The following is a 576,716-nucleotide window of genomic DNA, read 5'->3' on the forward strand; positions in this document are numbered from 1 at the left end:
TGGCTTATGGTGTGCACCTTTTGAAGTGGCTGCCTAAGCTGTACCTGGGCTTTTTTGAGCTAAGGGTGGAGCCAGAACAACCTGCATGTGAGGAGCAGCCTCTTGGGGCGGTGCAGGGCAGTGGCACCCTGGGCTTTGCACTGGAAACCATTCAATCCTCCTGGGCCTCTGAGTCTTTGATAAGAGGAACTTCCTGGAAACACTCTGAAATGCCTTTGAGGACTTTTTCTCATAGTTATGGCTATCAGCACTTGGGTCTTTTAGTTATGCAAATTTCTCTAGCAAGTAGTTGCACCAAAGCCTACTTGGATTCTTTCCCTGAAAATAGGAGTTTTTCTTTTCTGCCACATGGCCATGCTGCAAATTTTCCAGAGTTGAAAATCTGATTCTTCTTTAAACATAACTTCCAACTTTAAGTCATTACTTTGCTCCTACAAGTGAGGGAAGATTGCCAGAAGCAGCCACACCACTTATTGAATGCTTTGCTGCTTAGACATTTTTTCCACTAGACACCATAAATCATCTGAAGTTCAAACTTCCACACATCCCTAAGGCATGAACAGAATGCAGCCAAGCTCTTTGCTAAGGCATAACATGCGTGATAATATGTGTGACCTTTGCTCCAGTTCCCAATAATTTCCACATTTGCATCTAACACCTCATCACCCTGAACTTCACTGTCCATATTACTATTAGCATTTTGATCACAACAATTTAACCAGTCTCTAAGAAGTTCCAAACTTTCTCTCATCTTCCTGTCTTCTTCTGAGCCCTCCAAACTCTTCCAACTTCTACCTGTTACCCAGTTCCAAAGTTGCTTTCATATTTTCAGGTATCTTTATAGCAATGCCCCACTCCTGGTACCAATTTTCTGTATTAGGTCATTCTTGCATTGCTATAAATGAATACCTGAGACTGGGTAATTTATTTTAGAAAAAGACGTTTAATTGGCTCATAGTTCTGCAGGTTATATAGGAAACATAGCACCAGCATCTTCTCAGCTCCTAGGGAGGCATCAGGAAGCCTGCAATCACAGTGGAAGGCAAAGGGAGAGCAGGTGTCTCACATGATGGGAGTGGGAGCAGGAGAGAGAGTGTAGGGGGAGATGCCACACACTCTAAACAACCAGATCTCACAAGGACACAGTCACTATCACAAAGACAGCACCCAGCCATGAGGGATCCACCCTCATGATCCTACCAGGCCCCACCTCCAACATTGGGGATTTCATTTCAACATGAGATTTAGGAAAGACACATACCCAAACTATATCAGATCCCAAAGGCAATCTCTCTTTCTACTTTCAATCAGCTCCTACAGGACCCAGAAAAATAAAAAAGTGTTCCTTGCCCCCTGCAAATATGGTAAATAGCAAACAGAGTTCAGATTTTCAAAATCTGTGTACTCAATGTCACACACACATACACACATACATAAACATTTGCTAACAAACCTATTGCCAAGATTACTTAAAACTGAAAATTGTTTAAGACATTGTTTGAGTTCTATGCTAACAAACCCTGGACATCTTTCAAGTGTCTTTGGTGATTTCACTGCTAATTCTCTGCTACATGTGCTATAAGATGGTAAATCTAGGAGCCAACATTAAACTTGTCTATAATGCACTGTCTTCCCACAGTGCATTACAGAGTGCCTACGAACTAATAGCTTCCATCTCAGCACTGTGAGAGAACATTGTAAGGAAAAGGTTAGAGACAGGAAATTTGAAGGACTATTCTGTTTCTTCACCAGTCCACAACCACCTATAATTCACCTTTAGTTTTGCTACCAAATTTAGCTGCCTAAAACGTAGATATAATCAATCATATTTTATGCTCAAAAACTTTCAATTATTCCCCATTATTTGAAAGATAATGTTCCATCTCCTTACACATCATTTTAGATACCCCAGGCCTACCATGGTCCTTATAGTCTGATATGGTTTGGGTCTATATCCCCACCCAAATCTCATCTAGAATTGTAATCCCCAGGTCTTGAGGGAGGGACCTGGTGGGGGGTGATTGGATCATGGGGGCAATTCTCCACTCCATGCTGTTCTCTTGATAGTGATGAGTTTTCACAAGATCTAATGGTTTCTCTCTTTCTCTCTCTCCTGCGCCCTGTGAAGAAGGTGCTTACTTCCCCTTCTGCCATGATTGTAAGTTTCCTGAGGCCTCCCCAGCCATGCAGAACTATGAGTCAAACCTCTTTTCTTTATAAATTACCCAGTCTCAGTTCTTTAGAACAGTGTGAAAATGGACTAATACATGATCCTTGTCTCACAAAATTCCTACCAGCTTTCTGATTCCACTCACAATTCTCTCATTCATACCAGAACTCATTTGTTTCTTTGCTTCTGCCCACACCTCACACAAACTTTCTCCCTTCTTCCCCATTTTCACCTGTGGGAGTCATTACTTAAATGCCCTTCTTTCATGAAACTATCCCACTAGTTGGAAATAGTTTTATCCTGGTATGAACCCCCAGACCATGTCTCCCAGTATCCTTTCTAATACACCTGGGTATCCAGGCCTGCGGTCCCCAACAGAGGAATATAAAGCCCAGACTTACGGGCCAAGACAGCCACATACATATGTGCAAGGTACTTTGTAGTATGGGATGGAGCCAAGAGTTGAAAGAAAACATAACCTTTTTTTAGCTTGAAGAATGTATTGTAAATATTTAGGCACATAGTATGTGAATACGTGGGCCTCTTGCCCTGGGCCCTGCAAATGTTAAGGACAGACACAAACAGAATGGAAAATTTTGGAAAAATTGTGAACTTGCTATTGCAAGTGTTCAAGCACAGATTAGGCAACCTCTAGACTAGTATTGTTTTTTTTTTTTTTTTTTTCTCCTCCTCTTCCTTCTTATTCTTCTTTTTAACCTTTTAAAATATAACCTTGTGGGGATATAAAAGGCCAAGTTGTAATTTCAAATTCACATTCCCCTCTGTGGTCTGTGCTGGAACACAGCCGCATGAAATCTGACACCAAGCTCCCACACTCAGATCTGCAGCTCAGGGCTTGCCCTCACTGTCTTTTCACCCTTGACTCCATCCCACACTATGTGGGACTTTGTATATGTGGGTTCAATATTGAAAATTTTACCTAAGCATAAAAAATTCCATCACCAAAAAAGATGTGTGTGTATAGATATATGTATGTGTAAAATTCCATCATCCAAAAAGGTGTGTGTGTGTGTATATATATATATGAGTGTGTTTCACAGTGCAAAACTGAAAACAGCTAAATATTCATTAATGAAGAATTAGTAAATGTAATATGTTACACAGTATGGCCATTTAGTGGAATATGATGTTAAAATCTTAAATATAAATTTGACATGAAAAAAATATTCACCATTATATTATTAAATTTAAAAGGTTAAATATAATATACATAATATGTTCCAAAGTTTGTTAAATGCATATTTAGCATGAAAAATAGACACATTATCTTGTTAAATTTAAAAGCTGGTTAACTATAGTATGTGCAATATAATCCCATGGTTGTGCTATGTGGATTATGTTTTTTTTTTTTGTTTGTTTGTTTGTTTTTTTTTTTTTTATTATACTTTAAGTTCTAGGGTACATGTGTATAACGTGCAGGTTTGTTACATATGTATACTTATGCCATGTTGGTGTGCTGCACCCATCAACTCGTCAGCACCCATCAATTCATCATTTATATCTTGTATAACTCCCCAATGCAAGCCCTCCCTCCTCCCCCCTGCCCCCTCCCCATGATAGGCCCCAGTGCGTGATGTTCCCCTTCCCGAGTCCAAGTGATCTCATTGTTCAGTTCCCACCTATGAGTGAGAACATGCGGTGTTTGGTTTTCTCTTCTTGTGATAGTTTGCTAAGAATGATGGTTTCCAGCTGCATCCATGTCCCTACAAAGGACGCAAACTCATCCTTTTTTATGGCTGCATAGTATTCCATGGTGTATATGTGCCACATTTTCTTAATCCAGTCTGTCACAGATGGACCTTTGGGTTGATTCCAAGTCTTTGCTATTGTGAATAGTGCCGCAATAAACATACGTGTACATGTGTCTTTGTAGTAGAATAATTTATAATCCTTTGGGTATATACCCAGTAGTGGGATGGCTGGGTCATATGGTACATCTAGTTCTAGATCCTTGAGGAATTGCCATACTGTTTTCCATAATGGTTGAACTAGTTTACAATCCCACCAACAGTGTAAAAGTGTTCCTATTTCTCCACATCCTCTCCAACACCTGTTGTTTCCTGACTTCTTTTTTTTTTTTTTTTTTTTTTTTTTTTTTTTGAGACGGAGTCTTGCTCTGTCTCCCGGGCTGGAGTGCAGTGGCCGGATCTCAGCTCACTGCAAGCTCCGCCTCCCGGGTTCACGCCATTCTCCTGCCTCAGCCTCCCGAGTAGCTGGGACTACAGGCGCCCGCCACCTCGCCCGGCTAGTTTTTTGTATTTTTTAGTAGAGACGGGGTTTCACCGTGTTAGCCAGGATGGTCTCGATCTCCTGACCTCGTGATCCGCCCGTCTCGGCCTCCCAAAGTGCTGGGATTACAGGCTTGAGCCATCCTGACTTCTTAATGATTGCCATTCTAACTGGTGTGAGATGGTATCTCATTGTGGTTTTGATTTGCATTTCTCTGATGGCGAGTGATGATGAGCATTTTTTCATGTGTCTGTTGGCTGTATGAATATCTTCTTTTGAGAAATGTCTGTTCATATCCTTTCCCCACTTTTTGATGGGGTTGTTTGTTTTTTTCTCGTATATTTGTTTGAGTTCTTTGTAGATTCTGGATATTAGCCCTTTGTCAGATGAGTAGGTTGCAAAAATTTTCTCCCATTCTGTAGGTTGCCTGTTCACTCTGATGGTAGTTTCTTTTGCTGTGCAAAAGCTCTTTAGTTTAATTAGATCCCATTTGTCAATTTTGGCTTTTGCTGCCGTTGCTTTTGGTGTTTTAGACATGAAGTCCTTGCCCATGCCTATGTCCTGAATGGTACTACCTAGATTTTCTTCTAGGGTTTTTATGGTATTAGGTCTAACATTTAAGTCTCTAATCCATCTTGAATTAATCTTCGTATAAGGGGTAAGGAAAGGATCCAGTTTCAGCTTTCTACTTATGGCTAGCCAATTTTCCCAGCACCATTTATTAAATAGGGAATCCTTTCCCCATTTCTTGTTTCTCTCAGGTTTGTCAAAGATCAGATGGCTGTAGATGTGTGGTATTATTTCTGAGGACTCTGTTCTGTTCCATTGATCTATATCTCTGTTTTGGTACCAGTACCATGCTGTTTTGGTTACTGTAGCCTTGTAGTATAGTTTGAAGTCAGGTAGCGTGACGCCTCCAGCTTTGTCCTTTTGACTTAGGATTGTCTTGGCAATGCGGGCCCTTTTTTGGTTCCATATGAACTTTAAAGCAGTTTTTTCCAATTCTGTGAAGAAACTCATTGGTAGCTTGATGGGGATGGCATTGAATCTATAAATAACCTTGGGCAGTATGGCCATTTTCACGATATTGATTCTTCCTATCCATGAGCATGGTATGTTCTTCCATTTGTTTGTGTCCTCTTTGATTTCACTGAGCAGTGGTTTGTAGTTCTCCTTGAAGAGGTCCTTTACATCCCTTGTAAGCTGGATTCCTAGGTATTTTATTCTCTTTGAAGCAATTGTGAATGGAAGTTCATTCCTGATTTGGCTCTCTGCTTGTCTGTCACTGGTGTATAAGAATGCTTGTGATTTTTGCACATTAATTTTGTATCCTGAGACTTTGCTGAAGTTGCTTATCAGCTTAAGGAGATTTTGGGCTGAGACAATGGGGTTTTCTAAATATACAATCATGTCATCTGCAAACAGGGACAATTTGACTTCTTCTTTTCCTAACTGGATACCCTTGATTTCTTTCTCTTGCCTGATTGCCCTAGCCAGAACTTCCAAGACTATGTTGAATAGGAGTGGTGAGAGAGGGCATCCCTGTCTTGTGCCAGTTTTCAAAGGGAATTTTTCCAGTTTTTGCCCATTCAGTATGATATTAGCTGTGGGTTTGTCATAAATAGCTCTTATTATTTTGAGGTACGTTCCATCAATACCAAATTTATTGAGCGTTTTTAGCATGAAGGGCTGTTGAAATTTGTCAAAAGCCTTTTCTGCATCTATTGAGACAATCATGTGGTTCTTGTCTTTGGTTCTGTTTATATGCTGGATTACGTTTATTGATTTGCGTGGATTATGTTTTATAAGTGATTAATATGTACTCATACATACTTTCTCCTCTCTCTCCTTCCTTCTCTCTCTCTCTGTCTCTCTCTCTCTCTCTCTCTCTCTCACACACACACACACACACACACACACACACACACACACACAGAATACCTGGACTAAGACTAAGAGGTTAACAGCAGTGTTATGTGTGGGCAGTGGGATTTCTATTTATTTTTGGCTTTTTTGTTTGGGTGGTTTTGGTTTTGTCCTAACTCTGTTTTCTATTTTTTGTAATAAACTATTTTTATTACTTACAAAAGATAGATATCCTTTTATTTTTATTTATTTATTTTTGAGACAGAGTCTTGTTCTGTCACCCAGGCTGGAGTGCAGTGGTGCGATCTTAGCTCACTGCAACCTCCGCCTCCCCAGTTCGAGCAACTCTCCTGCCTCAGCCTCCCGAGTAGCTGGGATTACAGGCATGTGCCACCATGCCCAGCTAATTTTGTATTTTTAGTAGAGATGGGGGTCTCTTGACGTTGATCAGGCTGGTCTCGAACTCCCGACCTCAGGTAACCCGCCTGCCTTGGCCTCCCAAAGTGCTGGGATTACAGGCGTGAGCCACTGCGCCTGGCAGACATCCTTTTAAATAGAATAAAAATTATTATACACATAGTCTAATATGATTATTTAGACATGGGGTCATGAATGTTTAAACTACGGCTGAGGCAATGAGAATGGAAAATAAGGGTAAAATGTGAGAGACACATTGCTTAGAAGTGAGTGTGAAAAGAGGGAACAAGGATGATTCCAAGAATAGTGAAAAGGTTAAGTTAGGAAAGTGGAGACTGATTTGAGAGTGGTAACTAGATTTGATTCTGAACATATTGGTTTAATTAGATGACAAAGAATTGTATAAGAAATGTATAAGACAGAGAATTCAGAGAATTGTACAGAAATATTTAAGAGAGAATTTGAGCATTAAAGGTGATGTCAGACTGGAGATACAGGCTCACAAATTTATAAAAAATAAAACATATAGTTGAAGACCAATAAGGAAAACAGAAAAAAGAAAGAAAATCTGAGCCCTGAGGAGTTCCCAAATTTGTAAGTAGAAGAGAAATCAATGAAGGATAAAGAGTTATTAAAGTCATAATTCATAAATTGATAACCCAGAGGGGAAAACAGTTCTGTGCTTAAATAATAGAGTGGGTTAAAAAAATTTACACGCAGGTAATGCAAAGTCAATGTAGACTTGTTTTTCCAATATAACTTTTTTATAAGCTTCCATTCAACTAAGAACATTGAGAGGAGTAGGGACGGAAAGAGTAACATTAACCAGCGTGTATATGAGTCTTTTGGACTTTTTTTCCTCCCTCATCCCTTCTTAATTTGACATCCAGGTATAAGTTTCGTGAAAAACGGGTTTACATGAAGTCTGAGACATATACGCACGTCTCTTTCCAACTCTGTGTTCACTAACATGCTGATAACCAGAAAATAAGCACGATGTCAGTACTGACTCCACAGCAATTATCATATGCTCTAAGTCAGAACTTTGTTTTGAGAAGAAAGAGAGAAAGAGAGCTGGTTACACATTTAGCAGTACACCACTCTTTATATGCCTAATGGTGGTGAGAAACATGAGATGCTCTTACTGTCCTTTAGGTTCTCTGATCTCAGAGCTGTCCCTCATCTGCCTGGGCACTGGTCAGCTTGCTAACAGCCACTGAGGATGTCTGCAGCCGGTCAATGCAAGACCCAGTCTCTTGGCTTAGGCAGAGCCCAGGGTCCTTTCTTGCTGACTCAGCCTCGTCTTACTCTCATCAGTGTTAAAGATAACTCTGAGACCACCCTCACCCACCTCATTAGGACCTCTTGATGGAGAGTCTCCGGCCTCTGCCTTCTGCAGTTACCCACTTCATTCATCTTCAGCAGGAGGCCTGCTGGCTCTCTACTCTTCTATTTCCCTCCTCTCCCATAGGTCTTTTAAAAATTCCTAGGACTTGTCTATGCCATTTGGAAACTAAAAGAGGTTCACAATTGCTAACTTAGTCTCTGTCTGCCCAAACACTCCATGCTTCCATTTTTATTCTAATGCCACCCCTTCTCTAGTTGGTACAGTAGCATATTGATGGTCTCCCAGAGTTCTGACCAGAAAATGGGGCAAAAGACCCTCTCCTTTGGCTTTTCCTCATCTCCTATCTATCTAGTAATCCTTTGCCACAAGCTCTGAGGCTAAAAGTGAAACCATTCCACATATGTCTGGCCATCTGTCCTCTTCCCTTTAACGATCTTCTTCCCACTCTTCGATCCAGAAGGGTCAGGCTTTCCTTCCTAAGGCCAAGACCACCTTCCACCATCTCTTTAGATGTCTCTACTATGGCGTATACTAATCTCAACTTTCAACAAAGCCTGCTGCTCAAGACTATTGCCTTCCTAGGGGCCAAAAGAAAATATTATTTAGCAGCCAAAACTGAGTAATGTCTTTGTCATTCTAGTTTGCACCACCCTTCCCTTAATGCACCAAAACTCATTGCTTCGAAAGAGTTTTGAAACCTGGTATGGTAGCTCATGCTTGTAATCCCAGCACTTTGGGAGGTTGAGGCAGGCAGATCATGAGGTCAGGAGTTCGAGACCAGCCTGGCCAATATGGTGAAACACCATCTCTACTAAAAATACAAAAATTAGCTGGTCATGGTGGTGGGTGACTGTAATCCCAGCTACTTGGGAGGCTGAGGCAGGAGAATTGCTTGAACCTGGGAGGCAGAGGTTGCAGTGAGCCAAGATTGTGCCACTGCATTCCAGCCTGGGTGACAGAGAGATCCATCTCAAAAAAAAAAAAGAAGAAGAAAAGAAAAGAAAGAAAGAAAAAGGTAGGAACCCTGGGGCAACCATATTTACAGGTGTAGGAAAATCTGTAAAATATTTTTGATATGATCTCATTATGTAAGTTTTGGAAATGAGCTAGTAAACAAAGTTGAACAGATTTCTTTAACTTAGAAAGAATTTAAGATTCATATACATTGTAAATTTCTAAGACAGGAATATAGTATGCAGCATTTACCAAATTCATTTGATAAAGAAAATATTTTTCAAGGATCACCTTATGGAATTAATTTTCTATGGAATAAACTTCTTTTGAAGACATTGAGTTACTCAAGAGAACCAAAATAATACTGTGCCCAGAGAGAGAAGAGAGAAGAATTTTTCCAATGAAAAGAAGAGTTTTATTCTTGGTGGTCTCCATGTGTCTCAAAAACCCAAAATTATTTCTGTTAGAGAAGGTAAACTGGCATTAATTAAACAGATCCTCTGAACATAATCATGTGTTATTTATGACAATGTTAAGGGCTTTTGGTAACTTCATTATTGATTTTTCTGCCGTTAGAACTTAACAATTGAGTAGGCTATTCCTTAGGGCTTCAATAGCAACTTCACAGATTGAATATGTTAATAGAACTGTAAAAGTGATTAGTTTAATCCTGTTGAGCGATTCGTGCAATGGGAAAACCTGAAAGAAGGCAGCTCTGTAAGGGATTAGACTAAACTCTATTTAATCTGCTTCATGGATTACCTTCCCAGAGCTAAGAGCACTGTTTAACATTCATCTTCTCTTACTTTCTCGCTTGCTTTTTCTTACTGTTATCCACAACCCAACAGGCAATAGGTGGAGAGACATTAGGTTGCTATTATAACAGACTTTTATTTTCATATCTGTAACTATTCTATTATCCTACTGACATTCAAATTAATCTACACAACTCCAAAAAGTAGCCAAACATGAAGAACCTGAGGCAGCACAGATTGACCTTTGGTAGTGTGGTCATGATGTCCCCAAAGTCAAAGTTTGGGTTGAATTTTCACTGGAGCCGCATCTTTGCTGTTCCACTGGCTCTCCCATTCACTCCAAGAAAAGCGTCAGCGCCATAGGCCTGTCTTCCTTGCCTTTCAGCTCCCTTGGATGACTCAGATGGACATGACGCCTGGGTGCCTGCCTCTGACCCAGCCTGTCCCCAGTGGGTTGCTATGGAGAGATTAAGCTGACTATAGGCCCAACTTCACCAAAAAAGAGCATTTTGAACAGTGCTTCACAGCCTGCCAGAGACAAGGGAAAACAGAATAAACACATTTTAGTATGCAAGACATTCCTTGCAAAAAAATACTAAATTTTTTTTAACCATCTTCTGCTACTCTATTGCTGGGCATGCAAAAATGTTAATCAGATTGTCTCATGGTTTGTACACAGATTACATAAATATGGCATATATAATATACATTATATGCCATTAAAATTTTATAAATATAAGCATGGCTACGCAAATGTTATGCAGATGTGTATACTTAAATATCTAATTTTTTTTTTGAATTTACAGATTTCTAGTTCAATGACAGTGTTCAATTAAAAAAGAAGGAAGCTTGTCTACTCAGAACACAAAGAGAGCCCCGGGAACGGGTGTTACCAAACTCAAATGCAATCCAGAAAACCTACCTTGTCATATATGAATTCCCATACTATTTTTCAAAAGTAGGGTGATATTATCATGACAATAAAGTATAAATTCATTTAAAAGCATTACTGATACCACAGTAGCTTTGTGTTTATTATGCAATTTTTAAATCAAAATGCTAAAAGTGCAACTATTTTCTGGGGAACCCATGAAACATTCTTACATGAGAAGAAAGGTTATAAAATAATGGAATTAAAGGTGTTACAATTTTCTTCTTTTCACTTGACTTCATTTTCTAATTTTTCTAAAATAAGCATATGATACTATTATAATAAGGAAAAAATGTTTTACTCAAAAAATTTGAAAGCCATTACCATAGGTACCAGGACTTAGGTAATTAAATAGGGTAGGTGCAAGAATATTTGGTTTGAAGGTGTTCCAAACAGATGGCCCAGCCCGGAAAACAAATCACCAAGATTTGGGGAGTAGGCAAATTTTAGAAAAAGTTTTAAGGGAAGGGAAAATTTCCCAAGTGGAAAACTGAGAAGAGAAAGTGTTCAGTCTATTAAACAGCAGGAACCACGGCACAGAGGCAAGGTTCTGCCTGGCAGGCCAAAGGATGGCTGTGTTAACTGGCAACACCCACATGTTCTGTAGGTAGATAAAGACACACTGACTAGGAACGACCAGGTTCACCAGAGCTATGAATGCGCAACACCCATAGCATTTAGGGAATGGAGGGCTATTACTGATGTTTTGATCCAGACAGTGACATGTACAAATGAGAAGGTCAGTGGGATAACAAACAACAAGAGAAAAAGAGAGAGCAGCTGTAAGCCAGGCTCCTGTTTCTCATGTGAGAGATAAAGCAGACAGTAACCCACACAACGGGACTGTTTCCATGAAGAATGTACAGGAAATTCCCAGTCACCTGTGGATTAAATGATAAAGCCTCTTGTTCTGCATAAGGAACTTCAGTAACTTGCCCGCCACACTCTCCATTCCCCTCAAATCCCCAGCGCCCCTCTCTCTACTCCCCTTAGGTGTGAAAATAAGGTCTCCTCGCTGTCTCCTAGGACCCTAGGACCCTCCCCTTTCTGGAATGCCACTGCAGGCATTTTCACCCCTCTAGTGCAGTGCAATTCCAAGAACTTGCTGAGGAATAGGGCAGGCTGTCTGTGGAGCAGAAGACGGGAAGGTGTTCCAGGCAGGTGGTCCAGGCTAGAAAACAGATCAGAAGAGGGAGAAAATAGTGCTATGTCTCAGACAATGAACTCAGCAGATACTCTGAAGAGAGCCAACTTTTCACGAGGGGTGGGGAAGAAGACAGCAGGCATAAGATGAATCATTTAAAACTGGCACTTGCCGTCAAACTAGCAAATAGCCAAGTTAACTGATAACGAATTTCACCTCACCTCCTTTTTATCTTTTTCTTTTATTCATTAATGCATTCAATATACATGTATTGAATATTTAATGTCATCCCAGAACACAAACCCCTCACTAGCCATAGGAAACTGCTAAAATTCGAGAACTGCCTGGAAATTGTGCTTCTGTATGACTTTATTTGTTAATGTATATTCCTTTGTTTATAATGGCAGCCTTTACAAATCACAAATATATACTCTGAAGAGAGCCAACTTTTCATGGGGGTGAGGAGGAAGATGGCAGGCATAAGATGAATCATTTAAAACTGGCGCTTGCCATCAAAGTAGCAAATAGCCAAGTTAGCTGATATGAATTTCACCTCAGCTCCTTTTCTTCTTTTATTCATTCATGCATTCAATGTACATTTATTGAATATTTAATGTCACCCCAGTACACAAGCCCCTTGCTAGCCAATAGGAAACTGCTAAAATTCGAGAACTGCCTGGAAATCGTGCTTCTCTATGACTTTATTTGTTAATGTGTATCTTTATAACGGCAGCCTTAACAAATCACAAATATATTTGTGAAATTCTCCCATATATACCAAAACATCACACCTCTGTTGAGATGCATAAGGGACATAATGATCATTAAAAAATAAAATGGGTCTCAGATTGACCACATATGAGTGATGAAAGTAGAAAGTGAACAAGTCTGAATTCCCATTCACATCCCACTGTGTGTATGAAGTGCATACTTATGAAGTGCACAGGCTGCAAGATAAAACATGGGAAATTTTCTACAAGAGGAAATTGGATGTCTTGATGAGGCTTAAAGGATTTAAGGTACAGTCAAAAAGAAGAGCAAAGCCCTGGATTCCATACTTCCTTGTGAAAAAGAGCAAATCTTTTGTTTAAGTGCCTTGCACATAATAGGTCTTCGGATATTTGTTAAGTGAACCAAACAAGCTAGATACCGAACGTATTTCATTACATAAATTCCAAAGAACGCAGGTGCAACCAAAGGAAAGAAGGAAGAGAATGGAGCTTGCAATGAATAAATGAAGTTGTATTTCTTTGCTCCCTGACATTTGGGACTGAGATTCAAACCTGCTACTATACTTTCACATATATTATTTAACTTGCTCTTTACAGTAACCCTGTAAGAAAAGTATAGGAGATATTATTATTATCACTATTTTACAGAGGAAAAAAAGCTGAAGTCCAAAGAGTTTAGGACAAGGATTCAAATCCAGAATTTTTGCCCATTTTTTTCTTCTAGCTAGCACCTGCTTTTGTCCTGTTCTGGTCAACTACTTCCTCCAAGTGCCTAACCTTCAGGGCACGGTGTTTTCTTAAGAATGTATGATTTTCTCTCCCAAGCCTCATCCAAGTTCTCAGTTTTGCCCTTCGGATCTCTGGAAAAAGACTTTGTTTTGTTTTGCTTTATTTTGGCTTTGTTCCAAAGGTTTCTCTGTCATAAACATTGGAAGGCTTGACTATGAGCTATTTTGGAACTTCAGTGTCATTAGTCCAAAGGGAAGGCAGAAAGCACTAGGGAAGTGAAGGCTGGAAAAGCAATAAACCTAATTATGGAATACAAAGAGACACGGTGAACTTGTCCTTGATTCTATCTACTGTTCATATCCGTGAGGACTCATTCCGGGGAGGAGACCGCAGCAGCAGGCAAGGTAGTGAGACCAAATGAAGTCACATGGCTGCAGCATGAGAGTTTCAGAGATCAGTCTGTTGGAAGCAGGACTCCAGCCAGAACCAGCAGTTGGAAATACACACATTAAAGTCTAGCTATGAAAGACGGGGAATTTCTCTGAGATTGGCATTCTGCCAGGGCCCCAGATAAGTGTGTTGATATTTAGGACAGTGTTGCATTCCAACCAGGGACAAATGTACTCAGTAGAAAACAAAGTCGCCTGGGCCACATTCACTTAGTGGGCACGTGGGGCTAACTGGCACCTCAAGAACACGTGACACTGGTTCTTGAACAAAAAAATTTAAGTTCCAACATGAGAAGAATGACCAAATCACACCGGAAAAAAGAAACACAGAGAAACAATACTGAGAGGACAGGGCTCAGAGATGGGGAGAGGAGGAGCCAAGGGCTTGTTTTTAGTAACAGAAAATAATTAGACATTGTCAAAGAGTGATAGACCAAGAATTCGAAATAAAAATATTTATAGATACATAGATGAATACCAGAAGGAAACACAACAAAAATTAGTTACCTCTAGAGAGTGAAATTAGAAGCGGGAAACGTGTTTGCAGGGAGGCTGCTAGTTTTATTATATTCCATATAGTACTATATTTCAATTGTGGCAAAATACACACAACATAGAATTTACCATTTTAAGTGTACGATTCAGTGGTGTGAAGTACATTCATATTCCTATGCAAGCATCACCACTATCCGTTTCCAGAACTTTTTCATCAAACTAAACAGACGCTCTATACTCCACCCATTAAATAACTCTCCGCGCCTGCCTTTCCCCAGTTCTTGGTAACCTCTATTTACTTCTGTCTCTGTGAATTTGCCTATCCTGGACACCTCATATAAGTGGAATCATACAGTATTTGTCTCTTTGTGTTTAGCTTATTTCTCTTAGCATAATGTTTTCAGGGTTCATCCATATTGTAGTATACATCAGAATTTCATGTCTTTTATGGCTGAATAACATTCCATTGAACGTACACATTTTGCTTCTTCATCCGTTGATGAGCATTTGGGTTATTTCCAGCTTTTGGCTACTGTGAATAATGCTATGAACACTGGTGCCTAAGTATTTGTTTGAATTCCTACATTCACCTTTTTCTTTAACATATCTGCAAGCACTATTTTGTGTAAATTTGTTTCAAACGAAAGTTAAGAAATGAAAAAATAAAAGTCAGGAGAGATGAAGGAATGAAAGAACAATGGACAAAGGATGAAATGAGTGGGCTGAACTTGTAAGTGAAGGATCCAGATTGTTTAGTCAGAATGCCACCGTGTGTTGGGGACAGGAGACAGTGGTAACCCATACTCCTCCCAGTCACATTCCCTTAACTCCACCCAATGCAAGAGTGGATGGAGACTCCAAGACTCCAAGAGTGAGATAAGCACTCTGGGTTCTGAATCCACATACTACCTGTGGGAATATAGGCAACTTACTTAACCTGTGTCATACTCAGTTTCCTTAGCTGGTAAAAAGTTTAAATATTCTCCTGTATTTTTATTTCTGCCAAGCCTGCTTACATTTCTTTTTTTTTTTTTTTTTTTTGAGACGGAGTCTCGCTCTGTCACCCAAGCTGGAGTGCACTGGCCAGATCTCAGCTCACTGCAAGCTCCGCCTCCCGGGTTCACGCCATTCTCCTGCCTCAGCCTCCCCTAGTAGCTGGGACTACAGGCGCCTGCCACCTCGCCCAGATAGTTTTTTGTATTTTTTAGTAGAGACGGGGTTTCACCGTGTTAGCCAGGATGGTCTCGATCTCCTGACCTTGTGATCCGCCCACCTCGGCCTCCCAAAGTGCTGGGATTACAGGCTTGAGCCACCGCGCCCGGCCTACATTTCTTAAATGTAAGAAAATCTGAGATTTCTTTCATTTAATATTAATAAGTGTTAAGAAACTGTGTGCCTATATTATATCTACATTCTAGAGATAAAGAGATGAATAAATATGGTCCATGCTCTCATGAGGCTTACACTCTCAGAGAAAGATGGCCTTGGTGTACAGGCAAGTGCAAGAATATGTGTGCTGGCACCAGTGGCTACATCACTCAAGGATGGTCAAATCTACTCAGAACTAACATGTGTTACATTGAACATCAGGTTGCTTCATCCTGGTGTGTGTTCTGACTGGCTAATGCCTATGCTGTACTAGTTGTTGTATTTACTATTTTGAGCATCAACCTGATTTCACTTGCATGCTGTCAGGAAAGGTGTCAGACAAGGAACACCCAAGCAGAGTGCTGACTGCCCAGTGTCATCAGCCAGGCAGCAGGAAGGTCTAAAACGGCACTTTCCAAGCAGAGGGTCTGGAGGTGTTCTTTGCAGCTGGAACACAGTGTCAAGGAACAGAGCTCAGCAACTGAGGAAACTGGAGAGACAAGTAAGGGCCAAGGGTCACCAAGCAACAACTACAGCAGAAATTCAGGTGAGAGCGGAGGGTCTCCTAAGACTGACAGAGCAACGACAATAAGGGTAGCAATCAGAGGACCCCTGAAAAGAGCCCATTGGGTGTGAAAATTGCCGAGTCATTGTTGACCTTTGCCAGTGGCAAAATGAAAGACTTAATTGCTGAAGGCTGAAGATTAAATGACTTAAATCCCATACTATATGCTCAACCCTATGTTTCTTCCAGTCGTTCCAGAGTTCTGAGGGTGGCTTATGTGTTTCCTAGTAACTTCTAGCCCTGAGGTCCCACTTAGGATAAATTAGCTCAATTTATAGATATTTTCATTGTCTTGTGCATACCTCACACTGAACCAGACTTTCAACTCTCAATTAATTCTGACCTTGCTTTCCCTACTCCAAGATAGCACCAAAGTTCTATTGAGATGGTGGGCTCCCTCACCATGGTAAGTGATACACCATGTCTCATTAAGAGATTGTGTTAGTGATATTTGGGGGCCCAGCATTCAACAGCACCAATCCAGCCATAGAACTGAGACCTCTTCCTTCATTCACAAGCACACATCATGAATACATGCTGTTTATATCTATAACTGACATCGCTAGGTTTGTGTTTTATGTCATAATACTGCTCAGATCCCACTCATCTTAAAAGTTGTTGATTTTTCCCTTATCCTGGACTCTTGTAGACAGGCTCCTCCCCTCATACCCAATTTGGCCACCAAAAGCAAAGCAATGTGACTCTCTAACACCTCCCTGCCATCACAACCACAATCTCCTGTCTCAGGTTCTACCTTTGCAAATCCAGGGACCCTGTAATTAAAAGCCCTGCCCAACTATGGACCTCCGCCCTTTAACAGTCCAGAAAATCTGTTGAAGGTCTTGACGTTTTTGTCCTGAGCTTCTTTACAAGAGAAAAATAGCATGGATGTTTACTTATTCATTTGATCTACTAAACTCGGTAAAAGTCCTTAAGCAGGCTGGGAACAGTAGCTCATGCCTGTAATCCCAGCACTTTGGGAGGCTGAGGTGGGCAGATCACCTGAGGTTGGGAGTTCAAGACCAGCCTGACCAACATGGAGAAACCCTGTCTCTAATACAAAATTAGCCAGGCATGATGACACATGCCTGTAATCCCAGCTACTCGGGAGGCTGAGGCAGGAGAATCACTTGAACCCAAGAGGTGGATATTGTGGTGAGCCAAGATCACACCATTGTGCTCCAGTCTGGCAACAAGAGCAAAACTCTGTCAAAACAAAACAAAACAAAAAGTCATTAAGCAGAAGTGGCTCTAGAACGTTTTAGGTTTTAAATAATAAGTTTATTGTATTTTCTCTATTATACTACTATATATAACAGCTTATGGACAAAAGTGTATGTTCAAGGGAGCATAAAGAAGCTATTCAAGTCATCCTTTGGAGGTCTGGAGAAACTTCCAGAGGAGCTAGGATATGAATGATGAATTGGCCTTTTGTGGCAGAGGCAAGAGTATTTCAAGGGGTTGGTTGAAATAAGAATAACAACCATGGCTACATTTTGAGCATTCCAAATATCAGCCCTGCTCTAAGCACTTTCCTTGAGTTAAAACCTTTTAATCCTCTCAGCCACCATGAGAAATGCGATGTACTGAATGTTTATGTCCCTCTGAAATTTGTACATTGAAATGCTAACCCCCCAGTATAATTGTATTAGGAGATGGGGCCTTTGGGAAGTAATTAAATCATAAGGGTGGTGCTCTCATGAATGGGATTAGTGCCCTTATAAGAGAGACCCCAGAGTGCTCTTTTGTTCTTTATGTAAATGGCAGTCTGCAAACCAGAAAAGGGCCTCCACACTGGCACCCTGATCTCAGACGTCCAGCCTTCCGAACTGTAAGGAATAAACTTCTGATGCTTATAAGCCACCCTGTCTGTGGTATTCTTATAGAAACTGATTGACTACAACAGGAGGTCAGTACTATTTTAGTTTTGCAGATGGAGCAATTGAGACACAAAGGTATTAAGTAACATACTCAAGGTCACATATGTAATTTCTAGGGTCCAGGATTCAAACCCAGGTAATCAAAGTCCACACACTGAATCACAGTGCAATACTTCCTTCTAATGAAGAAACAAAATGAGATAAACAATGAGCTAAGGGGCTGAAGCATCAGGCACAAGAGAAATAGATAAGGGAGATGAAGCTCTATAGGACACCCATCTTCCATATTTGGGATTTCATCGTTTATAGGTTTTCTAAACGGTGTTTCTTCTCAATTGTTTCAGAGAAAGAAAAGAGTACAGTTCAGGATTGTTATTTAATGCTAGAAAAGGGAAGGGGTCCTGTTACAAGTTTAGATCAGCAGAGACCCACATGATGCATGAGAACAATTGCTAGACTGGGAATTAGAAGACTCAACGCTGAAACACAAAACAAGCTCTGTGATTCAGTCAGATCTCTTAACTCTCTGGCCGGCAGTTTCCTCACAAAAAAAGGTCAGGATTTGAATGGAATTGTCTTTGAAATTCCATCAGATTCCATGTCCTCATTGCCTCCTGCGGGCATGCACTTGGACCTCTCTGCTCACTGGCTACCAGCTGAGTCTCCTATGTTTGTGCTTTCCTACTCCTCTTCTCCCTCTGCTTTATCCCATCTGTTCGCTCCCACTGTTCTGGCACCATCTGTTGTTTTCAGATGTCCTGATAGCTCAAGAATGCGTTTTAACATGGGAAGCTTCTCCTATACGAGATGAAGCTCTTCATAGGAAGGATATTTTGTTAATAAAAAAAGTTACAAATGGCCAGGCACAGTGGCTCACGCCTGTAATCCCAACCCTTTGGGAGGCCGAGACGAGCAGATTATGAGGTCAGGAGATCGAGACCATCATGGCCAACATGATGAAACCCCATCCCTACTAAAAATACAAAAATTAGCTGGGCATGGTGGTGGGCGCCTGTAGTCCCAGTTCCTCGGGAGGCTGAGGCAGGAGAAGCACTTGAACCCCAGAGGTGGAGGTTGCAGTGAGCTGAGATCACAACACTGTACTCCAGCCTGGCGACAGAGAGAGACTCCATCTAAAAAAAGAAAAAAAAAAAGTTACAAATGTATTCTTCCATCACGATAGTATTCTGACAATCTCAATACTTCCTCTTTATGATGTTTATGATATTAGAAGTAAACAGTCACAGTTAAGAGTTGTACACAAGCAGGAAAAGAAAAAAACTTTGTGAATATTTTCCCAGACTCGTATGCATTGTTAACTATTTATTGTTTATTTTCACATCCCAATTGCTAAGAAATCTGCTAAAACTCCTATATTAATTGTAAGATTTGTTTCTGAGAAGTAACAAGAAGAGAGAAAAATAAAAAGCAAACCAACAGGTAGAGGAAATGTGAGAAATCTAGGATAAATTGTGTCCAGAAAGAGTGGACCAAATTTTGATCTTAGAAACGCATGCCTCATTTTATTTCATATTTATTTTAGTTCTGTAAGAAACTAAAACTATGCAGTAATTATACAAGAATACTCTAAACCACATTTGAGAAATACAAAGTGCAGTGTAGGGTACAATGTCACTAACCTTCAGCATAACCTCACGGAGTCCCCATACACAGGGTTGTTCTCTCCGTCTTAGGTGTGCCACTAGCTGAAAGTCATCCAACCTGGTCATGGCCTAATATCTTTTGCAATTGGGGATTACAAAGAATCTAAAATTCCATTCTCTCTATTGTTAACATAGCCCTTGAGTCTAGATTACCTCTGTCTTCAGGGAAATAAATTCATAGGAATTACAGGACAAGGAACAGATCACAAACACATTTCAATGTTATTCCTGTCTCATGGAAAACCAGCAAGCTAGAAATGTAAACATCTGTAAAACATCCCTCGGACCTTAGATGAGAGGTGTTACAGAAACACGTTTTCAGCTGAGCCTGAAAAATTTGTTCACTTACACACTTTCTATACAATCCTGCCTGCTTTCCAGGAAGCAGCCTCTCTCTTCATTAGAAAATTCTTCACAGGACTTTCTTCAGAGCCTGCCCGCTCTTGTTTTTCAGCTCTCTTGACATGTGACCCATTCTTTGAGAAGCTTGTTTGTTTATGCTGTGGTGCATCATCCATTTTCCCACTGCCAAGGCGGCTCTGCTCTCATGTGAATCAGAGATCACTGGACTGCTCTGACCTAGAGGTCCACAAACGGCCCCCTCCCCAGCTTCTCCTAACTGCAACATTTGCTCTTCTGTTTTCTTTGACTTCCTGTCTTGCCTCCTTCCTCCCCTGTACTGTTTCTTTATTCCCAAACCTCTCTAGTGATTGTCTCTCTGTTTAATTCACCTTTATTTTTTATTGTATGTATTTAAGGTATACAGCGTGATTTTTTTATATACATAGTGAAATGGTTACTACAGTGAAGCAAATTCATTTGACCATCATCTCGCATAGTCACTCTTTTGGTGAGTGTGGAAAGAGCACCCAAAATCTACTCTCTTAGAAGGTTTCCAGTGTACAATATAATGTTACAATTAGCATTGTCATGTTGTACGTTAAATCTCTAATTTTAATTATGCTATCAAGAGATTGCCTCTCTTCTCACCTGTCAAAATGAGTGGAAATTAAGTCCCCCTAGGCTCTCCCATTCTTCTCTAATCTCCCCAGCCTGCCCCAGCCTCCCAAACTAAAATTAAAAAACAATTTCATCAAGCTCCTCTAGGGCAGAAACAATGAATAAGATCTTGTTCAGCTTTACATCTCAAAAATTCTTTCCCCAGTGATTTGCAGGTAGTAGCTTATGTTTAATCAGCTCTTGGATTGAATGTGGAGGCATTGGTTTGGCCAGATAATGAAGTTCCCAATAAATGTCACAATATAGATTATAATCTGGTCCTTATGGTTCCACTCTTTCCTTAGTTATAACCAATATTTTCATGTGATGAACCATTTTCTGGGTTCCACTACTAAAAGTAAACTTTTATACACTAAGAGTTGAAAGAATCTAAAGTTGGTTTAGGGAACCAAAGTCTCCTAGTAGCTGGATACTCACAGTTCCCTTGAAATTAAACGGTATTGAATTACCACATAACCACAATACTAAGGCATACTCTTCACTGTTTAGCATTGTAAAATTGTGATAAATTTCACAATTGATGCATACATTTAATGGGGAAGTGCTGATTTTTTTCCTCAAGCATTAGTGGTGTTTCCTGCAATCAATGGAGTTGTAGCATCAACAAATTGATATAAAATTTGGATTTCTGCATGTCAAAATAGTATTTTGAAAGAATGCTACTTTTTTTTTCACTCTACCCAGTGAATATTTTACTCAGCAATAGAAAAAATCATGAATCTTAGTCCTTGATTGATTTAACCTAAACTCTTGAATTAAATGTCAATGCATCGTAAAATAACCAATGACACACCATTTGTTCAGTGTCACCAATTGTCTTCTGCATTTTCTAATTTTCCAAAGTGTGTTATGAACTAACATATATTGTTAGGGCACTTGCCAGGTTGGATTCCTTTCAGAGCTACATTTAACATGTTGTTTAATTCAGGGGTTGAACAAATGCCAGCAGCTGCAGGCTACGACTGCCTATAACATTGAAACTAATTTAGCTAGAGTCAATATCCTCTGCTTCTCATTCTCCAGAGAATTATCAAAATTATTGGTATTCTTAAATTAAATTAATTTATTAAGATTCCATTCTAGCTTCTTATTGATATAAAAAGGTATTATATTGCCTAGAATACTGAATTAAAATATTATAAGTACTTTATAAAGTTTTTTTTGCCTTTGTATATATAAAGACACATATTAAGAGGTATGTATTATTATCTTATTTGATAAGGAAATATACAAATCATTAAGAAAAGGATGAATACACTTCAAAAGAGTGAGAGAAATGACAAGTATACCTCACTAAGGAAATAGAAATGACCAATACATATGGAACAAGAAAAGTTCAGTATCACTATTAATTAAAGGTAAATTACTATAGCTACTAATTTTCCTTTCAGTGGTCAAGTTTTCCAATAAAGTGCTTTTGTAACGGCTTTGTTGATATAAAAGCGGTTTACTATATTAAAGATATATTAATTATCTGTTATTGTGCAACCCTCACCACTATCTAATTTTAGAATATGTTTGTTTCCCCCAAAAGAAACCCCATTTCCATTAGCAGTCACTTTCCATTCCCCCATCCCCTGACTGCCCCGGTAACCACTAATCTACTATCTCTATAAATTTAACTATTTTGGACATTTCATATAAATGAAATCATACAACAGATGGTCTTTTGTGACTAACTTCTTTCGCCAAGCCTGGTGTTTTCCATGTTTGTCCGTGTTGTACCATGTATCAGCACCTCATTCCTTTTCGTAGCTCTAGTGAAGTTTTGACAATGTTCTGGCAAAACTGAGCTCTCCAACATTATGCTTGGGACAGTATATTGATTTTTTAGTAAGTCCTTTCTAGGGGACAATTTGGCAATTCATATTTAAAACTTTTAAAAAATATGTAACATTTCACCCAAGAATTCACTTTCAGGAAATTACCCCAAAGAAGCAATCATAGATGTGCTCATAAATCGGCCTGCAAAGGTATTATTTGCAGTGCTGTACGTGATAAGAAAATATTTCCACAACATGATTCTCAACAATAGTGGATGTGTTAGGCAATTTTTTTATTTTTTTTCCAGAGACGGTGGTCTCACTATGTTGCTCAGGATGGAGTGCAGTGGCTATTCACAGGCGCATTCCCAATACCGACCAGCACAAGAGTTTCAACATGCTCCATTGTTGACCTGGGCTGATTCACCCCTCTTTAGGCAACCCTGTGGTCCCCTGCTCCTGGAAGATCGCCATGTGGATGCCAATTTTAGTGCAGACACCTGCTTGGCATAGTGCACCACAGCCTAGAACTTCTGGACTCAGGTGATCCTCCTGCTTCAGCCTCCTGAGTACCTGGGATTACAGGTGGGCACTACCACACTAGCTGCTAGATAAATTAGAATGTAAGAATTTTGTGTAAGAATCTGCAGCCATTTGAAATGATGTGGGGAATGTGCTGTAGGAACTTGCATGAATGCCCTGGAGCTATAGTGCTGCCATAATAGAATCAGAACACTTATGCATTTTTCAAAATATGATGCAAAACCTGACTACATAATGGGTAAGACATTTATGCTGCTTTTAAAAATTAGTTTTAAGACAAATCTCATAGCTGAATACTTAAATTGTGGAAACTGATTCGTGACATAATGTTAAATGACTAAAGCAATTTCAAACATGCCGTTGGATCTCACTTTGTTTATTAAAAGAAGAGGTATGAGTGTATGGTACGTAAAAGAACTGGAAAAATATATGACATACATGTAGGTGGATTTTTTCTTCTCTGTCTTTTCTGTAACATATTTATGACTCTACATTTATGACGAGAAAAAAAAAACAAGGTTTCAACTTTTTCTTCACTCCGTAATTCAAACATGTAGCATACTGTGCATCTTTAAAATTTTAAAGTTATCTTTTGTATACTATAGAGAATCTTCTTAGATAGTTTACTACTCTCAGGAACTGAGCTACAGCACTACTTCTATTTTGAACCAAATAACTGCACTTCAGCACTCTCCTTCATGGTCTGGCTAATTATAAAACTTTATTCAGTGGGGTTTATAAATAAAAGAATACTTTCCCCTTCATGTCATAAGCTAGTTTACACACACATCCTACAGGAAAGTTTGGTTCCCAGAGCTTGGGGCTCTGTGCCTGATATTTCCAAGGTCTTCTCATCTGCCTTTTTAAGAAGGATGAGGAGGTTAAACCAAATTCCAAAATAATGTCTTATTTTGACACTATCCAAATTCAGGCAGTTCTTAGTTTATGTAGATGACCAAACTATCCTCTGTGTCTCTAAAATGTGGATTGCCTTCTTTTTGTCTGGTAATGAAAAAATTCGATCAATGGGATCTTACAAATACCCTGATGTTTAGACATTTGAACTTTACAAAACCTCTTGATTGATTGACTGATTCATTGATGTATGTTATGATACATAATTTATAGGTACTTGAGCAAATTTTAACTCTTCCTCCTCATATCACAACTTATATTAAAAAATTAACTCCTTACTCCCTCAATCCAGGCAACACACACCATTAACTAAATTGCAATTTAATGACAACTACTGCAAACAAATTCTAAAGTAGGAAAATGACATGCCCTTCTTCTGGGAGCCCCTGTGGATGTTCTTGAAGATCTCAAACTTATATGTATACAATTTGTAATTAAAAGGCAGATGAAGCAAATCTAGTCTGTTGATCTTTTTAAAGCTTGTCCAAAGCAAAAATTCTCCTATTGACCTTTAGAAGACAAAACCATAGTCAAAACAGTTAAAACCAGAGTATGTCTGCTACCGGTGATGGGAGTCAAAGACTTCAAAAGGGGGTTTGGCCAATAACTCCTAGTAGGTCATTTTTGGAAGAAAAAAAATGACATTTGAACCATGGTGTCAAATGGAAATGGTTTTTTTCTTTCTCCAACTTCATTCATTTAAAGCTATGGAGCCTGGTGTGCTTTAATTGTGAATTTATAAATTTCTGTTTGTGGACTTTGTTTCTAACAGTGCCAGATCACTCTGTAAAAAGAGTTATTCAAGCAATTGAGTTTAGTAAGCTTACAAATGCAGAAAGAATGTGTCTTGACACAAAGATTATTTAAAAGAGTCATTGGCTACTACTTATAAGGTCTTCTTTGTAAAGATATATCTATTTTTTATTGTAGATTCCTTATTGCAGTTAAAACACATTTTAGGCAATAAGTTACCAAAAGCAAATATGCAATTAAATAATTTACATAAGATTGTACGACTGGAAAATTCAGTGACACACAAAAATTTTTTTTCATAAACTATGTTTCATTCATACTTGCTTTTCTGAGGTAATACAAAGATATTAAGAACTTAGGAGAGTTACCAGCAAATAGTAAGCACTCAGAATTGATGCTGTTATTATTATTACTATTTTTAGACAATTATTTACGAATGCTTTGAGCTGAAAACTTTGGGTTAGTGCAAATGGAAACAGTAATTTTTGCTGCCATAGAGTTTGCCCTTTACTGAGGTGGTAGGTGTAGATCCAAAAATCACACAAACAAATCCAAATTTACCACAGTCATAAGTCCCAGAAATGAAAGACACGCAGTGCTGTGAGAATGTGAAACAAGGGACTTGGGTTTTTCTAAAAGGTCAGGGGAGGCCTCCTGGAGGAGGTGATGTTTGAGCTGAGAATGGAAAAAAAGAGTAAGAATCAGAAAACCAAGAGGGTGAGGAAGTGTTCCCAACAAGAGAACAGCATGTTTGGGGCAGTGAAAGGTCATCAAGACTAGATCAAAGACACAGAAGGAAAGCAGATAGATTTGAGAAATATTTAGCTAGTCAAATCCACAAGAAGTCATGACTGGATAAGGATGGGAAAAAAAACATAAATTGGGAAATGATGACTCCTAAAACCTGGCAGACACTACCTTACTCAAATGATCAAACTTAACACCATCAGAAATGAACCAATTGACAGCATGTGATGCACTGAGAAGAAGCCAACATCACTTCTCTGTCATTTCTCTGGAAAGTGCATAACTAGAATCTAATCATGAGACAATATCAAACAATCCTTAACAGAAGGAGAGTCTACAAAATCCGCATCTACTGAAGAGTCAAAACAATCTTGAAAAGGAGTAAAATGAGAAACCACACACTTACTGATTTCAAAGCATACTGCAAAGCAACAGTAATTAAAATGGTGTGGTTCTAGCAAAATGATCCATGTATAGAACAATGGAACAGAATACAGAGGCCAGAAGTAAATCCTATGTTTTCAGTAAAATAATCTTTGACAAAGATGCCAAGACTACACAATGAAGAAAGAGCAGTCTTTTCAACAAATTACGTTGAGGAAACTTGATATTCATATGCAAAATAATGGATTTGGATCATTATCTTAGACCATATGCAAAAAATCAACTCCAAATGGATTAAAGACAGACTATAAAACTTCTAGAAGAAAACAGAGACAAAAACTTCAGGACATTGGATTTGGCAATGATTTCTTGGATATGATATCAAAAGCCCAAGCAAAAAGTCAAAAATAGAAATATGAGACTACATCAAACTTGAAAACTTTTGTACATCAAAAGAAACAATCAAAAGAGTGAAAAATCAACGTGCAGAATGGCAGAAGAGATCTGCAAATTTTATTGCTCATAAAAGGTTAATATCCACAATATATATGGAATTTCTACAACTTGACAACAGAAAACAACCCAATTTAAAAAATGGGCATATGGCTTTATTTTGAATAGGCAATTCTGCAAAGATATACAAATTGCCAACAAGCATATGAAAATATGCTCAATATCATATAAATCATAAGAGAAATGCAAGTCAATGCCACAATAAGATATCCCCTCACCTTCATTAGGATGCCCACTATCAAAAGAACAAAAAACAACAAGTGCTAAGGAGGATATGGAGAAAGGGGAACTCTTGTGCACTGTTGGTGTGAATGTTGATTAGTGTGGCCATTCTGGAAAACAGTATGGAGGTTCTTGAAACAATTAAGAATAGAACTACTATATAATCTAGTAACCCCATTTCTAGATATATAGCCAAAAGAATTAAAAGCAGGATCTCAAAGAAATATTTGCACACCCCATGTTCATTGCAGCATTGTTCACAATAGTCAAGAGATGGAAGCATTCAAATGTACATTGATAATAAATGTATGGATAAAGAAAATGTGGTATGGGTGGGCATGGTGGCTACATCTGTAATTCCACGCTTTAGTAGGCTGAGGCAAGAAGGTCACTTGAGTCCAAGGGTCTGAGACCAGCCTGGGCAACATAGTGAGACCTTGTCTCTACAAAAAAATAGTACAAATTAGCTGGGCTTAGTGGCACATGCCTGTGGTCCCAGCTACTCAGGACACTGAAGCCTTGTAGGCACTCCCAGACCCCAGGGAAGCTATTTCTAACTTTATTTTACAGGGATCCTTGGGGAGGGCTGCCAATAAAATTGGGGAAAGACTACAGGGAGAAGGAAACTTCCAGTCAAACTTTGTAATAATTTTGACCAAGCACAAATTATCCAGGGCAGAATCTGGGGGTAGGGGCAAATAGGAATTGCAGATACGGGCACAGAAGCTGCAACAGGTGGGGAGGGACAAAGCTTGAAAGCCCTGTTTACTTTCACAATCACAAGGCTTGTTGCCTGGGGCAAGATCTCCTCCCGGCTCACTGGCTGCCTTGATATAAATTTGGTGGTGTTGGTGGGGCATGGTGGGAGTGAGACTGCCTTTGCTAACTGTGTGGGAGCTGAGTGAGGCCTGTCACTGCTGGCTTTCCCCCACTTCCCTGGAGACCTGTATAACACAGCAGAGGCAGCCATAATCCTCCTGAGAACGTAAGTCCATTGCCCTGAGAACCACACCCCCATCCCCCACAGGGGCTGCAGCAAGTCACCACCAAGGAGAGTCTGAGCTCAGAAACGCCCAACCCTGTCCCCACCGCATGGTCTTTCTCTAACTGCCCGAAGGATACAATTCCCTGGGAGCTCTGTGGCCCCACTCATTGCCTCAGAAACCCAAATACTTATCCAAATGACCTTAGGGCAAGCTTGTAGCTCCCTGTATACTACTGCAGCTGATGCTTTCTTGAAAGAGCCGCCTTCACTAGTGGCCAAACAACTAAAGTCATTACAGCAACTCATAAAATAAAAACCCTGCTCTAAAAAAGGAGAAAACAACAGCTAATTTCACCACCTGCAACATCCTGGATAACCATAGGTCCTGAGTCAGTCCATGTGACAACTTCACTGCTAGCACAACAAATATTTGAGAAAGCCAGCACACTAAACAAAACTACAACCAAGGATGATCACAGAGTTTACTCCTCTGCTAACTCCACTGGAGCAGGTGCTGGTATCCACAGTTGAGAGACCTGAAGATAGATCACATCACAGGACTCCTTGCAGGTACTCTCTAGTACCAGCCAGGAGCCCAGTATATCTGCTGGATGGCTAGACCCAGAAGAACAATAACAATCACTGCAGTCCAGCTCTCAAGAAGCTCTATCTTTAGGGGAAGGGGGAGCCCACCACATCAAGGGAGCACCTCATGGGACAAAAGAATCTGAACAGCAAGCCCCAGATCTTTCCTCTGACACAGCCTACCCAAATAAGAAATTACCAGAAAAACAATTCTGATAATATGACAAAGAAAGGTTCTCCATCACCCGCAAAAGATCACACTAGCTCATTAGCAATGAATCCAAACCAAGAAGAAATCTCTGAATTGCCAGAAAAAGAATTCAGAAGGTTGATTAGTAAGCTACTCAAGGATTATTAAGTACCAAAGAAAGGTGAAAACCAACATAAAGAAACTCAAAAAATAATACAGGATATGGATGAAAAGATCTCCCGAGAAATAAATATCACAAATAAAAAATAATCACAGCTTCTGGAGATGAAAGACACACTTAGAGACATGCAAAATATACTGGAAAGTTTCCACAATAGAATTGAGCAAGTAGAAGAAAGAATTTCAGAGCTTGAAGACAAGGCTTCTGGCTTAACTCAATTAGACAAAGCAAAGAAAAAAGAATTTTAAAAAATGAATAAATCCTCTAAGAAGCTTGGGATTATGTTAATCAACCAAACCTAAGAATAATTGGTGTTCCAGAGGAAGAAGAGAAATCTTAAAAAGTTTGGAAAACTTATTTGAGAGAATAATTGATGAAAATTTTCCTGGTTTTGCTAGAGATCTAGACATCCAAATATAAGAAGCTCAAAGATCACCTGGTGATATGCTTTGACTGTCTCCCTACCAAAATCTCATCTTGAACTGTAGCTTCCATAATCCCCACGTGTCATAGGAGGGACCCAGTGAGGGGTAATTGAATCATGGGGGTGGGTTTTTCCTGTGTTTTTCTCATGATAGAGAATAAGTCTCAAGAGGTCTGGTGGTTTTACAAAGTTCCCCTACACACGCTCCCTTGCCTTCTGCCATGTAAGAGGTGCCTTTGCTCCTCCTTCGTCTTCTGCCATGATTGTTAGACCTCCCAGCCATGTGAAACTGAGTCCATTAAACCTCTTTTTATAAATTTATAAATTACCCAGTCTCAGGTATGTCTTTATTAGCAGGATGAGAACAGACTAACACACCCTGGAAATTCATCACAAAAGATAATCATCTAGGCACATAGTCATTAGGTTACCTAAAGTCAAGATGAAGGAAAGAATCTTAAGAGCTGTGAAGCAAAAGCATCATGTAACCTAAAAAGGAAAATCTATCAGATTAACAGCAGATTTCTCAGCAGAAATCCTACAAGCTAGAAGAGACTGGGGTTCTACCGTTAGACTCCTTAAACAAAACAATTATCAGTCAAGAACTTTGTATCCAGTGAAGCTAAGCCTCATAAATGAAGGAAAGATAGTCTTTTACAGACAAACGAAGGCTGAGAGAATTCACCACTGCCAAGCCATCACTATAGTATATGCTAAAAGGAATCCTAAACCTTTAAAGAAAACCTCAAAATACACCAAAATAGAACTGTCTTTTTTTTTTTTTTTTTTTTTTTTTTGAGACGGAGTCTCGCTCTGTCTCCTGGGCTGGAGTGCAGTGGCCGGACCTCAGCTCACTGCAAGCTCCGCCTCCCAGGTTTACGCCATTCTCCTGCCACAGCCTCCCAAGTAGCTGGGACTACAGGCGCCCGCCACCTCACCCAGCTAGTTTTTTGTATTTTTTAGTAGAGACGGGGTTTCACCATGTTAGCCAGGATGGTCTCGATCTCCTGACCTCGTGATCCGCCTGTCTCGGCCTCCCAAAGTGCTGGGATTACAGGCTTGAGCCACCGCGCCCGGCCGAACCTTCTTAAATCATAAATCTCACATGGCTTATGAAACAATAACACAATGAAAAAAAAAAAACACAAGGTATTCAGGTAATAACTAGCACAATGAATAGAATAGTACCTCACATTTCAACACTAACATTGAATGTAAACAGCCTGAATGTTCCACTTAAAATATACAGAATGGCAGGACGGATAAGAATTCACCAATCGAGTATCTGCTGTCTTCAAGAGACTCACCCAACATATAAGGACTCACATAAACTTAAGGTAAAGGAGTGGGAAAAGATATTCCATGCAAATGGACACGAAAAGCAAGCAGGATGGCTGAGCACAGTGGTTCATCCTGTAATCATAGCACTTTGGGAGGCTGAGGAGGGCAGATCACCTGAGGTCAGGAGTTCAAGGCCAGCCTGGCCAATATGGTGAAATCCCATCTCTACTAATAATACAAAAATTAGCTGGGTGTGGTGGCATGTGTCTATAATCCCAGCTACTTGGGAGGCTAAGACACGAGAATTGCTTGAACCCTGGAGGCAGAGGTTGCAGTGAACTGAGATCATGCCATTGCACTCTAGCCTGGGTGACAGAGTGAGACTCTGTCTCTAAATAAATAAAAGCAGGAATAACTATCCTTATATGACACAAAACAAACTTTAAAGCAACAACAGTTAAAAAAGACAAAGAGGGACATTATATAATGAAAAAGGACTAGTTCAACAGGAAATTATCACAGTCCTACATATATGTGCACCTAACACTGGAGCTCCCAAATGTATAAAGCAACTACTAGGCCTAAGAAATGAGATAAATGGCAACACAATAATAATAGGGGAATCAATACCCCACTGACAACACTAGACAGGTCATCAAGACAGATAGTCAACAAAGAAACAATAGACTTAAACTATAACCTAGAATAAATTAACTTGAAAGTTATTTATGGAACATTCTACCCAGCAACTGCAGAGTATATATTCTATTCATCAGCACATGGAACATTCTCCAAGATAGACTATATGACAGACAACAAAACAAGTCTCAATAAATTTAAGAAAATCAAAATTATTATATCAAATACTCCCTCAGACCACAGTGAAAGAAAATTGGAAATCAGCTCAAAATGATGCAAATATATGGAAATTAAACAATCTGCTCCTGAATGATTGTGGGGTCAACAGTGAAATCAAGATGGAAATTAAAAAATTATTTGAACTGAGCAATAATAGTGACACAACCTATCAAAACTTCTGGAATACAGCAAAAGCAGTGCTAAGAGGAAAGTCCATAGCATTAAATGCCTACATCAAAAAGTCTGAAAGATCACAAACAGACAATCTAAGGTCACATCTCAAGGAATTAGAGAAACAGGAAAGAATCAAACCCAAATTCAGCAGAAGAAAAGAAATAACAAAAATCAGAGCAGAACTTAATAAAATTGAAACAGCAACAATAGCAAAAAAATAGAAAAGATAAATGAAACAAAAAGTTGTTTCTTTGAAAAGCTAAGCAAAATCGATAGACCATTTAGCAAGATTAATCAAGAAAAGAAGAGAGAAGATCCAAATAAGCTCAATTAGAAATGAAATGGGAGGTTTTACAACCAATTCTACAGAAATACAAAAGAACACTCAAGGCTACTATGAACACCTTTACACATGCAAACTAGAAAACCTAGAGGAGATGGATAAATTCCTGGAAATATACAACTCTCATGGATTAAAACAGGAAGAAACAGAAACCCTGAATAGACCAATAACAAGCAGCGAGATTGAAATGGCAATAAGAAGATTGCAAACAACAACAACGAAAGTCCAGGACCAGCTAGATTCACAGCTGAATTCTATCAGACATTTGAAGAAGAATTTGTACCAATATTCTTGACACTATTCCAAAAGAGAGAGAAAGAGAGAAGCCTCCCTAAATTATTCTGTGAAGCCAGTATCACCCTAATACCAGAACAAGGAAAGGACATAACCAAAAAATAAAACCATAGACCCATATCCCTGCTGAACGTAGATGCAAAAATTCTTAACAAAATACTAACTAACAGAATCCAACAGCATATCAAAAAGATAATCCACTATAATCAAGTGGGTTTCATATCACAGATTCAGGGATGGTTTAACATATGCAAGTCAATACATGTGATGTGCTACCTAAACAGAATTAAAAACACAGTTCACATAATCCTATCAATAGATGCAGAAAAATCATTTGACAAAATCTAGCTTGTCTGTATGATTAAAACGCTCAGCAAAATTGACATCGAAGTGACATATCTTGTGGTCATAAAAGTCATCTAGGACATACCCACCGCCAACATTATGCAGGACAGGAAAAAGTTGAAGGCATTTCCCCTGAGAACTGGAACAAAACAAGGATGCCCACTTTCACCACTTCTATTAAACATAGTACTGAAGTCCTAGCCAGAACGATCAGACAAGAAAAAGAAAACAAGTGCATCCAAATAGGTAAAGAGGAAGTCAAATTGTCACTATTCACTGATGAGATGATCATATACCTGGAAAACACAAAAGATGCATCTCGAAGGCTCCTAGATGTGATAAATAAATTCAATAAACTTTCAGGATACAAAAATCAATGTACACAAATCAGTAGCACTGCCATACACCAACAGTGACCAAGCTGAGAACCAAATTAAGAATGCATCTCATTTTACAATAGCTTCCAAAAAACAAACAAGCAAACAAAAACTTAGAAATATACCTAACCAAGGAGGTCAAGGACCTTTGCAAGGAAAACTACAAAATACTGCTGAAATAAATCACAGAAGATACAAACAAATGAAAGCATATCTCTTGCTCATGGATGGGTAGAATCAATATTGTGAAAATGATTGTACTGCCAAGAGCAATCTACTAATTCGACGCAATTCCCATCAAAATACCACCATCATTCTTCACAGAACTAGAAAAAAAAATCCTAAAATTCACATGGAAACCAAAAAGCCATAGCAAGATTAAGCAAAAAGTACAAACCTGGAGTCATCACATTACCCAACTTCAAACTAGACTATTAATTTAAGGCTATAGTCACTAGTCACCAAAACAGCATGGTACTGGTATAAAAATAGACAAAGAAACTACTGGAACAGAATAGAGAACCCAGAAATGAAGCCAAATGCTGACAGTCAACTGGTCTTCAACAAAGTACACAAAAACATATAGTGAAGAAAGGACACCCTATTCAACAAATGGTGGTGGGATAAATGGCAAGCCACATGTAGAAGAATGAAACTAGATCCTCATCTCTCACCTTATACAAAAATCAACTCAAGATGGATCAAAGACTTAATCTAAGACCTGAAACTATAAAAATTCTAGAAGGTAACATCAGAAAAACCCTTCTAGAAATTGGCTTAGGTAAAGACTTCATGACCAAGAGCCCCAAAGAAAATGCAACAAGAATAAAGATGAGTAGATGAGACTTAACTAAACTAAAAAGCTTCTGCAGAGCAAAAGAAATAATCAGCAGAGTAAACAGACAACCTACAGAGGGGGAGAAAATCTTTGCAAACTATACATCCAACAAAGGACTAATAACCAGAATCTACAAGGAACTCAAACAAACCAGCAAGAAAAAAAACCAAATAAGCTCACCAAAAAGCAGGCAAAGGACATGAATAGCAAATTCTCAAAAGAAGATATACAAATGGCCAACACACATATGAAAAAATGCTCCACATCACTAATGATCAGGGAAATGCAAACCAAAACCACAATGCAATAACACCTTACTCCTGTAAGAATGACCATAATTTAAAAGTCAAAAACCAGTAGATGTTGTTATGGATATGGTGAAAAGAGAACACTATTACACTGCTGGTGAGAATGTAAACTAGTACAACCACTATGGAAAACAGTGTAGAGATTTCTTAAAGAACAAAAAGTTGAACTATCATTTGATCCAGCAATCCCACAACGGAATATCTACCAGAGGACAAGAAATTATTACATGAAAAGGACACTTGCACATGCATGTTTATAGCAGCACAATTCTCAATTGCAAAAATATGGAACCAGCCCAAATGCCCATCAATCAACAAATAGATAAAGAAAATGTATATATATATATATATATATATACACATATATATATGTATATACATATATACATATATATGTATATACATATATATATGTGTATGTATATATATATATATATATATGTATATACATATATATGTGTGTGTATATATATATATATATACACACCATGGAATACTACTCAGCCATAAAAAGGAACAAAATAATAGCATTCACAGGAACCTGGTTAGAGCTGGAGATCATTATTCTAAGTGAAGTAATTCAGGAATGGAAAACCAAACATCATATTTTCTCACTTATAAGTGGGACCTAAACTATGAGGATGCAAAGGCATAAGAATGATACAATGCACTTTGGGGCCTTGAGGGGAAGGTTGGGAAGGGTGTGAAAGATGAAAGACTACACACTGGGTACAGTGTACACTGCTCAGGTGACGGGTGCACCAAAATCTCAGAAATCGCACCTAAAGTACTTATCTAAGTAACAAAACGCCACTTGTTCCCCAAGGACCTACTGAAATTCAAAACATTAAAAATGTAAATAAATAAATAAAAATTCAGTGTGATGAGAAATAAATAAATACATAAATAAATAATTCAATGTCATGAAATCCTAAGACTCAGGAAGTATTCCAGAATAAAGGAGACTAAAGAGAAATGACAACTGAATACAATGCGTGATACTGGATTTTCTTTTTACAAAGGACTTTGTTAAGGCCTTAGAGGAAATCTGAATAAGGCCTATGGATTAGATAAGGATATTGTATCAATGGTAATTTCCTGATTTTGATAATATACTACTTTTATATGAAAGAATTTCTGTGATTTTAGGAAAAAATGACTGAAGTATTTAGGAGTAAACAGGCATCCAATTTACAACTTACCCTTAAAGAATATACATGCACACACAAAACTCCTGTGTTTGCATGTGTGTGTACAGAGAAGAGATAGAGCAAATAAATTGTTAACATTTGGGGAATATGAGTAATGGATATCCGGAAAGTTTTTTGTAGTATTCTTTTATTTTCTTTCTTTTTTCTTTTTTTCTTTGAGGTGGAGTGTCACTCTTGTTGCCCAGGCTGGAGTGCAATGGCACTATCTCTGCTCACCACAACCTCCAGCTCCCGGGTTCAAGTGATTCTCCTGCCTCAGCCTCCTGAGAAGCTGCGATTACAGGCATGTGCCACCATGCCCAGCTAATTTTGTATTTTTTTTTTTTTTTTTTTTTTTTTAGTAAAGTTGGGTTTTCTCCATGTTGGTCAGGCTGGTCTCGAACTCCCGACCTCAGGTGATACACCCACCCTGGCCTCCCAAAGTGCTGGGATTACAGGCGTGAGCCACCATGCCCAACTTTTTTTTTTTTTTTTTTTGAGATGGAGTCTCACTCTGTAGCCCAGGCTGGAGTGCAGTGGTGTATCGGCTCATGGCAACCTCCATCTCCCAGGTTCAAGCAATTCTCCTGCCTCAGCCTCCTGAGTAACTGGGGCTACAGGCACCAGCCACCACAGCTGGCTAATTTTTGTATTTTTAGTAGAGACAGGGTTTCACCATATTGGCCAGGCTGGTCTCGAACTCCTGACCTTGTGATCCACCCACCTCTGCCTCCCAAAGTACTGGGATTACAGGCGTGTGTCACCGCGCCTGGCTCTTTTTTTTTTTTTTTTTTTTTGAGTCAGAGTTTCACTCTTGTTGCCTAGGCTGGAGTGCAATGGCGCCATCTGGGTTCACTGCAACCTCCACCTCCTGTCTTTAAGTGGTTCTCCTGCCTCAGCCTCCCAAGTAGTTGAGATTACAGGCATGCACCACCACACCCTACTGTTTTGTATTTTTAGTAGAGACAGGATTTCACCATGATGGTCAGTCTGTTCTCAAACTCCTGACCTAAGGTGATCTGTACACCTCGGCCTCCCAAAGTTCTGGGATTACAGACATGAGCCACTGCACCAAGCCTGTAGTATTCTTACAAGTTTTCTGTTAGCCTGAAATTATTTCTTTCTTTTTTTTTTTTTTTTTTTTTTTTTTTTTGAGGCGGAGTCTCGCTCTGTCGCCCGGACTGGAGTGCAGTGGCCGGATCTCAGCTCACTGCAAGCTCTGCCTCCTGGGTTTACGCCATTCTCCTGCCTCAGCCTCCCGAGTAGCTGGGACTACAGGCGCCCGCCACCTCGCCCGGCTAGTTTTTTTTTTTTGTATTTTTAGTAGAGACAGGGTTTCACCGTGTTAGCCAGGATGGTCTCGATCTCCTGACCTCGTGATCCGCCTGTCTCGGCCTCCCAAAGTGCTGGGATTACAGGCTTGAGCCACCGCGCCCAGCCCGAAATTATTTCAAAAGTTAAAAATTTTAAAGGTGATTATTAATTTTTTGGCTTGTCCAACCAGATGTTAAGTACTGAAGTGAGGAATATTCTGAGAAGGGTTTCCCACTCTATCCCTGCTCCTCAAGTTCTGGTGCTGGGGCTTTCCATTTCAATACTCACTGCTGGTTTGATGTGTTTGAGGACCCTGGACTTTTTATAAAGTGGGAAGAAGAAACAGCCAATGTGATTCCTCCTGACAAATACACAGGACTTACTTAAATGTAGATGCTGGTCCACAGGCATTGACTGGCTTCTGTGCTTTGATTTGGCTTCCCAGTGGCTTACTGTTGCTGTTCACCAATGTGTTAGTCAATGTGCTTATCTAGAGCACTCCACCTGATGCTCCACCACACACCCAATCATTACGTATATTAAATTAGATCTATTGCCCTGACCACGTCTGAAATCACATTCTATTCCCTACCTCTGCTCTACTCTCAACCTAGGTATCCTCTTCTACTTCCGCATGGGCTTGAACTTCAAGTGGGATTTTTGGTCTCTAATCTTTGTCCAGTTCTATTACATAAAACCTGTGCCCTGCTCTCTCTAATTCATACCTTTACTCTTGATTTTTCAAACACCTATCTGGGGATCAGAGAATGATGGCCTGCAGATAAAATTTTGAGTAATGCCGGCTTTATAGTTGATAATTCAAGCTTTTGTTTTGGATGAATTTTTCTAGGAAAAATTTTAGTGAGAAGACTAGAGAGCCATGAGGATCTCCCAGTATTTAACAGGTAAAATATTCATTTATTAAATTATAGGCATCATATGTATTTTTATATTATAATTGCGATGAAAAATTAGAAACAGAGATACCGTAGTCACTCCTTATCCAAGATCTCCAGTGGATGCCTGAAACCACAAATAGAACCAAATTTTATCTACACTAAGCTTTTACTTATACTTACATTCCTCTGATAAAGTTTAATTTCTAAGTTAGGCACAGTATGAGATTAACAAAAATAACTAATAATAAAATAGAACAATATACTGTAATTAAAGTGGTGAATGTGGTCTCTCTGTCTTTCTCTCTCTCAAAATATCTTAATGTTTTCAGACTATAGATGACCATGGGTAACTGAAACTGTGGAAAGTGAAACCATGGATAAGAGGGTCTACTATAATAACAGTGCCATGTGTAACTTTCAAAGTATGGTACAAAAGCAAACAATATGGACAAGGGTATGGAGCTTATAGTTAAATGGACAGAATGTTAAGCCAGGAGTCAGGATTTGGTACTTCAGTTCTAGTCTCGTCTCAGCCATCCTGGTTACCAAAGATCAGTCAGCCTCTCGGGTTCTCAGATGAAGAGGTCATAAGCAACCTGGCTCCTGAAGTTTCTTCCAGCCATCTCTAAATCTCTATGTCTATCTCTTAAACGTTTATTTAGTGAGACAATTTTTCTTGGTCTTCTTTAGGACATTTGTAGTGCCTTTCAACCTAGAGATTCTATGATTTCATGAATTATTTTCAGGTTAACTGAAAAGTATTTTCACCCTGAGGAAAAGAATTGATCAACATGAACCATAGCAATCAGTTAAACTGACTTAGTGACTTACCCTCATTATTGCAGAGTTCACAGTTGCTGGAAATCTCATTAAATCACAGAAAAGTACACTTATGTTGACATAGTGGTAAAATTAATAGTCATTAATTGGAGGGAAAGAGATAACTTCATTTTTTTCTTATCATAAAAGTAAAAAATTCTCATTGGAAAAGAAATTAGAAATGCAGAATATTATAAAGAAGAAACTAAAGATCACCCACAATTCCATTGCCGGATATAACCTCTCACAACATTATTAAATGTTACTTTTTAAATACTATCCTAAAGCAATAGTTATACTTATATATATTATATATGTTTACAATGGCATTATCCTAATGAAAGATTGAGAACTACTCCATCTACAGAGGACTAATTAAATAAACCATTAGCCATCTATGCAAAGGACTATTACATTGGAAAGTGTGAGGTGTTTGCTTGAGTTAGCAACTGATCACAATCAACTACAGGGCTTAACTTAATTGTGATGTGTCTTGACACTGCACGCTGTGGATTACTAGTACTCCCCTTCTGATCAGCATACATTTAGTGCTTCATTCAAGGCCAAGGACATGACTAAGCCAATCCCAATAGTTCATCACTGTGGTGTATTTTTAGCGAGGGATCACTTTTAGTACTAAGTACAGAATCATTTTGGGTCGAAGTAGGAAAACAAAAATCCCAGTAGGCATTTCAACAGACAAATTTCATTAAAAGGAGCTGATCGAATAGTATTGGCAAATTGAAAAATGAGGACACTGAAGTAACACATAGCTTTGTCGAAGCCGTTTGAACAAAATATCTTGAAAAATGGGAAGAGGATACTAAAACAACACATAGCTTGCAACTGCATGAAGCCCTATCACCTCAACGATGAGAAGCACAAAGAGAAGAGGTTAGAGAAATTAGCACCTGAAACTTGGAGAGGCCCTCCAGAGCTGGGATGATCTCTGAAGAAGGATGGTGATGGTGCCTCGGAGGTCAAAGGAGGAGCCTATGAAGTGGGGACATTAAGATTTCCTATTTTATAAGGTTCTTATGTAGATTAAATGAGATTATGCATGTGAAGCTCTAACTGTAATTATTGGTGGGAAGTAATGTAGGCCAGTAGTTAAGTGCAGAAACCATAAATCAGGCTGCCTGGGTTGAAATCTTATTTCTGAGAAGACCAGCATGTCATAGAAAGTCCCTTTACTTTCTTGTTATCATAGTGACTATAAATAGATTGCGATTCACTAAATCTTACTAGAATAGCAAACTGGACTATTTGTGATTAGATAGATACAAATTCTCAAAACAACTCTGACATGTTAGTAGTATAATTTTTCCCATATCTCAGCTTAGAAAACTGAGGTATAGGTAATTTTCTCAAGGCTACACAGGTCGTAAGTGGTAGAACCTCTATTGAATCAGAATTTTCCATAATATTTATCATCTTATTTCTTAGTTCATTTGTGCTACTATAACAAAATGCCACGGAGTGGGTAATTTATAATGAACATAAATTTATTGGCTCACAGTTCTGGAGGCTGGGAACTCTTAATATCAAGGTGCCAGCAGGTTTGGAAATTCTGATTCCAAGATGGTGCCTTGAATGATGCATGCATCCTCTGGAGGGGAGGAACACTTTGTCCTCACATGGCAGAAGGCAGAACAAAGAGACAAAAGGGGCCCCCAATTTACCCTTTTATAAAGTCATAAATCCCACCCATGAGGGCAGAGTCCTCATGGCCTAATCAACCTCTTAAAGGGGTCACCTCTTAATACTGTTACAATGGAAATTAAATTTCAACATGAGTTTTGGAAGGGACAGACATTCAAACCACAGCACTGTCTAATACATTATATATTTTTTACTTATTTATCTCCCTCTACCTACTGGATTACAAGCTTCATGAGAACAAGTTCTTCATTCATTCCTTCTTTCATTTATTTATTTATTTATTTACTGCTGTATTCCAAGTCCTTTGAACAGAGACTGGCACATAATAGGCATTAAATAAATATTTATTGATTGAATATGAGCCTAGTAGGGACCCAGAGAAAGAACTGTACATATTATCTCACTTTATGATGGCTACAATGTTGAGATAGTAGAGTATGTATTATTTTGTCTCAATTTTATAGAAAAAAAACTTGATATTAACAAAGCAAAATAAATGGTTTAAATCACAGATATAGAAGAGCCCAGACCTCAGGATTACCAGCCCATAGCTCTCTCCCATTATAGAACAGTCTATTCTTAAAATTTGAGATAAAAGTCAAAAGAGACAATCAGAGAAAGTGTGAAAAATAGGTATTAGGCTCATAATAAAATCTTTATGAAGTCAGCACGTCCCCAACCACTGCGGAGAAAGCTGTAGTGGAATAACGAGCTATTTCACTATTACCGTCTTCAGTAGACTGTCAGCATAGTTTTCTCTCTCATCTGAATATTTCTAAGAATGTAGTTTCAACCCTAAGTCAAAATTACTTAGTAAAATTTCTGGGTTTTTTTTGTATCCGGAAATCATTACTAACTTGACTTGAAAACCACACACACACACACACACACAAAGATTAAAAATGGGTCTACTTAAGGTTTCCCAGATAGCAGCTTGATTTATAATCACTAATTAAATATTTAAAGACTTCAAAGCAGCATTTAGAGAAATAAGTGGGTAAATGCAACATGGCCATTTTACTTGAACTTCACAGGGTTTTGTAAATCTCAATTAATTAGTGTTTATAAGCTACCATGAGATCATTGGATAAATAATAGATAATAATAATTAAGTATTATTATTACATGCAATGCATTATTACATTTAAGTGCTCGTGAAAATTGCTAAAATTAAAGAGCGCCGAATGACAAAGCCCATACAAATAAATTAAAGTGTGTATCATTCCTTTAGTCTGAGCCCTGAGAGATGTTTGAAATAGGTTAACTGCCATGAAAAGTTGAAATGTTTTTATGGATGGGGAAACCGAAATACAAAGAAATACAGAGCACACGCTGCTAGAAACAAAGCATGGTTTTCCTTGATCCCAACCTGGCACAAAGATACAGAATCATAATTGAGGCAAGACCCACTTACCAAACAAAACAATAAAGAAACAAGTTGTAAGCTCTAGTTGATAGCAATCAGCATAAATTTGCTTTGCAAAAACTAGCAGGTCTTTGTTCTTAAAATAACTGCTTCGGCTTTGCAGACGCCGCCGCCGGGAGCCCTGTACTATCAGCCGTGGTCTACCCCACCGCGTTCTCCCACATCGCCTTTGACGGTGAGCCCTTGGGCTGCATCGCATTGGAGCTGTTTGCAGACAAGCTTCCAAAGACAGAAGAAAACTTTCATGCTCTGAGCAGTGGAGAGAAAGTATTTGGTTATAAGGGTTCCCGCTTTCACAGAAATGTTCCAGGCTTTATGTGTCAGCGTGGTGACTTCACATGCCAAAATGGCAATGGTGGCAAGTTTATCTACGGGAAGAAATTTGAAGATGAGAAATTCATCCTAAAGCATACAGGTCCTGGCATCTTGTCCATGGCAAATGCTGGACCCAACACAAACGATTCCCAGTTTTTCATCTGCACTACCAACGCCAAGTGGTTGGGATGGCAAACCTGTGGTCTTTGGCAAGGTGAAAGAAGGCATGAATATTGTAGAGGCCATGGAGTGCTTTGGAATGGCAAGACGAGCAAGAAGATCAGCACTGCTGACTATGGACAACTCTAATACGTTTGATTTGTGTTTTATCTTAACCCCCAGACCATTCATTTCGTAGCTCAGGAGAGCACCTTTCCACCCCATTTGCTCACAGTATCCTATCATTTTTGTGCTCTCGCTGCAGTTCCCTTTGAGTTCCATGTTTTACTTGTTCCCTTCCATGCCTAGCTGGATTGCAATGTTAAGTTTATTATTGTGAAGTAAAAACTAAATAAAAATTTAAAAAATAAAATAAAATAACTGCTTCTACTGATCAAGGAGTCAGAGTCACCACGAGTTTTCACCTAAGTTTCCATCTGTGCTGGAAATCAGTGCCAACATCAATAGGTTCAATTACAAGCTACAAGTTTGAAAGATGTTTCAATTTTATAAAATTAAATATAATCTTCTTAATGTAGCTTTAAGTTAGTTTATAGAGTGAATAGGGATGGTATGGCTGCCACACAACTTCCCAGTTCTTCAACTTTCTTATTCAGTAAGTTCTTCTCCCTGTGTCCCTGGGAAAATAGAGAAGCTCCTTTATTTTCAGACGGGTGAAATACCGAGAAGCTGTGAGAGTGTTTTTGCTAGTCATTTGGACAAGTGAGTATAAATGAGCAGGGGTCAGAGTTCTTCCTTGCATAACTATGAAAATCAGTGTGTCGAAAGTTTATAAATAGAGGGGAGGCACTGAGCAACAGGTGAGAGTATTTGTTAGGATCTTTCTGCCAATGCTTTTCCCTTTGGCCTTTTCCAGGAGCATGGCTCTTTTGTATTTGTCACCCAGGACCTTGGTATCTGAGTAAATAGCATGGTTTTAGACAGCAAATAACTCTCTAGCCATAGCAGAATGCAAACATGAGTTGATAAACTTTTTTTTTCTTTCAACTCTGCCACTGTTCGTTTTTCTCCCTTCTGACCTTGAAAACAAAAATTGATCTGACTTCTACAAGAAGAATTTGGTTTAGAGTACCATAAGCTACTAAACAGTAAGATATTTCAGATATATTTTAGAAAGACTGATGACCAAAGGATAAATTAATCAAGATTAGTATAAAATGTCCATGCCTTATTTAAAGTAAAGTTGTATTTGGCCAGGCACGGTGGCTCGCCCCTGTAATCCCAGCACTTTGGGAGGCCAAGGTGGGTGGATCACTTGAGGTCAGGAGCTCGAAAGCAGCCTGGCCAACATGGGGAAACTCTGTCTCTACTAAAAATACAAAAATTAGCCAGGAGTGATGGTGCATGCCTGTAATCCCAGATACTCAGGAGGCTGAGGCAGGAGAATTGTTTGAACCCGGGAGGCAGAGTTTGCAGTGAGCTAAGATCGCAGCATTGCACTCCAGCCTGGGCAACAGAGTGAGACTCCATCTCAAAATAAATAAATTAATTAATTAATAATAATAATAATAAAGTTAAGTTATATTCATGGAAATTTGAAAAGCATTTGAAAGTATTTAAATCAACACATGTACTATTTATTGTCAAACATGAAGTTATAGACATAGTCAAATCTCTATAGACAACATAGGGTCAGTGTACATTTTCCAATAAATTTTGAAAATAGTGTTTATTTGCTTTAAACATCTATGGCATTTTCAATTGTCACATCCCCATTTTCCTTAACACCAAAAATATTGTCCCATCTTCACACTAAAAAGTCACAAGACTATTTTAAGTACTAGGCTATCTTTCTGAAAAGCCTCTAAATTATGTGGTTAAAATGCTTTTATTGCTTACAGAGTAGTTCTAAGTTATGGTCCTTCCCCACTACCCACCCAATCAGACCTCAAGATACATGATACATAAATTTGTTTCCCTAAAACTATATGCTTACATTTTCTCTTGGTTTGTTTATTTAATGAAGTTTTCCGTAAAATCTAACTAATTTTTCTTTAACTCCAGGGATTGCATTTTTTTCAGTCCATTCTAAAACTGGTGTTCTTGTCTGCTATTTTCTTCACAAAACTTCTGTCAATGACTTCTGTTTTTAATTTTAACTTTCTACTAAATTTCTTGAGATGATATCCTGATGCATCTGAAGTTTATTAGGAAGTATAGGAAGAAAAGTTAATGATAAAATTATGCAATAGTGAGTTAAATTTGAATAGCTAAATATTTGCTGATAAAGAGGGTTTGGGGATTCCAGGAGTTGGGGCAGAACTATCCATTGGATTCCTTCTTGTCTCTAGGAGCAGACAATACAAATTAGGTATGTACATGTAGCCTTTTGCCCAGACACTCTTTGACCTCTATTACTGCCTCAGTTCTCTTAGACCAGCTGCCTCTGACAGCAGCCTGCATGAAACCACTTTTAAACAAAAAAGCTTCTTAATTTACTTGATTCTACCCCTGTGTCATTTTAACCAAATTTTCTCTGCCACCTCACTGCAGCATCTCAGAAGAATACTTAGGGGAAAGTTAGATCTATACAGTTTGGTATTTTATTTTCCTAAGTCAGAGTCTCACTATTTTGCCCAGGTTGCTCTTCAACTATTGGGCTCAATTGATCCTCCTGCCTCAACCTCCCAAGTACCTGGAAATATGGGCATGAGCCACTGTGCCAAGTTCGGTAGCAATACTGGTGTTTCTTTCTTGCAGTGCTGTACTATATTTAAAAAAACTTCTTGTTGTTTGTAACCACTTGCAAAATATCCCTGATTTCTTCCCAGGTCATCAAGTGCACCACATTACTATTACTTTGAAATGGTAACTTTGTGGGCCTATCTGCATGCCCCTTCCATAGAGAAGGAAGAATTCATTATTTGATTTTATTTTTATGTTTTTAGATGGAGTCTTGCTCTGTCACCCGGGCTGGAGTGCAGTAGTACAATCTGGGCTCACTGCAGCTTCCTTCTCCTGGGTTCAAGCTTTCCTGCTTCAACCTCCCTAGTAGCTGGGATTACAGGCATGTGCCACCATGCCTGGCTAATTTTTGTATTTTTAGTAGAGACGGGGTTTCACTATGTTGTCTAGGCTGGTATCAAACTCCTGATCTCAGGTGATCCACCCACCTCAGCCTCCCAAAGTGTTGGGATTACAGGCGTGAGCCTCCACACCCAACCAAGAAAGAAGAATTTTTGTAAGTGGTTAATGTGTTCTATCTGAAGATCAGCAAAAGGAATAAACTACATTAGCAGATTTAGTTTAGCTACTTGCTAGCAATGTGAATTTTTGCAAATCAATCTCTCTAAGTCTCTAAAATAGGAAAAGGAACACCCCTCCTAGTGTTTTGAAACACAGTGACGATCTATTGCTGTCAAATTCCCGGCATTCTTTTTCCCTCTAGGAACAGCGCCTTCCTACCTCGTGTAGTTCTGATACAATGGTTAATTCTGAGAGCCCCATCAGTCTCCTGACCACAAGGTTTAGCAAGTGACACAGACCTAGCCAAGCAGAATACTGCAACCCTCTCTTTGTACTATAATTGCTCCCAGATATGGGCACATGACCCACAAAGGGCCAATTGAAGTCTCTTTTTGAGTTTTGCTATATGAACACACAGAATCTCTCCTCTAGGACAGCAAACACTGAGAAATATGTGAAGTCAAAGCCAGGTGGAGAGAAAATCTGACGAGAGAGTTGGGGACAGAGTTCGAGATGCCCCTGAAATTTTAAATTAAGACTTTACCACCGCCCCATCCCCCGAAGGATTCCCTCCCCTTCAATGCTTACACTAGTTCAAGTTGGTTTGTGCCACTTGCAACTTAAAGGGCTCTGAGTAATAGAGTGGGTTAAATGAGACAAAGTATGTGAAGTATAAAGACATGTACAAACATAAGGTGCAACTCTCACTCCCAGGGAATGCCATGCCACACCCCTAAATTTGTTATGAATAAAAATTGGTATCAGAGAAATAGAGTCAGGACTATATGATGTAGAATCACTTGATAAATATGACTGTGGTGTACTAATGACATGACCTCCAATTATGTCCCATACAATCCATAACCAAAATTTAGGGGCCACTTTCCTCCTGAAATATACCCTGAATTTCTCTTTTTTTTTTTTTTTTTTTTTTTGAGATGGCATCTCACCTGTCGCCCAGACTGGAGTACAGTGACGTGACCTCGACTTATTGCAACTTCTCTCTCCTGGGTTCAGGTGATTCTCCTGCCTCAGCCTCTCGAGCAGCCGGGATTACAGGCATGTACCACCACACCTGGCAGTACGTATAAAAATTTAAAAATAATTTTTATATTTTTAGTAGAGATGGGGTTTCACCATGTTGGTCAGGCTGGTCTTGAACTCCTGACCTCAGGTGATCCACCCATCTCAGCCTCCCAAAGTGCTGGGATTACAAGAGTGAGTCACTACTCCCAGCATACCCTGAATTTCTACAGAACAAGATACGTATAAGACAGTATAAACTGAGTTCTTATGAGCCACACTACATGATGAAGTTTCAAAAATTGCCTAAAAGCACAAATCATTTAGATATACTGTCAAAATACCACAGAATTGAACCTATTCTGTTAAATTACATTGTACACGCTTTGTTTATGTCTTCTATGTGAATGTTCAAAGAACAGAGACTGTAGTGATATTTTGTATTTTTGTGTCTTCTGTGACTATGATGATTTCTCCTCTGTCTTATACCTCCCCCCACCTTCAGTACTAAATTGGATTGTTACCTTAAAAGGCAAAAATTAGTGACTATATTTGTCCCTGTTGAAACAGGGAATAAACAAATAGCTGCGGTTAGTGCGTAGGCATTTAAAATGTTCAGAAAGCAGATTGTGGTTTAGATATCTGTCTCAAAAATGGGATTCCTAGGATAGGAGTCCATTTAGAAATTAACACAATGTACAGGTAGAGCAAAGACATCAAGGAGAAGTAAAATCTGGAGGACTAGCTCAATTCCTTTACAAGCACAGTGTTAGACAGTAAAATACGCAATAATGTTAATCTAACTCTGTGACTTGTGGGCAGACAATTTTCTGACACATCAGAAAATAAATAGGGCAAATATGTTTTTAGTCTGTGTGTTTTTCTCTATAGCAAATGGGGAAAAAAAGCCTGCAATTTTGCACCAAGATCCTGTTTGTGAAACACAGAAGGCCATATTAGTGAAAACCAAGATTGCCACATTTAATTTAGCTCAATATAATGACTATTTGAGCACACATTGTGTGACTGAGACTGAGCAAAAGAGTGGGCATATGAACTGATTAATACTCAATCTCAAGTAGAAAAGTAAAATGTAAAAGCCCAATCTACAAAATGTACAAGAGAGAAATTTCTCTATTTGGCCATATGGATAAAGAGGGTTTGAAAACACACATTTTGACTCCTGATCAGGTGTTCTATCCACTGTATCACAGGTTCAAGATTCCACATGTCTATGTTTATCTGTTCCCACCCTGTTTACATCAGGTCAACAAATAGAATGTGTATTACGTACTCCATGAATCCTGTAAGAGAAATAAACCTAGCTCAAAGGAAATAGTGGGTAACTGTCACTGAGCATGGCTGGGAAGCTTCCTGATGGAAGTAATCTGTGTAAGATACTGAAAAAATGATTTTTCCTTGGATGAGGATGAGAAATAGTGGTCCAGAGGTAAGAAAATCATGATGAACTTGGAGTACAGTTTAACACACCTAGAGAGTAAAATAAGTAACCCTGAGGAGTAGGAAGAGAAATCCCCTTCCTAAATTATTTATTCTATTTTAAGCAGGGAAATGCTTGGTTAAAGCCATAAATGAATTAATTAATCTTCAAAACCACTGAACTGTGCAAGTTTCTATGGCTTCTAGGGCTAAGGGGATCTTGTTATAATGAAGTGGAAGCAACTATTAACATAAAATAAAAATCTAGGTCTGTACTTTGCCAACTTCTTTGTTCCATCAAAGCCATTCTCTCAAACAGTATTTGCACAGCACTACAGTCATATTTACACATCAAAGTCAGAATTAGATGGAACCCATTTCTGGTCTCCAGTTCTTTATCCCAATCCCAACCTCATACTGTCCAACATCCTGGGTAACTAAGAGAGAGTCTTCCTCATTAGAAAGTAGACTACTTTCTGCACATAGGCCAAAAAATCAGTCTCCACAAATAAAGCCAAATATTCTATTACAGGTTTGTCTTGTCCTTCAAGGTAAACTGAGTTTCACTCTCTCTTCTAGCACCAGTGAATGTGTAACCATAATTGAATGGCAAAGCCAAAATGCTGGGAAGTTGAGCCAGGACAATCTACAGGCTGTGGAATTTATCCTGTGTAATTGAAAGTTAAAAGCCACAATTCCTGCTCATCCATAATGTTTAACCATATTTTGGCTGAAGATTCAAGTAAAGGTTTTCAGTCTTTCCATTCTATTTTTAGTTCTCATGATGCATCAACCAAAATATAATCATAATGTTCTTGTTGCATTATTTGAAAGCACTCTAAGCTTAACCTAAACAATCAGACCTCCAGAAAATTAGGGAAAATATGAACTTTTCAGCAGATTCTCTAGGAGAAAATAGGATTTTGATTTACCTTATTAGAATCAAATTACATATAGAAGAACATTACAATTATTTTATTTTATAGTTTTAATTTTTTTCACTCATAAATGTGAACACATGCTAGGTCAGTACACTCTTTTTTGTCTCTGTCAGAAAGGAGCAAACCATGTTTTGCCTTCATTTAGCTTTCCAGAAAATATTTATTGAGCAGCTGTGGTGTGTCAAATAATTACAAATAAGCAGGAAAAGGCCTTTGTCCTTGGACAGAAGAGGTAGTGAATAAAGTAAGCAAACATGTGCATTTAAGTGTGCAGCAAAGCATTGCAGACATTATGAAAGAAATTAGGACAGGACACAGTTGTTGTATGAAGTTGACTATGGGTCTCAGAAAAGGAGCCATCATCACAGGGAACAGTACATGTTTGCCAAGTACTGTTGAGACATGGCAGAATGGTGAGGTTGACAAGGGATTAGGGAAGGGTACTCCAGCAGTCACAACAGGAGCAAAGGCAAAGACACATGAGTAGGCTTAGTCCAGTATTTCTTAGACTTGTGTAGTATTTAGATCTCTTATAAAGGAATATATTTCTCATGTATTCTGGAGTTAATTTAGATTATATGCGAAGAAACATAACACTAAGTATAAACCCTAATGCTTATAGCTGTCACATAATTATAAAACCAAACAGATGAACAAATTAATCATAAAGAAAAACATAAAACTAGTATCATTTAAATAATATCAGTTTAATGGTATGACTGATAATTTTTGCTAAAACAATATTGTCTTGGTTGCTATGAATCTTTTGAAATTGACACGCCTGTACTACTTTGTCCTAAGTGATGATTCAATTATTTCATCTTTTTTTAAAACTAGAACCATTGCCAAATCTTTATGCAGCAAGCTGTGACATCACTTGGTCTTCATTTGCAAAATAATCTGTCATTTGAAATATTGAAATACTGTCTTCTCCATCTTCATTAGTCCATGATGATAAGGCAAGTTTGTGGTATTAGTGAGAAAGTGGTCATTGCTGCAGGCGGCCGTGGCTTGTACCTGTAATCTCGACACTTTGAGAGGCTGAGGCAGGTGGATCGCTTGAGCTCAGGAGTTCCGGACCAGCCTGGGCAAAGGGCGGAATCCTGTCTCTACAAAAAAAAAAAAAAAAAAAAAAAATTATATATATATATACATATATATACACACACACACATACACACACATATATAATATTAAAATATATATTATCTACCTATCTGTCTATCTATAAATTAGCTAGGCATGGTGGCATGTGCCTATGGTCCTAGCTACTCAGGAGGCTGAGGTGGTAGGATTTCTTGAGCCTGGGAGGCAGAAGTTGCAGTGAGCCAAGATCACACCACTGCATTCCAGCCTGGGCAACAGAGGAATACCCCATCTCAAAAATAAAATAGGAAGTGGTCATCATCCTAGACTCTTATTACTCAAAAAGTGTTCCAGGGAGTAGCAGCACTGGCATCATCTGGAGCTTGTGATGGAATAGAAATATATTGGGCCATACAGGACTTACTGATTCGTACTCAGTGCCTTAACAAAATATCCAGGTGATTCCTATGCACACGGAAGTTTGAAAAGCACTGATGTAGATGATTCAAAGTAGGCTTATATTATTTTTAAATTTTTCAATCAAAATGAAAACATAAAAATTCTCATAGATGCTTCTTGAACTTCTGATGATCCCTCTCGCTAACTCATTAGGGGAATTTAAAGAAATTCAGCTGGACTGAAGCACAATTTCAGATGCAGAAGATAAGGCAATCAATAATGTTGGAGAGATAACAGAGACTGGTTTGGCACACGAAAGAGTATGGACTCTATCCCTTAATCAATGAGGAGCCACTGAAGGATTTTAAGCCCTAGAGAGAATAATGAGATTTGCTTTTTTTAGAAAGATTATTCTGGCTGTAATCATGGATTAGAGAACTGCTGACTGGAGCCAGGGAGACAAGCTAAGGACTTACTTTAATTGCCTAGGCAGTGAGGACTGACCTAGTGCTGAAGCTGAGGTTAGAGAGGAGACAGCAAAGAGGTAGTTTGGTGACTGATTGCATGTCAAGTTTCCTAGATATCCAACTTAGGTAGGAAACGCAATTTGAAGGGCAGGTTTAGGAAAAAGGATAAGTGTACCAAAGTGTACATGCGGAGCTTGTGGTACCTTTGACATATCCATTGTGGAGATGTCCAGTGGGCAGCTGCTACAAGGGTCTGCCTGGAGATACAGATTTTGGAACAGTGAAAGAGATTGCAACAAGAATCATCAGAGAGGCCGGGTGCAATGGCTCATGCCTGTAATCCCAGCACTTTGGGAGGCCGAGGTGAGTGGATCACCTGAGGTAAGGAGTTCGAGACCAGCCTGGCGAACATGGTGAAACCCTGTCCCTACTAAAAATACAAAAATTAGCCGGGCATGGTGGCAGGTGCCTGTAATCCCAGCTACTCGGGAGGCTGAGCCAGGAGAATCGCTTGAACCTGGGAGGCAGAGGTTGCAGTGAGCTGAGAACGCATCATTGCACTCCAGCCTGGGGTATGAGAGAGATTTCGTCTCAAAAAAAAAAAAAAAAAAAAAAAAAAAAAAAAAAAAAAAAAAAAAAAATCATCAGAGAATAACCCATGGAGAAAATGTGAAATTAATCACCTTACCTTGCTAAATAATCTACACAGTTAAATGGGGTTCCTGGTGTTTATGAAATGTCTGCTTTTGACCAAAATTTTATACTTATATATTGTCATAGTTAAGAATCCTACTATGTTAACAGGAGTAATCACATTGTTTTATTTATTTATTTATTTATTTTGAGATGGAGTCTCACTCTGTTGCCCAGGTTGGAGTGCAGTGGCGTAATCTCGGCTCACTGCAACCTCCACTGCCCAGGTTCAAGCGAGTCTCCTGCCTCAGCCTCCCCAGTAGCTGGGACTACAGGTGTCTGCCACTGCGCCTGGGTAATTTTTGTAGTTTTAGTAGAGATGGGGTTTAACCATGTTGGCCAGGCTGGTCTTGAACTCCTGACCTCGTGATCCACCTGCCTTGGCCTCCCAAAGTGCTGGAATTGCAAGTGTGAGTCACTGCACCCGGCCTAATCATGTTGTTGTAGAAATAATTTAGCTAGTAATTATTTTTCTAATTTTTGAAGATGCCCTGAAAAAGCTTAGAAGAGAACTATGGGTATTTTTTCTTATTTGAGAAGAAAGTATTTCATGGTTAGGTAACCCTTTTTTTCTGTCTAGAGAAGGCTAGACAGTAGCAGTCTCCTTTTTACACATAACTCTATAGTTATTTCTTATTGTCTGGAATGGCAGAAATCAATCATTATCAGACAGAAAATCTCACTAATAGATCATTAGGCATGTGAATGGTTTTCAAAACTGGAAAAAGACAGTTTTTCATGTTTCCCGTTGAGTCATCTGTCACATGGAGTTCACTAGAGATGGAGGGATAACCTGGAAATCCCTACTCTTTCTGCTCCTCCCTGTCAAACAAACTCATTCAATATTTTTATTATTGTTTGCTTCCCTCTTCAACTGTCTCTATCTCCAGCATGAAAGGAAAAGTCAAATCATTTCTGGTCCTGAGTCATCCTTAAGCCTTCTGACTGAGGCAACCTATTAGACAAGATCCCAGCATACCTATTTCATTGTGAAACTGACCTTGGAAGCTAACACCAGGGAGTCATTGTGGTAACAAAAGTTCCCTCCCAAGGGAAGAGACTGGGTCAGGTGACAACCCACCTATACCTATCACTCCTGCCCAGTCCCAGTCCCAGTCCCAGTCCCGTCTTCTCTGTGTGAGTTGAACCCAGAGGCCTAGGATAAAACTAAAAAAAAATTATTGCTCAGTAGTGTCAGTTATTAAATTTAAATAAGACCTAGTTTTTTCTTTTTTTTTTTTTTTTTTTTTTTTTTAAGACAGACGCCCGGGCTGGAGTGCAGTGGTGCAATATTGGCTCACTGCAACCTCCGCCTCCCGGGTTCAAGCAATTCTCCTGCCTCAGCCTCCCAAGTAGCTGGGATTATAGGCACCCACCACCCATGCCTGGCTAATTTTTGTATTTTTTTTTTTTTTAGTAGAGATGGGGTTTCACCATGTTGGTCAGTCTGGTCTTGAACTCCTGACCTTGTGATCCACCCACCTCGGCCTCCCAAAGTGCTGGGATTACAGATGTGAGCCACCGCGCCTGTCCAAGTAAGATATTCTGATAGTCTTTTCTGAAGATAAAGGCTGTCCTCAAGTGCACCTAAACAGTGAGAGTAAGAACATTAGATATGTGATGATGTAACTGAAGGGTGGTGTTCCTATTGTCATTTCCCTAGCAGAGGCTCTGCCTGCAGGCTGGCTCCCCCGACATTGGCATCTAGCTAAGCTTCTGTTGGCCATTCTACCTACCATTTTTCCTCTTGCCTAATCTCAAAGCTGTATTCTCAATTTCCTTTTCTAAGACTGCTCTTCAATCTTGGTGTCTACTAAGAAATGTTCTAGGTCAGCTGTTCTCAAACTTTATTCAGCATGAGGATTACCTAGAGGATTTGTTAACACACAGATGCTGGGCCCCTCCTGCGAGTTTCTAATTCTGTAGGTGGAAGGTGGAGCCCAAGATTTTGCAATTTTAACCACTTTCCAGATGATGCTGATGTTGTTTATCTTTAGGTCCTCAGTATTTTATTCATTAATTTTGTCAAAAAATATTTACTGACCACACACTATATGCCAGATGTCCATTTTGCACAGCATTCTCTTTCTCTAGAGCAGTCTTTTCCTAGAAGCTACCAATGACAAATTCAAGTGCTTAAGGATTTGGGAATAGTTCTACTTAAAACAGTTCTTCTTCCACTAGTTTGATTAACAAACGTTTATTCAGGACAGTAGTAAAGGAAGCCTCATACTAATCTAGGCTCAATTATTCCAAAAATCTTAATTAGTGAATGGAATGATGATTAATGGCCTTTTTTTTCTTGCCCTCCAAAATAGAAATTTGGAGTTATATAGGCCATTGATTAAGACTCAGTAAAGATCTTGGTTAGATCTTGTTTTTTTTTTTTTTTTTTTTTTAGCTATAAAAGTCATTTTTGTAACAATTTGCTATTTGATGATATTTTTATCATATGTTAATTTTCTTTAAGTTTTAGTTATGTTGGAGAATTTCCTTATTCTTTGGTGATACATGTTAAAATATTCAGAGATTATGTGTCAAAAATATCTAAAATTTACTTTATTTATTTATTTATTTTTGAGACAGAATTTCGCTCTTCCACCCAGGCTGGAGTGCAGTGGTATCATCTCGGCTCACTGCAACCTCCACCTTCCGGTTTCAAGTGATTCTCTTGCCTCAGCCTCCCGAGGAGCTGGGATTACAGGCGCCTGCCACCACGCCCGCCTAATTTTTGTATTTTTGGTAGAGACCGGATTTCACCATGTTAGCCAGGCAGGTCTCAAACTCCTGACTTTGCGATCCGCCGGCTCGGCCTCCTGACGTGCTGGGATTACCGAACCCGACGAAAATTTACTTTAAATGTTTAATGTAGGCCAGGCGCGGTGGCTTATGCCTGTAATCCCAGCACCTGGGGAGGCCAAGGCAGGAGGATTGCCTGAGCTCAGAAGTTCGAGACAAGCCTGGGCAACGTGGCAAAACCCTGTCTCTATTACAAATACAAAAAATTAGCCGAGCATGGTGACCCGCGCCTATAGTTCCAGCTACTTGGGAGGCTGAGGCTGGAGAGTCACTTCAACCGGGAAGGCGGAGCATTGCAGTGAGCTGAGATTGCACCACTGCATCACTTCAGCCTGGGCGACAGAGTGAGTCTTTGTCTTAGAAACAACAACAAACCGGCCGGGCGCGGTGGCTCAAGCCTGTAATCCCAGCACTTTGGGAGGCCGAGACGGGCGGATCACGAGGTCAGGAGATCGAGACCATCCTGGCTAACACGGTGAAACCCCGTCTCTACTAAAGAAATACAAAAACTTAGCCGGGCGATGTGGCGGGCGCCTGTAGTCCCAGCTACTTGGGAGGCTGAGGCGAGAGAATGGCGTAAACCCAGGAGGAGGAACTTGCAGTGAGCTGAGATCCGGCCACTGCACTCCAGCCTGGGAGACAGAGCAAGACTCCGTCTCAAAAAAAAAAAAAAAAAAAAAAAAAAAAAAATTTTATATATACATATGCATGTGTGTATATACATAAATAAAATGAGGAGTGACAAAAAGTTGACATTTGTTGAATCCAAGTAGAAAGCATGTAGCTATCCATTGCCTTATTTTTTCCAGCTTTTCTGTATGTTTGAAAATTTTAATGATACAAAATCGAGGGAAAAGCAGGTTTAGAAGATTTGTAATGATTCGTTAAATATTCATTTTCAGTACCAACAAGATTTTCACCATATGGTAAAATGTTGTTCTACTTGACCACATAATGTAATAGAGTTCAGAGAGCTCCACAAATCTTTGAAGCAATCTTTGAAAGATCACAAAAAAATCATAAGGGTGAAATACACTGCAACGTTAAATGGAACTGGGACTACTTCTACTTTTATTTATCTAGTAAACTAAAGTTTAATCTCAGTAATCCACTTTTGTCTCACAGTAAAATTTCAACAAACTGGCAGCTGGGGAAAAAATTACCAACAAGTGTAAAAATAAGAATTTTTCTTTTTTTTTTTTTTTTTTTTTTTTTTTTTTTTTTTTTTTTTTTTTTTTTTTGAGACGGAGTCTCGCTCTGTCGCCCAGGCTGGAGTGCAGTGGCCGGATCTTGGCTCACTGCAAGCTCCGTCTCCCGGGTTAACGCCATTCTCCTGCCTCAGCCTCCCCAGTAGCTGGGACTACAGGCGCCCGCCACCTCGCCCGGCTAGTTTTTTTGTATTTTTTAGTAGAGACGGGGTTTCACCATGTTAGCCAGGATGGTCTCGATCTCCTGACCTCGTGATCCGCCCGTCTCGGCCTCCCAAAGTGCTGGGATTACAGGCTTGAGCCACCGCGCCCGGCCTATAAGAATTTTTCTGAAAAAAAAAAAAAATTGTTCTTATACCTAGTTTTGTAAAACCTGAGAAATTTTGTAAAATTTTCTAATTCCATTAGCAGATAAAATTCACAGTGACAGAATGTAAGATAATATACCTTTTAAAGGATAATACTATGTATCTTTATTCCTTGTAAAGGAAGTTGCCGCTGTGACTATGGGTTACAGATTCTTTCAGATTTGTTCTTTTTTCTTTTTTTCCATTTGAAATGTTCAAACAGTAGAGACTGTGGGTCTGTTCTTTTTCAACGATCCTTCTTATCACATTCATTAGTGTGCTTCACTGTGATTGAGTTATGACTTCTCTTTGCCGGCTGTGGAGCCATTTATTTTAGTTAGTTTCCTTAAGTTCCTTCTGGGCTAGTTATTTTCCTCATCACGTCTTTCACTGCCTTTGCCAGGGCCTGTTACAGTGTGCTGGATGGCAGCAGTTCTAGCGCAGATGTACTCATCGCCTGGAAGCACGGATAATGAGCTCCGCTCCTTTCATGCTCAGTAGAGCTCGAGAAACACGTGGAGACCTCCGTGCCAAATGGGAGAAGGCTTTCTCTACAAATCTGTGCAGACACCTCTACCACAGAAGCTGAAGAATGATTGTTAGAAGATTGTAAGGCACTCAAGTATTCAAAACAACATTTGTTAGGTATCATCTATGGGCTGATAGCGTGCAAAGTGCACGAGATACAAAGAAATAAGATTTAATATAAAAGCTTAGAGTCTAGACGCAAAAAATGTAAATGTGGAAAAAGCTATATAAAAATAGGCCGGGTATGGTGGCTCACGCCTGTAATCCCAGCACTTTGGGAGGCTGAGGTGGGTGGATCACGAGGTCAGGAGTTGCAGACCAGCCCGGCCAACATAGTGAAACCCCATCTCTACTAAAAATACAGAAAATTAGCCAGGCGTATTGGCGGGTGCCTGTAATCTTAGCTACCCGGGAGGTTGAGGCAGGAGAATCGCTTGAACCCGGGAGGCAGAGGCTGTAGTGAGCAGAGATTGCGCCATTGCACTCCAGCCATGGCAACAACAACAACAACAACAACAAAAAAGATATATATATATATGTATGTATGTGTGTGTGTATATATGTGTGTGTATGTATATATATACACATTCATACATTATATTGTGTATCATGTGTCCCAATGTATTCACTGTGGTATGGTCTTGGAGTCGCAGACTGTTTATCCTGGGGCAAGCTATCTGGGTATTTTTGTTGGCTTGGGTTTCTTGGTTTTTGTTTTTGCATTTTGGGGCTTCAACAATCTCATCCTCATTATAAAATTCCTACCTCCAGGGTTAGTGTGAGGATTTGTAGGCCTCGTGGGACCACGGACAGCGTGGTTGCTCAGTAAACATTTGCTTCCTTTCTGTGTGGTCAGTGGCTGCTTTGAAATCCAGAGGAGGCCACACCCATCAGGGTTTCAGTGAGAGGTAAGAGAGGAACAGCACTTCCTCTTCTAATGCAGCTACAAGCCTCTAAGCACAAGGGGGTAGGGTGTCAACAACACTCTAGCTGTAACTGATTGTCATTATCGGTTGGAGGAGATTTCTTGTTCTAATTTTGAGCCATAGAGGTATAGAAATGTCTCACGTCTAGAGCTAAAAATAATCAAGTGAAACAATGGATGTTATTTCATTATTAGCATAGGACAGTGTCTGGCACCCGGTAAGGATTTAATAAATGATAGTCATTATCATTATCACTATCATCCTTAATTTTATACTTGGGAAAGGTGTAAAACCTAAAAGTAAATTATCCTAAGTCACACAGTTCATAAATGGCCTTTGGGTGACCATTTGATTAATATTGCTGCTATAATTTATTAGATTGAACATTTGATTAGGGCAGGATTGAGGTAAATTTACTCAAAACTACTCTTCTTGTATTTCCAGCATCTCCAGCAGCACAGAAATATAACAGATACTTATGAATATTTTTTGAGTGTGTGTGTGTGTGTGTGTGTGTGTGTGTGTGTGTGTGTTTAGCATGGCCTTTTTACCAAGGTAGACCTGAATGGAAATCCCAACTCCAGTACCTTCTAGCTATTATACATAAATTTAGGCAAGTTAATCACTTTCAGTTATAACTTTCCCATCTATTAAAAATGGGGCTAATCAGGTCGGGCATGATGGCACACGCCTGTAATCCCAGCACTTTGGGAGGCCGAGGCGGGTGGATCACCTGAGATCAGGAGTTCGAGACCAGCCTGGCCAACATTGCAAAACCCCTGTCTCTACTAAAAATACAAAAATTAGCCGGGCATGGTGGCACGTGCGTGTAATCCCAGCTACTGGGGAGGCTGAAGCAGAAGAATCACTTGAACCTGGGAGGCGGAGGTTGCAGTGAGCCGAGATGTTCGAGTTCCAGCCTAGGGAACAAGAGCGAAACTCCATCTCAAAATAAATAAAAAATTAAAAGTGGGGCTAATCAGACTTAATACCTATTTCACATGCTTGTGGATAAGCTTAAATGGGGCAATACATGCAAAAACGATCATGCCCAGTGTTGGTGGAGGGTGCTCCTTTTCATTTTGTCTCCTTTTCCTGTGCTCTTTATGAAGTTTTCTGTCAGTTAGCAAACATCATGGTTTGCCACAAGAGGGCAATACTAAATTGAAATCAAAATCTGTGCTAAAAAAATGTCTTTTCCTAAATTAAGTCATTACCTCTCTCCCCGTCTCCCCCTCTCCTTTTTCTTTCTCCCCACTCCTCATAAACGTAGTTAGTTGTTGAGTGTTTCTTGCTTAGATTTCTGTTCTTTTCCTTCATCCTGTTCATCTGAAATCTGTCATCATAATAAAATCTAGATTTGACAGGGACTTTAGAAGTTATACTGTGCGGTGGCTCACACCTGTAATCCTAGCACTCTGGGAGGCTGAGGCAGGATGACTGCTTGAGCTTAGGACTTCAAGAACAGCCTGGGCAACATAGTCAGACACCATCTCTTAAAAAAAAAAAAAGTCATATTGTCACATAGAACAAATTCCACTCTCTGCAGCTAATTCTTCCCCTCTAGTTGACCTTGACTTCTGCTTCTGTGTCTCTTCTGTTAAGCTAACCCCACAGCCCTGAGTGTTTGTGCTGCACTTTTCTTTCTAAGAAAATGCCTCTTAATTATTCTAACTTTACCTCAAACTCAGCATAGGAGACTAAACCTAAACCTATGTATATTTCTTCTAAAAAATAAATAAATAAATAACACTTCTGAGTTGTATAGGCTTAAATCTCAGAGTCATGTTGGATTCTTACCTCATCCACCAAAATCACACTATATTTCCTTCCTTTATTTAATCTGCTTACTGCCCATCTGTTGCCCAATCTCATGTGTACTTACCCTGTCTAAACTCTCTTTTGTCATCTCTCAATCATTTGACTTTTTGGTCTTCCAATCATTGCTCTTTAGTCCGTCTATTGGATAATGAACTCTTGAAATCCATAGACTCATACAATGTGGGCTATGTTCTGTACTCTTCCTGTGAGACTCCCATTTCCTACCCCTGGACAAAGCAAAGTTTCTTTTTCAACCCGGACTACATTTAGCATTTGTCTATGCTTTATGACAACCATGGAGAGGAAGCAGGGAGAGCTGTATGGATTTGAGAGGGGCTCTACAATTTGTGAGAGCATTTTTTTTAACTGGAAAAGACAGTATTAGTAAGTCACATAGGCTACTGTCACTAATGATGTGTACATTTGCCCATCGGAAATACAATGTCATACACCAACTAATTTTATGAGAAATAGCGATGTTAAGAGCATTGTGTGTGACAATAATAATACTTTTAATAAGGCAGAATAAAAAGATCTTGCTATCTAAGGGCTTAATCTGAACTTCCTTTTTTGGCTGGCAGAAGAGTATTTTAGAAATTGTTAAGTCAAAAATTAAGTAGGATCAAATGCTTGTTTCTTTTTGTTTATTTGTTTTGGGTTTTTTAAAATTTTTATTTGTTTGAGATGACAGATACTTGTTCCGTTGCCCAGGCTGGAGTGCAGTGGCACAATTTTGGCTCACTGCAACCTCCGCCTCCTGGCTTCAAACGATTCTCATGCCTCAGCCTCCCTAGTAGCTGCTGGGATTACAGGTGCACGCCACCACACCCAGCTACTTTTTCTATTTTTAGTAGAGATGGGGTTTTACCATGTTGGCCAGGCTGATCTCGGACTCTAGGTGATACGCCCACCTGGGCCTCCCAAAGTACTGAGATTACAGGCTGAGCCACTGGGTCTGGCCCCTCTTATGGGTTTTAAATGTATATCTAATTCTTATTTCTTCTTTGCTTCTCTTTTTGATGACTGAATCATCTAAGTGAAATAAGACAGACACATAGTGCAAATATTGTATAATTTCACTTATATGAGATACCCACATTGTCAAATTCATAGAGACAGAAAGTAGAATGGTTACCAGGAGCTGGGAGGAGGGGAAACCAAGAAGAAACACTTGGTTTCTGTTTAGTCATCTCTTACCAGGCTTGAGCTTAACCTCAGATTATCTGAGTCTGGGTGGTCTGAATCTACATAATTAATTGAAAAGTAATAATAGCTTGACAGTAACACTTACTGAGTACATAGGAAGTGCCAGGCTTAAATGTCAGACATGAGTTACGTCAAGAAAAAGTTTTAGGCAGATTTACAAATGCCATATTAATTTACTATCCTCTACTATCTATTTACTCTCAAAAACAAGTAAACAAAGCCCACACATCCTATTCCAGAATCAGGAAAACAAACAGAGACATTTCTCTGTGCCAAAAAGCTTGTCAGCCAATAATATTTGCAAAGCTTACCATGCAGCTTACAGTGTCATGTGTTATGAAGTGGAGAATTCTGGACAGGCTATATTTCAATCCATTACATTTGTTTATGAAAACAAGCTTGCAGGTATTGCTGATCTTTTATATAGAAAGTCTATTCTCTTGGAAAGAATCTGGTTGAGTTAATTATGATGGAGAGAATAATACATGGAAACAACAGTTTAAAACTGACAGTAAATCCACCTTAAAGCAAAAGCATTTGTGGTTTTTCTCAAGTACTTGTGTTAATGTGGCATAAGAGAAAGCCTGACTAGCAGGTATAATTAAAGTATGAATCACAGGAATAAGGCATGAGTAACTATGAAAACACCTACAAGAAATAAGCCCATTATAACATGATAAACTTTAGGGACTCATGAGTGAAGGGTAGGGGAAAAAATCCTAATTCCATGTAAATGCAATGATGGGCCTGAGTGGAAACATATCGATAAACAATAGCATCAATGTATTATTAGCACAGTATCTGTGTGCGGCTGTGGAACATAGCATCTTCCGCCTTATGTTATATGGGTACTTATTCTCTACGTTTCCTTTTTCTGAGAACTGCTTGAGGTCATGGATAATGCTTCTTCTATCTTTTTATGGAAATCACTTCCCTACCCAGACCTTAATCATGTAGACAGTAGACATAAAACATATAATTACATACATGAATGGGCAAATGATAACCCATATCGTAGAATCTACAACACATCTGCCCTGGCATGTAAGACTTTTAAAGAAAACTAAATATTGACATCCAATATATTAAATACAACTTATGAAACACCATTGATGCATTTTTAAAGACTTAATCACAGTACGATGATTTAATGAAAAACAGGAAGAGAATGTTATATTTTATCATTTCATATCTCAGCAGTTTGGCACTGGATTCAGTTGTTAGGAACAGCAACATGGCAAAAGTTGAAAGGAATCTATTTGGCATGGGTGGTTTTTTGTCTTTCAGGCAGAGTAATAAGTAAATATAAAATCACCTCAGGTGAAACACAGTCCACTGCTGTTTATGTCATGTCATTTCATTAACTGACAAACAGAATTACTGCCTCTCCCTTCCCCAACCCTGCAAAAGAAAAAAAAAAATTGAAGAGTATTTAGTTGACAAAAATTCAACACTTGGAGTTAAAATGGCTCTAATGGTGACTGGCCATTTTGCCAATATGTTGAGGGCCAAAGATGTACATATGATTGGAAGGTGTTTTGAGATGGAGTCGTTCTGTCTCCCAGGCTAGAGTGCAGCGGAGCAATCTGGGCTCACGGCAATCTCCGCCTCCCAGATTCAAGTCACTCTACCGCCTCCAAGTGACTCTCCTGCTTCAGCCTCCCGAGTAGCTGGGACTACAGGTGTGCGCGCCACCAGCCCCAGCTAATTTTTGTATTTTTGGTAGAAACTGGGTTTCATCGTGTTGGCCAGGATGGTGTCCCACTCCTGACTTCAAGTGATTCCCTGCCTCAGCCTCCCAGAATGCTGGTATTACAGGCATAAGTCACTGCGCCTGGCCCATACTGTTTACACGATCTTATCCTGTTTCAGGTTTACATGTTATTTTTAATGTTCATGTACATTTAAAAAATTGAAACCAAAAATCTTGACTGGCTCTGAAAAATGTAAAGCACTTTAGTGGAATTTTTCCCATGATCTGTAGAATAGTTTTTAAACAGATGGTTCACATGGATAAAGCAATGAAAATGTAGAAATTAAAAGCAGATCCTTAAGAACAATATCTGAGTTCTCAGAAATCCTATAGATGATGTCAGGACGAGATGTAAAGCAGTCGTTTCTTTTGCTGTCAAGGTTTTAAGGGAACAGAAATTTATTAGGTGAACCTCTACCGGGGGAAGGATAATGCCTGTGGGTAGGAGTTAACTATTTATTTCAAACTTCAGTCCACTTCAACAATTTGAAAATCTCCCCGCTCCTAGGACAATTCCATCTAGGTGCCAATAGGAGATACTGCTATTGTGATGCAAATAGGTATTCTTCTAGAAGTAGGAGCACGTAAGTAGAGTGAGGATGACTTGAAAAATCATCCCACCGGCCGGGCGAGGTGGCTCAAGCCTGTAATCCCAGCACTTTGGGAGGCCGAGACCGGCGGATCACGAGGTCAGATCGAGACCATCCTGGCTAACACGGTGAAACCCCGTCTCTACTAAAAAATACAAAAAACTAGCCGGGCGAGGCGGCGGGCGCCTGTAGTCCCAGCTACTCGGGAGGCTGAGGCAGGAGAATGGCGTAAACCCAGGAGGCAGAGCTTGCAGTGAGCTGAGATCCGGCCACTGTACTCTAGCCTGGGCGCCAGAGCGAGACTCCGTCTCAAAAAAAAAAAAAAAAAAAAAAAAAAAAAAAGAAAAATCATCCCACCTTCCCAGCTATGGAGTGGGGGCGGGGGGAAGAAACACTACCAGGCTGGATCAAGGAAACTGAGGGGTGGGAGAGCGACGGGACAACTTCTCAACGTGGAATTCAAATGCATTCAGTCTGACAGTGTGAAGTAAAATCTAAATGAACTTTAGACAGTAGTATGTTCCATCTACGCTTCAAAATACTCAAACTTTAGGGAAACTTAACGTTGGTTTTTCTCCCAGAGAATTTTAGGGAGTAGGTGGAGGGGACGACTGTTAGGGGAGCTATATTGGGAGTCAGATCCTTTTGCGGAGCGGGGGACCCCGAAGTGTCACCAAGGGCTAGCCGAAACCAGGGGCCCAAGAGGGGACAGGGTTAACACCCCCGCCAAGGCCGGAGCGTAAGCGCGCGGCCGTAGCGCAGGGAGCCCTGGAGCCAAGTGAGGGAGGGCGGGTGGGGCAGGAGGGTAAAGGGGCGAAGGGGCGGGGTGGCGCGGGGTGGGAGCGCGGCGGCGGGGAGGAGGGTCTGGGAGCCCGGGTCCGATTTGCAAGCGCTCTGAGCCTGCGTCCGCCGAGGGGGAGGGTTTCCCCAGCAGGGCCAGAGTTGCGGCTGTGCGCTGATTCTGGCTCACAACGCCGAGGACTGTCAAGAGAGCTTGCGAGTGGAACTGCCGGAAGTGTCTGCGCGCAGTGAGAGAAACTTTCCTGCTCCGGCCGCGGCCCGGAGCCTCGCCGCCCCAGCGCTCCGAACGACGATGCGTCCAGTTGACAACAACCTGAGCGGACCCGCGCCTCGGCCCGCCGCCCGCGCCTGCGCTCGCCTTGCCTCGGGAGAGGAAGACTGAGCCCGGCGCAGGCGGTTCGGGGCTCGGGGCCCGTTTCCTTCGTGCAATCAGTCCCCTCACGTCCCAGCGCCTTCCTCGCGATCGCGCGTCCCCAGCGCCCGCCGCGGCCGCCGGCTGCCCCCGCCCTGACCGCCGGACCGGACGTGCCCGCGGCCGCCGCTGGCAGCGCCTGTGCAATGGGGCTGCCCACTCTGGAGTTCAGCGATTCCTACTTGGACAGCCCGGATTTCAGGGAGCGCTTGCAGTGTCACGAGATTGAGCTGGAGCGAACCAACAAGTTCATCAAGGAGCTCATTAAGGACGGCTCTCTGCTCATCGGGGCATTGAGGAGTAAGCAGGGCTGGCGGGGGAGTGGGCACCCGGATCCAGAGAGTCCCCGCGGGGTGCGGGTCCGAAGGGTGGGTTGGAAGAATCGGAGCTTCTTTTGTTTGAATGGATTTGGGGACAAAAGCTGAAGAGCTCCCCTGCTGGTGGCCAACAAAGTTTGTTCTTAGGTGTTCTTGACTTATTTACTTACATATCTACAGGGAAGGGAAAGTTCTCTACAGGGCACTGGAATATAGCCTGAGGAAAGTCGTTCAAAGCCATCTTGTTGTGTAATGCTCCTAGAAAGATGTTGGGGACTTTAAATTTTTTAAAAAACATTGTTGTGTCTATTAATAGTTTGAACTAAAAAAGCCCTTAAGGGAGTAATCAAGAGTTTGTCTTAAGGATAAAATTAGACTAGTTTAGTGATATTAAAAGAAAATTATTAATTTCTCCCGTACATCAGTAGCTCTTCATTGGACACAGTCATTGAGTTGGCTTTTTAAAAAGCGTACATTTGCAGTTTTGCCATTTTGTAAGATAATCGAAGACAGCATGGCACCAGTGCATTTTAACTCTGCAAGTTTTCTGTGCGTCTTAGTTTTGGTTTGCATTGTGTGGGTGTTGGGTGTGTCATTGGATGAAAGTTCAGGGGTTAAAGGCCAATCAGAACTTCTGAAGATCTATAGAATATAAAGACTGTTACAGTCTATAATATAGGGCTTCTTCCACCTCCTTTCCCATACGCCTCCTGACCAAATTTTCCTGCCTCCTCCTTTTATCCTCTGGATCTTTGCTTTCAATTACTAAGACCTAAGAGTATCTGAAACTCAGGAGTTTCTCTTACAGAGAATTGAGCACAGCTACATGATATGGCTTGTTACCTTTCCCAGGAGGTATCTGCATCTTTAAAAAATTTTTTTTATTTATTTGTTTTTCTTTTTTTTCCATCTTCAAAGGAGCCTGTGAAAAGTATTTGCATCTTAATAGAGGCTTCTGGATGTTTTAACTACTGAAATGAAGCCCTGGAATCTCTGGTCACTTAAAGCTGGGTGAATGAGATACTTTAAAAAGGTAGAGAGACCTTTGGGTGATCTAGTAATCCCCAGGACATATATGGGGGCATCATCTTTGTATAACAACATGGTAGGGATGTGTGTGCCTAAAACTGAGACCATGCTAGCATCAGATCTATATTTTGAAACATGTATTAGCAGTAAGGAGGGAGCTTAGCAAGATGTCTTGAAATTAGTGTGCTCCAAAATATCTTTTATTTTAACCATCCCAAATGTTAAAACATTTACTTAACCACTTGTGTTACTTAACCAAGGTAAAGATAATATATTTTATGCCCATATTCACTTAATTTCTGAATTCGAGGCTACTACTGATAATGGCATTTACTGTGATTTGTGAAAAATATAGTTTCTCTGCAATTCTTGTCACCCTGCATAAACACTAATGTGAACTGTCCTTCCTCTGGCTTGTAAATCCTGGTTAAAGTCTCACGGGACTAACCTCTTTGCATCTAAGACAGCATAATGCCTCTTCAAAAAGAGCTGCATCTCAGAGTGCCAAATGCCAAGCCAATTCTTGGTGGAGGTGCCAGATGTTCTACATTTTTCTCCCCGCTCTGCTTGAGATAAACTTTAGTGTTTTAGAAGTTGAAAATACTTACATACCTTTGATAAATGCTCTGACAGGTACATTATATTATGAGTGACATTACATACTTTATTATGATGGTTTAATCTAGCTTTGTAAAAGTCAGGTGATTCCCATCATTGTAGGTTTGTTCTTCCATTCATAAGTGAAGAAATCTTGGGAATGTAGGTTCTTTGAAGATATAGGCCCTGCATCTTAATTTGGCTTATGTACTTAAATATACAACCTGTTGTCTTTCTAGGATTCTTAAGTTTGTGGTGAGAGTGTATTGCTGTAACTAACATTTGATTATTACTTCTTTCATTGTGAAAAGGAAAATATTTTATTCCTTGGTAAAATAATTCCTAACAGCAGCTGCCAAATAGGAGGGATTTTGGAGCAAAGGAACCCTTGAAGTCACACTACAGCACTGATTTTTTTCCTACCAAGCCACCTTTTGTCTGTTGGGGAGGATGCTCTGACGCCGGGCTGCAGCTGCTTGGATAGGAGGAGTGTCAAAAGGATTCGAGGCCTGCTTGGTTCTATCACTGGCTGCCCCTGCCCTGACCACTAGCCCAGACGTGTCCCCTGGCAGAGGACCATGGGGCTGCCCATTCCACTGTGGGAGCCTCCCTGTACCATGAGTCTGCCCACTCCACTGAGGGAGCTCTTCTTCCCCCAGTCTGTCCTTTCTGTTTTTCTTGCCTGCCTGGTGAGGACGTCACCTTCCCTAACTTTATACAGACTATTTCAATAAATGTATCCATTATCCATTTCATTTTTTTTTTAAGCGCTGCACTGTTATTTTTGTTAATAATTAATGCATTCTTAATGTAACCTTGTTTAGCAGACAATCATCAATGTACCTCTAAGCATATTATATTATTTTTATACCTGTTGTTAACTTTTCCTGTGAGAGTTTTGGCTTGCACTCTGTTAGTTAACACACACCTGACCATTCCAGTAAGTGACACATTCTCCTTGCTCTGTGGTTCAAGTTGTAATTTCTTCAGTAGACTATTTGGAAGACTCCTTTAAATTGAACTAGAAGATTTCAATTGAACTGGATGATTTCAATTTTAAATAATACATATAAGATACTTAGCGTGTGTTTAAACATCCATTATTACATTTCAGATTCATGTCCACTTGGAGAAAAAGGATAATAGTTAATTAAGTGTATTGACCTAGACTTGGATTTGAATTTTGGTATCATCAAGTACAGTGTGATAGTTGGCAAGTAAGTTAACCTCTCTTAGTCCTAACTTTCCTGTGAAGTGAGGAAAATCTATAACAATCTTACCATTAGGATTGTTTGCTCATTTTGTTATATGCCACATAGGTATTTTGTGAGTGATGTTTGAAAATATTCTTACTGGTGAATAGTTTTAGTTAATGGTGTATGATTGAACATCTCTACCCTTTTCATCAAATGTAATTCTTTGAACTGTATCCTTTTAACAGGTGTCAGTCTTAAAATTTGAGCTGTGAAAGAGTCAGTTACTTTTGCTTATTAACTTTTTTCCTTTTAGTAATTACATTCAAAGAAACATTTCAAAATTGATTTTTTATATAATTTACCCTTTACTTTTTCTTGTCTTTATACTTTTGAATTCAAAGAGTCATCTTTAAGTAAAATGAGCTTTCTCCTTGTAAGAATACACAGACCCCCAAAAAGAGACAAAAAGAGAATAGACAGAAATAGAATGGAAACTTGATTAGCAAGGAGATTTTAATTTATTTATGTTTTTGAGACAGGGTCACTCCGTCATCCAGGCCGGAGTGCAGTGGTGCAAACATGGCTCACTGCAGCCTCTCCCTCCCAGGCTTAGGTGATCCTCCCACCTCAGCCTCCCCAGTAGCTGGGACCATAGGAATGCACCACCAGGCCAGGCTCATTTTTGATATTTTTTGTAGAGTCAAGGTTTATACCGTGTTGTCCGAGCTGGTCTCATCAAACCCCTGGGTTCAAGCGATCTGCCTGCCTCCACCTCCCAAAGTGCTGAAATTACAGGCATGAGCCATCACACCCAGTGCCACAAGATTTTAAGTGTTCTAACCACAGACACAAAAGTGATAAGTTTATGGGGTAATGATCATATTAGCATGATTTAGCCATTCTACAATGTGCGAAATATATATAACATCATGTTACGTCTATCAAAACATTATATTGTACACCATAAATACATACCACTTTTATTTGTCAATAAAAAATTAAAAAAGAAATAAATAACAAGAGTTATACTCATTGAGTTGAATTGGTTGGGTGGGGAGAGCATTATCATCTTTCCTTCTCCACCCTAGCCTGCAGCATCTTGACTGTCCTTTCTGTCTTACTTCAGTCTTCTTCTAGTTCCCTTAAGCTGGAACTGGCCTGCTGTTTGGTCTGGTTTTTGGAAAATGTTTCTAAACTTGTATGTTTAGTATTGATCAAAGGAAAAAAAAGATAAAGGACTCTTGTATACATTTAATTATTTCTTGTGATAATTAAATATACACAAGCATGGAACTATAATTCTATGCTTATAACATTCATGCAATCTTAAAAGAAAATCAGTTTACAAAGTAAATAAAAACAATATTGTGAAACCAATACAAAACTTGTCAGCAACATTTAGTTAATCTAATGGATGATGTTATTGTGCTGAAGCTAATTTTCTTCTCAGAGTTTGCTGATAATATCTGGTGTGTTGTTGGTGATTCATTTTCTCACTACTTTTCCCAGTTACAACCTGCAGTTCTTGAGAATCTTCTTGCCCTGATGATGGCCTTCCTTCCATCAGAAGCTTTATTTGTTTATTACTCGGTCATATTGCCTTTGTTCTGGTAGCAGTTGTTCCTGGCACTAGTGATCCATGACCCAAATGAACATGGCACCGATTATGTTGATGATGTGGACAGTGCAGTCAATTAAGGCATTAGCCAGAGGAGAGCGCAGTTTCTTAAAGGTGTCTACCCTGAGTGTCCACAGACCTTAGTTTGAGATACACTGCTATGATATATTTTTGATTTGGGAATTAAGTAGGTGTTTTTAGTAAAGGAAAACCCTAAGTGCAAACAGCAGGTGGAAATGTCTTAGATAAGACGAGGTACGTCTGCCTTTCATTTTCTGTGTTTCACTAACTCAGCTTAGACTTTTTTCACTCAGTGCTTTACTTTTTAAGCCAGCTTTGATTTTGTGTGTGTGTTCTGGGCCCACTTTGCTACTAGAATTTTTGGTGGCACAAGGAAAGATTAAAAGGGGGAAAAAGGCAAGTTTACAAAATCTGAGACTTCCCATAGTTACTGCCCTGTTTACTTGGTCATCCTTTAGCTTTTCGTAAGAACTGCCATTATTTTAGGCTCTTTTTAGTTATTTAAATTTGCATGTAGGTGTTTTTTTTTTTTTTTTTTTTTTTTTTTTTTTTTAAAGTGGAACTCATGGTAGATTCCTGTTTATTTGGCAAGAATTCCTTATTCCACTAAGGTTGTTTGCTTGTGTAGTTGGGCAGCCTAATCAGAGGTGTGGAGGTGTAATTACTTCAGCCATTCATTTACTTCTTATAATCATTAGAATTTAAGTTAAATGAGCAGAAGTAATTGCATCTTTCAGATGAGCTGTAATTAATTTTAGGAACTAGTAGATTAGGAATGTGGTGCTTTAAGGTTCTGTTTCCAGAGACCTGTTGCAAGTAAAAGCAGTTATACTTGTGTTAATTTAAATGTGAGCCTTGGCGCTCATTAGAGTGAAATTAAATTGGGCTGGCTATTTACTTCCATCTTACCTCTCTTCTCATGATCTCCATGAGCTTAATAGGTGCCCTTTAACAGTATCTTCATTTCTCCTAGATTTCTTTTTTCAGCCCGTTGTAATTAAAGGCTTCTTCTGGGTTAGGTCAGAGAATGGGTTACTGTTGGAATAAAAAACAGTTCCTGTCTAGTGGAGACTGGCTTAGCAATAACTGCCTTTTGCACTGCCTATTACAGTTATGATCAAGGTACTTTCATAGTGCAGGAAACTCAGGTAACCACTATACTTTAAGTCATTGAAGAGCTGATTTAGCAAGTCTCCATTCATTTATTAACATTTCTTAGAGTACAGTGCTGATTGTGTTAATGATGGTGTTTAAGAATTATTCAGATTATGTAAGATGAAAACGATAAAGCTTACATTAAGATTGGTTTCTTTCTTTTTTTTTTTTTTTGATGGAGTCTCGCTCTGTCACCAGGCTAGAGTGCAGTGGCATGATCTTGGCTTGCTGCAACCTCTGCCTCCCCGGTTCAAGCAGGTCTTGTCTCAGCCTCCCAAGTAACTGGGATTACAGGCATGTGCCACCACTCCTGGCTAATTTTTTGTATTTTTAGTAGAGATGCGGTTTCACCATGTTGGCCAGGCGGGTCTCAAACTCCTGACCTCAAGTGATCCACCCACCTTGGATTCCCAGAATGCTGGGATTACAGGCGTGATCCACCTGGCCGGGATTGCTTTGGTGTCAAGTGCGGTTTTTATTAATGTGTATTGGGAGAGTGGCAAATCTTTTCTGTAGATTCATAAACAGAAATAATATCCTAATATTTTAAAATGAGGAGATTAAGCTGCATTAAGTAAATGATATGCAACACTGAAATGTTTATTTTAGATAGATAAGAAAGGTTGAAGGAAAGGGGGGTTATTTAGTCTTAAGTCACTTTCATGAATATTGATTTCTTGCCAGAGCTGTGATTGCCACCTTTTCTGGCCCAGCCATCTCTGCGGTATAAATGGTAATTTCTGCTCATTTCAGCCTTCTAGGCAGGTGCCAGCCTCCCTGCAGCTCTACCTGCCACCCACCAATTTCACCTTGGAGCTCTTCCAGTCTTCCTTTTCCTCTAGCCTGCTGAATCTCTGCCCAGCATCTGATAATCCTTATAGTATATCTCCAGTGGTTCAGGCCTCATCAACCATGGGCTGCTTCTTGCTGACTTTCATCCTGAGAATTAGAATCACGTGCTGAGGTCAGGCGCGGTGGCTCACAGCTGTAATCCCAGCACTTTGGGACGCTGAGGTGGGTGGATCACTTGAGGTCAGGAATTTGAGACCCGCCTGGACAACATGGTGAAACTCTGTCCCTACTAAAAATACAAAAAAATTAGCTGGGCATGGTGGTGCATACTTGTAATCACAGCTACTCAGGAGGCTGAGGCAGTAGAATAACTTGAACCCAGGAGGCAGAGGTTGCAGTGAGCAGAGATCGCGCCATTGCACTCCAGCCTGGGTGACAGAGTGAGACTCTGTCTCAAAAAGAAATAGTAAATAATAAAAACACTTGCTGAGTACCTGGATCTGTAAGGCACAGGGCCTGTGCTCCATGTTTTACAGCTGCCATATTCTGAGTTATAATGGCTGGTTTTTGTATAAGCATAGCAACTTATATAACATTTGTTCACCTTAATGGCCCTTGAAGCAAAGGAAAAGAGGCAGGATGATACCAGGACAGTCAATGGAAATGTAATTATTTTAATTATTTTGTCTTTGGCATTTAAACATCAGTGGATATTTCTGGTAAGGTAGATTCTTCTCTCTGTGATTCATTTGCTCTTGATGCTCAGGCTGGAATGCAATAGTGAGATCTTGACTGACCACAACCTCCACCTCCTGGTTTCAAGCGATTCTCCTGCCTCAGCCTCCCAAGGAGCTGGGATGATAGGCGGCCGTTATCACGCACAGCTAATTTTTTGTATTTTTAGTAGAGATAGGGTTTCACCATGTTGGCCAGGCTGGTCTCAAACTCCTGACCTCAGGCAGTCCACCCTCCTTGGCCTCCCAAAGTGCTGGGATTACAGGGGTGAGCCACCGCACCTGGCCTCTAGGATTCATTTAACCAGAATATTTGGTTAATCAGAATACTCCATTCTTTATATCTGCAGTATTCTGATTCTGTTATCAAGAATCCAGTTATAATACTAAAGAAAATGTTTTGGTGGAACACGGATAGAACACTGTGTGTAAGGAATGTGAAGTGTGGAATAGTAAGGTACCTTATAGTAGTTAATAATCTGTCAGTTGTCCCAACCTTTTTCCTTTTTGCAGACATGGGAACACATAAAAGAGGAAAAATAAGCCTGAATTTTCTAGGATTTTGAAAATAATTCTTCTAATTTAATTTTTACGTGGAATATAGTGGGGAAAAGCTAGGATAAAGCTGATAGTGGCTGGGCGTGATGGCTTACAGCTGTAATCCCAGTGCTTTGGGAGGCTGAGGCAGATGGATTATTTGAGTTCGAGTTGGAGACCAGCCTGGGCAACGTGATGAAAACCCATCTCGACAAAGTATATAGAAAATTAACTGGTATGGTGATGTGTGCCTGTAGTCCCAGCTCCTCGGGAGGCTGAGGTTGAAAGATCGATTGAAGATCGGGAGGTTGAGGATGCAGTGAACCATGATCGTGCCACTCCACTTTAGCCTGGACAACAGAGCAAGACCCTGTGTCAAGAAAACCCCCCAAAAAAAAACCAAAAAAAAAAACTAATAACACTTTGTAGATTATTTTATGTAAAATGAATTATGACAGATTTTCAGTTCCAATTTTTAGATTCTATGGTAAAAGTCTATTTTTTAAATTTTTTAAATTTTATTTATTTATTTATTTTTGAAGCAGAGTTTCTCTCTTGTCACCCAGGCTGGAGTGCAGTGGCGTGATCTTGGCTGACTGCAACCTCCACCTACCAGGTTCAAGCAATCCTCCTGCCTTAGCCTCCTGAATAGCTGGGATTACAGGTGTGCACCACCACACCCAGCTAATTTTTTGTCTTTTTAGTAGAGATGGGGTTTCACCATGTTGGTCAAGCTGGTCTGGAACTCCTGACCTCGTGTGATCCACCCACCTCAGCCTCCCAAAGTGCTGAGATTACGGGTGTGTGCCTGGTCCCCTAATTTTTAATTTAATTTAAATTTTTAGAGACAGGGTCTTGCTGTGTTTCCCAGGCTGGAGTGCAGTGGCTATTCAGAGGCAAGATCGTAGTGCACTACCGCCTCAAACTCCTGGCCTCAATCAGTTCTCCCACCTCAGCCTCCTGTGGAGCTGGAACTAATAGGAACATGCCACTGCACTCATCTCAAAAAGTCTTAATTTTTAAAGGTGTTTTTAAAATGCCAAACATGACATTCTAAAATGTTGGTTCATCTGACTTGGTGATCATCTCTGGGTATACTGGAGAGGATCTTCTATTTTGTTAAGAATGGAGAACCATCCTAGGAGGTTGTCAGTGTCAGGTAATATGTAAAAAAAAATTGGAAAACTGCTGCCTGTATATAAACTTGTTAGATTAATAATAGTACTATCCCTGAATCTTGGCTTTACTCTGGAAAAAGTAGGTAGACATGGAATGACATCCCTTTATTTGGAAGTTAGGCGCATTCATCAGCAGTGGAATTTCTGTGATATTTCCTCATGCAAATCTAAAAAGCCGGTATCGCCTGCTGCTCTGCGAAAGACATGCCAAATAGTGTTCCCTCGTGTGTAAATATATACTGGAGCTTATCCAAATGAAAGACCCAGGTTCAGTTTTCTCTTTTATATACAGGAAAAGTGATGATTTAATTTGGAAGACTGGTCTGTGTCTGTGTGTGGACGGGAGTGATAAGGCACTAATAGAAATAAGTATTCTGTGTAGTGTATTATGCCTTTCAAATGAGAGCTATGTAAATTGGTTTAGTTCGCTGTTGTGAGAATTTTGTCTTCTTCATTTATTTAATTTCCTTATTCCTTAAAATGTCTGAATGAAAGATAGGGCCCAAAAGGGGTGAAGGTGGGAGTGGATAGCAAGGGGAAGCAAATTAAAGTCAGTTGTGAAAACAATTGACACATTATGGTTTTGGAACTTGTATTAGACTTTCTCTTCCTTCTGTGAAAAAGTTACTCTGTAATACTAGAGAAGCAAAAGACTCTAAGACTAGCCTTCCAACTGTTTTGTTAATTTATTTTAAAACATTTTTTAATTCAAAATTAATTATTTGTAGAGATAGGGTCTTGCTATGCTGCCTTGGCTTGTCTCCAACTCCTAGCCTCAAGCCATCCTCCTACCTCAGCCTCCCAAAATGTTGGGATTACAGGCACGAGCCACCACACCCAAACTTCCAACTGTTTTAAAAGTTGGTTGTAATCCCGTTACTTTGGGCAGCTGAGGTGGGAGGATCATTTGAGGCCAGGAGTTCAAGACTGCTCTGGGCAGCACAGTGAGACCTACCTGTCCCTACAGAAAAAAAAGAAAATTATCTGGGTGTGGTGGTGTGCACCTCTAGTCCCAGCTACTTGGGAGGCTGAGGCAAGAGGATCACTTGAGCCCAGGAGGTCAGTGTTGCAGTGAGCCATGATCACGTCACTGTACTCCAGCCTGGGCCACACAGCGAGACGCTGTCTTAAAAAAAAGGTCATTTTCCAAAATGGAGAAACTCCATCTCTACTAAAAATACAAAATTAGCCCGGCGTGTTGGCGCATGCCTGTAATTCCAGCTACTGGGGAAGGGAAGGCTGAGGCAGGAGACTCGCTTGAACCCGGGAGGAGGAAGTTGCAGTGAGCTGAAATCGCGCCATTGTACTCTATCCTGGGCAACAAGAGTGAAATTCTGTCTGAAAAAAAAAAAGGCCTTTTTTTTTTTTAGTTGGTTGTGGAAAACTTAAGGAAGAACATTCTCTTTAAAAATCGTCGACTTTAGAGATAATCGAGGTGACTTTTTTAGAGGCACACTGTTTGCGGGAGATTTGGGAAAGCTGTGTACCATGAAATAATGATGTTGACATATGAGCTAAGGAGGGAGTTTTTAAAAGCAATTCTGGTTTTCCTTAGGGGTGACTTTTGCTAAAGTTATTACTTCTTGTAGTTCCAGCTCCATCACTGAACTTGTTTCTCAGTCTGTGATGTTGCAGAGCTCCTCTTCCATTTTCATTTTATTTCTTCTTTCTTTCTCTTAAATGTTGGTGGTGCCTTCTCAGCTCTTTGACTGTTTGCTTTCCTTGTGTGATAACATCTGCTCCCAGGGTTCCAGCCTTGACCTAATTTTCCTAAACTTTGGGCCTGATTTTTACCAGCCTAGGAGATATAACTACCCTGATGCCGACGTGCTTTAGGCAAATCAGACTCAATCTGTCAAAAAATAAGTTTTTCTTTTCCTCCAGCTTGCTCTCTTTGTATTCCTTTTTGTTCAGTTATAACATCATGGGCCGGGCGCGGTGGCTCAAGCCTGTAATCCCAGCACTTTGGGAGGCCGAGACGGGAGGACCACGAGGTCAGGAGATCGAGACCATCCTGGCTAATACGGTGAAACACTGTCTCTACTTAAAAATACAAAAAACTAGCCGGGCGACGAGGCGGGCGCCTGTAGTCCCAGCTACTCGGGAGGCTGAGGCAGGAGAATGGCGTAAACCCGGGAGGCGGAGCTTGCAGTGAGCTGAGATCCGGCCACTGCACTCCAGCCTGGGTGGCAGAGCAAGACTCCGTCTCAAAAACAAAAAACAAAAAAAAAAAACCAACCATCATGTATCTGGTAATCTTCTCAGGAAACACTGAGTCCTTCTAACTCTTCCCATTTTTCACCCCATCCATTTTGTTAGCCCTATAATTGTATATCGAAAATATTTCAAATTTGATTTTCTCTGTCTGCGTTAATATATTTAGTTTATATATAGAGAGATTAATGATTTTTTTCTTAGCTTAAAACAGAAGTTTATTCATATATATATAGCGTGATCCCGGCTCACTGCAACCTTTGCCTCCTGGGTTCAAGCGATTCTCCTGCCTCAGCCTCCCGAGCAGCTGGGATTACAGGGGTGCGCCACCATGCCCAGCTAATTTTTATATTTTTAGTACATATAGGGTTTCACCATGTTGGCCAGGCTGGTCTCTAACTCCTGACCTCAGGTGATCCACCTGCCTTGGACTCACAAAGTGCTGGGATTACAGGTGTGAGCCACCATGCTTGGTGATTCTCTTATAATTCTTGAGGTTAGAAATTTGAAATAAAAGTGCCGGCAGTGCCTTGCTCTGTCTGAGGTCTCTCTGGGAGGACCCTTCCTTGCCCTTTCTGGCTTCTGGTGGTTGCCAGCCATCCAGGGTATTCTTGGCTTGTAGATGCATTACTCCAGTCTCTGCCTCTGCTGTCACATGTCATTCTCCCTATGTGTCTCTGTTTATTATACAGGCAGATGTCAGAGATATTGCAGGTTTCGTTGCAGACTGCTGCAATAAAGTGAATATCACAATATAGTGAGTTATGTACATTTTTTGATTTCCCAGTGTATGTAAAGCTTATGTTTACACTATACATCGTCTATTAAATGTGCAATAACATTGTGTCTAAAAAATGTACAAACCTTAATTACAAGATACTTTATTGTTGAAAAATGCTAACAATCATCAGAGCCTTCAGCAAGTCATAATCTTTTTTGTTGGTGAAAGGTCTTTCCTGGATGTTCACAGCTGCTGACTGATCAGGGTGGTGGTTGGTGAAGGCTGGAGTTCCTGTAGCAATTTCTTAAAATAAGACAACAGCGGGGTTTGTCCCATAGATTGACTCTTCCTTGTGCAAAAGATTTCTCTATACCATGAAATGCTGTTTGATAACATTTCACCCACAGTAGAACTTCTTTCAAAATTGGAATCTATCCTCTCAAACTCTGATTCTGCTTTTTTTAAGTTTATATAATATTCTAAATCCTTTGCTGTCATTTTAACAATGTTCACAGCATCTTCACCAGCAGTTGATTCCACATGGAGAAACCAATTTCTTTGCTCATCTGTAAGAAGCAGCTCTTCATTTGTTCAAGTTTGATCATGAGATTGTAGAAATTCGGTCACATCTTTAGGCTCTACTGCTAATGCCACTTCTCTTGCTATTGCCATTACATCTGCACTTGCTTCCTCCACTGAAGTCTTAAACCCCTTCAAGTCATACATAAGCGTTAAAATCAACTTTTTCCAGACTTCTATTAATGATATTTTGACCTCTTCTCATGAATTACAAATGTTCTCAATGATATTTAGAATGGTGAATCCTTTCCAGAAGGTTTTCAATGTACTTTGCTGAGATCCATCAGAGGAATTGCTATCTATGGTGGCTATAGCCTTACAAAATATATCTCTTAAATCATAGGATTAGAAAGTTGAAATTACTTCTTGATCCATGGGCTACAGAATGGATATTGTGTCTGTTGGCATGAAAGCAATATTAATCTTTTTGTACATCCCCATCATAGCTCTTGGGTGACCAGGTACATTGTCAGTGAGCAGTAATATTTTAAAATTAACTTTTTTTTTTTTTCTTGAGCAATAGGCCTCTCACCACACAGTGGATTAAAATATTCAGTAAACAGAGGTACTGTCATGGCTTTGTTCCATTTCTAGTGCATGGGAAGAGTGGATCTAGCATGCTTCTTAAGGACTCTAGGATTTTCAGAATGGTAAATGAGCATTGGCTTCAACTCAGTGTCACCAGCTGCTTGGGCACCTGACAGGAGAGTTAGCCCCAAGCTTTGAAGCCAAGTGTTGACTTCTCCTCTGTAGCTAGGAAAGTCCTACAGACATCTTCTTCCAATAGAAGGTGGCTTCATGACCACATTGAAAGTCTCTTGTTTATTGTAGCCACCTTCATCCATGCTCTAGCTATATCTTCTGGAGAGCTTGCTGCAGCTTCTACATCAACACTTGCTCTTTCACCTTGCTCATTTATCATATGGGGATGGCTTCTTTTCTTGTACCTCTTGAACCAACCTCTGCTTGCTTCAAACTTTTCTTCTGCAGCTTCCTCACCTCTCTTATAGAAATCATAGTATTGAAGAGAGTTAGGACCTTGGTCTGGATGAGGCTAGCTTAATGCAATATTGTGGCTGGTTTGATCTTCTCTACAGATCACTCAGACTTTCTCCATATCAACAATAAGGGTGTTTTGCTTTCTTATCATTTGTGTGTTCACTGAAGTGGCATCTTTTTTTTTTCCTATCTCATGGAACTAGGAGAAATGGAGTAGCACTTTTAATTTCCTTCAAGAACTTTTCCTTTGCATTAATAACTTGACTGACAACAGAGACCTAGCTTTCAGACTGTCTTGGCTTTTGTTGTGCCTCCCTCATGAAGTTTGATCATTTTATCTTTAAAGTGAGGGATGACCGGGCACGGTGGCTTGCACCTGTAATCCCAGCACTTTGGGAGGCCAAGGTGGGCAGATTGCTTGAGCTCAGGAGATTGAGACCTGCCTGGTCAACATGTCAAGACCCTGTCTCAAAATAATAATAATAATAATAATATAGTACATAAAAATTAAACAATAATAAAGTAAGAGACATGCAACTCTTCCTTTCGTTGGAATACTTGGAGGCCACTGTAGGGTTATTAGTTGGCCTAATTTTAATATTGTTGTGTCTCAGAGAATAGGGAGGTACAAAAAGAAAAACAGAGATGGAGAATAGGGAGGTACAAAAAGAAAAACAGAGATGGAGAATAGGGAGGTACAAAAAGAAAAACAGAGATGGAGGACTGCCTGATTGGTGGAACAGTTAAAACACACACAACATTTATTGAGTAGGTTCACTGGCTTATACAAACACTGTTCATGGCATCCCAAAATAGTTGCAATGGTACCATCAAAGAGCACTGGTCACAGGTCATCATAAAGATGTAGCAGTAATGAAGAAATTGTAATATTGTGAGAATCGCCAAAATGTGATGGAGACAGGAAACAAGCACATGGTTTTGGCAAAGTGGTATCAATAGGCTTGCTCAATGCAGTGTTGTAAACAACCTTCAGTTTGTAAAAAATATCTGCAAAGTGCAATAAAATGAGGTTTGCCTGTATTTTAGTTAGTCTTTCAATTTGAATAGAAACATCTAGGTGCCTAGGATATTTTGTGTTCTGTCTTTTTTTTTTTTCTTTGACATGGAGTTTTGCTCTTGTTGCCCAGACTGGAGTGCAATGGCACGATCTTGGCTCACTGCAACCTCCACCTCCCGGCTTCAAGCGATTCTTCTGCCTCAGCCTCCCGAGTAGCTGGGATTACAGGCACGTGTCATCATGCATGGCTAATTTTTATATTTTTAGTAGAGATGGGGTTTCGCCATGTTGGCCAGGCTGGTCTCGAACTCCAGACCTCAGGTGATCTGCCCACCTCGGCCTCCCAAAATGCTGGAATTACAGGCATGAGCCACTGCGCCCAGCCTGGATATTTGTGTTCTAATTAACTGTTACCATATTGTGGATGCTCAGTAACTAGTGAACATCAACCAGTTTGCATTTTACTAAGGGCATGAGATGGAGGAGGATTTTGAATATCTGTGTAGTAAATGAGCCAGAGAATGGGGGCTATGAATATACTGTTTCGTAGTACTTTCAGCAGGTTTTATGTGCAACAGCGCTGGCTTCTCTGTGCTAACTTTTCAGACTAGATAATCTGGGGGAACATCATCATCAGAGCTTTGTTCCAGTGTTGGCATTGCCACTAACCAGTATTATGGGTCCAAGCCATTGGCCCCATATTCTGTTTTCATCAAAAATGACAATAACATTTACCTTATATTCCTTGTAGGATTTTTGTGTGGGCCAATGGAAAGAATGCATAATAACATAATATGAAGATGTAGCTTTTTTTTTTTTTTCACTTGCTTTTGGCAGGATCATTGTAACTCGAATTATTTCAGCTTTTTACAAGATTTAACTTTAACAGATTCTTGTCAATGTTATTATCATATTCCCTAAAAATGAGAAATTATTGAAATGGTAATGCTTCTCTTAGGTGTTAAAGCATGGCCTTGTCCCACTCAAATTAGATCTGCTTAATAGGAAATGATTATAAGATATGATATCGTTTTGATTTACCTTTTAAAAAATAATTATCTATCTTGATTTGAGAACTAAGAAAGAATTAGGTTGGCATTTAGGGCTTAATGAACAGGCAGTATAGGTTTTGAGACAAAGACGTTATCTGCTGATGCTTTAGTTCTTCTGGCTCAGGTCAGTGGTGTACACAAATTATTTAAAATGATGATCACAATTTGCACTTCTCAGAAGTGAAATCAATAATTGGGCCATTTTACAAAATTAACTGGCCAAACTGCGGATGAGAGAACTCTTTCCCATGTCAGTTTCTGCACTGAAGACAGACAAAGGCTTAGAAAAGTGCTTTCCTAGGTGTCTCTTGTGATACACAGATGTTTTGTAAATGTAATTATGCTGAAGGTGAGCTCATCCAGGCAGTTACTGGTGAGAAACGAACATGATGAAATTGATAGGGCATCGCTGGAGGGGCTGAGTGTGTTAATTAGAGACAAAAGGGACATTCAGTTAAGAATTGAAGAGGAAGATTCAGTTGGCTCAGTGAGAACATTGAATTGAGCTTTTTAGCTAGTTGATCCAGGAAAGGTGGTGCAGTTAATTTTGTGTCAGCATCACCAGGAGAGGATATGTGGTTGGTGCCCTAAAAACAAAACAGTATTTAAAAGAAAAAAGAAGGAAAGATATTTCTTATTGGATCTGTGAGTTAGAAAGGCGCTCAGGCCTGAGATTGAGGGAATTAGGGAACAAGGGACAGGAAGTCTTAGCTTTTGGGACAGCTTAGAAAGTGAAGCACAGGCTGGAAAAGGCCAGCCTCGGAGGTTAAAGAGAATACAGATCCTGAATAATCCTGAACAGGGAAAGTCAGTGCGTGACAGTGATGGTGTCCAGGTTTGTCAAGTTTAAACTCTCTTGGGTGCACAACCTTTTCTTTCCAGTATTGCCTTCATTCCTCAGACTGCTCTAATGGAAATTAGAAATTTGGGCTGGGCGTGGTGGCTCACGCCTGTAATCCCAGCACTTTGGGAGGCCGAGGCAGGCGGATCACCTGAGGTCAGGAGTTCGACACCAGCCTCACCAACATGGAGAAACCCTGTCTTTACTAAAAATACAAAATTGGCCGGGCGTGGTGGCACATGCCTATAATCCCAGATACTAGAGAGACTGAGGCAGGAGAATCGCTTGAACCTGGGAGGCGGAGGTTGTGGTGAACCGAGATCGTGCCATTGCACTCCAGCCTGGGCAACAAGAGTGAAACTCTGTCTCGGAAAAAAAAAAAAAAAAAAAGAAATTAGAAATTTGTGAGTACATGGCTGGCTGAGTATGATGTTTTGTGATACCCACTGGTAAGAGGGGATGAGAGGATGAAATAAGGGTGCAGAAGCAAGATGTCAATTGAAAGATACTCTCAGATCAGGTATGGTGGCTCATGCCTGTAATCCCAGCACTTTGGGAGGCCAAGGAGGGAGGATCTCTTTTTTTTTTTTTTTTTTTTTTTTTTTTGAGACGGAGTCTCGCTCTGTCGCCCAGGCTGGAGTGCAGTGGCGGGATCTCAGCTCACTGCAAGCTCCGCCTCCCGGGTTTACGCCATTCTCCTGCCTCAGCCTCCCGAGTAGCTGGGACTACAGGCGCCCGCCACCTCGCCCGGCTAGTTTTTTGTATTTTTTAGTACAAATGGGGTTTCACCGTGTTAGCCAGGATGGTCTCGATCTCCTGACCTTGTGATCCGCCCGTCTCGGCCTCCCAAAGTGCTAGGATTACAGGCTTGAGCCACGGCGCCCGGCCTGGAGGGAGGATCTCTTGAAACTAGGAGATGGAGACCAGTCTGGGCAAAGCAAGACCCGTTTCTCTCCCGCACCTGCCCACTCCTTGTCTCTACAAAAATAAAAAATTAAGCCAGGTGTGGTGGCATGCACCTGTAGTCCCAGCTACCCAGGAGGCTGAGGCAGGAGGATCGCTTGAGTCCAGGAGGTTGAGGTTGGAGTGAGCTATGATCAAGCCACTGCACTGCAGCCTGGATGAGCCTGGGTGAGCAAAACAGCAACAAAAACAACAACAACAAGCCACTGCACTGCAGCCTGGGTGAGCCTGGGTGAGCAAAACAACCACAACAACAACAACAACAACAACAACCACCACCACCACCACACTACCACCAAAAAAAAAAAAAAAAAAAAAAAAAAAAAAAAAAAAAAAAGAGAAGAGAAGAAAAGAAAAAGAAAGACACTGTCCCCGCTTTAAGTCCTTAGGTTATGGCTTGGATTTGTATCTTTGAGATTGTGCTTTGTACTTCTGTCAGGATATGTATTGACTCAGACTAATCCAAATTTAACCAAATAATCTGAATATGAAATCTGACTAAAAGAAACAGGGGTGGCGCTTTAGCTAAGCTTAGTGTTATCACTCACACATGTGCAGTGCTAATAACATTTCATCTTTAATCATTAGAACATTTTAATGTTAAATAGGATCATTGAAGATTTAGCATTAACAGTCGTCAGCCTAGAATAGTAGCAAGAGACTGAGCTTTGGAGTCAGAGAAATGATTTTCAGTTCTAGGTCTGCTGCTTGTTAGCGGCTTGATTATGAACACATCACCTGGCTTCTTTTGTGAGTTTTTTCTTTGTCCATAATATGAGAGTGATACTTCCTTTATCTGCATATTTTTGGGATTCATTGAGATAAGACATGTAAAGTATCTAGTACAATTTATGGTACTTGGTATTAAATGTTAGTTTTCTCACTTTGTTCATCTGCAGCTAATGTTAAGACTAGATAGAAATTAGACGAGAGTTATAAATAACCATCACCATATTTCCTTCAAAAGAGGATGTGAGGTGATTTTTCTGAGCAATATCTTTACCTTACCTGGACACATGCATTATATTTAATTATTATTATTATTATTATTTTGAGATGGAGTTTCACTCTGTTGCCCAGGCTGTAGTGCAGTGGCATGACCTCATCTCACTGCAAACTCTGCCTCCCAGGTTCACGCCATTTTCCTACCTCAGCCTCCCAAGTAGCTGGGACTACAGGCACCCGCCACCACGCCCAACTAATTTTTAAAATTTTTTTTAGTAGAGACAGGGTTTCACCATGTTAGCCAGGATGGTCTTGATCTGACCTCATCATCTGCCTGTCTTGGCCTCCCAAAGTGTTGGGATTACAGGCATGAGCCGCCGCGCCCGGCCTATTTAATTATTTTTTATTTTATTTTTTAGAGTCAGGGTCTCCGTGTGTTGCTCAGGCTGGTCTCAAACCCCTGGTCTCAAGTGGTCCTCCCACCTTGGCCTCCCAGAGTACTGGGATTATAGGAGTCACCTTGCCTGGCATTATGTTTAATGTTGATGTAAGAACATGAATGTGCCTTGCAGTGGGAGTGCACCTGTACTGTGGAAGAGTTAACTTTTTTTTTTTTTGGAGACAGAGTCTCGCTCTGTCACCAGGCTGGAGTGCAATGGAGCCATCTTGGCTCACTGCAACCTCTGCCTCCCAGGTTCAAGCGATTCTCCTGCCTCAGCCTCCTGAGTAGCTGGGACTACAGGCGCATGCCACCATGCCCAGAGTTAGCTCACTTTTTAAGGACCTTTCCTCATCTGAGATTTTATGATTTTGTATGTAAAATGGTTTTCATTGTATCTTGCCTGGATGATTTGATTACTTCCCTGTTTCTTTCCCTAGAAAGTTAGCTCCATAAGAGTAGGCACCAAATCTTTGGGACTCAGAAGATGGACACATGATGTATTTTTAGTAAGTGCTCATTACATGACTGAACTTACAGGAAGTTGTGTCAAACTAGTGTTTGGAGAGGCTGAAGTCTACAGATGGTCATTAACCACTTCATACTGGAACCACTTCTGAAACTTTGTATGTGAAGACAAATGTCATTGTGACAACTGTTTTAGCATGTTGTGTAGACTTACTAGAATGAAGTTGATTACAGTCGGCTTATTCAGGGAATTGATGTTTGTATTAAATAATTAATTTTCTCTTCAGCAATGACAATTATATATAGTAACTCAGATTCAAGGGATATTGCTAAAATGTACAGGTGATTTATATTTCCTATTTGTAACAAAGCTTTGCATTTTCAAGATGCCATTTCAAAGGGTTGATTTTAATTTTATGGGAATGCCTTCTTTAAAGATGCCCTTTATATATTTTTAACAGCTTTCTTAAGATATAATTCACTGCCATAAAATTTACCCTTTTAAGAAGCCACTGGTTTTTAATATATGAAGAGTTGTACCACTATTACCACTATCTAATCTTAGACTATTTCTATCACCCCCAAAGAAACTCTGTCCCCATTAGCTGTCACTCCTTATTCCCCATCTTCTCTAGCCCCTGGAAACTGTTACCAGTATACTTTCTGTTTCTACATAATTGCTTGTTCTGGATTTTTCATACAAATGGAATCATATAATACGTAGCTTCTTGTGAAGTGCTGTGCTTACTTAGCAGATTTCAAGGTTCATCCATATTTAAATGTAGATTAGTACGTCACTCCTTTTTATTGACAAATGTTTTTCAGATATATGAATGCACCAAATTTTGTTATCTGTTTGTCAGTTGAACATTTTAGTTGTTTCTTCTAATTCTTTGGCTGTTAAGAATAATGCTGCTGTGAACATTGATGTACCTTTTTTTGTGTGGACATATATTTTCATTCTTTTGGGTATATACCTAGGAATGCAATCGCTGGGTCATATAGTAACTTTACAACTCATTTTTATAATGAGAAACTTAAGTTTATAAGCATTTAAATTGCATTCTTTTTTTTTTTTTTTTTTAGGTAGCTTGTATTTCTTTTTTTTTCATTATACTTTAAGTTCTAGGTTACATGTGCATAACGTGCAGGTTTGTTACATATGTATACTTATGTCATGTTGGTGTGCTGCACCCATCAACTCATCAGCACCCATCAATTCATCATTTATATCATGTATAACTCCCCAATGCAATCCCTCCCTCCTCCCCCCTCCCCATGATAGGCCCCAGTGTGTGATGTTCCCCTTCCCGAGTCCAAGTGATGTCATTGTTCAGTTCCCACCTATGAGTGAGAACATGCGGTGTTTGGTTTTCTCTTCTTGTGATAGTTTGCTAAGAATGATGGTTTCCAGCTGCATCCATGTCCCTACAAAGGACGCAAACTCATCCTTTTTTATGGCTGCATAGTATTCCATGGTGCATATGTGCCACATTTTCTTAATCCAGTCTGTCACAGATGGACATTTGGGTTGATTCCAAGTCTTTGCTATTGTGAATAGTGCCGCAATAAACATACGTGTGCATGTGTCTTTGTAGTAGAATAATTTATAATCCTTTGGGTATATACCCAGTAGTGGGATGGCTGGGTCATATGGTACATCTAGTTCTAGATCCTTGAGGAATTGCCATACTGTTTTCCATAATGGTTGAACTAGTTTACAATCCCACCAACAGTGTAAAAGTGTTCCTATTTCTCCACATCCTCTCCAACACCTGTTGTTTCCTGACTTCTTAATGATTGCCATTCTAACTGGTGTGAGATGGTATCTCATTGTGGTTTTGATTTGCATTTCTCTGATGGCGAGTGATGATGAGCATTTTTTCATGTGTCTGTTGGCTGTATGAATATCTTCTTTTGAGAAATGTCTGTTCATATCCTTTCCCCACTTTTTGATGGGGTTGTTTTTTTTTTTGTATATTTGTTTGAGTTCTTTGTAGATTCTGGATATTAGCCCTTTGTCAGATGAGTAGGTTGCAAAAATTTTCTCCCATTCTGTAGGTTGCCTGTTCACTCTGATGGTAGTTTCTTTTGCTGTGCAAAAGCTCTTTAGTTTAATTAGATCCCATTTGTCAATTTTGGCTTTTGCTGCCGTTGCTTTTGGTGTTTTAGACATGAAGTCCTTGCCCATGCCTATGTCCTGAATGGTACTACCTAGATTTTCTCCTAGGGTTTTTATGGTATTAGGTCTAACATTTAAGTCTCTAATCCATCTTGAATTAATCTTTGTATAAGGGGTAAGGAAAGGATCCAGTTTCAGCTTTCTACTTATGGCTAGCCAATTTTCCCAGCACCATTTATTAAATAGGGAATCCTTTCCCCATTTCTTGTTTCTCTCAGGTTTGTCAAAGATCAGATGGCTGTAGATGTGCGGTATTATTTCTGAGGACTCTGTTCTGTTCCATTGGTCTATATCTCTGTTTTGGTACCAGTACCATGCTGTTTTGGTTACTGTAGCCTTGTAGTATAGTTTGAAGTCAGGTAGCGTGACGCCTCCAGCTTTGTCCTTTTGACTTAGGATTGTCTTGGCAATGCGGGCTCTTTTTTGGTTCCATATGAACTTTAAAGCAGTTTTTTCCAATTCTGTGAAGAAACTCATTGGTAGCTTGATGGGGATGGCATTGAATCTATAAATAACCTTGGGCAGTATGGCCATTTTCCCGATATTGATTCTTCCTATCCATGAGCATGGTATGTTCTTCCATTTGTTTGTGTCCTCTTGGATTTCACTGAGCAGTGGTTTGTAGTTCTCCTTGAAGAGGTCCTTTACATCCCTTGTAAGCTGGATTCCTAGGTATTTTATTCTCTTTGAAGCAATTGTGAATGGAAGTTCATTCCTGATTTGGCTCTCTGCTTGTCTGTTACTGGTGTATAAGAATGCTTGTGATTTTTGCACATTACTTTTGTATCCTGAGACTTTGCTGAAGTTGCTTATCAGCTTAAGGAGATTTTGGGCTGAGACGATGGGGTTTTCTAAATATACAATCATGTCATCTGCAAACAGGGACAATTTGACTTCTTCTTTTCCTAACTGGATACCCTTGATTTCTTTCTCTTGCCTGATTGCCCTAGCCAGAACTTCCAACACTATGTTGAATAGGAGTGGTGAGAGAGGGCATCCCTGTCTTGTGCCAGTTTTCAAAGGGAATTTTTCCAGTTTTTGCCCATTCAGTATGATATTAGCTGTGGGTTTGTCATAAATACCTCTTATTATTTTGAGGTACGTTCCATCAATACCGAATTTATTGAGCGTTTTTAGCAGGAAGGGCTGTTGAATTTTGTCAAAAGCCTTTTCTGCATCTATTGAGATAATCATGTGGTTCTTGTCTTTGGTTCTGTTTATATGCTGGATTACGTTTATTGATTTGCGAATGTTGAACCAGCCTTGCATCCCAGGGATGAAGCCCACTTGATCATGGTGGATAAGCTTTTTGATGTGCTGCTGAATCCGGTTTGCCAGTATTTTATTGAGAATTTTTGCATCGATGTTCATCAGGGATATTGGTCTAAAATTCTCTTTTTTTGTTGTGTCTCTGCCAGGCTTTGGTATCAGGATGATGTTGGCCTCATAAAATGAGTTAGGGAGGATTCCCTCTTTTTCTATTGATTGGAATAGTTTCAGAAGGAATGGTACCAGCTCCTCCTTGTACCTCTGGTAGAATTCAGCTGTGAATCCATCTGGTCCTGGACTTTTTTTGGTGGGTAGGCTATTCATTGTTGCCTCAATTTCAGAGCCTGCTATTGGTTTATTCAGGGATTCAACTTCTTCCTGGTTTAGCCTTGGGAGAGTGTAAGTGTCCAGGAAATTATCCATTTCTTCTAGATTTTCTAGTTGATTTGCGTAGAGGGGTTTATAGTATTCTCTGATGGTTGTTTGTATTTCTGTGGGGTCAGTGGTGATATCCCCTTTATCATTTTTTATTGCATCTATTTGATTCCTCTCTCTTTTCTTCTTTATTAGCCTTGCTAGCTGTCTGTCAATTTTGTTGATCTTTTCAAAAAACCAACTCCTGGATTCATTGATTTTTTGGAGGGTTTTTTTGTGTCTCTATCTCCTTCAGTTGGGCTCCGATCTTAGTTATTTCTTTCCTTCTGCTAGCTTTTGAATGTGTTTGCTCTTGCCTCTCTAGTTCTTTTAATTGTGATGTTAGAGTATCAATTTTAGATCTTTCCTGCTTTCTCTTGTGGGCATTTAGTGCTATAAATTTCCCTCTACACACTGCTTTAAATGTGTCCAAGAGATTCTGGTATGTTGTATCTTTGTTCTCATTGGTTTCAAAGAACATCTTTATTTCCGCTTTGATTTCGTTATGTACTCAGTAGTCATTCAGGAGCAGGTTGTTCAGTTTCCATGTAGTTGAGTGGTTTTGATTGAGTTTCTTGGTCCTGAGTTCTAGTTTGATTGCACTGTGGTCTGAGAGACAGTTTGTTATAATTTCTGTTCTTGTACATTTGCTGAGGAGTGCTTTACTTCCAATTATGTGGTCAATTTTGGTTAAATTGCATTCTTTATGATAGAAAGCACTTCGAGAGCCAAGTATATATTTAAATTAATTATTTTCTGTAACAAATTCAGATAGGGCCTTTATATGCTGGTGACAACAGAATGACTTGGAAGGTATTTAAAGAAGTATCATTTCTGCATTCTGTTAATTTTGATTATAGATGATAACTATTTTAAACTCTCATATCAGTAAATGCAAGACAAAAGCAATGTTTACATAAATGTGAAAGGTGGTAAGAGGAGTGAGAGGAGAAGACAAGAAGATGCAAAGAACAGTGTTGAACAAGGAGGAAATAAGTGAAGGAGAAAGAAAACGAGACATTTACTCACATATTCATTCAATAGTTGTATTTAGCACTTGCTATGTTCAGGTACTGCTCTAGGCCTTGGGAATATAGGCCAGACAGGCGTCCTGCTTTCCTGGGTTTACATGACTGTGGGCCTGCTGCAAATATGGTATGCATGTTGTTATTTCTTGGTGTTGAGAGTTAATAGGTGCCATGTATAGCCTTTATTTCCTCCAGATAGCTGCCTTCTTTTCTCTGTTCCATAGAGTGATTTGTACATACTTTCTTGATAGTAGGCATACAGAGTAGGAATCTTATATGAGAATATGATATCTGATCTTCATCCAATCAGAGCTATTCAGGAGATACTTATTGATCACCTACTGCACTTCAGGCACTGTTGTAGATATGGAGATAGTGTGTCTGTGTATGTACACTGAGTAGCCCTAGTAAGTCACTCTCCTTCTTGAACCCTGCCTTCCTCATTTTTGCATTGCCCATAATAATAATCGTAATGCCTCCTTTTTAAAATGAAGATTAAATCCCTTTTGTGAGATGTATCTAGCATAGCACCTGGTACATAGTAATCAATAATTAGTGTGGGCATGGTGGCCCACACTTTCAACACCAGCACTTTGAGAGGTCTAGGTAGGAGGATTGCTTGAGCCCAGGGGTTGGAGACCAACCTAGGCAACATAGCGAGACCCCCATCTCTACGAAAAATAAAAAAAAAATAGTTGTGCATGGTGGCACACACCGTTAGTCCCAGCTACTTGCCCAGGAGGTCAAGGCTGCAGTGAGCCATGATGAAGCCCTGCGCACTCTAGCTTAAGTGACAGAGTGAGACCTGTCTCAAAAATAAAACAAAACAGAAAGCAAACAAAATCCCCAAGAAATCAGCAAATTGTAGACATTATACTAACACTAGTTTTTAAATAGAAAAGGTAAAGTAACATCACTTTTAAAAATATTCCAGAAGAGAAACGTTTTCTCTGGCTTTCTATGCTGATAAACTTCATTATATTTTTAATTTAACCTTCCATGTTCACATGAACACACTTAAAAAATATAAATATTGTAATTGTATCACAGTAGTCCTTCCTTATCCACAGAGATAAGTTTGAAGACCCTCAGTCAGAAACTGAGGACAGTAACAAATCCTATGTGTACTGTTTTTCATGTCCATATATTCCTATGATAAAGTTTAATTTATAAATTAGGCATAGTGAGAGATTAACAACAATAATCATAAAATAGAACAGTTATAACAATGTACTGTAATTAAAGTTACATGGATATGGTTTGTCTGTCTCTCTCTGAAATACCTTGTACTATACTCACCTTTCTTTTTGTGATCTGTCAATCTGATATCTGAGACAGTTTTTTTTTTTTTTTTTTTTTTTTTTTTTTGAGACGGAGTCTCACACTGTCACCCAGGATGGAGTGCAGTGGCACAATCTTGGCTCACTGCAACCTCTGCCTCCTGGTTTCCAGTGATTATCCTGCCTCAGCCTCCTGAGTAGCTGGGACTACAGGCACGTGTCACTATGACCAGCTAATTTTTTGTATTTTTAGTAAAGATGGGGTTTCACCATGTTGGCCAGGTTGGTCTTGAACTCCTGACCTCAAATAATCTGCCCACCTTGGCCTCCCAATGTACTGTGGTTTGTCTGTCTCTCTTTCAAATACCTTGTACTATACTCACCTTTCTTCTTGTGATCTGCCAATCTGATATCTGAGACAGCTCTTAAGTGACAAATGGGTAGGTAGGATATACAGCATGGAGGAGCTGGACACTGGGGTGATTCTTGACTCACGACTGCATGACAGTCAGTATTTCATCATGATACTCAGAATGGCATGTAATTTAAAACTGGTTGTTTATTTCTGGAATTTTGTATTCCATATTTCAGACCTCAGTTGACTGTGAGTAACTGAAATGGTGGAAAGCAAAACTGGATGAGGCAGGCCTACTGTATATACCATTTATACCATTATATGAAATATTTTTCTTGCTTCTGCATATTTTTTATGACTAGCATATTTATGGCTGAAAGTCTTCAGATTGAAGGTGATACTTATGTGTAAGTAATTTAAAGCAGTTGACATACAAAATGTAAGTGAAACCAGAATGGGTTACATTTTGAGTAAAGAAACATCTGCAGTTTGCTGCAGTCCACCAGAAGGAAATTGGATCATGTATCAGCTATGCGATTGAATAAGACTTTCATCTTTTAAAGAATTTTTCCTGCCTAAAATCTGCATCCATCTGTTATCCTGAAATGAAGCTTGTGATATACACACTGTGACATGGAGTTTGGGAAGGCCCAGAATATTCTTCTGTTGCACTTGGGAATGCAATGGGGTCGGAGGGGCATCTGCTGAACTTAACTGGATATCAGGAACAACTATTTTCAAAGTACATTCAGTCTCACACTTTGAGGTTGCTTCTTTTTCTTAATGTGGACAGCTTAAGTCAGCTCTTGCGTATTTCTTTTGGGGTTCTAAACTATTCATTTACTTCTGTGTTACAAATCATATTATCTTTTATATATTATAACATTGTACTTTTTCAAGGAATTTCTTTTTTATTTTTTTAGACAGAGTCTCACTCCGTCTCCCAGACTGGAATGCAGTGGTGTGATCTTGGCTCACTGTAACCTCCGCCTCCGAGGTTCAAACGATTCTCCTGCCTCAGCCTCCTGAGTAGCTGGGATTAGAGGTGTGTGCCACCACACCTGGCTAATTTTTTTTTTTTTTTTTTTTTTTTTTTTTGTATTTCTAGTGGAGACGGGGGTTTCACCATGTTGGTCAGGCTAGTCTGGAACTCCTGACCTCATGATCTGCCCACCTCGGCCTCCCAAAGTGCTGGGATTACAGGCGTGAGCCACTGTGCCTGGCCAGGAGTTTCTTTCTTTTCTTTTCTTTTTTTTTTTTTGAGATGGAGTCTTGCTCTGTCCCCAGGCTGGAGTGCAGTGGCACAATCTCAGCTCACTGCAACATCTGCCTCCCACGTTCAAGCGATTCTCCTGCCTCAGCCTCCCGAAGTAGCTGGGACTACAGGTGCATGCCACCATGCCCAGCTAATTTTTATATTTTTAGTAGAGACAGGGTTTCACCATGTTGGCCAGGATGGTCTTGATCTCCTGATCTTGTGATCCACCTGTCTTGGCCTCCCAAAGTGCTGGGATTACAGGCGTGAGCCATCGTGAGCGACCAGGAGTTTCTTATTAGAAGAAAATAATCTCTTAGGGTGCCTTTTGGCTTCAGGCTGTTTATGGCCACTTGTTCTGTTCAACCCTGTGGTGTCACACCGCCTCAGATCATACCTGTGTGCACATGCATGTGTGCATTAACATCCTAGAGTTTTCAAAACTATAGTCTCTGTCCCTTTATATTTAGTACTTTGCCATGTACACATTTGTTTCAGGTAACTATTGAATAAATGGTTTTGTTGAGTTTGTAAAGATTTAACACTGAGATATTCCAGAGCTTAGGACTGGTGATCAGTTGCCAAATTGAAACAACACTCTGGTCATTATTTTATGGGACTGTTGTGTATTTGACTCTGTTGGCTACTCCTTGTTAACTGAAGCTTCTTTTCCCTTGGCTTCTTGGGAGCCATATTCTCTTACCAGTCTTTTCATCAGCATTTCCAACTTCTTCTTCTTAGTCTCTTATAGGTCCTTTACCTCTTACTTCTACTTGAATTTGTTTATATTGTCCAATGAGAATCTTCTCTGTTTGTTTTTTGAGACAAAGTCTCTGTCGCCCATGCTGGAGTGCAGTGAGAGGATCTTGGCTCACTGCAGCCTTGCCCTCCCAGGCTGAAGTGGTCCTCTTGCCTCACCCTCCCAAGTAGCTGGGACTACAGGTGCACACTACCATGCCCAGATAATTTTTTGTCTACTTTCTATAGACATGATGTCTCACTATGTTGCCCAGGCAGGTCTTGAACTCCTGAGGTCAAGCAATCCTCCTGCCTCAGCCTCCCAAATTGTTGAGATTATAGGCGTGAGTCACTGTGCCCAGCCCCTTTTCTCAGTAAACTTAAATTGGTGATGAATATTTATCCACAACAAAATGGTTATTATCTATGAAATAAACAGGGGGAAAGAAAGGTAAGGAAACCAATAGGTAACTGGGCACTACACACAGGACAGTTGATTAGCTAAAGGATGAAAACAGCTGTTAACCTATGAGAAGATAAACACCTTTACCAGGAGTCAAAGAAATGCAAATGAATATGAGAGTAAGATATCTATTTTTTATCTAATTAATTAGCTAAAAGATGTTAAAATTATATCTTTGGCTAATTAAAGGTGTACTGAGACTCTAACTTTCATCAGGCTCCCCCTATGGCATTGTAAATTAGTAATATGTTTCAAGAACATTAAAGGGTTTGTACCCACTGGTTTAGTGATTTCAATTATGATACTCTTTCTACAGCAGGTAATACTGATTGCCTACCCAGCTCCCTTGCCCTTTCATCCTTTCTCAAGGAACCCTGAGTTTTTTCGGGAACACACCTCTACCCAGGTTGGGGGTAAGAACTAATTAGTTGAGTCACACAGCACCCCTTTGAGTTTGCTGCAGTATTGCATGCAGTTTGGGAACTGTGGTTTTAGCCTGTGCAAATAATTAGAATTTACTTATAATAGAAAATAATTAGAAATGACTTAAGTAATTGCTAATAAAGTTTACCAAATTAGTTATCTAGATAATTAAATATAGCTCCTCTGATATAAATCTAAGAGAAAAGCAAAGTACAGAATTGTTACCTGCTATTGTAATTATATGAAAAAAATTGCCTGTAAAAGAAATTCGTAAAATATAGCAGAAAGAAATGTTGTGTGCAAAATGTATCAGGGTAGTGATATTAAAGAGATTTTTCTTCCTCTCCCCTTCTCCACCCAGAAGTGGGGTAAGGGAAGTTAATGAGAACTGAGTGGCAAGTGTTGGGAGGGAGACCTCCTGGTTGTCCTTCTCTCTGAGCTTTGCAGGTGTAATTCTCTAGAGTGCACACGGCCTTTCAATGTGCATGTGTGTGTGTTTGTGTGGGGGTGAGGGAAGGAGTTCATGAGTTCTGAAGCTCAGGCCAGTTACTGAGGGTTGATCAGGTAGAAGCTGGAATAGATTTTAAGTCTTTACTCTTTAACTATATATTTTTTCAATCCATGAACAATTCTCTGTAAATAATTTACTAGCAACTTTCTTAGTTTTTAGTGTTCACAACCTTTCTCTTCCTGCCTTCCTACCTCCAATTTCTGGCTATTTAATTTGCTTTCTCTCCTTTTATCCAATTATCTTTGAGCAGCGCCTCTTTTCATTCCTTTAGAAATGACATATCGAAACTATCATAAAATATACATATCCAAGTCTGGGTTGTCTTACCTGGTTGTGGTAGGCACACAGTTTTTGTGGACAAATTAATTATACCAGGTGTTCCCATTAAAACATAGCTAGTATTAATAACCATAAGGGTTCTCCTGGAAAACAGATTTAGGTTTTAAGATTATTGAGAAGACATTTCTGGCACAGGTTTATGTAGAGAACCTATAGTGAGTTTAATATCTTTTGTAATGTTTTATTTACTATTAGAAACAAATCTCATTCCTGTGACAGTCCCTCATAGGAAAATATGTCCTTATTGTCTTTGAAGTCACAGATATTGAGGCAGATGAGTCAAAGTTGAAAGGAGAAAATTGGAGACTTGGAAATCATGAAGCCAACTGCTACAGTCTTGTAAGATCTGCCACTGATTAGACCAGCCTGGGAATGGGTCCTCTGCTCCTCTATACAACCTTGGGCAAGTTCTTAGCTCTCTCTGAGGCTGCTTCCTCTATTTTAAATATGGAATAACTATCTTTGTCACACAGGTTTATTGTGATAATTAAATTAATTCATTTTTCAGCTAATTATTAGTCACCTAATGTGGATTAAGCATTATGCTAGGGAGGGACATATTTAATCTAAAATAAATAACCCAGTAAAAAAAAAAATTTGGTTTCTCTTTAATTTCTGCTAAAAAATACATGGAAATTTTAAGGTATTTAGTCAAAAGGAATTTGGTGTAATAAAACATTATTATTGGCTATCCTTTAGGGATTTTTGCAGAAATTTGTTTTTGGAAGTATTAATCTTATGTGGCCTGCTGTATTCATTGCTTTCCTGGATCAAGTTTATATTTGAGCAAATTTGTTGCATTTTGTTTACTTTGGTGATCCATGTTTGTATTTCTAATGTGGATTGAATTTTACTGTATTTATCAGTCATCCTTTCCTACAAAATTGTTATGCCACAATCATCTCTTATGTTCTTTTGCTGAAGTAAAAAGAAAAAAAATAATTTAAGGCAAGAATTTTGCCCACTGGGCCCTGGCCACTCTGAACAGGTATGGTTTTGTAATACGGTATCAGTATCCTACAGTTTCTGTTATTTAAATCATGAGTAACCGTAATGGGCAGAATGATGCAAAAATTTCTGAAATCCTGTTTTTGGGAAAATCTTTTTAGCAGAGCTTTTATATGATCTAGAGACTATGAAATGATTTGTTTAAAGAGGACTAAAATGTATTTACCTGTAAAGTCAATTCTTAAATGTTGCAATGTGAAAAGGTTATTGTTAATGACATTTCATATTCCTAATTCTACTAAACTTTATAAAAACATTTCAAAGGGCTAAAAGGGAATTGAATTTTTTGGTTCACTTATATGTAAAACATAAAAATTCATGTGTATGTGTGTGTGTGTATGTGTGTGTATTTGAGATACTTCAGTGCTGTTGGAAGCAGCCATACCCGCTAACCCAACTTCCGGAGCTGATAGGATGCCTCATCTTTCTTCTACAATCAATGGGAAAGGACTATTCCAGTGTGAAAGGAATTTTGTTGAGCACATGTGACAGCCAGCCCTCTAACATCTGGGGATAGTTTTTAGTTCTTGGACCTGATGAAAGGTAGTAGACATCACTTAGCGAAGAGATATCTGGCTAGGCTTTTCAGATTCTTTTTGGTCAGGCTTTTCAGATCCTCTTCCATCAGGTTAAACTACAACAGATAGACCTAAAGAATTCTTATTTAGCCAGGCACAGTGGTAACGCCTATAATCTTAGCACTTTTGGAGGCTGAAATGAGTGGATCATTTGAGCCCAGGAGTTCAAGAGCCCAGGTGTTCGAGACCAGGCTGGGCAACATGGCAAAACCCTGTCTCTACAAAAACTATACAAAAATTAGCTGGGCATAGTGGTGCACACCTGTAGACACAGCTACTCAGGAGGCTGAGGTGGGAGGATCACCTGAGCCTGGGAAAGTCAAGGCTGCGGTGGGCTGTGATTGCACCATTCCACTGCGGTCTGGGTGATGCAGTGAAACCTTATCTCAAAAAAAAAAAAAAAAAAAAAACACACACACACACACAAAAACCAAAAAAACCAAAACGGAATTCTGATTTAAACCAGGTTGACTTTGGATCTCAAATAAATTATACCCTTGTGTAGTTTTTAAGCTTTTGTCTGCAGTTGGGGAATAAGGGTAACTTTCCTCTTTCTGTCCTTAAATAAGTAGGGCTGGGAGAAAACTTAAAACTTGGTGGAAGAAGTATTCTGCCTTTGAGGGAGATCTCCCTCCACATTCATTTCCTGTTCTAGTTAACTTGTTAAGAACTATCCAGAACAGCCCAGACTTTGTCCTTGTCCTATGTAGAACAGGATGTCCTGGAATGGTTTAACCCAGTGAACCTAGTATCCCCTGGGGTGTAAAACCTAGACTGGAGTGCTTTCAGCTGCAGTTTGATGTGGGGCATGCACAAAAAAGACTTCATTTCTCCCAGGCAGCTTTCCTGATACTTGGGGACTGGCTTGCCATGGATCCTAGGCTTCTCTTGCTTCTTGTTGCCTGTCTGTGAATAATAAAGTTGCTTTGCTTAACTTGATGTGAGAGTGTTCTGTCTCACAAGACTCATCCTCGGCGTATGTGCAAAAGTGAGTCTGTGTAAAAACCTCCTGTCAGTGATAGACTTTAGTAGAAATTCATGAGGGCTTTAGGGTCCTCCTCTGAGAGTGATACTGGTGCATAGTATTGGCAAGGTATTTAGAATCCTCCTCTGAGATTGATATTGGTGTGTGGTAATCCCCTCTTAGGGATTGATACTGGTGCACTGTATTCTACTTCACATTAGGGGCCTTATAAAAGAGTGAGGAAGCAATGATTTATATTCGTAGGAAGCTTACAAACTAAACATAATACAGATATGTGAAGGAACTAACGTGGATGGTTTTAGATGGTTGAGAAGTCATTGGAGGAACTGCAGTGAGCATATTTTCCAGGGAGATATCTACTGATGCGACTGGTGTAGGAAGACAGTCTGGCAGTACAGGGCAGCAGCGACAGAGCGCTGAAGCAGAAATGAATAATCTTCATAATAGGGCTGACAAATTGGTATATTTTCAAACGAAAGCAGTTAACAAATGAGAAATGAGGGGAGACCTGGGAAACACATACTGTTAGTTTTGAAAGGTAGCCTAAACTGTCCCGTAAGCTTCGTGGGGACTTTTGCCTGTCCTATATTCGATTCACTGTGGTTTCTGCCCCTTGAGTTGTGCTGGGTCCTTGGGGGTGCAGATCATCATGTGTTGGTTACAGGCCATGACAGCAATGCAGCACATACCACTGCACATTTTAAGACCTGCTTGTGGTTCATTGTGAAGGACGTTTTTAAGCTTAGATAATTGAAACACCAGAATTTAATTATAAGTAAAAAAAAAACCCCCAAAACCAACAAAACAAAACAAAACAACCAGTGGATTCCATGTCAAACAAAGGCTGTTGGCAGTTAATGAAGATAATGAAATTGAGTACCTCAGAAAACGCACCGATAGTTTTCTAGTTAGTAAATTTACTGATTGTCAATTTCTGAAGCATCAGTTCTTTCTCTGGACTCACTTATATGTTTATTATGTGAAATAGAATTGTATTTTCATGGTTTTATATCCCACGGGGTAAAAGCATGTTTCTTAGGAGGAGGACAGTATTATTAGAAAATAACTTGAATTTCACCATAAAAACGTACTAAAAGATATAAATTTCAGTAGTTTTATTTTGTTGGTAGTCAAGTCTGCAAAAAATAAAAGAATTAATTAAATTTTTTTTTCTGCTAGGATAAGTCTTGTGAGATATTTTAGGAAAGATAGGAACCCCTGACCCCCTTAAAAAAAAAAAAAAAAAAAAAAAAAAAAAAAAAAAAACACTATCTTTAGTAGAGACGGGGTTTCACCATGTTAGTCAGGATGGTCTCGATTTCCTGACCTTGTGATCTGCCCGCCTTGGCCTCCCAAAGTGCTGGCATTACAGGCGTGAGCCAACGCTGTGGTCCCAGCTACTCGGGAGGCTGAGGCAGAATGGCGTGGGCCTGGGAGGTGGAGCTTGCAGTGAGCCGAGATCGTGCCACTGGCACTCCAGCCTGGGTGACAGAGTGAGACTCCCTCTCAAAAAAAAAAAAAAAAAACTATCTTTAGGTTATTTGGAGAATGAATGCATTGGGTGGAGCAAAAATAAATAATAAATAAACAAAGACCTTGGGTATCAATTCAGAGCCCCTTAACTAAAGGAGGGCCAGAAAGGAAAATTCCAGGATGAGCTCTTGAGATACTTAAAGCTACAGAATTAAGTATTCATAGGGGATTTCAACAGCTTAGACATCTGTTGAATAACACATATCACTAAACATTTATCATCTGAGGATGGTTCTGGGTTATGTAGAGGATAAATTCAAAAAAGGAAACCACGGAGAAGCAGTCTTGGTTTTATTTCATGCAAGTGGGGAAGGAGTGATAATTCAAACTTGATGTGGATTTAGTGTTTACTCTGCATGAACTGGCCTGAGTATTCTGTGCTGGCACTCAAGTTCTGTCACATAGGATATTATTCAAATGTTCCAATGGTTTTCAAACTGTGGTTTGTGACCATAGAGGGTTGGTGAAATCAATGTCATAAGTTGAACTAGTATTAGAAAAAAAATTGAGTAAAAAAGGCACCATATATAATTCCAGCACTTTGGGAGGCTGAGATGGGCAGATCACTAGAGGTCAGGAGTTCGAGACCAGCCTGGCCAACATGGTGAAACCTCGTCTCGACTGAAAATACAAAAATTAGCAGGATGTGGTGGCGCACACCTGTAATCCCAGCTAGTTGGGAGATTGAGGCAGAGAGAATCGCTTGAACTTAGGAGGCAGAGGTTGCAGTGAACTGAGATCATGCCATTGCCTCCAGCCTGGGCAACAGAGTGAGACTCCACCTTGAAAAAAAAGACACTGTGGTGTATTCAGCGTATTAAAGGTAAATGTTGTTTAATGAAACTTGTTTTTGTTTTATAAGTACACATGCATGAGGATACAGTATCAGATTTTAAAATGTAGTTATTACTGTGAGTCATGGTCAAAATAAAAAAAAAATTGAGGTACACCATCTTATGAGTTTAGATGTGTGTCTCTAGCATGTACATAGTGAAGCCTGATTCACTTTTTATTGCAAAGGTATGTGGGACAGATCACTTGGAGAAGAGAGATGGTTTGGAGGTCACAGTGTTGGTGGCATGAGACACATTTTATAGGTCTTGTGAGGCCCTTCAAGGTAGAACTTGGCCAGCTCCACTGTGAATAGCTCCTGAAGGTGGTCATAGCCACTGGATCTAGCATCTGATATTAAGGTCAAGAAAGAGAATTTATTTAGTTCATGAAAGCAGATATTTTCTGTGCAAATGCATGCCTTTGACATAAACCATGTCTTTTTATTTTGTTCTATTAAGAATATTCCAGACTTTTGGAGGAGTATAGCTTGGTTGTTAGAAAAAAGGAAGATTTACTCAGATTAGCAAGTTTGAAACAGCAAAATGCCAACCTGCAAAGTTTGAAGATAAATAAATTGGACAAGGACTCAGACACACCAGGAATAGAAAAATTAAGGTTACATATAGGTAGGGAAATGGATTTCAAATGCTAAAATAAAAATATTTCTAAACAAGAATTTAATTAAACTGGAATCATCTACCATGTGGTGCATAGTAATTTTTTACTAATTCTCACATAGTAAATTCTCACTTAGAATAATTTCTCACATAGTAATTTCCCACTTCATGTATATTAAATGCACAGATTACTAAAAAAGTGAATCCTATATTGAGTAAATTATCAGTGTAAATTAGTTTCTTGTTTATGTAATGGTTCAGTACTTTATTTAACGTGACTTATTTAAATGTGTATTACATTTGATAGATTTGATATTATTTTATTCAAGCTTTAAAGTATTCTCTAATGAATGGTGTTTGTGATGGAGAAAGGAAGAGAAGGTTGTGATGCGTCACTATACCTCATGATTTATGTACCTTATTGAATACGATTCCTTAATAGATTGGAATTCCTTAATAGATTGGAAGAACCAATCATCCTTCAAAGAAAATAGATTACTGGGAAAACATTGGAAAGAACATTGGACTAATTGAAAAACTTAGAATAAGAGCATTTAGTGCTAGATAAATTTAAAAATGTCAGGCACAGGCCTGGCGCAGTGGCTTACGCCTGTAATCGCGGCACTTTGGGAGGCCGAGACGGGTGGATCACGAGGTCAGGAGATCGAGACCATCCAGGCCAACACGGTGAAACCCCGTCTCTACTAAAAATACACAAAAAAAATTAGCCGGGCGTAGTGGCGGGTGCCTGTAGTTTCAACTACTCCGGAGGCTGAGGTAGGAGAATGGCGTGAACCCGGGAGGCGGAGCTTGCAGTGAGCCGTGATTGCGCCACTGCACTCCAGCCTGGGCGACTGAGCGAGACTCTGTCTCAAAAAAAAAAAAAAAAAAAAAAAAAAAAAAAAAGTCACGCACAGCTAAACAAATTCAAATTTCTTGCTTCCTACTTCTTCATTCACCACTAGATACTGTCTTTTTCTTTTTGCTGAAATCCTGGCCAGTCGAATACTAGGAGAAAACAATTGAGTATTAATTGATAACTTTTAAGTTAGGTGAAGATTTTACTGCAGATTAAGGCTGTGACAAGAGGATGTATCTACTCTGAGCTCTGTTGGAAGTTTTGGCCATGATAATTATTTAACATCAGTCTCCATGGCAGCAAGGAGAAAAGCTCTAGGCAAACAAACAGATGGATTCAGAGGACCTTAAGAGATCAAGTCCAGTAGGAGCCAGCAGCTGGCCTTCTGTGGGCTGCGTATTAGCATTTTCCTTAGCTTGTTGTCTGCCTGCACTCGGCAGCAGGCTGGAGGTCAGATATATGACACAAACACATTTGCATCCAGGTTCTGGTATCTACTCACTCACTCACAGGTGACCTCACCCATATCTCTGCTTCTCTCTTCTTTCCTTTTATTCTTTTATTGTGTGTGTGTGTGTTGTGTGTGTAGGTTCAAAATGACAGGTGGTAAAATGAGCAGCAAAAGGATACTCTTGGCTATGGCTCTTCCTGTCTTTCAGATGTTGCACATCCTGAGCCTGTTGTTTTACATGGAAGAAAAATGAAGCCACTTCACACATTTATAGAGAAGCTGCTTGAAAAGAGAAAAGAAGAAGCAGAGAGTGCTTAGCAGCAAGGCTATTTATTACTTCTGTATCCCAGGCAGTTTTCCAGGCTGTAGTTTCACCCCCAACCTTGCCTCCCCTGCTGAATGTGGCTGGTGCCAAATTCCTGCCATTGACTGAGTCATCATGTGCCAGTTGGTCTGGCACTGTAGTCAACATTTGTAGCCTTTACCATTGTTGCTTTGGAGCTAGATCACTAGGTTAAATTATAGGCTAGATAATTAGGTTTTACTAAATAGAGAATCTGCTGGTGCCGAGAACTTGCCCCAGAAGGCACACCGTGGTGGTTATTCACGTAGATGGTCTGGTGTATGTGAGATGGGAAAACCAGTAAGTCACTCCTTAACTCAATTCAGCAGCCTTTTACTGATTGCCCAGAAACTGGATGATCTGGCAGAATTAAATGGATTATTTTGTTCAAAACCAAAGCAAAAAGTTTAAGGTGGGCCTCAAGGGATTCCATATGTAAATTGTTCCTATGAATGATTATTGATAATGTTGGAAAAAAATGGGAAAAGAATTCATACAAATGACTATCCTGATGGTGAGAATGTAATTATTTCTGTTCTCTTTTCCAAGCTTTCTCTAATGTTTCAGTACTGTTTATACAATAATAATATTTAATAATAACAACTGGTTTTGTTCTCATGGGGAAAAAAGGCCCAAGATAAAAATTCCAGTCATATTAAAGTGAAAATATGGCTAGATTCAGTGTCTTCAAGAGTGTTTTGAAAAGCAAAATACCACAACAAAAAAACCCCAAGAACTTAAAATGATGATATTTAATGTTAATTGTATTTGACTATATTGGTTGAGATAACCTTTTTGTTTTGAGAGTCTAATATTGACATGTAATGTTCATTGAACACCTATTGCTTTTAAAAGTTTAAGATATACATATATACATGATCCTTATTAGGCTTTTATTTTCTTAAAAAATTTTACTATTTTTACTATGAACATTTTCAAATGTACTCAAAAATGAATATTAAAAAGAACTACCATATGCTTCTCATTCAGGTTTTAAAAAAAGAATAATATGGTGAACTTCCATATACTTATTTAGCTTCTATAGTTATACAGAATTTTTTTAAGTTTTTTTTTTTTTAACTGAGCAAATAATAAAGAGTTACAGTATTACCCACCTCTTCCCTGCCCCCATACACATAGGAAGTCAAATTTCCCGTATTAACATCTCGCATTAGCGTGGTACATTTGTTAAAATAAATGAACCAATATTGAGACTTTATTCTTAACTAAAGTCAAGAGATTACATTGAGTTTCGTTCACTCTGTGTTGTACAGTTGGATGGGTTTTAGCAAACGCACAATGTCATGTATCTACCTTTGCAGTACCATGTAGAATAGTTTTATAACCCTTCAATTCTCTTGTTCTTCACCTAACAACTCTCCCACACCTTTCTCACCTAACCCAGGGCAACCACTGATATTTTGTTTTGTTTTAAACTGCTTCTATAGTTCTGTGTTTCCCAGAATGTCATACAGTTGGAATCATGCAATACATAGCCCTTTCAGACTGGCTTCTTTCACTTAGCAATATACATTTAAGATTCTTCCATCTTAAATGCATATTCCATGACTTGATAGCTTATTCTTTTTTTTTTTTTAATACGGAGTCTTGTTCTGTCACCCAGGCTGGAGTGCAGTGGCATGACCTTGGCTTACTGCAACCTCTGCCTCCCGGGTTCAAGCAATTCTCCTGCCTCAGCATCTCAAGTAGCTGGGATTACAGGCACCTGCCACAATGCCCAGCTAATTTTTTGTATTTTTAGTAGAGACAAGGTTTCGCCATGTTGGTCAGGCTGGTCTCAAGCTCCTGACCTCAGGTGATCTGCCAGCATTGGCCTCCCAAAGTACTGGGATTACAGGCATGAGCCACCATGCCTGGCCAACTTATTCCTTTCTATTGCTGAATGATACGATGTTATGTGGATGTACACCAGTTTGCTTATCCATTCACTTACTGGAGGTCATTTTAGTTGCTTCCAAGTTTTGGCAGTATTGAATAAAGCTGTTATAAAAATTTGTGAGCAGATTTAGTTTGGACATAGTGTTTTCAACTCTTTTTGGTTAGTACTGAGAACTGTAGTTGCTGGATCATATTGTAAGAGTATGTTTAGCTTTGCAAGAAACTGCCAAACTTCTCCAAAGTGGTTGTACCGTTTTGCATTCCCAAAGCAATGAGTGAGAGCTCCTGTTGCTGTATATCCTTGACAGCATATGGTGCTGTCAGTGTTTTGGATTTTAGTGCTTCTAATAGGTAAGTAGTAGTATTTCATTGTTGTTTATTTGCACCTTCCTAATGACATAAAACATTGAGCATCTTTTCATATGCTCTTTTGCCATCTGTATATATTCTTTGGTGAGTTATCTGTTCAGATCTTTTGACTTTTTTAATATCTGGGTTGCTGTTTTTATTATTCTTGAATATTCTTGAATATATCCTTTGTATATTTTGGATATAAGTCCTTCATCAGATACGTGTTTTGCAAAGTTTTAAAAAGTTTTTTTACTTCTTTTTTTTTTTGCCACAGTCTCGCTCTGTCACCCATGGAGTGCAGTGGCATGATTGGCTCACTATAACCTCCACCTCCCGGTTCAAGTGATTCTCCTGCCTCAGCCTCTCGACTAGCTGGGATTACAGGCATGAACCACCATGCCTGGCTAATTTTGTATTTTTGATAGAGATTAGTTTCACCATGTTGGCCAGGCTGGTCTCAGACTCCTGAACTCAGGTGATCCACCCGCCTTGGCCTCCTAAAATGCTGGGATTACAGGCGCGAGCCACCATGCAAATTTTATTGTGTATATTTGACGTTTACATCATATGTTTTGCAAAGATTTACTTCCAGTCTAGAGCTTTTTATTCTCCCAACAGTTTCTTTCACAGAACAGGCATTTTCAATGTTAATGAAGTCCAACTTACCAGTTTTTTTCTTTGGATCAAACTTTTGGTGTTACATCTAACTTTGGCTTTGCCAAACCAGAATTTTCTAGATTTTATAATAATACTAAGTTATCTTCTAGTAGTATTATGGTTTTGTGTTTACATTTAGATTTGTGATCCATTTCAAGTACATTTTTGGGAAGGGTATGCAGTCTATATCTAGATTTATTATTTTGCTTGTGGATGTCCTGTTGTCCCAGCATCATTTGTTTAAAAGACTGTCTTTGCATTATTATATTTCATTTGCTCCTTTGTCAAAGATCAGTTATGGGTCTATTTCTGAGCTATTTTATTCTGTTGGTCTATTTTTCTGTTCTTTCACCAATACCGAACAATCTTGATTATTTTAGATTTATGATGAGTCTTGAAGTCAGGTAATGCCAGTCCTCTGACTTTATTCTTCTTCTTCAGTGTTGTTGCTTACTCTGAGTCCTTTGCCTTTCAGTAAACTCTAGGATCAGCTTTGTTGATATTTATACAATTGCTTACTGGGATTTTGATTGGGATTGCATTCAATCTATAGATCAAGTTGGGAAGAACTGACATCTTGACAACTTTGGGTCTTCCTGTCTAGAAACATAGAATATCTCTCCATTTATTTAAATCTTTAAAAATTTTCTTTCATGAGAAGTTTGTAGTTTTCCTCATATAGATCTTAGATATATTTTGTTAGATTTAAACCTAAGTATTTTTTTTGGTGAAATGTAAATGACGTTGAGTTTTAAATTTCAAATTCCACCGTTTCATTTCCGATATAGGAAAGACATTGACTTTTATATATTAACCTTGTATCCTGAAACCTTGCTATTCGTTACAGGAGTATTTTTGTTGATTCTTTAGGATCTTCAACATGGACAGTTTTGTCATCTGTAAACAAAAACAGTTCTTTTTCTTTCTTCACAATTTGTATTTCTTTTATATCCTTTTCTTGTTTATATTAGCTAGGATTTTTGGTGTGATGCTGGATTTGAGTGGGGAGAAGGATATCCTGTCTTGTTCCCAATCTTACGGAGAAAGCATCTAGTTTCTCACTATTCAATGTGACATAAGCGTAGGTTTTTGGTAGATCATCTATATCAAATTGAGGAACTTACCCTCAATCTTCCTAATTTGCTAAGAGTTTTTATCATGAATTGGTGTTGAATTTTGTTAAATGTTTTTCAAACTCTTTTAACTTTTTAATTAATTTTAATTGACAAATGAACTTGTATACATTTATCTCAAATGCTCTTTCTGCATTTATTGATATGATCTTAAGATTTTTCTTTTTTAGCTTGTTGATATGATGGGCTACATTAATTGATTTTAGAATGTTCTGTCAGCCTTGCATAACTAGAATAAATGTCACTTCGTGGGGGTAATTTTTTTTAACAGTTCTTAGATTCTATTTGCTAGTATTTTGTTGAGGAGTTTTATATCTGTGTTCATGGGAGATATTGGTCTGTAGTTTTCCCTTCTTGTCATGTCTTTATCTGGTTTTGTTGTTAGGGTAGTACTGTCCTCATAGAATGAGTTAGCAAGCATTCTTTTTGTTTCTATTTCTGTAAGAACTCGTGGAGAATTGGTTTAATTTTTTCTTTAAATGTTTGGTAGAATTCCCAGTGAGACTGTATGGACCCAGTGCTTTCTTTTTTTGGGAGGTTTTTAGTTATTATTATTATTTTTAAAGATAAAGATGTATTCAGATTATCTACTTGGGTGAATTTTGAAAGTTTGTATCTTTCAAGGTATTGGTTCAGTTTCATCTAAGTTTTCATATTGTGGGCATAGAGTTACTTATAGTATTTCTTTATTATCATTTCAATTCCTAGGGGGATTAGTAGTGATAACCCCGATTTCTGATATTTGGGTCTTCGTTATTTTTTTTTTTTTCTTGGTTAGCCTAGCTAGAGGTTTACTAATCTTTCCAAGGAACCAGCTTTTGGTTTCATTGATTTTTTTTTCCCCTGTTAATTTTCCATTTTCAATTTTATTGATTTGTGCTCTACTTTTTATTCTTTCTTTCTTTTTTTTTTTTTTTTTGCTGCTTGCTTTAGCATTATATTGCTCTTCTTTCTCTAATTTCTTAAAGCAGAAGCTTAATTATTGCTTTTAGATCTTTCTGCATTTCTACTATATGCATTTATTGCTAAATAATTCCCTTTACACTATTTTGTTACACCCCAAAATGCTTCTGTTACACCCAAAATTTTTATAAGGTTTATTTTTATTTTTATTTGACTCAAAATATTTTAAAATTTCTTTGGAGATTTCTACGACCTATATGTCATTTTGAAGTAATTTAATCTGCTGGTATTTTTGGATTTTATGTAATTCTATTTGCTCCCTTATGTGCCCATTTTATTGCTTTTACATATTTTTCCTCTTCCTTTTTTTTTTTCTTGGAGACAGAGTCCTGCTCTGTCGCCAGGCTGGAGTGCAGTGGTGCAATCTCAGCTTACTGCAACTTCCACCTCCCAGGTTCAAGCAGTTCTCCTGCCTCAGCCTCCCGAGTAGCTGAGATTACAGGCTCATGCCACCAGGCCCAGCTAATTTTTGTATTTTTAGTGGAGACGGGATTTCACCATGTTGGCCAGGATGGTCTCAATCTCCTGACCTTGTAATCTGCTCACCTTGGCCTCTTAAAGTTCTGGGATTACAGGCATGAGCCACCGCGCCCGGCCACTTGTAAATATTTTTAAGTGCTTACTGTAGAGCTTGCAATATACATGTTTAAAGTCCACTTTCAAATAACAGTATACTTCAGTAGTGCAGTTACTTTAGTAACAGTATTTTCAGTTTCTCCTTCCATCTGTTATAATGCTGTAATTAATTTCATGTATCCATATGCTATAATCACCCAATACATTGTTCTTATTATTACTCTGAACAAATGATTACCTATTAGATGAATTCAGAATAAAAAGGATAAAAATTTTATTTTACATTATTTTGTTTCTTTCTGCTTCTCTTCCTTTCTTCATGTAGGGCTGAAGAAGTGTTAACATTTCTTGCAAGGCAGGTCTCCTGGCGACACATTCCCTCAGTTTTTGTTTGTTCGAGGAAATCATTTATCTTTCCCTTTTGAAGGATAATTTCCCTGGATACAGGATTCTTTCGGCAGTTTAAATATTTCATTCAATTTTCTTCTTGCCTTCTGAAGAGAAATCTGATAAAATTCTTATCCTTGTTCTTCTATAGGTAAAGTTATTTTCCTCTGGCTTTCTTCCTTGTTTTCTCTTTGCTTTTCTTGAGTTTGAATATGGAATGCCTAGGTATAGATTTTTTGTAATTTATCCCGCTTAGCGTTTGGTATCTGCCGTTAAATTTGGAAAATGCTTAGCCATTATTACTTCATATGTCTCTTTGCTCCCTTCTCTCTTTCTTCTTCTTCTGGTATTCCTATTATGTGTATGTTATATTATTTGTTGTCTCACACTTCTTGGATATTATTCCCTGTTTTCACTCTTCAGTTTGAGAAACTTCTGTTGACATTTGTCAAGCTCACTGAATTTGTCTCGAGTCTGCTGATGAGCCCATGAAAGGCGTTCTTCCTTCGTTCTGTTTTAGTGTTTTTCACTTCTAGTATTTCCTTTTGGCTCTTTGAGTTTTCATCTTTCAGGTTTCACTACCAATTTGTTGTTGCATGTTGTCTGCCTTCTCCATTAGAGTACTTAACATATTAATTTTAGTTACTTTAAGTTCCTTAGGTGATAATTTAAACATCTGTGTCAGATCTGAGTCTGAGTGTGATTCTTGCATTGTCACTTACGACTATGTTTTTTTTTTTTGCTTCTTACCATGGCTTGTAATTTTTTGTTGAAAGCTGGACATGATGTGTAGAGTAATAGGAACTGAGGTAATTAGGCATTTCAAATGAGGTTTGATGCCATTTGGGCCAGGAGCTAGCCTGTGGTTAATGTGTGCTGTAGCTGCAGGAGCCAGTAACTACAGATTCCTTTCCTTTCCTTATTTTTGTCTCCCCTGTCGTCTTTGGGATTCATAGTATGAACATTTTTAGGTCTTAAGGAACAATAAATGCCCTTTTTAATTCAGTTTATTTGGTAGATAACCAACATCAAAAGTATACAGGCAATATAAGAATTCATGAAGTTTTAAATAAATAAAAGTTAACTGGGTAGAAAATGATATGTTTTTATTAGCATGAAATGCATGAGTGCCTGATTTGCTGTTTCCTTTTTTAAATTTTATAGGTGAAATCTTGTCTGTATTTATTTACACTGCCATTTTTCTATACAACAATATAGTATCCAAATATAAATAGTACAAATGTAGTAAAGGTGGGACTTCTTCCTGTCCTTTACTCCATTATTTCTCTTACCTTGAGTGTTACTGAGAGAAACAAAAAGATGAACTGCAGCTTTCCAGAATGCCCAAGTTTTTGCTACTTAATTTTTTTTTTCTTTTTGCCAGTTTTTACTTCTGAATGTGCTATAAGTGCATATGTACTTTTTTTGGTGTATATTCTGATGGACTTATGCAGATTTAAATTATTAAAAAAACTATCATATGCATATTTTGTTTTCAAAACAAAGTAAAAGTATACCATTAAGTCCTCCTTTCGAAAGTGTTGGAGAATCATAATATATAAATGAGTAGGAATGCCAGCCGCTACTTGCCATGTGAAGCTAACTGAAGTAAAAATGAAAAGTTAGGCACAGTAGACAAATTGAGTACCCATAAACAGAAAAATAAGAGCTGTCTGTATATAGGATTAATTGCCAGATTAGAGAAGTAGCAGGTGTTATGAATTCGGGAGGTGGATAGATCACTTTGGGATGGAGTGGACAGAGAAGGAAGGCAGCAGAGCTAGTCATTAAAGATGACTGAGAGGCCCGAAGTCTAGGAAACTTACCACAGTGGCAAAGTGCTACAATCAGAACCTAGAGTGCTAACAACTGACTGAGTTTCTTTACCAAGTTTTCTAAACAATTCATTAAAGTTGTTGACCAAAATCTTGATGAATTATTCATGACTTCAGAATTACAGCTAGGCATGGAGAACCACGCCTGTAATTCCAGCACTTTTCGGGACTGAGGCGGGAGGATCATTTGAGGCCAAGAGTTTGAGTGGGCAACTGTCTCTACCAAAACAAAAACAAATAAATAAACAAACAAAATAGCCAGGCATGGTACTGTGCACCTGTAGTCCCAGCTACTTGGAAGGCTGAGCTGGGAGGAGAACTTGAGCCCAGAAGCTTGAGGCTGCAGTGAGCTGTGATCACACCTGGGAGCAAGACCTTGTCTCAAAAAAAAAAAAAAAATAGTTACTAGAACAGAGAATTAACTGCCGGCCGAGTTAAGAAATGAAAATAAAAGGTTGTAATGTTATTATATTAAAGTGATGTTCTCTGGACAGAAGAAGAGATGTAATGAGCACGCTTTCGGATTCTGCCCTTTTGAGAAAGTAACCCCCAATTCTAAAGCAAGGGAATTGGAATACAGCCGATCTAAATTTGAATCCTGGCTGTATTTTTTATTAAATGTGGAGATACTGGTGGTGTTGATGGGTTAGGATGATTGAGATAATGGAAGTAAAGTAATTAACTCAGCGTTTGTCGCATAGTAAGTACCCATTAAATGGTTGCCATTGTTCAATAATGGTAATAAAACCCTAATTCAGCTATGTGGCATATAATTGCTTTGAATTAAAGGTATATTTCTGGGTACATTTTTATGTGTAAGCCAATAAATGCAATGACAGTTAGCATTTTGTTTACAACTATGTAATGCAAATTTTAAAGCACCAAAACTTATTCTTAAGAAAAATCTACTCTGTTTACAAAAGGAAGTCATGTTATTTGGGGAGCTATATTTTCATATCTGTAATTTACATGGCACACTACCAAAAAGTCATTATAAAACTCCACTAGGGAAGCCTCGTTTAATTTCAGCTCCTTGAGTGGATGACTGAGCTGCTGCCATCTGAGTTGTCATGGAGATGATTGGAATTACTTTCTCTTAAGTGGCTGCACTCAGTTGGGTGAACTTCTCTGTGGTGCTTTCTTTTTGCAATTACATCTGTAGCAGTGGGGCTTCATTTGGCATTCATCTAACCTTGCTCAGTTTGAAGTCATGATTCCAACAGGGAAGTGAGGTGATCCTAGGGGAAGTCCTGAAAGTTGAGGAATGCTGCAGAATTTTTTTTGATTGAGGGGAATGATTTAAGTGCTTGTTGGTTATAGTTCCTCTGTTCCTCCTAGGGATCCATGAAAATCACCTGCTGTCATGTGTTTGAAGAGCCATAGATGAAAGAAATGAAGGCTATGAAGAAATTATTATTGTTTATTCTTAAGTTTTTCTTTTTCTAATAGTTTGATTTGAAGTGGTTTTGTGCAGCAAACTTGGGAAATCATGATTTAATGCACTTGCATTTTTATATGTGCAAATAAATGCTAAAATATAAAATTTGCATATGTGATATAATTTAAAAATATATATGACCTCTGCCTCCAGTTCCTGGCAGAGCTCCTAAGACCCTTGTAATTTCTTGGGCAGTAAGGGTGATGGGTACATCTTCTGTTCTTATATTTGGTTTTGACTCTTGTTTCAGACATGGTGGCTAATTCCTTGGAATTTTCTGGGTGATAGGAGCATCTTTTGTTCTTCTGTGATAACTCTTGGTGCCCTCCTGGATAAGGGCTGGTCACCAGAAAGAGTCCGCCACAATTAGAAGCCTTGAACTTTCAGCTCCACCCCCACCCTCTGGGAAGGGGAGAGGGCTGGAGATCGAGTTAATAATAGAACATGGCTACGTGATGAAGCCTCTATAAAATTCCATGAACTCTGAGGTTCTGGGAGCTTCCGGGTTGTTGAGCACATCCACGTGCTGGGAAGGTGGAGCACTGCAACTCCACAGGGACAGAAGCTTGGGACTCTTCTGGAGCTCACCCTATGTACCTCTCCATCTGGTTATTTGTATCCTTTAAAATATCTTTTGTAATAAATCGACAGTAGTACATACATTGTTTTCCTGTTTTCAGTGATACACTCTGGCAAATAACTGAACCTGAGGAGGGTTCCTGGGAACCTCTGATTTGTAGCCAAGTGGGACAGAAGTGTGGATAACCTAGGGCCCTACTACTTGTGATTGGCATCTGAAGTGCAGGGCAGCCTTTTGGGACTGAGCCCTTAAACTGTGGGGTCTGTGCTAAACCTGGTTGGTGTGGGAATTAAATTGAATTGTAGGACACCCAGCTGGTGTTGGAGAATTGGTTGGTGAGAGGAGAAAACCTGACACCTCTGCTCAGTGAAGTGCTGAGTGTGGGAGTATAGAAGAGAAACACAATTGGTTTTTCCTATAGTCAGTTTGGTTGGTGAATTTTGTTCCCTCCTAAGAAGAAAGATGTAGAGTTTACTGAAACCTCTCAACAGCAAGCCTGCTAGGATGGAATCTCCTTAATCAAGCAGTTGGCTGTTGAAAAGGCCACACCTGTGCTCCCACCTGCAAAAAGGGTGGGATTGAAGCAGCCCCCATTGTGTGATGATTGGCACGTATAAGCTGAGTCTCAGGAATAAAAATTCCAGTTCTTTCCAGTTTAGCCAGGGGCTTACTGACTAGAAAGTCTTCCACTGAGAGAGAGAAAGATGCCTTAGGCAAGAGATGGTAACAAGGAAGAATTTAGAGTTGCTATTTCAAATTGGGGACTTCTGGAGCCTTCTGGTTCATCCTCTCAGATATGGTTGCTGGCTCTTTCTTTGCCCTCTATTTGAGGAATTATTGCAGCACTTACACCATGCAATTGCAATTGTTTACTTTCCTCTTTTCCTCATTATAAGCTCCTTAGGAGTAGAAAACTATCTTTAACATGAAGCAGTGTGTTTGGTTCATGATGGAGCTAAATAAGTGTTGAGTAAGTGAAATTATATGAATGACTTTGCTTTGCGCGCGTGCGCGCGTGTGTGTGTGTGTGTGTGTATATATTTTTTGAGATGGAGTCTCACTCTGTCTCCCATGCTGGAGTGCAGTGGCGTGGTCTCGGCTCACTGCAACCTCCACCTCCCAGGTTCAAGCGATTCTCCTGTCTCAGCCTCCCGAGTAGCTGGGGTCACAGGCATGGGCCACCATGCCTGGCCCATTTTTGTATTTTCAGTAGAGATGGGGTTTCGCCATGTTGGCCAGGCTGGTCTCGAAATCCTGGCCTCAGGTTATCTGCCCACCACGGCCTCCCAAAGTGCTGAGATCACGGGTGTGCGCCACTGCACCCATCCTCTCTCTCTCTCTGTCTCTTTAACTTTCAGTAACAAAGTCAGAAAATAAAGTGATGGGCTTTCTCTTGATTAGCCAAACCACTGAATTTTAGGCTACCCTTAACAAAATATACAGATAGGTGTTTGTTTATTTAATTAGCATGATGGCCAAAGGATGTCGCTGTTTTTTTTTTTTTTAAAGTGGTGTGATAAACGTACTGAGTAGATATAAACCCTGAATCCTGATGTTAAGGAAGTGTTTAGTAATTATTAATGTATATTAATTGATATATCTAAATTTTGTATGGCAAAAGCAAACCCGTGGATCACAAAGCTGAAAATTCAAGCATAAGAAAACTGTGAATGCTACCAGCTGAGGAGATTGTGTTTCTGTTGTGAATTTGGCCCAGTTTTAGAGCATACGTCAATTGCTTATGTAGTTAGACTTGGGATTAGATTGAAAATTTATATTTCTAGACTAAGAAGATATTCTGCAATGCTTTGTCATAACCATCTAGACTTCCTAGTCAGTTTATTAATCACTGATAGGAAGCAAAGTGTCCATGTACCTAATTTGCATAGATAAAGCTAACTTTTAACAAATAGCAATTTTTAAAACATTTCTAAAATGTATTATTTGCATCCATGTTATACTACAGCAGAGTGTACTGAATATAATAGAATCTCTTTTCCGGATGACTAGTATGAATACCATGTAACACTGTTTCCCCTGCTTTGTAAATTTGTAATCTAAATTTCTTCCTTCCTTCCTTCCTTCCTTCCTTCCTTCCTTCCTTCCTTCCTTCCTTCCTTCCTTCCTTCCTTCCTTCCTTCCTTCCTTCCTTCCTTCCTTTTTCTTTCTTTCTTTTTTTTTTTTTTTGAGACAGATTTTTGCTCTTGTTGCCCAGGCTGGAGTGCAATGGTGCGATCTTGGCTCACTGCAAATTCTGCCTGCCGGGTTCAAACGATTCTCCTGCCTCAGCCTCCTGAGTAGCTGGGATTACAAGCACCCACCACCACACCCGGCTAAGTTTTGTATTTTTAGTAGAGATGAGGTTTCACCATGTTGGCCAGGCTGGACTCGAACTCCTGACTTCGTGATCTACTCTCCTCAGCCTCCCAAAGTGCTGGGATTTACAGGCATGAGCCACCATTCCTGGCCTAAGTTTCAAATAAGACTAATTTGACGAAATACACAAGGTGGTAGTTTTCTATTTAAGGAAAGTTTGATGTACTGTGGATTATGTAGCTTCATTTTCCACAAGGACATCATGATTTTTTTTTTTTTTTTAATCAAGTACAAAGCAGGAAGAAAAGTTCAAACTGCATCATGGTTTTTTATCTTTCTACTCTCTGCTAAGCATCAGCATCTGAATTCTTTTTAGGAGAAAATCAGCAGTTTTGTATTTGACTGCAGAGGTACACATGGCTATTAAACCTTATGTATTAATGCTCTGGGTGTGTGGGTAAATATGGAGAAATCCTCTGTCAAAATGACCTCTTTAGGGTGGAATTCAATTACAGTTGAAAAGCCAATGTTGTTTTCTCACAATCAGATTTTAAGAAACACTGAATATGCACGTCAGAGCTTAAATTTCTTCTCTCTCAAGGACTATCAGAATTGGCATACGTCTTTGATTAAGCCTCATGCAAATGCTGATATAAGCCATGTCTAAGAAATTGCAAAACTTTAATTACATTTTTTCCTTAAAGTGGTTGCTTAAATAGTAAGTCATATGTCGCTTAATGACAAGATTATATTCTGAGAAATGTGTTCTTAGGCGATTTTGTCATTGTGTGAACATTGTAAAGTGTATTTACACAAACCTAGTTGGTATAATTTACTGCACACCTAGGCTATATGGTAAAGCCTATTGTTCCTAGGCTACAAACCTGTACAGCATGTGATTGTACTGAATATGGTAGATGGCTGTAACACAATGATAAAAATTTGTGTATCTAAATATAGAAACAGTATAGTAAAAATACAGTATTATAATCTTAATGGGACCACTATCCTATATGCAGCTTTTGCTATATGATGGCAGTTATTCAAGTTTTTTTTTTTTGGTCTTGTTTTGTGTTTACCTTTCAATGAAATGACTTTAGAAAAATAATCCTTAAAATAAGGAATGATGCTTTGGTGCCTCACAGTATAACTTAGATTTATATCATTATATTCTTTTTTTTTTTTTTTGAGACACTCTGTTGCCAGGCTGGAGTGCAGTGATGCGATCTCAGCTCACTGCAACTTCCGCCTCCCAGGTTCAAGTAATTCTCCTGCCTCAGCCTCCTGGGTATCTGGGACTACAGGCGCCCCACGCCCGGCTAATTTTTTTATTTTTAGTAGAGACAGGGCTTCACCATGTTGGCCAAGATGGTCTCGATCTCTTGATCTACCAGCCTCAGCTTCCCAAAGCGCAGGGATTACAGGCATGAGTCACTGTGCCTGGCCATCATTATATTCTTTTAAAGGTTTGAAGTCAACACAGTAAATAACTTCATCCTAGTGTTCTAAAGAACTGTGGGCAGACCTTTTCATTTTGCTGCTTACTCAGATATTGTCAATGGAAAGGGCTGTATCTGAGAACTGGGTTCTTTAAGTAAATGAGACTAGCTTTAGTGGGGCACTCTGGGGCCCTGGGAGCAGGGAAGGTTGAATGTTATCTGAGCTGCTGAGTGCCCTGAGTAAGCTATTGTTTAGTCCCTAAATATATGACTGAGAAGAAGAGAATCTTAGTGTGACCAACTGCTCAACCCAATTAGCAGCTCTGCAAATCCCTGCTTCCAGTTAATGACTATTGTATTTCCATCAGATCTTTGCTCAAAAGTATTTTTCATAGAGAACTTTTCCCTTGCCATCTCAAAGAAAGGTGAAGTTTCTTTGTTGTCTTTTCTGTTTTTCTACATAGTACTTATCACTCTCTAATACATTCTGTATTTAACTGTCTTTTTTCTTTTTTTTTTGAGATGGAGTTTTGCTCTTGTTGCCTAGGCTGGAGTGCAATGGCATGATCTCAGCTCACTGCAACCTCTGCCTCCCGGGTTCAAGCAATTCTCCCGCCTCAGCTTCCCGAGTAGCTGGGATTACAGGCTTGCACCACCACACCGAGCTAATTTTGTATTTTTAGTAGAGATGGGGTTTCTCCATGCTGGTCAGGCTAGTCTCCAACTCTCGAACTCCCTACCTCAGGTAATCCTCCCACATCAGCCTCCCAAAGTGCTAGGATTACAGACGTGAGTCACCGTGCCTGGCCTTAACTGTCTTTTTCAACCAGAATCTAAGCTCCATGAAGGCAGGGATTTTATCTCTTTTGTTTGGTGCTGAATTCTCAGTAACTAGGACTGTGCTCAATAAGTTTTGAATGGATGATGATTGCATAGTTTTTGATAGTTAGATGCTGTGGAAACAGTCTATATGTCTCTACCCCTGCAAACTTAAAATAAGAATGTACATCGTCTCGGACCAAAATTAGCCATATATATATGTGGGTCTTTGATTGCAAGTAGGTACAAACAGCCATGCATGTCTGGCTTGGAAGATTATCTTCTTTAGATCTTCAGACGTTATCAACTGACTTCTTGGGTGGAGCCTTATTCTAAAACACAACCCAGGAAAGTCCTGGACAAGATTGGTAGGTCCTGGGCTCAGCCCAGGCAGCTAGACCCTCTGAGGTGGACACAGGTCAAGAGGCTGTAGATGTAGAGGCCAAGAGGCTATAGATGTAGAGAGCTGTGTCATAGTGAGTGACTGGCTTATGTCTTATTCATTTAAGGGCTAGTAGCTGTTATTCCTCTTCCATCAAATACTTACCTAAGCAGCAATTTTACCAACAGAAAAATTATCTCTAATTCTTTCTATGCTACTTAGCCTGCCTTAAAATCTTGAGACTTTTTATACTAATTATTTAACATCAATATATTGATTTAGTGAGAACACATGTTAATTAGCCAGCTCCAAAATATTGAGTCAGATTAACTTGTTAACACACTTCGTATTACTCATAATGAATATTTCAAAGTAAATCACCACAAATCCAGTGTAACGCTTGGGCATGTAAAGCCTGGGATTTAGCATACACTTTTACTTTATGCAAAGCAAATATAAAAACAGTGGTTAAGAACTTTGATTCTGTAGTTCAGCTGCTAGATTCAAATCTAGGTGCAGATTCCAACTAGTTGGTTGACTCATGACAAGTTATTCAATATAGGCAAGCCTTAGTTTCCTTATCTATGAAATAGGGATAAAAAGACCTAACTCATGGAATCGTCATGAGGATTATGTAAGATTACTTGAAGACCCTTGGCAAAATGCTTATTAGCACATAGTAAATGCTTAATAAATGTTAGCTTAAAAGAATTATTCACATGGTAAAGATTTTTTGAGCGTCTATAGTAGGGCTAAGAAATGAGAAAGGTTTGCAAACACTGATTCTAAGTATACACTTGAATTATAAATGGATTGCTAGTGAGATCCCATAAATTAGATGTAGAACAAAGTTCCTTAAGAGATGTAGCTCTCTTTGTGTATTTAAAAGGCACTCCAGAGAGCTGGCTGCATGCTGTGGCTCACGCCTATAATCCCACACTCTGGGAGGCCGAGGCGGGCAGATCACCTGAGGTCTGGAGTTTGAGACCAGTCTGGCCAACATGGTGAAACCGCCATCTCTACTAAAAATAGAAAAATTAGTTGAGTGTGGTGGCACATGCCTGTAATCCCAGTCTGTTGGGAGGCTGAAGCATGAGAATTGCCTAAACTCGGGAAGCAGAGGTTGCTTTTTTTTTTTTTTTTTTTTTTGAGATGGAGTTGAGCTCTGTCGCTCAGGCTGGAGTGCAGTGGCACAATCTTGGCTCACTGCAACCCTCCACCTCCCAGGTTCAAGCGATTCTCCTGCCTCAGCCTCCCAAGTAGCTGGGATTACAGGCGCCCACCACCACGCTAATTTTTGTATTTTTAGTAGAGATGGAGTTTCACTGTGTTGGCCAGGCTGGTCTCGAATCCTGACCTCATGATCTGCCCACCTTGGCCTCCCAAAGTGCTGGGATTACAAGCATGAGCCACCACTCCCGGCCCAAAGCAAAGCTTTTATGATTGTTATCTATGAAATCCACCCCTTTTAAAAAAAATTTTTATTTTTTTAGACAAGAGTTTTGCTCTTGTTTTCCAGGCTCGAGTGCAATGGCACGATCTTGGCTTACCACAACCTCTGCCTCCCGAGTTCAAGCGATTCTCCTATCTCAGCCTCCTGAGTAGCTGGGATTACATATGTGTGCCACCATGCCCACCTAATTTTTTGTATTTTTAGTAGAGACGGGATTTCTCCATGTTGGTCAGGCAGGTCTTGAACTCCAGACCTCAGGTGATCCACTCTACTCGGCCTCCCAAAGTGCTGGGATTACAGGCGTGAGCCACCGCGCCCAACGAGAATCCACTTCTTATGCTAAAGGAGAGCTCTTCTGTAGGATTTTTGGCATTTTTCTTAAAGTTTTCATATATAGCTAAGACAAGTTTTTAATTGTAAAAAGATTTGTCCCTAGTGGCTTCAAAATGTCAACCTATTGGAAGAGCGATGACACTTGAACCAATGTGACTTTCTTCTCATGCTCTACTTAACTCACAGAAACAGACTTGGTGTCAGAACAAGCTGAAGCTGCCAGTTTTCTAATCTTTCCAGGTTTCTAGGAGTGGGACAAACGTGTGCTATGATTCCAAAGATGGAACACCTTTCATTTAATGTATTAAGTATGCCAGTATACAGATGTAGTCGGTTTACACTGGTAACAGATACAGGAGTGAAATTGAAATGCACAGTAAGGACAATCTGAAAACAACAACAACAAAAACTCTGTGTCTGGGGTTTGCAGGAGCCTGGGTCTACTCAGCTTAGTTACCAACTGGATGTGAAAGTTCCCACCAGACCCCTTCAGGATCCATATCCTCACTGTGTGGTCAAGAGTTGGAACTGACAAAACCATTTCTCATTTCCCATCTTGCTCTGATTTTCTCCAATTTTCTCTGGCACATACTCTTTTATGATTGCTTTTATTTTAAGCATGTGGAGTTTAATAGTGAGCCAATGTCATCAAATAAATTCTGCCCCCTTTCCTAGTTTAGTTTCTCTTTGTGAGTGGAATCCCCCTTATGTTTCTGAACTATTTCTTAAGAGGCTTGCTTTATGATGAAAGAGGAAATGCCAAAAGTGACTCCAATAATGTCACTTTAAGTCATTTTCTGTTTCTTTACATGATTTCTAGTTTTACAGGAGCTTTAAAAGAGAATAGGAAATAGGAATAGGAAATCACTTTAAATCATTTTCTTTCTTTGCGTGATTTCTAGTTTTACAGGGCTTTTTAAAAAGGAATAGAAAATATGAAAAAACTGGGGAAAGGTTGGTGATTTGACAATATTTTACTTGTACTTTTTTTTTTTTGGACATGGAGGTTTGCTCTTGTTGCCCAGGCTGGAGTGCAATGGCACAATCTCGGCTCACTGCAACCCCCGCCTCCCGGGTTCAAGTGATTCTCCTGCCTCAGCCTCCCTAGTAGCTGGGATTACAGGTGCCCGCCACCACGCTCAGCTAATTTTTTGCATTATTAGTAGAGATGGGATTTCACTGTTGAAACTATGGCCAGGCTGGTCTCGAACTCCAGATCTCAGGCGATCCACCCTCCTCAGCCTCCCAAAGTGTTGTGATTACAGGCGTGAGCCACCGGGCTGACAGACTTGTTCTTTTTCAGTGTTTGATATCCTATTTGAGCGACTGTCTTTGTTTACCTATGTAATGTGGTCGTATGTACTGTGTTCAGAAATCAAGAGAGTAAAGGGAAGCAATAGAAAGGAAAGGATAGTTTTCAGAGCTGAGATAGATTTTTCAAAAAAAATCATGGCCCAGCTGTTTCTACTGGGGACACCTAGAGTAGGACAATAGGAGATGATAATGTGGTTAGCCCAAAGTTGTTTAGGTGGTTTTAGTTTGTTTGTTTTGAAACCTGAAGCCTCAATGGGCTTGAGCAAGAAGGAATAGAGATAGAGAATTCTCATCATTTTGTGGAGCTTTGTGAGCTTTTTCGTACTTTTATATCTCCGTTTTCCACAGTAGCCTCAGAATTTTCTTTATATGGATGCATGCCGGGGCTTCCCGATGATCGCTTGAGGATGGCTCTGGTGAGACAGAGAACTTGGTGGAAATCCCCCTGAGCTGCCTTCCTGGAATAAACCTGGGTTGAGTAATCTTGGGGCTCTGGGCACACAGAAAATGCCTGGTGGACAAATCATGGGACTGCCACCATCTTATCAAACATGATTAATGGGAACTGGAATGTAATAGAGACAGTGTCACATCCCTGCAGGATGTCTCTGTGTTTTTTTCCTTCCCAAACACTGTCTTTTCTTTCTTTTAATGAATTTCCAAACAGTACTCTGGTAGCACCTTTTGTGCTACAAGACTTAGACCTGGAGGGTAAAGAGTAATTTCTCCAAAAGGATCTTGACATTTGACTGTTATGCTAAGCTAAGCATTTTGTCTTTTTTTTTTTTTAAATTAAAAATATGTTTGTTTGGCTTATATAAACGATAGTGTCTTCTGTTAAGAAAGAAAACAGAGGACAGGAGAAGCTCATTATTCTGGATTTTTCCCTACCTCTGATCAAGGCTTTACATATAACTTCCTGACTCCAGGAAACACCAGGGATAGAAGAACAAGGTCAGCAACACTTTGAGCAAGCAATAAGCTAAATCTAGAATTTGGGGCATCCTATAGGACAATGGAACCAGTTTAATGAGTCAGTGGCTTGTGAAAAGAAGGAAAAAAGGAATAGATAACTATTCTATGTTAAAAGGGATTAAGGGATCTCAGAGACATAAGGAAACACAATGAGTAGACATTGTTAGGATTCTTATTTGTAAACAAGTGGAAAACAGATTTAAAAATAATTGGGGAAATGTGAATGTGAACTAGCTTTTGATAGTATTAAGGAATTAGTATTAATTTTGTTTTAAATGATAATAGCCTTATGGTTATATAAGCATCTCTGCTTCCATTCCCCCATGAATACAAATGAAGCAAGTCCCTTAATCTCACTTAGGATTACTGTTTGCAGCTACAAAGAAGATGCTTATTTTGGAAGGTTTTGTAGGGTTGATGTGTAGGTACAATGAGACAATGCTAGCATAGAATCCTGTGATTTTTATGTTTCGTGGTGGTTGTTTTTGGCTATCATTATCACTATATGAGGTTCATGCATCATATTAATTCTAACTCTAGCTGTCCGTTAAAACTTTCATGTGTTTCCATTTCTTTTCTTATTGGTGGTCATACTGGTGTCCCGCCATTCAACGTTCACAGGTATTCCAGATGGCGTGCTCCATGAGATGGAGGTGTCTTGGTTCATCTTGGCCTTGCTCATCATTTTCTCTTACCACAAGGTCCTGTGTCAGGCCCAGCAATTGCCCTTGAATAGATGCTTACTTATTTGTTGAATGAATGAACTCTCCCTGTTAAACTTAAAGCAGAAAAAAGGAACTTTATTGGAACTTCTTATTGGCAGGAAATGCTAACAGATTTATATTGATAAGCTGCTGGGAGAGGACTTAAAAGGGGCCTACACCTCACATTAGTGTTTTAGTTGCTTGCCTGTTGCTCATGATCAATCCCCTCCCATTGCTCTTCCTCAGAAAGTAGGCACATGGTCATTTCTTTTTTCATCAGATTGCAAAGTCTTTATACAGTGAGAAATTGTATTAGTTTTGCACATAGTAGGCAGTTGCTAAATGTCAAAAGAAGACTTTATTTCTGTATCCAAAATATTTTCAGGTATTTTGATGGGAACTGGGAGAGCTGGGAGAATATTCAGTGTAAGAAATGATTTTTTTCTGTGAGTCAAGAAAATATTGTAGAAATACTGTAATAGCCTTTAATTTATAGCTGTCAAATACTGACTTGGTTAAAATTATTACAATGCTTCAGTGGCAATTATTTGCATATGCTCTCTGTCTTCGTCTTTAATACTAGTAACGTGGAAGGGGGGACATGGGAGAAAGTCATTTTTTAAATGTGGATTGGGTGTTCAAATGTGGGAAGGGCTGCAATTCATTGAAATAACCGGGAGAAATTGGATGCTGATATTTCACAGCTGCAGTCTGTTTGGAGCCTCACAGTACTGCAGTCTAACAAGGAAGTGCCAGCTTTGTTTTAGAATTAAAAGAGTATCATCTTAAGGATCTGACATTAACTTAAAGACAAAAGAGAGGTAACTCAGTAATTCCATCAGATATATATTTTTTCTCATTTTGCAATTCCATCAAAGTAGTATTGCTCTTGGCCTTTTACCTATTTTTGTATAAGGTGAGGTATCATGATTTTTATCAGTGAGGGTAATATGTGTAAAACTTGCAAACAATTTATTCCTCTAAATAAAGTAAAAAAGTATGTTGCTAGAGAAGTACTATTGCTACTAACTACTAAAGGTAGTTAAAAAGTAGAAGTGTTTTAGTACAATACAAATAAAGTGAACATGTGGAAATCTGTTTATTATTACATTTCAAGTTTGAATATTTTGTTTTCTTTTTAAGAAGAAGCAGGCAAAACAAACTGTGCCCGTTGCATTCCTTACCAAGGTCAATGCTCCATATTTTGTCTGTTTAATTTAATAGCATTCAAGCACAGAAGCAATCAGGAGGCCACTCCTATTGGTAAATCCATACTTATAAAGAAAGCATGTATTTCAGAACTTAGGAAAAAAGCTGTTAAGCCCAGACCCAGTTTGAGATCTTTTTGAAAAGTAATTATAATTTTCCAGAATTCTAGGATTAATTCAAGGAAATGCACAATAGAAATATGTAGATTTGACAGTGGCTTTTTTCTTTTGTTCGAGTTATCTCAGAGTCTTTTTTTTTTTTTTTTTTTTTTTTATGAAGCAGCTTTGGGATTTGTTAACTGGGTTTCTTTTGTGTGAGTTTTACCAAAGTGATTAAAAAATAAAGAACTATTGACTTTTGGTAATTAAAATACTCTTGGATTTTTTTTTTTTTTTTTTTAGTTCAAGTTCAGGACCATTCATCTAGTTCTTAAACAATCTTGTTTTAACCTGAAGAACTCTTGATTTGAAACTTTGAGATCCTAAGAAACATTTTTTCTATGACTCTCAAAAATAACTTCAGATTGCGATTTGTTCTAAAGAGGATAAAGTAGATATACCATGCTTGTTTTCTTTTCCTTAATTGAGTTTCATTTTGTGATTAACTTAGATAAAAATACTCTAATTCGATTTACTGAAACAGGATGAAATATTTTGCTTAGTGAAGTGTGCTAAATCTTTAAAACTATTTCTAGAGTTTTTAAAGAATTTTAAAATGTAGTGTACAAAGGTATAATTTCTGTGTATCTATACTTAGTTTCTCCCTCCCTGCTACATCTAACAAGCCCCTCTTTTCTTGTTTCTTTTGTAAACATGAGTTGCTTATGGCTTGTGTACTGAAAATGCTGCCAGGAAGTAGGGTGAGCAAAACTTCTTTTCCCATGACCCTCACTCTAATGTTGTTCCAAGGGTTCCCTACTTAGAAATGCCTTGATAACCGCATTCATTCCTGACATACCCCACCCCCAACACACACAACTGCTGAGTGCCATCTGACCCACAGTCCAGCTGCAGCTTTAAAAAATGCTAGTGGCAAAGGCTTTTACCTAGAACGGTGACTGTCTGTTAAAATTTTTTGTGTGTGATTTGTTGTATGTGTGTTGAAATATTATTTTTTAAAGAAACAGTTACTTGGTGTCAGCCTGCAAGCTAAAATGTTATTAGTATGATTTTTTTTTTTTAAATTTTCAACTCACTAAAGCTTGCCTGTGTATGTTCATCCTTTTTGTATGCTTTCTGGAAGTTTTCCTGTCGACAGTGAAGTCTAAAATGCTAAGACCTTTAGATTCTGTTGTTCCATGACTTTTATTATGAATATAAAAGTTTTTAAAAAGAACTGGTCATGCTATGGCCTCTCCCTTCTCTCAAATCTTATATGATGCACTCAGTTTTTTCCTTTGGTGCACAAGGGGAGAAAAACTTATTTGCTGAGTAAACACTTGGCACTGAATTTCTTTCTCTAATCTTCTAAAAACTGTGAAGTGAGCAGTAGCGTTCTTTTATATGTAGAAAATTGAGAGCGCAAAAGAGGTTAATTTGCTCCAGGTAACAAAAGCTAGTCAGTCGTGGAACTAAGATTTGAACCTGTCTTTCTGATACCAAAGTATTATTCTTTGCCATTTGAAGGCAGTATCATTCATGCCGTGAACATTAGCCAAAAGCTTTATGGTATAGGGGGAGCAGAATGGAATGTGTAAAGGAAAAGTTCTTGGAAAGCAGAGTTTGATGTAGAATGGTTCCTGAAAGTGAAGGGGATGGTGCCAGCAGTTGCAAGATAAAGGGATGGGGTAGGTACATTTCTCCTGGCAGCTGCTGCTTCTGCCTCTCCTGTTGTTGAGTGGCAGATTTTGCTGCTCCAGGGAAGATTCAACCACTGTTAAAATTTGGCACAGGGTTGATGAAGTTCTGGAACTTTACTTACTGGATTATTTTTTAAAAAATTATATCTATCAAGAGAAGAACAAACAGGGTATTTGTGGTTATACTTTATTTAGTTATTCCTGGAGCGGGGACATGTGGCCTTATTCTAGTCCCATGGGCTTGAGGGGGAAAGCAGACAGATTTATTTGACTGACTGTAAGGTTCCTTTGCAGAGTATATAAAGAGAGAAAAGAAGAAATTTTATTATTATTATTATTATTATTATTTTTGAGATGCAGTCTCACTCTGTCTCCCAGGCTAGAGTGCAGTGGCACGATCTTGGCTCACTGCAGCCTCCATCTTCTGGGTTCAAGCGATTCTCCTGCCTCAGCCTCCTGAGTAGTGGGGATTATAGGTGTCTGCCACCACACCACACCTGGCTAATTTTTGTGTTTTTAGTAGAGATGGGGTTTCACCGTATCAGCGAGGCTGGTCTCAAACTCCTGACCTCAAGTGATCCACCCACCTCGGCTTCCCAAAGTGCTGGGATTACAGGCGTGAACCACCATGCCTCACCAAAGAAATCTTACTCTTGGCCGGGCGCGGTGGCTCAAGCCTGTAATCCCAGCACTTTGGGAGGCCGAGATGGGTGGATCACGAGGTCAGGAGATCGAGACCATCCTGGCTAACATGGTGAAACCCCGTCTCTACTAAAAATACAAAAAAAAAAAAAAAACTAGCCGGGCGAGGTGGCGGGCGCCTGTAATCCCAGCTACTCAGGAGGCTGAGGCAGGAGAATGGCGTAAACCCAGGAGGCGGAGCTTGCAGTGAGCTGAGGTCCGGCCACTGCACTCCAGCCTGGGTGACAGAGCGAGACTCCGTCTCAAAAAAAAAAAAAAAAAAAAAAAAAAAAAAAAAAAAAGAAATCTTACTCTTATAGTTAGTGAAATGTGATGCCTCTTGAAGCCACAAGGCACATCTCAGTCTGTAAAAGCATGAAAGTTAAGTGTGTGTGAATAGAGAGAGGGTGAGATAAAGGAAACTCATTTGTGACCTGTTTCCTGTTAGTGCATGTCTGCTGTGTTACCGACCCTTGCACATTCCCTGCCTTCCCTTTGCAGCCTCTAGTCCAGATTCAAAAACCCTGAAGACTTAGCTTCCTCACCCTGTATAGTTACTATAGTTACTAAGGATCTAAATTATTGGCATACCAGCTGACTGCTTTAAGCCTAAAGCAAAGTGCTAGGTAGAGAACATGTGTTACTTAGATACTGCCTATAAAGCAGATTTCTCTGTGTGGGAGACTTCTGCCCCACAGTGTCCCATTGTGAAAGCAGAAATGAATTTTGGTGAAATCAAATAACTTAGTTTGAGAAGTATTTATTTTAATCTGAAAATTGTTATTTTGTCCTTAACTAATGTTGAAAGCAAGCAGTACTTTGCACTGTACTAGGGACTGCAATGTGCAGTTCTGGCATGCCCAGGTTAGAGGGAAATCCATAAGGTTGTCTGCTTTAACCTGAGACTCCAAATTTAGTTTTGTGGGTTTTTCAATCAAAAAACTTTACAGGAAACCTTAGTGATCTCTTTGGGAAATAAAAAGCCAGGGGCAGCTGATCTGAATAGTTTCCCCCCCTTTCCTTTCCCCAAACTAGTTTCTACTCATGTTTCAAAACATCTCCTTCTGCTTTTTGCTCACTGTGGATCAAATACTGTCATTGCTCTGATCCTATTGATGAAAGTAATCTGTTAAATTCCTCACCAGGCTAACTCCTGGATGAGAGAGGAAGTCTTATTTTTGTGTGTAATTAATACATACCCTTGTGTTGTAATGTTAACTGATTGTCAAACTGGCATCAGTGTCTTCCTTTGTAGCAGGACAAGCTGCAGGCAAAACTCCTCAGACACTGAGTTAAAGAAGGAAGAGGTTTATTCGGCCGGGAGCATCGACAGGACTCCTGTCTCAAAAGCCGAACTCCTCGAATGAGCAATTCCTGTCCCTTTTAAGGGCTCACAACTCTAAGGGAGGTCCGCGTGAGAGGGTCGTGATCAATTGAGCAAGCAGGGAGTAAGTAACAGGGGCTGCACGCACTGGTGGTTAGAGTGAAACAGAACAGACCAGGAAGTTTTACAATGTCTTTCTATAATCTATAGATAACATCAGTTGCTAGGTCAGGGGTCGAATTTTAACTACCAGGCTTAGGTCAGGCACACCTAGGCCTGGTTTCGGGTCTGGTTCCTTGGTTTCGGGTCTGGTTCCTTGGTTTCGGGTCTGGTTCCTTGGTTTCGGGTCTGGTTCCTTGGTTTCGGGTCTGGTTCCTTGGTTTCGGGTCTGGTTCCTAGGCACTGGGCTACCTGCCTTTAGTTTTGCTTCTCTTCCCTTTTCTGAGTGTAAAACAATATAAACAGTATGAGAGGGTCTGTCTCTCTTCTCTCACCTTCATTTCCTTGGAAACTTTGAAATAGGGAGATGATCCTGGGGTTGAAATGGTCTTAACATCTGTCTTATTCAGTGACTGCAATTGATTTTCCTTGAGGAACACAGTGCAGGAGTAGTGAGTGTGAAGTTCTGAGGTTTCTACTTTTCAAGGTTCGGATATGTGACCTCTGGGTGGTGGTGGTCATATATTTTGAAGTGCTTTGAGGTTCCTGTGGAATTAAAGTGTTTTATAATTTGAAGTAACAGATCCTATTAATTATAAAGCATTCTCAGTTAAATTACTGAACTCTTGCTATGTGCCAGGCATTCTGCTGATAGCAGCCCTTTTCAAAGTTTCATAGATATAATGTGTGTTCTGATCTCCTTAGGTCCAGGAAGTCATCATCTGGTAAGTTGTCATATAAGGTCACATAGTACATTAATGCCAGCAGAACTGGGACTAGTAGTAAATATTTTATGACTCTGGGAGGTCCAGTGTTAGGTGCATATAAATTGGATTGTAATATCTCTGTGTTGCATTGATCCTTTTATCATTATGACTACCTTTGTCTTTTTCTACTGTTGTTGCTTTAAAGTCTATTTTATTTGATATAAGAATAGCTACTCCTGCTCACTTTCTGTTTCCATTTGTGTGGAATGTCTTTTCCATCCCTTTACCTTGAATTTATATGAATCCTTACATGTTAGTGAGTCTCTTGACGACAGCAGATATTTTTGGTTTGTGATTTATATTCATTCTGCTAATCTGTATCTTTTAAGTGGAACATTTAGGCCATTTATATTCATTGTAAATATTGGGACTTGAGGTGCTTTCCAATGATCATGTTAAGTGTTACTTACTTTGTTTTCTTCATTGTGTTATTGTTTTATAGGCCCTGTGAGTCTTTTGCTTTCAAGAGGTTCTATTCTGGTGCATATTGACCTTTTGTTTCAGAATTTAGAACTCCTTTTAGCATTTCTTGTAGGACTGGTCTGGTAGTGACAAATTTTCCCCACATTTGTTTGTCTGAAAATTACTTTATTTCTCCTTCATTTATGAAAATTAGTTTTTCTGGATACAAAATTCTTGCTAACAGTTATTCTGTTTAAGGAGGCTAAAGATAGGACCCCAATCTTCTGCTTTTTAAGATTTCTAGTGAGAAGCCTACTTTTAGTCTGATAGATTTTCCTTTATAGGTTACTGGGTGCTTTTATCTCACTACTCTCAGAATGCTTTCCTTCACATTGACTTCATATATAGCCCAATGACTATATGCTTTGGTGAAGTCCCTTCTGTGATGAATCACCCATGAGTTCTATGAGTTTCTTAGATTTGGATGGCTAGATCTCAGACAAGGCTAGGGAAGTTTTCCTCAATTATTCCCTCAAATAAATTTTCCAAACATTTTGCTTTCTCTTCTCCCTCAGGAACACCAGTTTTTCTTAGGTTTGGCCATTTTTCATGATCTCATATTTCTTGAATGCTTTGTTCATTTCTTTTGATTCTTTTTAATTTTTGTTTGATTGGGTTAATTTGAAAGTCTTCAAGCTCTTTCAAGAGAAGATGAAATTCTTTCATCTACTTATTCTAGTCTGTTGTTAAAACTTCTTATTGCATTTTGTAATTTCCTAAATGCGCCTTTCATTTCCAGAAGTTCCGATTGGTTTTTCTTTAAAATATCTGAAATACCTACCTCTTGAGAAAATTATTTACTGAGTCGGAGTCTTGCTCTGTTGCCCAGGTTGGAGTGCAATGGCATGATCTCAGCTCACTGCAACCTCTGCTTCCCAAGCGATTCTCCTGCCTCAGTCTCCTGAGTAGCTGAGACTACAGGTGCTCGCCACCACGCCCGGGTAATTTTTGTATTTTTAGTAGAGACGGGGTTTTACCATGTTGGCCAGTCCGGTCTCGAACTCCTGACCTCGTGATCCACCCGCCTCGGCCTCCCAAAGGGCTGGGATTATAGGCGTGAACCACCACGCCCAGTGAAAATTTTTTATTTATATCCTGAATTTCTGATTTCTTCATGTTGGTTCTTACCTTTCTCTGGTATCTCCTTGAGTAGCTTAGTAATCAACCTTTTGAATTCTTTATCTGGTATTTTAAAAATTTTGTCTTGTTTTAGATCCATTGCTGGAAATCTAGTATGATCTTTGGGGTTATTATAGAACCCTGTTTTATCATATTACCAGTTATTTTTCTGGTTCCTTCTCATTTGGGTAGAGTATTTCTCCTAATTATTCTTGAATTTATTTTATATTTTACTCTGTGTGTGTGTGTGTGTGTGTGTGTGTGTGTGTGTGTTTAGTTTCTTTTTTGCTCCTTAAGGGTGTTACTTTAATGTTTATAGTTTATTGTAGCCTCATTTGGCTCTTGCTTTTGGTGCTTTCAGCAGTGAAGACTCTGTATGAGTTTCTTGGTTATAGAGTCTTTGTATGATGGCTTTCTCAGATACTGGTTGTAGCAGTGTGCTCTGTGTGAGAGCAAGTTCACCATTGTTACAAATAAAGTTTCAGTGCTGCAACAGAGATAGTATTTTAATATAAAATTTTCTTTTTAATTCTCAGCAAGGCAGTGTACTTGGTGTGTGCCCTTACAGATGGAGCAATGGTGAGCGCACATCTGGACAAGGGACGGGGGAGTTCTTATTCCTGATGCATGTGGCCCCTGCTGCTGTGTCGTTCCCCTATTGGCTAAGGTTAGACCACACAGGCTAAACTAATTATGATTGGCTAATTTAAAGAGAGTGATGAGTAGTTTGGTGGAATGAATGGTTATGGCAGAGCAGGAAATCGGAATGAATCAGTACAGAATGAGTCAGGGTGGAGCAGGTAATTGGAAAAGGTTGCTTTACGAGGAAGTTAAGTTTAAAAGTAGAAGGCAAAGAATTGAACATACTGACATATTGATTCTTTGAAGAGAAAGTTAGAACTCATATCTAACAATCCCTCCTCTTGCATTTCCTTACAGCTCTTTCTCTTCAAACTTCTTTAACATGTCTTGGCTTAGTTGTTCTGCTTGATTTCCCAAAAGAAGAAGCTTCTCTGGATAAGTTGGAGGATAGTTAAAGGAGGTTTTAGTAAGTGCCGTTTTTATGAGTCTCTGCACCAACCCGCAGATGTATGGTGTGACACAGCACCCAACAAGAATAAGTATACCCATTACAGCTGTGAGGGAAGAAAGAACCGAGGCTGTTATTCTTTTTCATTTACCGAACCACTTTTCTAGCCATCCCTTAAAGGGGTCATTTAGCCAAGTTGTTGGCTAACTCACTGGATAGAGTAGTCACACCTTGCAATGCCTTTGTTATACTTCCATCAGGGGCAGTGTTGTTTGGGATGAAGGTACAACATTGAGTTTTAATTATGACATGAACTCCTCCTTTTTCTGCTAATATCATATCCAAAGCTCTCCTATTTTCCCCAAGCCATCTGGCTAGTAGCCCGTAATTGCTCAGCTATTCCTTTAACAGCATCTCTAGTGTAGTTAATAGATTGCTGTTGATTATAATAGATATAGTTTATCCAATTTACATTTTATTAATTTTCACCCACCAAAATATTGACTCAAATCCTTCAGGTATTTGATTTCAGGCTTTAAATTGTTCTGGTATTGCCTGTGGGACTCTAATTGTGTCTAAATAGATGTGAGAGTCAAAAGACCCATAAGGGGCTTCTTTTGCTTTATGAAGTCTTATTTTTCCTTTCTCTGGTTGATGAAATGCCAGGGTGAAAGGGATAGCCAATTAGACTAAAGCATAAGTGCCACTTCAGTTACTTGGCAGAGTGTCCAGTAAAGGTCCACCATATTACCACTACACATCCACTCAGGGATGAATAAGGGCTGACTGATTGATAAACTCTTGAAAATTCTTAAGCTCACTGCATCCCTTCAGGTCTCCAAGGAACGCGCTAAGTTTCCTCCTTGTCGTGGGAGACACGAAGTGAACTTAGTGTTGGGAGATGGAAGCTGAATGGCCCTTGGGGGCTGCCCTGCAGGGTGTCGAACTTTGGGATATAGCAAAGAGAGAGAGCTTGGCACAACTTATTGCTCCAGGTTGTAGAATCCTAGAAAAGAGCTACCATGCAGCCCATGCCCTGTCGACTGGAGGATAACCCTAGTGGAAAGGGGACAATCTGGGCCTCTGGCCTGCCATGCGCACAAGCATAACAACTGCCTTTAACATGTGGACAGAATATTTAATCCATTTTAACCAGGCATTTACATTTTTATACCCTGTTTCAATGGCTGTGGTTTGCCTTAGGTCTCCTATTTCTACTACTGCGAACTTGCTTTTGTCATTTGGCATGAGGCGAGTCATAATTTGATTTTGTACATTTGGGAAAGGGGCAGCCATAGGAGGTGGAAGAGAGAGAACAAAGCACACCTTAAAGAACCCTCTAGGATCCTTTCCAGTGACCTCTGCTCCTAAAACACAGAAGCACTCTAAAGTGGGGTTAGAGATGCTAGTGGTAGGAATAGTACTGGATGTAAGCACTGGGTAAGGAAAGGAAAGGAAAAGATAGACTAAGCTTTCCTTAACTTTAATTTGGTAGGGCTTGATCCAGGAAAAAATGGCCCATGATTCTGAGGATAATGGTGCTTGCTTGACTTGGGTGTGATGTGTCCATCCTGTTCTGCCATATGAACAGCAGTCTCGGTGGTTTAGCAGCACAAGGTAGGGTCCTTCCCAGGCTGGCTTGAGATTCCCTTCTTTCCACCCTTTGGTGAGACTGTGATCCCCAGGCCAGTGTTGATGCACTGGAAACTCCAAAGGTGGTGCCTGTGCTAAAAGACCTCTTGTTTTAAGGGAACAGAAGGTAGAAGATAAACCAAGTATGTAATTTCTAAGCAATTGATCTTTTGTTTTAAATGTGGGGCCATCAACAGTGGACTTTATAGTCCTTGGTGCCTTCTTGTTGAGAAATTTTCTTTAGCACCTATTTTTATTAGTTTTTAGACCAAAGAAAGTCAAACACCATTTCATATTTAACAATGCTTCCTGTATGATTTTTATACCAGATAAGCTAAATTTCACCTTTATATTAGTGTGTTAATTTTAATAAAACCTTGTAGACGTATTTATCCAATTTTTAATGTCTGACCATAAAGTAAGATTTTTATAGACTCTTTTTAACCTTTTATAATTTTTGTTAAAGAGCAGGTTCTTGCTTTAAGAAAAACCTGTTGTGCTTTCATTTTAATGTCCAGTTCACAGAAAACCTGGATGATACCCCTTTAACTTTACCCAATGTGTTTACACATATAATTTCCTTTACAATTAACATTTCAAAACTTGCTTAAACCTTTAAAGCAATTTTCCTTAACCTTTTAATGTAGGTAAAAATCCACATTCTTATTCCTCCTTATAATCTGTTTACCAAAAGTACATTTTACTTTCCTTACACATCTTGCACATAAACTGTTTCTTCAATAGTTTTACATTCAGGAGGCCTAAGTACTTTTAAATTATACAACATTTCTTGCATAAAGTCCCTTTTATAACATTTTTTCATGACTTTCACAGACAATTCTTCAACATCCCTCAGCTTTCTGACTTGTTGCAAACATCCGCTTCTTTAAACAACCAGTTAATTTATTTTAGGACAAGAATTTACCATGTAACATTCCATTTTACATAAATTCCACCCCTCCCCCCCTTTTTTTTCTCAAAGATGATAACCATTCTTTTCCTTCCATCATGTCTGTGGACTAGACTAAGGCCACAAGATTAGAAGTTAGGACAATACATGTTACACTGTTAACTTTTAGCAAACTTTACTTTTATTGAAAACCTTGTAAGTTTGGGATTTCAATGATTCTTCGCTATTAATAAGACCTCGTTCAGTCCATATTAACTTAGAATTGGTACAGATGGCTCCTTCCTGATTCTGTAAGTACTTTAAGGCTTAGCTGAGTGCAAAGAGCTAGCACATTTGAGCAGGCCAATTGTTAGGCAATTTTCCTAACAGAGCTTCTACAAGAGTTTCCTTATCACTTTCTGAATACCCATTGTGTCTTTTTCCCTCAATCACCTGGGAGGAACCATCTATCTGACTGTTCTGAAGGGAGTTCCTCCTAGGTCTGGTTGGACCTTTGTATGGTAATGAAGATTTAGATCCCCTGTTAGGAAACCTGCTGGGTAAGGGAATTTTCAGTGGTTAATGTTAAATCATCTCAGACAGGCACTTTTTTTGGGGGGCGGGGGGATGGAATCTCCTTCTGTCACCCAGGCTGAAGTGCAATGGTGAGATCTTGGCTCACTGCAACCTCCGCCTCCCAGGTTCAAGTGATTCTCCTGCCTCAGCCTCCCGAGTAGCTGGGATTATAGGTACCTGCCACCATGCCCAGCTAATTTTGGTATTTTTAGTAGAGATGGGATTTCGCCAGGTTGGCCAGGCTGGTCTCGAACTCCTGACCTCAGGTGATCCACCCGCCTTGGCCTCCCAAAGTGCTGGGATTACAGGCGTAAGAACTGCGCCCAGCCCGACAGGTACCTTTTGTTCATCTGCAGAAATGTTGATGTTCGAAGCAGAGAGGAAGCGTGACTCTGCCTCTCAGGCAAGCCTGAACCTGGAAGGTGCTCCCTCTGTGGGGATGCAGTCGCCCTGCAGTGATCCAGAAGGGCTATCTATAGGCCCACCCACACCAAGCTCCAGTAGGAGAAGCCCCAGTTATTTTACAGTAGTGGATGAGGGGTAAAAGAAATTCCCTTTTCCAAGACCCTTCTTGAGCACCAGGGCTGCCTGTCTGTTGGGGTTGAGTTGCAGACTATCCCAGCTGAGCCCAGCACTGCAACTGTGCCACTGCTGAAAGAAACTTCTCACCAGTGGCAAGATCTGGGACTCAAGGCCTGCCATCTGGATTTTTTTTTTGCCCTACTGGGTGTTCCCTTAATTTGGGGCACTCCCTCTTCCCTGGGGGTAGGAGTCCCTGAGAGCCAGACTACTGTGACTACTCTTGTTCCTCTTAGTCTAGACAGCCAGTGAGGCTGCCGTAATTCAGGCTGGTTCTGGGGAATGTCTGCGAGGAATCCAGTGATGTGACTTGTCCTCAACCCTCTCAGCAGTGGGTACCAGCACCCATTCTGATGGGGGCGGCAGGGGAATGACATATACTCTGAGATTTCTTGGTTATAAATAGTCGTAGTTTCTTGGCTTTCTCAAATTCTGGTTGTAATAGTAATGAACTGGTCCTGTGGACAGACTTAGAACCTTCTGGTTAGGCAGGGTGGTGCAGGCTATAGTGATAGCTCATGCACTAGTTTTCTCCTTCCTGGGCGCAGTGTTATTATACCTGTGGATGCTGTAATGGTCTGTGTTGGTTGGCTTCCAGCCAGAAGGTGATGCTCGCAAGACAGTGCCAGCTGCCATAATAGTGGTGGGATTTGTGCTTGCTTTATGTTACCCGGGGGATGTACCCTGGTTTCCAGATGATGGTTGGGGCCATAGGGCTCCCAGAAGTTCTATCCTTTGTGTTAAGTTACCAGGGCAGGTTAAGGGGCAAAGCCAGGTGGGGGCTGGGTCAGGCAGGCCCTTGCTCTGGTTCTCTGTGTATAGGGCAAGCAGAGGCCCCTGTGGGGGTGAGGGGACTGGTTCTCGGGCCACTGGGGTGATACTCCAGGAAGAGTGTAGCTTCTGCTGCACAGAAGAAGTTCGCCCAGGGATTGGGGAGTAACAGGCAGCAGGAAGCCTCACCCAGCTTCCATGCACTTGATAAGGCTGGTCTCTCACCTGCAGTGTTCACTAGCAGCAGCTAGCTAAATTCCGGGCAGTCTATGCTCAATACTGCTCCAGGCCATAATTCTTTTCCTTGGAGACAGGAACTGGCTTTCAGGCCATGCCACTCCTCATCTGCCCACAAAGCTGGGGTGCCCAGCTCCTGTGCCTGTGGCTAGAGCAATTCCAAGGAAAGTGCTTCCCACTCACCCCCTGGTTCTGGCCAAGGGAGTTTATCCCCACTTGAGATTATATTATGAATTTCATTTGAGAGCTTCTTTCAACCTGCTGCCACTGTCTGAGTCAGTTCCTGTCAGGTAGAATCAGGAATGGTTTCCCTCTGTGTGTGCTGGAGACTGGAAGGCTCTTCCTGCTGCTGTTCCTACTTTTACATGCCACACCGCTTACTATATCAGTTCCCACACCGGGTGGGATTAAAGCCTTCCTCTTCAGGCTGGATTGCCAGGTTTCCCAGTGGGAACGTGTACCCTGGAGGCGGTCTCTTCCTCTCTCACACTCTGGAGACTTACAGTTTTTCCTCCTGGCTCTCAGTGTAGGCTGCAGCCTGCAGTTTCTTTCAAAGAGTCTTTGGTTTCTTCCCATTTTCCTGTTAAATTCCTGCATTGCTGCCTGGAAAAAAGTGAACAGTGCAAATTTCAACTCACTATTTTGTCTTTCCAAGTGGGAGAGGCTGCCTCTAATCTGCCATTTTGGCCACATTGCCCCAGATGAATATTTAAATTGTGAATCTTTAACTTTAATTCCCAATAGTGCTACTTATAACCACATGATAAAATGGGTTTAAATTAAATTTAGACTGGTTAGTATGGGAGATGTTAAAAAAAATCTTCCTCACCAAATTGGTAAGATTCCACTTAACTATAATGGTTTTATCTGTATGTATGAATACAGATTTTTACCATTCATTGTAAACATGAACACTACTAGATTGTGGAGAAACATTAAAGAAATGTTTCTCAATTTGGAATTAAGGCCCTGACCTGTGACCTAGAAATCAGACATGCTTGAAATGTTTAGTAGGGAAATGAAGATCTTGCATGTCAGGTTCTTACTTTATGATTCTCGGAAACTAACTGGTACTTTAAGGAACCTTGGGTTCAGGCCACTCCTAATTATCTTCTTTCCCCTTGTTGAGTTCTATTCCATACTTGTAGAAAATAAACTTCTGGGAAAACTTAATTTTAGTCTTTGATTACATGATTCAGGTTAGCTTTAAGGAAAATTGTTTAATATTGAAATGCGTAAGTAGAAAACATTAATTTCTGTATAGATTTTTTTTTTTTTTTGAGATGGAGTCTTGCTCTGTCGCCCAGGCTGGAGTACAGTGGTGCAATCTCGGCTCACTGCAAGCTCCGCCTCCCGGGTTCATGCCATTCTCCTGCCTCAGCCTCCTGAGTAGCTGGGACTACAGGCGCCTGCCACCACGCCTGGCTAATTTTTTTGTGTTTTTAGTAGAGACGGGGTTTCACCGTGTTAGCCAGGATGGTCTCTATCTCCTGACCTCGTGATCCGCCCACCTTGGCCTCCCAAAGTGCTGGGATTACAGGTGTGAACCACCACGCCCGGCTAGATGTTTTTTTTAAAAAGAATGCTGTTTCTGTTTGTGATGCTTTAGTTCCGGTATAATGGTTTCTACACATTCCTATAAAATCACACCTCAAGGGAGAACAGAGGGAACCCATACCCCATTCTAAACACCAACCCCTCTTCCCCAATAAGAGTAGTAATAACTACGTAGCTTTATTCTGTTAATGATGAGCCAAAATTTCATTAAAGTGTATTTTGTACTTCATTCTAATTTGTATTGGTTTTCACATGGAAGTAATAAAAAAAAAAAAAAAAAGGACTGTGCTTATTCAGTTTTATTCCACTAGGGGATATACATATCTTAAGAAGACCAGTATTGGAAGATTTTACTCTGGATACTTTTGGTCTCATTCATCTGTTTATGGAAAACTAGCTAAGTGCCTTTTATATACTAGGCCCGAATCTGTTTGTTGAACAGTGAACAAAATAGGCTGACATTTATGCTTTCATAGAATTTAGGTTCTAACGGACGGGGGTACTGGTGGCAGATTAGTGAGTCAAATATGCTGCGGGTTAAATAGTGATAAATGGTAGGGTGTAAGAGAGTGTGCACACATGCGCATGCATGCACATATGTGGAGGCTGAAGACAATGCTTGCTCCTGCCTCATCCCCACCACAGACCTTGTAGCAACTAGTGCACAAACTTTACTTCATTTATCATAAAAGTCATTGAGTTTGAATCACAATGGGCTGGGTCCCTACACTGCACAGCATCTGAATGTGAATGTGAGTCTTAGATTATAGAGAATTTTCCATGTTTAAAAAGTTATGAGCATATGGAAACACAGTAACAGTATACATAATTTCATTTCTCAGTTGTACTTCTCTTCTCATGAGTTTTCATCCTGAAAAGACAGAGAGAGATTAGTACTATCTTGTTCGTTATCTGGAGAGCCCTTGCCAAAATATTGCACACAGTTCCACTGTTGGAGCATTTCTAGGGTTCTCGGATAACCTATATAAATAAGCAGCTGCTGGTAGCCATTGTCAGCTCATTGTCCCCTTTGAGGCTCCTCGTCTTCTTTTAGGCTTAGAGCTTCTGCCAAAAGCAAACCCAAGGGACTGGTAGTAGGTTGAAGGCTTCAGGCCCCAGATATGCATGAATGAAAAACTAAGAAAGAACTTATTCCCACTGTCATAACAGGGACAACAGAAATCTATTTATAAAGTAGGTTTTTCATGGTGTTAAGGTTTTGTGGTTGTCAAAGTTGGGAAAAGGAAGTTGAGGCAGTGCAGTATATACTGTTTGTCTCGTTAGGTTATTAACTTTTTGAGGTTAGGGGTAATGCTTTTCCTTAATTGACAGTGTCATGCTCTATATAATATCATTATTTAATATGACTGTTGGAAATATAAAATATAAAGATACACTATGACTCACTGAATCTAAGTTTCACAATTTTAATATTTTAACATTTCTAAAATTGGATAGAGGTCTTACAATGTATCATCTTTGGCCAGGTGTGGTAGGTCATGCCTGTAATCCCAGCACTTTAGGAGGCTAAGACAGGAGGACGGCTTGAGGCCAGGAGCTCCAGACTAGCTTGGTCAACACAGTGAGACCTTGCCTCTACAAAAAATTAAAAAAAAAATTAGCTGGGCATAGTGTCACATGTCTGTACTCCTAGCTACTCAGTAGGCTGAGGCAGGTGGATAGCTTGAGCCCAGGCAGTTGAAGCTGCAGTGAGCAATGATCATACCGCTGCACTCTAGCCTGGGCAACAGAGCAAGACCCTGTCTCAAAAAAATATATATGTTTTTGATACAATTTATCGTCTTAAAATGTGTGAACTGTGGTAAATAAAAATGACAGCACCTAAAATTTGTAGTGTTTGTAGAACTGATGATAAGAAGTTTTGGAGTAAACCAAAAATGCTTAGAGAGGTGAAAATGGCATATATATTTGTTAACTTTTTTAATTGAATGGTGACTTAATCATAGGCTGATTACATGCTGATTGATTAAAGCCTGGTATAAATTATGTGTATCATTTGTATGAAAGTCTTTATTATTTGCAGTAAGACGATAATTAGAGAAAGCGTGTCTTCCAAAGTTTGGAACGCTCTACAGCCAGACATAGTTGCACAAATTGACACAGTTGGAATTCCTCAGTTCTGGATGCTAGATAAAAATCTTCACTGTTCAGAATCACAGCAGGCAGTTGCTGTCTATGTCCAGATCATTGAAGTGCATACATGTTAGTGGCTCAAACAGCACAGCATTTTAGGTGAATGAATTTTACTTTGTGCTTAGTTTTTAGAATAAAAAATTGAGATTGATTGATTGATTGATTGATTTTCGAGACGGAGTCTTGCTCAGTTGCCCAGGCTGGAGTGCAGTGGTGCGATCTTGGCTCACTGCAAGCTCTGCCTCCCGGGAGATTTATTTTTATGCTTTCTGATCAGTATCATGAATCACCCCATAAAATAAAAATAGTGCTTTAAATATAAGATGCATATCTTCAAAGACATTTATGGATTTTTATGATAATCATACCATGTAAATATTTAATACATTGGCAGTTAAAATAGTTACATGGTGAGAATATAGGAAGATCAATAAGAATGAGAGTTTTTAAAGTGAGAAAATGGTAAATAAGACATGAACATTATAAATGGTATTGTAAAAATGAGATTTTTATTTATTACTGAGCTAAATCCAGTATGGTAGAATTGCAGGCTTAAAAGGAACATCCACAGTTATTTAAGGTGGTATACAAAGAGGGTTGATTTGGACATGGCAGATTGAGATTCCTGTCCTGATTCTGTTGTTTGGGTAAGTCACTTAACCTTGAGCCTTAGTTTCTTCATCTGTAAAATGGAGATAATCACCTACACAGCTTATTTCCTCAGTAGGGTTCCAATGAGATAGGGGCTATAAATATTAATATGATTTGAAAAATCCCATCATGTGCATTTAAGGTGGTGAGATGGCTGTAGTAAGTCAGTCTCTTAAAAGTGGAACACTTGGAAGTTAAATTAGAACAGAAAAAGTCGTAAAATAGTATAGTTCACCAAAAATCATCATCTCTATTGTGATACCTTAAAAATGGCATGGCTCTAAGGGTACATAATGAAATCTGCAATTTAAAAATGCTGTTTTTCCAAAATAGCTTCAAAAATTGCTTTAGTGTGTCAAAATGGGGTAGGATAGCAGAAAAATGAAGTCTGCAAACATGTAGGATAATGAGTTTCTTGAAATCGACTCACAGAAAAACACTGTGTAAATGGAGAATAACGATCTTTGTGCCTTTACTTCCCTGGCAGCCCAGGCTCAACCCTGTTTGACAGTGTGCTTTCTTGTTTCTTTTTGGAAGGATGAGGCATGGTGCCAGCATTCATCCACATCTTGTCCAAGAGAGTGGTTTATGTATTCTTTCAGTTACCATTCATTATAAAATATTTCCAGTCTTTAAGAGAACATTAGTCATATTGCTATGTGAAAAGATTGTTTTTGCCATAACCATACTGTTCATATATAGCCATGACATTGTCTGATATTATACACTTCCATTTTTTTTTTTTTTTTTGAGACGGAGTCTCGCTCTGTCACCCAGGCTGGAGTGCAGTGGCCGGATCTCAGCTCACTGCAAGCTCCGCCTCCCGGATTTACGCCATTCTCCTGCCTCAGCCTCCCGAGTAGCTGGGACTACAGGCGCCCGCCACCTCGCCCGGCTAGCTTTTTGTATTTTTTAGTAGAGACGGGGTTTCACCGCGTTAGCCAGGGTGATCTCGAACTCCTGACCTCGTGATCCGCCCGTCTTGGCCTCCCAAAGTGCTGGGATTACAGGCTTGAGCCACCGCGCCCGGCTTTATACACTTCCATTTGATCAAAGAAAAATCAATAAAAATGTAATAGTGAAAACCCAAATATGCTGTAACAATAAATGTAGCAACTTAAACTAGCCACTTAAGCTATAATCACATTCTAAGCTTGTTGCTCCATTTAAATTGTACTTGGGAAAGTTTTTAGAGGTTTGTGTGAATGTGTTAACTTGTTTCTTTGCTTGGGTAAACAGATTTTATTATTGGGTCTGGGAAAGTTTTTGTTAAGGTGTGCTGGAGCAGATATCTATTAACTACTGAGATGATACTTTTTTGAAGTTGTAGTAATAAACGCAGTCTTTGGAGGCAATATATGTATTGTATAACTTTTATTAATGATGCATGATGCTAAACAGCTGAAATGAAAATGCACTTAAGTAAATGATCAGTTTACCTTTTGGAATAGGGACAATTTGACTGTGATGATTTTTGTTGTCACTATAGTTTTTTTCCTTGATTGGCAGGCACTGTGGCTGCATCATAAAATGATGAGTTATCATTTTAGGTCCAGAGAAATAGGCTGATATGTAGGTTTAGTAACTGAGAGGAAATAACTAACATGTCTTTCCAGTCATTGGTCACCTCTTTAAAAATTAATAGTAATTATAATTATGATAGTTTATCAAGCTCTTACTATATGCTATGATGAACTCTAAATGCATGATTTTGTTTGCTCATCACAATGATCCTATGAAATAAGTATATTAATATTATTCCCATTTTATAGGTAGGTAAATTGAAACTTGCAGTGCTTAAGTAACCTAACTTGGCCACCTAGCAAAACAGAATTTAACTAGTAGTGAGTCTGACACCAATATCCTCACTCTTAATATATTTTTAAATTAGAGCTATTTGTATTAGAAGGCTTTGCAAAGACATAGAGGCCCATGCCAGCCTTTTCTTTAATGATTTACATTTGTGAAAAGTTTTAGTGTTTTTGTTTGTTTGTCTTTTTCACTGAATGCTCACTCCATCAAGCTTGGATAGACCACCAGAATCATTTTTATAGTGGATGTTTTACAAGGCAATGTTGAGATTGTAGGTTTAGCAGGTAAAATGTCTGGGCTGCTTTTGTCGGCAGCCAGGTGTCCCCCACTCACCCCCACCACCCTGCAGCTTGCCAACAGATCTTTAACGAAAGAACCTTCTGGCCATTCTCTCTGGTTCCTCACATCTCATCTGCTTGATTTGATGTCCATATCTTAAGTCTGTGTTTGCTGGGGCTCTGGTTTTCCTCTCTTCTTCTTGGCACCTTTTTATAGCTAGGGGCAAGCCTGTGTCTAGGCACCTGGCTTCTTATCTCTAATTGCTCTCTGCCAGTCTTAAGAAGGCCTTAATTTACGTCTCCTAAATACCCTGAATTCCCACATTCAGTTCTGTTTATTGACAGCTTCCTATTTTCAAGGTCCTGTGTTGGTGAAGTAAAGGCTGGAGGGGTTCTCTGTCCTCCACATCTTGCTGTTCAGGGAGAGTTATATGATTTGGACACAAAGAAGTATAATAATAAAGAGGGAACATTGTCTCGAGTATTTCAGTAGACATACAAAAGAGGAGGTAGAGTACAATAATGCAATATTTCTCAAAGATTTCTCCTGAAGTACATCTAATACGAGAGGAGGGGAAAAATACCCTCTCGGTAGTCTGGGGACATAGCCCAAACTGGCTGCCTCAGAGGAAATATCAGGTACAAGCTAATTCATATGAAATAGGCTTTGCCTGCAATATATGCATTTTAAAAATGGAAAACTGTGTAAAATTACTTGGCTTCCTTCTCCCCAGTTTTCAAATAAAAGTTGTAGCCCCAGGAAGATGCAAATAAGAGTGTCTATAGCTTTCTGAACCTCTGACTGCATACCATAAGGCACCCAACGTTTGGTATCTGTAAATCAGCAGATACATTGCGCTGATTGGATTACCTAGGGTAACTTTAGGGTTACTTAATCTAGAAAGCGGCAAGTTTTAAAGGTACTTTAATAGGACTGAAATTAACCACATGCACCATCCTTAAGTATAGCCAGGAGGCTCTTGCAGACCAGATCTTGGTATCTTAATGTTATTGTAGCCCCTGGATGCTATGATGCAGATTTGCAGTCCTGCAGCTGTGCATACCTCTCTATTTGAAGATCACAGCAGATACAAAGGGCTGTTTCTGATGTGGAGAATGACTTTGTGGATGTTGAGAGAGTTAAGTTTAGATTGGTTTGTTTGGCTGGGATTTTGAGTTTGCAAAGAATAGTTTGAGAGAAACGATGAGTCAAAAAACATGAAGATGACATCCTTCACTAACCTAGTAGGTAACAGCTTAGTATGTCCTTTAAAATGAAATTAAAGGCTAGGTGCAGTGGCTTACCCCTATGATCCCAGCACTTTGGGAGGCCAAGGTGGGAGGATCACTTGAGGTCAGGAGTTCGAGACTAGCGTAGCCAACATGGTAAAACCCCATCTCTACTAAAAATACAAAAAAATTAGCCAGGTGTGGTGGCAGGCGCCTGTAATCCCAGGTACTCACAAGACAATCGTGTGAATCCAGGAGGCAGAGGTTGCAGTGAGCCGAGATTGCACCACTGCACTCCAGCCCAGGTGACAGAGCAAGACTCTGTCTCAAAAAAAAAAAAAAAAAAAAAGAAAAAAGAAAAAAGAAAAAGAAATTAAACTACTCATGATTTAACCACAAATGTATATGACACCAAGAAGGGCAGGGTGGAGAAAGGAAGCTGTAAGAGCTGGCAATAGGGTGACATGTGACATGAAACGTAAGGTAACACCAAATGTCCTTCCAAAGTCATTATCTTGGGTGGATGGATATGTTAGGTAATAAAAAGAAAAATGGGCTGCAACCGAGGCTAACATACTGAGGCTTTCCCTTACTGAATCTGTTGATAAGAGAGTGAGTTGTAAATGCTCAGCCAACAGTGGGAAGTGAGTGCTTGTACTGGGGCAGTAGTCGGGGGTGGGTAGGCAGACCAGGAAGTCCCGGCAAAGCAGGCCAGGCCACCCCTGAGTTAGGGAAGCTTAGGAAAACAAAACTCCTCTATATTGGGTAACTTAGTATTTGTAGTTAAAGAAAAAGAAAAGGGTAAGGGAGATATTTCAGAAAATGTTCCTTGGGGTGCCAGCATCTAAACTCAAATGACCACTTAGGAGTGGTTTGCGAAGAGATAACATAGATAGTACTTTACAAAGAGAAACAGTATTGAGGTAAAACATGGTGGCTAAAGACAAAGTTGTCTAAAGTCAAGAGTCTGAGGAAGAGAAATCTCAAGAGAGGGGGCAGAGGAATTGTTATTGAGGCAGAAAGAGACTCTGGAGAATGACATTGTGCCACTGTTCTTTACCCACCCATTTCAAGTTTTTTCCCCAGGGTAGGAAGATGGGTGGTTCATTTTATCCTTTGAACTTTCTATTTTTAACTTGGGTTGTAGCAAAGTGAAGTCTTTGTGGTTTCTCATTTTTAATTTTTATGGAATTTGTAGGTTTATAGAACCTGGATAAAATCTGGCCAAGTGTTGGTTCCTATTTGTTATTTTTAGGCTGAAATCTTCTGGAACTGCTTGCCAGACACATATCATTTATGGGATTACAAACCGTTTGGTCTTCATTAGAGGCCAGCGCCACTATTTATTTTCACTGAAGCTCTCTTGAAGATAGTAATTTAATACCCAGATTAAATATGTTATGCTTACAATGAAAATATTTCATACTCTGTATTTGCCATCATAATAAATAATGGTTTAATAGTTAACATTTGTTGAGAATCAGTATTTCAAGTTTCTATTCTATACCAGACACTGTGCTGAGCCAGTTTTATGTAATATTCATGACAGTCTTGCAAAGGATTAACATCTTCCTTTTGCACTTGAGGAGCCTACGATTCAGAGGGGCTAAGTACTTGCTCTGAAACACATTGCAGTAAGTGGTGATCCCTGGATTGGCATCCATGTCTCTTTGACCCTTGTGCACGCGTAGTCTGTGACATAAAAGAATGATTGTTTCTAATCAAAGGACTTCTTTCCAGATCTGAGCACCTTCGTCACATAAGACATCGAAAACAGATGCTTAACTTAATATGCCTGCCGGAAGAGTGGATGTATCCACTGCAAAATGGGATGCAGACTCTGAATACACTTCTGCTGTAAAAATGAATGAGACTGCCTAAAGCTGGGCTAATTTGATTTACCAATTTGAAGGTGCCCAAACAACCATGTTGTTCTAGCCTGGAATACAGCACATTAATGTAGTGACCTAGGGCGTAGCCTGTGCTTTTTCTGCATTTTCAGGGGAATGAAGAACAGCATCAGGTCTCCATGGTTCTCTGGTAATTCTGTCTCCAGTGACCTCCTGTAGACCTGCCCCTTGCTTCATGGCAGTGTTTCTCAAGGCCTTCAAGGAAAGAGAATTCCTTGATTTCCATTTCTGTTAGTTACTCAAATTTCCTTCAGCTCAACTCTCGTTTATTGAGTGACTGCTACATACCAAACTTTGTTCTGGGCCCTCTTAATGAGGGCTGATTTTTAACATCAGATAACCACTATTTTCTAGGCATGTATATAAAACAGAAGATAGCAAAGATTGTGTTTTAAAACTTTGTTCAGGTAAGTGATAGGAATGTTTTTTACTGACAAATTTCCATTGTGTTTTTCTTATACTTTGCCACACCCAGTATTCTTCTCTTCTGACTTTTCTCAGTTTAACAATCTGAACCTTACAATTCCTGAGAGCACACTAAAAACATAACTGCAGTTATTAAAAAAGCAAGGCTTACTTGATGTTTCCTTGACATATTCTGTTATGTACTTTACTCAGTACATTACTCTGCTGTGTAATGTACTGTGCTTTTTATTAAGGCTTTCTGTTATATTCGTGTGTATTTTTAGTACAACAAGCTTTTCAGTAGTTTATAGTGATTTTTTTTTTTTTTTTTAAAGACAGAGTTTTGCTCTTGTTGCCCAGGCGAGAGTGCAATGGCACCATCTTGGCTCACTGCAACCTCTGCCTCCCAGGTTCAAGCAATTCTCATGCTTCAGCCTCACGAGTAGCTGGGATTACAGGCATGTGCTACCACGCCCAGCTAATTTTTTTGTATTTTTAGTAGAGGTGGAGTTTCACCATGTTGGTCAAGCTGGTCTTGAACTCCCAACCTCAGGTGATCCACACACCTTAGCCTCCCAAAGTGCTGAGATTACAGCGTGAGCCACTGTGCCCGGCTGTTTATAGTGAATTCTTAATGTTAAGAATGTTTTGCCAGTTAGTTTACATTTCTTTCTTTCACTCTTTTTCAGGTAGCTGCTTTCTATTAGGCACTAAGGGCAGAAAGAGATGAAGAATATATACCTACCTTCAAAAAGCCTAAAACCTAAGATGTTATTCAGTGTGGCATTAGAAAATAGAGGAATGAGCATACATTTCCTTTGTCTTTTTAAAATTTTATTTATTTATTTATTTGAGACAGAGTCTTGCTATATCACCCAGGCTGCAGTGCAGTGACATGATCTTGACTCGCTGCAACCTCCGCCCCCGGGTTCAAGTTAATTCTCCTGCCTCAGCCTCGCGAGTAGCTGGGATTACAGGTGTGTGTACTACTGTGCCCAGCTAATTTTTGTGTTTTTAGTAGAGATGGGGTTTCCCGATGTTTGCCAGGCCGGTCTCGAACTTCTGATTTCAAGTGATCCACGTGCCTCAGCCTCCCAACTTACTGGGATTACAGGCATGAGCCACTGTGCCCAGCTCCATTGTCTTTTAACATGGTGTTTTATAATGACCATTTTATGTACATTTGCTACTAGATTATTCTATGCTCAGCATAGCTAGCTATCTCTCATAGAGTCCAACACATGGAGTCTTGCTGTTTTAAAATTTATATAGCAGGTAAAGGATTCATTAAATATTATAAGGTTCACAGCCTTCCCAGTTCCTCTTCCTCTTCCTCCTCCTCCTCCTCTTCTTCTTCTTTCTTTCTTTTTTTGAGACAAGTCTCACTGTGTTACCCAGGCTGCAATATAATGGTATTATCACAGCTCACTGCAACCTTGAACTCCTTTACTCAGTGATCCTCACACCTTAGCCTCCTAAGTAGCTAAGACCACTGGCACAAGCCACTACACCCAGCTGATTTTTAATCATTTTTTGTAGAGTTAAGGTTTTGCTATGTTGCACAGGTTCAGTTTCAACTCTTGGCCTACAGTGGTCCTCCTGCCTCAGCCTCCCAAAGCATTGAGATTACAGGCATGAGCCACGGTGCCTAGCCCCTCCCAGTTTTAATGCCCATCATTCTTTGGCGATTAACTATGATATGCCATGAAAGAGCATTCAGTTTGGGAAGCAGAAAAGCTATTCAGGTTGGAGTCCAGCTCTTAGACTCCAGGCAAGTTATTACTTAACTTTTCAGAGCACTGGCCCTCATGGCTTTGTGTAAGATTTAAGCATGTAAGAACTTTGAAAAAGTAAGACATCTTGCCAACACTATTGCTGTTGTTATTGAAAGCATACATTAAAGCTGCATGTAAGTACTAAAACATTGTGGTCATCATCATTATTTCTGAAAGCGAATAACTCATGTTTTACAAGTGACTGTAAAAGCCACATTAGGGGCTTGTAAGAGTGTGAAAGGAAAGAAGGGAGGGTAAAAGACATCCAGGGGCTTGGAGTATTTACCCAATTTGCAGAAATTGATGGTTTCAACAAAGGAGCTGTTGTTTACAAGGTAGGGTCTTGGATGCTTGGGTAGTATTCATAGATGGTAAAGTTTCCTACCATTAATATACTACTTAAAATAAGGTGGGTAGGTTAAGTTTACAAATCACTGAGATAAAGATGAAAGCATCACCAGAGAGTCCCAACATAATGGAGAGTTAAAGGCAGAGATAGTGTCACGTTGAAAGGGGTCAGAAAGAGCTTTTTGGAAAAAATGAGGACTTGAGGAGGACTTGAGAGAAATCTTGAAAAAAGGACTTTTTTGAAAACAAGAATGGGAAAAAAGTATGTTCTAAGTAGGTGAAGTAACAGTAAAAACATACATCCAAAGAATAGCAGGCTTGTTTCAGACAATAACCAGTACCTTAGCTTGGTGTGAGTCTTTAGAGATATGGTTGAGTATGTAGGTGGAAGCTACCCTTTGGAAGATTCTAGACATACTGTTTTAGTCTTCCTGGTACATTGTTGCATCTTTCAAGTCCCTGTTCTTAGTGAGTTTTCTAACAACTCTACCCCTGCACACTCAATCCAAACTGATTGTGCTTTTTTATTTGCCACCTTTATTTAAGGTCTGTGTGCAAAACTGTGTGGCAATGTGGTGAAGTGGGTATTCTGGAGCTGGCGCCCTGGGTTGAAATTTTGGTTCTGCTGTTTCCTAGCTTGTGTGACCTTGGGGAAGTCACTTAACTTATCTGTGCCTCAGTTTCTTAATCTGTAAAATGGGAGTGATGGCATCTAGTTCTTGTGGCTATTGTGAAGACTAATGGGTTAATTTATATTAAATGCTTACAAAAGTATCAGGTACTAGGTACTGTTATTAATCTCTGTCAAACAATTTATCGATCGCTCTCTGTTATGATTAATTACATGCCTCACCCCGCTATGGGACTGCGCCCTTTAGGAGGGAAGGACACATTCTATTTTAACCTTTGTATTCTCATTGCTTTATAATGTCTGCCTTCTGCATGGTTGTGAAAAGACGAGAATTCTACAACACATATATCTAGACAAATTGCTCCTGTGAGCCTTCCTTAGATCCAATCCCAGAGAAGCTGGATTTTAGGAAGAACTACCTTATACCACTGGTTGTACTTGTTCTGACATAAATATATATAGCCCACTTCCGTAACTAACACTGTAAAAGCAATTCCATTAACATCTCCAAAATAACAATAAGACCTCGGTTCCTAAGTCTTTGTGCAAGAAAAGTTTAACTAAATATTTATTTAATCATAGGTGTTTTGTATTCCTCTAATGAAATGAAGTTTTAATGTTTCATTATATAATCATGGAAGCTGTTGGTTAACTCTTTGATATGAAAACATTGTGGACTAATTAAAGCCCAGTATAACTTCTTTCAGGTTATAATGTGAATGCATGTGCCAACACTTGATGCTTAACTTTCAGTCAGGCAAATGGGACGGATGTGGTGTGTGTGGGGGGGGGGGGGCGGGGGGGGGGCATGTAAAGCATCTTTACTGTATACAACTTGCTCACCAATAAATGAATGTTGGGTAATAATAGGGAGAGACACCTCTGTCTAAACTAGATTATTTGATGGCATGGGATCTTTTGTCCTATACTTAAGAGAAAAATTTGACTCTTTAGTATGATACTTTAAAATTCAACAACAAATTTAAAAAATTATTAGGTTTTGAAATAGAGGTTTTTCTATTATGATATGGATGAACTTTATTTAAAAGATTTTAGAAACAGCTCTTCTGTTTTTTGTGCCTGGTCATGGTTTAGAAATTTTAGTTAGACAATTAGGAAAATATTGTGTCTCGTGTGATTTTAAATCAATGGGAAGATGTTGGGCTTTCTAATTCAGAATTGCACACTCAGTAGGGGATGGAGCCAAGATTAAAAGCATGAGCTGGATTCCTCATTTTAGAGATTGATCATTATTACTGCCAGAACATATCATACGTTCTTTACCGTGATGGTTTTTTTGACCTCATCATTACTTTGGCATTAGGAAAATGAGAAGAAATAGGAAGAAGATCAAGAACCGGAACACACTTGAAGTTGAAAATGTGTCATATTTGAGACTTCCCCTTCATTCGTAGAATTATCATTTGAACTAGTTGAGAGCCATATTTTCTTGTATAAACTTGTCTCTCATTATGCTTCTGGAAGGACTGTGAAAGGATCGTTCATGCATTCTTGATTCCATCAGGAGTTGAAATAGACACCCATCTCTTACACAGAAATGCTGAACAATAATACTGTCATGGCTTGATGGCTTTGCAGTGTAGCAAGAAAGTTTGAAATTGTTACCAACAGATTGTCTTGAGCACTTTCCAAGGTTATCTAAGGTCCAAGAGTTGCCATCTTCATAACTGAAATTTTTATTTTTCCTTTCTTAGATATTGAACATGGACACAATCAACATGTTCTGAGTGTTTTCTATGTGTTTGATGCTCTTCTAAGTTCTTTATCTATATTAACTCATTTTCTCCTCACCATAACCCTGAGGAGTGGTTCCACTTAACAGATGGAATACTGAGGTACAGAGAGGCTATGAAACTTACCCACAGTCATGACACTTAATTATTGCTAGAAACAGGATTCTAACCCAGTTAATCTGCCTTCAGTGCTCATACTCAGTAACTTGGCAGAGTAGCCTGTGAGTGGGCCACTGTGTTCTTGTTTGGAGATGGGAATTACTGTAGTGCATTCACAGTGATCTCTGTGAAGGGACAAAACAGATTACCTTTTTCGGTCAAGGTGCAAGGCCATGGAAAGTCAAGAACAGTCTGAGAAGAAATGGGAGATTGTGTCATGAGTTCCCTAGGACAGAGCTTCCAAATAGGCTCATCTGGGTTTGAGAGAAGTTCAGAAGAACTCTTGGTGGTAGCGAGGGGAGAGAAGGAATGATATCCATTGCAGGGTTCCCAAGCATCTTGATCTGCCCATGTATCCTCAGTCTCAACAATGCTGTAGGAATTACATTTGGGGCTTCAAATCCAGCAGAACATAAGGCCTTTATTTGTATACTACATATTTATTTGTATATTTGTATACTTGTATATTTGTATACTACATATTTGTATACTACACATACAAATAAAGGGGTATTAAATGGAATGGTTTTCCTAAGTCTCAGGGAGAGCACCCAGAATTAAACATGAAACTGTCTAATGTGTGTTTAAAAAGAAAAGCCTGTCTGAAATTTGAAGTCGGTGGTCTACAGAATCGTCCTTGCTGAGTGTGTTGGTAGGTCCTTGGCTGAAAATGGTACAAAATGTGACCTTCGTATTTGGAGACGTTTTCACCCTTGAGTGCCCACATTGATAGGTACTTGGACTTGGGGTTTCATGAATGTAGGGGCTGCCACAGTAAGTTCTGGGGTTATGTCTAGGCATAGGACCACAGTTATTCTGTTAAATAAAAATTATTTTGACATTTGTAAAAATGGTAAGGAAGACTTTATTCAGGACTATCACAACAGGTGTAAAGACTATGTCAGTAGATGAGAGAGATCTGGGTCAACTAAATACAACAAGAACAAGTGGGAATTTATGGCTAAGGAGCAGGATGTGGGGCATTGGGTGGATGGAAAATGACTAAGAAGAGACATTGATGGGAGTAGGATTCTTGCTGAAGAAAGGTGGGGGATGAGGAATTTGAACAGATATTGAGGGTAGGGGATTCTTTCTAGACTGACTTAGTAGAATCCTTGCTAAAACTAGGCTCTGCAGGCCCAGCAAGGGTCAGGGACAAGGTGGACGCCTAGTCAAGAAGAGGGCTTGAAGGAGCCTGACTCAAATTTGGTCAAGGAGGGAGAATTTATCAGTTCCTATTGCTTGATTAAATGTAAGGACTCAGGTATTAGACTTGATCTCACGCAAGAGACACTGTTAAGTGAAGTATAGAGTGAATTCCAGAAAAGTCTGTTTTCTTATTGGTGTAGACATCTGTGAATGGGTTGACATAAATGATCAGAGTAGCTCTGAGAGATGGGATCTTTACGATTTTCCTGATGCTACACTGTGAAGTTGATTTATTTTTATTTATTGGACTTAAGTAGGGTTTATTAAGTGCCAGGCATGGTTCTAAATGCTTTGCAAATATTAACTCATATAATCCTCAAAACAATTCTATAAGATGGTTATGCCGTCTTCCCGTTTTATATATAATTATGTATTGCTTAACAACAAGAACACATTTTGAGAAAAACATCCTTAGGCTGTTTTGTCATTGTACAAACATCATAGAGTATACTTACACAAGCCCAGATGGTATAGCCTACTACTTATCTTTCCGTACGGTGAAGTAGGTTATCCCACCTAGGCTACAAACCTTTACAGCATGTTACTGTACTGAATACTGTAGGCAGTTGTAACACAATGGTAAGTATGTATATCTAAACATATCCACACATAGAAGAGGTACAGTAAAAATACGGCATAAAAGATTTAAAAAGAGATGCACCTATGTAGGGCAGCTACAGTATAGTCTAGTGGAACTACTGTGGTGTGTGTTATGCAGTGCTTGACTGTGTGAGGAAACAGAGGCCCAGAGGAGTTAAATAATTTGTCCAAGGTCACATAGCAAGTAAGTGGTGGGGCTTGGATTTCCACCCAGGCAGCCTGGCTCGAGTCTGCATTCTTAATCACTCGGTTAGGTTGCATCCTGGGCTGTTGACTCCCAGGGATTTACTTATTATTATTCTGGGCTTTTCTTTCTCTGCCCATAAATAAAGAATTCTTTTGCTAGGTTTAGTCAGACTCTGGGCCTTGTTCAGACTGAAGTCAGGATTGGAGAGTATGTTTAACTTGAGTCTCAAAGTTATTTGTAAACAGCCTTTCAGGTCATCTTTTACCTTCTTGACCAAAATCGTTAGTTTATTGATAAAAACACATTTTCTACTTTTCCACAGTTTGTGCAGAATATTATTGGTGACTCTTTCTAATCAACCGTTGGCTTTTTCCCCTTCACCAGCAAGCTCAGTAGTATTCCTTCTTTTTTCCCTTTCTTTCTTTCTTTCTTTCTTTCTTTCTTTCTTTCTTTCTTTCTTTCTTTCTTTCTTTCTTTCTTTCTTTCTTTCTTTCTTTCTTTCTTTTCTTTCTTTCTTTCTTTTCTTTCTTTTTCTTTCTTTTCTTTCTTTCTTTCTTCTTTCTTTTCTTTTTTTTTACGAAAAAATGCTCCATTAGCTGAACAATGAGAACACATGGCCACAGTGGGGGAACAACATACACTGGGGCCTGTTTGGCCAGCGGGAGGTGTAGGGGGATGGAGAACATCAGGATAAACAGCTAATGCATGCTGGGCTTAATACCTAGGTGATGGGTGATAGGTGCAGCAAACCACTATAACACACGTTTACCTATGTAACAAACCTGCACATCCTGGCCATGTATCCCGGAACTTGAAATAAAATAAAATAAAAATGCTCCATTTATGGTCAGCGAGTGGTAGTTCCTTCATAAAGGCTTTGTTAAACTGGCTTTCAGATAATACACATCTGCCACCAAAACTCTCTTAAAGCAGTAAATCTCCACTGTATAGAACTGACCAGATCCATTTTCAGTATTTATAGTGTCTTTAAATTTGGTTAAATTAGTCAAACTGGTATTTCAAAGGATTCTGGTTAATATAATACAAAATCAAAGTTATATAATGTTATATTTGGAAACTCATCAGGATTCAATGGAACCTCACCTTATGGATTTTTTGCTTAACTTTTAATTGCAGATCTGTCTATGGCAGTGCAGAAATTTTCCCAGTCATTACAAGATTTCCAGTTTGAATGTATTGGTGATGCTGAAACAGATGATGAAATTAGTATTGGTAAGTACTACTGTTTTAGAAAGTTCTACTTCTAATATTTATTTTACGGAAATCAAATAGACGCACACCTAAATAATAAACATCTAAAATATTTTCTGACTTTGACAATACTATAAGGGTGATTTTGGGGTTTCTATGGAAGAATTTTTTTTTTTTTTTTGGAGACAGAGCCTCGCTCCGTTGCCCAGGCTGGAGTGCAGTGGTACAATCTTGACTCACTGCAACCTCCGCCTCCTGGGTTCAAGTGGTTCTCCTGCCTCAGCCTCCTGAGTAGCTGGGATTACAGGCACCTGCCACCATGCCAAACTAATTTTTGTATTTTTAGTAGAGACAGGATTTCACCATTTTGGTCAGCCTGGTCTCAAACTCCTGACCTCAGGTGATCCACCTGCCTCGACCTCCCAAAGTGTTGGGATTACTGGCGTGAGTCACCGTGCCTGGCCTAAAGAAAATATTATAAATTGCTTAAAATCGAAGCTCTGTTTTCCCCCCCCCCCCCCCCCCCCATAAGGAAATGACTGAATCATGCTATAACTCAGGTCATCCCTGCTTTTAATTATTCATTCAAACAAATATATATTAGGTATCTACTATTAAATTTACCAGGCAAAATGGTTTAAAAAATTACCTTACTATTTTTTTCTTCATACTGGTTTCTTTTTTAACTTGAATATTTGTTTTTAAAGAAAACAAATCAATCACGATTCCCTAAACCCGTGTTCTTGCAGGATGCAGAACATTACCAGGAATCAGGAGACTTGAACCCTAATCTGACGTTGCCTCAGTAATTTGGCAATCTGTCTCTGGGGAAAGCATGCTCCTTTCTGAATCAGAAGGATTCATCTCCCCTAAAATGAAGAGGTCATGTTATATGATCTCTGAAGTTTTATCTGTCTCTGACTTTCTATTGTTTGAATGTCTGATTCTTGTAACTCCCTCCACCGCCACCTTTTAAAGACCCCTCCATTTTCCAGTTTGTAGATGTGTGCTCCCTTCATAGGCTGGATTCCAGATATGTCATTTAATGAAAAGAGTATATAAAATATGTATGTATATTTTAGAGGATATTAGTAAGTGTACCCTACTTCCAGGTATAAAAATACGATATTACAAATGCTGAGAACAGTGACTCCCAAACTTTAATGTCTATAGGAAACACCTGGAAATTTCTTTTTTTTTTTCTTTTTTTTTTGGGGAGACAGAGTCTTGCTCTGTCACCCAGGCTGGAGTGCAGTGGTGCGATCTCAGTTCACTGCAACCTCTGCCTCCCACATTCAAGCAATTTTCCTGCCTCAGCCTCCCAAGTAGCTGGGATTACAGGTGCCCACCACCACGCCCAGCTAATTTTATTTTTGTATTTTTAGTAGAGATGGCGTTTCACTACGTTGGTCAGGGTGGTCTTGAAATCCTGACCTCATGATCCACCCACCACAGCCTCCCAAAGTGCTGGGATTACAGGTGTGAGCCACTGTACCCAGCTGGAAATCTTATTAATTGCGGGTCTTGGGTTGCATGTAAGATTCTCATTTCTAATAGATTTGAAAGTGATGTCCATGCTCCTAGTCCATGGACCACGCTCTGAGAAGCTGGGATTTATAATCCCCTTCATACCTTTCCACAATCACATTCCTCTTCTTCCTCTGCCCTTTCTTTTTCTTCTATAGTTCTACCAGTTATGTCTGTATTTCTAGACAGTATATTGTATTAGCTTTGACTATCTAAGTAGCAAGTCCGAGCACAGACCTCACTGTGAAACAAAAGGGCGATGTTACCCCCACAAAAAAGGCTCTCAGGAGAAGTTAAGCTGAATGAGTTTCGGCTTCAATGTGTGGCTTTAGCTTGCCTGCATTCGCAAGAGTCCTTTTGGAGAAATCTCTGGGCAGGGTACAGAGTCCTTAGACAAGCTCTCTGCATATGAAATTTACACGATACATACATCATTGTGATCATATTGGCAGTCTTTCTGAGCAGATACATGCCAGGTGGTCACTCTCTTTGCTTGCTTTTTTAGGAGTGTTAGTTAATTTGAGGGGAGGGTGGAGTGGCTGGTCTCCTTTGGCCCTCAGTTTTGTGATGAAAGATGGTCCCAGCCATGCCTGTCACTTGCCTGAGGTATAGTTAAAGTGCCTCCAGGAATAAGGGAGAGCCCTCCCACATGCATGACATCTTCCTCCTCACAGGAGAGCTGGGGAAGGGCAGCATTAGGGATCATGCACTGCCAACATTTGGAACAATAGTGGTCATTTTGCTTGTCATTTCTTGACATTTGTGTTATAAATGTCTGGTCCTCAACATAGGCTTTGTAGTACACACTTAGTCAGGTAAAAGCCTAGATTATATTACTAAAATACAAATATATTAGCATTATTATTTAGAAAAGCTACACCCACATATTTACATAACAGTTATTTTCACTTAGTTGTTTATTTATTTTGAGACAGAGTCTTGCTCTGTCACCTAGGCTGGAGTGCAGTGGCATGATCTCGGCTCACTGCAACCTCCGCCTCCTGTGTTCGAGTGATTCTCGTGCCTTAGCCTCCTGAGTAACTGGGATTATAGGCGTATGCCACCATGCCTAGCTAATTTTTGTATTCTTATTAGAGATGGGGTTTCCCCATGTTGGCCAAGCTGGTCTGGATCTCCTGACCTCAGGTGATCCACCTGCCTTGGCCTCCCAAAGTGCTGGGATTACAGGTGTGAACCACCGTGTCCAGCCTTCACTTAGTTATATTACGCTATAAATTCCATGGAGGCAGAAGTCAGATTTTGTTCTTTTTTAACCCTTTTGGCCTTAGCACTTGACCCAGATCCTCACAGTAGACCCTCAGATAAATTGTTGAATAAATGACATAATTTTCCTTATAAACTTTAATTTTTTTCACTTATATACATATTTTTCGAATACAATGATATATATAATTTGGTATTTTTTTCTTTGGAAAGAGGATTATAGCAAATACTCCTGGGTTTCCACAGATGATATAATTTTAATGACTTCATGAATTTATTTCATCAGGTTCATATACACGAATTTATGAAATAACCCTATAGTATGTTCAGGTTACTTCTGGTTGACCCTTTGCCTGTTATTGTTAAGAGTACAGTAAACATCTTTCTGTATGTTTCCATTTCCATTAAGCTTCTTACTTAAAAGTCATCTTGAAGTCACATATGCATGTAGTAATTGCAGATGTAGGGTTTTTAATCACTGTGCTGTGCAACCTTCTAGGCAGATGTTAGATTGTTTCCCCAAGTTGTAGTGAACTTGATAGCTCAACAGTGGCTTGTTTGACTCTTTCCACTTTGGCTAATTGAACATTGTTGTGCAGCTGTTGCAGATTAGATTTGAGAGGTGTGAATTGATCAGCAGGTGAAGGCTTACAAGCAATGAATATTACATTACATTCTAATGCTTATATGGGCTTTGAGAAGTTAAATCTCAGGTTGGAGATCAGGAGATGAAGAATCTACACAAGTAGATGTAATGTTGCTTGCTAATTTTAAATCAGGAGACTTATTATGCAAAGATCCCCTTTGCACTGGGAATCTGATTTAAATAGCAATGCTATTAGGAAAACTTAGAGCAAAATCACTTATAAGTATAAAATATTTCTGGAACAACACCTGTAAAAATATAGATATGTTTCAATATCCTATTCAACACTTTTTACCCTTTACCTGAGCTCCTACATACACTCTAAATAGGTAAAAATAAATTGTGTAGATAATAAATAAGTAGTAGTAAGAGGCTCTGAAGAATCATTGCTGACATGGAAGATTATGAGATTATCCCAAGCTGTTCTACCAAGGACAAGGAACTGGAAAATGTATCCCTGGGACTAACGTGTGTGTCTGGAGTGGGTGGAGCACAAGGATCACGCTTACCCTCCTTCAGTGGCTTCAATTCTACATGGGAAGGTACAGCGTTTCCGCTGTCTTTGCCTTGTTGAAGCCTGAGTTCCAACGACTTCGTTGTTGCTCTGATTTAATGAAAGGGGAATGAGGTAGGGACAACTGTGACTCTGAGCAGCGAGCAGTAGCCCCACCACACTCAGCTGGAGTAGGCTTGAGACCTACCGATGACATAGCCACAAAATCCTGTGACTTACAAAGAAGCTCATCTTCTGTATGTGGGTCATGTCAGTGCAAAAGGACTTGAAAAGTAAGACACTGGCAGGCTTTCTGTGTGTAAGGTGTGGTGGGAATGGGTAGGAAGGCAATAGGAAGATGAATAAAGATGTCTGCTTTCATTGTGCTTACAGTGGAAGAGGATGAAAAAAAGGTTGGGGGCAAAGTAAGGAAGAGAAGGTGGTGTTACTATATCAGTGTAATTGCCTAATTATGCAAGTAGTTCTGGGAGTGTGTTTGATGTGTAGGCCCATGTCTGGCCTGTACATCTGCCCCAACCCTTTACCAGTTCCCTCTGGCCCTACCCTTTTGGCCTGTGCTTGCTGGGTTTTTTGTTTTGTTTTGTGCCAGTGACACACTGCTGCTGGCTTGGAAGGAGGCAAAATGGAATTCGTTGTTCAAGATCCAGTGGGGAATTCCTGTGGCTCAGAGAGTAGGTCAGGACTGAAGTCCCAAGCAGGGTAGTGTCCTGTACTTTTTTTTTTTTAGCACCTCCCTTTTCATTGAAGAGCATCAAGAGGCCATTGCCCTCCCTTCTCTAAGGATAAATGAGCTGCAGGTGAGCTTTAGCCTTTTCCCTTTCATCTGCTCACTGCAGTGCTCGGTGAGTGGGAAGTGGCCCATTGAGCCCATCCACTTAACTTCCCACAGCTGCACTAACTGCCCACTTTTTATTTGGCTTTGGTTTTTTGAACTAAGGAAGACATTGAGTTAGGAGTACAGTGCTAGACACGTGGGGCTCGGCAATCGGTGATGGAGGGGAGGAAAGTGACTATAATCCGGTATAAGATAGATTCAAGCCACCTCTCATATCATACATTTATAGGGGTAGATCAAATACAAATGGTACCATTATGTAACTATAATTACACAAAGTAATATGTATGTAAATACAAAAACAATACTCATTGCATCAGTCCCTGGAGCACACTCTTGCATGGGAATTGATAATGTTCCAACATGAGTTATTTATCCAGCCTGAAAACTTTACTGATAGGAAATAAAAGGTTATTTGTGTAGAAACTAAAATCGTATTCTTTTGAAAACACTGTTTATGGTGGGTTAGTTTAAACGGCTGGATGTCCAAGATCTACTGAAAGTCCAAAGATACTATGAACCTGCCTATGAGATGGGTTGTTTAGCTACATTGATTTAGCACATTAGTATATAGGATAATAAAAGACTGTAAGTCTTAGCACATCCCTTGAGAATTTTCATCCACACCAAAGCTGTAGTATGCAAGTTACTCTATTTTGTTTTGTGTTTAGTACTTATAATTTGAAATCATTTTAAATCAAAGATTAAAAATGAGAAGACCTCTAGGTTTTTTAAAAATTTAGATATTGTGGCCGGGTTCGGTGGCTCACTCTTGTAATCCTAGCACTTTGGGAGGCCGAGGCAGGTGGATCACCTGAGTTTGGGAGTTCGAGACCAGCCTGACCAATACGGTGAAATCCCATCTCTACGAAAAATACAAAATTAGCCGGGCGTGGTGGCAAATGCCTGTAATCACCCAGCTACTTGGGAGGCTGAAGCAGGAGAATAGCTTGAACCCCGGGGGGTGGGGGGTGTTTTGCGGTGAGTTGAGATCGCGCCATTGCACTCCAGCCTGGCCAACAAGAGCAAAACTCCATTTCAAAAAAAAAAAAAAAAAAAAAAAATTAGATATTGTTAGTCAAACTGAATTAGTGCCAATAAAAATGTTAGTCATTAATATGAGGCAAAGTTTATTCATTCTATGTAATCTTGGAAACCATTGGAAAGTCCAGTTGCAATTGTGCATAAACAGCTTGGTTAGTGATGTTGTATGATGACCTAGACTCTGAGGAAAGTCTTGAACAGTATGAGCTTTGGACTCAAGAGATTAAACATTTACCAAGAAGGAGAGTCACTTTGCTAGTAAATATTTTTGGTGGAGACTTCATTCCTTTAGACACACCTAAACAGAAAATTCCTGTGGTAGTGACAGGCAATACACTACCATTTGTCAACTAAGGTAATAGCTACAAATTCTGAGTGGAGAAATGAGTCAGTCAATTAGGTAGTTCGAATCAAACTGTATTTTTTAACAGTCCCCCAGCTATTTCTGACATAACTAGTGTATTGCTGGTCCCTTGTTTATTCCATTTTGAATGCAGATATGCAGACATAGCAACAAGGATAGTGCTTAATAGTTAGCATCAGCCAGGCATGGTGGCTCACCCCTGTAATCCCAGCACTAGCACTTTCGGAGGCCTAGACAGGCAGATCACCTGAGGTCAGGAGTTCAAGACCAGCTTGGTCAACATGGCGAAAACCCATCTCTTCTAAAAATACAAAGATGAGCTGGGCATGATGGCACATGCCTGTAATCCCAGCTACTCGGGAAGCTGAGGCAGGAGAACTGCTTGAACCCGGGAGGTGGAAGTTGCAGTGAGCTAAGAATTCACCATTGCACTCCAACCTGGCCAACAAAGCGAAACTCTGTCTCAAAAAAAAAAAAAAAAAAAAAAAAAGAGCACGAAGAGATGTTGCATTTTTAAAAAGAAACTTTTGTATGAAAATATTTGTACAAATTGTATATGTACTGATTGATGGATGAGAGCTCAAACCTGAACCAAGTTTTGTGTACAGCATTGGCTGAGGTGCACCTGACATTTTCTTGTTCTGTCTTTAGGAGAATGTGTTGAAAGGTGAAGGTATAGGAGGTTAAAATAGTGACAATTCAAGTCACAGGAGCTTTACTATGTCTTCCTGTGCTGGCAGTGCTTTGCCGAGGTGCAAATATTTATTGTTAGTTACCTCTCTGAGTCTGGGTGTGCATCAGTGAGTTACTGTGGTGAGGTGACTCACCTTGATTTGTAGATAGAAACCTGAGAGTGATCTTGGATACCTGATTTGAGGGTGTCAAGAAGAAGTTTTTCAAGGGAGTGGCTGGAAAATCTCCTTCAGTTTCTTTGTCGGAAGAGTGACTGTGTAGAAAAGGCATAAAATTTTCACTTACTTTGAAGATACATCTGTTAGGTCAAATGGAAAGGTAATATTTGATTCTGTTTCCCAAATGAGAAGTAAGAATGTAGTCTAGGGTGGGAAGTATGGGAAACAATTTACTTTATGTATTTTGAAAGGATTCCTCTATAGTATAGAAACCCTTTGAGAGACAATTGCCTTTGTTTCAGGTTAAAAATCGTAACTGCCATAATAAATGCAGAAAATACATTCAAAAGATCATTAATAATTTTTGTTGCAAAAGGGCCTATTTTCTTTTTTGACTTAAACTAATTCAATGATTAAATTATTGAAAATGCTTCTGTGAAAATTTTCTTCAGAATTTGGTCGTGAGCTACAAATATGCATTTTTACAGTTTACTCTTAATATTTGTCTAGTGATACTGTCCTACAAAAGGTAGAACTGGGCGGATGTGTTAGCTCACATCTATAATCCTAGTGCTTGCAGAGGTCATGGCGGGAGGAATGCTTGAGACCAGGAGTCCCAGGCCAGCCTGGATGAGGCCCCAGTTCTATAAAAAGTAAAAATTTAGCCAGCCGTGGTGGCACGCACCTAAAGACCTAGCTACGCAGGGGGCTGAGGCTGGAGGATCCCTTGAGCCCAGAAGTTGAGGTTACATTAAGCTATGATCACACCACTGTACTGCAGCCCAGGTAACATGTTGAGACCCTGTCTCTTAAGGAAAAAAAAAAAAAAAAAAAAAAAAAAGAAAGAAAAGGTAAAGTTGTTTGTAGCCATGAGATTCTTCTTGGGCTTTTTTCTTTTTTTTTTTTTTTGAGGCGGAGTGTCGCTCTGTCACCCAGGCTGGAGTGCAGTGGCCGGATCTCAGCTCACTGCAAGCTCCGCCTCCCGGGTTCACACCATTCTCCTGCCTCAGCCTCCCGAGTAGCTGGGACTACAGGCGCCCACCACCTCGCCCGGCTAGATTTTTGTATTTTTAGTAGAGACGGGGTTTCACCGTGTTAGCCAGGATGGTCTCGATCTCCTGACCTCGTGATCCGCCCGTCTCGGCCTCCCAAAGTGCTGGGATTACAGGCTTGAGCCACCGCGCCCGGCCTTCTTGGGCATTTTTAGGAAAAATTTCGAAACCAAAGGCAATGCCATTATCAACCACAACTGAACTCTTCTAAAAGAGACCTGTGATACTTTATTAAATTCAAGGAAGTAAACTACCTTCTCATTTGCTAAATCAAAAACAATATCCATCAGTTTTTACAGATCCTCATTACAACCACTTAAATGTGGTTATATAAATCAGGAAGTTGTGTATTAAAATGGAACATTTCTAAATGCCTAAATTGTTTATACAAATAACATTTTCTTTTTAACTCTGCAGAGGAAGCATATTTTACTTTTTAATAGCTCTCAGTTGGACAATTGTATTATTGTTTTCCTTTTTTTTTTTTTTTTAAGCCACCCTTATTTTTGTACCCACACAGAAACCACCCACAATTAATGATTGAAGCAGCTGGGAAAGTTGCACATTTCAGGTGGTGTTCCTCTCTTAAAGAAAACATGCTACTCGAGAGAGATACTTTTATCATATTAGCTGTGTATTTTGAAGTGCTTTATTTGACTTAATTTGAAATTCCAAAAAGCTTACGTGCTTCATGTTTCAGGCTTTGAGTAAAAAACAACCTGAAATCTTATCATGTCACAAGCCTAGAAAGACATTTACCTTTTAACTTATTGATAGACATTAATCCCCTAAAACCTCATTTCTTTTTTTGTGACTTTGTTCTGCCCAACAAAAAATAGCCCAGTCTTTTGTACAGAAGGCTCACTTGCTTATTACCTGTAGCAAATTATATGCTCTTTGAGGTCTGACAGTTTTACTTGTATTCCTGTTCCTTCATAGTACTTTAGGGCTTTATTTGTAGCAAAGATTTAATAAATATTTGATGAGTGAATAACGCCCCCTGCAAAACCTATTAAACTTTTACAGAAATGAATCACTTTAGGGTAAATAGAATTTTAGAGCCTTACATGAAAAATAATATATGCATTGGCTGGGCGTGGTGGCTCATGCCTGTAATCCCAGCACTTTGGGAAGCAGAGGCAGGTGGATCACCTGAGGTCAGGAGTTCAAGAGCAGCCTGACCAACATGGAGAAACTAAAAATACAAAGCTGTCTCTACCAAAAATACAAAATTAGCTGGGCTTGTGGCACATGCCCATAATCCCAGCTACTCGGGAAGCTGAGGCAGGAGAATTGCTTGAACCTGGGAGGCGGAGGTTGCAGTGAGCCGAGATTGCTCCGTGGCACTCTGGCCTGGGCAACAAGAGTGAAACTGCATCTCAAACAAACAAACAAAAAACCCATATATATATAACTATATATATATGTACTTACTTGAATATATCTACTATGGTCTTTTCAGTATGCTAATCTAAATTTTCAGAGGGTAATAGGTCATATATTTACACACATGCGTATACATATGTAATTTTTACATGTACTTTAGAATCATTTAGAACAAGTTTTTGGCTGGGCGTGGTGGCTCACACCTGTAATCCCAGCACTTTGGGAGTCCGAGGCAGGTGTATTACCTGAAGTCAGGAGTTCGAGACCTGCCTGGTCAACATGGTGAAACCCTGTCTCTACTAAAAATAGAAAATTTAGCCAGGCGTGGTGGTGTGTGCCTGTAGTCTCAGCTACTTGGGAGTTTGAGGCAGGAAAATTACTTGAACTTGGGAGTCAGAGGTTGCAGTGAGCCGAGATTGCACCACTGCACTCTAGCCTGGGGGACAGAGTGAGACTCCATCTCAAAAACTTAAAAAAAAAAAAAACAATTTTAAAAAATATTTATAAATATTAAAATAAATTTTAAACCAGAGCTAAAAATTTATTATCTTTTTACATTTGTTCAATATTTATTGACTACATGTTATGTGACAAGAACTGTGCTTATGAAAAAGGTGGTCCAAATTTTGCCTCATGGAGTATACAAACTAAAGGATAAGGTGGTAACAATACCCCTCTTTTAAAATAACATGACTTTAAAAAAGTCTTATTTCAGGGAGGTGGATAGAGAGTCAAGGAGGACTTTTATCTATGGTTAGTGAAAAATAATCTCAACAAAATAATTAGATAGTGGAATAAATGTTATGACGCATGCTAATTTGGGATGCAGAAATATATACTTGATCCTAATTATTTGCAAGTTTTATAGTTTTGAATTAACATATTCTAAAACGTATTGGTAACCCCAAAAGCAATATTGCTGGCGCATTTGTGGACATGGGCAGAACAGTGATGAAGCTGGTGCACCTGACCCACCCAGGATCCACTCTATGAAGCATGGTGGAGTGTTATTGAAGACTAATAATACGATAGGTTTTTTGCTTTTCTGTAAGAGCGACATTGTTAAAGCCAAAGGCCGATAGGGATTAGAGTCAGAAACCGGCTTTGTAGCTTTCTCTTGCCTCCCTGTTAAACTTGTCTGTGCCTGCATTTCCTGGTTGTACAACTCATTTATTCAGTAAATACTCAAGTATCAACCAGATCTAAGCCACAATGAGTGGCACAGGTAGTTTAAATTTTTTTTGGAAGACACCAACATTAAACAGCCAATGACAGTGAAGTCACAATTGTTTTGAATGGTGTAAAAACAAAGCTTATTATGCTAAGAGAACATAGTCAAGATAGACTAGGCATTGTTGGGTGCCTATTGGTTAACATCAGACTCTAGAAAAATAAGTGATGGCCCTTGTGGGTGTTATGTGCACAGCTTGCACTTTCGTTAATTGGAAAGAGGTCACTAGTAATAGATCATTTCTCAAAGTTCAGCCCACTGGCCCTGTTTTTTTGGTATTTTCCTAGTTTTCTTTGTGGAGTTTCTCTACCTTATGTTGAATATACTGTAATATAAATTCTTCATCAGCTTTTAAAATAGCCTTTGAGGATGGTATTGTACCATAGGTGTTTTCTTGTTGTGAAGTAGTTTACCTCTTTCTCTCTGGGAGTTGCATTTCTATAGTTCTAGGATCTTTCTCTGACTTTCTTTATGTACATGTGAGGGTGAGGAGGAACAACATGAGCTAATTTTTTTTTTTTTTTTTTTTTTTCTGAATGATCAGAAAATGCTACTTCTGACTTAGAAATGTTGGCTTGGTTTTGCAAATCACAAATTTAGTATACTGGAGTAGAAAGAGACTTTGGTGAGCATGGGAGATAATGCTGATGTTTTCCTTTAGACCCAGGGGTGAAATGATTTTCTGAAGTCACATGGGTACCAGAACCTTGATAACTGGCTCTTAGGTTGTGTACTTTGACTTTGAGGTTACTTGTTCATTCACTCAGTAAGTATTTACCAAGCACCGAGAATTTATCAGGTACCATGTTGGGTGCTGAAGATACATCATTGTGCAAAACAGAAATAAATCCTCACCCCAAGGGGGTTTGTATTCTTTTTTTTGAGACGGAGTCTCGCTCTGTCGCCCAGGCTGGAGTGCAGTGGCCGGATCTCAGCTCACTGCAAGCTCCTCCCCCCGGGTTTATGCCATTCTCCTGCCTCAGCTTCCTGAGTAGCTGGGACTACAGGCGCCCGCGACCTTGGCTGGCTAGTTTTTTTTCTTTTTGTACTTTTTAGTAGAGACGAGGTTTCACCGTGTTAGCCAGGATGGTCTCGATCTCCTGACCTCGTGATCCGCCCGTCTTGGCCTCCCAAAGTGCTGGGATTACAGGCTTGAGTCACCGCGCCCGGCCAGGGTTTTGTATTCTTGTCAGAGAAGTTAGATGATAAAACACGTAAGTTCACTATATATTAAACTACGACAGGTGCTACGGAGATACAAGGAGTCACGATTACTCAGATATTTTTCTGTAATACTTTTAATATATAGATACCTGTAATTTAAAGATGTTGGTGTTACAACAAACTGCATGTGAAGTGAAGCTTGGTTTATTCTCCATTAATCAAATTTATATGATCCCACAGATACTGACCTAATTCTGGATTTGAAACCATTTGGTGCAAAAGGAGTAAGTGATCTCTGAGGCACACTGGCTGCACCAGCAGTAGATTTTTTTTTTTTTTAATGCATTTAGGGCATTGGATAATTTTCCAAATTCTCTATTTGTCCTCCTGCTCTGGATCATTGGATTTCTCTTCCTGCTTGGGCATACTTACTCTGATTGTACACTTAGGTTTTCATTACCTTGATATATGTGATATTGAAGAAAACCAGGATGTGATATCCTCTTAGCTGGAGTGTAAGTAAGGATTGAGAACCAGAGAATATTATTGAACACTTTGCTATATAGTCTAGAGTTTAATTTTCAGGTTCTCAAAAAGCACTCAAGGCTTTTGATTGCAGTTGCGCTTTAGGAGGTTTCCTAGCATCCATGTATGTGATGAATTATAATATGGAAGTCTTTGCTAGTTCACAGTGAGTCAGAGATTACATGCATCACAAAATCCTTATGCATCAAGAGAACACCTTTAAAAATGTGAATGAAATAATAAAAATATAGTTTCAATTTTGACATAAAATGTTTGGACCAGAAAGGCAATAGCCCTGGAGATTGCATCTGTTAGAAGTAAGTTAGGAGGCAGGATATAGACACTCAGAAATTAATGGAACTCATTGACAAAAAAGTAAGGACAAACATATGAGCAAGGAGGAAGACATTTGGGGATGAAAAGGAAGCAGAGTAGAGAGGGAGAAATTTGAAAACAAGAATAGAGTTGAATCACAGGCCTAAGAAGTAAAAGAAACGTTTACCTTGGGTAGTTATCTAGGAATAGGAGGCTTAAAAAAAGGGGGTGAATTTGGAGTAATTTCTTTGTCAAGGAGAGAATTCAGGATAGTTGGTGAGTTGTGATTCAGGGGGCAGTGGAGAGAAGAACTTTGGTGTCCTGCTTGAGTTTTGGGACTCAGAGATAACATCTCAGTGCTGACAGTACTATTTCTGCCATTGAAATACACATAAACTTCAAGGAAGGAAGGAAAGATGATACTTACAAATCTTATTGAAATATACACTTTCCTACTTAAATATAGTTTAAATCTTTAATTCCTCACACAAAGCATGCATTTTATTTCCTAAAGTCAGGAGTTGCCAGACTGCCTAGCATCAGAATCAGCTGTGGGGAGCCTTAGAAATTTGATTTCTGGGCTCCACCCCAGGCCTGAACTAAGGCAAACTCCCCTGGGTGGTGGCCCTAGGATCCTTTAATTTTGCGGAGATCCTTGGTGTCTCATGCAGCCTGTGGAAAATCACTGCTTTAAACACTAGTCCTGGCTGGTCGTGGTGGCTCACGCCTGTAATCCCAGCCTTTTGGTAGGTTGAGGCGGATGGATTGCTTGAGCCCAGGAGTTCGAGACCAGCCTGAGGAATATGGGGAAACCCCATCTCTACTAAAAATACAAAAATTATTCGGGCATGTTGATGTGCACCTGTAGTCCCAGCTACTTGAGAGGCTGAGGCAGGAGGATCACCTTAGCCCAGGAGGTGGAGGCTGCAGTGACCCGAGATCGTACCACTGCACTCCAGCCTGGGCAACAGAGTGAGACTCTGTCTCAAAACAAAACAAAACAAAACAAAAAATCAACAGTAGACTTGTGATCTATGCAGAAGAAGGCACAGTTGGAGGGTTGTACCGTTTTAGTCTATTCCTACAGTTGCCTTTTGAATGACCAGATCCCTGATTCCCAGTGTTATGCCAGTGCAGCCACCAAGGCTGTAAGTGCCACTTGTTTGTAGGGAAACCTAGTCATTTCTTGCCACCTTGTCCTTCACAGGCTGAGAATAGGTTTTGTTTTAAGTGTACATCTTAGAATAAGAGATGATTTTCACGAGCCAGTGCCAATGCTGTGCAAATTTCCCAGGGATGAAAAGGAAAACAGCTTTTCAAATTATAATGATATACAAGGTATGACTCACTTAGTTCATACTGATGTGGACTTTGGATTCCCTAAACTTCTCTACCAATCATGAGTGTCTTCTGAGTGCAAAGAACCTCCTGGTTCATGCAAACATGAATCAAATCATCTTGTATTCTTGTTACACTTACAAAATAGAAGAGGGGTCAAAAAATAACTTATGATCTAATCAGTATAATGCTAAGGAGAATGTGCCCAGTGCTTTAGGTATAGTAAGGACAAAATGCTGTGAGAGTATCAGAGCCAGGGAAGAGACTTCCAACTGGGGACCTCAGAAGATACCTAAATAGAGGAGGTTATTTGAACTGAGTCCTAATGGTTAGGTATGATGCAGACAGAAAATATAGGTAAAAGAAATACATGGAAATGAGAAAATTACAGGAATGTGTAGTAGTTTCGAGGTGCAAAGCTTGAGATTAGAAATAGTAGCATCTTGGACTAAGTTACTTAGGCACGTACCTTCTGACCACATCATGAGGGCCTCAAATTATTTGCAGTATGAAGTTTGGACCCTTTTAAAAAATCCATTTAAGGATTTTGAGCTGGATAATGACATGATCAGAGGTGCCCTCTAGGAATTTTATTCTGGCGTCCCTACATACAATGAGTTAGAGTCACAGAAGCTGGGGAACTAATGTAATATGACAGCAGAGATGAAGTAAGATCCTTATATGGGTATAAAAGAAGGGTAGAGGAGAGAAATCAGCAGCATTTAGTGAGTGGGTATATGGAAGGAAGGACTGAAGATTATTCCTCGGTCATGTTACTCGGAGAATGGTGTTACCAGCACATTTATGTATTCTTATGTGCCAGGGCATCTAGGGGTGGAACAGAATTGTGAATTTAGTTTTGACATGTGTTAAACTTTAGATTAAAAAAAAAAAAAAATCCTTAGTATTAAATGTCCTGGAGGTAATTTAATGTGTTAAATTTAGGATGAGGGGATGGTACTGTGGGGCTATACCTACAGTAGTGGAAAAGTGTATAAATTTCAGATGAGCTAATTTGGATTCAAAATTTAGTGCTGCAAGTCATTAGTTCTATGACCATGCATGCTATTTAATCTGTATAGTTCAGTTTTCCTATCTGAAAAATGCGGCGAATGGCAATAGATTTGAGGATTTTACATGTGACTTTCTCATGGGATGTTGTGAGCATTAAAGAGCTTTGCATAGTGCTAGCAGCGTATCAGGTAAATCTCCTCCTCCTTTCCATAGCCCCATGTTTTTCTCTTCCTTGGACCTCATTAGGATCGTAGGGCCCTTGTTTGGAGCTAGTTTGCAGACCAAGAAGAAAGAGAAATAGCATTGTGAGGAGGGAGGAGTGATGATAAAAATAACAGAGAGGGAAAGAGAGAGGGAGAAGAGAGAGAAATGAGATTAGAGGCTTACTGTGGAGTTGTTAGCTTTTGAGAGGACGAAGGCCCCTTTTCTGAGACAGGAGACAAGTTGAAGAGAATGAATAAAGACAGTGTTGATCAGAGAGTCTTGAACTTCTCTCCCAGAGTCAGGAGGCCAGGCCATCTGGTAAGAGTGAGGGGAAGCTTGGGGCTGGGTTCTTGAGAGAAAGACGGTAATTCTTTTTAGATAACCACTGTGGGAAATAAGATTAGGAGTGAACTAGAGTTGAAAAAAAGGATTGCCAAAAAGCAAAAGCAAAAGGGTTAGATAGCTTGAACTTTTAGTGTCCTTGTGGGTGTGTGAATTACAGAGAAGAGGTCACTGGAGGTTAAGAGGTTGTGGAAAAGAGCACTGGACAAGGAAGCGGATGTTGAGGCTTCACTGGGGTGGGTGGTGGCAGGAGCTTGGGTGCAGAAGAGCCTGAATGGGGTGCTTCAGCCTGCGGAATGTGAAGGAGTGCTGGGAGGTCAGTTCCTGATGGCAGGAAACATGGGGGCAGTGCGAGGTGTAAGTGGTTGCTTGTCAGCAGCAAATTACTGATTATCCCCCTTCAATCAGGATACTTGACACCCGATTACTTTTGAGCACAAACAGCTCTGGAACTGTTTGCCTTTAAAGATGATAAGCCTGTTCTTTTCCTCCTGTAATGTAGTAGGATACAGGCTGGCACTACTTTTTAATTTTTTCCCTTTGACAATAATGGTTTGTTGGAAGAGAATAGACTTTGGAATCAAACAATCAAAATCAAATACCTGCTTCTCCACCTACTGACTCTGGGATTGTAGGGCAAGTTCTGAAGCTGATGGATCGTCCTTGTTTCCCTCTGTGAAATCAAGATAATACCTACTTCACCTCATATTATGATGTGGACATTAAATGAGATAGTATATGTAATGTCACTGCCTCTTGGTAGAGGAAATTCAGAAAATGGTTTCTGAATTGGGGGTGGTTTTGACTTTGGGAAACAGAATCAACATCATTAAAACAAAACAAGGCAACATCAGAATTGCACAGGTCCTCATTTTCCTGAGCATACTAAGTGTGCTTGCAAAGAAAACAAAATTTGTGACTTGAGGACTTCATTAGGCACAGCAACACTTACTGCATTGACAAAAATCTCAGTAAAGTTTTCTGAAGAATTCAAATACAATTCATTTGAAGTAATAAGATAGTGGGAAGAAGTCCAGGGAAAAGACAGCAGGAATTAAGTTTTGAAATTGTGTGAAAATGAAGGTTGTCCTTTTTGTGTTTGCATGTATCTGTTTGCCAAAATTTGGCCTTTTGTGAAATATACACACCTACCATATATATAAACCTAGTATATATATGAGTATATATACCTGAACTCTCAAATTACCTTATAGTTTGGCAGTTGCGGAGTAAGTATTACTAAGTTGTCTTAAGCTAGTTCTGGGAGAGTATCCTAAGGAAAAACTATTAGATATATAGCTTAGAATTATTCCCATAATCTACTGTGACTTTCACCCTGGAGTCATCATAATTATTATTAATTTTCATAGGTAATCCTAACAATCTGGAGCAGTAGTAGCAGCCACTTTCTCTTATGGGGCAAGTCCCTGGCTTATAGAAGGTTTCTTTCTTTTGAGTCTAGCTGTGATATGGTTTGGTTCTGTGTCTTCACCCAAATCTCATCTGGAATTATAATCCCTCTGTGTCAAGAAAGGTGATTGGATCATGGGAGCAGTTTTCCTCATGTTGTTCTTGTGATAGTGAGGAAGTTCTCATGAAGTCTGTTGGTTTAAAAGTGGCAGTTTCCCCTATGTGCACTCTCTCTCCTGCCACCATGTAAGACGTGCCTGCTTCCCATTTATATTCTGCCATGATTGTAAGTTTCCTGAGTCCTCCCCAGCCATGTAGGAGTGTGAATCAATTAAAACTCTTTTGTTTATAAATTACCCAGTCTCACATAGTTCTTTGTAGCAGTGTGAAAACAGACTAAGGTAAGTTGTTATACTGGTGAGGCTAAGAGAAATGAGAGTATTCACTTAGACCAGAAGAGAAGGAAAGATTAAGGACTTGGTCACAAGTTCTGAATCTCAGCCCGAATGTGGTTTGGCAGGCAATGTTAGGATCCACATTGATAGACAAGATTAAAGTATAGCACAGATTGGTGCCTGGGTACCTGTGCAATGTCAGAACCCAGGCATGGAGGGAGGCACTGGGAACAGGGGCTGAGTGAGAATTTAAAAGGAGACTAGATTATGGGTCATAACTCCTACCAAGAGTCTGGGTAGTCTGGTTAAAGGATAAACAGGAACAAGAGAAAGCATAAAGAAATCCCTCAATGGTAAGCCAATGGATTCCAAAGTAGGAATTATTTACATGTGCCTTGTGAAGAGTCTGGATTAGTGTTTGATTGCTGGAGGGACCAAATTCAGCACAGGTGCTTATAATATAGACAAGATAGATAAGTGCTGAAGCAGAGATGCCCCTAACCCTACGCAGAGTATCTTCTCAACTAGATAAAAGTTTAATTTTATTATCATTTTCTTTTGTGGACTGTGTATTTCTTAATACCTAATAATTAGGAACTATGCTATGGTATTAAACAACTTTATAATTACTCAAATAATGTCTAGTAAGCTCTTCCAACTTGGTATGTCTCATATTTGACTAAACTTAAGTCATCTGATTGCATGGCTTCATTGGGATGCCTTGTTGATAAGATATAATTAAATAATGTAAATGCAAGATTTCAGAGTGTGTTCTCAAGATGACTCTGTCTTTGATTTGTGTTTGGCAATTAACAAACAAAATCTGACCACAAGGAGGACATTGTGGAGAACCAGACTTAGATACCTCAATGATAACTAAATTTCCATGTATTTTTCATGTGAGGCTTTAGATTACAAGGGACTGTAAAGTATCAGAAGAAGGGTGTAGGCCTCCAAGTACTAAGTTGTATTTACAGTGACATGCCAGTATTCGTCAGTAGGACTGTGACTTTTTTTCTGTTGATTTATTTAATAGGAAGCCATTTATTGACTTTCCAAGTGAGCATCCGTGGAGCCTGAAGCCAGAAATGGAGTGGAAAAATCTTATTTGATGTTGTGGCTCCTAGAAAATAATAACTAGAATTTGTGGTTGCAAATAAAACCAGTATTGCAGACAGAGTGGGTGGCCTATCAGTTAGGGTATTAATTGCCACCAAAGACACCAAGTGTCTGGTGGGAGAGTTGGTGTCACTTTTAATAAAACTCAGCCTGTTTTGCTGATATGGTATTTATTGTTTAGGCATACCACAAGCTGATTGTGCTTCTTATTTTGGTTATTTATTAAAGTGTTCTTAAAATTTACCATTGGATGCAGCAGTCAGTATGCTACCTTTGATTTTTTTAGTGTTCAAAAAATTAAGATTCTCTCAGTGTAAGTTCCAAGCATAAACAACTGATGTGATGGTCCTTAGATTATTGCATGCTTTTGTAGTATAATGCTGGGTATCACTTGGCTATGTATGTTTATCCTACTCTTATTTTTCTTGGTGTGGCCAGATCTAGAAGCATATGACCAAGCCATCTGCTGTGGCTCATATCCAAGTTAAGTGGTAATGTTTTACTACTTGTTTCCTACTCTGTATGAAATGTCAGTTCAGAAGGTTACTAAGAAAGGGCTTTACAGAGCCTACATCTGTCATCCAAATGTAAAAGTAAGGTTATTGTTGGGTCATCATCTGGACTTATAAAATATAATTGCATTAGTTCAATCTGGCTTTTATAGACTTTTATAGATTTTTATGTTTTCTTAGAGATATAACAATGTCTAAACTATTACTGCTGACCCAGTTCTCCATTATAGCATATCTGAGGGTGTTATAACAAGTGTCAGGTTCCAGCCCAAGCTGAGGACCGAGGGGAGTGGGTGGATGAGTGGCAGGTAGCTGGAAAAAATGCTCGAGGGATCATAGACAGTTTTGGTATGGCTTTACTCTCTCTCTGGGCATGAGTGAGCTGTGGGCGCAAGCAAGCCATGGGCTCAGTCAAGCCATGGGCGCGGGCATGGGTGTGAGCATTAGCAGGGTAGTTATACCTTTTACAGACAGTAGTGGCTCCAAGCCAAGCACGCACTCCCGTGAGTGATCACCTAATGCATTTTGCATGGTTATATAACATGAAGAGCTTTGCACCTGCACTCCAAACCCGCTGAGTCATGCTGGGCTGGAAGGCCACCTTGGCCTATTCCTGACTAAAGTGCAGCCATCTTCCTTACAGAAGGTCATAAGTGATTTGTGCAGTCCAATAAAGTGATACAGTGTGCTGTTGACATAACTGTATATGTCACTGAATTTATAATCTGTACTGTTTTTTGGGTATGTATTTTATGCTATTTAAGTTTAAGAAAAGACTTCTGGAAGAAATTTTTAACACAGCATTGTCTGATTATGATATAAATGTTAATTGGATGCAAGAGAGACATGCTTTCCCAATTTTCATTGTAGTTTTAAAATATATAAAGCCCAAACTGATCAATTATTGAAATATTTGATGGTATATTATCTAGTGTTTAAGATAGTGGAGTTATGTCAACAATGAACAGAGCAATTTTTAAAATTTTCTCTCATTCTACTTTTAGACATTAAACAGATCTTCCAGGCAAAAATAGTAGGGTGTATTTAAGCCTGCTAAAAAGATTAATCTACAAAATAGGTATTTTATACAGTTTAGGAATGTTTCAGGATTTATGATATTGGCAAATATAGAAGCTGTCATCATACTTCCTCACTGTCTAGGTATGATTCAACTATTGTGTTTGTGAACATTTATACTCTCAGCATGTGTCATAAATAGACTTGAGTAATATATATTTTTTTTGTTCTGAAAGTGTTTTTCCAATATTATGTTGTAGCGATAAAAAGGAAACCAATGATAATATTCTTAAACTCAATAATTTGTTAGAAAGTTAAAATTTATATATGAAACTATATTTTGATTGTTCTTTAGTAATCTCATGCTCCAGATGGACAGGAAGGGAGAGAGATTATTATTGAATATGGTCAGCAAAGTTTCATGCAGGTGGCAGGAATTTAGATAGCTAACATAATTCCCCAAAGTGTCTTGCGTTTCTTTTTATAATATTTCATGAATCCTAGAATAAGAGTCGCTATGTTACTCCTTGTAGAGCAAATAGATTGTGGAAATGTATTTTTAAACTCCCAAATTCATTTAATGATCATCTATTTTCAGTCTACTCTGTATTAAGTATTGGTTTTGGAATGTATCTCTGACTAAATCAAGCTCTTGTCATAAAAAATGTTGTTATGGTTAAAATCTGTAATTTTAGCACCAGCTGTTGTATTACATGTTAGTCTGGATCCCAAATCAGATAATAAAGTAATTGTTATGTAAATAATATTGATAATTAAAATATGAGATATTACAAATTATTACTGATACTTGAGTATTAGAAATGTGCATGCAACTTTCAGATTTTGCTTAAGGAAAGTCAGTATAAATGGCTCAAGCGTTCACACAAACTCAATAACTATTCTGTATAAAGCACAGTGATGGGTGCCGGGGGGAGTTATTTTGTATATGCTTTTTGCCCAATGTGTGGTGTAGAATAGACTCCATAGTTTTCATGGTCTCTTAGGGCATTTTTGGGTCTTGTGTACCAGAAATTCTAACCCTGGCCTTTCATGTCTAGGGAGCTGCTGGGGCGCACTAGGAAATTTGGATTTGCCTGGCTTGTGTCAGAGGTTTCTGTTAGACTTTGTGGGTAGGTCAGGCAGGGAAGTGACTGGAGATTCCCATCAGCCTGTTCTCTTAAAATGCAATTTACATGATAATACCTTACATTCTTCTACCTTATTTATGGTATTGTAAATTCCTGTTTAAGGAAGCACAGAAAGATCTGCATTATGTTAAGCCTAGAAAACAATGAACACAATGCTTTGATATTATTATAAATGAAAGGATTTAGAGGAAAATTTCAGATGTGGGCTTAACAAGTTAGGCCACTGTTACTAATTCATAAAATGAATGTTTAATGTCCTCAACATTTTTTTTTTAACAGAACAAATGACAAACATGAGTGTCTTCATTGTACCAAGAAATATGTACTTTTCTGGAACTGAGACTACAAAATTTAGAGACCAGTTAGTTTTTTGAAGTCCTTTCCCTGAAAAATCAACAAAAAAAAAAAAAAGAGGAAAGAAAATTTATTGTCAAATTGGGGCCAGTCTCAGAAAACTCCTGGAGGGAGACGAGTTTTTGTTGTGGGGAACCAGACATGCAATTGCTTTTGCATGTTAAAGTTTTTCTTCTCAGACATTGCCATTATAATCAACTATTATCTTACTAAATCTATAAATAGTGTTCATGTGGGAAACAGACCAGAAAACAATTAAAGTAAAATAGAAAACAGCATCATAAATTTTTAAACAAAAAGGTATAATAGCAAAATGAGAGCTTGTTTTCTTACTTGTAACCAAAATCTGATTTAAGGCAACTTCATCATTTGCTCTTGAGGTAGGAGGTACCTTAGGGGAAGCCTGTGGACTTCAGCTGTTCAATACCCCCTCCTGGGTATTGCCTCTGAGCATGGGGCTATCTGAGCCAGTGATCATTTCCTGGGTTGACCAAATGGGAAGTCCTAGTGTGCTCCTGCCAATCTAATATTGTTATATTTTCATTTATTCCAAAATAGCTGTTGACAGGCTTCTATGTACTAGGTATTTATTTAGCCCTTTGGGAAATTTAATAACAAAGGATCTATGTCCTCCTGGCATTTAGACTAGTATGAAAATAAAGCATTTGTAGCATGTTTTATTTTTCATTATGTGTTGAAAAAGTTATAGATTTTGTTAGGATTAATGAAAACTAGCAATCTCCTATCTTGCCGGTCCCCGCTACTTAACTTTAATTTCTCAGAAAGACCATGTTGAACTTTTAGTCATTTCTTGTAATTTTTTCAAGACCCTGATTGTCCTGCTATTTTTAAAATTTGTTTTTCAGTTTTAGATATTTATCATTTGCTTCATGCTGTTTTCATACATGTGTTTACTTCACACTATTTTATACACGCCTTTCTCCTATTCTCTCGATAACTGAAACAACTTCAGCAAAATCAGTTTTTCATGTCATATTGTTGTGATTTTGTACATATTAGTTACAAGTCAGTTACTCAGTTTATTGTGATTGTGTTATTTGTATAACGTGTTTTCCCAGGAATTAACAATTGACTTGGAATTTTCTTTTTTTTTTTTTCTTTTTCTTTTTCTTTTTATTTCTTTTTATTTTTTATTATACTTTAAGTTCTAGGGTACATGTGCATAACGTGCAGGTTTGTTACATATGTATATTTGTGCCATGTTGGTGTGCTGCACCCATCAACTCGTCAGCACCCATCAATTCATCATTTATATCATGTATAACTCCCCAATGCAATCCCTCCCCCCTCCCCCCTCCCCATGATAGGCCCCGGTGTGTGATGTTCCCCTTCCCAACTCCAAGTGATCTCATTGTTCAGTTCCCACCTAAGGATTATAAATTATTCTACTACAAAGACACATGCACATGTATGTTTATTGCAGCACTATTGCACTATTCACAATAGCAAAGACTTGGAATCAACCCAAATGTCCATCTGTGACAGACTGGATTAAGAAAATGTGGCACATATACACCATGGAATACTATGCAGCCATAAAAAAGGATGAGTTTGCGTCCTTTGTAGGGACATGGATGCAGCTGGAAACCATCATTCTTAGCAAACTATCACAAGAAGAGAAAACCAAACACCGCATGTTCTCACTCATAGGTGGGAATTTTCTTTTTTTAAAGAAACATACTTATTATTACACTCAGGTAGCCCAAACTGACCTATCTCTTGACTTCTTTCTCATAGACCTGTTATCAATTGCCTTCTAGCACCCAGAGTTTTGTTGACTTCTTCAAGCTCACCAGCCAAGTGCTTCAGTGGCAGTAGATATCTACCAGAATGATGGAATACTTTCTTTACCAAAAGAAAGCACAAAAATATAATATACTGTTGTACACTCCAGTTAACATATTCTTTATGTAATAATTTTTGTTCAACTTACTGTTTTCAAAACTGGAAATGTATTATAACATTAATACCAGTATTTCTGAAGAGATTTCTTTTATCCAAACTTCAAAGAAAAGACCATTAATATATTTATCAGATTATCCTGAGTCTCCCAGGTAATCCATTGATTTCTGTTAGGGTAGCTGTGAATAAAATCCAATATGAAATAATCATAGGGTTTACCATTTCACACCAGTTTGGCTAGTGTAAGCCTAGTAATTCTGAAAAGAGAAAACAACATTTTAAGTTGGAATATTTACTTGTTAAATGGGAAATATTTTTTGTCTTCCTTAATGAGTTCTTTTGATGAGACTCTTGATTTGTTTTTCTCACTTACTTGTCTTTGTTGTTGGCTTTATTCCAGAATTACTAAACTTCTGGTCTCACAGGTTGTTTCCAGTGCTAAAATGGGGAAAGGAAGTGACTAGGAATCTAACAAATAAGGTTGTATGGCCCGGTGCAGTGCCTTACGCCTGTAATCCCAGCACTTTGGGAGGCTGAGGCAGGAGGATCACTTGAGTCCAAGAGTTTGAGACCAGCTGGGCAACATAGTGAGACCCTGTCTCTACAAAATAAATAAGTAAATAAATAAACAAAATTAGCCAGGTGTGGTACATGCCTGTAGTCTTACGTACTTGGGAGGCTGAGGTGGGAAGAGTGCTTGAGCCTGGGAGGTTGAGGCTGCAGTGAGCCAAGATCTCACCACTGCCCTCCAACCTGAGCAACAGAGCTAGACCCTGTCTCAAAAAAAAAAAAAAAAAAAAAAAAAAAAAGAACATAGAAGAGAAGGTTTACTTGTGTTATCATTTTTGTGACCCAAACATTCTGACTTTGGTTAATTATTCATTTTAAGCATTAGGTATGAAAAATTGATATAGGTGAATTACTCTTCCATAATTGCCATTTGGACCTATGCATTTTTAAAGAATATGCTACTATAACCTCCCTTTAATTTATTTGCTTAGTTTTTATTTGTTCCCACAATGTTTCTGAATACTTGATCTTTCCCATTTCAATTTAAATTGCTGTCCTTGTTCAGTTCCTACCAAAAGTCTCTCAACTTCGATACCGAAACAGATCACTAGGGGATCTTGTTAAAATGCAGATTCTGGGGTGGGGCCTGACAGTCTGCATTTCTAACAAACTCCCAAGATGCTGATGTTACTGGTTCTTCTGACCACACTGAATTGAACAGCAAAGATCTAACATACCTTGCATGTAGAAGTAAGGTTGATCCCTTCAGTATATGGAATCTGTTTTCAATTATCTGTGACCCTTTAGCTTCTAGAAGTCAGTGGAAAATTTTGCATTACTGGCTGCTACCAAATACACGAAATAGTAGATTTATTGCTCCTTACAGACTTAAAAATGTTTGATTATTTGTAGGTCACTGCTTAAAAATGATTTCAATGCTATATTTATCAATGTGTGTGTACATTTTACATATTAAATATATAAGCTATATCTCTTCCAATGTCTTTGAAGAAAAAATATTGTTGGTACTTGCTAAGCTTTAATTTGTAGCATGCAGACAAACATACATCTCTGATCCACAGCTGTTAGTCATTAGGATCCTATTGTATATTCTTTTATGGTTATACAAACATAAAATCACAGATATACTATATACAAATTAATAACTAGCTTCCTTTTAATGTTTCTTCCTGTGTAATGAGATATTAGCAATGAAAATATTAATGCTTTTCATTTTTTTTTTCCAAACAGCTCAGTCACTAAAAGAATTTGCAAGACTACTCATTGCAGTAGAAGAAGAAAGGCGAAGACTGGTAAGTCTGTTCTGTATTTCTTAAGAATATTGCTTTGTTTCAACATATTAAAGCATAGACCTCCTGAACTAGAGAACTTTATACAAGGCTTTATGATTTGACACATCTACTAATTGTGACATGTATTTTTGAAATGATTTGTGACTATAATTATCATATATTGCTAATAAGATATACCTTTTTTCTAATTATTTTGTTTGCTTGGCATATGTAAACTACCTTTAATTGGTTTCAATTTACTGTTCTAGAGATTAAAAATATTGAACAGACTGCTATTAAGAAACCTATTCTACTTCAGCAAACATTTAGAGGTTATAACAACCTCAGTGTTGTAATACAGACATGTTTCAAATGTTTGAGACAATTAATGGAAGGAGGAACTTACTTGCCAAAGTAATGTTAAAAGGTAACATTTGAGTTGAACCCTGAATTTGGGAGAATTTTGCTAGGCTGGGAAGGATAGGGAAAGCATTCTATATTGATGGATGAATATATGCAAAGGTATTAGAGCATAGTTACTGGTGAAACACCCATTCAAAAATATAATTTTATGCCCAGTGTTTTCAAATATCTGTGATGTTCTCTGTCTATGATGCAATGTCCTCATCTGTAATATGGGAAAAATAGTAGTATATATCCCACAGGATTGTTGGAAAGCATCTGTAGCAGCACCTGCCACGTAGTAAATACATGTTGATGGTGATAACGATGCTGATAGTTACAGTGAGGGTTACGGACTTATCTAAAACATTATCTCTGATTTAACTGACCTCACTGTCCATTTGGGGGATCATATACACACATACAGCCATACTTCATTTCTTTATGCTTTACTGTAGTGCATTTTGCAGATAATGTGTGGTTTTTGTTTTTCATTTGTTTTGTTTTTGTTTTCAAATTAAGGGTTTTGGTAACCCGCATTGAGCAAATCTATTGGCACCATTTTTCTAACAGCATGTGTGTACTTTTTGTCTCTGTGTCACATTTTGGTAATTCTCTCAATGTTTAAATTTTTTCTTTAGTATTATATCTGTTGTGGTGACCTGTGATGAGTGAATGTTGGGGTTACTGTTAGGACTTTTTTGGGACTCCACAAACCCTACCCAAATAAGACTGTGAACATAATCAATAAATGGTAAGTGTGTTCTGACTGCTCTACCAGCCAGCCATTCACCCATCTCTCTTCCTGTCCTCAGATCTCCCTATTGCCTGAAGCATAAATATATTGAAATTAGGCCAATTAAAATCTTTACAATGGCCTCTAAGTGTTCAAGTGAAAGGAAGTGTCATGTGTCTCTCACTTTTTTAAGCCAAAAGGTAGAAATGATTTAAATTTAGTGAAGAAGACATGTCAAAAGCCGATACAGGCTTAAAGCTAGGCCTCTTGAACCAAATAGTTAGGAAAGTTGTGAGTGCAAAGGAAAGTTCTTGGAGGAAATTAAAAGTACTAGTCTATTAAACCCACAAATGATGAGAAAACGAAACAGCATTGTCACTGATATGGAGAAAGTTTTAGTGTTCTGGATAGAAGATCAAACTAGCCACATTTCCTTAAGCCAAACCCATTGAGAACAAGTCCCTAACTTTTTTTAATTCTTTTTTTTTTTTTTTTTTTTTTGAGGTGGAGTCTCACTCTTGTCATCCAGGCTGAAGTGCAGTGGCATGATCTCTGCTCACTGCAACCTCTGCCTCCCAGGTTCAAGTGATTCTCCTGCCTCAGCCTCCTGAGTAGCTGGGATTATAGGTGCACCCCACCACACCTGGCTAATTTTTGTATTTTTAGTAGAGATGAGGTTTCACCATGTTGGTCAGGCTGGTCTCGAACTCCTGACCTTGTGATCAGCCTGCCTTTGCCTCCCAAAGTGCTGGGATTACAGGCGTGAGCCACTGCATCTGGCCCAACTCTTCAATTCTATGAATGCTGAAAGAGGTAAGGAAGCTGCAGAAGAAGAGTTTGAAGCTAGTAGTGGTTGGTTCATAAGGTTTAAGGAAAGAAGCCATCACCATAACATAAAAATGCAAGGTGAAGCAGCCAAGTGCTGATATAGAAGCTGCAGCAAGTTATCCAGAAGATCTGGCTGAGATCATGGATGAAGGTGGCTATACTAAACAATGGAATTTCAATGTAGACAAAACAGCCTTCCCTTGGAAGAAGATGCCATCTAGGACTTTCATAGCAGTAAAAGAAAAGTAGTCAGTGTCTGGCTTCAAAGGATGGGCTGATTCTCATGTTAGGGGTTAATGTGGCTGGTGACTTTAAGTTGAAGCCAGTGCTCATTTACCATTCCAGAAATCCTAGGGCCCTTAAGAATTATGCTAAATCTACCCTGTCTGGGCTCTAGGTGTAGAACATGGAGCCTGGATGGGAGCACATCAGTTTGCAGCATGGTTTGCTGAATATTTTAAGCCCACTGTTGAGACCTATTGTTCAGGGGGAAAAAAAAAAAAAAGATATCATTAAAAATATTACTGCTCATTGACAATGTACCTGGTCACCCAAGAGCTATGATGGAGATGTGCAAGGAGATTAGTGTTGTTTTCATGTCTGTTAACACAGCATTCATTCTGCAGCCCATGAATCAAGGAGTAATTTTGACTTTCAAGTCTTATGATTTAAGAAATAGATTTTTGCAAGGCTATGGCTGCCATAGATTTTGATTTTTCTGATGGAGCTCATCAAAGTAAATTGAAAACTTTCTGGAAAGGATTCATCAGTAGAAGTTGATTCTAGTAATGCATGCTCACAAAGAGGTCAAAATATCAACTGAAGTTTGGAAGAAGTTGATTGCAACCCTCATGGATGACTTGGAGAGGTTCAAAACTCAGTGAAGTAAGTAACTATAGATATGATGGAAGATTTAAGAGAACTAGAACTTAAAGTGGAGCCTGAAGATGTGACTGAATTGCTGCAATTTCATGATGAGACTTAAATGGATAAGGAATTGCTTCTTATGGATAAGCAAAATACGTGGTTTCTTGAGATCAGATCTACTCCTTGTGAAGATACTCGTTGTGAATATTGTTGAAATAACAACAAAGGTTTTAGAATACTGCATAAACTTAGTTGAGAGTGCAGTAGCAGGGTTGACAAGATAGACTTCAACTTTGAAAGAAGTTCTACCATGGGTAAAATGCTATCAAACTGTAATTCATGCTACAGAGAAATTTTCTGTGAAAGGAAGATTCAGTCAATGCTACAGACTTCATTGTTGTCTTAAGAAATTACCACAGCCACTCCAGCCTTCAGCAAACACCACCCTGATCAGTTCACAATCATCAACATCAAGACAGGAGTCTCCACCATCAAAAAGATTATGACTTGCTGAAGCCTCAGGTGATTGTTAGCATTTTTCAGGCATGAAATACTTTTAAATTAAGGTATGCACACCTTTTTTTTTAGACAAAACACTATTGCACACTTAGTAGACTACAATTTTACATAAATATAATTTATTTGCACTGGCATCAAAAATTCATGTGACTTTTTAAATTTATTTAGTGTACCAGGAAATTGTAAAGGGACTATATAATTAATTATAAAACCACTAATTCAGATTAAGTTTTTTTATTGATAAATCATGAGTATTTTATATATATATATATATATGTGTTAGGTTTGACCAAAGTCTTCAGTATGTTGAAACAATGAGTAAACAAAAATATTGGCTGGACACAGTTGCTCATACCTGTAATCTCAGCTTGAGGAAGATTTACCATATTTAGGAAGATGAATATGTCATCTTGGGAGATTAATGACTATTTGCAGAAAAGAGCCCAAAGAAACATGGATTTTTGAAATGGAACTTCCTCTTGTCTCCTTCTAACTTTAAATATTGAGTTTTTTTTTTTTCTTTTTTTATGTTTCTGCTAAAGCCAACTAAAACGCAGTTTTAATGCAACAGAAAAGCACCTGAGAAAATAATGGAAAGTATGTTTCAGAACCTTTTGAGGAGAGTATAGTTTATTCTGTCTCATGCATCTCACACACCTTCCATAATGCAGGATTTTCCATAGTGTTGATTGACACCTGCCATCATGTGGCTAGGAAGAGAACGGCATTTTAATGGCACAAATATAAGAAATAATCTAAAGGCTCTTTGCACTGACCTTAATAAAATGCTTATTACTTAAAAGGTGAGGATCTGGTATCAATTATTGATATATGCTTTTTAAAAAGTGCATCTTTATTGGAAATGCTAGAATTTTTCCACATAAAATGCAGCAAGTGCTTCAATGATTTTGGTTAGAAGGTGTCATTGTAAAGGTGTCTTTGTGGTCAGACTCAGACTACCCCTAATACAGAGAGGGGCTTCTAAACCATGTAAACTTTGTGGTAACGTCTTCTCAGTTTCTGTACCACTACAGAAACCAGTCTTTTTCTTTAGATCACAGCTGACTTGGCTATGCAAATGCCACCATTTCGTCTTAGGCTGTTCAAAATTAATTTGAACCAATGTTAACATAACAAGAGAACTCCCTGGAAAAGGATGAAATGCTAGGTTGTGGCCTTCTGGAAGAGATATAGGTAACCTCTTCTTTGTTGTTTGTATTGAAATAGTGAAGTTGACTCTTTTGCCTCCATGCCACTGGAGGTGATAGTGCCACCCCCTAAATCCCTGGAACCTCACCCACCCCCATTTCTCCCTTCTTTATTTTTTTTGAGGCAGAGTCTCACTCTGTCTCCCAGGCTGGAGTGCAGTGGTGTGATCTTGACTAACTGCAACCTCCACCTCCCAGGTTAAAGTGATTTTCATGCTTCAGCCTCCTGAGTAGCTAGGACTACAGGCGCACACCACTTCACCTGGCTAAATTTTGTCTTTTTGTTTTTTTAGTAGAGATGGGGTTTCACCACGTTGGCCAGGCTGGTCTCAAACTCTTGGCCACAAGTGATCCATCTGCCTCGGCCTCCCAAAGTGCTGGGATTACATTGAGCCTGACCTCTCCCTTCTTAAGACACTCCCTCTTGCCTGTTCTCCAGCCCTATGGGTTTCTTTCTGTTCCTCTTTGTGTGTCACTACAGGCTTCTTTTGAACTTACACCTTTGCCCTTTCCTCTGCCTTGGACATCCTCATCCATATCCCATCATGATTGGCTCCCTCTTGTCACTCAGGCTTCATCCCACATATCTCCCCTGGCCCCCTGTCCTTTCCATATAGCCTTAGTTTAGTCCCCTTGAGTTCTAACATTATAACAGAAATACCTGCTCTCATGAAGCTTGCATTCTTTTTTTTGAGACAGTCTCGCTCTGTCGCCCAGGCTGGAGTGCAGCGGTGCGATATCAGCTCAATGCAAGCTCCGCCTCCCGGGTTCATGCCCTTCTCCTGCCTCAGCCTCCCAAGTAGCTGAGACTACAGGTGCCCGCCACCACGCCCAGCTAATTTTTTTTTTTTTTTTTTTTTTTGTATTTTTAGTAGAGACGGGGTTTCACCATGTTAGCCAGGATGGTCTCGGTCTCCTGACCTCATGATCTGCCCACCTCTGCCTTCCAAAGTGCTGGGGTTACAAGCGTGAGCCACCATGCCCGGATGAAACTTGCAATCTAAGGGGAAGAAGCAAACATTAAACAAATTATGTCTGGTGGTGATAAATGCTAAAAAGAAAAATAATGGAGCTGGTGGGGGATGTTGCTGTTTATGAAGGTGCCTGTAATCTCAGCACTTTGAGAGGCCAAGGCAGGAGAATGGCTTTGAGGCCAGGAGTTAGAGACCAGCATGGGCAACATAGAGAGACCCCATCTCTACTAAAAAAAAATTAGATAGATTTAGATGCCTATTGTATATCTAAGTAGCCTTGTTTGGGGAGCAGCTAGATGTATGGTTCTGGAATTCAGGGGAGGAGCTGGGGCTGGAGATACACATTTAGGAGCTGTCAACATATGTGAGGCATTTAAAGCTATAGGAATGGGTGAGATCACCTGGGCTAAGAGTGTGAGACAGAAGAGAAAGGGTGGGAGGATAGAGCTCTGAGGTTCATCGAGTCCACAGTTTGATCAGATGTGGTAGAATCAAGGTAGAGTCTAATGTCCTCCTAGGGGACATCAGATCAGTAGGAGAACTGAGAGAAAGCTTTTTGGATGACTTGATCAAAACCCGTTTCTTCACTTGCATGTAGTAGAGATGTTTGACCATAACAGACATACGTTGTGGACCCAGTGGCTGCAGCATTCCTTTGGACAGAAGGTCCAAATTATCTGGTCCACTTTATGTTCTTCCTTTACCCTCCAATCATTGTCTGACCCTGGGGCCCCTCACTTTCTAGTACAGTCCCTGACCTTGACAAATGATTTCTTGTGTGTTTAGCAATGTAGATTTTTTTTCTTGGCTATATCTTTGTCACCACTGGGGGAAGCTTCAACTTAAAATATTTTACCTAGGGTTTATCTTAGAGAATTTATACCAGTGAACTGATTTCTTTTATTTTTCGTTTTGATGAACATGAGAACTACCATTGCCCACAACATTTCACGTTTGCCTTTGACCTGTGTAAGTTACAAATTTTGCTTTAGATTTCCCAGTATTTGTATATTCTTTTAGAGACAGAGTCTCACTTTGTCTCCCAGGCTGGTCACTGTGGCCTTGGATTCTTAGGCTCAAGTGATCCTCCTGCCTCAGCCTCCTGAGTAGCTAGGATTATAGGCATGTGTCACCATGGCCAACCAATTCTTCAGTTTTTATCTTTTTATTTTTATTTTTCAGAGATTGCGGGCCTCAACATATTGCATAGGCTGGTCTCAAACACCTGGCACCAAGTAATGATTTCACCTCGGCCTCCCAAAGTGCTAGGATTGCAGGCATGAGCCACTGTGCCCAGCCTGTCTTTTTATCCTTGAGTAATAAAAGTACTTCCCTGAAATGAACTAGTTGCCTAGGTATTATTTTGGGACAAAAAAAAAATTATAGGGGGACTTAAAAGAAAAATTTATAACCTTCATTAAAATTTCAATAATATTCTCTTTGTAAGACTGTTAAGGCCTCTATTTTTCTTTCACTTTTGTTTTAAAACATAAAGTTAATAAAGTTAATGGGAGTAAAATCAGAATAGATTTAGATGTTTATTTTCTAACTTCTTAATTTTTTTTTTGAGTCAGAGTCTCTCACTGTCACCTTGGCTGGAGTGCAATGGTGCAATCTCGGCTCACTGCAACCTCTGCCTCCCAGGTTCAGGCGATTCTCCTGCCTCAGCCTCCTGAGTAGCGGGGATTACAGGTGCCTGCCACCACGCCAGGCTAATTTTTTGTATTTTTATTAGAGACGGAGTTTCACTATGTTGGCCAGGCTGGTCTCAAACTCCTTACCTCTTGATTCACCCGTCTCGGCCTTCTAAAGTGCTGGCATTACAGGCGTGAGCCACCACGCCTGCCCTAGATATTTAAGAAACAAAAAAGTGTGTCGGTAACATCAGTTGATTTTGAGCTTTTGTGTGAGCTTCAAGAGATATGAAGAATCTATTAGTGGTGCTCAGTGCATTAGACATCGGGAATATGTGTCTGTTGAACACCTAAAATGTGTTTGTTGTTATGTGCCTTGCATTATATTTCTATAGGGCAGCACTGCTTTAGATGATGTACTCAGCCTCCTGAGTAGCTTCAGATGATAGCAACTGACACCGAACATTCCAAGGTGCAAGGCACTGCTGCAGTTGCTTCATTTGTTTCAACTGATTTAATATGCACAGCAGGCTTCAGAAGTGTATGCTATTAATGTACCCATTTAAAACGAGAGGAAACTCAAAGGCACATAACTAATACATGGTATTGCAAGGGTTTGAACCCATGCTGTGGGGATCTGGAGCCTTCATATAAATCACAGTGTCACAAACTAAGACTCTATTTCAATTACAGAGTCCATTAATAACAATAACATATATTGTTGATATCATATGTAAGATGTGCTAATAAGTACTTTAGATGTATTACTTCAATATCTTACAAAAATTAGAAGGGGAGAACATAGTCATAAGTTTTGAAATTATCTTAATTTTCAACAAGTTCATCATATTGTTACTGAAAAGGGATCCCGATCCAAATCCCAAGAGAGGGTTCTTATCCCTCATGCAAGACAGAATTTGGGGCGAGTCTGTAAAGTGAAAGTTATTAGAGATGTCAAGAAACAAAAGAATGGCTACTTCATAGGCAGAGCAGTGGCATGGGCTGTTCAACTGAGTATACTTATAGTTATTTCTTGATTATATGGTAAACAAGGGGTGGAATATTCAGGAGTTTTCTGGGAAAGGGGTGGACAGTTCCTGGAACTGAGGATCCCTTCCCTTTTTAGACCATGTAGGGTAACTTCCTGACGTTGCCATGATATTTATAAACCATCATGGTGCTGGTGGAAATGTCTTTTAGCATGCTAATGCATTATAATTAATGTCTAATGAACAATGATGACCAGAGGTCGCTTTTGATGCCATCTTGGCATTGGTGGGTTTTGGCTGGTTTCTTTATTGCTTCCTGTTTTATCAGCAAGGTCTTTATGATCAGTATCTTGTGCCAACCTTCAGTCTCATCCCGTGACTAAGAATCCCCAGCCTCCTGGGAATGTAGCCCAGTTAAGTCTCAGCCTTATTTTACTCCACCCCTGTTCACGATAGAATTGCTCTGGTTCAAATGCCTCTGATAATACTTAGGCATATATTTCTGTGAAAACTTTATCCATCAATCCTTTGACAGTTCCCACATTAAATTTTTGACATGTAAGATCTAAAAATGTTCAGTGAATCTGATAAATCTATTTGTCTTTCCCCCATACTTGAACCCAGAATTTATGTAGTAGTAGAATATTTTAAATGTTGAAAAAATTGTGTATCCCCGTTTCTCTTGATGAAAGTTTTCCCTGTATTTATTATTTTTGCTATACATCTTTGTTTTGCAGCTATGCCCTCGGTAGGTGATACTAATTAATCTTAAGTTTCTGGCTTTGCTGCTGTTATATGCTTAAGTGCAATTATCTGTGAAGTAATCCAGTTTCTTTTATTGTCTCATGTAAATGAGGCACAGTATGCCAAAATTCCACATGTATGAAAATGGATTATGTTTCTGGTATGTCTTAGGTTAACTTTTATTAGAAACAAATTTTAGGTATGTTGGCCTCCATAGCAACATTTTTCTACAGTGATTTTGCCTGAAATTAAAACAAACAAAAAAAAAGAATAATACATCATCTCAATGTCCTGCATGTATAAAGTTCTGATTTTCACGTTTACTGAATTGTGGATGCTTTCCATCTCCTGATTTCCAGTTTTCCGGTGAAATATTAAGATAGGATTGAGAGGTGGTAGATCATATACAATTTATTGCAACTGTAATAATAGTGGCTTTTATATTTTAGTGCTAACAATAATAAAATTCATTTTTAAATTTCTTATTTGTTTATTTATTTATTTATTTTGGGGACAAGTCTCACTTTGTTGCCCAGGCTAGAGTGCATTGGCACGGTCTTGACTCACTGCAACCTCTGCCTTCCGAACTCAAATGATTCTCATACCTTGACCTCCCGAGTAGCTGCCATTATAGCTGCCCGTCACCACGCCTGGCTAATTTTTGTATTTTTAGTTGAGACGGAGTTTCACCATGTTAGCCAGGCTGGTCTCCAACTCCTGACCTCAGGTGATTCACCTACCTTGGCCTCTCAAAGTCTGGGGATTATTGGTCCCTCATTTGTGTTTTTTAATTGTGCAAAGAGCTTTATATACATTTTTTTTTTCTTTTGAGACACACTTTTGCTCTTGTTGCCCAGGCTGGAATGCAATGGCATGATCTCGGCTCACTACAACTTCCGCCCCCCAGGTTCAGGAGATTCTCCTGCCTCAGTCTCCTGAGCAGCTGAGATTATAGGCGTGCACCAACATGTCTGGCTAATTTTTGTATTTTTAGTAGAGATAAGGTTTCTCCACATTGAGCACGCTGGTCTCGAACTCCTGACCTCAGGCAATCCCCTCGCCTCGGCCTCCCAAAGTGCTAGGATTACTGGCGTGAGCTACTGGGCCTGGCCTTTTTATGTATATGTTATTTGATCCTTACAACAATCTGAAACAGCACAGCCTCTAAATGGGTTACTCAGTATGATGTAGACCACCAGAAAGTGACCACACTTTATGTATAGGACCCAATTCCAGGAGTTGGGGCTTGCAGCTCATTGTTCTGTTCTATCCCATGTCTTCTCTCTTTTAGTTTTGATTTTAATCACCTTGTGGTCAGAGATCTGATCTTTTCTTTTTATATTCTTATATTCCTTGTATATGTTAAGTGTTCCGAAAACCATCTTGGTTATTCAAAATTTAGCATAGTGTTTAGTAGTACAAACTCCTTGATAGAAAAAGAAAAGGTAATTGTTGAGAATTATCAGTTTTCTTTTCACCATTTCTCAGATTGTTTGAATTAATTCATTATGTTTAAGTCTGACAGATAAATAAACTCTCTTTGGAAAAAAAATCATTAGTGAGAAGTAATTGAATAGGATAATGCTAGGATTTCAGAAAACTGAAAGTGTTCATATTTATAGATTATATCTTTTGAATCTGTAACTGAAAATGACTTAAGACTCTTAATGAAAACTACAAATGTCTGTCAAAATTCAAAACATGCCTCAGAATAGAAATAATACAGTGTTTAGAAAATGAAGCCTACCCTGGCATGTGTCCTTTTAGCCATTTCACTGCTCGTTAACAGAGTATATTAAAGAGCAATTAAAGATGTAGAACTGTGGCCAGGCATGGTGGCTCACGCCTGTAATCCCAGCACTTTGAGGGGCCCAGGCGGGTGGATCACGAGGTCAGGAGATCGAGACCATCCTGGCCAACATGGTGAAACCTCGTCTCTACTAAATATATATATATATATATATATATATATATATATATATATATATATATATATATACATACACACACACACACACACACACATACACACACACACACACACACACACACACACACACAAATTAGTCAGGCGTGGTGGCGTGCACCTGTAGTCCCAGCTACTCGGGAGGCTGAGCCAGGAGAATTGCTTGAACCTGGGAGGTGAAGGTTGCAGTGAGCTGAGATTGCACCACTGCACTCCAGCCTGGTGACAGAGCGATACTGTCTCAAAAAAAAAAAAAAAAAAAAAAAAAGAAAAAGAAAAAAAAAAGAAAGAGAAGTGTAGAACTGAGACTTTTTGTAGTGCTTTTTACTAGCTCTTGCAATAATACTTGGAAAGAAAAGAAGGTGGTATTTTTCCTTAGTAAAATTCAGGTTGTATGCTATTAGGAGTTCTGCTGTCGTAGCATGCAGTCAACATAGAGAACTGCGCTGACACTAATTTTAACATATGTTTGTATTTTGCTATCCAGCTTTATAATCATCTGGGCATGAATTTTTTTTCTTATGATTAATGCTAGTCTGATAGCTTGTATTTCATGGTTATATATTCAATGGCTAAATTTAAAGATTTGTAGATGCATACGTGCAAATAGTCATCCAGTCTTTCTACTTTCCTGTTTCCCAAGACCCTCCCCTCCTTTTTTTTTTTTTTTTTTTTTTTTTTTTTTTTTTTTTAATATATATATTTGACATTGACTGCAGGGAAGAATTTAAAGGGAACTTTTTTTTTAACCAGATAGTGCTATTGAAAAAGCAATTAGTTTAAAATAGGATACTCTGAATAAAGTATTTTCTTATTCTTCTGACTCTTTTTCTGTCAAGATGTAAAGTGTATTGAATTTTTTTTTTTAAGTTTCGCTGTTTTCCTATGAATCTTTGGGTGTCAAGGTTTCTTGTTGCTTTTGGCTATGAATATGAACTACCACACAACACCTGCACTTCTGGTCTCTTTCATCGCATCTCTAGTTCTTTCGTTTTCCTGCCTTTGGCATTTATCCTAGTTTAGTAAGTTTTACTTTGGAGTCTTGTAATTGCACATCATATTGAAATCTTTGCATTTTTATCTTTGCACTTTTGAAAATATGTTTACTCTCTATGTGGCCATCACTTTCCATCGGTATAGTTGGGGAAGTGCTAGTCTTTATTCCATTCATAAACCATGTTTTCATGTTCTTCTTTGATACTTGGGAAGTCCAAAGATACTTTGATATTGTAAAAGGTAAATGTATATAAAGTTATTGTGTCACTGTCCCTTAAAAGTTTAACATCTGGGTGATGCGCTTAATTTTAAAGGACGGAAAAAGTAAACCAAAATAGGCGTGAGGTAGATGAGCAAAATACCTGTAAAAGATATCCTGAAGGGAAATTTTAAATAATGGTAACAAAGCTATGGATGAATGGGAAATATCAGGTGACAGGCCAACCAGATATTCAGAAATAAGGGAGCAGTTTCTGGTTAACACAATCCTTTTTGTCTTTGCTTCTGATTAAACCATAGAGTGTATTTATGCACTACGGAAGAAAATGCAAATTTAACTTGATAATTTGATACATTTAATTTCCAAAGAAAGGGCAACAAAAGCTTTTTAAAATTAAACTTTTTTGAGATAATTATACATTCACTCTTAACTATGAAAAGTAACTAGAAATCAGGTGTATTTCTCCCAATGGTAATACCTCATAAAGTTATAGTAAATAGTTCATTACATTTTACTTGTTATAATAGTAATTAAAAATAACAAATTATTCATAAATATTCCCTTTTTCCTGGAATCAGGATTCATAATTTGAAAAGCCTAACTCTTAGGGGTTCTTATCAAGATGCTATGTTACTTCATCCTGTGATTTATCTCTGTGTCACCCAGGATACTCATTTGCAAGTCAAACAGGAAATTGATTGGGAAGACATTGGGGCAGCTTTGTGGGATTAAGAAACAGCCAGAATCACAAACTCTAAGGCCTCTAAGAGGTTTTTTATCTCTTCCTCTCATTTGCTTATCAGCCTCATTCTGTTAGCTGGCTTCTTCCACATGGTGAGTCATAAACATTGTACTAAACCTCACAGAAATTGTTTCTAGAGAGGATTGTCTAGTTTCTCGTTTTAAGACAAGATGAAGAAGAAAGAAAAAGAAAAGAAGAAATGTAGGAGAGACTCTGATTGGCCCAGCCAAGGTCACTTAAAGACGCTTGACCAATTACCCAAAGTTAAAGGGACAGAATATGTTGCATAGACTTTAATTTGAATATAGAGCTATTTTCAGAAAACAAAGGAATTATTGTGAACGGCGCAATCACTCCAACTCTTGTCTATTATAATATGGCAATGACCTTAAGAAATTTCCGGTTAACATTGGCATTTGAACAGAATACTATGATAGTTGTGTATGAAATTTTACAAGACTTAGAAACATGTTAATTCACTCAAACATTAGAAACATTCACTTAAAAATTTGGAGTCACACAAAGATGTATACTATTACTGCTTAAATTCAAAATTGTTTTGGAGGGCCCCTAGTCTGTTCAGTAATATGAAACCAGAGGCAGGCTAGGCGTGCCTGTGTGGCTCCTGTGATCCCAGCATTTTGGGAGGCCAAGGTGGGTGGATCGCATGAGCCCAGGAGTTTGAGACCAGCCTGAGCAACACAGCAAAACCCCGTTTCTACAAAAAATACAAAAATTAGCTGGGCATGGTATCCCAGCTACTTGGGGGTCTGAGGTGGGAAGATCACTTGAGCCCAGGAGGCGGAGGTTGCAGTGAGCCAAAATTGTGCCACTGCACTTGAGCCTGGGTGACAGAACAAGACTACGTCTCCAGAAAAAAAAAAAAAAAAAAAAAAAAAAAAAAAAAAAAAAGCCAAAGGCATAAAAATCTAAGACTTAAAATGAAAGAAACAAAATTGTCATATTATGATATGATTTTCCACGTAGGAAATTGCAGAGTATCTATGTATTATTAGAGATAAATAAGAGAGGTTAGCCAGGTTAATATATGTAAATTAATTATATTTCTGAACAGAACCTTTAAAAAGTGGCAAAAAAATTATGAGACTCAAGGATAACTAAACAAAGGTTGTGCAGGACTTTCATGTATAAAATTAAAAAAAATAATAAGATAGTAAAGGGGGAACTAAATAAATAGAAAACCAATCAATGAGTCCGTTCAAAAGAATGGTTTTAACCAACATTCTTTTTCCCCCCTGACTGTACTAGACAAGATAATTTACTGTAATAATTCAACTGATAGCAATTTGGTTAACTTTTTTTACTAGTGGAGTGGTTTACCACAGGCTGGTCCTGAAGCTAGTGTATTTCCTTTTTTCATTTGGAAAATGTGGCCACCCTGTGAAAACCTTACCATTTTTACATTCCAGACTTCTACCAAACCTTTGTATCTTTCACATATTTTCAACAGCAGATATGCTGCTGTTTGAAAAACTGATGTACTCTTTATTTGCGTAACCATGTCTAACTGCCTTGGTGGAAAAAAAACTGCGCTCCATAGTAGTTGCTTAATTTCTTTTGAGGGAAAATAAAATATCCCCTCCCATCTGAGACTTTTAATTCTATTCACTTTACGTTTTACCCACAGAATTATTTCTATTACTTCAGGTAACAGAATACTATGTAAGTGATACAAGTAAAATAACACATGTTTTCAGGATCAGCAGGAAACCAGAACACAAACTGGGAAAGTCTAGGTCTCAATTAATTATTGACATCTAGTAAAGCTTTAAGCTCCTTGGGACTTTGTTTTCTTTTTTATAAATGAGGAGTGTTCAGCATTTCCCAAAGTATAAAATGGAAACCACCTGCAATAAAATGAACATTTTATTTATTTTGATGGCGGGGGACAGAGTCTCGCTGTGTCACCCCAGCTGAAGTGCAGTGGTGCAACCTTGGCTCACTGCACCTTCCACCTCCTGGGTTCAAGTGATTCTCCTGCCTCAGCCTCCTCAGTAGCTGGGATTACAGGCATGCGCCACAATGTCCAGCTAATTTTTGTATTGTAAGTTGAGATGGGGTTTCACCATATTGGCCAGGCTGGTCTTGAAGTCCTGACCTCAGGTGATCCGCCCCCTCAGCCTCCCAAAGTGCTAGGATTATAGGCATGAGCCACTGTGCCCGGCCAGAATGAACGTTTTGAATGTTAGTAGTTCCATATTTATTTCAATGTGTGTTGGATACAAAACAACTCTGGATTTAACGAAAATTACTGCTTTGTAGGATGCTTAGTAAAAGAAGTAAATCCATTTATAAGGAAAAATGTAGGACATGGCCATGGCCGAAATCATGGAAGTAGAATGTGAATGACTAGAATTTGAGAATTCATGGAGTAGGTGATCCATGCTGCTTCTGCCTCGAATGTCTTAAGTATTTTTTTTTTTCTTTGGAGACGGAGTCTTGCTTTTTTGCCCAGACTGGAGTGCAGTGGTGTTATCTCGGCTCATTAAATCCCGCACCCCCCGGGCTCAAGTGATTCTCCTGCCTTAGCCTCCTGAGTAGCTAGGATTATAGGCGTGCACCACCACGCCTGGTTAAGTTTCGTATTTTTAGTAGAGATGGGGTTTTACCATGTTAGCCAGGCTTATTTCAAACTCCTGACCTCAAGTGATCCGCCTGCCTCGGCCTCCCAAAGTGCTAAGATTATAGGCATGAGCCACTGCGCCCAGTCCGCATGTCTTGATTTGATTGTCTTCTGTGACTGTGTACTCTGCTGGACAGTGTCATTGATTAGTCCCAAGTTCGCTACCTCATTTATGGAGCTTACACTTAAAAACTGCTACCAAAAACTGATTTCTTTTCAATTTCTTTTTAAAAAAATTTTTAATGTTATATTTATATTGCTTTTCATACAGATGGGGTCTCTCCCTATGTTGCCCAGGCTGGTGTTAAACTCCTGGGCTAAAATGATCCACCCACCTAGGCCTCCCAAAGTGCTAGGATTACAGATATGAGCCACTGTGCCTGGCCCTCTCTTCAGTTTCTTATGAATGAATGAGCCCTCATGTAGTGAACACATTAATAATAGGTTCAGCCAGGTTCTGCTTATATCTTTTGCTTAAAGATACAAGCTGTAAACTGTAGGATTTGGGAAACTTGATAGCAAAGCGGATGGTGGACCATAGCATAGTTTCATTTTTATTTACAAAATGGATGAAATTTGTGGGATTTTCTACACTGAAGTAGTTGGAAAGGATAGCAATAATTTATTTTCAAAAAATATTTATTAATCTCTTTCTCTGGGCTGGATATTGCTCCAGGAGCTGAGAATACAACTCTGGTCAAAAAGAGCTTCTGCCTTCTAGTTAGCAGAAACAGATATAACAAAGAAGAAAGTCAAAATGTATTATCAGATGGTGATATATGCTCTGGAAAAAGGGAGATAAACTAGGATAGGTAGCAGAGGGGGCTGTAGGTGAGTTTTTAATGTCAGGAAATCAAGGAAGGCCTAAGCGAGTAAATGTCATTTAAGCAGAGACCTAACAAAGAAAGAAGTCAGTCTTATTTATTTATTTATTTTTTATTATTATAATTTAAGTTCTAGGATACATGTGCACAACGTGCAGGTTTGTTACATATGTATAACTTGTGTCATGTTGGTGTGCGGCACCCATTAACTCATCCTTTATATTAGGTATATCTCCTAATGCTATCCCTCCCCTCTCCTCCCACCCGACGACAGGCCCTGGTATGTAATATGCCCCTTCCTGTGTCCAAGTGTTCTCATTGTTCAGTTCCCACCTATGACTGAGAACATGCGGTGTTTGGTTTCTGTTCTTGTAATAGTTTGCTGAGAATGATGGTTTCCAGCTTTATCCATGTCCCTACAAAGGACATTAACTCATCCTTTTTTATGGCTGCATAGTATTCCAGGGTATATATGTGCCACATTTTCTTAATCTAGTCTATCATTGATGGACATTTGGGTTGCTTGCAAGTCTTTGCTATTGTGAATAGTGCCACAGTAAACATACATGTGCATGTGTCTTTATAGCATCATGATTTATAATCCTTTGGGTATATACCCAGTAACGGGATGGGTGGGTCAAATGGTATTTCTAGTTGTAGATCCTTGAGGAATCGCCACACTGTCTTCCACAATGGTTGAACTAGTTTACAGTCCCACCAACAGTATAAAAAGTGTTCATTTCTCCACATCCTCTCCAGCACCTGTTGTTTCCTGACTTTTTAATGATCGCCATTCTAACTGGTGTGAGATGGTATCTCATTGTGGTTTTGATTTGCATTTCTCGGATGGCCAGTGATGATGAGCATTTTTTCATGTGTCTGTTGGCCGCATAAATGTCTTCTTTTGAGAAGTGTCTGTTCATATCCTTTGCCCACTTTTTGATGGGGTTGTGTTTTTCTTGTAAATTTGTTTGAGTTCTTTGTAGGTTCTGGATATTAGCCCTTTGTCAGATGAGTAGATAGCAAAAATTTTCTCCCATTCTGTAGGTTGCCTGTTCACTCTGATGGTAGTTTCTTTTGCTGTGCAGAAGGTCTTTAGTTTAATTGGATCCCATTTGTCAATTTTGGCTTTTGTTGCCATTGCTTTTGGTGTTTTAGACATGAAGTCCTTGCCCATGCCAATGTCCTGAATGTTATTGCCTAGGTTTTCTTCTAGGGTTTTTATAGTTTTAGGTCTAAATTTTAAGTCTTTAATCCATCTTGAATTAATTTTTGTATAAGGTGTAAGGAAGGGATCCAGTTTCAGCTTTCTACATATGGCTAGCCAATTTTCCCAGCACCATTTATTAAATAGGGAATCCTTTCCCCATTTCTTGTTTTTGTCAGATTTGTCAAAGATCAGATAGCTGTAGATGTGTGTTATTATTTCTGAGGCCTCTGTTCTGTTCCATTGGTCTATATCTCTGTTTTAGTACCAGTACCATGCTGTTTTGGTTACAGTAGCCTTGTAGTATAGTTTGAAGTCAGGTAGTGTGATGCCTCCAGCTTTGTTCTTTTGGCTTAGGATTGTCTTGGCAATGTGGGCTCTTTTTTGGTTCCATATGAACCAAGTAGTTTTTTCCAATTCTGTGAAGTAAGTCATTGGTAGCTTAATGGGGATGACACTGAATCTATAAATAACCTTGGGCAGTATGGCCATTTTCATGATATTAATTCTTCCTATCCATGAGCATGGAATGTTCTTCCATTTGTTTGTGTCCTCTTTTATTTCACTGAGCAGTGATTTGTAGTTCTCCTTGAAGAAGTCCTTCACATCCCTTGTAAATTGGATCTAGGTATTTTATTCTCTTGAAGTAATTGTGAATGGGAGTTCACTCATGATTTGACTCTCTGTTTGTCTGTTATTGGTGTATAAGAATGCTTGTGATTTTTGCACATTAATTTTGTATCCTGAGACTCTGCTGAAGTTGCTTATCAGCTTAAGGAGATTTTGTGCTGAGATGATGGGGTTTTCTAAATATACAATCATGTCATCTGCAAACAGGGACAATTTGACTTCCTCTTTTCTTAATTGAATACCCTTTATTTCTTTCTCCTTGCACGGTTATACGTCTACTCTTTCATTGTATGGGTGTATCATAATTTACCCAATCATTTCCTTGTTGATAGTCATATATGTAGACTGGATTGCCTTCCAAAATCACCCTTTTTAAGGCAAATTGTGTGAAAGAGAAATAGAGTCTACATGCATGGAATTTTGGCCGTGTTAATCACTAATGATCTATTCTGTATAACTTACAACATTTATTTTCCCTTTTAAAATGAACTAAATCTAAGCTATGTTTGTTGCTCTGAGCCTAGTTCCCAGATAGATGTGTAGATATGTTTCTTCTTAGATGTGCAAAGAATTTTCAGTTAATGAGTACAATTAGAGAATATATAGAAGTGACATTAAATATTAACAACTTTGTTTTTCTGTAGTTGTAGTAAAACACGCATGCCATATAATATACCATCTTAACCATTTTTAAGTGAACAGTGCAGTCGTGTTAAGTATATTCACATTATTATGCTACCAATCTCTAGAACTTGTCATCTTGCAAAATTGAAACTCTATACCATTAAACAACAGTTCCCTATCTCCCCCTCCCCACAGCCCTTGGCAATCACCCTTCTACTTTCTGTTCCTAGGAGTTTGACTATTCTAGATACTATGTGCAGTGGAATTACAAAGTATTTGTTTTTTTGTAACTAGTTTTCTTCACATAATGTCCTCAAGATTTATTCATGTTGTAGCATGCATGAGAATTTCCTTCCTTTTCAAGGCTGAATAATATGCCATTGTATGTATACTTTATATTTGGTTTATCTATTTATCCATGGAGGGACACTTGAATTGCTTCCACCTTTTAACTGTTATGAATAATGCTGCTTTGAATATGGGCATACAAATATGACTTTGAGACCCTGATTTCAGTTCTTTTGGATACAATCCAGAAGTAGTATTGTTGAATCCTATGGTAAACTATTTTTAATTTTTTGAGGGCTGCCATCCTGTTTTCTATAATGGCTGCACTGTTTTACAATCTCACTAACAGAGCACAAGTGTTTCAGTTTCTCTGCATCCTCACTAACAGTTTTTTGTGTGTTTTTTTGTTTTTTGCTTTTTTTTTTTTTTTTTTTTTGATAGTAGCCATCCTAATGGGTATGACAACTTTGGGGGTTTAATTTTGCTCTTAGACATGGTTGGGGTAGGTGGAGATATGTGCTGTGTATCTATGAATTCACAGGGTTAACAGATCGTGAATATTTTAAAGTAACAGGAAGCATCAACTATTTCAAGACACTGATGCAAGAGCAAGCTTTGTAGTAGGGCAGATATTGTCAAAACATCAAACATTTTTTACTGTGCATTTTAAGATCCTAAATGATTAAGAAGGATGATTGTTGTGTAAACAGACTAATATAAAGTATGTTTATACATTGGATAATTTAGTCATTCAAAGTTTCATTATTTTAATTGACAACAGTTAGTTAACAATAATTTCCTTTGCCTTTTATTCTTTCCAGGCTATGTTTTAAGAGGTTTTGCTGCCAGCCCCCAAAAAGCAGGCGATAAAAATGAGAATAGCTTGATATTTCCATGGCAAACTTCTCGGTGTTGTTGTAACTGGATCTTGGATGAGGGTGAGACAAGCCACATTGGAGAATGGTAAAACTAGGAATCTAGGCAACTTTGTGGGGTCTGCTCTTGGCCTGATTAGCCATGTGGTGACAAGTGGAAAGATAGACCTGGATCAAAAGGAGGATAAGCCTATAAGAGAAATAATCATTAGAAGCCACTGGCAGAGTTCTAGGCAGCTAAAGTCTCAGGAAGCCTGTCTCATCAGAAGTGAATCAGGCTGTGGGTGGGGACGTGAAGACTGACACTCCGGAATGCAGTTCATTTCCAGTCAGAGAACAGGAGATTCTCCACTCAGCACTGTTGACATTTTGAGCAGGGTGCTTTCCTATTCCAGAGGACTATTTCATGTGTTGTAGGATATTTAGCAGCATCCCTGTACTCTGCCCACTAAATGCCAGTAGCAGACCAATAATCTTTCCCTCTCCCTAGTTGTGACAACCCAACATGTCTCCAGACATTGCCAGGTATCTCCATTTGAGAACCACTGGAATGGTATATTTATTGGGGTGCCATTTCTAGTGTATCTAATAGGTATTCCTTATTATCTGACTTACAATTAGTTGGGGGTACTTATTAGTCTTTTCTACTAGACTGAAGATCTCTAAAGATAGGGGAGCTTCTTATTTTTTTTCTTTTTCGTGCCTTGCCTTGTCTCTTTATGTATAAGTTGAAGCTAAGGAAATGGTTGTTGAATTGAATTTAGACAAAGTATTTGTGCAAGTATATATAATCTTCTCCAATTTGAGTATGAGTTGCATAAACTCAAATACATTTTACAAGTGTGTATAATAATTAATGTTGCTTGACCCCTCCATATATGCCAGACATTACACTAAGCTTCTTACATGAATGCTCTCATTTAATCCTCAGAGCCACTGCACGAGATGACTTTTATTATTCTGATTTTATAGATGAAAGAATTGAGGCCTACCCATTAATGCCTATAGGTAGCAGAACTGAAAGTCTAACAGGCATTCAGAAGTGCAGCTTGTAACCTCACAGAAGATTACTTACTCAACTATCTCCATACCCAACAATCCACAGGGCATTGCGTGAAGTGTTGGTGATGACACTGATAGTTCATCAAACCAAGATGATAACAGTCTGTCAGAATGTTATCAGAGTTTTAGCTTGGCAAGTCAAGGACTTTTATTTCTACTGATTGCTTTTGTGAAACAGTAATTTTGTAAATTGCAAGCCATTCATGTTGACTCCAGTAGTCTGAGGCCAGATCTAGCATGGTAAAGCAAGGGAAGGGAATTATGTTGCCTGAAAGAGGCTAGCAATGCTTGCTGATCTACCCATTAATGTGTGTCTCCCTGGTCCTTCCATCCTGCTTCCTCCAAAGTTATCTTGTTCACCTTCTTTAATTTTGTTAGCTTCTTTGCCTGGACCAGCAGGTATAAATGCAATCACCCACTGACCCATTATTCACCCATTATCCTTACCATCTGGTAGCCTCTGTGCCATGATAAATATCATTGACAAATGTGTAAGACAAGGGTCCATTCTTCAGGTGCTGAGTTAATGATGGAGATGAACGTAAATAGCATCAGTGATGTAGGATGTGATGGGTGCTAGAAGAGGCACACAGGCAGAGTGTTACCCAAGTTCAGAGGAGGGAAGAGTTACTTCTAGCTGAAGGAATTTGGAAAGACTTAGTGGAGGATATAGCCTCTGCTGTCAGCTCTGAAATGATGTATGCCAACGGCAGCAGATAGAGCGGAAAGGGAGAAGAGGGAAGGAAATGCCAGGGAGAAAGGACTCTTCAACTGAGCTGGCTATTCCTGGAGTGAGTATTGGAGAATGTATTCATCCAAAAGGACAACTTACATGTTTTTATTTCAATCAGAGCTTTTTTGTAAACAGGGCAATGTGAGGCGTACTGATACCTTCTATCTGATTTGAAGTGCTGTGGGTTTTTTTTTGGTCTATAGAAAGCTGTTGTCTGGTGATATCTAAGAAAGCTTAGCCTTGACAGTTGGGTAAGATTTCAGCCAGATTATGTAGAGGCAGAGATGGCATTCTCATAGGAAAGAAGATATGAACAAATGTGGGGAGATGCAGGAACATGGATGGCTTTAGTAGGGAAAAAATTGGTTATGTAGAGCAGCAGAAGAAAAAAATTCATATAATAAAAACCTTAGAAACCAGGCTAAGGAAATGGACAGAATTCAGCAAGTATCAGAACTTTAATGAGTATTTTGGGGGTTACATGATCAGAGCTGGGGAGACTGGATTGTCACACCCTAAACAGCAGGACTTTGATTCATTTTTACATTCACAAAACGTAGCAGTGGACCTGGATGAATAAAGGTATACTGAGTGAATCAGTTTTATTGTTAGTATTTTTAGAACAGCTCATAGGAGGAATCCACAGGCAAGTGAGGTTAGTTAGAAGGCTACTGTATTAATACTGAGAAGACATCATGCATCCTAAATGATGACTCCGCTAGTGGAGATGGAGAGAAGGAGATGTAAACAAGTGGTGAGAGTGGTGAGTGAAAATAGAAATGGCAGGGACAATAACTGATGGTATGGGGTACAGGGCTGAGGAGATGGAAGAGAAGGATGAGGTTTGTAGGTTACCAAGTGAATGTCAGTGCATGTGAAGGGAATGATGGATTGCAGATGGTAGGGAATTTGCTGAATTTAGCTTGCAATGTTTTAGGAGAGGTAACACAGTGATTAAGAGCACAGAATATGAAATTTGTGCATCTTGAATCTGCCTCTCATTAGCTGTTTGATCACTTAACATTTCGTTTGTTTTCCCCATTAGTGATAGGAGGGTAATAATAGCACCAGTGTAAGGTTATTATGATGCTTAACTAAGCTAATATTTGTAAAACTCTTAGAATAGTGCCTGCCAGATAACAGCCACATAATTATATGTTAAATAAAATCAGATTATTAGGGAGCTTTCCAAATCTGTATCCAAATATAGAATAATGAAAGGGCTCAAGATTAGAACATGAATGGCTTGTGAGGCACTTGTTTTTCCTTCTTGATATTTAGGAATTCTTGATTTAAGAATACTCATTTTGAGTTTAGTGGCACAGTATTTCTTTTTCATCATTGGCATTTCCCATTTCATTTTGGATATCAATTTTTGGAAATGTCCGTACGACTTCTCACATTTTCATTTGATAATTTTTGGTGCAGGTCTCAGCCTGTTAGTATGCCATAGTGCTCGGAGGCCGTCAAAAAAGTAAAGCACAATGAAGGCTTGGGTTTCATATTGTATCAGTGGTTCCCAGGCAACTCCTGCTAATTACTAATGGAGTGTGATTGTATCTCCGTTTCTCTAGTTTCACAGCTATCTCTTTTTCTTTGTTTAATGACACCACTTGTACTTCTACTTTAAGACTACCATTGAGATTATTGGGTACTTCTGAATTCGGGGTAGTTACCAGTAAGTCAAAAACCAATGAAGACTGAAGTCACCATATAATGTTCTTAGGGTTTTTGGAGGCTACCATGGCCATATTTGCCTATTTGCTAAATGTTGTCAGTTGGAGAACATTGTTCTCATCAGTAGAGGGACTCCTGAATGTTCTTTGCTGCCATTTGGAAAGTTACTGAGAGAAAAAGAAGGCATCTCTTCAGATTTCCCTGGACGGTCTTAAAGAGGCTTTAAAAAGAGTAAAGAAACTTTAAGTCGTCATTCTTTAAAAAGATAGAGAATATGGTTAAGTGAGGTTTATTATAGCTAATAGATAGTTTATGCTAAGTCAAATTTATGATATTGCAGAGTAGTAATTTCATATTATTTTAATCCCTCCATGCTCTATAATAGTACACTGGGACCCTGTTTGTCTGTGTATTTATACTGCTCTATATAAACAGATACTTGGGATTTGGACCACAGTTTGACTTTTTTCAGTAACTATACAGGCTTACAGAAGTTCGTTTGTTTTGTCTAATGTATTGTTAGTTACATTTTCAGTCTTTCAGTCTTTAAATATGAATGCAACTGTGCAAAACAATGGAAAAATAAGGTTCATTTTATGATTTCCAGTAATAACATTGAAACAAATGCAAGGACCGGAAATGTTTTAAGATAAAACTTTTTTTTTTTTTAAATTAACTGTGGGTCATCTTTTTTTGTTTGTTCGTTTGTTTGTTTGTTTGTCTTTGTTTTCTTTTTTAGTGCTTCCCATTCCAGCTGTCTGACTGTCTAGGGAGATGTGAGAAAAGGTATCTGACTTAGCCTTTGAGTAAGGCTTACAATCTAGTTAGATAGAAAAGCCTATTATAAACCTGAAGCTTTTCAAACACATGGACTTGTTGAATTGTGATGAGCTCCCTGTAAGTATAAAAGGAAATGGAGAGAGATGAGTAGGGACTGAAGTAACAAGCCTTTGTTACCAGGAGTGGATAGAATCCTGGTTTGAAAAAGGCAAGTAAATTCTAGGGCTCTTTTAGGTGGGAGGAGCACTCTGAGCCAAAGACCTGAGGTGAGCCAGAGCTGAGGAAATAGGACAGTGTTGCTAGAGCGAGGCTTCTTTGTTACATAGCTTGGAAATGCCCTCTGCCTTCTTTAAAACGAAGCAAGTTGAGTTTCCAGATCATCAAGTTTTAAGTATGCTGTTGGGGGCAGCCTGAGCAGCCTGATGTTGGCAGCCTATTCAAAATGACGAAAGAATCATCCCATTGTTCTATCAGTAGGAGTAAAATGTGGCTGTGAAACATCCCTTGTAAGCCTGGGCAAGCTGTCTTCCTCTTTCCTCCCCTTAGCTTACCCCACTCCCACTACAAAAAAAAAAAAAAAAAAAAAAAAAAAAAAGTTAAAGGAGAAAGTAAAAAAAAAAAAGAAAACCAATAAAGCAGGAGACATCTTTCCTTCCTCTTATTGTCACCTTTTAACTTGATTTAGTTATTCTCTTCACTATCTTCCTTTTCTTCTTTGTCCTGTACTGTGTTTATATTTCTTTCCCTTCCAATGCAGATTGAAGCTGTACTTTATTATGACAACTAAAACACCTTAAGCAGTGTGTTTGTGTATTCTTATTTTACATTAATCTGAACCACATTTCTTCAGTGGTAAATGATGGGCTTGTTGCTAATGACTTGAGATTTAAATAATTTCCAGAGCAAGAATTGTATGTTTCTTTTGATTTTTTCATCTAGATAGAATACTGCCACTGATGGTGAATATCTGATGACTGTCCTGTGGTCCAGATAAATGTATGGGTAAAATAATGTGACGTTTCACCGTGTGACTCTAAGGGAATCCTTCCATAGGACCTAGGTAGGGTCAAGATCTCTATAGGGTAGCATTTGACACCTTTTGAATTAAGGGTACGCATTTCAGGACTTGTCTAAAACACAAATATTTTTAATACTATCATTCCAGAAAAAAATTTGGAATTTTCTCAATGCATAACCTTAATTTGTTGTAAATTCATTTATAAATTTTAGACTGTATCTTTAGACTAACTTAATAATTTCTCATGGTTGACTATTTTTCAACATTAAAAAAAATATATTTTTCTATCATTAGTGCCCAAATGAGTTTGTGTTGAATCAGTGGTGGATTATAGGGGTGGGTAGTGGGTGGTAGGTGGGTATATCAAGTTCTGGTCTCTTTCTATAATAATAATAATAATACATAAAATGGATTACTGTTTGTTTCACTGTTATTTTCTATAACTCTATTGCTTTTCTTGTAGAAAACACTGGTAAATTGCATCTTGCTTTCAAATTTCCTTCTGAAAACCATTCATCCTTCAATTTCCTCAGCCACAGTGGGGATGATTGAATTATTTCTACACTGTTTGTGGAGTGCAGTGATTTAATCTGAAAGACTTCCAGATGCTTTGAGAGCAAAACTATTCTATCGTTATAGAATGCTTTGCTCCATGCCTGTGTGGACTGTGTGGTCCTGTTCTATAGTGTATGCAGTTTGATTGTTACCCTTTTTTCCCACAGAGTGGAAAGTTTTGCAGTTCACAAAGGTAATTACTTATGACCAAAAGGTGGGAGACATCTTTAGATAATTTAGTGGCAACAGAAACTAACCCCCAAGAATGAACACATTTATCCATATATAACAGCCCATAATGCAAATACTGGGAATTTGCTTTGTTAGCCAAAAGTGAGAAGGTTAAGGATGATTTCAGAAGTGGAGTGCTTGCTGGTACTCTCACTGTGACAGAGGAGCCTGCCACCCAGACAGGTGACAGGCCCACACCTGGTGGAAGTAACAGCCATGATTAGAATCTCCAAATTTCCCACTCTTTCAGTCTGGCTGATCTCCACCCTGTATTCTACTGTCTCAAAGGTCTATTTTTCTTCCCAGCAAACATTACTAGGTCAAATTAAATTTAGAAATGAAACTTGAGAAGCCCAGACAATTGGTAGGTTCGCACTGACATCTTTTTGATGAAGAAAGAACTGAAAATCAACATATTCATTTTAGGTCTAGGAGCACCATTTGCTTCATTTAATTTGGTCTGCTTTGCAAAAGATCATGCCCTGGAAGACAACTTGAGGAATTGCCTATTTTAATCCACCTTCTTTTCCTCAGGATGGTAGTTCACCTCTTGCTCCAGCACTGCCTCTGGAAAGGGGTATTTCAGAGCATTTTTAGTAACCAGAGTTAGTGTAGAAATCATGTGACATAGATTTTCTTCTTTGGTTGGCTTCCCTCCATCAAATTTATGTGATTGAGAAACTAAGACCACATATGGTTCAGTTTTATATTACAGAGGCTGTGTCTGGTTGAGGCCGGTAATTCCCTAGTGTCTTAATTGGCCAAAACATCCAAATCACCAATTTAATCCAAGTATTACTAGAGGGAATATTTTCTTTGGAGTTCCCTGCAGGCCCTTGAACTAAGCAATAACCAGGAAAATCTGAGATAGTTTTCTAACTGGAAAAAACCTTTGTTTCATTAACTCTTAACTCATAGAATTATTAAGACTGTCAATATAAAAAAATAAAGATTATTAGGTTATCAAATATAAACAATTATTTATTTGTCCTCATAAATAATGACCTCCTCTGAGAAGCTCTTATGATGATATCATCAGTGAAAACAAGGCATTGCCTCTAATAAAAATCATTTTTACCCCCAAAACCACACCTATATTTAAAGGTTATGTCACTATTGAGGATATTTGGAAAGAATGTGCTATTCTGACAGATTTCAAAAGTAGAATTCTAAAACAAAGAATTTCAATCAAGTAGAGCATTGCTGAAAAAAAATAAGGGCATTATTTGGCCATGAATTTAAACATGAGTTTATTAGAATTATTAGGTTATAATTAAGACAGTGTTTGTACTTTTACAAATTAAGTATATCGGAATGTACATGCATATCCCCCACCCACTGGCAGCATGTGGGGAATAGCCTTTGGAAGTGAAACTGTAGGAATGTTTGTGAGAAGTTTCTCAGGGTAGCATAGAGTTAGTATTCAATAGCCTGGTGGTCACATCTTTTCTGCACACACTTACATAGATTGTGTGGTCTGCTCTTGGCCTTGTTTTTAAGTTAAAGTTTAATGATGCTTGCTTTAAGATTGCCCTCACTGGTTTTCAGTCATAGACTACTAATGACTGAAGTCCTTTCCACTAGAAAGGGATGACAGGAAAGGTCAAGAGAGAGAGTTGAGAAATGAGAAAGAAAAAACAGAAAGTCATTAAAATTTCACAAGATCAGTACATAGAGATTATTGTACTAGCTTCTACACTGGAGTCCCGAATATAGATCTAGGAAGCACATGAATTCGATAACTAGTTGTATATATGATATATGATGATGAGTTTTTGTCAAAATCTTCGTGAACTGGGAAATTCAGCATAGTGTAGTGAAAAATGTAGGGCTTACATTACTCTAGCAGAGACTCTTCTCCTCATCAACTATATATCATCATAGATGACAGATTTAATCTTGGGGTCCATGCTCTGAATATTGGGGTTATAATCATTTCCCTCCCTACTCCATGATTACTGTATAAACTTATGTCTGTGAAAGTAGTTTGACATCCAAGTTTTGAATAACCTTACCTCTCCTACTACACATTTTGCCTGATTTTGTAATCATTGCTTACCGGTTTCTTTCCCATTCTAAGCTGTAGACTCCTTGAAGCTGTGTTACTTGTCTCAGAAGCCTTAGCACATAGCACAGCTGGGCTGAATGATTGTTATGAGTGAATGTTTGTATAAACAAATTAATAGACAAAGGAGGATGGTTAATAACATTGGGAGTATGGTACATTCATCACAAGGAATAGCGTTGTAACTCTGAAATAGTAATGGCAATGGAGGTGCTTGTTATAAAAATTTTACAGCATCATTTTCATTGATAAAATTAGGAATGAGTAGCTCCTAGAAATTTGAAATACCTTTACTAAATCAACTGGCATAGACTACCCATTCTTGTTTAACAATTAAGTAATGTAAATGCTTTCAGGTTTCAAATTATTATATTGTCCTTATATTATGTTCTATGTGTACTTCTCATACAATGCCTTGTTTCTGATTCAGTTGGGTGTTACTTCTGTACATTTTTTTATGAGAAGACGGCATACCAATTTAATAATATAAACAGTTAAACATAACTTCATAGGGCAATTGAAAATACTGCATTTAGTATTAGGAAAATGTTAACTCTGAAACTTTTAATGGCATTAAATAAAGTATTTGTTTATATCAGCCATTCAAATAAAAACACGATTTTTATTGTTACCAGAATAAGCACTTTTACCATTCATTTAATGCTTAATTTGTACGTGAAGAATATTTGGATATTGGCATCTGGCTTGTGTTATCTTGGAGTAGAGAAAACATGAATAGGAGCTTTTCCTCCTCCAGTACTGTGTTGGCTGTATATGCAGTTTTCTCCATGGATGAGATGACTCTGTAGTATGTGTTTTACACAGCATGCTCCTTAAATCTGCTTCAAAGTGCCACTCCCAGATTTCTTCTGTTTTTCATTCTTTCACTCCAGTCTTTACAAGTCCAGCTTGTGTGGGCATGTACCCACATTCAGTGTGCATGTGTTTTGTGACTCCAATTTAGGCAGCTATTTTTGAAATGTAGTCTTTTGTGTTTATTTATTTGTTTGGAAATGCTCAGCATTGCTGGAAAGCTCTGGACATAATGGGATGAGGAAAACCATGCAGTGGCTGAGTTCCCGTGGCTGTGATGTGTACTTCAGTAGAGTTTTTGATCGGTTCCTCAGAAGCTTACGTCCAGGATTCATGAGTCCAGGTGGGCAGACAAGTTATTATTTATTCTAGCTGGTAAAATGCTGGGGTTTTTTCCTGTCTCTTTTCTTTTTCCTTTCTTTCCCTTCCCCACACCTCCCCTCACTTCTCCTTTAAAGTGTAATATTGAAGGATTCCACCTAACCCTTATTCCAGGGTTTTAATAATTTCCGGGCAAAGAATTTGAAGAACATATTTCTGTGGCTTGGTGTGGAATACATCCTATACGTTCCTGTTGGGGAAACACATGAATGAGATGGCTGTTGAACGTATATGTTATCCATTTTGTGGACTTTCTGTAGTTTGATTTTTAAATCCTAGACTGACTATCCCTGCAACTCAGGATGCTTCTAAAATTTTTTAGATGTTCATACTATGGATATCCAAAGTAGCCTTAATATTATCCTAGGGACAATATCATTATAAAGTTACTTGATAATTATACTAAATCACTTAATACATTTCAAGACTAAATAGATGTAACTTTGGGTAATTTGTGTTCTTCTCTCATGTACCATAATTTAGAATTTATTATCATTACATTTAGGTAAAGTGAATTTATCTAGACCGTACCAGCTCCTGAGTATCAATGTAATTATATTAACAGTAATAGTTCATGTTTTACTTGCTTACTACACTAATTTCAAGATTGCAAGATCTCTAAACCCCCAAATGTCCTGTTCCTACCTTGTAAATTTGGAGACTCCTCAGGGACTGTCTCACCCTCCCTAAGAAATCCTTCTTATGTCACCCCTGTCTCTCTGGGGTATGTAATTCTTTCTGCTGCTCAACTGGGAAAAATATTTTGCCATTGGTGTTCTATACGGAAGGGAGTTACCAGATTAAGCTAGAGATTTTCAAAGGACATTTGCAAAAGTTAATTACACAATTCTTTAACATGGATTTAAAAAAAGAAGAGGAAGGCAATGGGGAAAGAATTTTGTGAGAAGGATTGTTTTGGGTGAGTTTTGTTGTGAGCCTTACATTTTCTTTTTTTTTTTTTTTGGAGACTAAGTCTCACTCTATTGCCCAGGCTAGAGTGTAGTGGCATGATCTCAGCTCACTGCAACTTCCGCCTCCCAGAATCAAGTGATTCTCCTGCCTCAGCCTCCCGAGTAGCTGGGATTACATGCACCTGCCACCACGGCTGACTAAATTTTTGTATTTTTAGTAGAGATGGGGTTTCACCATGTTGGCCAGGCTGGTCTCAAGCTGCTGATCTCAAATGATTCACCCACCTTAGCTTCCCAAAGTGCTGGAATTACAGGCATGAGCCACCACGCCCAGCCCAGCCTTACACCTTTACATAGAGTGATGGGACCTTCAGTGGAATGACTTGGAAAATACCATATGATTTTCCCGTAGTTACGGGGGCATAGTGATCTGGTATGCAACTCATGCTTTGTGAAGCCAATGTGGCCTGTGGCATGTGGAAAAGACAGCAGAACCTGTAGCAAATGGCTACATTCCTAATCCAAAGGTGCATGGATCCCAAGGGCCTGTTGGGGAACCCATAGTGGAAATGTTTACCTGGGGTCATTTTCTACAGGGGTAATGCTAGTAGGATAGGGAACCTCATCAGTATGAGGCTATGGGGAATACCATGGGGTATAGAAGCTGAGGGGTAAGGTGTGACTGGCCACAGGAGAGGCACTGCCCACATTGGCAAAGTCATAGTTGGGGGGGCGCACTAAGGAAGTAAGTCTCAAATAACCTGTGAAAATAATATTCACAACAGAGAGCTGGCCCTAGCCCATCTCCTTGGCCAGAGAAAACGAATCTTGATCAAGCAAGAACTTTCCTTCACTATGCGCCACAGTGATCCTGGAAATGGTTAGTAACAGAAAAGGAGATGTGTGGAAAAGAAAAAGTCAACTAGAATCTACCCTTTATGAAACATAGGTTCTCTCCTTCACCACATGGGGGTGGGTGGATAAGAGATTTAGAGACTTTTTATTTCCTAAGTGTTCAGAAAAACCACGGGGACTGCCCACAGTCTCATCCCTGAGAGCAGGTGAAGGATTGCTGCCTGTCACTGAGCAGATGAACAATGGCAAGTAAAAGTCATGGCTCTTCACATTCCGGGGGTCCTGCTGTTGAGAATGCCTTGCTTTGTTTGACACTATCAGTCCCCTAAGTGGTCTCACTTGCTAAGTGCTGATTTGTAGTCAGTGGCAAAGCATGAGGGTAATACTTTTCTCCTTTTGTGTTAACATCCTTTAGAAGGATTTTTCCCGGTTAAAAAAAAAAAAAATTCCTTAGTGTTTTGCAAAGTTCAGGGGAAGAACTCTTGTGGTTTTACTTAGAGCTTTCTTTATTTCAAGCCCTCAGAGCTGATCCAGGGACATATTTGACAAATTGCTGCTATACATGCTGTGCTCCCCCCTGTTCTCTGATGACTGAGGCTTGTTTGTTCAAGGAGACTACCTCATTGTCTCTGACTACGCTTCTGTGAAATAGTAATGCAGTTCACCAGATATGCTCAAATATGTGTGGAACCCTGGTGGTGGTTTCAACCTGAGCAAGGTACCAGGAACCGTTATAAATAGGCACGCATTAGGGTGTCAGAGCTACCTAGATACACCTACAGAACTCTCAGATTCGACATACATGACTTAAAGGGGGAAAGGGCCTACCTACTGTTAATTATTCAAAGATATGGCTTTTCTGTTTGTCTCTTTTTTTTTGGAGACAGGGTCTTGCTCTCTCACCCAGGCTGGAGTGCAGTGGCATGGTCCTAGCTCACTGCAGCCTCAAACACCTGTGCTCAAGTGATCCTCCTACCTTGGCCTCCCCAACTGCTGTGATTGCAGGTGGAAGCCACCTTGCTCAGCCTTCCTTACCATTTTGTAGATGTGTAAACTGAGGCCTAACAGTTGCCACATGCCCAGGATGCACAACTAGTGAATATTCCCCCAAATGAAGTAATTTTGCACATGTTGGGCTGCAAGTAATACAAAACACAGTAGTGGCTTGAATTATTAATGAGTTTATGGGCCTTCTGCAAGGATGAATCTGGAAATAGGCAGCCAAGGGTGATGCCTCCAGGAGTGCAGGCTCCTTTGCTCTCCTTTCCTGCCATCCTTAGTCTGTGGCCCTTAACCTCATGCTTGTCACACCACAAGCATAGCTTTGTGGCAGCTGGCACTTTCTGGCATCAGGTTCATGTTGCAGGCAGGAAGAACAGCGGCTTGGTGGAAAAAAGTCAGTTTATTTCTCTTAAAAGAGACTTCCAAGAAACTTCACCAGGTTAATTCTGCTATCCCTGGACCAGTCAAAGTTACAAACTGGGTTGGAGATGTATTTTAACTGGACACACTGGCAGCTCTAGTGGTGCTGACCAGGGTATGCGAAGAATCTTCTTAGCTTCAAAGGCACTATCCATTTTGCTATGATACAGACAGTTCCTCCTCAGTGGCGCCTCCTCTGCCCCTAGTGTGGGGCCAGTGACTGCCAGATCGTTCAGTGATAGAAATTACACTTTTTCATATTGTGCATGCATATAATAAACTTCAATTTTGGCATTTTCCAGTGGTTAATGATTCCTTTATCTGTTTGCAGTTGTATGTTATTTTCCCCCTTGTTGTCTGATTGGTGATTATTATAAGTTGTTTCTAAAATCTTCTAATCACCCAGATATTCCCTGATTATAAATCACATGAACAAAATCGGCTTGTTCCTTACTGTGAAGTTTATTTTTCACAAAATTCATCCATTTATTGAAGATGTTTACAACTACTTTGTGATCATAAGACTAAGTCCTAGAGTTCCTGCTTTGGCAGCATTAGCAAGGAGAAAATTCTGATCGAAGCTACATACTTTGGATTCTCCAAAGGTGTGTTTTTATCTTCCAAATATGTGTTCTGTAGGACAGTAGAATACCAATAAAAGCAATATTTATAGGATGTTAATAAAGGCTCAGAAGTCATGGTCAGATTACTTTGAAAACCTCTTCGTTTAGTAACTTTTATTTTTCTACTAGAATATATCTCAATTTTCAATATTGCACATGCGTGTGTCTCACTAGGAGGAATGTATTTCCCAAGCTTGACGAGCCTTATACTGAATGCTCTTTGGAAGACACTATCCCTGAGGCAGCAACAAATTGCCTCAGTAAGTAAAAATACCGATTTGACAGTAGCAGTTTGGAAAAGGATACCATGCCACTTAAGATTCATATTGGCAACCTGTGACTGTAATTTGAGTGTTTTGTTGGCTGCTGTAATATGGACAGCACACGCTTTCCTTCTTGTTCTTACTGAGTTCTGTTGAGAACAGAATGATTGCTTCTGAGTATAGACTGCGGAGCAGCAGCAGCAGCCTCACCTGAGCGCTTTTTAGATATGCATAATGTCAGGCTTGCTGCAGACTTACTGTACAAGAAGCTGCAGGGTCACAAGATCCTCAGGTGTTTCTTGTGTGCATTAAAGTCTGAGAAGCCCTGATCTAGAAAATAACATCTCAACTCATCTGTGATGCCAACATTCTTGTCAGATTGTTGCTGGGGTAGGATTTCAGCTTTTGATGAATGAACAGAGAATGAATCAATTATCTAGTTGGTTTAATGCCAGCTATAATAATAATATCATAGAGTGAGCTGTCACCGGGCATTGTTGGGAGATGGAGTACAGGCGAACAATTTGTCAGCTCAGGCAAGGTCAATAGCCTGCTTTGAGAAGCCTTGGTGGTCACCACAGATTACTGTTTCAGAACCAAAGGGAAGAAGGCAGAAGGCAACATTTTTATTGGGATATAAGTTTTCTTCCCTTCTCAAAATACCATGAGTAATGATGTATGGGGCGAGGGAAAGATAGGAAGGGATCAAAGCTGAAAAAAAAGTAAGATAATTTGACTCGATTTAATAAAGTATTTGCAAGTTATATTGAAATTTTCTGTACTTGCATTTTTGGATTCATATCTGCTGTGGTGGAATCTTTTTTCCTCTATGTTCTAATCATGTGAGCTTGGGCACATTACCAAAGCGTCTGAAGCCTGAATTTCCATGTGTGTGAACTGAGGCCAGTAACACCTACTTCAGCCAGCTGTTGTGATGATTATACAGAGGAGTGGACCCTGTAAAGGGTAGCTCAGTTTACTGTCATCAGTATCCTCATAAACATCATCATTAGGTTATTAAACAAGGTTTTCATTATACCGGGTATTTCTGAGTCCTGAAGGGAACAAAACTGTTCAAGAAGAATGCATAAAAGTGAAATTTTATTAAGAAAAACACAGAACTGACTTAAAAGGAATCATCCACATCATTAGGATATTATAACAGTGTACTAAAAAAATTAGTTAATAGGGTGGTTTTTTTTGAGGGGAGTCAAGAAAATATCTGGTGAAACACGTGTATGTTAGTGACTCACTAGCGTTCTGTAAGCACAGATGGCCTTTGTGTAGGGAAGTCCACATTGCTGCCATCCAAGCTACTGCTACTGTGGAGGATTTTATTCTTAGTGTTTTTGCTGCTCTTGCTGGGGATTGGTTGTGGGGAATTCCTTGCCTCTGCCAGGGCACGATGGCCTGTAGATAGGTTTCTACTTTTTCTGGTTTACTGGGAAAGGAGGGAAAAATGCATTCCCAGCTTAAATACTTCCACTATAAATGGTTTAAATATACCAAGAGTTAATTTGGGCACATGGCAAATATATTACTTCAGTGGGAAAGTGCATTCTATGTCTCCTATACCGTAATCATACATCAAGATAAAAGCTAATGGGGCAAGGTGAGGGACAGGAACTTCAGAACAAAATCCAGTTGGAAATGGAGGAATTCATTTTTCTAATTGGTCAAATAGGACTTTAGGAAATAATGAATTTTTGTGGACTGGCAGGTTGGTCTCTTGAATCCATTGGGTCCTTTTTCCCTTTGTGCAGCACGAGTGTGTCCTGGATGATTGGCTCAGTGGCTCAGTGGCTCTATGGCCATCAGGTAATCTGGCTCCTCTTGCCACAGATGGCTTTGTGAGCCCACGCCCAGGCTGTTCAGCAATGGCATCCCTGTTAGGCACATGAGTTTAGCTGGCATACTGGGCAGATGGCAAGGATTCAGGCTTATTGTGTGGGGATAGGCTTTTTCTTTACTCTGCAGGCCTGAACGAGGATGGACATAGTTTCTTGACTGCTCTCCTGCAGCAAGCCAAGGGATGTAGCTGATATTCTAGACAGCAGAGCAGAAAAATGCAAAGAATCCGGATCTCTGATGATATTTTTGAGTTTCTGGATTAGCCAAACCTGAAGCTGCGCTGACCCGTTTCTCCAGTTATATAAACTCATGTATTTGTTTTATTTAAAACACTTCAAATTGGATTTTCTGCTCCTTGTGATTAAAAGCTTCCTAACTCATACACAAATCTAAAAGTCTTCCTAACATGATGTATGAACAAAATATTTCAGGATTTTGTCATATATGAAGATCAGGAATTCTTTCTTGACTGGAAAGTTCAGTTAAGAGTGTGTTTACCAAAATGTCAGACAAACTTAACAGAATATTGCAGCTAAACTCTTCAGTTTATTATTTTTCACAAGATATCAATTACATTCGCTTGTTAGTTAAGTTCCCTCTCCCTCCTAAGTTACTGCTACCTTGAAACAGTTTGCTTGACCAGATGTGGCACCCTCTTGGGCACTGCATTGTTCAGGATATGAATTGGAAGGAAACCAATTTATTGGAAAATAAATTCCTTTTACTACAAAAAGGCTGAACGTGAATCCAAGTAACTGGCTCTGAAATGTGACATGGAAGGATTTTGAATGGGTGCTGAACAGCAAGCTGGATTCCTTTTTCGGTGGCAAAGAGACCAGAAGGGAAGTGTGCTGCTTGGCATCACAGCCGACTAGAATGTGGGTTTTGTATCCTGTAAATACAGGCTGCTGACAAAAGTCTAACTCTGCATTTTTGCGTATTGCCCTATCCCAGGTTATCTGAATATCTGCCATTTTTACCAAAGGTCATTTTGACTCCTGATGTTTTGGCTCTTCTCTGAAATTCAGCATTGAAAATAAAGTTCTTCTCCAGAATGGAAATTGAGGTTTGTACATTTTGGTTGAAACAAATAGGACCAATTTGTTGCCTAAAAGTTTCTCAACTTTAGGGAGTTTTGATACTTTATTAGAGAATGCTACTTTGTTCATTCTACTAAGTATCTTTTAAACGTTCTATCCAGTATTTTAAGAAGAAATAGATAAGATAGTATTCTGGTTTTCCAATACTGTATAACAAACCAATTCAAATATTAGTGGTTTGAAATGGCACCTTGTATTTACTCATGAATCCACAGTTTGGGCAGGGCTCAGATGGGACAGCTTGTCATTGTTTCACTTGGTGTCAGCCGGAGTGGCTTGAAGGCTGGGGTTGCAGTCATCTCAAGGCTCATCCACACATCTCCCGATTGATGCTGGAAAGACTCAAAAAGTAGGAGGATGATATATGGTTCTTTGAGCATTTCTTACTGCATGTGATCTCTCCAGCATGGTCCTTCAGGGTAGCCAGATTTCTTACATGTAGTATGACTTCCAAAACTTCTGTCCCAAGTGAAAGAGAATTACGAAGAGCCTTACTTATCCCCTCAGGTTGCCTTTTTTGACCTAGCCCCTGAACCCACATAGTACACTACCATTGTTTCATATATGTTAGAAGTGACTCACTCTGGCTGGCCCATCAACAGGAGGGAAATTGGGCTGTACCTCTTGATGAGAGAAGTGTTAATGAGTTTGCAGACATGTTTTAAAACTAGGTAGGTAGATACTTTTAAAAAAAATACAACATTTTAAATATCATTAGGAAGTTGTGACAGTTTCTTGCATATGACTGTTTCAAGGGCTTGTACAAAAATCTTAGGTTTGGAAAATAAAATGTCATCCGATTTCTAATAGTTGACCAGGTTAGTGACCATATTGATTTCTATGTGGTAGGCACTGTTGTTAGCACTTGACATATGTAATCCTATTTACAATCTCTCCAGTCATTACAGTTATATGAAACACATTCTTAAGATGATTAGTATCCCCTTTCTGTGGTTGACAAGATTTACACTTAGAGGGGTTAAATTACAAGCTCAGTCAGATATATGATAGTGGATTTGTGTTTGAACCCAGGGCTATCTATTCCAGAATCAGTTCATATAGCTACTGTATTATACTTCTACACTCAAAGCATGTCTTTTATGGGTCATCTCTGATTAGTAGAATATTTTCTTTTATATGGATCAAAACTTAGTCTACCTGTGTCCTTTTGATCCATACAGTGTAAATTAGACTTTCAAAGGTCAAGTGCAGGGCACGTTCCTAGTGTTTGGGCTAGGGCGCAGCTTTAGTTTGTACAGTGAGACAGCTACAGACATCATATCTGGGAGGACACAAGTTGTCACTGAGTACTCAAGTCAAGCCAAATAATGCAGACAGCAGAATTGGAGAGACATAGTAGGACTTAAATCCTAAAGGCAAAGGTAATAGTGGGCATCAGAAGTTTAAACTCATAGCATGAATAGACACCCATTAGTACTGGGGGCACTAGTGGTAGCTTAAGGAAGTGGGCAGGAATCCAGACAAACTGTAGCCAGACAAAGAATAGAGGCTATAAATGCTATGACCAAGGTATGAACAAAGTGATGGAGGAGGATGACTTGAGGAAGGAGGCCATAACCCATTATGGGGTCCCCTTCTGCTTTGGACAGAGAGTTCTGAGTCCTTTTTTTCTTTTCTTTGTTTTTTTAATGTTGGATCCAGTATATAGAAGTGCTTATTTTTGATTCTGGGGTGGGTCTTCCTATCTAAAAACGTTGATTTTTTAACTTTCCAAAGATATATAAATGTATGTTGATGATTTTATTCACCCAGTTTCATAAGTAAAACACTTTATCTGAGTGAAATAATATTTTATATTAGATTGCACATTTTCATATAAACTCTGAAATGTGTCAAATAGTGCCGAGGTTCATCTTTCTATCTACATATTTTATACTGTTTTACTGGAAAGTCCCATCCCCAAGGCCTTTGGATATAAAAGGGGTGGAATTTAACTTATGAGGTTCCTCCTCTTCCATGGTATGTTACTCAAGGTTGCTGTCTCTCAAGAGACCTCCAGCATTACGTTATCTTTACAGTTATACATGCACATCATGATCTTCTAATTTAGCCCTAAAGATTTAATTAATTTAATTTAACCCTGAAGGTTTCTGACTATAAAGGTTTCTGACTGTAACACTTTAAGTCCTAAGGTGTCCTTGACTTTGTATCTTATTTGTATATGAGTTTTGTTGTGTTGTTTGCTAGTACTCATTCTTAAATACTACTTTGCATTGTAACTTTTCTAAACACCACTTTTTCTTTGTGGGCAAGCTCATTTCATAGAAGATTTGAACTAATTAACATAGATTCTCAGACACACCGAAGGTGTTTGTTGGGAAACTTAGGGTAGCAGTGCTTATCACAAGCATAACTATATTATTTGTATCTTAGGGGCAATATTCCAGAAGAGATACACTTTAGATCATTTTCATCTCAATTATGTTCCTATTGCCATACACTTTTTTTCATCCTAATTATTTAGTCTTCATTTGGTTATAAGTAACATGGTATATATTTTTATATATTCTGTTGGATCCCCAGTTTATACAATTGGTAATTGTTCTTTCCGACAATTATCTTCTTCCCTGATTTAAGCTAGTCTTTGCCAGGAATAAATCTGACTTTGAATTTCACCAATGTGTTTGAATATTTCTTACCACATGATTAACCATGGAATCCCAACTCACTCTACTCCTACGATTATCTAGTTAATGTGATAATGAAGCCAGCCAAACAAGGAAATCTCTTTTGAGATTTTTGGGTAATTTATCAAAATCAAGACAAAAATAGCAGATAAGAGCATACTTAATAAAGAGTTACAAGTCATTAGAGCTTTGAAAATGACTCATAAGAAGTCAGTCAAATCTTATCCTCTTACAGATGAAGAAACTCAGACTGGTTTATTGACTTGCCCAAGATTACGCAGTTATTAGTAGAATTTAATCTTCTGATTTCATAATCCAAATCCTTTCCCCTAATTGTTCACAGATCAATTCTTAGTCTTCTATGTGAATGGAATTTTCTGTTAACTAAGGTAATATAAAGTGGTGGTTTAAACTATTACTGCTACCTGAAGGAAGATTAGAATTTTACATTATGCAGAGCTTTTTAAAGGTAGAACACAAAATTTTCCATCATGAACAATCAGCCCTTTTACTAGATGAAATGTCAATTTCTATGTCTGGAATTGACCAGGCAACATTTATGACATACAAAGAGCTCTGAGTTATAGGAGAAATATGAAGTGTAGTTGGAAAATATCAAGTTTGAATCAGTAGGAATCTATGTTTCATTGTTCCCTCTGTTTTTCCTAATAATTTAAAATTAGATAAATTCTGTTATAAAATGATGATGCTGTAAAATTTTTCATGTATCCAAGCTTTTGCTGTTTGCTGAAGAGTGGTTAGGTTTCTCTTTTAAATATAAAACCTAATTTGAGATGTGTACGGTTTTTATTTTTTTTTTAGGTTAACTAAATGAAAGATGTCAAAATATACATGCATTAAAGAAAACACTAAGCATATATAATGTCTGGAACTTAAACACCTCACTATTATTTTCAGCCTGTCCTTTTTGTTTTTTACAATCAGTTTTGAAAGTTATTGATTACTTTCTGCTTTCTAGTCTCTGGAGGTAAATCCTATCATAAATAAACGACTAGTTCCAGCAAAATATTTTTGGTTTTGGAAACAGAAATAATTCTTATGTCATGAAGACAGGTGTGTTCAAGATTGTAAATTTCTCATATTTTCATTGGCAGTTACTAAAATATTTATGTTTTCTTTTGAAGTAATTTTAATTTATAGAAAAATTTCAAGAATAGAAGGAACTTTCCTATATCCTTCACCATTTTGCCAAATTTGCTTTACCACTCTTTGTCTTGACACTGTTTCAACCACCATGCTTTTTTTCAACCCTAAATATTTAAGTGTGTATTTGGTAAGACACAGATATTCACTTATGTTCCTGCAGTGCAGTTATCCAAATTAGGAAGTTTAGCACAGATAGACTATTATTACCACTGAATTTTTTCTTCAAGTTTTGCTAATTGTCACAATTTTGTCCTTTATATATACATATTTTTTTCTCTGCTTTGGATATGAAAATCTGGAATGGTTCTGTTCTCCATAAGGCTAGTTTAGGTTTTGTCTTTGTCACAAAAAAGAATTTGGAAATGAGATCACAATGAAAGTATAGAAGTTTTATTGTGGAGTGAAAGCCAAGTACACAAGAAACGAGTGCAGGCATGCTCAAAAGAATGGGCTGGCTGCAAGGTGGTCAGGGCTTACATACCATATGGATAAGCATAATGAAGGCATGGGATATTTTATAACAAGGGGAGAGGTTTTGCAGGAAATGCACAGGCAGTTCCCAGAATCTGAGTGTCATCCCTTTTTTTTTTTTTTTTTTTAACTAAATATGCTTAATTTGGAACTGTCGTCATATCAGGTGCATGAGGAGAATGGGAGGTTTTTTCCATGGAAATTTTATGGTAATAGGGGCATAATGCAGCCAAGGGTCAGCAGTCAGTTAAGTTTTTGGCCATCTTGGATTTAATTAGTTGTGGCTGTTTCTGTTGTTGTTGTTATATTTTTATTTTCGCCTAGCAGGATGTCTGCAATTTGTTTTCACTGGTGCAGTCTGTTGTAACAGGTTTTTTTGTTTTTTGTTTTTTAAACTAGGAGACAGGTCCTGTGCTAATCTGTTCGGCTCTGTTTGTGTTGTTTTTAGCCGCCTGAAAAAGATTATGTCCCATTCCCTTGCTAACTGCCTGCCTCAGTCCTGGGTCTGTCTGTCTGTCTGTCTGTCTGTCTGTCTTTGTTTATTTGTGTGTTTCCCATTGCATTGACATCTTTGAAAAGTTTGGGCTAGTTATTTTGTAGAAATTTCCTCAGTTTGAGTTTGTGTGATGCTTCCTTCTGAATAAATTCCTGCATTTTGGGCAAGAATTAAGGCACCTGGCGTTGCTTTCTCATTACTGTTGACATAAACTTTGATCACTTGATTAAAGTGGTGTCTGCCAGGTTTTTCCACTGTGGCTTTACCTTTTCTGTCCTTGAAATTAGTAAGTCCTTTGTGAGGAAAGACAATGTGTATAGACATTATTTTTTTCAAACTTCTGCTCATCAAGCTAAAGATACCTTAATTATAACATGATAGTGTAGGCTGGGCTTGGTGACTCACGCTTGTAATACCAGCACTTTGGGAGGCTGAGGCAGGAGAATCGGAGGAGCTCAGGAATTTGAAACTAGCTTGGGTAATGGTGAGACCTTGCTTCTACAAAAAATCAAAACAATTAGCCAGGCGTGGTGGTGTGTGCCTGTGGTCCCAGCCACATGGGAAGATCACTTGAGCATAGGAGGTCAAGGCTACAGTGAGCCATGATTGTGCTAAGACCATGTCTCAAAAACAAAACAAAACAAAACAAAAACACCAAGGAAAACAAACAAAAAGAACCATGATAGTGTTAAATAAAAAAACTACATTTAACCCGTTTATAGGGCATATAGTGCTCCATTGAGGATCAGTTGTTGAGTCATCAGTCACTGACAGGGACAAAAATATAGTTGTGTTAGTTGATAGCCCAGCTTAATTCTTAGGAAGGCATTTCAGTTCCCAACCTTTTTCAGTTATTTAGCCTTGCACTAACTTCCATTGTTGAAATTGTTTCTCTTAGTTTTCCTAGTGCCCCAATGAAATTATAACTTTTTTTTTAATAGGACAAGGGCCATCCGTGTATTATATGCTACTTCTATGTATTATGTGCTCTAGTATATATACTGCATATCATCTACAGAACACAGCTATAATATGGCAGCCTCACATCCCTTAATATCTAGAAAGGTGGTAAGCAGGTAGTGAAGGCTAATTCAGTTCTTATGAATTAAATGGAGAATGACTTGACAACTCTTGGCCAGCCATTCTTAGTGATATTTGTGTTCCTAAGATATAGCAGTATCTGCAAATCCTAAATCTGTCTTATCAAGATTTTATGATCTTTTAGATCAGTGATTAATGGAAGACAGTATCCTTTTTTAAAATAAAAAATAATGGCCTGAACTTTCTCTGTAGCCAATAAAGTGAGTGTGAATTACTATCACCATGGTAGTGTTGGAGTTATCATTCTCTAGTTAAAACATAATATAACGTCCACACACCAGCTAAATGGAGATGCTCTTGACAGGATCTGCTATGAAGAAAATGGAAAGGAGTAACTTGAGGATATGTGGAATAAGTCCTGAGATGGATTCGAGTAAAAGCACCATTGCCCAAGGGCAGAATTAGATACCACTACAGTAAAGAGTGGCTGATTAGGCAATGTGTTCAGTTTTATGTCAAATAATTGGTGGTTGTTAGATGTGAGGATGATCTTGCTGTGACATCTGTAACCCCATTGATTGCCAGGGTTGATTTGGCTGATCTGGCTGGCTAGGCTGGTGTCCCCTTCCACCCTCACCACTCCATGCGCGTCCCTTCCAATGCTGCGTTCTCAGTCGAAGAGGATGACCATCCCCAATAAAGGAGGACCAGTCTTCTGTCACGGGTATACGAGTAGCTGCACTCCTCTCCTAGAACCTTCAAGCTTTCAAATAACTGGTGATTCTTAAGATACAAGGAGCTAACTAGGGGTTAGAATGATTTCCCAAACTTCTCCTAAAAGGAGACTATAGTTCCAGACCATACTGTCAACTTTTAGATGCGTGGTGTGACTCAGAGAGAGAGGCCTGAATTTTTATTTTGTGAGACTAGACTTTGAACGAAAAGTAAAAATTTGAACTAGTCTTCAAATTAAATGATACCTAGGGCTTATAAAGACAGTAGTGTAATGCTTGAAAAAGGAAAGAACACTTGAAAGAATGTATTGAATATCTGTATCAAACATGTCCTCCATATTCTTTTAAAACAGCTAAATGTTTCTACATTTCCTACAAATGATGCGTTCCCTACAAAGTAATGTCACAAAGCAGCTCTTCCTTAGTTCTTTGCCTTGGGACACCCGAGGTCCCTGCAACACTTTTGTCAGTAATGGTGATTTTCTATTACTGGAATTTTCAAAGAGGGGGTTAAATTTGAAAATGTTCCTCTGTCCCTTCAGCATTGCCTCCCAGACGTGACTCAAGAGATTGTTCAAGACCTATCACTTTTGAGTGCTAAGGATATAAGGGGCTTGATGTTCAATGAGTAAAATATATAAATCTGAATTATCTAAATTTAGAAAGTGATTAATATGAACACTTAGTATTTAGTGTTAATTTCCTTTAAGTTTTTTGACCATGTAATTTGATCTTGGAGCATATCAAAAAGGGTACGTACGACCAAGATCCCTCACCACCCCAAAATCACAGATGCTGCCACTTGGAAGGGTTAAAAGGAAAAAGGAGAGGGATTTATTTTAAAGCAAAGTAATTGAAGCCTTCTCCTTTTAGCATTCCAGTATTTTTATGGTATAATTCATGTAATGCTATCCATTTCTGATGAAGCACGTAATTGTTTCTTAATAATATACAGGAGTGTTTAAAGTTGTACCCAAATTTGTATTACATTGTTGATAGGTTGTCACCGAGTGAAGAAGAACATCATTTCACTTCAGTTCAGCTAGATGAAAGGCATTACATTAGTGCTGGGTCTGCTATTAAACAATTGTAAATTTTATCTTCTTTGGACTTCCGTCTCCTTTCTCCTAGAAAGGATAATATTAGCTATGATTGTTCTCAATGCTCCTCCTTAGTTCTAGATTATATTCAATGTAGTATAACTTTGACATGTGAAGAATAGATTCACTTTATAGGTATACCATGAAATACAGTCTCCTGATATGTACACTTTTGTGTAATGAGGCATTTACTTTATAATTAGATGACATCAATTGTGATAAATGTGAGGCACAACTCAGGTTAATTGAAGTACAAAAATCCTTTCTTTCACCCTGGAAAGAAGTTGCTTTAACTTTGTTAGCTCTGGTCAGTGTAGAATCATAGATAAAAACTGCACATATTTGGATTTACTTGGTGAGTTATTGACAGTTAATGTTTTTTTTTTTTTTTTTTTGCTGTTAGTTTTTGGTTTGTTCAGGAGTTGAGTTCAATTTAGTGACAGAACTTCCCCTCATCTCTCAGTGGATTTCTCTCTTCTTTGCAGTGACAGTGGCTTTAAAAACCTTGGAAGTATAACACGTTTATGAATAACAATGGCATGTGGTACAAAATCTGGAGTCAGTTGAGTTATAATATAATTTTCATCCTTTATTGTTATAATCACATTCTGCATTTCTCTGGTAGTCAACAGAGAATTAAATCTGAATTTCATACCATGGTTCTCAAGACCTTTGGTGCTGTGTACCCAGTCTTCATCTCTGACCATTTTCCATTGCCTTCACTAGACTTTCATCATGCTAGCCTTCTTTTCATTTCATCAGCTTGTCTTAGGGCATTGGCACTTGCTCTTCTCTCTGCCCGAAAGTCTTCTCCCAGATCTATGAGTAGGGGTTGGAGTGGGGTGAGGAGTTCTTATAAGTCATGCCAGAGTTCCAAGGTATCTCCTCACTGAGGCTTTGCATATCCAGTTTAATTCAGTGCCCACTACTGCCGTCATTTTTTGCCACATCAACTTGTTTTGTTTTCTTTGTGACTCCTGTCATTATCTGATATTATCTTGTTTATTTTTGGCTTATTTGTCTGTCTTCCTGGACTATGTAAACAAGCTCCAGGAGAGATTTGTATTACACTGTAAGTATTTGCTTGAAAATGATTGAGTTGGAGGCATTAATTAATGAATTATGGCCTAGTGGCTAAAGATCGAAGTATTGCAAACTAAGCCAAAAACATCTAGCTTCAGTTTACCAGAACTTCATTTGTGAACAATTTTAGGTTCTCACCTGAAAAGTTATGACAAATAATAGTGTGTGTGTTGCTTCTGGTTGGACAGCAACCTTCATTGAGCATACACTTACATATAGCTCCTACATTCACCATCGTCTAATGCATAAACTGAGAAAGGAAGCATTATTACCATGTTATCTAGATATGAACTTGATCTACCATAAAGTCATCATTAGTTCAAATGAGAACCTATTGAAGTTTTGTCATGCAGGTAGATATAGCAACAACTATTTTTTCACCAGCCCAATTACTTCTCTCATTAAACCATCCATGGCACTGAAATTCCCAATATTGGATTATTATTCTGTCTTACATTTTCCTGGACAATTAGCTTCCAGGACTCAAGAAGCATATTAGCACCTGTCAGTAAATCAGTGTGAATTATCAGAATTACTAGTTGTTAGGAAGCATGGAGCAAGGTTTTCATGAAAGAAGCCATAGAAATCATAAGGTTTTATTGGTAGGCCAGAGAGTGTGATAACGATTGGAAATATTTAAAACTTAGGTTCCTTGACAGCCCTTTAAAACCATGCAAGTAAACAGAAATTAAATAACCTGCTCCTGAATAACCATTGGGTCAACAATGAAATCAAAATAGAAATTAATTCTTTGAACTGAACAACAATAGTGACACAATCTATTAAAACTTCTTGGATATAGCAAAGGTGGTGCTAAGAAGAAAGTTTATAGCCCTAAATGCCTACATCAAAATGTCTGAAAGAACATAAACAGACAATCTAAGGTCACACCTCAAGGAACTAGAGAAACAAGAACAACCAAACCCAAACTCAGCAGAAGAAAATAACCAAGATCAGAGCAGCACTAAATGAAATTGAAACAACAACAACAAAAAAAATTACAAAAGATAAATGAAACAAAAAGCTGGTTCTTCAAAAAGTTAAATAAAATGGATGGACCATTAGCAAGATTAACCAAGAAAAGAGAGAGAAAATCCAAATAAGCTCAATTAGAAATGAAAGGGGAGATATTACAACTGACACCACAGAAATACAAAAGGATTATTCAGGGCCACTATGAACACTTTACATGCATAAAGTAGAAAACCTAGAGGAGATGGATAAATACCTGGAAAGATACAACACTCCTAGCTTAAATCAGGAAAAGTTAGATACCCTGAACAGACCAGTAACAAGCAGTGAGGTTGAAATGGTAATACAAAAATTACCAACAAAAAAAAGTCCAGGAACAGGTGAATTCTTGCTTATTTCTACCAGTCATTCAAAGAAGAATTGGTACCAATCCTGTTGACACTGTATTTCACCAGATAGAGAAATAGGGAAGCCTCCCTAAATCATTCTATGAAGCCAGTATCACCCTATACCAAAACCAGGAAAGGACATAACCAAAAAAGTAAACTACAGACCAATATCCCTGATGAACATAAATGCTAAAATCCTTATCAAAATGCTAGTGAACCAAACCCAACAACATATCAAAAAGATAATCCACCATGATCAAGTGGGTTTCATACCTGGGATCAGGGACAGTTTAAAATATGCAAGTCAATAAATGTGATACACCACATAAACAGAATTAAAAACAAAATAAATCACATGATCATCTCAATAGATGCAGAAAAAGCATTCAACAAAATCCAGCATCCCTTTATGATTAAACCTCTCAGCAAGATTGCCATACAAGGGATACACCTCAATGTAATAAAAGCCATCTGTGACAAACCCACAGCCACCATAATACTGAATGGGGAGAAATTGAAAGCGTTCCCTATGAGAACTGGAACAAGACAAGGATTCTCACTCTCACCACTTCTCTTCAGTATGGTACTGGAAGTCCTAGCCAGAGCCATCATTCAAGAGAAGGAAATGAAGGGCATCCAAATAAGTAAAGAGGAAGTCAAACTGCCACTGTTTGCTGATGATATGATTGTGTACCTAGAAAACCTAAAGACTCCACCAAAAAACTCCTAGAACTGATAAAAGAATTCAGCAAAGTTTCCAAATACAAGATTAATGTACACAAATCAGTAGCTCTCCTGTATACCAACAGTGACCAAGCTGAGAATCAAATCAAGAACTCAATCCCTTTTACAGTAGCGGGGGAAAAAAAAAAAATGCTTAGAAATATATTTAACCAAGGAGGTGAAATACCTTTACAAGGAAAACTACAAAAACTGCTGAAAGAAGTCATAGACAGCACAAACAAATGGAAACACGTCCCACGATCATGGGTGGATAGAATCAATGTTGTGAAAAGAACCATACTGCCAAAAGCAATCTACAAATTCGGTGCAATTCCCATCAAAATACCACCATCATTCTTCACAGAACTATAAAAAAAAATACTCAGATGACATGATTGTATATTTAGAAAACCCCATTCTCTCAGCCCAAAATCTCCTTAAGCTGATAAGCAACTTCAGCAAAGTCTCAGGATACAAAATTAATGTGCAAAAATCACAAGCATTCTTATACACCAGTAACAGACAAACAGAGAGCCAAATCATGAGTGAACTCCCATTCACAATAGCGTCAAGGAGAATAAAATACCTAGGAATCCAACTTACAAGGGATATAAAGGACCTCTTCAAGGAGAACTACAAACCACTGCTCAGTGAAATAAAAGAGGACGCAAATGGAAGAACATACCATGCTCATGGATAGGAAGAATCAATATCGTGAAAATGGCCATACTGCCCAAGGTAATTTATAGATTCAATGCCATCCCCATTAAGCTACCAATGACTTTCTTCACAGAATTGGAAAAAAACTACTTTAAAGTTCATATGGAACCAAAAAAGACCCCGCATTGTCAAGACAATCCTAAGCCAAAAGAACAAAGCTGGAGGCATCATGCTACCTGACTTCAAACTATACTACAAGGCTACAGTAACCAAAGCAGCATGATACTGGTACCTAAACAGAGATATAGACCAATGGAACAGAACAGAGTCCTCAGAAATAATACCACACATCTACAGCCATCTGATCTTTGACAAAAACAAGAAATGGGGAAAGGATTCCCTGTTTAATAAATGGTGCTGCGAAAATTGGCTCACCATAAGTAGAAAGCTGAAACTGGATCCTTTCCTTACTCCTTATACGAAAATTAATTCAAGATGGATTAGAGACTTAAACGTTAGACCTAATACCATAAAAACCCTAGAAGAAAACCTAGGCAATACCATTCAGGACATAAGCATAGGCATGTCTAAAACACCAAAAGCAATGGCAACAAAAGCCAAAATTGATACATGGGATCTAATTAAACTAAAGAGCTTCTGCACAGCAAAAGAAACTACCATCAGAGTGAACAGGCAACCTACAGAATGGGAGAAAATTTTTGCAACCTACTCATCTGACAAAGGGCTAATATCCAGAATCTACAAAGAACTCAAACAAATATACGAGAAAAAAACAAACAACCCCATCAAAAAGTGGGGAAAGGATATGAACAGACATTTCTCAAAAGAAGACATTTATGCGGCCAACAGACACTGAAAAAATGTTCATCATCACTCGCCATCAGAGAAATGCAAATCAAAACCACAATGAGATACCATCTCACACCAGTTAGAATGGCAATCATTAAAAAATCAGGGAACAACAGGTGCTGGAGAGGATGTGGAGAAATAGGAACACTTTTACACTGTTGGTGGAACTGTAAACTAGTTCAACCATTGTGGAAGACAGTGTGGCGATTCCTCAAGGATCTAGAACTAGAAATACCATTTGACCCAGCCATCTCATTACTGGGGATATACCCAACGGATTATAAATCATGCTGCTATAAAGACACATGCGCACGTATGTTTATTGCAGCACTATTCACAATAGCAAAGACTTGGAATCAACCCAAATGTCCATCAGTGACATACTGGATTAAGAAAATGTGGCACATATGCACCATGGAATACTATGCAGCCATAAAAAAGGATGAGTTCATGTCCTTTGTAGGGACATGGATACAGCTGGAAACCATCATTCTCAGCAAACTATGGCAAGAACAGAAAACCAAATACCGCATGTTCTCACTCATAGGTGGGAATTGAACAATGAGATCACTTGGACACAAGAAGTGGAGCACCACATACCGGGTCCTATTGTGGGGAGAGGGTGGGGGGGAGGGATAGCATTAGGAGATATACCTAATGTAAATGATGAGTTAATGGGTGCAGCACACCAACAAGGCACATGTATACATATGTAACAAACCTGCACGTTGTGCACATGTACCCTAGAACTTAAAGTATAAAAAAAATTTAAAAAAATAGGAAAGGAAAATAAAAGATGCTCTGAACACTAAAAAAAAAATCCTAAAATTCATATGGAACCAAAAAAATAGCCTGCATAGCCAAAGCAAGACTAAGCAAAAAGAACAAATCTGGAGGCATCTCATTGCCTGATTTCAAACTTTACAATAAGACCATAGTCACCAAAATAGCATGGTACTGGTATAAAAATTGGCACATAGACCAATGGAACAGAAAAGAGAACCCGGAAATAAAGCCAAATACTTACAGCCAACTGATCTTTGACAAAGCAAACAAAAACAAAAAGTGGGGAAAGGATACCCCATTGAATAAATGGTGCTGGGATAATTGGCAAACCACATGTAGGAGAATGTAACTGGATCTTCATCTCTCAACTTATGCCAAAATCAACTCAAGGTGGATCTAGGACTTAAATCTAAGACCTGAATCTATAATAAAAATTCTAGAAGATAATATTGTAAAAACCCTTCTAGAGATTGGCGTAGGCAAGGATTTCATGACCAAGAACCCAAAAGCAAATACAATAGAAACAAAGATAAATAGCTGGGACTTAATTAAACTAAAGAGCTTTTGCATGGCGAAAGGAACAGTCAACAGAGTGAATAGACAACCCACAGGATGGAAGAAAATCTTTACAATCTATACACCTGACAAAGGACAGAATGTACAATGAACTCAAACAAATCAACGAGAAAAAAAAATCCCATCAAAAAGTGGAATAAGGACACGAATAGACAATTCTAAAAGGAGATATACAAATGGCCAAGAAACATATGAAAAAATCTGAACATCACTAATGATCAGGGAAATGCAAATCAAAACCACAGTATGATACCACCTTCTGCAAGAATGGCCATAATCAAAAAATCAGAAAATAGTAGATGTTGATGTGGATGCAGTGAACAGGCAACACTTCTACACTGCTGCTGGGGATGTAAACTAGTACAGCCACTATGGAAAACAGAGTGGAGATTCCTTAAAGAACTAAAGTAGAACTACCATTTGATCCAGCGATCCCACTACTGGGTATCTTCCCAGAGGAAATGAAGTCATTATATGAAAAAGATACTTGCACACGCGTGTTTATAGCAGCAAAATTAGCAATTGCAAAAAAGTGGATCCAACCCAAATGCCCATCAATCAACGAGTGAATAAAGAAACTGTGGTACACACACACACACACACACACACACACACACACACACACACACAGTGGAATACTACTCAGCCGTAAAAATAAGTGAATGGCATTGGCAGCAATCTGGATGAGACTGAAGACTATTATTCTAAGTGAAGTAACTCAGGAATGGAAAATCAAGCATTGTATATTCTCATAATTGGGAGCTAAGCTATGAGAATGCAAAGTATAAGAATGACACAGTGGACTTTGAGGACTCGGAGGGAAAGGATGGGAAGGCAGTGAGGGGTAAAAGACTACAAATTGGATACACTGTATACTGCTTGGGTGATGGATGCACCAAAATCTCATCAATCACCACTAAAGAATTTACTAATGTAACCAAATGCCACCTGTTTTCCAATAACCTGTGAAAATAAAAAAATTAAAAAAATAAAACTTAGGTTTCCTGGCTGCATAGTTTTTAGTGAGAGGAGGTGGTAATCGTAAACACACTAGAATAAAGGCCAGACAAAGCCTACTCAGAGATAAAATAAACACACTCGAATAAAGGCTAAACAAAACCTACCTGGGGTGGCTGAAGAGATAGAAGCTTTTGAAAACAGATTTTATCCACTTCACAGCATTACGTAGGCTTGCCCTTGTTTTCACCTTTTTGCCCAGTTGTCCTAATTGTAATTCAGTAATGTAATTTTGTACCTTAGTAATGTAGATAATATGTTCCCTGATTAGTAAACTCAAAGATGACAAGAAGCTGTGTTTTTGACCCTTCATTCTTCCGAGATTGTTTATCAGCCTAATTGAATTTTTGGCAGAGGCTAGCAAGGCCTCATAAGACAGCAGGCCATTGCTTATTTATTTCTAATAAATGGCTAAAGATAGGTTATTTTGCCAAATAGCATTTAGCATGCCTATTCTCCCTACTCTATCCACAGTGCTTCTTCAAGATTCATTTCCAAATGGTAACTAGAACTAGAATTTACAAAGAAACAAAGTTCCAGAAGTTAATCTCATCTATTCACCTTTTAGAAGTAGAAGTAAAAATTTAATGAGATAAGTAACCTTTTGTTTTTGTATGTAATAAAAACCTGTAACGTGGAATGCTTAAGTAGAAGGTGGTCTTCATTTGTTATCTATTAAAATCTTCTCTTTCTCCCAAAGAGACAGGGTATCTTCATACTGAATCCATGCATTTCTGATTTTTCTTTCTCAATGGTTCATCAGAACACCTCACACTCAACTAGGGTATGCATGGATAGACCATTGTTTGAGACTGAAACTGATATGTGAATAGGAAAATGATGTTTAGTTTGTAGGAATGTGAAGTCTGACATTGTCCATCTTTATCATTTAAGTTTGATTTTGGCATTTTCCACTCTCTAACTTCCTGTCTTCCAAATTCTTTCTCCACCTCCTACCCTACCCCCACTTCCAACCAATAAGCTTATATCAATAAATAATTGTTGGCTAATAACTGTATGCCTCAGATACTGCTCTCATCTTTGGGGGATACAAAAATAAAAGCTGGAGACATAAACATTTTCTCAAAAATACTCATAATCTGGATGGGAAGACACACTGTGCACACTGTGGACTGCAGAGTACCGGCATCTGCTGTGATAGTCATATGATCAGTATCCTGTGGGAGTTTGAAGAAGGGCCTTGAGAACTTAACCTAGGAATATGAGGGAAGGCTCAGCAAGGAGGTAAAGCTTGAGCTGAGGTTTAAAGAATGAGTAAGATATGTTCAGATAGGGAACAAGTGGAACAGAGAGAAGGATTGAAGAGGTCAAGGGAGCTAGGATTTATAAGTCATGTTACATGGTGGCATGCCAGACCCCTGTTAACTTCAATAGGATGACACTAGGTTCAAGCACCTGAAGAAGAGACCCAGAGCCAACACACAAAACATAGGGCTTTATTACTGGGAAACTTACATAGAGAGTGGTCCAATGACAGTGGGACGGACCAGAAGAACCACCAACCCACTTGTAAAAAGCATGCAGGTTACATAGTATTTTTAGTTAACACCCTCCCACTAACAACCTCCACCTGACAATGTTGATTGAACCCAAGGCAAAGGCCTCGATCCCCTGAATGGCTTGTGTTCCACTGGACAGGCTGAGGGTTCAGATATTCCACATAGATAAGTAATGAATCTCCGGTTGGCCACTCTCAATTCCTTAGTTTGGAACTCTGAACACACATTTGGGGCATCTGCCATACAGTCTCATTCTCAAGGTATGCTTAAGTTAGGGCTGTCAAGTGCGTCTGCCATGCACGTGGTAGAAATCAAGGCTTTCTCACATGGGAATGGCAGCAAAAAAGGTTTTTAGGAGGTAAGGAGATGGCTTTTCTTTAAGGGCCCTTGGATACTGGGCTAAAGGAAGTCCTTTTCTATTGAAGGTTGTGGAGAGACGATGAACGCTGGGGAGTGAAATACTGTCCATTTAAAGAGAACATTCTGGCGTCTGTGTGGAAAGTTAAATATAGGTGGGTCGTGAAACGGAGTGCTGAGAGTTGTGTAATTGCTAATTTAACCTGAAGAGATGTGATTGGAGGCAAGCCAAGGCGGTGGGGAGATCCTGCATGGGGCGCAGAAGATGAAGGAGAGGCCTTGGTCTAGGATGACTGGAGAGTTGGCTGAATATAGTGCCATTCACCGAGAGGAGAAAAATCAGTGGAGTGGAGAAGGCTGGGACCTGCTTTGAGGGTGTGTTTTTGAGGTGTCCGTGGGAGTAAGACAAACCGTTTACAGATAAGGAGCTTGGCAGAAGTATCTGGGTTGGAGAAAGCATTATTAAGCTTTCACTTCACCTGATATCTGAAGCATGAAAATGCATTAGTTGACCCATGGATGGAGTGTAGAGTGTTTTCTTATCTTGAAGTGTAAGATTAAGTTGGTTGAGTCTGTCTTTGCTCCTTTTACTCTGCAAAAGAATTCTTGAAAGGTCACCTGAGTCAAAAGGCTGTTAAGATACACCTAGGTGCTCTCATGATGACATATGAAGCAGGGATTGGGAAGCTTTGGGGTAAGGTACACTAATATCATTAGCTTTGTATCTTTGTGTTACTAGGCAAAGCTATTTTCATTTTGATGGTGGTAATATACGTTTCAATTTTACTGTATTCCTGAATTATCTGAGAACATGCATTTTTCCCTCCAATATTTTCAGGTTAGTAATTTAGATTAATTAAAATATTCCTTAACTAGTAATATACTTGAATGTGTTAGAACACTACTAAAAGCAGAAAGTTACAAACAGGATGTGATTATTGACAATATATTTTGTTGTTAGGATTCCGTGTTTGGGGACCTGGTTAACATGGAGATAAGAAGGAGAGTTTTACAACCAGCAACTGTCATCCTGCTCATGTAAACTGGGCATCTAAGGAGCTAACTTTTCTTTTTCTTTCTTTCTTTCTTTCTTTCTTTTCTTTCTTTCTTTCTTTCTTTCTTTCTTTCTTTCTTTCTTTCTTTCTTTCTTTCTTTCTTTCTTTCTTTCTTTCTTTCTTTCTTTCTTTTCTTTCTTTTCTCTTCTCTTGTCTTCTCTTCTCTTCTCTTCTCTTCTCTTCTCTTCTCTTCTCTTCTCTTCTCTTCTTTTCTTTTCTTTTCTTTTTTCTTTTCTTTCTTTCTTTTTTCCCCTGAGGTGAAGTCTTGTTCTGTCACCCAGGCTGGAGTGCAGTGGTGCAATCTCTGTTCACTGCAACCTCCATCTCGCAGGTTCAAGCGATCCTCCTGCCTCAGGCTCCTGAGTAGCTGGGATTACAGGTGTGCACCACCGCACTTGGCTATTTTATTTTTATTTTTAGTAGAGACAGGGTTTTACCATGATGGCCAGGTTGATCTTGAACTCCTGGCCTCAAAATGTAACTTTTCTTTCCCACTAGATATAGTAGGTATCTCTTAATTTTTTAGGAGGAAAAAGAAAGAGAAGCAAGCAGTTTTTCATAATTATATAGGATGATTCAGGTGGCACGTGGCATAGCGTTACTGCTTTGCCTTATTATCTGATTGTACGCATCATGATAAGTGCAGGAGAGTCTGAATGTCTCAAATGTCTCAAGCTGTCTGAAAGAAAAGTAGTTTTCAAGCTTCATTTTCTGGAGAAGAATCTTAACCTCATAGGCAGTTCTATGAACTGAAAGTAATTCAAGCCATGGCCTCAGGGTAAGACCAAAAGAGGTCAGATGTTAATGATTTATTAAATGATTCTATTTTCTGTTGGAACATACTTTTCACAGGTAAGGAAAAGTGTAATTTTTTTAATGTTGTTTGTCATATGTTTTAAAGAGAATTTCTCTAGTATTGACATATCGCTCGTTCTTCACATGATCTAAGACCTCACATTAAGGGCTGAAAGGGGTTCTTTACTTCCTTGGATAAGAAAGGCTTTTGACAGCTGTACAGTGTGGAAAACTGGCCCATAGTTTATGACCAGATCTGGATTTGGAAAAGACCAGGGCCGAGAGTTATAACATATGGAACTTATTTGGGAAGTAATTCTTAGCTATGACTAAGAGCCTGTGCTCAAATGCCTGGGAAAGTTTAAAAGAAAATCTTTGCAAAATAAATCATATCTCTTGTTTGCTAAATTGTAGGACATAGATAACTTATGGGTATTCATGGACTTTGTATTCCGTGTTAAAGCTCTAAAGTTTTCTCTTTTAATTAAATTTTTTTGTTTTTATTTTTAACAACACTGTGATTAAATTTGCTGGCTTATTCAATCAAGGAATTATTTATTTAAAAAGATTATTTTTTCTTCCCCCTGACTCTCGGAGGTCCTTAAAATGTTCACATCCAAACAGACACAAAGGGGGTAGTTTATAGTAAAGATATACTATGTGTGTGTATTAGCTTCTGGTGCTGTTTTTTCTTAGCTGTACAAGTTCCAATTACAATGTTTCCTGTGTTTATTTATATCGAGATAACATGTGACATAAACATCCCAAGTAAGTGTTGTTCCAGGGAAAGTGAACTAGGAAAAGGTAATGTTATGATGCTTACGTTTCTGAAGGAATATCCCTTTTTTCTCATTTCTCAAACTTTAATTGGGTAGAATTATGTGTGAGAAGTGCTCCTCCTTTAATAATCTCTTCTTAACCTTCCTGTAGCCGTGCTGATCCTTACCTCATCATTATATTATTTCAAGTAAGCATTTCATAAGCCAAGAACAATCATCATCATTCTACTCAAGTTGACTTTTTATCACATGCGTAAACATGGCATCAGCACAATTCTGAAACTGTGTTTGGGGATGCAATAGAGAGTGTGTATCACTGTTCAAAAAAGATTTTAATAGGGAAAATACCCACTTTTGAAGGTTTAGAAATTAGAAAATATGAAAATAATACATAGGCTACATGGTTCCACTGTCACTTAAGGCTCCTAGGCTACAGATCTATACAGGATATTACTGTACTGAATACTGCAGGCAGTTGTAACACAATGATAAGCATTTGTGTATCTAAACATACTAAACACAGAAAAGGTAATGTGTTGTACTACAATGTCACAACAGCTGTGACATCACTAGGTAACAGGAATTCTTCAGCTCCATTGTAATCTTATGGGTCCTCTAGTATATGCAGTCTTCTTGACCATATATGTTGTGTTGTGGTCATAATGTGGCTGTTATGTTTTATGTATTTATTCAAAAAACACCTATATTAAGCAACAAATAGTGGTAAAGAGTGCTAACTACACAAGATCTCTTTTATCTAGTTATTAAAGCATCTCTTTTAAACATGTACCTATTAACCTATAACATTTCCAATTAAATATATCTTTTCCAATATTGAAAAGATTAAATTCATTTGTACTTCTTTACACTTAAACTTAATTTTTTACATGTAAAACTTTCTGGTTTCTGAGCTTCCCTAGCAATGCTGGCAGAAACTTCTACTCTAGCACTGGTGACAGTTCTAGCTTCACAAGTCTATCCGGTAGATAGTAGCTTGCTTTCTTTCTGTTTTTTTTTTTTTTTTTTTTTTTTTTTTTTTTGAGATGGTGTCTTGCTCTGTCACCCAGACTTGAGTGCAGTGGCAGGATCTCAGCTCACTGCAACCTCCGCCACCCAGGTTCAAATGATTCTCGTGCCTCAGTCTCCCAAGTAGCTTGGATCACAGATGTGTGCCACCATGCCTGGCTAATTTTTGTATTGTTAGTAGAGACAGGATTTTACCATGTTGGCCAGGCTGGTCTCGAACTCCTGACCTCAGGTGATCCTCCCACCTCGGTTTCCAAAAGTGCTGGGATTACAGGGTGAACCACTGCGCCCGGTCAGGAGATAGTAGCTTTCTATGGTGCTAGGCTGTGAAAGATTCTAAAGATGAACCTAAACACCGAATGAATGATCACAAAATGTTAACTATAAACATTATTTGCTAACAAGAGCAACAGCATTCATGGTACATGCCATTTATATTTAGTCATGTGTTCATAACATTTCAGTCAGCAATAAATCACATACATGATATTGATCCCATAAGATTATAATGGAGCTAAACAATTCCTATCGCCTAATGACATCGTAGGTGTCTTAACATCATAGTGCAATACATTATGTGCTTCTGGTGATGCCAGTGCAGACAAATCTGTACTGCCCATCTATAGAAGTAAAGCACCTAGAATTGTGTATAACACAGAGCACTTGATCATGATAATGAACACCTTTGTTATTGGTTTATGTATTACTATACTTTTGATCATTATTTTAGAGTGTATACTTCTACTTATAATAGAACATATAAAGCAGTCTCAGGCATGTTCTTCAGAAGGTATTCCAGAAGAGGGCATTGTCATTGTAAGAGATGACAGCTCCATGTGTGTTATTGCCCCGAAAACATTCTATTAGGGCAAGATGTGGAAGTAGAAGATGGTGATATTGATGATTTAAACTTTTGCAGGCCTAAGCTAATGTGTGTCTTTGTATCATCAAGTAAAACATAAATTTTAAATAGAAGAAAGTGTATAGAATAAGGATATAAAGAAATAAAATATTCTTATAACGGTATAATGTGTTTTAAGCTTTGACAAGAGTCAAAAAGTTAAAAAATTAAAAAGTTTAAAAGTAAAAAATTTGCCATAAGCTAAGGTTAATTTATTATTGAAGAAAAGTATTTTTTTATTAATTTAATGTAGTCAAAGCATACAGTGTTTGTAAAATCTATAATCATGTGCAGTAATGTCCTAGGTTTTCACATTCACTCACCACCCAGTCACTGACTCACCTAGAGCAATTTCCAGGCATGCAAGCTCCATTCATGGTAAGTGCCCTGTACAGTGTGCCGTTACAAAAAATCTTTTACACCATATTTTTACTATATTTTTCTAGGTTTAGATATATTTAGATAACACAAATACTTACCTGACCACTGTTAAAGTTGCCTACAGTATTCAGTACAGTAAGGTGCTGTCCAGGTTTGAAGCCTAAGAGCAATAAGCTGTACCATATAGCCTAGGTGTATAGTAGGCTGTACCATCTAGCTTTGTGCAATGCATTCTACAATGTTTGCATGATGACAAAATAGCCTAACGATCCATTTCTCAGAACACATGCCCATTGTTAAGCAATGCGTAGTTACATATTTGGCTCCAGGCAGTGGTAGATTGGGAAAAACTGGCGCTCAGGTGCATGTTATATGCACATGCATGCATACATGTGGCTATGTATGTGTGAGAAATCTGACTTGTAGAGCTTGCTGATTTTCACGGAGTAAATCCTCCCACCTTGGCTGATTTCAACACAAGGTCGCTCACCCAGTGCGAGCTGGGAAGAGATGAGCACAAAGGTTCTGTGAGCCACTGTGAGCCTGCTTTAACACACCACTGGCCCCAGACCTAATTTTTCCTCATTTCTCCCTGTATTAGTTAGATCATTCTCTCCTTTGTTTATGTACATCTGTATCCTGCATAATTCCTTCCTTCTTTCCCTCTTCTCTCCTGTCCTCCTCTTTATTCCCATTCTCCCCCACTAATGCACAACTACAATAAGAAATTTAAGAAACTGCATATACACTGGGATATCTTCCATTTTTCTTAAACATTTGGCAATCTGTTATTATCAAAATACTGGACAATTATGATTATATTAACATTCAGCTACTAAAATGCAATTACTATAAAATATGACTTTGCGAATTTAATGAATTTTATTTGCTTTTAAACTGGCAAAGGCTATCAGAGATTTGCTTAAATTCACAAATGAAGAATTTATAAAAGATGAATGATTTTATTTTTTTTCAATCCAAAGATACTCTTAGTAGGGAATACCAAGAAGGATAGAGCACAATTAGCAAGAAGAAATAGCATTAAGTGGGAGGGAGGGAGTGATATAAATTATCACTTTGCTGAAACTCCCTCCCCTTGCTCCCATACACGAAGCCACTTTCCCCCACTCTAAGTTAGGGGTTAGAACATGTAAATAGAAATATTCTTGAGGCCCTAACTAGCTCAGCTTGGGATGTACAGTGTCTCTGATATTTGAGGTGGGAGAATGGGAGGAGGTATATTTTCATGAACATGAGGATATTGACATAAATAAGGCAACTGTGTTATAGGAATATTTTTGCCCATATTAACAAACATAGGAGCATCACTGGAGTGGTCTAGTTGTGCCACCAGAGGTACAAAGTTCAGCAGACCCTGATGTTTCCTTAGAATGTGCGAAGGTAGAGAACCGGCTGAAGTAACTTCACCAGTATCCCTGAAGAACATTTTTACCTAGTCAAATGCAGGAGTGAGTATTTAACCTGTTGGAATGAAACAACTTCAGGGTACTACATTTCTTAAATCTCCCTTTGAGAATACAGGTTCTGAATGACATAACTTTAATATCTTCCTTGTGTGACCTTTGAGTTAATATGGTCTTTTAAAAAATTCTATAAAATTGCTCTCTTAAATGCATACCTTTTGGTCAAAATAAAAAAAAAAAAAGTATGTTTTTAAAAGTGAATGTATATACAGGTCATTTGGAGTATTATTTTAAGCAGCTTTTAAGATGCCAATTCTAATTTGACCTTTCACATATCTTGATATTTATAGTTGAAAAGAAGTTTGACTTTGTTTTCTGTTTTTAGCCTCCAATATTAAAGGGTTATAAATGAAAAAGCAGTAATTAGGCTGGTAATAAGTAGATAAGTGGGGAGGCAATGTTATGGTTATGTCTAATATTTGAAAATGTTTCTACAATGCTTAAATGTTTAAAAAGTATTCTTACTTTAATCCCCCATTAGAGATTGCTGAGTAGAAAGGAATAAAGCAAAAGTAGTTTAAGAACAAGAAAGATACAATAAATAACCTACCTTTGTGGTTCAAATAACTTAGTATACAAATAGTTTAATTTTTTACCACCTAGAGGTGTGATGTTAATTACATCACAGTGGATTATATGAAATTTTACAATCTACTCTCCTCTCCCACTTTCTCTGCTAGATTCTGTGAAAATGGTCAATTCCTTCTTGGTGGAATGGTTTTCCATTCCTCCACCTTATGAGTATAGATGGTTTTATTAAAAAAATAGCAAACTTTAATTTGATTTATATATTTGTCACTAGTTATAAACTCTAGAAGTAGACAGATTGCTTGCCATTTTACCCCTATTAACTACTCTTCTGCAGTTAATAAGCTTTGACATCAAGTATGTGCTAGTGAGATATCACTCTTATACTAAAACTCCAATAGCAGCTTCCTAATTCATTGAAAAAAAAAAATCTAGAGCACTGCAGTTGGCCTACTCAAAAGAAAGAATTTAATAGGAGGCAATTAATGCTTTATTAATAAATTCTTATGATCATTAGACATAAAGTAAAAAATTTAACCTTTATAAGCAGGCCATGAGATAAGGACATATTATCGTCTTTATTATATAGAAAAGGAAACTTAGTTTGAGTAACTTGATCAAGATTGCATAGTTGTCATGGTTAGGCCAATTAATTAAAAATAAATGGTAGTATTCTCCTGAGAGTGTATTGCTCCTACTTATCTTCTGAAAAACAAGAGGGTATTCTCCAGAAACAATTCTCCAGAAACTTAAGTTAATTTTCCCAATATATTTCCATAAGAAAAGTATTATTGCTGATAAAAATTGAGAAAGATGAAAGTTATATTAAATTCAAGTAAGAGTTAGATCTAACTGATGAGGTCCAATGGAGTGGGATTCATAGTAGAACTCTTTCACTAAGTAGATCCAAAACATTCAAATGCTGAAGTAGCAAGTGACATTCAAGTCAGAATTAAATGAATGACAAGTATCCAGATAGCCTTACACAGCATTTGTTTTTAGATGGTAGTATGTTTTTTTTCAGTCATTTGCTCACATTAAAGGGTATGAAGTAATATGTATTTAGTCTTTGACTTCTGATCATTTATTAATGCAAGATGTGCTCATGTGTCCATCCTGTATACCTCATGTGAGTTTTGGCCATTGAGATCTAGTTTAGTAGTGCTATGGATTTACTGACCTAGAGAAGAATGTCTATATTATATAGCTATGGAGAGTTAAATTGGCCAGTACCTGGGAGTGAATGCCAGGCTAGCACCCCAGTTCCCCACCCCTTGCCAGAGCTTCTTCCTAAGAAGCTGTTGAGGAAGGAGGAACTAGATACAGTTTGGGACAAGGCAGAGAAGAGATGCTTGCTTGTAATCAATCAGAAATTAGAACTGTGATGTGATTTTCAGCTGTGATGTGATTCAGTTGTAAATATGAATGGGAAAATAATCCATTCTTTTACATCGAAGACTGTGTAGATATCTTCTGCGTTGATTATGATCGTTTCACTTATTATTACATACCTTTATGGTCTTTCCACTTTGTATTGATTGTTTATATTGACATCTCAACAGGAAATTATTTTTGCAATGAACTCTACCATTTATGTTTTTTGTTGTAAATGGTGTAGCCTATTATAGCCTTAAGCAATTGCTTTAAATAGTACTTTAGAATATCAGAAGTATTGCTTTAAATAGTACTTGAGAATATAATTAAATCTTTGCATCAAAAATGAGTGTTTTATTGCTTTGAAAGTGAGAGGTAAGGAACTGTAATTTTTCGGACATTCTGATGTGTTAACTAATGAGTTGCAAGATATAGGGACATATAGTCATTAATTAGTGATGAGCTTTGACTGGCACCAACATCACTGGATTTTAATCAAAACCTGGAAAGGGAAGAAGTGTAAGAATAAAATTGTTAAGAGTCGTACCTTTCAGATTTATTTCATTCCATTGCTACTTTTTTTTAGTGAATAAGTGTGGCAAGATTATCAGCAATGAAAAGCAAGCCCTGCAAGTTCCTATAAGATAGCATTTGAAAATGCATGATCCATAGAAAATTATAATTCGTGATTATGTGGGGAGTAAAAAAGGAAATCCAAACATATTTGGAGAATCATTCTTCAAACCACATGAAAACGTTTCTAGCCATTACTTTTGAATGATTTATGTGCACCCCCTTGTGGCTGTTTATTAGAACCACTTGAAATAGCAAAAGAAAGTGACAGGAAACTTAATTGCCTGGCTTAAATAACCTACCCACAGTTAAAATGCATGGTAAATGCTATATTGCGAAGTATTACCCAATATCAGATTTGCTTTTCTTCTACTGAAAATAAGTGAAATTACCAGTAATTGTTTTTTACTTTAAATGTGAACCAACATCTATAAAAATAAGTTGCTTAAAGCCAAGGTTTAGGTAATGGCTAGTAATTATAAGTTAATTGTTTCTTAATTACCATAATAAGGCATCTTTAATAATTTATCTTATCAATATCTAGGGAGAGTATTAAAATTTATTTTGTATTTTTTCTAAAGCATCTTAGTAAGGTCATGCAAAGTTGCACATTCCACAGATATTATGGGATCCTGAATCTCCTGAACTTTGACTTGATTTTTCCCCCAAGTATTACCCTTCTGGAAGGAATTTCATCAAGCTTGTTTTGTGAATCCGGATGAGAGTTCCATGTGAGTGAAAATTGCATTTCTCTAGATTTATTTTTTAACTTTGCAAGGTTTGTCACCATAGTTGTACTCTAATTCACATTTTAAATAAGCGTTTTCTACCCTCTATATGACATTTTCCTTTCTTATGCAGCAGCAACAGTAACTCTTTTAATCCTGCCAAAATTTTAACACCTTCTTGACTTCAGGATTACTTCAGAATTGGAGGGATTAATCCATATGAGTGACCACTGTGTAGGGATAAAAGTCATGTATTCCCAGGGGGAATGTATAAAGATGAGGCTCACAAGGAGCCAAATTGGTTTGTAAATCCACTTAGTGCCCTTTGAGTGCTGGCATTTTCCATTTTGATCTCTTGAATTTAAATTTACATATTGTGAACAGTAGTCACTGACTGCATACAAAAGTGGCATCATATTTCAGAGGTAGAGCCAGGCATTTGTTATAATGGTTTATGGAAAAACGTGGGGTTATCTACTACTGCTAGGCCTCTGGATAAGTTCTGTTATTAATCTGGATTTCAATTTCTAGCTTTGAATAACTACATTTTAAATCATTTAGGGGAAACTGTAAAGACTGCTTAGGACAGTTAGGAATACAGAGTAGATATTCAATTCTTTGAAGAAGTTAACATTTATTGAGAGCCTTCCATATGCAAATCTGTGTTAGTGATTTTTTTCAAAATAATTTATTTTGCTTTTAATTTTTATAAACACTTTAAGAAGTACAGAGATGAAACACTGTGTGTTATCAGTTTTGGCACTGAGATTCAAATGAAGCTGCGTCGAACTTTAACATTCATGTTTTTAATACATTCCAGATCATTTTTTAGATGTTTGATTTCTTTACCCATAAAATATTAACTTTAATCTCTATATTGTGAAGACCTTAGTGTAGTATTTGACACATTAGAAACACTCAAGAAATCATTTCTGTTGTTCTTTATCACCCTGTTGGATGTTTTCCCCCCTTCATTTTTTTTTTTTTTTTTTCTGTTTAATACCTTTGCCACTTATTTATTTCTTCCTTTAGTTTCATGGTAAGAGAATGGGAGAAGAAGGAAAAAAAAAAAGCAAATCCAAATAACCCAAGAAATGTGAAAAAAATAGAGATAGGAAATTATACTTAGCTCACGGGGTGGCTGTTAATTTTTCTGTTTTGTTATATCATCTGGCTTTTGCTTTATTTTGAGGTCCTATGTATGTAACAGCGAGAGAAGGGGTTTAGCAGAGATGTAAACCATTGGATGTGAATGTGAGTGCCAAGGTCTTAGTATATGACATCAGCCCATCTACCCCCTTTCACAATCCTTTCCTTCCCAATAAAAATCATCCATTCATATTTATTAGTTCTGCCAATGTGAGATGGGATTTTCTGACATAATATTTCTTTGAGTCTTTCCATGACATCAGTTGTAATTGGAATAAAGTGAAATTAATCGTTGTCTTGATTCTTTCTCTACCAAGCATACTCCCTACCTCATTTGCCCCAATTCTGATGTGTTACCAAAGTTCCAGTGGCTGAGGCCAAAACCTTAGTTTCTCCATGGATTCCCCTCTCTTTCTCCTTCTATGCAATTTGTCATTGAGTCGTTTTGTGTCTTCCATAGAACTGTCTCTGGAATTCCTGCTATGCATCTGTCAATACTACAGGAACCCAGCCTCCTTCCTTATCACTTCCAGATTTGAATTTCTCTCCCAGCCATTTAGCTGGCTTTAAATACATTAGCTCATGCTTGTGAAGGACTTATTGCAATTTCCAGCATAAAGTAAACATTCAATAAATAGTAGCCTTTATTGTTGCTATTACTCCAAATTACACAAAAGTACTGATTGATACTGTTTTTCCCCTTATGCAAACTTAACTTTAAAGGTGGAGTCAGCTATGTATTGCCTCTGTACAATCTGGATGTGTGTGTGTGTGTGTGTGTGTGTGTGTGTGTGTGTGTCTATGTGTGTGTATGTATGTAATTGGGGGTTTTAATGAGGGCAAAGAGGTTTTAGAGAGATAATTAAAAGTGAGCTATTTTACTGCTATTTCTAATAATCTCTTCCCAGTAGGACACCTGCACAGTCTATCTGGAGGTATGTCTGTCTGAGCTCAGAAATGGGGATTAGGTGATGGATGTCAGTGGTATCTCCAGTTGGCTCTCATTGTCTGGGACAAGATTTTTTGCCTATTCATCTAATTTCTATGCTTTCACAGCATAGGATTTTGGTCTTCTTTTCAAGATCTGTCATTCTCATTTTTCTGCAAATTGAAGATTAACAGGATCATGGATAGTGTTGTCAACACGCTAGTTTTTATTTTTTATTTTTGTATATTATCTGTGTGCATTTTTAGATGATGGACTTTAAGAAATTAAACTTGACTAGAGATAAACCAGTTTGATGAAAATAAGGAAAGTGACACTTTTATTGAAATGCATTTATTTTGATATAATTTCAAACTTACAAAACAGTTAGAAAAATAGTACATGGAGCACCTGTATACCCTTTAACCTATTTTAAAGTAGAATAATATATTTTAAAAATAAGAGTTTTTCTCTCTTTATCCTGGTATTTGCTAATTATGTAATAGATTTTGTTCAGTTGTCATAATTGTAGAATAAATTATAAATTTTGTGACTGGGCCTCCTCTTTATTTTAATGCTTTCTAAAGGCTGTTTTTTAAAAGAACACCCCCTTCCAGAATAATGGTATCCTTAGGAATTTTGGTCTGCTTGCATTCAGTTGCTGGTCTTCATATCTTGCACTCCCATTGCAGTAGTCTTACAGATTAATATAAAAAGATGTATTTGTTTTAAAGTTTAAGTAAATCTCAATGTGGAATTTGGGGCTAAAATATGTTTTCATTGAAATGAAATCAAATGCTATTTTAGTCAGGTTGGAAACATTATGAGAATGTTCAGGCAAACCTCAATTCCTCATTATGAGGAAGCTAATTAAATAGGGGAAAAATAAGCCTTATTTTGCAGCTGTAGAATTGTGCCATTCTAATGGCAAAATGGAAGAGCTTTTATATGGTTTAATTTTAAAATGATGCTTGAACTGGCTACATTAAACCAGTGTAATTATAGATATTTGTAAATTTAATACCCAATGTGCTGTTTCTTAGTTAAGTCTTAGAAGAAGAAATTTAAGTATTCAAACCAAGATTTCACCACGACAAGTACTTATTTTCGTATGTTTCACATTGTTATTAGGATCAAGGGAAATAATATGTGAAAACAGCTTAATTATAAAGTAGAAAAACTGTATATAACATGTAAGTTGTTTTTATAGATGCAAACAAAAACAAAAACAGTCTATTTGATACGAAGGATAAAGCAGCCATTTTTTCAATGTTGTTGGCATGAAACTCTGCGAGATTTAATATATGTGCATTTTTTATTTCAGATCCAAAATGCTAATGATGTATTAATTGCACCACTTGAGAAATTTCGAAAAGAACAGATAGGTGCAGCAAAAGTAAGTGTTACATTTTATTATTCTTTAGATATTCTCCTGATAATTAAAGATGACATAATTTCAGATGTTAACATTTTTGAAATTAGAATGACCTTTTAAAAAATTTTGCACATCATTTTAAACTTTTTGCATAGAGCCTATTACAAAAGACTGGACTTCTTTTAGACATAAAAGATATTATTCTACTGAGTAGATAAAAAACATGTTATAAATGAGTTCTTCCTATCCCAACAATTGTAGGAATTAACTATTTTGAAGACAGGGTGAAATTATGAGGAACTCTCTTCCTAAATAAATTAAAAATTAGGGACTGGGCACATTGACAATTCAAGCAATGATTATATGATAACTTTTAATATTCTTTGTATTTCTTATTAATAAAAATATGTGCTTGTGAAAAAATTTAGAAATGTTTGTCACAAAGCCTTTTTGTTAATGTTTAATTGACTATGGACCAATTAAATTTTTTCTGATTCTAATAATCTGAAATTTGCCTGCATCCTCATTCTTAGAGCCATATTTTAACCACTTGTGCAACATCATGGGAGCATATAAAACTTAAGGTTTCTAAAATAGAACTAATCATCTCCTCTCCCATCCTTCCCTCATTCTTACCCTGTTTGAGTTTTCCTTTTAGTCAATGTCGCATCCCTTCCCCATTCAAGCAGTGCTGTCCATTCTAATGCAGAATTATTTCTACTCCTTTCCTCCTTACCTCTGTCTGAAATATTTGAAATAGCCTACTAATTGATCTCCATACCCTCCTTCTAATATATTAACAAATTTTCACCATCTTCAATTATGTCATTCTTCCAATGATGAATCCTTCTGTGATTCTGCTTGACAGTTTAATTTTGATTTTGAAAGCTTTGCACAACTTGGAATTTTGAACTTTGCTACCTTTCAGTGTACTCCACCAGCAGGCATAATTTTCTGTTCGCCGGTCTCTGTATATACCTGACACTAATCATGTCTTTGCCAAACTTTTCCCTCTCTCTGGAATACTTCTTACACTTCACTTTTTGAAGTCTTGCCAGATTTCATATCCCAGCACCAGAAACAAGCCTTCCTTATATAGGCCTTTCTCATGCAGATGTTCCCCTTCCAGAATCTATTTGGTTTCCTTTTCATAGGATTGAATAGCCTTTACACATATTTCTCGTAAGAAGTTAACACAGTTTGCCTTGATAAGAATTTTATGTACATTTCTCCACCAATTGTGAGCAATTTTCAAGTGAAGGACTAAAATCAGAACCATTTTTATGTTAATTAATTCAGCAAATATTTATCAGTCTCATGGTTGGCTCACACGTGCCATGCATGGTGTTTGATAAGATGAACGGATGTAGCTGTAAACAAATCAGAGATGTTTCTTGCACGTATGTCCCTATTAACTTTCGTGAAAAACAGACATAGACGTAATTACAAATATATTGGGGATTGTGATGCAAAAGTACAGAGTGCTTTACAAGGGCATAATTAATGGATCTGAACTTGTCCAGGAAATCAAGAAATGTCTTCTGCAAGAAGTATTAGGTAGAGACCTAAGTCATGAGGAAGAAAAAGGGGACACAATGGTGGGAAGGGAAAAAAACTTACAAATATTCCAAAAAAGGGAATGGAATATGGGACTGAATAAAGGTTTTCTTGGTGGAGGAGGGAAGAGCCTCGTGTTTTAGTACAAGAAAGTCTAGTGTGTTTGGAGCACAGTGGACCCTGGAGGCAGAGGCCACATGTGCAGCTTTATAAATGACTCACAGTATTTTACTCCCTAGCCTAAGGCCAGTGATAAGCAATAGAAATGTTAGCGGGAGAGTGATATCATATTTGTATTTTAAATGTCATTCTAGCTGCGTATCATGCATGGATAGGAGTAGGACAGACTACCTGGGCAAACCAGTTTTGGGGCTGGCGGTTAGTGGCTTTAGATAAGGAGGGTGAAAGTAACTGTGGGGACAAGGAGAAGTAAGAAAGCTATTTTAGAGGTGAAATGACAATAGTAGGAAGTGGGTTACCCCCTGGAAATTTAGGAGGAGGAGGTTTCAGGAAAACGTCTCTCTGGATTTCAGGTTGCATAATTGGGTGGTTCTTGAACCACTTACTGATATAGGCAACATTTATGTTGGATGGCAATGATGGTAAGCTGAGTTTTTAGTCATGATGAGTGAAATTTAGGCTCCTCTGAGACATCCATGTGATGTTGAATTAGCAGGTGTGTGTTCAGATCTGAACTAGAAACAAACACTTGGGAATTCTGTCTTCTAGGTGTTTATTGAAGTCATGGGAGTAGATTAGATCCCGTTAAGAAAGAATAGAGCGAGAAGTGAAGAGGACCTAGGACGCTTATAACCTAAGAACTGTCTCAACACTTGATGTTTAGGGGAAAAAAGACAGGAAAGGAGGCTGAGAAGGAAGGAACAAAAGAAAGAGGAAATGACAAGAATATGGTGTCCTAGCACAAGGAGAGTCTTTTCAAAATTAATAATAGCTAATTTTTATTGGCAGGGACTTTCAGTGAAAATCTGTGACCTAATTAAATAGTCACGAGCAAACTATGAGGTGGGTACTAGTGTTATACCTGCTTACAAATGAGGAAAATGATGGGGTGACCTGCAGCAAATCACAGAGCTGATCTGAAATCACAGAGCTGATCTGAAATCACAGAGCTGATCTGAAATCACAGAGCTGATCTGAAACAGTCAGCGTGGTCCCCAAATGAAGCCATTTTACTTCAGAGCCTTGACTTAAACAATATTTCACTTCATCAATGTTGTTTTTATAAAATTGAATTAGAACTTTGTGAAAAATTATTTCCCTAGTACACATATTCCAAATTTTCTAGCCCCAAAAAGAGTAAGTTTCATCTGTTTGGGAATTATCTTTTTCTTACGTGGAGGTTTAAGTTATCTTACAGTTGCAGTGGCAGGAGTCTTAATAACATTTTATTTTGTTTTGTAAACATCTTAATTGCAGGACAGATCAACTGAGAACACCCATCAGTATATACTATGCCTTTACCTATTCACTGGAAGGTTAAATTTGTGATTAAATGAAGCTGGTCTTGAGTATTAACATTATTAATTTAGTGTTTTGGTGGTGGTGATTCTGTGTATTTTATCTGCCTGATGCATTTAGTACTAAATTATTTCTAAGCTGCCAAGTAGTTCTTGCTTAGTAAAGTGAATAGTGAATTAAAAACAGGCATGTTTGTCCGGGTGTGGTGGCTCATACCTATAATCCTAACACTTTGGGAGGCTGAGGCGGGTGGATCATCTGAGTCTGGGAGTTTGAAACCAGTCTCCTGACCAACATGGAGAAACACCATCTCTACTAAGAAAATACAAAATTAGCTGGGTGGGGTGGTGCATGCCTGTAATCCCAGCTACTTGGGAGACTGAGGCAGGAGAATTACTTGAACCCAGGAGGTAGAGGTTGCAGTGAGCCGAGATCATGCCATTTCACTACAGCCTGGGCAACAAGAGCAGAAGTCTATCTCAAAAAACAGAACAAAAAACAAACAAACAAAAAAATAAAACAACAACCAAAAAAACAGGCATGTTCTTCCCAAATATATGTATAGATCAATTTTCTTTTGGCATTGTGGAATAAACATACATGAAAGTACTTACTTTTTTCTATTACTTCACTCTCGTTTACTTAGGTATTTTCTTATTTGGTGCATAAAGTTAATTCTAAAAGTGACACTCCGCAGCTTTTCAGCCTTTGCCTTGAAGTTTTCCCACAAGCGTGTTTGGGCTGATTAGCCAGCTGGAAGGCAGGGCCGTTGATTAAGCATAGAATCTTCCACTGCAGTCAGCGACCTCTTCAGCTTGGTCCACATAGGCAAAACAGAGTGGAAAATGCTGTGTCAAAGTGGCCCTTGCCTTACAACCAGATGATCCTATTTAACTGCAGTGGATAAGATCCGTGGACCACAAACATTTCCTTTGTCGTGTATTCTATGGCACTTTGAGACACCTGGTACTTCACTGTGAAAGTAAGGCTCTTGGTAAGTTACAGTTGTGGGCAAGAAGCATCGTGCATCCGTGAGAGGCGTTAGAAAAGATTAGTAATGGGGTTGTTGAACTGAAGGACAGAAAGAAATGGGTTCTGCTGTTTCAGATACTTGGAGATTAGGAGATTTATCTATAAACAGTTGTCAAGGATGTATTTATTTAAAGTTTCTTAGTAAGTTGGTATATTCAGAATGAAATTGTGTTACAGGCCAGACATATTACATGTGTCAGAGGCTTAGATTGAATGTTTGGTTTCTCCTGACCCACTGCTGCTTTAAGTTCTAGAATACTAGTGGAAAGTAGGTATTCAGAATGCTTGATGTCAACTCTATGAATTTCCACCATAGGAATATATCCATAGTAGTCATATTAGGTTGATGCAAAAGTAATGGCAAAAACGACAATTACTTTTGCATCAACCAAATAGTATAGAGTGGGATGAATCATAACTGTTTTTTGGATGCTTTATGAATAAATTGACAATTCTATTTCCATTACCATGACTGTATTGGAAACTTCGTTGTTCTCAGAGTTAATTGATTGTAAGGTCCTCTCTGTACTTTATATGCCTGTTGCTACGTAGACCAGCTGACTCCAAAGTATAGATAGAGCTGTATGTCTGAGGTTGTTTGTTTGTTTGTTTGTTTTTTGGGATGGAGTCTCACTCTGTCACCCAGGCTGGAGTGCAGTAGTGCAATCTTGGCTCACTGCAACCTCTGCCTGCCGGCTTCACGTGATTCTCCTGCTTCAGCCTCCTGAATAGCTGGGACTACGGGTGCCCACCACCATGCCAGGCTAATTTTTGTGTTTTTAGTAGAGACAAGATTTCACCATGTTGGCAAGGCTGGTCTCGAACTCCTGACCTCAAGTGATCCACCCGCCTTGGCCTCCCAAAGTGCTGGGATTACAGTCGTGAGCCACTGTCCCCGGCCTTTGTGTGTTTCTAATCAAAGATAATACACTGTGGAAAAACAAATGTATGTTTATAAACATACATACATACCAGAGTATTACATATGTTTAGTGATGGAACTTGCGCTAAGGAGGCCAAAGGCTCATCTTCCACATACAGATGTATATTATACAGAAACAAACTGGGAAGAGACGTGGTGGCCCAGTGAAGATCAGAACTCAGTTCCTCAAACCAGAAGCCCTTCTACTCCCTAGAGCAACTCTGTTGTGAAATACTTCATTTTCTTTACCTTTAACAAGTAAATGGTTTAGTGTGAAATATCTTAGTTATCAAAAGGTTTTCAAATATGCCCAAACCTACCCATTTAACCAAGCATAGTTAATATGTTTCCCTTACTTTTGAAATTCCCCTTGATGCCCAGGGTCCCCAGTACACAATAGGCAATTAATGCTGACTTGTTTCATTAGAGATAAGAAACTTGGGAAATACTGCCCATGAAAGTTAAAGGATACATTTTTATTTCTATGAGAAATGTTCTGTGAGACATTGGTTTTTATTTTTAATAAGACTTTAATAAAAATCATATGAACATTCTTTATGGTTTTTATATAGAAATCAACAATATATTGCTAATCATTTTATAATAGAACTTGATTTCTTATATTGTTTTCATGTTGAAGACTGGAATGGAAACCGATAATTCTGGTCCCTTTGTTCTGTCCATCGCAGAGTTTGTTTCTGTCTCTGAACATTTGTTTATTATTTTAAACATGCCTTATACATGCAGTTATTTTAGCATGTAGTATCCAAAAAACTATACATAGTTGTCACAATTCCTGTTTCAGTCTTAGATTTCTGTCATGTGAAAAGTGACTGCAGTCTAACTTGTCTCAAAATAAAAATAGCTTAGAGAACTAAGAAGTATTACAAATGCCTCACTCAACTCGAGCAGAGTTGCAGGATACAAAATCAATGAAAACAGGCAGCTTTCCAATGTAATACTATTAATTAACTATCCAAAAGGAAAATTGAGAAAACAATCCCCTTTATAATAGCAATAATAAAATTAGGTGCAAAGTTAACAAAGGAAGCAAAAGATCTGTATATAGGCAGGTTCCTTGGAAATAGATTTTGTAGATTCAGTTCCAGACCACTGGCCTAAAACAAATATCCCAGTGAGTCACACATATTTTTTATTTCTTAGAGCATATAAAAGTTATATTCACACTATACAGTAGTCTCTTAAGTGTGCATAGTGTTATATCTAAAAATCAACATACATACCTTATTTAAAAAATACTTCATTGCTAAAATATGCTAACAATTATCTGAGCCTTTGGTGAGTTGCATTCATTTTTCTGGTGGATGATCTTGCCTCGATGTTGGTAGCAGCTGGCTGTAAGGGTGGTGGTTGCTGAAGGCTGGGGTGGCTTTGGCAGTTTCTTAAAAGAAGACTACAGTGAAGTTTGCTTCATAGGTTGACTCTTTCATGAAAGTATTTTCTGGAGTGTGCGATATTGCTTTTTGATAGCATTTTACCCAATAGTAAAACATCTTTTAAAATTGTAGTCCGTTCCCTCAAACACTGCCTCTGCCTCATCAATTAAGTACATGGAATATTCCAAATCCTTTGTTGTCATTTCAACAATATTCACAAGGAATAGATTCTATCTCAAGGAACTAGTTTCTTTGCTCATCCGTAAGAAGCAATTCCTCATCCTTTAAGTTTGATCATGAGATTGCAGCAATTCAGTCTTGTCTGCAGGCTCCTCTTCTAATTCTAGCTCTCTTGCTGTTTCCACCACATTTGCAGGAAGTTCCTCCACTGAAGTCTTCAAACCTCTCCAAGTCATCCATAAGGATTAGAATCAACTTCTTCCATGAATCATAAATGTTGTCAATGGCTTCTAGAGTGGTGAATCCTTCCAGAAGGTTTTCAATTTACCTTGCCTAGATCTATCAGAGAAATCACTGTCTTTGACAATGATAGCCTTATTGTGTTAGTCTGTTCTCGCACTGCTATGAGTAACTACCTGAGACCAGGTAATTTATGAGGAAAAGAGGTTTAATTGACTCACAACCAGGTACAGGAAACATGGTTGTGGAGGCCTCAGGAAACTTACAATCATGGGGGAAGGGCAAAGGGGAAGCTAGCACCTTCTTCACATTGCAGAGCAGGAGGAAGAAAGAGAACAAAAGGGGAAGTGCTACACACTTTCAAACAACCAGGTCCCATGAGAGCTCACTCTCATGAGACTAGCAAGGGGGAAATCTGCCCCTATGATCCAGTCATCTACCAGCAGGCCCCTTCTCCAACACTGGGAATTACAGTTTGACATGAGATTTGGGTGGGAACACAGAGCCAAACCACATCAGTTATGAAATGTATTTCTTTAATCATAAGACTTGAATGTCAAAATTACTTCTTGATCCATGGGCTGCAGAATAGATTTTATGTTAGCAGTCATGAAAGAACATTAGTCTACTTGTATATCCATCAGGGTGATCAGGTAAATTGGCGATGAGTAGTTCTATATTTAAAGGAATCGAATCTTTTTTTCTTAGCAAAAGTCTCAAGAGTGCACTTAAAATATTAAGTAAACTACACTATAAAAAGATGTGCTATCATTCAGGCTTTGTTTAACCTTTCTAGAGCACAGGCAGAGTAGATTTAGCATACATCTTAAGGGCCCTAGGATTTCTGAATGGTAAGTGAGCATTGGCTTCAACTTAAAGTCACCAGCTTCATTAGCCCCTAACAAGAGAGTCAGCCAGTCCTTTGTTGCTTTGAAGCCAAACATTGACTTCTCTTCTCTAGCTATGGAAGTCCTGGATGGCATCTTCTTCTAAGAAAAGGCTGTTTTGTCCACTTTGAAAATCTGTTGTTTGGTGTAGCCACCTTCACCTATGATTTTAGCTAGATCTTCTGGATAACTTGCTGCAGCTTCTACATCAGCATTTGCTGCTTCACCTGAGACGTTTATGTTAGGATATGGCTGCTTTTCTTCCCCATGAACCAACCTCTGCTAGCTTCAAACTTTTCTTCTGCAATTTCCTTATTTCTCTCAGCCTTCATGGAATTGAAGCGAGTTAGGACCGTGCTCTGGATGAGGCTTTGGCTTAAGGGAATGTTGTGGTTGATCTTCTGTCTAGACCCCTAAAACTTTTTCTTCATATTTGCAATAAGTCTGTTTTGATTTCTTAACCATTTGTGTGTTCACTGGAGTAGCACTTTTGATTTCCCTCAACAACTTTTGTATTCACAGCTTGGCTGACTGGCACAAGAGGATTAGCTCTTAGCTTCTGTCAGCTTTCAACATACCTTCCTCACTAAGCTTAATCATTTCTAGCTTTTGATTTGAAATGGTAGACATATGACTTTTCCTTTCAGTTGAACACTTGGAAGCCATTGTACGGTTACTAATTGGCCTAATTGTGTGTCAGGGAAGAGGGAAGCTGGAAGAGAGAGAGAGAGACAGAGAGTGTCCAATTGGCAAAGCAGGCAGAACCCATGCAGTATTTATCAGTTAAATTCACTGTTTTATATAGGTGTGAGACCATGGAGTCCCAAAACAATCACAATAGTAGTATCAAAGATCCCTGATCACAGATCACCATGACAAATATAATAATCATAAGAAAGTTTGAAATATTATGAGAGTTAGAAAGTTGTGACACAGAGACATAAAGTGAGCATCGTTTAAAAAATGGCACTAATAACCTTTTCAGACACATGGTTGCCTCAAACCTTCAATTTGTAAAAAATGCAATATCTAATGTACAATAAAACAGAGTAATAAATGAGTCATGACTGTCCTTATAGTTCCCTTTATTACAACTTCTGTCAGTGGCACTTATGTATATGCGGTTGCAGAATTATTCACTTTATTTGATCATCTTTTTTAACAATAGTAGTACTTGACCCTTTATTTTAGTTAACTAAATGTTGCCTTAAGCACTTTAATTGTAAACTTACTTAATCCTCACAACCAACCTATTATTTTTTTTTATTTTTTTTTTTTTAAAGCTATAATCCCAATTTTATTACAGAGGAGATTTTATGCAATTTGCAAACGTGACACAGCAGTGGAGCCAGGATTTGAACACAAAGATTTTTTTTTTTTTTTATAGTATATAATTCCATTTTAATAAAATGTCATAAACTAAAAACTGACTTATAATGGCAAAAACAAAACAAAACATCGGTGGTTGCCTAGGGCTTATGGGAAGGAAGGACAAATTACAAGGCAATATGAGCAAACTTTCAGCAAGGATGGAGACATTCAAAATCCTGATTGCAGTGAAAGTTTCACCAGTGTCTACCTATGTTAAGTCTCATCAAATTTACACTTTAAATATGGGCAATTTATCATGCCTCCATTCTTTTTTTTTTTTTTTTTTTTTTTTATTATTATACTTTAAGTTCTAGGGTACATGTGCATAACGTGCAGGTTTGTTACATATGTATACTTATGCCATGTTGGTGTGCTGCACCCATCAACTCGTCAGCACCCATCAATTCATCATTTATATCTTGTATAACTCCCCAATGCAAGCCCTCCCTCCTCCCCCCTCCCCCCTCCCCATGATAGGCCCCAGTGCGTGATGTTCCCCTTCCCGAGTCCAAGTGATCTCATTGTTCAGTTCCCACCTATGAGTGAGAACATGCGGTGTTTGGTTTTCTGTTCTTGTGATAGTTTGCTAAGAATGATGGTTTCCAGCTGCATCCATGTCCCTACAAAGGACGCAAACTCATCCTTTTTTATGGCTGCATAGTATTCCATGGTGTATATGTGCCACATTTTCTTAATCCAGTCTGTCACAGATGGACATTTGGGTTGATTCCAAGTCTTTGCTATTGTGAATAGTGCCGCAATAAACATACGTGTGCATGTGTCTTTGTAGTAGAATAATTTATAATCCTTTGGGTATATACCCAGTAGTGGGATGGCTGGGTCATATGGTACATCTAGTTCTAGATCCTTGAGGAATTGCCATACTGTTTTCCATAATGGTTGAACTAGTTTACAATCCCACCAACAGTGTAAAAGTGTTCCTGTTTCTCCACATCCTCTCCAACACCTGTTGTTTCCTGACTTCTTAATGATTGCCATTCTAACTGGTGTGAGATGGTATCTCATTGTGGTTTTGATTTGCATTTCTCTGATGGCCAGTGATGATGAGCATTTTTTCATGTGTCTGTTGGCTGTATGAATATCTTCTTTTGAGAAATGTCTGTTCATATCCTTTCCCCACTTTTTGATGGGGTTGTTTGTTTTTTTCTCGTATATTTGTTTGAGTTCTTTGTAGATTCTGGATATTAGCCCTTTGTCAGATGAGTAGGTTGCAAAAATTTTCTCCCATTCTGTAGGTTGCCTGTTCACTCTGATGGTAGTTTCTTTTGCTGTGCAAAAGCTCTTTAGTTTAATTAGATCCCATTTGTCAATTTTTGCTTTTGCTGCCATTGCTTTTGGTGTTTTAGACATGAAGTCCTTGCCCATGCCTATGTCCTGAATGGTACTACCTAGATTTTCTTCTAGGGTTTTTATGGTATTAGGTCTAACATTTAAGTCTCTAATCCATCTTGAATTAATCTTCGTATAAGGGGTAAGGAAAGGATCCAGTTTCAGCTTTCTACTTATGGCTAGCCAATTTTCCCAGCACCATTTATTAAATAGGGAATCCTTTCCCCATTTCTTGTTTCTCTCAGGTTTGTCAAAGATCAGATGGCTGTAGATGTGTGGTATTATTTCTGAGGACTCTGTTCTGTTCCATTGATCTATATCTCTGTTTTGGTACCAGTACCATGCTGTTTTGGTTACTGTAGCCTTGTAGTATAGTTTGAAGTCAGGTAGCGTGACGCCTCCAGCTTTGTCCTTTTGACTTAGGATTGTCTTGGCAATGCGGGCCCTTTTTTGGTTCCATATGAACTTTAAAGCAGTTTTTTCCAATTCTGTGAAGAAACTCATTGGTAGCTTGATGGGGATGGCATTGAATCTATAAATAACCTTGGGGAGTATGGCCATTTTCACGATATTGATTCTTCCTATCCATGAGCATGGTATGTTCTTCCATTTGTTTGTGTCCTCTTTTATTTCGCTGAGCAGTGGTTTGTAGTTCTCCTTGAAGAGGTCCTTTACATCCCTTGTAAGCTGGATTCCTAGGTATTTTATTCTCTGAAGCAATTGTGAATGGAAGTTCATTCCTGATTTGGCTCTCTGCTTGTCTGTTACTGGTGTATAAGAATGCTTGTGATTTTTGCACATTAATTTTGTATCCTGAGACTTTGCTGAAGTTGCTTATCAGCTTAAGGAGATTTTGGGCTGAGACAATGGGGTTTTCTAAATATACAATCATGTCATCTGCAAACAGGGACAATTTGACTTCTTCTTTTCCTAACTGGATACCCTTGATTTCTTTCTCTTGCCTGATTGCCCTAGCCAGAACTTCCAACACTATGTTGAATAGGAGTGGTGAGAGAGGGCATCCCTGTCTTGTGCCAGTTTTCAAAGGGAATTTTTCCAGTTTTTGCCCATTCAGTATGATATTAGCTGTGGGTTTGTCATAAATAGCTCTTATTATTTTGAGGTACGTTCCATCAATACCAAATTTATTGAGCGTTTTTAGCATGAAGGGCTGTTGAATTTTGTCAAAAGCCTTTTCTGCATCTATTGAGACAATCATGTGGTTCTTGTCTTTGGTTCTGTTTATATGCTGGATTACGTTTATTGATTTGCAAATGTTGAACCAGCCTTGCATCCCAGGGATGAAGCCCACTTGATCATGGTGGATAAGCTTTTTGATGTGCTGCTGAATCCGGTTTGCCAGTATTTTATTGAGAATTTTTGCATCAATGTTCATCAGGGATATTGGTCTAAAATTCTCTTTTTTTGATGTGTCTCTGCCAGGCTTTGGTATCAGGATGATGTTGGCCTCATAAAATGAGTTAGGGAGGATTCCCTCTTTTTCTATTGATTGGAATAGTTTCAGAAGGAATGGTACCAGCTCCTCCTTGTACCTCTGGTAGAATTCAGCTGTGAATCCATCTGGTCCTGGACTTTTTTTGGTGGGTAGGCTATTAATTGTTGCCTCAATTTCAGAGCCTACTATTGGTCTATTCAGGGATTCAACTTCTTCCTGGTTTAGCCTTGGGAGAGTGTAAGTGTCCAGGAATTTATCCATTTCTTCTAGATTTTCTAGTTGATTTGCGTAGAGGCGTTTATAGTATTCTCTGATGGTAGTTTGTATTTCTGTGGGGTCAGTGGTGATATCCCCTTTATCATTTTTTATTGCATCTATTTGATTCCTCTCTCTTTTCTTCTTTATTAGCCTTGCTAGCGGTCTGTCAATTTTGTTGATCTTTTCAAAAAACCAACTCCTGGATTCATTGATTTTTTGGAGGGTTTTTTCTGTCTCTATCTCCTTCAGTTCGGCTCTGATCTTAGTTATTTCTTGCCTTCTGCTAGCTTTTGAATGTGTTTGCTCTTGCCTCTCTAGTTCTTTTAATTGTGATGTTAGAGTGTCAATTTTAGATCTTTCCTGCTTTCTCTTGTGGGCATTTAGTGCTATAAATTTCCCTCTACACACTGCTTTAAATGTGTCCCAGAGATTCTGGTATGTTGTATCTTTGTTCTCATTGGTTTCAAAGAACATCTTTATTTCCGCTTTCATTTCGTTATGTACCCAGTAGTCATTCAGGAGCAGGTTGTTCAGTTTCCATGTAGTTGAGCGGTTTTGATTGAGTTTCTTAGTCCTGAGTTCTAGTTTGATTGCACTGTGGTCTGAGAGACAGTTTGTTATAATTTCTGTTCTTTTACATTTGCTGAGGAGTGCTTTACTTCCAATTATGTGGTCAATTTTGGAATAAGTGCGATGTGGTGCTGAGAAGAATGTATATTCTGTTGATTTGGGGTGGAGAGTTCTATAGATGTCTATTAGGTCCGCTTGGTGCAGAGATGAGTTCAATTCCTGGATATCCTTGTTAACTTTCTGTCTCGTTGATCTGTCTAATGTTGACAGCGGAGTGTTGAAGTCTCCCATTATTATTGTATGGGAGTCTAAGTCTCTTTGTAAGTCTCTAAGGACTTGCTTTATGAATCTGGGTGCTCCTGTATTGGGTGCATATATATTTAGGAGAATTAGCTCTTCCTGTTGAATTGATCCCTTTACCATTATGTAATGGCCTTCTTTGTCTCTTTTGATCTTTGATGGTTTAAAGTCTGTTTTATCAGAGACAAGGATTGCAACCCCTGCTTTTTTTTGTTCTCCATTTGCTTGGTAGATCTTCCTCCATCCCTTTATTTTGAGCCTATGTATGTCTCTGCATGTGAGATGGGTCTCCTGAATACAGCAGACTGATGGGTCTTGACTCTTTATCCAGTTTGCCAGTCTGTGTCTTTTAATTGGAGTATTTAGTCCATTAACATTTAAGGTTAATATTGTTATGTGTGAACTTGATCCTGCCATTATGATATTAACTGGTTATTTTGCTCGTTAGTCGATGCAGTTTCTTCCTAGCCTCGATGGTCTTTACATTTTGGCATGTTTTTGTGATGGCTGGTACCGGTTGTTCCTTTCCATGTTTAGGGCTTCCTTCAGGGTCTCTTGTAAGGCAGGCCTGGTGGTGACAAAATCTCTAAGCATTTGCTTATCTGTAAAGGATTTTATTTCTCCTTCACTTATGAAACTTAGTTTGGCTGGATATGAAATTCTGGGTTTAAAATTCTTTTCTTTAAGAACGTTGAATATTGGCCCCCACTCTCTTCTGGCTTGTAGAGTTTCTGCCGAGAGATCTGCTGTTAGTCTGATGGGCTTCCCTTTGTGGGTAACCCGACCTTTCTCTCTGGCTGCCCTTAAGATTTTTTCCTTCATTTCAACTTTGGTGAATCTGGCAATGATGTGTCTTGGAGTTGCTCTTCTGGAGGAGTATCTTTGTGGCGTTCTCTGTATTTCCTGAATTTGAATGTTGGCCTGCCCTACTAGGTTGGGGAAGTTCTCCTGGATGATATCCTGAAGAGTGTTTTCCAACTTGGTTCCATTTTCCCCCTCACTTTCAGGCACCCCAATCAGACGTAGATTTGGTCTTTTTACGTAATCCCATACTTCTTGCAGGCTTTGCTCATTTCTTTTTCTTCTTTTTTCTTTTGGTTTCTCTTCTTGCTTCATTTCATTCATTTGATCTTCAATCGCTGATACTCTTTCTTCCAGTTGATCGAGTCGGTTACTGAAGCTTGTGCATTTGTCACGTATTTCTCGTGTCATGGTTTTCATCTCTGTCATTTCGTTTATGATCTTCTCTGCATTAATTAGTCTAGCTGTCAATTCTTCCACTCTTTTTTCAAGATTTTTAGTTTCTTTGCGCTGGGTACGTAATTCCTCCTTTAGCTCTGATAAGTTTGATGGACTGAAGCCTTCTTCTCTCCTCTCGTCCAAGTCATTCTCTGACCAGCTTTGATCCGTTGCTGGCGATGGGCTGCGCTCCTTCGCAGGGGGAGATGCGCTCTTATTTTTTGAATTTCCAGCTTTTCTGCCCTGCTTCTTCCCCATCTTTGTGGTTTTATCTGTCTCTGGTCTTTGATGGTGGTGACGTACTGATGGGGTTTTGGTATAGGTGTCCTTCCTGTTTGATAGTTTTCCTTCTGACAGTCAGAAGGACTGTCTGTTGGTCTGTTGGAGATTGCTTGAGGTCCACTTCAGACCGTGTTTGCCTGGGTATCAGCAGCAGAGGTTGCCGAAGATAGAATATTGCTGAACAGCGAGTGTACCTGTCTGATTCTTCCTTTGGAAGTTTCCTCTCAGGGGTGTACTCCACCCTGTGAGGTGTGGGGTGTCAGACTGCCCCTAGTGGGGGATTTCTCCCAGCTAGGCTACTCAGGGGTCAGAGACACACCTGAGCAGGCAGTCTGTCCGTTCTCAGATCTCAACCTCCGCGTTGGGAGATCCACGGCTCTCCCCAAAGCTGTCAGACAGAGTCGTTCGCGTCTGCACCGGCTCCCGCTACTTCCCCTGTTGGTCTTCAGCTGTGTGCTGTCCCCAGAGGTGGAGACTACAGAGACAGGCAGGCTTCCTTGAGCTGCTGTGAGCTCCACCCAGTTCGAGCTTCCCAGCGGCTTTGTTTACCTAGTTAAGCCTCAGCAATGGCGGGCGCCCCTCCCCCAGCCTCGCTGCTGCCTTGCGGATAGATCGCGGCAGACTGCTGTGTTAGCAGTGAGGGAGGCTTCGTGGGCGTGGGACCCTCCCGGCCAGGATTGGGATATATTCTCCTGGTGTGCCTGTATGCTTACAGCGCAGTATTGGGGTGGGAGTTACCCGATTTTCCAGGTGTTGTGTGTCTCAGTTCCCCTGGCTAGGAAAACGGATCCCCTTCCCCCTTGCGCTTCCAGGTGAGGCGATGCCTCGCCCTGCTTCAGCTCTCGCTGGTCAGGCTGCAGCAGCTGACCAGCACCGATTGTCCGGCACTCCCTAGTGAGATGACCCCAGTACCTCAGTTGAAAATGCAGAAATCACCGGTCTTCTGTGTCGCTCGCGCTGGGAGTTGGAGACTGGATCTGTTCCTATTCGGCCATCTTGCTCCGCCCTGAACCACAACCAACCTATTAAATAAGATACCTGTTAAACTCATTTTATAGGTAAAGAAACTGAAGTGAAAGGAAGTTAAGCAAATGGACCAAGGTAATCTAACTAGTAAGGAGTAGAGTCAGATTTTAAACAGAAATGAGATAAAACATATAGTTCTTTAATAGCACATTTGGTGCACAGAAGACATTCCTCTTCTCCTTAAATAAGGAATACTGATGAGCTCATTTGGATAGTGAGATAGTGTCTTATAATATCAGCAGCAAGTTCTATATTGTTATCTTAACTTGAAATCAAACCCCGGCACTTACTGGAAGTATAAACTAAGACATTCTAGTTGCCTTTTCTAAGCTTTAATTTCCCCATATGAAAAATGGAGAAAATAATACAACTACCTTCATGGGATTGAAATAGCTTAGACATTTCATATAATTTGTTTAGCATAGTTTCTTCCACATAGTAAGCACTAAAATGTTAATTGTTTTTATTTTATAATCATTCATAATTATTGCTATTATAGATGTTCTGTCAGTGTAACCAAAGTATCATTGTAAAAATGATGAAGTCATCGTGCATGTAGATTAGTTCACCTTATTTTGTTTCATGGTCACACTTTATCAATATTAAAAAATCAACGTGGAGACGACAACAACAAATCTGGGTTAATTTTTGAATATTGATAAAGTGTGGTTCACAGGGGTGCCTAGCAAGAAGGCATCTAGATGGACATTACTTATAACTAATGACACTATACAACTTATTGAACATTATTAGATATAGTGTTCCATATATAGCCCTCCTTAGAGTACTCTTATAAAGTAGAAGGTATCATCATTTTTCAGGTAGAATGATGAAGGAGCATTGCCAGCCACCAAGAGATGAATATATACTGTAGGTGAAATTTGAATCCAAGTTCTTTTATACTTAATTCAATAACCTTGACACTATACCATACCTGCATCCTTTAAAGGAATGTACATCTTTCCTCTTTTTTTTTTTTTTTTTTTCCTTTGTAGTTCATAGTGTGTTTTCTCCAACTTTACAACATCCTTGTGAGGTATCAGCCCTGACCCCATTAACATCAATGGAAGAACAAACCAAATGACATCTCCTGGACACTGTTAGTCAGTAGTTCTTTCTGCATTTAATGTTTCTATGCCAGTCATTGCAGATGCTGAGCGTTACTCAGGACACTGAGGCAGGAGAATCACATAGAGTTACAATTTTAGATAGGAACACAACCAAGAAGCCATTCTATTGGAAAGTTTTTAAATTCAAATCAATATATATATATATATCATTATATATTAAATACATGCATACATACATCCTTATATGGATTATTATAGCTTTAAGTGGTTCCTCTATGCTTAGATAGGAAAATAAGCTCTTATAATTTAATTGTACTCACATTGTAGATAAGATTTCACTATTTTACTCTCCTAATGATGCCTTATTTTGATGCCTAAAGACCAATACTTACGAAATGTTTTAAGCTTCCCTCAAAATTTTATTTTTCCAGAAGATCTTTATGCTATGTTTTTAGGTCAAGTATGCATTTTTTAAAAATTAATACTATTTGCAAGTGCCATACATAAGTAGTTATTGGCTGTGCAATACAGTGGAGCCTCATTTATGTCATTGTTGATGTCTGTGTGAGAGATCTTGAGATTGAAATCTTGCTATACAATAAGATTATTTTCATTTTTCAGTGATCAACCCTCTTGAGTGAGAGTCCAGCCTGTTTTCTTGCAATGAAGTCTTCTCTGTAGTAGATCCAGTTACTTATAGTAAATCTGGAGGAGGGAGAAATCTCAGTTGACTGAAGAAAATTTTCTAGGTCTCTTGCTTTTAGTAGGGCCAATAGTGAGGAGTTAAGCTCTGCTTGAAACATCTCCATAGCACACAATTTCCCTGTGAACTTTGTATCTTCTCTACATAACAAGGGGATGTTCTTGGTTTAAGAGCTGGTGCTTTTATCTGTAGGTACATTCTTTCCTCTACCTCATTTCCCTGGCTGCCCTGCTGCGGAAGAATTTGCTATAGAGAATTTATTCTAAATGTATTTCATGATACTCAGTTTGGCCCTGACATTGCTATACGCATTACTATTTTTACTTATAGCTTCTTTGTTCAGGGTCATTGTGGTTCCAGTAGTCTTTGAAGTGGTCTGGAAGCTATATGTTATTTCTGCTTTTCAAACTTAAATGGTGAGAAATATTCTAAAGTACTTAGGAAACCTCATATTGACTTCCTTGGAAAACATAAACAAGTACTCAATAAAATTGGAAACATTGTATTTCACACTTATGTTTTAGAGTTCAAAGTTACAGATACAAACAGGAGTATGTTTCAAGTGTTTGCAATCAATAGATTTGTAGGGCTCATCATTTGATGTTAACCACAGAGCTTTGATAAAGTGACAACCGTCAGTGAGTTAAGCCATTCTGTGTTTAATTTTATTCTGTAATTGTTGATTGGCTGTTGAGAAAACACAGATATCAGAGTTTATTATCAGAGTGATCTAAGAAAGAAGGTTAAAAAAAAGGATCTTCCAAATAATTGTAATAAAATACTTTTGTATACCTTATAATCTATTCTTTGGTACTGTTGTAAATAAATTGTACCAGCATTTGAATTTTAAGTGTTTTATTGGGTTGTTCCTACTACCGTCACCAACATTCTATGTGTATTAAATTAGTATTAAAACTTTATAATATACATGGAAGTAATTGGAAACCATCTAAGGACTATGAATCAGTGAGGCAAACATTTAGAATCTGTCTATAGATTTAAAAATTAAATTATGAACCTCAGCCTGTTTCCAGTATAAAAATTAACTAAAACCGGCTGGGCACGGTGGCTCATGCCTGCAATACTAGCACTTTGGGAGGCAGAGGTGGGTGGATCACTTGAGGTCAGGAGTTTGAGACCAGCCTGGCCAACTGGTGAAACCCCATCTCTACTAAAAATACAAAAATTAGTCAGTCATCGTGGTACATGCCTGTAATCCCAGCAGGAGATTGAAGCAGGAGAATCACTGGAACCTAGGAGGTGGAGGTTGCAGTGAGCCGAGATTGTGCCACTGTACCCTAGCCTGGGTGACAGAGGGAGACTCTTTCTTTAAAAAAACAAAACAAAACAAACAACAACAACAACAACGAACCTCAGCCTATTTCCAGTATAAAAATTATCTAAAACCTTTTTTTACATCAGAAATACATAAAATTTTCATGTCTGTTCTACCAACAAAATGTATTGACCGCCTGTTTGTCAAAGCTGCCAGGATTAGAATCAACAAGGAAGTGTCAGCATTTGCTGAACATCCCTGTTAGATTAATTTGTTCTGTTTTTTAGATGGAGTTTCACTCTCATTGACCAGGCTGGAGTGCAAAGGTGCCATCTTGGCTCACTGCAACCACTGCCTACTGGGTTCAAGAGATTCTCCTGCCTTAGCCTCCTGAGTAGCTGGGATTACAGGCATGCGCCATCACACGCAGCTAATTTTGTATTTTTAGTAGAGACAGGATTTCTCCATGTTGGTCAGGCTGGTCTCAAATTCCCGACCTCAGGTGATCCACCCACCTTGGCCTCCCAAAGTGGTGGGATAACAGGCGTGAGCCACCGCGCCCAGCCTTGTTCCTTTATTCTTAACATGACATTGTTCCTATTTACCTAACTCTTTTTCTGTATAAACGGCTCCTATTTTTCAGTGTTCTTGTTGAAATTTAGCAATGAAAATGGAAGCCCCCAAAGAGTATCTGGATACTATAGTATTTTTTAAAATAGTACATTTATATTGATCAGCAAAATTATTTATCTTATTGCTCATGTCATATTATTTATTCAGACGAAAATAAAATTGCAGCAGCCCTTAAGGTGCAGCTTTTTGATCCTTTCCTTGCCTAGTAGACGTTTTGGTGAGACTTTTACTATGTTTTAGTTTTTATCTTCCATATTAATGAGTTTTTTTTTTTTTTTTTTTTTTGAGATGGAATCTCACTCTGTCACCTAGCTGGAGTGCAGTGGTGTGATCTCAGTTCACTGGAACCTCCGCCTCCCAGGTTCAAACAGTCCTCCTGCCTCATTCTCCCAAGTAGCTGGTATTATAGGTGTGCACCATGCCTGGCTAATTTTTGTATTTTTAGTAGAGATGGGGTTTCACCATGTTGGCCAGGCTGATCTGGAACTCCTGACCTCGGGTGATTTGTCTACCTCAGCCTCCCAAAGTGCTAGGATGAATGAGATTTTTTTAGAATGTAAATTTGATCATTTAATATACTGACAGGATCTGCTCTTCTACCTCATTCTCCTTTCCCAGTCTTGAGTCAGGAGAAATTTGATTACCATGCCATCATCTCTCTCATGTTGTCACTGATACAAAAACATTCAATTGGATGGTGTTGATCTACTTTGTAACAAGCACATTCCTCAGCATTGGGGGATGCAAAAATACTATATGACGCTTGGCCTCACGGACCACACACTGTAGCAGAAGAAATTTCAGAGAAATAAATAATTATGATTTAAAGGCATCACTGATATACCTGAAGTTTGCCCATTGTATCTTTCAAGCACAGTGGGAGGAGCAACTCACTCTGGCTAACCAGGGGAGGCTGGCAAAGATCCCTGTAAAGTTATACCATCCAGCAGGTGCAATATAAAGACTAGTGGAAATTCTCCAGCCAGTACAGGGGAAAATGGCATCCCTGGCAAAAGAGAAGACAGGGAAAGGAAGCGACATAGTGGTATAAAAATTTGAAATGTGTTACGTGGCTTAGAAGCTTGATATATACTGGTGTGATTGCAGCTGCTACATTTAGCCTTTTTTTCTCTCTTTTTGGAACATGAACCACATTAAGAAATATATTTTACATCACAATTTAGCAAGTCTATGTGCTAACATACTTCTGTTTCTACAAGGGATGTATTGTGGTATTTTCTATTGCATTCTACTTTAGTTTAGTTCATTTTTTTAAAAAAAATGCTGATTCTAACCCATGAAACTCAATGTATAACCTACCGGCGTGTTATATAACCCATAGTATGAGTAAATACCAGGCCAGAGTTTAGAATGTATATGTAAATGGAGAACGAAGGCAGAATTAGTGGGAAATGAGACATGAAATAGCCAGCTAGGGTAGAAAAATGGAGAGTTTTGTGTCACATCCAGTTTTTTGTTTAATGATAATGATGATCAGGATATAATTGGTATTAATAACATATGTCAGGCAGTCTTCTAGGTGGCTCACATATATTTATTTATTTAATCTTTACAATAAATCTGTGAGGTAGGGCCTATTATTTTCAGCTTCTTTTTACTAATGACTAAACTGAGCCACAGAAAGGACAATGTAATTTGCCTAAGATTAGGCAGATATTAAGTACCAGAGCAGGGATTGAACCCAGGCATTTTAACTCTAAGGCACATGCCTGTCACCCACATACTGTATTCATGAGGGCTGTCCAGTCTTTACTCTGCATTTCAAGAAGACAATTTATGAACAATGTGAAAGGCTGGTGTTGAGAAACCACCCACCGGCCAATAATTAATAATTATTTACATTAGAATGTTCACAGCTGTCTTTGTTTTGTATTGCAGAACACCTGAGTTGGAGTAATTTATAAAGAAAAGAGGTTCATGGTCCTGCAGGTTTGGACTTTCAGGTGCATGGCACTGGCTTCTGCCAAGGGCTTTTGTGCTGTACCATACATACGGATGTTCAGAGCTGGATGTCTGTGCAAAAAAGGGACTAAACCGGAGGAGTCTTACCTTATAACAACCCTCTCTTATGGGAAGTAATCTATTCCCATGAGAGTGAGAGCTCACGTAGTCCCAATAGACAGCATTAATCTATTTTTGAGGCACCCAAACACCTCCCACTAGGCCCCGATTCCCAGGACTGCTACCCTGGTAATTAAACCTCAGCATGAGTTTTGGTGGTAACAAACTACATCCAGACCATAGCAATGATAAATTTTGTTTACCGTCAATATCTGTTACCTGCCAGACATTCAAGGCTTGGAAACTCGAACACAGTATCAGCAGGAGAGCAGGTGTGGACACCTCGGGCCTGTGTCAGATCACAAAGGTCTTTGACTGTAAGCTCCCGCTGAATACCATCAAGCAAAGGGCAGACCTCTGGAGCCCCCATCTTTTCCGTGGAGTTCATAGATGAGCCTCTTTGTTGGCCCTCCCGTTTCCTTGGGGCACCATCTTTTGCCTTTTTCATTCTCTACCTTGATTCTGCAACTTCTGGAATTGTAATGTGTTTATTTTTGTGCCAGATTAGTTCTCCCGTCTGCCATATCTTTCCTTTTTAAAATGTATTCCTTCCCTTCCCTTTGGGTAGGATAGGCTTACTGCCCCATCCGTAAATTCCACTGTTATCCAGTCCCCAAAAGAAGTGTGGCACAGGATAGAGTGAATCCAGTACTATCTTTAACACTTCTTACTTGCCAGCTCAAAGCATGGATCTCAGGACTCAGATGACTCTGTTCTCTTTTACCTCGGGATGAGTTTTCCACCCTGCAGTTAAAGGTAACTTTTGTTTCCATCCTGATTCGCGAATGTTAATTTCTATGTTTTAAGACAGGGGTTGGCAAACTGCTGACTAAAGCTAATCCTCTCTCTCTCTCTCTCTCTGTCTGTCTCTCTCTGTCTCTGTCTCTGTGTGCGTGTGTGTGTGTGTGTGTGTGGCTCATGAACTGTGAATGGTTGTTACATTTTTATTTTTTATTTTTTGTTTCATTTTGATTTTTTATTTATTTTATTTTTGTTTTCTTTGCTTTTAAAGTTTTCAGACTTTATTTCACGGCCATCGACACAGGAATGTACTGGAGTTAGTAACCTGGTGCCCAGCCTCCCCACCATCTGCTTTATCAGGTCCTGCTCCTAGGAGGACTGGGCTAGGGCTGGGCTAGGGGTGGGGATGGAAAAGGATATTGCAGTTTAAGACAATTCTGGCTTCGGAGCCATCCCTGCCACCCCTGCACCTGCCCCTTGACCTTGGTCAGACACTGGCTGGCCCCTGGTCATTCTGAGGCAAGGATGACCATCACTGACACTGGGGGGAGGGTTTGCAGTGAGGCAGCCCTCAGTCAGTCTTGGCCGAGACGGGAAGGATGAGACCCACCACTTCAGCGGTCAAATGAAATCAACACATGAAGAACACGGCTGCTGGCCAGGCCCAGATACCCAGGCAGGCCGCAGAAGTCAACCCCATCCCACAGTGGGCTCCTCTCAGTGGCCCATCACAGGGCCTGGGGTGTGGCAGAGGGATATGGCCATGTCCAGTGTGGCGGGGTGGCTGGACAGGGCCAACTGAGGGTAATTAAAGAGTAACATAAAGAGGGTAAATGAAGAGTAACGTTTTTTGACAAGCGGAAACTGTAGAATTCAGATTTCAGTGTCCATAGATAAAGCTTTATTGGAACATAGTGTCTCTTGTTTATGTGTTCTCTATGGTTGTTTTCTTGTTGAAAGAGCACAGTTGGGTGGTTGTGTAGGGCAGCATGTGACCCACAAAAGATAAAATACTTAAGTCTTTGATTCTTTATAGGAAAAATTTACTCACCGCTGGACTAAGACCTGAAACAAATTTCAGTCCTTACCTTTGCAAAATACCTTTCTGATAGCATAAACTTAATAACGTGTTTGATAATTTGGCTTCCTATGTTGGAAAACCACAGAATTTACAGCAAGATGTAACTTGAATTTGACCTTGAACAAATTCATGGCTGAAAATAATATTCTTAACACAGACACCACAAATTTTTATTTCAAGTATTTTTATTTTCACGGAAACCTTTTACATTTGAAGAAAATTTGTACATTCTTGGTTTAGGGCTATAGCTTAGCACACAAGCAATATAGAAGAGAAAAATGAAGAATCGTTTTTGCTTCTGTAGTTGAACGTATTTAAATATTTAAGAGAAGGTCAGGTAAAAACACTTTACAATCACATGCTTTTATTTAGTTTTCAGAACTGCTAAACATGGTGGACAACCCTCCTCCTAACAACGTTTGTTATTTTAAGTAAGAATGTGATGAATCTCATCATAGATTTGTCTGTATGCATTGTTTTTACACTACACAAAATCAGCCAATTAAAAAGAGAAAAAAATATTTTGTTTCCTTGGGATTGTGCAGATAGGTGAACTCATTTGTTAGCCAGCATTATTTGAAATTTGTGGGTATGTTTGTGTAGACTCAGCCCTAGAGCAAGCAATGTATTTACAACTGGACAAATACATTGAGAGAAATCTGGTAAGCTCTGCCATTTATATTCATCATAGTAAACAGCTCACTGACTTTATTAATAGATTTTGCTTAATACAGCTTCTTACTGTTCTGTATTTAGAGTTGATTTTACGTCTTTCTCTTCTATATACAGCCAGTAATAATCTGAAGCCAAATTTAATGCTCTCCAGAGACCATGCAACCCACGTTTGCATCAAGAGCCTGGTGATTTACGGACTCTGAGTTGGAGAGATGACCTCTACAATTACTGTAGAAACCCAGTGAGAAGTGAAGTGAGCTCACTATAGAAAGATTTCAGGCATTGAAAAAACTTGCCTTATTTGGTAAATGTGGTTCACTGGTCCCAGCTGGTAATACTGGTGAGCTCATTGTGAGATGTATTGTTTCTTAAAGCCAAATTCTTGTATTTTTAAAAATCCGTTAGAATTGGAGTATTAAATAGTATTTGTTCAGTTTTTCTTGATGTTCTAGGAAGTAAATCAAATCAGAAACAATAGAGTTCCATTTTGAAAACTAAAGCTCAGATGCAGTGACACTTAAAATATTCCCTGTATATCTTTTCCTGTCTCTTATGTTGGTTACCTTACTTAGCCTCTGAGGAATTTGGGGTTTAGTTCATGCCTTGAAATACAGGACTCCTATGGGAATCAGATTTATGTGGTCATGTGCGCTTTACTATACTTCTTTGCTCATGTAAGTTTACTCTGTGTATTACACTTCTAGGATAGAATCTGTTAATTACATTTTCTTTAATGATCAGTAGCATTTCATGCTTGTAAACGAAAGACTATGGTTTCTCATGTCTTCTGTAAAATTCCTACTTCAGATTTGTCTGTGTCTTGAGTCTGGGTTTCCAGAGACTCAGTTGTTTCAGAGGAAAAAACACAGAGTTTAAGTCAAGGAGACCTTGGTATGAATCCTGGCTCTGCTGTGTGTGAACTTGATGACTTCAGGACAACTCCTTAACTGTTGTGACAGTTAAGAGGTGTTACCAGGTTGGGCGTGGTGGCTCGCGCCTGTAATCCCAGCACTTTGGGAGGCCGAGGCAGGCAGATCATGAGGTCAGGAGTTCGAGACCAATATGGCCAACATAGTGAAACCCCGTCTCTACTAAAAATACAAAAATTAGCCTGGCGTGGTGGCACATGCCTGTAATCCCAGCAACTCGAAAGGCTGAAGCAGGAGAATCACTTGAACCCGGGAGGTGGAGATTGCAGTGAGCCGAGATCGTACCACTGCACTCCAGCCTGGGTGACACAGCGAGACTCTGTCTCAAAAAAAAGAAACAACAAAAGAGGTGTTACCTGTCCATCTCAAGTGTTGTGAGATTTAACATATGAATATGGGAATGCCTGGCACAAAAATGGTAATACATGCCAATTTTCTATTTCTTCTATTTCTTTTTCTCTTTTTTTGAGACTGAGTTTTGCTCTTGTTGCCCAGGCTGGAGTGCAATGGCGCAATCTCAGCTCACTGCCTCCGCCTCCCTGGTTCAAGCGATTCTCCTGCCTCAGCCTCCCAAGTAGCTGGGATTATAGGCGTGAGCCACCACGCCTGGCCTATTCCTTCTATTGCTATTTCCAGCTTTTCTTAGGCCTCACTTTCAACTGTTTCCTTTTGGGTTATATTGATATGATTTGGCTGGTCCTCTCTTCCCAGTCACCCATTCTGCATGCGGTAGTAGGAGGGAAAAGGGCCTCTATACCCTTACCATTCAAACTGTGGTCCAATTACTAATGCTTAGAAAGATTCCCCAGCAATTTTTTTCTCCCAGGGACCTGCTTTAAAAATGTAATTTCATTTGTTTGTGGGTGAGGGAAAGGAAAGTGGTTTCCTAAAGTAAGTGCTTTATTTCTAACTTAAACTGAAATACCCACATTCTCTCATTTGAAATCATAAAAGTAGCTCTGATCCCAGGGGACATGTGGAGATTAGAAAATGAGCAAAGGGAAGAAGAGGAGAAATGAGTAAGTCAGTGGCAAGACCATCCTTTCCCTGCCGAATTATATTATGTTTTCATTTTATCTTGCACATGTTCTACTTAAAATCCTATCTGCACCCATTATAACACTGCTTCCTGACATCAAACGAAAGATGCCTCCATGGACTTGCTTAAAGCACAAGGGAACAAGCTTATTCTTTGGGGGGTTACATATATATATAAAGTATATAAAAATTCTAGAAGATAACATCGGAAAAACCCTTCTAGAGATTAGCTTAGTCAAGGAAAGGAGACGTGAACAAATATTTTTTTTTTTTTCAAGGAAAGAAGACATGAACAAATATTTAGTGTGGTTTAGTTTGAGGTAGATAATATTTTAATAAAAAATTAACAATGCCTCAAAAGAATACGGGGCCAGCAGCATCAATTAGGATCTGATTAGAAATGCAGAATCTTTGGTCCCACTCCAAGCTTGTCAAATCAGTATCTGCGTTTTAACAAGACCCCTAGTTGATTCAAATGCATAATACAAAGTTTTAGAAGCAGTGCTCTGTATCACTTTTTTGGTATCCACATCTGTGATGAGAGTAATGCGGTCCTTTCTATTTGGGGATTATCCCTGGGTTTTGAAGTACTGAGTGACTAGAGAGATAACAGAATGGTTAAATAATCTGTCTCACTGTCTGTGCTTAACTGTCAGTCAGTTCCCTGCACATGTGAACTTCTCCACTGTACCACCCATCTTCTCTGGCTAGATTCTAATTGTAAAACCCTTCAGGGAAGGACGTTCATTCTTTATTTGGTGGGTTTTGTTTGTTTATCTGTTGGCAAAAGATAGTACTCATCAGTATCACTGTGGGTTTCTCTTGGGACAGAAGGTGGCAAAATTGGATGTTGTCATTTCTTTTTTTCTGGTTCCTCTTCCCACACCCACATCTGTTATTTATAACATCTACTTTGCCTGCCATGCCTATACCCTATGAGCTGCCACAGGCCTGCCTCATCTCTGTTCTTACCTTTCTTCACTGTCCATAATCACCATTTCCTCTCCTCTTCCAGTTTCTCCACTGTATGTTTCCCTTGGGTCTCTTGTAGTTTTCCTCTTTTATCATTTCTTCTCTGTCCTCATTATGGTTTTCAGGTGAGAGTGTTGTTTGGCAAAAGGAATAAAGTTAAAAACAAAAGTCTTTTGGGTTCAGATCACCAGACTGCTGCTTCTCCTGGATTCTTCATGGGTTTTTATAGTCATTGAACCCTCATCCCTTTCAACACACAGCCTCAAGCTGGGTTATAATTTTTCTATTCATATGCCAGTGTTCATCTTTCAGCTGAGCTACTGAAGGACAGATTATTCATTTTTGATATCCCTAGTGCCTGGCACAGAGCAACACAGTATAAATGTTTTCCTTTTAATTTTTTTTTTTTTTTATCTCCATCAGTTATTGGTGATCAGGTGGTGTTTGGTCACATGAGTAAGTTCTTTAGTGGTGAATGGTGAGATTTTGGTGCATCCATCACCCAGGCAGTATACACTGCAATCAATTTGTAGTCTTTTATCCCTCACTGCCTTCCCACCCTTTCCCCCTAAGTTTCCAAAGCCCACTGGGTCATTCTTATGCCTTTGCATCCTCATAGCTTAGCTCCCAATTATGAGTGAGAATATATGATGTTTGATTTTCCATTCCTGAATTACTTCACTTAGAATAATAGTCTCCAATCTCATTCAGGTTGCTGCAAATGCTATTAATTCATTCCTTTTTATGGCTGAGTAGTATTCCATTGTATATATATATATATATATATATATATATATATATATATATATACCCCAGTTTCTTTATCTACTCGCTGATTGATGGGCATTTGGGTGGCTTCCACCATTTTGCAATTGTAATTTGTGCTACTACAAACATGTGTGTAAGTATCTTTTTCACGTAGTGACTTATTTTCCTCTGGCTAGATACCCAGCAGTGGGATCGCTGGATCAAATGGTAGTTCTTCTTTTAGTTGTTTAAGGAATCTCCACACTGTTTTCCATAGTGGTTGCACTAGTTTGCATCCCCACCAGCAGTGTAGAAGTGATCCCTTTTCACCTCATCTACGCCAGCATCTATTATTTTTTGATTTTTTGATTGTGTCCATTCTTGCAGGAGCAAAGTGATATCACACTGTGGTTTTGATTTGCATTTCCCGAATCATTAGTGATGTTGACTATTTTTTCATATGTTTGTTGGTCATTTGTATACCTTCTTTTGAGAATTTTTTATGCATGTCCTTAGCCCACTTTTTGATGGGATTGTTTTTTTCTTACTGATTTGTTTGAGTTCATTGTAGATTCTGGATATTAGTCCTTTGTCAGATGTATAGATTGTGAAGATTTTCTCCCACCCTGTGGGTTGTCTTGTTTACTCTGCTAACTGTTCTTTTTGCCATGCAAAAGCTCTTTAGTTTAATTAAGTCCCAGCTATTTATCTTTGTTTCTACTGTATTTGCTTTTGTGTTCTTGGTCATGAAATCCTTGCCTAAGCCAATCTCTAGAAGAGTTTTTCCAATGTTATCTTCTAGAATTTTTACAGATTCAGGTTTTAGATTTAAGTCCTTCTTCCATCTTGAGTTGATTTTTGCATAAGGTGAGATCCAGTTTCATTCTCCTACATGTGGCTTGCAATTACCCCAATACCAGTTGTTGAATAGGGCATCCTTTCCCCGCTTTATGTTTTTGTTTGCTTTGTCAAAGATGAGTTGGCTGCAAGTATTTGCGTTTATTTTTGGGTTCCCTATTCTGTTCCGTTGGTCTGTGTGCCTATTTTTATACCAGTACCATGCTGTTTTGGTGACTATGGCCTTACAGTATAGTTTGAAATCAGATAATTGATGCCTCCAGATTTGTTCTTTTTGCTTAGTCTTGGTTTGGCTGTGTGGGCTCTTTTTTGGTTCCATGTGAATTTTCGGATTGTTTTTTCTAGTTCTGTGAAGAATGACGGTGGTATTTTGATGGGAATTGCATTGAATTTGTAGATTGCTTTTGGCAGTATGGTCACTTTCACAATATTGATTCTACCCATCCATGAGCATGGAATGTGTTTCTATTTGTTTGTGTTATCTGATTTCTTTCACCAGTGTTGTAGTTTTCCTTGTAAAGATGTTTTACGGTCTTGGTTAGGTGTATTCCTAAGTTGCTTTGTTGGTTTTTGTTTGTTTTTCCTTCCAGCTGTTGTAAAAGGAGTTGAGTTCTTGATTTGATTTTCAGCTTGGTCACTGTTGGTGTGTAGGAGAGCAACTGATTTGTGTACATTAATTTTGTATCCAGAAACTTTGCTGAATTCTTTTATCAGCTCCAGGAGTTTTTTTGGAGGAGGCTTTATGGTTTTCTAGGGATCCAGTCATATCATCAGCAAGCAGTGACTGTTTGACTACCTCTTTATAATTTGGATGCCCTTTACTTCTTTCTCCCGCCGGATTGCTCTGGCTAGGACTTCCGGCACTATGTTGAAGAGGAGTGGTGACAGTGGGCATCCTTGTCTTGCTCCAGTTCTCAGAGGGAATGCTTTCAACTTTTCTCCTATTCAGTATTATGGTGGTTACGGGTTTGTCATAGATGGCTTTTATTTCATTGAGCTCTGTTCCTTGTATGCCAATTTTGCTGAGAGTTTTAATCATAAAGGGGTGCTGGATTTTGTTGAATGCTTTTTCTGTGTCTATTTAGATAATCATGTAATTTTTGTTTTTAATTATTTGTATGTGGTGCATCACGTTTATCGACTTGTGAATGTTAAACCATCCCTGTATCACTGGTATGAAACCTATGTCATCATGGTGGGTTAGCTTTTTGATATGTTGTTGGATTCGGTTAGCCAGTATTTATTTATTTATTTATTTTTAACAATTTTCGTATCTGTGTTCTTCAGGGATATTGGTCTGTAGTTTTCTTTTCTGGTTTTGTCCTTTCCTGGTTTTGGTGTTAGGGTGGTACTGGCCTCATACAATGATTTAAGGATTCCTTCTTTCTCTCTCTTGTGGAAGTGTCTGTAGGATTGGTACCAATCCTTCTTTTAATGCCTGGTCGAATTCAACTGTGAATGTGTGTGGTCCTGGACTTTTTTTTGTTGGTAATAATTACTATTTCAATCTTGCTGCTTGTTCTGTTCAGGGTATCTGTCTGTTCAGGGTATCTAATTCTTCCTGATTTAAGCCAGGAGGGTTGTATCTTTCCAGGAATTTATCCATCTCCTCTAGGTTTTCTAGTTTATGCATATAAAGGTGTTCATAGTAGCCTTGAATGATCTTTTGTATTTTTGTCGTGTCAGTTAAAATGCCTCCCATTTCATTTCTAATTGACCTTATTTGGATTTTCTCTCTTCTTTTCTTAATCTTGCTAATGTTCTATCAATTTTATTTATCTTTTCAAAGAATCAGCTTTTGATTGTATTTATCTTTTGTATTGTTCTTTGTTTCAATTTCAAAATGATCTTTTGGGTTGGAATCACCAGACTGCTGCTTATCCTGGATTTTCTGTGGACTTTTACAGTCATTGAACCCCATCTCTTTCAACACACAGCCTCAAGCTGGGTTGTAATTTATCTTTGTACATGCCAGTATTCATCTTTCAACTGAGCTATTGAAGGACAGATTATTCATTTTTTATATTCCTTGTGCCTAGCACAGAACAACACAGTATAAATGTGGTTTTTTGTTTGTTTGTTTTTTATTTTTATTTTTTGAGACAGAGTATTGCTCTTGTTGCCCAGGCTGGAGTGCAGTGGTGTGATCTTGGCTCACTGCATTCTCTGCCTCCTGAGTTCAAGCAGTTCTCCCGCCTCAGCCTCGTAAGTAGCTGGGATTACAGGTGCCCGCCACCAAGCCTGGCTAATTTTTGTATTTTTAGTAGAGATGGGGCTTCACCATGTTGGCCAGGCTAATTGTGATCTCTTGACCTCCAGTGATCCACCTGCCTTGGCCTCCCAAATTGCTGGGATTACAGATGTGAGCCACCATGCCTGACCTTAACACAGTATAAATGTTAATATTGTTATATGTAATATCTGTTGTGTTATTAATTGTAAAATTCTGAAAACTAAAGGGTTTAGAAGCCTTTTTGGAGAACTTTATAGACAAGACTATAAATGAAATATACTAGAAATAGGGACAGATTTAGTGCTTTGGGTCTACAAGAAGGAAAGTAGGGGGTTTCCCTGGATCTTTATTGGGTGCTAGAATAGCTCCAGAGGTGAATGTGGTTCTCATATTGCAGTGTATTTTTAGAAGATGGTATCCAGGACAGTTTATCATGTCTAGACAATATTGAAAAATTCGATGCTAGAATTTAACAGTTAGGACAACAGTTTGTGCATGGTGTTCATCCTCAAAATTCATTTTATGAATCATGCTACCTTAGGCATAATTAGAATAAGACCTCACACACTGGATTATCCCCCACTCATTCTTTTAATTTGTACTGTGTGATTGTGGCAATGTATGTGGTCTTCCCATTGGATTCTCATTATTTCTCTGTGTAATTTCGTAACAAAAAAGTTATCAGTCTGGGATTGCTGTCAGCTGATTTTTTTTTTCTAGTCACTGAGTTGCTCAAGTTACTGTTTCAGCAAAATCAGTAGCAACTACAGTAATTTAAAAATAAAACTATTTTAAAAGCAGTGAAGTATTTTTGTGTTGTTCTTCTTGCTGTTGGTTTAGAACAAGCCACATCAGTCCTTCAATTCTTAACTGTTCCAAAATTCAATGTAAGGTCTCGGTGTAGCATTCTTTCTTTTACTCTGTTTTATTTACTATCTAGGGGCGAACACTTAGTAGCTAGGAATTTATTTTAATAAACAATACTGTAAATCTAATAAACTCAAAAGACATCAAAAGGACTCAATGACTAGCTAGCAAATTGGTAGAAAATGATAAATAAGAGTCAAAATCAAATCATGTAATGATGATGTCACAAACATGAAAATATCATTGGTGAAGCAAAGCAGAGCTTTGTAGCACATTTCCTGATATTTAGTTCAGGTACTTTCTCCTGCCTCCGTGCCCCCACAATCCCATCCCCCACTGCCCTGCCGTCTACTCCCCTGTCAATTATTTTATTCCTTTATGATTTTACTATAATGAAATTTATCATTCATATTTCAGAATACTTTCAAATTATTCTTGGGTACTCTCTTCCAGAGTATCTGCAAAAGTAGATAGAGAGCCTGGGTGGTCACATGGCAGTGAAAATAGGAAACCTTTGAATTGAGTATCATTTTGGGGAGGGTCCTTGCAGATTTGAATCCAGTGCGTTCTCCCTGCCTGCTCCTTCCTGACCGTATGCCTGAGATGTGGCTGCAGGGAGAGACTAACCTCAGAACACCTTTTCTTCCCCACTGAGTATGTGGCATATACCCAGTTGCCAGGTTAGAACTGGCAACATCCAGAAATGGCCTGATTTGGTCACAGGTTGGGGAGATAGTATTTAGTGGACTTGGCATGTATATGCTGATCTCACCCCAAAGCCTTACTCCCTGTGGCACTAGTTTGAGGGAAGGAAACAGTTTAGCAGCCACTTACTTTCCCTTTATGGCTGACAGGGTATGGGACAAATTAAGTTAAACAGTTAAAATACTGGGCTGCTTCTATTGGATATCTCAGTTAGAGCCAGAAAGTTAGGGAACTAAGTGTATTGGTTTATTAACTGAGTTGATTTTCTGTTGTATCTTAAAGAATCTTCCTTGTCAACAATTTCTTTAGGTTATTTATATAGCACTTCCCTTGCTGCCTTAAAAATTGTGCAAAGCAAAGAGTCAAATTCCATTTATCATGGAATCAGTTTAAATCCCATTTTTTTCACTGGAGTATCAGATGCTTTTTGTAATTTCTTTCAGTTTAAAAACCAATTATTTGCTTTTGACTATGTGTCTGTATAAATTTGGAATGGATTCTAAAGTCTAATTCATAAAGAGATTTTGCAAAGTTATGTTTTTGAACATTTATTTAACATGTTCTGTCACTGATTTATCAAATGCTATATATATGTTGGCTAATTTTAAGAAACGAAAGAAACGGATCTTTGTCTGGAAGCTATAATTCCCAAGTTAACTTCAGATCAAATTTTTATAATTTTATTGCACATACATGAATGCAGCTGCAAGAATTAATAATAAAATATTTCAAAATAAGATGACTGGTACCAAAATGAAATTATAAGTTAAGGTAGACAGAGATTGAATTACCTAATGTAAATCCTCTTCGGATTTTCACAGAAAGAACTAAGTGCTGTGGGAAAAGAGGTGTACTGTTTCCCTGTAATTGCATTGTGTCTTAAGCAATACTTGATGAGCTACGTTTGCAGCCGAGAGAACAAGTTGAGCTTTATTTACCTCTTTCAGTGGGTGCTATCTCTTGGATGTGCTCAGACTTTTAGAAGCCAAGGTCTACATTTTTTATTTGAAGTCTTTATGACTTTATGATTGGATAACCTTGGGCAAGTCAACATCAGAGTTCATAGCTGTCTCTTTAGATTTTGAAGGATTCAAATGAAATTTCTACTGCAAAATGTTTTGCGAAATCTAAAGTATTATCCAATTGTTAGTTATTATCTTACAGCTTGCATTGTTAAAAACAAGAATTCCATCGATTTGTTTCCATCTAAAAGTGTAGCTGTCATACAGGGAACAGACTTCCTTGAATAAGTGTATGAAAAAAAAATTCCTGAAGGGGCTAACTAACCATCTGTGGGAAACAATAAATTTCTTTATAGAGTTGGACTAAATGACCTCCTCTTCATTTTCTTCAAACTCCAGGGTTCTCCGATTGCTTAGTTTTGTACATTATTAGTTATTTAGAAAGATCTTCCCTTTGCTATCTCTTTGTTTAGAAATTATCACAAGATTTAGAAATAGCTCTTTATTCCTTCTAATTTTTATAATCATCACAAATCATTAGCTTTTGTATCTGGACTAATTTTACTTAGAACAGTGATGCCCCTGTTCCTGTTTGGAGGTTACTTATTATTGCAATAATTGATGTATTGCATGTGCAAGTTAATTGTAAGAAATGACTCTTCATCGGTGCATCTCTTTACTAGCTGACCTAATTAAGACCAAATTATCAATAAGACTGTAAAGGTTTGCAAGATTCCAGTAGTCATTTAACTTCTTTGAGAAGAAATCAAATATAGTGGGAGAAACACTGAATGAGGTTTAGACTTTATGTTGACCCTCCCTGATTTAAAATGAAGGAGGTCTCTTTCTGTGCTTTGTTAAATTGGATAGTTTAAAAGAAGAGCACTAGAAATTATGAAGAACTAACACAAAGTTGTGTTTGTGAGCATTTTGTCATCCCTACCATGGACCTGATACTGTGCTGAGTACTGACATGCAATGATCTCACTTATCAATGCATATCAGTACTCAGGATGGTACTGTAAATATTGGTAGGATTCCAATAGTCCTTTAACTTCTTTGAGAAGAAATCAAATGTAATAGGAGGAACATTGAATTAGGTTTAAACTTTATGTTCAATGCATTTCCGGTACACAGACTATGCATTAAGTTATTTACTGAGCATTCTGTCATCTCTATTGTGGACCCAGTACCATGCTGAGTACTGGAGATGGCATTAATGAGTGAGATCATCCTTGCTCTTGAACTGTTCGGTCCAGGATCAGTGGAAGTTCAGCCCTGGTTCTCCATAGCTGTCCCTCCTGTGGCTGGTTCATGTACAACTAACCAGTGAGGTCTAATGCCATTCTCCATGATATCTCCTCTGAGATTTGCAGATCCCTCTCATAATCTTTATCTAAACTACTTGAATCAAATACTTTCATCTTTATTTTCTACTTTTTGAAGTGACGTTAAGTAATTTCTCTGGGTCTTTCTAGCTTAAAAATCCTTGAAGTACCTACATGGTAATTGTAACTATTTCATTTGAAGCATTCGTCTGACCAAGATGTGAGCTATCGTGCAGTATTACTGTGTGACATTTAAGTGATGGACACAGAGATTCCAACCCGAGTTTCCCTTTAGGATGGCCTTTTAACTCCTGCCACTCACAAGGATGACTGCAGACAGTCTGCAGCTGTCAGCTCCTCCTGGGCTCTTCAGTTGCAGAAAGCTGCCTCCCCAAGGGCACATCTTTCCTGAGACAGGCCATAATTCAGGCAGCCCAAATCTAGTGGTTGATAGGGGCAGGAGCACAAAGGCCCAGCCATTTAAGTTCACTAGGAGGCAACTGTCACAGGCAGTGCTAGCTCCAGAGATCCCCACTGAGTGAGCCTGGGCTTTTCCTCCCTGCGTCACAGTTCATCTCTACCTCTATCCATTCCTGCTTCTGGAGAACCCATCTGGCACCAAGGAGGTTTCTAAGAATGCTCTTTGTTACCTGCTCAAGCCCTGTATTTTATTTAAAATTTGTTTCATTTATTTAAAAGGCTGTTTTCAGAGTAGCAGAACCTTCTTCACGGTGGAAGGCTAAATACAGACAGATAGGTACCTATTTCACATAAGAAGGTACAGTTGACTGTGGAGCAGAACACCCCAAACATCAATTAGAGCTTAATATCTTTGACTGTCATGAAAAACAGCCTTTCCTTTAAACAAAAAAATGCTTTTCCATAATTTAGCTTGACGTGTATCCCCAGGCCTTGAAAAAAATCTTCCACTACTTGTCAATGACTGATAGTTTTGTTTCTTGTAAAGTGCCAAAATGAGAATTCAGACTTTCATTTTGGAGAAAAGAGGGATTTGCAAAGTGTTGCATGGGGAAGAATGGACTAGTTAACCTAAAACAAAGTGGGGGATATGGGGGTGTGTATGTGGGCTGGGGGTTATATGTACTTATGTGTATAGTCCTAAAATTCTTTGGCCAGTTAACTAAAATTTTCCAAGTGCATATGGAAAAAAGTAAATTGCCATTCACTTTATGACATGTCAAAAGATGTTGTTGTTCAAAGGAAACCAATTTCCCATTTTTATTATTAAAAAAGGCTTAAAATAATAACTTGTTCCAGATAATTTACCTTTTAAGATAATAAAATAATTGATTCTAATACTCTTTTTAGAGGAAGAGGGATTTAATATGGTTCTTGAAGAACATGTAATGCTGTAGAAGGAACAAGAGCACCTTCTCCAGGATAGGTGGAAGGGCACTAGTAAAGTAATGGTGGCGATGGTCACGGTGGCACTGACGTGGTTCCATTGTCACCTTGTTGTCATTGTGTGTTAAAATCTATTGGGTGTGATGCTTTTTTGTGCATTTTCTCATTTGTTTCCTAGTGCAGTTTCAGTATCACTACAGCAGAAGCTAATCTCTCCTCTGAGTTCCAAAGCAGCTTGTTGAAATTCTTGTGGCATTAACTTTTGTATTCTGTACTTCACATTGTAGATATTTATGTGTTCTGTCCTCTCCTCTACTTAAGCTTAGCTTCTTTAGAACATAAGTCATGTTTTAAGTAGCACACTCAGAGGACAAAATAAGTGTTCAGTGAATATTTAGTGAATCACTAAAGTGATTGTGCTGGACAAGATGATTATAATCTTGTTTTTACAATAGAATTAAGTGAAGATTAAAGAGTGCTATGATCTGAATGTGTCTCCCCAAATTCTCAATCTCCAATGCAATAATGTTGACAGGTGGGGCCTTTTGAGAGGCGTTTGGGTTATGAGGGTACCATCTTCATGAATGGATTGATGCCATAATACAAGGGCTTGATTGAGAGAGTCCTTTCTTTTTTCCCTTTTGTACCTTTCGTCATATGAGGACACAGAGTTCCTCCGCATGGAGGAGGCAGCATCAAGGTGCCACCTTGAAGCAGTCCTCCCAGGACACCAAACCTCCTACTGCCTTCATCTTGGACTTCTCACCTTCCAGAACTGTAAGAAATAAACTTCTGTTCTTTCTAAATTACCTAGTCTGTAGTATTCTATTATAGCCATACAAACAGACTAAGACAACGAGGTTACATGAGTTTTCCCATCTTAGCACATTTAATAAGTGATCTGTTCGACACCCTGGTTTTCTAATTTAACCTAGTCCTTTCTTTCTATTAACCTATAGGTATTTAAAGATGGGAAACTCTTTCTCTGGAAGATGAGAGGCAGACTAGTAACTGACAGAGTTTCTGTGTTCTCTTCTGTCTCTTTCTACTTTTGGCAGTGCTCCTTGTTCACTCACAGGCTTGTGCTAGTTTTCTTATATCCTTAACTCTTGACCCACCTTGTTCACCTTCCCAAGTCCTAACCATTCTTTAGAGACCAGCTTCTTGGATCTGGGTCACGGTATCAGGTAACCCAGGGCACGTCTTTTGGACTTTGCCACAGTAGGCAGTAGGCAGGGTTGGTGTTCTCTATCAGAAGTGAAGTCAGGAAAGGAATGGAATGTTAAAGAACAAATACACAAAAATAAAGCACAAAATCTAACGGAAGATCACTAGCTGAGGCTTAGAGGAACTAATGAACAGGGCAGGCATCTGGATGACAGCTATTTTGAGGAATCTGTGGGCAGGTTTTCCTTAGGCAGCCACATCTTTTGAAGGTCCACGTTTCTGCCTCTCAAGATGTCCCTTCATGGTCTAAAACGTATTCAGCTCTCTCAGCTGGCTCCTGATGCTTAAAGTTTGACTTCCTCAAACTGTTCCAGGCTGCAGTGATCTTTCAGAAGTTCTGTTGCATTTGTTTCCTTTCATGGTTTCATTGTTTTTTTTTGATGGCTTTCTATATTATCCTACAAGTTCCATGAGGATTGAGTATTTATGTGCTGAGAAATGTACTAAGTAATTTACAAGCAGTTATCTCATTCCATCCTTTTAAGGGCTTCATTAAGCACTATTGATATTCACATTGTACAGATGAGGAAATAACCTCTTAAGGACTCCGTAGATATTAAGTGATGAAATCAGGATTTGGAATGAGAGTGCTTGTCTGTCATTAAAGGCTGTACTCATAATCTGTTATGTTATATCAAATAGATATAACTTACTATTCCCAACAATATTTATTTTCTTAAATTATAAGGCAGATTAATGTTTTTAAAATAAAAATTTGGTTAATGTGCTGCTTCAAGTAACCTGTAGTCTATGCCTGTGGCAGAGACTAATAATTAATTTTAGGTAGGTTTTATTCTCACATAGTCCTTATGACTGAAGAATGGACTATTCTGTTATTATCAAGGATACTAGCTAAAATAGTGTCATGTTTAGAGCGCCATGGGGGAGGGTTCTGTGTGTTTTGAGAGAGAACTCCAAGTCTTGGGGAGCTGCACCTGTTTCACAGGCATTTCACGCCATTACTGAGGTTCTCTCCAAGGGGGCTGTTGTTTTTGATAATGAGTTACACTCAGCATCTTGAGGCAGATGAGTCAGGGATGCCTTTCCTTGTCCACATGTAATTCCTGGCGTTTTGGTTATTTCTGGACCAACTGAGTAGATGATTTTTCTGAGGCATGTGAGATAGACGCAACCTTGAAAAAGGGAAGCATTGCCAAAAACATGGCTTTGTCTGGGTTTCGAGCACATGTTTCATAGGATTTTTATTCACAGAAGAGTCAGAAGACTCTTGTTTTGTTCACAGGAACAAAAGTTTGTGTGGCCCATAGCAAGCTCCTTATGTCTTTCTGTCCTTGTCCCTCCTCCCCCTTCAGTTGCTTCTGTTTTTTATAGTCTTCAAAGTGTTCAGTCTAAAAACATTATTTTAACCATCCATATGTCAGGTAGACCTTTTTAAAAAGATATATCCTTACAGGTTCAGAGATGAATAAGTCATAGGAAATAACTTAAAAGCATCACCTTTTTTTTTGTTTTTGAGATGGAGTCTTGCTCTTGCCATCCAGGCTGGAGTGCAGTGGCGCAATCTTGGCTCACTTAAACCTCTGCCTCCCAGGTTCAAGCGATTCTCCTGCTTCAGCCTCCCAAGTAGCTGGGATTACAGGTGCCACCACCATGCCCAGCTAATTTTTGCATTTTTAGTAGAGACAGAGTTTCACCATGTTAGTCAAACTGTTCTCAAACTGCTGACCTCAGGTGATCCACCCACCTTGGCCTCCTAAAGTGCTGGTATTACAGCTGTGAGCCACCATGCCCAGCCAAAAGCATCAACTATTGAAGGGTGCAATAGAGACAGATAGTTTATATCTATACCATAGTAAATGCTGAGTTAGAGGTACACGTAGGTATGAAGTGCCTCGTGGACATAAAGTGCACTTGATCTAATGTGGAAATCCAGTCTCCGGAAAGATGATACTTGAGGCAGGTCTTGCTGGATGAGTGAGAGCTAGCAGGGGAAAGGAGGGCTGTCTAAACAAAGAGCATAGGCATAGTAGGCAAAAGATTGTAATGGTATGTGAGAAGAACTTCAAGCACATTGGTGTTAGTAGAGCATAAAATATGAAGTTCCAAGTGTTGGAGAAGAGACGAGAAAAACATGGAAGTGCTACATTTATGGAAAATCTTGCTTGCCTTGCCAAGAGGTTTGAGTTTCATTCTGTGGCTTTGGAAACTGTTTATACAAAGAAATGTAATAGTAAAAACTGTATTTTAAATTAATTATTCTAACTAAAATATGGATGACGAACAGGCAGAAGGAACAAGACCTTAAGGAAGATCATGTGGGTGTTAATTAAAATAGTTTAGCTATTTTAAAGCCCTAAATTATTGCAATCATTTTGAAATACAGAGAAGTCTGTTGTTCTGAAGACCAGATGTTTTGGTAGCTCTTGATGGGATCAAATTATAATCAATAGCAGTCTGCTTCTTGAATATTGTATTTACTAAAAAATCCATTGTGTTATACTAAGTCAGTTTCTAAAAAGTGACACTCTGGTCTTATTTTTTTTTGAGACGGAGTCTCGCTCTGTCGCCCAGGCTGGAGTGCAGTGGCCGGATCTCAGCTCACTGCAAGCTCCGCCTCCCGGGTTTTTACGCCATTCTCCTGCCTCAGCCTCCCGAGTAGCTGGGACTACAGGCGCCCACCACCTCACCCGGCTAGTTTTTTGTATTTTTTTTTAGTACAGACGGGGTTTCATCATGTTAGCCAGGATGGTCTCGATCTCCTGACCTCGTGATCCGCCCGTCTCGGCCTCCCAAAGTGCTGGGATTACAGGCTTGAGCCACCGCGCCCGGCCTTATCTTTAATTCAGGCTGTATCTGGTGGGTTAGGCCTCTGTTTAGAGAGTTTGATATAAAGAAACCATTCTTATAAATACAAATGCAACTGATTACATATGATGTCTGTCTAGAACCAAATAAAGAAGAGAGTGACATCCGTGAAGATGACATTATAGATGCTTCTAGAAAAGTCTTAAAGAAAATATCAGGTTTCTAGTCAGTAACCAAAATTTCTAAATACATTAGCTATTGAGTGCTGCCTGCCCTTAAAATAAAAGCACATTTTCTTTCTGGTTTTCCATGTACAGCATGATTGAGCTCTCAGGAAGAAGACCCTTGGCTCGCTTGGTCACATTCATTAATTGTTATTACCTTATGTCTGCAAGTAGAATTCGATACACTAAATAATTGAAAATTTCTTCTCTCTGACTAACCTAAGTATCTTGGATTCAGTCCATTTCCTTCTGTTGCTTCCTCACTGGAGATGGAGAATAGGTGGTCACCATGTGACACACTTCGATTTTACAAGCAACTAAAAGAACTTGTAAGTTATTTCCTTCACGTTGGATTTCCCTTTCGGTGCTCATCATATATTCATCAGAATATCAGAAGTCTTTGAATAGTGTCATTTCCATGGAGAGTTGAGGGATCATTTTATGAGAAATGACAGCATCCTTACTCAGAAAAACATTTAGGGATGTGAGTGTGTGTGTGTGTGTGTGTGTGTGTGTGTGTGTGTGTGTCTGTTTCTTTTGAGAAAGAATTAGGGCTTTTGAGTCTCAGTGTTTTAAATTTCAGCTTTATGTTATTGTAAGTCAGTTTCATTAAATGTTTCCAGTTTGTTGTAGGTTGATGCTAGACCTCATGTTATGGAGAGAAAATATTTGAAGTATAGGAAAGAACAAATAGATAATGCTTCTTCTTACCCTTTGCATTAAAATGAACTTTCAAATTATTTTTCAAGTATTGTTAGTAATAAAATTAAGTTAAGGTAAAATTTTTCTTTGTATTTATTTTTACAACAATGAATGGCTGAAAAGCCATAAATAAGACTGAAGGTGAGGAGAAACTTAAAATCACAAATAATTGACAAACGGGACAGATTGTCATCTTATTCAGTTTAATTAACTGAAAGGAAAATTTCAAGTTCAATTTTTTCAATGTAAAACTGAATTGCATTGAAGATTTCTTTAAATCTATAGAAATTATAATACCTAAAACTTAATTTGTATCAATTGATGTATTAAGAGTTGGAAGAAAGAATGATAAATTATTAGTAATAATTAATTTTGAGTTTTTGGTGACCACAGAACTAATCTTTTAGGAATTTTCGTAATTCTAATTGATAAATTCCTTCATAAAGAAGAACCCTATTTCTCAAGTCAAGCAGTAAACAGAATTGATAGAAATATTTATTTTAGGTTTTCTCTAGTTCATAAGTTATTTTCACGACTTAGTTTTTAAGTCTCAAAACTGCAATAAATTCATTATTAAAAACTTGAGTTAAGTAATTCTTGAGAAATAATGAATCACCCCATGCCTGAGAATTAATCTCACATTTTACCCACCAATGGCTATTTTATTTTTTCTTTGCAATCCTTTGCAAATGTAAGAAAAGATTAAGCATTGTTTAAGAGTGAGGATTTTGAATTTTAGACAGGTTGTATTCCAGTGAAAATAAAGTAATAGAAAATTTTCAGTCAGCTATACTTCTACATTTTGAAGAAATATCAGAATGTATTCTGCCAAATAGTTCTTCAGGATATTTGAGTTTAATGGTATAACGTATGACCAGCCCTTACTCACGGACTTGGCATAGTTATAAACATAGTCTTGACTTCCGTGAGCTGTACAAGTGATGACATGGGTAATATCACAGGAGACAAGATAGTGACTTGACTTACAGACTGCATTTTTGCAAGTGTTCTGATCATGTTTATGTGATGTGACAGAGGGACTTATTGATTATAAAGCAATAGTGAAGGATAACAAAACATCAGCCTTCACTGCGTGCTGAAACTGCACAGTAAAGTAAAATGAAAAGAAAAGGTATATTTTTGTGACTGAAAATTGAGATTCATTAAGTTTGTAGACTAAACCATGTGACTTGAAAGTAACTAAGTGGCATCTCTACCACCCAGCCTTCTCTTTCAACTACCAAGCTGACAATTTTTATAATGATTTCCATAATGCACTGGTTATCATGTTTGCCTTACAAGCTGACCATTTTCAATGCCAGCACCTTTTGCTTCTTCTTTCCTTCCTTTAAGCCTTTCATTGCCCTCATCACTTAATGTGAAATTTTGATAATGAAAGTTTATCATTGGAATCTACAACCCCGAACTAAAAAGGACAAAGCAGTGCTAAGATAGCTGTTGAAAAGGCAGTAGTAGATATTTTCTACATTTCCCACCTTTCTTACTGTTAATATTGCTACCAATCGATGACCTTATTGCATCTGGGGTCATTTGCCAGCGTACAGGGCCGCAGCACCCATGGCCATCCCTGTGAAGTGTTCCTCATGGGAGATGTGCCTAGGAACAGCTTATATACAGGACCACCAGAGAAATAACTGTTTGTGCTTTAGGTAATCAAATTCTTACCTATACTCTACTCAGTTCTAGAATGTTTCTAAATATACAATCATGTCATCTGCAAACAGGGACAATTTGACTTCCTCTTTTCCTAACTGAATATCCTTTATTTCTTTCTCTTGCCTGATTGCCCTGGCCAGAACTTCCAATACTATGTTGAATAGGAGTGGTGAGAGAGGGCATCCTTGTCTTGTGCCCGTTTTCAAAGGGAATGCTTCCAGTTTTTGCCCATTCGGTATGATATTGGCTGTGGGTTTGTCATAAACAGTGCTTATTATTTTGAGATACGTTCCATCAATACCTAGTTTATTGAGAGTTTTTGGTATGAAGGGCTGCTGAATTTTGTCAAAGGCCTTTTCTGCATCTATTGAGATAATCGTGTGGGTTTTGTCGTTGGTTCTGTTTATGTGATGGATTACGTTTATTGATTTGCATGTGTTGCACCAGCCTTGCATCCCAGGGATTAAGCCCACTTGATCGTGGTGGGTAAGCTTTTTGATGTGCTGCTAGATTTGGTTTGCCAGTATTTTATTGAGGATTTTCACGTCAATGTTCTTCGGGGATATTGGTCTAAAATTCTCTTTTTTTGTTGTGTCTCTGCCAGGCTTTGGTATTAGGATGATGCTGGCCTCATAAAATGAGTTAGGTAGGATTCCCTCTTTTTCTATTGATTGGAATAGTTTCAGAAGGAATGGTACCCCCTCCTCTTTGTACCTCTGGTAGAATTCGGCTGTGAATCCGTCTGGTCCTAGATTGTTTTTGGTTGGTAGGCTATAAATTACTGCCTCAATTTCAGAGCCTGTTATTGATCTATTCAGAGATTCAACTTCTTCCTGGTTTAGTCTTGGGAAGGTGTATATGTCCAGGAATTTATCCATTTCTTCTGGATTTTCTAGTTTATTTGCCTAGAGGTATTTATAGCATTCTCTGATGGTAGTTTGTATTTCTGTGGGATCAGTGGTGATATCTCCTTTATCATTTTTTATTGTGTCTATTTGATTCTTCTCTCTTTTCTTCTGTATTAGTCTTGCTAGCAGTCTATCAGTTTTGTTGATGTTTTCAAAAAACCAGCTCCTGGATTCACTGATTTTTTTGAAGAGTTTTTAGTGTCTCCATCTCCGTGATTTTTGCTCTGATCTTAGTTATTTCTTGCCTTTTGCTAGCTTTTGAATTTGTTTGCTCTTGCTTCTCTAGTTCTTTTAATTGTGATATTAGGGTGTCGATTTTAGATCTTTCCTGCTTTCTCTTGTGGGCATTTAGTGCTATAAATTTCCCTCTACACACTGCTTTATCTTTGTTCTCATTGGTTTCGAAGAACATCTTTATTTCTGCCTTCATTTCGTTATTTACTCAGTAGTCATTCAGGAGCAGGTTGTCCAGTTTCCATGTTGTTTTGAGTGAGCTTCTTAATCCAGAGTTCTAATTTGATTGCACTGTGGTCTGAGAAACAGTTTGTTGTGATTTCTGTTCTTTTACATTTGCTGAGGTGTGCTTTACTTCCAATTTTGTGGTCAATTTTAGAATAAGTGCAATTTGGTACTGAGAAGATTGTATATTCTGTTGATTTGGGTGGAGAGTTCTGTAGATGTCTATTAGGTCTGCTTGGTGAAGAGCTGAGTTCAAGTCCTGGATATCCTTTTTACCCTTCTGTCTCCTTCATCTGTCTAATATTGACAGTGGGGTGTTAAATTCTCCCATTATTATTGTGTGAGAGTCTAAGTCTCTTTGTAGGTCTCTAAGGACTTGCTTTATGAATCTGGGTGCTCCTGTATTGGGTACATATATATTTAGGATAGTCACTCTTCTTGTTGAATTGATCCCTTTACCATTATGTAATGGCCTTCTTTGTCTGTTTTGATCTTTGGTGGTTTAAAGTCTGTTTTATCAGAGACTAGGATTGCAGCCCTGCCTTTTTTTTTTTTTTTTTTTTTTTTTTTTTTTTGCTTCTATTTGCTTGGTAGATCTTCCTCCATCCCTTAATTTTGAGCCTATGTGTGTCTTTACACATGAGATGGAGCTCCTGAATACAGCACACTGATAGGTCTTGACTCTGTATCCAATTTGCAGCCTGTGTCTTTTAATTAGGGCATTTAGCCCATTTACATTTAAGGTTGATATTGTTATGTGTTAATTTGATCCTGTCATTATGATGTTAGCTCGTTATTTTGCCCATTAATTGATGCAGTTTCTCCATATCATTGATGGTCTTTACAATTTGGCATGTTTTTAGAGTGACTGGTACCGGTTGTTTCTTTCCATGTTTAGTGCTTCCTTCAGGAGCTCTTGTAAGGCAGGCCTGGTGGTGACAAAATCTCTCAGCGTTTGCCTGTCTGTAAAGGATTTTTATTTCTCCTCCACTTATGAAGCTTAGTTTGGCTGGATATGAAATACTGGGTTGAAAATTCTTTTCTTTAAGAATGTTGAGTATTGGCCCCCACTCTCTTCTGGCTTGTAGAGTTTCTGCCGAGAAATCCACTGTTAGTCTGATGGGCTTTCCTTTGCTGGTAACTCGGCCTTTCTCTCTGGCTGCCCTTAACATTTTTTCCTTCATTTCAACCTTGTTGAATCTGACAATTATGTGTCTTGGGGTTGCTCTTCTTGAGGAGTATCTTTGTAGTGTTCTCTGTATTTCCTGAATTTGAATGTTGGCCTGCCTCTCTAGGTTGTGGAAGTTTTCCTGGATAATATCCTGAAGAGCGTTTTCCAACTTGGTTCCATTCTCCCCATCACTTTCAGTATGCCAATCAAACATAGGTTTGGTCTTTTCACATAGTACCATATTTCTTGGAGACTTTGTTCGTTTCTTTTCACTCTTTTTTCCCTAAACTTGTCTTCTCTCTTTGTTTCATTAATTTGATCTTCAATCACTGATACGCTTTCTTCCACTTGATGGAATTGGCTATTGAAGCTTGTGTATGCGTCACAAAGTTCTTGTGCCATGGTTTTCAGCTCCATCAGGTCATTTAAGGTCTTCTCTATGCTGTTCATTCTAGTTAGCCATTTGTCTAACCCTTTTTCAAAGTTTTTAGCTTCCTTGTGATGGGTTAGAACATCCTCCTTTAGCTCGGAGAAGTTTGTTATTACCGATCTTCTGAAGTCTACTTCTGTCTACTCGTCAAAGTCATTCTCCTTCCAGCTTTGTTCCATTACTCTTGAGGAACTACGATCCTTTGGAGGAGAAGAGGCAGTCTGGTGTTTAGTATTTTCAGCTTTTCTGCTCTGGTTTTTCCCATCTTTGTGGTTTTATCTACCTTTGGTCTTTGATGTTGGTGACCTACACATGGGGTTTTGGTGTAGATGTACTTTTTGTTGATGTTGATGCTATTCCTTTCCGTTCATTAGTTTTCCTTCTAACAGCCAGGTCCCTCAGCTGCAGGTCTGTTGGAGTTTGCTGGAGGTCCACTCCAGACCCTGTTTTTGTCTAGGTATCACCAGCGGAGGGAGCAGAATAGCAAATATTCCAGAACAGCAAATATTGCTGCCTGATCCTTCCTCTGGAAGCTTTATCCCAGAGGGGCACCTGCCTATATGAGGTGTCTGTCGGCCCCTACTGGGCCTAATTGTCTCCCAATTAGGCTACACAGGAGTCAGAGACCCACTTGAGGGAGGCAGCCTGCCTGTTCTAAGAGCTCAAACGCCACTCTGGGAGAACCACAGCTTTCTTCACCATTGTGAGACAGGGACATTGAAGTCTGCAGAAGTTGTCTCCTGCCTTTTGTTCAGCTATGCCCTGCCCATAGATGTGGAATCTGTAGAGGCAGTAGGTCTTGCTGATCTGCGGTTCGAGCTTCGCGGCCACTTTGTTTACCTACGCAAGTCTCAGCAATGGTGGATGCCCCTTCCCCAGCCAGGCTGCCACCCCACGGTTCGATCTCAGAGGGCTATGCTAGCAGTGCGCAAGGCTCCATGGGTGTGGGACCTTCCGAGCCAGGCACGGTAGAGAATCTCTTTTTCTGCTGGTTGCTAAAACCTTGGGAAAAGCACAGTATTTGGGCAGAAGTGTCCCATTTTTCCAGATGCAATCTGTCATGACTTCCCTTGGCTAGGAAAGGGAAATCCCCCGACCCCTTGCACTTACCGGGTGAGGCGATGCCCCACCCTGCTTTGACTCACTTTCCGTGGGCTGCACCCACTGTCCGACCAGTCCCAATGAGATGAACCAGGTACCTCTGTTGGAAATGCAGAAATCACCTGTCTTCTGCATCGATCCCACTGGGAGCTGCAGACCAGAGCTCTTCCTATTTGGCCATCTTGGAACAGACCCTCTTTTTTCTTTTTTAATAAAACTAGCAGAAAAGGGGATTCCATAAGCAGATATTCAGTCAAAGGCAGTTCCTGGAATTGGCTCATGTGGCTAATTCTGTAACGTTGACCAAAACACTTTAACCCTTTGAAGAATGGGGCAGTCATTTTTCCTTTAAATGTTAAAACTAAGCAGTTGTGCTGTTTAATGCTGATTTTGAGAAAGGTGTTGTGTTTTAGTCTAGATTTCATCCTCTTGCTGACTGAGTGGCCTATAATTAATTTCCATGAACCTCATTTTTCCACTCTTTAAGATGGGAGTCAGTTTAAGCATAATCTTCCAGAAATCCTTATTGATAGGAAAATATATAAAATTGGATCAAGAGAATAAGATTGTGAATGAGCCTGCAAACTCTTGAAAATGTTTTGTTTTTCTTACCATAAAATCATAGCGATAACACACTCAATAAAGATGTTAACTTTCATATACATCTTAGGACTATTTATATTGGTATTGAGCCCAGTTTATATCCTTCAGGGCTCTTTGGTCTTGCTCAGTAGAACACCCTGAACTAGGAGTATCACATCTTATCCCTTTCACATGCTCAAGGTCTGGCTCCAGTGCAGACTCCTGCTGCAGTGGGAACCGCAGCATGTATGGTGCAGAGGCTTCAGGGCACATTGGCTCCTCCCATCACGTCTAGACCATGGATGGAGTACTGTACTGTCACCTCTGGGCTCTGGCGTCTCCCATGACTGCTAGTGGAGCCAGGTGACACTGAAAGGCAGGAGAGTTCTTGTTCCATGCGGTGAATTTTGATCAATTATGAGAAGGAACTGGCAGATAAACTTGCTTCTTGCTTGCTTACCCAGTGAACAGCCCCAAGGTGTGTTGGTTTTGGACAGTATGGATGGAGATGTGCCACAGAGGTAGAATAGCTAGCTGGCTGACTCCTCATGCTGCTGTGGCCAGCTCAGCTGAGACCACTTATATTTACCTTCCCTCCTTGTCTCACATCTCTATTCCTCAGTCTTGCTGTCCAAGATGCGTGCGTGCACGCACGCGCACACACACACACACCCCAAGCTTTAGCAGGCAAGCTTTGCCTCAGGCAATGTTTTCTTGGAAATTTGAACTAAAGCAGTATTATACATAATATAATATAAAAGTTTAATTTCTATTGCTATTGTTTTTACCTTAGGAATAAGAAAAAAAAAATACATCTGTTAGTTTTAGTCAGATCCAGTACTTGTTATAAGTGGTCTAAGTAGTCTTTGTTTTGCCTAGTATTTTATCAGTTCATATTTGTTCATCCAAGTTCTTTGTCATACTAGAAGAGCAGAGAAATCCAAATGCTTGGCATAGAAAAAAGCTTCAGTAACTTTAATTAGGAAATCTTCAAATTCACCCAGGGTGATTTTCCGAATATCTTGTCTGGTATGCAGAGTTATGTAACCCTAGTTTTATTCTTAATTTGATGTCAGAGCCATCAGCTTGTAGCCACTCCACACACTGTCTGCCTACTAATTCTAGTCTTCCTTGTCTTCCCATAGCTACAAGAGAAGCTTGACAATTGGATGCTGTATTAGTCAGGGTTCTCTTAGAGGTACAGAATATATGTATATGTAAAGGGAAGTTTATTAAGTATTAACTTACATGATCACAAGATCCCACAATAGGCTCTCTGCAAGCTAAGGAGCAAGGATAGTCAGCCTGAGTCTCAAAACTGAAGAACTTGGAGTCCGATGTTTGAGGGCTGGAGGCATCCAGCATGGGAGAAAGATGTAGGCTGGGAGGCTAGGCTTGTCTCTCCTTTTCACATTTTTCTGCCTGCTTTATATTCACTGGAAGCTGATTAGACTGTGCCCACCAGTTTAAGGGTGGATCTGCCCTCTGACTCAAATGTTCATCTCTTTTGGCAACACCTACACAGACAGACCCAGGATTAATACTTTGTATCCTTCAATCTAATCAAGTTGACACTTAGTATTAACCATCGCAGATGCTGTCATATGCTCTCAACATCATTCTCTTTCTCTCACAAGGTTTAAAGCACCATTACAAATACCCAACACCCCCTCTACTTCCTACTTTTCCTCTCTCATCTCCTTTTTTTTTTTTTTTCTTTGAGACGGAGTCTCGCTCTGTCGCCCAGAATGGAGTGCAGTGGCCGGATCTCAGCTCACTGCAAGCTCCGCCTCCTGGGTTCACGGTATGTTTGTTTGTTTGTTTTTTGAGATGGAGTCTTGCTTTCTCACCCAGGCTGAAGGACGGTGATGTGATCTCTACTCACTGCAACCTCTGCCTCCCAGATTCAAGCGATTTTCCTGTCTCAGCCTCCCAAGTAGCTGGAATTACAGGTGCCTGCCACCATACCCAGCTAATTTTTGTATTTTTAGTAGAGACGGGGTTTCACCATGTTGACCAAGCTAGTCTCGAACTCCTGACCTCAGATGATCCACTCGCCTCAGCCTCCCAAAATGCTGGGGTTACAGGCATGAGCCACCGTGCCCGGCCTCTCATCCCCTCTTTCCTTAATCTCTTTCTTTGTTCAGTTTTCTTTCTTTCTTCTCTCTCTTCTTTCCTTTGTCCTTTTTCTCCTTCATCTCCCACCTCACCTCTCCACTTTTTTTTTTTTTTTTTTGAGGAAATGAAGTGCTGTAGTTTTAATCTGTTGCTTCCTCAGATTGCATTTTACTTTGCAAGGAACATGGAACTGGGAACTAGACGAATTTAATTTTGATTATCTGCCGCGCCTGTCATAAGCTCTATGACCTTGGTCAGATTACTTCTCTCTTCCTTGATAATGTTTTCATGCTCATAAAATGAGGATTTATTATTCTTACCTTGTAGAATTTGTATGTGGAGTTCTGGTATGCAAAGTACTTTACAACTACTGTTAATTGTTCTCCTGGTCTTGGTCAGCACTGAGCATCAGTACCAATCACAAAATGGGTATTTACTAAAAGGTCAAGTTAATGAATGAATTAATAAAAATCTACTTGTGAGCCAGGTGTCAGCATACCCTTAGGAAACTTTCTCTTCTCTCCATTCTAAGTTTTGTTCATTCTCACCAATTTTTCACCTTTTGTGTTTCTCCTCCTCTCTTGCTATCCCATCTCCATTTTTTATCCTTTTCTTCTCATTTTTAAAACAGAATTCAATTATTGAAGAATTTAACAATGCCTAAAATTGAAAAAGGAAAGTGAATATATTATTTAGAAAAGTGAAGATAAATGTGAATCAGTAGCTTAAAAATTCACAAGTATTTGCCTTCAGGTATCGGAACTTTGGAATAGAGATAGAACAGAGAGCTGGCTTAATTTATAATTTATATGCCTTCACATATGATTAGGTTGTTGAAAACTGTGTATGTCTTTAATAATTAACTTCCACCTATGGAAGATGAATATTTAGCATCCTTACAGTACCACAACCACTACTACTTCAAACATATTTCCCTTCCTGCTACCTTCCAAATATATATCATTTGATCACATTTTTAAAAAGATCAATGCTCGTTGTTCACATAACAGTAAATTATGGTTCATAGGTGAACCATATCAGATTCTATGATTACTTTTTTTGCACAGGTTTTTTTTCTTGGTGTCAATAATTGCCTTACTTTCAAATTTTGCTTAATTTTCTGTTTCCAAGTACAAGGATGTAATTACAAAACAAATCTTGGGCCAGATGCAGTGGCACACACCTGTAATCCTACCACTTAGGGAGTTCGAGGTGGGTGGTTCACTTGATGTCACGAATTTGAGATCAGCCTGGCCAACGTAGCAAAACCCTGTCTCTACTAAAGATACCAAAATTAGCTGGGCATGGTGGTGCATGCCTGTGGTCCCAGCTACTCAGGAGGCTGAAGCACAGGAATTGTTTGACTTCCGAAGCGGAAGCTGCAGTTAGCCAAGATGTTGCCACTACACTCTAACCAGGGTGATAGCTTTAATATGTTTAAACATATCACATAATACCTTCTCCATTCTGTTTGTTTAGAGACATTTCTCCTGTAACTCTCATCTTAGCTGGTTGCTTTAAAGTTCAAAGCCTTACTTGTCCATCTAATTTTCTGGAAGATCATATTACCATTATTTTGGGAGTTCCCTGTGACTCTAAACTGAAAAAACTCTTGTTTTTTCAGATCTTGTGCCCAACTTCCTTGATTTAGTCCCTCATGTGAGCAAAGCACACCCCTCAGTTTTCTTCTGAGAAATGGTACAGAAGCAGTAGAATTTTTGAGGCCTTACACATTTGTAAATATTTTTATTCTACCCTCAACCTGGAATGATAATTTAACTAGAAATAGAAAGCTAGGTTTGAATGAATTAGTCCTCAGAAATTTGAAGGCTATGGATTTTGATTTAATGCTTCTTTTATGCTGTTGAAGATCCATTATTGTTCTGATTTCAGATGATTTTTATGTAAGCTCCATTTTCGTATGGGTTGCTTTTAGGTTTTCATTTTATTGATGTTTTTTAAATCTTTTATGGTGATACGCCTTTTGTTTATTTTCTCATTCATTGCACAGTGTACATATTGGGTCATTTTAATATGGAAACTTTAAAAAAAATTCATTCTGGAAATTTTCCTGAAAATTTTTTTTTGGCAATTCTCATCTCTCATTCAGCAGTTCTATTAATCAGATGGGTTTCTGATATTCTTCATGTTTTAAACTCTATTTTCTGATTTTAATAGCCCTCTTCCCTATTTACATTTAATTTTTAGAAATTATGTTGTTTGATATATCTATTTGTTTTAAATTTTTCTACCCAGAACTGTGTTTTGAGATCCATCAATATTTAATATTTCTCTCTAACTTCCATGTAGCACTCCATGGTACACATCTAACACATTTTATGTACCCTCTAACAAATACCCCAGCTCCTTTTCTGTTCCCACAGATAACACCTTAATGAACATCCTCATTCATGTTTGCTATGGACATTTCTGTTAGCATCTCATTGAGAGATACACCCAGAAGTTGGTTCTTAGGACACACATACATGTCCCTTAGTAGTGCAATGTTTCCCTGTAAAAGGGCTTCACCCCTCTACAATCCCATCAGTAGTACTTAAGGGTTCCTGTGTCTCCACATGCTCTCAGCACATGGCATCATTCAACTTTCTAACTCATATAGCATCCAATTGATAAAATGTAATATCTCATGGATTTAATTTGCTTGTCTCCAATAATGAATGAGTTTGAACAACTCTTCATATGTGTGTTACACTTTGGGTTTCCTCTTTTGTGTATTATCCCTTCATATCCTTGACATGCATTATCTGCTTGCTTCTTTCTGTCCAGTTTGTAGGAGTTCCTTGTAAACGCAAATGTGAATCCTTTGGTTCCTAAGAGTTTGATCACCTGGTGGTGGTGGCAATGATGTAACTGGGAAAGCAAGAGATATGGTGAATTATAATGGTACAACCCTCTGGAAAGAAGCCATATGGGGATGTCTGGATTTCAGCAGATTGTGGGTGGGGGAGTTGGTGGAAAATGGGTTGGAGAGATTAAGAGTTGTTGGGTGGAATCACCCAGAGGAGAGACATTGCTGTGCAAGCCACACCAATATTCTCACCAAATTGAGCTTCTGGATGCCAAGATCCCTCGGGCCCCGGGTAATGCCTAGATAACATGGGGTGGATTGTGCTAGCAACTGGCCCTTTTGGGAGTCAGAGGTGGTGATGCTGCTGTGGGCTGCCACTCTAGGCAAGGAGTACATCCCACCATCAGAGGAAGAAGAAGTCTAATTAGGGGTGGTAGTTGGAGCTACCTCTAATCCTCTTATGTATTTTCAGGGCCTAGCACCATGATAATTTATCAGAATTCCTCATGTTTTTGGAATACAAACAGCTATTGGTTTTTATTATTACTTAAGTTGAAGGATTTCTCAAAATAGTGCTTATTGAGATAATGGCTGTACTAACATGATAACAAATAGTTGCTTGGGAAATTTCACAATATCCTATGTGGCAATTAATAATATTGAGACTTGAAAATATCATGAATCAATATTAATGATATTTTCTTTTACTGCAAAGAAATGTAGAAATATTCACTTATTTTTTAAAACTTATAGTAACATTAAAATGAAGGTTGCTAATTAAAGTATTTAAAAAAAGCTTTCTAGTAGTCTTTTATAGAAAAATGTGGTTAGATAACATTTTCATAATTTATGTCTACTTATGATTAAGTATGGTAAAGTCTGTTCTTCATCTTTGGTACTTGCTTGTGGTCAGTGGAAGACATTGGATCGGCATCTTTTAAAACAATAGTGTGTATTCCGGGCTTTTAGTGTACCCATCGCCTGAATAGTGTTCACTGTACCCAACAGGTAATATTTCATCCTTCACCCACCTCCCACTGTTTGGAGTCTCCAGTGTCTATTATCCCACTCTGTATATTCATGTGTACCCATTTTTAAAATTTCATTTATAAGTTAGAACATACAGTTTTTGGCTGTTGCTGAGTCATTTTTCTTAGGATAATGGCCCCCATTTCCATCCATGTTGCTGCAAGAGACATGTTTCATTCTTCTTTATGTCTGAGTAGTTTCAGTATTCCATGGTGTATATATATCACATGTTAAAAAGCCAATTATCCATCGATGGGCATTTAGGTTGATTCCATGAGTTTGCTATTGTGAATGCTGCTGTAATATGAGTGTAGGTAACTGTTTGATCTAATGATTTCTTTCCCTTTGGGCAGCCCCACCCAATACTGAGATTGCTAGGTAAAATGGTAGCTCTATTCTTAGTTCTTTGCAAAACCTCCATACTGTTTTCCATAGAAATAATTTATATTTCCACCAACAGTGTATAATCATTCCCTTTTCTCTGCGGCCTCGCCAGCATCTGTGGTTTTCTGACCAACCATTCAGACTGATGTGAGATGGTATCTCATTGTGGTTTTAATTTGCATCTCTCTGACGATTAGTGACATTGAGCATTTTTTCATATGTTAGCTGCTTGTGTGTCTTCTTTTGAGAAATGTCTATTCATGTCCTCTGCCTAGTTTTTAATAGGGTTATTTGTCTTTTTCTTGTGGAGTTGATTGAATTTCTTGTAGGTTATGGATATTAGCCCTTTGTTGGATGGATTGTTTGCAAATTCTTTCTCGCGTTCTGTAGGTCGTCTCTTTACTTGTTGATTATTTCTTTTGCTGTTCAGAACTTTTTAGTTTAATTAAGTTCTATTTGTCTTGTTTTGTTTTTGTTGCATTTGCTTTTGAGGTTTTAGTCATAAGTTCTTTCCATAAGCTAGAGTTTTTCCTAGTTTTTTTTTCTAGGATTTTTTTTTTTTTTTTTTTGACGGAATTTCAGAGTTTCACTCTTACTGCCCAGGCTGGAGTGCAGTGGTGTGATCTTGGCTCACTGCAACCTCCGCCTCCAGGGTTCAAGCCATTCTCCTGCCTCATCCTCCCAAATAGCTGGGATTACAAGTACCCGTCACCATGCCCAGTTAATGTTTGTATTTTTAGTAGAGATGGGGTTTCATCATGTTGGCCAGGCTGATCTTGAAGTCCTGACCTCAGGTGATTCACCAGCCTTGGCCTCCCAAAGTGCTGGGATTACAGGCGTAAGCCACCGGCACCCAGCCTTCTAGGATTTTTATAGTTTCAGATCTTACCTTGAAGTATTTAAACCATCTTGAGTTAATTTTTGTATATGGTGAGAGAAGAGATTGGGGTCCAGTTTCACCCTTCTGCATATGGCTGTCCAATTTTCCAGCATCATTTATTGAATAGGGTGTCCTTTCCCCATTATGTATTTTTGTCAGCTTTTTCAAAGATCAGTTGGTTATAAGAGGGTGTATTAATATATTTTTATCTTTGTGATATGCCTAAAGTCTTATAAATATTTGACATTTTTAAAATTAATACAAACCACAATTTTAAGAGTAAAGTTGACTCTTGGAGTTTGTGCTACAGTAGTTTCCTTCCATTCCTCATTTGAGTGTATAAAATGTACATGTGGCCTGACCATGGTTAGTAAGTAATAATGTGAGCACTATGCCCAAAATAAATGCAGTGTAGATTAGAAAGCCAGCTGATTGCAGCCCCAAATGTAGCTTACTTTTCACCAGCTAGAATTGGGTCTGAGAACTAATTCACCATTTTTGAGGATATATTTTATTTAGTCAGTAGTTGCCCTCTGTCTCTGTGTCTCCTTTCTCTGTCTCGCCATCTTTATCTGCATAGACATATAGTAAGTAATGGCAGCAACCAGTAGATACTAAAACAGTACTACGCTTTATCTTTTATCTTTTATCTTTTTTCTTTTATCTTTTATCATTTATCATTTATCTTCTAGAACACCCAGTTCTACCTCACTCTTCATCTTTTTTTCCATCAAGATTATTATTTTATTGTGGCTTTATTTTAAATGATTACTTAATTTAAATGCACTTACTGTGGATTGACAGAAAACGTCCCATTACAGTATGAAGTCTCTATTTTTTTAATAATGCCATATCAATAAGAAAACAGTGATCATGAACAGCATTTAGGAACAATTCATGAGTTTTTTTCCCCTTCCTTTAGCAGCACTGATCTCAGAGAAAATTCTTAGTGTGGGCCAGGCGCGGTGGCTCAAGCCTGTAATCCCAGCACTTTGGGAGGCCGAGACGGGCGGATCACGAGGTCAGGAGATCGAGACCATCCTGGCTAACACAGTGAAACCCCGTCTCTACTAAAAAAAAATACAAAAAACTAGCCGGGCGAGGTGGCGGGCGCCTGTAGTCCCAGCTACTCGGGAGGCTGAGGCGGGAGAATGGCGTAAACCCGGGAGGCAGAGCTTGCAGTGAGCTGAGATCCGGCCACTGCACTCCAGCCTGGGTGACAAAGCGAGACTCCGTCTCAAAAAAAAAAAAAAAAAAAAAAAAAATTCTTAGTTTGATGTCCACAACAAGTAACACAAGAGACAAGAGGTAGCTATATGGGGTTACATTACTAAGTCCAAATAAGACTTGGCTTACATGAGCAGTAAATCATGGCTTTTGGAGGAGACGTGAGTTGCAAGGTAAAGTGCTTTTTGTTTTCTAGAGCATGCTTCCCTAGATTATAGCTGTCCTTCATGTGGCCTAGTCTTTTATCACAGCTCTTTAATTTTATGCTTAAACTGAATGTGCTTTTGGAACCTTAGAGATCTTTTTTTTCTGGCCTCGTGGTGTGAAGGGGCAGGGTTTGAATAAGAGTCCAGGAAGTGGTTCTCAGAATGATTTTTGTATTGCCAGAAATGCTGATGTATTGGCCCCAAATTAACATTTCCAAAAATGTCACCCTACACAAACTGAAAACAAAGATACAAGTGTCGTCACCACAGCTGTGCACTCTCTTCCTGAAACCAGTTTCTTCCTCTTCTGTGAAAAGTGAGAAATTTTAAGCATCTATTTAAAGATGAAAGGGAGTCAGTTTTCTGTACTATACTGTAACCCAGCTGGTTGCTCACTTAGTGGATTTGAGTTAGGACTGTTTGTACAGATTTGTCCCTTGTACCATGGATAACACTTTGTTGAACTAATAGAATGTCTGTGAGGATCTGTGGTGGCCACTGTTATAAGAAGAAGAATTTCACTTATTAAATATTTATCGAGTATTCATTAGGTATTCCATTTTAAGGTAGATGGGGGTGTATACATAAAATCTCTGCTGTAAGTAGAACATGAACCATATTAGAGACCCATATATATATAACTACATGAACATTCAAAAGGGAGAGAGTTGAAAGAAGGGAATTATGAATGGCATTTATTTGAGCTGAATGCTAAAAGTAGATATAATTTGAATGTGTGGAAATTGGAAGAAATGAGCATTTATGTCAGAGGGAATGACCTAGAGAGAGAAAAGAAAAAAAGGATCATGGATAGGGAGCTAGTGAGAAAGAACTTTAGAAAGGTATGTTGCAGGGTAGTTGTGGGCATGAAGTGCCAGATTAAAAAGTAACATCCACCAAGCACAAGATGGGAAATTCGCCGGGGTATCTGCTCCAACAGTGAGTGGAGAGGACTAGCCTCTCTATCCTGAACCTTGGGCCTCTCGTTTCCTTTGGGTCAGCTATTTCATATTTTGTAATGTGAGTTTCTTAACACACCTTTTGTGATGGAATCCTACTCATTTTCTACTTGTGTTTATCTTAGTAGGACCACATTTTCTCCTTAGGTAGTAAGAATTATTTGAATAGTTGGATTTATTCCCTTCCCCCATTTATAGATGGTAATACTTTAATGTACAAACATCTCAGTACTTCTTACATGGTCTAAAAGTGATGTGAACTCTTAAAGCAGAACCTTACTTACTCTTCCTTTTCAGCTCAATTTTACCAGCTCACTTTCTAAAATTCCACACATGGAAAGGATTATGATGGGTGCTTGGAAGTATAACCGAGAAGAAAGTTAAGAGTGCCAGTGGATCAAAATAGCATTTTCTAGATAGATAAACCTGAATCTGACAACCTCAGAATAGCAGGAAAATCCCTTAAGCTGGAAGATTTTCCTTCTCTTTAATTAGGTTCAGTTAGGTTCAAAAACCTTAATTACTTCTACACTTGACAAAAACTGCAATTACTTCTGCACCAATCTAATACTTCCCTCTCTCCTCTTTTCCCTTCCTCTATCCACCCAATCTATTCATTGATTGTTTTTAAGTAACCTCTTCTAGGTATTTATGCAAGTAATGAAGCAAAGCATTATGTGTTACAAACACATAATGAACTTGTTTTAAAACAAAATCAGTTCCAGAATCTCTGGAAGGAGAAAAATAGGAATCTGCATTCTGAACATGCTTATAAACACCTAATTTAGGTGATCCAGAGGTCGCAGTTTCAGAGACACTGAAATAAAAGAAAGGAATAGTACATCTTTGGCCAATGAAATTTATGATTGTAGTTACTTAGTATTCGTTTCATATGGACTTATAAATGGAAAAGACATATCCGGTGGATACAGTATTTATAGTTGTAGAAGATTATATGCCTAGGTATGTCCTCTTCCCTTCAATGTTTCATTCAATTTGCATTTCTGTGGAAGCATGCCATAGGATAAAAGGTAAAGTTACTCCCTTCTCGCTATTCCCCCTCCCAGTTGCTCCCCAAAACTCCAACATATCAGGAACAAAGGTCACCTATTAGAGTTATGTTCAGAGTTTATGGTACAGAGGTTGTTAACCCTTTCAATTTATTTGACTTTGAATTTTCTTATTTAATTATTTGAAACTACCAGCATTTAAAAATCTTTTTCTCCATGTCAAGAATGAGTCATTTGATATTTCAGGTGTCTTCTGTGGCTGAGAAATAATATGATTCTGTGAAAAGATTCCATGTGACTGGTTCTCCAGACATTATATATTGACTCATCTGAATCAACAAAAAGCCTAAGAAAGACATTTTTCTCTTGGTCACATCTCAGACCTACTGGATCAGAATATATTGTTAAGAGTCAATTATAGCGCTCTTGGTGGGACTCGCTGTAGCCAGCCTGGCCCCTACCCATACTACAGTTCCATTTGCTCCAAAGGAGATGTGACTTGCCTTTTTTGTTTATACATGTATTTCTCACTGCAAGATGGAAAGCTTTGTTGAGAGCAGAGTACATACTGAAATGGCTTGTTTCACTTCCATCTTCCTATTTTTACTAAATTAAGATTTTACACATAGTTGGGACTATTTTTATGAAATCATTACGTGGGACTTTGATGGGAATGGTGAAAATCAGTGTTTTCTGGATGCTCTGAATTAAATGTTTTTTGTTGTTATTGCTCTCTTTTAGGATGGAAAGAAGAAGTTTGACAAAGAAAGTGAAAAATATTATTCTATCCTTGAAAAGCATTTAAATTTGTCTGCAAAGAAAAAGGAGTCTCATTTACAAGAGGTAAGCTTTTCCAACTGAAATAATGGAAAAGGCATTAAGTCATATAAAGTCAAAATTTCCGAAGGTAAAATTATCTCAAAGTCTGCTACTATTTAATAAAATAATTATGATAGCAATAGCTAAATTAATTGAGAACTTACTATGGACGATACTTTAAACACATTGTAACTGTTCCAAGTGAAGGATTAATATCTCTTTCAACAATGAGAAAGGTTGAAACAAGATCTTTTCCTTTTCCTTCTTTTTGAGCATTTTTAAAGGGACAGGGCCTATTAAATTCATGTTATGGCCTTCATATTAAATTTAAAATACCTGTGACATTGATTTTAAAGCTTTGCTTCAGCATTGGGAGAAAGATAGATACACAGCTACATGTTTCGTTTTATTTTATTTTATTTTATTCTATGTTATGTTATGTTATGTTATGTTATGTTATGTTATTTATTTTATTTTTGAGATGGAGTTTGGCTGTGTCGCCCAGGCTGAAGTGCAGTGGCGTGCTGTCAACTCACTGCAACCTCTGCCACCCGGGTTCAAGCAGTTCTTGTGCTGCAGCCTCCTGAGTAGCTGAGATTACAGGCACATGCCATAATGCCCAGCTAATTTTTGTGTTTTTAATAGAGACAGGGTTTCACCATGTTGGTCAGGCTGGTCTTGAACTCCTGACCTCAAGTGATCTGCCTGCCTCGGCCTCCCAAAATGCTGGGATCATAGGCATGAACCACTGTGCCCAGCTGCTACATGTTTTTAAATCTCAATGATTTTATATCAATTTTCCTTAAGAACAAATGAATAAATATTTTGCTCACATCTACACATCTAAGCAGTTTGTTTCTTCCCTCTGTCCGAAATATATTTCATTCTTCCCATTGGTAGTGTTTTAACTATAATTCATAAAATAAAGGCTAGTTCTTTTACTAAGGAATAATGTAGTTCCAATTTCAGTGTCAAAGTATGTCCAATAAATAAATAAATAAATAAATAAATAAATAACCAGACTCCCTTGCCATTGTTACCTTGAGAACAAAAACAAAAGAATGTGAAGCAGCCATCATCTCTCCTCTGTCTCCTGGTGTACACTGAAGTGAACACCATGAGTAGGGTGTTGTTGGCTAGCTCACCCGCAGCTCACCACTGTTGCCTAAAAAGTGATCAGGAACCACATGCAGTGTTCTTTAGTCTCTTCCTCCTCTCTCTTCACTTACAGATGTTGTAGTCCAGAGCCTCTTTCCTGATCCTTCTGCTAGGAAAACCTCCTCCCTTCCCGAACTGCTTTTCAAGTTCAACCTGTTCTTCAGCTCTCTTTATTCCTTTTCTTATTTCTCCTACCTCTGAGTTCAACCAGAAGGCATGCTTGACAACTCAGAGTACCACAAAGTTGCTACAGCCTCAAAAAGAAATAGGAGTGTGATTTTGGCATCTGATTCCCTTTTTTTCAACAGGCATATGTTCTCATCGACAGTATCAAATTTCTTTATTTAAAGATATTCAACATTCGGAAGTTTTGTTTTGCTTAATATTAATATATGACTTCATCAGTATGCTTTCTGTTATTAACACATACTATTAAAAATAGTATAATTTAATATATAATTGTGTGCTTGTAGAAAGATTTTGATACTAAACTGATGGAAGACAATCTGCCATTAAGAAAAACTAGATTTCTATTTTAAATTTCTTGGACATATTTAATCTTACTGTATTTGGTACTGCTTGCTGTAATTTAATACTGTGTTTACATGTACCAAATGTCTTAAATGATCATGTTAAGACCAAATGTCTTAATACCTTGCACTAGAATAAACCTAAGAGAGAAGGGGGTTATGGTATGAATGTGGATGTAGTCATGTAGAGAGACACTCATCTAATTATCATCAGTACATCATCATCTACCATGCCCAGGGCTATGGCCAGGCACCTTTTTACAAATTGACTAAGGGAAAATTAAGCGTGGTCTTTAGAGACTCTAAAGAACTTTAGGTTCCTGATAAATATGAGAAATCATTATTTGAAGATACTGCTTAAACCATCTTAAGGAAATGATAACATTATCCTGATTTTAAAGTGCTCTAGAGAATATATCCCAATTTTCCCTGACAACTTAGCTCAATATTTATTACTTGCCTTGCTCTAACAGCTTAGGCTATGGTAAAACAGAAAATACATTCTGGTTTCATATTTAAGTGGAGGCTGAAAAAGATAATAGCATAGTAACATCCTCCTCCCCACCTCACTCCACAAGTACACAGACAGTTCTTTTCCAGGAGATACATCCTAGAATACAACACAACTAACACATTGTGTTAAGGTAGCTTCTCAGGGGTATATAATGTAGACAAGGCAAAATGTAGCTTGGGTCCCCCCCACCCCCGCCCCTCTAGGAATCAAACCTGTTGTAGGGAGATGCTGCCATAAACATATTTAATTCTGTGACATGGTATTAAAAGTCATCTGCTCCTTTCTAGAACAGCTCTGATCCTTCTGTCAGCCCCAAGCTTATTAACTTGTTCTCATAAAGGCCCTCTGTGCCTTCCTACCTGCACAGCTGACTCCTTAATCATTTTGTTGATGAAAAGTAAGTGGCTGCCCGTTTCCAGGACTGAATTGAAGGGTCATCTTTTATTAACAAAATCCCAAGACCATCAATTAGGCCATTGGATTAAATAATTGGAGAATCAGAAGCAAACTTTTCAAGATTATAGGCTTTATAGTGAATGAAAAGAAGTAATATTTGTTATGTAAATAAATAATTCTTTTCTAAGCATAAAAGGAAGGTATCATAAAGGAAATGTAGAAAGACCTGAATGCATAAAAATAAGTACTCTGTTTCAAAAGACATTAAACCAAATTAAATGTCAAACCATTAGGGAATGTAAACAACATATGATATGGGGTTATCATCTCTTATATACAAGAAGAGTTTGCCAATCAGTGTCAGAAAGGTAAACACTTCAATGGAAAAAATGGGCTAAGGACGCAAACAGGCTTTGACTAAGGAGGAAATATAAGTTATAATAAATATGGTTAGCTTGAGTGCCACATGTATTTGAAAATGCAAATAACAACATGTCATTTTCAATTTGATAAGGATAATATCTATTGTTAGTGAAGGTGTAGGAAACTGGGCACACTTTTGGTCTCATTCTTACGGTAAATTTGACATTGTGTTTCAACAAACCTGAAACATGCTAGGTAGTTGAGACGATTTTTCTTGGTAAGAATTTACCCCAAAGAAATTATCAGAGCTAAGCATAAAAATTGTGTAGATATTGTTTAAATATTGATACAAGAATTATTCGTAAGTCCAGAAATTTAGAAATATTTGAAATGGCACAAAGAATGATTGGGGTAAATATACAAATGTAGTTTGACCAAAAATGGAGTGTGATATGTTGAAAATTTTATTTGGAGAATCATTTAAAGACATTGAGAAATAGTCATACAAACAGGAAAAAAGCAGATTGTAAACCAGAATATACAGTATTATACCAGGCTTGTTTTAAAGGAAGTTTGTGTGTGTGTGTGTGCATGTGTGTGTGTGAGTGTGTGTGTGTCACATCAAAATATTAACAGTGGGATTGCAATTCTTATTATCTTCACATTTCTCTGTCATAGTAACAAATAATGAATCAGCTTACAATAACAAATATTTTTATATTTATAATTAGGAAAAAAGTAAAGAGGAAATAGATTCCCTTTAGACATTCAGATTTTGGTTTTTCCACCTATCACTAACTACTCTTTCAGTAGGTTCCTCTTGAGGCACCTCCTAAATGAAGCGAAGTCCTTAGGCATAGTTCTTATATCTCTATTCTTATCCTTCAGTTTCTGTCCCTGAATCCTCTTCTACTTTCACATTGTTTATAACATCTAGATGAACATCTCTCATGGCATGATTTTGTCATGCCTGACTGTCTTTGCACTGTCCTCTGGCTGGTTACCAATACTTTAGATTGACCAATTCCTAGTGAAGTGCGAAATCTTGCACCTCACCATCTTTTACCAGATTTGCTCCCACCTGTCATTTTCTCAATTATCTGTTAATGCTAGTGTTATGCCCAGTCCATTTGTTCCCCGAAGAAGACCACCAGAATCCAGAGTCAAAGCCAAGCGGCAAGGATCTTTAATGCAAGTTCGAACTTGGTCCCTCCGTTCTATAACATACAAGAGGGCCCTGAATGATGCATGTGGCCGCTTTTTATAGCCCGATGCATACAAGATATGTAAGGTTACAGAGGTACAAAGGAATTCTTTTGGTTGCAGCATTACAACTGGTAATTGGTTAATACAATTAACAGTTTTCCATTTGTTCCCGCGCTTTTAGTAAAACTACAAACGGTCATGATCTTATCAGGGGCTCTCTAGGTGGTGTTTCTGAGATGTGTGGGGGGGGGATGTGTTTGTGTTGGGCTCAGGAAGTTGGGACAAAATAGAGGATTGTGTTTGTACTGGGCCCAGGACTAAGATATGTGGCAGATACCAGTAATTAGAGCAGGACAGAGACTTTCACAATGTTTGTCCTTACAATGTCCGGAGTCTATAGATAACCTAATTAACCTAATCGGTTGGGTCCGGGGTCGATCTTTAACTAGGCTGAGGGCGCCGCCCAGGCTGTCAGGGTGCCGCCCGGGCTGCTTGCCTGTGGACTTCATTTCTGCCTTTTAGTTTTTTTCATTTGATCTCTTTCACTAGCATTATTTATTTATTTATTTATTTATTTTTGAGAACAAGTTCCACTCTGTTGCCCAGGCTGGAGTGCAGAGGTGTGATCTTGGCTCATTGCAACCTCTACCTCTCGGGTCCAAGCAATTCTCATGCCTCAGCCTCTCGAGTAGCTGGGACTACAGGTGTGTACCACCATGCCCAGCTAAGTTTTGTAGTTTTAGTGCAGGATTTCACTATGTTGGCCAGTCTGGTCTCAAACTCCTGACCTCAAGTGATCCTCCCACCTCGGCCTCCCAAATCGCTGGGATTATAGACATGAACCACCATGCCCAACCTAGTAGTAGTTTTTTTTGTATCAAATTTATTTGTGTTTTTTTCCTTGCTTCTCACACTCACATCATTCAGCTTCTCTTTCTTGCTGGGGTGCACCAGCTCCTTCACCATTATCAGATAAGAGATCTTTTTATATTCACACGTACCCAGGCCACCACTTAATGTATTCTGCACTGTCCTCATGTTAATCTTGAATGTTGCTTGTTTCTTGTCAGCCTCCTTCTCAAATTTTTGTATTGCCTATACGATGAAATCTACATTCATTCTATTTTTTTCTGCCTTAACTCTCATTTCTGTCTCCTCCAAACAAAACCTTTAGTCACAAACCTTTTGTCCTACCTAATCATAACGTCTCTTTTCCTGACTGTATCACGTCACTCAAACTCTTCCTTTTATCTCTTCCTCGTTCTTCAAAGTCAAACTTAAATCTTTTCTCCTTGGGAAATTGCCGAGACCAACTCTGCTGGGGAGACCCTAACCCAGCAGCGCTAGAGGAATTATAGACACACACACACAGAAATATAGAGGTGTGAAGTGGGAAATCAGGGGTCTCACAGCCTTCACGGCGGAGAACCCCAAACGGAGATTTACCCACATATTTATTAACAGCAAACCAGTCATTAGCATTGTTTCTGTAAATATTAAATTAACTAAAAGTATCCCTTATGGGAAACGAAGGGATGGGCCGATTAAAAGAATAGGTTGGGCTAGTTAACTGTAGCGGGAACATTTATGCCCTTAAGGCATAAATCGCTCATGCTGTAGTTTGTAATTTAAGAATGCCTTTAAGCGGTTTTCTGCCCTGGGCGGGCCAGGTGTTCCTTGCCCTCATTCCCTTAAACCCACAACCTTCCAGCTTGGGCATTAGGGCTATTATGGACATTTCACAGTGCTGCTGAGATTTTCTTTATGGCCAGTTTTGGGGCCAGTTTATGGCCAGATTTTGGGGGGCTTGCTCCCATCAAGAAATGATTCAATAAATATCACCTGACGCATTTCCCTCTCTTTTGAATTGAGATAGCTTTACAATAAGCTATCTACAGAGCCATATGTTTTTCTTACGCAATTAATCTGGTTTCTTTAGGTCCCTTTTTGCCAGGTAAACAACAGTTTACACCTGTTGTTCTGGTCTAAGTATCACTAGTGCCCCCTTTCAGTTTTAAAATTATCTCAGTTCAATTGATGAATCCTAGGCTTACTCTACTTATCCAGTACAAAATACGTAGCACCAGTTGCTAGTGGATTTATAAGTAAGTGTTTGCTAGTAAACCATATGATGAGCTTACATACTAAAGAGATCTATTCTAAGTAAAAGAATGTCTTCCTATATCTTATCAGTATAAGATATTGAAATGTCTTATTCCTTAAATACTGTACGCTCTGGATGAGGTTTCTTAGCAGCTTTGGTCTATCAAATTTCAGTAGTCCACATTGGAGGCTATGAAAACACCCTATAAGTAGCAAACAACAAGAGTCATTTCTCCTTTCTTTGCTTCCCATTCCCCTTTTTGGAGGGGGGGTGAGTGGGATGAGACTGTGCATGGCAAATAAGTTTCTGAAGCAATGACTTAATACTTTTGTGTTGGGGTCCCTAAGACCACCCCCAGCTTTGGTAATTTGCTTGGAGAACTCACAGGACTCAGCATATAGTCATACTCATGGCTAAGATCTATTGCAGTGAAAGGAAATAAAGAAAGGGTAAAGGGGACAAATTCTGGGGGAAACCAGGTGCAACCTTAACCTTCTAAGAGTGCTCTCCCAATGGAGACACACAGAGCATGCTCAATTCCCCCTGCAAGAAGCTGTGGCCTGTGAAATGTTATCCACCAAGGAAGTTCATTAGAGACTTGTTGCCTAGAGGTTTATTGGAGGCTGGTCACATGGCACCTGCTCCCGGGCATGTACCCAAATTCCAAGCTCCCAGAGGGAAAGAAGGTGTTTGCATAAACCATATTGTTCGTACAAACAGTTTAGGTGCAGTAAGCCATCTCTTAGCAGTTAGAGTGATGTGAACCCTCCCTAAATTAACATTCCCAGACACCAGCCAAGGGCCAGCTTTGTAAGCAAATCTTTCAAGAAACAGCAGTCAGGCCTGCTGTGCTAAATCTTTTCTGCATAGTTCTGTTGACTAGAAAAAAAAAAAAAAACATTTTAGACTCTGAAGGTCTCAACATTCTAGTTTGTTCCCATGTGCTCACAACACAATCAACGATGTTATATATATTTTTTTTAATTTTTAAAATTTTTTTATTTTTTATTATACTTTAAGTTCTAGGGTGCATGTGCACAACATGCAGATTTGTTACATATGTATACTTGTGCCATGTTGGTGTGCTGCACCCATCAACTCGTCAGCATCCATCAACTCGTCATTTACATCAACTATAACTCCCACTGCCTTCCCTCCTCCTTCCCCCCTCCCCATGATAGGCCCCGGTGTGTGATGTTCCCCTTCCAGAGTCCAAGTGATCTCATTGTTCAATTCCCACCAAAGAGTGAGAACATGGGGTGTTTGGTTTTCTGTTTTTGCCATAGTTTGCTGAGAATGATGGTTTCCAGCTGCATCCATGTCCCTACAAAGGACACGAACTCATCCTTTTTTATGACTACATAGTATTCCACGGTGTATATGTGCCATATTTTCTTAATCCAGTCTGTCACTGATGGACATTTGGGTTGATTCCCAGTCTTTGCTGTTGTGAATAGTGCTACAATACACATACGTGTACATATGTCTTTAATAGCAGCATGATTTATAATCCTTTGGGTGTTTTTTCTTTTTTTTAAAAAAGTAGAGACAGCATCTCACTATATTGCCCAGGCTGGTCTTGAACTCCTGGGCTCAAGCAGTCCTCCCACCTTGGCCTCTCAAAGTTTTGGGACTACAGATGTGAGCCACCATATCCAGCCTGACATGATCTTTTAAAGTAAATAAAATTTCCAAAATAACTTGTGGAATAGAATAGTGCCCCTATTCTTGCATCCCTTTCACCCAGTAGTGTGCTAAGACACGCTCCAGAGAGTCCTTTTCCTGCACCTCTTTCCAGCTCCCACATGCTGTGATGTTGAGTTTGTGTTTTGAAACTGGCCATTTTGGCATTATTTGTACCACAGAAACCACAAATATTGCAAATCAGGCTTTTCTCCTCAGAGAGCCAGTTGTTAAACATTTATTGACACCTATCCCTCATTGCTAAATTAATTAATTCTTATGTATATAGTGTGTTCCAATAAGCGATGGTAAGAAGAAAAGAAGTATGATTTGTGTGGAATGCTGATGTTCTTTTTGTTTGCACCCTGTCTTTCATAAATGATGTCTGGGAGCTGAAAAGTTTTGAGTTCAAATCTCCTACCTGATTTATACATTCTTCACATTTATTAGCTTAAAAATTTAGAATACTCAACTTTAAACGTCTCTAGTGAGTTGCTAGTAATATTGGATTCTTTGTAATCACCTAATTAAATGCATAATAAGTATATATAATTACAGCTGATTCTTGAACAACGTGGGGGTTAGGGGCATCTACTCCCTGCACAGTTAAAAGTACATGTATAATTTTTTACTCCTCCAAATCTTAATTATTAATAGGTTCTGTTAACTGGAAGTCTTACCAATAAAATCTTTTTTTTTTTTTTAATTTTGTTTGTCAAACTACCATTATAAATGGCTTCAAGTTTTCTATCCCCAAATTGGTGTCAATGGATACTTAGTACTCCAGAGAGCCCCTTCTTTCCATTGGCTTTTGTAACATCCAGCTGGCAACAAGGAAGGTAGAGGTGGGCAAGAAAAGTAAGTCATGTCTCTCTGCTAAGCCAAAGTCACTTTTAAAGAGTGCATCTGAGGGTGATAGTAGGCAGAGAAGAGGGAAGAGAGAGGCATTGTCTAAAAGAAAATGAAATCACCTCAGTAATACTCTCTTATACTTTGTCAATAGAACCTTATTGCAGTCAGATATAATGAATGTGCATGACATTGACATAGCATGATTCATCAGGTTAGAGCCATTGAATTTTTATTTGTCTGTTTATTTGTTTGACTCTGCTACCAGCATTATCTAAGATCTTACCTAATGAAGTGGCTCTCCTGCTTAATATTCTTAGATGCTTCTCCCTCCATTAAAATCCTAATTTGTTATACAGCATCCAAGATATTTTACGGTATGATGCTATCTTCACTTCTCCCTCTTCTTCTCCATGTGTTCACACTGCAGTCAAATCCATCTCTTCATGCCTATTTACTTTTTCAGGAAAATGGCCCCTGCTTTTTTTATATTGTTGACAATTCAGTCAATTGTTCATCTTAAGATTCAACTCCAAATACCACCATTTTCTCCCATAATTTTGAATTTTATCCATCCTTCTATGATCCCATAATTTTTCATTTACATTTCTTGTATTTTTTTTAACTGCAATGGGTATTGTGTACTTATTCTGTGTGTGTATGTGTCTGTGTGTGTATCTCCTGCCCCACACACTATATGCTCTTGTAGGCAAGGACTATAATAAGTGCTGTGTTAAACTTTTTGTTGGAGTTACTTTGTAATAAAGATAGCAGAGCAGGAATTGAGTCTCTCTCTATGTAGAACCATCAGTAATCACCCTCTGGTTTTTCTCTTTAGGCAGATACACAAATTGACCGAGAACATCAGAACTTCTATGAAGCGTCATTAGAATATGTCTTTAAAATTCAAGAGGTCCAAGAAAAAAAGAAGTTTGAATTTGTTGAACCGGTAAGTTTCAGATTTTTTGTAAAAACAGTAGGCTGAAAACAATCTATAGAAAAAAAGTACACTTTTTTTTATAATATATAATTTTTCTTGAAAATTATGATTGATAAAAATAAAAGGGGAGTAGGGAAGGGATGAACAGGTGGAGTACAGGCGACTTTTTAGGACAGTGAAACTCTTCTGTACAATAGTGTAGTGGTGGATGAGTACATTTGTCAAAACCCTAGAATGTGTAGCACAAAAACTGAGCTCTAATGTATACTGTGGATTCAGTTAATATTAATGTATTAGCATTGTCGCATCGGCTATAACAAAAGTACCACAGAAATGCAAGATGCTAATAAGAGAGGAAGCTGTTAGCGGGAGGGAAGTACAGAGGTGGCAGGGGACAGGTGAGCTGAGGGGGCATAAGGGAACTTCATTCTTTCCACTCATTTTTTGGCAAACCTAAAACTGCTCTAAAAATGAAGTGTATTAATTAAATAAATTTAAAAAAAGAGGCTGTGCATTATCTATACATGAATGAGTACACTTTACCAGTAAAATGACCCATTTAGCAAAATTTTAGACAGAGAGGGAAAACTGAAGGCTCTGTTTTCCCCTTTGTTCTGTGCTCGCCTTTCTCACAGGGCTCGGATCTGCTTGACTTTCCTATGAAGTCATTTATTTTTCTAAGTTGGTGTAAAATGTAATGGATTTCCTAATGTAAACTGCATTACAGAAAAGAACAGGTGGCTGGTCTTTATAAGCTTATTTCATTTTTTAGCATTTTTTTCAAGTGATATCCTAATGTGTTCCAATATTGCCTAAAAAGGCATCTTGACAAAGTGGCATGTATGATGAATAAAGGTTTGCTCTAGAGTCAGGTGATCGGTTGTCTGCATTCTTCAATTCCCATGAGATCAGAGGATAGGGTTAATAAATGTGTAAGTAATCAGACATCTAATTTAAGCCATTCTTTTCTTCCTATGTCAGTCCTTTAAAAAATCCATTCATAATAAAAATAAAATACTCTATTTCTATGTTAGTGGATATGATAAGGAGAAGGCAAAGGAAGACAACATTGTAAAATGTATTTCACATGAATCATTTTCTAATGGAAATCCACCAGCTGTCCCTTAAAGATAATGGAAAACTGAGACAGAGCAGAGGTTGGGGACAGTTATCAGGCCCAACCTGGCTTCCAGGACCTCTTCCTTTAATTGGAGCCTGCTGACTCTCTCCTGTAAACTAGGCAGCAGGCACATTTGCCAGATCAGCTTTCAGCTAGAAAGATTAGGGAGCTGAAGACCACCACTCAGGCTCAGGGGTTTAACGTTTACCTTTTATTTAGAATAACAAACTGAAGTTCAAGTTCTGTTTACCAAAACTTAATCCTTCAATCCCCTAGGATTATCCTCTTATATAGCAGACACTTTAAGATCTGATTAAACTTTATATGACCTAGAGAATGTTCTGAAGCTTATCTGGGGCTCATGGACAACTAGCCAGCCTAACGTTTCCTGTTCTAGGAAGATGACCACTACTTATGAATCCTGTTCCCCTTCCCATTGACTAAGTCCCATCCTAGAATCCCACCATGGTTTCTGAAGCCTCGCTTCTTGCTAGCAAACTACTTCCCTAGAGCCTGTCCCTTGGGATTTTTGAATTGCAGCTCTTCTTGACACCAAACCATCTGAGACCCCATTAATTCTGACCGTTTTTCTGTATATTCCTTGTGGCTTCCCATTTCCTTCAGACACTGTGCTGATCTGCTGTGCTGTTGTTTCTTCTCACACCTGGAACAATCCTTTCACATCTGTATGCCTTTATTCCTCTTGGAAGATGGTATGGGGGTCACTTGTTTCCCTAGGTCTCTTTTATAGCCCATCCTGTCTGGGAACAGTGAACTAGAACATTCTGTAAGATGACATCAGATGTATAAAGAGGAGATTGTATAAAAATGTTTGCTCACAGGTGGCAAAAGGAATGATAAGAATTTATGAATTCGTGTAAAAATACAGTAGAGAAGTAGAAGCCATATTTCAATTGAAATGTGTTTTCTTCCCTCTACCTTATCCGAAGCTATGATGTCCTGATAAGTCTTCTGTCATGCATACCTTTCTTATGACACCACAGTCAGAATTTATGTTAAAATTGTCCTTCTTCCAAAATGTTTTCCTGGCTGCTCTGTTTTTCCTATTAGAGTGTCTGGCCAAACCAAATAGTACTGTCAGTTTGGTCTCGTCCTCATTTCTAGCCTCAGAGTCTCATCCATGGAGTTGTACTTAATATCCATTTGAACAATGAGAATAGACATGGGATCAATGAAGCATGAGTACGTATGTCGATCTTTAGGTTATGCGTTGACAAATTAATTTGGAGGAGAAAAGTTGTAAACTAAAGCTCCCAGGAGCTATAAACATAAAAAGACATGAAAACACTTTAATGTCTTTGCTGTTTTTGTTCTTTAAAAATCCAATTCTTGTTTGTATTGCTATTGCATGTTGCAGAAATCTAGTAGTCTATTCTAGCTTTAGCCCAGATTAGTTTAACAAATAAGCATTAGAGTAAAGCAAATGCCCTGGGGATGGGTCTATCTCCTATAGATTGTAAGAAATCCAATAGAAAATATGAACAGGGGATAGTGACTCACGAAATAATATTCTTACCTTATGATGATATATTTGAGATTAGTTTACATTGTTTTAATTAATATCAAGATCATACTGCTTGTCATAAAACTTCTATGCAATATTCATGTGCTGTTAAGAATAAATATTCTGGCTGGCATGGTGGCTCATGCCTGTAATCCCAGCACTTTCAGAGGCCAAGGCGGGTGGATTGCTGAGGTCAGGAGTTTTAGACCAGCCTGACCAATATGGTGAAACCTTGTCTCTACTAAAAATGCAAAAATTAGCTGGGCGTGGTGGCATGTGCCTGTAGTCTAAGCTACTCAAGAGGCTAAGGCACGAGAATTGCTTGAACCTGGGAGGTGGAGGTTGCAGTGATCTAAGATCGCACTACTGCACTGCAGCCTGGGCAACAGAGTAACACTCTGTCTCAATAATAAATAAATAAACAAATAAATAAATAAATAAATATTCCTACATTGTCATTATTCTAAAGAAAAACTAGGTCTGACACATGGACTGAAAGAGGACTTTCAAGTGTTTTTTATAAATAAGCTACGTGTTATTGTTTTAAAAACGTACCTGAAATCAATTTTTTTGTTAGTGTTTGGTGTTTTTGAGATGGAGTTTGCCCTATTGCCCAGGCAGGAGTGCAGTGGCATAATCTCAGCTCACTGCAACCTCCACCTGACAGGTTTAAGCGATTCTCCTACCGCAGCCTCCTGAGCGAGCAGCTGAAATTACAGGCGTGCACCACCACACCCGGATAATTTTTTCAGTTTTAGTAGAGACAGAGTTTCACGACGTTGGCCAGGCTGGTCTCGAACTCCTGACCTCAGGTGATCCACCTGTTTCGGCCTCCCAAAGTGCTGGGATTACAGGGTGAGCCACCATGCCTGGCCTGAAATCAGCTTTTTAAACTCAGTTCTCTATAAGCTATACAAGTTTAATAGCCATCTTTTTTCCAATTTATTATATTTTATATAGAAAGGGATTATAGCTCACTGGTGATTTCTAGACCCACCATTCTGTATGGTAGTAATTACCCATAGCTAGTCTAAGTTAGGATGTGCTATAAATATGAAATCAACATCAGCGTGCAGAATCTTAGTATGAAAAAATGGACAATAGCTCATTAATACCTCTTTTATACTAATTACAGGTTGAAATGCTATTTTGGATATATTGTATTAAAATAAACTATTCAAATTTATTTCACTGGTTTTCTTTTCTAAGTATTTAAAATATGTTTACTAGCTGGGCACGGTGGCTCACGCCTGTAGTTCCCAGCACATTAGGAGGCTGAGGTGGGCAGATCGCTTGAAACCAGTAGTTCAAGACCAGCGTGGCCAACATGGTGAAACCTCGTCTCTACTAAAAATACAAAAACTAGCCAGGCGTGGTGATGGGTGCCTGTAATCCCAGCTACTCGGGAGACTGAGGCATGAGATTCACTTGAACCCTGGAAGTGGACATTGCAGTGAGCCAAAATCACGCCACTGCACACCAGCCTGGGTGACAGAGTGAGACTGTCTCAAAAAATAAATAAATAAATAAAAAAGAAAGATTAAATATGTTTACTAGTTAATTACACATTGGCTTCATTTGTGGTTCATATTATGTTTCTGTTGAACAGCAGCTTCATCCTTTCAGATGTGTCAACAAGATACGCAAGTTTAGTTTTATGATGGGGGAAAGAGATCAGGGAGGGAGAAACATCTCCTGATTCTTGGTTATAATATTCACCTACTGCTCAGAGCTGCCTGAGGTTTATGAGAACTTTTATGGATTAGAAGAAGCAGTTCTATACCATGCTCATGGATAGGAAGAATCAATATCGTGAAAATGGCCATACTGCCCAAGGTTATTTATAGATTCAATGCCATCCCCATCAAGCTACCAATGAGTTTCTTCACAGAATTGGAAAAAACTGCTTTAAAGTTCATATGGAACCAAAAAAGAGCCCGCATTGCCAAGACAATCCTAAGTCAAAAGGACAAAGCTGGAGGCATCACGCTACCTGACTTCAAACTATACTGCAAGGCTACAGGAACCAAAACAGCATGGTACTGGTACCAAAACAGAGATATAGACCAATGGAACAGAACAGAGTCCTCGGAAATAATACCACACATCTACAGCCATCTGATCTTTGACAAACCTGAGAGAAACAAGAAATGGGGAAAGGATTCCCTATTTAATAAATGGTGCTGGGAAAATTGGCTAGCCATAAGTAGAAAGCTGAAACTGGATCCTTTCCTTACTCCTTATACGAAGATTAATTCAAGATGGATTAGAGACTTAAATGTTAGACCTAATACCATAAAAACCCTAGAAGAAAACCTAGGTAGTACCATTCAGGACATAGGCATGGGCAAGGACTTCATGTCTAAAACACCAAAAGCAACGGCAGCAAAAGCCAAAATTGACAAATGGGATCTGATTAGACTAAAGAGCTTCTGCACAGCAAAAGAAACTAGCATCAGAGTGAACAGGCAACCTACAGAATGGGAGAAAATTTTTGCAGTCTACTCATCTGACAAAGGGCTAATATCCAGAATCTACAAAGAACTCAAACAAATATACAAGAAAAAAACAAACAACCCCATCCAAAAGTGGGCAAAGGATATGAACAGACATTTCTCAAAAGAAGACATTCATACAGCCAACAGACACATGAAAAAATGCTCATCATCACTCGCCATCAGAGAAATGCAAATCAAAACCACAATGAGATACCATCTCACACCAGTTAGAACGGCAATCATTAAGAAGTCAGGAAACCACAGGTGTTGGAGAGGATGTGGAGAAATAGGAACACTTTTACACTGTTGGTGGGATTGTGAACTAGTTTAACTATTGTGGAAAACAGTATGACAATTCCTCAAGGATCTAGAACTAGATGTACCGTATGACCCAGCCATCCCACTACTGGGTATATACCCAAAGGATTATAAATTATTCTACTACAAAGACACATGCACACGTATGTTTATTGCGGCACTATTCACAATAGCAAAGACTTGGAATCAACCCAAATGCCCATCTGTGACAGACTGGATTAAGAAAATGTGGCACATATACACCATGGAATACTATGCAGCCATAAAAAAGGATGAGTTTGCATCCTTTGTAGGGACATGGATGCAGCTGGAAACCATCATTCTTAGCAAACTATCACAAGAAGAGAAAACCAAACACCGCATGTTCTCACTCACAGGTGGGAACTGAACAATGAGATCACTTGGACTCGGGAAGGGGAACATCACACACTGGGGCCTATCATGGGGAGGGGGAAGGGGGGAAGGGGGAGGGATTGCACTGGAGAATTATACATGATATAAATGATGAATTGATGGGTGCTGACGAGTTGATGGGTGCAGCACACCAACATGGCACAAGTATACATATGTAACAAACCTGCACGTTATGCACATGTACCCTAGAACTTAAAGTATAAAAAAAAAAAAAAAAGAAATAATAAAAAAAATTCTTCAATAAACAAAGATTTTAGAAGTTATTAAAAGAATTGGCTTTATAGTCAGATACACCTAAGACTGATGCTAGCTTGAACCCCTAATAGTACTGAACAAGTGGTTTAATCTCTAAACCATGGATTCCTCTTGTGTCAGTGAAATCAGTTATCAGCACCTCCATCATGGGCTGTGTTGAGAATTACACAAGGCATGAAAAGATAACAGTATAGTTTCCTGGAATCTAAAAAGGTTTCATAAATATTTGTTGGCTAAATGACTAAATCTCAGCTTGTATTCTTAGAAAGGACCAAAAGCAGGGTAGAATCCTGTGAGGAAATATCATCTGGAGATGAGACCTTGAAATAAATATGAAATGTGGGAGTTGGAGGGAGACGTTTACAGGGACACTAACAGACAGTCAGGTATTAACTGGGTTCAAATATAAGCACTGTCATTTAGTAGCAGTGTGACTTGAGCAAGTCACCTAATTCTAAACCTTGGGGACAGAAAAAATAAAAGCAAAAATGGCAAATACTTTACATAAATAAAATACAAGAGATGGGTCCCTGAGTGTCAGTTATATTGTTCATGGGTTTTTAAAAATATATTTGTAACATTTCATAATTAAAAAGTTTTGATCAGTTGGAGCAATAATATCTATGTAACATGAGGATCATATGAGGATTAAATAAAGTAATATTAAAAACCAAAAAAAAAAAAAAAAAAAAGAAGCAGTTCTAGAAGTACTCTGAACACAAACAGCTTAAGTAAGAGTTGTGGAGGAGCCCAGAGGTCTCAGAAGTATTTCACGGTACATAAAGGTTTGTGGCTTAGAAAACGGAATCTTGTTATGACTCATCTGCCTTACGATTCATTCAGCTGTAAACTTGTGTATGTGTTGATTATGTCCTTTAAGCCTACTTAGTTGGACGTATGTTTTGTGAGCAACTACTACGTGCTATGTGTTTTCTCTGTGTTAGCTCACATAAATCCGTAACAGCATTATTATGAAGTAGTTGTTAGATGAAGAAGCTAAGTTACAGAAAGATTGTTGGTTGCCTAAGGCCACAAACCTAAAGTGGCAGATAGGAACCCAGAACCCAAATCTGAAGTCATGGTTTAGTACCACTTCCTCAGTGGCCGCATAACTCAGAAATTAATCCTTCCTGATAAGATTTGCTCTGGCCAAATAAAATGGATGATTAGAAAATTATATTGTGTAGTTATGTTAGTTCTTTAAAATGAGAAGAAAATAAGAGATTTACCTTTGGTAAGCAGCTACAGAAAGTATAATAGCTAAATGAGTTGGAATAAGATGTAATTTGGCTCCACATCTTACAGCTGTGCAAATATGGCAGATTTTACAAATTCTCTGCCTCAGGTTTTTATCTGTATATTGAGGACAAAAATAATGTGTAGTTCCCAGGATCGTGGTGAGGATCAGCTAGCACAGGTAATGTGTAGAGCTCTTGTATTGTACCTGGTACATCATTAGCATCAATAAGGCACCAGCCAGTGTGTACCTCACTTATACTGTGATGGGCAGATAGGAAAACAACACTTATGAATCCCTTTGTTAGTTGTGGCTTTAAAGCCCCATGTAGCTTTTTTAAAAACACATTTTAATTTTAGCCTTCTAAATATACGCGTAGAGTAAGTTTTGTAATAGCATTTTCATGTTACAGTACTCCTTTTAGATTCCATTATAGTCTTTTTGTATTAATGTTTAAAGTTAATGCAGAAAATGAAAATAAATCATCATATGAAAATTAAAATATAGTGCTTTTGGTGCTCTTCCCTTGGACTGCTAAATCTAATTTAAATTTTTTGCTGAAGAAAATTTTGCCTAATTTGCTAACATGTTTTAGCTTGTTATTATCAAGAAGTATACTATAAAATACTTTTTAGAGTCTCTGAATTTAAAAAGCTTACATAATTTTGAGAATGAAATGCTACTGGCTAAGTCTTTTTAAAAAATCCATCCGCTAGTATATAGATGAGCAGATTTTGAAAGGTTAACCTTTTGATGTTTTTTTCTTTTTCAATATAATCAATTAGCTTTAATTTAGTAAATCAAAGTAAAAAAAATAAGGTAGCATCATTGTTTTTTGAAACTCTGTAGGACTAAAGGTTAAATTTCTATCCTGTTTAAAATCTGTGGGTAATCATTCTTTGAAAATGAAACAGCAAAGCTTTTAAATAGAAATAAAATCTGCAATGGTTCATGGATAAATCTAAAGTTCAGGGTACTGTTATTGAAAATTGGAAATTTGTGATATAATTTAATGAATAGAATTTTATAAAAGTAAGAAAAATGCATCCTATGTGTTTGGTAGAAATCAATCATGTAGCTTCTGCTGGACTTTATCACCTTGCTGGTGACAGTAACTTCTCTATTACAACTGAGCTGTAAAGATAAGCTGGCTATTCACCAATGCCTCTGTTCCTTTACCACCAAAGTGTACGTCAGGCCTCTTCATCTGAATTCCCTCCTCTTGAATGCTCAGAAATCCATCTTTTCAGGAATTCCAATGATGTTTTTCAGTGCTAAGGCGATGGATGACCACGGCTTTGTTTTATTAATCAGTGCACATGTTTGGCCATTCATTCATTCGTGCTTCTGTCCTCCGATTTTAAAAGTAGTCTTTTCCAGGCCAGCATTGACTGGCCACTTTCCATTCTTGGCTCTCTTTTTATCTTCAAGTTTCTCATTATTTATTTGATTAGATTTGTATATGCTTTTGTTTTCTTGCCATGAACTCCCTTGCATATCTATGCATTAGACTTAAAGCAATCTGTAGTCATTTTGAAGATATCCTTTAAGATGTTTATCTCGAAGTCTCCTCCAGGCAGGGAATTGCAAAGACTACAGATTTAACTCACAGGCCTGACACTTTTACAGTGTGAAAATTGATGCCTTGACTTTGCCCTACTTTTCTAATCTTCTTAGAAGCTTAGATGGCCAAATGTGAAGAATGGAACTATATAACATTTTGATTTCTTATAGTGCATTATGGTGCTTTGTGTAGGGGAAGTATTTATTTTTATTTTTTAAAAACAACTTCAGGGCAGGCATGGTAGCTCACACCTGTGATCCCAGCAAGTTGGGAGGCTGAGGCGGAAGGATTGTTTGAGCCCAGGAGTTCAAAACCAGTCTTGACAACATGGCAAAACCCCACCTCTACAAAAATTAATTGGGCATGGTGGCATGCACCTGTAGTCTTAGCTACTTGGGGACTGAGGTGGGAGGATCACTTGAGCCTGGGAAGTCAAAACTGCAGTGAACCCTAATCATGCCACTACACTCCAGCCTGTGTGAAAGGGTGAGACCTTGTCTCAAAAAAGAAAAAAAAAAAAACTTCATAAAGATATAATTCACATACCACACAGACAACTCATTGAAATTATAAAATCCAAAGGGACTTTAGTATATTCACAGATATGTATAACAATCACCACAAAAAAATTTAAAGTATTTTCATCACCTTAAAAATAAACATCACATCTGTTAACTGTCTTTCCCAGTATACCCCATAACCCCTAATCCTGAAAACCACTAATTATTTTCTGTCTCTATTAATTTGCTCTGGGCATTTCATACAAATGAAATTATATAATAGATGACCTTTTGTGATTGGCTTCTTTTACTCAGATGCAGTTTTCAAGGTTCATCCATCTGAAAGCATGCATCAGTACTTCATTTCCCTTTAGGGCCAAATAATATTTTATTGTATGGATAGACCACATTTTGCTTATCCAAATATTAGTTAATGGATACCTTTTCACTATTATGAATAATGTTATAAACCAGCTGTCCCCAATCTTTTGTGGCACCAGGGACCAGTTTTGTGGAAGACAGTTTCTCCATGAAAAAAATTGGTGGGGAGGGAAGGGTTTTGGGATGAAACTGTTCCACCTCAGATCATCAGGCATTAGATTCTCATAAGGAGCACGCAACATAGATCCCTCACATGCACAGTTCACAATAGGCCTCCAGCTCCTATGAGAGTCTAATGCCAGCACTGACCTGATAGGAGGCAGAGCTCACCCACAGCTCACCCCCTGCCATGCAGTTGGGTTCCTAACCGGCCGCAAATGACCTTTACTGGTCTGCAGCCCAGGGATTGGGGACGCCTGTTACAAACATTCATGTACAAATTTTCGTGTAGATACAAGTTTTTCCCTCTCTTGAAGTAGAATTACTGAGTCATATGGTAACTGTGTGTTTCACCATCTGAGGGACTACCAAAATAACGGCACCCTTTGACATTCCCACCAGCGGTGTATGAGGGATACAGTTTCTCCATGTCCCTCACACACACTTGCTATTATCTCACTTTTTGTGTCTAGCCATCCTAGAGAGGTGAACTTAGATTTCACTGTGGTTTTGATTTCTATTTATCTGATGACTAATAAGTCAAGAATCTTTCAAATGCTTTTTGACCATTCATATATTTTCTTTCGAGAAATGTCTATTCAGTTTCTTTGCCTATTTTTAAACTAGGTTATTTGTCTTTTTCTTATTTAATTGTAAGAGCTGTTTATGTATTCCGCATACAAGCTCCTTATCAGATAAATGATTTTTGTAAATGTATTCTTCCATTCTGTTAGTTTTCTGTCAAGTTTCATGACAGTGTACATCAAAGCATGAGTTTTTAATTTTGATGAAGTTTGTGTATTTTGTTGTTGTTTGTGCTTTTGGTGTCATATCTAAGAATCCATTGCCAAACACATCATAGAGATGTCTTCCTATCTTTTTTCTAAGTGTTTCATAGTTTACATCTTAAATTTAGGTCCTTGATCCATTTTCAGGTAATTTTTTGTCTACGCCATAAAGTAGGGGCTTCAACTTCATTCCTTTGCATTTGGCTATGCAGTTATCCTAGAATAATTTGTTCAAAAGGCTATTCATTCTCCCTTGTGTGGTTGTACCATTCTTGTCGACAATCAGATGATGATAGAATATATGTGTATAATAGACTCTCAATTCCATTACACTGATTTATATGTCTGCTTTAGTGGCTGGGATGTGAGAAAAGACGATGGTTTCAGTTTACCCTTATGCCAGTATCACACTGTGCTGATTACTGTTGTCTTGTGTTAAGTTTTGAAGTGTTTTTTGTTGTTGTTGTTTTGTTTTTAAGATTTTTTTTTTTTGACTGGTTGGGGTTCCTTGCAGTGCCCTATAAATTTTAGAATCAACTTGTCAATTACCACAAAAAAGTCAGCTGAAATTCTGACAGATTGTGTAGAATATGTATGTCAGTTTGGGGAATATTGCCATCTTAACAATATTAAGTTATCCAGTCTATGACATGAGATGCTCTCCATTTATTTTGACCTTCCTTAATTTCTTTATACAGTGTTTTACAGTTTTCAGAGCATAACTTTTATACATCTTTTATTAAATCAGTTTTCCTAAGTAGTTTATTTTTTTAAAGCTATTGTAAATGGCATTGTTTTCTTAACTTTATTTTCAGATTGTTCATTGCAAGTGTATAGAAATACAACTGATTTTTGTATATTGGTCTTTGTATCCTGCAACCTTATTAAACTTGTTTATTAGTTATAATAGCTTTGCCCTGGATTTTGTAGGATTTTATATATATGAGATCATGGCATTTGCAAACAGAGATGCTTTTTTCTTTTTTCTTTCTCATCTGGATGCCTTTTATTTCTTTTTCTTGCTTAGTGTTTTTGACTAGAAGCTGGAACACAATATTAGAAGTGTCAAGAATGGGCATCATTATCTTGTTCCTGATCTTGGGTGGAGAAGGAACACATTCACTCTTTTATCATTAAATATGACATTAACTGTGGGAGTGGAGTGTTCAGTATTTTAACCAGTGATTGATTTCTTAGGAGAGAAGGGTTTATGCTTACAGTTCTTAGTGGTCAAAGATGGTTACTGAATTATATTTGACAACTAACCTTACTTTGTTGGTAAAGCTGGTGGACGGGCTCTGTAGAAATTGATTCTGTGGGTTCCATTAAACTCAAGAACAAATTCAGAGCATGACTGGCAGTGCTGCTCTAGGAAGATGGGATGTCTCTAGCACTTTGGGAATTTTAATAAGCTAAAAAAAAGAGGTCACTGTAATAATTGATTATTGTCAGTCAGAAAAGAGGGCAAGCATGTAGGAATGAATCACATCCTTGTAAAAGCATTCACACATCAATGGTTCTCAGTTTGAGCAACAGTTGTCTGAAATTACTGTATCTACCACTTAGAGGCTCTTCATCTCAGCAACCCCTTTTCTTAGCTCTTACTATTATCTGCCATTTACATCATCAGTGGTAACTTAAGTCTTGACACTTTTGGAAGTGCCACATCCATACTGCATTTAGTTAATTGGTTACTAATGGGCTGGGAAATTATGAATATTTGTTTTTTTAAAAGACTATTTATCTGTAAGTATGGCATCAGTTTTTCCAATTGGTTGGGCTATTGGAGTGACAAGTAATTTGGTTCTATACCCTTGGGAATAATAAAGTGCTATATGAGATTTCGCCAATGATAAAAGGAACTTTCTTAGTATTCAAACTATTCTGTCTATCTAGGAGTTTGTAGTTGTTATTATGGTTACTGTTATTATTTTAAATGTCAAATTTACTTTAGGGTAAACTGAAACCATAGTTTTTCCCTCACATCCCAGCCATTCGGACAGATTCACCAAAGAAAATGATCTGTGGGAAGTGCAATTCTTAAAGCCTTTCAGGCTGTCCTGTTCAGTTCCTTTCACTTCACATCTTGGAATTTTGTAGAGGATGAAATGAACTAGTATTCAAACCTATAAAACGTTTAACTTTGCTGCCATCTAGAGGCAGGTTTTTTATAATGCGCTCTTCGATAAACCCAAATGCTGCTTCCAAAGACGTGGAATAAAAAGGAAAAGGTGGATGGTTTTTTGTATATAATTCTTATGTGCCTTCTATAGGATTGTACATTTCCTAGTGAGCGCTCAGCGTGCTTTATGAGATTAAAAGATATTTGTCTGCTGCTAAGTGAATGTGAATTCTGCTAGAAGCTGCCAATGGGTTTATTTTCCTCTTGACTGAAGTTGGCTGCATATAAAATGCTAAGGATATGGAATAGTCTGAATAAGATGAGGGTAGCAGGCTCTTACTTTTTAGAACATGACTAAGAATTTAAAAGCAGAGTTTAGTGGGAAATATTGGTTTATCAAAATCTGTGTGAAAATACATCCATAAGAGTTTTGGTTAGGGCGACCCACATGTGGTTCAGTGAATCTGCAATCACGCAGCAGCCCTTCGCATGAGGGAGCGTCTCACAGGTAGTTCCCTGGAGTGCACCCAGCATCTTCTCCAGATGTCTAGTCTTTTGAAATAGAATACGCATTGACATTCCTTATCCAAAATGCTTAGGACTAGAAGTGTTTCCGATTTTTTTCATATTTTCGGATATTTGCATATACATAATGAGCTATCTTGGGAATTGGACCCAAGTCCGAACATGAAAGTCATTATGTTTCCTATACACCTCAAACACATAGCCTGAGGATAATTTTATTTTATACAATATTCTTAATAATTTTGTGCATGAAGCACAATTTCTATATATTGAACCACCAGAAAGCAAAAGTATAAGGTGTGGAATTTTTCACTTCTGGTATCATGACAGTGCTCTAAACATTTTGGATTTTGGAGTGTTTTGGATTTCATGTTTTCAGATTAGTATTAATACTTTAGGGCTGGAGCATCAAGCCATGGCATAGCAATTTGAATGTATTGGAAACTTCTGTGGCCAAAGAATCATAATTGACCATTTGTTAGAATTTTTAGCAGTGTTCTGGGTGTGGTTCTGAATGGTTTACTTCATGCTTCTGAAAACATCAGTGTGCTTTGTCTTTTTTCCATGTTCTAGAAACCAAGAATATTAGAAAAGATGGATCTCAGGGCATTCATTGTTTTATAGAAGATTTATCACAGATACTCTTAAAATCTTCTTTACAAGTTTAATTAACTTTTATACTGATGATGCTTTTAAAGCAGCACCTGCTTTGTATAGCATCCAGTTTGTAACAAGACAGTTTAATTGTGGATTAATTATAAATGGTAAAACATGAAACAATACTTCCCTAGCAACTTCATAAACTGTTAGTTGGATGTTTAGAAGACTACTGTTTTATATATATATATATATTTCAAAAGTATTTTCTTTTCTCTCTGAAAAACTCTAAATCTATATATGCAAACCTTGATTAAAGGTTTTTTAAATCCAATTTAAAAATTTAGCTGCAGTTTTGTTTATGCCATATTATATGCATTCAGGTAGACTATGTATTTTATTGGATAATTTGATATAGCATCATTGTAATCTATTGAACATTTAGGTTTGATAATAAGTGTTAGATGACGTAAAACTGACAGTGTAAAATATTTATAAAAGGGCAAATGCTACATTTTGGTGTAGTATCAGGACTGTTTGAACAAGAGAAGAAAAGTCCTTAACATGTAACAACAAAAATGGCTTGAAAATGTTTTCTGAAATGAACATGACTTTGTTTGTAGGAAGAAAAGGATGAGGTCATTGTTTTCAGATAGAACCAGTGTTTATCTGTTGGAAATCTTAGCACAGGGGCCTGATGCTCAGCTGAATCTTCCCTGCCTACCCAGACAGAGGAGGTGGCTGCATGTTATTTACATGAGAAAACGGTTTCAAATTGTGTTTCTTCCTTAATTTAAAATAATAAGTTACAGATAAGTTATGAGTGACTTTTCAAAAATGTTTTCTAACTTTATCGCAGGAAGAGGTTGTGGGAAAGATTAGGTTAGTATACAAGTCTGTGAAATAAAATCCCTGTAAATGAAATGAAAATGCTTAATTTTTTTTTTCCAATATAACGTTCCATATAACCTGTGTCCTATAATTCCATGGAGAGCCTATCTTAATTTATGGATAAAAACATAAATACACATATGAATTCGAGATTAGAAGGTTAGGATCATAGAAATTATAACTTTGTAAAGATTTTACTTTCTCGGAAATGAAAGACCCGTGTTATCTAGTTCAGTGATTTTGCTCACCAATTCCCTCTGAGTTCTTCCCATTCCTTTGCTAAAATGTTGTCTATTCAATACTCACATCAGTGCTGCCACCTTGTGATGCTTTTTCTTAATTTCATCTGGCCAAATTCTCATTCCTTCCCTTGGGTACTTCTTATCTGTGATTTACTGGTTTGCTCTTCCTTACATCGCATATCTTTTATCCCCTTGTTTAGATTAGAAGTTCTACCAGGGTGGGATCTATGCTATTATACTTTAGTCATTATCTTAGTGGTCTCTTCTGGATATTTCTTCAATGCATTTGAGTACCAGAATAGTTAACATGACAAATGTCCTTGATCAGCCTCAAAAGTTAAATTACTGTCTACCAAAAGGGAAATAAAAATCCTTTTGTGGTTTCTGTTTTATAATTGTAAATCTATTGCCTGCCTTGCCAAAGCCATTGAAAATGTATTAGTTTGAGGAATTATAATGAAATACAATTTTCTCCCTATTTTATATCATTAAATGATCATTGCAACACATTTTCATGGTTCTTTATCTCTTTATCTTTGCAGCTTTTGTCGTTTCTTCAGGGCTTATTTACTTTTTACCACGAGGGATATGAACTTGCCCAGGAATTTGCACCGTATAAGCAACAGCTGCAGTTCAACTTGCAGAATGTAAGAGTATACCTGTTCTTACTGTCTCTCAGCAAATCTGCAAATCTGATTTCACAGGGCAGCTAAGTTATAACCAAGTTAAACCTTGGGATCTTTCAAATACTTGCCTAAGTACAGTACAATTCAAGAATTAAGAAAAACCACTTTGGCCGGGCGCGGTGGCTCAAGCCTGTAATCCCAGCACTTTGGGAGGCCGAGACGGGCGGATCACGAGGTCAGGAGATCGAGACCATCCTGGCTAACACGGTGAAACCCCGTCTCTACTAAAAATACAAAAACTAGCCGGGCGAGGTGGCGAGCGCCTGTAGTCCCAGCTACTTGGGAGGCTGAGGCAGGAGAATGGCGTGAACCCGGGAGGCGGAGCTTGCAGTGAGCTGAGATCCGGCCACTGCACTCCAGCCTGGGTGACAGAGCGAGACTCCGCCTCAAAAAAAAAAAAAAAAAAAAAAAAAAAAAAAAAAAAAAAAAAAAAAAAAAAGAAAAACCACTTTATAAATGTATTAATTTTTTTTCTAGCTGCTAGTGGGAAATACACCCCACAAAACCCTAATCTTAGTTAGAAAAATTTATACTAGCAAATTTTATAAAAATATTACCCAGTTGGAGACACCTGAAAGTTTATTAACTTTTGCCTTCATCCAGTGTTCTTACTAATTTACTGGGTGATGCAGGATGAATAACTTTGGAGAGCTAATTTGCAGTATGGTGGCTATAGTTAATAATACTGTATTGAATACTTGAAATTTATTAGGAGTTTAGGTCTTAAATGTTCTCAGCATACACAGATGGTAACTGTGTGGTGATTGATATATTAATTAACTTGATTGTGGTAATTTCATAATGTATACATATATTAAAACATCACATTGTACATGTTAACTATATAATTTTTATTTGTCAATTATACCTCAAGAAAACGAGAAAAGAAAATACTGGAAATAAGAAAACAAGACCTTAGAGAAGTCTTTTTTTTTTTTTTTTTTAAGATGGAGTTTTGCTCGTCACCCAGGGTGGCGTGCAATGGCACGATCTTGGCTCACTGCAACCTCCGCCTCCCGGGTTCAAGCGATTCTCCTGCCTCAGCTTCCCAAATAGCTGGGATTACAGGCATGCACCACTACACCTGGCTAATTTTGTATTTTTAGTAGAGACAGGGTTTCACCATGTTGGTCAGGCTGGTCTCGAACTCCCGACCTCAGGTGACCCACCCGCCGCGGCCTTCCAAGTGCTGGGATTACAGGTGTGGCCCACCGTGCCTAGCCTGAGAAGTCTCATTTTTAAGAGAGCAAAACTTCTTTATTTGTGAGATGAAGGATTGTACTTTAATAACAAAGATCTCATCTTTCTCTGAAATTGAATATAAAATATGTGCTGTTTATTATTTGCAAATAACAGGTTTGAATGTGGTTTTGAGGCATACAAAATAACTGCTTTAAGACATAAGCGAGAGATCCTTTTGTGGTTCATGGGCATGGTGTCCGGGTGTTCACGCACATGTGTGAGACATGCCACCCTCTGAACCTTGTTACAATCTCAGCGCATTACCAGTCTAATCTGAAAAAAAAAAAAAAATAAGAAAAAATAAATACAAAATAAAAAGTTTTTTAAAAGTGAGAATTATTTCCATACAGGTCATCAATTTCTATCAGAATTTATTTTGTAAAGTAGTGTAATGGATCCTTTTAGTCTCTGATTGCATCATTATATAAATTCTGATGTTCAAATGCTGAGCAACACTTGCATTGACATAAAAACACACCCAAAAGGTGGGCCAACCCATTTCATATTATCAAACCTGACAAATAATGATGTCCTAATTGTTGAGGTTTTACTATAACTGAAACCCTGACTGCCAAGTACTATATAGCCCAAATCATTTGGAAAACCTTTGCTTAATTTTCTACAAAGTGTATGTTTTTCTGCTTATCTGGTTCTTGCCATTGTGGAAATGTCCAGTAAATAAAACTACAGAGTTAGAATGTCCCATAAGAAATGTGTAAGGGGATTTATTCCCTTGTGTTTTGAGTTTTGGCTTTTATTTAACTTAGATTTTCTAGCAGAATCAATTTCACCTTTAATTCTTTCTATTATTTTTCCATATGGAATGTATTTAGGCTTTTACAGTTACTATTAAAAGGGAAAATTATAAAAGCTGAAGTATCTTTATGATTTACTTTCACATTAAATAAAATTACATTAAGATTCCTAGGATTCAGGAATAGGAGAGAGGTAAGGAATTGGCGGAAAAATATTAGACCCTTATGTTTGAAAGACAAAAATAATGAAAGTGACAAGAAAATTTTGCTCATTTTGATATTTTTTTTTTCGATGGGGCATAAACTCCTTAGAGTTAGGTGATGGTGATTATTATATCTTCAGAAGCATATTTATGAGGTAATGCAAAAGAGGTATTCATAGAGAAAAGCCTGATTCTTCCTATAGCTTAAATAAACTTGATATAAAGTGAATAATCAATTTGTTGCCACAGAAGAAGTTAGAACTTGGAAACCTGTTGATTTTTATAAGTTAATTTATATACTCACCTCTTAACAATACCTGTGCTAGTAAATAAAGGTACATGATATTTCTTCAAAAATAGCCTTTGGAACTGTGGTGACAAACTTTTTTTCTTGACTTGTTCAATGCCAGATGTATCAAAAGTATATGAACTTATTTTGTTTTTTCCCTCAAAAGAAACTAAGTCCCTATATATCTGTTTTTTACCTTAGGTATTTAGGGAATTCAAATTTTATGTAGTGCATCCTATATTTTTAAAATTACCATAGTTTACCTTCTAAGTAATAATGTTAGAGTGTGAAAATAGGAAGAAAGTCTCTCACACACACACAAACAGAGAGATTCAAAGAGAAACATGCAGAAGGTCATTCAGAGAAGTTTTCACTAAATCGGTTCAAAATCAGACCTTGGGACCCAACGTCACAAAGATATAGATGTGGTGAAGAGTGCCAAAAGAATCAAGGTCATCTTTGTATGATTTGCAGTTTTGAAACATTTTTCTGGGCTAGTCAGGTGGCTCACACCTATAATCCCAGTGCTTTGGGAGGCAAACACATCGCTTGAGCCCAGGAATTTGAGACCAGCCTGGGAAACATAGTGACACCCCGTCTCTACAAAACATTAGCCAGGTGTGATGGTGTGTGCCTGTAGTCCCAGCTGCTTGTGGGGACTGAGGCAGGAGGCTCACTTGAGCCCAGGAGGTCAAGGTTGCAGTGAGCCATGATCGCACCTGGGTGGCAGAGTGATACTCTGTCTCAAAAATAAATAAAAACTAAACAAAATATTAGTCTGGGTGTTTCTGAAACTTGGTAGAAAACAATGACTGAAATTATTGTTTCTATTTACTTAAGACAAGGAATAATTTTGAAAGTACTCGACAAGAGGTAGAGCGGTTGATGCAAAGGATGAAATCTGCCAACCAGGACTACAGACCACCCAGCCAGTGGACGATGGAAGGCTATCTGTATGTCCAGGAGAAACGTGAGTCACAAAGACATAACTTCACGCCTCTTAAGACTTAGCCATCTATTAATATTTCCATGAGATGTGACTTGGTTAGTAGTATTTCCTTCAAGTAGGAGGACTCAAATTTCTTACAGCTTTATATCTACTTTCCCCCCAACCACAACCAAAGTGAGGGAGTTTTTCCCACATTTTGCCATCAGGATGTCTAAGTTGGCATATTGTTGAACTTGGAACTTACAGTCTTCACTCATACCATAACATGAGTTCAGTTTTATCATTTAATTGTGATGCTTAATCTCAACTTAAAGTTTCATGGAAAATTGCAAACCAAAGCCTTTATTGGGATGAATCGTCCTGCTGACTATAATAATAGTTTTACCCTCTGTTGGCATTATTTTATTTAATTTTGTGCCCTGTCAGTTTTCAGGTGTAACATTGGTAATCATGGTAATGCCAAATTGGCACTCCTTACTTCTTGAGGTTTGGAAATAAGTGCCAAAGCCAATAGAGCACGATTATGATTGCCTCACACTGAGGACATTTTTCTCTCAAAAATATTAAAAAGCCATTCAGACTTGTATAACTAGTTTTTTGTGCCTGTTACTTGTCATTAAGTGGAACTAGTTGGACTATTTTGACTACATTAACACTTTCAAACTGGATATGCCCTAAGCCATCATTCTTGTGCTGTTTTTGGTGAAGAAACAGTTGTGTGTGTTTCCAGCCCATCGTGGACCAATGTGAAAGGCTTTTGATACACTGTATGTGCAACATGATTAAGTGATGCTCATTTGTTGGACAGCAGGACACACACAAATTTGATTTGATCCAGCAGACTCTGCAAACATTTATTACTGCATGGACTTGATGATAGAGGAACGCCGGCTCAGGAGATCTGGGTTTTAGGATTTTTCTCTCTCCTAACTATCTACCTTGGCCAGTCTACTGTTTTCATATCTAAACATGATAAAACTAGTGATCTGCCTAGGTACTCTATAATTAGTGCATAATAAGTAGCTTTTACCCTCCCCCCAGTTCATGAACAATTACCAGTCCCTTGGCTTGTTAATAGGGTATATAGATTTCATTTAGGACTGTAAGGAAATTTTTATTCTTTTTTTTAAATTGTTATGTTTTTTTACTCAAGCTTGGAAAGGACTCTAAGGAAATTTTTGAATATTTATTTTAAATGATTTTGTCCAGGTTTGAAAGCATTCATGTGACAGTACATTGAAAGGAGCTCACATTTTCTACCAATAAAATATTTGGCCACTGGAAGAATTTGTTGCCAGTGAGGACAGTAAACATGCAAGTGGTAGAGGAGGTGCCATTCTTGGATTTTTTATTCATTGTAATCTGATTATATTTTGTTTCTTGAATATTTTTCTAGGTGTTACACACTTGCTGAAATCTTTGTGGGCACACAATATTTTATCCTAAACAAAAAACCTTTAGATTAGCTTGCAATATTATTTTGTACATAATATTCAAATATATCATATTCAGTCCTACTTGGTAGTGAGTGCACCCACTGGGTGGAACCATGGTTTGCCTATCTATTGTCAAGGTCTTGGACATTTGGGTCAGTCTATAAGCGTAGGCCCTTCAATAATTTGGTTGTTACATGGATGGACTAAGCACAGTGTTTTATGCACTTACCTGACGTTGGTATCTTTTGTTCTAAGATGCTTAACTTCTCTGGGTCATTCTAGACTGATGATAAAGCTCTTTGTGATACTGACCTCTCCTCTGAGTTTTTTTTTTTTTTTTTAATTTCTTGTAATGGCACCACCCACTCTCGTAGACTGCAGAAGTCAAGGCAATCCATCCTTAGCACCCAGTGTCTCCCTGGGACAAATCTGTCTATTCTGTATTCTTGATATCCTTTGATTCCATACCTTCTCTCCATCTCCACTGCCTTTGCCCAGATGAGACCATTGCAGTGACCTCCTAACTGTTCTCCCTTTGCCTCCAGGCTTGCACATCATCTAATGCATCTTCTACAGTGCTTCCAGCAGATCCTTCTAAAAGGCTTCTTCGGTTATGCCCCTGTTGTGATGGACCTTTAGCAGTGTCTGAATTGGAGGGTCTCACAGTTCAGTTCTCCTTATTAATACGCTCTTTGTTGATATTTTTCCTCCCCCAAGACAATTTCCATCTTGATTTGATCTGTATCTACCTGTATTATTTTATAGCTTTATTGGGTCTAATTGACATAAATTAATTGTGCCTGTTTAAAACATTTTTTGATAAATTTTGCCATATGCATGCACCTGTGAAGCCATCACTACACTACAACATAATGAACATATTCATCACCTTCAGAAGTTCTCTCTTGCCTCATTATAATCTCTTCCTCCTGTCTTTTCCCACCTATCATCTTCCCCTATTCACTTTGCCAAGGGATCTAAAGAAAAAGGAATATATGTATATGCTTTTGGAATTATTTTTATATGAGGAGCAAATACCCAAAGCCCCTTCTCACTTGGGATCTTTGAAAGTGTTTACAATAAAAACAATCTAACCAGTTTACTAAGATGTATCGATTGTGCACTTGCTATCACTGGGTAGATAAGTTCTTGTGGGGGACAAAAATGAGATAAATACTTGACTTCAAGTTTTTATTCTGTAGTTGAAAGCATAAGACACACTTACACAATTAGCAGCCAGTGATCAATGTCAAATAAATATCAAAGCCATAAATTGAGTGATAAATGGAGATGGATGTGATGGGGTAGGCTTAACTCACTGTTTGGACAGAGTTCCACTCTACCTGAATATGGGGTGTTTATGTTATCCACCTCAAGGCATGCATTAAATCACATTCTGCTAGACTTCAGTGTAACTGAAAGAGCCAGGGGTTCCAGAGTAAGTGCCCATATTGAGATTCCGTGCCTGTGCTGACCTGTGACTTGTGCCAATAGTTTTCTGAGCTCAGTCTCTCTTCATTTATAAAAGAGAGGGATTTAAACCCCTATCATACGTAAAATGTCTCTATTCTTTTTTTTTTTTTTTTTATACTTCAAGTTCTAGGGTACATGTGCATAACGTGCAGGTTTTTTACATATGTATACTTGTGCCATGATGGTGTGCTGCACCAATCAACTCGTCAGCACCCATCAAGTCATCATTTATATCATGTATAACTCCCCAATGCAATTCCTCCCTCCTCCCCCCTCCCCATAATAGGCCCCAGTGTGTGATGTTCCCCTTCCCGAGTCCAAGTGATCTCATTGTTCAGTTCCCACCTATGAGTGAGAACATGCGGTGTTTGGTTTTCTGTTCTTGTGATAGTTTGCTAAGAATGATGGTTTCCAGCTGCATCCATGTCCCTACAAAGGACGCAAACTCATCCTTTTTTATGGCTGCATAGTATTCCATGGTGTATATGTGCCACATTTTCTTAATCTAGTCTGTCACAGATGGACATTTGGGTTGATTCCAAGTCTTTGCTATTGTGAAGAGTGCCGCTATAAACATACGTGTGCATGTGTCTTTGTAGTAGAATAATTTATAATCCTTTGTGTATATACCCAGTAGTGGGATGGCTGGGTCATATGGTACATCTAGTTCTAGATCCTGAGGAATTGCCATACTGTTTTCCATAATGGTTGAACTAGTTTACAATCCCACCAACAGTGTAAAAGTGTTCCTATTTCTCCACATCCTCTCCAACACCTGTTGTTTCCTGACTTCTTAATGATTGCCGTTCTAACTGGTGTGAGATGGTATCTCATTGTGGTTTTGATTTGCATTTCTCTGATGGCGAGTGATGATGAGCATTTTTTCATGTGTCTGTTGGCTGTATGAATGTCTTCTTTTGAGAAATGTCTGTTCATATCCTTTGCCCACTTTTGGATGGGGTTGTTTGTTTTTTTCTTGTAAATTTGTTTGAGTTCTTTGTAGATTCTGGATATTAGCCCTTTGTCAGATGAGTAGGTTGCAAAAATTTTCTCCCATTCTGTAGGTTGCCTGTTCACTCTGATGCTAGTTTCTTTTGCTGTGCATAAGCTCTTTAGTTTAATTAGATCCCATTTGTCAATTTTGGCTTTTGCTGCCGTTGCTTTTGGTGTTTTAGACATGAAGTCCTTGCCCATGCCTATGTCCTGAATGGTACTACCTAGGTTTTCTTCTAGGGTTTTTATGGTATTAGGTCTAACATTTAAGTCTCTAATCCATCTTGAATTAATCTTCGTATAAGGAGTAAGGAAAGGATCCAGTTTCAGCTTTCTAATTATGGCTAGCCAATTTTCCCAGCACCATTTATTAAATAGGGAATCCTTTCCCCATTTCTTGTTTCTCTCAGGTTTGTCAAAGATCAGATGGCTGTAGATGTGTGGTATTATTTCCGAGGACTCTGTTCTGTTCCATTGGTCTATATCTCTGTTTTGGTACCAGTACCATGCTGTTTTGGTTACTGTAGCCTTGTAGTATAGTTTGAAGTCAGGTAGCGTGATGCCTCCAGCTTTGTCCTTTTGACTTAGGATTGTCTTGGCAATGTGGGCTCTTTTTTGGTTCCATATGAACTTTAAAGCAGTTTTTTCCAATTCTGTGAAGAAACTCATTGGTAGCTTGATGGGGATGGCATTGAATCTATAAATAACCTTGGGCAGTATGGCCATTTTCACGATATTGATTCTTCCTATCCATGAGCATGGTATGTTCTTCCATTTGTTTGTGTCCTCTTGGATTTCACTGAGCAGTGGTTTATAGTTCTCCTTGAAGAGGTCCTTTACATCCCTTGTAAGTTGGATTCCTAGGTATTTTATTCTCTTTGAAGCAATTGTGAATGGAAGTTCATTCCTGATTTGGCTCTCTGCTTGTCTGTTACTGGTGTATAAGAAGGCTTGTGATTTTTGCACATTAATTTTGTATCCTGAGACTTTGCTGAAGTTGCTTATCAGCTTAAGGAGATTTTGGGCTGAGACAATGGGTTTTCTAAATATACAATCATGTCCTCTGCAAACAGGGACAATTTGACTTCTTCTTTTCCTAACTGGATACCCTTGATTTCTTTCTCTTGTCTGATTGCCCTAGCCAGAACTTCCAAGACTATGTTGAATAGGAGTGGTGAGAGAGGGCATCCCTGTCTTGTGCCAGTTTTCAAAGGGAATTTTTCCAGTTTTTGCCCATTCAGAATGATATTAGCTGTGGGTTTGTCATAAATAGCTCTTATTATTTTGAGGTATGTTCCATCAATACCAAATTTATTGAGCGTTTTTAGCATGAAGGGCTGTTGAATTTTGTCAAAAGCCTTTTCTGCATCTGTTGAGATAATCATGTGGTTCTTGTCTTTGGTTCTGTTTATATGCTGGATTACATTTATTGATTTGCGAATGTTGAACCAGCCTTGCATCCCAGGGATGAAGCCCACTTGATCATGGTGGATAAGCTTTTTGATGTGCTGCTGAATCCGGTTTGCCAGTATTTTATTGAGAATTTTTGCATCGATGTTAATCAGGGATATTGGTCTAAAATTCTCTTTTTTTGTTGTGTCTCTGCCAGGCTTTGGTATCAGGATGATGTTGGCCTCATAAAATGAGTTAGGGAGGATTCCCTCTTTTTCTATTGATTGGAATAGTTTCAGAAGGAATGGTACCAGCTCCTCCTTGTACCTCTGGTAGAATTCAGCTGTGAATCCATCTGGTCCTGGACTTTTTTTGGTGGGTAGGCTATTCATTGTTGCCTCAATTTCAGAGCCTGCTATTGGTCTATTCAGGGATTCAACTTCTTCCTGGTTTAGTCTTGGGAGAGTGTAAGTGTCCAGGAAATTATCCATTTCTTCTAGATTTTCTAGTTGATTTGCATAGAGGCGTTTATAGTATTCTCTGATGGTTGTTTGTATTTCTGTGGGGCCCGTGGTGATATCCCCTTTATCATTTTTTATTGCGTCTATTTGATTCCTCTCTCTTTTCTTCTTTATTAGTCTTGCTAGCGGTCTGTCAATTTTGTTGATCTTTTCAAAAAAACAACTCCTGGATTCATTATTTTTTGGAGGGTTTTTTGTGTCTCTATCTCCTTCAGTTCTGCTCTGATCTTAGTTATTTCTTGCCTTCTGCTAGCTTTTGAATGTGTTTGCTCTTGCCTCTCTAGTTCTTTTAATTGTGATGTTAGAGTGTCCATTTTAGATCTTTCCTGCTTTCTCTTGTGGGCATTTAGTGCTATAAATTTCCCTCTCCACACTGCTTTAAATGTGTCCCAGAGATTCTGGTATGTTGTATCTTTGTTCTCATTGGTTTCAAAGAACATCTTTATTTCTGCCTTCATTTCGTTATGTACCCAGTAGTCATTCAGGAGCAGGTTGTTCAGTTTCCATGTAGTTGAGCGGTTTTGATTGAGTTTCTTAGTCCTGAGTTCTAGTTTGATTGCACTGTGGTCTGAGAGACAGTCTGTTATAATTTCTGTTCTTGTACATTTGCTGAGGAGTGCTTTACTTCCAATTATGTGGTCAATTTTGGAATAAGTGCAATGTGGTGCTGAGAAGAATGTATATTCTGTTGATTTGGGGTGGAGAGTTCTATAGATGTCTATTAGGTCCGCTTGGTGCAGAGATGAGTTCAATTCCTGGATATCCTTGTTAACTTTCTGTCTCGTTGATCTGCCTAATGTTGACAGTGGAGTGTTGAAGTCTCCCATTATTATTGTATGGGAGTCTAAGTCCCTTTGTAAGTCTCTAAGGACTTGCTTTATGAATCTGGGTGCTCCTGTATTGGGTGCATATATATTTAGGATAGTTAGGTCTTCCTGTTGAATTGATCCCTTTACCATTATGTAATGGCCTTCTTTGTCTCTTTTGATCTTTGATGGTTTAAGTCTGTTTTATCAGAGACTAGGATTGCAACCCCTGCTTTTTTTTGTTCTCCATTTGCTTGGTAGATTTTCCTCCATCCCTTTATTTTGAGCCTATGTAGGTCTCTGCATGTGAGATGGGTCTCCTGAATACAGCAGACTGATGGGTCTTGACTCTTTCTCCAGTTTGCCAGTCTGTGTCTTTTAATTGGAGCATTTAGTCCATTAACATTTAAGGTTAATATTGTTATGTGTGAACTTGATCCTGCCATTATGATATTAACTGGTTATTTTGCTCGTTAGTTGATGCAGTTTCTTCCTAGCCTCGATGGTCTTTACATTTTGGCATGTTTTTGCAATGGCTGGTACCGGTTGTTCCTTTCCATGTTTAGGGCTTCCTTCAGGGTCTCTTGTAAGGTGGGCCTGGTGGTGACAAAATCTCTAAGCATTTGCTTATCTGTAAAGGATTTTATTTCTCCTTCACTGATGAAACTTAGTTTGGCTGGATATGAAATTCTGGGCTTCAAATTCTTTTCTTTAAGAACGTTGAATATTGGCCCCCACTCTCTTCTGGCTTGTAGTTTCTGCTGAGAGATCTGCTGTTAGTCTGATGGGCTTCCCTTTGTGGGTAACCCGACCTTTCTCTCTGGCTGCCCTTAAGATTTTTTCCTTCATTTCAGCTTTGGTGAATCTGGCAATTATGTGTCTTGGAGTTGCTCTTCTGGAGGAGTATCTTTGTGGCATTCTCTGTATTTCCTGAATTTGAATGTTGGCCTGCCCTACTAGGTTGGGGAAGTTCTCCTGGATGATATCCTGAAGAGTGTTTTCCAACTTGGTTCCATTTTCCCCCTCACTTTCAGGCACCCCAATCAGACGTAGATTTGGTCTTTTTACATAATCCCATACTTCTTGCAGGCTTTGTTCATTTCTTTTTCTTCTTTTTTCTTTTGGTTTCTCTCTCGCTTCATTTCATTCATTTGATCCTCAATCGCTGATACTCTTTCTTCCAGTTGATCGAGTCAGTTACTGAAGCTTGTGCATTTGTCACGTATTTCTCGTGTCATGGTTTTCATCTCTGTCATTTCGTTTATGACCTTCTCTGCATTAATTAGTCTAGCTGTCAATTCTTCCACTCTTTTTTCAAGATTTTTAGTTTCTTTGCGCTGGGTACGTAACTCCTCCTTTAGCTCTGAGAAGTTTGATGGACTGAAGCCTTCTTCTCTCATCTCGTCAAAGTCATTCTCTGACCAGCTTCGATCCGTTGCTGGCGATGGGCTGCGCTCCTTTGCAGGGGGAGATGCGCTCTTATTTTTTGAATTTCCAGCTTTTCTGCCCTGCTTTTTCCCCATCTTTGTGGTTTTATCTGTCTCTGGTCTTTGATGATGGTGACGTACTGATGGGGTTTTGGTATAGATGTCCTTCCTGTTTGATAGTTTTCCTTCTGACAGTCAGGACCCTCAGCTATAGGTCTGTTGGAGATTGCTTGAGGTCCATTGCCGACCCTGTTTGCCTGGGTATCAGCAGCAGAGGTTGCAGAAGATAGAATATTGCTGAACAGCAAGTGTACCTGTCTGATTCCTCCTTTGGAAGCTTCCTCTCAGGGGTGTACTCCACCCTGTGAGGTGTGGGGTGTCAGACTGCCCCTAGTGGGGGATGTCTCCCAGCTAGGCTACTCAGGGGTGAGGGACCCACTTGAGCAGGCAGTCTGTCCGTTCTTAGATCTCAACCTCCGTGTTGGGAGATCCACTGCTCTCTTCAAAGCTGTCAGACAGAGTCGTTCGCGTCTGCACAGGCCTCTGCTGCTTGCCCTGTTGTGCCCTGTCCCCAGAGGTGGAGTCTACAGAGACAGGCAGGTTTCCTTGAGCTGCTGTGAGCTCCACCCAGTTCGAGCTTCCCAGCGGCTTTGTTTACCTACTTAAGCCTCAGCAATGGTGGGCGCCCCTCCCCCAGCCTCCCTGCTGCCTTGCAGATAGATCACTGCAGACTGCTGTGTTAGCAATGAGGGAGGCTCCGTGGGCATGGGACCCTCCCGGCCACGTGTGGGATATATTCTCCTGGTGTGCCAATTGGCTTAAAGCGCATTATTGGGGTGGGAGTTACCCGATTTTCCAGGTGTTGTGTGTCTCAGTTCCCCTGGCTAGGAAAAGGGATTCCCTTCCCCCTTGCGCTTCTCAGGTGAGGCGATGCCTCGCCCTGCTTCAGCTCTCGCTGGTCAGGCTGCAGCAGCTGACCAGCACCGATTATCCGGCACTCCCTAGTGAGATGACCCCAGTACCTCAGTTGAAAATGCAGTAATCACCGGTCTTCTGTGTCGCTTGCGCTGGGAGTTGGAGACTGGAGCTGTTCCTATTCGGCCATCTTGCTCCGCCCCCTCCTTTCTTGATATTGTCAATAATAATAATACCATGCTTACTATGGGCTCTTCCTATTCTTTGCAATTTATATTTGTCTCATTTAATTCTTTTTTTTTTTTGAGACGGAATCTCACTCTGTCGCCCAGACTAGAGTGCAGTGGTGTAATCTCGGCTCACTGCAAGCTCCGCCTCCCAGGTTCACGCCATTCTCCTGCCTCAGCCTCCTGAGTAGCTGGGACTACAGGCACTCGCCACCTCACCCAGCTAATTTTTTGTATTTTTAGTAGAGACATGGTTTCACCGTGGTCTCGATCTCCTGACCTTGTGATCCGCCCGCCTTGGCCTCCCAATGTGCTGGGATTATAGGCGTAAGCCACCATGCCTGGCCTGTCTCATTTAATTCTTAAAACAGCTTGAAAATATCATTTCTCTAAAAAGAACAACTTCAGTCACATGCCCTATTGATGAAAGTATTGCCAGCTCTCGGTCGCAGGCTGTTTTCTTAAAATGTTCTTTATAATGTCTGTTATAAAGGTTCTTAGATAAAATATGGGCACTAAGAAGGTATTCGATGAATGTTCATTCCCCTTCCACACTGCAAATATTCATCTTAGCAACTTAAATGATTACTGGGTAAGATAATTAAACAGCTTTTATTTTGCAACTTTAGAGCTGTAATCAATTTTTATTTTCCCAGACACTTTTGGGGACTTTAGAATTGCTTGTCTAAGAGCATCTGCCCTGGCCTAGTGCCAATCAGCTTTAAAGAAAGCAGCATGTGTTTGCAGCAAACTCGAGGATTAAATGCAGGAGGTTCTGAACTTAAGATGGAGGCAGGAAAAAGGGTCTTTGGTTTAAAATGTCATCAAAGCATTGCAGCAGCTCTATTTTAAAATTATAGCTAATATTGCTTCATATATTGCTACCTACGTAATGAAGTCACTACATATGAGAATATCTGTCCAGTCACTTTCCACTAATTAGCTCTTAAGTCTTTAGGTATTTTACATCACATGTAACAGAATTATCAACAAGTATTATTAAGTATTATAGTGTGAAATGGTCCCCAAATGGAATTGAAGTTAATTGTAATAGTCTTTTGTGATGATAAAGTGTATGACTGCACCCTGCAGTTTTAAAATCTGGAGTGGCTTAAGTATTAAACTTGATACCAAGGGCATTATTATTAAAGAAAAAAATTAAATGGCTCATGAAACACTTTTCTCAAGAGGTAGTTTTTAATATTTCAATTTCTTTCTTTTAAACATGGTTCTGAAATGAAGCCAGCAAAAATATGTGCATAGTAGCTGCTAGAAAAATTCAGGTGTTAAGCAAGATGGGTCCCTGGATGGAGATGCTATTAATACATAGAAAACAAGCACCATTTTCTTTTTCTTTCTTTAATTTATTATTATTATTATACTTTAAGTTCTAGGGTACATGTGCATAACGTGCAGGTTTGTTACATATGTATACTTGTGCCATTTTGGTGTGCTGCACCCATCAACTCGTCAGCACCCATCAACTCATCATTTACATCAGGTATAACTCCCAATGCAATCCCTCCCCCCTCCCCCCTCCCCATGATAGGCCCCAGACAAACACCATTTTCAATCCACTCAGCCCACTATGGTGCTTGGGTGCAGGATACCTGGCTTCCCTATGGGAAAACTGAAGGTCTTCCACCATGGTCATGGAAACATTGAACTAACAATGCATTCTACTCTCTGGTAAATTTCCTAAGGAGAATACTGGACAATAACATGGGTGCTATGGGAAAAGGTTACATGGTATTTTGGGGGGAAAAGAAAGTGAATATTACACATACAAGTTCCTTCTCATGTAGATAGTGGAAATTATTTTCATTTTAAAGAGTAAATTGAATTTGTTTTTTCCAGATTAGGAGTAAGAGGAAATAACTCTAAGGTCAGTAAAGTCTTAGAACTTAGTAAAGTCTTAGATGCGTGACTCATTCCTTTATTCATTATTCATTTGTCAATATTGACTGACAACTGTATGTCTGGCTCTGTTGTAAGGATTAGCAATTCATATTCTAGTCAGCTGAACATCATATGTTCCTGCTCACATAGATTCTTAAAATCTTGTGACAGAGACACACAATAAATGGCTTAAATTAGTGAAACAAATCATATTTCAGACAATGATAATTGCTAAGAAATGAAAGCAAGAAAGAGAGATAAGTATCAAGGTGAGGGTGTTTAGATCTTAGATATCTCCCCAGGAAAGGCCATATTATGAAAGTTACATTTAGGAAAAGGCCTGAAGGGAGGTAACAGTGCAAGTCATGCAGGTATCTAAAGGAAAAGTAGTCCAGGCCTGGGAAACAGCAACTGCAAATGCCCTTGGGTAGGAATGCCTCCATTGTGTTCAAAGACCAGCAAGCGGGGCAGTGTAGCTGGAACTGAGTGAGCGGGGCAGTGTAGCTGGAACTGAGTGCACAAGGCACAAAGCAGTGGGATGTGAGATGGGGAAAAGAATGGGAGGCCACTCACTTGGAACCTTGTGGATAATAGGCTCTTTGATTTTTATCGGGAGTAAGATGGGAAGGCACTAGAGGGTTCTGAATACAGGAATGAAGTGACCTGACTACATTTTAAACAATATATATCTGACAGTTACGAGAGTAAAGAATACAGGTAGAAGTAAGGAGACCATTTTTAACAATTCAGACTCTTATTCCTCATTCTTCCTTCCTCTGTGGGGTACAAGTATACCACTTTTACAGATGGAATAACTGAAGTTCAGATCCAAAGTAACTTACAAGTTTTAAAAAGTCGGTGTCAGAGCTACAAGTAAAAGCCATATTGTCTGATTGTAAGACTCTCTATCCTATACTGCTGTTTCTCTGTTCTTTCTCATGCATGGTAAATGTTACAAACTAGCATGGTATATGGAGATACTCAGTTGTGTATCATAGCACTGAAGAATGTGCAAACTTTGATACAAATCATTTATTAACAAAATCTGAAAATATTTTTTGTTTCCTTACATTAGGTCCGCTTGGTTTTACATGGATTAAACATTATTGTACATATGATAAGGGAAGTAAAACATTCACAATGAGTGTTTCAGAAATGAAATCCAGTGGGAAAATGGTGAGTTAGTTTTGTTTTTTGTTTGTTTTTTAAACTGTTTGTTATTTAAGTAATGGAATTAAAAGAAAAAAAAAATCACATTTGTTTCTCTAGTTAACATGTACACATTTACAAAAAAAAATAGAAAGTCAAATGTTTTCTCTCATTTTTATGAGCTGAATGACTTGAAAAGAGTAGCCAGGGTCTTCCTTTAACTTGGCCATGACATATTTATAAGCAGTCGAGTTAAATGTAGGGATCCTTCAGTAGATTACAGAGGTGTCATCTCACATTTCCGGCAGCAGAGTTATTTGTCTATGCTGTTGGTTGGCTAGCAGCCCAGGGAGGGAGTGTCAGTGGCTGGAGCAGGCTCAGGGATTCTGTGTCTTTCCCCTGGGTGGCCTCTGTGGGAGGCTGCATTTGCTCCTGCATGCCTTGTCCCCTTCCACACTGCATACTGTTTACCAAAATGCTGGCTAACAAGGTTTCTCAGAAGAAACCAATAGATGCTCATTTACCCCAAAAGTAAATTGGTCACTGAATGTCTCACATGGCTAGTGAACAATGTAGAATACAGTGTACTTTGTTTGAGGAAATGCTGCAGAGAGCTTTATTGTCTGTGGCATATAATCTTCTTGTGATTTAAAGGATGGATATGGCAAATGATTGAACTTGTGAATTAATTAGGTCACAATCTAAGTACCCTAAAGCTGGGAGTTACACTGAAGATAATTAGTCCAGCCTTATTTTAATAGATTAGGAAATAAAGTTAGTAGAAAGTAAGTGCCTCGCCCAGATAATTAGTGGTATAGATCATGGCAGAGGTAAATGTTGATCTAACTTAGACACATACTCAAATACGTCACTTGAAACTTATTGTACTTGGGCATTCATCAGAGTCTAATAATTCAAACTGAAAGGCATAAAATAAAGGAGAACATACCAGAGAAAAAGAAACCTTAGTTGCTACCATCCTGGGAAGTTGTTAAGTGCCACAACACACCTAGTTTCTACTCTAATAGTTACTACTGTAAATCCAACTTATGTGATAGTGAGTTAATAATGTAAGTAGACCAAGCCAAAATTCCATTAATAAATTGATGACATGCACAACCAAATATAGAATTAACCACACATTAGATAAATGTTCCCCTTCAAATAGACTGGCATCTCAGTTACAGAAGAGAATTCCTGTGAATGTGGCCTAGGTTGGATCTTGTCCAGAGAGTCAGTTTTAGCAGCAGTGGGTTACCAGCAAAACAATCACATGGTATTAGGTTGATGCAAAAGTAATTGCATTTTTTCCCATTACTTTTAATGGAAAAACTGTAATTACTTTTCCACCACCCTGATATATATGATAGCAATAGCATTATGTCATGTATATACTGGAACTATATTATTTCGGTAGCTCTCTTGTAAACCTGAGCTAGTTATCGTTTAAGGCTCTAATACAAAGACACACACATGATACTAATCTCTTTGCAATCCAGGGAGTTTTGATTAAGAGCAACAAATATTGTATCCTAACAAGCACTCTATATATCCAATTATGGTGTTAAGTGACTGTGAAACTTCATACCTTTTCTAAATCTAAGTATTGAGGGAATGTACATTATAGTATAATTTAGCATTGTAAGTAAATATGTTGAAGGGTACTGGACAGGCATGTTACATCATTCTTTTAAATAAAACATACATATGCCATTAATTAACAAATAGTTTTATGTATTATGATCGGACAGCTAACATTAGGCATCAAAAAAAGACAGGGCATGATTGTGACCTATATACGTAACCTATACTGTTAAACATTTTAATGTGGCAACTTGAGCTCATGTATTTAATATATTTCAATTCACCTTGTCAGCGTGTTAACACTATGGTACTCTTCTTGTTTCAGAATGGCCTTGTTACTAGCTCACCGGAAATGTTTAAATTAAAATCTTGCATCCGACGAAAGACAGATTCAATTGATAAACGATTCTGCTTTGACATAGAAGTAGTTGAAAGGTTTGAGCTTTTCTTTTCACTTTATTTTTTTCATAAGCTAAACTGTGTCTCTTTCTGTATTTAAATGTAAACATGAAAAAGCATTCAAGTGTTTTTTAGTCTTTTAAAAAATAGTATACATGTTTATTTCATTCTTTCATGTTGTTATTGCATAATGCTTTTGAAAAAGCAAATCCAATCTAGGATGCTAGAAAACAGTAGCATCACTCAAAGCAGAATCAGAAAAATCAATATAAATGACTGTATTAGGAGAAAGTGTATGTAGTGGCCTCGTGGTCCTCATCACCATGAAGGAATCCAATGGCATATTTCATGGCTCCAGGATCAGCCTTTTGGTGGGCTTTTTGGAGCTTGGTGGCCTTGCTTCCAAGGAATAGGATGCAGGTGGGAATACCATAAGCTTCTTTCAGCCAACTAAGTTTACTGCCTCCAGGATGCCTACTGTGTGCAAAGCACTGTTCTGGGTATTCTTCTCCCAAAGTAATGGAAGAGAGATAAATGTCATGAATCTAAGTTTATAATTTAAGTTTATAATAAGAAGGGGTATGCTTCTTGCTCTCTGCTCTGTAATCCATGATCTATCTTTCTTCTCCTGCATTACTAACACAATATTCTGAATCCACTAGCTTATCGTGTGTATCCGTGTATACACCTCGTATACGATGACTTGCTATATATGCTCATAAACCATAGCCTATAACTATAGGCATAACTCAGAGATATTGCAGGTTAGATTCCAAACCACTGTAATAAAACAAATATCATAATAAACTGAGTCACAAAAATTTCTGAGTTTCTCAGTGCTTATAAAAGTTATGTTTATGCTACAGTGTAGTCCATTAAGTGTGCAATAGCATTATGTGTAAAAAATATATATCCCTTAATTTTAAAATATTTTAAGTAATGTGAATGGTCATCTGAGTCTTTAGTGAGTAGTAATCTTTTTGCTGGCAAAGGATCTTGCCTCAATGTTGGTAGCTGCTAACTGATCAGCATGGAGGTTACTGAAGGATGGGATGGCTATGGCCGTTTTCTTAAAATGAGACAGCAATAAAGTTTACCACATCAATTGACTCTTCATTTCAACAAAGATTTCTCTGCACCATGCAATGCTGTTTGATAACATTTTACTCAGTAGAGCATCTTTCAAAATTGGAGTCAGTCCTCTCAAACCCTGCCCTACTGCATTGTCAGTTAAGTTTATGTGATATGCTAAATCGTTTGTTGTCATTTCAACAATGTTTATAGCAGCTTCACCAGGAGAAGATTCCATCTCAAGAAACCACTTTCTTTGCCCATCCATAAGAAGCAAATAGTCCTTTCAAGTTTTGTTATGAGATTGCAGCAATAAGTCACATCTTCTAGAAGGCTCCACTTCTAATTCTAGCGTTTTTGCTATTTTCACTACATTTGCAGTAACTTCCTCCACTGAAGTCTTGAACCCCTCCAACTCATCCCTCAGAGTCGGAATCAATTTTTTTTCAAACTGCTGTTAATATGGATATTTTGGCTTCCTCCCATGAGGGACGAATGTTCTTAATGGCATCTAGAATGATGAATCCTTTCAAGAAAGTTTTCAGTGTACTTTACCCAGATCCATCAGAGGAATCACTACTTATGGCCGTGAAAGCCTAATGAAATTTATTTCTTGAATAATAATACTCAGAAGTCTAACTTATTCCTTGATCCATAAGAATAGATGTTGTGTCAGCAGGCATGAATATATTATTCTCCATGTAAATCTCTATCAGAACTCTTGGGTGACTAGTTGTATTGTCAATGGGCAGTAATATTTAAATATTTAAATATGCCTCTTTAAGCAGTAGGTCTCAACAGTGGCTTAAAATATTCAGTTAACCTTGCTGTAAACAGATGTGCTGTCATTCAGCCTTTATTGTTCCATTTGTAGAGCACAGGTAGAGCAGATTTAGCATAATTTTTAAGAACCCTAGGATTTGCAGAATGATATATGAGCATTGGCTCTGACTTAAGTCACCAGTTACATTAACTCTAACAAGAGTCAACCTATTCTTTGAAGCCTTGAGGTCAGATAGTGACTTCTTTCTATCTGTGAAAGTCCTAAATGAGGGCATCTTCCAAGAGAAGGCTATTTCGTCTACATTGAAAATCTGTTGTTTACTGTAGCCACCTTCATCCATGATTGTAGCTAGATCTTCTGTATAACTGCTGCAGCTTCTACGTCAGCACTTGCTGCTTCATTTTATACTTTTATATTATGCAAATGGCTTCCTTCCTCAAACATCATGAAGTATGCTAGCTTCATAATTTTTTTCTGCAGCTTATTCATCTCTCTCAGCCTTCATAAAATTGAAGACAGTTAGGGCCTTGCTGTGGATAAGGCACTGACTTAAGAGAATGTTATGAGATTATTGATTGGACTAATTTTAATATTGTTGTATCTCAGGGAATAGGAAGACTAAGGAGAGGGAGAGAGATGGGGAAATGGCCAGTCAGTGGAGCAGTGGTACACACAACTTGTATTGACTGTTTGCCGTCTTATGCCATGGTTAATGGCACCCCAAAACAATGGCAATAGTAATACCAAAGATCACGGTTCATATATCACATGATAGATATAATAACAATGAAAAATTCCAAATATTGCGAGAATCACCAAAATGTGATACAGAGACATGATGTGAGCAAATGTTGTTGGAAAAGTGGTGCCGATAGACATGCAAAACACAGAGTTGACCCAAACAAACCATCAATTTGTTAAAAAGCAGTACCTGCAAAGCTCAATCAAGCAAAGAGAAATACATCAAGGAATGCCATATCTAGTATGGCAATGACCCTATTCCTAGGCTGCTTTAAACTATGTTGACTCTTTTGCCTTGTGTTCTTATGAGTTTTAAGATCCACTTATTAAGTTTCCCCTTGTTTCTCAAAATATCTTTTGGGATTTTGACTGGAGTTGCAGTAAAGTTTTCAATGGGTGTGGAATAAACCTCTTTTTGAATATTTTACATATCTTTTTTTAAATTTACTTTTGGGTACCTTCTTTTTATTGTTATTTTGAATAGGATTCTTTTTTATGAGTTGAATTTTGTTTTCGTAAATGGTTAAGATTACTGCATAGAGAGGCTGTTAGTTTATTTATATATCAATCTCTTATCTGACCTACCTGCTGAACTCTTTTTTAGTTTTAATAGTTTTGTGTAGAGACTTCTGGATTTTCTTTGTAGACAAATACCAACATGTTAGTGCTTTCTCTTAACATATTCCAGTTATATAACCTTGGAGCACTTTATTAAACTTTGTAATTAGGTTTTTTCATCTGTAAATTAAGGATAATAAGTATCCACCTCAAAGGATTGTTTTCAGGATTAAATGAGAGAATTAAGGAAACATAACACAGTGCCTGTCACATCGTAAATATCCAACAAATACTGATTTTCAGTATTTTATTGTTGGTATTACTACACTGGCTTAAATTCTCCAACATCAGATTATCTTGATATATATTCAGGATTCTCATGATCTGTGTTCTCATTTGCAGAAGAGATGTAGGCTATTATTTGTCATTCCAGGTTTTTAATTATAAAATATTTATAATAAAATTTTCATCTCAGTGTTCCTCTTCACAGATCCCTCAATTTTCTGTTTAAGTAAATTCCTTTTTTATATTTTATATCTTTTCCTCCATATGCCAGTTTACTCCCTTCCTCCCCCTACTTTTTGTTTCTTTCTTTAAGTATATCCTCAAGTAACTATTTCAGAATGACTGTATGGGAGAGAATTATTTTTAAATGAATTCATTTCAATATTGTCATCATGGAATAGAGAAATGCTTTGGTTTTAGTGGCTTTTTAAATATTACCTAGTTATGGTATGAGGCTTTCCACATTGTTGCATATTAATTGTAATTGTTTTTAGTGACTAGACTGTACCACATCAGGGTCGAGTTCTCATATTGTGGAATTCATAGATGGCTTTGAAGAATGTGACTTTCTCAACCTTTTTGATCATTTCAAGGGAAATCGTTTCAAACTAGTCTCCTTCAGACTGTCCTATACTGAAAACACTTAATGGTTTTACCACCTGTGATCGTTAGAATTAAAAACATTTTTTGCATGCCCAGTGATTTTTCTGAAAGTATTATACTTCAATCTTTTTCTTTTTAAAAAAAGTTCCTATGTTTTTCTCCTCTCTCTTCATTTCTCTTTTTTTCTTCAAATTTTATCTTTTTAGCTAACGGAGGATTTAAAAAGTAATAAATGTGTAAATATATACAATATTTGTTTTTAATAGGCATGGGATCATCACGTTACAGGCCTTCTCAGAAGCTAATAGGAAACTCTGGCTTGAAGCCATGGATGGGAAGGAACCGGTAAGACTATGATACATTCTATAATTTAGGTTTTATTGTCCTAATAACTATAATGTATGGAAATGCTTTTCATAATATACAATGTTTTGCCTGTAGTATAATTGAAAACATTAAAAAAGGAAATCAGGAGAGTAGAGACTTTTACTGCTTTCCTAGTCTCACTCATGGCACATAACTCTACCTTTCTGACTTATTTTATAAGGGGGCTTTTGGGACTAATTTAAAACCCTAAAATTACTTCTTAAACAATTACTTACACTCATCACCTTGGCTGCACCCATTAGATTATCTTATTCCGTTAATAATTATCTCATGCCCCCTCTTTGCAAGGCCTGTACTAGGCATGTGATTAGAGTGATGAACAAGGTTCAGGGTAAGAACTAATTCTGTAATCAAAACCATTTTAAAAGAGTATAGCTTAATAAAACTGCCTGTGGCTTGACATTTTCACTTGCATGCATATCCCCATTTTTAATAGTTATTTTGAAATTGGTATGATAGTCTACTTACAAAAAATAGGAAGGCTTACATAAAAAGGAGGCTGAATCATTCATCACTGTCTGTTTTCGTAAAGAACACTGTTACTAGATCAGTAGAGGGTGAACACAGAGGAAATAAGAGTCCCCATCCTGTCACCTGTTACTAGATCAATAGAGGGTGAGCACACAGAGGAAGTAAGAGTCCCTATCCTGTCACTTGAGAAGCATTCTTTAGATGGCAAAGAACCTGTACAGCAATAGTGCCATACAAAGTGTGGTCCTCAGATTTTGAGACCCTCCCTCAAACTGTGTTGCCAGTCCACAGTAAGATCAGTACAGAAATGGCGATTCAGTCTTTAGAAAATCATGTAGCCACTTAAGTTTTTTTAAGCCTGTTAAATTTAATTTAAAAATTGGAACTCTGCATTGATTTTTTTATTATTTTCTATTTCAATTTTATTATATTTTACACAAATGTTAACAATAGATTTAAAAGAAAATGCACTCTTTACCAGAAATAGTTGAGAAGCCCTGACTTAGAGCAAATTTAGGGAATAGTTTGTTAACCCAACAGTGTACAAGTTAGGATTGTGTACATTTGAGAACATGCTAAGCAGGAAATTGGAAGAAGGAGCAATCAGGCGAAGTCCGTTATGAGCTACTTCCCGAGAACGGCACTTTATGCATCCTACTAGGGCAGATAATAAGATGCATAAATCAGATGGAGGTAGAACCTTGTCCAGGGCAGCACAGTCACGGATGGAAGGGAGAGGGAAGTGAGGGTGGCTGAACCACAGGAAGGAAGTTGCTTGATGGTACACAGATGGTGCTATGGACCCAGCAGTTGTAGGACCTTGAAATCAAGACACTCTCTTTGTGTATTAATGTACAGATATCACCTTGCTAATCTTTTGTGCTGGATCATTAACTGGAAGTAACTGATGGACATCCTTTGTTTTTTAGATTTATACTCTGCCTGCCATTATAAGCAAGAAAGAAGAAAGTAAGTCATGTTAATAGTTATTTAAAATTTTATCATATCATTTTTAACACAAAAGCATTATGTGATTGTAAGTATTCTGGGAAAATAGTATAACACCATTGATCTTATGGTACAGCAAATTTGAAATTTTTATTTAAAATGTTTCTCAATGTACCACAAACTACTGGTATTATAGTAACAAAAGTTAATTTTTATTTCTTTGGTGTTTATTTACTTATTTACATGCCTTGCTTTATCTCTGATAGAGATTTGAGAAAGTTGATATTTAGCTCAATTATTTGTATATTATATATAATATATAATTATATAATGTAATTATATTTTATTATGTATAATTATGTTAATAAATATATGATATATAATATATAATTATATATAAATAATCAAGCTAAATTATATAATTATATATAAATACTATATTTATATATCTATATCAATATAAATACATAAGACAGTAGAGAGCTTCTTTGTCTTATTTTCTCTGCTCCAGTTTTCTTACAGGTATAAGACTGAAGACATAAACACTTCTTGCTGGTTTTAGTGGATAATAACTAAGAATGTAAAATATAAGGACCTCGTCATTACACATGGTATATGTAGGAAAAGATGTTTTTACTATATTATTACTAAATCATTAGTTTGTAACCGTTCTTTATAAACACAGTTTATGTGTTTTTCATCATGTTCTAATCCTCTTTAATTACCTGCCAACTTCTTGCTACCTTTTTTCTGTGGTTAGTTTAGGGTATTTCCATAAGTACTTTACATAGTCATTTTATTTGATGTTTAAAATTAATTTGTGTATTTGTTTCTAGGGTTATTTTGTATAACTTTCACAGCAATTCCAAGTTTCATATAATGCAATGGATTTTGTCTTATGATTTCTAAATTTATTTTTCAAACAAACTCAATAACCCTGACATTTACTTTTCTTATTTATTTTATTTTTATTTTTTAGTAGAGATGAGGTCTCATTTTGTTGTTCAGGCTGGTCTCTAACTATTGGCCTCAAGTAACCCTCCCACCTTGTTCTCCCAAAGTGCTGGGATTACAGGCATGAGCCACTGCTCCTGACCAACCCTGACATTTAGATTGCTATGGAAATACAAGTTAGAATGAAATAAATAAAAACTAGGAAAGCACTCATTTGAAAGTTATAAATATTGAATGTATAAAAAGCCTATTATTTTATCTGAATTAAATGCTTTCTAGTGATTAACTTCAGAAATTATCAAAAGAAAATGCATGATGTAAAAGATCTTTCAATAATAACTTAAATAACCTATAATTTTAAAATTATTTTTAAATAATACTTTAAAAAATTATTTCCAGTTTTTATTCTCACATTTACTTCCTTACTGGAATCAAGGAAAGTGATTAGTATAAAATCCTTTATTGCCAACATTTATCTAATCACAGATACATTAACCAAATGGTAAGAGTTGTGTATGTACTAAATGTTCATACTTAATAATTACCTAAAAAGTAATCTGTTGTATACATTGCATTTGAGAAGAATGTGAAATGTGTTTTCTAACATTAGTTTGATTGTTTATATCCACTATAAGGTTAATCCTTTCCCATTAAAATTACCCAAGGACAAATCCTTAATGGAAATCAATTGCACCTATGTACAGTATTGCGTAGGGCTTCTGAATGGTGGCATAGTCAAGTTAATCAGAATATACTGATGCTTAATTAAATGCACCACCAAAACTAATGTACTTGTGACGGAGAGGGAGTCTGCATCTTCATGCAATACAGAATCATTCTTCTGGAAACAGGTATCCTGCAGTATCAGCCACCGGAAACATCACTGTGCCTTCAATTATAATTATAAAATGGTGCATGTTTCAGAAAAGTAGCAGTCCTAGAGTGCATGTGTTTATATCATTTCTCACACTCTGGCTTTTTGTATGGTGTATTAGTTTCCTACACAGTACTCTGAGCTCCTTGTGACAGAACCCGTCTCTTCTCCATAGTCGTCAATACAGGCCTTTCCTGAGACATGTGCTGAGTACAGATTTGCTCTTATTCTTCTCATTAGTACCAGTAGGCTTTTATTACCCATGGGAAGATTTTTGGTCATAGAAGAAATATTACAAGCTTCTACTTTAGTGCTTAAATTTATGAATCTTAAGCTTTAAGTTTTATTTTTAATATTTGATTTATTTTAAGCCATATGTTTACTTGAAGCCTGTTTTTAATCAATATACAGATCTTATTTGTAATTGCACTAACTTTTAAAACTAAATCATTTTCACTTTATTTTGTTTTCATAATTCTAACAGAATTCTCCCATTTGTACATTTAATCAGTCAAATTTCTTTAGACATATCAACTGATGACAAAATCGTAAATTTTATTTTCTCAAAGTCACCCTAACTAGACAGATTTGTGATCCTGACAAATATAATCTTTTAAACACCTATCAACTTTTTAAATCTAAATCACTTTATAAATGCAGGGATTAAGTACTATGTTAAAATTAAGTGTTGTAAACATGCTAAATAAATACACACAAAAATACATAGTGATTTCCAAAGGTCTTACTACTTTTGCATAAGCTACACTTATTGAAAATTACATTATTTTTAGCTGTCACACACATGGGGATTCAAATTTCCTCACCCAAACAGAATCACTACCCTATTGAAAAGTCAAGACTGTGGCAGGTGCTACCAATAAAAGAAACCCTGGCTCAAAGGCACAGGATTGGACTCACTTTCCAGAACTTAGCTGCCAGCAGCTCTGGGGTGGACATTGTGGTATTACTAATTCATTTGAGTGAGGCTTTTTTTTTTTTTTTTTTTTTTTTTTGAGATGGAGTCTCACTCTGTTGCCCAGACTTGAGTGTAGTGGCAAGATCTCAGCTCACTGCAACCTCCGCCTCCTGGGTTCAAGCGATTCTCCTACCTCAGCCTCCCAAGTAGCTGGAATTACAGGCTCATGCCACCTCGTCCAGCACCCAGCCGATTTTTTGTGTTTTTAGTAGAGGTGGGGCCTTACCATGTTGGCCAGGTTGGTCTCGAACTCCTGTCTCGGGTAAATTTGTGTTTCAGTGATTGTGCAATTCTCATACCTGTTAGGTCTCGAATAAGTCATGTGAGCTCATTGTGTTAAGTATTTAAATCAGTTTATATCTTTCTTTTTGTCAGCCCCTCTAATTATTTTTTTGTACATCATCCTGTTCTTGAGATCTTGTATTTCTTTTTAGTTGATATTTGACTCCTCTAAAAGTAGCATTGCTCAATTTTAATATGTAACTTTTCTTGTAATTGGTATTGGAAACCAGTACCAGCCCTAATTCACCGGCCACTTTGAAGAGTGCTCGTTTATATCCTCCATAATTCAGATGGCTTCCACTTACTCTAAAATACTCTTGTTCTCCTTTGGAAACTCAGTTTTGCATAATATGTGTTAGTGTTTTTGAACTGCTGAAGACAATGAAGTTTAGGATGGTAATATATAAAACTTAGGTAAAAGTTTGTTTTGAATGCCAGCCATTTAGAAGCAATCATAACATCTGTGCCTTTGCTGAAAATCCTACAAGCAACAGTGTAAGAAATACCTAATGTTCTAAAATAGGGCCATAGTATGAATTTACAGAGACAAATGCCATGGAATGAAGAATAAAATTATGCTGTGAATGTAGTTTCATGCTACTCTTTATAAGACTAACATGCAAAAGTCTTCCTACCTTGTATTAATAGTTACTCTTAATTTACCATTTTCAAAATATGGATGCCGTAAATGAAACTTGTGTAATTCAACTGAAAGGAAAGCTTGAATCACCTTTATGAAAAAAACATCAAATAAAAAACCAAAATATTGACTAATTACAGGGTATTGAATTTACAAATACTTTTCTGGTTGTAAAATACGCTGCTATATCCTGAAATTGTAAGACTTTGGGAATGAATTTATTTTTGTAGTAGTAATATGTATCATCAATATTAAACAAGTGCCTTTCAATTAAGATTAGCACTAAACGAATCCTCAATCATATGCCATTCAATTAAGATTAGCACTAAACTAGTCCTCAAGTCATGCCACGGGGGACATTTTGTAAAAAGTAGCTCATCCGTATGTTTTCCATAGTTCTGCCATTTGAATACATCTTTCAAAGGAACAAATTACATTTTATGACATACCTTTCCTGCCCCAAGACCTCCATCTTGGGACCAGTCATTAACAGAGGCAAAAGCAGTTAACATTTCTTCTAGGCTTTCTTTCTCTGACATTCTCTGTTGGTGCCCTGAGCCTTGTCCCCATTCAAATATGAGTTTTGTGTGGTGGCTTCTGAGCTGGTCCTTCAACCCTGAGTCTGGAGAAAGTGAGCATTGTGAAAGAAAAGGCACTTAGGTCTCATTCCCTCATACAGTCAGTTCAACAATATTCCATTGTGCACCTACTCTACTCCAGGTACTGTGAATAAGAAAAAGGAAGTTCTTTTCCATTGATGTTTCCACTAATAAAAGTCAGTATTTGCATGTGTAATGACAAAGTCACCTAACATTCAGTCCTTATATACAAAATTGCAGGGATTGGAACAGAAGATAATCTTGAAATTTCCCAACAGCTCTAAACTTCTGCTTGTATGTTTCAGTGACTTTCCTCAAGTGTACCTGTCTGTCTATTCTCCACAGCAATAAGCTTTTTTTGCTCCTTATCATTCTATGCAATTACCATCTGTTATAAATGTTCTTGGGCTTCATTTTGTGGTTTAGAGAGTTCTGGAAGTTCTCAGATGTGGCTAGGTTATCATCCTCCTTCTTTACCATATAATCCCCCAATCTTTGATCATTGACAGTTTTCTTTTTATTACAGAGACCCAGGAAGATTGTCGTAGCTCAAGTGCTCTTCATGGGCAGAGCAGAATGAAAGAACAATTTGGGCCAGGGCTGTGGAGTTAACTGCCCATCCTTAAGGAGAAAAGAAAAGGTCCAGCAGGTGTCATGAACATTGATAAATGCACTCATTTATTTTTTATTTATTTCAGTTAACATATAGCATGATATTATTTATCTGTGATAAGGGACCTTTTAATCTGAAACAGGAGATCAGCAAAGTGAACTGAAAAGTAAAGACAAGTGTTGCTTTGTTTTGTCAACCCTGAGAATGTACTGTAAGGTCAAGTAGATTACATCTGTAAGGACATACTAGGTTTTGAATTGCTAGTAAATTGAAGGTACAAGGACTTTTGCTTTGTTAGCTCTGTGGAAGACTATTCTTTTTCCTTTCCTCATGGCTGTTTGAATTCTGTTGAGATTAATAGCTTTTGTGCTGCTAAACTGCCTTATGGAAACTTTTTGTAGGTTTCAATAAAAGCTTTATCCCTGAGCAATTTACACAGGGGAAAAAAATAAGGTTTAGACTGAACTTTTGATTGAATATATTAAGTTAACTAAGTTAGTCGGTCTTCTGCTTCTACCCTCGCCCATGAAGGCCAAGTATCATTAATGTTATAGAATTCTAATTCTCATATTATAGAATTTGATAGTAGTTGTATTCTGAGTATCCCTCTGATTCTCTCTAAAATGGAGGAGATACAGGGCTGGGGTAGGGCTTGGAACTGGGAAAGTGTTCACAAATATAGCTCATATAAGCTGATAAACTCTAACCCTTATAGAACCCATCGGAGAAGGTACTTGAGCAATCCTGGTACAAACCAGTAACTAGCAAGCCATCAGTCAATTAAGCATGTATTGGCTGCCTGCTCTGGGCCAAGCATTGAACCCGAACCAGCAATCCATATTTCTCCTGTGTAGGATACTTATCCTCCTCTCTGTGCTGTTGCCACAGGAGTACCTTGTCCTCCACGAAGGAGAATTATCATTAATTATCAGCCTTTTCAATGGTGCAATTTGATTTAATAATAACCCTTTCCATCGACATTTGAACACTGAAGAGTTCTCAGGTGTTTGTGATTTTTTGTTTTTTGGTTTGTTTTTTGGAGGTTAAGAGGACCCGTTGTAGTTGAAATCTCATGAGCACTGATGCATTAAGTATAGTAACCCCTTCGTGGCTTTGGAAAATTGCTCATTTTCCATTACAGAATGTGTTTGCCCCTGACTTCCCTCAGAAATGACAATCCTTGTGACTACCTCATCCATAGTCATTGGAAGACAAACTATTTGAGCCATCTTGTCCTCTTCTCAGACCTCAGCAGAAATCGCTGGGTACTAAAGTGAAGGCACTGTCTATAGTTGATGGTTGTTTGCAAAGCAACCATCAACAGGCCCTGCCACTGCTGCACTTTGCTGCCTTTGTTATGTGAATTGACAAGTCAGTAGTCAAAAGGGATACATTCTAGTTAAGGGAGGAAAAAAGTTCATTATGTGGGGTTGCCTTTATTTCCGTGAGTTTTGCCACAGTGAATTAAGTTATATACAATTAAATCAGAACTGGCCAGGTTATGCTTGGTAATAGATGATCCTCAAGTCTCAGAGGCTGATGACAATAAAGGTTCGTTTCTTCTTTATAGTACATGTCCATATAGGTCAGTGGTGGCTCTCAACGTTGTTTTCACTCTGGAACTTGAGTTGGTAGAGAAGCCTCCCTTTGTATCGTTGCTGATCCTGTGACAAGGGAAAAAGAAAAGTGCAAGCCACATACTGGCTCTTAGTGGCTACTGGGTAAAGACATGTGTCACTTATGTTCATATTTCATTGTTAGTGGGTATCACATGACCAAGCCTGGCTTCAAGGATGCTGAGAAATCTAATCTTCTTGTAGGGAGGGACAACAGATATGGGTAAACAGTAATTTCAGTCTGCTATAGTCTGTTTAGCTCTAGTGAGAGGATATGTTTTTTCATTGTATTTATTGAAGTATAATGATCACATGGGGACATTTCTTAATATACAACTTATTAAATAAGTGACAAAGTGATATATGCCTTTTTGAAAATCAACACTTGTGGCTGACTGTCCCTCAAGCCCCAGTGATTTTAGCCATGTGGGAAGAATGCCTTATTCACGAAGTTTACATATGTAGAGATTTGCATTCTTCTCTAGTCAATAATAATGATAATGATAAGAGCCAATACTTTAAAGCACTTACTATATTCTAAGCATACGCTATTCTAGGAGCTTTGCAAATGTTAACTTACTTCATCTTTAAATAGTGCTATGAAGAAGAAACTATTACCTTTATTTTGTAGGAGAGGAAACTGAGGCACAGAGAGATCAAAACCATGCCTAGTAACAGAGCTAACAAGTGAAAGAGTAACTACTGCCCCTCTCATCTAGTTAAAACTAATGACTGAGTTCTTTTATAATTTCTTATGTTTTCCTTCATATAGCAGTGATGTGTAGACAGGAGCAGACAGGAAAAAAAACCCAGCATTGAATTCCTCTTGTTCCATTGTTAGGCACTCTTCAGTGTTTCATTCCATTTGTCTTCATCTTACTACAACTGTTTAACTTAGGTATTGTTACTTCGCTCATTTTATAAATGAAGGAACTTGAGTTTATAAAATAATAGATACATTTCCCCCACCTCAGACATATAGCAGTGATACTAGAGCTGAGAACTGGCCTTAGGTTTTCCTGGCTTTAAACAAAGCTGAACACTATCTCTGCACCATGAAACTACTCTTTCAGTCAAAGCAAAGGATGGGCAAAGGAAACAAAAATTCATGGTTATTTTTGCCAACTCAGTATATTCTTCCACATCTCTGAATTGATTGATAATGGTGTATTTACTCACATGACGGGAGCTAAGTACAGGATCCATGGAATATGTCAGAACAGAAGCATCCGTAGAAAAACCCTGCAGTTAGACTGACTCTCAGTAAGATTTTATTCTACATGATGAGCTTTTGATATCAGTTTATTAGAAAAGACTGGAATATTGCTGCCAAATATCCCAGTATACTTTGGGGTACAGCCTGGTTATTACTTATTTTTCTCAAAATGAATACTTAAGAGAGAAATTCTGTTTTATATGTCACAACTATCTTCATTATATTTTTGTTGAAAGGAAGTTCTGTTGAAATTTTTTAAAAATGATTGTCTTTTTCTCTTAATACATCTTTTTATTGAAAAGCGGAATAATGTGACCTCTAGTACCAAACATTTTAGATGTCAGGAACTTGCAGTTTTAATTGATATAAAAATGCTAGTGTCTTGTTTTTACCTAGGGTTACATTTTTTGTCTCAGTTTTTGTTGTTGTCCTTAAAACTGAAAATTAAATGATTCCTCACTTTTCCATCTTACCTGTGTCCTATATTCAATAAATATTTTAAAATATCTGAATGCTTAGTGTTACGCTGGGCATTTTGGGGTTATTGGAAGCAACCAGTCTCTCTTTGGTGTCCAAGAAAAGCTTCACTCTCATGTGGGTAGGTCATCAGCTGTACTCTCATAAGATACCATGGCCATTCGTTTTTGTGTGTTGAGTTCACTGAAAGTATTCACTGAGTTCTGTTCTCTTGTCCTAGGACAGTGGGGACAAAGAAATAAATGAGCTACTTCCCATTGATGGCAATACATATTTTAGTTTTGACATTTTTATTTCTAGAGTTTTGAAGTTGTTTTTTAGAGTGCTAAACACACACACACACACACACACACACACACACACACACACATATATATATATATTTTAAAATATCAAATAATCCCAAAATGCCTAGTGAATTAAAAATGACAGTTTCTAACTTCTGCCCTCTTTCTCCTTACCAATAGTTTGCATATATATTTGTGGAGGTTTTTCTTAGGAAAATAGAAACAGTCATATATACCCTCAAATTTTTAGATTTTGAGAAAATAGGCCTTATTGTCCTGTCGATTACTTTTTTCACCTAACAACACATAATAAATACCCCTTCGTGGTAGTACCTCTTGTTCCATTGTTAGGCACAGATTATTCAGAGCTTTCTGTCAATCAGTTCAGCTCCACTGCCTTGCTGTGCCTAGAATTTTTTTCAGTTTTTAGTTTGTTGCTGTTACCCTTTCTTGATTTTTATCTTTTTTTTTTTTGATATATATTTTTTGTCTGGGGGTCTATTTTGAGTTACAAGAATGTTTAATCTACTATCTTTAAATGGAAGCTAGTTTTAAATTTTTATTGGTTTGAATTCTCATTTATTATTTGAGAATATTTTAAAAATCATGTCTCTACCACATGTGATGAAAATTTGTATCATAGTTCAAAAGTTTTTCAGTTTTCTCTCTGGGTGTTAGTGGGTATTTTTAAAATAAATGCGTTCTCTTTAAACAAGTAATCTCATTTGATCTGGCCCCAAAACCCTTTAAAAAATTAGAATTGATCCAAAGAAAATCTAGCCAAAAAAACAATGAAAATAAATTGCAATTTCAGAATCCTAGGACGTTTTGGGGATGTTTAGTGACTGACAATGCATGTTTCGAATTATTTTAAATATGGTAGCAAAATGAAAAATAGAGCATGGAGCTTAGAATCAGACCCAAGTTAGAATCCTGACTCTAGAGCTTAAAACTGAGAACAGTGGAGGTTTTCAGCAACCCAGGGAATCATCTTGAGACTACAGAGCCTTTTCTCTACCTGATAATATTTTGAGAATCATGGGAAAGGATATGTGAAAGGCTTTATATTACAAGTTTCAATACATAATAAGGGTTTATTCTTATTGCATTTGCTCCTATCATTTGAAAAAAAAAAAAAACACATAGTTAAAGGAGTAATGCTATTTTTAGGAAAAGTGGATAAGATCATTGTAATACACTTTCTCTGAAGGATCTTGGCAGGTGGATACAATAACTGTGAGGGTGAAGTTCCCTCCTCTACTTCTACCCCAAAATAAAAAGTCGGCCTCTAACCAAAATATTTGAAAAACTCAGTAAAAACCTCTCTACTGTTGAGTCGTAAAGGGCCAATGAACAGAGCCAAGTGAAGTGGGGCTGTGAGTTCAGCATAAACACCTAATGCGATTTCTCTCTTATTTTCAGTGTATTTGAATGAAGCAGGGTTCAACTTTGTGAGAAAATGCATTCAAGCTGTGGAAACAAGAGGTCAGTGTTGCCTGATCGGTATAGCATTCCTGTCATGTGTCTCATTCTTACATAGAAAACTCTCAGAGTAGATGAATCAATGAAGATGTATTTGGTCATTAACATGGATTAATTTTAAGAGTGATATAAATGTATGTATCAGTATACAAATAGTTATATCTTGAGCTTTAGTTTACTAAAAATCATGCTTTAGGCATACTTCTTTTTTAGATTTTTTTCTAATATAGCCTCACTGTACTTCTTATTGTTAAACTGTGCCTTATTTATTACTTCAAGCACCCCTTTGATTTTTTTTTTTTTTTTTTTTTTTTTTTTTGAGATGGAGTCTCTCTCTGTCGCCCAGGCTGGAGTGCAGTGGCCGGATCTCAGCTCACTGCAAGCTCCGCCTTCCGGGTTCACGCCGTTCTCCTGCCCCAGCCTCCCGAGTAGCTGGGACTACAGGCGCCAGCCACCTCGCCCGGCTAGTTTTTTGTATTTTTTAGTAGAGACGGGGTTTCACCGTGTTAGCCAGGATGGTCTCGATCTCCTGACCTCGTGATCCGCCCGTCTCGGCCTCCCAAAGTGCTGGGATTACAGGCTTGAGCCACCGCGCCCGGCCTCTTTGTTTTTTTTTTTTTTTTTTTTTCCCCAATCATTGAGGAGGTAAGATTCCTAAGGAGCTTGTCTTCGCTCCCTTCCTTCCTTATATACTTTCTTTTGCTGATTTGTCACTGCCAGAGCTTTGGCACCTTTCTTCACTCCAATCATGACCTCTGTCTTGAAGTCCACTCCAGTTAAATGTTGGACTCACTTCCAGGAAAATTTGGCTAAAGCAACATTCATATTGGGCTTTGGAGTTCCATAAACTTATATTTAAATTTTAAGTGTTACCACTTCAACGTTTTGAAAAGTAGTTTCCTTGAATTCTCTGAATCCGTTTCCTCATCTCTAAACTGAAGATATAAATGCCATAGGACTTTTCAACATGCAGGAGGACTCCATGACTCTAAAGAAATAGAACATGAGTAATACCGATCATCCCTTCCCATCTCCATTGCTTTTTTATATTCAAATGATGGTGAATAGGCAGCTACACTTTGCTACTTTGAAGATCTTCAAAGACTTTCAAATCACTATTCAGTGTCTGCTCTGAGAAATATAAGTTTGATGGGTGTTTCCAGGATAGCTTTGCTAAAGTTATACTGTGAAATTGGATAAGTAGCTTTCAAATTTTGTTAGGCATATGTCTGAGTTTTTAACATTCTGTACTTGCCGAGCTGTATCTCAAGCCATTTTCTTGTGATTTTCCTTCCTATTAGGTATCACCATTTTAGGACTCTACCGAATAGGAGGAGTGAACTCCAAAGTTCAAAAACTCATGAATACCATATTTTGTAAGTTTCGGATGAAGCAACTTACATAAGTTTTGTGTTCTTATAGGTAATCTAAAGTACAGGCTTCTTTGACTAGTGCAACTTTGAATATTTTCAAATAATATTTAAAGTTCATATTTATATTCAGTTTTTAATGTTTATTTATAATAGATGAACAATGAGAATTTGAGGGGGCATATTTATAATACTGTATTTTTTTCTCCCAAGTGTCCTTTGATAAGCTAGAGATACAATAAGAGGCATGGATGCTAGCTACAGTCATTTGGAATCCTAGCTCAGCAACTTACAGGTTTTGTGACCTTGAGTAATTTGCTTAATGTCTTTGTGTCTCAGCCTCCTCGTTTATAAAAATAGGGATAATAATGGTACCTGCCTCTTAAGAGTTGTGAGAATTGGATATGTTAATCTCTGTAAAGCACTTAGACGCATGCTGGGCACATGGTAACTGCTCTGTCATGTTAGCAATTAGCAATAATTTCATTTGGGAGACTTATTTCATAGGATATATCTTCGAGTTTTAGTGTCAGCTTTTTATCAATTCACACAAACAACAGTCCTAACATTAACTCTTTGCATTCTAAGAAATGAAGGCCTCTCTCTTTTGACCTACTTATGTTTGTGCCCATTTTTCGTAATTGCATAAGGAATATTTTCAACTACACAATTTAAATACCTTGTTTTATTATTTCCAGCTCCTAAATCCCCTCCTGATATTGATATTGATATTGAACTGTGGGACAATAAGACGATAACGAGTGGGCTGAAAAACTACCTCAGGTGAGGAGGGTTTAACTCCTAGTGCTCTGGATGCAGTATCTGACTCACCCCTTGGGTAGTAACCGTGGGACTTCATGGAGCCTGTGTCCAGAAGCTTCACTCAGTAGCTCAGTTCCCTCACAAAAGGTGAAATAGCATGACATGGTAAGATTTACATTTAGTGTTCTGGAACTTGTACTTGATTTTTCCAATAATAATTTAAAAGACTATATAATATTGAATACTGAATTAGTATTTGTTGTTTCAGATGAAGTTTGTAGATAGGATTTCTATGTACTTTTTAAAATAACAAATTGGAATGGAAAGTTGTGTTGTTTTGTTTTTTAACTATTGTTCCCATATTTGTTCCTCTGGTAAGGTAATTCTGACACTGAAAAAATTGTCTCCCAGTCTCCCCTCTTAATACAGTCATGGAAAGAAGTACATTGGTGTCTTCGAAGTCTGCATTTGAGGTCTCTCTGTGGCCCCACTACTGGAACTTTATCAAACTGCCAAATCACCCATTTCTTTTATTTATTTATTTATTTATATATTATTTTATTTTTAATTGATGAATGACAGTCACCTAATTCTTAAAGAAACACTTAAAGTTTAGGGGAGAATAAAAGATACTACCATTCTAACATGTGCTTTACTTCTCTGTTGTAGGTGCCTTGCAGAACCACTGATGACTTACAAGTTGCACAAAGATTTTATCATTGCTGTTAGTAAGTATACTTGAATCACATACACTTTATAATTGATGTAGTTTTATGCTGCCATTCTTAGGCATATATTACTAGTATCAGCTAGTGAAGATTTTTTTCAAGTATTGCTTAAAAAGTTGTTAATCTGGGCTGGGCACGGTGGCTCACACCTATAATTCCAGCACTTTGGGAGGCCGAGGTGGGCAGATCACCTGAGGTCAGGAGTTCGAGACCAACCTCACCAACATGGAGAAACCCTGTCTCTACTAAAAATACAAAATTAGCTGGGCGTGGTGGCGCATACCTGTAATCCCAGCTACTCGGGAGGCTGAGGCAGGAGGATCGCTTGAACCCAGGAGGCGGAGGTTGCGGTGAGCCGAGATTGCGCCATTGCACTCCAGCCCAGGCAACAAGAGTGAAACTCCATCTCAAATTAAAAAAACAAACAAAAAAAAAGTTGTTAATCTGATATTTAGTAATTTATAATGTGGTTTAGAAGCCAATAAGAAATTGCAGAATTAACTGAAATATGTTGACACTTAGCAAGACCTCATTGGGTAACAGTCTGGTGATTAGAAAGAACCATGAGGAATTATTATTCTAATTTCATCTTATTTGAATGACAAGTATCAGTTTCTTATAAGATCAACTAAGCAGGACTCTGAATATGTACAGACAGTTATATCCCTGCACATGCTCATGTGCTATATTCCTCAGTCTGGAGATGAGTCAAATATTTTTGGCAGACAGCAGGCACTTCCATCAATCCCCTCTCCCTCATATTTTATTTGCAATGATCACATTTATGTCATTTGTTTAGATCTGTGATTGCCACCATGTGATATGAATAGATAGATCAATTTAAAATATTAGCAGGAAGAGTTGACATATGCTATATGAGAAGTTAGTAACATGTATTTGTAAACCATTGAGACTGAAGTGCCAGGTGCCACCTGAGCCCATCACAACAACTTGTAATAATTAAGAGCTGGCATTTCATTGTTAAGATGTATGAGGTGTGACTACAACCAGATTATTTTTCACAATCCAAGAAAGAAATTAGTTGCATTAGTTTATTTGCACACATTGTAATGTCACAGGAAATGTATGCTGATAAAAGTGTCAGATAAAATTGAATGACCTCGGTTTTCAATCCAGCTTTTATGACTAACCACATGATCTCCTATAAATCTACACTATTTAGTTTTCTCTTGAAGCTCTCCACTCTACCTCCTCTTCATAGAAATCTTTGTAGGACATACAGGACCAGAGAAAATATATAATCTGACCTCTCATTCTATTAACTAGGAAATCAGGACCCAAAGTGGGCAAATAATATGTACAATGACACTAATAAATTCATGGCAAAATCAGGGCTGCAAGCCAGATTTTTGTTTTGTTTTTACTCTTAACCCAGAACCCTGTCTTACAGAAATTTTGCTTTATAACAAAGGAAATTTGAGCTACTTGGCTAAAACGGCTCAATGAGCTTATTGTTTCAGTACAAGCTTTTGGTCACAAGTTTTTTCTCCATTTGCTTCTGTAGCAAATGGTAATTATATTATAATAATAATATTCATGACCATGATATTTAAAATATATCCTTATATATATGAACTCATCTTTTGTCTGGACCTAAGATAGCCATATTTACTAGATGCTAAGTTAAGAAAATTAGGTTATTTGGTTTCAAGCAGCAGAAGTCCAGCTCAGTATAAAGGGGAAGTTATTCAGATCCTAAGGGATATTTCAGTGTATTCCTTGGCAAGAACAGAGATCAGGGTTTCCATGAGCCTGCAACCAGGAACTGCCAACTTGGGATTTGACATTTCTCTGCTCACTCTTTCCTGAGGATCTCTCATCTTTGTTCTCTACTGTATTTCTATCATTCTCACTTTCCTTCCCAGTCAGATTTTCTTGGAGTACATTTGGTCACTTCAGCTCTGATTTTACATTGTCTGCCTTTTCACATAGCCAGCAGTACGATCAGATTTTTGATGTCTCCATTCCATTTGCTAGGTTAGACCTCATGTTTAGCCTGAGCCAGGCTCTCTCTTCACCCCATGTCTAAATAGCTGCTCCCAGATGAAATGGTAATCCCATAATATGAATCCTGTGAGTCAAGGTACTTTCTGGAGAAAGAATTTGGTACAGTGGGGAATCATCCCAGAATTTATTTGCCGCAGTAAGAGAACGTTAAATGAAGCTTTCTTGTTCTGAAATGTTAGACATTTCTCTAGCAGACATGCCAACATCTTAGCTTTCACTTGGCATACTACGCTTGCCATAGATGATTCTTATATTTTACATTTACCATTGTCATTATGGGCTGTAAATCTATGGGGCTTATGTTTATGTAATAATGCTAACATTTCAGAACAGTTCTTCTGTATTGTCTTTATATTTGTAAAATGAGAGGAATGTGGGGCTTCATCTGGTTACACTGGGTTGAATCTCTAGGAGCTTTCTATGGGTGTATTACCACACTACTATGAAGAAACATCCAAGACTCAGTAATTTATAAGAAAAAGAGGTTTAATTGACTCACAGTTCCACATGCCTGGGAGCAACTCAGGAAACTTACAATCATGGCAGAAGGTGCCTCCTCACATGGTGACAGGAGGGAGAAGTGCTGAGGAAAGGCGAAAAGCCCCTTATAAAACTGTCAGATCTCATGAGAACTCACTCACTATCATGAGAACAGCATTACCTCACCTCCCACTGGGTCCCTCCCACAACACGTAGGGATTATGGGAACTACAATTCAAGATGAGATTTGGGTGGGGACACAGCCAAACCATATAAATGGACTAATACGTACTCTAGTGACTGGCACATTAGGAAATCTATAGCAATTGCTGTGGTCATTCACATATCTAAAGGTTTGATGTGTCTTTAGGTAGTAAAACTCAAGCAGGTGATGCGTATTGGCTGTATCAAAGTATACAGTTGAGTGGCTAAGAGCATCTGTGTGGAATCTGTAGAACTGGGCTTCTTTGGCTTCTCTACTTAATAACTTCATGACCATGGGCGAGTTACTCAACTTCTGCAAGTCATAAGGAATGATAATGATGGTACTACATGAAGCAGTGCCTGTGAGGCATGAGGGGTAGACGTGGTAGTTGTGATTAGATTACTAATATTTACATTGAATGAAATTCAATTGAATGCAATTAAATACAGTTGAATTGCAATTAAAACTTGAACATTTGCAACCTTTTTTATGTAACAGAATCTGATGACCAGAACTACAGGGTGGAGGCTGTACATGCATTGGTGCACAAATTGCCGGAGAAAAACAGAGAGATGCTGGACATCTTAATAAAGCATCTGGTCAAGTAATTCTCTAACTTACATTGTTCATTTAACTTATTGTTCATCTGTTAAGTTTGTTCATGTCTTTTTAAAGTGTGTGATGATGTTATAATATTGGTATTATAATTAGAGTCCATTGAATTTGCTTAAAAAATGGTATGGCAGTTTGTTTTTAAGATATTTCTATATGAGTGTGTGTACCTGTATATGTTTATTTGCATATAATTATGCAAATAATTATATCCTTTGCAATTGTTAAACTAATGATGAAACAAGTAGATGTGTCAACTTAAAAATGAAGGCGTATATAGTTTTTTTCCTCCCAATTCTTTTAGGTGCATTATAAGCAATGAGTTTGAAGACCAGTGCTCTATACTACTAAAGTCAACAGGTTCCCCTAGGTAAAACTAACACTTAACTGTGAGATTCCCTCCATGTATTCATTACTTCACTTGATCTCTGGAGATTTTTCTAACTTTGCTGCTAGTTTATTCATATATTTAAAATCTCTCTTTGTAGATAAAAATACTGTATTAGCCAGAGCTATCTGCAGAAACAAAAGCAATAGTGTCTGTGTGTGTGTGCATGTACATATATTTAATATATGTGTAAAGAGATAGAGATTGATTGGTTGATTTTAAGGAATTGGTTCACTTGATTATTGAGGCTAACACATCTGAAATCTGCGGTGCAGGCTGGCAGGGAAGAGTTGATGTTGAAGCTTGAATCCAAAGACAATCTTGAGACAGAATTCCTTGTTACTCTGGGAACTCAGTTTTTTGTTTTTGTTTTTTTTCTTTTAAGACCTTCAACTGATTGGATGAGGCCCACCCATATTATGGAGCGTAATCTACTCTACTTAAAGACTACTCATTTAAATGATGATGTCATCTGAACAAAATACCTTAAGAGAAACATCTAGGATAATCTTCAACCAAATATCTTGGTATCATAGCCTAGCCAAGCTGACATGCAAAATTAATCATTATAAATATTATATCTATCTACTATCTATCTCTATAAATTGAAAGATACAGAGAGAGAGACAAACACATATTTAAGCCCAAAGTGAATTTGCCATGCTGCTGGAAACAAATGTCTAAATCCAGTTTTAAACTTACTTAAGAATTTCCTGTAGCATTATTTAGTAGAATGAAGGATTAATCATTTTATTGTAAATCATGGTACTCATTAAAATGGGAAATGTTTTAATGGGAATATTTCATGAGTACCATATTTCCCATTTTAATGAGTACCATGATTTACAATAAAATGATTAATCCTTCATTCTTCATAATAAGTAGTAACCCAATTTATGCTCATTTGAGCCATATACATTTGAAATAAAACTTGAGTATCCCAAGTCTGAAAATCAAAAATTCAAAATGCTCCAAATTCTACAACTTTTTGAGTGCCAAGATGTTGCTCAATTATAATGCTCATTGGAACTTTTTGGATTTGGGATGCTCAACTGGTAAATATAATGCAGATATTTTATTTTATTTTATTTTTTGTTTTTTTTTTGTTTGTTTTTGTTTTTGTTTTTGAGGCGGAGTCTTGCTCTGTCACCCGGACTGGAGCGCAGTGGCCGGATCTCAGCTCACTGCAAGCTCCGCCTCCCGGGTTTACGCCATTCCCCTGCCTCAGCCTCCCGAGTAGCTGGGACTACAGGCGCCAGCCACCTCGCCCGGCTAGTTTTTGTATTTTTAGTAGAGACGGGGTTTCACCGTGTTAGCCAAGATGGTCTCGATCTCCTGACCTCGTGATCCGCCCATCTCGGCCTCCCAAAGTGCTGGGATTACAGGCTTGAGCCACCGCGCCTGGCCAATAATGCAGATATTTTAAAATCTGAAAAATATCTGAAATCCAAACACTTCTGTTCTCAAGCATTTTGGATAACAGATGCTCATTCTGTAGTGCTACATAAACATATTCATAAATCTCATCTCAACTTGCAGGCTTTTAGATAATGTAAATCTTCCCCCACATATCCATTACCACCACCACTATTTAAAATAAAAATGAAATCTACTAGGATCAACATCACTTAAAGTTCATCATTAACTATTGACCCATAGCAGCACTTCTTTTAGCTAATAAACATAGGACTTGCTATTGTTGGTCAGTATTAGTTTCGAATTGTGTGAGCTCTTCATGAAATTTAACTATACAATTTATTAGACATTTTCTTGTTGGTCTTCAAACTAATTTTCTAGCAAAGGCTTTGAAAATGTCCTTTGAAAATCCACATGTGTGTCACACAAAATATGTTTGCTTAATTATCCAGAATAATAGATTAACATAAGCCGTACCCTTAATATGACTCTGTGTGGCTTTGGCACAGGCAATAGCACAGAAGAGTATCTGGCCACTAAAGAATGCTTAAATTACTTTGCTCATCCTTCTCCACCATTCCTAGCTTCTTTCTTGAACTTTCAAAAGGTCAAACCTTGCTCACCAAATAGGAGCTGTGGAACGTACATTCAGATCACCACAAATTTACTTATAAAAACAGCAAACAGCTAATAACACTCTTGATCCCTGGCTGAAACCTTTCATGGCTGAAAAAAAATTAGGACAATCAACCTAGATTGGGATTCTGAAGACTAAAGGACTGATTCCAAATTTCCATTAATTAACTCTGAGAAACAGTATAAATCATTGAATTCTTCCTAAGAGTCCTTTTGTTTGCTATCTGTGGTGTTTTCTTTTATTCTCAACTAATTTTAAATATTTAAAATTGTTATTAAATTACAAAAAAATTTGTAGGTGGACTTATTCATTAGGAGCTATAACATTTTAGAAAATTATTATGGAATTTCTTTTAAATGTAAAGTAAAAAGTGAAAGTTGATTTCTCCTAAATTAAAATCTTTTCATTTTACACATGGATATTTGCTAGTGTTATTACATTTGCCAATTGATGTTTTTAATTAAATAATATTCAGGTGACCAATAATCCTTACTCAGTGCAAATGTAAAACTAAACAAAACTCTTGATTCACTGTTTGGAAAGCCCACTCAGGAGCGCATGACTTTACTTCATGTATTTGAGTACTTTGTTATTAACTATATATACATATGTTTATAATTGTTATATATTCCTGTTAGATTGACCCCTTTTTTTTTGAGACGGAGTCTTGCCCTGTCACCAGGCTGGAGTGCAGTGGCATGATCTTGGCTTGCTGCAACCTCCATCTCCTGGGTTCAAGCGATTCTCCTGCCTCAGCCTCCTGAGTAGCTGGGACTAGAGACACGTGACACCATGCCCAGCTAATTTTAGTTAATTTTTGTATTTTTAGTAGAGATGGGGTTTCACCATGTTGGCCAGGATGGTCTCTATCTCTTGACCTCGTGATCCACCTGCCTCAGTGTCCCAAAGTGCTGGGATTACAGGCATGAGCCACCACACCTGGCCAGATTGACCCTTTTATCATTATATTTTATCTTTATCTCTAATAGCATTTCTTTGTTTTAAAATCCATTTTGTATGATATTGGTACGGTTCTTCTGGCTTTCATTTGGTTACTGTTTGCATGATACATCTTCCTTCCTTTTACTTTCAACCTGTTTGTATTTCTGAATCTAATGTATATCTACTGTAGAAAGCATATAGTTGGATCTTATTGTTTTTTAATTCAGTTTGATAATCTCTGACTTTTGATTGTATTGTTTAATCCATTCACATTTAATGTTATTCTTGATGTGGTTGGACCTATATCTACCATTTTTCTTTTTGTTTTCTGTATGTTTCATGTTGTCTTTGCTATTCAGTTTTAATTTTACTGCTTTCTTGTCCTAATAGATTTTCTAGGGCTTATCATATACATCTTATCAGAATGTACTTTACTTAATTCATGTGAGCTATAGAAACATTATTTTTACATAGTTCTATTTCTGCTTTCTCCTTTTTGTGCTATCATTAATAAACATGTTATATCTATATATGTTATATCCCAACAATCCATTGTTATACTTATTTATATAATTTTATGCCTCTTAGAGATGAAGTTGAGGGAAGAAAGAGGAGCAAGTACATTTATAGAGTTTGATACATTTATTAACTTTCTTATTTACCATTTTTTAACCTTTTCATTTGTTCCTGTAAATTTGAATTACCATCGGGTATTATTTTGTTACTCCAGTACAGCTTTGCTTTATGCTTTTCATTTGTGCTGTTACTGTCAAATATACTACATTTTTAAATGCTATAGGCCCAACAATATAATTATTAATACATACATATTATTAAAATTGCATTTTAAAATCAAAAAAGGAAGGAGAAGAAATATGTATTTATACTCTTTTAATTACCTAATTACCTACACTGGGTTTTTGTTTTTTGTTTGTTTGCTTGTTTGTTTGTTTTTACATGTGCATTTGAATTACAATCTAAAGTCACTTGCTTTCAGCCTGAAGAATGTTCTTTAGTATTTTTTGTGATGCGGATCTGCTAGCAATAAGTTCTCTGATTTTTTGTTTTCCTAAAAATGTCTTTATTTCACTTTCCTTTTTGCAGGTTAGTTTTGCTGGATAGAAGATTCTTAGTTGGCAGACTTTTTTTTCTTTAAGCATTTTGAATATGCCATCCCTCTGCCTTCTAGCCGTTATTGTTTCTATTGAGAGAGAAATAAGCTTATTGGGGTTCTTTGTAGACCCCAGTAAGACTTTTTCTCTTAATGCTTTCAGAATTTTCTTTTTGTCTTTGGCTTCAGCACTTTTACTGTGATGTGTCTTGCTGTGGATATCTTTGCAGTTATTCTGCTTGGAGTTTGTTGAGCTTCTTGGATATATAGATTAATGTTTTTAATCAAATTTGGAAAATTTTCAGCCACTATATCTTTGAATATTTTTTTCTACTTCTCTCTTTCATCTGCTACTGGTCCTTCCATTGTGCATTTATGAGTGTGCTTAATGTCACAGATTTTTTTTCTGATGATCTATCTTTCTTCATTTTTTTTTCTTTCTCTCCATTCCTCAGATTGCATAATCTCTATTGATACTTCAAGTTTACTGATTCACTCTTCTGTCAGGTCTAATTTATTGTTGAACCCCAGTAATGAACTTTTCATTTCAGCTGTTGTACTTTACAACTTCAATTTTCATTTGGTTCTTATTTTTAAAATAACCTCTCTCTCATTATTGACATTCTCTATTTGATGAAACATTGCTACCACACCTCCATACTTCATCTTTAGACATGGTTTTCTTGAGGACTTTGGATATATTTATGACTTCTTTGAAGTCTTTTTCTGTTTAAATCTGACGTTTGGGTCTGCTCACAGGCAGTTTTTATTATCTACTTTTTTCCTGGTATATCAGTCACACTTTCCTGTTTCTTTGCATTGTCATAATTTTTGGTTGAAGACATGGCATTTTAGCTACTGTTTTGTAGCAACTAATACTGATACTAATACTGATCCTTCTTGCCTTAATTGTTGTTTGCTTGTTTATTTAGTATCTTTTTTCTTTTCTTTTTTTTTTTTTTTTTTTGAGACAGAGTTTCACTCTGCCACCCAGGCTGGAGTGCAGTGGCACAATCTCTGCTCACTGCAACCTCTGCCTCCCAGGTTCAAGTGATTCTCCTGCCTCAGCCTCCCAGGTAGCTGGGATTACAGGCACTCACCACCACACCTGATTAATTTTGTATTTTTAGTAGAGATGAAGTTTCAACATGTTGGTCAGGCTGGTCTCGAACTCCTGACCCTCAGGTGATCCACCCACGTTGGCGTCCCAGAGTGCTGGGATTACAGGTTTGAGTCACCGTGCCCAGGCTAATTTAGTATGTTTAGTCAACTATTTTAATGAAGTCTATTTCCTCCTCAGTGTGAATCTTCTTCTATTATCTCTTCAGAGAATGCAGTCTTGGACATGACCACAGTCACCCAGGGATAACAATAGTTTCAGGAGAGTTCTGTTTGTTTCCTTAGCTGGTCTGTAAAGCTGTCTGTTTCATTTGGTATCACATCCAGCTTGTTAGTTTTCACTAACTGCTAGTAGATTGCCCTGTTGTTTTTGACAACACCCTAGGGCATATCCAGTTAAATTCCAGCTCCTTGCCAGGTCACTTAAAAAAAAAGTCTTTGAGATTTGTTATGATGCTAAGAGGGCTATTTCTGTCTCTTTCCCTACTTATTTCTTATGATTTAGTGAGAGAGTCAGTTTTCTGTTCTTATGGACTCCACTCCCTCTGGTAAAATCTTTGACCCATTGCTCTTGGCACTGGCTGAGGGAGGTAGTCCTGAAATGAGGGAGATTTTGGCACCAATATTCTTGGCCTGCTGCACCTCAGGTAAAGCTATCCACCCTGAGTGTGTGGCTAGTTGGAGGCAATTCTCTGGGTTACAGAGGCTGAATTGTGAGTGCCTTTTCAGTTGCATTCACTGGGAATTCAGCCTCTGCAACCCACAGGTAGACGGCCTGAGACATGCTCACAGCCTGCCAAACCCATGAGATACTATATCCCTTGACTTGGGGCTGAGAAAAGAGGGAGCCCTGTCTTCTTGGCCACATTTGCCCAGAGTGGAATTTCAGTCATATTGAGCTGGGGGTGGAAGAAAGAGGGAGCCAGTTGTACCTCAAAAGCCACAGACTCTTGGCTTTTCTTATTGAAAATTAGTAGATTTGCTTGAACAAATATTTCTTTATTCTTTAAGTTTTTTTCTAGAGACTTTAAGTGTTTTTGGGTATGGTTTTAAATAATAATTTTTATCCATTATGATTTTTTCCTCTGGGTATTGGGTCCATGGGGGCTCCTTACGTTCTACCATTTCCATAAGCAGAACTCTTAAGCGTATGATGTTGGTTTCTTTATGTGTAAACTCCTAGATTTGAAACAATACAAGTTGACAGATCTTGATATACATTTCCTCTTTTAATAAAAGAAAGGGATATGTTCCAGGAGACAGCAGTTGGGTATCAGCTCCCTACATGAGTTGAGGTAATAAGTTGTAGAACTTGCTGAAATGGTGAGTAGTGGGAGTCTGTAACAGTTGAGTAGCCCAGCAGAAAGAAAATTCAATGAAAAGAAAATCAATCGTCAAAATAATCCATCTTCTGTGCAATGTAGTCATGAACCCATCTCAAAACCAAGTTTTTGAGATTCACAAGTTTATTCCTAATGAGCTTAATATTAACTATATTCCACTTTATTTACATTATGGGAACTATGACATTTTAGCAAGAGTGCCTAAAGCTATTTTAATTTCAGGAGATAATATTATCTTGAGATCATATATGATGTATTTTATTATTTCATTTAATTCTCACAACAACCTATATAATTTACAGATAAGGAAACCGAAACCTAGAGATATTAAATAACATAAATGAGCTTACCCAACTTCCAAGAGATGGATCCAAGCTCTGAATCTAGATAGGCTTACTGCATTTACATACTATTTTCCTGAGTAGATTTTCTAACACATATTAAGCAATTAATGTATAATATTTGATTTATATTAAAAGGAAACTTGGAATGAAACTCTTCTTACTTGAACTAAATGCTTTCTTAGCTAGTGCTCTCTATGGCATAAGGAAAATGTCAGTCAGCGTGGCAGCCTTCTCTTCCTATTCTGTGACAGGAGTTGCATGGATAGTCTAAAATCCTAGATTTCCCATAAAATCTTACTTTTGGTTGTAGAATGCAGTTTGTGACGCATTGTCAGTCTGACATAAACATAATCTTGTGTTATACTAATAACCTGACTTGGAGTAAGATAGAAAAATGAGTAGTTAAACTCAAAGATAAGTCAAACGAATGAGGTATCCTCTAAAGAATGTACCTAATTTCCAGAATAAATTAGTGAACTAGTCAAAGTCATTCTTGATAGTTGCTAGGATTACTTTGCTTAGGTCAGTGATATCAGAGGTTTTCTATTTTATTGTCAAGCAAGCAATGATGCTATCGCATCTCCTTGTCTCACTGTTTGCCTAGCACAGCACCCAACACTAGGGAGGCACTCAGGGAAGTTTTGGATGGATGGATGGATGGATGGATGGATGGATGGATGGATGGAACAGATGAAGGAGAAAGAAAAGAAACATGTATTGGCCAGTGATCTACTATCCCAGGAGCTCAAAGAACCCATTGACTTGCAGTCAAGGGACCTGAATTGAAACAGCACCTCTGTCCTGAATTTGTTGTGACCTCAAAATACCTGTTTCTTTTTTTTTTTTTTTTTTTTTTTTTTTTTTTTTTTTTGAGACGGAGTCTCGCTCTGTCACCCAGGCTGGAGTGCAGTGGCCAGATCTCAGCTTACTGCAAGCTCCGCCTCCCGGGTTCACACCATTCTCCTGCCTCAGCCTCCCGAGTAGCTGGGACTACAGGCGCCGCCACCTCGCCCGGCTAGTTTTTTGTATTTTTAGTAGAGACGGGGTTTCACCGTGTTAGCCAGGATGGTCTCGATCTCCTGACCTCGTGATCCGCCCGTCTCGGCCTCCCAAAGTGCTGGGGATTACAGGCTTGAGCCACCGCGCCCGGCCAAAATACCTGTTTCTTTAGGAGCTTCTGGGGTTTTAAAAATTTGTACAATAGGAATGTCTGACTTACTGGGAAGATTAAATATAATAATATGTATGAAAATTCCTGGCAATAGGTTCTCAATGTTTGGTGACTCTGAGTATAATTGCCACCAGTCTACTCTTAACTGTTTGTTCCAAAAGAATTATAGTAGCATTGAAAATAACAAGCAGCTGATCATCTTTCTAGGGTGATTGTACTTGATTTAGGAAATTAGGGTTTTTTCTTCTTTAATTTGTTTTGTCGGTAATTATGTTTTATTTGAGTTAATGTTATCTGTTTACATCTTTTTAGGCCATACTCCAAATGCCAATTGGAAGTGGCTAAAAGTAGGACAATTTGCCTATAATGGCATATTTTACATTTTTTGCACCACAAATTTGATAGAAGAGACTATTTCATAATTTTGAAACATGTAACTTAAGATATTTTTGTTGCTCGTTATTTGCAGAGTATCACTACACAGCCAACAAAATCTCATGACTGTCTCAAATCTTGGTGTCATATTTGGCCCAACTCTAATGAGAGCACAGGAAGAAACTGTGGCTGCTATGATGAATATTAAATTTCAGAATATTGTGGTGGAAATTCTGATAGAGCACTATGAAAAGGTAGGCTGCATTTTCAAGTGGAAGTGTCAAGTTTTATATCTTGCTTTTATAAAGGAATTTTGCATTTGTATCATCTGTGAACTTTACAGTACAATCATTTATTCCTATAAAATATAAAAAGCTCATAAGTTTTATATAAATTACTTCTTAATGGGGACTTCAATTTTCTTTCCTTGTTGTTGAGTTTTTAAGTGCTTCCCAAAATCCTTCAGTTAGATGGTTTTCTTTCCTTGTACATAATTGACTTCAGAAGGTTTTCTTCTTTACATTGTATGGTAAGTTTATTACTCCTATGCAGAGAACACTTTAAAATCACTTTGTGGTTGGGTCTATTTTAAGCTTCTCTTTGTATCCCTTTGAAATCAAACTCTTAATTATATAGAGGTAATGTTCTAACTAAACAAAAGAAAAAAATATAGGGAACAGTCTTGAAGTCTTCTCTATATCTAGTCCCTAAGGATTTCTTGAAAAAAGTGAGATCTTAGAATAACTATGAAAATGGGAAATTTTGAAAGCTGAATTAGTTGGAGTATTAAGCAAATTGAGCCATTTAAGGTCTAACAATTTGGAATCCTTTTATCTCTGATCTAGTCCTTGTGAGGGAATGACTAAGGCCCTCTCCTCCCCTGGGTCCCTTCCCAGCACCCACAGAAGCATGCCCTTAGTGTCTAAGGGCACAAGCTCTCTCAGAACGCAAGAGCACATGGCTGTGTCCTGTAGCTCTGCTCATACCTTTACCTGCAGCTTGCCACACTCCTTGATAGCTCAGAGCCAACAGCATGGCAGCATCTTCTCCTGAGAAGCAAGGAGCCATTCAGTGGAAGAAATGATACAGAATGAGCCTCAGTTCCTCTCAGGTTATGTTTTTTTCAGAGTATGAAGGTGGAAAGATAATATTACAATAAAAACCATCAATATGTCTTGTTCATATTTGGAAGGTTTCTTAAAGTTATTGAAAGATCTTCTAAATTTTACTTTTGGGAAATGGGAGAGAATGAAAAAGAAAACTCAGTGAAAGAAATAACACTCCAGATAAATGGAAAAGTTACAATTTCTCTAGCATACTTATTTTTTGCAGCTGATTAAGTAGTGTATAGTTCAAAGCTTATTTTATGATGAAAGTGGCAATATCACCCTTTTATTGACCATGGTCCGTTTTTCTTATATGTAGATTTTTCATACTGCTCCAGACCCAAGCATTCCTCTTCCTCAGCCTCAATCTCGATCTGGATCCCGAAGGACACGAGCAATCTGCCTCTCTACAGGGTCTAGGAAGCCCAGAGGGAGGTATACTCCATGCCTGGCCGAACCCGATAGTAAGTGCACCCGGCCTTAGGGAGATGCTTTCTTCATTCTTTAGTTCAGCTGTACTTCACTGTATTGGTAATTAGGTAGAAATAGAAGATGTTCACACTGATGTTCTTTCCCTAACACCTCCTCTTTTATCATTTGTATATTCTCTGTCAATAGTTGTACAGTTGCTTGGGTAAGCAAATTCATTATTGATACAAAAGCTGTGATTAAGTACATTGGGTGCTACTTTGTAGCAGGTTTTGTCCTGTTGTCAAAGTGGTAAAGAAGAAAGCAAGATAAAGTCTGACTGAAGCTGTCATTTTCTTCCTTCCTTTCACATTATGTTCTCAAAGCATTATCTCTTGGGTATCAGTGTCTGAAAGATAAAAGATAAAAAGCAACAATACACATTATCATTAACTTACAATTCTGAGCCAAGCCCTCAGTGATGTGAGTGTCACCTTGAGACATGGCATGCATTAAACTATGGCTGTTCTCATTTTATTTTATACTCCCCACTCCAATTTTTTGCCCACAGTCAATATTTAATAGAAAATAGTCAATGATAATTATATATTTTAAAATAACTAAAATAATGTAATTGGATTGTTTGTAACTCAAGGGATAAATGCCTGAGGAGGTGGATGCTCCATTACCGTGATGTGCTTATTTTACATTGTACAACACACCTGTATCAAAATATCCCATGTTCTCCATGAATATGCATACCAATTATGTACCCAGAAAAATTTTTAAAAAATAGTTTATTAATTTTTAATTTAGACATATGTGAATGAATGTATTATTATGCTTTATCTGATTTTTCTTATAACTTACTTTTAGGAACATTAGAAAATAAAACCAGCAAAATAGCCAGTTTCTTACATTTCTATATTCTTAGCAGGAAAGGAAAAAAGCCTTTGAAAATTGAGGTGGTGCCTTTGAATGAAAGAAGGCTGAGTACTTCGTGACTTGGAATCAATCACCTATGATCAGAAAAGTAAAAGAAAGCAGAAATATGTTTTTACTATACCCCCTTTCATTGATTCCTTGTAATATCATGAAGGAATCTTATTTCTCTTCTGAATCCTGTTTCATAAACAAATTTTGTCTGAATTCAAGTTAACCCACTTATGCTTTGAGAAGTAAAGTTATTACCTAAAGGCAGGTAGTTCATAGGTACATATATAATCTTCCTAAAATAGTATTGAAAAATACGTTCAGCAAGTTCAAATGCATATTCTAAAGTCTTTCTCCAGTACCGAGGACAGTTCTCCATACTAGGTAGGGGGCCTACCACTTAAATGGAGTCAGGTGGCCACAGAACACATGGTAAGTTGGAGAACAGAAGGGTTTTGGTGATGCTGTTATCAATAGATAGTTACAGTTGCTTTTATCTCTCTCCCTCCTACTCCTTAGGTGACTCCTATAGCAGCAGCCCAGACAGCACACCTATGGGGAGCATTGAGTCACTCTCTTCTCATTCCTCTGAACAAAATAGCACTACAAAGTCAGCTTCCTGCCAGCCCAGGGAGAAATCTGGAGGGATTCCTTGGATTGCAACCCCGTCATCTTCCAATGGACAGAAAAGCCTTGGTCTCTGGACAACTAGTCCTGAATCAAGTTCTAGAGAAGATGCTACCAAGACAGATGCAGAATCAGATTGCCAGAGTGTTGCTTCGGTCACTAGCCCAGGAGATGTTTCCCCACCCATAGACCTAGTCAAGAAAGGGCCTTATGGGCTTTCAGGACTGAAAAGAGCTTCTGCTTCTTCTCTCAGATCCATCTCTGCAGTTGAAGGTAAGGCAGAATGGAACTTGTACAAGATGTCATTGTCTCAGTGTCCCTTTGCTGGATTATTTAGCATGGTTAAGCAGGGATAAAGTTAATGGTGGAGAAACAAATGATGCTTATCTACTTTGTTCCTGTGCTTGGATTTTACAACCTAGGCACTGTGACATTTTTCCTGAATCTTTCCGTGTCTGTGAAGTGATGTCTTTGTAATTACCGTAGATTTTGATCTCCCCGAGTGATGGGTTGCTGTGCTCAAAGAACATTCTGTACCTTCCCATTTGGGCCCAGAGAAAAATGCTTCCTTTTGTTATGCACATGTACTGTGCTACTGCTATTATGTTGTCTAATAGCACCTTACCTATTTTCTTGGGCTTTCTTTTTAGGAAACAAGAGCTACAGTGGATCTATTCAAAGCTTAACTTCTGTAGGTTCCAAGGAGACACCCAAAGCTTCACCAAACCCAGACCTGCCTCCAAAAATGTGCAGGAGACTAAGACTAGACACTGCCTCAAGCAATGGCTATCAGCGTCCTGGCTCAGTGTAAGTGAGCGTTTGTATATTTGCTGTGTCTCCCAGGGATACAGAGAGGAGCTGAGTGTTTCTGAAGAACTCTTGGGAATCCCACAAGTTGAATATGTTGGGAATACTTTATCTATAGAGTGGGTACAGTCCACTTCTGTAAGACTCTTTTCTGTTCTATGAGTGATGTGGAAGTCTTTGGATGTGTACAGAATCTTACAGGGCAGCACTTCAAACACTTTCCTTTGAAGCAGAGCTATGACTTAATTCGAGGAAAAGAAAATTGATGTATAATACAGTAGTTATAAGCTTTGGAACTAAAAGTGTTCCTGGTAAAAGCTAAATATCCATCTCTCAGCTGAAGAGACTGCCACACATTGACTATAAACCAGGTCCCTGCTCTCCTCACTGTTTTAAAGCAGTGTCTTTCTCCCTTCTATCCTACACCCCCATATCTGAGTCCTCACTGATTTAAACCAGCTAGTAGAGAATGAGGAATATGAAAAGCAAAAGGGGGTACTTCTCACCGAAGGAAATGATGCAGAAGTGTAAAGGCTGATAGGAGAAGGGTACATAGACATGAATAGAAAGTGGGTGAACAAGAACAATGGAAACTTGGCTAAACAAGTAAGCAAAATCTAGAAATAAAAAGTTTCTCTCCCTTTCATTTTGTTTTCCTGACATTTGCTGAGAATTTCCTAATGCTATCTGAGCCATTACTGGATGTCTTTACATGAGTTATCTCTTTTAAGGTCTGCAGTGTCCTTTTGAAATGGGTAGTATAAACCACATTTTAGAGATGATGGGAACTGATGCTTTCTACCGTTTCCAACCTAGGGTTCTCTGACTTCAATTCTGTGCTCCTTCTATTTTACCATCTCCATTTTTAACATGATGGCATTCTTCCTGACATTTTAATTATTCATTAAAAGTCCAGTAAGACATTTTACTAAGCCTGTTTCTATAGGAACTGTGTCATAAATTCATTAGTTCATCCTTTTCTCTGACAAGAACCTTTTGGTCGCAGAGCATGTTCAATGTACGCTATCTCCTTTGGTTGGAAATCCAGTCACAGTGGTATAGGCAAATATATTTGTCAATGTGTCTACTCCCTACTGTGTGTAGTTTTACCCATTAAGGGAAAGAAATGTTAAGCCAATGTATCAGGGAAGATGAGAGAATATAAACTCCATTCTTTGTGGAGGAAAGAGAAGAGCTTCTGTTTGTGATTGTCAGGATAAAGTAGAAATTCAAATGAGGAAAGCGTGTGTTCTATATTAGGTGTAAAATGATCTTTGAGATAATCAAATGACTTGGCTCTGGGAGAAGAGTTTGTCAATTAGAGAAATAAGATAGATTTTTTTTTTAATCTAGCTTAGAAGATCAAGGAATTTTATAGAGTCTTCCAGTAAATATAGAAACCCTTTCAATTCTTTTCAGTCATGCCCGATAGTCTTGCCTGTTCAATTAGAACATACCTGCCTGCCCTACCCTTCATGATTTGAAACAAGATGGAAACCACAGACTTGTTTATTGGCCATATTTTCAGAGTTTGCCCTTTTCACTTTACAGACGTATGTTCACGTATAAAAAAATACATCAATAGTGTTATAATTAGTGTTTTCGTAGCTAAAAGAATGAACAACGGTTCTTTTGTCATGTTGATTTGATTCTTTGCATCTTCACTTGTGGCTCCACAGGAGTTAATAGCGTGCTGCTGGGAGCAGAGTAGAGAGAAAATGTTCCTTTTACTGCTCCCATGGTTTTCTGAGATAAAAAGGATGAGGACAGTGAGATCCCCAGAGGAAGTAGCTGTAGGTTTATTACAGTCTGGCACTCTGTAAGCTGGAGCTTAGATCTAAAAGTCTCATTGATATTAAAGGTTAAAACAATTAAAATTCCCTTCCAATGTTGGCAATGGTTGACAACCATTTTTTGTCTTGTTTAACTGGTAATCCTGAATTTCACTTTGAGCAGAACGAGTGTGATTGACTTCATAAAACTTGCATTTTAAATCATTTTTCAGAGTGGCAGCAAAAGCTCAACTGTTTGAAAATGTTGGTTCACCTAAGCCAGTTTCTTCTGGGCGGTAAGTTCTCAAAACCCTTAAATGCATCTAAAAAAAAAGTGGTGACATTGTTGCTTTGTATTGACATGACACTCTCTGTGACAGCTCCGCCTCTTCCGTTATGCAGGTGGTCAAATTTAAGTCCACTGGCCCTTCACAGGAAGTCATGCCTGTAAACAGCATTTTCATCTCAGATTGTGATAGTGATGTCTCATTTGCTGAAATCTTCACAGAAGAAGGGCTCTAAACACACACATTTCCTAGGAGATAAAAATTGCTATAATCCTTTGTACATCTTTGATGGCAATCATTTTAGGAACACTTTTCAAAAGCATGTTCTTGATTTTTAAAAGTTATATAACTTTTTCTGGAGGAATCATCATGGACATCCATGAAATATATGGTTATTCTTAAGGAACACTGAGATGTTGTAGAGTTAATTGCCCAAGGAGACTTTGTTTTTAGAGTACATAATTTCATTAGGGGTTCTCAGATTTTACACTCCGTTCCATTATTAAAAGGATATGAGTTGTTACATCTTGCTTCTACTAATGTGCTTGCTTCTAAAGTTCCCTCTTTACTCTTCTTGCTTTCAAATTTATTATTCTGATCTACAGTGGGCTTTGGTTTTTAATATGAATAATGGAATTTCATAAAGGCAGGAGCTTTTCATTATTACTATTATTATTTTATTATCAGCTGCTAGTACAGGTAGGAGACACACAATGTCTATTGTTGAAAGAGCATATAAATGAGAGATCTTGAATAACAAACCTTGATTTTTCCTTTAGATGTACCAAGACATTTTCAAGCCCCCCCATGTCTGGCTAATTGAGGCTGTGAAGTAAAGGAATCACAGATATTGTTGTATAGTTGTTGTGTAGTTCCTCTAAAAGTTGTATAGTTCCTCTAAAAGTTATTTAACCAAAGAATTTTTATCAACCTGTAAAAGTATGTGGACTTTTTCAGCAAACATTTATAAAGTACCTATACAGTACTGGGCATGGGATAGTTATTAAGGATAACAATAACCTTCAAATTCTTTTTGGTTTGTTCAAAGCCCAGTGAGGGCCCTCAGGTATTAGGTTTTTTTAACTGCATGGAGTAGAGCCACTTTGATCTCTTCCTAGAATAATGGTCAGTGCCTAGTATTTAAATAGCTGAGCCAAGAGCACGTGCACCTTAACTCTGTCAGCAGCGACTTTATCTTCTTCCTTTTGACCAAGGTGTGGTGAAAACTAAGCCCCATGCATGTCACAGCAGACATCATTGCTCTGAGATTGTCTTGATTTTTAGGCCTTAGTGTAAGGGATTTAACCTCGCTACTTCTTCTGTTATGCTACACAGTTGAATTGCTCACTAGATGGAGCCCTTTCATTAGAAAGCTCTAAAAAGTCAGCCTGTTAAGTAAAAACTTAAGTGATCAAAATCAAAGAGGTAATCTCCCTAGACCTTTAAGAAAACAATCTATGGATGAAGTAAATCAGAAAGCCATCATATAATAAAAATACACTCAGATGTTCAACAGTCAAATCATACTTCTTCTTTTTCTTCTTCTTTTTTTGTTTTTTTGAGACAGAGTCTCACTCTGTCACCAGGCTGGAGTGCAGTGGCGTGATCTTGGCTCACTGCAACCTCTGCCTTCCAGGTTCAAGTGATTCTCCTGCCTCAGCCTCCTGAGTAGCTGAGACTACAGGTGCCCACCACCATGCCCAGCTAATTTTTGTAATTTTAGTAGAGACGGAGTTTCACCAGGTTGGCCAGGTTGTTCTTGAACTCCTGACCTCAGGTGATCCACCCGCCTCAGCCTCCCAAAGTGCTGGGATTACAGGCTTGAGCCACTGCGCCTGGCCAATTCATACTTCTTTAATATGTTTTTACATTCTGAATACTCTAAATCAACTTTTAATGGGCATCAGCATAAACTTAGAGCTCACTCAGCTCTACCTTCAGAGTCACAGCCTGTCCATTCACAGTACTTGCGATTTATGTCACAACTTTTCACTGAGATAGGCACAGGGGAACATGAATGAACTTTAGGTCAGACAGACCCTAGTTCAAATTTTTAGTTCACCACTTTCTAGTTCATGTAACCTCAGAGTTAGCAATTTTGGGGAATCGATTTTCTGTTTCCATACAATGAAGATCATAATTCTCAGCTTGCCACATTGTTGGGAATATACGCAATACTGTGTTTGAACATGACAGGTGCTCTGTAGATGGTTTCTACATTAATAACTATTATTATAATTATTGTTGAAACTGCTTGCCTAAGACAGTCAAGCCTCTGATTAATATATTAGTGGTATTTAAACACTAACTCTTAACAGTTACCTGATATTCTTTTGTACTCTTAAATAAAATTGAACAACTCATAGAAGTTGAGGGAATTTCCCTGACCCTCTACAATGCCTGTCTCATTTTTGTTTTTTCCTAAGGAGCTCAAGGTTACCCTTGAATTAGACCTTGAAAGAGATAGAAAGAGTAGAGGCAGTAGGAAGACTAGCCATATTTGGGAAAGAGACCAGTTGGGAGATTTTAGTGGATGGCCTCGAGCAACAGAAAAGTAACCCCTCTGGCATTGCCACAGGCACTGCAGGTCATTGAACACATGAGTGATCTAATCAGTGATGCACCAGAACAGATCATTTTCCAGGAGATTGTGAAGGGGAGAGAGCAGTCAACCATTTAGGATGGAACTGGTAAGATTTAAAAGGCCTGAATCAGGAAAGTAGCAAAGGGATGAAAAGCTCTAAGGAGATTTTTATGGGTAGGATCAGGATTGGACTACTGTTTTGATACTAGGAGTAGGGGACAGGAAAAGAAGTTTCCAAGTCTCTGAGACAGTGTTGGAAAGAATGGTGGTTTAGCTTCTGATCTTAGCTTGTGCGTATGTAGGAGGAAGGGAAAATTTTGGCCATAGGGTTTGGGGAGGCTGTGAGGGCCAATGAGAGGCAGTTAGAAAAGTGCAGCTAGAACCAGGAGCGAGCATGGAGTTTGATGCCATTTAAGAAACTTCTACACAGCAATTACACTGTATAGGTGAAAGGGAGGGTACCTAGCAAGGGGGCTTACTAAATGAAAAAGAACAAATGGCCAAGCATTGGTCTTTTGGGAATGGTTTTATTTAAGGTTCAGAAAAAGAAGAATGGACAGGATGAGAAAGCTTGGCCAACAGTGGTAGAAGCTGCAAAACAATGATTTAGGAGATCAGGAGAGGACACTGGTTTTAACTCCTAAGACATCATTGGAGATCAGTAAGAAAGCAAGTTCACTGGAATGGGAGGGGCCATGCCGTAAGACTTGTTAAAATGAAGATTCCAGGGTTTTGCCATAGACCTTATAAACCACAATGTCCAAGACGGAGGCCTCGGGAAGCTGCATTTTTGTCAGCCTCCCCAAGTGATTCTTATGTACGTGAAAGTTTGAGAACCTTTAGAATAGAGAAAAATGTCATAGTGCCCGGCACAGCCTTAAGCACACATTGGTTATTTACAATTGTTTTCCTTAACCTATAAAATCCCTTTAAGAGCCAAATGTCGCTAGGCGGTGTCTTACCATTATAAAGGCATGTGGAAAATAGTATCCTTAAAACCTTCACCTGGGTCTCAGTTATACTCAGCAGAGATCCACTTTACAGTGGTATAATCAGGCAATCGATACAAATATGCTTTGAAGGTTGAATTGAGAATTAAAAGCATAGATTGAGAATTGAGTGTCTGGTTCATTATAAACAATCAAGTGTTTCTGTTCTCAAATTTTAAAAGACAGATATTTTGCTTAAAATTACAAAGGACAAAAAGCTCCACAAAGTTTTCTTGCCCAGTGAGTCTGAGTTTTCATAAGGCTATAAATCACTGGTTTAGAGCACAGTTACATATGTAAGACACACACAGGATGCAGAAATCACCATAACACATATAAGCAAAAAAAAAAAAAAAAAAAAAAAAAAAGTGATGTTTAAAATAATAATTTAATGATTTTCCTTTAGAAAATGTGAAAACTAATGAAGAAGTATGTTAAAACCACTTATAATTTCATCACCTGAAGAAAACTGTTAAAATTTGGTGCACAGCCTTCAATCTCCTCTGTGGCAGTGGTTCTCAAACTTCTTGATCTCACAACACCTTTATAAACTTTTAAAAGATCATTAAGGATCTCCAAAGGGCTTCTGTTTTTATGGATTATATTTATTGATATTTACTGTATTAGAAATTCAAACAGAACATTTTAAAATACGTATTTATTGAAAATAAGAATAAGCCTATGACATATTAGCACAAATAACATAATTTTGATGAAAAATGATATTTTCCAAAAGAGTTGAACTGTTTTACATTTTTTCAAATATCTTTAATACCTCACGTAATACAAAATAAATGAATTGTCATATACATTCCATTAGCTTCAGAGCAATGATACCTTAGGCTCCTGCCTGCCACTCTATCTCCCCTCCACAGGGTCTCTTGACCACGCTTTTGAAAACTACTCCTCCGTGATAAACACACAGAAAAGGACACATGGGTGGGGATGCGGGGACGGTAGAGGAGTTCACTGTATTGTTGCTATCATAGTGCCCAACACACAATAGATGCTCAATAAAATTGTTGAATAAGTAAATAAAATATACATTTTTAACATAAAAAATACTTTGCTACTCACTTTTCCACTTCATTTTCAATGGAGTTGCAATATGCATGTCTTTGACACAAGCAGCTTTAACTCTACAGGCTCAGGTGGAAGTTTTTAGCATTGAGGCGTTCAGTATTACTTATATATTTAAGCTGGAAACAGCCAGTGTTTGTTGGCTGTTTCAGATTGTTTCATTAAAAAAAATCTGTGAAAAGAACATGTAATTAATGTTAAGAAATCTGTAACTAGGCTGAGCACAGTGGCTCACTCCTGTAATCACAGCACTTTGGGAGGCCAAGGCGGGTGGACCACTTGAGCCCAGGGATTTGAAACCCTGTCTCTACAAAAAATACAAAACATTAATTGTGACGGTGGTGTGCACCTAATAGTCCCAGCTGCCTGGGAGGCTAAGATGGGAAGATCACCTGAGGTTAGGAAGTCAAGACTGCAGTGAGCCTTGATTGGCCTGAGCAACGGAGTGAGACCCTGTCTCAAAAAAAAAAAAAAAAATAATAAAGCGAAAGAAAGAAAAAAAATCTCCAACTAGGGCCCAAGAAACAAATGCAGTGTTTCTTGGTAAACTGTCATGGGCAATTTAGGATTCTTGCCAAGAATAAATTTGTAAACTTTTTGTCTTACGCATTAACATCGTTTCATAGCATGAGTTCTTCAATAGCATTATCTATAGTTGCTGCATAATACTTCACTAGATTGGTGTGCTCTAATTTATTTTTTAAGTTCTCTACTGATGAATACTTAAGATTGTTGTGATTTTTTTTAATTTCCACTTTTATATATAGTATTGCTTTAGTATCTTTCTACCTCCGTGCACTCCTACTCCCTTCAGAAGTGAAACTGTCAATAGCATACAAAATGTGTGTATTTCTCATTGTCAAACAGGCCTCTGGAAGACACTGTATCAATTTTGGTGAATGTTTTAAAATTTCTTTTATGTTTAAGATAAGCACTGGTAAATTTTGCACACTGACCCAGTCAAACTTTTGTAAATTTACTCATTAAATGCATTAGGCAGCATTTAGCATGAGGAATGAGGTTTGTGGGCAGATCATTTTCCCAATGATAAGGGAAGAAATGGCTTTCAGGACTGTGCGATTACCTCACTCTCCCAAGCAGTAAGAGGCAGGATTTTCAAAATCTTTTTCAAAGAGAGATTAGAATCTTCTGAAGAGAGAGACAATAGGTGACAGTGTTATTTTCACATCCTCTTCAATACACCAAGACAGTAAAAGAGGAAGCATTAGCACCTGAGGAAACTTCACTGTTACAGAGTCTACATTAAATCATCAAAGCTCTCTGCAGAGTTAACACCTGCAGTTATAGCTCTCAGCAGAAGAAAATTCCGTCTAGTCAGTGCACAGATAATTGAAAAGTCATGACAGGTAGTATTTTGTGCTGTGTGGTTTTGATGCATTTAACAATATGTATGTCTTTATTTAGTGATGATAATTATTCTGTATGCTTTTCCCCTTCCTCAACCAGTCCCACAAAATACTATAAATACAAATAAGGAGACCATATATGTCTAAAATATTAATTACAAGATTTGGGGTACATTTTAAAGTATAGTTTTGAAAATTAGGCCATTGTAAGGAATATTATAATCACTTCTACAACTTTGGAGTTTGTTTCCTTATAGATCTCTTTATAATTTATCTTAATGATTCAAAGAAAGATGGACTTATTTTTACTGGAGGAAGCTGTTGCTATTAGAAAATGTGATTTTTTGCAAAAATCTTTCCTTTTTTTTTTTTAGGAAAATGGTTCTGCAGTCCTCAGTAATATCCTGATCAAATCAAATGGTTATAGTTGGCTAGAAGATTTATAGGGAAAACGTTTATATTCTACTTGAGACCACTATAGTCTGATTCTTAGAAGTCTTCACATCCTGATAATGTTCTCACTTCCCACCTATATGCAACCATCACACCCACATGCATGTGTTCATGTGCGCACACACACAGTTCTTTAAAGTCCTGTCCTTCTCTGAGTGCCTCTACTTCCTCAGTTCTTCCTTAGACCATGTTTCACTGGGACGTTGTGCTGTGTGGGCTCAGGGTCACTCCCAAAGCTGCCCTGCTAGCAAGCTGTCTGAAAGTACAGCCTGAGCATCACCTCTGATGAAAAGACTGGAGGCAGGTCCAGAATTTTCCTCTCTACACTTTCCAATCTTCAGATAGTCTTTGGGAACCCCAGTTTAAATGGCTGGATCTCATTCTGGAAGTGTAGGGTTAAGACCCAGGGTTGAGCTCCAACAGGGAAATGAAATTATAATGTAATGCTGCTGCTTTGGGAGAGCTGTGGAGGAAAATACTGCTGATGCTGCCTTGCAGATATAGTGCTGGGACCCCAGGGAGGATAGATAAGGTGCCCTGAATCTTTAAAAAGACTCATCATATAGAAAATGAACCCAGAACATCTTTCCTTTTTCTTACTCATTCATTTAGCTAACATTTACTGAGTTACTACTAAGCATCAGACATTGTTCGTGGAGATTCCATTCTATCTAGGGGAGAAGATAAAAATATCAGCAATAATAACAAAATACCAGATACTAATACCATGCACACTTGAAGCAGGAAGATATGATAGTTCCCTGGGCAACTATTTCAGAGAGTATGATCAGAGAAGGCCTGACCTTCAGCAGAGCTCTTGAAATTTAAGATGAACTTGAAGGACATGGCCATGTGAAGATCAAGAGGAAAACATCTCAGGGCATGGACATAGCTGGCCTGAGGTGGGAGTGAGTTTGGCGTGTTTGAAGGAAAGAAAGAGGGCCATTGTGACTGGAGTCGAGTAGGTGAGCAGAGGCAGGGACACAAAGAGGCAGGGGAGACCACCCGGCACCTGACTGCATACAGTTTGTGGGCCAGAGTAGGAAGCCAGTTGAAGGGTTGTCAGGGAAGCAGTGTGATCTGATGGGCATTTTACAGCTGTCCTCTGGCTGCTCTATAGATAATGGATTGTAAGGGAATCGAGGTTCTAGGAAGCCAGGAAGCCATTCAGCCGACCAGGTTGGAAATGCTATTGTCTTGGACTCTGGTTGTGGAAGAGATGGTAAGTGCTTGGAGTTGGGATCAGTTGCAAGTCTTAAGGTCATTGAATGTTGCAGATTAAAGGAGACCTGCCTGGTGCCTTGATTAGCAGCCTCAGATGATGCCTTTTTATTGTTGGCTGAAATATTTTTGGATCATATCTCATATGTAATTCCTAAATTCTGACTTCACTTGAAAAAAAAAGGAAAAAAAGAGTCTCTGGGTATACTGAGCACAAATTTGCACTTAGTGACAGAGGCTGGGAGCTGAGTGGTTGGCTTCTCTTGTTAAGGATGGGTGTACTGTGGTTTGCAAAGCCTGCACCTGTCCCCATCACCTTCCTGATGGTGAAGCTATAGTTGGTTGCCATTTATCATCAACTTACCCTATTATTTTTCCTGTATCATTCCCAATCAACTTACTTACCATATTCTTTAAGCCTTTTAAGTTTTGGATCTCACCTCAGATAGTCTGAACATGAAAGTGGGGGAAAAAAGACTTTGGGGTTCCTAGGAATCTTGGTTTCTACATAGCTGTAAAAACAGCCTATTTAGCAAATTATTAAACAGTTAAATAATAGCAGTCTCTAAAACCAACCTATATTGTTATAAGCCAGGGGTTACCCTGGAGAGCATTGCCTAGAAACACAAGAAAGGTTTCTAGTGTGCTAGTAATCCTTGATTTCTTGATCTGGTAACATGATTGTGTTGAGTGGAAAAAGTACCGATGTACACTTATATATGCACTTTATGTGCATTATGTTCCAATTACAAGTAAAAATGAATAGCATTCTTAAAGAAGAGTTTTAAACACAGATGTCCTTAGGTTGAGTGTTGAGGTTTTGACAAGTTGTCTTGCTCTTTCAGCCAAGCCAAAGCCATGTACTCCTGTAAAGCAGAGCACAGCCATGAGCTTTCCTTCCCACAAGGAGCGATATTTTCTAATGGTAAGTATGTCACTTCCCTCTAAGTTTATCATCATGGGGAGGATGAAGGAATAGCATGGTGATATGAGTCTCAAGTAGAAGCCAGAAGCCTCAGATTCTATCCCAAGTCCTGCCTCTCATGACGGGCATGCATGAACACATCAAATCCCTCTGGGTGGCGTGCATCTGTAGTCCCAGCTGCTTAGGAGGGTAAGCCCAGCCCAACCCACAAAAAAAATAAATAAATAGGCTGGGCACGGTGACTCACGCCTGTAATCCCAGCACTTTGGAAGGCCAAGGCAGGCGGATCACGAGGTCAAGATATTGAGACCAGCCTGGCCAACATAGTGAAACCTCATCTCTACTAAAAAATACAAAAAACCAGCCAGGCGAGGTGGCGGGCGCCTGTAGTCCCAGCTACTCGGGAGGCTGAGGCAGGAGAATGGCCTTGAGGTGGAGGTTGCAGTGAGCCAAGATCGTGCCACTGCACTACAGCCTGGCGACAGAGCAAGACTCTGTGTCAAAAAAAATAAAAATAAAAATAAAAATAAAAATAAATAAATAAAAAATGTTAAAATTCCCTCTGGATTCATTCCTCCCCTGCAGGCATTTGTGTGTACGTGTCTGTTTGTACATGTGCGTGTGAGAGGGAGAGATGATTTCATTTGACTATGTGAATGCAAAGGACATTCCAACTTTGAAGGGCAGTGACATTGTTTTGTTTGGACATTTAAGTTGAGCGTATAGTTGGCCCTGTATATTCAAGGAGTTCTGCATGCACAATTTAACCAACTATGGATCAAAAAGGTCGGAAAATAAATAGATAAATAATAACACAAATTTTAAAAATATATAGTGTAACAACTATTTACATAGTTTTTACATTGTGAAAGGTATTACAAGTAATCTAGAAATGATTTAAAACATATAGGAGGATGTCTCTAGGGTATATGCAAAGATTACATCATTTTATATCAGGAACATGAGCATCCGCAGTTTCTGGTATCCACAAGAAGCCCTGGAACTAATCTCCCACAGATATTGAGGACTGACTGTGTGCGTACAATCTGATGTGGGACTTTAACCCATCTGTTTATATAATTATTTGACACAAATGTTGACCGAGTGCTGTTTATTTGTTTATTTTGCCAGTGTACCCATCAGTGGAACCAGGATGGTTAAAGGCAACTTATGAAGGCAAAACGGGACTAGTTCCAGAAAATTATGTTGTCTTCCTCTAATACTATTTAGTGGATGGCAGTATCTTCATGGTATCCATGGTAACGAATAAGTGCTATGATTTTATCTGACACAGATACACAGGGATCAGCCCACTAAGTGAAAACAGTCCATTTCTATCAGGTTCTTCACCAGCAGACTCTGTAGCTCCTTATTAATGGAAAAAAAGATCTAAATTGTTGGCCATTCTGTTTTGGTTGGTTTCTTACTTTAAAATATCTTGCTTCTGAAAAATGTACTTTTGGATAATATGTAACTCTCCACAATGTCTCTTCCATAGCAATTGTAGAGTTTCAAATACTGTATTAAATACTATAGTCCAGAAATTTGGAAACCAGAATCTGCTATATGGATTTTGAGATCTGTCCTTTACTGCCTGGCATTCTCTGAGGATCTCTGACATTATTAGTTAAAAATGTAATTTAAATTGTTCATTTATTGTTGTTTTTTTTTTTCTTAGAAATATATTGCTTTTATATATGATTGTTTTGCTGGTCCTAAACATTTCAAGGATGTAAGTCTTTAATATAACTTTATTTGTTTTCCAAGTAGATGATAATATTCAAAAGCAATAATGTATATGGTATCTATAAAGCAAGCAAAATTAAGTCATACACTGACTCCACTGTAAACAATCTGTCCAGAATTCCAGATACCTTCCATTGGTTTAGCACAGGGATCAGTGAACTTTTTCTGTAAAGGCCTGATAGCAAATATTTTTGTGGTGGGTTAAATTTGGCTCATGGGTTATAGTTTGCTGACCCCTAGTTTAGAGGGTGTATAAAACTATCTTCATAACTTTGAGAGTTTTATAAAATTTTACATTAAAATATACTGATAAATTATATGCACATATTTTCTACCAGTAGCATTGTAGTGGCATCACAGAAGAATATTTACCAATCATGGGAAAACTGTAAAACTAGAGTATCAAGGTGTACAACTTCACTTCCACTTGGAAGATTGTAAAGTGTCAAAATATTTTAATGATAATTTAATTTGGACTTTTGAAATGTTCTCCTACAAATGAAAAAGATGCTTGAAAACGTTACAAGGGAAGCTATGCCTTCTGAAGTCTATCCTTAGTTGAAACAGAAAATAAACACAAAGGTACAAGATCCTTAAATTACTTTGAACCACAGAGATTGAAATTGTTTTATGATCTTTAGCAGAAATCTGTCCATGATTTTCTTCTGTGCCTTTTAGTTTACAGTCTTTATTAGCAATTTCAGTCAATTTGTAGAGCATAGTAATAGGTATTTACTGTCCACTTATATATATATATATATCAGCATCTGGTCATGCACGAACCATTAATTCTATATTTCTATTCCAATAATTCTAATATATTATTTCTATAAATATAATATCTATATGTGGCAAAGAGCCTTTCTTCTCAAGATCCTGAAAAGCTGGTTACCTGACCTTTGAGTGCCACAGTCCTGACCTGCTAGTTCTTGACATCTTACTTCATATTACTTACATCATATTACTTCAGAGTTCCCTACTGTGCAGACTCTCAGGTATTCACTGTATAAAACTCTTTACATGTGATTATAATCTGTAATCTCTATCTCTTCTACTTTAAATTAATGTTTCTAGAATTAGTAGGTTAAATACACATATACACACACAACTATGCCTCAGAAAAGTTATGCTTTTACAAATAAAAAGAATAAGATTAGAATTAACAAGTAGAGAGAATAACCGTTGGCAGAGTCAGAATCAGAAATAAATATCAGTGAATCAAAAGAATGAAAAATATTCTGTAATAAAAATTAGCAATGTAATGTAAAAGTTTGATAAAAGACTATCTTTCTCTTTTACCTCTCACTGTTGACCTCTGTACACTGTAATACCGTGTGTTGCCGGATCTTCTTGGTCTAGGTCCTCGGTGACCTTAGTAGTAATAACAGCATTGCTGACACTCTAATTGCCCTCTGCTGGAACAGAAGGTAGTTTCCAATGTACCAGTCCCTTAGTCTATACGGCACCCTTGGTTTAAGCATGCTTGCCATCATCTGGTATCCTGCTAGATTAGAATCTCTTAAAAGCAAATTGGTTTTCTTTCAAAGACCAACTTGACTCCAAAGAGAGATTCAGAATCCAACTCCTCCTGCTGCTGCATAAAGAAAATCTCAACCTTCATTTTATTTGAACACAGACCAAAGTGTTCCTGCTTCTGAGTTGTCGAAAGCTAATTCTACGAATGTTCCATTCAGGTTTAAAGCTTTTTTACTGCATAGGACATGGATATGAAGCCTAACTCCTGTATCTGATGGCAAGACATATGTTGCAGCCACAGTACTGGCTATGGTCCCTTTGCTGAAACAAGCTACAGAAGCACTGATTCAAGTTGTGCTTGTGCTTGAAGTTTTAATCTTCCAGATTTGTGAGGATGGCTCTTTTTCCTTCATAATGGATTATATGTGTAAGCAAGTCATGGCCATATACTGGAGATAGGCTGAAGCTGCTTTTCCCTTAAAGTAAGTTTCCTACAGATAAGGTATTTATGAGCATTGAGAAAGTCAGGACATGTACTCTAAATCACACAGAATGTTAATTCCACTGGAAGGCAATGTCAGACATTGGAAGAGGATCACATTCAACTTCTAATAGTAGTTCAATAACAAAACCTTAGCTTTTTAGAAACAATGTGAAGATACATTAGAATTGCCACATCCATACCTTCGAAACATGCAACCTGTGCATCCCAATCACTGCTTACAGTATAATCAGTATGACAATGAGATTGAGGGGGTCTAAATTTAAGTTCATCATCTCCTGTGTTATGTGAAAATATCCCTCAGTAAAAAACATTTATGTATTTCACAGATGACTCTTTTGTTTTGCCATAACGCTACCAAGTTTATGGAAACTAGTCAACTGAAGGATTTTTCTGTTGTGTTATGTGTAAATATCTGAACAGTAAAATCATCTTTGTATTCCTGTAACGTTCATGAAGTATGAGGAAGCACATTTCTCCTTGTTTGATGTGAGTGGTTTTGCTTGTTGCGGGGGTTGCCTGTGCTTTGTAACTTCCATGAACACAACCAGGTTTCTCAACAATGATTTGTCTGCTGACTGTTTTCAGAGATAGTGGAGGAAAAAAAATGTGCCTTAAAACCCCAACTTATCTAGGTTTCCAAGTAGGAAAAATAAAGATACATATGACTTTTATTATTATTCTATGATAATTAGCTTTATATAATGTGGCATCCTTCTTAAAAATTCACTATGTTGTGAGGCAAACAGATTTCTTACCATAATCTGGTGTACCCTGCTCACCTTCTCACTCCTAGCACCATTCTTCTGGTCTGTGTTGAAAAGGGCATCATTCATGTGGTTTCGGTTTAGAAGAGTCCCTCAGAGCTTTCCCTCTAGCAATTTCAAATTGTACTAATACCTTAAATTATGTATTCAAGATGCCTTCTTTAGCATTTAGAACCCCAGCTAGACTTATACTTTGACTAAAGCCAGAGGCAGACCAATTTAGGGAACAGATTTTGTTCTTTGGTTTTATGATACATTTGTAATTCACAGCTGTTAGCATGACCTCACATCACTGCATAGGACCCTGAAATCATATCTCCTGGTCAGGTCACGAAAAAGAACAGAGGCTTGACTATTGTCCAGAAGTTACTTCCCTCTTGACTAAAGGTTTCTCCATAGGGTAGACATTGCTATTTAACTTTGCCTCCTACCCTTTTTTGTTAACCTTCCAAAATCAAAACACTTTTAAGAAACAAAGATAATTTTCTGAACAGTCTGTGTCCTGCCTGTCTCCTGTTGATTCACAGATAGAATATCAAGTATTCATCAACTAGTCTCAATTTCCTGAACACATTCACTGTATCCCTCGTTGTCACCATTATCCCCCTGCTTCAAAATGTGCCGGTTCCACTTGGTAATAACCTTCGGAAAACTCAGGTTTATGAATGATGTGGACTTTTAGAGGATCAAATCAATAAATTGGATTTGAGGGCAGCCGCGCTCACTGTTTTAAATAAAGAGTCTTACATAAGAATGTTGACAGCATTCACAGTAAGCCATTGGCAGAAAATTGATCTGCATGTCCTAGACCAATGTTTAGAAGGTGTTCTATGGTTTAGGGAGCCCAGCCTGTCATTCCTTTTCCTTTTGGCACTCATGAGAGAGATACCAAGTTCAGTGTGAATTTTTCTTGGTGCTGTGTGGAGAAATGGAGTCTGTGTGATTACTGAAGAGTCCCAAAAGGCAGAGATCATTTTCATTTATTGCCATCATAAATATTCTTCACCATTCAAGATGCTTGTGTACAGGGCTACTTGGCAAACTTAAATATTCTTCACCATTCAAGATGCTTGTGTACAGGGCTACTTGGCAAACTAAAGTGTTGGAGGAGGCAGGGGCTGAAGGTATCAAAACCTCCTCAGTAGGATAACCACTTTCTCCCCTTTGGACCATCTGCCATCTTTCCCCAGTGTTTCCCATGGTGTTTTTGCATCCAGAGTTGACAGCAACTCAATTTTGCCTTGAATTTACTCAGTCTTATAGATTAAAAGTGTGCATTTTATGTAAAAATGCATTTTATATAAAAATATATGGCTACATATACATATATATATGAAACGCACACTTTTAATCTCTATATGGCAGCATTTTTGAGGTTTTATATCTGTCAATGCACCCTCAACTGCCTCCTTTTTGCAGAGAATGATCCCCACAAGAACTGGTCTAAGAACACTGTCTGCACATGGTTTATACTTAAAATCCAAGATACCACCACATAACAAAGGTTGGGATTTTTCAAAGTCCTTCATTTCTGAGCTGAAACCTTAACAAATAGGGAATTTGGCAGGGAAGACACCTGGGTTTTGAATTCACAATCCTATTTATATACTGTTAAAATTTGAGGTACTGTAGTTTATATAAAAGTCAGATGTTTAGATATTATATTTCAGTACTAGGAGCTTCTTTGCAGTCATTAACTTGACAAATTAAGTAATAAATATAAAAGTGATTGTCCATAAATTATCATTGAATTTTTTGTTTATTTTGCAGTGTTTCTGTATTTATCTGCACTTTGTGTATATAGACACACGTACATGTGCCAACATGTAAATAACTTCATGTTTATTCCTAATCTGAATTGCTACAGTATTTTTAATGTATGGTTACACTGTGTTTTAAATTACTTTAAAAATAAACTTTGTAAGCATATTTTAATTTAGTCTTTGTACTTGAAGACCCACTGTGTTGGAGGGCAATTCTCTTGGCTTTATGTAGAGAAAAAACAAGGTTTCTGGTACTGTGAGTGATCACTTTGATATGGCTAAATCATAGCAGAATTTGGTGACCTTCTCCTCCCAAATTGGTATTCTGCAAGCTTTGGAAAATGTTAATGTTGATAACCTATTAATAATGCAGGTATCCACGAAGGGGAGAGGGAAATGGGTGACATACAAAATACTAAATATAACAAGCACACAAGCTTACCTGAAAATATATGTTTGTAAAAGTTTCCAAGTGTACTGTGAATGAAATATCAGCGTACACATTCTTCCCATCCATTTTTATTAGTTTTATGACCCTCTTGGTCATGACTTGACTTCTAGGTAAAACTTTGCTTCGCTGCATCAAAAAAAGAGAATCGTGTATTTCTTTTGCATTGCTCCATGGATTATCAGAGTGCAGCAAATCACCTTGCCAAAACTAAGCCTCACAGGTTGACCATTGGACAACCTGGCTTGCTCACATAGGTTGTAGTTTTCATCAATATCAGAGGAAAAGAGAAAAAGTGATGACACAACACACTGTTAAGTTATAAGGATTAGTGTTAATGCCAGTATAGTTAAGCAGGAACAGACTGTTAGGTTAGATATTATAGATTATTGTAGATGAGCTACTGTTTAAGAATGTTGGTTAAAAATGTTGGCCTGGAATCCCCTATAACTGATATTTTAGAATTAAAAATGAATTAGCTTCCAGTGGTCAAAGCTGGAATGATTTGAGCAACAAAATAATGCAGTATTGAATGACTGGCTTATAAAACAAAGTATAAAATGAATATCCATGAATCCACATGGATATCAATGACAAATTTCACTTATGTAAAAAAAAAAAAAAACAAGGGAGAAGAGACAAATCTTTAGAAAGATATTCCAAATCATAATTGGAGTTATAGTTACTCTCCCCTCTAGCAGATAGAATTTAATCCTCTCCTGCTTAAAGGTGAGCTAGACTTAGTATCTCGTTTCCAAAATTTAGAGTATGGAAAACTGTCATAACTTTACAGAAAAGAAACCTAGTCGCCACTGTCTTAACCAAGTGGTAAAACTTACTATCAGGGCCTGGCGTGATGGCTCAGATCTGTAATCCCAGCACTTTGGGAGGCCGAGGCCGGCGGATTATGAGGTCAGGAGATGGAGATCATCCTGGCCAACACGGTGAAACCCCATCTCTACTAAAAAAAAAAGAAAAAAAAAAAAACCACACACACACACACACACACAAAACTAGCCGGGCTGCCGGGCTTGGTGACCAGTGCCTGTAGTCCCAGCTACTCAGGAGGCTGAGGTAGGAGAATGGCGTGAACCCGGGAGGCAGAGCTTGTAGTGAGCCGAGATCGCGCCACTGCACTCCAGCCTGGGTGACAAAGCGAGACTCTTTCTCAAAAAAAAAAAAAAAAAAAAAGACAGTATCACTGATAGCATGTGGTTGACTTGAACCCCATAATATGTGATGTGAAGAGCACTTCCCCCCTGTGGTTTTCTTTCCCCAAACCCGTAATTCCAGTGTAACCATTAGAAAAACATCAGATAAGCCCAGATTGAGGACGTTCTACAGAATAGATCTAAGCCTAGCACTCTTCAAGACGCTGGAGCTCATGAAAAATAGGTAAATACTGAGCAAAAGTCACAGATCAGAGGGGACTTGGGAGACAGGGCAACTAAATGCAATGTGGAACCCTGGACTGGATCCAGGAACAGAAAGGAGGGAGTAATAGCTGGGCGTGGTGCCTCGCGCCTGTAACCCCAGCACTTTGGGAGGCTGAGCGGGCGGATCACCCGAGGTCAGGAGTTCAAGACCAGCCTGGCCAACATGGTGAAACCCCGTCTCTACTAAAAATAAAAAAATTAGCTGGGCGTGGTGGTACATGCCTGTAATCCCAGCTATTCAGGAGGCTGAGGCAGGAGAATCGCTTGAACCGTGGAGGCAGAGGTTGCAGTGAGCCGAGATTGCGCCATTGCCCTCCAGCCTGGGCAAAAAGAGTGAAATTCCATCTTTAATAATAATAATAATAATAATAATAGATAAGCTGGTGATGTCCAAATAAGGTCTAAACTTTAGTTAATAGTTTAAAAAACAAGGTAACAAAACTACTCAAAAAATAGTACTTGAGCTGGGGATACTTATATCATTTTGGGTATTTAAGTGACTTATTAAAGAATTAAACATTTTCACTTGTTCCCCATTAAATTTTGATCTGTGTGTGCAAGATATATCTCCTATTCATCACTCAATCTCAGACTAGGACAGAGTTGGGCATACAGAAATACAGTAAAGTAAGCCCCTTTCATTAAATGAACAAATTCATTAGCAAAAGAGCATTCATTGTAAACCCTTTAATAATTGAAAGAATAGAGTTGTGGGCGTGTGTTTTTGTGTCTGTGTCAATTCTCCCAGGATCATTCTTCAACATCCACGAATATATGGATCTACTCTGGAGTTATTTATATGTTAATGGGGTAAACAACCCTCTACACACATGAACATGTCTTAAGGGCAGAGGTTAAACAGATTTTCTTCTGTCATTACCAGACCTAGCAACACTTGATTGAGCTGGATAATATGGGGGTGATGTTGAAGAACTCAGTTTTCTAAACCATTAAAAAATATTCCAAATTTGGAAAATTAAGCTATATTAAACTTACAGTTGAAGTTTTTGAACCAAATAAGTTGTGTTGTTAACTTTGAAATTGTGTATAGTCCAAAACTGAAGACAAAATTCTTTTCAAGTTTCTAACATGACAGTTCTTGCTATTAGGGGTAAAAGGAGGGGGCTATAGATAAGAACATGGGTGATAGATAAGAACATTTGAATCTTTTTCGAATAAGATACCCTGGGGAATGCAAATCCCCAAAATACTGGTTGACATGCTTGTAAATGCTGTTTCTGGGTATTTGGGGTAAATGAGCCAAGCATAGCATTCAGCTAGACTCTATTTGTTGACAGAAATAAGTTATCTGGAATATTCTACCTTTCCAAATGCCAGGAGCCAGTCTGCTGAAAAGGATTCTCTGGATCAGCCTGTGCTAGAGGGAGGAAAACAAAAATATGTATTTCTAATCCTCATAGATGTTTATTTTCATCATATCACAGATTTACAGACTCTTTTTTTTTTTTTTTTTTTCAAAGAATGGGTCATAAGTTGCCTTTGCAATTACCCAATTCAAATGGCTTTCAAACGTATTTTTGGAGCAATTGGAGCAGAATCATTTTCTTTAAATAAATCTTGCTTGGAACCCAATACGTTAAAAATATGAGTCAAGCTGCTAGCCTCAGTGCCTTCACGTGTGCTGAAAAATGTCTGCCCTTCACCCACGCAGGTCCACAGATGCTTTTTTTTTTTTTTTTTTTGAGCCAGTCTCGCTCTGTCACCCAGGCTGGAGTGCGGTGGCGCCATCTTGGCTCACTGCAACCTCCCTCTCCTGGCTTCAAGCAATTCTTCTGCCTCAGCACCCCCTTACAGATGTGCACCACCACACCCAGCTAATTTTTGTATTTTTAGTAGACACGGGGTTTCCTCATGTTGGCCAGACTGATCTTGAACTCCTGACCTCAAGTGATCTGCCCACCTCAGCCTCCCAAAGTGCTGGGATTACAGGCGTGAGCCACCGCACCCGGCCAGGTCCACAGCTCTCGCCTCTCCATGGAATGCTTAGAGCTTTTCAGAGCGAGGTTACCAAATAATTTAGTCCAAGCCTCTCATTGTACTAATTAGGAAGTTGAAGACCATATTAACACGGTTTCAGCAGAATGGTGAGCTCTTATCTCCTCTGTAATCTGCTACCAGTTTGTGGATCTGTGGGGAGGGCAGCTTCTCAGAGGGTTTGATCTTTGAAAAGTTTATTTGGAAAGGATATCCTTTGATAAAGGATAACTTTCCTGGTGGGTACACATGGAACAGGAAGGCAAAAGATAAGTAAGACCCAGCTCACCTTGGCTGTTATAACGAAGAACTTTTTTTGGGGGAGGGGATATACAAAAATTTCAGAAAACAGGCATGAAAGGTCTAGTCCAGTGCCTTGCAACTAGTAGGCGTTACTCAATTGTTAAAGACTTAGGGGTTTGAGTGTGCAGCTTTCTAATGCAAATGTTAACAGAAGAAGTGAAATTTTAAGCTTCATTGAAAGAAATCAATGCCTCCAGTGTATATGATACATAGCCATTAATCAACTGTTTCCCACGCACTGTGTCACAGCAAACTCATCCTTCCAACTACCAGACACTGTCACTGGATGTCTCCTCTGCTCTTTTTATTTTTCCAGGAAAGAAAACTAAGGCTCTGGCAGGTGAATTTATCTGACTTATTCATTGTCACATCATTGGTATATGGTAGAGGTTAGACTCAAACCCAGGTATTCTGGCTTGAAACCCAGTAAGTACTCTTTTCATTGAACCACCTCTTTACTACACCGAGTGGAGTATGGTAAGCTTTGGCTACCACACTTGAAAGAGGTATTTGGCAAACTCAACCTTCTCCAGAAGAAAGATGAAGATGGTGAGAACCTTATCATATGAAAATGTGTTAGACCTGAGCGTCATTACTGACTGACCTTTCGACCTCTTAAAAGCTATTTAGTTGCAGAATTTCAGACCTGAATCGGAATCAGCTCCCCAGATGATATGTATAAACAATGAGGTTTGAGAAGCACAGGTTTAGCAGAACTATGAACAAGTTCTTTGGGGCTATCTGAGGGCAATTTTTTGATGTTTGAGGGCAAGATATGTCTAGCTACACCAAAAGCCAAAGGTCACTGGGAGAAGTCACAATGATTGAGATTTAGGTTCAAAAACATAATTATATTGCCATGTCTTCCACAAACGGAACTCAGGAAACAGCTTTCAATCACAGGGAGTGTTTGAGTGGGTCTAGATGACCGCTTGTCAAAATTTCACAGAATAGAGAAATTCAGTAGGCATCTGAACACATGAAAATTATTGTGTAGGACCTATTCAAGTCATTGGAGATCCTGAGAAAGTTAGATATATTTCCTCTTTTCAAGAGATCCATGGTTTATTGTGGTAACATGTACAGATCAATAAAATATAATACTATAAAATGCTAAAAAGATTAAGCATTGGGTGCTTAGGATCCTGAGATAGTGCACTATTCTAAACCTGGGAAATAGCAGAAATGATGGAAAAGATAAGTAGGATACAGAGAAAGAAGAGTGGCATGATTTTACCTGGGTGGATGATGTTATCAGCCAACCAAATTTTGGCAGAAGTGAAAAGCCAACAGGAATAAGACCCCAAAGCCAAAAGGAGCAATCCCACCCAAGATGGGGGATTCCACATCACACAGGGGAAGAGGCTAATAGAGGGATTGGGGAGCGGGAGGGGATAGAGTGGGTGAAGGGAGTGTTGGGATGAGCTGCGTTTATTCTTTCAACCAACACAGTGCCAAACACTGTTCTGGTTGTTAATAACTTAAAAATTAGGCATGGTTTTTGTGCCTGAAAAGTTCATAGCTCAATGAGGGAGACAGATATGTAAGTTAAAGACCACAGTACATTTATTTTTGTACCTATTAACATATTTTAGGATGACTACAGTTAACAATAACCTATCGTATTTTTCAAATAGCTAGAAGAGAATCATTCCAGCTAGAAGAGAGTCTTCCCAGCATAAAAAATAATAAATGTTTCCTCTGATTGGATCATTACACATTATATGAATATGTCAAAATATCACATGTACCCTGAAAATATGTACATCTATGTATCAATTTTTTTTAAACTCACAGCACAAATGAGGTATGATAGAGGCACAAAGTGTAAAAGGGGCACACAGTAACCCAAGTTCAGAGAGGAAAGAAAGAGAGGATTAGAGAAGGTTTCACACCCAAAAGGAGCCATCCTAACTAGACCCTGAAGGACAGAACACCAATAGAAAACGAAGACAGCTAAGACCCACTGATTTCAACAGAGTTTCTGACGGATTAAATCTAATTCGGAATGACCAGGGGTTTGACTGCTTGCTGAAGCATGTTGGCCTGTGAGTGTGGCAGGATGGGATGAGGTAAAAACGTGCACATTGGCAGCGCGAGGGCCAAGCTGAGAAGGCAGGGAGAGTTTAGGGAGGATAATGATGCCATCAGATTTACCTTTAAGAACACTGGATGGGGGACGGGTGTGAGGGTGAGTGTGTTTTGGGCACTGTAGGAGGGCTGAGGAGGCAGTGTTGCATTGACCCAAGAAATGAACAAAGCCAGTTCAAGAAAATGACTCATTTCAAAGGTCAAGGTGACATGACATGGCCACTGTTCTGAACGGATAATTTAGGGGATTCAAATGTGGCTCAGGTGTCTATAAGGGTGCTAAGGAAGGATTAGCAATACAGGCAGTGAAGAAGTTACCAGAGCTGAGAAAGGCAGCTGAAGAAAAGGAAGGGGGCATAGTGAATGGTTAGAATTAGTAAGTTTGGTGATGTGGGCTGAACTGGCCAGAGCTATTCCTCTTTTTAGTAGCTCTGGAGAGCACAAGCAGCAATGCTTAGAGATTAATTGCTTAATTCCTTTCATAAAATCAGGGGCTTTAACTTGGGTTCCAAAGATGGACCTTAGGGAGGTCTGTGAATTCCCTCCATTAAATACTAGGTGCTTTGAGTCTCTATATGCATATTCCTTTCCAGAGAAGCCTCCATAGTTTTCATCAATTCTCAAAAAACATCCCACATTTGACCCACCTGCTTGCCACACTAAAAAGCACCAAGTGACTGCTGCATACAGAGTGGCTAAAGGCTGTGGCTGGAACGTCTGTCAGAAGCAAGTATCCACTCTGTGGAAAGTGGGAGTGGAGTTTAACTTGGAGACAACTTAATCCTTCCAATATCTGGCTGAGAAAGCAATGAGGCTCAGCAGACTCAGCTTAAAAGTTCAGGCGAGCCTACAGATGGTGCCTATTCTTGTGATGAGGGAATACGCAATGAGACCACAATACTTACCACAGGGAAATTTGGGCTAGGAGAGCCCGTGGGATTGCAGAGCATTTACACGCTACTTAGACTGCTCTCCGGGCCGGGGTTGTGGCCTTGAGGCCGAGCAGATTGATTTTCTTCTGGTTTGTGAACCGAAGAACTCCATCTGCCAGAAAGGATTTTTTCTGGCTATTGCATCTCAAGAGGGCTTCATCATCGTCTCTCCCATCCTGGGCCTTTCTGGGAGTTCAGGGGCAGGCCTGCCTTCACTCTAGCCAAGGAATATTGGGTAATGCACGACACAAAGCTGTGGGATTGTAGAGTAAGTTAAGCTGTCAAGCTTTGCCCGGCCTTTCCTGCTACTCGAGGTAAGTCTTACCTGCTGCAGACCCCATCCTGGGTAGGTTTCTAAAGTACCTCGTTTAATTAAGGATGCAAGCTCTAGAATTAGAGGCTCTGGGTTCATATCCCAGCTCTGCTACTTGCCATGTGACCTTGGGCAAGTTACTTAACCTCTGTGCCTAAATTCCCCTTGTGTAAATTGAGTATAAACATGATACCTTCCTCAGAAGGTTACTATGGGAATTCCATGAGGTGGTATTTACCAGGTGCATTCGTTTTCTATCACTGCTGTAACAAATCACCACAAACAGTAACTGCAAACAACACAAGTTTAGCATCTTACAGTTGTGGAGGCCTGAAATTAGTTTCAAGGGACTAAAATCAAGATGCTTACTTCTTTTTGCATTTTACGGACCCCTACCCTAAAGTCCATCCTTAGAACCCAGGTAAAAAGCCTTGACTGTATGGGAGGAATTAAGCAATGGATCTCTAAGCATTGCTGCTAGTGCTCTGCAGAGCTACCAGAAAGGGGAATAGCTCAGGCTGGGTGAGTCCACATCAGCAAGTTTACCAACCGATTCCAGCCGCTCACTACGCCACTCACTTTTAGCTCCTTCTTTCAGCTTTGATACTTCCCCAGGGCCTGCATTGCTGACCTTTCTTCAGCACCTCACAGATATCTGAGGGCTCTATTCTTTTCAAGATTCTGGAGGAGAATCTGTTTCCTTGCCTTTTCCAGCTTCTAGAGGCTGCCCATGTTCCGTGAGAACCGCCACTTCCTCCACCGTCAAGCCAGCAGCATAGCATCTTCAGATCTCTCTCTCTGATGACCCCTGCCTCTGTCACTATGTCTCCTTCCCGCCATCTTTTCCTTTCCTTTCACATTTTACTATAAGGAGCCAAAAGGAACGAGGGTGCACTTTGAACACTTTGCTCGGAAATCTCAGACAAATATTCAAGCTCATTGCTTACAAGTTCTGCTGTCCACTTAACCGTGGGACACAATTTTGCCAAGTTGTCTGCCACTATATAATGAGAATCCCCTTTCCTCTAGTTTCCAGAAACAAGTTCCCCATTTCCTCCTGAGTCCTCACCAGCAACACCTGTAATCTTTATCTTTCTACTAACATTATGTTAAGATTTAGGTATTCTCTATGGTGACACGCATTTTCTCTAATGTTCCCCTCACCTCTTTCAGAACCCTTGGCAGCAGAACCTTTAACATCCATATTTCTATTAACAGGCTGGTCAAGGTTATAGAAGCATTTTTCTTGTGTTCCTTAACATGTTTCCACTCTCTGCCCACTGCCCAATTCCAAAGCAACATTCACACTTTTAGATATTTGTTGCAGCAGAACTTTACTTCCAGGTACCAAAAATCTGTATTAATTTCTGATGCTGGTGTAACAAGTTACTATAAATGTAATAGCTTAAAACAGTATGGATTTATGAACTTAACGTTCTGGAGATCAAAGTCTTAAAATCTAAGTGTGGGTAGGGTTGCCTTCCTTCTGGAAGCTCTAAGGAGTGAATCTGTTTCCTTGCCTTTTCCCTGCTTCTAGAGGCTACCTGAGTTCCTTGGCTCACGGCCTTTCTTGAATCACTCCAGCCTCTGCTTTGTCATCACAGCTCCTACTCTGATATACCCTTCTGCCTCTTATAAAGACCCCTTGTGATTATATAGGGTTCATTTGGATAATCCAATATAATCTTTCCATCTCAGGATCTTTAATCCTATCTGCTTTATACCTTTTGCCATGTAAGGTAATATAGTCACAAACTCCAGGGATTAGGTGGTGAACATCTTCAGTATGCCATTATTCTGTCTATTGTACCTGCTTCTCGGGCTTTTGTTTGATTGGTGCTAAAATAACTCTAAGTAAAATAGGAGTAAGAAGGTCATCCTTAAATACTTAAACACGGTACATCAATCACTGTCCAGCTGGAAGACAGAAATCACACCAGTAATTAGAACAGGTTAAAATTAATATAAAGGTTTATTAACTACTAAAAGGTGATCAGCTACTAAAGAGCTTAACAGAATTTTATACACACACACACACACACACACACACACACACACATATGTATGTATATTTTTGAGATAGTCTCGGTCTGTTGCCCAGACAGAGTGCAGTAGCATGATCTCGGCTCACTGCAACCTCTGCCTCTTGGGTTCAAGCAATTCTCCTGCCTCAGCCTCCCAAGTAGCTGTGACTACAGGTACATGCCACTATACCCGGCTAATTTTTGTATTTTTTAGTAGAGACAGGGCTTCACCATGTTGGCTGGGCTGGCCTCGAATGCCTGACCTCAGGTGATCTGCCCGCCTCAGCCTCCTAAAGTGTTGGGATTACAGGTGTGAGTCCCTGTGCTCAGCCCTTAACAGAGAATTCTAAGGAACACAGAAATAGCAATGGCGAAAGCAGTTGCTATCCTAGGGCAAAGGGAAAGTACCAGGGGACTAGTAACTTAATGAACCCCTTGAGGGCTGACATACACACCTTATTGGAGAGGGCACGACTACCACAAGATACACAGCGTACTGGTTGCCAAAAACTTCCTAGAGGGTATTAGTTGGGGCTGACCATTTGTGGCAGGAAAATTAGAGGGTGACAGCTGGTTTGCCAGGACTGCTTAGGTGGGTGCCACTGGGCCAGGTATATCTCATCTGGTTACCGTCCCTTCTCTACTCTCTATTGACCAAAAATGTAATGTCACACCAGCTGACAACAGAGAAATGTTTTCTGGGTTCAGCTCCAGTGTCATAAAGTGGACAAAAAAGGATGTCTTTGGAACTGAAGGCAATAAACTGGTAAATGACACACATGCAAAGACTTTATTTCAAATCATCAAAATATCAGAGTCTTTTTCTATTAAGTTAGAAATCAAACAAGATTACTAGCTATCTTAGCTATTAATCAAGACTGGAAAGTTTTTACAAATGTGGTAAGATAAGAAAATGAAATAATTGGTATGTTTGTTCCCTAAAAATAGATAAAATTATCCTTATTTTAAGAAGGTATGATTATGTACCTAGGAAGCCAACACAGTCTACCGAAAACAAACGAAACAGCCAGTTGGAATTGATAAGAAAATTTGGTAGGGTGTATAGGTAAAATTTTACAAATTTTTATATGTTCCTTTTTATCTGCATAACACCATGCTACTGTTCAGCAGAAACAGCGAAGTAGAATTATGACCCCCCTCTTCCTCAACAAACCTCAAAAATTTCAAATAAGGAAATTATCAAATATGATTCTAAAATAAACATTAAAAAAATGGAATTGTGTAAAAATGGAAACATGTGAAAAGATGGAATTGGAGTTAGAAAGAGTACCACCATGGAGAAATCTGACATACACCACCTCAGCCAGGCAATCAAGGTCAATATCAAGAAAGTCATATTGATACGATGTACCCTTCATATGTTCTGGTGAGAATGACACTTTACTTCCTCGCAAGATAAAACCCCAGTCTAATTATGAGAAAAATACCAGACAAATCCCAATTGAGAGACATTCTGTAAGGTACCTAACCAGCATTCCTCAAAAACAACAGCCAAGAAGAGCCTAAGGAGACATGACAACTAAATGTAATGTGGTATTCTAGATGGAATCCGCATGCAGAAAAAGGACATTTGCTAAGAATTAAAAACATCCAAAGAAAGTATAGACTTTAGTTAATAAGAATATATCAATAGGCCAGGCTCACACCTGTAATCCCAGGACTTTGGGAGACTGAGGCAGGCGGATCCGTTGAGGTCAGGAATTCATGATTAGTCTGGCCAACATGGCGAAACCCTGTCTCTACTAAAAATACGAAAAAAAAATTAGCTGTGTGTGGTGGTGGGCGACTGTAATCCCAGCTACTCCTGAGGCTAAGGCAGGAGAATCGCTTCAATCCAGGAGGCGGAGGTTGCAGTGAGCCGAGATTGTGCTAACACATTCCAGCTTGGGTAACAGAGCAGTCTTAAAAAAAAAAAAAAAAAAGAACGTGTTAGATGGATCAAGACCGTTTTTGAGGAAGAAGAGTAATGGCAATACTTGTACTGTATGATTATTAATATAATTTAAGTTACAGACATTAAAACAGTACAGTACTGGCATTAAACAAAAATTTAGAAAAGCAAAGTATATTCAACTATATGCAGAAAAATAAAAATGAAATTTAATAATTTGAAGTTATTGTTTTTGCATAAAGTATGAATGGGATCTAATTTTATGTTCTTTTACATTTGTTGCCAATTATTAAATTAACCAAAGTTTATTAAATTTTATTTAATAATACATTTAGTTTATTTAAATTACTTCTATGTAACAAATAACACATTTAGTTTATTTAATTAAATTGTATTTAATAAACAATACATTTAATTTAATTAAATTTTATTTAATAAACTACATTTAATTTAAATTTTATTTAATAAATGGTTAGCCAATGTTTATTAAATTACTTTAATAAACATTGGTTAATTTGATAATTGGCAATAAACGCAAAGGAACACAAAATTAGACCCCATTATGCAAAAATAGAATTTAAAAAATCTTTACAATTAAAATAACAGAATTAGAAGAAGTATTAGGAGTTCATTTGTATAAAGGAGAGAGTCTTAAGCAAGAAACTAAAAATTAAAAGAGACAATCTTAATGATATAAACATTATAGAGTTAATATAAACAATTATATCATAAAGGAGAGATATATTTTAGAATGGAAAAAATATTTGTTAACACTTAGAGATGATATCCTTAATATCCAAAGCACTGTTTTAAATTAACAGGAAAAATAACACAATGAAAATACAGTCAAGAGACACCAAGGATCCATTTAAAGAAAAGGAAATATACATAACATTCAAACAGGTTTTAGGTTTACTAAAGAAAATGCATATTGAAATGACAAGATAGTACCATTTTTCACCTGGATGATTACCAGATCTATAGAGATGACAACTAGTTCTGTGGAGGTGGCAGGGAAATGTGAATTATGTGTAAATTACTTCAACATTTTGATCTAAAATATTTAGCAAAATTTAATAAATTAAAAATGCTCATAATTGGAATACTGGACCCCAGTAACCCAATTTTGAGGAATGCGTATTACAAAAATATAAGCACTAGTATAAAGACATAAATTCAAAAATGTATAACACATATATGTATTTTTACATATATACACATATATGCAACATATATATGCACACATATATGCAACACTATATATATACATATATTTTAAAACTAAGGTCTCACTTTGTTGCCCCGGTTGGAGTGCAGGGGTACGATCATGGCTCACTACCACCTCAAGCTCTCCTCTCACTTCAGCCTTCTGAGTAGCTGGGACTACAGGCACACACCACCATTTAAACTTTTAGTAGACACGCGATCTCACTATGTTGCCTAGGATGGTCTTGAACTCTTGGGCTCAAGCAATTTTCCCACCTCAGCCTCCCACTGTGCTGGGCTTACAGGGATGAGCCCCCACCACCCAGCCAATATTTTATAGTTTAAACAGTTTATAAGCAATAAGTGTATAAAAGATGCAATATTCTTAATTTCCAGAACTACGTTTAAATTCAAACCTTAAGTTTCTGTCTTGCTTTCTCTAAGACAATTTGATTTAGATGCTTTTGATAAATTCAGTCCAATTAAACATTTAAAAAATATATTCAATATAATTACCTATTCTTTATTCTCAAGTGGTGAGATTTTTGCTGAGTCTTGAAGGAGGAGATAGAACTAGGATCAGCAAAGAGAAGATGAATGAGTGTGTGTGTGTTTCTTGAGGAAACAAGAGAGGCAAATCCCACTGATTAAACAATAATAGTACCAAACTGATGGTAACATTGAAACAAAGATTATACCAACTGGTCAAGATAACTCTTTCTTCTCCAACTGGTTTTGAACACCTCCTCCCTTATTTTTATTGCTGCAGCAATTGTGGCTTTCCTGAATGGGTGAGGACAGACAGGCAGACCACACTAGCCTCTGGCTGCTGAGAGATGCATCATGTCCCCAGGGGATGTGATACCTTGCAGAAGTTTGATATGCTTATTTCTCCAAGTACGTAGTGTCCATTTTCTTCCTTCCCAAGACTAAGACACAGTAGGTAAATATTTTTTATTTTATTTAGAAGCCCCTAAATTTTTGTAGTGTTTTAATTTTACAAGTTAAATTTCATATATGTTTACTTTTAAAGTCTTTTTCCAAGTCTTGCAAGATAAGAGATGTAATCATCTCATTAAGGTATGGCCACTAAGACTTGTAGCTGTTTAATGATTACCTAAGGTCACATGGCTAGTGTGTGCTAGAGCTAGGATTTTGCACTTAGGTAATTTTAAGGCAACTTCCATACTCTTTTCACTAAAGCAGTGTTTCTCAATCTCAGGTGTTATGTATCACCTATACAATTTTTGCTACATCCAGAAACAACCTTCATACTATTTGCTTAAAACAGTCAATTAAAATCTAGGACTGCTACTCATTTTTAGTTTCATCATAGCAATATTGATGAAGTATGGTTTTGATGTGCTAGCTATTTTTTCCCAATATATGTTAAAAATAAATACATAACTATGAAGTCTGTTTAAGAGAGCAATATTACCTTAACAAAATGCCTCTTAAAATGGAAGCTTTGAGTTGAATTTTCTTAGTAATTATGAAACTTGAATAATGAACATAGTGGAGAATGCCTGCAGATCAACTTGCCTCTACTTTGCCTGTTAGAGTTGTGGGTAGGAGTAGGAGATGCAGAAAGAATAAAAGTTCTAGATTAAGCCTGGTAAACATGGTAGGCAGTCTTCAAGAAATGGCAGACAGAATTCACTATCAAGTCCTTTTCTCCCTGTATGTGTATGCCTCTCCACCCATCAAGAATTGGAACAATTAACCCTCCTCCTGAATCCAGGTTGGCATTATGACTTGCTTTAGTCATTCTTGACTAATAGAATGTAGTGAAAATGTGTTTGCTCTTGTCCTAGTCTTTAAGAGTTTTTGAAGCTTGGAGAAGCCATTCTCCATGCTGTAAAGATGCTTAGACTAGTCTAATCAATAATGAGAAGCTATGCAAGGGAAGGAGAGAGGCCACATGGTAGAGCACCAAAGTGTCAGACATGTGAATGACACCATCTTGGATCTTCCAACCCAGCCCAGAAGTTAGCTACAGGCATGACTCCAGACAACTCACATGGGACAGAACTGCTTAGCTGAGCTTTCTCAAATTCCTAACACATAAAATTATGGCCAACATGGTGAAACCCCGTCTCAACTAAAAATACAAAAAAAAAAAAAAAAAAATTAGCTGGGCATGGTGGCGCACACCTGTAATCCCAGCTACTTGGGAGGCTGAGGCAGGAGAGTCATTTGAACCTGGGAGGTGGAGGCTGCAGTAAGCCGAGATTGCGCCATTGTGCTCCAGTCTGGGCAACAAAAGTGAAACTCCGTCTCAATAAATAAATAAATAAATAAATAAATAAATAAATAAATAAGTTGTTTTAAGCCACCAAATTTTAGCATGGTTTGTTACATAGCAACAGATAACTGAAACAGTAATTGTGGGTGTGGGAGTGGGGCACAGCATTGGAAGTTCCTAAGCTCTTCTGCTTTGTATCTGGGTGTGGTAGAGAATTGGTTATTTGATGGTATTCTCAATGTTTTCTTTTCCTCTCACAGTAATAGAAACTGTAATTTTTAGCTGGAGACATAGCAGCTGAAAATAACGGTTACATTTCTTAGTCTCCTTTGGTGTTAAATGGGACCATGTGAATAAGTTCCAACAAATGCGTTAAGAGAATAAATATGTACAAACTTCCTTTGTGGTTGTTGAAGATAGAAAACAAGTATGCTCCATCCTGCTGCTTGGAAGATGAATGATTTCATACCACAAAGATAGGTGCATTTTGCTGAAGCAACAAACTAGAAGTCTGGTTCCCTGCATGATTTCATGGAGCAGAACTGCCATACTTCTAGACCATCTGCTTGTTATATGAAAAAGAAACTTCTATTATATTTATAATCTCTGTTTTCTGTAGTACATTTGATTTAGGTAGATCATGTTCTTGGAAGCAGGGATGTCTACAAGAAGGGATGCAAAGGCCATAAACCCAGGGGCTTTCCTGAGGTCTTTATATAAAGCCAAGAGAGCTGTCAAGGAGATTGCTTGCAAGTAGGGGTGATTGGCTGCTTAGCTTGGGGGAGTTCGTTGCTAGCAAGCACAGTCTCACAGGTAAGGAGGAATTGTGTCCTTTTGCTGAGTATGCATGACTTCAGTGGGTGTTAAATTCAGAAACTGGACCCTGAATCTTCTCCCCTTCAAAAGTCTGCCTAGCCCCCTGCACTGTCATTCCACTGAAGTGTAGAATACCTGGTTTGCATCTATTCATGATCTATTTGTGTTCTACCACACTGTGAGTTCCACACAGCCATATACTATGGGCCCAGGGCAGGAACTCTATATAAACTGTCTACTCAAAATCTCATCCTCCCTCCTTCCAAAATCTAAGAAAACTTAGGTTTTGTTTAGGGCAACTATTTGCCCTTTATTTCTCAGATAGCCTCCTTTGCAACGTGGGGCCAATCTGATATAGTTCCTGCTAATGAGATGTAAGTGAAAGTCCTAAAAGGGAAATGACTGGGAAAGTTTTGTTTTCTTTTTTGTGACTTCCCTTTTATTATTCCTGCCTGGAAAATGGAAGGAAAGCTGAGGGTAGAGGTACCATTCTGTGGCCACAAAATGAAAGCAAAAAGGATCCTGGAACATTGATATCATCATGAAATCTGGACTGGTTAACTCCAAATTGCTTGTTTTGTGAGGAAGAACCCTTGTTTGGTTAAGTTCTGTAATAGTGTTTATTTTATAGTTAGTCAAATGAAATACCTTGCCTCCTCATCAGTTTATTAAACCAAACCATTTGCAGAACCAAAAAATATCAATCATCAGAGAAATGCCACACTTAACATATGTGGTGGCTGAGTACTGCTAATTTCACTTGTCTTTCAAGGAACCAGAACTCTGCTATAGAAGTGTCTATGTTTGTGAAATGTGTCTCACTAGCACATGATATATATAAATGTACACATTTTAGACCTCCACTGGGTTGTGTTGCACCCCACTTATATGTTCACTGTTTGATATCACAGATTTAAGAAATTTTTAATCTTAATATGTTCTATATACTTTTGTTCATAATTCCATGAGAATATATCTGTTTAAAAAGTTATTCATTATAGCAAATGGCCTATAGCAACACAGTTCATCTAGATACAGTGCATTCTATATAATAAATGCTCTCTCTGTACCTATCTACAAATACTTTGCAGAGGCTAGTCTACTTCAGATGGACAAGATGGGATTGTGGGTGGAAAGGCAAAGGAAAACACTGAATTAAGAAAAAGTAGACTTGGGGGACAGTAAGAACAAGGAAGAAGAAAGAGAACATTTAGGGGAAACAGTGACAGAGATGAAGGGCTCTGCAGGAGGCACCCAAACAGGAGATGCAGCCATGAAGCCAGAGACTATTATAAAATGTCAAACACACATGGAGGCTCCAAATGAACAAGAGACCTTTTCAAGTCACAACACCAGAGAATGTCACAGTTGGGTCTGGAATCCTTCCTCCCAGCTCCCTGTCCACTGTTGCTCTTTGCAATTGTGTAAAGCCTGGATTCATTTCTTTTCAGGGAAGGCATACATTTCTCATTATCTTTATATAACATTTCAATTTATAAAGTTCTGAATATGAATCATATTCCAGGATAAGTGCTTATTCCTGTGGACATTTTGTTCTGATTGCTTCACTGGTCAATAGGAATTAGAGTTTAGTGCAAATAGGGCTGGTCTTAAGGTCAGGAAATCTGACTTGGATTGGAATCCTGATTAAGCCATAGAGTTAACTAGGTCTCAAGCCTGCAAGCCTCAGTCTCCCCATTAGAAAACAGAGATAAATATCTAACAGTTTTTAGCCATAGACCTAACAAGGTCTCAGGCCTGGGAGCCTCCATTTCCCCATCAGAAAATAGAGATAAGTATCTATCTCACAGTTTGCTATGAAGCTTTTTATAAAACAATGTATTTATTTTCCCACAACTTTACTTCCCAGCGAAATTGATGAGTTGAAAGATAGAAGCATCAGACAGCCTTGTAGCCAAGGCAACATGAGTCAGCAGGGTTCCCACACTTGGAACGCCTACTAGGTTAGTCAGGTAATACAAATGTGTGAAGAGGGCCAAGTGAAGACATGATGAGTGCTGGCCCTGAAAAGCACAGGCCTATTAAACTCCAACTGATTGTTGTCATACAAAATGTAGGCTTAGATTTTCCCATTTTTAAAGAGATGATAGAAATCTGGGTGTTCATGTGTCTCCCTTGCTTTAAAAATGTCAGCAAATATTTCAGAATGTTGTCTTGTTGGATCAAACAACACGGTTCTGGATGTAGCCAGTGAACTACCAGTTTATGATCTTTGGGTTCAGTGAATTTTATGGGGAGTAGTGATTATTTTTTTTTCTTTTTTCCTTTTTGTTTCGTCTGGCTGAGGAATGGGTCCTCTTGAATGAGGAAACTGTTACAAATATCTGAGGCCCTCATCATCAGTATACCTGCCTCATTTACCATAGAAGTAAACAGAATCCATTAAAAAAAAATCATAAAAATCCGCAGACTTTTTTCCTGGCAGAGTCTTGAGCACAGACAGCTGCTAAACAAACAGAAGCGCTCAGCAGAATTTAAAGGTGTTGAGAGGAAGTTGCATTATTTTGTTGGAACAATGAGTGAGCAGAGGAAATATTGGCTTCATGTGTGGAGTAGGGAAGAATGGATGTGACCGGGAAATGGCCAAGAACATGAACCTTTAAAAGAGCTCATCTAAAATAGACTCATTTGGGCTTTACAAACCTGGAATGTTTTTACCAAGTGTTCAGTCTGAGATCCTCAGGTTTAGGATCTGCTGGTATCAATGTGAAATTCACTTCATTTAAGTCTTATTAACAGAACCCTTTGACCGTAGTCTCTGTTTTTAGCTTTGGAGCATCATCCACAGGCCGTGAGAGTTTTTTCCGCTGCTGCTTTGTTGTAGCAGAGAGGCCACATCCTTATGTTGAGGTGGAACTTGGCAAATGCTTCTTGAAACATCAACTAAATCTATTAGCATCAACCTTTGAAAGTCCAGATTCCTTATGGTGCGGAACTGCTTGTTTTGGAGAATTAGAGCAGTTACGGGCTAGGAAGCAGCTACCGCAAAGAGGAGGGATCAGCCCTATTAGGTTCTGACTGTTCTAGTCCCTATGCCAGTTGTTCTCCTTTGGTAATTTCATTTCAGGTGCGTAGATTTCTGGGAGTCTTCTGACTCAAGAAAGTCTGTGTATGAGCTGTTTATCTTTTTCTTCATATAATAGGAGAAGGGTTGCAACGAAAAAAATAAAAGAATAGAAATAACAGAAAAAAACCTTTATTATACTTTCTGTATCTATAAAGAACTTTATGGCTTTACCTTTCCGTGGAATTCTCCTGCTTGAATATTTTTCGTTTTCCAAGAGTCACCCTGAACTGAGAGTTTTACCATACGTCATTAGATTATTTTACAGGGGCATATAGAGTAGTGGTTATACTCAGAATTGTGCTTTCTGGCTTAAAATCTGGATTTTTTTAAATGTCAGTTTTCTAATCTGTAACATGGGGCTATAATAAGATATCTCATAGATTATTAGTATTACATGAAATAGTCCTGAATCAATAGCAGCTGATAGTATTATTTGTTCCTTATCTGACCCCTGAAAAATAGATGTTGTCCAAATTTTACAGGTGTAGAAACAATGTAAGGAACTGCAATAACAAAAAAAGTACAAATTCTTAAAACCCCTTTATTTCTTTTTCAGAACTAATAAAACTCTATTGGGAAGTTATAGGTTATCATTGCTTCTTCTTTTATCCCTAGGTAAGGAATAGAGTTTTCACCAAGACTTGATGATAATTTTCATGTTCAAAGTGATCTGGCTAAAAAATATAAGCTCAATAGCTGCACATTCTCAGGTACAGGATTAAAAACCACTAAATGAGATGTTGTTAGCACTGCTGGATGGAACAGCAATGATGAATAAACGGTTTCAACTATCAGATTTCAAAACTTATTTAATGGGTGAAGAAAATAACACTATTAGATATACTTCTTTAAATGTTTTATATATATTTTTAATTATATAAAACAATTTAATAGCCATTAAGGTTTTGTAATAGGCAGCCTAACTGGCAGCCAGTGTCTCCAGAACAGTTCAGAGAATTCTTGTTTTCCAAACTGACCTAAAGAGGAAGAGGCAAGACTAATCCAACAAGCAAATGTAGGGCTAAAAGACAGGAGGGAAATGGGCCAGGGGAGTGGCTGAGACCACATTTCCTTCCCTAGCTCAGCCAGTTACCCTTTGATGAACATAATACCTCTGAGCTTCATTTTCTCCTCCTCAAAAATGCAGTGGTAATAAATGCCTATTTTCTATCGGGGTGCTTTTCCAGATGAGATAATGCATATGAAATGGCCTATGTAGAATCTTTTCAAATGTTGGAGATCATTACAAAGACATGGAATTATTATTATTATTTTGTGTTTTACTTTAAGTTCTGGGATACATGTGCAGAACATGCAGGTTTGTGACATTGGTATATATGTGCCATGGTGGTTTGCTGTACCTATCAACCCATCATCTAGGTCTTAAGCCCCTTACACATTAAGTATTTGTCCTAATGCTCTGCCTCCCCTTGCCCCCACTCCGAACAAGCCCTGGTGTGTGATGTCTGCCTCACTGTGTCCACGTGTTCTCATTGTTCAACTCCCACTTATGAGTGAGAACCTGCGGTGTTTAGTTTTCGGTTCCTGTGTTAGTTTGCTAAGAATGATGGCTTCCAGTTTCATCCATGTCCCTGCAAAAGACCTGAACCCATCCTTTTTTATGGCTGCATAGTATTCCATGGTGTATATGTGCCACATTTTCTTTATCCAGTCTCTCACTGATGGGCATTTGGGTTGTAATTATTTGTAAATAGTACTGCAGTAAACAAATGTGTGCATGTGTCTTTATAGTAGAATGATTTATAATCCTTTGGTTATATACTCAGTAATGGGATTGCTGGGTCAAATGGTGTTTCTGGTTCTAGATCCTTGAGGAACCGCCACACTATCTTCCACAATGGTTGAACTAATTTACACTCCAACCAATGGTGTAAAAGTGTTCCTATTTCTCCACAGCCTCACCAGCATCTGTTGTTTTCTAATGTTTTAATAATCACCATTCCGACTGGCATGAGATGGTATCTCATTGTGGTTTTGATTTACATTTCTCTAATGACCAGTGATGATGAGCTTTTTTTTCATATGTTTGTTTGCTACATAAATGTCTTCTTTTGAGAAGTGTCTGTTCATATCTTTCACCCACTTTTTGATGGGGTTGTTTGTTTTTTTCTTGTAAATTTCTTTACAAGGAATTATTAATAGTTCAGCTGTAGTTTGAAAAAAGTGAAGAAGGCCTTCTAAGTTAGAATTTTATTCTAATGGTATAAGAGTTCATAGACATGATTTAGGGATCTAAGCTGGATTATACTTTCTATTTCATTGTGAGATTTAATACCTATTTTGTTTTTATTTCTGGTGTATAAAGCCTCAAAAGCATCTGAGTCTTGTTATACATGTAACAATAATCCTATAGGAAATGTAACATTAACTGATAAGTATGAGGTGGGAAGAAACATCTGAAACTATTGGATTACAATTTCTTTAAATTCTTAAGCTGTCAGAGGTGTTTGAACCAGAGTGACTCCATCTTGAATAGGGGGTGGGTGAAATGAGGCTGAGACCTGCAGGGCTGCTTTCCCAGGAAGTTAGGCATTCTAAGCCACAGGAGGAGACAGGAGGTGGGCACAAGATACAGGTCACAAATACCTTGCTGATAAAACAGGTTGTGGTAAAGAAGCAGGCCAAAAATCACCAAAACCAAGATGGCCAGGAAAGTGACCTCTGTTGTCCTCACTCCTCGTTATATGCTAATTGTAATACATTAGCATGCTAAAAGACACCCCCACCAGGTCCATGACAGTTTATAGATGCCATGGCAATGTCAGGAAGTTACCCTCTATGGTCTAAAAAGGGGAGGAATCCTTCGTTCTGGGAATTGCCCACCCTTTTCCCAGAAAACTCATGAATAATCCACCCCTTGTTTAGCATATAATCAAGAAAGAACCATAAAAATGGGCAACAAGCAGCCCACAGGGCTGCTCTGCCTATGGAGTAGCCGTATTTATTATGGAATAAATAAAGCCATTTATTTCTTTGCTTTCTTAATAAACTTACTTTCGCTTTATGAACTCACCCTGAATTGTTTCTTGCGTGAGATCCAAGAACCCTTTCTTGAGGTCTAGATTGGGACCCCTTTCTGGTAACAAAACTAAGAATCTTACTACTAAAACTTTTCCTGTAGCTTAAGTTTACAGATAGTTCGTAGCTATTTTAACATAGTTTATGTTGTTTAGGAGAAATACCCTCGGCAGTGTCACTAGTTCTCTTTCAACTTTTGTGTCAACTTTCTGTGGTTGCCGTGGTAAAAAGGGTCTTCCTAGGAAAGTGAGATTAATTCTTATTAAGTAGATTAGGAAAATTATTATGGGCAAGGAGAAACTTAATTCATACCTTGAAGAATGAAATAGACTTAAAAAGTAAATAGTAAAACAAAGGGTACGTTAAGTACCAAAGGTAAAGTGTAGGCAGATTAAGTATCCTGAGACTCATGTGAGATTTTTGTCATTGATTACATTGTTCTTATTTCTCTTTACCTGTCTTAAACTTAGAAATTATAACCAATTTAGTATGTCTTATTTGTAAATTGCCTGGTCACATGACCAATTAACATATGCTAAAACTTTCTTTTATGTAGCAGAATGCAAGTGTTAACCGAATTCAGGTACTTTTGTAGAAGCATCTTTCTAATTTAGGCACCTCTTTCTGATCTTTAAGAAGAAAAAAAAAGTCAGAGCTCATAAAAAGCTCCAGGGAGAGTACAGATGGTGGATTTTGGTCAATGTCATGGAATTCTGAGTTGTGTACTGATTCACTCTGAACTACATGTGGTCTCTTCAAAACCCAACTTACTACACCCACACACCTCTTAAGGGTAAAAGAAAAGGTTCACCTTAGGTCCCCTTTGAAATGTACTAAGGGTGTGTGTTTTAAGTTCTTTAATCAAAGGGCAGAGGAGTGATCTCTAGCTCTTTCCCACCCTAAAGACTGTTATTTGTAAGATGTTTGGAGACTTCTAAAAGTAAACATGAATTGTGGACTGGCTAAGATATTTACTGCCTCATTTATTTCTCCAGATCTCAAACAGACCTCTAAGGAATAAATACAGATTTATGTGCAAGTAGTATCAGGGCCCACTTGTAAATCTAAATGCATTGATATGTGAATACTGAGTTTCATTAGAAAATATTTACATCTTCCCTCATAACTACAACTGGAGAGACTAAAAAATTAGACTTTCATTGCTTTTAATTTCTAGCTGTAGTCATCATCACCTACAAAAATACAATTCTTTCAAAAAAAGCGCCTCTGTTAGTCTAAATTTTAAGACCACACTGCCCCAAAACTTCTCCCTAAGAGACCTGTGCCTGATAACAGCAATAGCAACATTCACTTTGAATGAGACTTATTTTCCTTTAACAGGCAAATGTCACAGGGAGGCATACTCTATTTACTCCTTGGAGTATTGATTGATCAGCTACTTTCCAATGAGACAGTTCACTGAGCGTGTGTTTGCAGGGAGTGTGGAAAGGCACAAGTGTGTAGCAGATAGCCTGAACTGGGATAGGCTAGTGTAGCCTGGTGCAGACTGAGTTCATGGGGACTTTGCAAACATGTGAAGATGCCCTAAGGAAGGATGGCAGAGAACTAAGAGCAGTTAGCATTGCAAAAGATAAATCTCCACTTACATAACTCTCTCTGGAATCACTCCTGAGTCTTTGGATGCCACTTACGAATGTATTTTTTTTTTTTTTTTTTTTTTTTTATGCTTTGCAATAGTGTGAAACTGGCTCGGTTTCAGTTGCATTTGTAGTATCAACCTAAAAAGCCCAGCTAAGCCAGAGTTACCTCCTTTGCCCAAGTTCACAGTGCACTTTGGGTATAAACATACAAAGATTCATGGGAATGTTCATTGACCTTCAGAGCTAGAAAACAGAGGAGTTTTAAAAGAAGCTGTAATCCTTGCTAATATAATTGAGAAGTTTATTTGCAACATTTTCTTACAATTGCTGTTACTGGCACTGAGTTACATATGACCTTAAAAAGGACCATAATCTGCTGAGACTGAAACCTCTCTCTCTACCGCCCACCAACCCCCACTTTCTTTCTCTTTGGGTAGGCTGCCCTCATGAAGTGTGTTGCTTTACTTTATTTTGAGTTTTTTGGCTGCTGAGGTTTTTATTTGGAAAAGAAACATCAAAATAAGTCATAATAGCAGCAGTAGTATTTTGAAAAAGAATTAGAAATTAAATAATTTCTAAATGATGATGCCAGAGACAAGATTTATTTACTGTGGCATTTTAATATGATATTACATGTTTATTTTTTCAAGTTTTAAGATTGCCTTCTTCAATACTCTTTCTCATTTTTATTATTTACATAGTATCTTTTTAATGACACTGCCAAAACATGGTAGTTGTCCTACTTAAAATAAACGTGTATGTCCCTTCTTTTTTTGCTGAATCCAATTTGCTGTGGGTTTTATAATATAAATTTCTCAACTACACATGTAGGCACTTTTTCTATTTTTGGTTAGCTTTTTCATTGCCCTTTTTCCCCAAAGGCTTTGTCTGAAGAAAATTTGCAACTATGAGGAGTTTCATGCTGAAACTTTGACTTGCTATTTTATTTTTGGTCAAACTATCCAACCCAAACATCTATTAGCTCCAGACTGCGTTCCTTTGGTCTATACTACCTTCTCCCTTCTCTGAACTCTGACACTAGAATTGAAGCCTATGATTTAAGATATATTTATATTATGGCTTAAATTTCCCTGAATTCTGCTCATGTGTATAATATTCTTCATCTCTAACAAGTCCATGATTTAATTGAGTGTGAGCTCTATTTTTCAGTTTTTTACTTAGATAAGCCTACAAGTTCCTGAATGGCACATAATAGAAGCTCAATGTATATTGGTTACTGCATTAGGGAACAGTGAGGGATCATTTCTTTCTGTCATTATTTCAGGTCCTTGTTTGCTCAGAAGAAATGTTTTCTGTTTCATTCTCTCTAATCATTTAAAACTAATTTAGATTGTCATTCTTTAAAACATGTTTCTATTTTGATGATTATTGGCTTTTAAAAAAATAATGGTCACTTTTAGAAGACAGAGTTTAATTCTGTTTCTAAGCCTACTAACTATGTTTTGGAGCATTTCAAAGCAGAATGTATCTTCTAGAAATCATTTATTCATTTTATATTATATTTCTATTCATTTTATATTTTTTGTACTAAGTTTTTTACAAAATAGTGAATGACAAAAGTGAGTGACAGACATAGATGAGATATGTTATGAAATTGATCTTTATTAAACTTTATTCTGACTTTTGTGTTTATTTTATATCACCTCTAACTCCAAATAACAAGAAAGGAAAAGGTTACATAACATTTACTAGTGAATAGGTCAAACCCCATGGTCAGTGGAGCAGAAATGCCAACTTCTATAATTTCTTTCGATTGAGAAAAAAGGATGGGCAAAAATTTATTGTGCTCTGAAATAACTTGATTTATCTGCAGAATTATGAGAAATTCATTTCAGTTTTTCCATAAATATATATTTTAAGGGATAAAATATGAATAATAAATTCTAATTACATTATAGTTATGGTGTAATAATACTGTGATGCTAACTGAAATGGGAGATTAAATTCACTTTTAAGTTTGTGAAGACCAAATTATGGGGAAACCACAAGTGGGTGTTAGCTGAAAACACACTTATGTTGGGAGTTCTACAGATCAATAACATTCTGAGGTCAATCTTATGAAATGATAAGAAATATACATGTTGGTCTCTGCCTCCAGTTCCTAACACAAAAGTTCCTAAAACTCTTGTGATTTCCTAATAGAGGTTCTAGGAGCATCTTTTGTTCTAATATTTGGTGTTTGACCTGGCTCTTGGCACAGAGCTCCAAAATCCCTCAGAATTTCCTGGATAATAAGATCATTTTTTGTTTTAATGAGATGACTCTTGGTGGGCTCCCAGATGTGGGCTGGTTACCAGAATGACCAAACTGTGATTAGAAATTTGGAACTTTGAGCCTCACATTCCATTCTCTGGAAAGGGGAGAGGAGAGCTGGAGTTAATAATTGGATTATGTTTATGTGATGAAGCCTCCATAAAATAAATCCCTAACATATGGGGTTCAGAAAGCTTCTGAACTGTTGGACATATCCCCAGCTGGGAGGGTGTGCACCCCAACTCCACAGGGCAGAAGCTCCTGAACTTCTACCCTTCTGGACCTCACCCTATGTACCTCTTCATTTGTATCCTTTATCATATCTTTACCTTAAACTAGTGAACATGAGTGTTTCTCCAAGTTCTATGAGCTGTACTACAAATAAATGAACCTGGGTGGGGTTGTGGGAACCTCTGATTTGTAGCTAAGTCAGATAGAAATTGTGGAAAACCTGGGAACCCACCCCCTTTCAATTGAAGTGGGAGCAGTCTTATGGAACTGGGCCCTTAACCAGTGAGGGTTGTGCTAACTCCAGATGGTACTGGAATTGATTGCATCATAGGATATCCAGTTGTCTGCAGACAACTGGAGAATTGTGGGAAAAAACTCCATGCATCTGGTGTCAGAAGTGAAGTACTGACAATGGCATAAGTTCAGAAATAAAAACTGATTTTTCCTCTTAAACTACGAATCAGCACCTTGCTCCAACTCTCACACTCACACCCTAAAGTATGGGGCTCAGGGAGCTCCTCAATTGTTGAACACAACCACAAGCTGGGAGTGTGGCACACCCTAACTGCACAGGGCAGAGGCTCCTGTGCTTGGACCCTTCTGGACCTCACTGTGACCTTGGATGAGTCACAGATTCTCTTGAGTCTCAAGTTCTCTATTTGTAAAATGAAGTGATGGAATTGATTTCTTTCATAACATGTGTTCCATTGCTGACCCCTCTGAGAAGTTGATGAGAGCAATGGAAAACATGTATACATACACAGACACTAAAATTCTGCATAGACTGTGTTGGGATTCAAACTGCCTCAAAACCAGTGTGTGTTGCCCGACGGAGAAAGAACCCATGGACCAGATGATTTTTAGAGGCTTGTGCAACTCCAACATTCTATGACTCTTTGACCATATTTTTGTTTTAATTAAGCTTAAACGGTATACTGAGAGACCAAACAAAAACAAAAACAAAAACAAAAACAAACCCAGGCAAAGGAAAAAACATTTATAAGCAATAAGATATTTTAAGTGTAACACATATCTGGGTATAAGAGTTATCAATTTAGATACTAGATTGTGATATTTGGATGGGTAAAAATAATGAATTTGATATGTGGAAATATATCAGAACTAGCAATGCATTTTAACATTAATGTTTTAAATAATATTATTACATCCTTTAGCAGTACATGTTCTTAACATGTAATTCAAAAATTCCATACAGAAAAATATTTAAAAACAGATCAAAACATAATGACTTTCAAATTAATATAGAGGGCCTTATTGATCTGAAATACATAATTTGAAGATGATTTTTAAACAACTAAATTTTACATTTATCATGCACTTTGTTAAAATTGACATGTTAAAATCATTAAAATGATTTTACTATTCTGTTTTAACCAATACAACAAACTTAAATATTTCTGTTTGACTTAGTTTAGCCTTAGGGTATGGTGTGAAGCTATTTGCTTATTATTGTTATTACTGTGATGATGATGAGGAGGCAGGGCCTTGCTCTGTCGCCGGCATTGAAGTGCAGTGGTGCGACCATGGCTCGCTGCAGCCTCAACCTCCCGGGATCAAGTAATCCTCCTACCTCATCCTCCTGAAGAGCTGGGACTATAGGCATGCACCACCACACTTGAATAATTTCAAATTTTTTGATAGAGATGGGATCTCCCTATGTTGCCCAGGCTGGTCTCCAACTTCTGGACCCAAATGGTCCTCCCTCCTCAGCTTCCCAAAGTGCTAGGATTACAGATGAGAGCCACTGTGCCTGGCCTATTTGCTTATTATTTTAAGTCATTTAAACAATGAGCTTTTCTGAAAATAGCTGAGAAAGTGCAAATTAACATTTTGAACAGTAATGTCAAATTAAATTTTAGAAAAGTATAGTGGAAAAAACATGCCTTGTTTTTCAGAACCAAGATTTTATTAAAGGGAATGGATAGAGAGGAAATAAAAAGAAAAACAGAAGGAAAATTGCTTTTGCAGATAAAACAAAAATTGCTTTTTAAAATGTAGTTAAAATTTAGTGATAATAGAATACAGAAAAAATGAAAAGTTTTAGTTCAGGGAAAACTGTATTAGGTTTGAAAGTATTATAAATCAAACTAGTGCTACATACTATAGCTATCCAATTTCATAATTAAATGGAAAAAACTAGAAAAATTTTTTGGGGGAATTTTTGTAAGTACCATAAATTTCTTCAGATTATTAATATATGTGTAGAAAATTAAAAGGAACTATTTGTTTCTTGCATTTTCTAGTAATTCAATGGAAACATTCAAGTTCAAATTGCATAAAGTTAAATACAATAACCACTAAGAATTTATAAAACAAAATTAAACAAAAATCTGTTAAACTATTGCCCAGATTGCAGTATAAGAATAAGGCATAAATAATCGAAAATGAAGTAAAAATACAATAATTTCTAAAAATGTTGAATTTTGAGATTACATGTATGTCATACACCCCATTTTTTCAGATAGGTAAAATAAAGTTCAGAAAGGTTATAGGTAACTCATGCCAACTCAATAGGAAGTGTCAGGACACAGCTTAGAACACAAGTTTTTTCATTTCAAGCTTCCAAACTCTTTTCCCTATATTTTAGCCTTCACGGTAGGTAATGTTTGCTGTCTTTTGTAAGAGGGACCTGACTGTATTTTTCTCTAGATTGCTTTCACTCATGCATATGTACACGCAGAGTTAAGAACAGCCATTTATTATCACTGAATAATTTCACTGTAAGTCCTACTTAAGTAGAAATAACTCAGGATAAGAACTTGTTAAAGAAATTAGCTCCACATGATATATGTGATTTAGTTCTATGAAGAAAGTTTTTAAAAATATAAAAATGATGTAAAGTGTGAATAGCCTTGGAATATAAGTTCAGCATTTTTTTGAGTTCTTGAAAGAAATACATTTTGTAGTTACACAGCAAAAGTGAATTCAGCCCAGTTTAGATAGCCAATTCAGATAATTTGGGCACAAACAATAATCCCTTCCTGTCCCTGGATCACCTCTACTTAAGTCAGTTTCCTCGTGACATATGCTTATTTATTGTTTGGAAAACATTCTATTAACTGAGTAAAGATGATTTTCTTAAATTTTGCATGACTTTTAAATATAAAATGTTTTTCTGTTCACAAAATTTGTTTAAAACTGAAGACCTCTTATATAATAGTTATGAATATCATTCTCTATTTGAAGGTTGGAAACTGTAAAAATTCAGGGTATGTGCAAACAATCATTTTTTGACATGTTTTCTAAGAAGCAGCTCCTCATCTATCTCCCATTGCAGAGTATGAGTCTACACTGACAGCCACCTCTTCTTCAGTTACACAGGATGAAGGTCCATGTGGCCCTGGAATGCCATTCTCCAGATGCACTCCCACACAAACTGCCTTCTTCCACATGCCATGACTTCTTTACCAGATCAGCATTCTAATTTTTTTGAATATAGGTTTGTTGGGCTTTTCAACTGATAAGTATCTATATTGGTAAGCTTAGTATATTTTGGTTATAAAAAATCATATATTTGGTGACCCAAGATTTATTCATTTATAAACTCATTAATTTCATCTACCTATGTTGTAGAATGTTGTGTTGTATCTATTAAGGGTGTTTAGCCGTGTACTTACCTATTTCTTGGTAAAAATCATATTTGTATAAGGTTTTCTTGTCTGTGAAGGAATTTTATAGGCACTATTGCATTTCAATGCAAAGCTCTTTATTAAAATATTTATTTCTGCTTGTTAGATGACGATGCAGAGGCTCAGAATTAAAGATAGATTACTGAAATCACAATGGATTACTTATCAAAATGGTGACAAACCTATCTTTTAAAACTGCATGAAGTTCTGCTGTTTGTTTTACTATAGGTATGTATTTGGGTGCTGTTAACAAGTATCTGAAATTGGCACATAGGCTATCTCTGTTTAGGTTCACAGGTATCTATGTTCTGGTTCACTGATTACCTCCATTTTTGCCAGTATACTATAACCTGTTATCAACCAGGTTTTTATTGTTTTTCTATTTTTTTTTTAGAAATTCTTAGTGATAATTATCCTCAAATCAACAGAACACTTGTACCAAAACTTGAAAATTTGTCCAAGCTGAATGTAAATATTATCTGGTTAAATGAATATAAATATTGCATGGCAGTTTCCCCCCTCAATTTGAATTTTGTTGCATAATTTATGGATTTTTACCTTAGTTATTCTATATTTTCTCAAGTTTAGTGAGGAGTTAGTTGATATGTTTCTTACTATGCATACTTTTTAATAACATCATTTAAGAACTTGAGTAGGTTCATAATAATGGTTTGTGAATCTTAAAATTTTTCAAAAACCTATTTCTTGACATTGATCCATCTTAAAATTATTCCTTCATTTGATTAATTGTTCATTACTTAGTAATGTTTCAATAACAACACTGCATCTTGTAATCATTGCGATCATCAGGAAATGTTTAGATTTATAAAAATCAAATATGACAAGTAAAAATATTTCTCCTGTTCTATATCATCCAGGTTGGTGTGATTTAAATCTTATTTTAACAAAAACAACCAATTCTGTACAATTCTGCTAAAATGGCTTTAACAAATTAAGGACTTTAAAATTTAAATGATATATGTGTATATATATTTGATGTAACTTCAAAATTTAAATGTGATATATCCTGCTTGTTTTCTTTGTCTACAATGTGGCCCAACTTTGTTTTCAACAGAAATGCTTAGTGCCTAAATCTGTCTTACCTTTATATAAGGATTATATGGTTACTTATCTTAACCTTCTGCTACATAAAGATGAAAACATTCAGATAAAATAAGGAAGCTTTGAAATAGGACATTAAGTCATCAATTATATCAGAACTATTTAATATAATGAAAATACTGAGAATATGACTTTATCCTCAGAGTTCCAACTATTAAAATACATTCCAGAGCAGAGGGCTAGGGGAGGGATAGCTTTAGGAAAAATACCTAATGTAAATGACGGGTTGATGGGTGTAGCAAACCACCATGGGACATGTATACCAATGTAACAAACCTGCACGTTCTGTACATGTATCCCAGAATTTAAAGTATAATTAAAAAAAAAAAAAAGAAATTTAAAGTATAATTTAAAAAAAAAAGAAATGTTAAAAAAATAAAAAATTCCTTTCCAAATGATTCAGTGTTAAAGGTTAAATCAGAGGAACTTTTGATTTTCAAGAATGTTATATTTATTATAATTTATATAGCATTCCCTAATATCACTGAATAAAATTTTAAGATATATTTTCTTTAAGATGTGTATGAATTAAAAAAAAAAAAACACTATTATAGTAATTCCTATAGATCTAGGAGCTATCAGTCAACTCTTTAATCCAAAGTGCTATCTTTTGTCACTAAAGAGACAGTTTCCCCAACTGCACAGACGGTGTCAGTTACTTGCAAGAAAATGTTCTGTCTCAGAATATATTTCCAGTACTTAAATCTAAATGCAATTTTTAATCCCAAATTTAGTAGGAGAGGAGCTGAGTTTCTTTTGATCTCTGATGAATTCCTTAGCATAGACTGTGCTGTTGGGAAATTAGAGCTGTTCATGGTTGATTTTCCCAGAACATTGACTGCCCTCTCCCCAGTTTTCTGTGACAGAAACTTCTTTTGCTTTGGAAGAAGAAATGGTGCAAACAATGTTTTTCAGGTTTATTTATTTAATTAAAAAAAATTTGTGGGGGAGATGGAGTTTTGCTCTGTTGACCAGGCTGTAGTGCAGTGGCGTGATCTCAGCTCACTGCAGCTTCTGCTTCCCAGGTTCAGGCGATTCTCGATTCTTGTGCCTCAGTCTCGCAAGTAGCTGGGATTATCATGCCTGGCTAATTTTTGTATTTTTAGTAGAGATGGAGTTTCACCATAATGGCCAGGCTGGTCTCGAACTCCCGACCTCAAGTGATCCTTCGCCTAGGCCTCCCTAAGTGCTGGGATTACAGTCATGAGCCACTGCACCTGGCATTTTTCAGGTTTAGTGGACTGCTGTGAACCTCTACTTAAATTTCTGTACAATGTGACTCAGGTTTACAATCTGTACATTGTATAGATTGCTGTATGGGTAGAGAAAATGTATGTAGAGTTCTCTAACGCAAGACCTAGTGCATAATAGGTACTTAAATCAGTGACAGCTAATAAACCAGCAATACAGATTTCATATTGATTGCTGGTCTCTAATAATTAGGAATTGATATTAGCACAGGGTAAAAGAAGTAGGAGAAATGAACTTCTATTAATGAAGAATGAATACATACACTGTATTTAATCGAATGTGATTAATGTTGGATTTTATTTTATTTTTAAAATATTTCATTCACATGAGTCAAATTTTATTTGAAAAAAAATGAATTATTTTAGATTTCCAAGCTGTTCATCATGTGTCAAAACAAGGACTACACAAAACAGTATTTCTCAAAGTAAAGATCTTACTTTGTGTTTCTCATATTATTATTATTATTTTTTGACTTATCACCCAGGCTAGAGTGCAATGGTGTAATCTCTGGTCACTGTAACCTCCGCCTCCTGCATTCAAGTGATTCTCCAGCCTCAGCCTCCCAAGTAGCTGGGATTACAGGTGCCCGCCACCACTCCCAGCTAATTTTTGTACTTTTAGTAGAGATGGGGTTTCACCATGTTGGCCACGCTGGTCTTGAACTCCCGACCTCAGGTGATCTGCCCGCCTCGGCCTCCCAATGTGCTGGAATTACAGGTGTGAGCCACTGTGCCCGGCCAATAATTTTTGAGATATAAACAATATTGGAGTCCTTTAGTGCCAACAAAATACAACTTTAGATTTATAATCTAATCTTAACTATTTTATAAATAGCTTTTTCATTATTGTTTTGTTCGATATATCTCATAATTCAAAAAGTTCTTTTTTTCTCTTTGCATATATTTAAAAACATTATTTAATGGGGAAGTTAGTTAGACTAGAGCCATAAAATGAGATAAATTTGGTTAGTCCAATCTATCCCATGCAGAAACTATTTCAGGTACAGAAACTGAAAAATTGTGGCTATTCAGATTCATAATTTTGTTGATTAATACCCTATTTTTTTCACTTGTAACAGTCTATCTTTGATCTCCTTTGCTGAAAAAATTTACTACTTTGATAATTACTATGCTACTGAATTTCCCATGACCTAAAATATTAAAAATTATTTTTACTAAGTAGTTTATATAAAAATTTAGGCTGGGCACTAGTGGTTCATGCCTGTAATCCCAGCACTTTGGGAGGCCGAGGCAGGCAGATCACGAGGTAGGGAGATTGAGACCATCCTGCCCAACATGGTAAAACCCTGTCTCTACTAAAAATACAAAAATTAGCTGGGCCTGGTGGTGTGCAACTGTAGTCCCAGCTACTGGGGAGGCTGAGGCAGGCGAATCGCTTGAGCCCAGGAGGTGGAGGTTGCAGTGAGCCGAGATTACGCCAGTGAACTCCAGCCTGGGTGACAGAGCAAGACTCCATCTCAAAAAAAAAGATAAAAGTTTAATATCTTTTGTACCCTTAATCATTTATCTATTAAGGAAAAAAAACCACTTAATTTGGATGAAACACCGAAATAGTGCTTGCTATGTCACACACTACTCTATTTTCCTTATACTGATTTGATCTTCATAACAACCCTATGAAACAGGTACTATTGTTATATCCATTTTACAGATCAGAAAACTAAGGCAGAGAGTGAAAGTATGCTGCAAGGTCACACAGATAGTAAGTGGTACAGCATGAAATGAGATTGAGACGGTGTAGCTCCAGAGCATATATTCTTACTATACTGCTTCTCTTATATCACAGCATAATTATGGGTAGCTGACATAATTCAAACATAAAAATACTTTGCTTTTTCACAGAGTACCTAAGTTGTTTAAGCTTTATGAATTCCAAACTACTCACAAATAACTGGTCATGGATCTCTGCATATTACTCACTCTACTTGTTTGGATTCCATCATTTATAAGATGGGTTTAAACTTCATCTTCTTAGGTAAATATAACTTCCTGCCGTTGAAATATAGCTTTAAAAACTTGATCCTTAGGTATTTGTTCATGATCAGTGTAGAGAGAGCTATACTCTTAGTGTGTTATAGTGACTCCATACAGTGACATATAGGGACACAAGGGAAAAGTCTCATGTGCGTTGACATTCATAGCCACTTGCCATATTTTCTCTTTATTCATTAATTAACTTCGATTGGAAAAACTCCACCAACCATCAAAATCAAGTATTTATAAAAAACAGCATGTTGTTTCATAGGTAAATACGAAGTTTCTCAACAGTATTTACATTTGTAAATCTGAATATGGTGGCATTAACAACCGAAAACATAGTATTAACCAGGAATAAATAAAGTGTTTATGTGATAGGAACATTTTCATGGCCAAATGATCCAGTAAAATAAATAAAATCTGTCCAGATTTTCTAGTCTATTCCAAATCCAGTTGATTCAGTAAGAAACAAGTATTTTGACATTTCAAACAATTAATAATATGTGGCATTGTATCAACTCAAACTTACAGCAAGAATCCTGTTCTACTCATCTATCTTTGTGTCTCCAAGACCTATCATGGTTCTGAGGTAAAATATCACCAGGACTTGTTTTCACAACCCTGCTGATGAAAAACGTGTAGCTAAGAAACTGGCCCAAATCAGCTAGGTCTAGAAATTACAATGCATCTGCATGCTATGAGACACTGCCATCAGCCCTATGACACTTTACAAATGCCATGGGAACACCCAGAAATTAACTTATATAGTTCCAAGAACTCCCTGCTGCTTTTCCAGAAAATCTGTGAATAACAGACCTCATATTTAGCATATAATTAAGAGTTGGTATACATCTAGCTAGCCAGCAACCCACGAGGGCTACTCTGCCTATGGAGTAGCCATTTTGCTGGACGCTGTTGCTCCAATAAACTTGGCTGCTTTCACTGTGGACTCCCTCTTGAATTCTTTTCTGAATTAAGCCAAAAATTCTCCCAAGCTGAGCCCCCATTTTGGGGTTTGCTTGGATCAGTTCCTTATACAATTTAGGCATTTATTTTATTTACTAAAGGAGCATATTTGTATATTTCTAGGACTATACTAAATTATACTCCTAGTAATGAAACCAATGTAGTCTGAAATACTTTGTTATTATAAGTAGATTATCATTTGCCTTAATGTCAAATGCATTAAATTTCATATGAAAATTCTTGTATAATACCAAACTTTTTAATCAATGTGAATAATCAAAACAGTATCTTATTGAATCTCACTAGGTATCAGTTGATTGTATTTTGTCTTTCTGATTAAAACACTATGTAGTTGGTTTCAACTTAATTGCTTGAGAATCACTCTTTGCTTTGCTAAAATGCATACACAGTCAAGGATATTGTCTCTATAATGCCAAATCTTCCATATCAATATCTCACCTTATGCCACATACAGTATTGTACAAATTGAAATGTTGGTTATAAATTTAAAATGACTGGTAAAGAATGTACTGATGATTGGTATGTGTCTTGTATGTAATTGTATTGAGGTTTTAGATGCTGTAATTCATTAATAAAGAAAGATATAGAAATTAGTTTATTCTTTATTATCACACAGAATAACAAGAATTAGAGCTAAATTCACAATATTTTTAAAGAAAATATTATGTGAAGATGATTCATTTCAAACCACCAGCCAATTTAACATAAAACACTTGTCAAGCTGAGTAGACTGTTTTCTTATGTGAACCACAAAATATTTTCTCTGAAATCTACACTTAGTTTAAAAACAGAGATGGGATTTTGCATATTAGCTTGAAAATAAGTACACGATGATGATGTTAGGTGCCCACTAGCACCTAGTTTTTACAGCTTTGCATTGTCACCCAATCACTGCCAGGGACCCAGCCCCAGGCATACACAGATGAAAGGACAGTTTCACCTTCTTGGCAAAAACCTTCACATCAATTGTCAACATACTCTCAAATGTCTTTCCCATTCAGAAATGAGCAAAGTGTATGACTTTAGACTCAAGAAGTATATAGGGCTAAATATCTTTAAAAGTATAACTCTGGATAGTGTACTTAGTGACCTACTATTTACTCAAAATAGGGTAGTAGCATTAATAACTACATAGGGCGTGAGTCATGAGAAAAATTCCCTGCATCTCTTGCCAAGTATTAACATTAATTTTACTAACAAGCAATGGGGTAGATAACTGAAGATTTCATCAACTTCAACACAAAAAAAATGTGAATATCTACCATGTGCAAAACAGTCAAAGTATTTTAGGGGAAATATAAAACATTACATAGAAAATAAGTATGTGATGATACCGTTAAAATCCATGATCACCTAATTTTTACAGTTTTGCATCTGTTACCAGCCAGTGCCAGGACTGTCAGGCACACATGGATGAAGAGTCTTACCCTCTTGATAGAAAACCTCATGAATTCCCAAAGCACTTTCAAAGTATATGCTTATTTGAAATAATTAATCTTTGTGTTTTTCTATTTGGCACCTGATCTTTCTCCTGGTCAGTTGGAGGCAGGTATACTGCTCTGAGGAGAACTGGAATTGTTATAGCAGAAAATTCAAAGAAAGTGAACATTCAGCTTTTGACTTCCTCAATTGGTCTTTGAAATCCACAGAAAGGCAAGTCTGGAGATTTGGTCTTTCTCAAGTGAAAAACAATGGTCTACATCTCAAAGGTATCCTTAAAAGGTGGACTTAAGCATCGAAAGCTACTAGGACTAGATGAGAACTCATTCTAAGACCTGACAGAAGCCTCCAGCACACAGCAAGAGGAAGTGAGGGGCTTTCATGATTCAGAAGAAGGAAGAAGTAGGGCAAAGAGGACAAATGCCTACATTCTGAGACTGAAACTTGAAGGAGGTGAGATTAAGACAAAGGGAAGTCCAGGAAAATCAAGACTTTTATGCTTGCCTGTAAACTCTGCAACATCTTAGAGAAACCTGGATTTAGTGTGGTGGCAGCTGAGTGGAGGCTTAGCAGGCAGTGGTAAGCCATGGCTCTCCTGAAGGGGCAAGGTGACTCCGCAGCAGGGCCAGATGAGAAAACAGCTGGGCCTAAGAGGAATGAGGAATCTGCTAAGCAGCAAGAATGGAAGTTAGCAGTCTCAGCACTCTGCAGTGCTGAAGCCAAAAGAATAGATAAATTCACAAGCCAAAGACTTAAATATGAGACGACAGAAATGGGTTCTATGACTAGGCATAACTAACAAGGGAGTGGCATATGACCTGGAGAAAGAAATCTCCTTCCCACAGCTACCATGTGCACATAGAAAGCTTCTTCCTTCCCAGCTGCTGTCTGGTTAGTGGAACTAAAAAGGAAAACCAGCTATTGATGGAAATTGAATGAGGTAATCCAAAAATAAGGCTCCTTTAGATGAGAAAAGATGGAAAGATTCTTAAGCGCCAAGTTTTCTCTTCAACCTATTGCTCACCAGTGCTTCCTCCTCAGCTCCAATGCTGTGGAGGGCTCATGAAGTCTTGACAGTCTATCGAGAATTTAGCTCTTTTTTTGGAGTGGGTATACCATTTTGTAATTCCACTTGATAATAGCATCTGATTATTTGATCATGGCATTATTATTTGTATACAATGCAGTAAGAATTTTGTTTTTAATGTAGGCTTTTAAATGGGCTTTGATGGAACTTTGTTCCACAGAAGGAATCTCAGATAAGGCTTTTTAAAAGCCGAGCCCAGCCATGGATTCATAACATCAAATACCTATGAGTTAGGTGAATTCCTCTCCTCTTGAAGTTTCAAGAATCTATACAAAGAATGTGTTTATTTTGCATGGGTTCAACACAACTCAGTTCCTCTTTCTTTCTTATTTTCTGAACCTTGAGCTGCTCTAGTCTTACCTGTGTATATAGACCTGGACTTTGAGGTTGGACAGAAATGCAAAGGTAGAGATATAGGTGGAGTGGTACAGATTGTTTGGATAGATAGAATTCTGGGACTTGGTAAAACTAAGTTTTGTAGTTTTTGTTCTCTTTCTTGAAAAATCTGTAATTTCAACACATATGCAAAATAATTAGATGTCTGGCCTTGTGTTTGACAATTTATATGGCATATTTTGTCTCCTTTCGTCAGTTCTGTCAATGTTCCTATGTTATATCTTCCAAAACCCTTCTGGAAAATTAGAGAGGAGGTCATGATCACCTACAACTCCTCATGTTTATGACCATCATTTTCAACAAAATAGTGCAACTTCCTCAAAAATGCTCTCCCTGCTTCCAGGATTAGTCATCTCCAACTTTATTCTCCATATTCCAGTGGGAGTCTTCTAAAATATTCATATGAATTGTGCTGCTTTCCTGTTTACAACAGAATCAAGTCTACACTCTTTAACATTGTGTACAAGGCCACTGATTATCTAGACCTGGCTTGCTTCCGTCTCATCATCCATCCCCACCCCACATTCTCTTTCCCCATCACGTTTGTACATATGTTGTTTGGGATACTCTTCTCTCTTTGGGATCCCTCCTGTTTGGAATACTTCTCTTCTTGCCTTTGGCATCTCCTCACCCTGCATGTTCTGCTAATTCCTAAACTGCTTGTAGATCATGGCTTAGGCTTGACTTTTTTCAGGATGCCTCTACTAACCCCTAAATTCAAGGTAGGTGCTCCTCTTAGGTGCTCTAGTAGTTCCCTGAACTTTCTCCAGCATAAGCACTCACAGTACAACATTGTAGCTGTTTACCTGTCTTTATTCCCCACCCAACTCTAAGCTCGGAGAAGAAGGGAACACTGGTTATCTCCACAATCTGGCAGAGTGACTGGCATACAACACAGTAAAGGCTTCACAGCTAGTTGCTGAGGAATAAAATGATGCCTAAAGTAAGACTTTTCAACAAAAAATATTTAAGTTAATGTTTTCGATAGCCCTCCATGTAACTTATGTAAATCATATTTAATCTTCTCAAAATACAAAGAACTTAGATATTTTCTTCTGTTTCTTTCAAATTTCAGTAAAAAGCTTTTAACGTAAAAAAAAAAAACCCTTTCTGCTGATTTTTCTTATAAACATGCACATCTTAGAAAAGTTAAAATACACAGAATACTAAGATCAAAAGGAGATACTTTATTGGCTAAAGTGAGGAATTCTAAAGTCTGCCATGTGAAAATATCTTCCTATCCCTAATCATAGCAAATACAGGGCTTACTAGTTTAGGTAAATTCTGGAAAGTATTTCTACCTTATGGAGAACAAGCAGAGCCACATCTCTGTTTTAACAAGAATATGGCATGTTTGAATTAACTTTCCACGTACCTTTTTTGGTTATTCGCATGAATTTTAAAGCCCTTAGAAAAAGATAATTGTATGTAATATATTAGGACCCCAAAGCTCTGGATCTTAACCTAGTTTAGGAAAGCTACGACAGAAGACCATTGACTAGCTATTATTTAAAAAGCAATGACATTTTATACTATCAAGTTAAGGCGACACACAATATATCAAATCGGTGTGGATATAATTGTTATTCATGCTGCTCAGCAGCTTTCATTGATATGTCTTTGAATAACAAAACATTAAGAAAACAAAATAACTATTTCTTAATAGAAGTAGAGTTTGGTGGATAGATACTTCAAGGTATAAACTTTTCTGGGGGAGGAGAAAATAAAAGGTATTTTTTGTGGCAAAAAGCTTAAAACCACTGCTGTCTAAAATAATTCATAAGAACAAAAACTCAGATTAGTAAACATCGTAGACAAAGAGATCAGAAGCTTAACATATAACTGACAAGACAAAAACATTGAAGTGGGCTTCATTTAGAATAATTTATATCTGATAAATTGAATACATCAGTATTTGATGTATTAAGAGCAATTTCAAAAGATAATAAAAATAAGCTATAGCATATGTCCTGAAAACTATTTACAATATCATTTAAATATTGTATTCATACCTATCTAAATATTGACCAGGACATTAATGCCACACTACAGAGTTAATAATCTGTACATTTTCTTTAAAGTAATGGACAGAGTATGCTTTCTTAGCTGCCTGATTCATGTTTCTCTAAAAATGCTTTATCAGTTAGTTTTCAACCGGCTTAAAAATAATGCCTCTCCCATGTCTCCATGAGTGGAAAAAAAGCAAACAAACCTGTGTTTAACAATAAGGTCAGCATGACATAAAGCAACAAGAGCCAGTAAAACGAAAATGAGGCTGACATTCTGGGACTAGGCCAGCAGTCCTGCAACAGTCTTCCAGACTCCACAGCTGCATAAGGCTGCGGACAAGCTTGGGCGCAGCCCCTGGGCATGTGACCTGAGCTCTGCCTTGGAATGCAGTCAGCTACAAGGAGGAGAACAAACCCCTTGGTGTTTTTCTTTGCTTTGGTTATAGGATATTCAGAGAATGTATGTATTAAATCATTTGTACCATGAACAGCTGCTGTGTTTAACTTACTACCAACACCCCCAAATTCTTAAATTTTCTCCAGTGACAGGGTGGAAAAATTATCGAAGAAAATTATTCTTTCCTGCTTCTTTTCAGTTTTTAAGGCCATATTCATTCTAGGCCTAACTTTAGAAATGTAGGTTCTATTAGCTACAGCTAGCTGATGGTCTGTAAGGCCTTCTTTCCTGAGTTTATCAATAAATAGGGATGTGATCCAACCTGAACTCAATAATCTGGGCCCAGTTCAGCTTAGATTCATCTTATGGATGTTGACTAATCTGGTTTGGATTATATTTCATAATATGGGTGAGTAGTCAGTTATTTTACTGCTTTTTGTTTAATTTTGGATTTAATAAGGACCACAGAGTGTGGAATTATGGTACATTAAATAGTCCGCAGATGCTAGGGAGAAACAGAGATTGTTCTTTTCACTCAGCCATGAACAAGAAAAAAACAAATCACAAAACCTAGGTGATGTTCTTTTCATTAAAAATCATTTCATGACTTAGTGTAGTAAGGATAAGCAATTTAGGACTTGATGAACTTTTGCTAGACTATCTGGCTATGTATTTCCTGTAAAATTTTAAGAGATGTAGAAATTTCCCACATCCAATGGCTACTGAACAGGCATACTTTGGGAACAAGAAACTTATGCCATTACTTGTTTTCTTGTCCACTTCACTTTATCAGTGGGGACTTTATCAGTGTTGAATTATTGAATACAAAAATAGAGTATCTTTAAATTTGAAAAAATATATATTTTGCAAGTTTTGAGTGCTTTTTATGCACAAGGCTCTAGGGTTGTAAAAATATTTAAAAGGATTCATATTCTGTCCTGACTTCTGATGTGTGAAGGATAAGTATGGATGAGAGAAATTGCCTAGATACTCACAGCAAAAACTAAAAATGTAATAGCCATTCTACCAAAGGAATACAAGAAAGATTAAAGCAGACATAGATTTCTTGCGGGCATCTTACATCATAACCTTCTTAGGGATAGGAAGTTATTTTTTGGGTTGATGACTTCACTGTGATTTCTAAACCCATTGTTCCCTTTTGTGGAATTGTTGCCATAGTAAAAAATAATTTCAGCATGGGTTTTTGTAGGGACTGTGTTCTAGTCAGGCTCTTCATTCTAAAAAGACACTTAAAATGTTAAAATCAGTGTCATTATTTTAAAACATCTGCAATGAAAGAGTGATAGGCTCTTTAGATCTTTGATAAAACAGGCCCTAAACTCAAAACACTGTATTTTTTCAGCAGAATAAATTACTTGAATACTTTCAGCCCTAATTTTAAATGAATTCAATCAAATATATCATAGCACATGGTGACATAAATAAAACAATGAGACTTTCTAGAATCCTGGTTTCACTACAGAAAATAGCCAGTTAGTTTGATAAAATTACAGCCAGAACTATGGCTTAATGAAAACAAAATAATAGCAATTACTATTTCTGAACGCCTGTATACATTTTTTTGGTTTCCATTTCTATTCATTATAAAGCACTGGGCAAAGGCAGGTTTAATCAGAGAGGTTAAATGACTTGCTTAATCTCATCCAGCTAGTAAGTGGCAGAGAAGGGGGGCACAGTCCTACGTCAGCTATCTCCACAGTGCCCATCATCAAACACATGACTGGCTGTGGATAATTTAAGTTACAGGTTGACATGCTATGGCTACTTACAAGGCATAGTTTTGGCAAAAAAATATTGTTCATCATATTTCCATATCATCTGTATAGCAATAAATTATCTTAATGTTAAATGTGAAAAAATAGCATAGCATTGCCTTACTAAAAAGTGTCACATCTTTAAACATTAAACACACACGCACACAATTGTCACATAACTACTGATAATGGAGGTATAATGCTTTAGACTCAAATGGCTTTTCAAACCTTTTTACGGAAAATATTTTCATTAACTCAAGAATCTATTTCAGTAACCTTCAAGTATTTCCTGATATGTAACCTGTCTTCTTATGATTTAGTGTCATTTTAGAGCTACCAGAAAGAACATGACCTGTAAAATGAAGATAATGGTTATGATGACTAAATAGTAATGGAGACATTAGTAGATAGGACTTTGTAGAGAAAAAGATTTAGAAATTAGATATTTTCCATTTGGTGAAGCCATATTCTTTTTAAAAAGGTGTTTTATTTTTTAAGCTTAGTATTAAATATTAAATCCTAGCATTTAGACATCTACATTGCAGACAGAGATCAACATCGAAGATATCAAACATTTTAACAAAAGCCAAACCTGTGGCTACCACATTCTATTCCCTCATAGTTGAGTGAAATTAGAAAATTTTAAAGTTATGATGGAAATTAAATCTATGCTGTGAAAATGATTTATATCATCAAAATATTGGTTTAATTCAAAGTAACAAGAATGAGATAATAAAATGATCACAATATCAACTGTTCCCTGAGTCCATCACTTAAGTATAAAGGGCTAATAATATTGTTTTTGTTTCTTGGGTTTTTTTTGGATAGACCTACATTCATTTTCTTATGTCACACAGTTCATTCTGAGAGGTGTCACTCTCACAGAGGTAGATTTCCTGTAACTATTATATTTGGGAGATGTTAAAAATACTTCTCTTGGGATGACATTTGTGGGGAAAATATACTGAAAGCCTTTTCAATAAGATTTAATGCAAATGAATTACTGACACATAAAGGTGTTATTTAATATTTACTCTAAAGTTAGTACCTTTGTGCTGCACATGTATCAGTAAAATTGTATGTAAATGTTTTGCATCGATCTAATATATGTTGAGTGTACAGATATTAAAATGCCTACCTATCAGGCACTGTAATTTATACCTACTACTGGACTGTAACTTTCCTGAGTTATATAGTCTTTCTTCAGCTCCAAATTCTCATAAGGCTTATTGGCACATTTTTCTTGTGCTAATACCAGGTACTCGATCAATATTTGTTGAATGAAATTAGAAATGAAGAAAGTTTGTATACTGAGGTTTACAGTACAAAACAATTTAAGGCTACATAAACGTGAGAAATAATTGTTTTGTGGAATTTTTCTTAGGGAGATAATATCCCATTCATTCAGTTTAAAAACTTAGAACAAGAAATCTAAAATATTGTCCTTAAGATACATAAAATACACTTCTTTTCTTCTATGTTATAGTCAGTAAAGGGAGAGATCTCACAAAGTAGGAAGCAAAGGTGGAAAGCTTAAAAGTGATGAAGATAATTGATAGAGATAAAGCATGGGAGAAGAAAGTCATAGAGTCATGGGTACAGAAATATGCAAAAATGTAACCAAAGAATGATCAAAATCTACTGTAATACCAAGACAGAGAGAACATGTCATTCAACTCTCAGTCGACAAACACTATTGTCCACTTTATGTGGCTCTCAGACTCCTAGGAGAGTCACAATTGTAAAACAACATGCTACTGTAACTCAAATGTGCACAAAATGGCAGGTGAACTCTAGGAGAAGGCAAATTACTGCTTGAAAGACTCAGAGAAGATTTTACAGAAATGACATTTGGCTGAGTCTTGAAGGTTGAAACGTGCATATGGAATTAGCATCAAAGGGGAAAATTCTGGCAGAAATTTGATGGTAAAAAGATCTGCATGGCTGAAACATAAGATGAATTCATGATAGTGGAGGATAAAGAGAAAGGTATGTGAATTGATACCTCCCTCCTCCTCCTCTCCCTTCTTTCCTTTGATTTGAAAAGATGTTAATAAGCTCTGACCAAAAGGAGCAATTGGCAGGAAAGATATTTTACTACCTTCAAAGGTGAGAGAATTGAAAATCAGTAAGGGTGACTAACTTTCAACATGCCACAGGTGGTAAGGAGTACAGTTAGGCCATAATCTTCTGATTTCTTATTTCCTCTTGTAATACCTCATTAGAGGACGATTCTCTCCCCCAAAAAGGTTATTTTAAAAACCTACAAAACCCACAATACTATTTGTATAATGATATAAATCTACTTATTAACTTCCTAAGAGATTTGTGTTTCCAATCTGGAAAACGGTCTTAACATATGAGTTGTTTTGCCTAGTTTGAAGAACATCAATCTATTTTAGTGGTTTTAAATTCTTTCTACATTTTTTGCATTAAAAATACTTTTGAAAATCTGATGAAAGTTATGAATTTCATCTTCACACAAATATATATAGACAAAATTTTGTATAACATTTTAAATGTTCATTTTTGGAAATATAATTGAGACAAAGGGAGTTACCTAGAAATAACTTATACAATAGCTTTGTATTATTACATGTAAGATTTTTTTTCTCTTAATTAAGGTAGATGATTTGTTAGATGCAAAAGTTAAAAATTCTCACCTACATGGTATGAAATAATATGGATAAGATATAGTTTAACAATTTTAGTACTTTTTCAGTCTTGTAAATTCTTCAAGAAAATATGGGTACACAAAACAGTTAAACATTCTAATTATACTTTATAAAGGAAAATAATTAGAACCTCACAATTTTTCTCTTAAGTTTACACACTATGATACGTTATAAATGTAAGGCTTTCAGAAGAACATTATAAAAATTCAAGACCTCATAATCCTGACCAAAACAAAAAGACATACCACAGAATTTAATTCTTTAAAAGAAAAAGATGACATTCACTTTTTATGAAAGAGAAGGGGTTTCACCATCCCTGCCAATATCTTGGGTAATTGTGCAGCAATAACTTCAGACATCATTTCTGGAAATTCAACACTCAGTGCCCGGGACTGGATAAATGTATTCAAGCAGTACAGATGAAGTTGTTTGACAAGCTGTTGGTTTAACAAATGAGTAGAAAACATGTAATAAAAATAATAAATTCATATGCTATTCAAATATGGCAACTTATTTTTCTAACTATTTATAATATAAATACTTCTCAAGGTGTTTTCTTCTTACCACAATGAAAATAACTCCTACCATTTTCTAGAATAATATGTAAAATGTTACATACTCGTGATAGAACATTCTGATATTACAGAAAGATTTATTTAAAGAAATGAAAGTTATTCATAATTCCACAGGATAAACTGTGTGAACATTTTGGTATATTACTCAAGGTTTTTTGCCTTTTATACATGTATACAGACATACCCAAATATACACACGATGTTATACATGTTTCATAAATTCTATTTGCTAATCTGGCTGTTTTATATAACATATTGATTCTTTCTATGCCAATAATCCAACATCGTTTAATCTAATTTTTATCAAAGTAATTCATGTGTATAGTGTTAAAAGCCAAGTAGTACTACATGATTATAAAAGCAAAAGCAGCAGCAGCAGCAGCAGCAGCAGCAATACAGCCTTGCAGTTTCCTGATAGACTTCTTCCTATCCCTATTCCAGCCCCGTAGACACAACTACCTTCAACTTTTTGTAGCCTGTGTCTTTTGATATTTATTTCTATATTTCCAATAAAGTTAGTTTTAGTTTCTACTATGGGAAATGAAGAAAATGAAGTTCTCTTATACTAGACACTCTCTTCCTCAACTATGTACATGTTCTCTTCTTCCCAGAGAGAGCTTTTGGCTCAATTTTTAGCTAAAGGCAATATCCAGCATTTATATTATAAAGATTTTTAATGGTTTTCTGCTGGATTGCATCTCCATTCTTATGACTAATTTTTATTTTGTGAAAGTGAATCACCTCGTATTCTTGTTTGCTTTGTTTTCTCTACATTTGTCACAAAGTCATAGTCAAATGCTCCAACAGAATTGTAAAAATCACCTCAATTACAGTCATACTTACTGGTAATCTCTCAGTTCCATTTGTTTTTCCTGGAGCTGGTATCCTAGAACCCGTTGTATTACTGCTCCTATCTAGACTAACTACTGCTCTGCACAATTATTGTATTGGGGCATCACTTTGCATCTCTCTAGGGGTGGATCTTTGGCTTAGTCCCGTGTTTTGTTATAAGACAGCCTGTAGCAACTCTTGAGAAAGGTTGTATCTGAGGTAAACTCTAGAAGACCTTGCACAATTGAAAATACTTTCATGCTGCCATTGTACTTGTTTGATGGTTTGGCTAGGTATGAAATTCTTAGAAGATTTTCTTTTCCGTGAAATTCTGAAGGCCTGCTCCACTGTCTTCTGGCTTCCAGTGTTGCTGCAGAGGAGTCCAACATCATTCTGAATCCTGATAACTTCTATGTGATCTGTTTCTTTCATTGCTGGTATACTTTAAAATATTCTCTTCATTTCTGGCATGCTACAGTTTTACAATAATGTACCTTAGTTCAATTGTGCAGTGCCTCTACACTGGACCCTTATTGTTAGAAAACTCCTGTATTTCAGTTCCAGCAAATTTTATGATTTCTTACAAAAATTTCTCTCCTTGATTTTCTCTATTTTTTCTTTTGGACATTCCTATTAACTGGAGGCTAGAACTCCCTGGATACTAAATTTACTATAACTCTTCTTTCTAATTTTCCATGTTTTGATCTTTTACTTTTCCCCAGATTTTCTCTTCCATTTCAGCCCTTTCAGTGAATTTTTAATTTCTGCCTTTCTTCATTTAATTATCCAAAAGTATTTTCTTGCTAAATGTTCATTTAAAAATGTTTTCTGTTCTCATGTCATGGACACCATATCATTCTTATTTCTCTGAGGATGTTAGAAGTTCTCTTCTGTTCTCTGCACTGGTGTTTCTTTCCTTCAAGTGTCTTTTTATTTTGCTTTCTGCCTTTCATTTTAGAGGCTTTACTCAAATAGCTCATAATCTTGGCTGTCTGTTCATATTCAGGAGTAAGACCTCAAAAGTTGACCTGGTGAGTGCATAGCTTTTTTATGCCTTCACTGTCATTTTAATGTGATCTGAACATAGTAGCAATAAAAGCTTGTATTTCATATATCTTGACAAACCACAGATATATTTTCTTAGTAATCCACTTCTGGTGTTGGGCATTTCTTGTTTGTTTTTCTTTTTTTCCCCTCTGCTATGGTGAACATCCTTGCATGTATATTACATTTGCCTAATTATTTCTTTAAGATAAATTCTAAAACATAGAAACTTGAAAAGCATGCAAATTTTAACTTTTGCTATATATTGCCTGATTGCCCATCCATCAGCAATGTTATTTATAATTCCATTTAAAATGGCATGAGTCTTATTTTCCACATACATACCTTTGTTTTTACTGTATATATAAAATCTTTTATAATTTTAGGCACAAATATTTTAGAACATATTCAGGAAATGTACCATAATTTCTATCACCTATTAAATTACCCTCAAATTATACAAATACTTGTAAAAGAATATTTGAGTGGTCTATATTGAAAATGAAAAAAATATATATAAAGTCTGGGCAGCGTGATCCAAACACTTTTAAAATACAAGCATTAATCTGAGAAAATCATATAAAGTAAAATTGATATGTAACATTTAAAAAGTTATAGAAAATCAGAGAATAATCATTGATATTCTGGAATCAACCAAATACTTACATCATGCAAGTTATCAAGAAGTTTTGTAAGCTGATAGAAACGCTGTGAGCTAGGCACAACTCCTTTTTGCCTCAAACCAATTGCCTTGATGAGCTCTCTAATGTAGCTTGACCTCATCTCCTCAAACTGGGTTTGACTTCGTAGTCCTTCCAAAGGAACTGTAAGAAGACAATTAAAAGTGGCAGTTATGTTTAAAAAGATGACATTAACAACTTATAACACATATTTCTCAGATATATAAAGATTTCTTCTGATATGTGACTCTAGAAATAAAACACCTTATATAGGAAAGAGATCGTGTTATTGATAGTATCAGGACATATAAACTGCTAGTTCACTGGAAGAATATAAGAACTAATAGGTATATTAAAGAACACTTCAGATGACCTATTTTAGACCTGTATCAATGGATTGTGCATCTATCTTAGCATTTGCTCAAAAGAGTACCTGGCCTTATTCTACATGCTTCTTGAATACCTGGTTTGATTTAGTTTACAGCTGCATGTAATCTGGGTCCTTTTTTTCCCCTTCTTTTTAATGAACACTTGGCTTGGATCTCTTAGTAAACTTTTGTCTTCTTTATATAAATCTCAAGTATTTGTCATTAAGATTATTCCTAGATGATTTATCTTTTTGTTGTAATTTTAAAAATTGCCTCATTAAATTTTCTAATGCCTTCCTGCTGATATGGGAGAAAAGTATTAATATTTAAATATTTATCTTATATCCAGCCACTTTGTTACACAGGCATATCTTGGAGATATAGCTGGTTTGGTTCCAGACCACTGCAATAAAGGAAATATTGCAACAAAGTGAATCGCATGCATCTTTTGGTTTCCCAGTCCACATAGAAGTTATATTCACACTATAGTAGAATGTATTAAGTGTGCAACAGCATTATTTTAAAAATGAACATACCTTAACTAAAAAAATACTTTATTGCTAGAAAACGGTAACAATCATCTGAGTCTTCCATGAGTCAAAATCTTTTTGCTGGTGGAGGGTCTTGTCTAAATGTTGATGGATGCTGATTGTTCAGGGTGGTGGTTGCTGAAGGTTGGGGTGGCTATGACAGTTTCTCAAAATAAGGCAACAATGACGTTTGTTGCATCAATTGACTCTTTTGAGAATAATTTTTTCTGTAGCATGCAATGCTAGCAGTTTGATGGCATTTTACCCACAGTAGAACTTCTTTCATAACTGGAGTCAGTCCTCTTAAGTCCGGCTGCTGCATTATCAACTAAATTTATGTAATCTTCGAAATCCTTTGTTGTCATTTCAATAATGTTCAGAGCATCTTCACTAGAAGCAGTTTCCAACTCAAGAAACCACTTTCTTCGCTCATCCATAAGAAACAACTCATCTTTCAAGTTTTATGAAACTAGTGCAATTCAGTCATGTCTTCAGGTTCTACGTCTAATTTTAATTCTCTTCTTCTTTTCACACATCTGTAGTTATTTCCTCCACTGAAGTTTTGAACTCCCTCAAAGTCATCCAAGAGGGATGAAACAAACTTCTTCCAAACTCTTGTTAATTTTGCTGTTTTCACCTTCTGCCATGAATCATGAATGTTCTTAATGGCATCTAGAATGATGAATCCTTTCTAGAAGGTTTTCAATCTACTTTACCCAGATCCATCAGAGGAATCACTGTCTATGGCAGCTACAGCTTTACAAAATATATTTCTTAAATAATAAGATATGAAAGTGGAAAATTACTCTTTGATCTACGAACTATAGAATGAATGTTGTGTTAGCAGAAATGAAAACATTAATCTTCTTGCATATTTCCATAAAAGCTCTTGGCTGACTAGGTGCATTGTCAATGAGCAATAATATTTGAAAGTAGTATTCCTTTCTGAGCAATAAGTTTCAACAGTGGATTAAAATATTCAGTAAACCATGCCATAAACAGATGTGCTGTCATCCAGGCTTTGTTGTTCCATTCATAAACAGCAGAATAGATTGAGCATAATTCTTAAAGGCCTTAGGATCTTCAGAATGATAAGTGAGCACTAGCTTCAGCTTCAAGTCACCAGCTTCATTAGCCCCTAACAAGAGAGTCAGCCTGTCCTTTGAAGCTTTGAAGCCAGACATTGACTTCTTCTCTGTAGTTATGAAAATCCTAGATGACATCTTCCTCCAATGGAGAGCTGTTTTATCTACCCTGAAAACCTGTTTTTTAGCACAGCTACTTTCAGAAGTAGCGATAATCTTACCTAAATCTTTTGGATAACTTGCTGCAGCTTCTACATCAGTACTTGCTGCTTCATCTTATGCTTTATGTTATGGAAATGGCTTCTCAAACCTCATGAACCAACTTCTGCTAGCTTCAAACTTTTTTCTGCTCCTTCCTCACATCTTTTAGCCTCCCTAGTATTGAGGAGAATCAGGGCCTTCCCTTTGGATGAGACTTAGGCTTAAGGGAATATTGTGGCTGGTTTGATCATCTATTCAGACCACTAAAACTTTCTCCATATCAGAAATAAGGTTGTTGTGCTTATCACTCATGTGTTCACTGGAATAGCACTTTTAATGTCCTTCAAGAACTTATCCTTTGTATTTGAAACTTGGTTAGTTGCTTGGCTCAGGAGACCTAGTTTTTAGCCTGTATCAACTTTTGAGATGCCTTCCTCATTAAGCTTAATCATTTCTACCTCAGACTTGCAACTCTTTCTTTTACTGGAACACCAAGAGGCCATTCTAAGATTGTTAGTTGGCCTCATTGCTTTTTTTTTTTTGAGACAAGGTCTTGCTCTGTCGCCCAGGCTGGAGTTCAGTGGCACAATCTTGGCTCACTGCAACCTCCACCTCCCAAGTTCAAGCAATTCTCCTGCCTCAGCCTCCTGAGTAGCTGGGATTACAAGTGTGTGCCATCATTTCAGACTAATTTTTGTCTTTTTGGTAGAGACAGGGTTTTCACTGTGTTGACCAGGCTGGTGTTGAACTCCTGACCTCAAGTAATCTGCCCACCTCAGGCTCCCAAAGTGCTGGGATTACAGACATGAGCCACTGTGCCCAGCCTTGGCCTAATTCCAATATTGTTGTACCTCAGGGAACAGGGAGGAAAATTACTATTTCTTAAACCTATATTTATCCCCTGCACCCCAATCAAAACTTGGTTTCCATTTCCCCTAGAAAAAAAAAGGCCAGAGATACAAACTTATGAAAAACAAATAAGTTAATTCTTTGGTTTTTGAGTTTTCAGGATCTTATACATAAAGGGGCTCTGAAGAGTAATTCTGGCAATTCAGTATATCTATGCAAATTTTTGTCAATTGAAAACTCTAGTATATACATCTATATGTATATCTAGAACCTCTTTTTAAAAAAAATTGTATAAATTTAAGGAATATCTGTGCAGTTTTGTTACATGCATATATTGCATAGTGGTGATATCTGGGCTTTTGGTATAACAATCACCCAATAATGCACATTGTATCCATTAGGTAATGTCTCACCCCCCTCCTACCTTTCCAGCCTTCCAAGTCACCACTGTCAATTATTCCACACTCTATGCCCATATATATGCATTATTTAGCTCCCACTTATAAGTGAGAACATGTGGTATCTGACTTTGTCTCTGAATTGTTTCACTTAAGATAATGACTTCCTGTTCCATCCATGTTGCTGCAAAAGACACACTTTCATTCTTTTTGATGTTTGAATATTCCATTGTGTGTGTGTGTGTATGTGTATGTATATGTGTGAATACATCACATTTTCTTTATCCTATTATCTGTTGATATACACTTGGATTGATTCCCTATCCTTGCTATCGTGAACAGTGCTGCAATAAACGAGTGCAGGTATCTTTCTGATATAATGATTTCTTTTCCTTTGGGAAGACATCCAGTGGTGGGACTGCTAGATAGAATGGTAGTTGTATTTATAGTTTTTTGAGAAATCTCCATATGGTCTTCCATAGAGGTTGTACTAATTTTCTGGAGCTACTTCAAGGAGCAGTCATTTCAAACCTTCACAACTCTCTCTCTTTTTTTTTTCTTAACTTTCTTTTTTTTTATTTTTATTTACTTTTTTTATTATACTTTAAGTTCTAGGGTACATGTGCATAACGTGCAGGCTTGTTACATATGTATACTTATGCCATGTTGGTGTGCTGCACCCATCAACTCGTCAGCACCCATCAATTCATCATTTATATCATGTATAACTCCCCAATGCAATCCCTCCCTCCTCCCCACTCCCCATGATAGGCCCCAGTGTGTGATGATCCCCTTCCCGAGTCCAAGTGATGTCATTGTTCAGTTCCCACCTATGAGTGAGAACATGCGGTGTTTGGTTTTCTGTTCTTGTGATAGTTTGCTAAGAATGATGGTTTCCAGCTGCATCCATGTCCCTACAAAGGACGCAAACTCATCCTTTTTTATGGCTGCATAGTATTCCATGGTGTATATGTGCCACATTTTCTTAATCCAGTCTGTCACAGATGGACATTTGGGTTGATTCCAAGTCTTTGCTATTGTGAATAGTGCCGCAATAAACATACGTGTGCATGTGTCTTTGTAGAATAATTTATAATCCTTTGGGTATATACCCAGTAGTGGGATGGCTGGGTCATATGGTACATCTAGTTCTAGATCCTTGAGGAATTGCCATACTGTTTTCCATAATGGTTGAACTAGTTTACAATCCCACCAACAGTGTAAAAGTGTTCCTATTTCTCCACATCCTCTCCAACACCTGTTGTTTCCTGACTTCTTAATGATTGCCATTCTAACTGGTGTGAGATGGTATCTCATTGTGGTTTTGATTTGCATTTCTCTGATGGCCAGTGATGATGAGCATTTTTTCATGTGTCTGTTGGCTGTATGAATGTCTTCTTTTGAGAAATGTCTGTTCATATCCTTTGCCCACTTTTTGATGGGGTTGTTTTTTTCTTGTATATTTGTTTGAGTTCTTTGTAGATTCTGGATATTAGCCCTTTGTCAGATGAGTAGGTTGCAAAAATTTTCTCCCATTCTGTAGGTTGCCTGTTCACTCTGATGGTAGTTTCTTTTGCTGTGCAGAAGCTCTTTAGTTTAATTAGATCCCATTTGTCAATTTTGGCTTTTGCTGCCATTGCTTTTGGTGTTTTAGACATGAAGTCCTTGCCCATGCCTATGTCCTGAATGGTACTACCTAGATTTTCTCCTAGGATTTTTATGGTATTAGGTCTAACATTTAAGTCTCTAATCCATCTTGAATTAATCTTCGTATAAGGGGTAAGGAAAGGATCCAGTTTCAGCTTTCTACTTATGGCTAGCCAATTTTCCCAGCACCATTTATTTAATAGGGAATCCTTTCCCCATTTCTTGTTTCTCTCAGGTTTGTCAAAGATCAGATGGCTGTAGATGTGTGGTATTATTTCTGAGGACTCTGTTCTGTTCCATTGGTCTATAGCTCTGTTTTGGTACCAGTACCATGCTGTTTTGGTTACTGTAGCCTTGTAGTATAGTTTGAAGTCAGGTAGCGTGACACCTCCAGCTTTGTCCTTTTGACTTAGGATTGTCTTGGCAATGCGGGCTCTTTTTTGGTTCCATATGAACTTTAAAGCCGTTTTTTCCAATTCTGTGAAGAAACTCATTGGTAGCTTGATGGGGATGGCATTGAATCTATAAATAAGCTTGGACAGTATGGCCATTTTCACGATATTGATTCTTCCTATCCATGAGCATGGTATGTTCTTCCATTTGTTTGTGTCCTCTTTGATTTCACTGAGCAGTGGTTTATAGTTCTCCTTGAAGAGGTCCTTGACATCCCTTGTAAGTTGGATTCCTAGGTATTTTATTCTCTTTGAAGCAATTGTGAATGGAAGTTCATTCCTGATTTGGCTCTCTGCTTGTCTGCTACTGGTGTATAAGAATGCTTGTGATTTTTGCACATTAATTTTGTATCCTGAGACTTTGCTGAAGTTGCTTATCAGCTTAAGGAGATTTTGGGCTGAGACGATGGGGTTTTCTAAATATACAATCATGTCATCTGCAAACAGGGACAATTTGACTTCTTCTTTTCCTAACTGGATACCCTTGATTTCTTTCTCTTGCCTGATTGCCCTAGCCAGAACTTCCAACACTATGTTGAATAGGAGTGGTGAGAGAGGGCATCCCTCTCTTGTGCCAGTTTTGAAAGGGAAATTTTCCAGTTTTTGCCCATTCAGTATGATATTAGCTGTGGGTTTGTCATAAATAGCTCTTATTATTTTGAGGTACGTTCCATCAATACCGAATTTATTGAGAGTTTTTAGCATGAAGGGCTGTTGAATTTTGTCAAAAGCCTTTTCTGCATCTATTGAGATAATCATGTGGTTCTTGTCTTTGGTTCTGTTTATATGCTGGATTACGTTTATTGATTTGCGAATGTTGAACCAGCCTTGCATCCCAGGGATGAAGCCCACTTGATCATGGTGGATAAGCTTTTTGATGTGCTGCTGAATCCGGTTTGCCAGTATTTTATTGAGAATTTTTGCATCGATGTTCATCAGGGATATTGGTCTAAAATTCTCATTTTTTGTTGTGTCTCTGCCAGGCTTTGGTATCAGGATGATGTTGGCCTCATAAAATGAGTTAGGGAGGATTCCCTCTTTTTCTATTGATTGGAATAGTTTCAGAAGGAATGGTAGCAGCTCCTCCTTGTACCTCCGGTAGAATTCAGCTGTGAATCCATCTGGTCCTGGACTTTTTTTGGTGGGTAAGCTATTAATTGCTGCCTCAATTTTAGAGCCTGCTATTGGTCTATTCAGGGATTCAACTTCTTCCTGGTTTAGTCTTGGGAGAGTGTAAGTGTCCAGGAAATTATCCATTTCTTCTAGATTTTCTAGTTGATTTGCATAGAAGCGTTTATAGTATTCTCTGATGGTAGTTTGTATTTCTGTGGGGTTGGTGGTGATATCCCCTTTATCATTTTTTATTGCGTCTATTTGATTCCTCTCTCTTTTCTTATTAGTCTTGCTAGACGTCTGTAAATGTTGTTGATCTTTTAAAAAAAACCAACTCCTGGATTCATTGATTTTTTGGAGGGTTTTTTGTGTCTCTATCTCCTTCAGTTCGGCTCTGATCTTAGTTATTTCTTGCCTTCTACTAGCTTTTGAAGGTGTTTGCTCTTGCCTCTCCAGTTCTTTTAATTGTGATGTTAGAGTGTCAATTTTAGATCTTTCCTGCTTTCTCTTGTGGGCATTTAGTGCTATAAATTTCCCTCTACACACTGCTTTAAATGTGTCCCAGAGATTCTGGTATGTTGTATCTTTGTTCTCATTGGTTTCAAAGAACATCTTTATTTCTGCTTTCATTTCGTTATGTACCCAGTAGTCATTCAGGAGCAGGTTGTTCAGTTTCCATGTAGCGGAGCGGTTTTGATTGAGTTTGTTAGTCCTGAGTTCTAGTTTGATTGCACTGTGGTCTGAGAGACAGTTTGTTATAATTTCTGTTCTTGTACATTTGCTGAGGAGTGCTTTACTTCCAATTATGTGGTCAATTTTGGAATAAGTGCGATGTGGTGCTGAGAAGAATGTAAATTCTGTTGATTTGGGGTGGAGAGTTCTATAGATGTCTATTAGGTCTGCTTGGTGCAGAGATGAGTTCAATTCCTGGATATCCTTGTTAACTTTCTGTCTCGTTGATCTGTCTAATGTTGACAGTGGAGTGTTGAAGTCTCCCATTATTATTGTATGGGAGTCTAAGTCTCTTTGTAAGTCTCTAAGGACTTGCTTTATGAATCTGGGTGCTCCTGTATTGGGTGCATATATATTTAGGATAGTTAGGTCTTCCTGTTGAATTGATCCCTTTACCGTTATGTAATGGCCTTCTTTGTCTCTTTTGATCTTTGATGGTTTAAAGTCTGTTTTATCAGAGACTAGGATTGCAACCCCTGCTTTTTTTTGTTCTCCATTTGCTTGGTAGATCTTCCTCCATCCCTTTATTTTGAGCCTATGTATGTCTCTGCATGTGAGATGGGTCTCCTGAATACAGCAGACTGATGGGTCTTGACTCTTTATTCAGTTTGCCAGTCTGTGTCTTTTAATTGGAGCATTTAGTCCATTAATATTTAAGGTTAATATTGTTATGTGTGAACTTGATCCTGTCATTATGATATTAACTGGTTATTTTGCTCGTTAGTTGATGCAGTTTCTTCCTAGCCTCGATGGTCTTTACATTTTGGCATGTTTTTGCAATGGCTGGAACCGGTTGTTCCTTTCCATGTTTAGGGCTTCCTTCAGGGTCTCTTGTAAGGCAGGCCTGGTGGTGACAAAATCTCTAAGCATTTGCTTATCTGTAAAGGATTTTATTTCTCCTTCACTGATGAAACTTAGTTTGGCTGGATATGAAATTCTGGGTTGAAAATTCTTTTCTTTAAGAACGTTGAATATTGGCCCCCACTCTCTTCTGGCTTGTAGAGTTTCTGCCGAGAGATATGCTTTTAGTCTGATGGGCTTCCCTTTGTGGGTAACCCGACCTTTCTCTCTGGTGCCCTTAAGATTTTTTCCTTCATTTCAACTTTGGTGAATCTGTCAATTATGTGTCTTGGAGTTGCTCTTCTGGAGGAGTATCTTTGTGGCGTTCTCTGTATTTCCTGAATTTGAATGTTGGCCTGCCCTACTAGGTTGGGGAAGTTCTCCTGGATGATATCCTGAAGAGTGTTTTCCAACTTGGTTCCATTTTCCCCCTCACTTTCAGGCACCCCAATCAGACGTAGATTTGGTCTTTTTACATAATCCCATACTTCTTGCAGGCTTTGTTCATTTCTTTTTCTTCTTTTTTCTTTTGGTTTCTCTTCTCGCTTCATTTCATTCATTTGATCCTCAATCGCTGATACTCTTTCTTCCAGTTGATCGAGTCGGTTACTGAAGCTTGTGCATTTGTCACGTATTTCTCATGTCATGGTTTTCATCTCTGTCATTTCGTTTATGACCTTCTCTGCATTAATTAGTCTAGCTGTCAATTCTTCCACTCTTTTTTCAAGATTTTTAGTTTCTTTGCGCTGGGTACGTAACTCCTCCTTTAGCTCTGAGAAGTTTGATGGACTGAAGCCTTCTTCTCTCATCTCATCAAAGTCATTCTCTGACCAGCTTCGATCCGTTGCTGGCGATGGGCTGCACTCCTTTGCAGGGGGAGATGCGCTCTTATTTTTTGAATTTCCAGCTTTTCTGCCCTGCTTTTTCCCCATCTTTGTGGTTTTATCTGTCTCTGGTCTTTGATGATGGTGACGTACTGATGGGGTTTTGGTATAGATGTCCTTCCTGTTTGATAGTTTTCCTTCTGACAGTCAGGACCCTCAGCTATAGGTCTGTTGGAGATTGCTTGAGGTCCATTCCCGACCCTGTTTGCCTGGGTATCAGCAGCAGAGGTTGCCGAAGATAGAATATTGCTGAACAGCGAGTGTACCTGTCTGATTCTTCCTTTGGAAGCTTCCTCTCAGGGGTGTACTCCACCCTGTGAGGTGTGGGGTGTCATACTGCCCCTAGTGGGGGATGTCTCCCAGCTAGGCTACTCAGGGGTCAGGGACCCACCTGAGCAGGCAGTCTGTCCGTTCTCAGATCTCAACCTCTGCGTTGGGAGATCCACGGCTCTCTCCAAAGCTGTCAGACAGAGTCGTTCGCGTCTGCACAGGCCCCCGCTGCTTCCCCTGGTGGTCTTCAGCTGTGCGCTGTCCCCAGAGGTGGAGTCTACAGAGACAGGCAGGTTTCCTTGAGCTGCTGTGAGCTCCACCCAGTTCGAGCTTCCCAGCGGCTTTGTTTATCTACTTAAGTCTCAGCAATGGCGGGCGCCCCTCCCCCAGCCTCGCTGCTGCCTTGCGGATAGATCACCGCAGACTGCTGTGTTAGCAATGAGGGAGGCTCCGTGGGCGTGGGACCCTCCCGACCACGTGTGGGATATATTCTCCTGGTGTGCCTATTTGCTTAAAGCGCAGTATTGGGGTGGGAGTTACCTGATTTTCCAGGTGTTGTGTGTCTCAGTTCCCCTGGCTAGGAAAAGGGATTCCCTTCCCCCTTGCGCTTCCAGGTGAGGCGATGCCTCGCCCTGCTTCAGCTCTCGCTGGTCAGGCTGCAGCAGCTGACCAGCACGGATTGTCTGGCACTCCCTAGTGAGATGACCCCAGTACCTCAGTTGAAAATGCAGAAATCATCGGTCTTCTGTGTCGCTCGCGCTGGGAGTTGGAGACTGGAGCTGTTCCTATTCGGCCATCTTGCTCCGCCCCCCACAACTCTCTTTAAGGTTACCAACCAATCCCTATATTTTCCTCAGCTGTAAACATGAATATAAATTTATTTTTTCTTAATTTTTTCATAGTAAATCCCTTTACTAAGATTTTAGTGTAATTTTTTTTTTTTTTTTTTTTGAGACTGGGCCTCAATCACTCAGGCAGAAGTACAGTGGCGCAATCATGGCTTACTGCAGCCTTGACTTCCTAGGTTGAGGTGATCCTCCTACCTCAGCTTCCTGGCTACCTGGGACTACAGACACTTGCCACTACGCCCGGCTAAATTTTTGTATTTTTTTTTTTTAGAGATGGGGTTTTGCAAGTTGCCTAGGCTGGTCTCAAACTCCTGGGCTTAAGCCATCTGCCTGGCTTGGCCCCTCAAAGTGTGATTAGAAATGTGACCCACTACATTTGGCTTTTAGTGTAATTTTGGAGAGAACAATGGTAAAAATGTTTGTTCAACCTACTGTCTATTCCTGGAGATTTATATTTTCATTTTTAATGGCAAATGAGAGGTTTAAGTTCATAACTACCAAATCATCAAAGTTTTACTTTGCCAATCTTCTTGCATTTATTTTATAAAAGGTATTTTCTACTTGAGATTGAAGATTATTTCTATTTCTTCTAGTTTATTTTTTAATTATTTGAGTGTTTACATTTAACTTAATTATCTGTTATTCAAGGATATAATTTGAGCTACATATCCAAACTGTTTTTTTTTCCAAATATAAAACTATTTTTCTTAACATTTATTTGCTTCATACTCATTGATTTGTGGTTTCCACTATACTATATATGTTCTAATATATACTTGTCTGATTTGCACAAAAGTTCAGTATATCTCTCCTCCCATGCTGTATTAATTACAGTAGTTTGGCCGGGCGCGGTGGCTCAAGCCTGTAATCCCAGCACTTTGGGAGGCCAAGACAGGCGGATCACGAGGTCAGGAGATCGAGACCATCCTGGCTAATATGGTGAAACCCCGTCTCTACTAAAAAATACAAAAAAACTAGCCGGGCGAGGTGGTGGGCACCTGTCGTCCCAGCTACTTGGGAGGCTGAGGCAGGAGAATGGTGTAAACCCGGGGGTCGGAGCTTGCAGTGAGCTGAGATCCGGCCGTTGCACTCCAGCCTGGGCGACAGAGCGAGACTCCGTCCCAAAAAAAAAAAAAAAAATTACAGTAGCTTTCTAATTCCATGCATGCTTTTATAATGCTTATCTATTTATTCTAGTTTTAAAAATAGATTTTCTCCCAAAATCTCATTAGAATCTTAATTAGAATCTGTGGAAAGCATAAGTACTATTCATTAAATAGTTTCTTTTTCTTCCTTTTTGTGAAGTGGCAAGTGGCTAAAAATCTTACTCTCTATGGTATGTGAGTGGAAGTTGTACGAATCTCACTTGCTTTTCTTACCTCTGCTCTAGTGATCGCCTAAGTTTCTAAGTGACAACAATGAGCAGTGCCTCCCTGTTGATTAATTCCATTGTTGTTTAATTCCCCAGCATAATGTTGCCTATCCATAAAGAGAGAATTATGTTAAAGATATAAGCCAATTTGGAAGATCTAGGACTCTGTGACATAAGTGCTATAGGATTCATTCCTTCATGCAAAGAAGGGCAGGAGCTAATTACTGTGTTATTAAATGTATTCCAGTTGACTCTCTGGGCTGGTTCCACGTGAATATTCTTTCTCCACTTGATGCTCTGTCACCAAATTAGGCTTGAAATTCCTCGTCCAAATAGGGTTCCCAAGAGAGTTATGTATTGATCCTTGTCTTTGCATAGATTCCATGAGGAAGCCTTCGTTTTAGGGTTTAGCTTTCTTGCCCTTCCCTCCTGATCTGCACCCCCCAGCCATTTGAGATTTGTGCCTTAGAAAGAAGTCCCTGTAATGATGTTGCTGAGAAAGACCTTAGGCTCACCCTCGGCCTGAGGTCTTAGCTCCCTGTGGTTCTCATACAAATCACAATGAATCAAGGAAGCATCGGTTTGTACATGTGAGGGCTGATCCTGCCTATGCAAGGGTCAAAGCAGTTGCTTTTTCTTTCTTTTTAAGCTTTTCCCACCCAGACCCTTGGGGATCCACTGAGGCAGAGGTAAGTATGTTCCTTGGATATAAGAAAAAGTGGAACGGATATTTGCTTGTCCTTCTGGTGATCAGTGCAATGCTTTATAAAACATAATTTCCTCTTTCTTCTGGGCCTATAGCTAGGCTGTATTTCCCAGCCTTTCCTGCAGCTTAAGTGCCTTGGAATGTGGGTGAAAGTGATATATGATAGTTCCAGATCTAGCCTTCAAAACCTCTCTCACTCAGTGCTCATTTCTAGTCACGTCCAATAGAGGTTTGCAAGCCACTAGGAAAGGGTGGAGCCACTGGCTAGAAGGAGCCTGGGTGTTTCTTGCTAACTCACTGGACTGTGTCTGTGATAAAGAACCCACTCTTAAGATGCTAATCTTTATAGTTACCTGTTTTAACAATTTATCTTGACATCACAAAAATAATTCTAAACAAAATTATGTATTTTATATAGTAAATACTTTGGGGATGGGGTGAGAGTAGTGGTAGAAAAGAGTATGGTTTGTGCTTATCCAATATTAATTGCAGTCATGTATCACTGAATGATGGGGATATATTCTGAGAAATGCGTCCTTACACAATTTCATCATTGTGTGATTGTCACAGAGTGTACTCACACAAACCTAGATGGTATAGACTACTATACACCTAGGCCTTATACCTAGGCTATGAACCTGTACAGCATGTGACTACTGAATACTGTAGGCAACTGTAACACAGTGATAAGTGCTTATGTATCTAAACACAGAAGGGGCATAGTAAAAATCCATTATAAAAGATAAAAATGGTACACTTGCATAGGGGACTTAACATGAATGGAGCTTGCAGGACTGGAAGTTGCTCTGCATGAGTCAGTGAGTGAGTGGTGAAGGCCTAGGACATTACTGTGCACTACGATAGACTTTATAAACACTGTACACTTAGGCTACACTACATTTATAAACACATTTTTATTTCTTTTATAATAAATTAGCTTTACCTTACTGTAACTTTTTTACTTTATAAACTCTAGTTTAACTTTTTGACTCTTTTGTAATAACATTTAGTTAAAACCGAAAACACATGGTACAGTTCTCTTTCTTTCTTTCTTTTTTTAGAGACACGTTCTCACATGTTGCTTAGGCTGGACTTGAACTCCTGGGCTCAAGTGATTCTCTCACCTCAGCCTCCCAAGTAGTGGGGACTACAGGCACATGCCACCGTGCCTAGCTTTCTTTCTCTATATCTTTATTCTATAAGCTTTATCTACTTCTAAATATTTTCTTTTTTGCTTAAACTTTTTTGTTAAAAATGAATACTCAAAACACACATTAGCCTAGGCCTACACAGAGTGGGAATCATCAATATCACTGTCATCCACCCCCACATCTTATCTCACTGGAAGGTCTTCAGGGGCAGTAACACACATGGAGCTGTCATCTCCTAGGATGACGATGCCCTTTTCTGGAATCCCTTCTGACAGACCTACCTGAGGCTGTTTTGAGTTAACTTAAAAAAGTAGAAGTAGTGACTCTCAATAGAAAAGTATAGTATAGTAAATACATAAACCAGTACGAGTTGTTTATTATCACTACTAAGTACTATGTACTGTACATAATTGTATGTGCTATACTTTATATGACTGGCAGCACAGTAGGTTTGTTTACATCAGTATCACCACGAACATGTGATTAGTGCATTGTGCTATGATGTTATGGTGGCTATAACGGGACTAGGCAATGGTAATTTTTCAACTCCATTATAATCTTAGGGAACCATTATATATGTGTTCCATTGTTGACCAAAATACTGTTATGTGGCACATGACTGTAGTTTACATTACTGAATTAGGTGAATATGAAAGAGTAATTAAATCATTTTATCTAAAATAAAAAGAAATTGATGAGGCTATTTTAGTATTATATGGTAGGTAAAAGACTAAAAATATCGAGTAATTTTATTAATGTCTATAACAATATATTGGGTATTTCTTCTTTATACTTATAATCCAAAATGTCTACCTCATATATAACTATATAATCATATTGTTTGCAACTTTTCTAATGAATTAAGAAACTAAATATCTTGCATTAAGTTACTTGAACTCACTCACTTGTATTAAGAAGTAACAATACTTTCATACAGAGGAACTCTTCTTGGCTAACTTGAAGCTTGACAAACTCCTGTGGGATCTGCCACATGGTAAGGCATAATGAATAGAATGATGATTCTTTCATCCGCTGTCTTGCACCACACACAATACACAGAAGAAAAAGCAACAGGAAAAAAAAATAGTGTCTCAGCCAGTTTAGGTAATTTATCAGGGAATATGACTTTGTTATTACCTTACATATTATTGAGTATGACTACACTTTTAATAAACAAACCCAATATTTGGAGTTTTAAACATCTTCTAAACTTTTCACAATACTGAATTTTTGAGGTTAAGAAATCTTAAAATTAGAAAATTATATTAAATACACAGTGACCAAGATTAACATTGTTTCTCATTTTTATTATCACATTTTAAATACCTAAACCAAGAAAACAGAGCAGAGATGTAGGAGTTGAGAATGTAGAGCTGAAGAATGCTCAGAAATATTTTATTTACTTACAATTTATTTTCTATGAAAACATCTATAATTTTGTGTGCAATTAAATAGGAGAAGTCAGTTCACAGAGCTTACCATATTTTGAACTTTTCTAGGGAAATATACAATGATACAGAAAAGAGCAAAAGAGGACATTGGCAAGCATTAATAAATGGACAAAGTTAAACACAAGTGCTGAAGGCTGAGAAAATTTAATTAAGGCATTTTCTCAACCATGTGTTGTTTTATAATGTCCACATTAGTCAAATGAAGCTAGCAAAAATAATGAAAAGAAAACTAGATTTTGACTCAAAAGAGAGAACAAATCTCACTGTCATTCAAATTATTTGGCAGATTATATAATTCTTCTGAGAGTCAGTTTTCTGAACTGTACAATGAAGAATGCTGATTTCTTAATTATCTCAAGGAATTGTTGGATAAAATATAATGAAACATGAAAATTATCTAAAAACTGTAAAGACTTATAAAAATCTCAGTTATTTGGGATTTAAACATAAACTGGTCTTACTTTGTAAAACCACTGCTTTCAGTGTGAGTTATATACTACTAAGTCAGCATTCACCATTAGAACAATATAAATATTACCATGAAAAGATGCTTATTCAGTTAAAGGTTACATGTAGAAAATTAATTAAAATTGTTTAAATACAAAGCAAATTGAAATATTTATCTTTCAACTTTTAAAATAAATTACCAGTCTAATTTGTCATGCATGAAAAAAGAGGTTTTTACTTTTTGAATGTAACTCAATAACAAAAATATTTCTCATTTATTTTATGATTGTCATTAGTACCAAACTATGAAATTTTAAATTGATAAATGAAACATTTAAGTTTATCTTTAAATATATTACTTGATACATTCTTGGTGTGTAAGAAATTTGGATTTGATACAGCTATATTTTGAAACGAGAAAAAAGTTCCAAATATCAAATTACCATAAAATGACATTAATATCATGATATCAAGAACACTAAATATATGATCCTCTATTGAAATACAACTTTCAAAATTATCCTATATGTACACTTATAATAACAAAAACAACAAAAGTTACTACTTACTCATTTAGTATTAGATCAGGTGCAAAATACAGCATCTGCCCACTGACGTGTTTGTAGGATCTCCATCCTAGACCAAACACCATTAAGCTCATCCAAGAATACTGAATGAGAGTTATCTGGTCATCAATATGTAAGTTTCGAAAACCTACAAAACAAATTTAAAAATACAGTGACCATAAAAATGACTGGATTATATCAAAAATGTTGAAAATACATATAAATCTGAAAATAGGTATAAGTAGGGTAATGTTTTCAATCTCAACATATTTTTACACTGAAAATCAGAAAACATTAATAAATAATACAGCCTAAAATATCAGCAACTTTGGAAGTCACTTAAAATCAGTCAGTATGATTTAGCATTTCTGGGATTTTGCTAAGTGAATCCATTATCCATCACTCATTCATGCAACACCCATTTAATGAGAACCATTCATGTGCCAGGCACTGTATAAAAATGAAGATGAGTAAGACTCAATCCTAGCCTCAAAAGAAGCTCACAACTCAACAGGAGAAACAAGCACATGAGTGCTGGGGTAGAGAAGGTTAAAAGAGAGTGCATCAGTCAATCTGGAGGGAAGTCAGGAAAACATTTCCAGAAAAAAAGAGAGATAATGCCTAAATGGAATATAATCAGTTTGTTAAATCTCAGTTCTTTGGGATTTAAACATAAATTGGTCTTACTTTGTAAAACCACTGCTTTCAGTTGTCTTATATCTAATTTTCTTTTAACAACCCTTAACTATGTCTTGGGTAGATTCCACAGTCATCAGGTCACTTGAGTTCTCTGAAACTTAATCCAGTCTTGTTTTAAACTTCCATGTGGCTTAAGAGATTTAGAATCTGTGCATGTGTGTATTGGGGATGTGGTGTGAATGCTTTGGTCTTTCATCCTCTTTTAGGCTGTTCCATGGTGTTGGTGGCAGAAAGATGGCAAGGAAAGGGCAAATGAATCTTGACTTAATCATCACAAGTCTCTCCATGTCTTCCCAATTCTCAAGGGAAGATCACCAACTCAACAATGAGTAACTTAAATGTGGGAGAAGCAAAGATGTGTTTGGAGATGTAGGCTGGGTCAGATCATCCAAGGTCTTGCATGTCTACTAAGAAGCAATGGGATTGACATAGCCTTGCAATATAGATAGATCCTTTTTAGCTATGTGGTAGGTGGATTCAAGGGAATAAGCCTGGAGTTAGGGAGGACAGTTGGGAGATACTGTCAAAGCCCAGGTGAGAGATGATAAAAGCCTGAAGTAAGTCAATACATCGGAATTAAGAGGAGAGAGTGCATCAGAAAAATATTTAAAGGGAAAAATCAAAGACATTTGTCAACTGATTGCAGGTAGATGGGAAGAAGAAGGAATCAAATACATCTTTCAGTATTTTTATTGAACCGTAGATGATGATAACAGCATTGCCGAGATAGAATAAAGGAGAAGAAACTTGCTAGGGAGAAAATAGTTTTGGATAGGATTCAGCTGCACATATGAATTAGAAGTATGGGGAGATATCTGGGCTAAAAATATTAATATAAACTTGAAAGTTATTTATATCTCAGTGTAGCTGAAACAATGAAAATGGATCATTTTTAAAATTAAAGGTATAGAGACAATGTTTTGCTGAGAACATTGTGGTTCTTTCTATAAAGTTATTTTAAAAACATCTATTTTCTCTAAAAATCCACTGATGTTCTCACAAATAATCTGTTTCAAAAGTAAAACCAAAGCAAAACTTAATTCATTAGCTATCAAGAGCAAAAGAAAGTTATTTCCTGACAATGTTAATCCTGTCAAGGTAGGTAGCAAAAAAGAAGGCTCTTCTCTTCATAGACTTCAGATCATCCCATCTTCATGTGAATAGTAGAAAAATTGCTCTTCTCTTCTTAGAATTCCTTAGCCTTAATAAGACCAAAAACTCAAATGCATATTCATAGTAAGAGATGCCATAGTGAGCATTTACTTTTTACTGAGAAGGGATGCTCTTCAGTGTCTAACTAAACTTTTCTCCTTCCCACCTTCCCTCCCTTCACTCCTCTCTCCTTTCTTCCTTCCCTCCCTCCCTTCCTTCCTTTCCTCCCTCCCTCCCTCCCTCCCTTCCTTCCTTTCCTCCCTCCCTCCCTTCCTTCCTTTCCTCTCCTCCTCCCTCACTGCTCTCTAATACCTTCCTTCTTTCCTTCCCAACTTTCTTCCTCCCCTCCTTCTTCCTCTGTGTGGACAGAGTTCCCCACTGGTTGTAGTTTTGTGAGAGCAAGTGCCCTACCTTCCTACTTTCCCACTGAGAAAGCTGGGTAAAGCTTCTCCTTCTCTGGGCTTGGGGCATAGGTTTGGCCCATGGAACATACTTTAACAGGAATTTGAATCAGAAAATACTAAAGCAAAGACAAATATATGACTATTTATTCTTGATGATGGTGGTGTCCAGATAATGAGAACCAATGGGAGGATTTGTGATGCCTGCTTTTTAGCCCTTCAGATGTGCCTTGGCTTCTGCCCATATTCTAAGCTTGTCCTCCAGCTTCTATTCAGTGAACCCCTGGTGTCCCCTCAGTAAATTATTTTTTTCTTTTTCTTTTGTTTTTCAAAGGGGTTTTTGTTGTTGCTTGTGTGTTTTATAATTAACATAGTTGATTTTTATTACTGGCATCCAAGAATCCTGGTTTACTCAGGTGCAGAAAGACTCTCTAAATAACCAGCCAAAAATTTTTTTGGCTTGCAATTTTTATAATTTTTAAAATTTGCGTACGACTTAAATGTGTCTTCAAGTATAGGTCTACATAATAACTTTGAAAGAAAATTATAAAGCTCAACACAATAAATGTAATACATAAATGCTGCTTGTAAGTCAAATATTTAACAGACTACAAAAATGGGTAATTTTGTGATAAAATTTAGAATCATTTGACAAGAGATCAATGAATTGTCTTAATGTTTGAAGAGGAAGACTTTCTAAAGGGAGGCACATATAAACGTCCCTATTGCTGATCTGTCTTCACAAGTTGGAAGGAATTCAGGACAGAAGACCCAAGTTCCAGTCCTGGCTCTACCACTCACTAACAGCCACTTTGGAAACATCACTTATTATCATTGAATCTAAATTTCCTCATGAGTAAAATCACAATGACAATGATAACTAACTCAGTGAGTTGCTACGAGACAAATGGGATAATTATGCACATTGTAGAACACTATGGAGATATTTATTATTAGTCTATCAATGCAACAGAATTGTTCATTGGAGTAATACTGTATGAAATCCACCAGTCAGTCTAATGGGAAGTCTGTAATACTAAAACACAATGGCATTAAAAAAATGTTAGGAGGCATTTTATACATTATAGAACCTATAAGAACTAAAGTATACATGTTAATAGTAGTGAAAAAATTGTAAAGATAAATTAAATTTTTATCTGTTCTGGAATATATATTTTCCAGAATATATATTTTATGTTGTTATATATAACAAATTATATATTTCATATAATACAAAAAATGGGCCGGGCACGGTGGCTCATGCCTGTAATCCCAGCACTTTGGGAGGCCAAGGTGGGCAGACCACGAGGTCAAGAGATTGAGACCATCCTGGCCAACATGGTAAAACCCTGTCTCTACTAAAAATACAAAAATTAGCTGGACATGGTGGCACATGCCTGTAATCTCAGCTACTTGGGAAGCAGAAGCAGGAGACTGGCTTGAACCTAGGAGGCTGAGGTTGCAGTGAACTGAGATTGCGCCACTGCACTCCAGCCTGGTGACAGAGCAAGATTCCATCTCAAAAAAAAAAAAAAAAAAAAAAAAAAAAAAGGCTCATAGAAAGTTACTTAGTTTTAATTAATCAGATGTATCAAAACATTAACCGAGAGTTCACAATAATCTCCACAAATACATTTATTATTCTCTGTATCTTTCTCGGTGAACTTTATAGTTTTCTAAAAAAAGTATAATATTTAAATATTTGACTTAACTATGCTATAATTTTTAACTTCAGGCATTTGTCTTATGTTAACCTTTTAAACATTTAACATTTTAGAAAATTATATAACAATTAAATTGTTCTTTATCCAAAAACAGATCCTGTCTACATTTACATGTTCACATTCACGTTATCCTACTCGTTTTTGTTTTTGTCTTTTTGCTTTTTTCTTTGTTTTCGCATTCTGGGACTAGAAATCCAGGCTTACTTTTATTTTATTACAACATTAAAGGCAAATCTTATTATAATAACTTTAAATTTATAAAATTACCAATATTTATAGCAGAAACTATATTTCTGTTTGACAGAATGGAATAGAACTCAGAAAATAACCTTTATTTACTCCACCTTTTACAGTGCTTATCTGTGATAAATGTACAATGTTAAATTGACTTGAACATGCCTAGTATAGAAATGCTATTTTTTTCCTTATTAACTGTAATATCATTCATTACTTTATGCTGAAACAAAGATGGGAACACTGAGATCAAATTCCCAATGATGATAATGATCAGGCAAACTTAGTACATTTGAGATGACCAAAATGAAAAACCTTCACATAGAGAAGTGATGGATTATCACTAATTGTGTTTAACAAATGTTACCAAAAAAAATACTCTTTTCCTTTTAAGTGACTTGACCTGATAATTTTTGACAAAAGACCTGTTACAGCTGTCCAATTTTAGCTTAAAGAATTAACAGAAAGTGTATAGTAAAGAGATGGCCTGGGCTGGGTGTGCTGGTTCATGCTGATAGTCCCAGTGCTATGGGAGGTGAGGCAGGAGAGTCACTTGAGGCCAGGAGTCTGAGACCAGCCAGGACCCAGTCTCTACAAACCAATTTAAAAAAGCCTGTCCAGGTGTGGTGGTGCACACCTGTAGTTCTGGGGAGGCTGAAGTTACTGGGGAGGCTGAAGCAAGAGGATGGCTTGAGCCTAGGAGTTCTAAGCTGTGGTGAGCTATAATCATGCCACTGCACTCCAGCCTGGGTGACAGAGTGAGAGCCTGTCGCAAGAAAAAAAAAAAAAAGACAGCTTGTATGACATACTAAGTTCCCCAATCTTAATCCCAGAGTTTTGATAAAATATGTAGGTTTTGGTTCTGTAAAAAATGTCATGTAATTGAAACAGATGATCTACAACAACAATGGCAGAGCATTAAATATCTCAGCACCTTCTGACACAAAGCGTCAACTTTCATTTCAACAAGTATCAATGTTGGGAAGCACAAAGAAGCTTCAATACTACAAGTATAACCACCAACATATGTTTGATGATTTATTCTGAATAAGAACTTAATGTCTAACAACCTAAGATAGTATAATTCTTTGCATATCAATTCTGTAAATTAAATTTCTATAAATATTCTTTAAGCACCTATTTGGGAGGAAGCATTATACTTGCAATTAGGATCAAGATTAGAAAGATGCTGTTTCTGCCTTTAACACTATAGGCTTGTGAGACAGATAGAAAAGTAGAACACAATTGTAACTCAGAGTCATAATGTTAGGGTTGACAAGCACAAACGAGACAAGGGAGGGTACAGGGTTTCCTCACCCAGTCTAGGAAGGCTCAGAGAAATCTTCCCAGAGGAAGTGACAAGTGTTGCGAATCCTGAAAGACAGTTACAGGTCAGTCAAAGGAAGATGTGGGAAAAGAGATGGGCTGCCAGGTAGGAAAAATAATATGGGCAAGAGAAGGAGGCTAGAATTTGATCAAACAGCATTTAGGGAACTAGATCTTAGAGTCGTGTGAAGAGGAATGATGAGAGATAACACTGCAAATTCAGGAGCCAGATCACAGAAAGCCCTTGCATATTGAGTCTATGGAGTTTGGATGCTATTTGGAAAAAGAAATGGAAAATACGATTGATTATAATTGTTTTAGAAAAATGATTCTGGGGATAGAATAGAGGATCTATTTGGGGGCCATGTGAAATTGATGGTAATAGAATCAGTTAGAAGGCTGCAACATGAATCCAAGTAAAAAAAGACAAGGACCAAACTAAGGGAAGTAGCAACAGAAGTAGCATGTATAATGCATCATATATTTAATAAGTGGAGTTGATAGAATTTAACAATTTATTGGATAAGGGGTGAAGGAGAAAGTGAGTCAAGGATGATACCAAAAATTCTGGCTGAGGTGCCATTTCAAGATATTGAAAAAGGCCTTAGGTTTATGGGGTCATGTTGACTTGGAAGTCATCTGGGTGGAGTTGTGTAATAAGCCGTTGAAAGTTCAGTAGTTTTGTAGCGGGTCTGGCTAATACTATGTATTTAGGAGTCATCACAGTATAGTGGTAGTTGAAGACAAAACTATGAATGAGCTTACACAGACTGTGTAGAATGAGAAATGACTGGAAAAGATAGAACTCAGAACACAAATTTATAGTGTGGGTGGAAGAACAAATCCACACAGGAGTCAGGAAGTGTACATAGGGAGAGAAACATACCTACCTGGAAGCGAAGTGACAAATGCCTAAGCAAGAGTTTTAGCAAGAAATAGTTACTTTGCCAATAGTCCCAGATGTAGGTGAAACACATTAAGGGCTGGAAATATTCATCTGATTTGACAAGTAAAAATTTTTGTTGCCATTGGCAATCATAATTTCAGTGGAATAAAGTGTGAGAAAAACAATTTTTTTTAGTCTTTATCAACACATTTATTAAGGCCTTTACTCTCAGTATGCTACTCTCATTTCTCTCTCATCATTTTTTTCTGGACAGCAATAATTTAATTTACTCTTCTGATTCGGGAAGGAAGAGAAAAAAATCCTTTGTCAAGATGCAACGACTGTCACTGACTCAAAAGTTGTTTTGGCATGCTTCAAAAGCAGAAAACCAAGGCAAAATACTGTTCCAATATTCTGATACTAATAACTGCAAGTAGTCTGGTGAAATGACACAAATAAATAAAGTATGTCCTAAAAAATGCAAGGCTTAAAAATGTCAAAGCATTGAACTAAATGGAGTTTTCACTAAATTAACTGAAATATCAAGACAAAATTTGTGCAACAGAAATGTTTCCGTCATACCCCCTCTGTCACATCAATTTCACTGCAACGTATTGATGTACAGGATGAGGACAATTTAAAGGTGATACTGAATTGTGAATTAGTACTTTTAATTTAAACTCTAACATCTACAGTAAATTTTAAGACCATCCTTGATCAGCCTATAACTTATACCTCTAAGTTTACTTTCCATTATTCAGTTCAAAATAAATTTATTGTCAATGTTTTCTTAGCATTTGGGTGATTAAATTCCCTGAAGGCCAGTACTTACTGTAGCAGTGTCTGAGGGACCGTATGTACAAATGTGTTTTCTCAATCCGTAGCTACTCAAAACTTTAATTACTACCCTATGGGGAGACTGTATACAATTTTTGATGTTACTAAGGGAACCCCACACTTGAAAAGGTTGAGAACTATTAATATGCTGGCTTAATGCATTATTCACCAAACCTATCTCATGCTTTTTTATTTCAGCCATACTGTTCCTTCTATCTAGAATGCTTTCTCTTATCATGATTTATCAGTCTTGTTTCTCCTGCAAGATGAGGTTTAACTGACATTTTTGTCTCTGAAGTCTTCTTTAGTCCTTGAAGCCAAAAATGTTCTTCTGCCCCCACTTTCATTATATCTGTATCTTATATCACTTTTACATAACACTATAGTTGTTTGGGTATCTTCTCTCTCCCATTGGATTGAATTTTCCTTAATAGAGGGAACATGTCTTGTTCATTAAAAAAGTCAAATATAGTTTTGCTCTACATTTCAAATAAGAAAATATTGCCCACTGAAGCTACGATAAAAGTCAATGTAAAATCATTCATTGGCAATGCATCCTAAGAAATGTTTTCTAAATGTGCTGACATAAGTTTAGAGCATCTTACAAGTCTCTATTAAAGAAAATGGGGTGGGGCGTGGTGGGTCATGTTTGTAATTCCAGCACTTTGGGAGGCTGAGGCAGGCAGATCACTTGAGCCCAGGAGTTCAAGACCAGCCTGGGTAACACAGTTAAACCCAATTTCAAGTAAAAATTAAAAAATTAGCCGAGCAAGGTGGCACATGCCTGTAGTGTCCCAGCTACCAGCTAATCAGGAGGCTGAGGTGGTAGGATAACTTGAGCCCAAGAGGTCCGGGCTGCAATGAGCCAAGATCGTGCCACTGCAGTGTAGCCTGGGCAATAGAGTGAGACCCTGTTTCAAAAAAAAAAAAAAAAAAAAAAAGAAAAGAAAAGAAAGAAAAAGGATATATGTGAAATATTTTTGAAGAAATATAAACTACCATTATTATAAGAGATCCAAGATAATGGACGAATATAGACAAAGGAGAAATGAGAAAGCCCTGACCAGGCAATAAGAATTCTCTAGGTGTCTTCATAAATGCCGTCACCTTTGTTATGATGGTCATTCTGTATCAGATCTTAATGTGACTTCCCGAATACAGTTTTCTATTGTGAAAGAATGATCTGATCTGTTAATATATGTTCCTAGCAACATAAGTATTATGTATATTTATATTGTGTGTGTGTGTCACTGTAAATAAGCAAGTTAGTTGACATTCTGGCTTATTAGTGAGGCTCACTTAAAAAAGTCTGTCTTCCACAGACTTACTTTGCACATGAGTGAATGAATGAAATAAATTTCTTTTACATGCAAAACTGATGACCAGATGCTAGGATGTCCTGCACCAAAATGCATTCACACCATGAGCCCAGCCTTGTGACTTTTCTTTCTAAACCACTGTTTAATTATTAGATATTGCACCCAGCAGGTACATAATAGTCATTTATTGAGTGAATAAGTGAATAAAAACTGTAAGCTTATTTAAAGTCAATTGAAATAAGTTTTAAGTAGCTAATGATACTAAATTACTTTCTATACATATATCCCTCCAAGTCCTTTCTCAGAGGTCAAATAGTCACTCTAGTTAACTGGCCATTTTCATAATTCATTCAGTAGTGCTATTCCCAAAATGCAAACCATGAAAATATGGTTTTAAAAGTCCACAGGCCACAAGACACTTTGATAATCTCAATGTTTCCCTGTTTGCAATTAATGGAAACAGTATGGGTAATACTAGTGTTGCCATTATTCTGATTTACTAAACAAAAATTACATTTTGCAGCATTAAAAAAGTTGCCACCAAATTCAATGTAAGAGTTTTCTCTCATTCCTTTTTGAGGCTGTGTGGGGGTCAAAAAATTCTGACAGACAACTGTTTCCAGTTAAAAAGGTCACTTAGCTTTTATCCAAAGTGAATAAGTCATCTTTTCAAGTATAACTGGTTATTTTCTAACGTTGCCAGCTGATGCTAGAATCTTTTTAAACAGTAAAGAACCTCCAACATTGCAAACAAAAGGAATATAAACTATATCAACAAAAATCAAAGAAATCATATTTTCCAAATAATAGAACAATGGAGAAAAATTAAACACATGTTTAAACACTCATTTTTAAATAGAAAAAGTTCATCAATGCTCTTGGGTTATTTTTATTTATTAAAGCTCTGTCAAGTTTGATAACCACTGTGTGATAAAATCTAAACATTCAGAATGTTCAAAAAGTTATTATCTGTTTAAGGCCTTTCAGTGAGACCGAAGTCAGTAAGAATCTGGGCATTTTGATTTTTCCGTAAAATTACTTCATCTCCACTAGAACACTGAAGTCTATTAACTTTTCTTAATATGTATTTTTTTTAAAGATTCAACAAATAGGTATCTATTTTTCTTTCTGTTTCATGTAATTGAATTTTCAGTAACAATTCATCTATTGTATTTCAAACCTTTCAGGTAGAATAATAACTGAGAGTTATGTTAAGGCAAATTGGGAAGAAATTCTTTTTCTAAAAGAGCCATTGAATTTACTTGGGGACTAAAAGGACATAATATGTTTAATTCTTGATCAGATATTAGAAAAATAATTTGGTCTATAGCAGTACAAGGGTATTACTGATGTGAAGAGAATGTAGTTTTTTAAAAAGTTCTATTCCTAATTATTGGAGGAATGCCTTCACAAACAATTGCTATACATGTATTCTCCTGGCTCTGCAGTCTAAGATTTAACCAAATGAGAATTTCATGCTTGTTATTCTTTCAAGTACTTGGCTCCTACAGAGCTGTGGTGAGGGAGCAAAAATAGCTGATAAGTAAAGTGACTGAAATTCTTCTGTGATGATATAATCCAAGTTCTCTCTATTGCTGGGTGATATACTCCCTTCGTCTGGGTAAAATTAAAGGAATAGTGACTAGAGATTCTTTTCTCTGTATGCTATTATTTTTTTAAAGTAATTTATGTTTAGGAATTCTGTTTTCTCCATTTACTTCTGACACCTTACTGTACTCTGAATACTATTTTGATTTCTTATATGACTTTATACTTCAGTTTTATTTTCAACCAAATAAGGTTGGTTGAATTAAGGTTTAGAATAAATGGGGCATTTATAAAAAATGATCAGTTTATATTTCTGAGCTACCGTAATATCTGTGGTTGAACACGTAAACCTAAGCTATTTCTTATTAGCATAAGTTTAATGTATGCAATTTCTGACTCATCAATAAGATTCAGTATGTTCTTTATTTGATTATATTTCTACAACACATATTAGGGTCCCAGACAAATATTTTGAACTGCTGAAACACATACTATCATACACTGTTTTATATTGTAGTTAATTTACTGCATAGAGTGTTTTAACAATCTACTAATACAACAAACAGTACATTTTTTATTACATGCTGTATATAAAAATTATTATTACCTGGCAATGATTTAGACCACTTGACTACTGAAAGAAGTTGCCTCTCGCCTAGTTGATTAAGACTTGTCAGCAAAGAACTGGAGGTGTCAGGTTTTGAGTTGTCATGTCCTGCATAGATCACATCTGGTTCAATGCTCATTAACAGTTTGATCAGTGGTGGAATCAACTGTATGTCTTGACCTGGTGAAAAAGTGAATCTCTGGCTTAGGACTTGGCTTTCATTTGGAATGCCCACTGGTTGTGGGAGAGCAACAGCATCTAGTGCTCTCATAACTCTGACTTTATTGAACTTTTTAAATTTTCGACCTACAGAGAAGGAAAAAAAGGAGGTTCATGTAAATATATAGAAACTCCATATCCCAGTATAATATTATTTTTCCTAAATCTTAGAATTATAACACTATACATTTTAGCATCAGTCGAATAAAATGAAATGGAATAAAAATGTTAGATATTAAAATTACAAAAAGATAAATTAAAACATGTGACGCTTGATTAAAAAAGTTTAGGCCTCAGACTTGGATTAAATAATTAGTTACATCAACAATCAGTGGGTGGGTGGGGTGTGGGTAATTATACCAGTATTCTGCAGGGGTTATGGAGCTGTGTAGGAGAAGATATGAATAAAAAGACAAAGAGTTTTAGTAGAGACTAAACTCAGTATGGGTCCATATTCTGACAGAACAGCCTTCCAAAAGCTAATGCTACAGACTACATGAATTGAAACTTAGTCTATAGTGGTTGTTAAATCTTCTTTAGGGTTTTATTCTTTTAAGAATATGTTAAAAGAAAAGCATTTGTTTGCCAGCCCCACAAAATCTTTTTATACAATTTCAGTGGGTTCATTGATATCTTAAAATCAATCCAGCTCTACTTTTATGAGATCTAAGACTCAAAATTAATAACCCTTTTTCTAAATTAATGAAAGAGGAAGTTTACACCCATGCTGGTCAGATCACATTTGTATTTCTGGATGATTTCTAGAGTTTCTACTTTGATGAATTCTGATATGTTAGGGGAAAAAGATGGATGGTGAGATGAATAGAATCTGCTTTATGAGAAATGATTGAAGGAGAGAAGGATGCTTATTTGGGCTGCTGGTAGTTCACAGCTGCCTTGAGGAGAATTAGAGAAAGTTCTGGTGATGTGATATCAGGCTGGATTCAGCCCCACCTGCTTTGTGCCAGGCAAGGGCTACTTATCAGTGTGAAGTGGCTGTTTAGCCAAGGGAAGGCTGACACCTGCAATTATCTAAGCAGAGGTTGCAGTCTGCTGGCTCTAGTATCTGATCATGGCCACAGATATGCTTTGTTTGGCTCAGACAATGCTGATCAGAATTACGAGACCATCCGTGAATTACTTAGGTGGCAACAATCTGTTAAAGCTTAGTTGCAATGGTTGCCTTTGGATGGGGCATGGGTATTCCAGTTTGTCCAGTTCCCTCCACAAACTGGTGGTACGCCAATGGTCTCTTTTCTTAAGTCTTGTCACTCTAGCCACTTGTTTACCTGGTCTCTGTAAACATTTGTCTCTGAGATTTCTGAACTCAGGGTATTGTCATAAAGAAAAAGGATCATACTTGTTCTATAAAACCCCAAGGAATGGCCAGGCATGGTGGCTCATGCCCGTAATTCCAGCACTTTGAGAGGCCGAGGTGGGCAGATTACCTGAGGTCAGAAGTTCGAGACCAGCCTGGCCAACATGGTGAAACCCCGCCTCTACTAAAAATACAAAAATTAGCTGGGTGTGGTGGTGGGCACCTGTAATCCCAGTTACTCCAGAGGCTGAGGCAGGAAAATCACTTGAACCCAGGAGGCAGAGGTTGCAGTGAGTCAAGATCATGCCATTGCACTCCAGCCTGGGTGATAAGGGAGAAACTCCATCTCAAAACAAACAAACAAACAACAAAATAAAAGCCCCGACGGGTTGAGCTAGAACTTGTAGGAGATGGGAAAACAAAACAATTGCCACAGTTAGAAACAAAGGGGATTCAAAATTATTTGCAGAGATCAAATGAGCTTTCTGGGGGAAGGAATGAGTCACAAAGGGAAGGGAAGGAACTGTTACGGAGTATATAGTATATGCCAGGAATTGTGTGTGTGTGTGTGTGTGTGTGTGTGTGTGTGTGTGTGTGTGTGTGTGTGTTGTGTCTAAGGGAAGAAAATGTTAAGAAGAGGGCTAAAGTTTTCCTGTCCTTGACTATAATCTTCAACAAAGGCACCACCTGTTTGTCATCTTTATTTTCTCCAGTGTCTTTTGGCAATACATGTCTGCTAAATGAATGAAAGAATACATTACTGTCTTTTCCATCTCCCACTCTGAATACCTTGTCTTTATTATCTATTATTTATTAGTTGTCTCTCATTCAAGCTGATGGATGAGGTTTTGAGGGATTGAATCAGAAGCAGAGGTAATGATTTGGGAGAGGCTTAAGGGGGATAAAGCCCCATTTGGAAAATATTTTCTTTGTGGCCAATCTACAGTATGGCTACCCCTGTACTCTGCCTTCCCTCCTGTTACAGTTCATATTCCTGACATTTCAGTACCAAATCTTAGTCCTTGTCACCCACTCAGAGACTTTTCTCTGAAATCATCTGCCCTCTTGTCTGCATCCTCTAATAGTCCCTCTCACACATAATCTATTCCGTGGAGAAACATCACTCTCTCCATTTCCTCTTCTCCAATTCTCCCTTGAACCTTCTCCAGTCAGGTCATTCCTCTCCTTATCCCAACCAAATTATTCTTGGCAAGGTCTTCAAAGATTTCCAAATGTCAAAAAACAATGGCCAATTCTCAGTCCTGGACTTAACCTGGGTAAGTACTTAACACATTGATCATTTCCGTCATCTTTTAACGCTCTTATTCATTTGGCTTCCACATATTTCATTCTTGTAGTCACTCTTTCAGTCTCTCTGTCTAGCTGTTTTTCATCTTCTCAACTTCTAAATCTTTGAGTACCCTGAGCTCAGTCCTCAGACTTCTCTTAGATAACTATGCTCTCTTTCTAAGTGTCTGCACCTAGTTCTATATCTCTAATATCATCTAGACATTAATGATTACCAAATTTACAGTCCTAGTCCCAGCTTTTCCCAGAAACTCTAGACTCAACTATCCAACTGTATTCTCAGTATCTCCACTTGTATTTCTTTCTTTCTTTTTTTTTTGTTTTTTTGTTTTTTTGAGACAAAGTCTCACTCTGTGCCCAAGCTGAAGTGCAGTGGTGCGATCTTAGCTCACCGCAACCTCCGCCTCCCAGGTTCACACCATTCTTCTGCCTCAGCCTCCCGAGTAGCTGGGACTACTCGGCACCTGCCACTATGCCTGGCTAAATTTTTGTATTTTTAGTAGAGACAGTGTTTCACCGTATTAGCCAGGATGGTGTGGATCTCTTGGCCTCGGGATTCCCCCATCTCGGCTTCTCCACTTGTATTTCTAACAGACCCCTCAAATTAATATGTCTAGAGCAGAACTTTGATGCATTGGCCCAAACATGCACCTTCCAGATTTATAACTTCATCTACACCTGTTCTAGCCCCAAACTCTAGAGTCATTGATACCTCACTTATTTTCTCACCTCGTATCTAATACATCAGCAAATCTGGTGGATAACGATGAAAATATAACCCAAATTAAAATCCCTGTTTCCACTGCTTGCACCATAATTTACATCCTCACAATCACAGTTGGACTACTGTAACATATGCTGGCTGGTTTCCCAGCTTTTGTTTTTTGTAGCCTATTTTCTACACAACTTTAAAGACTTAAATCAGACTATGTCATTCCTTGCTTGAATTTTCAGTGACTCCTGATCTTGCTTAGAATGAAGTTAAAATTCTTACCAAGCTCTACAAGGCCCAACTTACTCTTGCATAGTCTCTCTTCTATTCTGCCTCATGCTCCCTTCATATTGATGCCCATCTTGCCCCTGAAGTGTGTTTCTGCCTTGGGGTCTTACACTGACAGTTTCCTCTGCCTGAAATGACTTTTTCCTTGGATATTTGCATGGCTTGCTTCCTCACCTAATTTATATTTCTGCATATCACCTTACCAGATAGGTTGTTCTTGTCTATCCTGTAGATATTTATAACATATATATCCAGAATATACAAAGAATTATTACAAATCAGAAAGAAAAGGCATGAACAGATATTTCACAGAGGAAGAAAAATATAGACAACAAAACACAACGATATGACTGACCTCATTAGTAACCAGAGAAATGCAAAGTAAGACCACAATGAGACATCATCTACCTAAAATGGCAAAGACACAGAATACAGAAACACACAAAACAATAAAGAGCTGCCATGGAGTGTAAACTACCACTTTAAAAACAATCTAGCATTAGCTAGTAAAGCCCAACATGATCATGTATTACAATCAGAAATTTCATGCCCAGGTGTGCAGGTTACCTACAGAAACTCTCACACATGAACCACCAGAAGACATGTGCAATAATGTTCACAATTGAACTGTAGGTAAAGTACAGCAAATACCAAGTGGAAGCACATGTTAATACATGAGAATAAATAAATCATACAGTGTAGAAAAAAGCAGAATAATAGAAATCAAAACCAAAAACACACAAATATAATATTAGGCAGTAAGATCAAATTGCATAAATATACATACCATTTCTATGGAGTAGAAAAAATATCTCAAAACTAAAAATATATTGGTGAGAAATACATAGATATTAAAAAATACTATAGAATAATATAAGAAAATGACCAACTCTAAATTAAAGATATAGAGGTTTCTGCAGAAAGGGAAAGAGGAAAGTGATATACATGCAATCAGTTTCAAGTGTAGTGAAATATTTATATTTTCCTAAGCCAATTGAGTCTAGAGGTGGATATTAATCAATTGTTTCTATGTCATTTGCTTTATATGTGTTTTTTGTATGACTAAAATATTTTATATTAAAAAATATGGCTTATTCTTAGTATACAAAATCAATGTACAAAAATCACAAGCATTCCTTTACATCAATAACAGAGAAACAGAAAGCCAAATCATGAGTGAACTCCTATTCACAACTGCTGCAAAAAGAATTAAATGCCTAGGAATACAACTTACAAGGGATGTGAAGGACCTCTTCAAGGAGAACTACAAACCACTGTTCAAGGAAATCAGAGAGGACATAAACAAATGGAAAAACTTTCCATATTCATAGATAGGAAGAATGTATATTGTGAAAATGGCCATAGTGACCATAGTAATTTATAGATCCAATGCTATCTCCATCAAGATAATATTGACTTTCTTCACCAAATTCGAAAAAAATACTTTAAATTTCATATGGAACCAAAAAAGAGTCCGTACAGCCAAGACATCCTAAGTAAAAAGAACAAAGCTGGAGGTATCATGCTAACTGACTTCAAACTATACTACAAGTCTACAGTAACCAAAACAGCATGGTACTGGTACCAAAACAGATATATCGACCAATGAAACAGAACAGAGGCCTCAGAAGTAATGTCACAAATCTACAACCATCTGATCTTTGACAAACCTGACAAAAATAAGCAATGGGGAAAGGATTCCCTATTTAATAAATGGTGTTGGGGAAACTGGCTAGCCATATGCAGAAAACAAAAGTGGACCCCTTCCCTATACCTTATACAAAAATTAACTCAAGTTGAATTAAAGACTTAAACATATGACCTAAAATCATAAAAATCATAAAATCATAAAAACCCTAGAAGAAAACCTAGACAATATCATGCAGGACATAAGCATGGGCAAAGATTTCATGACTAAAAAACAAAAGCAATGGCAACAAAAGCCAAAATTGACAAATTGGATCTAATTAAACTAAAGACCTTCTGCAGAGCAAAAGAAACTATCATCAGAGTGAACAGGTAACCTACAGAATGGGAGAAAATTTTTGCAATTTATCCATCTGACAAAGGACTAATATCTAAAATCTAAAAGGAACTTAAACAAATTTACAAGAAAAAAAAAAACATCAAAAAGTGGGTGAAGGATATGAACAGACACTTCTCAAAAGAAGACATTTATGTGGCCAACAAACATATGAAAAAAAGCTCATCATCACTGGTCATGAGAGAAATGCAAATCAAAACAACAATGAGATACCATCTCACACCAGTTAGAATGGTGACCATTAAAAAGTCAGGAAACAACAGATACTGGAGAGGATGTGGAGAAATAAGAAAGTTTTTACACTGTTGGTGGGAGTGTAAATTAGTTCAACCATTTTAGAAGACAGTGTGGTGATTCCTCAAAGATCTAGAACCAGAAATACCATTTGACCCAGCAATCCCATTACTGGATATATGCCCAAAGGATTATAAATCATTGTACCATAAAGACACATGCACATGTATGTTTATTGCAGCACTATTCACAATAGCAAAGACTTGGAACCAACCCAAAATCCCCATCAATGAGAGACTGGATAAAGAAAATGTGGCACATATACACCATGGAATACTATGCAGCCATAAAAAGGAATGAGTTAATGTCTTTTGCAGGGACATGGATGAAGCTGGAAACCATCATTCTCAGTAAATTAACACAAGAACAGAAAACCAAACACTGCATGTTCTCACTCATAAGTGGGAGTTGAACAATGAGAATACATGGACACAGGGAGGGGAATGTCACACATGAGGGCCTGTTGAGGGGTGGGGAGCTAGGGGAGGGATAACATTAGAAGAAACATCTAATGTAGAAGATGGGTTGTTAGGTGCAGCAAACCACCATGGTACATGTATACCTATGTAACCTTCACATTCTGCACACGTATCCCAGAACTTAAAGTATAATACAAACAAAAAACAAAAAACAAAAAACAAAAAAAAAAAGTCGGGGGATTGCTGAATGGAAAGATGGCCGAATAGGAAGAGTTCCAGTCTGCAGCTCCCAATGAGATCAACGCAGAAGGTGGTAATTTCTGCATTTTCAACTGCGGTACCTGCCTCTCTCATTAGGACTGACTAGACAGTAGCTGCAGCCCATGGAGGGCGAACCAAAGCAGGGTGGGGCATTGCCTCACCCGGGAAGTACAAGGGGTGGGGAAACTCCCTCCCTTAGCCAAGAGAAGCTGTGAGTGACCATGCTGTAAGGAACAATGCATTCTGGCCCAGATGCTACGCTTTCCCCACAGTCTTTGCAACCCGCAGACCAGGAGATTCCCTTGGGTGCCTAAACCACCAGGGCCCTGGGTTTCCAGAACAAAACTGGACAGCCATTTGGGCAGACACTGAGCTAGCTGCAGGAGTTTTTTTTTCATACCCCAGTGGCACCTGGAATGCCAGTGAGACAGAACCATTCACTCCCCTGGAAAGAGGGCTGAAGCCAGTGAGCCAAGTGATTTAGCTCAGCAGATCCCACCCCCATGGAGTCCAGCAAGCTGAGATCCACTGGCTTGAAATTCTCATTGCCAGCACAGCAGTGTGAAGTCGACCTGGGATACTGGAGCGTGGTGGTGGGAGGGGTGTCCACCATTACTGAGGCTTGAGTAGGCAGTTTTCCCCTCAGAGTGTAAACAAAATCACCTGGAACTTCAAAGTGGGTGGAGCCCACTGCAACTTGGCAAAGCTGCTATAGCGAGACTGCCTCTCTAGATTCCTCTCTGGACAGGGCATCTCTGAAAGAAAGGCAGCAGTCTCAGTCAGGGGCTTATACATAAAACTCGCATCTCCCTGGAACAGAGAACCTGAGGGAAGGGGTGGCTGTGGATGCAGCTTCAGCAGACTTAAACGTTACTGCCTGCTGGCTCTGAAGAGAGTAGCCGATCTCCCAGCACAGCGCTCAAGCTCTGCTAAAGGATAGACTGCCTCCTCAAGTGTGTCCCTGACCCCTGTGCCTCCAGACTGGGAGACACCTCATACAGGAGAGCTTTGGCTGGCAATCTGGTGGGTGCCCTGCTGGGATGAAGCTTACAGAGGAAGGAACAGGCAGCAATCTTGGCTGTACTGCTGCTGGCGATACCCAGGGCAAACAGGGTCTGGAGTGGACCTCCAGTAAACTCCAGCAGACCTGCAGCAGAGGGGCCTGTTAGAAGGAAAACTAACAGAAAGGAACAGCATCAACATCAGCAAAAAGGACATCCACACAAAAACCCCATCTGAAGGTCACCAACATCAAAGACCAAAGGTAGATAAATCCATGAAGATGAGGAAAAACCAGCCCAAAAAGGCTGAAAATTCCAAAAATCAGAATGCTTCTTCTCCAAAAGATCACAACTCCTCGCCAGCAAGGGAATAAAACTGGACGGAGAATGAGTTTGACAAACTGACAGAAGCAGGCTTCAGGATGTGGGTAATAAGAAACTCCTCAGAGCTAATGGAGCATGTTCTAACCCAATGCAAGGAAGCTAAGAACCTTGAAAAGAGGTTAGAGGAATTGCTACCTAGAATAACCAGTTTAGAGAAGAACATAAATGACCTAATGGAGCTGAAAAAAACACAACATTATAACTGCGTGAAGCATACACAAGTATCAGTAGCCAAATCAATCAAGCAGAAGAAAGGATATCAGAGATTAAAGATCAACTTAATGAAATAAAGCATGAATACAAGATTAGAGAATAAAGAATGAAAAGGAATGAACAAAGTCTCCAAGAAATATGGGACTTTGTGAAAAGACCAAACTTACATTTGATTGGTGTACCTGAAAGTGATGGGGAGAATGGAACCAAGCTGGAAAACACTCTTCAGGATATTATCCAGGAAAACTTCCCCAACCTAGCAAGACAGGTCAACATTCAAATTTAGGAAATACAGAGAACAGCACAAAGATACTCCTCAAGAAGAGCAACCCCAAGACACATAATTGTCAGATTCACCAAGGTTGAAATGAAGGAAAAAATGTTAAGGGCAGCCAAAGAGAAAGGTCAGGTTACCCACAAAGGGAAGCCCAACATGTTAACAGCAGATCTCTCTGCTGAAACTCTACGAGCCAGAAGAGAGTGGGAGCCAATATTCAACATTTCTAAAGAATTTTCAACCCAGAATTTCATAGCCAGCCAAACTAAGCTTCATAAGTGAAGGAGAAATAAAATCCTTTACAGACCACCAAATGCTGAGAGATTGTGTCACCACCAGGCCTGCCTTACAGGAGCTCCTGAAGGAAGCACTAAACATGGAAAGGAACAACCAGTACCAGCCACTGCAAAAACATGTCAAATTGTAAAGACCATCAATGCTAGGAAGAAACTGCATCAACTAATGGGCAAAATAACCAGCTAGCATCATAATGACAGGATCATATTCACACATAACAATATTAACCTTAAATGTAAATGGGCTAAATGCCCCAATTAAAAGACACAGACTGGCAAACTGGATAAAGAGTCAAGACCCATTGGTGTGCTGTATTCAAGAGACCCATCTCACATGAAGAGACACAACAGGCTCAAAATAAAGGGATGGAGGAATATTTACTAAGCAAACGGAAATCTAAAAAAGGCAGGAGTTGCAATCCTACTCTGATAAAACAGACTTTAAACCAATAAAGAGCAAAAGAGACAAAGAAGGGCATTACTCTGGTAAAGGGATAAATTCAACAAGAAGAGCTAACTACCCTGAAAATATATGTACTCAATACAGGAACATACAGATTCATAAAGCAAGTTCTTACAGAGCTATGAAGAGACTTAGATGCCCACATAATAATAGTGAGATACTTTAACACCCTACTGTCAATATTAGATCAACGAGACAGAAAATTAACAAGGCTATTCAGGACTTGAACTCAGGCTCTGGATCAAGCGGACCTAAGAGACATCTACAGAACTCTCTACCCCAAATCAACAGAATATATCTTCTTCTCAGCACCACATCGCACTTATTCTAAAATTGCCCACATAAATGGAAGTAAAACACTCCTTACCAAATGCAAAAGAATGGAAATCATAACAGTCTCTCAGACCACAGTGCAATCAAATTAGAACTCAGGATTAAGAAACTCACTAAAAACTGCACAACTACATGGAAACTGAACAACCTGCTCCTGAATGATTACCGCATAAATAACAAAATTAAGGCAGAAATAAGTAAGTTATTTGAAACCAATGAGAACAAAGACACAATGTGCCAGAATATCTGGGACACAGCTAAAGCAGTGTTTAGAGGGAAATTTATAGCACTAAATGCCCACAAGAGGAAGCGGGAAAAATCTAAAATCAACACCCTAATATCCCAATTAAAAGAACTAGAGAAGCAAGAGCAAATTCAAAAGCTAGCAGAAGACAAGAAATAACTAAGACCAGAGCAGAACTGAAGGAGATAGAGACAAGAAAACGAAAAACCCTTAAAAAAAAAAAAAACAAAACAGTGAATCCAGGAGATGGTTTCTTGAAAAGATTAACAAAGTAGATAGACCACCAGCCAGATTAATAAAGAACAAAGAGAAGAATCAAATAGACACAATAAAAAATGATAAAGGTGATATCACCACTAATCCCACAGAAATACAAACTACAATCACAGAATACTATAAACATCTCTATGAAAATAAACTAGAAAATCTGGAAGAAATGCATAAATTCCTGGACACATACACCCTCCCAAAACAAAACCAGGAAGAAGTCAAATTCCTGAATAGACCAATAACAAGTTCTGAAATTGAGGCAGTAATTAATAGCCTACCAACCAAAAAGAAAATCCAGGATCAGACAGATTCATAGCTGAATTCTACCAGAGATACAAAGAGGAGCTGGGACCACTCTTTCTGAAACTATTCAAAATAATAGAAAAAGAGGAAAATCTTCCCTAACTTGTTTTATGAGGCCAGCATCATCCTGATACCAAAACCTGGCAGAGACACAACAAAAAAGAAAATTTCAGGCCAATATCCCTGAAGAACATAGATGCAGAAATCATCAATAAAATACTGGCAAACCAAATCCAGCAGCACATCAAAAAGCTTATCCACCACGATCAAGTCAGCTTCATCCTTGAGATGCAAGCCTGGATCAATATATGCAAATTAACAAATGTAATCCATTACATAAACAAAACCAATGACAAACCACTTGATTATCTCAATAGATGCAGAAAAGGTCTTTGACAAAATTCAACACCCCTTCATGCTAAAAACTCTTGATAAACTAGGTATTGATGGAACGTATCTCAAAACAATAAAACCTATTTATGACAAACCCACAGCCAATATCATACTGAATGGGCAAAAGCTGAAAGCATTTCCTTTGAAAACTAGCCCAAGACAGGGATGCCCTTTCTTATCATTGCTATTAAACACAGTAGTGGAAGTTCTGGCCAGGGCAATCAGGCAAGAGAAAGAAATAAAGGGTATTCAAATAGGAAGAGAGGAAATCAAATTATGTCTCTTTGCAGATGACATGATGGTATATTTAGAAAATCCCATCATCTCAGTCCAAAACCTCCTTAAGCTGATAAGCAACTTCAGTGAAGTCTCAATGTGCAAAATAAGAGGCATTCCTATACACCAATAATAGACAAACAGAGAGCCCAAACATGGCTGAACTCCCATTCACAATTGCTACAAAGGGAGTAAAACAGCTAGGAATATAACTTACAAGGGATGTGAAGGTCCCCTTCAAGGAGAACTACAAACCACTGTTCAATGAAATCAGAGAGGACACAAATGGAAAGACACTCCATGCTCATGGATAGGAAGAATCAGTATCATGAAAATGGCCATACTGACCAAAGTAATTTATAGATTCAGTGCTATCCCCAACAAGCTAACGTTGACTTTCTTCACAAAATTAGAAAAAACTACTTTAAATTTCATATGGAACCAAAAAAGAGCCTGTATAACCAAGACAAACCTAAGCAAAAAGAACAAGGCTGGAGGTATCAAACTAGCTGACTTCAAACTATACTCCAAGGCTATAGTAGCCAAAATAGCATGGTACTTGTACAAAGATAGATATATAGACCAATGGAGCAGAACAGTGGCCTCAGAAATAATACCACACATCTACCATCTGATCTTTGACAAACCTAACAAAAACAAGCAATGGGGAAAGGATTCCCTATTTAATAAATGGTGTTTGGGAAACTGGCTAGCCATATACAGAAAACTGAAAGTGGACCCCTTCATTACACCTTATACAAAAATTAACTGAAGATAGATTAAAGACTTAAGTGTAAGACTGAAAACCATAAAAACCCTGAGGAAAAACTAGGCAATACCATTCAGGACATAGGCATGGGCAAAGATTTCATGGCTAAAACACCAAAAGCAATGGCAACAAAAGCCAAAATTGACAAATTGGATCTAATTAAAGACCTTCTGCAGAGCAAAAGAAATTATCATCAGAGTGAACAGGCAACCTACAGAATGGGAGAAAATTTCTGCAATTTATCCATCTGACAAAGGGCTAATATTCAGAATCTACACGGAACTTAAACAAATTTACACAAAAACAAACAACCCCATCAAAAAGTTGGCAAAAGATATGAACAGACACTTCTCAAAAGAAGACATTTATGTGGCCAACAAACATATGAAAAAAAGCTCATCATCACTGGTCATGAGAGAAATGCAAATCAAAACAACAATGAGATACTATCTCATGCCAGTTAGAATGGTGACTATAAAGAAGTCAGGAAACAACAGATACTGGAGAGGATGTGGAGAAATAGGAAAGCTTTTACACTGTTGGTGGGAGTGTAAATTAATTCAACCACTGTAGAAGACAGTGTGGTGATTCCTTAAAGATCTAGAACCAGAAATACCATTTGACCCAGCAATCCCATTACTGGGTATATGCCCAAAGGATTATAAATCATTGTACCATAAAGACACATGCACATGTATGTTTATTGCAGCACTATTCACAATAGCAAAGACTTGGAACCAACCCAAAATCCCCATCAATGAGAGACTGGGTAAAGAAAATGTGGCACATATACACCATGGAATACTATGCAGCCATAAAAAGGAATGAGTTAATGTCTTTTGCAGGGACATGGATGAAGCTGGAAACAATCATTCTCAGCAAACTAACACAAGAACAGAAAGCCAAACACTGCATGTTCTCTCGTAAGTGGGAGTTGAACAATGAGAACACATGGACACAGGAAGGGGAACATCACACACCAGGACCTATTGGGGGTGGGAAGTAGGGGAGGGATAACATTAGAAGAAATACCTAATGTAGATGATGGGTTGATGGGTGCAGAAAACCACCATGGTGCATGTATACCTATGTAACAAACCTGCACGTTCTGCACATGTATCCCAGAACTTAAAGTATAATAAAAAAATTAGAAATAAAAAATAAAAAAAACATTAAAAAGTATGGTTTATTTAAATATCATGCATTGAAAAGATAAGATGAAGAGTCTAGGAAACAGTATTGTACAATTATTCTCAATGTATACGTAACTGAATCTGGATGATACTATGAGAATAAATTTTTATGACAAGTGATATGAAAAGTTTTTGAGAGAGATTTATTAGAAGTGAAAGCTTAAATATAACCTAAAAATAAAAATTTTGAAATATCTCAGCAAAAATCCTATAGAGAATGAGAGCTGGGAGAAGAAAAGCTTGTAAACTTCCTTAACGTGTTTTAATAAAATAATTTGGTAAAACAGGGCAGACAAAATTATTATTTAATTCTGATATAATAAAAGAGGAATACAGATTTTTGTATTTTCAATAGATTTTTCTATATCTTTACTATTTTTGTAAACTACAAATGGATTTTTTTTTTCCCAACAGAGTTTGTGCTCTAATGTCTCATAATTACCTCTTTTCCATTTTCTTTCTTTGCTAGCTTGGTCAAGTTTCCCTTTATTTTCTCATTCCTATTTAACTTATTCTATTAATTCAGAAGTTCTACTTTGCTTTTCCAATTTGCTAGTGTTTGCATTCCCATCCTGAAAAAATCTCTGTATTTTTCTTTTATTATATCAGAAGAATCTCTGTAGTTAAGGTGAATTTATAGACAATCGTCTTTATACTACCTATATAAAAATATGGAAGGATTTCTAGAGGCATGCTTCTACTTCAGATTACCAAAATGATGATGACTACTGTGCAGTGCTGGAATCAGTCCACTGGCACTACACTTAAATCCTTTATAGCACTGATAGTGTTTGCCTTCCGTTTTTCAGGATTCACCTCCAATTTCCAGATCAAAACAGAATGTGCCTTTGTATATACTTCAAAGAAAACAAAGATGCTAGACAACAGGAAATATAAAGTGAAATCAGGTATTTTCCAAAAAACAAAACTATACTAGAATTGATTTTTTTTAACGTATATCAATCATTCAAATACAGTCAACTACAATGGAGGAAATATTTGAACCCCTCAATTCTAACATTTTACTGAGTCTAGAAAATAATAGATACTACTGAAAAGTTCTAGTTGGCAACTACAAAAGACATCCCATACAAACACAGAAAAATTTTAAGCAAAGAAATGAGAATGAATACTCTGAGGACCATCCCCAGCTAGCATGTGTGAGATGGTGTTTAGGGTGAACAACCAGACTGATGAGAAAGATATCAGTTGGCTGCAGGCTTCAATGCAGTGAACTCAGGGAACAATGTGAGAGGTGTTGTCTCTGGGAGATGCTGATTCAAAGGCCAGGATTTGGGTGGAAAAAGAGATGCCCATAAGAGGAAAATTATGTGAGGTCTAGAGAGGTAGGTGGTAGCCATTATCCACAATAGATCTTGCCTTAAAGAGGAAAAATAATTTTTGTTCTTAGAGTATTAAGGGCACAGAGCAGGACTCTATACTTCTAGAAAAGATACCACTGTGTCCTAAATTCAAGAATTTTGCAATTCTTCCAAAGAAGACTGTAGCCTTGTTGGCTGTCAAGTGTAGGAGGAGAAAACAAAAAACAACAAAAATCTTTACTACACAACCCATACTCTCTAGCCCAGAAAGTCATTCTCTTTGCCATGAGAAGTGGTTGAATCTAGGTGGAGGAGGAGGTAGGGGGAGTAGGAGAGAAACTGACTAACACAACCTTTTAAAATGTGAAGATAAGGCTCTCTACCAAAAAATAATACAGAAAAAGAGAAAAACCCATAAAACCTATAACTGTGGATTTAAAAAAATTTCAACAAAGGTAACTATTCATTTAATCATACTTTTATGCAGAAAGCTACTTATTTTTGAAAGAGCTAATTACCTTATACTAGTTTAGCATTTTTACAACTGCAAAATATAAAGCTGTATTCATTTCAGATATGTTTTGTGAGTCATTAAACAAAAATGTTTTCTAGAAGAAAGAAGATGGAAGCAGAACACCTAAAGTAGAAGATATATTACCATCCTTAAGGGCGTAACTATCTTCCCACTCAGTGCTGTACAGCAGTGAACTAAAGCAAAAGTTCACTGTGACCTGTTGTTGAAGGTAGGGAAGTGATTCATTAAAAACAAGAATCATATGCAATGAAGAAATCAAATAACTCAAATATAATTGTTATAATCAAAACATAGCCACCGGAGCAGATAAGAACAAACTGCTCCTAACAAAATCTATGTCATGACATGTCAAAACATATTTATGACCTCTATTATTCTACTGTAAGATTTTATTAAATATTTTTAAAGCTTTCTAATATTCTATCATGTTTTATCTTTTGTTATTCAAATGTTCTCTATGTCAGAAATGAGAATTCTCAACCATATTGAGATATTGGTATAAAAACAGACACAAAGACCAATGGAACAGAATAGAGAACCCAGAAATAAAGCCATGCATTAACAGTCAACTCATTTTTGACCAAGGTGCCATGGACTTACACTGGGGAAAGGGCAATCTGTTCAATAAATGCTGCTGGGAAAACTGGCTACCTATATGCAGAAAATGGACCTAGATCACTGTCTCTCACCACATACAAAAATAAAATCAAAATGGATTAAAGACTTAAGTGTAAGACCTGGAACTACAAAATTACTACAAGAAAACTTTGGGGAACTGCTTTAAAACATTTGAGCAAATATTTTTGTAGTAGGACCTCAAGGCATAGGCAATCGAGGCAAAAATTGACAAATGGAATTTCATCAAGCTAAAAAGCTTCTGCACAGCAAAGGAAATAACAAAGTGAAGAGACAACTTAAAGAATGAGAGAAAATATTTGAAAACTATTCATCTGACAAGTTTAATAATCAGAATAGGCCAGGCGCGGTGGCTCAAGCCTGTAATCCCAGCGCTTTGGGAGGCCGAGACGGGTGGATCACGAGGTCAGGAGATCGAGACCATCCTGGCTAACACGGTGAAACCCCGTCTCTACTAAAATACAAAAAAAAAAAAAAAAAAAAAAAAACTAGCTGGGCGAGGTGGCGGATTATAGTCCCAGCTACTCGGGAGGCTGAGGCAGGAGAATGGCGTGAACCCGGGAGGCGGAGCTTGCAGTGAGCTGAGATCCGGCCACTGCACTCCAGCCTGGGCAACAAGAGCGAGACTCTGTCTCAAAAAAAAAAAAAAAAAAAAAAAAAAAAAAAAAATCAGAATATATAAAGAACTCAACTCAATAGCAAAAAAAACCCAAGTAATCCCATTTAAAAATGGGCAAAATGTCTGAACAGAAATTTCTCAAAAGAAGCCATACAAATGCCAACAGATATATGAAAAAATGCTCAACATCACTGATCACTGGAGAAATGCAGATCAAACCCACAATAAGATATCATCTCACCCCAATTAAAATGGCTGTTACTAAAAAGACAAAAAATAAATGCTGGTGAGGATATGGAGAAAAAGAAATGCTCATACACTGTCGGTAGTAATCTAAATTAGTACCGTAACTATGGAAAACAGTATGGAGGTTCCTAAAACTAAAAACAGAACTACCGTGTGATGTAGCAGTCCTACTACTGGGTATATAGCTGAAAGAAAGAAAACTGATATATGGAAGAAATATCTGCACTCACATGTTTACTGCAGCACTATTCATAACTGTCATTTACCCCTCCTGTGTGGAGATCTTGGTGCACGGGGGCCCTCTTTATTCCATGCCAAAGTAGATCTCCAGGCATCTGGAGCACCCAATCTCCTGAATGAGGAGCTTAGGATGCCCCTCATGCAGAGAATTTGGAGTTAAGGAGGCTTCCGCTTCATATCTATGTCCAACTCTGGGTGCTTGGGGGCCACCCACTGATTCTTCCTTGGGACTGGTGCTGGTGCCTGCCATCAGGGGACCTGCAGGTGGACCTGCTGGGTCCAAACCTGCCCTTTGTGGCTCCCATCTCCCTGGGGCTGAGCAGGGAGTTCTGACTACCGTGCATTGTACGAATCAGTATCAGCCCATTGCCTGAGTCAATGGAGAGCTTTCGCTAGTAAACAACGATCAAGTATATATCCAGCCACATTGGTCACAGCCTGCTCTTACCTATAAGTGCTGCCTATGGGCTTGTGGGATGACCCGCAGAGCCCAGTATAAAACCTGGTGAAAGAAGTACATAGGGCTGTAGAATCAAAGTGAAAAGACCCTACCCAACATTCTTTAGAGGCACAATCCCTAGAAAAAGGGGAAAAGGGAAACAAAAAAATCATTGTTAAAATAATAATACCATTATAGGGAAAGAAAAAAAAAAAAAGAAAAACTCCTACCCACATGAAAATAATTACAAAAATTTGAAGTGCCAGTGTCTCCAGATGAGAAGAAACCAGTGCAAGAATTCTGGCATAATGAAAAATCTGATTGTAGTGACATCACCAAGGGATTGCACTAGCTCTCCAGCAATGGTCCCTAACCAAGATGAAAACTCAGAAATAATAGATAAATAATTCAAAGCATGGATTGCAAGGAAGTTCACTGTAATCCAAGACAAGGTTGAAAACCAACACAAACTTCTAAAGCAATCTAGGAAATTAAGAAAGAAATGAACATCTTAAAAATAATCAATAGTAGCTTCTGGAGTTGAAAAACTCACTTAAAGTTTTCAATTATATTTTGAAATTCCTTATCAATAGACTGGATCAAGCAGAAGAAAAAAATTTAAAGCTTGAAGGCTGGTCTTGTGAACTAACCCAATCTGATAAAAATAAAGAAAAAAATTATTTTAAATGAGCTGATTTTGAGACATATAAGACTATATAAAGCAACAAAACCTATGAATTTTCGGCATTCCTGAGAGAGTAGGAGAAAAAGCAAACAAACTGGAAAATATATTTGAGGGAATAATTCAAGAAAACTTTCCTGATCTTGCTAGAGAGGTAGAAATCCAGAGAACACCTGTGAGATACCATAAAAATGAACATCACCGGCTGGGCGTGGTGGCTCACATCTGTAATCCCAGCACTTTGGGAGGCTGAGGCAGGTGGATCATGAGGTCAGTAGTTCAAGACCAGCCTGGCCAAGATGGTGAAACCCCGTCTCTACTAAAAATACAAAAAATTAGCCAGGCACGGTGGCAGGCACCTGTAATTTCAGCTACTCGGGAGGCTGAGGCAGGAGAATCCATTGAACTTGGAGGGCAGAGGTTGCAATGAGCCAAGATCTCACTACTGCACTTCAGCCTGGGTGACAGAGTGAGACTCTGTCTCAAAACAAAACAGAACAAAAAAACAACAACAAAAAATCACCAAGGTATATATAGTCACCAGACTGTTCAAGGGCAACATTACAGAAAAAAATCTTAAAGGCAGCCAGAGAAAAATGCAGATCACATACAAAGGGAACCCAATCAGGATAATAACAGATTTCTCAGCAGAGGGTTGCAAGCTAGGAGAGACTGGGGGCCTATTTTCAGCGTTCTTAAAAGAAATTCCAACCAATAATTTCACATACTGCCAAACTATGGTTCACAAGTGCAGGACAAATAAAATCTTTTCCAGGCAATCAAGTGCTAAAGGAATTTGTTACCACTAGACCATCCTTATAAGAGATCCTTACATGGGAGTTCTAAATATGGAAACAAAAGAACCATACCTGCTTCCACATAAACACACTTAAGCACATAGCCTGCACACCCTACAAAGCAAAAACACAATAGAAACAACAAAGCAAACAGCTAACAACTAAACAAGGGATCAAAACCTCACATATAAAAATTAACCTTGAACATAAATGGTCTAAATGCCTGATATGGTTTGGCTCTGTGTCCTCACCCAAATCTCGTGTTGAATTTTAATTCTTAATGGGGCAGATTTCCCCCATGCTGTTGTTGTGATAATGAGTGAGTTCTCAGGAGATCTGATGGTTTAAAAGTGGTAGCACTTACCCTGTCATTCCCTCTCTCTCTCCTGCTCTGCCCTGGTAAGATGTGCTTGCTTCCCATTTGCCTTCCACCATGATTGTAAGTTTCCTGAGATGACCTAGCTATGTTTCCTGTTAAGCCTACAGAAATGAGTCAGTTAAAGGTCTTTTCTTCATAAATTACCCAGTCTCAGTTAGTTCTTTATAACAGTATGAGAATGAGCTAATACAAAAAATTGGGACTGGGAGAGTAGAACACTGTTTAAAAAGATACCTGAAAATGTGGGAGTGATTTTGAACTGAGTAATGGGCAGAGGTTGGAACAGTTTGCAGGGCTCAGAAGACAGAAAAATATGGGAATGTTTGGAACTTCCTAGAGACTAGTTGAATAGTTGTGAACAAAATGCTGATAGTGACATAGACAATGACTCCAGACTGAGGTAGTCTCAGATGGAGTGAGGAACTTATTGGGAACTGGAGTAAAGGTCACTCTTGCTATGCTTTAGCAGAAAGACTGGTGGCATTTTGCTCCTGACCTAGAGATCTGTGAAGCTTTGAACTTCAGAGAGATGATTTGGGGTATATGGTGGAAGAAATTTCTAAGCAGCAAAGCATTCAAGATGTATGTGACCTGGCTGTTTCTAAACATGTATGCTCATATGCAGGAAAAAAAGATTATCTGAACCTGGAACTTACATTTAAAAGTGAAGCACAGCAAAAAAAAAAAAAAAAAAAAAAAGAGGAATATTTGCAGCCTGGCCATGTGGTAGAAAAGAAAAAAAAAATTCCTGGGGAGAAATTCAAGCCTGTTGCAGAAATTTGCATTAGTAAAGAGGAATCAAATGCAGTCCAGACAACGGGGAAAATGTCTCAGGACATTTCAGAGACCTTCACAGCAGTCCCTCCCTTCACAGGCAGAGTCCTAGGAGGGATTAACAGCTTTGTGGGCCAGGCCTAGGGCTTAGCTACTCTGTGGAGCCTTGGGACATGCTGCTCTGCATTCCAGCTGCTCCAGCTCCAGCTGTTGCTAAAAGGGGCCAAGGTACAGCTTGGGCCAGGGCTTCAGAGGATGAAAACCCAAAGCCCTGGTGGCTTCCACATGGTATTAGGCCTGGGAGTATGTGGAAGGCAAGAGTTGAGGTTTGGAAACCTCCATCTAGATTTCAGAGGATGTATGGAAATGCCTGGATATCCAGGCAGAAATCTGCTTCGGGGCGGAGACCTCATGGAGAACCTCTACTAGGGCAGTGTGAAGGGGAAATGTGGGGTTGGAGCCCTTGCACAGAGGTCCCACTGGGGTACTGCCTAGTGGAGCTGTGAGAAGAGGACCACCATCAACCAGACTTTAGAATGGTAGATCCGTCAACAGCTTGCATTGTGTGCCTGGAATAGCTACAGGCATTCAATGCCAGCCTGTAAAAGCAGCTGTGGGGGCTGTACCCTGCAGAGCCACAGAGTGGAGATGCTGAAGGCCTTGGGAGCCCACCTATTGCATCAGTATACCCTGGATGTGAGACATGGAGACAAAAGAGATTATTTTGGAGCTTTAATATTTAATGACTGCCCTGCTGGGTTGTGGACTTGCATGGGGCCTGTATCTCCTTTGTTTTGGCCAGTTACTCCCATTTAAAATGGGAGCATTTACACAGTGCCCATACCCCTATTGTATCTTGGAAGTAACTAACTCATTTTGATATTACAAGATCATAGGTGGAAGGGAGTTGCCTTGTCTCAGATGAGACTTTGGTCTTGGACTTTTGGGTTAATGCTGGAATGAGTTAAGACTTTGGGGGACCATTGGGAAGGCATGATTGTGTTTTGAAAAGTGGGAAGGACATACGATTTGCGAGGGGCCAGGGTGGAATGATATGGTTTGGCTCTGTGTCCCCATCCCATGTCATGCTGAATTGTAATTCCCAATGTTGAGGGAGGAACCTGGTAGGAGGTGATTGGATCATGGGGCAAATTTCCCCCATGCTGTTGTCATGATAGTGAGTATGTTCTCCCAAGATATAATGATTTAAAAGTGTGTGGCATGCCCCCAACCTACCTTTCCTGCTCTGCCATGGTAAGATGTGCTTGCTTCCCCTTCACTTTCTGCCTTGATTGTAAGTTTCCTGAGGTTGCCCAGCTATGCTTCCTATTAAGCTTGCAGAACTGTGAGTCATTTAAATATTATTTCTTCATAAATTACCCAGTCTCAGGTAGTACTTTATAGCAGCACGAGAATGGACTAATACAACGTCCCACTTAAAGGTCACAGAGTGGCTCCAGGCACAGTGGCTCACACCTGTAATCCCAGCACTTTGGGAGGCTGAGGCGGGTGGATCACCTGAGATCAGGAGTTTGAGACCAGCCTGACCACCAAGGTAAAACCTCATCTCTACTAAAAATACAAAAATTAGCCAGGCCTGGTGGCAGGCACCTGTAGTCCCAGGTACTTGGGAGGCTGAGACAGGAGAATTGCTTGAACCCAGGAGGTGGAGGTTGCAGTGAGCTGAGATCACGCCACCGCATTCCAGCCTGGGCAACAGAGCAAGACGCCATCTAAAAAAAAAAAAAAAAAAAAAAAAAAAAAAAAAAAATCACAGAGTGGCAAACCAGTTAGGAAAACCAGGCTCATCCATCGTCTGTATTCAAGAAACCCATCTCACATGTAATGACAACCATAGGCTCAAAGTAAAGGGTTGGAGAAAGAGGTAGCATGCAAACAGAAAACTAAAAAGACTGTTTTATCTTAGATCAGATAATACAGACTTTAACAACAGTAAAAAAGGAAAAAGAAGGGCATTGCATAATGAATTCATTCAATTCAATAAGAAGATTTAACTATCCTAAATATATACGCCCTCAACACTGGCCTCAACATATGCCCAGATTCATAAAACAAGGACTTCTAAGGACCTAGAAAGCCACACAACAATAGTGGGGGACTGACAGTATTAGATCATCAAGGCATAAAACTAACAAATTCTGGACTTAAACTCAATGCTTATCCAATTGGATCTAATAAACATCTACAGAATAATCCATCAACCACAGAACATAAATTCTTCTTATCTGTACACAGAACATACACAGAACATATACTCCAAGATTCACCACATCCTTGGTCATAAACCAAGACTCAATACATTTTAAAAAATCAAAATCATGCCAGTCATACTGTCAGGTCACAGTGGAATACAAAGAGAAGCCAACGTCAAGAAGATCTGCACAAACCACACAATTACATGGAAATTAAAAAGTTTGCTTTGCATAACTTTGAGTAAACAATAAAATCAAGGCAGAAATAAAAAATTAAAATAAATGAAAACAGAGACACAACTTACCAAAATCTCTGGGATGTAGCAAAAACAATATTAAGAGGATAGTTTATAGCTCTAAATGCCTACGTTAAAAAGTTAGAAAGATCTCACGTTAATGATCTAACATCACACCTAGAGAAACTTAAAAAAAAAAAAAAAAAAGAACAAGCTATCCCCAAAGCCAGCAGAAGAAAAGTAAGAACTAAAGAGCAGAACTGAATGAAATTGAGACCCAAAAATCAACAAAACCAAAAGTTTTTTTTTAAAGGATAAACAAGATTGATAGACAGCTAGCTAGACGAACAAAGAAAAAAGAGAAGATCCAAATAAACACAAACAGAAATGACAAACATGACATCATAACAGATCCCATAGAAATACAAAAGATCCTTAGATAACTATTGTGAACACCTCTACACACACAAACTACACTATCTAGAGGAAATGATTAAATTCCTGAAAACGCACAATGTCCTAAGTTTAAATCAGGAAAAAACTGAAGCACTGAACAGACCAACATTGGGTTCCAAATGGAATTAGTAATAAAAAACTTACCAACCAAAAGGAAAGCCCTCGCCAGAGAGATTCACAGCTAAATTCTACCAGATTCACAAAATAGAGCTGGTACCGTTTCTACTGAAACTATTTCAAAAAATCGAGAAGGAAAGACTCCTCCCTAACTTGTTCCCCGAAGCCAGCATCACCCTGATACCAAAACCTGTAAGAGATACAGTGAAAAGGGAAAACTATAGGACAATATCCCTGATGAACACAGACACAAACATTCTCAACAAAACACTAGCAAACCAAATCAAACCTCACCACGATCAAGTTTGCCTCATTCCTGGTATGGAAAGTTAGCTCAATATATGCAAATCAATAAATATGATTTACCACATGAAAAGAATTAAAAATAAAACCAAATGATCATCTTAATAGACACAGAAACAGTTTTCGATAAAATGCAGTGTCACTTCTTGATAAAAACACTCAAGAAACTAGGCAACAAAGAAACATACCTAAAAACAATAAGAGACCACAATGACAAACCCACAACCAACATCAGACTGAACGGGCAAAAGCTGGAAGAATTTTCCTTGAGATCTGGAACAAGTTAAGGATGCTCACTCTCACCACTCCTATTAACATTGGAAGTGCTAGCCAGAGCAGTCAGGCAAGAGAAAGAAACAAAAGGCATTTAAACATGAAAAAAAAGAAGTCAAACTATCTCTCTTGCATTAATACATGATTCTACACCTAGAAAATTCTAAAGACTCCACCAAAAGGCTCCTAAAACTGATAAATGTCTTCAGTAAAGTTTCTGGACACAAACCTGCAAAAATTAGTACCATTTCCATACAACTATAGCATTCAAGGTGAGAGCCAAATCAAGAAAGTAATCCCATTTACAATAGCCACACACACACACACACACCCACCCACCCACACACACACACACACACAAAATACCTAGGAATACATCTAACTAAGCAGATGAAAGATTTCTATAAGGATAACTATAAAACATTGCTAACAGAAATCACAGATGACACTAACAAATGTAAAAACATTCCATGTTCATGTATTAGAAGAATCAATATTGTTAAAATGGCCACACTGTCCAAAGCAATCTACAGATTCAATGTTATTCCTATCAAACTGCCAATGACATTTTTTCCAGAACCAGAAAAAGCTATTCTAAAATTTATATAAAACCAAAAGAGCCCAAATAACTACAGCAGTCCTAAACAAAAAAAAAGTCAGAGGCATCACATTTCCCAATCCCAAACTATACTATAAGGCTACAATAACCAAAACAGCATGATGCTGGCACAAGAGCAGACACATAGACCAATGGAACAGAATATAGAACCCAGAAATACAGGTGCACACCTACAGCCATCTGATCTTTGACAATGTTGACAAAAATAAGCAATGCAGAAAGAATTCCTTATTCAGTAAATGGTACTGGGATACCTACCTCGTCACATGCAGAATGATGAAATTGGACCCCTACATTTCACCATATACAAACATTACCTCAAGGTAGATTAAAGATTTAAATATAACACCTCAAACCACAGGAATCTAAAAGAAAATCTAGGAAATATAATTCTGGATATCAGCCTTGGGAAATAATTTATGACTAAGTCCTCAAAAGCAATTGAAACAAAAACAAAAATTGACAAGTGAGACCTAATTCAACTAAAGAGTTTCTGCACAGCAAAATAAACTATCAATGGAGTAAACAGACAACCAACAGAATAGGAGAACATATTCACAATCTATGCCTCCAACAAATGTCTAATATCCAGAATCTATAAGGAACTTACACAGTTGAACAAGCAAAAAATCTCATCAAAAAAATGGGCAAAAGACTTGAATAGACACTTCTCAAAAGGAGACATACAAGCAGCCAACAAATATTTAAAAATGCTCCATATCACTAATCATTAAGATATGCAAATCAAGACTACAATAACATACCATCTTACACCAATCAGAATGACTATTATTAAAAACTCATGCCAGGCATGGTGGCTCATACCTGTAATTTCAGCACTTTGGGAGGATCACTTGAGCCCAGAAGTTTGAGACCTGACTAGGCAACATAGTGAGACCTCATCTCTACAAAAAGTAAATAAATAAAAAGTTTGCTAGGGGTCGTGGTGCATGCCTATAGTCTCAGCTACTCAGGATGGTGAGGTAGAAAGATCACTTGAGCCCAGGAGATTGAGGCTGCAGTGAGCCATAATCGTGCCACTGCACTCCAGTCTGGGTGACAGAATGAGACTCTGTCTCAAAAAAGAAAACCCAAAAAATACAAAACCTAATAAATGCTGGTGAGGCTGTGGAGAAAAGGGAATACTTATATACTGTTAGTGTGAATGTAAATTAGTTCTGCCACCGTAGAAACTGGTTTGAAGACTTCTCAAAGAACTTAAAACAGAACTACCATTAGACCCAGCAATCCCATTACTGGATACATAGCCAAAATAAAATAAACTGTTCTATCAAAAAGACATATGCACTCACATGTGCATCACAGCACTACTCACAATAGCAAAGATATGGAATTAACTAAGGTGCCCATTAACAGTGGACTGGACAAAGAAAATGTGGTATATATGCACCATGGAATAGTATGCAGCCATGAAAAGAACGAAGTCATGTCCTTTGCAGCAACATGGATGTAGCTGTAGGCCAAGACCCTAAGCAAATTAACATAGGAACAAAAAACCAAAAACTGCATGTTCTCACTTATAAGTGGGAGCTAGACATTGGGTACTCATGACCATAAAAATGGCAACAATGGAAACTGAGGACTACTAGAGGAGGAAGGAAGAAGAAGAAAGGGTTGAAAAACTATTGAGTACTATGCTCAGTACCTCAGTACTGAGGTGATGGGATCATTTGTACCTCAAACATTAGTGTCACACAATATACCCAGGTAACAAATGTACACATGTACCCACTGAAGCTAAAATAAAAGTTGAAAAAATAAATATAGCTGCAACAGCTGGAAAAAAATGGTCTAATATGCTCTTTTCCAGAGTGTAACACATATTCATTTATGGTATACAAGCAGTTTTTAGGTGGTAAATTGAATATATATTTAAATAGTTAAGAGTTTATTTTAATGTCTTTTAGAAAAATTATAACTGGCATATCAAATCCATGATTTCAGAGATATTATTGCTCAGGAAGAGGCTAAGCAAAACAAAAATATTACTAGACTAATGAGTTCAATAGTGAGTCTGCTTCCTGATAATCCCTACTAACTCTACTTAATATCTTTCTACAGCACTTATCATTACTTGACATGTACATTTGTTGCTCCTCCTCCCACAGTGTAAGATCTATGAGGGCAGGAATTTTGTCCATTTTGTTTGCTGCTATATGCCCAGAACTTAGAATAGTATCTGGTAACTTGAAAGGGCTCAATATACAGTTACTGAAAGAAAGGAATGGGGTGCAAGTTAGAAAATGATTGAGGGGGAAGAGGGGGGAAGGAAAGAGGAATGAAGGAGGGAGGGAGGGAGTAGAGTTAAGCAAATAAATAATATAAAAGGTATGAAATGTAGCAATAGCTGTGAAGCCCACAGAATATGGTTTGGAAAGCATAGGAATAACAGGCTAAAGTAACAAGCAGTTTGGTTAGAGAAGATAAAGAATTATAGATGCTTGAATAATATGCTAAAGGCTGGGTGCAGCTGCTCACGCCTGTAATCCCAGCACTTTGGAAGGCCGAGGTGGGCAGACCACCTGAGGTCAGGAATTCAAAACCAGCCTGGCCAACATGGTGAAACCCTGTCTCTACTAAAATACAAAAATTAGCTGGGCGTGACGGCGGGTGCCTGTAATACCAGCTACTCGGGAGGCTGTAGCAGGAAAATCGCTGGAAGCTGTGAGGCAGAATTGTAGTGAGCTCAGGTTGTGCCATTGCACTCCAGCCTGGGTGATAGAGTGAGACAGTGTCTCAAATAAATAAATAAATAAAGCCCTAGAATATTAAAAGATAACAAAATTCTCTAGGTTATATTGCTGATCCCCAGGAATATTCTGAAGGTTCTATCCAGAACTCTGCCATTTCCATTCTTTGATAAAATTGAAGAGTCTTTTAAAGTCATTGCGAAAACACTCAAGATTAAAGATCTTAATGGAATCTAAGTGCCAGCATTAGAGGCTCTGCTACTTTCTAAGGCAAGCATGCCAAGGAGAAAACAATGGCTGCGCCAGGGTCAGGATACCTTCAGGTCTTTCTTCTGGCTCCAACATTGACTAGATGTGTGATTTTGTGAGAAAGTTGTATTTTCTAAAATTTAGGAAGCTCCTTAAGACTTCTGAATGGAAACAGAAATACAAAGAGGTGATAATTGAGGTGTGGGACTCAAAAACAATTTTAATCTGCTGAGATTGTGGTTTCATTCAGTTAATAGAAAGTTACTGAGCACCTCCTTAAGCCAGGCACTACTGTCAACCTAATCACTGCCCTTAACTTAGGAAAACAAATCTTTAATCAAGAAATTATAAAATTCTATAAGTGATCTAATTACATGAATTACTGTAAAGTACCCAGCATGTTACCTGGGTGCTTAATTTTGGTCCAGCATGTTTGCAAAAACAAAGGAGGTAATAGTTGTATATGTTTTAAACTTGACAAGCATTGGTCTAAACATGGCATTTCCCAAAGGAAAATCCACATAACGTCGCCAGAACACAAGCTGTTTGTAGTTGGTGCACTGAAAAAGCATTTTTAGCTTTAACAATTATGTAGTATTTTTATTATGTTTTTTAAAAGTTATATCTAGATGTAAACGCCACGATTCCCAGACAGTGTTGTACAGGATGTGGCTAAGTGAAAAAATGCAAGGGAGTAGATCTGTCTTGCATAACCGTGGCTCGCTTGATCTCCCTCACTCTGCTATGTTTTCATTCAAACTATCTGTCACTATCTGACATTAATTTTTTAAATGTGTGCTATATTATTGAAAGTTTTAGAGATTCTAATAAAAATATGGGAAAAGGGAATTACTAATATAACTCTTCATCAAATGGATCCCTACCCTAGTTACAGTAATCTTGCTTTAATCAATCACTTGCAGAAGTTAGTAAGCAATGTACCTGACCAATCTGCACAGTCAATTTTTGAGCTGAAAGGAACGTTAATGTTCTGGTTTTACAGATAAGTAGACTGATGCCCAGGAAGGGCTGTGGTCACACAGGAAATGGGCAGCAAACTCCGACACATGCTACTTAATGACAGGTCAGTGCATTGCCCATAACCTCTACTTATAGGCAATATAGATTAATGGAGTTTTCTTCTCTTAACAGTTTCAATGTGCTGGAAACCTGTAAAGTTAACGGAATGGTATTGGTTGCTTCATTCAGACACTCACATATGCAGAGTCATTGCCAATAATCAAGACAGAAGAAACAAAACAAAACAAAGATGAATAAGAAATTACAATTTTCTGACACACAGTTTTATAGTATAAATATTACACAGTATACTATTGATGAAAACACCAGAATTACCTCCAAGGACCATGCCAGCCTGACAGCACTTTCTAAGGCGACATGCTGGGCAGTTTTTTCTGCGGATTTTATCAACGATGCAGTCATTTCTTCCAGCACATAAGTAGTTATGCTGCCCTAAAAAAAAAAAAAAATGAGTCAAAATTATTTACAATATCTAAGATTCACTGGAAACTCTATGCAGTGACAACTGAAATAAAGACTAGGTACACATCAGCAAGTGCATGACTTAGCCTGCTTCCTGCCTGGCACAGCTGAATGTTGGTGAAGCTATAAAACTGTTCAGTACTTTACCTGTGCCTTTAGGAACCTAAATGAGGTGAGCATAGCTGAAGAATCAATCCTAGAGCTCCTTTAAAAATCTTTTGCAAAAGATTTATGTTTATCTTCTTAATGGTGTTTATCTTCTTAATCAGATTGTTTATCTTCTTAATCAGATTGCCTTTAGATGTCATTTCAAGATTAGCTACACGTTGTTAATAAGCATTAGTTGTATGAGGTGGTCAAACTCTAGTAAAACCTTTCTTCTGACATCGATGCCTTTAAGAAAACAGATACAGACTAAAGAATTGAAGAGGCCTCTGGAATAGACTTTAAAAAAAAATCGAAATGCTTAGTTCTATTGGAAAAGTTCCAGAGCTGGTTCTCTCTTTAAGGAATCAACGGAAGAGCATGTAAAAATAGGGCATTTATTGTACGGAATTTAATACCTGCTTTATTTTGACTACACATTAGAAAATATCTTGAACAGAAATAATGATAAAGGAAGAACTTAAAACAGACAGAAGTACTCAATAAAGAAGAGAAAAATTATAGAAATATAGATAATACACATCACACATCACCCTAGGGTCACTTTGTGTAGAGGAAACTATGGATGCCTTTAAAAAGGTCTGGCACATGAATTTAATATTCAACAATGATTTTTAAACCACAAATATGTTAATAAGGCATGGAACAATCTAATTTATTTAGATTTAACAAAAATAAAAAAATTCAGCTTAAACATGTAAATGTTAATTTACTTTTTCTGGCACTCTTTTTTTTCCCAAAAATTTTTTTTAAAACAGACTGTGAGTCTTTTAATATGATCAGACTACTTCAGCCTACTTATACTTCTGAACATGACAAATAATTTTAAAATATCATGGAATTTTTCTGTAGTATTTTACATTAGTTAAGATTAAAATCAGAGTCTTCTGGCTAAAGTTTGCAGTAAAGGAACTCAGAGGTACCTACAACATGTACTTAATCAAGCAGGGGAAGGATTAGCCTAAATGGCAAAGGGCAAAAACGCCAAAAGGCCTATCTATGTGACAGCTGATATCAAGAAGGTTCCTGACCTCGGGCATTTCTGGAAAAGCACAAATACTTTCATAAAGATACATGCCTCTATTAACTTATGTTCATGTACACTCACGCAGTAGTGTTCGTCTTGTTTGGAGTCCTAGGAATTAAGCTTTCACCTAATAAAGGGTAACTGTGAAGCCTCATATCTATGCTGACTTTTGTGCACATAATGTCGGTCCTACAGGAGGTTAGCAGAGTGTACTGCATGCTACTTTCTGATTTGACTCTTATTTTTTTTTTAACCACAAGTTATATATTTAGGCTATAGGAGTGACTGTGAGAGCAAGGTGTGTGTAAGTCAGTCTATCAATCGATCATCTATTTAGACCCTATATTAGTATCTCATAAGAAGAGAGAACAGAAAATAGCAAGATTTTCTATTCTTTTTTTTCAGATGGAGTTTCGCTCTTGTTGCCCAGCCTAGAGTGCAATGGCACAATCTCAGTTCACCACAACCTCCCGCTCCTGGGTTCAAGGAATTATCCTGCCTCAGCCTCCTGAGTAGCTGGGATCAGAGGCATGCGCCACCACGCCTGGGTAATTTTGTATTTTTAGTAGAGATGGGGTTTGTGCATATTGGTCAGGCTGGTCTCAAACTCCCAACCTCAGGTGATCTGCCCGCCTCGGCCTCCCAAAGTGGTGGGATTACAAGCAAGAGCCACCGTGTCCGGCAAGGTTCTCTATTCTATACAGAAAACAGACCTCAAGAAATAGAGCACACAGATTGTTGTTTGTAATTGTTGTCTGAAGGGAGGCTGTCCTACTCTCTGCTTCCAGGTCATAAATACCCAGGAAAAAGGTCTGATCTAAACACCAGAAGCTGGCATGCTGCTCATCTGTCTCATTTATATTTCTAAAATGGCCTACAATATCACTTCCTTATTCAGTGTCTCATAGAGAGTCCTCCTTACCAACCGTTTTTGCTTTTGCCCTTCAAACAGTTCCTTCCTATCTGCTTTCAAGTCTTGTCCCATCGATTTCCTCCTTGCTCTCTTAAAATCTTTAGTCTCTCCTGTCCAGTGATGTCGTGCTCTCTCATTATTTTTCCATCCAAAAAAGTTCCAGCACCAAAAAAAGGAACCCTAGCTCACTCTAGATTCTCCCGGAATCCATTCTCCCTTTTTTTTTGGTCATTAAAGTTGTTGAAAACATCATCTACATTTGCTATTTCTACCTAACTTCCTTTATTCCTATGTGGTAATTTGACTTGCGTAGTCACTATTCTTATAAAATGGCTTAACATCATCAAAGATTTTTTCATTCCTAAATGCTGTGAATGCTTTCCTGATCTTCTGAATCCTTTACTTCAGGCGATTTATTTCCCTGCCTGTCCCACTGATTCATATTTTGGGGCCTCTCTTTTCTGACTCTTCACCTGTCTTTCCAGCAGTTCCTTTTAAATTCCCTTTGTCAACTCCTCTTACTTTGCTTAGTCCTTATATGTTGTGCACCACTGCACACACTTTGTGGGTAGTCTCATTATCTTCTGATGGTCCCAAAATCTCAATATGAGCTCTGACCTTCCAGTCATCTTTCTACGTACCTCAAACTCAATATCTAAAAAATACAATTTAGTGGTTATCTGTTCAAACTATATCATGAATTGTATTATTAGAGAAATTCTGTAAGAACATAAGGAAATTCAAAACAGAAAATAACCTACAATTTGATAACCATGCATCTCTTCTCATTTTTGCTTCCTTCTTGCTACGGTTTGAATGTTTGTGTCCCCTTCAAACTTCATATTGAAACTTAATCCCCAGTGCAACAATATTAAGAGGTGGGGTCTCTGCCTTCATGCATGGAATCAGTACCCTTTCAAAAGGGCTTGAGGGAGTGAATTTGGTCCTTTTTGTCCTTTCTGCCATGTGAGGATGCAGTAAGGGGTGCCATTTTGGAAGAAGAGTGCAAGCTCTTACCAGACGTGGAATCTGTGCCACCTTGATGTTGGACTTCTCAGACTTTAGAACTGTCAGAAAATATTTCTGAAAATTTCTGTATTTATAAATTACCCAGTCTAAGGTATTTTTTTTATTGCAGTGGAACAGACTAAAATATTTCCAAAGTGTCTATACAAATCTAAATGGTTCTTAATATTTATTTGTTAATATTTAAGTGAATATATTTATACTTTTATAAAATTCTCATACATTCAACAAGTATTGAGTATCTACTATATCCCAACACTGTCTACTGACTAATCCATGTTTTCCCCCACTAAATTAAAATGCCATCTTAATTGCTGACACTACACTGTAGTACCAAAGAGCAAAGTTAGAGGCCAAACTGCTTGTTCAAAGCTCAGATCTGCAACTTACTATCCACAAATAATAAAAGAACAACAGACAATTATTAAGCACTTACTGTGTGCCAAGCATTGTTATGAGCTATTGACATATATTAACTCATTTAATCATCAAAGCAACCTTTGGAGGTATTATTATTCTCATTTTATAGAGAGTTAACTGAGGCATCTAGAAGTTAAATAACATGCTCAAGGCCACACAGTTAAACATTTTAGGTTAATTATCTTGAGAGGTAGTATAGAAAGTTAAGCACATGGATTTTGGAGCAGTACTGTTTAAGTGTGAATGTCAATCTCATCACTTAGTATCTGGATGACATTTGGCAATTAAAATGAAGACAACATTAGTACCTTGGATTGGATCTAAGGAATACACAAGCTCATGTAAGAGCTTAGAATAGTCTGGCACATAGCAAGTACTTAACAAATGTCTACTATAATTATGATTATCACACATCTAAATCTCAAATATAGTTAGATTTTTCTAGATGTGGTCCAAGAAGTCTATATCTAGTCAATTTATTCAGTTTAAAGGCAACTTAAAGATATTCTGAAACATGCATAAAATTGGGAAATAAGGCCCCAGTATACTCTTCCTAAAGATGTAATCCAGTCAACAATAGATAAGTTATAGCAAACAATGTATGAGGTAGGAAGTCTGGTATGAAGAGACTGATGATAAGTACCAAATAAACTTAAACATAAGTATAAATTTAAATATGAGTATAAATAAGGAAATTATAGTTAACAAACAGAATGCAATTCTGGTAAGTTTGGAAGAAAAAATGACTTAGAGGTCCAATATTTAAAGTTTGAGTGGGAAGGAAAATATTTAATAATTAAGGACACTGGCATGAAGTCACGACCTTGAGGGGTTGGCACAACTCATATCATTGTAGACTGCCTGTGACACACTGGAACAGTTTAAAGAAATCTGGAAGCTCAATTCACTCTAACTTTTCATCATCTTTAACACTAAGTGATGAGCCATCAAAACTGCAAAGTAGATGCATTATCATGCAAACAAAATGTAGGGGGTATAGTTATAGTTTTATCTTCTCAAGCAATTTTTTTGACTTAAAGAAATGTTGTAGCTAGCCAGTTCCAACTAGAGCTGCCTAAGATAATTTGGCATGGGGCCCAGGCATTGCCTCTGAACCATAGCATGGCCAGGCATGGCCATGACCTGGCATGGCCAGGACTGAGAGCCACCAAGAATGCAATGAATGCAGAGGAAGCCACTCACTACATGTGTCACTCTATCAGGTACCCGGCTGTATATGCAGGTGAAGAAAGGTCAGGCACAAATGCATTAGCCCTGTCACAACATTTTCCTGGAAATCTAGAAAAAGATGAAAATCTAACATAACATCAGTTGCTACCATTTTCTTCAGACAATAGTCCCCAGTTTATATCTTGGTTTTGAGAAACACATCCATGTCTAGATCTACTCGCTCACTCATCATAAACCATAAGTTGATGGTTCAAATTGCATATTATTTCTTCTCCTCGGTTCAACATAACATTGTCACTATACAACAAGTGTAAAACAAGTCACTATATTAAAAGACTCGGAGCATTCCATTTGTTAACCATCTTTGCTATTTACCTACATTGTCACCACCAGGAGTATAAGACATTTAGGAACACTTAAAAGTTATAAGCCACCACAAACAGGTTACATGGCATAATGATAAATAGGGGAGTTCACTCCAGTAGGAGCCACTATCTAGCTCTCTCCCTTAATATATGCATCATCTGGCCCTGTTGAAACCTGGGGAGCTTAATAGAGCACTACACTTCTTTCTCCTTGCAAAACTGATCTGTTTTAGGGTGGAGAAAGCAGGGGGTGAGTTCAAACTGTTATGTCTTTTCTTTCTAATCACATACTCTTTCCCATATTCTTTATGCTCCAGAGTACTAACATCCTTGGATTACCCCCAAAATCTCTCATGCCTCTATGACTTTCCTCCCTTCCTTCCAATTTACCAACTTAACAAAATCTCACTCATCTTTCAAGCCTTGGCTTAACTGCTCCCCTCAGCTGGTCTTACCTGACTGCTCTCATAAAGGTTTTAGACATTTCTTCTGTGTACCAACTGCACATTCAACGTATTCCTATTATATACCGTGTGCCTATTGCTACTAGGTTCTATAAGAGTAGGAACTAATTAGTTTGATACTTTTAACTCTTACGGCAAATACAGTTTGATAAATATTTGTTAGATAAGTGTTGTATATACAATTATACCTATGGTTTCACTTATATTTGTAAATATAGTTATACTCAACAGTATAAGACATATTTCACTTATTGTCATATATAGTAAATAGTCACTTGCTTCTGATTTTTTACCCCCTTTTAACTTTTTTCTTACAGAATGCCTTTTATTCAGTAATTTCTTGCCTTTTTATAGTAATAGACCATAATTAAATGTGAAGTCTAACAAGACTATTTTTAACATCTAATTTCCAAGTGTTACTTTTTTTTGAGACGGAGTCTCACTCTGTCACCCAGGCTGGAGCGTGATGGGCCGATCTTGGCTCACTGCAAGCCCCGCCTCCCGGATTCATGCCATTCTCCTTCCTCAGCCTCCCGAGTAGCTGGGACTACAGGCCCCGCCACCACGCCTGGCTAATTTTTTGCATTTTTAGTAGAGACAGGGTTTCACCGTGTTAGCCAGGATGGTGTCGATCTCATGACCTTGTGATCCACCTGCCTCAGCCTCTCAAAGTGCTGGGATTACAGGCGTGAGCCACCGCGCCCAGCCCCAAGTGTTACTCTTATTAAAAAATATTCTGTGAAAATAAAAGCACTGTCAAAATGTGATTAGATCATTTTATTTGCCTAGTGACTTACAAAAATTTTAGACAGATGACAAATAAAATTCCATTTTAAAGGAAATAAAATCTCTTTATCATAAACAAGAAAGGGACTTACCTCTAAAAGAAGAACTTTATATGGTTTGTGTTGCTTCTCAATATGAGCACAGGTTAACATATTTCACTTACGTCTGAGAGAGTTCATAATTTTTCACGGCATTTTTGAAAAGGGGGGGGGAATCCATAGTAAAACGGCAGTAAATAATATACATTCAGTAGTTTAAGGAATGAAATAGTGAAAGTCAATATGGTGTGACCCGCCAGTCATGGGCTTGAAGCAACATGAGCTGGTCCATATGATGGCAATCGTTCTACCACAAACACAGAAATACTGGAGAAAATATGATAGAAGCATGTTGCTTAATTACAGTCTGGAAAAAAAGGTATGTAAATCTCCATAAGCCAGAAAAGAAAAAAGAAATGAAAGCCAGAGAAACAAACTTAACTGGACTCTGTGGTGATCCAGAAAAGTTTCAGATACAGACATAAGAAATGCCTGAAAGATAAGAAATGGGGTTTAAAGCCCATGACAGGATGGGATATATTACTTCAGTCCCAATGGAAGAGAGTGTCAGGGCTGAACTACATGCATAAAAATGTAGAACCTTAAAAGCCTGCCTTAGCAATGAAAACAGGACTAGAAAACACCATACAGAAAATGCCAGGAAGCCAGGAATCTGTCCAAAAGTCAGGGTGAGGGCAAAAATCATTTATGACTAAAAACAACATAAACAAAATAAAATATTGGCCTTTAATGGGAGGTGAATTTTCACTATTACGTGGTATAGGAACCCGGGCCAAGGAACAAAGACTGGTACAGGACCAGTGAAATTGCCAGCGTCCTTGGAGAGGCAAATGAAAAGCTTATCTGTAGGGACATGCAAAAAATAGAAGATTTGTACAAGAATATTTATAGCAGCAGTGTTCATAATAGCCTCAATCTGAAAACAACCCAAATGATCAACTATAGCATAATGTGTAAACAAATGGTTTTATTTATTCAATGCATTATTACACAGCAACGAGAATAAATGTCTAGCTCCATGCAAAATGTGGATGAACTCCATAAGTATAATGTTGTGTAAAATAAGCAGACACAGAAAAATACCATATGATTCCATTAATATAAAGTTCTAAAATAGTTCAAAACAATCTATCATGTTAGAAATTGGGATGGCGGTTACTTTTGGGGAATGATTGAAAGGGGCAAAATGGAGCTTCTGGGAACCTAATGATCTGTCAATTTTGGGGTCTGAGTGATAACAACATGGTTTCATTTACCTACTGATGAGCTCTACGTCTTTAATTTGAGTGCTTTTCTGAAAATATTTATCAATAAAGGTTTCTTTCTTTTAAAAACTAGCTCCAGCTAAGAGGACAACCTAGAGAGTATTGTGCAGGGTCAGTCAGCGGAAGTTCAGAAGCACAGGGTCACGGTCATGTCCGGAGAGAAGAGAGGTGTCTAGTGCATTACAGGATTACAGGATTACAGTTAGAGCCTCTCAGTAAGGTATCTCCACGAATCTCACCAAAGTATCCCACTAGAGGAAGAGCAGCCTGTAATCTCCCACCAAACACAGATAACCCCAGTGACAGTAAAATTCCTACTTGTTGCGTAAAATTATGCACTTTGTCTAACTTCTCTTCCCACACCCTGGCCCTGGAAGGGTCAAAATCAGCTTCCAGTGGGTGAGTGTGGGCAGCATAAACAGAAAAGAAGCAGATCTTATTTGTTCTTCCCTGTAGGCTTCAAGCTCAAAGCAGTGAGTGCTGAATTGGGGCAAAGAAGAAATCTAAATTTAGAAGAGGATTTGTAAATTTGGCATAATGCTTCCCTGGGCATTTTGATTACTGATATGGTTTGGCTTTCTGTCCCCACCCAAACCTCATCTTGAATTGTAATCCCATAATCCCCCCATGTTGTGGGAGGAGCTCAGTGGGAGGTAATTGAATCATGGGGGTGGTTTCCCCCCATGCTCTTCTCGTGATCATCATGAGCAGCATGATCAATCAGTGAATTCTCATGAGAACTGATGGTGTTATAAGAGTCTAGCATTTCCCCTACTGGCACTCATTCTCCTGCTGCCTTGTAAAGAAGGACTTGTTTGCCTCCCCTTCTGCCATGATTGTAAGTTTCCTGAGGCCTTCCCAGTCATGTGGAACTGTGAGTCAATTAAACCTCTTTCTTTTATACAGTACCCAGTCTTAGGTATTTCTTCACAGCAGCATGAGAACAGACTAATAACATCAGTGGAATGAGATGGTTCTTCTGATTAAAATCTATAGGACTGGCCTAAGATTTTATGCAGGAGATGGAAGAGCTAGTCTACAAAGCAGGTTTTGTTGTTAGAGGTAATAATGCTGATTATTTTGAATGCTGAGTATTTTGAATCCACACACACACACACAAACACACACACACATACACACAATACATATAGGAAAAACAACTAGCAATGATTTTGATTTTGTTAGAAATACAAACGTAAACCAGTAATCCTCAACTAGGGGCAATTTTGCTCCCTTCCCCACCAGGACATTTCACAATATCTGGAGACAATTTTGGTTTATATAACTAGAGGGTAGGTATTATTACAGAGAGACCAAAAATGCTGCTAAACATCCCATAATGCACAGGACATCCCCCCTGGAACAATTATGTGGCCCAATAGGTCAACAGTGTGAGGTTGAGAAATCATGGTATAAATTCATGATCCCCTTTCTTTTTCAAAAAGAGATATTTTCTAGGTCTGTTCACTGAAAATGCCCAGAAGTAAAGACAACTCCAGCAGGAATTCAGATTTTCACATCTAATATAATTTTCATCTAACAGGAACCAGAGCTCCTTGGGGAAATGACTGATCCAGGACTACAGCAGGAAATCTGCAAGTTGAGCCTGGGATGCTTTGCTGTGACAGATGATTTGCTTTTACTGAGGGCTAATAAAAATTGTGTCTCATTGACCACTGATAAGTCACACCAACCAAAATTAAAACCATTTGAACATCAAAAAGAACTAGTTCAAGTGATTAAAACACATTGAATATATATTTTAAAAAACATCAGTACATAATAATATGTAAGAAGAGAAAGAATGAAAGAAACAAGAGGAACTCACTGGAAACCACTGGAGATTACTAGGGCAAAAACTCACAACTTTGAAATTTGAAAATTAAAAGTAAATAATAAGTATGTTTGGCTTTCCATTATTAAATGTATTTTAAGATTACCAAATTGCCTCTTGGAAGAGAGAGAGAACTATTAAAAATATTTATAGCTGAAAAAATCAGAAGGGATAATAGAAACAGAGAATCATCCTTTTGCAATTTCTAATGAAATGGCCACCACTTGTCAAGTCTGAAAAGACAATTAAAATACTCCCCCATTTTCCAACTATGTATCTGTGTGAGGCCACATTTTCTTCCCATGCTTCCACCAAAACAACATATTGGAACAGATTAACTGTAGATCCAGATATGAGAATCCAGCTGTTTTCTATTAAGATAGACATTAAAATGACTTATAAAAATGTAAAACAATGTCATTCTTGTCATTAAATTTTTTGGTTTGAATAATTAGTGTTTAATGGGTTGGCTTTTTAAAAAATGAGCTAATAAAAAGTTTTAAAACATTATGAGTTTTAATTTCTAACACAGTAAATACTGAGAGAGAGAATTCATGTATACAAAAGTTATTTGGGCTTGTAGCAATTTTTAAGCACATAAGGGGGTCATGACATCAGTGTCTGAGAACCGTTGGCCTGTGTAGGATTCTTGTCAAAATGTTTAACTGGCATATAATTATGTGGGGGAAAAAATCAGACAAAGCCAGATTATGGAACTTTCTACAAAACAGCTGGCCTAGACTCCTGAAAAAAATGTTAATGTCCTGAAAGACAAACAAAGGTGGGTGACCTTTTTAGACTAAAGAAAACTAAATAGAGTTGTCAACCAAGTAAAATGCACAATTCCTGACTGGATCCTGAATGAAAAAAAATTCTATACAAAACATTCTGGGAAAAACTGAAGAAATTTTAAGACTGGCTGAATATTAGAATTGTTTTATCAATGTTAAAATTTTGGGGTGATAATATTGTGGTTATAATGGAAGATGTTCTTGTCCTTAGGACATGAATTTTGAAGTCTTAAGAGGTGAAATGTCATGATGTCTGCAACTTACCTTCAAATTGTTGATTACAGATATTTGCTGTACTATTCCTTAAAGTTTTTTTGTATGTTTTCTAGCATCCAGCATATTCTGAAGATGCATGCAGAATGAGACAAAGGTTGGGACCAGTTTTTCACAGTAGTAATCGGGGATGGTTATGTAAAGTGGAATGAAGAGTGACTATCTAGCAGAGTGTGAAAGACAGCTGGACAATAACAAACCAGTAAGTTTTAAAATATCTTCATGAAGATCCAAGGATTTTTGATAAAAGTGAAGGAAAAAGGTGTGGGGGGAGGGAGAGAAGGAAAATCTTATTGAGTATATTAGAGACTAAACTACTAAGAATTTAACTGGTTTATTTCAAGTAACCTTGTAACAAAGTAGATACATAAACATTTAATTTTCCCTAGAACATCAGTCCCCAGCCTTTTTTGCATCAGGGACAGGTTTCATGAAAGACGAATTTTCCACGGACCGGGGGCAGTGAAGGCGGGGTGGTTGGGGGAAGCAGTGATTTCAGGATGAAAGTGTTCCACTTCAGATAATCAGGCATTAGTTAGATTCTCATAAGGAGCACAACCTAGATCCCTGGCATGCGCAGTATGCAATATGGTCTGCGCTGCTATGAGAATTGCATACTGCCACTGCTCTGATGGGAGGTGCAGCTCAGGCAGTAATGCTCACTCACCTGCTGCTCACCTCCTGCTGTGTGTCCTGATTCACAGCAGGAGGTGAGTAGCAGGTGAGTAAAATGGCAGGAAAAATAATAATGTATGTTCAATAGTTCAAGCAATGAAACAGTGAAAGTCCGTATGGTATGGCCCACAAGTCATAGGCTTGTTCTAGGTTGGAGATCCCTGCCCTAGAAGAAATAATAAAGTGCATGGAAATTCCCAAGGATACAGCAGATCTAAATAGTCTTTGGACTAGAATCTAAGACGACACAGAATATGCTGGCTAGAAAACAGACCACTGGGCACTGAACACCAGGTGTGAGCATCTGAGACCTTAAGGGCGATCCTGCGGAGGGATACAGCACACTGGTGGGCAGCAGGGCAGAGAATAGCAGCTCCTGTCTCTTACCCCAGCATGTTATCAAACTTCATCCTGAACTACAGGATACTGCAGAAATCCCAAATTAGTCCAACCATCAGACAAACAAGTACTTCGGTATTGACTGGGCATATTCCTGACCTCTTACATATATAAGAATATATGTTATCTTCACCCAAGAATAGCAACTCAACCTGATGGAATTTTGCCAATCCAAGCATTTAGTACTCAAAAAGGAAATCTAATGTCAACACAATTTTTATGTCTTAGTAGTTAACCAGTTTTATTACTCCTACTTAAATGCATATAGGGTGTTTTTTCTTCGTATGAAAAATTACCAATATATACAAAGTTTTAGCTTTTTAAAATTATATGTACCTGGGATGCAGTGAGTCTTTTTGATCTAAAAAGTAAAATTTTTATTTAACTGCTAAACTTACTTCTGTTATCCGTGTTCTGCCACCTATTATTAAAAATATAACCTTGAACAGATCATTTAACTTCTTGGTGCTACATTATCCTCATCTATAAAATAACAGTTTAAAAGTTGCTTTGAGGGTAAAATAATGTATATAAAATCTATAGCACCATGACAGACACAGAATAAACGCTTAATAAATAGTAATTATGACAGTTCAATAAACGAATATTTCTTGAGTATCTACCATGTGCCAACATTGTTCTAGGCGCTGATGACACAATGTAGGAATGATCTCGTAAAAAAGATACATAAGAAAGTGTAATTTTCTATAATCAATTAATACTTTTGCTTGCCTTGATTTTTAGTTTCTTTTTCAGAATCACTGGATATTTATGGGTTGCATATGTGCTCTCTATTCATCATATCTGTTGTCCAACAGCATAGTGATAAGGCCTTTCCTAGACTTTCATTCACATTCAGTTCTGTCACTCTCTGCAGCATGATAAAATTATTTAATCAAACTCTTAGTTTTCCCACATATATTATAGAGATAAACATTTTATAATGCTGGTATATGGATTAAGTGAGCTAAATTAGATGAAATGTTATCACAATGACTGGTGCATAATAAAAACAATAAATCATAGCATGTAATTTTCACCAGTTTACCAATTTCCCTTCATTCTGAAGTAACTCCCTAAATGTGAATTCTACATAATTGGTGTTATTTCCTGCTCTTTATGACCACCAATATGGATTTTAACTGTTATTGCATTTTAGATCATACTGCAGTAGTTTTTTATCTCATCCAGCTATGCTTTTCTCTAATCCAGTTGTTTCCTTATGACACTCAGTCTTGTTTCACAGATACTGTTGTGTTTGTAATAATTCAAAGCAGATTATTATCCAAATTTTTCTTTTCTTTTTTTCCAGCAAATAAATTTTAGGCATATTTTCCCTAAGATTGAATCTGCCTATTACTGATATTAAATGTTACTGGTGTTAAATGAGACAACTTGACAACACTCTAGTGGGGGAACGTGTTAAGTGAGACACTGGCAGTCACCAAAGTTTGTTATGTTTCAGGATATTCATGGAAGCTGGAAGCTGGAATGGGTTGGAGGAGTGGGGAGTGTTGGGAAAAGGAATTAGAGAGGAAAGAAGAAATTGCTAAGATGCTAAGAGATGATGGATTGTTTGAGGATGTGAGTAAGGCTAGAGCTGGCTAAGCCAGGAAGAAGTGTAGTAGACAGTACAATCAGAGTGCAGCAGAGTGCAGATGCTGTAGGGCCCTGAAGGCCATTGTAAGAACTTTGATTTTTCTCTAAAATATATGGTACCACTGGAGACATTGAGGCAGAGGGCTAACATGATCTGACTTACATTTTACCAGTATCACAATGGCTTCTAAGTTGAGGGCAGACTCTCACCCTCTGGAATCTAGGAGGGTAAGGATAGAAATGAGACTGTCAAGAGACCGCTGCAATACATCCAAAGGGAAATAAGAGTGGCTTGAACCAAAGTGGTCAGTGGAGGTGGGAAAAAGAGGTCAGGTTCTGGATGTTTTCTGAAGGAGGAGCCAAGTGATTTATAGAGTCCTATTTGGTAGCATATTCCTTTTTTGTTTGTTTGTTTTTAAAGAAATTAAGTCTTTCATGGACCTCTTCAAGGAGAACTACAAACCACTGCTCAAGAAAATCAGAGAGGACACAAACAAATGGAAAAACATTCCATGCTCATGGATAGGAAGAATCAATATTGTGAAAATGGTCATACTGCTCAAAGTAATTTATACATTCAGTGTTACCCCCATTAAGCTACCATTGACTTTCTTCACAGAATTGGAAAAAGCTACTTTCAACTTCATATGGAACCAAAAAAGAGCCAACATAGCCAAGACAATCCTAAGAAAAAGAACAAAACTGGAGGCATCCCACTACCTGACTTCAAACTATACTACAAGACTATAGTAACCAAAACAGCATGGCACTAGTACCAAAACGGATATACAGACCAATGAAACAGAAAAGAGGCTCAGAAATAACACCACACATCTACAACCATCTGATCTTTGACTAACTTGACACAAACAAGCAATGGATAAAGGATTCCCTATTTAATAAATGGTGTTGGGAAAAGTGGCTAGCCATAAGCAGAAAACTGAAACTGGACCCCTTCCTAACACCTCATACAAAAATTAACTCAAGATGAATTAAAGTCTTAAATGTAAGACTGCAAACCATAAAAATCCTAGAAGAAAACCTAGGCAATGCCATTTAGGAGATAGGCATGGGCAGAAACTTCATGTACAAAACACAAAATGTAATGGCAACAAAAGCCAAAATTGACAAATCAGATCTAATAAAACTAAGAGCTTCTGCACAGTAAAAGAAACTGTCATCAGAGGGAACAGGCAACCTACAGAATGGGAGAAAATTTTTGCAATCTATCCATCTGACAAAGAGCTAATATCTAGAATCTAAAAGGAACTTAAATTTACAAGGAAGAAACCACCTCATAAAGTGGGCCAAGGATATGAACAGACATTCTCAAAAAAAGACATTTATGCAGCCAACAGACATGAAAAAATGCTCATCATCACTAGTCATTAGAGAAATGCAAATCAAAATCACAATAAGATACCATCTCACAGCAGTTAGAATGGCAACCATAAAAATTCAGGAAACAAGAGATACTGAAGAGGATGTGGAGAAATAGGTAAGCTTTTACACTGTTGGTGGGAGTGTAAATTCGTGCAACCATTGTGGAAGACAGCGTGGCGATTCCTCAAGGATCTAGAACTAGAATTACCATTTAATCCAGCAATCCCATTACTGGGTATATACCCAAAGGATTATATATCATTCTACTATAAAGACATATGTACACATATGTTTACTGCAGCCCTATTCACAATAGCAAAGACTTGGAACCAAGCCAAATGTCCATTAATGATAGACTGGATTAAACAAATGTGGCATATATACACCATGGAATACTACGTAGCCATAAAAAGAATGAATTCACGTTCTTTGCAGGGATATGGATGAAGCTGGAAACCATCATCAGCAAGCTAACACAAGAACAGAAAACCAAACACCGCATGGTCTCACTCATAAGCGGTAGCTGAGCAATGAGAACACACACACATGGACACAGGGAGGGGAACATTACATACCTGGGCCTGTCAGGGGATGGGGGGCTAAGGGAGAGAGAGTGTTAGGAGAAATGCCTAATGTAGGTGATGGGTTGATGGGTGCAGCAAACCACCATGGCACGTGTATATCTATGTAACAAAACTGCAAGTTCTGCACATGTACCCCACAACTTAAAGTAAAAAAAAAAAAAAGAAATTAAGTCCTTCATGTCATATTTCTATATAATGTGTTCTTTTTTCTTCCCTTCAATTCTCTTAAATTGAATTATTTCTGACCATGAATCAGCTTTTCATCTACCTTTCCTGAAGCTGTTCTGCTCCTCTCTTTCTAAATAAAACAATCTCTCTGGAGCTCTTCCAAATGCCCTAATTATTCACATATCTTCTAACTTATAAAACATGAAATTGTATGAAGTATCTAGTTATAACTGACATCAATAATAACATAGTTAGCTAACCAGTAAGCATTTAGAGAATGTAAGGAACTACACATTACATGCAAAATTAAAAAAAAAGAAACCACAATCATTTGACCTCACATATCATTGAGAAAGGAGTTTAAGACAGCTACATAAAAAACATTAAAAAATTACAAAACTATTTGTCAACACAGTTGTTTACGTCCTTGTGCTACTCTGATGCAGGATTATAACAGTTATATACATGCAAATGGTTAATTCCTTCCCTCATATCTATACAGTTTATTTTTTTCTTCCTGATTATAGAAATCCTAAATTTATCAATGTTCAGCTTCATTACTTCTTCAAACTCTGTTTAGGTACATCAAGTGACTTAAGATTCTGTGATAATTTTCCAGAATCTCCTCAGTCTCACTTGAAAATGGCTTTGTAAAAAAAAAAAAAGAAAGAAAAAAGAGGTAAAGGTAGAACTATATGGGTAATTAATTAACATTTTCCTAAATGTTATTTAAGTCTAGGCACCCAAATATGTAAGATTTGAGCCGGCCGGGCGCAGTGGCCGGGCGCAGTGGCTCACGCCTGTAATCCCAGCACTTTGGGAGGTTGAGACGGGCAGATCACTTAAGGTCAGGAGTTTGAGAAAACCTGGCTGACACAGTGAAACCCTGTCTCTACTGAAAATGAAAAAATTAGCTAGGCTTGGTGGTGGGTGCTTGTAATCCCAGCTACTCTGGAGGCTGAAGCAGAAGAATCACTTGCACCTGGGAGGCGGAGGTTGCAGTGAGTAGAGATTGTGCCATTACACTCCTGGGCGACAGAGTGAGACTCCATCCAAAAGAAAAAAAAAAAAAAAAAAAAAAAAAATTGAGCCTAGGCAAGATGGTTCATGCCTGCTGTAATCCCAGTACTTTGGGAGGCTGAGTTGGGATGACTGCTTGAGGCCAGGAGTTCCAAATCAGCCTGCAACAAAGCAAGGCCCTGTCTTTAAAAAAATATCTGGAGGTTGAGGTGGGAGTATCACTTGAGTCCAGGAGTTCAAGGCTGCAGTGAGTTATGATCATGCCACTGCACCCCAGTCTGTCCCTAAATAATAATAATTTTTTTAAGTAAAAAATATTTTAAAAAGTTTTGACTACAATAAGATTTTTAAGTATTTTCAATAAATCTTTCAATCAATTGTTAGTATCATCTCGTACTTCACAGTGCCCAGTGGTGTGCTTTAGTGAAAGCGGTTTAATTTTTGGAGTCTGCCAAAACTGGGTTTGGTTACCAGCTCCATTACTAACTGCCGGGGTATCTTTAGGAAAGTTAACTTCCTTCCTTGTTTTAATTTTTATATCTGAAAAAAGGAGATGGTAGTAACTTCTCAAATAGCTCTTAGCTGAAAATTAAGGGAGATACAAGCATATAGTATCTTATTGTGCTTTGTTTAATTGTACTTCACAAATATTGTATGTTTTACAAATTCAGGGTTTGTGGCAGCCCTGCATCCAGCAAGACTATGGGCATCATTTTTCCAACAGCACATGTTCACTTCCTGTCTCTGTCACATTTTGGTAATTCTCAAAATATTTCAAACTTTTTCATTATCATCTCTGTTATGGTGATCTATGAACAGAGATCTTTGATGTTATTACTGTAATTGTGTTTGAGTGTCACAAACCTTGCCCATATAAGACAATAAACTTAACTGATAAATGTGTGTGTTTGGACTGCTCCACCAATTGGCCATTCTGTCCTTGTCACTTTCTTCATGATTTCCTATTCCCTGTGTCACAATATTGAAATCAGGCCAGTTAACAACCCTACAATGGCCTCTAAATGTTCAAGTGAAAGGAAGGGTTGCATATGTCTCATCTTAAACTAAAAGCTAGAAAGATTAAGCTTCATGAAGGAGGAATGTTGAAAGCCAAGATAGGCCAAAAGCTAGGCCTCTTGCACCAGTTAGTCAAGTTGTAAATGCAAAGGAAAAGTTCTTGAAGGAAGTTAAAAAATGCTACTCCAGTGAACATATGAATGATAAGAAAGCAAAAAACAAAACAAAAAAAGCCTTATGGCTGATATGGAGAAATGCTTAGTGGCCTGGATAGAGGATCACGCCAGCCACAACATTCCCTTAAGCCAAACCTAATCCAGAGCAAGGCCATAATTCTCTTCAATTCTATGAAGGGTGAGAGAGGGATGAAAGCTGTAAAAGAAAAGTTTGAAAGTAGCAGAAGCTGGATTATGAGGTTTAAGAAAAGAAGCCATTCCTATAACATAAAAGTGCAAGGTGAAGCAGCAAGTGCTGATATAGAAGCTGCAGCAAATTATCCAAAAGATCTAGCTAAGATCACGGATGAAGGTAGCTACACTAAACAACAGATATTCAATGTAGATAAAACAGCCTTCTCTTGGAAAAAAGAGATGCCATTTAGAACTTTCAGAGCTAGATAGGAGAAGTCAATGCCTGGCTTCAAAGCTTCAAAGGAAAGGCTGACTCTCTTGTTAGGGGCTAATGAAGCTGGTCATTTGAACTTAAAGCCAATCCTCATTTATCATTCTGAAATTCCTAAGGCCCTTAAGAATTATGGTAAATCTTAAGGGCCTTAGGAATTTCAGAATTATGGTAAATCGCCATAAGTAGAAAGCTGAAACTGGATCCTTTCCTTACCCCTTATACGAAGATTAATTCAAGATGGATTAGAGACTTAAATGTTAGACCTAATACCATAAAAACCCTAGAAGAAAATCTAGGTAGTACCATTCAGGACATAGGCATGGGCAAGGACTTCATGTCTAAAACACCAAAAGCAATGGCAGCAAAAGCAAAAATTGACAAATGGGATCTAATTAAACTAAAGAGCTTTTGCACAGCAAAAGAAACTACCATCAGAGTGAACAGGCAACCTACAGAATGGGAGAAAATTTTTGCAACCTACTCATCTGACAAAGGGCTAATATCCAGAATCTACAAAGAACTCAAACAAATATACGAGAAAAAAACAAACAACCCCATCAAAAAGTGGGGAAAGGATATGAACAGACATTTCTCAAAAGAAGATATTCATACAGCCAACAGACACATGAAAAAATGCTCATCATCACTGGCCATCAGAGAAATGCAAATCAAAACCACAATGAGATACCATCTCACACCAGTTAGAATGGCAATCATTAAGAAGTCAGGAAACAACAGGTGTTGGAGAGGATGTGGAGAAACAGGAACACTTTTACACTGTTGGTGGGATTGTAAACTAGTTCAACCATTATGGAAAACAGTATGGCAATTCCTCAAGGATCTAGAACTAGATGTACCATATGACCCAGCCATCCCACTACTGGGTATATACCCAAAGGATTATAAATTATTCTACTGCAAAGACACATGTACACGTATGTTTATTGCGGCACTATTCACAATAGCAAAGACTTGGAATCAACCCAAATGTCCATCTGTGACAGACTGGATTAAGAAAATGTGGCACATATACACCATGGAATACTATGCAGCCATAAAAAAGGATGAGTTTGCGTCCTTTGTAGGGACATGGATGCAGCTGGAAACCATCATTCTTAGCAAACTATCACAAGAACAGAAAACCAAACACCGCATGTTCTCACTCATAGGTGGGAACTGAACAATGAGATCACTTGGACTCGGGAAGGGGAACATCACGCACTGGGGCCTATCATGGGGAGGGGGGAGGGGGGAGGAGGGAGGGCTTGCATTGGGGAGTTATACAAGATATAATGATGAATTGATGGGTGCTGACGAGTTGATGGGTGCAGCACACCAACATGGCATAAGTATACATATGTAACAAACCTGCACGTTATGCACATGTACCCTAGAACTTAAAGTATAATAAAAAAAAAAAAAAAAAAAAAAAAAGAATTATGGTAAATCTACTCTGCCTGTGTTCTGGAAATGGAACAGCAAAGCCTGAGTGACAGCACATCTATTTACAGCGTGGTCCACTAACTACTTTAAGCCCACTATTGAGACCTACTGCTTAGAAAAAAAAAAAAAAATCCCATGAGCTCTGATGGAAATGCACAAGAAAGTTAATGTATTCAAGCCTGCTAACACAACATCCATTCTGCAGCCCATGGATCACTGAGTAATTCTGACTTTCAAGCCTTATGATTTAAGAAACTCATTTTATTAGGCTATCGCTGCCATAGATTGTGATTCCTCTGATGAATCCGGGCAAAGTACATTGAAAACCTTTTAGAAAGTGTTCATCATTGTAGATGTCATTAAGACCATTTGTGGTTCATGGGAGAAAGTTAAAGCATCAGCATTAGTAGCAGTTTGGAAGAAATTTATTCAAACCCTTATAGATGACTTTGAGGGATTCAAGGCTTCATGGAGGAAGTAACTGCATACGTGGTAGGAATAGCAAAAGAACTGGAATTAGAAGGGGAGCCCAACGATGTGACTGAATTGCTAAAATCTCAAAAAATTTGAATGTATGAGGGGTTTTGTCTCATGGATGAGCAAAGAAAGTGGTTTCTTGAGATTCAATCTGCTCCTGGTGAAGATGCTGTGAACACTGTTGAAATGACAACAAAAGATTTAGGATTTAGGATATTATATAAACTTAGTTGACAATGCAGCAGCAGGTTTTGAGAAAACTGACTCCAATTTTCAAAGAAGTTCTACTGTGGGTAAAACACAGCATTTCATACTACAGAGAGATCTTTTGTGAAAGGAACAGTCTATGGATATGGTAAACTTCACTGTTGTCTCATTTAGAAATTGCCACAGTCACCCCAACCTCCAGCAATCGCTACCTTGATAAGTTAATGACCATTCACATCAAGGCAAGACCCTCTACCAGCAAAAAGATTACAACTTGCTTAAGGCTCACATAATCATTAGCAATTTTAGCAATAAAGTATTTTCAATCAGGGTATGTACATTGTTTATTTAGACAGAATGCTATTGCACACTTAACAGACTACAGTATAGTGTAAACATAACTGTTTTAGATATTGGGAAAGCAAAAAATTTGTGTGACTTGCCTTATTGTCATATTTGCTTTATTGTAGTTGTCTGGAAAGAACCTGCGATATCTCTAAGGTATGCCTATAACAAATACATACAATGTGTCTACTATAGTGCCTGGTACATAGTAAGGACACAAAAAGTGGAAGTCTCCAACCGCCCTCCCTAGCCTCTCACATTTTTTAGAATTCTTCCTAGAGAAGGGAGCATTCTTGGTAGGGGCCACAGCCTACCTGCCTTCTATATTTCAGCTTCACTGCTTTAGGGAAATAAAAAGTAGTGTTTTCTCAGCAAAAGACTGACAGTCCCCAGATCTTGATCAAAGAGTATTTTAAATAATCTTAGGTCTGATCTCCCTGGCATGACCTTCTGCCTCTATTCCCCATTGCTTCTAGAGTTAACTTTCTAAAAAAAAGAAAAAAGAACAAAAAAAAAAAAGCCAACCATGTCACCTCTCAGCTTTGTATCTGGCTCCCCTATGAGCCAGGTAGAACTTTAAGAAACAGCCAAACAGCTATCTGAAATGCCATTTCTGGGTCCCTTTCTTAGATATTTTGATTTGGCTTACCTGTGGCGAGGTGCAGAAATCATCTCAAACCAGTACCCACATGATTCTGAGGCAGACAGCTTGAAGACCGAAAGAACACTGGCTTACCAGACAAAATTCAAAGTACACCAGGAGCCAACTCTGGGATGTGTTGGTTTGAGATATTCAGTACTCATACTATGAAGATATTAGGTAGGCAATTAGACACACAAGTCTGGAGCTCAGGGGAAAGGTCTGGGCTGGAGATAGAAATTTGGGAGCGATTGGATTATGGGTGATTTATCCACAGTTTTGAGACTAGATTAGATAACCAAGGAAGTAAGTATATAAACAGAAGGGAAGAGGACCAAATACTGAACACTGGACCCTCTCATATTAAAAGCTAAAGGAGAAGAACAGTTTGAATGGGAGCCAGTGAGGAAAATCAAGAGAGGGTCGTGTCCTGAAAACCAAGCGAATAATTTCCAGGAAGGCAGAGTGATCATTTGTGAAATGCTACCAATAAGTCAAGTAACAGGGGACTGAAAATTGCCCATAAGATTTAACAACATGGTAACCTTGACAAGAGAAGTTTTGGTGGAGTGACAGAGGTAACTGATTGGGTTAGGTTTAAGAGTGAATGGGGGAAGAAAATGTGTTAGAAGAGTTTTGCTATAAAAGAAGAAGAAAAATGATTGGTGGCTGAAGAGTAAGTGAAATCAACAAAAGTATTGTGTTTGTATTTTAAGATGGGAAAAGACAGAGCATATTTGTAGGCTGACAGGAATGATCCAGTAGAGAAGGGGGAAAATGATTTAAGCATTGGGGGAGAATTGGTAGAACCCGTCCTTGAGTCAGCAGGAGTAATCAGGATCTAGTGGTCAAGGAGAGAGGGCTGGACTTGAGAACTGCAGATCTCTGGTAACAGAAGAAAAATGGTATTATAGTTCAGATGCCACTTCTGTCCATACAGATGGTGGTAGTAATTTCATAAAGTTTTTTTTCTGAAAATTAGGAAGCAAAGTTGTTAGCTGAAAGTGAGGACAGGGGAGTGCTGGCAGGCTGAGAAGAGAAGGTGGAAGACAGCCATCCAGAAACCACAGAGAATGAGGGGACTGTCTGCAGGGCAGATTATCTAGTCATAATATTCATTTTCAATTCCACATGCCAGTTATGAAAAGTTTCTCTTACCCCAGAAATTCAGCTAGCAAGTATCTACTCTCCCTTATGTCAATCAAGTTTCATTACAAATACTTAGGAAAAAGAGACACTAGATAATGAATAAGAGAAAATGTAACAAATAAGAGAGAAGGTTCTGTGGGTTCCAATCTCAGCTCTACCGTTTTATTTACTATTTATCTGTGCAAGTGATTTAAAATCTTTGTGTTTAATATAACACATTTAGCCAAGTTCCTGACATATGTGTTCAATAATGTCACTATTATTATGAAATGTACTTAGAACCTAACCACTGAAATTCCGTGGAAGATTTTTTAACAAGTTAGAAAATCTTATTTCAAAGTGTTTATGCATGTAACTATAAAATTTTGGTCTCTTAAATATCTTCACAATACAATCAAATAACAGTGGAATCGTCCCCAAAGACTTGTTTTCAAAATGCTATCTACAAACCACAAGTGTCTTTCAAAAGAGTGGATGCCTGTGAGAATTTCCCTATTGCAGGTAACAATCCATAAATCCCTAGGCTGGTAGTGCCTGATAGCAAACTTGGAATTGTTTACTATCTCATGTTTTAATTACCTCCAGCTACCTCCCAAACCTTAAGTAAATTTTTGCTGTTTACATTTTCCTTTATAAAAGGATATGTATTTCAGATTGCAGACCTTTCCTATGATGACAAGTGTCTCAGTAGTATGACACTTAGAAGATATATAGGTCGGGTGCAGTGGCTCACGCCTGTAATCCCAGCACTCTGGAAGGCCGAGGTGGGCAGAACTCCTTTTTTCTATCATGAACATTATCTTTAACTTGAAGGGGGAAGATTAACTGTACCTTCTGCTAAATACCTTTTTTTTTTTTTAAAAAAAAAAGACAGTCTCGCTCTGTCCCCCAGGCTGGAGTGCAGTGGCGTGATCTCTGCTCACTGCAAGCTCCACCTCCTGGGTTCACGCCATTCTCCTGCCTCAGCCTCCTGAGTAGCTAGGACTACAGGCACCCGCCACCATGCCCAGCTATTTTTTTTTTTTTTTGTATTTTTAGTAGAGACAGGGTTTCACCATGTTAGCCAGGATGGTCTTGATCTACTGACCTCATGATCTGCCCACCTCGGCCTTCCAGAGTGCTAGGATTACAGGCGTGAGCCACCGCACCCGGCCTATGTATCTTCTAAGTATCATACTACTGAGACACTTGTCATCATAGGAAAGGTCTGCAATCTGAAATACATATCCTTTTATAAAGGAAAATGTAAACAGCAAAAATTTACTTAAGGTTTGGGAGGTAGCTGGAGGTAATTAAAACATGAGATAGTAAACAATTCCAAGTTTGCTATCAGGCACTACCAGCCTAGGGATTTATGGATTGTTACCTGCAATAGGGAAATTCTCACAGGCATCCACTCTCCTTGATCCCTTGCTTCCTACTCAGTTGCTAGGCCCTTTCTATTTCCTACTCCTTGCCTCAGCTGCTAGCCTACAATTCCCTAATTTCTATTAAAATAGTACATAGGTTCGGTTCTTCATACTTTCATCCTCCTTCCCCCAATCCAAAGTGGCCTCTGGATGGGCCTTTGCACAAAGAAACACTCATTGAAGTGCTCTGTTTAACAAAAGATAAATCATTGTGGTCTCCACTGTTAATTACAAAAAAGCTGCCACAAACTTGGAAATTACAATAATTTTTAAAATTTAGTATTTTTCATCTAATGCTTAGTCAGGATTCAGACTTTCCCCTTCCATACACCAGCATTTAAACACCAGGGTTAGCTCTCCCTGTCCTATTCTTCCAAAATTATCAGCTCACACCTCTCACAGATATTACCAGACTGCATTTCAATAATGCATTTCAATAAAGTTATGAATTTGGCTTATCCATTTTTGAGTCTCAATATTTAACACAAATCCAGGCACAAAAAGGCGTTATTTTTGGTATGAATTAATAAATAAGCAGATGGCTAAATGAAGTGACAAACCAGAACATCTCAATTCTCAGAAGTTATTTTGTGCACAAAAAATTATATTATTTCAATATCCTGCTGAGGACATTATGTAGAATATAATACAAACAATCTGAAATTAAACTACTTCTCAGAATCTGTGTTATCAGTTCCCTAGCTGTTCTCTCTGACTTCAAGCTCTCTAATCTCTTTTCAAATACATTCTGCATGGTGCTTTGAGGATAATCCTCCCTAAATACTACTTTCAACATCACTCCTTTACTGAGTAAAATGATCATGTACTTCCTATTTCTGAAGGTGACTTCCCCCACCCCCACAATTCTCTTGTGTCGCTTTCATTACCGTTCTCAATGGGTTCCAGTCTACCCATTGAACCCATTCCTCTCTCCACAACCCTGGCTCAGGTCCTTAGCGCACCATCCCCAGACTGTTTTCCTTGTCCCTTACCTTTCTGACGTTAATCTTTCCAACATACTGCTGATATACTAATTTTCCTAAATATTAAAATAGGCCACTACACTGCCCAAAAATATTTAGGGGCTTCTGACTCTTTACTCAATTAACTGTAAACACTCCATTGTGTCATTCCACATTTTTTTTGACCTTCTATTTTATAATAATCTTCACTATTCCTTTAAAGCAGTGGTAAGCTAACGTTTTTGGGGGTGGGGGAAAGGGGTCACTGATCTCTTTCAAAAGCTCATGAAATGGATTATCTAGAAAAAAACACAAATAAATTATATATTATCATAAGGGATTCTGATCATGTTCCCTGCTTTAGCCAAATTGTCCTTCTGCTCAGTCTGTAGTTTTTGTTTATAAAAGCCATTACAATTATCGCTATCAAAAATTTCATGCATTCTCAGCAGCCCATCTAGCATGCTCCCCTTTCCATAAAAACATATTTTGGTCTCTCTAGTTAAATATGATCTTTTTCCCCTTGAAATCAAAAACACATTTGGTTTATATATTACCTATATTATACTTGCATATGGGATAAACTCCATGATTGAATGAAAACTATATGAAGTTAGGTAATATGGCTTGTTTATCTTTTATAGCTCCCTGCAGAACCCAGCATGGTAGTAAGAATTTATTAAAAATGATAAGAATAGTCTGGATGCCGTTGCTCACGCCTGTAATCCCAGCACTTTGGGATGCTGAGGTGGGAGGATATCTTCAGGTCAGGAGTTCAAGAGCAACCTGGCCAACATGGTGAAACCCCATCTCTACTAAAAATACAAAAATTAGTGTGCGTGGTGGTACAGCCTGTAATCCCAGCTACTTGGGAGGCAGAGGCAGGAGAATCACTTGAACCCAGGAGGCAGTGCAGTGAGCTGAGATTGTGCCACTGCACTTCAGCCTGGGCAACAGAGTGGGAATCCGTCTCAAAAAAAAAAAAAAAAAAAAAGATAAGAATAAATGATAAGAATTGTTTACAAAAATGTTCAGGGTTGCTACACAGTAAAAAGTCAGCAGGCACCACTCGCAATCTAGTCTATAAATCATCTCTGAGTACATGTCCAGAATCTCTTAGCTGAAATGTATTGGGCCAGATGTGTTTCAAAATTCAAAACTGTTTGTATTTTAGAAAGATGAAATAGAGCAACACTTAATAAAACATTATATTTATGCAGTAAAATGTATGAATATTTACAGAGACTACAAGAGATCTTCATGTGATTTCAGAGCAGATTTTGCAGCCAAACAAATTCATGTCAGGTTAGGTATTGTTGACAAGTGACTACAACAAAATTTTTGTTTGCAGTGCTTTTTGAATATTGAGATTGTGTGTGAGGAATTGTGGGCCTGTGTCCATTCTTGGCTCCATCTAGTCAGGAAAGATTCCTTAATTAATGACATAGAGTAACCTCAAGCTTTTGCTTCAACATTCTTCAAGTTTCATTCTTTGTTAGTCTCTTTCAACATTCTAGGGTACCTGAAAGTGAAAAGTGGTGCAAATGGTCACTAGACAGCATTAGGGCAGGCGAGGCTAGCTGAGACTAGGCGGGGCCAGTGTGGAGGAAAGTCAGGCACCAAGTTGATCTGTAATCGCAGCCCCTTCAGTAAATACTTGCTTAAAGAATGAAGCTGGGTGCGGTGGCTCATGCCTGTAATCCCAACACTTTGGGAGGCCGAGGTGGGCGGATCACCTGAGGTCAGGAGTTTGAGACCAGCCTGGCCAACATGGTGAAACCACATCTCTACTAAAATAAAAAAAATTAGCTGGGTGTGGTGGTGTGCGCCTGTAATCCCAGCTACTCGGGAGGCTGAGGCAGAAGAATCACTTGAACCAGGGAGGCACAGGTTGCAGTGAGCTGAGATCAAACTACTGCGCTCCAGCTGGGGCAACGGAGCTAGATTCCACCTCAAAAAACAAAAAATAACAACAACAAAAAAAATAAAATAAAACAATGTCATCAGAAATTGGAAGTCTCTCATTGTCCTGACAGTAAGCACTTATTTTCTTTAGATAGCTCTCTACAGCTAGTAAGATCAAATGGGTATAATTTTTACCCAGAATGATATTATTCCTTGCTTTTTCGTAAAATCAAATATTTTAGAGACGTTTTCACATCTGTAATATAGATGTGAAACATTAGATGTGAATATTTAGACAGCTAATTCACTCTTTTCATTGCAAGGGTATACCACAATTTGCTAATCTCTTTTTAACAGACATTTGGACTGTATTCAGTTTCTCAGTATTACAAATTATGTAATACTGCAATAAACATTCATCTAAAGGTATTCTAGAGTTCTGTAAGGGTGAGTTTCTAGAAGTAGAATTGCTGGGCCAAAGTAATGCATATTTTAATTGACAATACCAGACTATCTTCAGATTCTCCAATGGTGATTGTTATTCATTATTATTCCAGTAATTGAATTGCTGAAATTCCCATTATTATTTTAATCAGTAGTGCTTATTAGTGAGTTGAGCCTTTTTCATACTTCTATGGGCTGTATTTTGTGAACTGTCTCAATATTTTTTGTTCATTTTTCTTCCTGTTGTCTTTTTCTTGATTTGTAGAAATATTTTGTATATGGGTAATAATTTCCTTTTGACTTACATACACATAAGTTTCCTAATTTGTTGTTGTCTTTTGACTTCATGAATTTTTTGAGATTATATAGCAAATTGAGCAAATTTGTTTTTGAATTCTGGATTTTATATCAAATTTAGAAAGTTTTCCATCCCAAGATTATAAATACATACCTCCATCATCTTTCCATACTTTTAGGTTTCCTTTCTTTAAATTAAAACAATTAAGTTGTTGACTCACATGAAATTTTTCTTGTGTATAATAAGCCAGGAGTCACAATATTATTATATTAAATAAACTATTAAAAAATAAATGTTTCTTAATTACTGTCTCTATTTTTAAAGGCTCTGAATAAGTATTACTAGCTCAATAAACTACCTTTTCTAACTACTGAAGATAAATCTCTGCTGGTACTACTTTATTTGGGGTAAGTTAATTAACTTCTGAGTCTCTGCTTACATATGAAGTGGAAATGGTAAATTCTACTTTTTAGGATTGTTGTGAAGAATAGAAATATTAAAAATAAAGCATTTAGCATGGTTTCTATTACATATAGGCAATCAGTAATGACAACTCTTGGTAGCTTCCTCTCTAGTTCACTTATAGCACCCTAAGTCTACAACACACAATTTAATCAAACATTAAATTGCAGTGTTGTCTGTTAATCACTCACTTCCACACACACATTGCAGGCTCCTTGAAATCAAAGACTGTATCTTTTGCTGCAAAGGAATACCCAGTGAAAGTTAAGAGCATTGGCTCCAGGAGGGGAGTTCTGTTCTACTGTTGACTAACTGAACGAACCTCATCTGTAAAATGAGGAAAATAGAACCTGTCTCGTAGTAATGTTGCAAGTGTTAAATGAGTTAGTACACAAAAAGACATTAGAAGAGTACCTGAATTTAGTAAACACTCAATAAATAACCATTATTTTTACCCTTTAATTTTTATATTTCCTACAAATGCTACAGCATTGTTTTGAGCTCACAGTTCATACTCACTACATGTGTATTGAATCTCATAAATAAATCACTTGGTCATAGGAGAGTAAATAGCATGAAAAGTATTTGCATTTTTTCTAAAGAAATAATGATTACTAGTAAATACTATGCTTTAAGAAAAAAGTTATGATTCCTTAAAATGTCATCTAAAGTACATAACACAAAATGCTGTAGTAGCAGTTAAAACAAAGCTCAAAATCTGTTAATTTTTAAAAATTGAGCATTAAAATTTACTTGTTTTGTAGGAGTTAAAATTAAAAGGAAAACACAATAGGCTATTTACATATCACTTATTTGAAAGCATAACATCTCATCAGAGGAGAAAAAAATGTTTTGATGATAAGCTATACGAAGTATGCATTATATAGTTAATTATATGAGGGCTGTCTAGCCACAAGAAGGATATTATGTTCATCAGCCCATCCTCAAATTAGGTAGATAGGGATGATATATAGAGTATGTGACTTTCTGATGTTCTTAAATGACAATGAAGTTTAAAAGCCAAGGTGTAAACCAGCAGTCCTCAACCTTTTTGGTACCAGGGACCAGTTTTGTGGAAGACAATTTTTTCATGGATGGTGTGGGATGGTTTCTCGATGAAACTGTTCTACCACAGATCATCAAGTATTAGATTCTCATAAGAAGTGCACAACCTAGATCCCCGGCATGCACAATCCACAATAGGTTTCTCACTCTTATGAGAATCTAAGGCTGCTGCTGATGTGACAGGTGGCGGAGCTCAGTCTGTAATTCTCACTTGCCCACTGCTCACCTCCTGTGTGGCCCACTCCCTAACTGGCCATGGACCCGTATTGGACCATGGATTGGCTGTGCTATCAGTCCACATCCTGGCGGTTGGAAATCCCTTGTGTAAATGATTAGTGTGCCTATTTTTGAGTGTCTGTCTTAAGTATCAGTTATTTCAATCAATCCTTTAAAGAAGTGACTGATAAAAGATTCCCTGGACTTACTTTGTTTTTTTTGCTGACAAAAGCAAAAGCTCTATAACTCAGATGTGATCTTCAGCTGGTAATGTGGATATTCTGTTAAAATAGTGAATAGTTGGACTTTAAAACTTGATCACAAATGGTCATCCTATCTTTGCACAAATGCCAAAAAGATACCAGCAAATAGAGCCAAAAAAGTCTTAGGAGTCACTCGAATAATTCAACACTTGACTGAGATCTAAGGGTTTCCTATTATAAAAGAGTGTTTTTTTTTGTTTGTTTGTTTGTTTGTTTTTTAAAGGTTGGCTGAGAATCCTTTGTCCCTAATAAAAATCTCAAGTGGAAATATAAACCAAATAAAGAAGTACAGAGCTGTTCTGAGCAGAAGAAGGAACTTGACTGAGTTAAGGAGCACAATTTGAAAACCAGTCTCCTATAAGAGACCATGTATTTATCTGAAAAAGTATAAAATAATTAATATTTGCTCAAATACAGAACAGTCTGGGGAAAGAGCACAGAAGTTAGAGTCAGACCTCCTGAATAGTAGAAACCTCTCTTTATATCCATGTGTAAAATATAGATACCAACAGAACCTCCACCTCATAGGACTCTTACAAGGATTAACTGAGCTAATCCAGTGAAGCAGTTAAAACCGTGCCTGGGTTATAGTCAAGGCTAGTTAAGTGACTATTAAATGAATAAGCCTCTTGCACAACATCAAGATATGAGAGTAGACTAAACTGCCAACCTTCTCCATGTGTCTAACTGAATACTACGGTGTGTCAGCCATGGCTCTGGCATAATGTATATCAAGGTATTCTCATGTTCATTAGTTGTACAACGGGTTTGTATTGTTTTGTTTTCTTCTTCTTCGTTTTGTGCATGTAAAAGACAGGGTCTGTATACATTTTCATCTTCAGTCCCAGCACAAGCAACTTTTAAATGTATCAATACATGTATCTGAAGTGAATAAATTAGTGAATCAAATCATCTTAGCAGCAGGTAGAAAGCTGTCATCTAGTTCATCCAGAACTGTATCAAAATACTTCAATATATTCTGGAAAGAGAAGACATGTACCAAAGGAGAAAAGTACAAAAAGGGTTTGCTCAAGTAATAGTGTAGTAATTCCTAAATATAACAATTTTCATATTATGAAGTATTAAGTAGTGGTTAAAAAACACAGGTTAGAACTACATATATGAACAATAGAGCTTCAAGTCATTTTTGTATCAAAATAACATGAATGATGCATAAATTATGATATATAACATTTATATATTAACACACCCCAGAAAACATATTCCACACACACACACACACACACGTGAAAAACTGAGGTAGAGGAAGAGAAAAATGGTAGGCAAGGGAACAGATTAGAGGTATTGATCAAAGAGGACTTAAGCCTTATTGGTAACATTTTCATTGTTTAAAGGAGATGAACTGTTGAGTTACTTGAGTAATTAAAGTACAATGATTCAGTGGCCAGAACAGGAGCAGTTATTAGCACTAGCATGCATGGCTAATACTACTGCTTCTCCTCTGGCTCTAGTAGTGGTATTAAGGTACAGGTTAAAAGAGTATTAATAATTTGGGAGCTCTAAATAACCAAATATGAACAGATGACACCAAACGTTATCTTTTTGACCATTCTTTTTCAGTACAGTAGAGGCTTATATCAGTGAACCATAATGTAAAATGGTGTGTAAAACCAGTCTATCATTATTCATGCTAAATATTAAACTGAGAGACCTCAGCTTGAAAAGAAATTGGATATAGAGTTTTGAAATAAAGTCTAGTGAATTACTACATATTTATTTTTAGGGTAATGTGAAAGCTGTTATAGAGTAGACTCTATTGGAGAGTAATTGAATTTAAGTAAGATTATTGGCAAAATACCTTCTCAGAGTCCAAATATTATTCAAATAGATTACAGTGGAAGAGATTGCTGGATAATCTGTGCACTACAAAAGATGGAGAAAGCATTACAGAGCTCTAAATATAGAACAAATAAATCACAGAAGTTGCTAATGAAAAATTGGATGTTCAATATTTCTCTTTCTGATGCTGTATCAAGGAGAACTATGCTACCAAACCAGTTTTCATTACTATCCTATGACACCAAGTATACTCAACCTTTGAAAGAAACACTTTATTCATAAAAGTATTTCATTTCTGTCTAGTTTCCTCTGTAGTCTATTTATTGTGATGTCTAGGTCTGAAAAACTTTCCCCATTATCTGACAGAGGAGTCAATTCTCTAGTTGTCCAAACATTGCATAAACGAATCACTTACCACACGTGCAATTAGTCATGTGTACACAAATCAGTAAAATTTCTCTCTCCACCACTACACTATAAACTTTAGTCAATAGCTAGCAAGGTCTCTCTTGTTTTACTGCGGTTTCACCAGCACCTACCATAGTACCTGGCGCATGGCAGGTACTCAATACATACATGAACTAATGTAATTAAGGTAATTACTTCATGAACAATTAATATATGAATAAAAGAATAAGGATAATATTGCAATACAATTGAAAATCCATCAATACCTACTTAGCTTAGTGTCTTCTAAGTAATACATTTCAACTGCATTATAACATGTGTTTAATCATATTACATCAAATGTATTCACAACAAATGCTGTCACTGAGTAAAGCATCCAAGGAATAAAAGCGTGGCATTATCAGTTATGATGAGTGGATCATGTAGCAGTTATGTACTGGATGCCTAGTATATTCCTAGCACTGGGCTGGTTACTGTGTATTGGCAAAGATAAGTCATTGAAAAACTGTCCTTTCCTTCATCACACCAGGTTAGTAGTCTGCATTTGCAGGACTGGCAAGTCATTATTACTTCCTCTCCTTGGAAGGCATTAAGTCAATTCCTGACCATTTCCTGGTTCATTCCAAACCTATAAGTCTTGGTAAAGGAATGCAATGGGCTATCCCACCAACTGGTTTTTGACCAATACTATATTTTAAACAATTCAGTTAGCTTAAAAGAAACCATCTTTCCCAACTCCTTTCTCCCATTTCCTGAGTGGTATCTTATTTATCTCTTCTCTCTTCTGTCTCATATCAAGGGAAACCGAGTCACCCAGAATGACTTTATAGGCTTTATCACCTCCCACCCCTAACATGGGAAGGAGGTGAAGAAACTGTTGGCTCCTGCTTATGTCTTCTTATTGTTGCCCTAAATGTGAAGTTAATATGATTCATCCTTTTATACCACACACTTCTCATTACCCCTGCTCTTGCATTCTCCTTTAGGATTCACTTTTACCTTCCTAGATGTTTCATCACTTGGCTCACATCTTTTCTTCGAACCCTCTATTGTTTTTTCTTTGACTGCATTTCCTATTATGAGAAAGGAAGAGTAGTGGTCAAGGGCAGGGATTCTGGATTCATACCACCTGGATTTGAATCCTGACTTTACCATTTCCTAAGTGTATTAAGACAGCTTAACATCTACAGACCTTAGTTTCCTCATTTGTAAAGTGGGAGTAATAATAATAATATCAACATTATAACAATTAGATAAGTTAAGACCTGCAAAGCACTGAAATAGTCACTGGCACAGAGAAAGCACTTTATAATGCCATCATTTTCATTATCATCTTGGCAACATTAGTATCCATATTGTTGCCTGTTGACTTGAAACTTCTGGCCATATTGGCAACCACACATAGCACCACCGTGAACCAGCTCATCATGCAGCATTGCTTTAGTGAAGATTTTGAACCTAGTATAAGTCCTTCTACTTATCTTTCTCATTCCTGAAAACTCCTAGAACCTTCTCTCTATTCTCTTGCCTTAAATTACTAATTCTCCAAATTCACCCAAACACTAGCAACCTAGTTTCCCAACCTTTAACTCTCTCAGTTTCCTAATGTGAGCATTCAACGCTTAGTCAGTGCAATCTTAATTTCTTCACTCTTCTTTGACTATGTACACTTAAAGTTTTCCTCGATGCCTAGAGATCTTATCTGTCCTTTACTAATCAAATGTTCATATCTTCCATGAAGACTTCTTCATCATGCAAGAATATACATATTCCAGCCCATGACCACCTCGCTCTGTCCAAATACAAAAACTCACAAACCACAAAGATCTCATATACATAACAGAATTGCTTACTTGGGCATTTACTGAGAATCTTTATTTAGATGTTTTATGTGCATATGTTACTTCCCTAACTGTATTACAAGCTCGTTGAAAGTGGAAATGCCAACAGAAACTGATAATATGTCAGGCCTTTTACATACTTTACAAGTATCGGTTCATTTACTCTTTATAGCAACCCTAAGAAATAGCCACTGTTATCCTCATTTTATCTCAAGGCAGAGAAAAGTGAAGTCAGGGACAAAGGATATCTTTGGCATAAATTGCTGAATGAAGGAACTTACTAATATAGTTCATAATCTTGTTCTAGTTTCATGAATGATTTATCTGCATCAAATCTTAAGTAACTCTTTGTAATTATAGATAAATAAAGGTGCTTCACTTCTACTACTCAAGACTATAGGACCATGCCAACAGCCAGAGTCCAACAAATGCTTTCTAAGAGTACATTTGGAAAGATTTCCTCACAGTTTTGGATGCTATTCTAACAAAATGATGAGAAAGCATTTGTATTTTAGTTAGGGTGCTCTTTGCTCTACATATGCACTTTATGAAATAACTTCTGTGAATCAAACAGAGTTTATATATCTACTTTTGCGTATCGTCTCTGATTTACAAGAACTGCAATTTAAAAATATTTAACCTATGTTTACTAACAATCAGCTACTAACTAGTTTTGTGACCTTTGGAAACTCATATTTATGTCTTTGAGATTTGCTTATCTTTAAAAAGAAGGAGCTGGGGTAGGAAAAATTGGCCTTCAGGGGATTCTAAGGGAGTCATTCACTTATAAAATTATACTATCCTTAGGAGACTTTAGAGGAAATCATATTAATGCAGAAGGGAATGTTTAAGAAACCAGAACCGAAGTCAGATAAAAATGGTAACTCCAATTACCCACTGGAAAACTGACTTTTCCACACAAAGAACTTCCATCTGTAATCGTAAATAAACTATGTCAATGGGTAAGAGCCACTCTCAGTTGCCCTGTTTTCTCAAGTACCACTTTTAACACTGCCTCAATTAGTTTAAAAGGCAATCAAACCCCCTGAAGCTGAATATGTTCAACATCAGTAAAATACATTCATCTTTTGTAAAAAAAAAAAAAAAAAAAAAAAAAATCATGTTCTAAAAATATACAAAACAAATATTTGTTATGAAGAACTCCTTTGAAAGCTCCCTTAAAGTGAAATTTCCCATTCCCTGCTTTTCTGCTTGTAAGCAGAGCGCTTTTCAAACAAACAAACAAACAAACAAACAAACAAAAAAACCTCAGAACAGGAGACAAAAAGCCAACATTCAGAACTTTGGTTCCTTGTCTAGGTATGATCTCAGCACTCCAGAGGGAACCCTAACCACCATTTTACATACTTCCACAATACATTTATTGCTAGTATTAAAATATGAAATCTTTCAATGTATTTTTATCTTCGACTGTAAAGATGTTTGGCTGCTTAGAGTTTAGGTAGAAATAAATTTTAAAAATTTACTTTGAAAAAGTCTAAAACACACTATGCAAGTAAATCTGAAATCATTAAGCATGTAAGTTCAATGGGTTTAAAAACATGAAAGTTTTACTTAAAGCAAAATACTTCTTTAGAGATTATGTTACTGTGATGGCCAGATTTTTTGTTTTAAACTGTTTAATGCTGTCCTTATACACTTACAAAAATATACTGAACAAAAAGAGAATTTAAAAATTTGTTTAGAATTAGTATTTTGTAAATATTACATAAATATTCATGTAGTCAAAAGATAGTATCATGTAGAAAACTAACTGTATCATATATATGTTGTGATATATGTTCATGTATGTATAGGCAAATATGTATATGCATACAGGTATATATGTGTCAACTACCATTTTTCTTTTAATCAAAATTTTAAAGTACTGCGTACATATATATCTACATAATAGATATATAAAAGTACTATTAGAACGAAGCTGTTTTCTGAAAGCTAAGCAGTTAAGGAATAATAGAAGCACTTTCCTCAAGATTTTTAAGACTTATGTCTAATACTGAAAGTGTAGTCAAAGGTATGCTATTATAATACCCAACCACATTCAATCTTGAGTATCATAAATAAAAACATATTGTTTAAATGTCATCATATATTTTAAATTATACAGAAATATCACCATTTCTCAGAAGAAACAAGGAATAATTGAAATCTATACAATAATAGATGGTCTCCATTTACAATTAAAGCAATAATAAAGGATCAGGGGAAAGGAGCCTACCTTCCATTGCCCTTTTAAAGAAGACCTTACAGCTCCCACAGGTAAGGACACCATAATGACAGCCTGATGCTTCATCCCCACAGATTAAACAAATCTTCTGAGGTAATGACTCGAAGCTGTATTGTGGGCTCTGGCTGGCTTCTGAATCCGGCCTTGAAATGCAAAACAAAGTACTCCATTTATTTTTAAGTGCACCACTATCTAATACTAAAGGTTTCTTAAACCAGTATTGACACGGTGAAAGGAGATTTTAAAAACAGAACTGTATATATACACTTGAAAGACATGCAAATTAAACTTGGTAATAGACTACCTGTAACTGGATTCAACACACTTGCAAATGATTAGCCATTCATCAGTAGCACCAATATAAAAGAACAATTATTAAGGTATAATATTAAGTTCTGGAAAGCTAAAGTCAGTTAAAAAGAAATCTTTCTACAAAACTCTTTATATAGAAACGATTTAGTCTTTGACAAATGAAATGTTATGTCCTTCCTGTGGGTATGCTGGGTCAAAACAAATGCGGTTTGGCTTTAAAAGTTCGATGGTACTTTGCAATGTTTTGGTTTTGAGTTTTTAAAACACAACCCTGTAATCATTGCTCACTTAAACAAGTATATGTTTGTCATTTTAAAGTATTGTCCAATACACTGACACTGTTGCCTATTCACAACATAAGATTCCAAACAGAGCATTCTTTTTTTTACATTCCATTACTTCAGTATGCAAATTAGTTTTTTAAACCTGCATAAAAAAAAAGTTGTAGTGAATCGCAAGCAAAAATTAGAAAACGGTGCAATGCAGTGATAGGTGTTTAAATCCACAGTTTAAACATCTTTAACGTGAACTTAACTTTTATCTTGGGATTCTTAAGAAAATAGAGCCATTAAAGTGTTCAAATCCCTAAGATGGTGCTGCTTTCGGTTCTGGCCGGCCACCTCTCAGGTCCCACCCCTCCCGGGGGAACGGTGCCTTAACTCCTCTCCAAGACAGGCACTCCTGGTAAACGTCCTTCCTCTAAAAAAGCAGCATTTCATAAAGCCCCCAACTCGCCGCGCACTTTCTGCCCCGCTGGGCTACAGCGGACCTAGTGTGACGCTGCACGTTTTAAATCAGGATTGGTACTGCTTCGGAATCTGGAAGATTCGGAAAGTTTAAAATAATAAAAAACAAAAAAAAAACAGCTTTCAGGCAGGCACGCCCCAAAATAGTATATTCTGCGCCCACCTTCGTGTCCCCAAGAGTGAGGAGAGGAGGGAAGAAGGAGGGAGGCAACTGCCCCTGTGCTGTGTCCCGCTGCCCACCCGCTTCGGCCGCCCGGGGGAGCGCAGCGGTGCGCCGGGGCTGGGGCTGAGGGTTGGCGGCTGTCGCCAGCGGAACCGCTACTCCCGGACGCGCTGGGCGCGCCCCGCCCCGGGCCCTCACCTCAGGTAGTTGAGATAGGGCGGGTAGACCTGCTGCAGGCTCTCCTTGAGCACGGCGGCCTGGTAACCGAGCTGCGGGAGCCCGTTGAGGCCGAGTGCAGGGTAGAGCGCGGGGGCCGCCCCAGCGGCGGCGGCGGCGGCAGAGGCGGAGGTGGAGGGCAGGCCATCCCGCGGGAGCAGGCAGCCGCCCGCGCCCGGCGCCTTGCAGGGCGGCGGCGCGAACTGGCCCTGCTGGGGCGGCGCGCCCTCCGCTTTGTACAGGATGCACTCCAGGGTCGACCCCGGGGAAGACGCGGACGAGACTGAGGCACTGGCTGGTGCGGCCGTCACTGCCGCTTCCCCAGGTCTGGATGGGGGCGCTCGCTGCGGCAGCTGGGGCGGTGGCCCCAGCGGGAAATCCGGGAAGGCGGCGGGGTTGGCACCGGCCACCAGGTAGGAACCCGGGGAGCGCGCGGAGGCCTCCGCGCCTTCCTCCTCCTCCTTGATCTTTAGAGCGGGCGGCTGGAAGTCGCTATAGAGAGGGTACGCGTTGTCCTTGGGCTCGGCGTCGGGCGGGTACGCGCAGTCGGGGAAGTCGCCGACAGCGACCGGAGTGGATGAGGCAGAGGGTGAACTCTGCGGCGGGGCAAAGGCGCTGGCGGCTCCGGCGCTGCCGTCGTAGCTCTCGTCTTCCAGCAACTGCCGAGTGCGGGCTGCCAATAAGGCGTGATTGAGAGGCACGATGGGCACGTGGATGAAATCCATCATCGTGGTGGCCAGCGGGGAGCGCCCGGGCGCCATGGGCGCGTCCTGCTCCACCAGGGCGACCCTGGGCGCTGAGAAGCGGGAATCTTCCTTGGGGACCAGGCCGACGCCTCCTGCGGCCGCCCCCGGCGGGACAGCCGCGGCTCCTCCTCCAGCCGCCGCGCCACCCAGAACCCGAGGTTTGCCCTTCAGAAGCGGCCCCGCAGAGTCCTCGGACTCGGAGCCATCCTCCTCCTCAACCTCCACCGCAGTGGGCTGCGGAGACGGCTTCACTGGGGCCCCGGACCAATGAGGGCTCCCAGAGGCCGGGAGCAGCAGCTGCCGGGATGGTGACAGGCCCCGGGGCAGCACCTTATGGGCAGCTGCCGTCCCGGAGCTGTCTCCAGTCTTGCCCCCGGACCGGCTCATGAGCGGAGACAACACCCTCTGGGTGGCAGGGGCAGCCGGTGGATCTTCAGGAAGTTCGGGGCCAAACAGGCACCAAGAGCTGGTGACCTCGCAGGCGGGAGGGCTGGGTTGGCTCTGCCCGGGACCTGAGGGCGCCAACAGAGTGTCCAAGACACTGTCCAGCAGTCCGCTGTCCTTTTCTGGGGGTCTAGAACTGCTGCCTCCAGTACCCCTTGTAGCTTCAGCTCTGGAATATGCTCCCTCCACGTCGGACAGCGACTGCTGGTCCTGCGTCTTTTCGTCTGGGGGGTCCTGTCCCTGGCAGAGCCGAGGGAAGAGTAGCCCGTCCAGGGAGATAGGTATGGCCGAAACTTCAGGCAAGGTGTCCGAGGTCTGGCTCCCCTGGAACGGGCCTGCGGCTGGGCGACACAGCAGTGGGGATCCGACCTCGGGGGAGCCCGCCACGTGGGGAGCCCGGGGACCCTTTGCCTTCAGCTCAGTCATGACGACCTGGACTCTCCTTTTCTCCTCCCCCGTCTCCAGGGAGGAGGGAAAAGGGAAGGAGGAGGGGGTTTCGGGAATATAGGGGCAGAGGGAGGAGAAAGTGTGTGTTGAATGTGGCTGGACCGGAGGGATCTCCACCTCCTGGGTCGGGGGGCGGGGGAGGGCGGCGCTGGTCAGCTCCTGCCCTTGGCCTCCATCCTGTCGTCAGGGGAACGGTGGCTGTCGTTTGTACCAGCGAGCGGCAAGTGGGGAGCGCAAGAAAAACTAGTAATTGTAGGGATCTCGTCTCCTAACTCGGAGAGTTTTCCGAGAGTTCTCCGACTTCTGTCCGAGGACTGGAGACGCAGAGTACTCACAAGTCCGGCACTTGAGTGACTGCGGCGGCGACGGCAATTCAGTGACACGCGGCTCCTTTATCTCCCGACTTTTTCTCTGGCATCAAACTCGTGCATGCTGTGAAGCTCTCAATCCCTCGCTGAGTTCCACTGCCCCTCTCACTAAAACCCTGGGGCTAGTCGGACCTCTCGGTACAGCCCATTCCCAGGAAGGGTCGGGCTTCTGCTGGCTCCCTACTGCGGGCGACAGTCATCCCCGAAGATCTCAGTTCCCAGCAGTGCGGGAGCACTAGCCGCCTCGGGTTGTAGATTTCACTCAAATGACAAGTGAAGCTAGTTCTCATTGAGAATGCCACCCACACGCGCAAATACAACAAGGCTTACCCCGATTAGTGACAGCTGTGTGCTGGCCAGACAGCTTTCTAACAACGCCTCCTCTTCTAGGGAGGCCCCGCCCAAAACCCCTCCCTACCCCAATTAGGGGTAGGATCTGAAACTCTGGAATTGGCATTTCCACCCATTATTCTGAATGCTACTCTCAATAGCAGGTTCTTTGGGATGGAACCTCATAAGCGTATTCCATTTTGTTTTGCAAATTAAGAGTTATGCCCTGTCTAATTGGAAAAACGAATAGATTCTATCAGAAGTAGAATTTTTGTCACCATTTTAAGATTTCAGTTTTGTAAAGATTTAACACAGGAAGATATTTGACTACATTATCTTTTAAAATAATAAATGTATCAAAGACGATTCTAAATACTTTAAGAGATTTTCTCCCTTATGCGTTCCATAAAAGTGAATGCTTTCAAGTTTCTCCTGCTGCAACCAACATGTCCTGATCCTCTTGAGTAATCCTCAGCGTGACAAAGAAATTTGGGAGTAGGAGATGGTCACACCTCTGTACCTATGATGGAAGTTTGGATGTTGTGTGCCATACTTTGATTTGTCCTAAGGAATGTGTTCCAATTTTTAGTAAACAGCACTTTAAGGAAAGTTTCCTTTAGCTCCAGCTTATACCCTGTGCTACATCATAAGGTCCTCAGTAGAGATGTTGAACAGTACTTTTTTCCCTACATATTCTTAGTCTGAAAAGTAATTATCTTTGAACTCATAAAAATGGATCCCCTCTAAATTCATGAAGTCAGTAGAGAAAGGGAAGAGTATTGCAATATATATTTTAGATAAACAGTCATAAACTATATTTGACCCAAGACCAGTGGGTATTTTAACATCATCTTAAATATACCTTGTTCAAAACAGAGTGAATGATTTGCAAATTTTCTTATAGGACCTCAAGGTCTAGCTATGCTAATGACTCATAGTTTATCTCAACCATGTATAGAAAATACAGAAGACTCCAAGAGGTGGGGGAGCCACTAGAGGTAAGAAGCCTGGACCCCTCGATCATCTGGGGAAGGGCTACATGAGTGAGAAACAAACCTTTATCATGTTAGATCACTAGGACTTGGAGTTGATTGTTCTAGCAAGTGGTTTACTCTGATTAATTTTAGGTATGTGGGAGTTAGGCAGATAGAGGAAAGGTAAAGAGAATTCCAGGAAGCAGGTATAGTATGTTCACAGGGCATCTGCAAGGGGACCATTATGAATAAAGCAGGAGCAATTGTGGGCACAGAAGTATATGAGACTAGAGAAGTAAACTGATTTATTAATATCATTATTGTTGTTTTCAGGCTTTCTCTTTCCAACCTATCTTAAAACAGTTACCGTGCTTTATTGAGGTATAATTCTAATATCATATGACTCACTCAAAGTATCAATTCATTGATTTTTCATGTACTCAGAGTTGTGCAACCATCACCCACTATTAATTTTGTACATTAGTATAACTCTAAAATCTCAGTATGCACTAGCAGTTACTCCACATTTCTGCCTAAATCTCCCAGCTGCCACTAATATGCTTTTTGTACTTGTGATTTGGCTATTTTGGATCAAAGTTCATCCATGTTCCACATGAATCAGTACTTCTTCACTCTTTTTATTGACAAATAATATTTCATTGTATGGATAAACCACATTTTATTTATCCATCTCTATCAATTGTTGGACATTTGGGTCGTTTACACCTTTTGGCTACCATGAAAAATCCTGCTAATGAATATTCATGTGCAAGTTTTTGTGCAGCATATATTTTCCTTTCTCCAGGTATATATGTAGGAGTGCAATTCTTGGGTCATATGGTAACTCTAGGTTTAGTCTTTGGAGGAACTGCCAGACTATGGTTCAAATGATTGTACATCTTACATTTCCACCAGCAGTGTATAAGGGTCCTAGTTTCTTCACATCTTTGACAACACTTTTTATGTCTTTTTTGTTATAGCCCTCCAAGTGTGTGAAATGGTATCTCACTGATTTATTTATATTTTCCTGATGGCTAATGCCACACAATGTATAGAGTTTGTAAAATCAGGACAGCATTGCCAGGTAGTCTTCTAAGCCCTTTACCTGTGTTAACTGTAATCCTTCAGCAGTCTCACAAAATAGGTACTTTTATCCCAATATCATAGCTGGGGAAACTGAGGCACAAGGTTACCCGGTATTACAAAGTTAAGCACTGTAACCCAAACCCAAGACATCAAATGACTTCTTAAGAGTGTGGTTTTAAATGTCAAATGCCATATAATTTGGTTTCCCGGTCGCTGCTGTAAAATTGGCACTTGGCTTCATTTTAAATCTGACAAACTATATTTGGCTTGATTTTGGTTGGTTATAATAATTCCCTTGTCAGAATGTCTGGGGAGGTTGTTTCCAAAAGATTGAAAATCTTAACATGGGAAGACAATAATAAAGATGTCCAACATGTCCTAAATCACCATTATTCCATAAATTCTGATGCTGAGTGATTAGCATTTTTGGCACAGGAACTCCCCAAATGTATGAATCGTTGAATGAAACAAAATTCACTGATTAAATTCAGGTGTGATGGGGCTAACTTCAGATATTCCTGAAGACTGTTTTTGGAGAAGAGGATGTAAACGTGGAAGTTTTTTTTCTATACTTTGGAAAAAAACCACGTTATCAAGATATAGTTGTCATATAATAAACTGTGTATATTTAAATTGTATAATTTGTTGTTATACCTGTGAAATTAAAATGATAAACATACCCTTTGCCTCCAAAAGTTTCCTCATGCCACTTTTTAAATCCCCTCATATTATTCTATCCCATCCCCTTCTCCTAGTACTAATCACCACTTTCTGGCAAGCCACTAATCTGCTTTCTGTCACCATATATTAGGTTTTAAAAAATATTTATATCAATTTATTAAACATTAAATTATACATATGCATACGCCTTTTAGGTCTGTTTCCTTTAAATGTTTTATTAATAGATTTTACTTTGGGGATCAATTTTGGATTTACAGAAAAATTGAGCAGATAATATAGAGAATGCTCATATATCATTTGTACAATTTTCTCTGTTAGCATTTTAAATTAACAGGGTACTTTTGTTATAATTAATGAACTAATACTGATACATTGTTATTAACTAATATTCACAGTTTATTTAGAATTTCTTCATTTTCATTTAATGTCCTTTTTCCTTTCCAGGATTCCATCCAGGACACCACATTTAATTGTTATGATGTCTTGGGCTCCTCTTGGCTGTGAGATTTCTCAGATTTTCCTTGTATTTGATGACCTTGACAGTCCTTAGGAATACTGGTGAGGTATATTACAAGATGCCCCTCTATTGGAATCTGATGTATCTTCATGAGTAGACTAGGGTTATGGGTTTTGGGGGGGGGGTGGAAATCAAAGAGGTAATGTGCTGTATTTATTACATCATATGAAGGGTACATATTGTCAACATGACTTATGACTCTTAATGTTGTTCTCTATCACCTGGCTGAAGTAGTGTTTGTCAGGTTTCTCCATTGCATAGTTACTCTTTTTTCCCTCTTTGCATACTCTTTACTCTTTGGAAGGAAATCATTATGAGTCACTTAAGGAAGTGTAGGGGAGTCGGGTGTTATGCTAGCCCTCCTTTGGAGTGGAGTATCTACATAATTTATTTGGAATTCTATGTGGATGATTTGCCTGTTCTCCCCCATTTACTTCTTTGTTCAGTCTTTTCTTTATATCTGTATGGATTCATGAATACTTTGTTACTCAAATTTTTCCAGGTTTGGCATTGGGAGCTTTTTCAGTTGACTCCTGTGCTCCTTGACCCACTCTCCGTATTGTGTGTATGTGTGGACCTTGTTACTCTGTGGTATTACAAGATGCTACAGGCTCATCTTGTATATTTCCAGCCCCAGTTGTAGAATCAGCCATTTATCCAAGGAAGTTTGAGACTTCTTATTGGAAGCTGGTATAGAAATGAAGATCTGGATGCCAAATAAATTAGTTTTTATTTCTTAGAATTGTGTATAATACAGTATATGCTTTTCTCATTTGGTTTCTCTCAGCATAATTATTTTGAGATTCAGCTAAATTATAGTATGTATCGATAGTTAATTCTTTTGTTATTTTTATTTATATACTATAGTTTGTTTATGTATTTAACTGTGGATAAATATCTGAGTTGTTTCCAATTTTTTGATATTATAAATAGAGCTACTAAGAAAATATTGTACAAGTCTTTGCATGGACACGTGTTTTCATTTTTTCTTGGTAAATACCTAGCAGTAAAATGGCTGGATAAATTCGTGGGTGCTGTGGTCTGAGTGTTTGTGTTTTCCCCAAATCTGTGTGTCAAAACCTAATCATCAATGTATTAGTGTTAGTAAGCGGGACTGTTGGGGAATGATTAGGTCATGGAGTGCTGCTTTGCCCCTTCTACCATGGAGTACACAGTAAGAAGTTGCCATCTAGAAACTGCAAAGCGGGTCTTCACCAGACATCAAATCTGTCGCCTTTATTGTGGACATGCCAGCCTCCTGAACTGTGAGAAATAAGTTTCTGCTGTTTATAAGCTAACTAGTTTATGGTATTTTGTTAGAGCAGCCCAGATGGACCAAGACAATACATGTACATTTAACTGTCAAACAATTTTCCAAAGTGATTGTATCATTTTACATTTCCACCCAGTATATCAGAGTTCTAATTCTTCCATAAGCTGGACAACAATTTGTATAGTCAGCATTTTTAACTTTAGCAGTTCTAACAGGTAGGTAGTGGTATCTCATTATGGTTTTAATTGAATTGTTTTGTTGTTGTTGAATTTTCAGAGTTCTTTATGAATTCTGATAGAAGTCCATTGTCATATATGGGATTTGAAAGTAGTTTCTTCTAGCCTGTGGCTTGTCTTTAAGTTCTCTTAATGGGATCTTTTGAAGAGCAGATGTTTTTAATATTGACAAAGCCTCTTTATTTACATTTTTATGGATTATACTTTTGGTGTCATAACTGAATATTCCTTGCCAAACCCAAGGTCGTAAATGTTTTCTGTCATGTTTTCTTTCGGCTTTATAGTTTTACGTTTTACATTTATATCTGTGGTACATTTTAAAGTTACTTTTTAATATGGTATAAGGTCTAGATCAAAATTCACTTTTTTTGCATCTGGATATCCAGTTGTTTCGGCACCATTTGCGGAAAAGAATACGCCTTCACTAATTTCCTTTGCACCTTTGTTGAGAATTAGTTATCCAGCTATGTGGAGATCTGTTTCTGTACCCTCCATTCCATTTAATTGTATTATTGGACAGTTTTTATGTCAATACATTATCTTGATTAGCTGTAATTTTTTAAGCTGTTCTTGTTTAAATCCATCTGTGTAAATGACAGTGTTCTTCCTGTAACCTTCCAGCCCTGGGGGTGAGGAGGGGTAGCCCACAGCTGGTTGAGGGAAGAGACAGGATCCAGAGTGTGCTCTGAAGCTACAGATAGCATGAGAGGCAACCCATAAAGTTTCTAAGCAGAGTGGTAACAGTGGCCCCCCACTTCTGTTTCTGAACTCCAGCTCTCAGCGTGTTGGTGACTTTGAACCCCCTCCCCAGAAATGGAAATGCCAAAATGGAAGAGCCCTCAGTCACCTAGCTCCCTTCCCAATAGGACATAGAGTTAAAGGCTAGACCATCTTCCCTCCTGGGTGGAACCCTCCTTCCTCCCACGAATACTTAATGTACTAGTGCTCCAACTTTATTCTTCTTTTTCAAAATTGTTTTGTCTAGATCATTTGCATTTTCATGTAAATGTTAGAAGCAGTTTGTTAATATCTGCAAAAAAAAAAAAAAAAAAAAAAACCTTCTGCAATTTTGATTGGAATTGAGTTGAAATTATAGATCAATTTGGAGAGAATTGGCTTCTCACTAAAATTAAGTCTTCCAACCCATACAGGTAATATATTTCTCCTTCTCTCAGCAGTGTTTTCAAGCTTTCAGTGTACAGGTCTTTCACATCTTTTGTCAGATTTCTCTCCAATTATTTCATAGTTTTGCTGGTATTTTGAATGGTGTATATATTAGCTTTCCATTGCTGAGTCAGCAAGTACCACAACTTACTAGCTTGAAAAAGCACTCAGTTATTATCTTACAGTTTCCATGGGTCAGGAGTCTGGGCATCAGTTGGATGGATCTATTGCTTAGGGCTCACATGGCAGCAATTAGTGGATAAGCCAACACTGTGTTGCCATCTGTGGCTTAGGGTGTGCATCTAGGCTTATTCAGGTGACTGGCAGTTGTAGAACTCATGTGACTTTCATATTCTTTGAGGTCCGCAGGAAACAGTTTTAGTCAAACTTTTTAAGGGTTTCTGCCTGATTAAGTCAGACCCTCCCAGATGATGTCCATACCCGTATTATTCAAAACTGATTTGGGATTTTTTTTTTTTTTTGCAGAGTCTCATTCTGTTGTCCAGGATGGGGTGCCGTGGCATGATCTCAGCTCATTGCAACCTCAAACTCCTGGGCTCAAGCAATCTTCCTGCTTCAGTCTCCCAAGTAGCTAGGACTATAGGCATGTATCACCATGCTTGACAAATTTTTATTTATTTATTTATTTATTTTTTTGAGATAGGGTCAGTCTTGCTCTGTTGCTCTGGCAGCTCCCAAACTCCTGGGTTCAAGTGATCCTCCCCACTCAACTTCCCAAAGTGCTGGGATATGCAGGCATGAGCCACCTCACCTGCCCTGATTTGGGATCTGAATTACATCTTCACATTTCCTTTTGCCATAAATGTAACATTATCCACACAAGTGACATCGATCATATTGGCAGTCAAGTCCACATTCAAGGAGAGGCAATTATACAAATACTGTACCACAGTGGGACAGGAATTTTGGAGACCATTTTATAATTATACTGAATTTCTGTATTGTGCATTCTTAGACACAATTGATCTTTAGCTGGAGTGATGAAGTTGGGAAACCTTGCCAGTTTGTTGATTTTAGGAAGAAACCATTCAGTCTTTTAACATTAAAAATGATGTTTGCTGCAGGTTTTTCATAGATACCCCTTCTCAGGTTGAAGAAATTCCCTTCTACTCTGAGTCTGCTGAAAATTTTATTAGGGGTAGATGTAGGTTTTTGTCAAATTTTATTTATGCATCCGTTGAGATAATCATACAGTTTTTTCTTTTTTAATTGGTTAATATAGTGAATGACAGTCCTTGAGCTTTGAATGTTAAATGAACCTTGTATTCTTTGGCTAAATCCCACTTCATCATAATGTATTACTTTCATGTATTGCATTTTGATTTGTTAGAAGCTTGTTTAGAATTTTAAAATTTCCACTCATTAGGAATACTGGTCTGTTGGTTTCTTTTCTTGTAATGGCTTTATCTGGTTTTGGTATCATGAATGCCACTGTATACATAGTATATTTTCTTTCTTTCTTTGAGATGTATCTCGCTCTGTTGCCCAGGCTGGAGTGCAATGGTGCGATGTCAGCTTACTGCAAACTCTGCCTCCTAGGTTCAAGTGATTCTCATGCCTCAGCCTTCTGAGTAGCTGGGACTACAGGCACATGCCACCACACCCAGCTAATTTTTAGTAGAGATGGGGTTTCACCATGTTGGCCAGGCTGGTCTTGAACTCCTGACATCAGGTGATCTGTCCACCTTGACCTCTCAAAGTGCTGGGATTACAGGTATGAGCCACTGTACTCGTTATCTATTAGTATTTTCATATTAATAGTATAAAATAAAAGAATACAATGATAGGTATAGTCTTCACAGATAAATGTATATTGGCACAAGCTGCTCTTTGGTGTTGGCTATCCACTATGACAGTGAGCATAGCATAGAAAGAAAGTCCTGAAACTTCCTTAAACTTGAAAAGATGATTCACTTTTGTCATGTTTGCTTTTCACTTTTTATAGTGACCTAAGGAATCATTCATTCATTTTTACAAACATCTGCCTATAGTATATCATTAAACAGCTTGCTTTGTATGTTATTTTCCAAGTTGTACTATATTTTCTGCACTGTCATATGTAATGCTCATAAAACTTCATGACATATGTATTATTATCTCCATTTTACAGATGAGGAAATTGAAACCTGCTGTCTTAGAGAAAATACAAACACATTCAGAAGGACATATTGGGCCATCCAGACCTATGACTTGGCTAGTTGGAAATTTTTACTGTCTATACAAGTTTAAGAAATATAATTTGATATCTGTTATTCTAGCTTGAGGCAATTCTTCCATATTTACATGGGGCTAATTTCAGGTGTAACTTGGGACTTGATGGATACTACAAGAGAAGGAGTATACAAAGGTCACTTCTCTGACCTTCCTGGTGCTCCCTCAGTTTCTAAGTTCACTGCACCATACAACCACTAGGTTACTCAGGCCCTTCCACAGATGTGCTGAATATTCTGCAAAGTATACCTGATTTTTATACCCATGTCAGATAGTATATATTTTGGCTGAAGTAACAGGATACTCAACAAAAAGTGAGTTATATAATAGATGTTTATTATCCCTCATAACAAGAAGTCTGGAGGAAAGTAGTTCTAGGGTTGGTGAATCATTGGCTCAGTAGTGGTCTCACAGGCCCAGACTCCCTGCCTTTTCAGTGAGCTAATCTCAGAATCTTGGGTTTTGTTTTCTTCCTTGTCCCCAGCATCCAAAGATGGCCACTAAAGCTGTAGGCATCAGAGCCTCACATAACCTCATGCAGAATTAGGAATAAGGAGAATTTCTCTTTGCATTATTTTTTCAAATCAGGGGGGAAAATTCTTACCCAGAAGCCCATCCCATAGACATCCTATCAAGATATATTGGCTAGAACTGAGTCATCTGTCCGCCAGTAAACGAGTTACTCACAGAAGAATTTGATTAGATTAACCATGGTTCAACTCCTGCAGCTGTGTCTACTGCGCTGCGTACTTTGCTATCAATATGTGAACACAACTGGGGTTCAGTTAGAAAGGAGTAAGGGTAGGGAGATGGCTGTTAGAAATTCAACAAATAGTGTCTGACATTATACCAAAGTCTCATTTCCCTCAGAGTCCTAAGTGATACTTAATCTAAACTGAGAAAGAAATTCACACTAATGTAGGAATGAATTTAATAGCCCACTTATTTTTATAAATGTAATATTTTCATATATTTATCCTGATTATTTTTATACATGTATATGTACATACATATTGGCAATTCTATTTTATGTGATATTTCACAATAACTATCTACTCCAAATATCCCTTTAGGTGCCTTGAATTATTCTTCAACCTTATGTACTAATTGCTGATGGCTACGGCTCTCATTTCTTTGGTTCTGCAGTTTAGCATATAGTTGTTCAGAGTTTACACATACCTTCATTTGCTACACTTTAGTGTCCTTGGGGCTATATACACTTAACTAAACCTGGCTTATATTACAGTTTGGAAATACTTTTAATTTTTAATTTTGTCATCTAGTTTTTTCTCTTTAATGTAATGTAGCTTTTAGGGATTTTTCTTATTTACTATTAAAAGTTTATATAGAATATTTTAGGATGAGGAAAGATTGGCAAATGTAAGTACTAAAGATAAAAATCTGCCATAATCTGTAGTTTATACGGTTAATATGAATGATATATTTTGTGCAATTAAGAGGAAAGGTATCATAATATTGGGCAGGAGTATGAAGGTCAAGAACTAGAAGGTAATTCCTTGACTACATTCTGAAATCAAATCTTTTGAAGTAGGAGTCATAAATACCAGCTGTTTATCTTAACATACATACATATATATATATATATATTTTTAAGGTGAAGTAAGTTTATTAAGAAAGTAAAGGAATAAAAGAATGGCTACTCCATAGGCAGAGCAGCCCCAAGGGCTGCTGGTTGCCTGTTTTTATGGTTATTTCTTGATTATATGCTAAACAAGGGGTGGATTATTCATGAATTTTCTCAAAAGGGGGTGAGCAATTTCCAGAGATGAGGGTTCTTCCCCTTTTTAGACCATATAGGGTAACTTCTGGATGTTGCCATGGCATCTGTAAACTGTCATGGCACTGGTGGGAGTGCCTTTCAACATGCCAGTGCATTATAATTAGCAAATAATGAACAGAGAGGATGACCACAGGTCATTCTTGTCACCATCTTGGTTTTGGTGGGTTTTGGCTGGTTTCTTTACTGCAACCTGTTTTATCAGCAAGGTCTTTGTGATCTATATCTTGTGCTAACCCTCTGTCTCATTCTATGACTTGGAATGCCTAACCGCCTGGAACTGCAGCGCAATAGATCTCAGCCTTATTTTACCCAGCCCCTATTCAAGATAGAGCCACTCTGGTTCAAATCCCTCTGACATATTCCCCCTCTCTTTTATAAGAAAACCCTTAATCCTAAGGGTTGCAGAAGGATGAAGATCCACTTTCTGTAACTTCTTCCTGCTGAATAGGGGTGATGATATTCCTGCCTAACTATTGGGGTCTTTTGTATTCAGGGTAGAGAGGAGCTCAGTCAAAAAGCATCAGTATGGTGAGGACATTCATAACTCTGAGTTCTGACAAAAGGTGATGTTTGGAAGATGAATAAGTGTTTAAGAAAACATTCAGTAAGCTTATCTTGCATTCCTACACAAAGAGTACAACAGCAATATATTTCACAACAGTAATGCAAAGTAAGTGAAATTATCCCAAGTAAACTAAATAAGAAGGCTTTCCATGAACTGGGCAACTGGTGGGACCAAGCTGATAAGGGGTTGCTAGCTGATTCCAATATGTGCCCAGAATTAGGATATTGATCCGAATTTTTACATTACCCATCCTTCTTGTTTTTCCTGAGCTGCAGTCAGAGATCACTGACTGGTTCATAGTAATAAGCAAGATCAGCCTAAATTGCAGGAAGAAAAACAACTGATGAGACTAGAATATAACAACAAGTATACCATAGTTCTTGAAACATAATTTTTTTTCTCTCTCCGGTCTTCCATTTTTACTAAAGACAAATCATGATAGTCTAGTTTGCTTTATTATACTTTAGTTGTATAAAGTGCAGCAAGAATAATTATTTTCACATAGGCTTGTAAAATTGGCTTTGATGGAACTCTCTTCCATAAGAAATTTCACATAAGACCTTTTCTTAAAGCTGAGCTCAGCCATGGGTTTGTACCCTCAACTACCTATGAATTGGGTACATTCCTCTCCTCTTGAGGTCCAAAGATAACCTGGGGCTCCTGGGTCTGTCAGAAAGTGACATTCTTTATTTACCACAGGTCAGGAACCTTGTACAGGGACAGTATAGATAAGGTATGAAGGCAGTTTTGCCAAGGGACTTTTATTGGCTCTGTAAGTCAAGTTTTATTTCTCAAAGGAAAGCATAACATTCAAGTCAAAGCCTTGTTAAAATAACCAGTTTCTCCAATTGTGTCCTGTTACAAATTAAAACAGATTCTTATTGTACTTATGGAAATAACTATATTGCCATAAGACAAGAATACTTCCAAATGGTTTCTCAATTATGGAGAAATCAGGTAGAGAGAAAAAAGTATGGTCCAAATTTTGTTCACAGGAATATACTCAAGTGTTAAAAACTGTAAATAGCTTCGAAAAAGTTTCCTTGACTCTGAAAAACAAAGGATCAACATTTTAAGCAAAAATGTCACACAAATTAACTCAGTCTTCTCTTACTTCACTCCATGCAGTTAACTCCTGTCCTGCTTGATAGGAACATTTCAGCTCTCCATGATGCCTGAAAGTTTTTTTCTCTATTCTAGTATCACACAATATCCAAAGTTATTAGAAACCTGCATTCAAGAACACCTGTTAGAGTCCTATAGTTGATTATAAACCACCTTTTAAAGAGGATTAAAACAAGACAACAATTATCTGTGGATGATAAAAAGTTTTAGGACAGCCACTATTAAAGCCACAATTGACTAGGAATTTTGATTACTTCTGTGACATACAACATTTTTACATAACAATTGTAATTATTAACAACACACTAAGTCATATGAGAATTTTAGAAGTTTCTCAAAATTTTGGAACACATATCAGTAACACATTTATACAAATACAGCCCAAAGAAAGCCAAATACCATTTCATATTTGACAATGCTTTTTGTATGATTTTTATACCAAATAAGCCAAATGTCACTTTTGGACTTTAGCTAAAAGATTGATTAGGTCAGAAAAAAACATACTTTATAATTTTAGTTTGGAAAGTTTGTAAAATATCAAAGATTTAAGACACTTGATATTATAAAATAGAATTCCAGGTTACCTTAAGCCATTCATTTAGCCAAAATAATAACGTAAAAATTTTAAAAGGAGAAAAACCTTTACTCCCTAATAGAGGGAAGACTTAGCTTTTCCAACAATGTTTTTTCTTTCCTTTCTTCTTCCTACAGTTTATTCAAAAGGGCAGACAAAAACCTTTCATTCCCTAATTTATCTATGAGGAGGGAAAGGAATATAATACTGTTATGGTAATTTTGATAAAAAAGGAACAAATGCTATGTAAAATAACTGTGTTTTTACAAGCTTAAACACCAGAAATAATATTTTCTCATGAGGTTAACAAGATCAATAGTAATTTTATAGTTGAGTTTAAAATAAAATAATGATAATTTTAAGTTTAAAACTATAACATGAGACACAAAAAGACTTTCTCTTACTTTTACAGTTATACTACATATAAGTACTATAACTATTGAGAAGGACATTAGATTCCCAATAAAAAGAAAAGGAATGTTTACATACAACTGGAAAATCATACGTTAAAGAAATATAAGATGCATGATCAAGTGCAAAAAAAAAAAATCTCACTGTCACCAGACCATTTCTGGAGCTGTAGGCCTTTTTCAGTTGTGAGCCAAACTCATTCCTAACAAAAAGCCTTCATTTTGTCATTATTCTGACTTAAAATAGAAACTAGTCAATCCATAGAATATTAGAAAATTTTGGCTTAGCAAAAGCCATTATCTTTTACAATACCAGTTATTGTGAAAGCACAATATAAGCAGCATAGCTAAATTTAGAAAACATAAAACATGGTAGTAGTTCTCATCTTAAATAGCTACCTGTATAGAACAGGAATAAAAGAGAAGGAAGGGTCTCAAGCTTGGATAGTCATTTATATTTTATTGCCACAGGAGATCCTACTTCCCTTTCTTTCCTCTGACATTCTCTTTCTGTGTTGACACTTCTCAATTTGGTTCCTGCATTTTTGTTGCTATTCCACATTAAGGTGGTCTTCAACTCTACTTTCCTAGATGATTATCTTCAACTGACTGCCAATTTTCATTGTACACCATATATCTCTCTTCCCAAAGTCTTGATCATTATCTGTGAAGGAGTGAGAGAAACTGTTTATTGGTAAAAACTGTAAATACAAAAAAAAAATTTGACATGGTATAGGCTTTGAAATAAGTTTTTGATAATAAAACAATTTTTAAGAATTAAAACTCCTGTTAACCACGGAAATAACCACAGATGTTTTCTTTTGGCCTTAACTTTAGTGTACCTGAGGAAATGGTGATGAAAACCAGTTATTAAGAAGACTTGGCCAGGTGCGGTGGCTCACGCCTGTAATCCCAGCACTTTGGGAGGCCGAGGTGGGCAGATCACATGAGGTCAGGAGTTCAAGACCAGCCTGGCCAACATGATGAAACCTTGTTTCTACTAAAAATACAAAAATTAGCCAGGCATGGTGGCACATGCCTATAGTCCCAGCTACTTGGGAAGCTGAGGCAGGAGAATGACTTGAACCCGGGAGGTGGAGGTTTCAGTGAGCCAAGGTTGCACCATTATACACCAGCCTGGGTGACACAGCCAGACTCCATCTCAAAAAAAAAGAAAAAAAAAAGATGACTTAATTTTATAATTCAAATAATGTATCACTTAAAGATGTCTGTATCTTTATCCTCCTCCTCTTTCCTCCATAAATCAATTTAATCATGTTACCTTTACTGGTGCTTCCCATTGTACTCTTTAATTTGTTTTTCAGCTTTATTTTAATATACTTCCTTTCCTACTTACACGAACAAGTCAATCATATAACATTTTCTATTTTTCACCTTTCTTCCCATTCTCTTTCCGCTTGTAATATTCTATCCAGTGATTCTTATTCCAATGTTAGTTTTAATTTTAGATTTTCATTGGTTAAAATATCTAATGCTAACTGCTGTAGATTTCATTACCAAATGTGGTTTCTTTAGTATTTTTCAAAAGGTAAACAATCCTCACTAAGTTCTTACATGTTCAAAGTTCTTGGTCTTCTGTCTTTATACTTGCAGAAGTGCTTGGTTGTGTATAAATCCTGGGGACTTTCTTTTGTTGTGTATCTTGTAGATGTTGCTCCTCTGTTTCCTGAATGTGGAGAAGACTGATGCCATTGTGTTTTTCTTTCCATTACAAGTTTCTTAAGGAGCCTTTCTTCATCACTGAAGTTTAATAGCCTTTCTAAGATAAATATTATTGTTGACTATTCTGAATCAGATTGTGATACGATTTTGGTGTGCTGTTTCAATATGTAGATAAATTATTTTATTTTAGGAAATTATTTCCTTTTTAAATGACAGCTTAAAATATTCATGCTTTTCTATTGTTATTTTCTTTTTTGGAGACTACTTTTTTTTTTTTTTTATACTTTAAGTTCTAGGGTACATGTGCATAATGTGCAGGTTTGTTACATATGTATACTTATGCCGTGTTGGTGTGCTGTACCCATCAACTCGTCAGCACCCATGAATTCATCATTTATATCATGTATAACTCCCCAATGCAATCCCTCCCTCCTCCCCCCTCCCCATGATAGGCCCCAGTGTGTGATGTTCCCCTTCCCGAGTCCAAGTGATCTCATTGTTCAGTTCCCACCTATGAGTGAGAACATGCGGTGTTTGGTTTTCTCTTCTTGTGATAGTTTGCTAAGAATGATGGTTTCCAGCTGCATCCATGTCCCTACAAAGGACGCAAACTCATCCTTTTTTATGGCTGCATAGTATTCCATGGTGTATATGTGCCACATTTTCTTAATCCAGTCTGTCACAGATGGACATTTGGGTTGATTCCAAGTCTTCGCTATTGTGAATAGTGCCGCAATAAACATACGTGTGCATGTGTCTTTGTAGTAGAATACTTTATAATCCTTTGTGTATATACCCAGTAGTGGGATGGCTGGGTCATATGGTACATCTAGTTCTAGATCCTTGAGGAATTGCCATACTGTTTTCCATAATGATTGAACTAGTTCATAATCCCACCAACAGTGTAAAAGTGTTCCTATTTCTCCACATCCTCTCCAACAACTGTTGTTTCCTGACTTCTTAATGATTGCCATTCTAACTGGTGTGAGATGGTATCTCATTGTGGTTTTGATTTGCATTTCTCTGATGGCCAGTGATGATGAGCATTTTTTCATGTGTCTGTTGGATGTATGAATGTCTTCTTTTGAGAAATATCTGTTCATATCCTTTGCCCACTTTTTGATGGGGTTGTTTGTTTTTTTCTTGTATATTTGTTTGAGTTCTTTGTAGATTCTGGATATTAGCCCTTTGTCAGATGAGTAGGTTGCAAAAATGTTCTCCCATTCTGTAGGTTGCCTGTTCACTCTGATGGTAGTTTCTTTTGCTGTGCAAAAGCTCTTTAGTTTAATTAGATCCCATTTGTCAATTTTGGCTTTTGCTGCCGTGGAGACTACATTTTTGAAATTGTTAGGTCTGTTCTGCCTGTGTTATATATCCATTTTCTATTTTTAAAGTTTATTTCTCTTTCTTTTTTCTTCTTTTTGCTGTTTAGTTCCATAATTACTTGTGTGTCAATTTCCCACAATTTAGATAACAAATTACCACAAATTTGGTGATTTGAAACAACAGAAATATATTCTCCTACAGTGCTAGAGACTAGAAGATCAAAATGAAAACGTTGGCAAGTTCATGCTCTATCTGAAGGTTCTAGGGATGAATCCATTTTTGCTTCTTCCTAGCTTCTAGTGATTCTCAGAAATCCTTGGCATTCCTTGACTTTTGTCTGCATATGTCCCATTTCTATCCTCATTTTTACATGGCCCTTTTCTCTGTATGTGTCTCTGTGTCCTCGCCTCTTATATGGACACCAGTCATTAGATATAGGGCTCAGCCTAATCCAGGATGATTTCATCTCAAGATCCTTAACTAATTACATTTGCAAAGACCTTATTTCTAAATAGGTCAAATTCACAGGTATGAGGGTTTAGGACTTGAATATATCTTTTAGGGAGACACAATTCAACCCACTACACAGGGTGTCTATTTTGTTTGTTCTCATTTAATTTTTTAAAACTTTTTTTTTTTTTTTTTAGATTCAGGGCGGTACATGTGCTTATTTATTACATAGGTATATTGCATAGTGGTAAGGATTGGGCTTCTAGTGTACCCATCACCCACATATTGAACATTGTACACAATGGGTAATTTTTCAATCCTATTGTACTACATTTTGGAGTCCCCAGAGTCCTTTGTCTCCAACTTTATGTCCATGTGTACTCTTGGTTAAAGTTTTTATTTGGAAATAATGTCAAACTTACTGAAAAAATTTCAAGAAGGGTACAAAAGCTCCCATATATCCTTCATCCAGATTTTCCAACATCTTGTCCAATTTACTATTTGCTTGATCTAATCTAATCTATCTAATCTATTATATAATATCTATTCATTCATCTACAGATATAGATTGAAATACATTTTATTCTGAACCATTTGAGACTAAGTTGCACAGATCATACTGCTTTACCCATAACTACTTCAGCGTGAAACAGGACATTTTCTTACATTAACATGGTGTGGTTATCACCCTCAGGAAACTTGACACTGAAACAATACATCAATCTATCATTTTTCTAATTTTTTTAATTGATCAAATAAAATTCCTTACAGCATTTTTTCCCTCCAGTTCAGGATCATGTATTACATTTAGTTGCAATGTCTTTTTAATCTTCTTTAATCTGCAATAGCTCCTTAGCTTTTCTTAGTTTTTCATGACTTTGAAATTTTAAAATATGCAGGTTATTTTAAAACAATAGACTAATCCTCATTTTTGGTTAGTCTGTTGTTTCTTTATGATTACTTTCAAGTTAAGCTCTCCAGTAGGAGTACTGTATTAGTGATTTTGTGTCCTTCTGAAGACATTACGTTCAGAGGTACACAGCCCATTTGCCCCTCATTGCTGATATCAATTTTGATCACTTGGTCAAGGTATTATTCAATTTATCCACCATGTAGTTGCTATTTTCCTCTTCCAGTTTTTACTATTGTGGTTGAAAATGTTTGATTTTCCTATTCCAGTTTTCCCCTACCTTTATCAGTCAGCATCTCCTATAAGGAAAAGCTCTCCCCCTCATTTGTTTGTTTATAGATGCATTATTAAAATGAATTCATGGATTCCTATTTTTTCAAATTAAAATTTTTTTAGTACTGTCTTTATCTCAGCTCTCAAATTGTCTAAGATTTGGCCAGTAGGAGTCTCTTTACACTGGCTCCTCTGTCCTTTTAACATGCCCCGATCATTTTTTAAAAACACTTTATGACTTAAAACACTTTATGAGTTAACCATATGTTCTAGGATCATTTTGTAGATAAGCTTCAGTATATCTTCTTTGCTTGCAGACCTTTTCAACTGAGTTAAGAAATGTGCAAGCCTTCATGTGCATATCTGTAATCTGTTATACATATGAGATCTGTATTATAGATGTGTATAATGTGTTATAGAATCTAATTATTCTCAAAGGCTTTAGAAATTATGAGATCTACTGGGCATGATGGTGCACCCTTGTAGTCCCAGATACTGCCTGAGAGTCAGAGGCTGCAGTGAGCCAAGACCGTGCCATTGCACTCCAGCTGGGTGACAGAGTGAGAGACTCTATCTTCCCTTCACCGCCCCAGAAAAAAAAGAAATCATGAGTTCTTACTGAACTTCCAGATTCCATTGATTGCCACAGAGGTTTCCTTGCCTTTCCCCATTCTGTTTGTATCTCACTTCTTCCATAGGCAAAGAGAACATTGGTTCCCAGCAACATCAAAGTGTTTACTCTCTTATGCATGGTATAATCTCCTAATTATTTTATGCATACCACTATAAAAATACCTACACAAAATTCCAATTTAGTTTGCTCTTCTTCCCCTCATGCCTACCCACAGACTGAAGCACTATAGTTCAATATTTTGTTTTAAAAAATTGGGGTTTTAAAAACAATTTCTCTCCAGGATGATTATGTTATTCATTTGTAGTACAGTTGTGTACATTTGTTTCCGTTTGCTTTAGTATTAGTTATTTTAAAATTTTGTTTCTCAACTCCTTGGTGATTTATTTTTATGGAATATGTAGAACATTAACATACTTCCAAAAGTCATAACTACACAAAAATTATCCTCAGTGAATTATCATGCCCTCTCCTGTACCTTTCACTTTACTCCCAATTTCATTTTTTTCTAGTTAATCCCCCCTTTCTTGTTGTTTACACATTCAGATGTGTTTGCTTTATTTATTTATTTTTATTTCTCATACAAAAGGTAGCTCTTTTTATTTACTACATTCCAGAAATAATTTTGTGTATATATATATATTAATATATATGCACACACATATATATATCACACAATGTTGTAGACTGATGATAAGTTATATGTCATATGTGTATATGTGTGTGTGTGCCTATGTGTGTGTATATATATATACACACAGAGACAATAAGAAGTTATGAATACTTAGTGTATATATATACTTATGTATGTATAATACTTAGTGTGTGTATATATATGCACTAAGTATTCATAGCTTCTTATTGTCTCTGAATGTTCCCATTCAGACTGTGGTCCTCTTCTAGGTAGGCTTATGTTTATGTGTTGATGATTAGTTTTATATATATACATGCACACACACACACACATACACAGAGTATAAAATATATACACACAGTAATATATGTACATATGTACTAATATATATATACACATACACATATATTACTAAGTGTTTATAGCTTCTTATTGTCTTGAATTTTTTATTGGGAATGAGTTTGAATATTGTCAAAGGCTTTTTCATATGTATTTTTCATCAAATTTAGTCAATTTCTGAAAATTTTTTTGGTCTTTTTCTTATTTTTAATCCTTGAGTTTTTCAAGTTCTTGATTCATCTACACTTATTGTTCTGTCATAAACCACTGTTTTCTGGCCATGTCTTCCCTGAGTTTTTGTATTTCTGCTTTGTGGTTTTTTTCCTTTCTTCAATATTTGTCTAAAGCCTAGTGGTTTACAATTTTCATATGACCAATGCAACATTGGTGATTTTTAAAATGAAACTATTTTGTTATTTCCAATATTTATTTATTTATTGACATGTAATTGTATATATTTATGGGTATAATTTTTTGTTTTAATGCATATAGATTGTATAATGATTGAATCAGGGTATTTCGTGTATCCATTGTCTCAATGCATTTATCATTTATTTGTGGAGAGACCATTCAAAAGCCTCTATTCTAGCTATTTGGTAATATACGATACTTCAGTGTTACCATCATTACCCTACTGTGCAATAGAATACCAGAATTTTTTTTTAAATTTTTATTTTAAGTTCTGGGATACTATGTGCAGAACATGCAGGCTTGTTACATAGGTAAATGTGTACCATGGTGTTTTGCTACACCTATCAACCCATCACCTAGGTATTAAGCCCAGCATGCATTAACTATTTATCCTGATGCTCTCCCTACCCCGACCCAACCCCCACCCACCGACAGGCCCTGGTGTGCACTGTTTCCCTCCCTGTGTCCATGAGTTCTCATTGTTCAGCTCCCACTTATGAGTGAGAACATGAGGTAGAACACCAGGATTTATTTCTCATATCTAATTGTAACTTTGCACCCATTGAGCATCCTCTTCCCATCCTCCCTTTTCCCCTCCTCCAGTTTCTGGTGAACATTCTAGTATCTGCTTCTATGATATCAACTAATTTTTAAAATTCTGCATATGAGTGAGATCATGTGATATTTATCTTTCTGTGTCTGACTTATTTCTCTTAACATAATGTCCTCCAGGTCCATCTGTGTTGTCACAAATTACAGGATTTCACTCTTTATTATGGCTGAATAGTATTCCATTCTGTAAATATGCCACATTTTCTTTATCCATTCATGTGTTGCTGGACACTTGGGTTGATTACAGTTCTTGGTTATTATAGATAGTGCTGCAATAAACACGAGAATGTGGATGTCTCTTCAATATGCTGATTTCATTTCCTATGAATATATACCAATAAGTGGGTTTGCTGAATCATATGGGAGTTCTGTTTTTAATTTTTTGAAGAGCCTCCATACTGTTTTTCATAGCAGCTCTAGTAATTTATAATCCCATCAATGGTGTCTAAGTGTTCCTTTTACTCTATTCCTACCCAACACTTGTTTTCTACTGTCTTTTTGATAATCACCATTCTGACTATAGTAAGTTGGTATTTTATTATGGTTTTGGTTTGCTTTCCCCAATAAACTATTTTTCCATTTTTAAAACACAACATTGTTGTGTAGATGGAGTGATTATTCTTTTTGTTTCTCACACTTGATTTAATTTTATTTTTATGAACCAACTGTTTACAAGAATCTCGTGTTGGGGAAAGGGGAAAGACCGGGGTAACCTGGTACCTCTATAACTCCAAGGCTGTCACCTCTGTTACAGTGACAGAGCTACGTATTATTTCATTTCCTCTACTACTTTTTGAATCTATCTTGGCTCAGAGGAGGTTCTACTGCCATACCTAAACTTCTTCAGGTTCTAATCTACCTGTATCACCAAGGAAGAGATCTTGCCTTCTGGAAAATCTCCCTTACATATAGAAGATTTTAAAAATTGTGTTATTATACTATCCCTGGGTCACTTCTGAGCTCTCTTTCTCTACCTCCAAGTGTGCTCCCCAGCCTCACTCATAGCAGTTCCCATTCAGAGTGTGGTCCTCTCCTGGGTGTGTTTATGTGGTGATAGTTGTTACAGTATTCTCCCATTGTCCCCTCCTTCCCCTTGAGTTTTATCATATCTCATTTCAGTTTTCTGCAAGGTTTCTGCAAGGTTCTGCAACAGTTTTGCTTCAGGCAGCATTTACTCAAAATTTGTAGCTTGGAGGTATTTATTCTTTCTTCTGCCTTTGTTGACCATTGAATGTGCATTTTTTTTCTAATTATGCTTATTTCCCTATGGCTTTCTAGAGAAGTGGAGTAATTCTTAACTTAGTTGCCACCAAGTTTTTACTGGAAGTTGAAACATATTTTACAATATTTTCTCTACTTTACTTGTCATATGACTAGACTAGTTATTTAAATTCTTTGTATGACTGTTAACTGATTTTCAAAGTAGATTAGTATCTAGTAAGGTTGATGTAGGAGCACATTGAGATACTAAAGTTGACATAATATCTGGTATGTGGTAGATGTTTATTACGGACTGAATAGTGTGCTACCCCACCCAATTCATGTGTTGAAGCCTTAACCCCCAATTTGACTATATATGGAGGTAGGGCCTTTAAGGAGGCAGTAAGATTGATTGAGGTTATAAGGATGGAGCCTAATCTGATTCGACTGCTGTCCTTATAAAAAGAGGAAAGATAGAGTTCTCTCTCTCTCTCTCTCTCTCTCTCTCTCTCTCTCTCTCTCTCTCTTGCTCTCTTCCCCCCTCTACATACATGTGAGCCCACAGGAAGGACTGAGAGGGCACTCTAAGAAGGCAGCCATCTGCAAGCCAGGAAGGGAAGCCTCACCACAAACCAACTCTGGCACCTTGACCTCAGACTTCCAGCTTGCAGAACAGTGACAAAATAAATCCTCTCATTTAAGCTACCCAGTCTTTGGTATTTTGTTATGTCATCCCATGCAGACTGTATTAGTCAGGGTTCTCTAGAGGGTCAGAACTAATAGGATGGAGTTCTGCAGTATATATATATACTGCAGAACTCCATCCTATTAGTTCTGACCCTCTAGAGAACCCTGACTAATATATAGGAGTTTACCAAACTCATATATATATATATATATATATATATATATATATATATATATATAGGAGTTTACCAAATAGTATTAACTGATATGATACAAGGTCCCACAATAGTCTGCCTGAAGGCTAAGGAGCAAGGAAGCCAGTCTGAATCCCAAAGCTGAAGAACTTCGAGTCCAAGTCCAAGGGCAGGAAGCATCCAGCAAGGGAAAAAAGATGTAGGTAGGCTGAGGCCTTTTCTTGTATTTTTGCCTGCTTTATATCCTGGCTGCACTGGCATTTGATGAGATGGTGCCCACCCAGATTAATGGTGGATCTGCCTTTTCCAGCCCACTGACTCAAATGTTAATCTCCTTTGGCAATACCCTGACAGACACACCCAGGATTAATACTTTGTACCCCTCAATCTCATCAAGTTGACACTCAGTGTTAACCATCACACAGACTAATTGAGTGTTCATTAGATTGTAACTGCTAATAAAAACAATTGGTGGTGATGGTGATGATGATCCTAGAAGTCCAGGCCTATGGATACTTACTGATAAAGAATTGAAAGACCTGCTTTGAATTGATAGGGAGTTTTTAGGAGGGATACAAATAAACTTTCTGCTCTGTTACTCTCCCCTTTTCTTTTATTAACTGGATTTAGAAATACTTTTATTTGGTAAAATAAATGTTATAAATCTTCATACATATGGCTAATATTTCTGGCTAATTACCATGAAGCAGAATAGCCATTAAGCATATTATTAGAAATACCCAATTTCATTATGTGCTTGATTTTAGTACTAAATTTAAGCAGTTTATGCCACCTCTCTTAGATCAACTCCAATTATGATACACATCTTTCTAGTATTAAATGCAAAACCAATGAGATGTCTGTAGCTACCTTTATTATTACTTGCATTTCTTCATCTTTCTTTTTTTTTTTGAATACACAATTTATGATTTTGATACTGAATGAGTAAATTTGTTCTTTCCTTCTCACTGGGAGGCCTGCCTTGCAAGCTGCTTTTTTGCCAAAACATTTACCAGGACTTTCAAAGTCATCTCTTGTTTTCAGTTATTATTCCCTTTTATGACAACTGCCTTTGAAGAGATTTGGAAGTTAGTCTATATTTGAAATTACTGTGTGTGTTTTCTGTGTTTCTATGTAATTCCTACTTAAAAATCAAAACATCTTCACAATTCCATTGGTATCTCATTTTAAATAAAAGCATCATTTTTTTAGCTGAAAGTCTAGATTAGGTATTACTTCCTCTGTGCAACCTACCTGGACACTCCCAGTGCAATCAGAGAAATTTACGGTTGTATCAGAGCACTTTCCATGTTGTGTTGTATTTTGTGTACAGCATGTGGCATGTAGTACAGAATTTAATGATTAAATGTGTCTCCAGTTAGACTCCATGTTTCTTGGGAATATAGACTATCTTTTCACATCCTCAGAACCTAGCATTTCTTTATGTTGATTTCATTATTGTAAGCTCATACTTTGCATGCTTTCAATTCTTATAAATTTAAGTTTTCTGATTCAGAATATGGTCTGTGCTGGTGAATGTTCCATCTGCGGTTTAAAAAAATGTATATTGTGCTGTTTGGGGAGGTGAAGCTCTATAGCATTTCAGTTGGTTGATGGTGATACTCACTTCATCTATATCCTTGCTATTTTCCTGTCTACTTTTATTTATTATTGAGGGAGAAGTGTTGAAGTCTCCAACTATATTGTGAATTTGTCTATTTTTCCTCAGTTCTATTAGTTTTGGCTTCATGTATTTGCAAATACTGTTTGATGCATATACATTCAGAATTATTGTATTTTCTTGATGAAATGCCCCTTATATTATTATATAATTTTCTTCTTCTTCTGGTAATTTTCTTTGCTCTGAAGCCTACTTTGAATAATATTGACATATCCATTTCAGGGTTCTTTTTGTTAGTGACTGCATGGTATATCTTTTTTTGTCCTTTTGCTTTTTTTAACTGAATAGATGTACATGGTTTTGGAGTACATGTAATAATTTAATACATTCATATAATTTACAGTGATCAAGTCAGTATACTTGAGATATCTATCACCTTAAATATTTGTCTTTTCTTTATGCTAAAACCATTCTATAGTTTACAATAGTGTTAGATGACAAATAGCTAGAAGACAAGAATTTGTGCAATACCTTATTGTAAACTATAGTTACCCTACTGATCCATCAAACATTAGGTCTTATTTATTCTATCAAATTGTATATTTGTACTCAATTGGTATGGTTTGGCAGTGTCCCCACCAAAATCTCATCTTGAATGTGGTTCCCATAATCCTCACGTGTTATGTAACTGAAGTGATTGAATCAGAGAGGCAGATACCTTCGTGCTGTTCTCATGATAGTGAGTTTTCATGAGATCTGGTGGCTTTATAAGGGGCTTTCCCCCCTTTTGCTTTGATACTTCTCACCTGCTGCCATGTGCAGAAAGACGTATTTGCTTTCCCTTCTGCCATGATTGTAAGTTTACTGAGGCCTCCCCAGCCATGTGGAACTGAGTCAATTCAACCTCTTTCCCCTTACAGATTACCCAATCTTGTATATGTCTTTATTAGCCAGCATGAGAATGGACTAATATAGTAAACTGGTATCAGGTAGTGGGGTGCTGCTGTAAAGATACCCAAAAAATGTGGAAGCAACTTTGGAACTTGGTAACAGGCATAGGTTGAAACAGTTTGGAGGGCTCAGAGGAAGATAGGAAAATGTGGGAAATGTTGGAACTTCCTAGAGAATTGGAGGACTCAGAAGGCAGGAAGACGTGAAAAGTTTGGAACTTCCTGGGGACTTGTTAAATGGCTTTGACCAAAATGCTGATAGTGATATGGACAATGAAGTCCAGGCTGAGGTGGTCTCAGATGGAGATTAGGAACTTGTTGGGTACTGCAGTAAAGGTCACTCTTGCTATGCAAAGAAACTGGCCATATATTACCCTGCCCTAGAGATCTGTGGAACTTTGAACTTGAGAGAGATGATTTAGGGTGTCTGGCAGAAGAAATTTCTAAGCAACAAAGTGTTCAAGAAGTGACTTGTTTGCTGTTAAAAGCATTCATTTTTGTGTAGTCACAAAGATATGGTTTGGAATTGGAACTTATGTTTAAAAGGGAAGCAGAGCATTAACATTTGTAAAATTTGCAGCCTGAGGATGCAATACAAAAGAAAAACCCATTTTCTAAGGAGAAATTCAAGTTGGCTGCAGAAATTTCCATAAGTAATGAGGAACCAAATTTTAATCACCAGGACAGTGGGGAAAATGTCTCCGGGGCATATCAGAGACCCTCACGGCAGCTCCTCCCATCACAGGCCTGGAGGCATAGGAGGGAAAAATGGTTTCTTGAGCTGGGCCGAAGTCCCCTCTGCTCTATGCTGCCTCAGAACACGGTGCCCTGAATCCCAACTGCTTCAGCTCCAGCTGTAGCTAAAGTGGGCCGATGTACATCTCAGGCCTTTGCTTCAGAGGGTGCAAGTCCCTAGCCTTGGCTGCTCACATGTGGTGTTGGGCGTGTGAGTGCACAGAAGTCAAGAATTGAGGTTTGGGAACCTCCACCTAGATTTCAGAGGATGTATGGAAATGCCTGGATGTACAGCACAAGTTTGCTGAAGGGGTGGAGCCCTCATGGAGAACCTCTGCTAGGGTAGTATGGAAGGGAAATATGGGAAGCTAAAACAATAAATGCTCCAATGGGGACTCCCCACACAGAGTTCCCACTGGAGCATTGCCTGGTGGAGCTGTGAGAAGACATCCACCATCCTCCAGACCCCAGAATGATAGCTCCACCAACAGTGTACCTGGAAAAGCCGTAGACAATGCCAGCCATGAAAGCAGCCAGGAGAGGGGCTGTACTCTGCACAGCTACAGGGACAGTGCTGCCAAATCTGTGGGAGACTGCCTTTTGCATCAGCATGAACTGGATGTGAGAGAGAGTCAAAGGAGATAATTTTGGAACTTTAAGGTTTGATAACTGCCCTATTGGATTTCAGACTTGCATGGGACCTGTAGCTCCTTTATTTTGGTCAGTTTCTCCAATTTGGAATGGGTGTATTTACCTAATGCCATGCTCCCATTGTATCTAGGAAGTAACTAACTTGCTTTTGATTTTACAGGCTCATAGGTGGAAGGGACTTGTCTCAGATGAGACTTTGGACTTGAAATTTTGAGTTAATGCTGGAATGAGTTAAGACTTTGGGGGACTGTTAGAAGGGCATGCTTGTGTTTTCAAATGTGAAATCTTGAGATTTAGGAGGGGCCAGGGGCAGAATGATATGGTTCGACTGTGTCCCCACCCAAATCTCATCTTGAATTATAGCTCCCATAATCCCCATGGGTCATGGGAGGGACCCAGTGGGAGGTAATTGAATTACGGAGACAATTACCCTCATGCTCTTCTTATGATACTGAGTTCTCATGATATCTGATGATTTTATAATGAACTTTACCCCTTTTGTTCAGTTCCTCTCTGTCCTGTCACCATGTGGAGAAAGATGTGTTTGCTTCCCCTTCCACTATGATTGTAGGTTTCCTGCAGCCACCCCAGCCAAGCTGAACTGTGAGTCGATTAAACCTCTTTCCTGTATAAATTACCCAGTCTCAGGTATGTCTTTGTTAGCAGCTTGAGAATGGACTAATACACCAATCATCAGCTTCTCTTCATTCCTCCCTCTCCCTTACCTTTCCTGGCCTCTATAACCACCAATTTATTCTCTATCTTCACGGGATTCACTCTTAGCTTCCACATATGACTGACAACATGCAATGTTTCTTTTTTTATGGCTGAATAATACTTCTTGGTGTATATGTACAACATTTTCTTTATCCTTTTGTCCATTGATGGCACTTAGGTTGATTCTGTATTTTAGCTACTTAGAGTAGTGCTACAGTAACCGTGGGATTGCAGATGTCTTTCCAATATATTGGTTTCTTTTCTTTTGACTATATACAGTAGTGGACTTACTGGGTCATATGGCAATTCTATTTTTAGTTTTTTGAGGAACCTTCATACTGTTCTCCATAATGGCTGTACTAATTTACGTTTCCACTAACAATGTACAAGGGTTCCTCTTTCCCTACTTCCTTGCCAGCATTCATTATTGACTTTTTGATAAATGCCATTTTAACTGGGATAAATTGATATTTCATTGTAGTTTTGATATGCATTTCTCTGATGGTTAGTGATGTTCAGCATCTTTTTAGATACTTGTTTGCCATTTGTATGTCTTTTTTTGGGAAATGTCTATTCATATCTTTTGCCCATTTTAAAATCACTTTATTAGATTTTTTTGCTATTGAGTTGAGCTCCTTACATAATCTAGTTGTTAATCCTTTGTTGGATAGATAGTCTGCAAATATTTTCTCCCATTCTGTGGGTTATCTTGTCACTTGTTGATTGTTTCCTTTACTGTGCAGGAGCTTTTTAGCTTGATGTAATTTCATTTGTCTATTCTTACTTCGGTTGTCTGTGCTTTTGAGGTCTTACAAAAAATCTTTGCCCAGAACAATGTCATGGAATATTTCTCCAATGTTTTCTTCTAATAATTTCATAGTTTGAGGTTTCATATTTAAGTCCTTAATCCATTTTGATCAGATTTTTGTATACGGTGAGAGATAGGGGTCTAGCTTTATTCTTCTTCATATAGTTGTCCAGTTTTTCTAGTATCATTTATGTCAGAGACTGTCCTTTCCCCATTGTATGTTATTGGTACCTGTGTCCAAGATGAATTGACTGTAAGTACTTTATATCTGGGTTGTCTATTCCGTTCCATTTGTCTGTGTGTCTATTTTTATGCCAGTACCATGCTGAATTGGTTACTACAGCTTTGCAATAAATTTTGAAGTCAGGTAGTGTGGTGCATCCAACGTTGTTCTTTTTCGGGATTGCTACAAGTATTCTAGGCCTTTTGTAGTTCCATATAAATTTTAGGATTATTTTTTCTATTTCTGTGAATAATGTCATCGGTATTTTGATAGGGGTTGCATTGAATCTGTAAATTGCCTTGGGTAGTGGTTTCATTTTAACCATATTAATTATTTTAATCCATGAGCATGGAATATTTTTCCATGTTTTTCTGTGCTTTACAATTTATTCCATTAGTGTTTCATAGCTTTTCTTGTATTTGTCGTTCACTTTTTTGGTGAAATTGATACGTAGATATTTTAATTCTTTGCAGCTATTGTAAATAAGATTGCTTACTTTACTTTTTTCAGATTGTTTGCTGTTGGCATATATAAGTGCTACTCATTTTATTGTTGATTTTATATCCTGTAACTTTACTGAATTCATTTATCAGTTCCAGCAGTTGCAGCGTGGGTTCTTTAGGTATTTCTAAACATAGGATTATGTCATCTGTGAACAAGGCTAATTTGACTTTTTCCTTTTCAACTTACATTGCCTTCATTCCTTTCTCTTTCCAATTACTCTGGCCAAGACTTCCAGTGCAATTTTGAATAAAAGTTGTGAAAGTGAGTATCCTTGTCTTGTTTCTGATCTTAGGGGAAACGTCTTTTATTTTTCCCTATTCAGTATAATATTAGCTGTGGGTTTGACATATGGTCTTTATTATTTTGAGTTATGTTCCTTCTGTATCAAGTTTGGTAAGAATTTTTATAAAGGATGTTGAATTTTTACCAAATATATTTTTTTGCATCTATTGAAATAATTATTTAGTTTTTGTTCTTGGTTCTATTAATATGATGTATTACATTTATTCATTTGTATATGTTCAACCATCCTTACATCCCTGGGATAAATTTCATTTGATCATGGTATATGATTTTTTATTGTGATACTGAATTCTGTTTGCTAGTATTTTATTGAGGATTTTTGCCTATGTTAATCAGTGATACTGGCCAGTATTTTTCTTTTTTCACTGTGTCCTTGTTTTGGTATCAGGGTGATGCCGGACTCGTAGGTTGAGTTTAGATGTATACCCTCTTCAATTTGTTTGAAGAGTCAGAGTAGTATTGGTATTAGTTCTTTAAATGTTTGGTAGAATTTAGCAGTGAAACCATCAGGTCCTGGGCTTTTCTTTGATGGGAGACTTTTTACCACAGCTTCAATCTCATTACTCATTATTGGTTTAGTAAAGTTTTCTATTCCTGGTTCAGTCTTGATAGGTTATATGTGTCTGAGAATTCATTCATTTCTTCTAGCTTTTCCAACTTGTTGGTATATGGTTATTCATAATAGTTTCTAATGATTCATTATATTTATGAGATCTCAGTTGTTTTGTCTCCTTTTTCATTTCTGATGTTATTTATTTAGGTCTTTTGTTTTTCTTAGTCTAGCTTTTAGTTTGTTTTTCAGTTTGTTGACTTAGTTTGTTGATTTGGGTCTCTTGCTTTTCTTAGTCCAGCTTTTAGTTTGTTGATTTTGTTTATCTTTTAAAAAACAATTTTTCATTTTATTGATCTTCTGTACTTTTTTAGTCTCAATTTATTTCTGCTTTGATCTTTCTTATTTCTTTCCTTCTAGTGATTTTTGGTTTGGTTTATTCTTACTTTTCTATTTCCTTGAGGTGCACCATTAGGTTATTTGAAATCTTTCTATGTTTTTGATATAGGTATGTATTGCTATAAATGTTCCTCTTAGTACGCTTATGCTGTATTCCATAGATTTTACTATGTTGTGTTTCCATATAAATTTGTTTTAAGAAATTTTAAAATTTCCTTCATAATTTTTTATTGACTCAATATGTTCAAGAGCATGTTGTTTAATTTCCATGTGTTTGTGAAGCTTCTGAGATTCGCTTTATTATTAATTTCTAGTCTTATTTCATTGTGGTCACAAGTGATACTTGATGTGATTTCTACTTTTCTGAATTCTTTCAGACTTGATTTGTAGTCTAAGATATAGTCTAATCTGGAGAAAGTTCATGTTCTAATTAAAGGAGTTTATATTCTGCAAAGTTGGGTGAAATTTCTATAATTGTCAGTTAGACCTACTAGGTCTAATGTGTAGTTTAACTCTGATTTTTTGTTTTGTTTTGTCTTGGATGATCTGTCCATACTGAGAGTGGAGTGTTAATGTTCCTTACTAGGTACTGTACTGCAGTCTGTCTCTCCCTTCTAATCTACTGATGTTTGGTTTATATGCTTGGGATCTCTGGTGTTGGGTACATAGATATTTATAATTTTTATATCCATTTGTTGACTTGGCCCCTTAATCATTATGTAATTACTGTCTTTGTCTCTTTTTATAGTCTTTGATTTGTAATCTGGGTTTTTTTTTGTTTTGTTTTCCGAGATGGAATCTTGCTCTCTCGCCCAGGCTGGAGTGCAGTGGCACGATCTCAGCTCACTGAAACCCCCACCTTCTGGGTTCAAGCAATTCTCTGCCTCAGCCTCTCAAGTAGCTGGGATTACAGGTGCCCACCACCATGCCCAACTAATTTTGTTTTGTTTTGTTTGTATTTTTAGTAGAGATGGGGTTTCACCATCTTGGCCACCCTGGTCTTGAACTCCTGACCTTGTGATCCACCTGCCTCGGCCTCCCAAAGTGCTAGGATTACAGGTGTGAGCCACGGGGCCTGGCCGATTTGTAGTCTATTTTATCTGATATAAGTATAGCTACTCCTGTTCTTTTTTGGTTTCTAGCTGCATGGAATATCTTTTTCCACCTCTTTACTTTCAGTCTATAGGTGAAATGGGTTTCTTATTGGCAGTATATAGTTGCATCTTGATTCTTTATCTGCTCAGCCACTCTGTACTTTTTAGTTGAGTCAATTTACATTCAGTGTTCTTATAGATAAGGACTTACTACTGCCAATTTGTTGTTTGTTTTCTGGTTGTTTTGTAACTCCTTTCTTTCTTTCTTATTGCCTTTCTTTGTGATTAAGGGATTTTCTCTGGTAGTATATTTTAATTTGTTGCTATTTAATTAATTAATTTATTTATTTATTTATTTTTGAGATGGAGTCTTGCTCTGTCACTCAGGCTGGAGTGCAGTGGCGCAATCTTGGTTCACAGCAACCTCCGCCTCCTGGGTTCAAGTGATTCTCCTGCCTCAGCCTCCCAAGTAGCTGGGATTATAGGCGCATGCCACCACACCAAGCTAATTTTTGTGTTTTTAGTAGAGACGGGGTTTCACCAGGTTGGTGAGCCTGGTCTTGAACTCCTGACCTTGTGATCCACCCAACTTGGCCTCCCAAAGTGCTGGGATTACAGGCGTGAGCCACCGTGCCTGGCTGCTTTTTATTTTTAGTGAATCTATATCAGTTTTTGTACTGTGGTTAACATGAGGCTTATGAAAAACATCTTATAGATATAACAAGTTATTTTAAAGAGGTGACAACTTATCTTTGATCATAAATAAATGCATAGAAAGAAAGGAAAAACAACAAAAAGCTCCTTAGACTTTAACTTTATCTCTGCCACATTTTAACTTTTAGTTATCTTAATTTATATGTTTTTATATTACCTATCTTTTAACAGGTTGCTATAACTATTACTGTTTTTGATAGATTTGTGTTTTGGGTTTCATACTAGAGTTATGAGTGGACTCCATACCACAATTACAGTATTATTTTGGGTTTTTCTTTGTAATTTTACCAGTGGACTATATATTTTCAAATGTTTGTTGTTTTCTTTGATGGTGGCTTTTTGTGTTGCATATTACTGTTTCTTTTTTTCTTTCAGATTTGAGGAACTCCCTTTAGCATTTCTTGTAAGACATGTGTGGTAGTGGTGTATTTGCTCAGCCTTTGTCTGGGAAAGACTCTATTTCTCCTTCATATTAGAAGGATAACTTTGCTAGCTGCAATATTCTTGGATGGCAGTAGATTTTTGTTTTCTTTCAGCACGGTGGAAATGTCCTTCTTACTCTGCGCCTGTATGGTTTCCATTGAATGAAGTCTGTTAACAGATAAATTGGAGTGTCTTTATTCATTTTAGCTTCTTTTCTCTCTCTTTGTTCTTTGTCCTTGACATTTGAGAGGTAGTTGTTTTCGTTTGTTTGTTTGTTTTGTTTTTGTTTTTTGAGACAAGGTTTTGCTCTGTCATGCAGGCTGTAGCGCAGTGGCATGATCATGGGTCACTGTAACTTAAACCTTCCAGGCTCAAGCAATCCTCCCGCCTCAGCCTTCTGAGTAACTGGGACTACAGGTATATACCACCATGGCCAGCTATTTTTATTGTTTTGGTTTTTTGTAGAGCTTGGGTCCCACTGTGTTGCCCAGGCTGGTCTTGATCTCCTGGCCTCAAGCAATCCTCCCACTTTGGCCTTCCAAGGCGCTGGGATTACAGGCGTTAGCCACTACAGCTGACTCTGGGGTAGTCTTACTTGGGTCAAATCTGCCTGGTGTTCTCTGACCTTTCTGTACCTGGATAAACTTATATCTTTCTCATGTTTTAGGACATTTTCTGTTGTTTCTTCTGTGAATAAACTTTCTACCCCTTGTTGGTCGTCTCTCTCTCTTTCTCTCTCGAACATTAATAATTCTTAGATTTGGTCTTTTGAGGTAATTTTCTATCTTATAGGTGATCTTCAGTGCCTTTTTTTTCTTCATTTTTCTCCTCTGACTGTGTATTTTCAAAATAGCCTGTCTTCAAGGTCACTGATGTCTTTCCTCTGTTTCATCCATTCTATTGTTGATAACCTCTAATGAATTTTTCAGTTACACAAACGTATTTCTCAGTTCCAAGATTTGCATTTGATTTTTAAAAATTATTATTTCAACCTCTTTGTTAAGTTTCTTCAATAAATTTGTGAATTGCTTTTCTGCGTTAGCTTGGAGATCACTGAGTTTCCTTAAAACTACTACCTTGAATTCTTGGCCAGAGAGCTCAAGCATTGCTGTCTCGTTAGGGTCAATTCCTGGTTTCCTGATTTGTCTATTTTGAGAGATCATGGATGGTTCCCTGTTTGCTGTTATTTCTTGTAGATGTCTATGCCTTTGCATTGAAGAATTAGTTATTTATACTAGTCTTCTCTGTCTGGTTTGTTTTGGTTTTTATTGGATATATTTGTATAGAGTTTCTTTACTGCTAGGTTGCTGCCTCCTTTTTGGTTCTAGATGGTACCTTAAGCCAACAGGGGTGATCCTAAAAGGGATGTCCCAGACGTGTGTTATGGGAAGGCTGGTTAGGAGTTCATGCCCAAGGGACCTATTAGATGAACCCCCTACAGCATAGTGATGCTGAACAGTCACTCTGATTTGGTATCTTCTTTGGCCAAGTTACAGAGCATTTTCCAGAACTGGGTATGGTAGTTCCACCTCCCTGCTTTGTTTCTGCCTGTCTTCAGGGTTATACCTCCCTTCATACACTCGCAATGCTTCACATGGGTTAAGGCAGGGACAGATCTCCTGCCAGGGAACTCACAATGGTGGGGAAACTAGTTTTCACCGTGAGCTCACTTTTTCCAGTGTACAAATAGTGAATTTGGGGGAAATTTTCCACATGCTTAGTGTTGGGCAGAATGGGGGAGAGGTATCATGGATGTGGATATCTAATTCTCTTACAGTCTTCTCAGAGTTTTTTTACTTCTCTTTTGCTCTGTGAACTGTCTTATTTTCATATTTAAATTCTGGGATATTTCTGATGAAAAGTTTGGTGTGGTGTATTTGTTTTTTGTCTTCAGGAGGTTGTAGAGAGTGAAGCTAGCTTGCCTTTATGCTGCCATTTTGAAACCACCATCTTTGTGCTTTTAACATACCTATGTCATTATATTTGAAGTAAGTTTCTTGTACAAAAACATATATTTTGGTCTTTTATTTTTTGGTTTTGGTTTTATTCTGAAATTTTCTGTATTTGAATTGCTGTTTTTAGAAAATGTGTACTTATATTTGGATTTCCATCAATTGTTTTATTTGATTTCAATTGTTAACCATTTTTTATTCCTGTTTCTCTTTTCAGCCTTCTTTTTACTCGTTTGAACCTTCTCAGCATTCCAGTTTTGTTAACCTAGCGTGTTTTTGATTATGTCCTTTAATCTAACATTTTAAATGGATGCTCTAGGAATTAAAATGAAATCACTTAACTTTGACCGTTTACTTATAATCAATATCTTACCACTTCAAGTGAGATGTAGAAACCTTACCAGTATATAAGTCCTTTACCATCTCTCCTTAATTGGTAGTTGTCTTATGTAATACATATCCATACATTAAAAATCCCATCAGAAAAATGTAACAATTTTTGTTTTTAACCATCAAATGTATTTTAAAGAGCTTGAGGATAAAGAACTCGAGTAGATTTAACGAGATATTTACCATTTCTGTTCTTTCACTCCCTACATTCAAGGTTTCCTGCTCACATCATTTCCTTTCTCTCTGAAGAACTTCCTTCAGCAGTTCTTTTAGACCAGATCTGCTGGTGGAATTCTCTTATTTTATTTTTTTTTCCTGCAGAGAATGTCTTTATTTCATTTGTCTTTATTTCTGAAGGTATTTTCACTAAATATAAAATTCTAGGTTGACAGTTCTTTTGTTTCAACACTTTAAACCTATTCTATTTCCTTCAGGACTCCATGGTTTCTGATAAGAAATTCACAATTATTTGAATCATAACTAGTCATCGTTTATCTCTTCTTGCTTTCAATTTTTTTTCCTTGTCTTTAGTCTTCAGCAGTTTGATTATGTCTCTTGATTTTGATTTCTATGGGTGAGTTTATTCTATTTAGTGTTCTCTGATATTCTCAAATATGTAAGTTTATATTTTTCACTAAATTTCAAGAGTTTCAGGCATTATTTACTCTAATTTTTTTTCTGCTTCATACTCTTTATTCTCTTAAGTATTCCATTGACATAAATATTAGACCTTTTATTATTTTCTCACAAGTCTCTGAGGCTCTGTTAATTTCTTTAAATTTCTTGTTGTTCAATTTGGATAATTTATTTTGATCTATTTTCAAATTCAATGATATATTCTGTCTTCTTTATTTTACTTTTGAGTTCATTCAAATATATATATATATGTATATATAATGAGTTATTGTATGCTGTAGTTCTAAAATTTTAATCTGGATCTTATATTTCTTTGCTGATAGTTTATACCATCTGTTCATTTCAGAAGTGTGTGGCTTTACTTCTTTTTTTTTTTTAATTTTATTTTTTTATTATACTTTAAGTTCTAGGGTACATGTGCATAACGTGCAGGTTTGTTACATATGTATACTTATGCCATGTTGGTGTGCTGCACCCACCAACTCGTCAGCACCCATCAATTCATCATTTATATCATGTATAACTCCCCAATGCAATCCCTCCCTCCTCCCCCCTCCCCATGATAGGCCCCAGTGTGTGATGATCCCCTTCCCAAGTCCAAGTGATCTCATTGTTCAGTTCCCACCTATGAGTGAGAACATGCGGTGTTTGGTTTTCTCTTCTTGTGATAGTTTGCTGAGAATTATGGTTTCCAGCTGCATCCATGTCCCTACAAAGGACGCAAACTCATCCTTTTTTTATGGCTGCATAGTATTCCATGGTGTATATGTGCCACATTTTCTTAATCCAGTCTGTCACAGATGGACATTTGGGTTGATTCCAAGTCTTTGCTATTGTGAATAGTGCCGCAATAAACATACGTGTGCATGTGTCTTTGTAGTAGACTAATTTATAATCCTTTGGGTATATACCCAGTAGTGGGATGGCTGGGTCATATGGTACATCTAGTTCTAGATCCTTGAGGAATTGCCATACTGTTTTCCATAATGGTTGAACTAGTTTACAATCCCACCAACAGTGTAAAAGCGTTCCTATTTCTCCACATCCTCTCCAACACCTGTTGTTTCCTGACTTCTTAATGATTGCCATTCTAACTGGTGTGAGATGGTATCTCATTGTGGTTTTGATTTGCATTTCTCTGATGGCGAGTGATGATGAGCATTTTTTCATGTGTCTGTTGGCTGTATGAATGTCTTCTTTTGAGAAATGTCTGTTCATATCCTTTGCCCACTTTTTGATGGGGTTGTTTGCTTTTTTCTTGTATATTTGTTTGAGTTCTTTGTAGATTCTGGATATTAGCCCTTTGTCAGATGAGTAGGTTGCAAAAATTTTCTCCCATTCTGTAGGTTGCCTGTTCACTCTGATGCTAGTTTCTTTTGCTGTGCAAAAGCTCTTTAGTTTAATTAGATCCCATTTGTCAATTTTGGCTTTTGCTGCTGTTGCTTTTGGTGTTTTAGACATGAAGTCCTTGCCCATGCCTATGTCCTGAATGGTACTACCTAGATTTTCTTCTAGGGTTTTTATGGTATTAGGTCTAACATTTAAGTCTCTAATCCATCTTGAATTAATCTTCGTATAAGGGGTAAGGAAAGGATCCAGTTTCAGCTTTCTACTTATGGCTAGCCAATTTTCCCAGCACCATTTATTCAATAGGGAATCCTTTCCCCATTTCTTGTTTCTCTCAGGTTTGTCAAAGATCAGATGGCTGTAGATGTGTGATATTATTTCTGAGGACTCTGTTCTGTTCCATTGGTCTATAGCTCTGTTTTGGTACCAGTACCATGCTGTTTTGGTTACTGTAGCCTTGTAGTATAGTTTGCAGTCAGGTAGCGTGACGCCTCCAGCTTTGTCCTTTTGACTTAGGATTGTCTTGGCAATGCGGGCTCTTTTTTGGTTCCATATGAACTTTAAAGCAGTTTTTTCCAATTCTGTGAAGAAACTCATTGGTAGCTTGATGGGGATGGCATTGAATCTATAAATAACCTTGGGCAGTATGGCCATTTTCACAATATTGATTCTTCCTATCCATGAGCAAGGTATGTTCTTCCATTTGTTTGTGTCCTCTTTGATTTCACTGAGCAGTGGTTTGTAGTTCTCCTTGAAGAGGTCCTTTACATCCCTTGTAAGTTGGATTCCTAGGTATTTTATTCTCTTTGAAGCAATTGTGAATGGAAGTTCATTCCTGATTTGGCTCTCTGCTTGTCTGTTACTGGTGTATAAGAATGCTTGTGATTTTTGCACATTAATTTTGTATCCTGAGACTTTGCTGAAGTTGCTTATCAGCTTAAGGAGATTTTGGGCTGAGACGATGGGGTTTTCTAAATATACAATCATGTCATCTGCAAACAGGGACAATTTGACTTCTTCTTTTCCTAACTGGATACCCTTGATTTCTTTCTCTTGCCTGATTGCCCTAGCCAGAACTTCCAACACTATGTTGAATAGGAGTGGTGAGAGAGGGCATCCCTGTCTTGTGCCAGTTTTCAAAGGGAATTTTTCCAGTTTTTGCCCATTCAGAATGATATTAGCTGTGGGTTTGTCATAAATAGCTCTTATCATTTTGAGGTACGTTCCATCAATACCGAATTTATTGAGCGTTTTTAGCATGAAGGGCTGTTGAATTTTGTCAAAAGCCTTTTCTGCATCTATTGAGATAATCATGTGGTTCTTGTCTTTGGTTCTGTTTATATGCTGGATTACGTTTATTGATTTGCAAATGTTGAACCAGCCTTGCATCCCGGGGATGAAGCCCACTTGATCATGGTGGATAAGCTTTTTGATGTGCTGTTGAATCCGGTTTGCCAGTATTTTATTGAGAATTTTTGCATCGATGTTCATCAGGGATATTGGTCTAAAATTCTCTTTTTTTCTTGTGTCTCTGCCAGGCTTTGGTATCAGGATGATGTTGGCCTCATAAAATGAGTTAGGGAGGGTTCCCTCTTTTTCTATTGATTGGAATAGTTTCAGAAGGAATGGTACCAGCTCCTCCTTGTACCTCTGGTAGAATTCAGCTGTGAATCCATCTGGTCCTGGACTTTTTTTGGTGGGTAGGCTATTAATTGTTGCCTCAATTTCAGAGCCTGCTATTGTTCTATTCAAGGATTCAACTTCTTCCTGGTTTAGTCTTGGGAGAGTGTAAGTGTCCAGGAAATTATCCATTTCTTCTAGATTTTCTAGTTGATTTGTGTAGAGGCGTTTATAGTATTCTCTGATGGTAGTTTGTATTTCTGTGGGGTCAGTGGTGATATCCCCTTTATCATTTTTTATTGCGTCTATTTGATTCCTCTCTCTTTTCTTCTTTATTAGTCTTGCTAGCGGTCTGTCAATTTTGTTGATCTTTTCAAAAAACCAACTCCTGGATTCATTGATTTTTTGGAGGGTTTTTTGTGTCTCTATCTCCTTCAGTTCTGCTCTGATCTTAGTTATTTCTTGCCTTCTGCTAGCTTTTGAATGTGTTTGCTCTTGCCTCTCTAGTTCTTTTAATTGTGATGTTAGAGTGTCCATTTTAGATCTTTCCTGCTTTCTCTTGTGGGCATTTAGTGCTATAAATTTCCCTCTCCACACTGCTTTAAATGTGTCCCAGAGATTCTGGTATGTTGTATCTTTGTTCTCATTGGTTTCAAAGAACATCTTTATTTCTGCTTTCATTTCGTTATGTACCCAGTAGTCATTCAGGAGCAGGTTGTTCAGTTTCCATGTAGTTGAGCAGTTTTGATTGAGTTTCTTAGTCCTGAGTTCTAGTTTGATTGCACTGTGGTCTGAGAGACAGTTTGTTATAATTTCTGTTCTTGTACATTTGCTGAGGAGTGCTTTACTTCCAATTATGTGGTCAATTTTGGAATAAGTGCGATGTGGTGCTGAGAAGAATGTATATACTGTTGATTTGGGGTGGAGAGTTCTATAGATGTCTATTAGGTCTGCTTGGTGCAGAGATGAGTTCAATTCCTGGATATCATTGTTAACTTTCTGTCTCGTTGATCTGTCTAATGTTGACAGTGGAGTGTTGAAGTCTCCCATTATTATTGTATGGGAGTCTAAGTCTCTTTGTAAGTCTCTAAGGACTTGCTTTATGAATCTGGGTGCTCCTGTATTGGGTGCATATATATTTAGGATAGTTAGCTCTTCCTGTTGAATTGATCCCTTTACCATTATGTAATGGCCT

General features: G+C 38.0%; 2 protein-coding genes, 1 long non-coding RNA gene, 1 other non-coding gene and 1 pseudogene across 9 annotated transcripts; 3 read left to right on the plus strand and 2 right to left on the minus strand.

The window, feature by feature from the left end:
• The first annotated feature begins 37,535 nt into the window (after positions 1-37,535).
• On the plus strand, positions 37,536-41,742 carry LOC104658438 (annotated as a pseudogene).
• Positions 41,743-59,486: 17,744 nt separating this feature from the next.
• LOC115893661 lies at positions 59,487-63,613 on the minus strand. The gene is made up of 2 exons (XR_004053723.1): positions 63,291-63,613; positions 59,487-61,035 (listed from the first exon to the last, which is right to left on the minus strand). It is a non-coding gene; the product is annotated as an uncharacterized LOC115893661 (long non-coding RNA).
• Positions 63,315-395,526, plus strand: ARHGAP42 (Rho GTPase activating protein 42). Its single transcript, XM_010358477.2, has 24 exons — positions 63,315-63,490; positions 150,653-150,748; positions 175,943-176,004; positions 241,873-241,944; positions 300,345-300,446; positions 310,064-310,174; positions 325,844-325,948; positions 329,317-329,446; positions 341,590-341,690; positions 343,573-343,682; positions 347,955-348,033; positions 349,476-349,515; positions 359,451-359,513; positions 360,812-360,886; positions 361,579-361,663; positions 362,312-362,370; positions 365,582-365,687; positions 374,636-374,795; positions 375,967-376,111; positions 377,508-377,888; positions 378,266-378,422; positions 380,428-380,490; positions 389,021-389,100; positions 390,232-395,526. The coding sequence occupies exons 1-24, from the start codon at positions 63,337-63,339 to the stop codon at positions 390,318-390,320; spliced, it is 2,625 nt and encodes an 874-aa protein (XP_010356779.1). The 5' UTR covers positions 63,315-63,336; the 3' UTR covers positions 390,321-395,526.
• Positions 327,399-327,503, plus strand: LOC115893793. The gene has a single exon (XR_004053846.1). It is a non-coding gene; the product is annotated as a small nucleolar RNA U13 (small nucleolar RNA).
• A 35,371-nt stretch (positions 395,527-430,897) lies between the features above and the next one.
• PGR (progesterone receptor) lies at positions 430,898-538,636 on the minus strand. 6 transcript variants are annotated; one of them, XR_004053735.1, is made up of 8 exons: positions 535,544-537,177; positions 534,116-534,267; positions 498,348-498,464; positions 469,868-470,173; positions 459,138-459,282; positions 457,576-457,654; positions 443,211-443,368; positions 430,898-440,531 (listed from the first exon to the last, which is right to left on the minus strand). XR_004053735.1 is itself a non-coding variant. In XM_030918925.1 (8 exons), exons 1-8 carry the CDS (start codon positions 537,175-537,177, stop codon positions 440,376-440,378), a joined length of 2,799 nt encoding a protein of 932 aa, XP_030774785.1. In that variant the 5' UTR covers positions 537,178-538,636; the 3' UTR covers positions 430,898-440,375. The 6 variants fall into 6 exon arrangements, 3 of the variants coding, with proteins under 3 accessions (XP_030774785.1, XP_010356777.1, XP_030774786.1); XM_030918925.1 differs by having other exon boundaries at positions 457,576-457,706; positions 535,544-538,636; XM_010358475.2 differs by lacking the exon at positions 535,544-537,177 and adding an exon at positions 537,534-537,916 and having other exon boundaries at positions 457,576-457,706.
• Between the last annotated feature and the right edge of the window lie 38,080 nt (positions 538,637-576,716).

This window comes from Rhinopithecus roxellana, chromosome 15 (genome assembly GCF_007565055.1).
Source record: "Rhinopithecus roxellana isolate Shanxi Qingling chromosome 15, ASM756505v1, whole genome shotgun sequence".
NCBI classification, from domain to species: domain Eukaryota; kingdom Metazoa; phylum Chordata; class Mammalia; order Primates; family Cercopithecidae; genus Rhinopithecus; species Rhinopithecus roxellana.

What these genes read in the sequence shown, in the direction of transcription:
- PGR (XM_030918925.1), bottom strand. Translation starts at nt 537,177, where the DNA reads ATGACTGAGCTGAAGGCAAAGGGTCCCCGGGCTCCCCACGTGGCGGGC. An exon ending in CCCTATCTCAACTACCTGAG is followed by an intron (nt 534,268 to 535,543) that starts GTGAGGGCCCGG and finishes TTGCATTTCAAG; the next exon opens with GCCGGATTCAGAAGCCAGCC. An exon ending in GGCTGGCATGGTCCTTGGAG is followed by an intron (nt 470,174 to 498,347) that starts GTAATTCTGGTG and finishes CCTTCTCTGTAG; the next exon opens with GTCGAAAATTTAAAAAGTTC.
- ARHGAP42 (XM_010358477.2), top strand. Translation starts at nt 63,337, where the DNA reads ATGGGGCTGCCCACTCTGGAGTTCAGCGATTCCTACTTGGACAGCCCG. An exon ending in TGAAATCCAGTGGGAAAATG is followed by an intron (nt 341,691 to 343,572) that starts GTGAGTTAGTTT and finishes TTCTTGTTTCAG; the next exon opens with AATGGCCTTGTTACTAGCTC. An exon ending in ATGCCTGGCCGAACCCGATA is followed by an intron (nt 376,112 to 377,507) that starts GTAAGTGCACCC and finishes CCTACTCCTTAG; the next exon opens with GTGACTCCTATAGCAGCAGC.